Here is a 507,051-nt window from a genome sequence, read left to right on the forward strand (position 1 = left end):
ATTCTCTGGTGTTTTTAATAAATTCATTTCCACCTTTCTCCAGTCCAAGTGATTGCGAGCGGCTGTACAGACAGAGCATTAAGGTGTCAAACGGGCGCTAATTCATCACGGCGCAGCGACTGCCAAATTATTCATGCCAAAATGTCAACATTCCCCTCGCTGGTTTTCCTGCTGCCATTACCCACTTTCTAAGTTTCTCGGTAAAAAAGTGTTTTTTAAAACAGGTGGCAGGGGTAAATCAAAAAATGAGTGATGACAACAATAACAACAATACGTCAGTTTCAGCGTGTTTTCTTACTTTGTTATTGCTTACTTACCAACCGCAGAGTATCAGATAATTATATATATATTTTTTTTTAGGGCCGTGGTTCTCAATCAATACAAATACTGCCTCAAAAAAAACAAAAACTTATCTCTCCACGTAACAACATCATGACCAACATTAAAATACAGTAGCATAGTAGACCTATGTGTTCATTAAAAAAAATCATTCAATTATTCCTAACTTTAATATTGTACGATCATGCACGATTTTTACACCAAGATCATCATTAATACTACACAGGGAACTTGTGGTTTGCACGTTTACACAGGTGCTGCTGCTTTGGTAAGCAAAGCAGTTCAAAGGGTCTCGGCAGTTAACTCTTTAATGTAATTTAACGTGGAAAACGTAAAATTTTGAGGGAGGGACTGAAATTGAGGAAATGCAGTACTTAAAAATAAAAATACAATAAAATATCTACTCTAAAAGCTTTCATAGCCTCGCTTTTTCTCTCCAAGTGCTCATTGTTGAAACGGTAATCATTTTTTGCTGTAAAACGTTCTATTCTTTTGAATCCCCAACTGTCGACTTCAGCTTTACAGATGCCATGTCTGCTGCGCAGTTGGCGTGTGTTGCGGGAGACCCGTCTACTGCGACACATGAAGGTATCAGGCGTAGTGTGATGATGATTACCACCTGTTGTTGTTTTGTTATTGGTTTTTTTTCCCTATTTGAGGTGTGATGTCAATTTACAAAAGTGAAAGAGTCCCCAGGGGGCTTAATTGGAGCGTAGTGTCTATTTGAACAAGCATACTCCCTAAAACTATTGTGGTATTATCGGATTACACTTTGCTCCACTGTGGAACAATAAAGGAATATTGTATATTATCGAGTATAATAAAATTATATGAGGCAAACTGTGTTTCTGTGAACAAACAATGTAATAAAAAAAATATGACCCAACTACCTTTTCACCACTCATTTGTGCGAGTTGCAGCTCATCAGGAAATTCATTTACAACATGCGGTTTAAAGCAACTGAGAGAATGTTTATGTGATTCCGTAGGCGCAAATTACGAAAATCCTCTGCGCAGTTATGCTAGCACGCGCCACGCCTGATTTACGATGGTCACGAAATTACGCAATGAACTAGACTTCTTAGTGCCATTTACGTGACTTGTGACGGACGGCGAGGTGTGCGTGGGCAAAGACGGAAAAGCATGATGCTAATTGCTAAGCTATCGCGTCATGAAGTCGCAAAATACCGAAACAAGTGCTTGGGTCGTACAGTCGACTTGTCGCAAAGGTCTGGCTGGAACCGCGTTATAACGGAGAGTAACCAAGTTCGAACAACAAACTAACAATGCAATTAATACGCGTCTGGAGATATAAATGTTAGAATAATTCAGGGCCTCACAGGATGACCTCTGAACCGGAAATTAATTAATACGTCACTGGAGACGTCATCCAGGAACGGGATCAGGTTAAAAGTAAATATTTGTAATATACAATAAGATAACCGTTATTAGTTATCTTATTGTATTTTACAACGGGGAAATTTCCATCATTTCATTAGCAATATTGGATAGAGGAAACATAAATATTTAATATAAATAGCATGCAAGAGAAGACATCGATACAAGAACATTCACAAAATAGAAATTTAAACTATTGTCCATGCATAAACTATCCAATTCACTCTATTAGCAATGTTATTTGTTTGTTTGAGTGCTGAGTTTTAATTGGCTTTTGAGAGCTGATTAATCTGATTTAATAGACTTTTTTTTTTTTTAAATTAGCAATTAGGATTATAAAGTCATGATTATGTTGTGCATTTGAACAGTATGCAGAATTAATGTTATCCTAATACATAATATACTGTAATAACTGTCCCACTGTAATGTTCTCGACAAAATTTTTAAAATATGGAAATTCAGACAAATTTGGAACATTTGTTTTTAAAAGAATTTCTATAGGTTGGCAGCTCTGTTACTGCAATAAGATGATTAACACATATTATTTTTTATAAGGGGGGGGGGGGGAAATGTGGCATCGAATACAGGTGTGGCGTCTAAGTGCGCAACAGGGACTAATTTAAAATTGTTTCAAATTATCCCAATGAGATTAAAAAAAAATAAAAAATCTCCTTTACGAGTGTCCTGATCCAGCACAACAAGTAATCATCACATCACAAACAACATACAAATAAACATGAACAATCCAAATTATTGGCATTTAATTATCATATTGATTATGATAACATATGAGGCAATCAGAGTTTGCGTGATTAAATACTGTACTAAATAAAGGATGCCCAAATTACCTTTTTACCATTCATTTGTGCTTGGGTGCCAACAAAAAAAAAATCAACTGTTGACACTGAAAGGACTTTTGATGGATGCTAATGAATCATTAAGCATAATTTAAACCCAACCATATAGTCTGATACATTTCCATTATTTCACAGTAGCAGCTGACACGAAAGGAGCTTTGGGAAAAAAGAAAAAGTATTATCCATCTAAAAAAAAAATTCAAAAGTTTCTCGCTTAATGTGCACTGCGTCGCCGCCCTCCGCAAGCTGCACTCATGCATTTATGACAGCACAAGAGTGACACACAAAAGCCTTAAAAAGTATTTCCCTCAGGAGGTTTTGATAGGATGAATATGACGCGGGGCCACGTCAAAAAATTTAAAAAAATGTAAAAATAAATAAATAAATAAATAAGTAGCAAATTTAGACCCAACACCTTCCCTCCGACACTCCCCCCTCATTCATATTTATTAGCGGTGACTGGCAAAGTCATTGTTGGATAATTACAGTGTGGTGAACCTTCATTGTCTTTAGATTGGTGGAAGACTGAGACATGCTGCGCTTTCCTTTGCTGCACTCCGGCAAACCTCTTGCATCCAGCCCCATATTAGTGTTGGTGCTTGGGCGCTATACTGCAATATACTGTGCATGTGATGCATTCTATGCATAATAAAGGTGGAACATTCCAATATTTGCTCTCAAAAAGTTTTTTGTTTTTTTTGTCTTTACAATCAACGGAACGACAATTGTAAAGGCAATTCATTTCTTCTCGAGTCAAACTGTCGCCATCGTTAACTCTGCAAGCATTTAACATTCCTCGTCATAGCCGTGTAAAAATACACTGTAAAACAATTATAAAATAAAAGTACTCACCATTTGAAGACACCTGACAGGCGGGACAGGAAACCGTTAGTCATTTCCAGGCCAGCCATTAGCATTTAGACTTTCAGCTACATGCAATCTACAGTGTGTTAATATCTGTTTTACCAAATCATTTAATCAATCAACATGCAATAAATTTTTAAAAGCAGGCACGTGCACACATGTCCAATACATGGTGCTCAAGCACCTATCCTTTTGTCCTGGACGAAAAGAGTGCTTTTTATCGCAGCACTTTTTATTCTCTTTCATTCATCAATATTTTTTATTTTTTGGGAAAATGACGCTCTCTGTCATCAATTTTGCCAAAAGTGTTTTAAAATCTGACGGGCATTTATTTTAGTCCTTGGGAGAATTGTACATGTTTTGAACATTTTAACAGGGGTGTGTTGACTTTTTACATCCACCGTAGCCTCCCTTTCACCTCCTTTGTTAAGAGTTGTATTATTGACTGTGTTGTTTGTGTAAACATAAATAAATAAAGTTAAATACATGCTACTGTTTTTTTCTTAATTGTATGATCAATTTTTTTAATTGAATGATGTATTTTTTGGCTTGCGCCCCTGTCCCCAAACATGTCTGTGCACGTGCCTGTTTAAAGGCTACATGCATGCTCATCGAGCTGGAGCTCCGCGGGTGACCTTGAGTCGATCCCAGCTGACTTTGAGCGAGAGGATCCTCCCTGGAGTACCCGCAGAAAACCCACACGAGCTTGGGAAAACATGCAAACTCAACCCGGAACCTCAGAACTGTGAGGCAGATGTGCTAACCACTATTCCAACATGTAGGCACAATAATAAACACATTGTTTAAAAAAAAAAAAGGTTTTAGATTGTATCTTAATGTACTTAACTGTACTGTAGTATTGCATCAACATGAGTCAAGATGTAGAGCAGTGGTGGCTTTTAACAGCAGGGGGCACTAGAATAATGCACGGACTAAGTAATTGTTCAAGAAAAAGTCATTGGGGGAAATGTTTGTCTTAATCATCACAAACAGTTGGCTCATACCCCCAAATTTGAAATGTGAAGAATTGAAATTCTATTTGCCGTGCTTTGTACCCCGATTGAAAACACTTTTAACCGCATTATTTCCACTCAAAAAAAGGATTTGATTAAAACGCCGCTGACACTTGACGCTTGAATTTTTCTGCACTGATGCTGAAAAGGACTCATGAAACTAAATATGTTCACAATGACTATGACTATGACTAAATTTAGGATGTATTTCAATTTTTAAATACATCCTCAAGAATTCACGTCCAACTGGCTTCCAACTACCTCACAATAATAATAAGGGGGGGGGGAAAAAAACAGCCTTTGCGAGATTGACCATTGTCAATATTACATCTCAAGTGACAATTATTGTCATTAAAAGGATCAAATGTGGCACAATTTGGGTTTATCACATTCACCGTGCATCAATACAAATCCAAGTGAGCATTCCAACACCTACAAAAGCATTTGTGTCATTATGGCACTTCACAGTGTTACAAGTGATTAATTATTATTATTATTTAACCCAGCGGAGAGAATTGCATGTGTGCAATTTTTTTTTTTTTTCTCAGTTTGGTCCAAGCGCTGCTGAGTGAACACGCCAGCTTTTATTTTCACTCGAGCAGCACAGTTGGAAGTAGATGTTGTGTTGGCCGGGCCTTTTTTTAATGTACTTGTGAAATTAAAATGCAAAAACAAAAGCAAAAATGTGTTTAGTTACATGCCAGTGCATCTCAGGGCAAATAGAGTTTTTTTTTTTTTAAATATGATAATAATTAGTTCAAGAAATGATTTTCCCTTTTTTTTTTTTTTTTTTTGTGTGCAGGTTGCATTGTAAAGAAAGCAGATGATGGATGGAGATCTTTTGTGTTGCACAAATGCTCAGCATATGCATTCAAAAAGCTATTGTCGAGATTACCTCTGAATGGAGCCATTAATGTGTCAGTGTAGTTTAATAATAACATGCACGTCTTTTAACGAAACCCACGTTTCAAAAAAATATATACAAAAATGACAACAATTCTCTCTGCATTCTTAGCTTGAGCCACGGATGTTGCCATAGTAACACAAGTATGTCTTATCAAGTACAGCCCTTGTGATTTTTTATTCCCCCCCCCCCCCTCCCCCCCACTGTTCACTGTAGGTATGACAACACACAGGCCGTGGAGCTGTTGTATTCATTTCCATGTTTAATGGCGCTCGCAGGCTTTGCGCGTTGCCTTAACCTTTGAACCCGCCCCGTCAGACCGCTATTAGCTCATGTTCAATTAGCTTGGCAACACTGTAGAGGTTTTCTATGGTCTATAAATAGGCATAAAGATGAAAGTTTGTATGATGGTGGAGCCATATACCGTGGAGCATAGCCAGACGAGTTGATGCTGTGAATACTGGTGCATCTCCAATAATTTGAATATTGCACAAAAGTTTATTTACTATATTTTTGTAGTTCAACTGGTGTACTATGCAGATTGATTAACCACATGGGAACATACTGTTCCGAAGGCCAATCCCTATCTAATTTTTATATTTGAAATAACTTTTGGGTTTTTAATTAGCTTGAAGCCAATTCATCCATCCATCATTTCATTTTCTATCATACTTTAGGCGATTTTTTTTTTCAAGGTGTTAAATCGCCACCCCCAGTTGAAGTTTACTGTCAAACTAGACATAAAACTGTAAGAGAAATACATGCTTACTGACTCAAGTTGTGAAACTCTTCGTGTGTGTTTCTGTCTGTCTTATACTGCCCCAGGTGGCCAAGGCGTGCACACCAGAAGGAACAGCACATTGTCCATTGAATTGAAGCAAAAAAATGTGGGAACATTTTTTTAATTGTTTACGTGCTATTTAATTATTCCATTACTGTGTGTTTTTATGAAGTACAATAATATAGAGTGCTTTATTATTATTATTATTATTATTGTCTTACGGAGCCTGGAATGGCTTACTGGGGTTTCCATTCATTTCAAAAGGGAAAGATTACTTGCGATACGAGTGTTTTGAGTTACGGACGGGCATGGTTGCCAAACGAACTAAACTCGTATCTCAAGACACCATGCACTGTAATATGAGTTCCACTTGTCAAATTGAACTACTGAAGTAAGGTTTGACATGACATTCCATTGTTGCCTAGATACAACTGTATATTGTACATATACACATTTGAATATTTAAATAAAATGTTGTAAAAACAAATACAACAATAATAATAATAATAATATGAACCTTTTCTGTTCAGCTCTTTCTTTCCCCAATACCCAGCAGCACATTCTCACAACTCCCCTCTAAATGTCAGGTGTACAGATGCCACTGCTGCTATGCAGGCAGTGGGTGGCGTAAAGGCTTCTACCGCGACACATGGTGCTGCTATTCATAGTAACAGTCTAGTCTCACCCTATGTTTTTTTTCTACGAGATTGGGGAAAACTAGGCGTCTAATTGAGGTGCGACTTCAGTAATTGATTTGAATGACGCACCCGGCGATGATACAGTATTTCTATACGCTAATTTTACCCATGCAACGTTTCGTTAGCAGGGGCTATGAGCAAAGTGCAGGTTTTTAATTTCAACTTGGTTATCACTTTGCGCCTGCTACTTGTTGATGCGCTCACTCGCCCGCTCGCGCTTGTTGGAATTAACGAAGCTGTTTGATGCGAGGCCACCGTGAACCCAAACGAGAGGCGTGGACCACGCAGGACACATGACAGCTCTTCCGCGCATTTGGACCTGGACGCCATGGGGGTCTGCTCAGGCCATTTAATGATGGGAGCAACAGATAAATACTGTATCCATGCATCCATCTATTCTCCATCCCCTCATTAGGGTTGCGGGTGAGCTAGAGGCCGGGTCAGTGGCTAACTTATCGCATATGTGAATACCATTAAAAATCCATGCATTTTCTATAGCGCTTGTCCTCAATTGACTAGTCGCTCACCAAACCACGTGGCTGAACGCCGCTGAAGTGGACGATCGCACACAAAAAATTATAGTTGGCGATGAAGCACTGCACATCTACCGGCGCGCTGCAACTGAAAAACTGCGACCGTGTATTGGGTTTTGAGGCTCCTCATAGAATACACTGTACTGTGTATCTTTTTTTACAGAACCACAAAAACATGGCGCGATTGTCAAGAAAGAAGTGGATTGACACAAAGATAAGAAACGGAACAATGAAGGAGCGTGTGGATATTTTCAGAGGTGTTTGGGAATGCTCGATTGCCGCATTTACTGAAAGCAACCGTGCATTTTGGTGAAAGAGATTCTCTGCACTTTGCTTTCTCGCCATAGGTACATAATGAAATTATATATCTGTATATAGTTGAGTATTATTGCAAAACACAATACTGCTATATAATATACTGTATTTGTATGACTTGGCGCCGCTGGCGGGCCGAGTCTCCCTTAAACTCAAAACCCAGAAACATTAATATTTTTTTGCGAATGCTGATGTGCATTTTAGCTGTTACATCTGCGTGGTTGTGACGCAATTAAAATTTCGAATCGGGGCTAAACCAATTGGCGACGGTCAGCTATTCGTGGATACCGCGCCACAATTCAGGCGTATTCAGCCGCGTCGTTTGGTACGGATTTTAGCTAGAACCATGGAAGTTTGCTTTCGCGGGCCACCGAAAATGATGTGGCGGGGCCATATCTGGCCCCCAGGTCCTGAGTTGGACACTTGTGATTTAGAGTCCTCACTGAACCTAAAATGCATGTTTTGCGAATGTAGGATGAAGCCATGAAGCGGATGTGCTAACCACTAGGTCGCCATACTGCCTTAAATACAGTTATGCCACCTTGAATCTTCCACTATAAAAATGGACCAGAGCTGCATAAATGAAAGACTGATTGGAGCAGGTCTTCCACCCTTTAAGTGATTGTTCATCTTCGTTTGCAATGATAATTTCAACTGTTACCACATGCGGCAAAGCGACGAGCCCCCATAAATGATCTTTTTTCTCGTCCAGGGGCAGGAAGCAGAACATCTTCCACTCATCATATCAATCTCTCTTCTCCTTTTTACAAGTCGCTAGCGTCAGTGGTGCCGAGAGAGACACAAACAGAGAGAGCGGACGGATGAGTAGGAGGAAGGAGGAGCGCCCGGTGATGGAGGGATCGGCAGCTCTTCATTTATCCGTGGGACGATAAGAGGAAGAGCCCCAGCTGAGATGGGGTTAATATTTCCCCAGCCTGAAATCATGTAAGGGTGGGTTTCCACTAGTGAGCCACCAGTGGCAAGGCTGTAGTAGTTAATGGTTACACAAAGCATCCTGCCACTCAGACGCCATTTCGGTTCTGCGACAAAGAAAGGCCGTGCCTCAGTGTCCGAGCCCTGTCGCCAATCCATCTCCCCGGTCCCCAGCGGTTAAAAGTTAAACGCTAACTCGCGTGCACCGTGCGTCTATCCCGAGTGGCGACAGGGAGCACAAATGCACAAATACGCAGACGGCGGGAGGCCAACGCTGATGCTGTAAACGTGTCTTGTTAACAGGAAGCAGACCTTACGCCGCCGCTACATTGACTGACAGGAAGCCCGAGCGCAATTTTTCTCCACTCTTAAATTGTTGTCCCCCCCCCCCCCCCCCCCCCCGCAAATAAGCAAGTGTGCTGCTGACTCGCCGAAGCTGAAATACACACAGTGCTTAACACATTTCTTAACACCACCTGTCCCTATTTGTCTCAGGGAGCATCCGGCATTGTGGCGTGCTTTAATGCGGATACTTTCGATTTCAGTCGGACCTCAGAAATCAATCAAGCATATTCAACAAAAAAACTTTTCCTGGCCAGGAATGCTTCTAAATAACTAGAACTTTGTACAAATTCATAAATAACAATAATAACTAGAGCTATGACCAGCAATGAATGGCCTCACATCCATGTTTGTTTTCATGACAAACCGAATTTCGTGTTGATTTGTGAAACACCGTTAATGTGGCCTACTATATAACCTGTACAACTCCATTTTGAAACAATATTTTTCAGAGGGGAAGTAAAAACATACAACTGAAATAATGTGACTGCACAAGTATGCACACCATCCTTCTTATAACTGGGATGTGGCTATGTTCACAATTAACCAATCGCATTTCAACTCCTGTTAATGCGAGTCCGCATACACCTGCCACCTTTTAAAGCCTAAGTCAATTTCATATGTTCTCGTAGACTTTCCCCGACATTTTTTCTTTCTTTCTAGCAGAAGCCTCAAGGTTTTGTGCCAACAAAGAGTGCAATTTGGAACTGTTCATAATTCCTTTCACCTCGTCTAAGATCGTAGTTCCAGCTGAAGAAAAACAGCCCCAAGGCACGATGCTGCCAACACTACACTTCCCTATATAGTGTTCTTTTGGTGAGCACTGTTGTGTTTGCGCCAAACATACTTTTTGGGAGTTATGGCCGAAAAGCTCAACCTGGGTTTCATCTGACCATCACACATTTTCCCACTTGTGTCTTTGAGATTTTGAAACCAAGAATGAAACATACGCAGGCTTTCAGAAAAAGGAAAATCTTAATCTTGGAATAATAATTCTAGTAATAATAATAAACAACAATTACAAGAAGGCCTTCAAATTGCCTGGTGCTAGAACCTGATAACACTTTAGGCTTTAACTTCACCGAAAGTGACAAAATCACCACACAAAGAAAAAACACATTTAAATGGTATTTCATACAGCGCTGCCAAGACAAGGGAATTTAGGCAGCCGAGAGAAAGTGTTTTGATTTTTAAATGGGTGCTGCTGATGTGACTCATGCATATGAAAGTCCCATTTAAAGAGGTGAGAATGAGGGGCGGGTGGGGGGCTGGAAACGCGTCTCTTCAGGCTTCCAACACTCTACAGGTTTGAGATCACAGGCAAGCCTCGTCTGATCGACGAGCTGAGCTTTTAGAGCTGGGAAACAGACTCGCTGCTAATACATCCTCGCCTGACCCCAGCGTGGCTCCCATACACTTGACGAGGAGGGGGCTGGGGGGGGGGGGGGGGTGCGTTACTCTCTGTGTGTCCCCACTGTGACAGCGACAGTTCATCGCCAGCTCGCAGTCAATGGAGGGGGGTATGCACTGCTGAGATGGGAGGAGGAGATGGTGGACCACCACAAGGGCTACAGAAAATGGATCAATATCTATGTTTGATTGATTTATCAATTATACGATTCAGAGTTTGATATCCAGTGGGTACGAAACGTTTTCAGACCCCCTTAAATTTTTCACTCATTGTTATATTGCAGCCATTTGTTAAAATCATTTAAGTTCATTTTTTCCCTAATTAATGTACACACAGCACCCCATATTGACAGAAAGAAAAATGAATTGTTGAAATTTTTGCTGATTTCTTAAAAAAGAAAAACTGAAAAATCACACAGCCATAAGTATGCAGACCCTTTGCTGTGACACTCATATATTGAACTCGGGTGCTGTCCATTTCTTCTGATCCTCCTTGAGATGGTTCTACACCTTCATTGGAGTGCAGCTGTGTTTGATTATACTGATTGGACTTGATTAGGAAAGCCACACCCCTGTCTATATAAGACCTTACAGCTCACAGCTCACAATCATGAGGTCAGAGGAACTGCCTGAAGAATTCAGAGACGGAATTGTGGCAAGGCACAGATCTGGCCAAGGTTACAAAAAAAATTCTGCTGCACTTAAGGTTCCTAAGAGCACAGTGGCCCTTCCTAGAGCTGGCCGTCCGGCCAAACTGAGCAATTGGGGGAGAAGAGCCTTGGTGAGAGAGGTAAAGAAGAACCCAAAGATCACTGTGGCTGAGCTCCAGAGATGCAGTCGGGAGATGGGAGAAAGTTCAGGAAAGTCAACCATCCAACCTGACAGAACTGGAGAGGATGTGCAAGGAGGAATGGCAGATGATCCCCAAATCCAGGTGTGAAAAACTTGTTGCATCATTCCCCAAAAGACTCCTGGCTGTATTAGCTCAAAAGGGGGCTTCTACTAAATATTGAGCAAAGGGTCTGAATACTTATGGTTACGTGATATTTCTGGTTTTCCTTTTCAATAAATCAATTTTCAAATTTTTTTTTCTGTCAATATGCGGTGCTGTGTGTACATTAATGAGGAAAAAATGGCTGCAATATAAAAAAAGAGTGAACATTTTAAGGGGGTCTGAATACTTTCCGTACCCACTGTACTTCTACTTGAGTGTTAAAGTGCAGGGACAGGGAGGTATTAGGGCCACACTAAAAATAAAATATATGGTATGACAATAAAGTTATAGTTTTATTTTATTAGAATAAAGTAGTAATATTTTGAAATTTACGTGGAAATTTACTTGTTAAAATGACTTGTTCATCTTTTTCTTTTTTATGTTGAGCTACATTTTTGGTCGAAAAAATACAACTTTATTCTCAAACTATTACCATTTAATTTTTTTTTAATCTTGAGAAAAGATGACTGTCAATTTATAATTTATGGGAAAAAAATAGTATTTTAAAATGTTATTATTTTGTGCACTATTTTGTTCTCATACTATCACATTTGTTTTTTTCCCTGAAAAATGTACAACTTTTTAACATGAGAAAATATCACAGTCATAAGATTAAGAATTATTTTGTTGTTGAAAAGTACAAAATTTTTATTACAATAAAAAAATCTGTAAAAATATCAAAGTCTAAGCTTTTTTGCTCACATACAATTAAATCCAGAATTAAAAAAACATTTAAAATAGTTCAAGACAATGTATAAAGACATACAATTGGAACCAATTTGAGTTTTTATTTTGGTTCTTTCATTTGATTAATGTATGATGTTGTCATGACTAAAAAGAGCTGACGAAATGTCAAGTTTTAACAGCGCATTTTCCTGACGCGCCGAGCGTCTAAAGAGGGCCATTCAACATAATGTCAGGGTTAAAACGAGTCACCCAATATACATTTTTTTGCACTTAATACGCATGTGCTTTAATTACAGTGGCGCATTTACAAAGCCTGCCTTTTAAAAAATGCTCCTTTCCCCACAGAAGAAGTGAAAAATGTTTCTCCATCCGCTACCAAACAGAGGGAAGAACAATAGCGCAACACAGAACATACGTACAGCACATTATAAGAGTAGTAATTTCCGAGGCTATCGTATTGTTCTCTGTGCGCGTCCATTAAACAGCTACAGACGCAACTGTTAGCATTCCGCCACTTTTTCGGATGAGAATTCATGCGAGGCGCTAATATTCAAGTGGCCTCATTTTGCATACATTTCATGGCTCGGCTGTACTTGATTTCGATGCTTAATTTAGATGCGCCATTTGCATGCCGCTCGGCATGCAAATGGCTGGCCTGGCGCACTCTATGAGTTGGACGTGTGCAAGCCCACTCACTTTGGTACTACGGCGGAACCTCCAAAGTCAAACGCCCCGGAGGTCCAACGCGTTGCAATGTCGAGCTTATGTATTGCTGTTTTCTTTAGACGTTTCGTGTGTGTGTGTGTGTGTGTGTGTGTGTGTGTGTGTTTAAAAGCTCTACTTATTCCAAAAGCTGGTCCCACCTCAGTTAAACATGCAAGACCTCAGCTTACCTCATGAGAGCACGGGTGTAGTTAATCACTTGGGGACCCAAGGCAAACCCAGTCATGGGGCCCTCCACAGCCCTGTCGCTACTGCAAAGATTTTGAATATTATTGTTTATTGTCAACTAAAAGTGTGAATTTGAGAAAATTCTCCTCATTCCTGAGCTACACAAAGTCCTGAAAAGTCTTCTTGACGATGATTAAAGCGGAAGAGCGGAGGAAAAAAAAAAAAAAACAAGTCTGACATGACATTGAGCGTGTGGACCGGGCTGTGCATTGATGCGGTTACGTTAGAGCGCCTCGTTGTTGGTCATGAGTGCGCACGCTTCACGAAGAGAATGGTGGAAGAGCCAAGGAAAAAAAACAAAGGTCCGACATTAAGCCAGCGTGTGGACTGGGCTTTGCGTTGGTGTGGCTGCATTAGAGCGCCTCATTGTCGGTCATGAGTGCGTGCAGGTGACAGACAGAAAACCTCAATCAGACACCCCCTGTCACTCCATTCCAAGCACTGAAACACACACATGCACAGTTCCCTCAGACTTGTCTGTGCCTCTCTACAGGTGAGCCATCATCATGGAGAGGGAGAGAGCGAAAGAGAGAGAGTGGCAGTGTTTGGCCACACAGAGCTTCCCTTTCCCGATGCCAGAGTGAGCCACCAGCGAGACACAGGCGGCGGCGGAAGCTGCTGCCGCTGCCGCAGCGAGTGACACGGCTGTCACAGACGCCCGCCTCATTACCGCCGCCATAAATGTCAAAGCACTAAAGTAATCACTCACTACTCGGCCGGACACACGGTCACGCCGCCGCGTGTTTTTACAGGGAGAGGGTTAACGACGGCGTACGGGAGAGAGGCGTCTCTTTTCGGTCGCCTTTGGTGTAAAGGTAGCGTCCGGGATGTGTGACAGCAGGCAACAGGTTTTTGGAGGCAACTGCCAACTTCCTTCAGAGTCATTACTGTCAATCCTGGATGCTTTTTAGCCACATGACATCCAGTGTGCACATCCCCTCATTATATTGGAAAGCTGTAAGGGGAAACTTCATTGAAATGGGTTATATTTTTACTCTAAACAACTGAATGAGGTGCATTTTTGGACACAGCAGCTATCATCTATTAAAATATATACTATATATGCTATAAATGTCAGCATCAGTGGCTCATCAGTCACACAGTGGTACCCAGACCTACAAGTTGAATCCGTTTCGTGTCCACATGTAAATGGAATGTAAAGAACTAAACAGTTTGAGCATCACGATTAATTAATTGTGGCTCCTTCTGGTGTGTGCAACTTGGCCACACTTCAGTCATGCTGAAACAATCAAAGAAGAGTTACACAACTAATATCAGTGAGTCAGTAATCTTAGTCGTTTTTTGCAGAGGATAAAGAATATATGCCTATAAAAAAAAATGTCACAGTCTGTCTACATACGTATATTCAATTTGATTATATTGAACTTCTACAGATGGATTCACCCGCATTTATCAACAATGCGGACATCTGTTTCATTACTCACAAACAAGGTGAGCTCTGTCATATTACATCTTTATCATCAGTGCTGTGAATACATTGTGGATTTCCATGCGGTGGTTGACCTGCTGGTTTTATTCCACAAAGCATTACAATTTACAACCCCAATTCCAATGAAGTTGGGATGTTGTGTTAAACATAAAGAAAACAGAATACAATGATTTGCAAATCATGTTCAACCTATATTTAATTAAATACAGGACAAAGACAAGATATTTTATGTTCAAACTGATGAACTTCATTGTTTTTAGCCAATAATCATTAACTTGGAATTTTATGGCTGCAACACGTTCCAAAAAAGCTGGGACAGGTGGCAAACTAGACTGAGAAAGTTGAGGAATGCTCATCAAACACCTGTTTGGAACATCCCACAGGTGAACAGGCTAATTGGGAACAGGTGGGTGCCATGATTGGGTAGAAAAGGAGCTTCCCTGAATTGCTCACTCATTCACAAGCAATGATGGGGCGAGGGTCACCTCTTTGTGAACAAGTGCGTGAGAAAATAGTCCAACAGTTTAAGGACAATGTTCCTCAACGTACAATTGCAAGGAATTTAGGGATTTCATCATCTACGGTCCATAATATCGTCAAAAGGTTCAGAGAATCTGGAGAAATCACTGCATGTAAGCGGCAAGGCCGAAAACCAACATTGAATGGCCGTGACCTTCGATCCCTCAGGCGGCACTGTATCAAAAACCGACATCAATGTGTAAAGGATATTACCACGTGGGCTCAGGAACACTTCAGAAAACCAATGTCAGTAAATACAGTTCGGCGCTACATCTGTAAGTGCAACTTGAAACTCTACTATGCAAAGCAAAAGCCGTTTATCAACAACACCCAGAAACGCCGCCGACTTCTCTGGGCCCGAGCTCATCAAAGATGGACTGACGTAAAGTGGAAAAGTGTTCTGTGGTCCGACGAGTCCACATTTGAAATTGTTTTTGGAAATTGTGGAAGTCGTGTCCTCCGGGCCAAAGAGGAAAAGAACCATCCAGACTGTTATGGACGCAAAGTTCAAAAGCCAGCATCTGTGATGTTATGGGGCTGTGTTAGTGCAAATGGCATGGGTAACTTACACATCTGTGAAGGCACCATTAATGCTGAAAGGTACATGCAGGTTTTGGAGAAACATACGCTGCCATCCAAGCAACGTCTTTTTCACGGACGTCCCTGCTTATTTCAGCAAGACAATGCCAAACCACATTCTGCACGTGTTACAACAGCGTGGCTTCGTAGTAAAAGAGTGCGGGTACTAGACTGGCCTGCCTGCAGTCCAGACCTGTCTCCCATTGAAGATGTGTGGCGCATTATGAAGCCTTAAATACGACAACGGAGACCCCGGACTGTTGAACACCTGAAGCTGTACATCAAGCAAGAATGGGAAAGAATTCCACCTACAAAGCTTCAACAATTAGGGTCCTCAGTTCCCAAACGTTTACTTGAATTTTGTTAAAAGAAAAGGTGAGGACATGACCCTGTCCCAGCTTTTTTAGAAGGTGTTGCAGCCATAAAATTCAAAGTTAATGATTATTTGCTAAAAACAATAAAGTTTATCAGTTTGAACATGAAATACCTTGTGTTTGTAGTGTATTCAATTAAATATAGGTTGAACATGATTTGCAAATCTGTTTCTATTTATGTTTAACAGAACGTCCAAACTTCATTGGAATTGAGGTTGTACAAACGCAGACTGAGACGGCCGTTTATATGTTTCTCAAGTTCCAAGTGGAGTTCTTGTAGGCTGAAATACCAACAGTTTTAGGCCAACACAGATAACAGCGCATAACATAGCTGCTCTTTTTCAAAATCCATCCGTCCCTTTTAAAAAACTTTTTTTTTTTTTTTTAAATATCACTTAATCACTTGTGTCACAGGTGAGCTGGACATTATCTGTAAGGTGAAGACAGATTTTGGCCATGTTTTACATCGATAAATTACTTTAAAAACTTTGCTGCTGTATGACGCAGCGTGGAGACTGTGTGTGGTCATGTGACAGCCGGGCTCTGTTTGATTGGTGAAATGGAGTCTTACATCACTAGCAGTTGTTATGGTCAAACAGAGTGACACGAGCCTCTCTGACAAACCAAAACAGTTCACGCGAGCAATAATAAATGCCTGTAGATACAAATAAAAGTAGAGAGCAGAATATAGCTCAATGTAATAGGCTTCATCACAAAAATACTCAAGTAAAAGTATATTGCATTAAAACTACTCTGACAAGTAATGTACAAAAGGTTGTTTTTGAGACTTTCGGCTTGTCCCAATGTACATCGGTACCTTGAGTTAAGAGTAAGTGTTTTTTAAATACAAAATGAAAACACTTGCAAGGAGCAGACACACACACACTGAACTAAGACGTGACGAACAGCTAACTCGAGCTGGAGTCAGAACTCCTGACATGACTTTCTAGGCCAGTGGTGTCAAATATACGGCCCTCGGGCCAAAACCGGCCCACGGGATGAATTTGAAAGCGAAAAAATACAAAAGACATTTTGGTGGTGGGGACTAAGGATCATTTTGAGGATTATTATTGCTTCTAACTGAAGTTTGTTTTGTCAAATGATTTAAAAAAAAAATTCATTAAATATAAAGATTTCCCAACTCTATTTGATTTGCTTTGCATTCAAACAAAGAACAGTATACACAGCGTGATGATGACATCGTGTTACCGCACAGCCCGATTACTACTAGTCACTTTTAACAGTAGCACGTGTTACATTGCTGGCTCTTGAGTGCATCACTTAAAAAAGAGATGTCCGTAAACAACTTCCCCGCCGACCATCCCCAGCTTGAGGCGGAACGTGGATCTTCCAAGGGCAGCTGTAAATTGTCCGCAGTAATTGGATGCCAAAGAAGTCATTCAGCGAGCAAGACGTACACAGCTTCCCTTTCACTCCGAATGCAGCATATACTGCGAGTCCTTTGACATGGTTGCTATAGCGAGGGACTCCTTGACCCCAGGGTTGACTTCGGAAGGAAAGCAAAGAAGAAAAAAGTACTTTCCCCCGTGTTGTGCTCGACCTCATCACGAACACAAATGAAGAATTCGGAAAGCAGAATAATGAGAGATGAGGAATTAAGCGCTTTGAAAATGTTTGCATAACAAGCTCCTTCGCCATGCGGGGCCTCCTCTCGGTTTTAATCACCTGCGCTCTCCAGACCACCTACACCCTTCTTCATGGTCCGAAGCGGGACCGGCGATCTGATGTATGATCCGAGGAAAATTAATTCGCCGAGCCTGATTGCCATTAGCGCCGTGCGATTATACACCTTGATTACTGTGCCCACCCCAAGCACCAGGACGGGGCCCCCGGTGCACATTTCAAAAAGGTGCGCATAACATTATGTGATTGCCCCGCAACAGATCCATCCAGAAGCGCCCCGAGACCGTATAGACTGTCTCAAGTAGGACTGTGATTATTAATAGGCACTTGAGGTGACCTGATATCCGGCGCTCCAAACACAGCAAGTGCCTCCGATCCGATGGCACAGGCAAATGAATTCAGTCTCATTCAAAGTCATTATTGGATTATTATTGTAGAGGGAGAATTGTTTGGAGTTCAAGCATGGCTAACCGGGATGTTGGACTCTTGAGGGACGACGAGGGGAGGGGGGGGGGGGGGGGGTCTCCACTTGTCCATCTCGAGGTGGACTTAAGATGCTGAATGGCCCCGAGGATGAGAAAGGCTTTGACTTGGAGATGGGCTACTTATCCACCTTTGGTATTTACACTGGACGAGAGTGCCTGTTCACTCTTGACTGATTGTTAATGTTAGAAAAAGAATACACCTACATCTTAATCAATAATTGTATCCTTTGGCGATACTAGGAATTCATGGTCATCTGTCCGCCGGAGAGATTTTTTATTTTTTTTGCATCCTGTAGAACACAGGTCAGAGTTTTCAATCAAATCTTCCTATAGCACCTTTTGTACATAAAAATACAACAAAGAAATTGCGTCACAAAAAAAAAAATAAAACAAATCACCTACACCCACACACACGTACAGTACATACTTGCAAACACACACAAACGGATACATACTAACTGTGAGTAGTTGCATGGCTTGGCAATGAGGAAGCAGGTGTCACGGTGTTATAATGTTTTAACCAACTGATAATATCAAAATACTCACAGGAATATATTCTTTATCCTCTGCGAAGAACTACTCATACAACTAGCAAATGGCAAAAAACTGTCTCACGCTTTACATCATTACTCACTGTTTTCATAAAGAACAATATTGACTATTTTTCTTGTTAAAAGCATGCTATGCTTTTCGAAGGCTGGAACAGTTGAAAGGCGTGTTTGGATGACTTTGGAGTGGAAGAACCCTGGCCTAAACCCCATCAAACGTCTTTGAGACTTGCTAAGGCCACATGCACAAAGACGGTTATTTAAAAGCCTTTTATTCTGATGCATTTCGCCTTTAAATGATCTCACAACTGAGCAAAGTTGCCTCGTTATTACATTTAGATAGATGAATGAGAGTGTGTTATGAATCATTTACACTGTACGTGATTCTATTTTATGCAATACGAATGGGTAAAGGAGACATTCTTCTTCTTTTTTTTGTTCTCTCACAAAAGCAGTTTCCAGGTGTCTTAATTAAAAGGACTATCACCTTCTTTGGTCAAAATGCACAAAATACTGACGACCAGTGATTCGAAAAGGGCTTTATTGCTATATTAAGCTATATTTTTTTCCAAGTGACGAGCAACAAATCTAGCAACATTTTGCAGTGTTAGGGGAGATTTTTGGAGACTCTGAGACTCGCTCCAGAGTAGGTGATGTTAAACCCTTTCGTCTTCATACTGCAAATGAATAGCCCGTAACGAATTTAACCATAGAGTATACGGATGGCAGTTATGATATAAATAAGAAGTGCAGAACGCCGATAAATAAACCGATAAGACCAGATAGCTGGTCATGAAGACGAGAGATACGGGTGTGCTTGGTGGCAAGATGGACACCTGTTCTATGTCGTCATTAATGATGTATATTGGTACGGTAAAAAAAAAAAAAAAAAACGTAAACGCGGTGAAACACGGAAAACAGCGGTTCCACATTTTGCCACCTCCAGAATTCGCTGTAGGTGTCATGGCCAATGTGTCCCAAAACATTTGTCCATACAGTGTAGCTAAATCACTGATTAAGTACAAAGCATTGTGCAGTGACACATATCCTTTGGAATCTGGGCCAATCTAATCCCTCACTGTCAATTCTGAGGGTTTTCTTAATCTGGAGCCAAAGTGCTCATTTGGCGCGGAAGATAAATGCGCTCATTGAATTATCCAGGAGCAATCCTGCATCAAGCGATTAATTGGATGAGACAATGAAGAAGTAAGAACACATCTACGCATGGTTACATTCGAAAGACATTAGCAGCACAAGACACATAAGCAACCTTGAATAACCCACCTTGCCCCCCCCCCCCCCACTTCTCCTCCTCCTCCTCTTCCTCCTCCGGGCCTAATGTTAACATGTTTGCATTTGTAACACCTGGCAGAGATTTAATGGACTTGATGTGCTACCATTCACAGCGGAGGTCCACGTCGTGCGAAATCTCAGCGGCAGACATATGCCCTTCCTGCACGATTACTTAATGGCCTCTGCAATTACGCATGTCTACGGGAGCTGGCAACATAAATGTCAGTGGCAAGAAAAGAACTGATTTGTCTTTTTTTTTTTTGTCCTAGCTGGGACACGCCGTACGATAAAGACGACATCGGCAAATACACTCCGCGGGGCTATATCGAGCACCATTTACAATATGCAAATGGGAACGTGAGCGCCCAAATGCAGAAATTTCATCCGTGGCCAGAGTTCAACAACTCTTCAGTCTTCAAGTGTTGGGATAATGGTCACAGTGACTGCACATCGCTGCAATTCAAAAGCCTCCACTATCCATCGCTGGACAGCTTTTGCCACTAAAACAACACGCATAAACGAGAGTGTGCGTGTATGTGCGTGCGTGCGTGTTACTGTAAGTGTTGATAGACAGCAGAGGACGGAACATACAGTGCTCCAATGGCAGCGGTGGGAAGTAACAAAGTACAAATACCTGGTTACCGTACTAAAAAGGGAGTTTGCAGTGTTGAAAAACATCACTTGTTTTGCCATATTTGTTATTTAACGCTACTTGCTTAAAGTCAGGGGTGGGGGGGGGGGGGGGGGGGGCTATACACGCCTTGACGAAAGGCACTAGCCACCAGCTAGCTCGCAAGCTAAAAAAGAAATAAAAAAAATCAAGCAAACTGTCATGGTGAAAAACAGTTGAACGCAATGTCTACAATTCAGGACTGCATACTTTGCAGTCTTTGCACGTTTTCAACAATTACCGTCAAATGCCTTTATTTTGTATTTCATTTAGAATCAAATCTCTGAATTCACTTTACTGTGTCTTTATAAGAGCTGAATCAGTACTTCTACTTTTAGCGGTCTTTTTTCCCCCCTCTTTTAACACAAGTATCTGTATTTCTACTTACGTAAGTACAAAGTGTGACTGGCATCCTGCCTTTTAACTCCGCTACGGCACAGGTATGTTGGACACTTACGAGTTGCTTTGGGTTTCGCCGGCCGAACTGCATCACGGGAACACGTCCGGCGTACCCGAGACGTGGCTGCTTGGCCTCAGAGCTTGGAGTGCGATATCACCACGTGTCGACTCCTAGAACGACACAGAGAGGTCATGAAAGATCAGCAAACATAAGCAGAAGTCCTACATTTATGGTGTGAGTGTGACTAGTTTGTTTGTGCCCGGTGATTGACCGGCAACTAGTCCAGGGTCTACCCTGTCTCTCGCCCCAAAGCTAGCTAGTGAGACAGACGTGCTAACCACTAAGTTACTGCCATGCCTTCAATTTATATATGAATATGTTTTTCATAAATTTAGTATGGTAACAGCTGCTGAAAGGAAAATGCTTCCCCACCCCAACTGTGAAGCCTGCAAACACTGAATCCACAAGCTATTTTAGCGCCTTAAATGGCAATGGAACACATGCTTTTGCATGCATTTGGGGAGGAAATTCTGCTATTAAATCATCCACACATTTTTCCATATAGCACTTGTTCTCATTAGGGTTGCGGGTGAGCGAGCCGATCCCAAGTGACTTAGGGCAAGTGGCGGGGTACAATCTGGACTGATTGCCGGCCAACCGCTGGGCATATATACAGTATACTGTCAATAAACAAGCACTCAACACTCACATTCACACCTAGACAGACAATTTAGTCCTCAGTGAAGCTAATGTGCATGTTTTTGGAATGTGGGAGGAAAGCTGGAGTACCCGGAGAAAACCCACACGAGGACGGGGTGAACATACAAAGGTCGGAGCCAGGATTCGAACCATGGACCTCCGAACTGTGAGGCAGACGTGCAAACCACTGGGGCACCAGTGCAGGCTGATTAAAACTGAATATATATATGAATTTTGTATGGAAATGTCAGCTGACAGGAAAAAGGTTTCACACAAATGTAAACTTAAATGCATCGCATGGATTTGGGGGAGAAAAAAAACCCATTTCATTTGATATTAAATTTCCATCACTATGTCATCTATGTTATCTTCCACACAGCGATGGGAGAGCATCAACGGCAATAACAAGGAAGCATGACATCAGTAATAATTCTTTTTTTTTTTTTTTTTTTTTTTTTTGGAAGCAAATAAAAGATAGCGGACTCTAATCGCTGCCTGCAGTTAAGTGGAAAGGAACATCCCTTTCTGATTGACTGGGAGTGCAAAGCAAAGAATAGCAAGAGGGGATCAAATTATCGCATTGCAAGATATATATATATATATATAGAGAGAGAGAGAGAGAGAGAGAGAGAGAGAGAGAAAGAAATACTCTAAATGGGGATTTTCTAAAGGAGAATTGTGGGAATTGGCGATCAAGTGTGGCGCCACAGGTGTGTGTATTTAAATTCAGGTAAGGGCACACATTCATTCGGCCGCTCGCGTCACTGCTGCAGAAAACCGAGGGGCACATTTTGCTTCTTTTAAATGATGCACCAAGGGAGGTGGGGTGGGGGGGGGGAGTAAATAGCAGCTGGCAGAAAAATGTTTATTTTGTTCATCATCTTCAATAAAAATAACAACATCAATATCAAGTTCATGTATTGTATAAACTGTGTATGTACAAATTTGAACAGTTAATATAACTTAAGGCGAGTAAAATTACTTTTTTTTTTTTTTTTTTTTTGCAAAACCCTGTCAGTGACAATCTCACCAACCTGTCAACCTTTTTCCCCCCCTCCAAGTTTCAGCGTCTTCGAAGCGAAAGATACATCACGTTAAAAGTCCTTCATCAGTGAACGGAACCTCGCAGCAATGTGTGCTACCTGATTACTCAAAAGCAATTTTCATATATATGATATGCTAGTCGGTCCTAGCTTGAGTCAACACACTTCTGTACATGTGAAATCATTTTTCAACAAGTGCACATCCACGCCCCCCCCATTTAAGAACTCATTCGGCGCAACAACGTTGGTCAGATGAAGTGCGGGAAAAAAACAAACAAACAAACAAAAAAGTTTCTGATATCAAACGGTGACATTTAAAATACTGAGTTACTGAACAATAGCCCTCGAAAACCAATACATTATTAAGGATTTTAGAATACCCCCAGAAAATGAGGCTCAAATGTCATAAATGTAAAATATACACTCAGCTATAAAAATACAAGGAAGTACAGTAATACAAATATATTTATTTGCCATTAATTATATATCTTTCACAATTTGAACAACACAAAGTCCAATGACAAAAAAAACCACTGACGGCTAAATGATAGGAAGTATAAACAAACACTAAGTTTGATCCAAATGGACAACTTTATGGCTGAAACCATAAATATATTAGCTTACATTCATTTTAATAACCTCCCCCCTCCCCTCCACTGTGGCGTGATTGGAGGAGTGGGGTGCTAGTCCAGATATTCAAAGGAAAAAAATAAAACATGCATTGAGCAACATAGTCCAATAACTGGAGGGGGAAAAAACTAAACAAAACAGGAAAAAAATAGAACATTCTTAGTTGAAAATGTGGCTAGAAATCTGCAAGTGCAACCCATCCGTGGGCGATGAGAGGCGAGATGGGAGTGAGGCGCTGTCCGGATGCAAGCGGTGCTGATCGGCAGTCATGCACACAGAGCCCGCGTCGCAACGGCGAGCCGTGCCTCGACTTACGAGTGACAGCGACACGTCAGTGTTCCCCCGACTTTGGCCACCTCATTGACTCGTGGGTCAAATCGGCGTTGCAGGACCCTCGCCCCTCCAATTTTTTTTTTGTCTTTGTTTTTTGTTTGTTTGTTTCTTTTTTGCCTTTTTGCGCTCTCCATTCAGGCAGGCAAAGCAAAGTGATTAGGACTCGTGTCCTCCAAGACGGAGAGATCCTCAAATGTCGTGCGCGCGCGCGCGTGTGTGTGTGAGTGCGTGTGAGCGCGTGCGTGCGTGCGTGCGTGCGTGCGAGAGGCCTCTTCTTCAAATGCCCTCGGGCAGGGCGAAGGGCCACGCGTTGGGAGTCACTTGGGGCTTGAGCTCCATTTTCTCCTTCTGCTTCTGGTGCACGCGTCCGTGCCGCTTGCGCTCGTCGCTGCGGGCGAAGCGCTTGCCGCACACGTCGCAGGAGAACGGCTTCTCGCCCGTGTGAGTCCGGGTGTGCGTGGTCAGGTGGTCGCTCCGGCTGAAGCTGCGCAGGCAGATGCGGCACTGGAAGGGCTTGTGGCCCGTGTGGATGCGGATGTGGCGGTTGAGTTCGTCCGAGCGCGAGAAGCGGCGGTCGCAGCTCTCCATGGGGCAGGTGAAGGGCTTCTCCTTGGGCGGGCCGTGCGAAGAGGAGGAGGAGGAGGAGGCGGCGGCGCTCTTGCGGGCCCTGGGGGGCTTGACGGCGGCGGCGGCAGCGGTCGAGGTGGAAGTGGCGGCGGCACGGGTGGTGTAACTTTGGGCGAAGGAGTCGGGCAGCAGGGACGAGTAGAGGATGGAGTCTATGGTGCTGGGCAAAGCTGGGGAGGCGTAGATGGAGTCACACTGGTTGGATGCTGGCGGGCCTTCGGGGTATGGCTTCAGGCTGGAGGAGAGGCCCATGGGCGGGGGGAGGTAGCCGTTGTACGCGTAGCTGTGCTGGCTCTGCGAGCACGTGTCGGGGAAGCACTGCTCCTGCTTGATGCCCCCTTCCACTTTGAACTCCACGTCCGCGTTGGGGCACATGGCCGGGAAGGTGTCCAGAAGTTCCTTCACGTCCATCTGCTGCTCGGGCGGGAAGTCGTTGGACATGGGGAAGGACGTCTCCGTGTGGAAGCTGCTTTCCAAGCAGTCGGATTTGCAGAAAGCCCCCCACTCGTAGCTCTCGAACTCATTCTTGACCACCACGGGGAACGAGGCCGCCTCGGACTTGGGCTCGGCCTTGGCGAAGCCGAGCTGGGAGGTGGAGGGCTCCGGGGCCGGGGGGTCGGCCTGGTCCCGGGTGAAGTCGGAGGAGGGCGGGTAGGGCGGGGGTGTGGGCGCCCGGCAGGCGAAGGGTTGCCTCTTGGCGTCCCCGTAAGGCGCGCTGTCCATAGGGGGCGTGTACGAAGCCCCCCGGTTGTTGGCGCTGTGCTGCTGCTGGGCTTCGGAGAGCTGCATGGTGGATATGCCCACGATCTCGGTGATCATGTTGAGGAGCGTCTCGGTGGTGCACGGCGCCCCCTGAGAGGCTTCCACGTAGAAGCTGCCGGAGTAGGCGAGCGACGAAGGGGTGTAGGCGTCTTTGGGACCCTCGCAAGGGTTAAACGCGTATTCCGAGTTGGAAGCTTCGGTTTTGAGGGTCGCGGGGGCTCCTTCTGTTGAATCAGAAACGGAGAAAACTTTGTCAAGCCTGATTTGTTTTTGTTTTTTTTCTTTGAACGGAAGAAAATTTGGCACGTTACATAAACATTCATGCGCATCCGCGTCGACGCTGCGCTGCAAGTGTCGCCCCCCACCCCCCCCCCCCCACACCGCTCCGCAAGCACACAATCGCTCGCTTTCGACATTCCCTTGCATGCAACGTTTTCCAACCACCGCCGTGCACCGGGACTCACCGTGGCCGAACTGCGCGGGCACCGAGCGCTCCGCGTCGCCGAACGAGTCCAGGTTGTCCTTCCTCGCGCCGGCGTCCGTGCCCAGAGAAGAGCCGCTGCAGGTGTCAAACTGAGGGTAAAAAGAATCTTTGGCGTTCAAATCCATGTTGTTCAACATAATGCTGCACTTCAAAGGTCCGCCTCGGGTACAAAATAAATAAATATATATAAATATATATAGGGGTGTCTTGTTTTCCTTCAACCCCCTCCTCTTTTTTGGGGGGATGGTGTTCGACAAATGATCCCCAAATGTGCTTGTTTTAAATAATAACAACAAGAAGAAAAAAAAATGCAATATATTCCTTCTCGTCTGTTGCTCCGCGGTCATTTGCTTGCCGTGGCTCTCACATCGCTCCCCTTATATACACTTTGGCGGCTCCACGGCCCTCCTCCCCATTCATCGGCTCCAGTGAGAGGATTCCCCGCTGCGTGTAAACTTCATGCCCATATATGGACAGAGGATGTGACGAGCCTCTCCTTAGCTCTGCCTCTCCTCTCCTCCTCGCCTGTACGAGCAAGGATGGAGACTGACGTTGCAACAAGTGGCCACCCGTGATGGGAGGCGTTCACCGTCCCTAAACATATGGCCGACATGTTTAAAAGCGGGTACGGGAATTCCTCCAGAATTATAGCTGAGAGATGAAATTCCATACACACGAACAAACAAACAAAAAAAGACTACAGTAAACGTAGGAGGGGGTGAACGACCACCTGTTGGGGGGAATCCAAACGTTTTGGAACGTACACTTCTGAAATCTAACCGAACTATTTCAATTTTGGAAAAAGACCATTTGGTCAACGATCCAAAATATTATTATTATTATTATTATATCTATTTATTAAATACATTATAAAAGTCTTTGTAATGACCTTTGCATAACAGCATGAATAGAATATGAGTATTTCATCTCAGAGGAAAGGCATATGAATTTTTTATTTTTTTTGGGGGGGGGGGGGGGGGTTAGTCTCTAGCTTTATAAAATAAGTTGACTTCTTTAAAAAAAAAAAAAAAAGCATGTCCAGCTATTGAAAAGCGGACATTTGCAGACACTGTTTCATTCGGTGTCCTGTCGTAAACTAGCATTTAACTAGATTTAGATTTAGTTATGGCAATGAAAGCGACCTGATACTGCCAGCGTTTTTCTTTTTTTTTTAACTGAAAGTAAACATCCACATTGCAAAAACTCAAAATAAAATAAAAAAAAAAAATAAATACAAATAAATAAGACTCATCAACTTGATTTTAGAATATTTTCTGTTGTTTCAAACTTACTTGAAATAAGTAGACAACAAGTTTGCCAGGGAAGTTTATGTATTTTTTTTTTTAATACTGCACTGGCAAATTTTTATTTTTTGTGATGCGTCTAATATTAATTAGTCTTGACTTGAAATACAATATTCTTGGTAAGATTTTGACGTTTTGCAGCCCGTACTCTTTACATATATATATATTATTATTATATATTATTATTTTTTTTTTTAAACATGTATGAACACACGACAACGATCTTGCCATAAGATACTTCACAGAGACATTTCTATTCAATTAGCTAGCGATACCTCCAAGTGCCTTTTTGCTAACAGCTGCATAGTACGCACCATTACAAACCGCTGCCGAGTCAGTGCCGACACATAACGTGCAGGAGGAGACGTTGCAGCATCGCCGTGTGGTCAACTGTCATTTCATAGCGCTGTAAATCAAGCATTACCTGGTCATTGCATGTCAACACACCGTGTTGGGAAGGTCAATGTTCCCTTGAAAGACAATCCACGGACATTGAAATTGGGTCATAACTTGCTCAGTTCTCAACCGATTTTTCATGAGGTTGACTTTTTTTGTCATTGCCAAATGTGTGCTATCACCACAGAACTATATTTTGCTAAGGCAAGTTTTGGGTCAGGCGTGAGCCTCGCCACTTCTAACTATAACTTTATTCTAGAAACAGTTGGTTAACCACATCATGTCATCAGCCTGCAGTTATCGCCGCACACACAGGAAGTCCGCCAACCTGTTTTCCGGTTTGGTCACGTGAGATGACCGAGATAATAACCGAGTCTTTCTCCCCATGACCTTACGGGCCTGCTGTTACGGTATTGTATGTCAGGTAAGCAGAGCTGCATTGGGTTTTGCTGGATGTACAGCTTAGTGTTAGCTAACAGCTATGGATGGATGGATGGCCAGACGGATCTATTTGGATGTTACAGGTGTACTCAATGAAGCAGGATCATCAGTGCCTATATTCTACAAAATTGACCAGAATTCAGATACAGAACAAGATATTCTGTAGCTCATTTAAAATACTTACTCTCTTCTGAGGGATACATTTTGATCGCTCCCTAACTGAGGCCAGACTGCACATTTTCAGCAGTTACAGTGATTGACTCTGCCTGGCAATTCCTTCCTTCCTCGAGTGTGATCGCAGCAAATTGCGGGTCGCTCACACCATAGCGGCGAAGCCTCGTCCAAAAACCAAGCCTCGGCCTTTGAAAGCATCCGAGGGAGTCGATAACACCCCTGATGTGTTCAGTGGTTGAACCCAACCGCTCATGTGGCATTTCAACCCCCCAAAGCGTTTTTTTATTTTTATTTTTTTTCTCTTATCCGTTCCGGCATCTGTTGCCGGGTGAACTCGGGGGTCACGCTTCCTACTACACAAAGTCGATTCTCTTTGATAGGCCGCGGCAGTGTGCAGCAGACCTCTCGCTCAGGTTGCCGCATCAGGACGGCGGAGAGCGGCCGTGCAGACACACAAACGCACAGACCAGTCGCTTACGTTTTACTTCACGCGCAAGAAAATGCTGCCTCCGAGTCGGTATTGACATGAATGGAATCTTCTCAAAGAAATCAATCCAATCACACGTTAAGAAAAGATGCATCTTTTTTCAAACATTTTTTTTTAAAGGGGACATGGAAAATGGACTTTTAGACAAACAGTTGTGTGTGTGTGTGTGTGAAGTGCCAGCCCAACCATCGAGTGTCAAATTAAACAACCACTTAAATCTTTAGCTTTCCGTCTACATTGGAAAATGTGTCTGATACTCCCTATTACAAAACAGTAGGGGTTAATTTCCCCATCACCAAGTTTCTCCACCCATGAAATAATCAGCTAGCAAATATAATCGTAATAGGATTTGAGCGGTTCTAATTTTTCATGTATTATTTGTAATACATTTAATTTGACTTATTTCAGCAACGGTTTAATAATTTGTTCTGATTGAACTGGATGAGCCGGTGCCTATCCCAGTTGACTTTAGTTGACAAGTGCAGAGAAAGTTTGGTTTTATCCTGGCTATGGTGCGTATGTGATAGAAACACGACCGGACGATTTTGTTGATATGGTTTGTGAAGGTGAAATCTGAATTTAAAAAAATAAATAAATAAATAAATACTCCCTAGTTTCTGGCTATGGAAGTGATATTGTCTGTAAAAGGAACCAAGGTTGAAGGTTGAATAGAATTATTTCAGATTTCCAGAACTTGAGGGGCAGCATATAGAACCGAACCTGGACTAGAACTACAGAATGAGCAGAGAACCCAGAAAAAAAACAACAACACACAAACACACCAGCACAGGGAGAAAATCCACACACAAGGGGTGAATAGAGATTTGAACCCGGAACCTCTTGACAGTGAGCCGGTCGTGATAACCACTAAGGTGCCCCGAGGTGGTGAAAAATATTGGAAGACGACGCGAAAAAACGTCTACTTCAATAGGTCTTGGGCTCAAAATATTAAATGAAGTATTAAATAATTAATCATTTCAAGGAGTATAATTCACGTGTAACTGCTAACGAGGCCTTTTTGAATCTGAACAAAAGCTAAATGGCCGTAAACTACATTTGTGGGGGGACACAAAGATGTAATCAGCAATGCAATGTCTTTGTGCTGAATAGGATTGACATACGGAAATAATGAAGCGTGTGAGTCACACGGAATCAAACACAATACACACAATAACAGACACTCACTCAAATTGTGTTATTTCCCTTAACGCTGAGAGGTGGACGAGGTATCAGAGTGTACGAGCGGCACAATGCTGTCGTCTTTTGAAGGTGGCCTATGATAATAGCCTATACGCTGTTTCACGGCAGCGCTGACATTCTCCGGAACAAAATGGCTTTCACCTCAGACGTGCACTCTAATTCCGGCGGCCTGCGAGATGCTTAGCTTGGAGCGAAAGGATCCAAGTCATCTCAAGTCGATTAAAAACAATCTGATCACTCAAGAGGGCTGGGACCATAACTGAAGTGTGGCTAACCTCTTTCTCCTGCATCGAAATGTCGCGGCGGAAGGGACTGAGTAATGGATTTACGTAATGTTAGCACTTACTGACATTACAGTATAGCGCTAGGGTTGACTTGTGCATTAATGACAAATGGAAGCTTTTTGTTTATTAATCCCCTCGCATCTATTAGACAAAATGTTCCCTTTCTTTACGGTTGTTTCTGTGTTTTAACAAGGACTTGGAAAAAGGTTCAAAATCTACTGGCTAGGGTAGAAAGATGCAACACTTATTTAATGAAAGCGTCTCTTGGCACTTTGACTCAAGGGGACATCTCAGAAAGCAAAGCTTAATGAGGTGTAAATTTCTTTTTTTTGTATGACGGAGGCTCCCCAAAAAAAGTAAACATCTGAGCTGACTTTTGAAGACAATAAATAAAAAACACCTGCAGTGGTGGAAAGTAAAGTACAAATACTGCACAGTGAACCCCCGCTATAGGGACTGAGCCGGAACATGAAGAGCAAAAATCAGTTTATAATTGATGCCCTTTAGAATTGCTTTGAAACATTATTTATTGGTTATCTCCCCAAAAAAGAAAATAACAAAAAGAACAGACATTTTTAAAAACATTTAGAACTAAATTGTGTGTGTGGGGGGGGGGGGGGGGGGGGGAAATCAGCGAATAGGTGAAACCCCAGGTGCTGAACTGCAAGTATGCAGGGTCGACTGTACCCAAGTAGTTCTTTATGTATACATACTTTACATGAGTATTTTTTTCCTGATGACTTGGATTCCATACATTTGAAAACAGGAATCCTTTGTAAAAAATAGGCCAGAGGTGGATAGTAAAGGGAGGCGACATTCAAATCTCACTAGCAGTTTTAAAACTGCAAAACTATATATAATTTTTGTTAAAGTGATATTGTTGGGCAATATAATATGTGTATTCTTTTATTGATTTTTTGTCTATTTGAAAAATATCAATCCAAAGTTCCTGAACAGTTACTCAGTGCTCAACTATTTTTTATTTTTTTTCCCCTCACTGAACTTCTACTCAAGTATTTATTTAGATGACTGCTTTTTACTTTTACTTGAGTCATATTATTTTAAAGAAACAGTACACTTGAGTAGGACTTTTGGCTACTCTACCCACCTCTGAAAAAGGCTTGCTACGTTTTTCAACCTCTGCAGATGTCAACACAAAAGATTGAAATTTGAGAGAGGCAAAGTCAACCGCAGTTGAAATTTTGGGGTCTTTGAGACAGAAAAAACGGGGACATACAGTGGGTACGGAAAGTATTCAGACCCCCTTGACATTTTCACTCTTTGTTATATTGCAGCCAATTGCTAAAATAATTTAAGTTAATTTTTTCCACATTAATGTACACACAGCACCCCACATTGACGGGAAAAAAAATCTAATTGTTGAAATTTGTGCAGATTTATTAAAAAAGAATAACTGAAATATCACACAGCCATAAGTATTCAGACCCTTTGCTCAGTATTTAGTAGAAGCACCCTTGTGAGCTAATAGAGCCAGTCTTTTTGGGAATGATGATTCTTCACACCTGGATTTTGGGATCATCTGCCATTCCTCCTTGCAGATCCTCTCCAGTTCTGTCAGGTTGGATGGTGAACGTTGGTAGGCAGCCATTTTCAGGTCTTTCCAGAGATGCTCAATTGGGTTTAAGTCAGGGCTCTGGCTGGGCCATTCAAAAACAGTCACGGAGCTGTTCTGAAGCCACTCCTTCGGTATTTTAGCTGTGTCATTGTCTTTTTTAAAGGTGAACCTTCTGCCCGGTCTGAGGTTCTGAGCACTCTGGAGGTTATCGTCCAGGATATCCCTGTACTTGGCCGCATTAATCTTTTCTTGGATTGCAACCAGTCTCCCTGTCCCTGCAGCTGAAAAACACACCCACAGCATGATGCTGCCACCACCGTGCTTCACTGTTGGGACTGTATTGGACAGGTGATGAGCAGTGCCTGGTTTTCACCACACATGGCACTTAGAATGAAGGCCAACAATTTCTATCTTGGTCTCGTCAAACCAGAGAATCTTATTTCTCACCATCTTGAAGTCATCAGGTGTTTTTTTTTTTTTTTTTTTTTTTAGCAAACTCCATGTGGGCTTTAATGTCTCTTTCATGCGGCTTCCGTCAGGCCACTCTGCCATAAAGCCCCGACTGTTGGAGGGCTGCAATGATGGTTGACTTTCTAGAACTTTCTCCCATCTCCCGACTACATATCTGGAGCTCACCCATAGTGATCTTTGGGTTCTTCTTTACCTCTCTCACCAAGGCTATTCTCCCCCAATTGCTCAGTTTGGCCGGACGGCCAGCTCTAGGAAGGGTTCTGATCGTCCCAAACGTCTTCCATTTCAGGATTATGGAGGCCACTGTGCTCTTCGGAACCTTAAGTGCAGCAGACATTTTTTTGTAACCATGGCCAGATCTGTGCCTTGCTACAATTCTGAGCTCTTCAGGCAGTTCCTTTGACCTCATGATTCTCATTTGCTCTGACATGCACTTTGAGCTGTAAGGTCTTATATAGACAGGGGTGTGGCTTTCCTAATCAAGTCCAACCAGTATAATCAAAGATAGCTGGACTCCAATGAAAGTGTAGAACAATTTTAAGGATGATCAGAAGAAATGGACAGCACCAGAGTTAAATATATGAGTGAAAGGGTCTGAATACTTATGACTGTGTGATGTTTCAGTTTTTCTTTTTTAATAAATCAGCAAATATTTCAACAATTCCGTTTTTTTTCTTCTCAATATGGGGTGCTATATGTACATTAATGAGGAAAAAAATGAACTTAAATTATTTTAACAAACGGTTGCAATATAACAAAGAGTGAAAAATTTAAGGGGGTCTGAAAACTTTCCGTACCCACTGTAGAGGAACGTTAACCAGGGAGCGTTAATGACGACAGATTTGGAGAAGCAAAGCAAAGCAAAAGCAAAACAAAGCAATTTATATAGCGCATGTCATACACAAGTTAACTCAATGTGCTTTACATGATTAAAAGTATTTAAAAAATAATTTAAAAAAATGGCTTATAAACATTTAAATAAAAAGGAAAACAATAAAAATACAATTAAAACAGCATACAGTGCCAGAAAAATCATTTAAAAGTGGAAATGCTCTAAAAAGCATGGGGTGAAAAGAAGCGTTTTAAACCTGAACTTAAAAACATGCACACTTGGGGCTGACGTCACTTCTGTTGGCAACTTATTCCATTTGTGTGCAGCATAATAGCTAAATGCTGCTACACCATGTTTGCTTTGGACTCTGTGCTCCACTATTTGACCTGAGTCTGTTGCTCTCAGAGCCCTACTGGGTTAATATTCCATTAGCATTTAATACATGTATTCAGGACATAAACCATTTAGTGGTTTATAGACCAGTAGCAGAAGTTTAAAATCTATTTTAAAGCTGACTGGAAGCCAGTGTAAATACTTTAGAATTGGAGTAATATGCTATGATCTCTTTGTTCTGGTCAGAACCCGACCTGAAGCATTCTGAATGAGCTGCAGCTGTTTAATGCTCTTTTCCGTGAGTCTAGTCAGAGGACCATTACAATAGTCAAGTCTACTTGAGATAAAAGCATGGATGAGCTTCTCCTGGTCTGCTTGACACATGCAAGCCTTCCCTCTGGATATGTTCTTCAGATGGTAAAGGCAGTTTTAGTAATTGATTTGATATGACTGTTGAAAGTCAGGTCGGAACACGAAGGTTTCGGACATGGTCTTTGGTTTTTAAAGAGAGTGACTCCAGGTATTTACTAACAGCAATCGTCTTTGCTTCATTGCCAAAAACAATTATGTCAGTTTTGTTGTGGTTTAATTGAAAAACATTTTGGCTCATCCATTTATTTATCTGTTTTAGACAGTGACACAACACCTCAATTGAACTGTAGTCATCTGGAGACACTGCTAGATATAACTGTGTGTCATCTGCATTGCTATGATAGTCAAAATTCAAGATCTGAAGAATTTGACCCAAGGGTAGCATATACAGGCTGAACAAGAGGGGTCCAAGAACTGACCCTTGAGGGACCCCATAGGTCATTGCCATTCGATGAGATTGAACACATCCAATGGTTACAAAATAACTCCTTTCCTCCAGGTAGGACATGAACCATTTAAGGACTGTTCCATTTAGTCCTATCCACGTTTCCAACTTGTTCAGCAGTATATTATGATCTACCGTATCAAAGCCGCACTGAGGTCCAACAAGACCAGAATTGACACCTTTCCCGAGTCAGTATTCAACCTTATATCATTTAGCACTTTGATAAGAGCAGATTCTGTACTGTGATGAGTTCGGAAACCTGATTGAAATTTGTCAAAAAGTCAATTTAAGTTCAAGAAATTGCTGAGTTGATTAAAAATAACTTTCTCAACAATCTTGGCTATGAAAGGGAGATTTGAGATGGGTCTATAGCTTCCTAAGATGTTCCCCGTCCATGGCCCTATTTAAGAGAATTGTTTGATGTTGATGTTGTCAGCTGCAAACAAAATTTGTGTCTTGTATCAGCCTAAAAAAACCCAATAAAAAACAAGCTTATTTGTTGGGTAAATTTTATTATTATTATTTTTTAATATCAGTCCTGGAACATTTCTGACACAAAGATCTGATGATGTGATGATTTCTGATTACATAACTGTTGTTTTGTTGATGATTGGCACAGTGTTCCATAATATTTTCATCACTGGAGGGGTTAGCTTTATGCTCCAGAAGAAGGTAAATTTTTGTTTGTCTTTTTTTTGTGCTCTGCTCTGTATATGTAGACCCGTGTTATTTTAAGGCTCACTCCTGGACAGGGTGTGGGAGTTGCGCTTGCAGGTGGGTGCCTGCTTTACACTTGAAGAGGCAGTGAGGAGTGACATCCCTCAGGGATCTCTGCCTGCGAGATGAAGTACATTAGATGGACAATACTGCCTTATAATATTATCTTTTTTTTCTTCTCTCCAATAGCAAAAGAATCGGTGGTAGTGTTGTGTTGAGACTCGAAGCAACATGAGAAAAACAGCACGGCGCTGAGCACTGTTCTGCCTTCCGGCTCACAAAAAGACAACACGTTAAAAGGACGAAACGCTCGAGCCGTCGTCCAGTATGTTGCTGGTGTTGCACGACGATGGGCAGTGACCAAACTATACTGACACGAGGGATAATAATGAATCATAACACTATTTCTATTTTGAGTTGCACACCAACTCGCAGCGATGACTTCTTCTATTTTGCGGTGTGCGTGAAACATTGAGGAATCTGATTCTTCCCTAATCAGAGGAGCTAAACTCGAGCAACCCTGTGAGCGAAACTCAGTAGCTACAGTGTCCATCCATGAATTTGCAAAAACTTTCTAAATTTAGAGGAGCCGATTTAGGTACAAGCTGCTACTTCCAAATGAAAGGCATGCCCGTGCAAAACCATTAGATCATTGCAATTCTACAATGACTATAGAGTGGAACCTTGACAGAACAGACTAATAGTGACGTGGGATTGTCCGATGTAGCCGATTGTCGGTTATATTGAAGCACTTTTTTTTTTAGGCCATATGCACCTATATCACTGTACAGTACAAAATTATTGTTTTGTAAGTTTTTTTTGTGGCATAAAAGGCCCACTACAGGTCAAAGTTATTGTAAATAAATATTTTAAAAAAGCTTGAAAATGTTTTAAAGTTTCACATTTTATCCAATGTAACCACGCCGGTGTGCTTGGTCAAGGTGACATTGTTGACGTAAAGTACTCGTTGGGCGAGTCGCTTTCATGAGCCGCGAGGAATTAGTGTGCTTCCTAGTTGCAAATCTGTTGCCAAAGGTGAACGGCTTGACAAAAACGAAAAACTGTTACTGTACCAAAAATAGGATGTTCCAGACTCCAAAGATTTGTGTTTTGTACTCCTCAGTTAAGGCCGCAGCCATTCCGCTCTCTCTATGTACAATAGACAATAGATACAACCATCGTCACATTGCCGCCATGTCAATGCCCCACATTCTACATGGCCACCATGTAGGCACGGGATCTAGTCCTATTGTATATCTGTATATCAAATAATTATTTTCAAAAATGCATTTCTAAACATCATTTGGGAAGGTTTCAGGAAATTCATTCATTTCAGGAACAACAACACTCTGCCTGAATCCACAGATCAATCAAATACCTCCATATCAGCCGACAAACACATGAACATTCAGCCTTAAGTGTTTTCAAGGAAAGCCTTTGCAGGTTTATGGATGCAAAACAGATATTTTTTTTTTGGGAGCAATCCTCCAAAAAGAAAAAACAACAACAACACATACACACATTAGAGTTGCACGAGAAATCCATCCGCCTCCTCTAAACCACATTGTGACATGTCTCACATAGAAATCTCACCCCTGAGGCGTTAGCTGAGGAAACATCTTCAATCTAAACCTGGATATAATGGGGCCTGTAAGACACCGCACAAAATGGATTGGGAGAGTTAAAAAAACACAGAAACCTCTGCCGGAAACACGGCTTCCTATAAATACATGCTATTCGCCTCAGCTGCCAGATTCTCTCTCTCTCTCTCACACACACACACACACACACACACACACATACATTTTCTGTCTCTTGTGTGTGTGTGAGATGGGCACAGCATAGTTACATACCCAGTCATTCAAATGTTGGGCATAAATAAGAAAAATAAAAGCAGCGGAAGCGTGGTGCTTCTTCTGAAAGAACTCTCTACTCCTGCACTTCCTCCGAGAGTGGGAGAGGGTTAGGGAAGCCCGGTACCAGGCCCCAATGCTGCTGCTGCTGCTGATACCACTGTTACAGTTGGTGCAGCAGGTTTCCCGCTGCTTCCAAAAATACTTTCCCGCTCGCCCACTACGGTCCCCAGCTGCCTGTACTCTGTGGTTTCTACAACGGGGATGGGTGAGGATGGCACACACTGAGCGCTCCGATCATGATTGCGGAATGCCCCTGGTGTTTCTTTAAACATGCCCCCAGACTCCTCCACGCATGGCTCGCACCTTGCCCTCTTCTTTGCTGGATCCATTTTCCCAGCAGCAGCAGCAGCAGCAGCACTCTTGGACCTGATCCAGAGCATGCACCTGCTGTTACCTAACTGCGAGGCTGCAAATCCATGACACACAACACTCCGCTTGTCTTAAATCTGATAATTGCAGATGTTTTCAGCATAAAATAGCTCACTTTGTGCTAGAGTAGATGTAAAAATGCAAGCTGTGGGCAACCTACAGCCTGTGGGCCACAAAATTTGATCCTACCGCCGTGCAATTGCAAAAACAAACAAAAGTCCTAACAGCAATGAACAGGCAGAAGCACCAACCTTTTTCATGAAGAATTCTTGAAATGATCAGCAAACTCTGACATCATGCTCCGCTCACATTTGATGGTTTAGGCAAAAAAGCTTAACCATTTATCTATCTGGGATACCTGCTTCCGTTTCAGTCTCCCCAGTCGAGACTTGAAAAAGTCTCAAAAGGTTCCCGGAAAAAAAAAAAAGGAAAATGTTTTAATTCAACGACATCATGGAGACTTGAGGTGCAATCAGGTCGCCAACTAGTCTCCAGGCCAGTGAGATAGGCTCTTTAGTGAAACAAGTGTCGAAGACTAATTCCCTTTGAGGATTTGGTTAAAGTATGTCCTTTAGTCGAAAAATTGCTGTTGTGAATCCGAATGGCTAACTAAAACGCTTGGCAATTTAGCGTAGTTCAACTGTCTTGAATACATGCTTCCTATTGGGGCTCATCTGGCCAAATTCCCTAGTAGGAGTTGGTCAAAGTATGAGCCCTGGAATTGGCCAAAATTGCCTAACTTTGTGCTTTATTTCAGGCAGCAGTATATGAACAGTCCTCTTCGTCATGCTCTTCACATTTTGACATCATGAGACCGAGATGATTGAGTGACAGAATCCAAGAAGATTTTCTCAGAGGGAAGTTCCCACTGAGTTTAGAGTGCCACAGTCTCATCAACAGGTTTCAACAAAGATACAGAGAGACTGGGAGAATCACAGAAAGGCATACAAATGGACGCTCTTGGAAACGTTCATGGACCAAACACCTGTTGTGAATCTTGCTGCTCAGCTCCTTGTTAAGAGAACGGCAAGTTGTGCAAAAAGTATGGAAACTTTGAACAGTTGGACATGTGCATTCAAACGTTTACAGAAGGTCACGTTAAGTTTATCTGTAAACTTTATGGTGCAGTTTAGGTTTAACCCGAATTTCACCCGAAAGCCAAATATTTCTAACTTTCTGTGAGTAGGGCTACTCTTTTCGTGACATTTTTGCCTGTTGATGTACCGGCAGATTTTTCTGATGTAAAATGTGTACCTTGGCTCTATAAAAGTTGGGAAACACTGCTCAAGACTGAAGAGTGTAAAAGCGGCCTCTGCATCTGTCTATAAATCTGTAAGCAGCCCTTGGTGGCAAAGGTTGGGACACCCCTGATCTAGGGTATCCCTCATTTCCCCCAGATACAACAAAAGTCCCCTTGGACTAAAGGATCAATAACCACAAGCAATCATTATCTTACAACGTGGGGCTAATTGCATATGCAGTTGACCGGCATAAGTTAATAGGTCTCCGTGTTGTGGTCTCTGACTCATCCGCACCCACACTGATTTCTATTTGTTGCTCTTTCTCCCATGCAGCGACGCGTATGCGAAAACATGACTGCCGATAATTAGAGAACGCCTTCATCTTCATCAAGCGCGCCACTGTCGACACAGTCATTAGCAGGGACGGCGCAATGCAAACAGGTCCAAACAAATAGCCTGACGCGGCAGACACGCGAGAAAACAGATGAAGAATGTTAAGAGCTCGCAGCTAACAAAAGTAACTATGGAAACGGGCAGCTCTACATGGCACTAGCATCCACAGCTCTCTCCAGAAATAAAAAACTGTTGGGCCAAGAGCGAATCAGGTAAAGACAAAAGATCCCGGGTGAACCTATTTATAGTGGGGCTTACATAACATACATAGACCTATGTTGGCTCAGGCAAGTTTGCCGCTCAACAGCAATGACTCTGTGGGGCAAAGATTTCATAGAAAGCAAAAAATGAAAAAAAAGAAAAAAAAAAGAAATAGAGACAGATCAGTGTGCACGACGATGGCTAATGCAACAAATGGAGGCAGGAAGGCTTGCTTATATTAATGCCAAGGAGAAGATACACTGTTATGCTGTCTGATTCAGAAAGCGCTCATGGCCGCAAGCTTCAACTCATAAGAAGCAATATAAATTACATAGAGCACAAAAAGCATCAAAGTTGCGTTTGTGGAGAACATTGGGAGGTTGCAGCTTCACATTGTAAAAACATATAGGCCTGGGAAAAAAAGCCTACGAGAGCCATCACCATCCAAAAACCAAAATCCCCCTGATAATTATAGCCTGCCACCAGATCTTCAATGTAAATTGATCATTAGCATAATTATCCACTTACGCTGCTTTAATTCTAAGTAGCTCTCTATTGTAAGTAAAATGATAGCCAGGCTGCACAGAATTCAAAAAGCCTCTTCTGGTGAATGCCTTATTAATTAGCTCACTCTAGCATACAGTCAGACTTTTGGACTGTACTGCATGTCTCAAAGTGCAGTCCAGTAAAACACAACCGAAAGGGTATTGTTCCAACTTCTAAAATCTAATAAAAATTGTTGAGATTGACATTTTTCTTTAACAGCCCTTTGCAAAAAAAAAAAAAAAAAAAAAAAAAATTCTGAAACAGCCTCTCTTCTGATGAATGCCTTATTAATTACAGCAGCTCCCTCTAGCATACATTTTGAGTAAATACATTCAAAACTACAATCAATTTCCTCCAATGGCTTTTTTCCATAGTCAATTAGACATATATAATTTAAAATCACATAAATTACTTTGAAAGAAATACAATTTTAATTAAAGGATTGACTGAAACAGTTTACAATAATTAAAATTAAATCATTTGGATTTGTTACTGGAGGCCATGCCGCTTGCTTTTAACATAAAAAAAGTGATAAACCTTTAAAAAAAAGTAGAATAGCACTGCTAATATATACAATTTTAAAATGAAATAGTATTATTTTAAAATAGTATTATTTGTTACTTCAGTCTTCCAAATTAATTGTTTTTAAATGTAATGAATAACCTTAAAAATAAATTATATTAACTCATAGTAAAACTAATAATTTAAGATAGAATAAAATAAAAAAAATAATAATTTAGTTGGTTACAATAGTAATTTTACATTTTAAATTGCATCCATCCATTGTCTGTATCGCTTTAACCGCACTAGGTTCGCGGGCGTGCTGGAGCCTATCCCAGCGATCTTCAGGCGAGAGGTGGGGTACACCCCGAACTGGTTGCCAGCCAATCGCAGGACACATATGAACAAACAACCATTCATGCACACATTCACACGGACTGGCAATTTAGAGTCTTCAATCAACCTTCCATGCATTTTTTGGGATGTGGGAGGAAACCGGAGTGCCTGGAGAAAACCCACGCAGGCACGGGGAGACCCACCGTGCCACCAAATTTTAAATTAAAAATGAAAATATTTTGCTAAATGTACAAACGTAATTCATATAATAAAAAATAATATTTGCTAATTAGTCCATTTCCAGCAATGAGAAATCTTTACAATCATGAACATACATTATTAATTACTGAGATCAACCTTGTATTCACTTACAATTCCAAGACTACATACACTCCACTTGTTCATTAGTATTGAGAGATCATCAATTATGATTATTGCATATAGACAATGATAATGTTGAGATTATGTGCAAATGACTACTTTCTGACTCATCTGTTTATTATGCAGTCACATTAGTTAGCTCTGATGCTGTTTGCCTATTATCCCATCATCGCAGTAGAAAAAGGGTCTTGGGTGAGGGGGATGGATGGCACACTGAGTGCTTTAGTCACACACATTGTCTACACCCTCAAAGAAATACATGAATTTTGTAGCCGCATAAAAGGGACGTGGAATCCATTTCCTCTGTGAGACACTGCAAAAGGCACAGGATATGGCTCATCTGCATTCAAATGCTTAACTTCCATGTTTTTGCCTTCATGGCTCAAAGGTCAAAAGATAGTGCGGATGATCCCACTGGCAATCATTGAACAGTGACGAAGTAATATGATGGTTTTGCAATCTGAACTGCTGGATGCGGTGAAATAAGAGCAGCAAATAACATTAGAAAGATGAAAGTTCATGAAAAAAGATCAAATAAAATGTCAAACCGATAACATTGTGTTAAATTAACACTCCATTAGTATTGTCATTCATGCTACCAAGGTATCAGCAATTGCTGCTACACCAGCACGCTGTAGCAGCCTGGCTAACAGAGGTGACTACAAGGCAGCCATTTTGGGGAGGTCGACGTTTCCTTCAAAGGCGATTGAAATTAAGTCGTAACTTGCTAATTTCTCAACACATTTTTCATGACGTATACTTTTTTTTGTCAACGCCAAAGCGTGTGCTATCAATACATAACATTGGGGGGCCCGCCACACTTTTACCTGTGAAAGGTTACTCCCTGTTCCATTGTCGTAATTGTACAGCGTTGTGCACAACCATATGCAGCACAATGTACCGGCATCCTTGGTCTTTGGGTTTTCTTGCCATCCACACACATGTAATGCGCTGATGACTTTTACCCTCCTCGCTAAGCGGCGCTGTAGGCACGCAGCTCAAAAGGGGCATGTCGTATCTACCTATTCATATTTATGGTTTACAGTGCTAATGCTAACTTTATATTGCTAGCGCTGCTATTTTGTTAAAGCTGAATATGCGCTCTCTGTGACAACCACAAAACACTTTCACAATCACATGCCATTACGAACGTCTATGTTGGAGAATCACGCTCATGCACAATTGTCAATTGTATGTAGGTGTGCATGAGAGTGTGGATGTTTGTGTACTTGTGCCCTGCTTTACCTCATTCACTGCCATTGACGGCTGTTGAATGCAAATATCCATGTTAACATAGAGGACTGGCAATGTTTAATGATACGACTCGTGCCAATCAGTGAAATTTTCAGTATCACACAAGATTCTTGCGAAGAATGCGGTCATTTTGCTTGGAGATGACAGAATGCAAATAATCAAGCTGCCAGAGGCCGTGTAACGGAAGTGCGCGGCATATAGTAAATTGAACTGAGCAGCCAGGACAGAGACCCATCCCAAAAAGTTCAATTTCAATTGATCACGCAAAAAAAGCCAAAGAAAAAAACTTTGGAGCTCAGTTTGTAAGGACACGGGTTCGAGTCCCAACTATAGAAAAACACACTCGACTGCTTGCTGGCTACTGTCGAGGTGCACTTGAGCAAAGCATCGTCCCCACCAACTCAGCTCAAGTGGTGAAGCACCTCATTCACTCCGAATCTTTCCTTGCCTGCATCCATGTGTTTGATCTTGTTCGGTGTGTGGTGTACAAAACAATTCCCCCTTGAGGGACAATGACTATGATACATTTTTTAAAAAAATGGTAGAATTAATAGCCCAACTGTACTGAGCAGCCAAGACGTGCGGCAATAATGTTCAAGTTTTTGATTCGATAGTTATGACACACGAAAGCCAAAGAAAATTAAACGCTTGCAGAGGTAATAGCACAGATGCCGAAGTCAACAAATCTGTCTGAAAATCTTGCAAAAATTGCCAAGGTCTTGCCATGGTGTCGGTTTAACCACGGTTCAACCATAGTAACACTCCATTCCTAATGAGTCATACTACCAACGTAGCAGATGTGGCTAAAGTTGGCTTGTTTACAGTGCTAATGCTAGCTAAGTACTGCTAGCGCTGCTAAGTTACTGAAGCTGGAAATGCATTCTCTGTGAATGTGACAATTGCGCTGGTGCATGCTAGTGAGGGGTGTGGCTTCGGTCAGATATTTGAGGGGGGCTACATTCAAATCGTGCTAGCAGTTGTAACGCTGCAAACTCGCACCATAATTCTTTGCATGCATCCATGCATATGCATTATTTCCCTGAAGAATGTTGGTGGGATTCCAAACAGAATTATTGTTGGGGGGGGGGGGGGGGGGGGGTGTAATTATTACATTCCCACAATAACTCCTCATCTGCTAAATGTGTTGAAACTGCAAATCTGCATTTTCCACAGTCTGCTTGCTGTTGTGCTAACTGACAGAAACACTATTTATAGGCAAACAACCTGACTGCACCGATCCATGCCTCCAACAACTTGACAACCGCATTCAGTCTTGAGGTTGGAGTCCGGCGCACGCAGAAGGCCAGCATCACCGCTCTGACTACATGGCTTTTATATGTGGTGTCAAAGTATTAATAAGAACGTTGCCACTAGATGCCTCAGAGTGTGAATTTATGTCATGAATGTTGCAAAGAGTGCACAGAAGTCAATCATGCAGGCTTTTGATGTCAGCTAATTAAGCGACAAGCCCTCACATCACCCACGCTAAAAAAAAATACTATAAAAAAATAACCAAACTGACGTCAGCAGGAGGCCTTCGAATGAACAAAATGACAAAAGAGCTGCTCAGGTGGCTTGGCTTCAGGTCACAGTGTGCTGAAGCTAATGTCAGCTATGATGGAGCAAGTGCTGGCATATTCTTGGTGAGGAGTTGAAGACAGGGTGAATAAAAACATACTTCTAATTTTGTTTTAACTATAAATTCCCTCGGGGATGTGTGAGATTGAAATTGCAATGGCATGTAGTTTACACGGTCACAGCAAAGTAGATTTTCTTATTGAAATGTAAGTTGAAAAATAAAATACTGCATCCAGTTTTTGCATATTTTCAAGCTTCCCAAAATGTGTTAAATTTGAGTCCCAAGTTTAGTCAGGTAACACACACGATTTACAAAAGTATAATATTAAATGAATAGCCAAATCATTTATTATTTTGAAATAAGGTTGAAAAAATCAATGCAAGTCTATTCTGATCCCCGCAGTCAAAACATGAAAACACAGGCTAACATACAAACTACTACTGGTTTTAAATCAACGAATGAATGCTAACTTTTTCCCTCCCACGTCATGACATGGGGCTCTTTAGTTTGCTGATGAGATGATATTAGTACTGTTCAGCCATCATTAATAACGTTAGGGCTGACCAGCCAGTGAAGGGGTGGCTTCCTTGACCCCTGCCAGTGGCGTCATTGTACTGTTCCCAGATGTACCCTGTTTCAGCATACTGTCTGTATACATTACTGATAATGTTAGTCCTGAGTTCCTCATACAGAGCAGCTGCCTGCTCCTGATACGGCCCCTGCATATTGCTGTACTGGTGGAGGGCTCTCACTGCCAGGTAGTTGATGTTGATCCACACCGGTCCTCTCCAGTAGGGAGCGTCGTGTTCCGTGTTTCGCTTCATGTACAACGGATTGGCTTTGGAGAGAGAGCGCAAGCCGTAAGGTGTCCACAGCTTATTGGGATCTTTCATGTCTCTGAGAATGTGTTCCATTTTGGGCGAGTCTGGCTGAAGAATGTGCAGTAGGAAGGGGAACAAGCTGACGTAACCCAATGCGTTGACATACTGGAGTTTGGGAGCCTTGCGGACAGAGCGAACAAGTCGCGTGACGGGGAACTGGTGACGGTGTTGTCCTGGAGGCATGTACACCTTCTCCTGCTCCAAGGATAGGTCCTGAGTGTGGTTGCCGTAGTCGCTGAAAGCACCAAGTTTCTCAGACCAGTGGAGCTCGTTCAGCAGCTTGTTGTCTGTCAGCACTTGGTGGGTCAATTCGTAGTCCTGGTGCGGTTCGCCTAAAAGCTTAGCAATCTGAGCCATGATGCCCGAGGACAGGGCCATCCAGCAGTGCAGGTCCACGTGACGCTCTTGTGCCGATGGGTGTGAGGCCCGCGGGTAGTCGTCCAGACCAGAGGTCAACGTCTTGGGATTGAGGAAGAGATTAGTGTCCTTGTCACGCCCACGCCAGCGGTACGAGTTAGGCCGTGGCCCCGACTGAGTGGTGTTATACCACTCAAACCACGTCTTGAGTCTGGGGTACAGTCGTCTGAGGAAAGGCAAGGTTGGCTGCGCCTCCATGCTAGCTGTCTTTAATGAGAACTGTTTGATTAGTTCCTGAAGAGCTAAAAAGAGAGTGGGCGGGTTGGCGTTCTCGTTCCGCTGAACTACAAACTCAGCAGGGACCTTACTGTGAGCCTCATCTCCGAGGATCTGCTCACGGGGGATCCAGCCCTCTATGTTCATCAAGTCTATCCAGTGGGAGATGGCTTCTCTCGTCACCTGGAGGTCCCACTTACTCAGCAGCAGCTGGTGAAAACCCTCATCCCAAAGAAAACCTCGGGGGAAGAAGGAGCGCGATGGGACGGCAGTAAATAACACACCCTCTGGGTATAGGAGAGGGTATTCATTGTAGACAGACTGAACCACCGACTGGCCGTAGAAGTAGCCCATTCCGCCCAACATGTTGCTGAGCGCCGCCTTGCCAAACTTTATGTACGCCCGACTGTAACCTTTGCTGTCAAGCCCAAATGTCTTCTCAAACTTGGCATCGAACTCGGCCTTCCTCTTCTCCAGCTCCTGGGTCATGATCGGACCCACCAGGTGGCCGGGGCGGTCGTGAAAGCTCGCTGACTCAAAGAGGACTTCCATTTGAAAGGGCATCTGAACAGTGACCTGGTGCACCACAAAGTCATCCTCTTCTCTAGCGCCGGGGTGGTTCTTCTGTTGGTTGGGCTGGCAGTGGGGTTTATAGTCATCCACGGCGATGTAATGCCTCCTCTCGCCGGATGGCGGGCTAAAGACAAACCTGTGGTTCAGACTGTGCTTCACAATGTCAGTCAGCTTCTCCAAACCAGAAGTGCGAGTTTGCAGGTAGTTGTAACTGAAAAGGCAGGAAACCTGATTAGATCCTTGTGTTTTCTCAGTATAGACCAGTATTTTCCAACCTTTATTGAGCCACTGCACATACTTAACATTAGAAAAATCTCAGGGCGCACCACCAAACCAAAATATGTCACACAAAGTAAATATAGACTTCAATCTTTTCTCAATTTTTTTCACAAATTTACTGATTCAGTGTTCTGGCCTGGTTAAGTTGAACACAAAACTATTATTCTGTTGTTTGAATAGCAATGTGGATACACCGGTTAATTGGACATTCTGCCATCTAGTGAAAGAGCATTTAATTGTTCTGCCGGACACTACGTTGCTGACATAGATGAACAAAGCTGCATTATATGTCGTAAATAAATAGAGAGATTATTTCCAGTGGCACACTTGATTTCTCGTGGCGCGGCAGTTAGGATTCACTGGTCTAGAGTGGAGTTGCTGGTCAAACAATGCTCAAGAGAATCCAGAAAGAGTTAGGGTGCTGCCCCACCAATTGATGGTGGTCACCTTACTTTCCTTGAGGACAGAGAATTAAGTACACATATCCATCCATCCATCCATTTTCTGAGCCGCTTCTCCTCACTAGGGTCGCGGGCGTGCTGGAGCCTATCCCAGCTGTCATCGGGCAGGAGGCGGGGTACACCCTGAACTGGTTGCCAGCCAATCGCAGGGCACATCGAAACAAACAACCATTCGCACTCACAGTCATGCCTACGGGCAATTTAGAGTCTCCAATTAATGCATGTTTTTGGGATGTGGGAGGAAACCGGAGTGCCCGGAGAAAACCCACGCAGGCACGGGGAGAACATGCAAACTCCACACAGGCGGGGACGGGGATTGAACCCCGCACCTCAGAACTGTGAGGCTGACGCTCTAACCAGTCGGCCACCGTGCCGCCCACATATTTATACTAAAATAAAAATATTTTGAATTACATATATCTATTTTATAGATCGATCAGATAAATAGTGCATAAGTAATGATGAGTACAGCTGTTTCATTCATCTCTGTTGTCTGTTCTCATGACGTACATTCCTCTAGGGCGCAAAAATCTTTACACGTTGACTCTTGTTAAAACTTTGACATGTGCAGTATCTCCTCTTCAGAATCAGAATCAGAATCAGAATCATCTTTATTTGCCAAGTATGTCCAAAACACACAAGGAATTTGTCTCCGGTAGTTGGAGCCGCTCTAGTACAACAGACAGTCAATTTACAGAACACTTTGGAGACATAAAGACATTGACAAAAAACAACAACAAACAACAATTGTGCAAAAAGATGCAGAGTCCTCAGTTCGAATGGCTAATATCGCAATAGTCCGGTGCAATGACCATTGTGCAAAGGGCACTGAGACTTCAAGGAGTGTATGCGGTTTAAAGTGACGAGTACTGCGATAATCTGGGACAATGGTTGTGCAAATGTTACAGATACTCCTCAATCAGTGTGCAAATGGAGCAGATGCTACTCTGGCATGAGTGGCCACTATATGCAAATAGTGCAGCACGGCGAGACAACTACAGTGAGTGCACGAGTAATACATAATACAGAAATGTGACAACGAACTCAAGTCAAAAAATTGCCAGCTTGTTGTAATGGAATTGTAAGTTAGCTGTTCAAGAAGTTGATTGCAAGAGGGAAGAAGCTGTTGGAATGTCTACTAGTTCTAGTTTGCATTGATCGGTAGCGCCTACTTGAGGGAAGGAGCTGGAAGAGCTGGTGACCAGGGTGGGGAGGGTCCGAGAGGATTTTGCACGCCCTTGTCTTAGTTCTGGCAGCGTGCAAGTCCTCAAGGGTGGGTAGGGGGGTACCGACAATCCTTTCAGCAGTTTTGATTGTCCGTTGCAGTCGGAGTTTGTCCTTTTTTGTAGCAGCACCAAACCAGACTGTGATGGAAGAACACAGGACTGATTCGATGACCGCTGTGTAGAACTGTCTCAGCAGCTCCGGTGGCAGGCCATGCTTTCTCAGAAGCCGCAGGAAGTACATCCTCTGCTGGGCCTTTTTGAGGACGGAGTTGATGTTGGTCACCCACTTCAGGTCCTGGGAGATTATAATTCCCAGGAACTTGAAGGTCTCGACGGTTGACACAAGGCAGCTGGACAGCGTGAGGGGCAGCTGTGGCGAAGGATGCCTCCTGAAGTCCACGATCATCTCTACAGTCTTGAGCGTGTTCAGCTCCAGGTTGTGTCGGCCGCACCACAGCTCCAGCTGCTCTTCAATGCAGTTGATATGGCCAAGGTCGGGTGCAACATTCCATTGACCCAAACTGGCGACAACAAATTCAAATGATGCATCTCTGTCTCTATAGATAGATGGATCTAAAATATATGCAGTAAACCCAGCGAAAACTCCACCAGCTGCCACTGTAACACATTTTAATCACTATAGTTCAATGGTCCTAGCAGTGTCCAAAGACTCTGTTTTTAAACACAGAAGGCCATTTCCATCCATCTTCTACTACTTACACCATTCGGGGTCCATTTCTTTGGCTTAATATACTATTGGTTTGATGCTCAAACAAAGGCTGAAATGCCTGCTGTGTACTGCCATCAAGTGGTTGCAGCGGTGAAACATTACTTCATGCAATATTTCAAAAAGTTCATCATAATGTACATGGACCTTGCACATACACCGAGTGCACAATTATTAGGCAAGTCTCATTTTTGAGGATTATTTTTATTAATCACCAACCACAGTGCTTTAGGTTAGTCCAGATTGTTAGTAAACCTCAAACAAGAATTTTTAAGAAAGTAAAAGTGAGCTTTAGACATTCTTAAGAGAATATCCACGTGAACAATTATTTGGCAAATATTTTTGTGCAGAATTATTACGCAACTAAATGAAAAACAGATTTTCCCATCTCACTTTATTGTCGTTTAAGTGAGAATTACAAACTCAAGACTTTCTAACAGAAATATGGATGATAGAAACTGATATATATATTTAAAAGTGACCAATAAAGCCACCCTTCTTTTCAAAGACAGTGATAAGCCTTCCATCCATAGATTCTGTCCGTTTGTTGATTTGTAGCCAAGTAAGTTTGTGTGAAGCAGACACCACAACCTCTCCGACATTGTTCCGAGAGGTGTACTGCTTTCCTTCACGGTATAGCTCCCGTTTAAGGACTGTCAACAAGTTCGCAATTGGGTTCAGGTCAGGTGAGGAAGGGGGCCCATGTCATCATTTTTTTGTCTTTCAAGCCTTTACTGGCCAGCCATGCAGAGGATACTTGGATGCATGTGATGGAGCATTGTCTTGCATAAAAATCCTTGTCTTTTTGAAAGAGGCAGACTTCTTTCTGTACCACCGCCTGAAGAAAGTGTCTTCTAAAACTGACAATGTTTGGGAGTTCATTTTGAGGCCATCTTCAACCCGAAGAGGTCAAACCGGCTTATCTTTAATAATACCTGACATTTTAATCACTATAGTTCAATGGTCCTAGCAGTGTCCAAAGACTCTGTTTTTAAACACAGAAGGCCATTTCCATCCATCTTCTACTACTTACACCATTCGGGGTCCGTTTCTTTGGCTTAATATACTGTTGGTTTGATGCTCAAACAAAGGCTGAAATGCCTGCTGTGTACTGCCATCAAGTGGTTGCAGCGGTGAAACATTACTTCATGCAATATTTCAAAAAGTTCATCATAATGTACATGGACCTTGCACATACACCGAGTGCACAATTATTAGGCAAGTCTCATTTTTGAGGATTATTTTTATTAATCACCAACCACAGTGCTTTAGGTTAGTCCAGATTGTTAGTAAACCTCAAACAAGAATTTTTAAGAAAGTAAAAGTGAGCTTTAGACATTCTTAAGAGAATATCCACGTGAACAATTATTTGGCAAATATTTTTGTGCAGAATTATTATGCAACTAAATGAAAAACAGATTTTCCCATCTCACTTTATTGTCGTTTAAGTGAGAATTACAAACTCAAGACTTTCTAACAGAAATATGGATGATAGAAACTGATATATATATTTAAAAGTGACCAATAAAGCCACCCTTCTTTTCAAAGACAGTGATAAGCCTTCCATCCATAGATTCTGTCCGTTTGTTGATTTGTAGCCGAGTAAGTTTGTGTGAAGCAGACACCACAACCTCTCCGACATTGTTCCGAGAGGTGTACTGCTTTCCTTCACGGTATAGCTCCCGTTTAAGGACTGTCAACAAGTTCGCAATTGGGTTCAGGTCAGGTGAGGAAGGGGGCCCATGTCATCATTTTTTTGTCTTTCAAGCCTTTACTGGCCAGCCACGCAGAGGATACTTGGATGCATGTGATGGAGCATTGTCTTGCATAAAAATCCTTGTCTTTTTGAAAGAGGCAGACTTCTTTCTGTACCACCGCCTGAAGAAAGTGTCTTCTAAAACTGACAATGTTTGGGAGTTCATTTTGAGGCCATCTTCAACCCGAAGAGGTCAAACCGGCTTATCTTTAATAATACCTGCCCATGCCAGTATTCCACCTCCACTTTGCTGGTGTCTGAGCCGAAGTGGAGCGCTGTGCCCATTAGTGATCCAGCCATGGGCCCATCCATTTGGCCTGTCAAGAGTCACTCTCATTTCATCAGTCCATAAAACCTTTGAGAAATCTGTTTTCAGATATTTCTATGCCCAGCCTAGAAGCTTCAGCTCATGTGTCTTGTTCAGTGGTGGTCTTTTTTCAGCTTTTCTTACCTTGGCCATGTCTATGAACACTGTACATCTTGTACTTTGAGGTATTTCAGGTAGGTTGCAGTTCTGAAATATGGCAGAACTTGGCAGGTAACGCGTCTCTTTTTCTCGCAACTCTTTTCTTGCGACCCTTTTGACTATTTGCAACAAAACGTTTGATGGTTCCGCGATCACGCCCCAATTTCTTAGATATCTCAAGAGTGCTGATCATTTTTGACTTTTCATAGTCAGTTAAATCTCTTTTTTTGTTTTTGGTTCATTTTGCCCAAAAGAGCTGCCTAATAATTACGCACACCTTTATTTAGGGTGTTGATCTCCATAATCACACTTGTTTCACAAATACACAGCACCTGCTATGCTTAAATCCATCAAGCATTCAGGTTTTTCCAGCTGGGAGCTAGGAAATATGCCTTAAAGTGATGTTATGGTCAAAATACTCACTTGCATAATAATAATTCTGCACATGGTGTAGACCGCTATAGGAATGTGTTTGTATTCTTCCCATTCCATTGCCATTGTAACACACAAGGGACCGGTCCCTAGTCAACCAATCAACAGGGTGCTGTGCATCTGACAGACAGAAACACTGCTGTTCATAGTACAAGTTCTCCTTTGCAACTACCACTGATCCTACCTTGTGAATTCACACACTTACCTGGCATATTTAGGACTTGTTAAATCCCCGCCAACTGGTTTTCGGAACGTGATCTTGAAATTGCCAAGCTCTTCGGTGGCGCCCGTGATGGAGGCGAGGCGTTTTTTCTCCTCCACGTGAGCCTCCAGTGAACCTTGGGAATCTGCTGCAGCGTAGAACATCAGGGAGATGACTGGCGCCTTGGGCGCAGAGCGCTGATGGGTAAAAAAGCAAAGAGACAACGATCAGTTTGTCCGTAGCGATTGCTATGGAAACACTGTAACACATATAAGGTTTCTATTCACGTGTTGCTTTGCAGTGACCCTCCAGGTCCAGTCTCCACCGTGATCTCCTCCCACCCTCTTGACAAACTCAGTCGTCAGTATGAAATTGTTATCTCGGATCTCCTGGACGCCGAAGGTGAGCCCGTCATGCATCAGCCAGCCGTAACCTTGCAAGCGATCTCCCTGCTCGCAGGTGTGCCTCAGGTTCACATCCATGTCGGAAAACTGACTCATCCACATCATACCTGATGGTGCAGACAGAGGAGCATAGATTAATATACATATTCATATTAAAGTTCCAAAAAATATAACTCAACTCGGGTTTGGCAGTATCAATGCGTGACAATTGCTACAAGGGCAAAATGGAGATGCAATATACCATCTGTACTCCGTACTACCAGTACTAAAAAAGTATTACGGTACATCACCGGCAAAAACGATACCATGTTTTTGTAGTACCTGTAATTTTTTTAATGCAGTAACAGCACACTCCAGCTCGGTGTCTAAAGTGGGCGGCGTCTTTTCCGGTGTGTGGATTTATTTTGCCTACATGACTGACTGCCAGAGCAAGGCAAAAGCATCTTATAAAGCAGCTGGAATGAAACTTAAATGAAAGTTAACAAACAACGCATAAAGCTCACTCATCTTCTGTAATCCTCCCACCTCCCTTCCCTGCCCTCTTGTATTATCTTATGTTATGTGACTGTCACGCATAAAGTTTTAAGTAGTTTGTTTTATTTTAGTTTTATGACTAATAATGACGGAATTTACGACTGTATTAGCAGAACTGTGGCCAAAATGAACCTAAAATGACTTCTTGGCTATTTTATAAACGAGTATGCCTACCTGTCACAATTGACCTCGGACTCCTTGTTTTCATCCCAAAGTAGACCTGAGGCCTGTAGGAACCCCAGAACCTGTCCGGGGAGACCTGGGCACTGCTGGAATTGGTATCCAGGACACGAGGTGACGGGTGCAACGTCACCACCCGCTTGGCCAGACTGGAACGCATGTAAAGGGCATAGAAGAACCAGATGAGGCTGACCACGCAGAGGCCGATGGAGATGTTGATGAAGATTTTGCCAATGTCCGCTTTCTTCTTCTTCTCCTTGCGGGGCAACGTAGGGGTTTTTTCATCTTTTCTTAGAAGAGGAGGGGCGGCATCTCCGGTCACCACCCTCTTTCGCTGCCTGCCCATCCTGCCCTTGTCAACCTGCGCAAGACACGAATATGTGGAGCTCGATCACATGGATCAAACAGCTTAATCCCTTATTTTGGGGTGGGGGTCTCTGCAAGAAATGCTTTTTATGTGCTCATAATGGGACAGTGACCAGTCTCAGACTAAGTCCAGCGTCTCAACTAAGTTGTGATACGCAGTTTTAATGAAACGCAAAAGCAAGCCCCTTTGTACGGTCAGTAGCTACTGTATACTTCACTTACAGAGCCCTCAATGGTCAGGCTGCTCCATTCATGGGAGATTTGGTGTCATTTTATTGTCCTGTCGAGTCACTGCGGTCTGCTGAATGCCTTTTCCATAATGTTCCTTCCACAAAATTAAAAACAAAAGCTGATACGGCCTTGCAGTCCATTGCCCCCAAATTGTGGAATGCACTTCCTTTTAAGCTTGGAGCTGCACCTCCATTAGACATTTTTAAAAAGCAGTAAAAAACACATTTGTTTAGACAGGAATACCAGTAATACTATCCATCCATCCATTTTCTGAGCCGCTTCTCCTCACTAGGGTCGCGGGCGTGCTGGAGCCTATCCCAGCTGTCATCGGGCAGGAGGCGGGGTACACCCAGAACTGGTTGCCAGCCAATCGCAGGGCACATAGAAACAAACAACCATTCGCACTCACAGTCATGCCTACGGGCAATTTAGAGTCTCCAATTAATGCATGTTTTTGGGATGTGGGAGGAAACCGGAGTGCCCGGAGAAAACCCACGCAGGCACGGGGAGAACATGCAAACTCCACACAGGCGGGGACGGGGATTGAACCCCGCACCTCAGAACCGTGAGGCTGACGCTCTAACCAGTCGGCCACCGTGCCGCCCCAGTAATACTAGATTTTCTTTATTTCATTTTATTTATTTTGTGATGTTTGATTTGTTTTTTTTCATGTAAACTGTAAAATGTTTCTATATTTTATATATTGTACAGGCGGCACGGTGGACAACTGGTTAGCACATCTGCCTAACAGTTCTGGGAAGCGGAGTTCAAATCCCAGCCCCGCCTGTGTGGAGTTTGCATGTTCTCCCCGTACCTGCGTGGGTTTTCTCCGGGTACTACAGTTTCCTCCCACATCCCAAAAACATGCATGCTAGGTTGATTGAAGACTCTAAATTGCCCATAGGTGTGAATGTGAGTGCTAATGGTTGTTTGTTTCTATGTGCCCTGCGATTGGCTGGCGACCAGTTCAGGGTGTACCCGCCTCTTGCTCGAAGATAGCTGGGATAGGCTCCAGCACGCCCGCGGCCCTACTGAGGATAAGCAGTACCGAAAATGGATATATTGTCGCTGTTGGCCGAAAAACACATCTCCAAAAGCAGGAAATCAAAAAACGCTATCTTGCTTGAACTGCTGTTGAATTATAATGAACAAGCAGTTAAAAATGAATGTATATACATTTATTTATAATGTATTACAACTATTAGGGACTTTTTGGCAATTCAAAAGCAATAGTCATTTGTATTCTTTTCGTGAAAAGTGAAGCGAAAAAAGAAAACACATGAACCACTTTTGGTCGCACACACACGTCGGTCTGCTAATGCAACGTTGCATCACGCCTCTTGCTAGACCTTCCTGGAAGCTAACATAATCTAGTACGCTCGGTAGTCACTAAATTTCGTTGTTAAATTAATCACAGACAATATGAAGGTATAGTGAGAGAATGTTCATTCAGGGAACGGTTACCTACCTGTCAAAATTTCTAGTTTCATGTATTCATTGTCCAACACTCGCTGAGTTCGTAACCAACAACCTACTTCCGCGTTTACGTCGCTTTTCGATGACGTGAGTTCAGGTGCTTGAATGTGACATCATCACATCGCTCGACACATCACGTGTATAAAAACTTTGCTGAATTAATACAAATATAAAATATGAAATAGGCTCAGTACACTCCTTAGTATTTATTATATCCCACAACGTTAATTGATGGAACCAATTAGTTCATGCTTTAACGATTGATTTAATTGACTTTGTATTTAATTTTGGCACACAAAAAAACATAAAAAAATACCCTTCATACAAGTGTTGAGTCATAAGTTACATTTTGATTTTCACAAGAAAATTAAAACATTTGACACCAGAGGAAAATAACCAAATTTTAGATTAAAATTATACTTTATAAAAAAATAATAATAATAAAAAATAAAAACTACAAATTCCATCCATCCATTTTCTGAGCCGCTTCTTCTCACTAGGGTCACGGGAAACTACAAATTGTTATAGTAAATTGATCATTGCATTATATTTTTAAGATTAGTATGATTGTCAGAGGAATTCATAAAAACTGAATGGACCAATGATTTATTTGTAAATTAAATCTGACACGTTATACAGTATTTATCAAGGGCGGACACCTTCTTTTTATCCACCTCCTTTGACCATTTCAGCTGACAGGGGACACTGGTGATGACTACTAGCAACAGATGTAAACACACCTCTTTACGTGTACGTGTAAAAAATAAAAATAAAATACGGAAACAAATATGTTGCCTTTTTTTAATGAACGAAATATGTTTTTATACATATTCAAACTTTGGTCAACATGTAAAACAGACAGAAAGCAGTGAAGTGTCAATGTTGAACAAAACCATCTCAGGAACAATTGAACAAATTTGTCCATTTTTGGAAATCGTAAAGCAAAGCAAGAGGCGAAATACCCCAATACCAGGTCCACTTCCCCTCTTTTGGCAGCTGTGAGTTATTTTTGGAAGAGAAAAAAAAAAAAGGTAAAAAAGCTGAGACGAGAGGGGTGGATCAACCCAAGAAACAATGAACATTCTTACAATAAACAACAATAGCGGCGAATAAGATGAGGGGAACTGGCTTCACTTCCACCAAAGCTGCTTTGTGTGATGACGATGTCATCAGGGGGAGGAGCTTCAAACCACCAGCACGTCCAGATGAAATGTGGACACACAACGAGACCAGCCTGCCTCCTCCTGACGATCCTCTTCGTAGGTCGTTTTTTAATTTTTAATCTTGCCGCCGTCGCCTTCGCTTACCATACGCTTGCGCCCTCTATTGGGAACAAAAATAAAATAAAATAATAACACAGACATGTCGGTGGAATGACACAGAGACATGACGGATAGTGGAACTTCAGAACCCATTCCGATTACATTCTGCAAAACAGTAAAGCTATGTCATCCGTGTCTGCCTAAAAAACTCCGCTAAGAACTTACAAAAACAGGTTGCTGTTTTTCAATGTAATCTCTGCCTGACAAAGAAAGTGAATGTAGAACCATTTCTTGTCGCAAAATGTGCCTTAATTTGTTATATTTTTGTCTTTTTGATGTTCATGCTCTGAAATATGAAGTTTCTCACTAGTTACACAGTAGTCCCCCCCCCCCCCCCCCCCCCCAAGTAATTATTTAAATGACAATTTTTTTGGCAAATTATTTTATAGTAGCAGACGTTTTACTCGACTGCAAAAAGACCTTGTTGTATTGCACTCTGTGTGTTGGCTCTGTACACAATCTCGTTCTTTTGCTAAATTACAAACTTCTGACCATACGCTCCTTAAAATGTTAGCGTTTATTCGGACTCGTTCCCCCCGCCGCTCGAGTCCCGAGGGTCCACTGCACAGTGTTAAAATAAAGATACTGAACCAACCTGGAGGGACAGGCGTCTCTTAGTTGCTTGGTGATGACAGACTCCTGGTAGCAGAGGTCCACAAACGTCTCCATGATCGTGTGGGCGTGCGGCACGTCGAGATTTATTTCGGGGAGCTCATCGTAGACCCGCTGGAAGCCCTGCAGATGGAAAAGTTGAAAACATACAAGTGTTACCAAATGGGTCAATAATAGTTATTATCGTCTTCCTACGGGACAACAGGCTGACCCTGTTCATCTGATCCACAGTTAGGTGGCCCGTTTTCCAGAGGGACTGCAGCAGCTTGATGATCATGGGGCTGGCCGCGTCCCCTTTGGACTCCAGCACCATCACAATAGCCTGAAAACATAACGCAAACGTTTGTGCTCAAGGCTCACATTTGATTTTTGAAACGGACAGATGGGCCAGGTCATTCTTAATTATTCGTAACAAACGCCATCATAATTAACTACCCAATTACAATCCTTATGTTGACAGTGTTACTAATTCAAGTTCCTTAGTTCAATTTAGTAGTGTTCTGCTTTTTTTAGCCCCCCAATATCGGTATCTGGCCCAAAAATCCCACACATAGCTTTCCACCATTAAATTACATAAAGCGGTGCCTTGGGATACGAGCGACCCACCTTACAAATATTTTGATACGAACGCTGCATTGTAGCACTAAACTCAGTTCAACTCACTTCACATTAAGTAACAGTTAAAAAACAAAAAAACAAAAAGAGGCTTCAAGCTGTTTAATGCCACACCCAGTTGAGGTTTACTGTCAAACGATACATGGAGCAAAGAGAATTACACATTGTGTATTTAAAACAACTGCACAAGCAAAAGATAGATTATACAGATCATATATAAAAATACTCATAGGCATATACAGTAGTCTTCGTTTGCGTCCACATGACTGTATTATGCTGTACTGCCACCCGGTGGCCAAGGTGGGCACAGCACATTGAACTGATTGCAGCATTGAATCATGATGCATCAACTTACATTCTATTTAATTTGTTTTTACAAAGTACATTATTATAGAGTACTATTAATTATTTGATTGCTTTATGTTTTTACAAAGTACAATAACATACAGTACCATTTTCCCAGTATTTTCTGGTTTCATTTAAATAAGGCCATAACCAACTTTGCAATAATATTGCCTGCATTCTGAAATATTTCCATATCCTCCTCATTTAAATTCAGTGTTTTACAAATTAATATTGAGGAACAGCCAGTTACAAAATGATCGCTCCAGAATCTGGGGAGGCATGGGCATTTATTTTTATAGACGCTCTGCCACACAATGTTCTTATTTATTTGGGATTGATCGGTTAGGAATTGTACTTGACAAATGAGAGTTTAGTCCCTGCCAAAAAAAAAACAAACAAAAACGAACAGTCGTTGGCATGTAACTGAATGAAAGGATATTTTGTTTCAATTTTTGTTTTGCACTTGGCAGGCCGAAAGGGGAGATTTCCTGGTACACCGACACAATTTCATGAGATCCAATATTGGTTGCTTGATTATTATTATTTTTATTTTTTAGAGCTAGACTATGCGGGTTGACATATAAATGTAATTTGTCAAAACCGAGTCATGGGTTTTGATACCTCGTAGACAAGCTCGTGGTGAAAGTGAGGGACCTCCAGTTCTCGCAGGCAGCGCTCGGCCTCCAACACATCTCCTGAGGTCAGGTACTCCTTCAGCAGAAGGTTCATCTGGAACAAGAATGCACACTTGGTCGCAGTTGAAGACTTTTAGGTTCGTGTGATGTTTCCACAAGAATTTGCAGCAATTTCTTTTGGCATTCTGCTGTGAATGCTTCCGGAGTAAAGGCACACATTTCTCCTGTTGAATGCTGTTTAAGGTACATGGAAGTGCACGCATATTTGTAAAATATTTACTGGGTTTATTTTAGTCATGAGAGCAACACCTGGTAAGAGTAATGGGTTGGTATGTCGATGACATTTTCATGCAAAAATGTGTTTTTGGGTCACTGCATCGTCACATTGTATATTGACTATATATACCGTAATTTCTCGTGTATAATGTGCATTCCCCCCCCCAAAAAAAAAATTGTCAATAGTGCACACTATACATAGGTATAAGGGCAAATGGAAAAAACGTTCACATTTTATAAATGTATTCCGCCATCAGGTGGTTATGAAAAAGCTGTACACTTTCATTCCAAAATTCCACCGCCACCCAGTGGTTATAAAAAATGTTTAGCCTACACTTTCATTCATATATGACTGTCATATGTACATATATGACTGCCTATATGTACAGTTGTGCTCATAAGTTTACAAACCTTGGCAGAATTTGTGAAATATTCTTTTGTTTTAAATACGACTGAACAACAACCATCATTAATTTCTTAATGGGTATGTTTTGTTGAATGATAATGCTTTTCTGAAATGCTTGACAGTTTAATTTGATATCCCATTAAAATAAAAGTAAATGTGTTTCGCCTAGTCCTTCATGTTTTCTTTCAAGAATTGTACCCATATTGCAAATTCTGCCGGGGTAATCAAACAAATGAGCACAACTGTGTGTTTTCTCATTTACTAAATAAAAGTAGGGCTGTGAATTTCAAAATAAGAGCAAGTAAATAAAAAGAGTATTATCTGTTCAAAAAAAGTGCTTAACTTCAGAATAATTCTTTGAAAAAAACTAACAAAATACAGATAATACTTCATGTTTTGATCATATGGCTAGAAGCAAAATCATGCATTGTAAAAATGCATTATACATGGGTAGAAGGGTTTTCCAGAATTTTTAGGTCAACTTTGGAGGTGCGTATTATACATGGGTGCACACTATACATGAGAAATTACAGTAATCATAGCTCTGTAAACCCCTCATCAGGGGCTTTAATGGCGTATGACTTTATGTGGTTTGTTGTAAATGTTTGACCTTGTTACGTGTCAGCTATGCCCTAGGTCAGAGGTCGCGAGCCACATGTGGCTCTTTTGAGGACTGCATGTAGCTCGCAGATCAATCTTAAAGGACAATTCTTAAGACAATAAATAATGAATAATTAAAAAATATAAAAGAGTCATGCATTTTTTTTAATCCATCCACTTTTTTACAGCAATGAGGGTGGTTGGAGCCAATGCCAGCTGTCCTTCCGGGTGCAGCCGAGTCAAACACTGAAACAATTTTAATTGAATAATGTGGTAGCCTACCCGGGTCATTGTGAGGTTACGTAAACTTCCCTCCTTTTAATGAAATAGTCAGGTAGCTTTTGACAAAGAAAATGGAGAAACGAAAGAGCTGAGGAGTACTGTACATTTCACCATGAATGGACAGAGGTATTCCCCTTTGTGGAGAGAGCAGGTTCGGCGGTGTGCCTAATATGCGATATTAAATCAAATAATACAAAATAATTACAGATCTAGAAATCCCTCATCAGGCCTTAAATATGAGATATGACTTGATGTTGTTTGCTTCACATCGTTTTTTTCACCTTGTCACTTGTAAACTTTGATTGAGGGGCACCCTATGCAAATTAAAGTTAGTCGCCACTAAAAATGAATAAACCTATAGCCCTACTATGTTGTTTAGAGGCAATATGATCAAAATAATCCGTGAAAGAATTATTCTAAAGGGAGAACTATGATCTTTATGGAGAGTGATAGAACAAGCAAAGTGAAAAATAAAACAAAACACTCCAGTCAATTCCAAGTCACGCAGATAGCGAAGTAAAGCGAGGTGTAAGGGTGCCAGAAGCCTGAGAGGTTTAAACAATGCTGCAGTGAGTGAGTGCAAACAGTCAAAGTGCTTTCCTTTGTACAAACCTCACACTCACTCTTGTGCAACCTACGCTCCAATTCATGCGACAACACCCAAATTAGCCGCACTGAAAACCCGGTCAAAAGACGGCCGTGGCTTTGCAGGTGTGTGTTTGTGTACCCCACCCCCCCCGGATTGAAAAGGCACACATCCTGGTGGGGAAGGTATTCTGCTGACACGGCAACAAAGCAGAAGCCCCCACGCATTGTGTTTGTCTTGCAAAAAGTCCACACAAGACCGTGTCAGTCCGTAAACACACTCGAGTGTCTCCTAGGAAGTAGACACGTCGCAACAGGGTTGGCAAACCAGGCAAAAAAGGGGGCCCCGAAAGACGGCTAACATTGGTCCATATCTATGCGCCCCCCCCCCCCCCCGCCCTCCACATTCACAATATGCCACCCACCACACACAGACACACACTTTTACGTAGCTTTGGCATGTACTGTATATGAAATGCATTTTGATGTATGCGGGACGAATTAGTTGGTGCTTGTAGTGCAGACAGTGCGAGTGGATCTTAAAATTGAAGCCACAAAACCGCTCGTGTACACGGAGTTACTGGGCTGATCATACCTCTTTGATGAGATGTTTGACAGGTCGGAGGCCGCCGCCCACCCCCCACACATTGTCCAGACGCACCATGGCCCCCTTGATGGACAGCAGCACAGCAGCGCGGTCTAAAGCCACTCTGACCACAACCGAAAATGGGGTCGGCGTGAAAAACAGCACAAAGATGACCTGGTGCATTTCATTTTTCCTATATAGAAACTCCCACTGCATAATATGCAAGAAAACAGATGTTGTTCATATCACATAATAATTTCAGAAGGAATATAATGTTCACCTGGCATGGTCACAGTCCACTTTGCCTTTGTAACAGTCCAGGAAAGACATGGGAAGAACGTGATCGGCTATGGCTCTGGCTATGAACTGGCCCAACATCTGGCATATGTAAGAAAAAAATTTAATTCAAATGACAATATAGCAGATGCACAGGAAGAAGAAAATAATAATCAGACATTCAGCAGATTTTTATAGGGGTATTGTACAGTTCATTAAACCTATGGAATATTTTAATGCAATTCGTCCTCACGTAAATATTTTTTTTATTAGGAAAAAAAAACATCGCCTGTTTGCGTTAGTTAGGAATATGATACTTTTGACCTTTGTAAGTCGGTGGAATTCAAAAATAATTATTTGAGACCAGATGCATTTTTGCACAGGATACATTTATTTGCATAATTACTACTTTTAAAGAATTTTTCTTGTAGCGCAGGTAAGGGAACTCATTAGAAGAAGACTAAACCCACATACACACATACCGACTCGGTCTGAATATGAGCAAAGATTAACCTGAGATTTATCCTGTGGAAAACAGTTAGACGGTGAGAAAACTTCTATTTCTTCTACTACTATTTCTTCTTTGTATTTTCCGGCACTCTTGATGCCCTGTGGCTCCACGCTGCCTCTCATAGGTCAGTCATAGCACTACACCATTACTTTATTTATAAACTAACACAAGGCTCAATTTACAGGGGCGTGTACCTGCGGAGCCTCAGGCGTGTCAAGTATGAGGTCAGGCAGGTCTTTGAGCATCCTGTCGAAGGCCCGCGCCATGTCGCTTTGTGTGAGCAGCTTGACGGACAGGTCGGACAGCAGGCGGGAGGTGAGCTCTCGGTGGCTGGCTTTGCCTTCCAGGGACAGGGAGACGGCCACCGAGGAGAACTCATACTTGTGCGGGCCCAAGTTGAGTTCCTTCAGCAGCATCTTTGGGAACATGAATCACTGTGTTGGCTATACATTTGGACACAAGATTAAGTACACCTGAAAGCGTTACATCTAGAGTTGGGGCAATACAAATATAATAGAATATGTTTATATGTTTATTATTGTGGTTGCCCGTATGCAAGTGTACCTAATGATGTGTCCACCCAGTGTACAGTGAACCCTGCATATCCGCGGTTCAGCATACAGAAATATGTGTATTAACAGACAATTTTTTTAACCCTTTTTAATCTCGGCTATTCGCTGTTTTTGTGCTCAAAAGTGCCAACGCGATTTGACTGTATTCACTAGCATTTATTATTGTGTGTAAACACCAGAAGGTGAGTTTAATGATGTCATGTTAGTTTGTGCTAGCGTGTTAGTTAGGCTAGGATATCTAAATCGTAATAGTAGTAGTATGTGCGTTTGTGTTGAATAATTTGCTGAATCCAGTCGTTTGTGTAACAGGGTCCATGACAGGAGCGTCACGAGGTTTTTTGTTTTTTTTTGGCTGGGGGTCAGTGGGGTTTTATGGCCAGGATGTGAGTCAACATAGCAAGCAAGCACAAATTTCACAAACAGCTAGACTGAGAAATTGCTTTTCAATGTTTTTGGACAAATTAAACATATAATATTGCTTAAAAGTTTTAGGCCACCATTAGATTTTTTGTGTTATGTCAGTCTGTTTTTGTTTTGTTTTTTTTTTAAACACATTGTTACGCACATTTCCTTTATCCCTACATTGATAATAATTTCACAAATTACATATAAAGGGCGCATTCTGTGCTGGTGCAAAAAAGGTTTATTGATCACGGAAATGATGCTATGACTAACCTGGACCTCTTTTGTGTCTCCATGTTCAAAGTATTCCTGGACGATTGGGTTGACCATTTTCCCCAGGTCCCTCTTGTCCACCTCCGGAACAACTTTTGCATAAACCGTGTCTCCCTTTAAACGACAAAAAGATGCATTATTAAAACAGCACAATTGAACGAGACGCAACTATGCAAAACAATACTTATTCACATTCACGCCAGCCTCATTTTTCAATGCAGACTGTAATTTAGGCACCTGTCTCACGAATACTTTCGAAGGAGTATGAGGGTCAAAACTAGAAAAGAAAAAAAATACCAAATTAAAATAAAAAAAAAATTAAGATGAAATCACAGGATTTTAAAGCGTAATTATTAAAGTATAAAAACTAGATGAAATAAAAAGAGAATAACTTGAGAAAATCTTGAAATGTGCAATATTATGAGAATATTGTTAAAATATATATATATATATAGATATAGTAGATATATATGGTGTGTGTGTAGTAGTGTTGTTGTTGAGGTCTGTTGATAAGATTTCTCAAAAGATAAAAATGTATAAATAAGATTGGTAGAACGGCCTGTCTTTCATACAATGTCCTGTACTATCTGAACTCTTCCAAATTCAACCCTGACGTTTATCTTTACGACTTGGCGTCTTTCCAAAGACATGGTGACCTTGGTGTGTGTCAGGTGATCCCCTTGGTCAGCACACAGCCCATTTGTCAGTACCGATGTGTCCTAGTTTCCCAATTACACAGTACCGGTTCCAGTGTTCCAAAAACTGAGGCTGAAATTACTGTTATCAACTTATTTTTTTCCCCTCCTTTCTTTTTTTAACTTCGCTGCAGAAGCGCCATTACCACTCAACTTTCTTTCACCACCACTTTGAGCCTTTGCTTGATAACGTGGTTAAAGATTGAAAGGTTCTGTTGACTGACATGCGACACAGCCATCTGGATAGCAAGCTCATGTGACACATGTTGGGTGGAAAAACAAAGGTGCTTGGACTAAGGATGCACCGATACCAGTTTTTTTGTTTGTTTTTTTTTTTCCTCCGGGCCCAGTATGAGTATTTACATCATTTATGCTAACCTGAGCAGATTCGTCGTAGTTGGGGTCCTGCAAATCAGGTTCCTCATCCTCGTAAACCATCCCAGCGGCACCCCAGACTCCTTTACCGCCTGCACCACCTGCGGAAAAAAAATAATAATAATAATACACACCCATACATTCTCAATGTTTCTATGACAATTTAGAATAAAGAAAAATAAAACAGTGCGTTTGCAACACTGCATGCAAAGGTGGGTAGTAACGTCAAGAGGCACAACACCCCCTGGCCTCACATTGAATCTATTTGAATTGAATTGGTTACATTAAAAAAAAAACACACATGACAATATTAATATATGTTATTTTCATATAACAATATTCAATCAAATGCAAAAAGCACACTACTTGAGGTTTAATTCATCACATACATAATACAATACGTAAATCGCTATACACGACTACAAGGTGTAATGTTGCCTAACTCCAATTACTCACAACTAGTTAGTTTTAGTTTTAGGGTGTGTCTTGCAATAAAGTCTGTTTCCACAAAGTAACCCTGGTGGGAGGTGTGTGCTATCTTTTTAATGAGTTTGAAACTGATTAGTTAGTTATGAACACAGCTACATCCCCAGTTATAAGAGGGTGTGCACACTTTCAGTTGTTTATGTTTACTTAGACTTCATTGTGTCATGTCACAAAAACAGGACATACAGTCTGGTCCGGGAAGTACCTTTTTTCGGCAGGCCTCTGCCTTTGCCCGTTCTGGATTTGCGGTCATTGGTGGGGACTTTGCCTTTCGGACTGTTGGGGTCCGCACCGGCGGTTTCCCCGGACTCCGAGAGGGAGTCGCTGGTGGAGTTGCGGGACGACGACTTGCGCAGGCGCCGCTTTGCCTTGGCCTTGAGCCTGGCCTCGTGCAGGGCCTTCTCTTGGGGCGTCCAGTTGCCGTTCACCTGCGCCTCGTTCAGCTCGTCATCGTCATCGGCGTAGGGACGCTCCGCCTCTTCCTGCTTGTCGTTGCGAGGAAACGTCCCTGTGAGTGGACAGGCCCCCACCAAATGTTAATGAGGTCGCGCTCTCACTAGAAAAACTATGCTCAGTAGCGCACAAAAGTATTCAGTCATTTATATGAAGTCTACCTGCATTTAAATATTTATTTTCATGCCCAGTTATACTGTAGTCATTAGCACATTCCTAACACTATTCATTTGTTATTACTCAATCTGTTATTTTCCACCAATTTTTTAACAAATGCATTAGCATTTCTATATTTGAGTGCATTAGTTTAACCAAACATGCTGTTATGTACACCTGAAATTTGTCCCTCCAACAATACTGTGGCTCTCCCCCTCCCGCAACACGCATTCATTTGTCACATTCTGAAGAGAGCTACAGTAAATGCAGGCATGTATTTGTTTCCCCATGTCCTCAGTAATAGTTATTATACAAAAAAATAAGTATATAACACTTGGGGGTGGTCTGTGTGTGTTAGTTGATGGGTTACAAGCTACCGTAACATCAATGCTAATCTTCTTAGCATTGATTAACGTGTTCCCTCTGCTGGTCACTTATTAATATTACGGTTTATAGGCTGTACATCAATGCACCAACATTCCACAAGACCCTGCGATGTGACTATTGCACACATGTAGATTGCTATAACGATGCTCAAACGATATATTGTGCAGCCCGAGCATCGATGCTGTTAACGTGTTAGGAATTTTCAATTATACGTTAGCATTAAGCCTTTCTTAAGGCAATGTAGTTTCGTTGTGTTAACTACACAATGTGTAATTTTCTGTTTTATGTTGAGTTTAACAGTAAACTTAAACTGGGAGTGCCATTAAACAGCTGTAAACCTTTTTCTTAATGAATTGCTCACTATTTGCCAAACTGACGCTTATTGTAAAGTGAAGAGAGTAGTTTGCGATCGCAAGTCAAAGCAAAAAATAAATCCAAAAAATTGTCCGAATGACGGTGGGCGACTGGTTAGAGCGTCTGCCTCTCAGTTCTGAGGATCAGGTTTCAATCCCCGACCCCGCCTGTGTGGAGTTTGCATGTTCTCCCCGTGCTTGCGCAGGTTTTCTCCGGGCACTCCGGTTTCCTCCCACATCCCAAAAACCTGCATGGTAGGTTAATTGACAACTCTACATTGCCCACAGGTGTGGCTGTGAGTGCGAATGGTTGTTTGTTTGTATGTGCCCTGCGATTGGCTGGCAACCAGTTCAGGGTGTACCCCGCCTCCTGCCCGATGATAGCTGGGATAGGCTCCAGCAAGCCCGCGACCCTAGTGAGGAGAAGCGGCTCAGAAAATGGATGGGCGGATGTCCGAATGACAGCTCGAAAAACTCATAAGTCAGATCACTTATATCTCAAGGCAACACTGTACGTGCCATTTTTTTAACCATTCAAATTTGGCAGGGTTCTTAACAACGCACTTCTCTTTGTTGTGTCCAATTTATTTATTTCCGCTTACCATGGTCTTCAAAACACTGCCTGTACAACACAGTTTTGTATTCTATGATGATTCAGTTTGTGTACTGCATAAACAGCGATTAGGTGGCCAACGTGCTCATTAAACATTTGTGAATTTCAAGGAATGAAGCGAGTATGTGTGTGTCGCAACACAGGCGGGACTGGTGCGTTCCTGCAGGCGAGGGAGGAGGAGGGGGCACAGAAAAGGGGGAACATATGGTAAAGAAACGCTGACGCCTGTTTTTCTCTTGGTTCGCTCCCGTCCTTGCACGGTCGCCTCGTAGCGGCTGACCTGACTACATATGGCATGGTCGTGGGTCACGTGACCCGCTCGGGCGAGACTGGGGGTGGGGTATAATGAATACTTATGCAGAGGCCTAAATGATAGTGTGAGCACTCACTGCGCTATATATTACTGGAGGGTGGGAAGAGGTCCAGACCACAGATAAAACTAAATCCAGACTCTCTCCTAGAAAGCCAATAAGGTAATTCACAGAATTTTAGTCCTTGAAACAAACAAAAAGGAAGCAACATTGCACATTTAACTCTTTACAGCCACACCCCACGCCTCAGGAGTGCATAAACAAGCGCATTCTTCCACTTGGCTTGTTCCTTCCCTCCCATACGTAGATCACGCGGTCTGTCACTGGCTGTAAATTAGTCGACCAACGACGCTGTGCCAAAACATGTGCCCAACCAATCAGGGTACAGTAGAGAGCTGCGGGGGGAGGAAGAAGAAGAAAAAGTTTTGCCTAAATGGGAGTTGCGCAACACGTGTTTTGCAGTCAGGCAACTTTCTGCAGCTGTTCGAAACTAAGTCACACTTGAACATAAATAGCCAAAAAGAGGAATAGGCAACCTACTGCACGTGGGCCATATAGGGCAAGAGCATTTGATTCGGCCACACATAAAAGTAAAAACAAACTAGAGAATGCAATTTTGGTTGGAATTACGTGTGGACGCATGAAATGAAATGCTGTGTAATTAAGTGAATTGTTGAAATGTTGAAAAGAACAACGCTAAAGTTAAATTGTTTTGAATTGGTTGAGAAATGTGCGTGGATATCCGCATTTATGTATTGATTTTGTAATCGACAATGTGGAAATTGAGCACTTTGACTTGTGTCAATTCAGCCTCAGAGTCGGAGAACGCGCTCAGACTATCAATACATTCGTCCAAAGAATACAAAAGGGGAAGAAGTCATTTCAAGAGGGCCATTGCATGCAATGCTTGTGCCCAAACAAAACCCCAGAAGAACTGTTTTTAAAACCCCCCAAAACATTTAAAACCACAAATGCTTGACATCATATCCTTGCATCAGAGGTTTTCATAAATTTAGTATCGCCCTTACAGCACTTAATAAAAACCCCAAAAATTAAACATAAAATAAAGTTTACCTATTGCTGCATATACAACAAGATCTTAATTTCTAAACAGATGCCCCCTGCCCCACTTTCTGCATGGCAGCCAGCGAGATGTTGACAACATGTTTGCCTTTTTTTTTTTTTTTTTTTTTTTTAAACAGCGTTTACAGTAGCAGCGCTGGCGGAAAGGAGCAGGAGCTAAACACAGCCCTCCTCTCAAATGACATACTACTAGTCGACTGGATGTTACAAACTTATGGTACACTTTGGTTCAGTGAGCAAATCATACAGATACCTTCAGCGCATGCGGACGCGTTTATCACGCAGAAGGAAAAGTAATTGCCACTGAATGAACTCAATCAAAACGTTGCATGTGGGGGAATGGATAGAACATTTTATAATCTGCATATGATGAACAATGAGTGTCATTTGTCATGGGTCCACGTGAAGTTTTTTTATTTTTTTTTTTTATTTAAATCCCCAAGGACTATTGGGTTATTCAAAGTTCACTTCAAATGGAAATGCTACGAGATAGCGTGAATGAAATGTATGTATGTTCATGTCAAAATACAATACTTCATGTTTATGATAACATTAAAATGTTTTGATCAAAAAGATACCAAAAAAAAAAAAAAAAAAAAAGAGAATGTTTGACATATTCCTAATTCTTCTGGTGGTCAAAGCAGCAGCTGTCAGCTTTACAGATGCCACGCCTGCTCTGTGGTAAAGACGCCATAACGGGGTGCAACGATCAATCGACAAATAATCGATTAGCAAATTAATCAAGAGCTATTTTGACAACCAAACAGTTTTCAATGCAACATGACACACTACAACAAATCCTCCTTTGTTATTTGGGCATCTTAATAAAGCCTCAACCACACATTCGCCCCCTGGTGGTTGGCTGACTACTGGTTGAGAAAACGCGTTTTTATATATGCAGCAAAGGCCGCATTTTAAACGTAAATATTGCCAACAATCAGGCACACTGAATCGATCAAATTTTTATTCATTATGTAGCCCTAACTATTGCAGACACACATTCCGCGTGTCGCAGAGTTCGATATCGGTCAATGTATTAATAAACACGTTTAATCCGTGTCTTATTAACGGCACAATCTGCTGGTTATGTTGCTAATAATACGTTCCTGACATTTACGTAACATTTAAACACACTGAAACGCGATTATATAAGCTCCTCCCATTGGAGCAATGGGCTGCGCTTCTGACGTCATGTGCACGGAACGGGTTTTCGTATGACGTAAAATGACGTCGAGTGTACACAAATTCAAATCAGTTCCCTCGATGGCAATGAAAGCGTTGCTTTGTATCTTGGAACACCGTCGCACGAGTGTGGGCAGACATGTTTGTCAAGGCGGAAGTGAACACTCCGGGCTCGTCCAATCAGCAGGCAAGGACGTTTGAAAAAAAAAAAAAAATAGCCAAACAATGTCTATGTCGGGAGTCAGTTAGTGCACAAGAAAATTGAGTTACAGCGGTAAACGTGCAATATTACGTCAGCATACAGTGGTAGTTGTGTGTGAAAAAGTGATTGTGGTAGTTTGGGGAGGGGGGGGGGGGCTGGTTCTACGGAGCACATGGTGCAGCATGCTAGTCGTGCAGCCCATCCCATGCACGGACAATGGGGGCGGCCAGAGCTTGCCAGCGGGCCCCGGAGCGAGTGGAGGTCGACCCCCAACCCCCCGGACACCCTAGCACTGACTCACCGTCTGCTTGTTGAGCCGAAGACCGAGCGTCCACTTCGGTCGCCATGACGAGACTTGGCTGGATAACAGTCCCCCGCCCCCTTTATCGTCCTTAGTTCCACCAGGGGACCAAAAAAAAACAACAACAACTCAAAAGCGCGGAGGAGGACGTAGATTTAGTGTTTAGCAGCGGCTGTGGAGAGAGCGACGCAAAAAAGCGAGCAGGGGAGCTCCTGAGGCCGAGCACATTTGAGCAGTAAGATAAACAAAGTCTTGTTTTTAACTTGGAGGTAGCGAGCGCGGTCACGTGGGTGCGCGTGGAGGGTGGGGGCTGGGTCCTTCCGACCAATCACAGAGCAGGAGGGAGGGACATCGTCATCGTACTGTTCCCCCCCCCCCCACAGACACACAAATATTGCACGATAACACACGATAGTAATTTTAGCAATATATTTAGACAGATTAAAAATCCAGTGGCAATTTCAAGTGGGCTCTCAGTCGCGCGAGATGACTGGGAAGCACATTTGTGACGTTTTGTTGTGGTTCGACTTCTCGCCAGCAGATGGCGGCCTAAACAGATTGTGCTCGTGTTGGGCCCGTGGCGTTTCATGCGGTCCAACAAGCGTTTTGACTTATCAACATTGGGCAGTTTCCCCCCTAAAATCGGTGAATTAAAATGTATTAATATATTTATCTTATGAAGTAATTAGTTAGTGATTTATTGAACATAAAATGATCGTAAAATATTTTATTTTACATGTAATATTTCTATTTATTTCATGAAATAATTTACACTGATTGCATTCGTTGTAAATGTAAAAACAATTACAATAATAATTTGTTTTATTCATCAAAATAATAGAATTTAGCTTTTGAAAAACATTTTTACAGATATGAGTACTTATTAGTTATTGTCAGTTGCTACTATTCAAAAGGTAATACTATATTATATATTTATATATTATATTTTTCACACTTTTAATTTCAAAATGTCTTTACCGTTAGGTTCCATTTTTTATTTTTTTAATTTTTTTATTTTTTTTACAAATGGCCCTTCTATGTCATTCCAGCTGTTTTTACTGGAGGGAGCCTCATTATGTTGTTGCAGCACACCAAAGGTGATCTGAAGGATCTTCTTGACCTTACGGCTGAGGGTTCGGGTCGGGTCGAAAACCTATTCCTTATTTATTTGGCAACCAGTCCAGTATCACTTTAGGACCTTTGCCATTCTTCATACAGTAGCTTGAGACTCTTATCACGCTACTCCAGAGAGTACTGAGGGTATATTAGGGGTATTTATTAAATTTTGATAATTATTAGTTCTTAGGCGTTATTATATTCTCACAAATAATACCTTTTTTTTTTTTTTTTATTATATCGCATGCATGTTCTGAGATTTCAACCCAGGACCTCTCAACTGAGGCAAACATGTTACTGCGCTGCCTGGAATTTATTACAGGGATAATACATATTTATGCGGTATTTAAGTGGACAACACATCAGATAATTGGCGCGTGGATTATATAAGGTAAATGCTTGGTCTTTTCAACCAGGAACAGTAATTGGACACACCTTTTGGGTTCAGCCAAATTAATCACGACTACTCTAAGTTGCTTGTTTTCTCAAGTGTTTCATTTCCAAGCAAAGTGATCTGGAAAAACAACTATTATTGCCTGTTAAGAAAGCAAATACACAAATTTGCTTGCTCAATTCACTTTATTTTGTCACCAAATCCACAGTTGTAGTTGATTTAAAGTAGTTTAGGTGTCTGTAGCCAACATGATAGACTTCCAGAAGCAGCAATGGAAAAAAATGAAAGAAAAAAAACATCAGGCGAGGAAGAATTTTAAATCCAACCTCCTTGAAAACAGCACCCATTAAATTTACAAATATATGAAAATGTTAAGAATCTCATTTCACATCAGAGTTATGCACCAGAGGTTTCTATGCTATACACCCCGAGCTTTCCAATCATTGCCAGACATAATAAACGTGCCTGGATGCTCTTATAGACAAATATCATGATAGCAAAATGAAAATCAACTTTGGCCTCATGATAAGCGACAGTGTTTTGTTTTTGTAACTGCACGACAACAGAAAGTGTCTCACACATGCTTACAACACAAGAGCAGCACAGATAGAAGATACCTTAAAAGGAACACCACAACTTGGGAGTAATATTCATCTGAACTAGTTCACATAGTCACATGTACTGCTATAGATCCTGCTTGCTTCTAGACACAATAATAAATGTTCTTCAAAAGATCAACAGTGTTAAGTGATCAGTCGTTTTTTGTTTTTTTCCTACCTATTTTATTCCCTATCAATTCCCTGCTTCACTCAAGTAAAAAATATAGGGGAAATGCTCTCTTGATAAGGAGACAATGAATAGTCCTTTGCAGTCAAAACTCAGTAACAGTCTTAAAGTGGGCCGCGGCCTATGATGAGGGCCGAGTTTGGCCGTGTTTAGTCTCGAAACACTTGCACAGAAGGCAAAATGAAAACGTGTTCTCTATGTACAGCGATGAACGCACAACAGCTCGGCTTCGGTGTGAAATCAACGCTCGGTGGCACTCATGTGTTACCGTTACGTCGGGTCAAAGGGCAAACTTTATTCCAAAAATACACGCGATTATATTCCGCATGGACACAGCCTGTCAGCCTTATTTGTTTTTTCACAGCATTTTGGGTACAAATTCTAAAAATGCAATAGCAATTATCGGTCTTCACCAAATATTATTACTCATATGCATTTGAACAACATTAAAGATTAGAATTCAAGTTTGTCAAGGGAACAATAGTAACTTGCCGTATATTCTCTCACCCTTTTCATATTGCATGTACACTGCCCTCCAAAAGTATTGTAATAGTGATACAAATTCCTTTATTTTTGATGTAGACAGTACATTCCAGAAAATTTGTACACTCAAGTTTACTTTCTTGTTTGGACATTACAAATGGTTGTGCAGCATATATGCATTTTCTTATTACCTCCGTTATTTGCTGTCACTACACGCAACTATTCGCCGTTTTGGTGCTCAAGGCCAAATCCATGTTCAATATAAAAATATTGCTTTGTCGCCATCTTGGTGCGAAGGAACTACGTTGAAGTGAGAGGAGGAGGTTAGTCAGGCCGGAGCCGTGTCCAAAAATATTGCTTTGGCGCAATCTTGTTGCCAAGGATCTATAATATGTTGACTGAGAAAAGGAGATTAATTTAGTCAGGTCATAGCCTTGCCTAATAGAAAAAAAATGCTTTGACACCATCTTGTGGCAATTCTAAACCTTTTTAAAACTCACTCACTGCCATTGACGGGATTTGAATTAAAATATCTATCTTAACATAGAGGCCTGGCAGTGAATGAGTTTTAAGTGGGAGTCAATTACTTGCAGATTTTCACTAGTCGTGGCAGGGCTTTGTCGTACGCTCTACTTTGCTAACGAAAAATGGCTAGGCTATTTAATTTCAAAGCTGATTTAATTTCAGATCAATTGTCCCAATACCTTTGGAGGAGAGTGTTATTGGGCAAACATTGTGAAAAGAGTTAGGGTAATTTTTCACAGCGGCCCTATTTTTCAGCAGTTACGCCAACCATATTTTTCAGCAGTTTTGCAAGACTAAAAAGTCAGCAAGTAAAATTATTCTATCTATAAAGAATGTTAATCATCTTTTTGAGGGAAAATAAGACAGGATAGCAGAGTTTTGAAGGAAACAACACAAACAAAAAACTTTTTTTTAACCCTCCTCCCTCCCCCCAAAAATCTTAGGAAACAGCTGATAGGACTTTTTGAAGGAAATTTAGGAACCTTATCGTTTGAGATTTTTCAGAGTAGCTTTCAAACTGACGTGAATATTGCTAACACATGAGGGCCACTAACTGAGCCTAAGCCAAGCCACTTTCTTGTTTGCACTTGGGAGAAACCTTGAAGCCAAAGGCCTTTCAAATGCTGACAGTAAATATACTGCATATGTACAATCGAGGGCCTCGGCCCAGCACAGCCCAGGGCTCAGTACGAAAGAGGTAAAAGTCTTTTTTTTTTTTTTTTTTTTTTCTTCACAACAGTAGGTTTTCCATCAACCAGCATCCACCAGTCGGGAAAAACAAAGTGTGAACACTATTGCTAAATACTACTTTTGCGAGTCTTGCGTAACTTTTTAGAAACAGACCGCTTAAAAGCACAGCTGCACAGCTGAAACCCATTTCATGTACGACACACAACGTACAAAAACAAAAGACGCACATACACGCGCGCTCATGTAGCAGCAGGAAAATATATTATGCCTAAAGAGTTTCTAGGCACCACAGGCTGTTTTAAATCACACGTCAGCTAGTGCTAATAAATAACATTATTTAAAGAAGGAACGTACAATACATCTTGATCAAGTTAGGTCTAGAATGTTGTATGATTTTGGCTTTACACGCCACCATAATGGATTTCAAGTGTCGACTTTCAGCTTCAATTTGAGAGGTTTCAAAACAATATGACATTTACTATTTTGGAATTACATTATAGCCACTTTATTCAGAGTGCCTCCATTTCCCGGGGCTCCAATGCACTTGGACAATTGTCAAAGCTGTTTTCACTGCAGCAAACAGAATGAAGTGCAAGGTGACACAAGTGAAGTAGGCTATCACGAGGTTGAGAGTGGAAAACAAATCTATAATATAGAGATGTATTTTTATGTATGTATTTGTGTTGTTAAAATATTACGTTACAACCAAGTACTGTATCGTGGCTTACCACTTTTCTAGGTTGTTTAAAAACGACATACACTGCAGGGGTGTCAAACTGATTTATGTGGCGAGGCACATCGTACTTATGGTTTCCTTGGGAGGGCCGTTACTATTGAATTAGGGAGAGGTGACTACCGATACCAGGTATCGGGCCAAAACCGGCCTTATTTCAAGGGATATGGTGCTCATGAAGGCTGCCGACACTTTTAAGCAAAATAATTTGGCGTTGAGTAAGTCCTCCTTGCCAGTAGTTGGCAGCACACTGCGGCGGTCTGACACCGGTAAATCATCGCGTGTGTCAGAAATTAAGGTCTTTGTTCACAATTATCAACCATTGTGTTAATTTAATTTTCATATATCAAAAGTACTATTGGTATCGTTATCATGAGTACTCAAGAGTGAATACTTGCACTGGTATCGGTCTGAAAAGTAGTATACAACATACATATAAATGTATGAACGCCTAATATTACATTTACACAACAAAATGATGGCTAACTAGTTCAGAAATCAGAAGCAGGTAAAATAATGTTGTTCAACTATTATTCAATTTTACCTTAAAAGTGGAATTGGTAACAAAGAAATTATTACAATATCTGACCGTTATCAGAAGTTAAGACAATCTCCAGTTTTGATATTTTAGCAAGAGACATGAAGTCAATGCACATGATTTGCTTTCATGGACCACGTAAAAAAAATTAAAAAATTCTTTTTGGGATCCTTCAAGGTTTAGGGGAACGGGTAATCAAAGCATGTGTCAAAACTGTGTCAAACACGGTGGCATAAAATGGCATGGATTCCCAAAATGGCAAATGCCACATAACCTGAAAATCTACACTGTTCATATTTTGATCATTTTATTTCAAATCCATTATGGTGTATAAAAGCAAAACCATGCAAACTGTTTAATAGTCCACATGACCTAAGTGTATCTCTGTCAGAGCACTAATTCCCTCTGAGACACAAAAGGTGTCATAATGGCCTTAAAAAAAAATCAAGGAATCACAAATTCCTTACACTTTCAGACATAAAAGGAGAAAAATCTGCCACAATAAAATCAAAGTGGTCTCTTGTCCATCAACCGTGTCCACCATGGAAACTAGTGGCACAAGAATGCGCATTAGTTATATGCTCAAATATAGTTTGTGTATGTGTGTGCGCTATTTCCATAAAATGGAGCCACCAGCGGGACAGAGTAACCTCCCTCAATCCCGCAGGGTACTTCAGTCAAGGGCTCCTTAGTCACCCACCCAATGAGGCGGGCACTCTACATGGTGACTGTACTGTACAACTAATAACTTTTAAGTACCAAAAAAAAGTCTAGCTCAATTCAGTCTGAATAAACCGTCACATTTAAACTGTCTCCAAATATTTTTGAACGCTCAAAAACACGTCTCACCGGCCTTGCAGCATACATTTCCCCGTTTTTTTTTTTTTCTTCTTCCCCCTATAAAAATGTCCAGAAGCACTCCAGCTCGTTGCGGTGCTTTTACATTCATTATTAGTGTGTGAGGGCGTCGGGTTAACACATCGCCTTTAAACAGTAACAACCTTGAAACACACGAGAGCCGGAGTATTTAACAGTATGCTATGGTAGCCATGATCTATCCATGTAACAGTCAGAAGTGTTGCACCATACTGACCATATTAAAGCTTTACATACCTGGGACATAACATGAAGGTGGTGATGAGAGGACACAATAATGTATGAGTCACTTGTCAAGAGCTGCTCTTTTGAAAAAAATACAAAATATAAAACTTCAGCGAACTTACATTTACATTAGGGATGGGCGTAATACAGTGGTGCCTTGAGATACGAGTTTAATTCGTTCCGTGACCACACTTGGAACTCAAAGCACTAGAATCACAAATCATCTTCCCGAATGAAATTTATGGAAAGGCCCACAAATATTTGAGTGTTTATTTAATATGAAAAATAGCACACTATTATATTGTACTTTATAAAAACATACAGTAATAATTAAATATAATTATTTTTAATTTTGTCACACTGCATCAATTGAATGACCATTGGGCTGCTGCCCACCTTGGCCACCAGGGGGCAGTATAAGAGACAGCTCTTATACTGTATATGGACGTGTCCGCTCCTCGCAGAGAATACGACTGTGAGTACTGTTATTGAATGTCTAAATGTGTTGCTGCACCATTTGTGTTCAAATACCAGTTGTTTAAGTAAAAAACAAAAATATATATTTCCCATTATGTGTTTGCATTAGCTAGCAGACTAACGGCTAAGTTTGTTTTAAACGTGTAATTCTCCTAGTTTGTTTATTTTGACAGTAAATTTCAACTGGAAGTGGCTTTAAACAGGATGAAACGTCGTTTGACGAGTTGTTCACTATTTGCCAAAGTGCTACTTATTTTGAGGAGAGTTCACTCCCACCATATAGCGCTCCTATCTCAAGTTAGCATTGCAAGTCAACAACAACAACAAAAATCGGCTGAATGATGGCTCGTATCTCAAACAACTCGAAAATCCGGCCACTCATCTCAAGGCACCACTGTCATAGATCATGAAGAACGATTGGGTGAAGCAATGGCGTCAAAGCGGAGTGCGCCAGCAGATGCGCTGTTGATTCACTCTCAACATGACATCGGCTGTACCAAGTTGAGCTACATCCGTGCCACAATACTGGCATGAAAACGGGTTCAGAACATTCACTGAGCTTCCCTTAACTCATTAAAAATATGAAGAAAAAAACCCCCATTATTCTTTCCCGTATGCAATCGAGGAAATGTAGTCAAATACCCATCCCTGATTTATACGCCTTATCTATACCCTTTTTAATGATTAATTCAGGATTTTTATCAAACTTATGGGTATGGCGAAAGTTGTGGCCAATACACAATGCATAAGCCAATATGCGACTGCCACCAAATTTGATTGTATAGCATAGGTTTGCATTAAATATATGATGCGAACAAATTAATGTATGTTAATGCGGTGGGTAAAAATGGCGAGACCCTAAAGACCAGCTTATTGTTTTTTTTCCCCATCAATGTGAAGGAAGAGGTAAAACAAACTAGAATAGCAGGCCTTTGAGTACAGACCTCCATCAAGGCCAAAGTGTTTTTTCTGCTTCTATAAAGCACATTGCTTGGGGTTGTTTATCCAACTGTTTGTTTGCTAGCAGGCTACTTACTGGAGGATGATGTAATATGTTGATAATGGGTAAGTGGTGTTATTTGTGTTAGTAGTAGTTCCATTGTTGCCAAAGTGGCTCAAACTATAAAAATAAATTCCTGTATGCACACACAATTTCGGCCCATTTGTCACCTCTCGGCAAAGTTTTTGTGACATCACGTGGATAGTGCTAAACTTGTACCAGAAGTAAAAGGGCGGAGGGGACTTAACTGTGGAATAGGGGGTTTACTGAAAAGGGGAAAAACGCAAAAATAAATTACCGTAAGAGCACTCTTCCTGATTCCCAGCAAAATGTAGTGGGTTCTTCATTGGTAGGTGTGCCACTACTATGTTTTGTGGGAATCGGTCGAGTGTTTTTAGCATAGTCCTTGTTTCAAATGAACAAACCGATTGATGACAATTAAAACAATACCTCACATTTTGTGACATCATGTGGCAAGTGCTTAAGTCACCACGTAACTTTGCAGCACAGGGTAAAAGTACAAAGAAATTCCTGTAAGTGTATACTTTTATCCAGATCTGCAAACATATTTACATAGGTTTTCGTTGGCCCATGAGCTATCCCTCCATAAAGTTTTTATGAAGTCACATAGCTAGCGCTAAACTATGGCTAATACAGGTTCAATGTGCGTTAAAAGCATGACAAAGTGACTGGTTGGAGGGGTTTTACCACTTTAACTCTGGAGCAGGGCAGACTCAAAAAGGTCAAGAAGGGAAAATGAATTTATGTAAATGCACTTTTCCAGATTCCCCGCAAAATGTAACGGGCTCTTCATTGGTAGATGTGACACTACAATGTTTTTTATTGGTTCGGTGTTTTATTATGTAATCCTGCTAACTATCAACCCAACAAACTGACATCTTTTGTGCTTTTATACCTGGCAGAGGTAACAATTATCAAGGCTCACTCAAGTAAGACCTTCTCTCGGAGGTGAAAACAAGAGGAGATAACTCATCCTGTCCTCCCAGTCACCTCCAAGACTAACTTCAGTGACTTTTCACCTACTTGTCTTGCTCTATATGGCTGACGCTAACCATAAACACCTGACTTTTTTTCTTGTTTTGCTCGTTAGACTACAGAGGACTCCACGACGATAACGGCGTCGCCGTGGTGCTGGACACAGTCGTCCAGCAGGGGTGAGAGGACGCCCTCCTTGGCTCGGACGGAGCAGTTCCCTCTGTCTTGCGGCTCCCACTCCTTGAGGCACGCTTCCTCCTCTCGGTCTTCTCGCTTGACTTTGCAGCGACACACCTCGATGCCGGAATCTCCCGTCAGGCGTCGGTGGCGGAAGTGATCCTCCTCGTCATCCTCCTCGTCCTCGTCTTCGGGGTGCATCACGGTGGACATACTTGTGGCAGGGACAGCCCCTTGATGAGGCGCGTCTCCCTCTCTTTCTTTGGGCGTGGCGTACAGGGGGTCCGAGTAGACGAGATGATGGACTTGATCGGAGGGAAGGGAAGATAGCAGACTGATGGGTGAAAGCGGGAGGCGAGGGTGTTGCGAGGGACGATAGCTATTAAAGGGCCACAGGGGCAGTGACAGCGGGGCAGCCTGGCGTGAGATCCCCTCATTGCCATTATAGGAATGACTGGGAATGACATCTGGAGTGAGCGCCGGTATAACATCCGGTGGAACCTGGGACGAAGGTGGCGAGGACGAGTTAGTTGATAAGCGGCCGCCCGCCGCCCTGGGTAAGAGGGCGCCGTCGCCCCCCGCTTCGCTGGGCGTGGACAGGCGGCTGCTGTCGTACGTCTCGTCCGTCACCTGGACAGAGAAGGAGGTGCTGCAGGGCGAAGTGAGGGAGCAGGACTCGCAGGAGCAGCTGGTGTAGTTGTCGGAGCTCTGGGATGAGGTGAGGCCGCTGGGGCCCGGGCCCAGGTAGGGGGAGCAGGGGTGACTGTGGAGGTGGTGATGGGGGTAGGAGGAGCTCGGCCCTAGCATGACGCCTCCCTGCAGGGCGAAGACGGAGCTGTAAGGTGGAGGAGGTGTGGTGGGCCGCGCTGCTACTTCATCATAAGAGGGTAACTTGAAGGTGGCCAGAAAACCTAAAACAATAACACAGTCATACCTAGGTGCTTTGCAATTTTATGTCCTGAAAGACAACAATGTATTTTTAATGGGCTACGCAATTAGGCCATTCCAGCCACAAAATGAATTTATAGTTCCCATATTTTTATCGGTGTGTGGTTAATACAAAATACTGTAGAATTTACGCAGAAATAAGTGAAAACACACTTTATTGTGAAGAAATAACAGTGTGTTCACAAGCAAATCACTGTGCAGCAATAACTTAGCCTTTTCACATACACTACTGTTTACATTCACCATAGTTACAGCTAGCCGGAAAATTTGTGTATCGTGCTTTTCTGAACACCCAAAGACACTTAACTTAAAAATATATAAGCTTTGCAGCAAAACTGTACAGTCCTTCCATGTTTTTTTTTATTTTTTACACATTAACAATGACTAGACCACAGGTGTAAAACTCGAGGCCTGCGTGCCAAATCCGGCCCACCACATCATTTTATGTGGCCCCCGAAAGCAAATCAGGTGTAACTTCCATGATCCTTGCGAAAATCTGCACCAAAATTTCAAGCATTTTTTGGTTACCAAACCCCTCTTTTACAGTAACTTGAACAATAGCTGAACAAACTATTATCCTTGAATTTTGATTTCAAAACTAGTTATCCATGAATTTGCTCTGTCTATGTAATAATATGAGGACGCGATGAAACATTTATATGGTTTTCAAAGTCATAATGGCCCTCTGAGAGAAACCGTAACTACAATGTGGCCCGCAATAAAAATGAGTTTGACACCCCTGGGCTAGACTGTAATTCTGATTACGTGCATCATTTATCTGATTAATAATCTTCTTTAACAAAACAAGGATATTTCCATGTGACCGCAAACCTTTGAACAGTAGTGTACAATTGAAATTGTGTTTTCCCCTCATCTATGAATGACCTGGCCCGTCTGTGGGTTTTATCAGTCGCCCCTGAGCACAAAGATTTTGCCCACCCCTAAGCTATACAATAATGTTGCCGAAGCTGAAGTACGAAGGTAGTATACTTACAAATAGCTTTATCTTTAAACAGTGGAACTACTACTGGAAAACAATGAAATGTGTGTCCTTAAATAAACATACTGAGATCCAGCATGGAGGATGGGAAGTTGCAGGCTCCGTTATAGGCAAGAAGATTGATTTCCCTCTGTCTCTGTTGCTGCTGGATCCTCAGCTTGGCACGGCGATGGCGGTAAGCACAGAAACAGCTGAAGAGGATCAGCACGGTCCACAGCAGCCAGAACCCTGCCACCAAGAAATAAAGTAGCCCAATCTTTAAGCCAAAAACATAACAAGCAGCGCGATTTGAAAACTTGATTCATCCTTTTTCTAATACTAATAACGGTCAATCAGAGACTAACACAAAGAAACAAGGCATGTTCAGTAACTTCGGTGCTTGGCACGGCGATGGCGGTAAGCACAGAAACAGCTGAAGAGGATCAGCACGGTCCACAGCAGCCAGAACCCTGCCACCAAGAAATAAAGTAGCCCAATCTTTAAGCCAAAAACATAACAAGCAGCGCGATTTGAAAACTTGATTCATCCTTTTTCTAATACTAATAACGGTCAATCAGAGACTAACACAAAGAAACAAGGCATGTTCAGTAACTTCGGTGATTGCTGTACTTACTGTTTTTCATTTGTTTTGGATTTATGGCCTGGAATGTTTTTCTTACAAATATTTACTGTAATTATGACATTAGTAGTGTTTTAGCATAGGTTAGTAATAAGACTACGGCACGTTCCAACAAATTATCCACTGCCCTAAGAACGGAACTGCAAACTGAAGACTTCCTGTAATATGCATGCCAGGCCACCAGTTGGCGGTGTCACTTTGTAAAGCAGTAGTAATTGGTAGAGAAGTATTGGTGAACATGCCCTGTTTTCACAGACGACCGTTTTAAGTGATTACAAGGAAACATTAATGGTTTTTAACATCTGACGTTGGGACGTTTGCTTTCAAATGTTCGCATTCTACATCAATGCAGATGGACAAAGGCGGTCAGAGGACTCACACCAGAGTTCATAATAGTAGGTACAGCAGCCCGTCTCTCCGCAGCAGTGTCCTGTCTCACAGAGGTAACCTGGATTGTTGTTTACACCAGGACAGTACTTGGGACTGACTACAGGCTGGCTACCAGAACCCTCATGTTGCTTCACCACCTGGTGGACAAAACAACACACTCTGTTATTTCGAGAATGCCAATGTTATTCCAGAACATTGCTGTACCATGTATGCTTTTTTTTCCATTTCATAGATGCTTTTATGATGATGATGATGAATATGAAATACCACAACTTTTGATACAGCAGGCAAGTAATGGTTAGAGCAGGTTTTGTACAGTAGGACCTCGATTTAACGGACTAATATGGGGGAGGGGTTGTCCGTTAAGTCAGATTGTCCGTTAAATTGAAGCACTTTTTTTGTGACCAAAAAACACCAGACCAATACACAAATATTGTTTTGTACTTTTTGTGGGCTAAAAAAAGACTCCGTACAGGACAAAACATTTGTAAATAAATATAAAACAGTTTTAAAAGGTTTGATGCGTTTTATAATTTATTCAAACTTATCCCCCTGGTGCATGAAAGAGGTGATTTTGAGTTTCCAACTGGACATTATTTTCTGTCTGTTAAATCTGAAGTCCGTTAAATCGGGGTCTGTTAAATTGAGGCTCCACTGTACTTCAATAAGGGTCACAATTCCATCATGTAAACTTTAACTAACTGTCACTTTAACTATTGCATAACCAGTTGGTCCCAGGCTGGTCAGAATGCAAAAAAAACATTGGAAGTTTCGTACAAACAAGTAATTAAAGTGATGGATAAAAAAACCAAGGCACTATCACCACTGTGCAATTTAAAAAAAATACAGTCTTTTAAACTGGGACAGTCTTCACATATTTGCAGATTTAAATTTGATTTATAAAGTACTGCATGATTTGGCCCCAGCTCCTCTGGCTGAGTTCATCAGCCAAAGAAACAGCTCTGAGCGTGTCACTAGAGGCTCTGTCAGAGGTGACTGTCTCATTCCTCTGCGCAGGAGCACTTTCAGTAAGTCAGCCTGGTCAGTGAGGAGCGCTGGTGAGTGGAACTCAGTACCTGAGGAGGTTAAACTGCTTACAACATACAAGCCCTTCACAAAAAACTGAAAATGTGGCTAGTTAACACCTATAGCTGCCAACACTAAAAGACAAGTATGTTATGTTGTTTTTTTGTTATGATCAAAAAAATTATGGTTTTATTCTCTCTTAACAGTATAGTTGATTATGTATCCTGTATTATATTGTCTTGTAGATGTATTTTATTGCTTTTTTACATCATGGCCAGGGGACTACAGATGAAAACTAGCCTTCTGGCTAATTCTGGCTTTTTTAACCATGTGTACTTCATGTGTTCTATGAAATTGCATTGTCCCCTTTCAAAAATAAACTGATAAACTTACGAATGAACAGTTAAATTGTCGACAAAAAGCTTAGTGGTGAATTTGGAAGTCAGACTGACAAATACTAATTGACAAACACTGATAAATTGAATTATTTAAGTTCATATGGACAACACATCCATCAATTTTCTACAGCTCGTCCTAATTATGGTCACAGGTGAGCTGGAGCCTATCCCAGCTCACACTGGGCGAGAGACGGGCTACACCCTGGACTGGTTGTAAGTCAATTGTAGGGAACATTCACACTCACACCTATGAAGAATTTAGAGTCTTCAATTAAGCCAAAGTATGTTTTTGGAATGCAGGAGGAAGCCACAGTACTGCGCTGATAAAACATGCAAACTCCACAAGGCTGGAGCCAAGATTCGAACCTGGAACCTCAGGACTGTGTAGCAGACATGCGGCCATGGACAACATATTTGCAAACTATTCCTCATCAAGCTAAACTATTTCAATAAATGTGTACCCTTTTTTAAAGAAAGAAAAACCAACAATGGTCAGTGATAGAACTACATTCACACGTCTGCACCTGTCCTATATTTTTGGCTGACTCCTTATGAGGACTCCTTCGGCTGCCTCAAGTTTGTTTGCAGAACACACAATGACAGCGCCTCCTCCATGTTTCACAGTTGCTTGCTACAGTATTATTTTGTTTGCATCCTTCATTTTCTTAACTGTAAATATAAATTTGATGTGGCGTGTGACCAATAGACTCCAATTTTGTGTCATTTGTCGAAAATACTTTCTCCCAATAGCTTTTAAGCTCGTCGGTACGCATTTTGGAAAGTTCCAGTTTGGTCGGTTTTAAATTATTTCAGTGACTGATGCTTTTTTTTTATATATATATTTAACGGAAGGGTACCGACAATTTTGTCCTTCTGGGTAAGCAGTTTTTGTCTATGAAAAGGGCATAAGCCCGATAGAGTCTCCTTTATTTCATTAACTACTCAACTTTATTTATAGAGCACTTCAAACAAAATGAACTTTTATGACCATACATTTTTATATCACCAGGAAGCATTTGACGGTATTTTATACAGCTGTTACAAAAGATGGATGAATGACATCATGTTCTACTTCGTTATGCTGCAAACTAGTTCAGAGTTAATCAAAACAGCTTCTGTCGCCAAGTGCCCTCCATTTGACCTTAACTGATTCAAGACTCTCAATTGTCCATTGGTATGAGAGCGTGCTCGAATGCTTTGTCTATATGTGCCCTGCGATTGGCTGACAACCAGTTCAGGGTATATCCTGCCTTCCACCCAAAGTCAGCTGGAATAGGTTCCAGCTCAACCGTGACGCTAGAGAGAATAAGCAGGACTGAAAATGGATGGATAGATGGTTCAAGACAGGATTAATCAATTCCACACAAACCCAATTCTTAATGAGCAATTAATCAATTATGATGCCTCTTCCCAATGACAGATAGAGAGACGGACACATAGAAAGGCACCTTGTGAACCGTGAGTTGGTCCAATTCCTTCTGGGTAACAGCCACCTAGGAATAAAAATAAATAAATAAATGTTTAAAATAAATAAATTAATACATTAAAAAATAAAAAAGACTTGTTGAATTCAGTCAAATGTAATATATAGCACATGGAGGGAATTAAACAGATTTTTTTAAATCTAGACTTAAAAGTGTGCGGTATTTCACAGTGACTGCATCAGTGCAGGAAAGCCCTGAGTGAGCCGCAGTGATACAGTATCGATGTACACATGGCAACCGCGGTGCCGACAAATAATTGCGTCGCCATGGTTATACTCGGAGGGGGGTGTGGGGGGGCTGATTTTCATAGTGCTCTGAAATGAATACTAAAGGTCGAGCTGCTCACCGTGGAAGCCTCGGTGGTCCCATCCACATATTTCAGGGTCATAGTCATCTTGTGGGGGGAAAAAAAAAAAAAAACAGACAACTGCAACAATTAGAAGCAACACCTCATTGTGAACGTCCATTAATTCGACATAACACATTTGCAGTTCCAATAGATAAACACCATATTTTCACAATGATGGTGGCCGACTGGTTGCAGCGTCTGCCTCACAGTTCTGAGGACCGGGGTTCAATCCGCGGCCCCGCCTGTGTGCAGTTTGCATGCTCTCCCCGTGCCTGTGTGGGTTTTCTCCGGGCACTCCGATTTCCTCCCACAACCCAAAAACCTGCATGGTAGGTTAATTGAAAACTGTAAATTGCCCATAGGTGTGACTGTGAGTGCGAATGGTTGTTTGTTTGTATGTGCCCTGCGATTGGGTTGTAACCAGTTCAGGGTGTATCCCGCCTCCCGCCCGATGATAGCTGGGATAGGCTCCAGCACGCCCGCGACCCTAGTGAGGAGAAGCGGCTCAGAAAATGGATGGATGGATGGATATCTGTTTGAATGATAAAGACACGCAAATCTTCTTTTCCTTTCTGTTTGTAACCATTAGGGGTCGCCACTGCATGCCCACCTTTCCCATGTAAGCCTGACTTCTACATCCTCTCTAAAATCAACAGATGAGGGCAGTTGGTCTTCCCTCACTACATCTATCAACTTTCTCTTAGGTCTTCCTTTAGCTCTCTTTCTTGGCAGCTCCATCCACATCATACTTCAACCAATACAGCTAGCTACTCACCATCTCTCCTCTGGAAGTGTCCAAAACATCGTAGTGTGCTCTCTCTAATTTTGTCTCCAAAATATCTAACCTTGGCCTCCCCTCTGATGAGCTCCTTTCTAATCCTATCCAACCTGGTCACTCCTAGAGAGAAAACTCAACCTCTTTGTTTCTGCCACCAGCCGTCTCTTCAGTACCACTGTCTCTCAGCCATACATCATCGCTGGCCTCACCACTGTCTTATTACTTACTTAATTACTCCGCCATTGATCCCAGCAGAGACTCTTCTATCATATAACACACCTAACACTTTGGTCCACCTGTTCCAACCTGCGTGGATCCTTTTTTTGCTCCCTGCTTTCACTGCAGATCACAATGTCATTTGTGAACATCACGGTCTTACCTCATCTGTCAGCCTATCTATATTGCAAAGAGGAAGGGGCTCGGAGAAGATCCTTGATGCAGTCCCACCTGCACCTTAGACTCCTCTTTCACACCAAAAGTACCTCACCACAGTTGTACTGCTCTCACACATCATGCACTATCAGCACGGGGTCCAAAGGTTTGCAGTGTATGATTTTTATTGATCCCAATGTTGTCCTGTCAGTGTGTGCAGAAATTAAGAAATTAGTATATCAGTCAAGCCCGTGTAAATGTCATGCAGGCCCAGAGTGAGGAAGTGACAAATTGTGAGTGAGAGGCCACAACGCAGAAACACTGTGGTTGGGTTCAGGACCCTTTTGTAAACTGCCAGATGCGTATGTTGTCTGGATGGGGGGAACAATATATGCCCTCTGCAGCAGTGTACATCTAATGCAATGCACACATTGACCTCAACCCCCCACAAAGCGATGATAAGCCAAAATCCTCCAATCCCCGAATGTCACAGCAAACTGACACCATCTAATTACATCCCCAAAAATTAACTGACATTCTGACTTCACAATTACAATAGCCATAGACAACCACGATGTGTCCCACACGCCATCCTCCAATAAGTTTATGATTCTGTATTTGTACAGTGCTCAACAAATGCATTAGGCCACCACCAGTAGCCCTAAATTAACAGTATTGGTAGTTAAGTATTGGCAGTTAAAATATTTACATTTGTTATGGTTAATACTGCATACCAGTACGTAGTTGCTTTTGAACCCAAGTGATGATTTTGATGGTACAATATAAATAAAATAAATAGAAAAAATAAAAGTCAAATAATTTTTACATTTTTTTTTTTTAACTTCCTGAACAGAAAGAAACCCTGCAGTGGTTGAATGTTATGCTGGATTGATTTAAAATGTGGCTATAAAAAGTTGAATTCACCTCTTGTTAAGAATGGTAAAATGTGGGGATCTCACTTATGTCAACTCTTTATGACAGGTGGTCCGAACAATATTGGTTTTGCACTTAATATGTGCCATAAAAGTTGTCTTTGAGCGCAAAACTATCACATGATGATGTAGTATTAAGCGCAAACGGGACAACCAGAGCAAACAATTCACCTGTCTACCAAAAGTATTTGGACAATGATGGAATTTTCTGGATTTTGTTACCACAATCCATCCATCCATCCATTTTCTGAGCCGCTTCTCTTCACCAGGGTCGCGGGCGTGCTGGAGCCTATCCCAGCTATCATCGGACAGGAGGCGGGGTACACCCTGAACTGGTTGCCAGCCAATCGCAGGGCACATACAAACAAACAACCATTTGCACTCACATTCACACCTACGGGCAATTTAGAGTTGTCAATTAACCTACCATGCATGTTTTTGGGATGTGGGAGGAAACCGGAGTGCCCGGAGAAAACCCACACAGGCACGGGGAGAACATGCAAACTCCACACAGGCAGGGGCCGGGGGATTGAACCCTGCTCCTCAGAACTGTGAGGCAGACGCTCCAACCAGTCGGCTACCGTGCCGCGTTACCACAATCCATTTGACATAAAACAATCAATATGTGATTGAGACCTTTAGCCAAGAGGTGTCACAAAAAATATGGCATTTACCATTGGACAATTATTGTCATAAATGCTCAGTGGCAATGAGACATTCGTTCACTTGTTGCTTGTTTGCTCTTGCTACCGTCACTTGTGTCTGCAGTAAGTAAAAAGCATACTGTACTCAATTGGGTTCCTAATTGAAGAATATTGCATTCATTTGCCTTCACCCAATCATTGATTGCACAGGATTTAGAACCGAGCATTATGTTACATTTATGTCACTTTTGTCCAAATACGCTTGGGCTCCTGAAAATAAAAGTACTCTGTGTTAAATTATTGTAATTCCTAATTGAGAAATGTCATATTTTTATCAAAACCTTACACTGTAACACTTCACTCACATGTTGACTGTTTTAATTCAAATTCATTGTCGGTGGTACATACAGGCAAAAATGTCACTGTCCAAATACTTGTGCAACTTCATTGGTGGTGACAAGCTTTGATCAGCACACAAACATGGAAGGTCATCCACAATGTTGAGCTGTCAGCATCCTGAATCAGCAATTTAGTCACTTCTACAACTGTATTAGTCATGCATGCAAACAAAGCTGTAGATTCATTAATTATAGGTACAGTATACAGACATAAGGCAGCATCTTAGAAGAACAGAGCATACATATTGTTTTTATTTTTTTTACATATCTTTAATGTTTGCTGGGCATCTGCTACTAGAGCATCTGTAATGCAATGCAAATTGGAGCGACAATTTAATGTAATAAGCTTGAGAATTGGGAAATCAATTAAAAAGGTAAAGATAAGGACATGAGTGCAGGCTAGTCGAGGCTGCAGTATTTGTCAACATGAAAGCATGTTGCTCTGCAGGATTCCATGCGTGCGCTTTGACAGCAGTGTGCGTGTGCGTGTGTGTGTGTGTGTGTGTGTGTGCGCGTACCAACTCAACCTTGAGCCCGAGACAGAACGTCAATGTCTTCTCGGGATCCATGTTAAGAAGAAGCGGACGTCGGATCGGAGTGGCAATGTGCAAAAAAGAAATCAATACATCAATAAATAATAGTAATAAATTTAAAAAAATTAAAAAAATCGAAAGCCGAGGCGTGAGCTCTTTCCTCGGGTTTAGAGCTCCAATCACAGCGGCCGCCCCCCTCTTCACGGACACGGCGGCTTCCCCATCCGCCATTCACACGGACCGACTGACAGACAGACGGAAGGAAGGAAGGAAGAATGCCCCTCCCGGACCTCTCAGTGTCTCTCCACACACCGAGCGTACTGAAATACAGCCCACCACCCCCACCCCCTCCTGCGTAGAAACACAGGGATTTGTCACCTCGGTTTATTTAATAGGCGTGCAAGACGAGAATGTCGTCGACTGACGTTTCACGTGGCGATGCAAATGTCTTTTCCTTCCCTTTGTTTTGGTAGAGAGGGCTGCGGCTGACGTCATGCCTCTCGCAACACACCCAACCCTCCCAACGATCGACTTGATTGGCCGGAGCTCCCAGCAACAGTCGAACACACTTGATTCATGATCCTTTAAATTCATTGTAATTATGAGCAGCGGTGGGATGGAACTGTACTCATGTAGATTTTTTTTCAGGCATCTGTACACATGTGGTAACTTCACCTTGTGAAAAACCTCTCCTCGAGGAGATCAGACCAGCTTTATCTGGGTCTTTGTATAGCTAGCACGGTTGTCTCAAATTCTGTACACCAAATTTATACCATACACTCAGTACCAACATGCAGTTTAAGAATTGAAGTGCATCCCTCATAAATGAGAATAAAATGCATGTTAGTAGTATTTTTTTGTTTAGTAATAGTGGGGGAGCCATTATTATTTGATTACCCTATCAATAAACAGAGAATCGATTCTAAAAAGATATAATAGTGACAGCCCTATCTATCCATTTTCCGAACCGCTTATCCTCACTAGGGTTTCGGGAGCGCTTGCGCCTATCTCAGCTGACTTCAGGTGAGGGGCAGGGTACAATTTCCAAAAAGGTTGGTCACCCCTTCCCTAGCTTTTACTATTTCTTCTTCTACTACTACTAAATTTTCCGTCTGTCTCGATGCCCTGCCGCACCATGCTGCCTCCCACAGGTCAGCCTTGGTACTAAGACAGACAACTGGTCGGGGGAAGCCACTCACCTCGCAGATGACAATATGATTGTGTGTCAGTTGTATGCGAAGTGGGGGGCGGTGGCCCTGAGCATCCAAATCCAGAGCTCTGTATTTACGGATCTGTCCAAACGGGTTTGGGTAGGCACTGAAACCGTCCACCCCAACCATTGATTAATCCATTATACTATAAGATTCAAAGTAGACACACGGTATTTTTTCCTTCGTCATTTGGGGATATTTCACAATTTATAAATCGGTTAAGATGTTAAAAATCGGTATGTGCGTACACAGCTCAAGCAGATGGAGCCGTTCCTTACTGAATCCACAAGATGGCGGCCTTTCCATAGCAACATCTCGTCGTGGTCTGCCCTGGCAGGTGAAATTAATGCAAGTCAGAGCAAGTAAATCATGACTCTTGATACTACAATGGCCACACAGAATCCGCGTTAAGATTTAACAACGTCGTAGAACGGCTTAAAAAAAGCAAATAAAAAAAAACTAAAAAAACGGAAGACAACAAATTGTTAATAGTTTCACTCGCAAATATGCAAAATACACCCGTTTTGTCTGCATTTAAACCAAGCGTGACTATTCCCAATACGGCTATAAATAAACTTTTACCACGTACACATGGTAGACGAATGAGGAATGTCAATAAATGAAAAGTTAAAAAAAGAAATACCTACAGGCCGGCCTCTGAATTCCTGTGCATTCGGCCACTTTTCTGGCACTTCCGGGTTATGTTAATCACGTGACTTAACACCACACAGGTGAGGGGGGAAAAAACGTGATTTTGTTAAAAATACGGATTCTAACCCCAAGTAATTGACAAAAAAAACTTTAAAAATTTCCATCTATTGACATGATTTCTTTTAAAAAGGCATTTAAGTTACCAGCAGTTTCTCCATTTGCCCTTTAAACAACCTGTAAAAAACAAATAGAATTGTATTATATAAAAATGTAACAAAACAATAAAAGAGTATGTCATAAAAATAAACAGATTTTATAAAGTGTAATTACTGAACGAACTCGAACATACTTGCATGCCTTTAAGGGGTGTGGCCTACTGAGTGACATCAGGAGCTGGAGTTCATGTGAGTACCTGGGCGTGAGTTGTGGCCGACAGCAGGTTCTTCCGAGTGTTCTCATTTTGAATTTGCATGTTTGACTGTTTGGCCCGTTCATTAAACGGCTGATTGTTCATCGGCAAATGTGCCTCTCCTTGTCCATAGGACAGGGCAATACAGATACTTAATTGCTCTCTCTATATATTTTTTTTTTCATTTCACTCGAGCGGTGCTGTATCTGAATTCAAATTTTGGCTCGCAACAGAACAAAAAAAAATTGACCAAGTTTCAGTTAGCCAATCGAAAAAACCTGTGAGTTGGGGCACTTGTAAGTCAAGGTACCAATGTATTTTGGTTATGATTGAGCCCATTGAACTCTACTTGGCAACAAGTGACCAGCACAAATTTGTTCAGAAGTTGTGATGTGCCTAAAATTACAAACACCTCAGCAGTATGATGCGTTACAGTTGTACACCACTGAAAATAACAAACACAGTACAGTAATAGCCATATTGTAAAGTGTGAATCAAAACTGTATTATTATCTTTCTACCAGCAGATCTGTATTGGAGATCATAAACTTGTGGGTGTGTCTAATATTATAGCTGTAGTCATGTTCACAAGAGGGCAGCAGCATACAGGCCTTGGATGAAGCCTCTCGTCCTGAAAGTTACAGTTGATCAAATTAAATTATGCCTTCTACGTAATTAGGTTGGAGGCATGCACAATTTGTTAGGTTTGTCCATTTAAAATGAATCTGGACTTCCTATTTCATGGTATACTTGCAAGAAAGCATGTGTGCGCTTACTGTAAGAAACTCTGGCCTATCCCCATTTCCTTTCATGTTTTTCAAGTCGAATGTGTGCACCTTTTTGCATGTGTACGTGTCAAAGGGGAAACCATGAAGGCGTGAAGCACTTCCATCTTTTGTATTTCATTCCTATGTTCCTACTTGAAAACTCAGGTAAGGAAGCCGTGTTGGTTTTCATGAAACCAGTCTGGTAAATTCCCGGTTTAATCATTGACCTTCACGAGACACGGGAAAATATATACGTTTTTAAATCCAAATATAATGCTGTTTATCACTCATAATTGTCCAGCCTGAACTTTTCATTCAATGGCATCTGACACTCATTGAAATATCTCTAATCACTTACTTCACTGTAGTATCTTTAAAAAAAAAAAAAGAACTAGCTCATTCACTGCCACCCTTCCCAGTTAACATGATATTTGACTTCTAAAGCCGTCAATGGCAGTGAATGTACTAATAATAATGTAACCATATACCTCTATTTTTCTGTCCATCTTTACTAATACCTTTGTTGATTGGATGGAAGCAATCACATGGTTCAGGCTGGCTTATAGAAATATGTGTAGTGCTCATTTCAACTTCAGTTTACGTTACCAAATATGGTTCCTTGCCCTATAAAGGAGAATTACATAATAAATGTCAGCCCATTCAACAGGAATTGGTCCAAGTGGTAACATTGATATGGGTCTCCAAAATTTCCATTTAAGGCGTATCCCCCGTGATGCCGTGATCAGATTTTCTGTAAATTTCCCAAGAATTAAAGACATCGTGTGAGCTTGTTTGCTCACTCTCCGAAATGACACAATATGTCAAAATTTCCTCTGACTCATCGAAGCAACACACTGAAACGTATGAGCCTTCACACACACCACACGAAATAAAAATAGTACACTTAGTGAAATCACTATATGATATTTTGAGTTGATTTATAAGAACAAAATATGCTTAGTCAAATAAAGAAACGTGCTAGTTGCGGGGGGTGGGAATGTTTTAAAAAATTTTTAAAAACTGAGAGAATGGGCCACACCATTCGAAAAAGTCTGTACACCCCCTATTTAAATGTCAGTTTACTGTGATATAAAAAATGAGCTCAAGATAAATCATTTAAAAAATTCCTGTTGTGGAAGCTCGCTGCGGCTCATGGCTTGTGCTGTAAGATGTGAGTGGAAAAGTGACAGAAAAATCCTACTAGAACACCAGAACTTTATTTGGGGTTACTCACAGGCAGTTCGAATGCTGGCAGGTGTGTGCCGACTCCCACTTAACAAATGTACGGAAATAAACACCTGAATGAAAACAACAAATTAGACTATTATTACAAGACTCTCATGCTTGTCTGCTTTGAATCTGATCATGAGAACTGTGGTAAAAAAATTAGCAGCAAGTCAAAACGCAACTTGTGTTTTAATGTTCCGTGACGAGGCCGGTGGAAGTTTATGATAGCAGATTCCAAAAGTGATTTACTATTGTGTGTACAAGATAGGAGGCCTTTTGAACCTGTAATGGGACCTTCAATTGAGCAACACTGCTGTAAACGTGGTGCAGTTGGACGCAGTTTGCAAAATATAGCTTCCTCCATCCATGCTGACAAACTATCCCTAACAAAATGCATATATATATATATATATATATATATAGCTGATGAAGTGCTGTTAAGGATGTGTGCGGGATATGACAAAACACTGGTAGTTCGCTGAAAGATTAGACGGCAAAGAGCTCAAACTTTGACAGCGCTGTCAAAACAGAAGTCCTCGTACTGCAAAAAGCAATGTCCACATGTATTTTGAAACCTGCCTGTCAAAATTACAGTCACACGTCTCAACAAGTGACGTCATCTGGAAAGTGCAACTGAACTTCCCTTCCCAGCCGAGCAGGTGAATCATCGTCCGATGCCGAGAAGGCGTCACATATTACGACGCTGCCCCAGGTCACACCATGTGTCAGGTGCAACTCAAGCATTAAAAAAATAAATAAAATAAAACTTTTAAATGAAAAAAATAGTCCCAGAAAAGCAGACTAGAACACTACACTCTTTATTTTTAAAGCAGTGTTTCCCAACCTTTATTTAGCCAAGGCACATATTTTACATCTCACATTTTCCCACGTGTTTGGGAGATTTTGTAATGGTCCATTGAAACCAAGATTGACCGTTACGGCCATAATTCCAAACGGTATGTTTAGCACAAACATAACACTGTTCATCACAAAAAGAACACCGTACCTACAGTGAAGCATTTCATCAGCTGGAACTGGGGCCTTAAGACAAAGTGGATGGAATTGTGAGCAGTTCAAAATAGCAGTCAGTGTTAGCACAAAATATTCAGGCTTCTGATAGAAAGCAAAACAAAATGTCTGGAAAAGCCTACTAGAACAACTGAACTTTATTTGTGGTTAATCAGATGCACCTGAAATGCCGCCAGGTGTGTGCTGACTCCCGTTTAGTATTTGAATGTTAATTCTGAACATAGTCACATCACACTTATAAGAGGGTGTGCACACTTGTGGAACCACATTATGTCTAAATTTAAATATGTGTACGTGATCAAAAACATTTATAGTAAATATATAATTTTGGGACCACCCATCCATTTTCTGAGCCGCTTATCCTCACTGGTTGCCAGCCAATCACAGGGCACACATAAACAAACAACCATTCGCACTCACATTCACACCTACGGGTAATTTAGAGACTTCGATTAACCTACCATGCATGTTTTTGGGGTGTGGGAGGAAACCGGAGCGCCCGGAGAAAACCCACGCAGGCATGGGGAGAACATGTAAACTCCACACAGGCGGGGCCGGGGATTGAAACCCGGTCCTCAGAACTGTGAGGCAGACACTCTAAGCAGTTTAACCGTGCCCAAGTCGGCCACCGTGCCATTTTGGGACCAATCAAATGAAAATGAATAGTGTCCTCAAGGGAAGGTGGTGGTTGGAAATCACTGGGTTAAAGATTGGAAGTCAACCAGGGGTCACGTTACGGATTGTTGGATTCACATGAGACCTTATAATGACTGTCTTACTCGAATTTAAGGGTATAAACAAGTCATATGATAAAGCAGTAAACCGATACTTCACTCTTCGCACTTGGAATTACACATCTACTATAAAAGTTTTAAATGGTGCAACGGGCATTGTGGTGTCCTGGAGTCATCCTGCCTTATCACCTGAGAGTCAGCACTAGTGATAGTTTGTAGGGGGTGTTCGTAGCTGCTGAAGCCTGGGTGCACACGCATGAAGGCGCCATGAATGCTGAAAGTCACAACATGCAGCATGATGCATCCAGACCATGTCTTTTTCATAGACGATTCCAGCAAGATTAAAGCTACTATGTGTTGTTGTTCTTGTAAAAAAACAAACAAACAAAACACAGCAAACCATTGGGAGAAGGTCGATCCTAGTAAGGAAGTGCTATTCTTTTTTTTTTTTTTACAATTAGTTCCCTGCTGCAGAGGAAATTAAGGCACAAGCACAAAAAAAGCTGACCAGCATCATGTCTGCGATCCATTTCCTCATTGCCGTCTTGTTTGAGTTTAGCGACACACTTTTAAAAAGAGAATGCAGCGATTCAAAATCTCATCGTTGTGGCAGCCTCACTCTTTGCTTATGTTAAGCCACTGAGGGGTGTAACATGCAAAACACGCAACATTGCAACCATCTGTTCATGTTTCCTAGCAAAATGAAAACTGTCTTCGTGTGAAAAGGGAACAACAGCACAAAAGGAAACATTCTCCTTACTTGCACTTGCATTTGAGTCACATCTGCTTTAGGGCAGCGGTTCTCAAACATTTTACATTAAGTACCACCTAAAAAAATACTTCGTTCTCCAAGTACCACCATCATGAACAATATTAGAGTACAGTAGTTATTATAGGCCAAAATGCTCATCAAAAACAAGGCATGGGTTTTATTCCTAAAAAGCACATGTAACACTATGGTAATCAACTTTAAAATTATCGAAACAAATAACTAAAGAAATAAAAATAAACAACAATTCAATCAAAATGTATTGGATATAAAAGTTAATTAAAATGTTTTACCTAAATAAGTTAAATACAACTGAACTCTACTTAGGCAGTGATTCTTTTGTGTTCTACTTGAGGAAGCCCGCATACCATACTTTGAGAATCTTTGCTTTACAGCATTTAACATGCGAGCCTGCTGAAACAATTCAAATGTCTCATCTCACTTTCTAATGCTGCTTTTCTGCTGCACATTAGAATTGCAGTTCGGCACACAGTCAGAAGTAACTGACAAAAACATAAAATTGAACGCATTAATGAGACATACAATCAATCACAAAGGAGGAGAACAAGGTTCTCCTTTTGATTAGATTTTTAAACCAAGAGGAGACAGAGGGCATCGGGTAAACAGACAGCTGCAGCCAAGTGGAGACTGTGGAGTATACAATTGCAGCATTCAGAGCTGAAGCATAGCGACAGACTAAGCTAATATTAGCTTGTAGAGTTTGAACCGAATAGTTGACAAGTTAACAAGTGAACTTTACTACTCCGCATAAATGCTAATCGCTAATCACATGTTTTTGGCATCTCAGTCTCCAATCGGCCAGTTTACGGAGGACCTCCGACTCGCATGTCTACTTCCGTTGGGCTCGATCGGACGACGCCTGGCGGATGTTAAAATGCCACTGAACAGGGAACAAGCCAACTTTGAAATTGTTGTGTGCTCAGAGATCGAGCCAGGAAGCAACGTGGGTCAATTGCCCAATCTTTTGCATCAAACAAAAGTTGCTGCACATGTCAAATTTTTAACGACAGTCAATGGGTAAAAAAATTGCGCACCCCCCAGACCGGAAGTCTGTCATGATTTTAGACAACAGAGATGAATGAAACAACTTCACTCATAATTAACTATATACTTTGTATCCTGTTCATCTAAAAATAGACATGAATATATTCAGAAATATTTTTATATTACAATCAATATTTTTATTAAAATTTTGGTCTTCAAGAAAAGTAATGCGGTGATGACAGCCAGTGGTGGGACGACGCCCTCTATTAACTGCTACTGTTCAGCGTAATGGTGAGTTGTCTTTTTTTGCCACTTCATCCAGCTCTTCCGGGGGGATCCCGAGGCGTTCCCAGGCCAGCCGAAGGATGTAGTCTCTCCAGCGTGTCCTGGGTCGTCCCCGGAGTATACCCACACCTGCTCGGCGCCTCTCACCGTGGGCAACTCCAGAGTGGAAGAGAGTCCAACCCCTCTCGAGAGGACTGGTACCAGAGCCCAAGCTATGCGTGGAGGCGAGAACTTCTCGATCTCACACACCAGCTTGGGCTCCTTCTCTGCCAGAGAGGTGACATTCCACGTCCCTAGAGCCAGCTTCGTAGCCGGGGATCGGATCGGCAAGGTCCCCGCCTTCGGCCACCGCCCAGCTCGCACTGCACCCGACCCCTATGGCCCCTCCCACAGGTGGTGAGCCCATGGGAAGGGGGACCCACGTTACCCTTTCGGGCTGTGCCCGGCCGGGCTCCATGGGTGCAGGCCCCGCCACCAGGCGCTCGCCTTCGAGCCCCAGCTTCAGGCCTGGCTCTAGAGGGGAGCCCCGGTGACCCACGTCTGGGCAAGCGTAAACAGAGTCCATAGTTTCTCGTCATCATAAGGGGTCTTTGAGCCGTGCTTTGTCTGGTCCCTCACCTAGGACCTGTTTGCCATGGGTGACCCTGCCAGGGGCATAAAGCCCCAAACAACTTAGCTCCTAGGATCATTGGGACACACCAACAATCAGGATGAATTTGAGCATTTCCCCTTTTTCAGATCAAAGTCCGTAATGGCCAAAGATTATCCTAAGCAATTTTCTGAGAGGTTAAAAATTTATTAAGATGATAATCCATATGATCCCACTTTAGTAAAACATGTCTTTAGTAATCTGTTGCCAAGTTTAACTCCTCTCTCTGCTCCACTGCAGTTTCCTATATGTTTTCCACTTCTTTCTTTTATACCCTGCAGTCCTGAGACACAGTGACCCACTTTAAGTTCCGCCTAAATTGCAAAGCAGCACGAGTGAATGTTCACGTAAACAGCTAACGCCTCTTGTTTTTGCAGGATTTTTACAAAGTCTCTCCCCCACTAGTCTTTCTCCCTCCACGACCCAGGCATTTTTTTGGGAATGGGAGAAAGATAAGGATCTTTGCCACGAGTCATTACCAGGGGGGGACCCCGAGCGCTCGGCAGTAACCGTCCCCTGCATGCAAGGAATGCTGCCGACATGCACTTCCAGCCTTAATCAAAAAAGGGAGGTACATTAAAATGCAGACAGCACACAACTTTATGAAATTTTGATGGATGGCGGGACGGGTGTTGACAAAGAGAAGCAATTTTGGGAGAGAAAAAAAAATGGGGCTTTCCGAGTGTAACAAGAACAGAAAATTGATGGTCAGGACGTTTTTTATGAGATCTGTTTTTTTCCTCTCTCTTTTTTTTTAGACAGCTGCACTTAGGGGCTGTGGAAACATTTACAGGCACACGTGCTCTATTATTAAGCATGCAACCTGGATTGGACATCTACCTGCATAGCATACAAAGAAAACAAAAAGGGGCATATTGTAACATACTTACACCATATTTTACTTTGGCATCCTTTTTGTCATCAATCCTCACTCTTGTTTTTCTCCCTGGTCCTCTCTACCTTCCCCCACGGCTGTGCAAAGCAGGGCCATGGGTTCAAAGACGTGCACACACCAGAATGTAGGTCAACCATCAGTGCTGAATTACCGATTAGAAACAGCTGTGTGTTTGTGGGCCGGGCTTTCTCCGTGTCTGCTGAGGCCAGCGAGCATCTGCGGGCAAAACGGAACGACTTCACCGCACTCGTGCGCTGAATCGATCGAGTACGGGGGGCGAGTGTTACCACTTGAGTTTTGTGTGCAACTGGATGCAAACAAACAAATCTTATGAGTCATGCTCAGCACTACCGCGCAAATGAAAATGTGTTGTGTAATGTGTATCATCCAATGGTGGACGTTGAGGGTCAGCAAGTCCTAAACACTATCAAAAGGACTGACCTACATGCTTGTGGAAGGATATCCAAAACATTTCACCCAGGTCATACAGTTTAAAGGAAATGGTACCAAATACTAATGCAATGTATGTAAATCCTCCTCAAATTTTTCTGGCATTTAGTAAATAGAAATAATTTTGGTAATCCTTATTGACCTAAAACAGGAAATGTTTAGTCAGATTTCATGTCAGACAGTGAGGATTAAAAAAGTGTACTGTATTTTCGCGAACATAAGGCGCACCGTATTAAAAGGCGCAGTCTCAGTTACGGGGTCTATTTCTGTATTTAACACACATAAGGCGCACCGTACTATTGGGCGCAGGCATGGTAAAACATACGCTAGCTTAAAACATACAGTAGCATGCATGCATGCTAAAACATACGCTAGCATGCATGCTAGCGTATGTTTTTAAAAAGACAGCGGGAGCAAAACTGAGTTCGGTTGTACTTTGTTGAAGTATTTAACAATGTAAACAGAGAGTTCAGTTGTACTTTATTGACGTATTTATCAATGTACTTACGTTATTTTTTGATGAATCCTCATCCACAAATCCATCAAAGTCCTCATCTTCTGTATCCGAAATGAACAGCTGGCCAATTTTGCCATCAAACATGCCGTGTTCCCTCTCGTCATTGTCGGAGTCAGTCTCGTTGCCGGACAACAGTCAAAGCAGATACCTTAGCCCAGGCATCCACTTGCGAACCATGGATTATTTGATCTTCAATTCTCTTGCGGATGCTCAATTCCCATGTTCCTCCGCGTAACTGATAACTTGCAGTTTAAACTGTGCTTCGCACGGTGGACGACTGGTTAGCACACCTGCCTCACAGTTCTGAGGAACTGGGTTCAAATCCCGGCCCCGCCTGTGTGGAGTTTGCATGTTTTCCCCGTGCCAGCGCGGGTTTTCACCGGACACTCCGGTTTCCTCCCACATCCCAAAAACATGCGTGGTAGGTTGATTGAAAACTCTAAATTGCCTGTCGGTGTGAATGTGAGTTTGAATGGTTGTTTGTTTATATGTGCCCTGCGATTGGCTGGCGACCAGTTCAGGGTGTACCCCGCCTCTGGCCCAAAGATAGCTGGGATAGGCTCCAGCACACCCGCGACCCTAGTGAGGATTAGGATTAGGATGTTTCGTCCTGATTGGTTCGTAAATTCGACTAGCAAAATGCGAATGCATTTAATAATCAGCATCTCTTGTGGGTATGGTGCATTTTATTTGATTGTTTTAGTCATGTTATTAGATAAATATTGATTCTGAAATGCTCCAGAAGACATACATGACACATTTGTGTGCTGTATACTGTAGTGTGATGGTTTCTATATTTGCAACATGATAGTAGTGGTGGATTAAGTCCGGTAAATCCTTCCTGAAGGCCCAGGTACTAAATGCACAAACCACCACTAGTATCTTCCTTGGAGGTTTTTGTGTTGTCTTGAGCAAAACACCGTTATCCCGAACTGCTTCCTGGCCGCTAAGTGGCCCCACGCTCCACTGTGTGCCACAAGTGTGTGTTTGCTGTGTTCCCTACTGTGATGGGTCGAACATGCATGTGTTCATGACAATAAACATGATTTTTCTTTTACTTTCACAATTAGAATAATAATTTAAAAATGTACCCCTAAAAACAGCCATGCATACAAAAGTGTAGTTCTGCCTATTGTTTTTCGCTGTGAAAACCTTTCTCAAGTGCAGAATGTGCCCTCTCCTGCTGCTGTGGACAATTGCTGTTGTGCACCGGCGAGTGTTTGAGGTCAGGTTCTGAAGGTGACTCTGATTCTAACATGTCTGGATTACCCCTCGCTGGCAGCACTGCTTTTTACATGCACGCACACACACACACACACACACACACACACACCACCTGGGCGTAATTGCCTGATGTGGGGACCGGGGGACGGCACGTGTCTGGTCTGGGGCCAGTTTTGTGAGTGTGTCTTTGCAGACAGGAGCATCTTGATTTAAGTTGTCCCAGTAACCCTTTATAGATAGTTTTCTCTCATGTGATGGGTATTTCTTTGTCTGCCATGTTGGAGGTCAATATCAGGAGGATAAGCTAGGTTTGAAACGGAAAGACTAGTAGACCTACTCGTGTTCATTTTTGTTCATTCGTTTTTTTCTGCATATATTTTCTCCTTAGATGTGCTAAAATGAAGGCTAAAAAGTTGACAGAGTAGAGAGAAACTCTGGATGCAATGGCAAAGACGCGACATGATAATAAAGTGGTTGTCGTAAACAACTACAAACCCGAAACAATTCAAAACATCTCTCAGCGCCTAATTGTGTGTGTTTCACTTAAAGACCCGTGATAGTTGACAGCTTGACTTACTTTATCTAAAACTACATTGACTTTGACTAACAATAGCTTCATAATGGTAGCAAAATAAAATTTCTTGGATTGTCACGTTTGCGTTTTTTTTCACACTTCCCATTATATAAATGCAATGCAATGTATCCAAATAGATGTGGAATTTTCAATATTTCAATTCTCCAGTGGATTAAAAGCACAATTGTGTATCAGTAGATGTTTGTTAAACAATGTAGTTTGTTAGACGACACACTAAATGTGTTTGAACTGAAGGAAGATGTACCAATTTTGACCATGTTGAGATCTACAGTTATAAAAGCACACAATTTCAATGTGATCTTTGGTTGTTGCAGACAAACTATGAGCAGTGGCTTCGGACAAATGTCTACACAGTATAATAAATTATCCTTACATAAATATATAGTACACTGCCAAAGCTACAATTTGAATTTTAAGTTGTTGTTACAGTTATGCTATAATGACCATATATACAGTATAACTAAAATGTCAGTGAGGAAAGCGTCGCCCTCCGCTTGTGAAAAAGCATTATTCTGAGCAGAATATTTGTTGTTTGTTCTTCATCCAACAGTCCACAATCATGGAGAATGACGGACAGATGGATTTTTTGCAGTTCCACTGATAAAACCCTACATTCAGATTGTCGCGAAAATGAAATGGGTTCTTATTCGGCTACTGCTAAATGGCTAATCCTGCTAACTGCATCTGACCTACTGACCTGACCTATACTTTTCCTATGATTGCTGTGATAACTTTTGCATAACACTGTAATGTTTTTTAAGTAAAAAAAGTTCTTGTAATTTCTTGCCAAAAAAATGCCTGCGGCTGAAGTTTCAAGTTTTCACTGACTATACAGGGTTAAGAACAGCACATGCACGCACACACACATAGTATAGTATAGTATAGTATAGTATAGTACTGACAGACAGACCCCTTTTCTGAAGCCAGGAGACAAAAAGCTCAGGAGTGGAAGTGAAGTTGTGGAATGGTACAGCAGGAAGGGAGCGGCGTGACGACTCTTCGCACACCCTCAGACCCTTTAACAGCCCTCCCTCCACTGCCAGCTCAGCACCGGATATGAGCCAAACCCTGAACCCTGCAGCTGCGGGCCTGAAATGCCAGATGGGCAAAATAATGTGCACAGACACCCAAACACACGTGTCCGCTTCCCCCCCCCCCCCCCTTCTTTCAATGTTCACAATGCGAATGACAAGTATGTGTGCCAGGCTGAAAAGTGCGGCGACAAATGCTCGGAGGCCATCAGTGAGGAAAAACATGTCGTTTTGTATGTAGTGTTTCGTGAGACGCCAGTAATTATGGCACTGTGACGCCTCTCACGCCATGTCTGCTGCCACGCCCTTTGGAGCGAAACAGTTAAAAAGAAAGACAGACTTTTTCCACAACGCACCACACACAATTAACCGTGCTTATGCATTTTTGAGCTTACACAATTGCAATTTACTTGGAGAAGATGAGTGATGTATGTATTTTCAAGCACATTTCATGTGGGTCTCAACTTGTGTGCGTTTGCAGCTTGCCATTTATTTTCTTGCATCTGAGTGAAGGCAAAGGCCACAAGGTGGTTTGCTAGAATTTTGTTTTCCTGTTCATAAATCAACTAAATAGCAGATATTGTCAATCAGGGATTCCCAAAGTGTGGTTTGTGAGCCCTGGGGGTGCACCCTCGCATTATATTTTTAACAGATTATAAATTTAATGGTCTGGTATCGTTTATTTGCGTGTGATTTATTTTTTTTCTTCCACAAATTAAAATCGTTAGGGATCAGCATTTCCTTTAGAACAATTTTTGGAATTCAAAAACTAACTTCTTGTGTGGAGTTTGCATGTTCTCCACTAGTTTGCGTGGGTTTTCTGCGCGTATTTCGGCTTCCTACCGCATTTAAAAAACATGCATGTCACTCATTCAAGACACTAAATTGTGCACAGGTATGAATGTGAAAGTTTTGTTGTTGTTGTTGTCTTCAGGTATATGTGCCCTTGTGACCATCCAGGGTGCACCTAGTCACTTGCCCAAAGTCACCTGGGATAGGCTTCAGCTCATCCACGACCCTAATGAAGTCAGCACATGTGAAGAAAATGGATGGTTCCTAAACTATAATCAACTATACTCCCAGTCGCCTTGTCTTCATCTTTATTACAGTATGTGTGCAATACAGTGTTGCCTTAGATACGAGTGACCCGACTTACAAGTTTTTTTTTAACACGTAAGCCGTCTTTCCGCCGACTTTTTGCTTTGACTTGCTAGCGCAGATTTGAGATGCAAGCACTGTATGGTGCAAATAGTGAACAATTTGAAACTAAAGAGGTTTAAACTGTTCAATGCCACTCCCAGTTGACGTTTACTGTCAAACTAAACATAAAACAGGGACTGACATGGAACAAATTAAACTCGTATTTCAAGTCACTACTGTACAATATAGTGAACTTTTTGAATGGTGTTTCAGTTTAATTTGCTGCTTTGCATGACCAAACATGGCTAGAAATTGCCCAGTTCTTTCAGTTAATTTGTAGCCATTTATCTCTTCTTGTCGTATTTTCGGTGATGAAAAGCACTTTTAGGGCTAGGGTTGTTCAGCATAGGACTTGTCCTCACTTAAAAGCATACAATTATTTGAAAAATAACTGTGTTGTGGGGCTGTTATTGGACAACAAACGATATCAAATCAGAGCAGGAAAGTAGCAATTGTTTTTATTCATTTATTTAAAGTGTAGATTCACATCCACGGGTGGGTGATCTGTCACCATGTTTCTCTGCTTCCCACCCACACGTCAGCATAGGCCTGGTTTGCATATTTATAGGGAGAATGTTTGTTGTTCGAGACCCGCTGTTTGAGTGTATGAATTAGCTCAAGTTCGCCAGTTTCCATGGTCACGGATATGCTTGTTTTATTTGCGCTTTTTCAACCTCATGTCCGTGCACAACCCTGCCCCCTGAGGCTTCCTTTCGCCTTCTGTGGCTGTTTGTCTTTTATTTGGTGTTGGTAGTGTGCAGCATGGTGGGGTTTCACCCCCCTCGTGCACCAAAATTCAACATAAAATGCCTCTGAAAGGAGCAGACGTCTTCAAGCCTGCTTGCAAAAGGCCTTACAGGATGCAGAACATACGCCAGTGCAACATGGGGGTTAGTCATGTGCACAGGTGGAGCAGGATGGAGCGACTGTGGGTTCATTGCGCCACCCTGACCTAAAGAGCAAAAGAGGTGAGGAATGCAGGAGCCTGGAAGGGAGTTAGGGGCTGCAAGAAAACAGTGCAGGTGGTACGACACAGATCCTGATACATAAAACAAAGACACAAAAGAGTTCACGTGCTGTGTGTACATACAGACGTCAGCTTTTTTGGGTGAGAAGCACCAAGAGGTAGACTACACAAATAACACATCGGCTGTTCATCCCCACAAATTTAGGATTATATGCAAATTGTGTCCGGAAAATAAAATAATGCTCCAAAAGGGTTAGAAGTGTCCGCACAATGTGGACATAATCCAATTGGTAAAGAAATAACCATGATTTTAAAACCAAGTGTGGAGCACATTCCATTGTTCCAGTTTATATATTGACACTATTTATAAGTGCATTATGTTTTGGGTGTGTTCACACTTGGCAGGTGTGGTTCAGTTAAAACCGGTGCAATTTCTTTATACATCAGAAGCATCAGAAGATCCAGCGATAAGCAGCCTTTGCTTTTTACACAGAAGCAGTGAAGGCGGCATGCTGATGAAAGTTTGCATACTTTTAAGCAGTGACAAGGCATCCCACAATTAAGAAATACAGCGGCGTTGCTTTCACCACAACAGGATGGCAAAAATGAGTATTGACTATGTCCAAAGGTGGACTATTGGTGGAAATCCCCCATTCCCTGTCAGTGTCATTCATACAGAAAGGTGACCTGTAAAAATGTTGGCTTTAGAAGTGTATAGGGCCTCTGGAAGAAACAGACCAAGACCGTTTGAAGATGAATTACAGTTTGATATGGATTCAGTACACTTGAAACGGGAACGCTACATTGACTAATGACATGGACTAGTGTTAAGTAACAGTAGAACGCAAAGAGAAGTCCCAAAAATGTAACAGTTAAGTGTGGGCGTCTACCATCTGTTAGTAGAGACTCTTTTCAAATTCATATTCATTTCAGAAGTTTATAAAGATATAACTGTTTACATACAATGTGTCAATTCAGATTGTGAATGGATAGAGCTCGGTGTAAAAATCGCTTCCAAGCTTACAAGTACCAAAACTATGCAATTGGATGTTTATTGAGCCTATAAGCCTCGGTTTACGATGGAGTTCCGTTCCTATGGCAGGAACGTAATTTATATGTAAGTTGTAAAACGCCGTAGTCTTGTACTAACCTATCCTAATGCAGCAGTAAAGTAAGTAAAGCAAACTGTACAGCGGCTAATTTTGCCGGTTAGTTTGGATCCCAGATGAAGCACTGAACAAACATTAGCACAGGTCTGAATTTAGTGGCAAACATTGATTTTCAAGATTACTTATCCTCTTTTGTGTGAACTGAAGACTTCCATTTCAATTACAGTAAATAATTGTATGAAAACACTGGGGTATAAATATCCATCCATTTTCAATCCCGCTTATCCTGTTCAGGGTTGCGGGGTGGTGGAGCCTATCTCAACTGACTTTAGGTGAACGGTGGACAAGAGCCTGAACTCGTCGGCAGTCAGTTGCAGGGCACATATGGAAACGGACAACCACTCTATCTCACATTCACAGTCATACCGTCACTGAGTGTGAACTGAGTCCATGCTGCCTCCACAAGAGTCAAACAAATGGAGCACGACACCATCAGTGCCAGCCATAAATATAAAAAAAAATATATAAAGCACAGTAACTTCAGTGGTAACTGAGCGTGCCTTCTTGTGCCGTGATGACGTATTCTTAGGACACAGCGCTTGTTCATTGAGCGCCGTTCGTAATTCTTGAAACCTCATATGTCGGGACCATCGTAAACCAAGGAGCCCCTGTATGGGTGTAGATTGTCTAAATGTAGACAAACCTTTCCTCACTCAGCCCATGGGAACATTTCCAGACAGTTATGTCTGTGGTATTTCTTTAGCTCATGACCATATATGAGACACAGGAGGCTCACGAAAATGCTAGGAGAGACCAACAAATCAATGACTAATTGCGGTTTGCGTAGACTGAACAAATTCTGTGGAAGATTCCATAACACTAACAATGAAATAAAAGTTGTGACTTATTGATGACGTCAAGCGGGAAAATAAACCAGCTTCACCAGTTAATCCAATATTCCCTATAAGACCAGAGAAAAACGGTTCATGCTAGCACGTTAACACGTAACCTTGTTTTTTATTGGGTTGGGCATGTACGGACATTCACCTGAGGAGTTATTGCAAATACATGGAAGGTTATCTGTAAACAATTGCACAATTTTCCAATCCTGAGGTAGCTGGATTGGAGATCACCCTGGAGGCATAAAGCAAACTGTACAGAGGCTAATTTTGTCATTTAGTTCTGATCCCAGATCATGCACATGAAGCATTTTCAAGAGTACTTCTCCTCTTTAGGGTGAGCTGAACCCTATCCCAGCTGACTCTGTGCAAGAGGCAGGGTACACCCTTAACTGGTTGCCAGCCAGTCACAGCAGACCAACTGGTGTAAAGGTAAAGATGGAACAACAGAAGGAGGAAAACAGAGATGAATGGTGAGGGAGGGCACAGTCCTTTGGCAGCCAGGCCCTGGGCAAGAAGGCCTGACCCACTATGATCAGAGTGCATGCAGATGACAGTTATAAATAGAAACGTTGCAGAGGGAGGGACAAAGGCTTTTTCCTTTCAAATGATGCGAAAGATTGCTTGGATGTCTGCACTCTTTCCAGAAAAGACCTAATTACCATTGCAATGGAACCTTTTTGATCACATAAAAAAATCACAAGATGCGAAATTCGTAGACAAAAACATTCATCGTAAGCAGCCATGATTGGAATTGAAAAATAACATCCACTGCTATCATCCAGATTCATTTCAATATTTTATAATCCTAATAACGGACATCAGTAGATCTCAAGATGCTAATCCTGTTCAGAGTTGGAGTCTATCCAAACTGACATTGGGAAAAGGCAGATTACACCATGACCTGGTTGCCAGTCAATGACAGGGTAAATAGAGACAAACAGCCATTGAAAATTGCATTAACACCATCACATTACCTAGTGGGCCCGCACCCAAGCTGCCGACACGGAAGTGAGGCCAGTGAACCACTACACCATCAAACAATTTAGGGATTTTAATTATTTCATTTTAATGGGAAGTTTGTACAAGGTTGTTCTGATCAAATTCAAGGTCCCTTGAAAAGGACATTGAGGTCCTTGTCCCTGCTCGATTGGCACTTGCTGACCACAAAAACGCTTATGGGGCAATGGCTACTGCAGGCACTGACATAATTGTCAAAGTGTGTCACCATCTTATTTCAGCATATGCAGCACAGCTCCAAGAGAAGAAATACAGTTTTTAACAAAAGAGGAATGTTTGGAAAAAAAAAAAAAAGTTAACTCAAACAAGATGGTGACTGCTTGCTTACATAAACAATCCATGCGAGGTCAGCGTGGCTTTACTTGCCGACATTGGCTCAATTACGCTTATGTGAAGTGAGTGCAAGACCTGGGAGGACGCACGCCTCGCGTGGCGCGGTGAACCTGTGTCCTGCCGCAATCTTAAGACCAGCAAGGCATGTACAGAGTTCAGTGACACACTTTGCCAGCGTCACTGCATATATGCGCCTTTGATAAGCGGCGTGTTGCGCGTTGCATAACTTGCCTATAATTACGGCTGGAATAGCATTTGCGATCCAGGCCAAACAAATCATGAGGTTTGACAACTTAAAGTGCTATGAGTTTGACATATGTGCACGTACGCGTAAGACTGTCTCTGCTGGTGTGAGGCTCCGTTCAAGCAGAGTACACACATAATGATAACCAAGCCGAATTTGAGCATTTTCCGTCCCTTATGATCAAAGTCAACAAAGGCTCAGATTTTGTATGTCCCTCAAAGACTAAAAGATTATCCTGAGCAATTGTTCTGTGGTGTGGGGTGGGTGATTTTTCCTCTCGATCTACTTGGAAAACGCTCTGGACAGACAATCAATAAAATGTGGAATCGGTTCAATATTTACGATCACAAATGCTTATGTGACTCAAAAGTGTATAATCAGCAAAGGTCCCTTTATACCTCAGGCACAGGGACAAGCGAGGCTAATATTAGCATTTGCATTTATTTTTGAGTTTTCTAATGTCCCGTATTATTGTTACAATGAACCACCAATGATGAATGTGCTCGACCAATGGGTTAAATGTCAGCTGGGCATGCTTGGAACACCAGCTGACCAGGTACAGGGTGTAGAACCTGGTAGTGTATGCAATGGAAATGCTTCAATAGTGACGAGAGCCATGGCAAGGCAAGTATTCTTTGGAACAGGCATGTGAAGCGGGGTACACGCATACTGATAACAGAAGCAAATATCGCAATGCAGCTCTGCTTACCTTGTGACTTTGACATGATAGCAGGCGTGTCGCACTCGAGGCAGATGATAGTCAGTCTGCATTACAGTCAGTGGCAATTCCTGGTGTGTGCAATATGTGCGGCTGCAAAGTGCACCATTCCTAGGAGGCCGGCTACGCGCACACCCTAAAAAAAGTGCGACGTGAGTTGTTTTTTTTTTGGCATCGTGACATGTAAATCATTGTTGTTTGTATGGGGAATTTGCGCCCCTTGTGGAGACATTATTAGGGGTCTTTAAGGATTTTGCTGATTAACGAAGTGAGAGGTTATCGTTGTCAAAGAAGTATGAGATCTTCATTGTTTGAAGATCCCTGTATTTGGGGGAGGAGCTAAGGTTAAATCACTGTTAGTAGAAAGTGACTGAGAGTGACATGGCCACATGTGAATGTTCTTGTGTTGTCAAGTGCTTGATTAAAAACGCAAGCTAACCAGCAATGGAGGTCTCGTTATTTCTTGACAATCGACGATCGCAAGGTGCGATGTTCTCTACTTTTTTGGTGCAAATGAATTGACGTTGCATGAAAGTAGGGCTGCAAAGTCTAATAATCAAATGATATGGCAATTATTTTTTGATTAAATGGACTAAAACATTTTTTTTAATTTCCATCCTTTTATTCAAAAACAGGGTATTATTTCAAACTGACAATGCGGAAGATGCGCAAACATAAATTGATTATGATTCAGATACCGGTTTGGCCCATAGCATGTCAGAAAAAAAGGCAAAAATATTGATAGTTGTTTTCCAAAATAAAAGCAGATGTTTGCGTGAAAGTAGAAGTAAGTTAGTATTCTTAGAAACATTTTGTCGTTAGTGTGTAGGTCTACTAAACATTTTAAATACTCAATATGCATTTAAATGGGCCCCCTGTTTTACTGTTTATCGATAATATTCCATTTAATTCATTGATAGCTGAATTAATAACGTATTGTATTTGTATGCGATATTAGGAGCGCTCATCAAATATTTTGGAACCTCTTCTGCCAATGAGGATGATGCACAGCCATCCTCAGCTCATTATCTTACTATTGCAATAAAGTTCGCTGAGTTTATATTATTCAATTTGTGCAATGCAAGATTTATTTTATTTTTTTCCAATTTTGTTTATTTCCTTAATTCTAAATATTCTTTGCTGTTGCTGTATTCTGACTTGTTTATCATTCAATATATTTCAAAAAATATATAAGATCCACTCCGGTGTCTTTTTTTTAAATCTGTGGTTTGGGGGGTGGGGTGAGGGGTTGTGGAGGGGGTACTAAAGGGGGGTCTTGCACAGGGCCCCATTCATGCTAGGACTGCCACTGATTATAGTATTTTAGCTAAGAATATTTAACATTTGCACCCCTGTCATGCAAACATTTATGAAGGCTAAAATTAACGACAACATTCATTTACCATTGTCAAAGAAGCCTTGCCGCCTGAGCAGTCTGCACAGAAAGGTGCAGCCTAAAAATATTTGCTCCTAATGTGCTTTTTTGTTATTACTTTACACTGAGCGCCTCTGGGATTTTCTCAGAATGTACAGCAACAATGTGAAGCACCACAAACATCTGCCGGTCAGAGCGACCCACATTTAAACATGCTCTAGGGCTGAGCTGGTTCATGCTCTCCCAATAATTTGTGGAGATTGTGTCACTCGTGCACACTCCCACTATTAATCTGCATGCTTATCACACAGCAGAGGCTTTTGCACACGACACAATGACGACAATCCAAATTAGACCAAAATATTGACTTTTGTGACAGTGGCTCACGGCCTCATTAGTATTTTCAGACTTAAATCAGCCAAGCATCGGAAAATAAAATGCAATGTCATCTGGAGTCATTTTCCAAATATAGAAAAAAAAATGCTTGTGGATAATTTTCAAGCAATCATCACAAAATGCTCCCCAACTTCACAGCGCACATTCAATTAAAACAGCATCGTGCCTGGAACAGGAGGGAGAGATACAATGTCGGGCCTACCTTTGGATTAGAAACTTATGTGAACTATTCTGCACCTTCCCATTAACATTGTACTTCCGAGGCATTATGCTAAATAACAATGCATGTTGTTAATATAGCCCATAGCACTCCTAAACCCAATGGCCTCTCACAAAACATTCATAATAACGTCTGCCAGGAATGAAGAAACTATTCACTTTAACTCTCTGTCTCGCTACAAACGCTTAAAATGTGGAGCTATAAAATATATATTTTTTTACTTTTCGGCCTTTGTGGTTTACTTCCTGTCTGAAGTCAAACGTATACGCCTGAGAAGTTTGGTAACCAAAACAACAGTGGCCAGTTGAGCTGTGAGAAGCGCCCACAAACGCTTCTAACCAATCATAGGTCGCTTTTTTTAAACGTCACACCAACCATGTGCAAGAAGGCGGACTGTTGCTAGGGCATGTCCCCGATTACTTTAACCGGGGTCGGGCCAATCAAATTCCACGCTAACGCCTCTCTCTCGCTCACTGGCTGAAATCCACGCTGAAAGCCCGCCTTTGCGTTTTTCCTATTGGACATGGGTGACATCATTCACTGCACTGAGTTTTAGGTGCTGTAGGTTGTTGCTACTGTAGTTTGGACTCGCTAAGACTCAGAACTGCTTATACCGTCGTACATACACCGGACTGAAACATTTTGTTTTGTTTTGTTTTAAACATTTACATTCCAACACTTTATGTAAACTTGTGTATATACTGTCTCCTTTTTTTTTTTTAAAAGACAAAAACAAGATGGAACTTAATTCGCTTCTAATTCTGCTGGAGGCTGCAGAGTACTTGGAGAGAAGAGACAGAGGTATTTAAAGCTAAATATACGTGAAGACAGCAATTATTAAAGTTTTAAGTACAAGTGCTGACTTGTGTGGCTGTATATGCTTGGCACAAAAACGAAGTTTGAGCTGACATTTTGATGGTGCAGATATGATGTCACTGTGTACAGACAATAGGACGTGGAGCAAGCGATGGGTGCCGGTATTTTCAGCTTTTTTAAAATGTATTTATTTTTTAAAAAACATGGATGTCAAATATAATATGTTTTTTTTTTTTTTTTTTGCTATATTCCCAGGTAAAACTGTGTGTCACGTGTTGGTTGAATGCTGTATTTTGGAGAAGCAATGGCTAAACAACAGTGACATCAGCTTGTAACATCATGACAGATGTAAAAATTGCAGGCGGTTGCGTTTTCTTTTTCTTTTTTTTTAAAATGAAACATGACTCGTCTTTTGTTATGTTTTGGGTTTTTTTCAAAAATGCACGTTTGTATTTGTTTGTGTCCACAGAGGCAGAGCACGGCTACGCCTCGGTTTTACCCTACAGCAGCGACTTCTCCAGGAAGAAGACGAAAAGCTCGCCAATAAGCAGAAAAAGTCCGAACAATAGGTACGTCTACGTGCTCCTCTTCTGTGTTTTCCTTTTTCTTCTTCGCATGTTGGTGTGAGAGCTTGCAGGCCGGGGTAGGGAGGGATGGAGGGAGGGAGGAGTCGCTGTTTTCCTGCACACTGCCATCTCTCTGCTGCCTGGGGCTGGGCTGGGCTCTCTGTTTTGGTTTCTAATAAACACTGCCACGCGTACACTGTCAACTAGGCTCTGCAACCCCCCCCCCCCCCCCCACCCCTTCTCTTTTCACACACGCAACTCACATCCACGCACACGCCTAAAGCCCCCCCATGCAGAGGACCTACCTTCTGCAACTATCCCTTCATGTGTTTTTTTTCTTCTTCTCTATAGTATGTGCATGCTAAATGCAAGTATAGTACACAGGGGTCCCAGTACTTCGTGGGGGAGCCACACTCTTACTTCCCCTCCCTTGATGCATGGCATGCTGTTTGTGCACTTGTTGCCTGTGAAAAAGAAATCAAGATTGATGCTGACTGCCACCAATATTCACACGTCCATTTGTGCTCTCAAGTTCACATACTCTGGCAGCATTTGTGAAATATTGGCAATTTCGGAGGTTTACCTGATCAGTCAGGTTTTCTTTAAAGAATGGTGAACACCTTACAAATTCTGCCAGGGTACGTAATTTTATTTGCGCAACTGTACACATCTAATAATAATATATGATTTTTTTGTTTGTTTTTGAAAACAAGCAACTGTAAAGCTGCATTTTTCTACATTACATTTTTTCCCCCATACAGATGTAATTGCAATGGGATTCTTTAATTGTAGCATATTTTTTTTATTTTATAAAATAATTGATATGTCACACCGTTGCACATTTTATTATATATTTATTGTTAGTAATAATAATAATAATAATAACAATGGGGGCGCTTTTCTCTGACTACACTGGTTTCTTCCCAAATTCCCAAAACATCACCCCTAACCCGCATTCTTCTTTTCAAATATTGTATGAGTTTGCATGTTGTCCCCATGCTTGCGTGGCTTTCCTCCAGGGACTCCGGCTTCTTTACACATTCCCAAAAGCGTGCATGTTGTTAGGTTGATTGAAGACCCTAAATTGTCCATGGGTGTAAATGTGAGTGGTTGTTTGTCTACTTGTATATGCCGCCTCTCGCCCAAAGTCAGCTGGGATCGGCTCCGGCTCACCCGTAACCCTAATGAGGACAAGCGCTGCAGAAATGACACGGATACATAATAGTAGTAGTATTACTTATAAGTTGATCAAATATGACAATATCAGTATTTTTGTTATTCTTATTATTGGTGTTTTTGCTTTCCGTAGTAACTGTTTCAACACATGCGCACACATGACTCTACTGTTACTCTATGAGGCGTGTAGTTGCGTACACTCGAAGCCACTAGCTTTGGCCGACAATCTATGCTCATCCACATTCCTCTGGTACTGTCTGACAGCACAACACAATTATGTGTGTGAATGGGTTAGGGGCATGTGTGGCAAAGTGACAGGTGGGTGTGGTGGCTGAAACAGACACCTGCGTACTCCTTTATTCCTTTTTATTCCAGACTCTTGTGAGAAACATCAGCCCACTTGGCCTCTTGCACCAGACTTGTTTTTACCCTCTCTTGTTTCCCCCGGAGTTGTAAGCATACCACAACAGCGCGGAGGAATTACCAAAAATTGCCACACTCAAAAGAGCTTTTTGTGAAACAGAGGCAGAGGTGACTGCACCTGATTTTTCAAAATAAAACTTCTGCCAGACTCAGATGATCAATAAAGTATATTTTTGTTCAGTCTGTCCTTGCGGACCGCAACCAAATAGCTTGTTGCCAATTGGTGGGGACCCCTGTCGTATGGTGCATGCAAACTCCTTGTTTAACGAACTTGTTTAAATTTTCTTCACCAATTTTACACTGCCTGTAAAAGCCCCCCCCCCCCTGTTTTGTTGACATCCATTGTCACTGTCCAGCACATATTTTATACCTCAAACTACACATCATTCAATTTCAGGATGCCTTGCTGTTGTGTGAAAACAAACATAGTTGCAGCAATATCCGACCTTTGCTGGGTTCTATATAACACAAATAAATTCCAGATCTTCTATCAAGGCTCTGATGCTGCAATTTTGTGGGATCCTTGCATCAAAGAGGATATTGTTCCCCATCACAATGATAGCTGGGAACGGAATCAAAAACAGAAATGGCTGACGTGAGAAAAAGCGAACTGCCGAATATAATAAGTTCATGACATCAGGTCACATGCTCATTTGCAAGCCATTCTTTTACAGAACCTTTAAACGTCTGCGTGAGCGATGGGACTTGATAAAGCGTTTAAGCAGACAGCACTTTTTTTTCTACTTGGTCACTCGAATCCCGTGGTGCGGTGTCGCCATACAGATGCCTCGCGCTCGACGACACAGCTGTGGGAACCGCTGCTTCGCCAACACAAGAGCCCTCAGACCGGCCGCGAAATGTGAAAGGGCTTGTTGTGTGCCCGTCACCCGCTCCCAGCTCACTCCCACTACACACTTTTTGTTGTCCCGGTTTTTGTTTTTATTGCCATGGTATCCATGACGGCCACATCAACAAGAGGCCCCGCAGTGCCCTCGCTGTTCCCGGGTCGGCATATCATAATGGGGGGATGGGGGTGCTGGCTCTCCTCGGAATAGTCCTCAGGCTGTGGAATTCTGCAGCGTCTAGGCCTCCAGACGTCTGAGGGCCGTGTTGTTATCTACACGGCTGTACGGTCAGCATGTATGCCATTTGTGTGTGCGGGCAAGGCAGGGGCCGTGATATGTACCTTCTAGTTTGTTTATTTGTTTGTTTTTGTACACATGGCAATGATGTCAGAATGAACTATGATTTTCTTCATGTCTGTCAAGTGTGTAGTCTGTCCAAACGGGCACATCATATTTTGAGACTCATCCTCATCTTTTGTCTGTTTTCTTTCAGATCGTCGCACAACGAGCTGGAGAAACACAGGTAAAGGCGGCATTTCTGGTTCTTCTGTGTGTGTTTGTCTGTCTCTTTAACCAGCAGTAGAGTGAATGACTGCAGGCAGACGCCAGATGCCACAAACATCTTCAAAGTAGCTAGAGATTGAATCAGTTACACTGAGTTGGGTGTCATGCTGATTAGATATGTCTTGGTTTCGCTTCCTTGTGTGGAAATAAAGGTGAATCCCATAATGTGTGTACATATAATGGAAGTGTTGCTCCATTGGAGTGAAAAATTATGGGATGAAACTTGCTGCTCTCATTGACTCTTTTAAAAAAAAAAAAGCAAAAAAAACGCCTGGCCGAGAGTGTTTAGGAACCGGCCGATGCGACTATCAGCATGTGAGCAGAGGCAGCAAAGGGTGTGTGAGGTCGAGCGATTGTGCGTGCATGCGTGTGCGTCTCTGTGTGTGACACACAATCATCCACGCTGAAGGATTAGTTAGTCACATGTCTGCGATTGGACGCGCCGAGCGGAGGTGAACATGCACGGGCATATTCCATTTCAAGAGAAGACGGAGAAGAAGTGTATTTACGCCGCAGGTGTTGAGACACAACACTTACCTCATGTCCGACCACGGGTGTGGGTATGGACAAAAGCAGTGTGACGTCCACACGCGTGTCAACACGTACCAGTAATACCACGTTAGTCAGTTTCCTTCCATTATTATAGTTTTGATGACACATAGACATTGGTATTATAAAAACGATATTTTTTGCCTGCTCCAGAGTCTAAACAAAGTCCAAAGTCCACACCAATTACATAAAAAAAGCATTCAACAGTAGAGTGTTAAGTGCGTGCAACAGTACTATAACCCCTGACTGAAATGACCAATCACAGGCACTCAGTATTGTGCTGACCTCCACCAACGTGAAAATAAATGAAGAAAAAGTGGATTTTTTCCCCCCCCCCCCCTGGTGTTTGTCAGCAGGTTATGTGATTGTAGTCTTTGTGTCATCTTGGAAACTAACTAAGAAACAATCCAACAAATTGCGATCTCTCTCAGACAAGTCGACACATGCAAAGTCAAAATAAAATAGCATCGTCTGACCTGTGTTTTCAAAAAAATTACATTTTGCAGTTTGAGTGGGGTAGAAGTATCTTTTTTTTTTTATCATGTCTGCATCTGTTTTTTTATTCATTTCAAGAGCCTGACAAAAGCAAGTCCTGTCCAAATACTTCCTAACATTCTTGGTCCAACTGTCTGTACGTGTAGTCTCAAACTACAGTTGTCAGCATGAAAGCATTTAAGGCAATCAAGCCCAAATATTTGACTGGACAGCTGCAAATGCTTGTTTTGCTTTGGAATCAAATGTGCATTATTGATTTGATTTGATGTGATTTATTATTTTTTTTCTTCCCTATTGTAAATCTTTTGCTGTTCTAGAGTTGGCTTGAAGCAAGAAAGATTGAAAGAAAGAAGAATGATTGTTTGACGAGTTTCCAAGATCATAAAACAAATCAATGTGATGCCTCAGTTGATGTTGTCAGTCTGCTGTTGATTCATAAACGCAACGTAAGCCATCAGCTTTCCCGCTGAACCAGTTTCATAAGTATTTGGCCGGCTCGGAGATTAATCTGCTGCCGGGCCGGTATCATTTCAGGAAAAACCTCAACCGCCTGACCCTTACGCCCATTAGAAGTACTCCAGGGTGGCGCTGCTATTTGAGTCCTGACTCACCGTCTTTGTTCGCTTACATTGAGCTATCCTTTGTGCTCGACGTGCACGTGGTTGTTGAGGTGACAAATGAAAGTCAGGTTAGTGTTAATGGTTAAATGCAAGGATTCAAATCAAGTCGGCGTTTCAGTTGTCATCCTCCAAACCAATCAGCCTTTTTAAGCACATGCAGCAACCATTATTGCAGTTGAAATGCTAACTTCCATAGCATGTGACAGAAGGGGAATTTGCTTTTGACATGGAATTATGTTTTGCAACATTTAGATTGAAACAAATGAAATGATTTTCTGTCGTTGCTGCCGTGAGAAAACTTGGATTTGGGTTTGAATCGTTAGAACATCTCTGTGTGGAGTCTGCATGATCTTCCCACGTTTGTGTGGGTTTCCTTTCCTCCAATTGTTCCAAAAACATGCAGGTTAGTTTCATTGAAGACTCTTCTTGAGTGTGAATACTTGTTTGTCCTTACGGTCCCTGCAATTGGCTAGTGACCAGTCCAAGAGTGTATTGCACCCGGCTCCCAAAGTCAGCTTGGATTGGCTCTAGTTAAGCATGAGGCCAAGTGGTATAAATGTACTTGAGGACTCTCTCCACCATTTGTATTATTGTCATTGTATCAGCGTTACCACATTACGCTCAATGACTCTCTGCACTTGTGTTTTTATGTCCTAAATGTACATATATTTTGTCAAAGTGGCTGTTTGTTGTTGCTCAAAGTACCGGAGTCAAATTCCTTGTGGATGGATCCAGGAAGCGACTGTCTAAGGAGGTGTGCTCATCCAAATTAGGATTGTCGGGTGGTTTTGGGCGTGTTGCCATTACACTGTGTTTTTGTAATTGCTTTCACCTTTATGCAATTCTGGAAAATAGCTGTCATTTCAGTCTAACTTGTCGTTAATCTTAATTGTGAGATACATTTGTAGAAGGACAATCCTTCAACAGAAAGTGCTTGTTGAAGATTTTAAGATAGCGGCAGTGTTTTTTTTGTGTGTGTTTTTTTTAAGGTGCTTCTGCAAATATTTTCTTGACATTATTAATAGCCGACTGGCTGGCTCTCGCCAAGCTGTCTGCAGTTTAAGAGAGCCTGCTCGTATTTATGTCCTGTTATCAGAGTGAGGCTGGGCGGGTGCCAGCAGCGTCTGACCGGGCCGTGTGACCTGATGCGACCCGCTTATCTGCTGCAGCCCGAGTGCAGCTGTAACGCTCTTGCTTTAAAGATCTCATCGGTGACTTTGCTGCTTCTTCTTTTTTTTTTTTTGCTCTGCAACCGGCATGCATTAGCATGAGCTTAAATATTGCTGTGAAACCATAGAGCCATGTGGCTCGTCTCTACTGGCTTGGCTTCCTTCCTATTTCTGACTTTAGGCCGACGACTAGTCCTCGCCGCACGCTTCCCTTTTTTTTCCTGTGACACCGAGACACGGTGAAGCCGCAAAGGTTGTTTTCCAGCATGTCACCTGTTTACTGGAAATGTGAGTCCACTCGCGTCAAGCTGAAGGTCTGCTTTGTTTGTGCTGCTTCCCTCAATTGACTCACGGATTTACGCCTTTATTTTTATCGTCGCCCGTGTTTGCTCTTGCTTTCATTTCTGACAGCGCACATGACAAGCGGGATGTCCAAAGTTTGTCCAACAACTTTCGTTATCCTCCGAGTATACAGTGAAACCTTTTTAACGGCTGACGATAACACTGGTTGACCCGAAGTTGTTCTAATGTAATATATTACTCATATTTAATCTACTATAAAAGGTGTCTATAAAATGTTAATCTCAGATTTAGTGATATGTTAAACACTCTTTAAACAATCTCTGAATTAAATGACAAAAGACGAGGGCGTGATAATCTAATTATTTCAAATTAACTGTAAAAATAGGTTGATCACCAATGTAATGTAAAACTTTAAAACAATAAGCATTGTAAATTTGATAAAAAATGACGATACACATAACAGCTGACATTGGTACACCCCATTGGGATTATCTAGATTTTCTTCTCTCAAAACACATGCACATAGTTATTCTGTGATAAAAAAAAATTTCACATGGCATCGGCCAAGATGTTGGCTGGACTCAGTTTAGTGCCGCTTCAGACATATATTTACCCCCAAATCTCAATTACTCATCCCATGAATGAGCTCTAATATATGCGCTGAGTTCAGGGGTGTGCCATGTATGCGGTGGTCTCTCAATATTTCAGCCACTTTTGCGAGATCTGCTGACATATCACTTGGCATCACTTCCTGACCCTTTTAACAGTCTTTGTGTGACTTTTAAGACATATTTCCCCCGTATATTTCACTCAGTTTCCGAATAGTACGTCTCGATGGTGCGACTGTAAATCCCACCGCGGCAACTGTACAACAACTGTCGGACTTTGAATTTAAATTTACTTCAGGAGCACTTGGCTGCACTCAAAGCTTCCCTCTAATTAAATTAACTCGCCGGGCATCTTCCACTCCCAGCTGTGATAAATGACTTATTTGGGGGGACGGGTCATCTCCCCTTGAGTAAAGCCGGCCTCATGGAATGCATGTGTGTGTCTGAGTAACGCCGTTCTTGTTACTTCACCTCCTTCATTTCTGCTCTCTTTTTCTATCTCTCCAGGCCACATCTGCTTTTTCTGTTACCTTCTCCTCATTCCACCTCTACGTTTCACCCCATAAAAGTCTCTGAGTCAGCAGAAACCTGAGGCAGTAAGGAGCGGGAGAGCAGCGTTCCCCCCGCCCCCCTCGCCACTCACCCTTCCCTTCTCTCACAGAAGGCCTTTATCGCTCTTATCCGGCCTTTATGCCAACACTGTGCCAGTCCCTCCTCTTGTGAAGTATAAATCTTCTCTTGTGACCCGCTGTTTATGTGGAAGGTGGAAGGCCTGACAGTTGAAATGCAGATTGCATACTGCGTGCCATCGGGACTGGAGTCGAGGTCATTTCAGGACTTGTGACATGAAGAAGCAGTAGAGAAGCACAGCGATATTCCAGGCATTTTTGGGGGTAGTGTAGGGGGGGGGGGGGGGGGGGACATTTATGTGGCTCATTATCGCATGTGGCCTTTGTGGTTAACTTACTCAAATGTCATTCCTCATGAGGGTGTAGTGATCCGCAGACAGAGTAATGTGCTATTTGCAAAATCCAATCTTATGATGCTTTGCCACGCACTGACAAAACAGCTTCATAAATAAAGTAGGGCCTACTTTTGGTTAGTTGAACTCTAATTTGTCCCAACGGCAAATGATTTATGTGCATTGTAAAACATAACCCCAAATAGACAAGAAACATATGCAATGTGCTGTCTTGATCGATAGCCAAACGATTAATCAAGAATACGATTCACAGATTAATCAACAATCAAAGTCATCTTGAATGACACCTCGAATAAAAACGGTTAAACAGTGGGAGCATCCTGCTTCAAATGTCATGCAGCTGCACACACAACAAAGAAATGCAGCTGCACACACTTGTTTGGAAGTGTAAAAAAAAAAAAAAAAAATGGACCTTTGGGATGTATTGCGTACGTGCTGGGTGCATTCCCAGGGGCCAAGATGACGTCTTTTAATTGATTTTCATATCCAAGTGTACTGCCACAGAGGACTAAAATACATTAAATGAAATAGTAACACATGAAAACAGGTGCAATACATTTTCCCTCCAGTTTTCTACCTTAAAGAAGGTGGGGTGCTTACTGGCAGACATTCTGAGGTCAAATACAAACTATTGCGGGAGACTGGCCCACCTCCGATTTGTTTATATTTTGCCACATATGAAATAATGACAGTACACATCCATCCCTCCGTTTTCCATAGCGCTTGTGCTCATTAGGGTCGCAGTTGGGGTATGCCCTAGAGTGGTTGCGGCCAATCACACGGCACGTATACACAAACAACCGTTCACCTCACATTCACACATGTGGACAACTTTAAAGTCTTCAAGGAACGTAACATGGCTGTGTCTTGAATGTGGGAGGAAGTACCCAAAGAGAATGTGCAAACACCACACGGGAAGACTGGAGCAGAGATTCGAACCCAGTAGCTCAGAGCTGTGAGCCAGACATGCTAACCACAAGCTCACCTGTCAAGACCATCCAAGTACTGTCGACAGTGTTATGCATTGCATGCATTTGTAGGCTGCAAACACCACTGAGGTGTAACTTTATTTATGAATCATCAAGGTGCTGTTTTGAGTCATGTTGTAATCGGTCGTATGAATAGTTAACCAATATTAATAGTCAAATATATATGGAAAAAACCAAGTCTATCTTTGATACAAGTGACAATGGATATAGCAGATAGCGGCTATTGCTAGCCTGTTAGCAATGCTGGAGCACTCAATTGGAACTGGCTGGAATGTTATCGCTTTTATAAGCTTTTTTGTCAGATCGCTCACACGTGCAAAGTTAATCCTTTGATATGCGCTGCACTTGACCGTGCTGCAGGGAATTTCATCGTAAAAATTTTTTTTAAAGACTGTTTTCAGCTGGTTTTACAGGCCTGGAGGACAGCATAGCATGTGGACAAAGTGTACAGCGAGGGATGCCAGAAAGGCATATGTGCGCAAACAATAATACAAAATCGACAGCTGGATGTCAACACTAGAGGTCCCCTATGGAATTTCCTTTGCCCTGAGGTCAGCGGACGCTGAGAGGCGCCACGTATGGCTGGGGTCACGCCCAGCTGCGACCGCAGAGAGGGCGGGCTCGTACGCTATCTCTGGCCTGTGGCGTGTTTACCTTGCTCGTATGTCCTCCTGCGCACTCGGAGAGCTATGCGCATTTCGCCAATGCGCTCCTGCTGCCTCTTAGGTGTCACCGCTGCATGGTAGGGCACATGATGTGTCTGTGTCGATAACAAGACGGCCGCCATGCAGCTGATGCTCGTTAAAAAAAGGGGGGAGTAAAAGTGTGGTTTGCGCTTTAATAAGGTGCAAGCTTTGCATAGGGGTGCGTTCAAGTCCCAAGAAAATAAAGAAAGAACATATGAGGTTAACAGCGGGGAGGAAAGCTAGCTGGTTGCTTTGGATGCAGGCGGAGGCTGAGACATTCTTGAGCGTTGCCTAAGGGAGGGATGTGGCCGCTATGTGTGCAGCAGCCAGCCTGAAATTCAGGTCAGCAGAGTATGCACACATATGCTAGAATGCAATGTTAAGTAAGAGGGGCCTTTTGCAGAAAAGAGAATTTTCATGCACGGGAGGTCACCAAACTCAATTGGTGACAATTGCTAACACTACTCAGTGACCGCATAACATTTGCGGTTGTTTCGGAAAGCGTGCAATCACAAGAAAAAAAACCATTTAGCCTCTGAGGTTTTAACATACCGTAATTTCTCATGTATAATGCACATTTTTTGACCCCCAAAAATGGTCAAAAGTCAATAGTGCGCATTATACATAGGTATAGCAGAAAATGAAAAAAAAAAAAAAACTTTCACTTTTTATACGTATGCCGCCATCGAGAGGTTATGAAAAAGCTGTACACTTTCATTCAACTATTCCACCGCCCCCTAGAGGTTATGAAAACATTGTACACTCTCATTCTAATATGCCGCCACCTAGAGGTTATAAATCAGGTGTAGCCTACACTTTCAGTCCAATATGGCAGGGGTATGCATGACTGCATATATGTACAATTGTGCTCATAAATTTACATACTCAGGCAGAATTTGTGAAATATTGTTTTTTTTTGTTTGTTTGTTTTTAAATACGACTGATGACTGAACAACAATCATCATTAATTGCTTGATGGTTATGTTTTGTTTAATGATAATACTTTTCTGAAATGCTTGACAGTTTAATTTGAATCCCATTAAAATAAAATGTAATGTCTTTCGCCTGGCCCTTCATGTTTTCTTTAAAGAATTGTACCCATCTTACAAATTCTGCCTGGGTAATCAAACATATGAGCACAACTGTGTGTTGTCTCATTTACTAAATAAAAGTAGGGCTGTGAATTTCAAAATGAGAGCAGGTAAATAAAAAGAAAGTATTATGTGTTCAAATAATGTGCTTAATTGGATTTAAATTTCCTGTGTTATTTCTTCATCTTCTTCTCTTCACAAGTTCTTAATACTTATTGTTAAGGCTTATTTGTTATTTTCACACACACGCACACACACAAAAGACAAATACAAACGAAACACAGATTAATGAGGCACGCCAAGTGGTTTTGCTAGATTTTCTGAAATCTCGCCTGACGTTGTGCATGATGGTGGTCCACAGACACTAAAAGCCACAGGAAAAGACAAACATGGCCAGAATTAATCGTCTGATGCTCACAGTTCTCATGAAGAATGACATTCTATTTTTTTTTTAAATAAAAAAAATAATAAAAAAAATAAAAAAGCTGTAGAAAAGGCCAAACACAGACTTAATCCTTTGATACTCACAGAAACTGAACAGTTCTGTCTGTTTTTGGAAGCATATTTTTCCTAAAACATTTTTAATTTGACATTCATGGGTGTTAAACTAGCAACGTGACAAGTCGTGATCATTGTGGAATTTTCAAAAAATTATGGAATGAGCTCTTCAAATGCCTCTAAAATCCTCCGTAACAAATTAATTAATGAAAAAACAATTGATGATTCATGTCCTCCTCTACTGGCCACACTGCTCGCGAATGATGTTCCATTTGCGCTATTTAAGTCGAGATTTTAGGGCAAATGACGGCATTTGAAACGTCACGGTCATTTTGACTCGTCGACTTGGAGAACCTCTCGGAATTTTTGCCTGTACAAGCTCATTGGTGGAAAATCATAATAACTGAAACTTGTCAAACAAATCGAAAAAGGGGTTCCCCGATTAGCAGATGAAACCAAAAGGTCCAGGAGATAGTTTGAGAAATAATCAATTTATACTGTGTTTCCGACTCTTCGACAAAAAAAACCTCAATGTCTCTGAAACCTATCATCCGATTTTCAAAATTCATGGTGTGTTGTACTCAGGTTAAAGTGACCATTCCAACCAGATTGATTGATTTTGACAGATTGTCATTTTGGGAGAAATCGTGTCATGTTGCTAGTTCAACTTCAGTGGTTGTACTGTACAGTATGTGTTTACTGTATGTGCCTTTGCTTTACATTACAAGTTTGTTACAATTCCCCCCCCCCCCCCCCCCCCGGTTGATTGGAGCCTACCCCACGGTTTCTAATCCTGTTTTACAGTAAACAATGCTGAGCTCTTCTGCCATGCCACAGGATTCTTGTGTGCTAATCATTGACAGGGCTGCATTAGAAAAGCCCATGTCAGGGGAATGTGTTTATGAAGCTCTCAGAACTTGTCCATGCGAGTCCGTCCCAACATGTGCAACATGTACTCCTGCGAGCTCACAGCGGAAGGCAATTACTGTCCAAGTCTGTTATTTGACATTGTGCTGAAATGATTCTGAGACACATAGGGAACCTCCTGTCTTTTCTTTGTTTTTTTGTTGTTTTGTTTTTAAATGCTTGCACGCGCTCCTCTTTAGTTTCTTTTTGACATCTGTTTTCCTGTTAAGACCAGTGTAAGCAGCCTGTGTTGGGGAAGGGATTTTGTAAAGATCCTTGCTCACACATGGATTGTACGTAAAAGAAAAGGGAAAAAAAAAAGTCAAATGACTTGCGCTCACATGGCATACCCAAGCATGCAGCAATAGAAACGCTCTGCACTTTCTTGTTCTTAAATCACCAAGTTTCGAGTGCTGAGGGAAGTAACGCTGCTCGCGTGTCAACGCACAGTCATGTGAGCGCCAGCGTCATGTTGCTGCCGTCAGGAGATTGTGTGGAGGACGCGTGAATACATCTGTCGCGTCTCGCAGTTGTCGCTGGTCTCAGAGGTGGGGCGGACGTGGATGACAGAAAACAAACACGTCTTCTCCCCGTGTGACTGACATTTCATATCAGGGCGAGAGAGGCCTCTCACGCTGCACCTCTACAGTTGTGTGCATGTGGGATACGTGGCCACTTTCACGTCCACGCTTGTTTTTCAAAGACAGCACATGCGATGTGAGTTAAATCTAAACACGTTGAGGGCAATGTTGCGGGGTGACAGGGAGACTGATGAGGAGCTGCTGAAAGACCCGCTGTATGTGTGTTTGTACGGCTGTTTGGCCCCTGGGTAGGTTGCTCCACCACCCCAAGCCCTCCTCCACCCATATGTGCAACGTGCACAGCAGGAACCTGCCAGCCAGATGTGGAACCACCACAGTGGCAACCCCAAATTGCACCAAATGCACTGCGGTGATCCACACTCACGCGAGGGGCTTCACTTTCACTGCCAAACAGGCCACCAGATGCCGAGTATGGCGGGGGAGCATTTTCTGTTCGGAAGCCAAAAACAACATTTTTGTACCACTATAGGATAAATAACATGATAGGGAAAAAGCCTGAAGGACAATGTACTATGTATTATATCTTCTGATCCCACGGTTCAGTTTTAGTAAAGCATCAGCACATTTTGCTGCATCAGTCTGTCAGTCTATGAAGTTGAATATCAAATTATGACGTAGGTGAGTTAAGAATCTGGACTGGTGTAAGAATATGTCATTACATGGCACAAGAAGGCATACTGAGTCACCGCCCGACTTACTGTTTATCATTTGATGGTTTTATTTTTATGACAGAGAAATGTTTGTCATTTAAATATTTACTGAAAATTAGGACTTCACAACTGAGTTAGCAGATGTTTGTGATAGATTACGGCCCGTTCACACTCGCGTACAAATTCTGTTAAGTTGTTGCTGTAGGAACCAAACTCTGTTGTAAACCAATGACCCCCTGTATCATTATTTATCATTATTATAATTTTTACATAATTACTATATTTTCTATTCCCCACTCCAAACCAATAGGGGGCAGCATATTATGAGAAGTGTTTCCACTCCCCTTGATATGTAGAAACTCTGAAAAGTTTCAACCAAGTGGTACGATTTGGCTCAGTGCATCCATTGTTTTTTGGCATACAGTGTTTTGACACCAACGTCAGTGGTGCGTTATCAAAGGGGTGGAGCTAGACACAATGCATTTTGCTGATTGGCCGATGCCGAACTATCACACGTTGTCTAATACGATGCATTTTCTTAAACACATTCTGAAGCACAGTAAACAAGAAAGATCAATAAATGTTTGGGGACATGTTCGTCTCTGTTGACTTCATTGGTTAGTTACACTGTGTCACACTCCTATGACGTTGCACTGTTTTTGTAGTTTGCTCTACCTTTATTTGATAATGCTTTTAAACCATAACATGGTGAGCTGAACCAAGCTGGCATCTCGTGGTATGACGGCATAAAGTTCAGGTGCTTTTACAACTGCCAAGACGACGCTCATCCTAAAATGTTGTTTTGCGGGATCGATCCCCAGAGGCCTGGAATTTTCTTTTCTCCGCAGCCGCAAGCGGTGTGAGGAAACACTGGAATGGGGGTCCTGATGACTGTTGACCTTCATTTAGCAGGACTGGCTGTGTGCCAGTCAAGCCACTCATTCCTGCGCATATGGGCTGAGGAATTTGCTTGGCCGCAGCAGCCTCATTAAGCAGCGCAGCGAGCGGGTGAGTGAGGGTTGAGGGTCTGTTGTTTGCACTGGCTGGCCTTCTTACAACTGCACCCTCTTGTGCAGAGTTGTTGTCTCCAGGACAGTGTCAAACTGGTCGTGTTCACATCTGGTACAGCTCACACAAACGCAGCAGTTGCCGTCGACTTAAAATAGTCGTCGTTATTCGACGACCAAGGACCAAACTTGCGAGCGAATCGGTGAGAACCGACTGATCCGTACGAGGTAACCTTGGAGCGCAAGTCAGCACTTTAAATAGCTCGCTCCAGTTTCAGCAAAAAAACATTCGTTTTGAAAGTTCCTTTTCCGCTCACTGCTTTGGCTTTGTTTTGGCACTCAGCGTCTCAATGAGGGAGGGGCTGGGGGAGGGGATGGGGAAGGCCAGCGATCAGACACAAGTCATCCCGTGGTACTATGCACGTGAGAACAGTCAGGTGGTTGCCTCCCTGCAGATGTGACTCCATGTCAAATTGAATTGCAGAGTTAAGCCAAAAGTGTCTTGATTTTTCTTTTGCAAGTTGGAGCAATGATTGGTTTGAGCGCTGTTGTCAAAGATAATTTGAATATTTCAAAAATGTTTGTATCATGAGCATTAAGTGGTGCTATTCTAACAGTTGGTGGATGTTTCAAAGACAAGTTTTTGTAATTGGTTTTTGAATGAGGTTTGAAAATGCTTGAATGCCAGACCAGTAGTTGGCAATTAAGCAGAGACTGTAACGCTATTATTTTCAAAAACTTTCAGGCTCAGCGCCATTTTCAAGTGGTTCCATCAAGTTAACAAATGACCAAAACGAACAGTTCTTATGTTTTCTTTATCCTCTTGTAAATGTTCCTTTTGACTGTGACAGTATTGATGACCTCAAAGTCAAAGAACAGCCACTTCTCAAGCCAGACAAATTGGAAATGATTCAGAACCATCTAGACCAGACGGTGCAATCTGTCTGCTCCCCTTCACGTACACAACATGGCGGTGCCACACTTTGCACGGCTGTTTGTGGACATCCGATAAACATGGCCAGGGCTTGACTTGGGAATAACAAAGTGAGAGAGGCGGGGTGGAAGGGAGCTAGAGTCACGTCCCACCTCGAATGAACTGTGCACTTTGGAGGAAAACTAGTGAGTGTGTCTCCTCAGTGGGTGAGCACGTGCCAGCTTTGACCAGGTCTTATCTGAGAGATACGCATCAGACGCATTGCTAGCTTTGCTTTAACGCAGTCACAATAACACAGCAAACAAAACATGTAGTGCTTGACGGGGGTCCTGCCCAGACTTGTTGAAAGTCAGGATGCAGAGTGTCAACATCAAAACAAGAGTGCAATGTGAGGCTCAAAGCTATTTTTATTTTTATGTAAGGTAAGAAATCTTTGATGAGCTTCTACTTGGAACCTTATGGTACAATCTAAGGTACACCATGAGCCCAGTTGTTGGACTCCAATGTAACTGGATGTACTATGTTTGTTTTCCAGGGAGAAAAAGCAGCTATGTAAAGTCAAAGTCAAATGTGAAGGTTAGAAAAGCGCAAAACTCTAAACCTTTACCCAAAATAGTTCAACCCTAGTTCAAGTTCATTTTCCATTAAGAATGAACATTCAGTCTGTTGTTGTTGGTAGATTTTGCAGTCCCTTTTGTTTTTTTAGTGGGAGCAATCATAATACCATGACGACTTGGCCAGATCTGCTGATGAGGATCGCGTGATATTATTTAAAGCTGCAGAACAGGAATGGGCCTGAGATTGTTTCGAAGAGGATGTCCCCCTTGGGGCATACTTCAATGTTTTACCCCTTCTGTAATCACGTAGGATAGATAAACGGCCACATACTGTAACAGCAACCCCACGGACTTCCATTGTGGAGAGATGCGCCACAAGGACCCCTCAACCGTACTAAAGAAGCAGCCATTTGTGCAATTATCCGAGTCTATGTTCTTCCAGCGTCCAAGCCAAGTCCTTTCAAACTGACCCACTGCAGCCCATAGTGGGGCTGATTATGACTAATTACTAACTCTTTGCAGAGGATAAACAAATTCTAGAGCAAATGTGCTTGTCTGTTTTGTCTTGTCAAGCTGTCTTTTCAGTGCTCCCATGAGACATTTCAAAGTAAACATAGTCTATTGTTGTACCTTTTTCTTCTTTTTTTCCCTCATTGTCTCGAAGAAGCTTTTATATTGTGTGACTCTCGTAAACATTTAGACTGAGAGAAAAGAATAAGAAGTAACAAAGTGTCGGGAGGCTCGCGTAGCAAATAGTGCCGACAATGACATTATTTTAGGAGTTTAAATTTGCGCTATGCATACCAATCAATTTGAATTCTATTGAACTGATTGCTGATTAATCGGGTCTTGAATCGACGGGAGCAAAATTGAATGTACTACTTGACTGCAACCAGCAGAGGCACTATTGATTCAATATGAACTAATTTGCCGTCTAAAAAAGCTCAACACACGACACAAACTCAACTTTCGCTCCGCCATCGCAGCGTTATTCTGCTCAGTGTGACACTGGCATGAAAACAGACGTTCAGGACAACAAAAGAGCGAGATCCTCCCAGCGTATAAAAAAAGTCTTCATCCCGTAGTGGATCAAGGAAATTTAGCAGCCCATCTGTGGTTAAAAGTGATGGCGAGAGTGCATCTGTCCACATTTCCAGTTGTTACATGCCAGCGAAATTATGCGGTTAGCATTGCATGCAGGTTAGGTGTTTCTGTGAGTATGTCGTCAAAAAATGTCCCAGTCAGGCAGAGTGTACGAGGCAACGCCTTGTTTTTGTTTTTCATTACAAGAGAAGTGGGAAGTGGGGTGCAAAAATCTTGCCCACTGGCTCAAGTTACCCTTTAGATGATGTGTATGGAGCGCTGCCTGGTGCAGCTGAGCACACTGCACTGAAAGAGCCCCTTTTTCAAGCAGAGAGAAAGTCATTGACTCGCTCGGACCCCGCTCCCTTCCAGAAAAACACCAATAACCCCCGCTCCTCCTTGCTCCAGACCCCCGGCTCTTTCCTGCCTGCTTCCCCTGGCTGAGGTCCAAGTGCTTCATGTGGCTGTGACTGGGGCAGGTTGGAGGTGGAGCCCCCGCCCATGTCCTCTGAAGACACTTGTTTTCCGATGGGACGAGGGTGTGTTGGTGTTGGCAGAGTGGAGTAAAGGGGAGGAGGGGGTGGTCTGCGGATGAAGGGGGATTGCGACTCCCCCTTGGGAGAAGGGGAAATAAAAGAACTAGAGAACTTTCACACGCCCTTTCTAGGGTATGCCAAAGGCACCTGTAGAGAAGTAAAGACCGTTTAAAGGACTTTCAACAAGTTTTCATTTCATAATTTTATTGCAACAGTCAAACCACATTTAACTGGATTGGATTTGAGATGTGATTATTAGGTCCCTGAGACTCGCTGGTGGTCTCTGGCTGACCCTGAAAACGAAACAGACTGGGCTTCTGAGAAGGTCTTACTTGCGTGCAACACACTGGCAACGCCCTTCCTGAAGACCAAACAGGGAAAAGACTGTGCTTGTGTCAAGAGTGAGTGCTCGTCCATATGCAGCCCCTCTTCCAGAGCTTCATCTCCCTGATTAGGTTTATTGTAGTTTTAGCAATGGCCATTGGAGACCTTCCATTGTTGGAATTTGTTTAGCGTTCAGATGGAGTTAGCCAAAGGAACAAGGGAGGGGGGTGGGGGGAGGCTTGCTCAGAACAAAGAGATGGTTCATGGACAAGCTTGACTAATGGAGGATTTGAAAGGTCCTTATGAACAAATTTGAATGGACTAAGGACAGACAGGGAGGTAATCCCTAAATTTTTCACTCTTTCTTATATTGCAGCCATTTGTTAAAATCATTTAAGTTCGTTTTTTTCCTCATTAATGTACACACAGAGCCCCGTATTGACAGAAAAAAAACGTAATTGTTGAAATGTTTGCTGATTTATTAAAAAAGAAAAACTGAAATATCACACAGTCATAAGTATTCAGACCCTTTGCTGTAACACTCAAATATTTAAACTCTGGTGCTGTCCATTTCTTCTGATCATCCTTAAAATGGTTCTACACCTTCATTGGAGTCCAGCTGTGTTTGATTATACTGATGGGACTTGATTACGAAAGCCACACCCCTGTCTATATAAGACCTTACAGCTCAAAGTGCATATCAGAGCAAATGAGAATCATGTGGTCAAAGGAACTGCCTGTAGAACTCAGAGACGGAATTGTGTCAAGGCACAAATCTGGCCAAGGTTACAAAAAAAATTCTGCTGCACTTAAAATTCCTAAGAGCACAGTGGCCTCCATAATCCTTAGATTTTTAATCCCTAAACGTTTGGGACGATCAGAACCCTTCCTAGAGCTGGCCGTCCGGCCAAACTGAGCAATTGGGGGAGAAGAGCCTTGGTGAGAGAGGTAAAGAAGAACCTAAAGATCACTGTGGCTGAGCTCCAGATATGCAGTCGGGAGATCACTCCAGCCCTCCACTAGTCGGGGCTTTATGGCAGAGTGGCCTGACGGAAGCCTCTCCTCAGTGCAAGACACATGAAAGCCCACATGACCAAGATAGAAATTGTTGGCCTTCATTCTAAGTGGCATGTGTGGCGAAAACCAGGCACTGCTCATCACCTGTCCAATACAGTCCCAACAGTGAAGCATGGGGGTGGCAGCATCATGCTGTGGATGTGTTTTTCACCTGCAGGGACAGGGAGACTGGTTGCAATTGAAAAAAAGATGAATGCGGCCAAGTACAGGGATATCCTGGACGAAAGCCTTCTCCAGAGTGCTCAGAACCTCAGACTGGGCCGAAGGTTCACCTTCAAAAAAGACAATGACCCTAAGCACACAGCTAAAATAATGAAGGAGTGGCTTCAGAACAACTCTGTGACTGGTTTTGAATGGCCCAGCCAGAGCCCTGACTTAAACCCAATTGAGCATCTCTGGAAAGACCTGATAATGGCTGCCCACCAACGTTCACCATCAGACCTGACAAAACTGGAGAGGATCTGCGAGGAGGAATGGCAGAGGATCCCCAAATCCAGGTGTGAAAAACTTGTTGCATCATTCCCAAAAAGACTCCTGGCTGTATTAGCGTAAAAGGGTGCTTCTACTAAATACTGAGCAAAGGGTCTGAATACTTATGGCTGCGTGATATTTCAGTTTTTCTCTTTTAATAAATCTGCAAAAATGTCAACAATCCCCCCCCCCTGTCAATATGGGGATACTTTGTGTACATTAATGAGGAAAAATATGAACTTAAATGATTTTAGCAAATGGCTGCATTATAAAAAAGAGTGAAAATTTTAAGGGGGTCTGAATACTTTCTGTACCCACTGTATATTATTTTCTCCTTGTTGCTGCATGCAGATTCTCCAGTAGACTTCTACTGGGCGGCCAGCTTGAACCTATTTCTGTTCAACAAGGCAGGCCCTGAACCCTTAGGGTGTTTTTCCTCTTGCACCCTTGTAGTTCATTTTCATCGCGTTTGTTTCCCCCTTGGTGATGTTCCTTTGGTCAAGTATGAAGCCAGTAATTGAACCCAGGTACAGTTTAAAATCTAATTAACTGTGCCTTTCAGACAATCTCTGATACAGTACGGTTATGGTGAGAAAGCGGCCCAAACTCAAAATCATCATGCCCAGTCGTCGATCTGACAAATGAATGTGAAGAACCTAGTGGTGAAGTAACAGAGGTAGTGCATAAACACATGATATTTTTGACTTGGCTTACACAAAACCTTCATCCTTTACTTCATTGAAACTGCTGCTGACCAATAAGAGAAGGGCGCGCTGCCCCGTAGTTTGTTGGGACACATTTTGTTTTACGTAGGAATAAAAATGAATCAGGGGGTCAATGGATTAGGTTAAGAAACTCATCAACTGATTCTAACCAGTGAAAGTATTGGTGTAAATGCACCCTTGAACAGGTTGAGAAGCGCGAATGTAGGTCCATGCATTTTAAGGACAAGCATGCAAATCCGCAGGGAATCATTCCTGATCGTGTAGTAACGAGTCTCACTTCCTCTGTGGGTGTTTTTGATTTTCCCGAGACAAGGACAGCAAGTCTTAGAACAGAATAATTTGTAAAGGCCCTTCAGGGTCACAACTTTACAAATCTCTCTTTACTATTCTTCGATAGTTACTCACTCACCCTCCACTTGTGTGATTGCAGACGCGCCAAACTACGGCTGTACTTGGAGCAGCTGAAGAAGCTGGTGCCTTTGGGTCCAGACAGTACCAGACACACCACACTGAGCTTGCTGAAAAGGGCCAAGATGCACATCAAGGTACTGAAGGACCCTTAACAAACGAGACACTACAATGTCATTATTATTTTGTCAGTCAGATGTTGGGTTCGACCCCATACTTCCCTCTTATATTTTAGTTACACTTTTGTGGATGTGCAGTGTTTTTCTTGCAGAAAATGCCTTATGGTCAGATGATATGAAGGTTGAATTTTTGGACAGACTTCCAAAGGATATGTACAAAAGAAGAACACCATGCCCACGGTGAAGCCTATTGCTTTGAGCTTGTTTTTTGTTCAGCTGGAACTTTAGGCAAGGTAGTAGGACTTCAATCAGAGGAGTTCCAAATACCAGTCTTTTTTTGGGGGGGTCGGGGGGGGGGGGCTAAAACCTTCAGATGTCTGCTTAAAAGCAAAGATGAAGAGAAAGCGTTTGTTCTGTTTACCCGCAGCAGAAGCAGCAGTGGCGTGTGGTCGGGGGAAAATCCAGTTTTAACCCTTCATTTCCTGTTTATTATGCATGCCGTCTATGTGTAAACATTATACCCAGACTATTGCCGTTGTGTCGTCTGACCTCGAAAGAGCCTTCTTAGTGAGAAAATGCTCTTTAATCCACCACCCAAAAAAAACAATAACACATTCAAATACAAACACGATCCAATCCCACGCTGAGGCAAAGCACAGTAAATTTATTTTTTTATGCTTGGTCATTTGGCCACTTCCTTCTTCAATGTTGAAATGCGCTTGTTAAATAGATTCTTTTGTAACTTGGCCTGGTTGACGTAAAAACAAAACTGATTTGATTGCGTTTCAGTTTTGGGTAGCTTTTAAATGGTGATTACAAAAATAGCCTGAATATCGTCTGTCACGATCTTCAACTGACAGGTCATCGGCTTATGGGATGAGTGGGACAAATCGACTGGTATCAATCTTTTTGTACGGAACGAGTAACTGTTGTGTAGTCGCTACCTTACTTTGAACATTACATGTTTGAATTGATTCTCTAGCTCCAGGAAATGTTGCGCACATTTCTCATGCAAACTTAAGTTTAGCTTGGACCCAAGTCACCCAACATCTATTGATTTAGTGGCCTTTGTCGGTGTATGTTTGCAGAAGCTGGAAGAGCAGGACAGGAAGGCTTTAAACATGAAGGAGCAGCTGCAGAGAGAGCACCGCTACCTCAAACGTCGCCTCGAGCAGCTCTCTGTGTCTGGATCTGTGGAGCGCATCCGCACTGACAGCATGGGCTCCACCATCTCCTCCGACTCTGAGCAAGGTACGGCGACTTGGGGTATATACCTGCATACCTAATATATAAACAGTTGAACAGGCTTTTGAGAGCAGTGTTGGTTGGAAATCCAGGCCAAGGGTGGTCTGAGCCTGACCTCCATATGTCAGTCATGACCTACAGGTGCCTGAAACACATGTTGACAACATATCTGTTGGTTCCAGCACCTCAGTTGCATTCCTCTTGCCTAGTCTCTGACCTGTGGACCTCACAACCTAAGTGGAAAGTGACTCGGTAATTAGCCTCGACCTTGTCCTCAGGTGATGTTAAAGGTTTACCACTTGGCAGTACGCCCCCCCCCCACCCCCCATAAAACAAAAAATCTGTCTTTCTGGTTTAAGATTTTCGCTGCGGGGGAATCTTTACTGGCACGAGCAGGCGTGCTGTACTGTAGAAGTGATAGATCTTGACTAAGAGATCTCTGTATGTTGAGGAGGAGTTTAGTTTAGCCTGGGTTATTAGTGGAAGAGTCTTTGCTACGTGGATTTAAAAAAAAAATCAAAAATCAAATAATCTATAAGCCATTTATTTTGAAGTGTAAAGATGTAAAACTAGTGAATTGAGATCATAATCGGCTTCATATTAACGATTTAAACCACAGGTGTCAAACTGGTGGTCCGGGGGCCAGATCCGGCCCGCCACATCATTTTATATGGCCCGCGAAAGTAAATCAAAATTGCTAATTGTGTTCCAGTGTAATAATGTTGAGATATTGCAATTCTTACCAATTGTTTCCAATCCTGCTTTGAAAAAAATGTAGTTGTTAAAAACATGTTTTTATAGGTTTCTGATTTTACTAGTTATTCATCAATTTGTTGTGAATATCGCATTATATGACGTTGTAATTCCTTCATATGGGTTCACAGTCATAACGGCCCTCCGAGGGAAGTCATAACTATGACGTGGCCTGTGACAAAAAGGAGTTTGACACCCCTGGTTTAAACTTTTAATATAGACAATTATGGACCTTTTTCGGTAATCTCCAATAGGGGATTATTCTATATACAGCATGATGAAAACAGTGCTTGGACATACAGGACCTTAAGTCAGTACATCTTGGTTTGTTGATTAAACCAAGTAGTCCTAAAAATCCTTTCACTGTCCATCCATCCATCCATCCATTTTCTGAGCCGCTTCTCCTCACTAGGGTCGCGGGCGTGCTGGAGCCTATCCCAGCTGTCATCGGGCATGAGGCGGGGTACACCCTGAACTGGTTGCCAGCCAATCGCAGGGCACATAGGAACAAACAACTATTCGCACTCACAGTCATGCCTACGGGCAATTTAGAGTCTCCAATTCATGCATGTTTTTTGGGATGTGGGAGGAAACCGGAGTGCCCGGAGAAAACCCACGCAGGCACGGGGAGAACATGCAAACTCCACACAGGCGGGGACGGGGATTGAACCCCGCACCTCAGAACTGTGAGGCTGACGCTCTAACCAGTCGGCCACCGTGCCGCCCCTTTCACTGTAGGGATGGAATTAAAGAGTTTGTCCTCTTTGGGTTTTTTTGTGTCTGTGTATGCAGAGGTGGACATCGAGGGTATGGACTTTACCCCTGTCGAGGTAGACAGCGTGGGGAGCATCAGCGACCCCGAGGGAGAGGAGGTGGAGGACGAAGAGGAGGAGGAGGAGGAGGAGGAGGAGGACCACTACAGCCTCCAGAGCAGCTCCAGCGACACCAGCTACACGGCCCCACATTCCCACAGACTGCAGCCACACCACTGTTAGACTTACCGTGGCCAGTCGATCCAGTTTCTTCAACCCACCTGACCCCCAACCCCCGCCCCCGACCGACCTCCAGACCGCCACCACGACTGCGTGCACCCACGACCCACGTCCGAGCAGTCCACAAAGGCGCTAACCAGATGAATGCCACTCAAGCCTTTGGAAGCCCTGACCCCACCTCAACCTGTTCTCTCTTGTACCAACCAACCAGCCAGTCACTCAACCAACCAACCAACCAACTAGTGATCCTACCAACCAACCCACCAATAAAAAAGCAACAACCAACCAACCCACCAATAAAAAAACAAGGACCCACCAACCAACCAGCCCCTTAGCCAGTGTAGCTGCAGGCTCACAGACAGCAGTGGGGGACTTTTGTGGTGAGATGGATAGCTTTAACTTGTTAATCAGGATTTGGGAATCTGTGCGTATGTGTGCGCGTATGTGTTTGTATGTGTGCGTCAGACGATAACACAACAAAAAGCTCTGTGTGTCATCGCCACGTGGCAATAACACAAAGACAAAGGCCTTAAAGTATGCACATCACCTCCGTCAGTTTCCGCAGTCCGTACACAACTTCAGGACCTCATTAGCCTGCCGCACCACACAGGACAAGCAAAATAGGCAGCGAAGCTCAATCCAGCGCCAGATTCAGGAAACATTTGAGTTTAGCACCAGAGAGGTGAAGAAGAACCAGTTAGCCTGGTTCTCCAATGTAACGACAGCACCTTAACAAGCCTCTAAAGTGTCATTTCATTTGTACAATTCACTCGTATTTATTGTCATAACAGAAGCTACAATTGTGTTCAGAATAATAGCACTGTGTTTAAAAGAAAAAGTAAGTAAAGCTTAAATCCTTGTACTGTATAAGGGGTCATTGGACCCCCTTTATATCATAACAGTTTGTCCGATTCTGGATTGTATGCTGTTTTCGGAGGTACTGGGGGCCGGCGCCGATGTAACCTGATTATGGATAATTATGGAAAACATTTGTATGAAAAGCACTTCTAGGCTACACATATACAACATTCAAATGAAAAACAGTAAGTACGGCGCTAACTGAGTTTTCTTCCCCCTCCGGGTTAAACTAGTTCATTTTATATGTGTTAATTTATATACAGTATATTTCCATACACTAAAATGCACTGGGAACACTGCACATTCTATTTAAAACATTAAACATCAAATGAAAACGATCTAATTTGTTATTCCTTTCGAGAAAGTGAAGGAAACTCCTTTTGGGGGGGGGGGGAAAAATTAACTTTCGGAATTTTTCTTTACAAAACACAACTGCTTCACATCTGTGTTGCATGGAGTGGACCCACTTTAACATTCTGCTACTATCCTGAACACAGCTGTCGTACACAGATCGTTACCCTCATAGCATAATTGGCTAAGTCGTTTTTGAACATTTTAGCAAAACATGGAAACAGTTTTTTAGTAAGCACATTGGTATTTTTTTTATTGATATTGTGACAGTAACTTGAAAATGACTTGGGGAAATGATGTTATCAGGCCTAATGAAATCCTCTAGCGTTTTGAAAAAGCCACATTCGGCCTGCTTCTCGCCATTTTCAGTCTTCGCGCTACAAGAAGCTAGTCTGAGGCTCGGCTCATCCTCTCCGAGTCAACCGGTGGCACTGAATTTCAGGCATTCGGGGGACAAAAACAAGCCGGAAGAGTCACAGAGCTGCCGCAGAGCACACTAGCAATTGGATTATGTATCGTTCCAATTTGTCAATTTTGTTTTTTTTGGGGGGGGGGGGGTTGGGTTGCCTCACCACTACTCCACACTACTGACCACTACACTATAACACCCTATGGTGTGGATGGACTACTATGGCCTTTTCGCAACTCTATTGTCTCAGTAGCGAAGCGATGTAGCAGAGCATGCAGGAGGAGGGTGCTTCCTCCGAGTGTTTCAAATGGTTCTGGTTGGACCACATTTTTTATTTTTTTATTTTAAAATGCCAAATATGGTTACCAAATGGCAGAATCGGCATTCATCTGCAGCAGCTCTGTCACCTTTGAGATTATTATTATTTTATTTTTTTCAACGCTGTTCAACAGTCATTCCTATTTTGTAAGAACAACATTAGAAATAATCTCTGCCCAAACCTTCTTTAAGGTTACAAACGACGGTCACTGTTGACGGAGGAGGCACTTCTGTCGGCCACTTCAGGCGACATCTTTGCGAAAATAGGTGCATCATGTTAGGCCTTGTAAAAAAAACTAACAAAAAAATGTATATATGAAAGGCTCAAAATATGTCAAACCCACACACAAAAAAAAATCGCTATATTTGCCAGTGTAGTCTATTTCTCGCCTTATAGTTTGTATTGTATTTTCCTACATGTGCTCTTTTAAAAAAAAGACAAAAAAGTAAGTATATAGATAATATAGATGTATATTTCTTTGTGTATACATACAGTATATACATTTTTTTTGTATATATAATATGCAAAACTGACTATGTATGGATGTATACACAAATACAATACAAAAGCCTTTATAGAGAAAATAATGCTGTCCAAGTGGTATTAATTGGTTAACTGGCCCCAAAATTGCAATAACATTATGACATGACATTATTTTAATTCTATTTCTCCGAATTGTCCTTCTTTATCAGTCATAATAATCAGACCGTTCTGGTAAAATCACGTTCTGTACAATTGTAATTGTCTTTTTATGATTATTACTTTTTACAAATTTAAGATAAAATATTTTCTCTTAAAATTAAGAATTACCTCTTGTCATATTACAAGAAAATTCACAAGAAATTATGACATCTTTTAAATATTGAAATTTCACATAAAATTGCGACTTTTTTCTTGTCATTTTCTAACATTTCCCCCTCATAATTGTCCTAATGTTCTCATAAAATTAAAATGGTTTATAGAAAAAATGCGACTTAATTCACATAAAATATGACTTTTTCCTCTTTATTAATGTAAATATATTTTTAAATGCCTTTCTTGCAAAATTACAACTCCCATGTTGTATCATCACTATTCTTTTCTCGTAAAATTCCCTTTTTTTTCTCGAAACGGACTTTAAAACATATTTTTACCATAATTGTTTTTTTTTCTTTTTTTCTCATTTCTTCTCATCATTTTTTCCCTCCAAAAATGCTGTCTTTTTCTTTTATTATTACAACTCTTTAGTTGTTGTAATACTCCTATTTTCTTCTAAAAAAAAATATTCTTTTGTCAGAAAAAAAAAAAAATAATTTTTCTTCTCATATCAGATTTTTGTAGCACAGTAAATAAAATACCACTCGAGACAGAGCGTTGTATTCTCTGTAAACGCTGACTAGTGGATGCAGTGTCGTTAGATTGTGCAGGTGTACCTAATGTAGTGGCCGCTGAGTGTCTGTATAGATTTCTATAGAAATGGAAAGATGGCTCCATGTAAAGCGAGAGACTTGTGGAAGGGAGTACGGGGGGCAGACTTTACTGCTGCGTTCTGTGCCCCGGTGAGCCGCCCAGCCCTGACCCCGCCCCCAAAGCCCGGTTCCCCGCTCAGGTTGCCCCGCCCACCTGCCCTCTCACCCACCCACTCGAAACATTAACCAAAAACACTTCCAACCAGCAGGGGGCGTGCCAGGAGAGGTCCGCGCACCTCCCCTCCTCCAACCCTTTGGCGCCCCGCCTCCCTTCGGCCCGACTACACTGGTAACGCCCCACGGCAGCTTCTAGTCACCCCCCGCGCCCCCCCAAAAAGGTCACTACCGGGGGCTGGAACCTTTTAGGCTTGAAGCTTGTTTATTATTTTTGTTCTTTTGCTGTTGTTGTTTTCAATGACTTGTGTTGGTCGAGCGGGCGCGGCCGGGGGAGGAGCGATTTTCAAGAAAAATTGACCCGATGGCAGCTTTGCGGTATAGATCGTCTCCCAAACGTCCCGGCCGGGCCTCGGCCTCGCCAACAGTGTTTTTTTTTCCTTTCTTTGTTTGTTTCTTTGTTTGTTTGTTTCCATGGTGACACAGCAATAAGACCATCGTGTGCTTTTTTTCTGAGGGAGGCCAGGGTTTTTTTTTTTTCTTCTCTCTTTTCATTTGAATTTGGAAGACAAGCAGGTGTTTTTGTTTTTTTGACTCTGTGGTGCGCTTAATGGTGACCAACTCTTGACGACCTCCTATCTGCACTCTCTTCAAACACTGCAGGAGGGCCAAGAAAAAAATGGAGATTTAAACGAAACAAAAAAAAAAGCTGTTTTTTTTGTTGTTGTTTTTTTTAATTATTTTGTCGTCATTGACAGTTTACATTCATGTCGAGCATTTGAACGTGACCGTAGCGTTCATTTCAGTCTGTTGGTTAGAAAAGTTTGGTAGCGTATTGCTGCCACACACGCACACACAAAGGCTCAGTATCACGTAATTACGTGAAAAGTTTATTCTTATAACCCGTACCCCCCCAAAAAACAGAAACAAAAGATATATTTTTAAAAATAATGGACACAAACGAAGGCTGCCGAAAATAAAAAGTAGTCCCAAATCTGATGTGTCACTGCAGTGTCAACGGGAGTTTCCAGTTGTGTCTTTGATATGGACCAACGTCACCCGTCTCTGGGGACTCCCTTCATATTTTCACGTTAAAGCAAGAGAAATGATAAATAAATTAGCCTAATATTGCCTCCTAATTTTTGAACATTTCCAGAAAAATAAGAACAAAATTCAACACACAAGAGGAGGGTATTTGTGTGTGTGTGCGTGGCAGCAATACGCTTTGATTTAAAAAAATGTTTTTTAAAAATAAAGCATACTAATGGCATGAAAGATGATCTCTTGCACAGAACCTCCCTGTAGGAATGAGGACGGAGCAAGCGGAAGAGATAATAAAATATGTTGGAGGAATAGGTTGTGATGATATCACAATTATAATATTACGAGCGGAAAAAAATCTGAATTTTGGGACTTTTGATAATTAAAAAAAAAAAGTGTCTATTGCAAAATAAAATTGTGAATTTTGAAGAAAAACCCGTAAAGGAATGACAATGTCACGTTTTCAAAAAATGTTATTTTTTTCCCACCCTAAAAAATAGGATTTCATAATGATTTAAAAAAAAAAAAAAAAACTATTAAAACTTTATTTGTAATTGTTTTCTTGTAAAATCACAGTAAAATTATGAATTTCCTCCTGTATTATGACAACCTTTTTCCTCCTAAATTTCTGACAATTCTTCTAAAATGATCCTTTCTTTCTTGCAATATCCAGCTTTTTTAATCATTCTAATATTTTTTTGTGTGAAATGCCCATTTTTCTTGTAATATTTTTTCTCATACATCTAAAACTTTATTTTCATTTTATTTTTTTTTCTTGTAAATGACGTCATAAAATTAATACAGTACTTTGTGCCCTGTTAAAGAAATCTAACATTGCTTTTTTTTTTCTTGTAAAATAAAAACACCTAATTATTATTTTTGTAAAAGTATGACCTTGTACTTGTAAAATGTCACATTTCTCACCATAGTACAACTTATTTTGGATATTAAATTTTTATTCCCCCCTTGGCAAAACTTCACTTTTATGCCTGGAAAAAAAGAGTTATAGTACCACAAATTTACTATTTTAATCTGGAAGATTATTATAATTTTTTTGGGTAGTCTTTTCAGTGTGGCCCTAACAGCTCTTGGTAAATTTGAGTGGCTGACATTGTAGTTTTTATGCAGACATGGAAGAACCTTTTTAATCACGTGCCTTGTGAAAAATGTATTTTCTTAAATAATAATGTAAAAAAAAAAAAAAAAAAGAGTAGAGATTATGTATGTAATAATCAGCGACTGCTTATCCACTGTATCTGCTCTTTGTGCAAATTGAAGGTTTTGATGGCTGGTGTGGCGCAAGCCGTTGCACAGTGATTGAACTCAGAACACTGTGACCATGATGATGATAATGATGATGATGATGATGATGATGATGACGATGTGCATCATGGGTGCTTGTCAAGTCAATATTCCTGCCAAATACAAAAGTCACTTTTGAGCACCTTTACCATACCGGATAACTCTTCAAATGTTTGTAATTCAGCGTAGCTTTAAGTAGGTCAACCCTTCTAATAGATTGAAATTAAATATGAATATAGAGAGTATATTAAAGGACACTCAAGAGGAGATGGGAGTGTATAGACGGCTTGTAGGGGGAGCGTTCTGTGCCAGAGACCTGTGAATATGTTCTTGTTAGCAGATGTGTATTATGCGTTCACGAGATGTTATAAAAGTTGTTTTTTTGTGTGCGTGAGTGTATGCGCAAGTGGGTGCGAGTGAGTGTGTGTGTATGTGCGTGTGTGTGTGTGTGTGTGCGGTGCACGCGTACCTGGTGCTGGCTACATTTCAGCAAACACTTGAAGGTATTGTGTACTCTCATTGTAATGATTAAAATGTTTTATACTTATAACGTTGTCTCAGCTTCCTTATTGGCTCGGTGGAAATGAGAGCCGCAGGACAGGTATGCAACAGATATGTAGTCACATCATTAATAATAATTAAAAAAAAAGTGCAAAATAATGTAATGTATGCCAATTTTTCTGAAATGTACAAAATACCCCCACTGGAAGCCGTCGCCTTATCGTGGTGTTCCTCGGGGAGTCCTGTAGGGGGTGCTTCGAGAGTATGGGGTACCGAACCAGCTGATACTGTCATGAACATGGTTATGGCGACGGCGAGGAACGCAAGGCAAGAACATGGTGGACCCAATTGCAGGGAAGCAGGGAGGCAAGGCAGGAGTGCGGGAATCTCAAAATAATAATATTTAATCACAATGATAAAACAACAGGCGACTATGACAAAAACAACTGGCGACTATGACAAAAACAACTGGCGACTATGACAAAAACAACTGGCGACTATGACATGGCAAGACATGTGATAACGACAATGAACCGACGAGAACTGAAAGAAACCAGGGAACTAAATACAAACAAATTGACGAGACAACGAGGAACACCTGGACAAGACGAGTGGCTAGAGAGAGCTGATTGGTCAACACAAAGTAGACGAGAACAGGTGGACACAACAACCTAATGAGCACACGACAAACATGGAACACAGGAAAACATGGAACAAAACTAAACAACCCAAACCAAAACACAGACCATGACAGTACCCCCCCTCTAAAGGAACGGATCCCAGACGTTCCCCAAACAACAACCAAAAAGTCACCAACCCAGGGTGGGCGGAAGGGGGCCTGGAGGAGGGTACAGAGTCCACCCCTCAGGTCAGTCTGGTGGCCATCCAGGCCACCCGAGGTGAGGTGCTTGGCTGAGCGGGTCAGGAGGTCGTCCAGGACGCCAAGCACCAGGGTCTTTACAGGGCCATTCAGGCGGACGGCCACGGTGCCGAACCCAATGGTAATGCAGGGGCCAGGCAATAGGGTTGGGTGGCGGCCGCTGGACGAGCGCCGCCGGAGCGTGGTCGGGTGGCGGCCGCTGGACGAGCGCCGCCAGAGCGTGGTCGGGTGGCGGCCGCTGGACGAGCGCCGCCGGAGCAAGGACGGGTGGCGGCCGCTGGACGAGCGCCGCCGGAGCAAGGACGGGTGGCGGCCGCTGGACGAGCGCCGCCGGAGCAAGGACGGGTGGCGGCCGCTGGACGAGCGCCGCCGGAGCAAGGACGGGTGGCGGCCGCTGGACGAGCGCCGCCGGAGCAAGGACGGGTGGCGGCCGCTGGACGAGCGCCGCCGGAGCAAGGATGGGTGGCGGCCGCTGGACGAGCGCCGTTGGAGTAGGGTCAGGTGGCGGCCGCTGGACGAGCGCCGCCGGAGCAAGGACGGGTGGCGGCCGCTGGACGAGCGCCGCCGGAGCAGGCTCAGGTGGCGGCCGCTGGACGAGCGCCGCCGGAGCAAGGACGGGTGGCGGCCGCTGGACGAGCGCCGCCGGAGCAAGGACGGGTGGCGGCCGCTGGACGAGCGCCGCCATAGCAGGGTCAGGTGGCGGCCGCTGGACGAGCGGCGCCGGAACATGGTCGGATGGCGGCCGCTGGACGAGCCCCGCCGGAGCAAGGACGGGTGGCGGCTGCTGGACGAGCGCCGCCGGAGCAAGGACGGGTGGCGGCCGCTGGACGAGCGCCGTTGGAGCAGGGTCAGGTGGCGGCCGCTGGACGAGCGCCGCCGGAGTAGGGTCAGGTGGCGGCCGCTGGACGAGCGCCGCCGGAGCAAGGACGGGTGGCGGCCGCTGGACGAGCGCCGTTGGAGCAAGGACGGGTGGCGGCCGCTGGACGAGCGCCGCCGGAGCAAGGACGGGTGGCGGCCGCTGGACGAGCGCCGCCGGTGCGGGAGCCTGGCGCAGCTGCCGAGGAGCCGGAACGGGACCCTGGCGCAGCTGCCGATTAGCCGGAACGGGAGCTGCAGTCGCTTCCTCAGCCTGCCGCCATTGAGGTATGGGAGTAGAGGGTACGGGAGTGGAAGAGTGCACAAGGTCTCGGGAAGGTGAACTAGGAAAAATGGCTGGTACTGAACATGGCTTGGGGGCAGGTTTGACTAGACGTGACTTAATTGGAGCCGTGGAACAACGTGTGGGAACAGGTGAAAAATCAAGTGATTTGTGAACAGGGGGGAAAAAACGAGGGGGCAAAATTTGACCTTTACTTGGGCGCCTCCGTTGGCCACCACGCGGCGGTCCCGGGTAGATGGCCAAACGGGTGCCCAAGAAAAGGTCAGAGGGAAAGGATTTGGACTCACTGGGGTTGGAAACGTGGAAACGTGACAAAAACTGACGAGGACGGGATAAACTAGGGAAGGAACCAGAAAAATCTAAATCTGTGTCAGAGTCAGAATCCGACAGGAGGTTAACTAAATCAGGGCCATCTTCACAATCAGAAAAATCTGAATCTAAAGAAACATGTGGATGTACAATAGTAGGGCATGGTGAATAGCTAGGACAAGTGGGGGGACCCGAGGAAAAGGACAGAAAAGACTGAATGATAGGGCTTACTGGAGGAGGGTAGGTATGGATGGCAGGCTGAGGACGGTGGGAGCCAGTTTGGTGGCGTCCAGGGTGACGCCATGTTCTTCCCGCTGGGTCCTGTTCTGGTCGGTTCATTCTGTCATGAACATGGTTATGGCGACGGCGAGGAACGCAAGGCAAGAACATGGTGGACCCAATTGCAGGGAAGCAGGGAGGCAAGGCAGGAGTGCGGGAATCTCAAAATAATAATATTTAATCACAATGATAAAACAACAGGCGACTATGACAAAAACAACTGGCGACTATGACAAAAACAACAGGCGACTATGACAAAAACAACTGGCGACTATGACAAAAACAACTGGCGACTATGACATGGCAAGACATGTGATAACGACAATGAACCGACGAGAACTGAAAGAAACCAGGGAACTAAATACAAACAAATTGACGAGACAACGAGGAACACCTGGACAAGACGAGTGGCTAGAGAGAGCCGATTGGTCAACACAAAGTAGACGAGAACAGGTGGACACAACAACCTAATGAGCACACGACAAACATGGAACACAGGAAAACATGGAACAAAACTAAACAACCCAAACCAAAACACAGACCATGACAGATACGGGCTGTTGGGTCCCTGTACGACCGGAGTCAGAGTTTGGTCTGATATCCGGCAGTAATTCGGACTTGTTCCCAGTGAGGGTTGGACTCCGCCAAGGGTGCCCTTTGTCACCGATTCTATTCAGAACTTTTCCGGACAGAATTTCAAGGCGCAGCCGAGGTGTAGAGCGGGTCCGATTTGGTGGCCTCAGTATTGCATCTCTGCTTTTTGCAGACGATGTGGTTCTGTTGGATACATCAAACCGTGATTTTCAAGTCTCACTGGAGCAGTTTGCAGCAGAGTGTGAGCAGCCGAAATTTGTTTCCTTCGCAGGGTGTCCGGGCTTTCCCATAGCCATAGGGTGAGAAGCTCGGTCATCCGGGAGGATCTCAGAGTAGAGCCGCTGCTCCTCCACATCGAGAGGAGCCAGATGAGGTGGCTGGGGCATCTGATTCGGATGCCTCCCGGACGCCTTCCTGGTGAGGTGTTCCGGGCACGTCCCACCGGGAGGAGACCCCGGGGACGACCCAGGACACGCTGGAGAGACTACGTCCTTCGGCTGGCCTGGGTGCGCCTCGGGATCCCCCCGGAAGAGCTGGATGAAGTGGCTGGGGAGAGGGTAGTCTGGGCGACCCTGCTAAAGCTAATGCCCCCGGGACCCGACCTCGGATAAGCGCGAGAAAATTGATGGATGGATGGATGTGCAAAATAATAAAACAATTACTGTATATGCAGTCATACGCCTTTGTTTTTCTTACATTTTCCGCAAAAATGATTTTTCAAGTTTTATGATTAACAATTCGACCTAAAATTATGACCTTTTTCTTGCAGTCTTCTTTTTTTCACATTCCTACTTTTTCATAAAAATTGCAGTTATATTCCTCGTAAGACTGATGGTCTAACAGCTACAGCTCATATTTTTATTCATACCCTCCCCCCCCCCCCACAACTGTACTGTCTCCCTCACAATACCTTTTTCGTGCCACACCCTTATTCTCCAAAAAAATCGCATCCATCCATACGGTACCGCAACTTTTTATTTTTATTTTCAGAGAGTGACACCTTATTCCTCATAGTATTACACATATTTTAGTTTTAAGTCCTTTGGCGGAACAGCATTTCTACTGAATGTGAACAAAATGAAAACGCAGCTGTTTGTCCATATGTATTTACATTTTATTCAATTTCTTGGTTCACAAGGAAAAATAGTTTATTTTTTCTGTCAAAGAAACACTTCAGAACAAAGTTGAAGACCTTTAGAGCTTATTTACCTCTCAAAAAATCGAACACATTCTAAACCTTTTACATCGATTTCGACCATTTTATTGAATTTCAGACCCCTTGAGAAGCCCAATTTAGATATCCCACTTTTATCATAGCTTGATAAACACCGTTGCGATCATTGATATGTTCCGTAGTTTCAGGTACTTACTCCAGATACCTCAATCAAGTCGCATGACACAATTGTGACTGTATATCATTTTTCACTGTTCCTTCTATAAATAGCACTCTAGCTGTGCACATCCACTCTCAGCAAGGGCGTTTCTTCCTTTACATGCACACACTAAGTCCTGGTTTTATTCCAGTTGACATTAAACATGAAGGGGTGTCTTTGAATTCAGGCATATGTAAACAATTAGTAAACGACATCGCGTGCAGGGTTAGTTGCAGTCGTTGCAAGCTTTCGAGATGTGTTTTTAAGACATTAAAGAGGGCAAAACTAGATCACAAAGTGGAAACAAATAATATGACAACCGATAAAACAAATAGTAGCTTATGATATGTTTTGAAATGAAGGTTGCAGCAGTGGCATGTGCTTCTGGTCAAAGTGTGCCAGGCCCCCTGAGACTCTTCAAAGTGGATGCCCGCCCTTGCACGATGACGAAGCGAAGTCCCGTGGTCCGTCAGACGTACTGCTGAGTGTTCGGCGTGGTAGAGGCCAGGCTCTTGGTGGCTGCTTTGGCCTTGTCGGAGGCCTCCTTCACCGAACCCCGGAGCAGCCGCTGGGCCGTCTGTCCTGCGCCCACACAAACGGACAAAACCAAAACACTGGATGTGACCTTAACACCAGTTTATTGAGACACGCTGCAATCTATTTGCGTCTGACCTGACTTGAACCCCGCCCCCCACCTCCTCCTCCTCCTCTACTACACATTGTAGAACATGCCAGTACAATGAGCTCATGAGTCACATTCAAAGGTTTCAACAAGGTTGTTTTTGCTGTTCATTTTTAGACCAACATACATGCTGGCACAGGGAGGCGAACGCCTTTCAACTCGTCACTCAAGTTACACAAATTCAATCAAAATGAGCATCGAGACTTGTCCGAGTCAGCGTGTAGAGTGGAGCTAGACAACATCTAGGCTAGCTGCTAGACCTCACCTAGAGTAGTTCCAGGCATCATCCAAGGTAGTACTATTGATAATATACTTTATAAAAACATACAGTAACGACATAAATAGAACTCAAGATTGAATGCTTGTTGTCACTTTGTATCAATTGAATGGCCATTGTGCTCCTGCCCATCTTGGCCACATGGGGGCAGTAAAGGACAGACAGATAGAGATACTGTCCGTGGACGTCTGTACAGTATACACATCTCAGCGCCTCTCAGAGGATAATGAAAATATGACTCAGTATAAGTGTAGTCAATGTCTAAATGTGTTGCTGCACTGTTTGTGTGTAAATCTCAGTTGCTTAAAGGGTTATATATGCATTTCCCATTATGGGCTAGAATTAGCATGAAGCTAGCGGTCTAATGGCTAAGCTATGTTTGTTTTTATTACACAACATGTAATTAGCCTTGTTTTAAGTTTAGGGTGACAGTAAACTTCAACTGGAATTGGCATGAAACAGCTTGATGTCTCTTCTCCTAAAATTAATTGTTCACTATTTGTCAAAGTGCTGCTTATTGTAAGGTCAGTTGAGTTCACTGCCACTGCGCTTTCAAATCTAAGAAAAAAAATGAGAACAAAAAAAGGCCAAATGATGGCTCCGATCTCGAAAAACTAAAGCTAAAACTACACTCATATGTAAAGGCACCATAGTATTTAGTGCTGAATTGTATTTACTGACATTGGTTTTCTGTAGTGTTCCTGAGCCCTTGTGGTGATATCCTTTACACATCGATGTCGGTTTTTGATGCAGTGCCGCCTGAGGGATCGAAGGTCACGGGCAATCAATGTTGGTTTTTTCTCTGAACCTTTTGATGATATTATGGACCGTAGATAATGAAATCCCTAAATTCCTTGCAAGTGTACGTTGAGGAACATTGTCCTTAAACTGTTCGACTATTTTCCCACGCACTTGTTCACAAAGAGGTGAACCTCACCCCATCTTTGCTTGTTAATGACTGAGCAATTCAGGGAAGCTCCTTTTCTACCCAATCATGGCACCCACCTGTTCCCACTTCGCCTGTTCACCTGTGGGATGTTCCAAACAGGTGTTTGATGAGCATTCCTCAACTTTCTCAGTCTTTTTTGCCACTTGTCCCAGCTTTTTTGGAACGCGTTGCAGCCATAACATTCTAATTAAATGACTATTTGCTAAAAACAATCAAGTTGATCAGTTTGAACATTAAATATCTTGTCTTTGTAGTGTATTCAATTAAATATAGGTTGAATATGATTTCCAAATCATTGTATTTTGTTTTTATTTATGTTTAACACAACGTCCCAACTTCATTGCAATTGGGGTTGTATATCAATTCCATAAAACGTTGAAAATGTCAGTTCTTGAAAATGTGCATTTTTGCCTTCGTTTCTCACACGCTACAGTTGAGACACACTGTAAATTGACAACTTGATTAAGTTGTTCTGCCGTCACGTTTTGGGAACGTGTTGCAGCCAGAAAATTCGAAGTTCATGATTATTTGCTAAAAACAATAAAGTTGATCAGTTTGAACATTAAATATCTTGTCTTTGTAGTTTATTCAATTACATATAGGTTGAACATGATTTGCAAATCATTGTATTCTGTTTTTATTTGTTTAACACAATGTCCCAACTTCATTGGAATTGTATATTTCCATGCATATGAGGAACTGTTATTATATTTCACAGGGATACTTAATTGACTCTACATACTTTTTGTAGCACAGCATTATGTCTGCAACCCTGCAAACTTTCACACGCAACATCCTTCATACACTCAGATCAACCGCTGACTATTGAGAAATATTATCAAAACATTGAAGTTTGCTCCATCCTGGAAATGCTGTGTGAAACTACCTACTGTACTCACTACTACTAACTCTACACCTGGTGTAACTTCTCCACTTGTACACACGCACACCTCTGCTACATGTGAGCCCACTGGATGCCCGCAGGCCACAACGTGAGGTACACCTGCACCCTTCGATCATATCCAACACAAGAGCTTGTATTGTGGCGTCAACGTTCATGTAAAGGACAATTCGCCATGACGCCATGTTTTTGAGAGTGGCAAAAGCGCTAGTCTACTCAGCTAAGCATTCGCTTAACTAAACTTGCAGTGATGATGAAACCATATCTGGTGCCACAAGTTTTTGTCATCATTTCAACAATGTTTTTGACTCTCTTTGGCTGGATCTCTTCAGCTCAGCCAAAGTCACTCGTGTTCAGGCACCCAGAAGTATGAGAAAGCGGTTTAATTCCTAAAAAAATACATGTAATATTATAGTAAGCCACTGTAAATTTTTGGTATCATGCAGCGCTTGAACATTAATACTGCGCTTAATATCAAGACATCAAATCTAAAAGACGTCAATGGCAGTGAATGATTCAAAATGTATTCCACATTAAAGTTAAATAAAATTGTATTCAAACAAATACTTAAAAACAAACAGTTCTTAAAAAAAATAATGTACTGAACTTAATAGTTCAATACAACTGAAGCAGGGATTCATTTGTGCACCCATAGAGGGAGCCTGTGTACCACTAGTGCTCAGAATTGTTTTTTTTTCAAAGCTGGTGCAGGTCTACCAAATGCTGTGACCCGTGCTGCCGCTCACGTACTCACCAGGCCGCTCGGCCTGAGGCCGAAGTCTGAAGGTGGCGTCGATTGGGGCGGCGGTGGGACAGAATCACACGACAGTGGGACAGCGGTAACGCATCGGCAACACACACACAACACACTTTTCCAAAGCACACATATTGTTTTGTGTGCTGCTGCTTCTCATATTGAGTCACATCAGTCAATACATACTTTCTCCTTTCTTCTAATAACAATTTAGAGCATGACAAAAAAAACTGATATGCATTAAATGGAACTGCAGCCTAAATGATAACAGTATAACCTTCCTCAATCAAATCAATAACTTCTCAGAAGGTCCGTTCAGGATTGCAGCATCAAAACAATTTCATATAACTGCTGAGCTTTTGTGTGTGTGTTGTGGTCTCATCAAACAAGTGACTTTGACTGAACACAGCAGGAGCATTTCTTCCAGTTGTGTGTGTGGTTTATGAAGTGGATTTAGGGGCGTGTACCAACCTTGTAGGTTCGACAGCGCGTGTTCCAACCCTTTCATGGCTTTCACTTGGTTGCTTTTGAAGCGGGCCAATCCAAACTCCTGAGTGCAAAGGGAGGGGGGGAAAAAAAAACAGGAAAGGACTTTACATGAAGGACAGATGTGAAGAACACATCTTCCTGTTTTGAAGTTCTGAAAAATCTTCATGCACTGCGGAAAAACAACTGGCTTGGATTTTCTTGCACAATCCGCCTGAATGTGTGTAAACAATCAGAATAATGTGAGGAGCTTCACGCGCATCTTTATGAAAATGCCCTGAGAAAGGGAGAAAAAGACAGAGGCACCTGGATGGGTCTGGAGAAGCCGTAAATACCGGAGGAGATCCACGCCTCTCGTTTCAGCTGCGTGACGCCGGGCTGCTCGGCTGAGTCTCGGAAAACACATCGCTCCTCCACTGACTGCGCAGTGCACGCAGAAAAAGACAAGATCAACAAAGCACTTTTAAAAAGGCAACATCTTCTAATCTCTTGTTAGCAGCTTCAAAATCCTCTTTAACTTGTCACGAGGGGAACCCCATTTGCACTGTTGCCAAGGCGACCCCAGATCACCTTCTTTGTGTATAATCCAGCAGGCAAACCTGTCATATTGTATTCTTGTTCAAACCTTTTTTTTATAAAAAAACAAACAAACAAACAAACAAAACAAAAAACAGCTACAGTGGACCCCGACAATATATATGGTTATATCGCACAGCTCTATCCACAAGTGCACTTCGCATTTTCTTTGGTGAAAAACTACTATTTGTTTTCTTTTTGTTTTAACTACTAACATGCATTTTTCTTTCAAATTTATGAGGGATGGACTTTGATCCTTAGACTGCATATGTTGTCCCTGAGTGTATGGTTTAAATTTGGTGTACAGAATTTGAGACAGTATTATGCTAAATGGTTAGTAATCGCGGTTAGCATTAGTGCACTTTCCCATTCTTGCTCGATGTACAGCTTAAGCTGTTCAACAATCCGGGGTCTCTGTTGTCGTATTTTACGCTTCATAATGCGCCACACATTTTCAATGGGAGACAGGTCTGGACTGCAGGCAGGCCAGTCTAGTACCCACACTCTTTTACTACGAAGCCACGCTATTGTAACACGTGCAGAATGTGGTTTGGCATTGTCTTGGTGAAATAAGCAGGGGCGTCCATGAAAAAGACGTCGCTTGGATGCCAGCATATGTTTCTCCAAAACCTGTATGTACCTTTCAGCATTAATGCTGCCTTCACAGATGTGTAAGTTACCCATGCCATTGGCACTAACACAGTCCCATACCATCACAGATGCTGGCTTTTGAACTTTGCGTCCATAACAGTCTGGATGGTTCTTTTCCTCTTCGGTCCAGAGGGCACGACGTCCACGATTTCCCAAAACAATTTGAAATGTGGACTCGTCGGACCACAGAACACTTTTCCACTTTGCATCAGTCCATCTTAGATGAGCTCGGGCCCAGAGAAGCCGCCTGCGTTTCTGGGTGTTGTTGATCAATGGCTTTTGCTTTGCATAGTAGAGTTTCAAGTTGAAGTTGAAGTTTCAAGTTGCACTTAGTGATGTAGCGCAAAACTGTATTTACTGACATGTGGTAATATCGTTTACACATTGATGTCGGTTTTTGATGCAGTGCCGCCTGAGGGATCGAAGGTCACGGGCATTCATTCAATGCTCACGCACTTGTTCACAAAGAGGTGAACCTCGCCCCATCTTTGCTTGTGAATGAGTGAGCAATTCGTGGAAGCTCCTTTTATACCCAATCATGGCATCCACCTCTTCCCAATTAGCCTGTTCACCTGTGAGATGTTCCAAACAGGTGTTTGATGAGCATTCCTCAACTTTCTCAGTCTTTTTTGCCACCTGTCCCAGCTTTTTTGGAACGCGTTGCAGCCATAAAATTCTAATTGAATGACTATTTGCTAAAAACCATCAAGTTGATCAGTTTGAACATTAAATATCTTGTCTTTGTAGTGTAGTCAATTAAATATAGGTCGAATATGATTTCCAAATCATTGTATTTTGTTTTTATTTATGTTTAACACAACGTCCCAACTTCATTGCAATTGGGGTTGTATATCAATTCCATAAAACGTTGAAAATGTCAGTTCTTGAAAATGTGCATTTTTGCCTTCGTTTCTCACACGCTGCAGTTGAGACACACTGTAAATTGACAACTTGATTAAGTTGTTCTGCCGTCAAAATTTCTGCAAAAATATCACTGCAGCACTTTTGCGTTCGAAGCAAGAAAAGACATTCTCACCATGAGAGTGGTGTGGTTGAGGTTCCAGGTGTAGGTGGTCAGACTGCGGCCGACCGGGTCCACGATGGAGTCCTCGACAATGTAGACGGAGCGCGACATGCCGGCTGGGAAGAAGCGCTCGGCCCAGCGGGGCAGCCGGTTGGTCTTCATAAGCAGGCGTCTGGACAGGAGCCTGTGGTCCGCGGTCACCTCGCGGTACACGACGTCCTCCGTGAGAACGTGAGTGCTGGAAAAAAACACAATGACGCTTTGGCGCTTTAACGCTCACAAGTGATTTCAACACGACGCCGTCATGTGTTACCTGAACGGGTTAGGATAGCGCTGCCAAAACGCTGACACCACATGGTCCCAGGTGCTGTTGATGTCACTTTTGCTAGTAAAGTACTTGACCATTGTTCTGCTTTTGGTGGTCCGACTGATGAGCCAATGTGCAGTCACTTATTGTGACTACACAAAAATACCAACAGGATACTGACTCCATCCAAAGTCTGGTACGGTCCTGTAGAGGTGAAACGACGTAAATGGGACGTAATGTGGACAAGGTATCAGTATCGTGCCGATTCCGTCCTTATTTCAAGGTATCGGGTACACGTTAGGGCTTCTGATATCAGCTACAGATACTTAAAGCAACAGCAATGGAACATAGGTTGATCTCAACAAACACAGCCGTGGCGAAAAATAGTGACTGTGATGCTAATATTGTACGCTTTAGTGACACCTAAACAGCAGTTTCCTTTTGTACGCAGCAAAAACAACATTTAGGAATGGCTTTGATAGCAAAATCAGTACAGCAGTTTACATAATTGAAATTCACAGACAAGCAGTGTCAGAACCCTCCCGCAAACCACCCCATTGAAAAATATATTTTCCAAATATATACGTTAGTGGCACTAAACGGTTGGATTCCAGTTGACGAATATAAACGTCCACAGCAGTGTTGTATACACTGCTGAGTCTCTCGAGGGCCTGCCCACCCATAAAATTAAACAACCAAGTAGCTCGCTGACTATTTCTGAGAACTTTGCCAATTTGGCTAATTTACACATCACCCACCCAAGTGAGTTTCTCTAGCAATGATCTGACAGCTAGGCTGGGTGAAGAGCTGCCATTTATTATTATTATTTTAGTTATTTTATTTTTGGGGAGGGGGGTTCTAAACAGGCAGCACGGTGGGCGACTTGTTAGCACATCTGCCTAACAGTTCTGAGGACCGGGGTTTGAATACTGGCCCCGCCTGTGTGGAGTTTGCATGTTCTCCCCGTGCCTGGGTGGGTTTTTTTCACTCCGGTTTCCTCCCACATCCCAAAAACATGTGTGGTAGGTTGATTGAAGACTCTAAATTGCCCTTAGGTGTGAATGTGTGCGCGAATGGTTGTTTGTTTCTATGTGCCCTGCGATTGGCTGGCGACCAGTTCAGGGTGTACCCCGCCGCTCGCCCAAAGATAGCTGGGATAGGCTCCAGCACGCCTGCGACCCTTGTGAGGATAAAGCGGTGCAGAAAATGGATGGATGGATTTTGAAACAGGATTTTGTTTTGTTGTAAGCGCAGATTGGCATTCTTGTAATAAGTGGTAATACATGGATTTTCTCAGCGAAGTTGTTTATCTGGTGGAGATGTTGTCCGCTGCATGCACCACATTCACAGATCAACACACTAATTGACAAGTGTAGTGCTGACTCCATGAGTGAAAATGAAAATGCTTTGATTGTCTTTTGGGTTGCTATCTTTTTTTCCAAAGTTGTATTGGCCATTGGGCCAGCAGACCTACACATGGTAACTGACAACATGATGTACATTGTTTTTATATAAATATTGAACAACTGTACAGAATATATTTAAGACCGTTTGCAGGTTTCCAACCTTTATGTTAAGATCTAGTGGTGTGCCACCGCCATCCAGAAGAAGATAGAAAATAGATGGATGAATAGATCATAAGCCATGCATGACACTCTCGATAATGGATGGTAACATCATTTTATTTCAACCAGGCCATACCAATTTGTCCGATTAAATGTTCAAAAAAACTAACTAAACCTACCATAGCATTATATTAAGCTATTATTAATAAAAACATAGAAAATATGTTAAACATGGAGAATAAAGCTCATCATTTTATCTAAATAATGCATGATTGCTTTAAACGTGTAGAACATATTGATAGTTTTGTGGACACCTTTACATAAAGCTGATACATCAATAGCATTTGGTTTAATATTGAGTAAATAAGAGGGGGACGTTGTCAATTTGACAACACGTTAAAGTTGGTTTATTGGAAACGACATTTGTAAACAAGTTAGTGAAGTGAGAGGACGACAGTGTACAATATTGACGTGCCGCGTTGTTGGGCGAAATGTTGTTTCACTGACGTGCTAATGTTGCTAAAGCTAAGCCACATTCACAGAAGCACTCAAATTTGAAACGTTGTCGTTTAGTTGCCACACACATCTTGATTCTTGTCATTTTAAAAAAATGTCCCAATGGAACGAGGATGAATAAGTCAACGACAGCAGAAGCTGGCTGGCAAAATATGAGCAGGCAGAGGAGACGCCGCCGACATTTCATGAAGAAACGTGCGCATTTACCTATTATTTCCGCAAATATCCACGAACTGGGTGTCTTCTTGTTCAAGCGTCTTGTAGTTGGGATACTCACAAAAATGAGCCATTTTAAAGAATAGGCATCTATGTTACACCATTTGGAACATTAACGCCATCTTGTCACGGCGCCCAAGTGTGGAACTGCAAACATGGCTCCTGTCACGCGATACACCGAAACTACTTTTTTTTTTTTTTTTAAATAAACGTCAGACGTATATATGCACGGTCTTTTATTTGGGTGTAATCATTTTTATTTTGTCAAAAAAAAGTGTACACAGTACCTGGGGTGCCATTTATTGAGAGCGGCAAACCATATTTGGTACATGTACACATTCTGCACTAACTGTGTTCCGTATATGTGGGCCGCCCACATATACGGAACACAATTTCTACCATATTTTTCAATCAAAAATTGTAATTAGCCAAAATAAATTAACGATTTAACCAGGTGGGTAATTACTTTTCCCACACAGGACCAGGTAACTTAAGTTTTTCTCCCCTTACTAAATGAAATCATTCAAAATAGCATTTTAAGTTCACTTGGGTTATGTGTCTGATATTTACATTTGTTTGATGATCTTAAACATTCAAGTGGGGAAACAATGCAAAAATATACAAATTTGAGAGGGGGGGCCAATACATTTGCGCAGCACTGTATATCTGAAAAAACTAAGACCAAAACTGAAATAGTATTCAAATAAAATGTTACTTTCACACAAACACACACTCATTCTCATATATATTAAATTAATTTTCAGCCCTTATAATGTACAACAATTGTGAAATACAAATACACAAATGTGGCACGTGTCACATATAAAAAGAGGCACGGAACTCTCTTTCGAAGTCTTTGTCCCGTTGTTCTTTCCTCCAAATTTCCGCTTTCGTTTTTCCCTTCCGTCCCTGCCCTTCTTTCTCTACACGCGACACTTTCACCGCGTCGCGATCCCCCGCTTTGAAGTGAGTAACTCTGGCTCTCGCCATCGCCCCGTAGCCGAGGCCTTTCTGGTCCCTTTTCAGGACCGTGGCCACGGGTCGCTCGGGCCCCCGGCCCTCCGGACCCAGGCCCACGCCGGGCCGCCAGCCGCACCTGAGCATCATCTTGTAACTGTTGGCGGAGGGAGGGAGACAGTAGTCGGGGGCTGGCGGGGGGCGTTCGACATTGAACTGATGGAGCGTGGAGGACAGGTGTGATGACAGGTCGCTTGTGTAATCCACGCCACACACTCCGCACGGCTGAGGCTGAGCCGACCTGGGCACATACCAAAAAAAAAACCAGTAAAAAAAACATATTTCATATGTATATATATATTTCATATATTTCCTCAAACAGTTGTAATATCCTTCACTGTAATTGACACTGCACCTAAATTAATTGCCAGGTGTGTGGTCTACTTGAATAAATAGTCTATATTATAGTAGTAACTATGACTAACATTTGTACATACTGTATTTATTATTAAAAATACATTTGTAAAAAAAAAAAAAAGCTCCACCACGTAAGGAGAAAACTTCTCCATTTCTCTTGCTGTGTGACAGAGAGGTCAGATGTTTCATCTGTTAATATAATTGATAAATGTGTTCGTGATGCTACTGTTGTAATTAAAACATGACAAAGTGTACCAAGATGTACGTTTGTATCTGTGGTTTGATTTAGAGAGACAGAGTACTCTTTCAGATGATGACTTAGTTTGTTTGCTGTTTTTTTTTTTTTTTTTTGCTTTGTGCACCTAAATAATTTTCAGTGGTCCTATGTGTTAATTTTTTATTGCTGGATGAAATTGAAGTAAAAGGTTTACAAAGAAGTAATTTAAAAGTAATGGAACTCTATTGCTGAGGAAAGTGTGCGAACTCCGGTATAAATATTTCAGGTGCTTGGGACAACTCTCAAGCATCAGTCAGGAAGGTTGGCTAACCGGGTATTAGTTGGTCTTGGTGGACTTCTCCCATAGCTCTCCAGCTCCTCCAATACACCTCTGTGGCCCGCTGAGGAGCAAGCAGGTGATAGATCATGTGACCAGTACACACAAAATTGAAAAAAAATAAAATAAAAATTAAAAATTAAAATATTAAATGAGTCAGATGTTTACGTACCCTCCGAGGCGAGATCTTTGGCATCCCGACCCTGCGTGTCGACAACGCCCACCCATGCGGCGCCTTGGTCCAGCAGCAACCTCACGGCAGCTCTTTGTCCCGACCAGCTTGCGCACATCACGCCTGTCCAGAAAAAAGTGTCCTGAAAGACAAATGACAAACATGTCTAGATTTCCCCCAAAAAACACTGATTGGGATGAAACAGGCAATAAAACAAGTGATAACATTTCAATTGTAATCCCCATAACACAAAAACTGATTCAAAGTTGTTCAGTGCAACTGAACTATGCTAACATGCACTAGAAAACTAATGAAGGTGAATCCATGGAGAAAACCACAGAAAGAGTGAAATGGAGGAATAATTGTGAATTAACCCTGAAGTTCAGATACACAACTTCAGCACCACGGGCTGGGTCTTGGTGACTCAAGTAGAAACGCTTAAACATTTAAAAGCCTTAATATTGGCAACTTTAATTCAGGAGTTGCAGACTAGTGTCAGCTCAAATGAAATCAACTGGAAATCACATAACAATATCCCTGATTTCAGCCCTCAGGTAGCTCAAGTCTTGCTGTCTTAAGTAGAAACGACCAACACCTACCTGGATATACTTGAGCAAACATCGCAACAACAGAGTTGCAGTAAAACAAATAAAAATAAATAAACTTGTCAATGTAATGTTATGTCACATCGTTTCATCTCTAGTGAGAAAGCAAGAGTGTAACATATACCTGGAAATTGATATCCACCCCCTTCGAAAGCAAATCTTTCAGCCCGGCGAGGTCTCCATCTTGAGCATAACGCAGCAGCTTGTGGCCCTGGAGCTCCAGCGACATCTCAGAGTTGACGTATCCGCCTGGCGTCTCTCTTGTTCGGTTGCCTTCCCCTCTTCTTTCCACCACGGCGGCACGTGTTTCAGTTCTCCTCCTTTTGCTACTCTGCCCATTTCGCCCACATCGTCTTTTCCGAGTCACTTTCTCATCTTTAAGGAGGTTTTCGTAAAACTGTCTGGCCTCGTGTCCGCCGGATGCGCTGCACGTTTGAGACGCTTCGATGCTAAAAATGTCCTGTTTTCTGGCCGGGGTAAAACCTACTGCAGCCATTGCGGACGAATAACTCCAATAGTTGTTTTTAAGATAGCACCAATGACTAATTAGAAGTTATTATTGTGATACATGCATTAGGAATGACACGAAAGTTACGTTTGACACCAAGAAAAGATTTTTCTAGTGAAGTAGTCTTTTTTTGTTAACTAGCATTAAATAAACACAAAATATTACTTGTCACTAGTTTACTAACACACAAGCACGATTAAAACAGTAAGAAAAGTAACACAATGTGTCGCGAAGATCAACGATGTTACGGAACTACTTCAATACTACCAAGGCGGCTATAACGTCAGTTAATTAGTTTTAAAAGCAGTCAACTTATTGCTTCAATTACAAGTCAGAGACGTCAAAACGCAACATTTAAACCGCGTATTAGTATAAAAATGAGCTGAATTGGAGAAAACAACACAAAGCTACTTGCTACAAAGCGTTAGCATGTTTTTCTTCGTCGAATTAATGTCGCGTCGTTTAGCTGCTTAAGATCGAGTGCTGCCACCTACCGAGCGAGAGCGAAAGGTGCTCAAAATGCAATGGAAGATGTCTTACAAAACCAGTACAAATGTTTATCGAAATTTAGCTGTATTTGCTTGTGTGTGTGGCCATGTGATAAAGAAAAGATTACTTGAAAAAATATATATAAATAGACACCGTGACAATTTCTTCGTAATCATGATGATCGTGTTACAGCAAATGTGCGTGCTGCCCCCTAGAGGATTCGAGGCGACATGCAGTGAACATGTCCATGCAAATACTCTGCAAGGGTCCTCCTCGGTGTATAACACACGTTTCGAGGTTACCAGGTACGTATAAATTGGACATATACTTACATTTAAGGCAAAACTATATACAGTACAACATACAAACTATAAATGTAAAATAAATAAATATATTTTTTGAAAAAAAAATCCCCTTTTTATTATTAATGGTGGCTGAAAATGAACTACTTGGCCATAAACTTTGACAAGTTTATTTTCACAAGTCTAAATGCAACGAGGCAGTTTGTCGCACCGACTGCAGATAACAGCAGCACACAACGTGGCCCGTTTGTTTCACCTCGTACACCCAAAAACCCAGCATGATTCGGTGAAGTCACCTGTATGGCACTTTTAGTTGGTATTAGAGATGCAATGATACCTTTCAGACTGAGTACTTCTATTTGAGTAATCTGATACTTAACAATGATGCCACTGCGTCTTGCGACTGTGATGTGTTTTTATTCTCATCAAATATTGTTCAAAAGCACACTTTTCTTGAACATTTTCAGTAGAGACTTGTCATCACTGACATTTTAACATCCAACTGCATGTAGTCTGGTGGATTTAAAAGTTTGGTCTAAAAGTGTTGTCGTCCGTGTCCTTAAAAAAGCTGACATTTCTCCTACCCAGAACGTACAAGTCAGGCTGCTGAGGCGGTATCAGTGTAGTTGTATGGGACCATTTTTACAAGTGCAGATGTATATATACTATTGGTTCCCAAGTTGGTATCTAGGTCCGATGTTTACAGTAAAGCCCGGTAAGAGTGAAGATGCAATGAGACCACGAAATACTGTATAAATAATAAAATATAGCACAAGCATTTTGGCAAAGCAGTAGAAGCAGGGTGCAGAACATAGTGCAGTTCATTTGGAACATTCAGTAGTTATGACGCCACGTTTTGCATGGAGACGGCAAAGCTGAGAAACAACAAATACATTATGAAATGTTGGACCAATAGGCAGAACAATTGTTTGGGGAGGGGAAAAAAAAAAAAAAAAAAAGAGGAAAAAATCTTTGCTAGATTTTTCACAGCGGAACATATCTTCACACAACAAAATCCTTTTTTTTTTTTTTTTTAAACCTTTTGTGGCCAAATGGTTCTTCCCAGTCAACCATAAAGCACACCGTTTCATCCATGTTACTATTGACATGACATCGTTTGCAACACAAACAGTTTTCACATAGCTGGCCCAGTCATTGTTTGCTTCTTGTCAATATTTGTTGAAAACGCTAATTGCACTGGTGCAAAACAGAAAGGGTGACGTGATTCACCCAAGTCTGTTGAAGGCTCAACAGCAGGATTTGAAATTTGACCACCAAGCTCTTTTCTCAATTGTAGTTAGTCATCTTCTTTAAATTAAAACAGTCGCACGCCAAGAAGAAAGGACAACAAATGGTGGATGTGTTCTGTTGCTATTTAAAGTGTCATTTTCTTCAATTTGACCACCTAGTGCTATAGTTCGGTACGCGTTTTATTGCGTCTCCCTGGTTTACGACAGTGGCAAGATGTTATGAACAATGCGCAATAAACTACTTTGTTGGGCAGCGTTAAGAATAAGGATGCATTCCTACCAGGAAAAAAACTTGGGTCCTCTCGTTTGGTCCGGACCAAAAGCGGACTTGATTTTTTTATTTGTCTAGTGCGGTTCGCATCCAACGTTGCACATTTTGCAAGCGAACAATAATTTGTAAACAAAGCCATGCGTGTGATGAGGGCAATGCGCGCTGCATTTGTGTCCTACAAATTTGCTCGCCTATGAAAGCTGCAAAATGATTTCAAGTGTTAGTTGTTAGGTCCTATGCCAGTATAGGAAGAGCAGCTCGTTAGAGAGTCTAAATAGCCAAAATACATGACCTTTAACTGATCTGAACCCTACGCTAGTGAGTTGAATTGTATTGCTTGGTGGAAATGTGGACTGGCGGGTTACATGCCGCTGTCGCAGCTATAGTACGACGCTATTTACAGAAGATGACAGAGCTCTCACCATTCCAGTTCGGAAGCTTTACTGTGGAACTTATTGACGTGCCTGTTTCTGTCTCCACTCTGTCTGAAGGTCTGCGCGCAGTGGGGACACGAGTACGGCCGCTCTCCCGTGTGTATGCGAGCGTGCACCATCAGCTTGTGCTTGCTGACGAAGTTTTTATTGCAGCTGACGCAGGTGTACGGCTTGTCCCCCGTGTGGTACCGCTGGTGCATCCTCAGCTCGGTCATGCGCCCGTAAGTCCTGCCGCAGTCAACGCACTCGAAGCTGGGCGGCGCGTCCATGTGCCGCCTGCTGTGCAGATGCAGCCCGCCGGCCGAGCGGAAGGCCTTGTTGCACTGCGAGCACGCGAAGGGCTTCTCGCCGGTGTGGGAGTAAATGTGCTGCTTGAGGTTGGCGGCCGTCGGGAAGCCGTTGCCGCAGTGCGTGCACAGGTGGGGCCGCTCGCCCGTGTGCAGGCTCAGGTGTTTCTCCAGCTTGCTGGCGTTGAGGAACGAGCGGCCGCAGATGTCGCAGCTGAGCGGCGACTCGCCCTTGTGGCCGTCCAAGTGCTCCGTCAGCTCGGCCAGCGTGGCGAAGGCGTGGTTGCAGCGCGTGCAGTTGTACGGGCGCTCTTTCCGGAACTTCCTGTGCTTGAGGCAGTGGCGCTCCAGCTCCTCATTGTGCTCGAAGGTATCCATGCAGTAGGTGCACTGGTAGGGTCTCTCCTCCCTGTGCGACTGGAGGTGATACTTAAAAGCGGTGAGCTTGAGGAAGACTTGCTCGCAGTGCGGACATTTGTTCTCGCGTCGGTCGTGCACCTCCTCGTGCCGCTTGTAGTGCGAGAGGTTGCTGAAGTGCTTGCGGCACGTGGCGCAGTAGAAGTGCTCTTCTTTGTGCTTCTGCTCGTGCTTCTTCAGCGCGTTCTCCACCTTGAAATTCTTCCCGCAGACGCTGCACAGGTAGGAAGCATTATGCGCCGCCACGTGCGCCTCCAGCTCCTCTCGGCTGCCGAAGTTCTGGTCGCATCGCGGACACGTTCCGCTGTTTTCCTTAGCGTGCTTCCTCAGGTGCTTCTTCAGGTCGTCCGCCAAGACGAAGCTCTTGTGACACTCGGCGCAGGTGTAGCAATCTGAGTGCGAGGCCTTGCAATTCACCAGGATGTGCCGCTTCAAGTGGTAGCGGCGGCCAAACACTTTCCCACAGTCTTCGCAGATGAGGGAGTGAGGGCCACGGGGGATCTCCTTATGCGACTTAAGGTGGCTCTCCAGGTGGGCCCTCTCCTTGAAGCTCTCGTTGCAGGCAGGGCACGTCAGCTTGCCCGCGTGAGTCTTCTGGTGCTCCTTCAGCTTTAACCAGCTAGCGAACGCCTTGCCACACCGGTGGCAGATGTACGGCCGCAAGCCGTGCTTTTGCCGCTGGTGCCGGCTCAAGTGGTACGACTGGCTGAAGGTGCGCGAGCAGTCGGTGCACCGGAAGGGCTTCTCTTTGGTGTGCGTACGCATGTGTCGGTTGAGCTTGTCGGCACGGCGGAAGATCATGTTGCACACGGCGCACACGTGGGTCTTCTTGCAGGGGACGCTTGCGCCCCATCTGCCGTCAAGAGAAAGCGTCGTCATTTCCGTCTCAACACGGACATCCGATTCATTATTTTCATCAGCGTTGCTGATGGTGGACGACGTCTGTAGTGTTGCTGATTCGGTAACACTACAGACGTCGTCCATCAATGGTTCCATCATATTGGTTTCCATCTCCCCCATATTGGTTTGGACCTCCCCCCCCCGTATCGGTTCGACTCCTTCCTGCCTGTCCTCCTTGTGAGACGCCACGTGACGTAAAAATGTGTCGTTGTCCAGCAACTTGTCAGGACAGTGGGGGCACAACAGAAATTGCGGCACGTGCGTCTTCTTGTGGCTCTTGAGCTCCGCGACGCTCCAGAAGCTGTCGCAGCAGGTCGGGCACACGTGCTGGGCGGCGTTGTGCTGGACTCGCATGTGCCGCGTCAGGTGGTACGACTGGCTGAAGACGGTGGCGCAAACGGGGCAGCAGAAGGGTTTCTCCTGGGTGTGCGTCCTCATGTGTCTCGCCAGCTTGTGCGCGCTGGCGAAGTGTCTGTCCACGCAGACGGAACAAGAAAAACGTTTCACGATTTTCCTGTTGCCAGCCGTACTTGGCCTGTCCAAGACTGCCTCCTGTTTTAAGTCAAGTGATGAGGAGCCACCACTGTTTTTATCCTCGTCGTCACCGTTGTTGTAGTCGTCGTCGGTGTCGATGTTGGCGTAGTCGACGTCTTCATCAACACCCAACTCATACACCCGTTTTTTGTAGCTACAGTTGACTTTGCAAGTAGACCTTTGGGTTTCAATCGCGACTGTCTGCTCTCGCCGAGGCCTTCCTCTTTTGCGTCGCTGCACCACAGGCTTGACGTCATCGTTTAAAACCGACTCCACCTCTTTAGCGATGCGCAAGGCGGTGGCAAGCGTGAGCGTTTCCTTTTGTGAGCACAGCCGCTTTCTCAGCTGTGGCCATTTTGTTTTCTCGATCAGCTGATTGAGGATCAGTTCGTCGCCAGCGCGGTCGCTGGGCGCCAGCAACGCTTCCAACGCCGTGACGAACTGATCCGTGCTCTCGCCGGCCATCTGCGCCCTTTGGTGGAATCGGAGCAAGCGCTCACGAGAGCTGCGGCCGGCGGTGAAGTAGGCGGTCAGCGCCGAGACGGCCGCCGCGTACGTCTGTTCCCGCGAGACGAGCGCCGTGAAGACGCGCTGACCCTCTTGGCCCAGACAGTTTTCCAGAAGCATACACTTACTTTTGTCAGTCAGCTTCTCGTCGTCGAGTGCGCCGAGATAGCGTTCGAACGCGTTGAGCCACTTGGGCCAAACAGTGGGCGGTTCGTCGGCCGACGGGAGGAAAGAGGGTGGCGGGGCCAGAATGATGAGTTGCGGCTCTGGAAGGAAGACTTGTCTCACAAGCTCATCCACAAGAGTCACTTCACCCATCTTGACAGCTGAGACCACTTCCTTAACTTTTCAACGGATACGACTTCCACTCACGTCTCCTGATGCTTCCGCACAGTCAGATTGATGCCGGAAGACTAAAAGACACACAAAGTTGATTCATGTTAACACCACAAGCCCTCCTAATTACAGTTTGAATGAATACGGCAATAAAATAGGGGGGTGTTTTTTTCCCCAATTTATTTTAAAACCCCCCAAAATTCTTGAATAAGCAGGGATAAACCATCAATAAGCGTTTTGGGGGTTGGTTACTCCCGGAAAAAAAACGAAGCAAAAATTTGAAAATAAATTGTGGGGTATCGTAACCCTAGATTATAGTGCACCTATTATTATTTTATGGCATCATATCGGATCACGATCGGTATTGTAAGTGGACATTTGTATTGGGACAACCCTAGATTATGGTGCACATATTGTTTTATGCTTTACATTTATGCGGGGGATTCATTTCGACAGCGAAAGATGATTTGAGAGAAGGGTGTTTTAAATTACGAGCGCGCTCACGCAACAAATTGAACTCTTAAGTCAAGGCGACACTGTCTATTTGTAAAGGGAGCTTCCCCCCCCCCCCTAGAAACAGCTCTTGTATTGGATCTCATTAGACATTTCAGGTGTACCTAATAAAGTGTCCAGTTAAAATATACTACCAACCCACAAACAAAGCAGAGCGTTCCATCGTTACGATCATTTTGCTGACACTTAATTAACTCGTAACCTGCTAGAATAATTATTTAGTCCAAACTAGAATATATTCGGTAGCAAAAAAAACAAAACAAAAAAATCCTACATCAGGAGGCGATGTAAACTCACCACACCGAAGTGGAAACACAGTCAGCGGCTTCACTCAGTACATCCGTGACGAATTGCTGCAGTTTTTCATCACTGCATCTGCGTTTTTGTTTTGTTTTTCATTCATATGAGAATAAGTGCGTGTTTTAGTTCAACAACTACAACACTGCCTTGACGACGTTATCTGGAAAATCCGCCATTTTGACCCTCTTGACTTCCGGTGACCTAAGGGACGGGGAACGACGCACAGCGCCACCGTGCGGCCAAGCATGCTTCCTGCCACCGTGCCATTGATTTAAAAAAATTTGACGAGATTTTGTGTTAAATAGACGTTCATATATTCTTTTGCGTGAAGGTTCAGTACGCAATCATTAAAATGCGTGGTTTTATTATTTTAAAAATAATTCAATAAAATAATATAACAGTACAGAAATAAAATAACTAGATGGAGAATAATTATGTGCTTTTTGTAGTTAAGGATTAGTGAGTAATTACAATGTATGTTCTTTAATAATAATGAGAAAAATATATTTTTTAAATAATTCAACAATATAAAAATAACTAGATTGGGATTTTATACTGTATGTCATTTCTTTTTAGTTAAATTTTAGTGGGTAATTACAATGCATGATTTGAGTAATAACACAAAAGTGAATTGTTAATTAAAATTTAAGTCAATTAACATTTTTGAATAATAACCAGTAACACAAAAATAAAAATAACTCGATTTACATCTTTTAGTTTTTTTGTGTATTTACAATGTATGATTTTTGTCATATTTTTGTGATTTTAGTCAAAACCAATTTTGAACAGTAAATGTTATGAATGAAATGAACAGATTTTAACAATAATTTAATAATAAAACAAAACATGTCTGTGTCTCTATTGAATAAAGACCAAATAATAAAAAAAATAAAACATTTAGTGTGAGGTACTAAATTACTTACCATCTCATGTGCAAATGTGTGCTGGTATGTCTTTTGAATACTACATATACTGGATACTGTATGTACTGTATATACACTGGCATTGGGACGATATCTATTATATCTATCTACATAATATTTCCAAATTTGGTGTCAACTTCATGTTATTTTGACTAATTACTGACCAATCTAAAGTCATCGGCTTGCTCTCTTAAATGACGCAATGTTAACTCCTCAACAAAAATGCATTATTATTTTTTTTGGGTTTCCTGAAAGGTAATGCTTTTGGAAAAGTGAGGATTCCACCCGACGACAGCGAGTTACATATTTTCTTTTAGAAAATTTGGGCTGAATGGTAATGTTGAGTGTGACACATTCACTGGAAAAAACAACAAAAAACAAAAAGGGGCCACAGACACACAGTTTAACAATGACCATTTATTCACACACCATATGGGTGTTAAAACGTGTGACAGAGTGCTGGAGGCTGCTGGCTGGCTGGCTGAAAACTTTAAATTATGCATGAGGAATACAAAGTGTGCGCTTGTTTCTGTGTCAGCCCGGCCTGTACGGGTCAAAGCTCGGCCACTTTGAAGTCGTTTTTCCATGTACAAAATCCATTTTTAAAAATATAAACACACAATGGCGCTCGTTGCGATTAACGAAGAGGCTTTCTGAGCGCATGCGTTGAACATACACACTCAAACTTGTGGGGGGAAAAAAACAACTAAAACCTAAAAGGGAACGCAGTGTTTAGTACAAGCGTCACATGTCGGGAGAATAAAATCAAATTGAAAAAATACAGTTTTCATTTCATATAGCACAATCACACTCAATTTGAAGTGCCGGAGTACAGTCCACACGCACACACACACACACACACACACACACACACACCTTGGAACAGTGATTATCACTTCCTTTTTCCCCCCCCAAATGTGTTTTAAAGCTGTGTTCTCCGCATTTGTGCACAGGAAGTCCACTCTTCTTGCTCCTGTGCCATTTTCTCCCCCCCCAACAAAGACGTCCCATCAGATGGTACACTTGTGTATTTTTGGACTGCACGCGTGTGTATGCAAATACAGACGACAGACAAGAATCTCTTTTTTTTTTTTTTTTTTTTGTGCTGATTTTTCCATTTCCACCGGCTCAGTTCTCTCATCCAAGAGTCTCTGTAGTGTCCGAGTAGAAGTGGGAATATGTATGGGGATGCTAATGCCTGTGTGTGTCTGTGTGTGTGTTTTGTAGGAGCACAGTGACACTCAAGAATGAAAAAGCTGGAGAGCTTTGTGAACCGCGAGAAGGCTGTTTGTTGCTTCATTTCTTTTTGGGGGGGGGAGGCACTAAGTTCAAGTCTCCCCATCACCTCAAAGCCTTCCGCTCTCCAGTCCGAAGTGAGATCCCCATCCAAGGAGTGTCAAGGTGTGCACACGGTGGCTCACACAAACGAGGAGAATCCCGTCACGGGCGTGCGCGAGCCGGGCGGGTTGGTGTTGGGGTTGGTGTGGGTGAGCGCCGGCTGCCCCGCGGGCGTGTAGACGCCGCCGGCGCTGTGCTGGGTGACCACGGTCTGGTAGTACGGCTCCGGATCCGGGGCGGCGGCGCACTCCTCGTAGCTGAACGGCGAGCCCAGCGGCTTGAGGCCTTTGGGCTGCCGCTTCCACGAGTTGTAGTAGGTCGGGTCGCTCATGTAGTGGTTGACGAAGGAGTGCTTGGGCTGCTCGTCCTCGTAGTCGCTGTCCGTCAGCTGGGCGCACACACGCGCAAGACAGGTGATGACGACGTCACCATTTTCCCACCAATGAAAAATCATTAGAAATGAAATCAGAGGCAGGAAAGAAACACAATTTAACACAACCGAAATTAGCATAACGCGCGTGACGTTTCACAGTCACGGTCGGCCGCGTCGCTCGGTGTGCGGCGCTCGACCTTACGCAACAACAGTTCAACAGCTTGGGGATCACTTTGAAATGTCCTTGTTTCTGAAATAAAAGTAGATTTTTATTAACCACATTAAACGTTTCCAGACTGTACTGTATTACTGATTATTTTAATGTTATCATCAGTGAGAAAAAAAAAAACATTTCTAAGTGACCCCAAAATGTTAAATGGAGGGGCATGTTATTGAGAGTCACTAAGCACACAGGAACATACTTTTCAGAAGGCCAATTCATATCTAATTTATATAATAAAAATCATTTGGACTCTTTCATATGCAATATCTGAGACCATGGTCCTCAGTCGGGAAAGGGTGGCATGCCATCTCCAGGTCGGGGATGAGATCCTGCCCCAAGTGGAGGAATTCAAGTATCTTGGGGTCTTGTTCACGAGTGAGGGAAGAATGGAACGGGAGATCGACAGGCGGATCGGTGCAGCGTCTGCAGTGATGCGGACTTTGTATCGGTCCGTTGTGGTAAAGAAAGAGCTAAGCCGAAAGGCGAAGCTCTCAATTTACCGGTCGATCTTCGTTCCTACCCTCACCTATGGTCATGAGCTGTGGGTCGTGACCGAAAGAACAAGATCCCGGATACAAGCGGCCGAAATGAGTTTCCTCCGCAGGGTGTCCGGGCTCTCCCTTAGAGATAGGGTGAGAAGCTCGGTCATCCGGGAGGATCTCAGAGTAGAGCCGCTACTCCTCCGCATTGAGAGGAGCCAGATGAGGTGGCTGGGGCATCTGATTCGGATGCCTCCCGGACGCCTCCCTGGTGAGGTGTTCCGGGCATGTCCCACCGGGAGGAGACCCCGGGGACGACCCAGGACGCGCTGGAGAGACTACATCCTTCGGCTGGCCTGGGAACGCCTCGGGATCCCCCCGGAAGAGCTGGATGAAGTGGCTGGGGAGAGGGTAGTCTGGGCGTCCCTGCTGAAGCTACTGCCCCCGCGACCCGACCCGGATAAGCGGTAGAGAATGGATGGATGGATGGATATGCAATATTCTTTTGTTAGCTGGTAGCTATCAATATTTCACAGTGCATGTAGTGAATCTTAATAATATACAGTATGAGTTTTACTTTTTGAATTGAACTCCTGAAAGAAATGGAAGTTTTTGAGATGAAGCCTACCCCGGCGGACTTGGGGCGAGAGGCGGGGCACAAGCCCCGGTTTCTTCGCCAGGCAATCGCAGGGCACAAATACAACCGCAGCAAAACCCACGCAAGGAAGATCACAGCCGCAATTCAAATACGGAACCTCAGAACTTTGAGGCAGACGTGCTAAACACGAGTTCGCCATGCTACCAACAGTGAAATACATTATACATTGTATAAAAACAAACAAACTAGAAGGCAGGGACAAATAAATAGTAACATTTGCAAGCATGGAAAAAAAAAAGATGAACTGAAAGCTTGTGTAAAAATATTATATATTATTACCTGTATTTCTTTTACAAAACCCCTTTAAGTCAGCAGTACAGCGGGCTCGTGTTTAGCGTGTCCGCCTCACAGTCGATAAAATCTGGGTTTGAACATTCCAAAAACCTGCATGTTAAATGACCTGAAGACTCGAAATTGTCCGTAGATGTGAAGGAGAATGCGAATTGGTGTTTGTTTATATGTGCCCTGCAACTGACTGGAGATCAGTCCGACGTCCCGTACCCTGCTTCTCATTCGAGACCTTGCCTTCAGTACGCCCGTTGCGGCTTCCCGCACTGAGATAATTAGACAGGACAGGCGAGATTCACGCTCAGCCAACATCTTCCAAACAACCATTGAAACAAATTCTGCGACAACGCAGACGCGCTTAACGCGGGATTGAAGATGAGCTACCGTACCTCGGACTCGGAGACCTCGGTGGGTTTCTCGGTCAGCGTGGTGCTCTCCGTCAGAACTGCTCCGTTGTAGTTGTTGCAGATGTCCTCGTCCGAGTAGTGAAGACCGCCCGGACTTGGTCTGGGAGGCGACCTGGAACCAGAACACAGCAAAGTGAGACGTTTCAAAGGAAAGTGTGTGTGTGTGCGTGTGGTTGCGATGGACCCGGCACCTGGTCCCGTTCTTTTTCAGGAAGGTGTTCTTGGTGTTGCTGAGCGCTCGGCTGTTGAGTTCCAGTGTGGTGAAACCGCCGTTGTCCAGCGTGACAGACTCCTCCGCCGACGACATGTGTTTGCCTGAAGGACGACGAGACGGAGGCAGACGGAACGCTTTGAAACAAAACTGCGGACGACGCTTCAAACTTGAAATTTAATGAGCTATATATATATATATATATATATATATATGTTGACTTTATTCTCATGTTTCAACTTTTTTACTTGTAATAATCTAACTTCATTCTGGTTATATTTCAATTTTATTCTTGTAATTCATGTTGTACTCACATTTCATGGAAGAACATTTGAGGTGTTATTATTATTATTAGTAGTAGAAGTAGTAATAGGAGGAGTATGCTGTAATTAAAAAAAAAAACACTTACTATGATCCCTCAATGGTAAATTAAACTTTAAAATTTATGAGTTCTTAACTACAATAAAATTTTTATAAAAATGTATATTTCAAAAATGTAATATTTCACATTTATTTTATAATGGATATCATTTCTTTTTTTTTTACAGACAACTAAAGAGTAAGTCAACAAAAAAAAATACAATATTTAAGACAAAAAAAAACAATATTTCATTAAAAAAAGCTATGTACCATATATACAGCTAAATTAACATATTTTTACAGGCATTTTCTTCATTATCAAACACATTTCATATATTCTCACCAAAATAGACATCCTTGGAACAACACATACTGTATCTATCAATAAAATAAAATAAATAAATAAATATAAAAAAATAAACACATATACATAGAACTACATAATAGTAGATGAAAAAAGTATCTTATTGCTAATTGAATATCAAACAATAACCACGCTGAACACCTCCATATTTGGCCCAGGTAGTAGACATTGCCCCCCTTCCAACTTTCTAAATTAGCACATCTCCAGCTGCTAGAGCAAACAAAACAAAAAAACAACACAATTTTGTGTACTAAATTAAAGAGAGAGTGCCAATTTTTGGTGTTGATGGGATCGCTCAATGGAGAAGGGATTCCACAAACAGCCATCTAACTACCGAACGTCACATTTGCAAATTGTCCCCAAACAGTGAGCTAGTAGCTATGATAGCAAGTGTTTAGCTCCAGGTACTTTATTACACTATATGCAGTAAGAATAATGCACTGTATACCTCCAAGGATTTACCCTTGAGTAGACTTGCCAGTTTTATTTTATTTTATTATTATTATTATTATAGAGAGAGGGGAAAGTCAACCACGGCTGAGATTTTGATCGATTGAGATCTCGGGAAAAACGTCAATTCACGACAGCAACGGACTTGGAGAAGTTACGTACTGTAAGTGCAGATGGAGTATGCGAGTACAGGTGATCTTACCCGTGCCGCAGGCCTTGTACTTGCCGCCGTGTCCGTGCAGCAGCAGGGTGAAGACCAGGATGAGAACGAGGATGAGGCCCACCAGCGCCATGACCAGCAGGAACCACCACTCCTCGTAGAACGGACGCTCGGACAAAGCTGAAGACGCAAAATGGAAACGCTTGTTTTCACTGCGGTGCCGTTTCCGAGCAGACTACTGACATGATTTATTCGAGAAACCATGAAATAAGAATGTTATAAATGTCATTTTGCAATTTCACTCTCATACTATATCTATAAACACGATGGATAATCATTTCTTTTATAGCGCACCTTTTGAGTGGTGTTACTGCTGTCGGTGTCACTCGTGTGTCTTCTCTTTTCAGTTCATTGAGCCAATGAGAGGGAGTTGGGACATTAAAATGGCCATAAATGTTAATTATCAGTAAGATTCCTAAATGACTTGATTTGTGGATGCTGCCGACTGCAAAGTAGGTTGCAGGTATGTTGCATTTTATTGTAAGAAGCATTACATGCCTTCTCAAATTGTGCGAACCATTTTGGAGAATCATGTTTCCTTTTTGTCTTTTATTTGACAAAAATCAGATCAGACAGGCGGCATGATGGACGACTGGTTAGCACGTCTCTCTCACCGTTCAGAGGACCCGGGTTCAAATCCGGCCGAACCTGTGTGGAGTTTGTATGTTCCCCCCGTGCCTGTGTGGGTTTTCTCCGGGTACTCTGCTTTCCTCCCATATCTCAAAAGTATGTACGCTAAGTTAATTGATGACTCTAAATTACCCAAAGGTGTGAATGGTTGTTTGTTTGTCTGTATTTGATTTAATCTAATTAATCTAATCTAATCCCTCAAGGGGACCTCGACAAAAGGAAATTCTATATTGTATTTTTTCTAAAACTGGCACAGAGGCGAGAGGTGTTGAACGAGTTGGGATGACTTTTAGGTAAATTTGTTACATTTCTCCATTATTTTGGGAATTTTCTCAAGAAATATTTTATAGGATTTTAAAAAGAAGACATTTTTGTAATGTTAAACATTTTGAACTTGGAATAACTGAATCGGTTAGGAATTGGTGCATTTGGGGAATTTCGCCATTAATTGGGTAAATTCTCAAGGGAAATGTGGATTTATTCAAAAGGTAGGACTTTTTTGGAATTATTTAGACAGGATTTTGAAAAAAACATTTCCCCATTGCTTTGGGACACTCACGGAAAATATGGACTTCAACAAGTAGGACTTCTTGGAATGTTGAACATTTTCACTTGGTTAAGAAATGGTGAAGTAAAATTTTCTCAAGGAAAATTTGGAACGTTTGAAATGTTGCACATTTTGAAATTAGAAATAGTTAATTGCAAGTTCATTTTTTAAAGTTCTCCTTTCATTCTGGCATTTCTTTCACATACAATTATATTCTTCAAAAAGGAATGTTTAGAATGTTGACTATTTTAAGTTGGAATGTTTTGAATCGGTTCAGAAATTGGAGGTAATATTTAGGTGATTACGTTTTCTGTAGGAATATGTGGAATTCTTCAAAAAGAAGGAATGTTTGGATGATAACATTTTTGGATTTGATTGAGAAATGTTGAATTTGACGTACAGTTGTGAAATTGATCAACTCATTTGAATGGTTTTGTTTCTTCTTCTTCAATGTTGAGATTGAAATGATTGGAATTGGTAGAGAAGGTAGGAGTGCAACGCTAGAGTGCAGGGAACAAAATTTGAAAAAGAAGCAAATTCATCTCAATCAATCGGCTGGCCGGTGCGAATGTTCATTCGCCAGCGCGTCATCGTATTTGCGTGTTTACCGGCGAGCGCCGCGGAGGGCGTGCTGGGCTGTCCGAAGCCAAAGCGGTTGACGGCGATGACTCGGAACTCGTAGCTGATCCCGGGCCGCAGGCGCTCCAGCGGCACCGACACGGACCGGCTGCCGGCAGACAGCAGTCGGACGAACGAGTCCCACACGCCCTCGTCTACGCCCACGCACACAGACAGAGATGGAAAGTCAACAAAGCATTGGAAATTTGCAGAAATTAATAGAGCAATTTTTTCGGGTGATATTATAAACGTATTATAATTCAATCAAATGTTTTTAACATAATATTTTAACCGTTTTTGGGGATCGGTAATTCTTTCTTGTAGTATTAGGACTTCATTCTACAAAAGTAACTTCTTTATTGTATTATTATGACTTCATTCTCAAAGAATTTAATTTTGACTTTATACTTGTAGTTTGTTGTCATAAACCAAATTTATTCTCGTGATATTTTGAAATTTTTCTTGTCATAATATAACTTTATTATGGAAAGAGAACTTTAGTCTTATGATTATCTGTTGCAATATGACAACTTGTCAGTTTTCTTTAACTTCATTCATAATATTCTGACGATGTTCTCATAAAATTATTATATTTTTTCTTCTTATAGTTCCATTATTTCTATGACCTTATACAACTCAATTCTGGTCCTACTATAATATTTATCTTGTAATTCTTGCAATATTATGACTATATTCTCATAATATAAATATTTACATTTTACTCATTAAAAACACTTTCATACGCATAATATTACAACTTTATTCATGAGGTCTTTATTCTATTCTATAGCATATTGAGTCTAGTCTCGTATTTTTTTCTCATAATATTACGACTTTATTCCCATAAAATTATGACTTAATTCCTGTAAAATGTCAACATTAATCTTGTAATTCTTTCTCATAATATATTTTTTTTATATTAAGCTCTGACCTCCCCCCCCCCACCATTCCAACTTTACATGCATAATATTTAAACTTTATTCGCACAAAATGTTTACTTTATTCTTCCAAATCATTATATATTATGAATTTATTCCAAGAAATTTATAACTTAATTCTAAATAAATATGTTGATTTAATTCTTGCAATTCTTTCTCATACTATTACAACTTGAGTCCCAAACAAATCACACATTTTTAAAGTCATAACATTTTGACTTATTTTTCCCAAATATCTCAACGTTATCTTCTTACTATGACCAGAAATCTTAACGCTTTAGATGTTTTTGTCCAGTTTTGGTATGAACCCAAATGTGAACAATGAATCAAATTCTGCCGTGTGCAGGTTGTGCCTCTCTACGTATGTGTGAACACGTACAATTTGTACTTGTTTGGCCTGCGCTCTTCTGAGTCGCACTGGAGTCGTAAATATAACGATGTTGATTCAGTTTACAATTCCAGTCGGGATCACCATAATAGTCTATAATTTACCAGCGCCATTAAATAATTTCCGGCGGAGCTGTTTAGCGCGGCGGGCGTCGACGACTCGGGAGACACAGCGGCGTTGGAAAGTCGAAAAGGTCTTCACCTGAGGGACGAGACTCGATCACGTAGCCGCTCACGGGCGCCGCCCCGCTGTCGCCCTCTGCCCAATGGATGGTGAGGGCGGAGGACGCCTTGGTGATGGAGATCTCCGTGGGCGACCCGGGTGCTCCTTGGATGGTCAAACGGGGACACAAACACGCACACATTGGATTACGTGGCTTTGCTGGAAGCATGAACCAAACAGAAGGTTGAGCGGGCCGATTAATCCATTTTATCGATTACAGCGCTTCCCCCGCGATATGGCGGTTCGTCCTTTTTTGAATACTACTTACAAGCATTCACTTTCAGGACATTTCTGACATTCGAACACTTCCGTGTTGGTTAAAACACTTTTTTTTCTTAATACTTCTGCAACTAAGAATTTAGAATAAATAAATAAATAAATAAAGGAGCAAACAAACAAATAAATAAATAAATGCACGGAGTGAGATATGGAAACATTTTGCTTACACGGCCTGAGCAGCACTGGATTTTTAAATGTAATGATGTTGATTCCGTTTATAATTGCAGTCGGAATCACTAAAATAGTCGACAATTTACCAGTCAGGGTAAGCCGAAAGATACTACAAACTAAACAAAGTCTGTAAAGTCAGACAGACCGCAGGGGGGGAACAGTGTTGCCAATAAGCTCATCGTCAGAGGTCAAGCGACAGGTTAATCAATTGGACACATTGAAACAAATTACCTTCGAGTGAGTCTAACGGATGTGAATAATTTTGTGACAAGCAAACCTGTGCCCCACTGGCCGCATTTGACGAGGCAATTAATCAGTAGGCATTGATCAATTTGTCAATCAATTTGCAGAGTCCAGAAGTAAGCGACCAATTAGGCGGCTGCATTGCTGACACATGCTTCTAAATGACGATGCAAACATATTGTTTACGCCGGCAATGTTGGCGACTGGTTAGCACTTCTGCCTCACAGTTCTGGGGACCAGGGTTCAGATCCCGGCCCCGCCTGTGCGGAGTTTGCATGTTCTCCCCGTACCTGGGTGGGTTTTCTCCGGGCACTCCGGTTTCCTCCCACATCCCAAAAACATGCGTGGCAGGTAGATTGTGGACTCTAAATTGCCCATAGGTGTGAATGTGAGTCCGAATGGTTGTTTGTTTCTGTGTGCCCTGCGATTGGCTGGCGACCAGTTCAGGGTGTACCCTGGCTCCCGCCCGAAGATAGCTGGGATAGGCTCCAGCGGCCCCCCGACTTTAGTGAGGATAAGCGGTAAAGAAAATGGATGGATGGATGGACATATTGTTTACCATGGAAGAAGTCAAGTGCGTATATAGATTACTACCACTAGAGGTACTCGTATCACACTTTGAGAATCACTGGAATAGAATATAGGCAATTCTATTACATTAATAATGATATGAATTTCTTTTACTACAATAATTTTAGTAGTACAATAATACAACAATACCCTAACAAGGCCTTTCCTGGAAGTAGGGTACGGCAAAGCATATTTGGTAGTCTAGCAACCTCCTTCTGCATTATATGTGTAATATGTCATTTGTATTATGCGGTTTGGGCAGTGTTGTCTTATTAAAGGCCATCGATTTATGAAAGGTAACACAAAGGTACACTCCAGTGATAGAAATATGGTCATAAATAAAACCGATTACTTTCAAATGACAGTATATTTTCATTGAATTACACTTTAAAAGAAATAATACTTATTACAATCCCTCGTGGGAAACATATCTAGTGTTTTTTCCCTTTAAATGAGATTATTTGATGGCAGACACTAAATCACACCAAACTTGATAGACTGATGCTCACCTTGCACAGGCTCTGCAGTGAGATTTGCACGAATCGGGGGCCCGTAGCTGACTGTGAGGGCTCGGACAGCGAACGCGTACGTGGCTCCTTTCACCAGGTCTCGCACCTTCAGCCATCGCTGCCAGCTGCCCTTCACGTCCACCGTCACCACTTTGCTGACGCCTGCTAACGCACGGGTCACGTTTGTCTTTGTTTTTGCGTGTTCTTATTAAACGTTGGTGCGTTTACGACACGTATGCGCGTACCTTGCACCGGAGCGGTGGGCTGGTAGATGACTTGGTAGCCCTCCAGCAGGCCATTGGGAGTTGAAGGAGCGCCCCAGGAGACGTTGGCACTCCATCCCGTCACCTCGGAGAAGGAGAGGTGGCTGGGCTGGCTGGGGGCTGCCAGATTACACAAACGTTATGGAAGGTCTCCTCCGCAAAAAAGACACTACTCTTTTTAAAACAGGCTCACATTTATGATTGTAATTTTGAAAAAAAACCCAGCATTTTCTTTAAATATTTCAACTTTTTACTTTTTAAATTTTTGTCCACAGAAAATTAAGATTCACCCCCAATAAAAATTTGTTTATTCTTGTAATAGTATCATTTTATTACCATACAATTAACCTTTTTCATTGTAATATTTCAATGCTATTATTTTAATTGTGAGTCTTTTGTGAGTAACACTACCTGTACATAAATAAACTTCACCTTACTGGTAATGTTACAACATTTTCCACAGAATATTTTGACTTTATCTGTGTATCTTTCACTTTTTACTCCTGATAATACCTTCTTCTTGTAATATTATATTGTAAGATTTTAACTTTAATTCTCGAACAATAGTTATTTTTGACAAAATCCAAACTTTATTCCTGTAATAAAGTTATTCTATTCTCATTCCTGCGTTTATCATTATGAGTACTGGAATATTCTCATATTATCATTTATTCCTGCAATATTATGATTTCAGCCAATTGTCGTAATACTGTCATCATTTTCAAATCGACTTCTCCCCCCAAAAATCTCCAAAAAGTAAAAATGTCTTTCTTTATATGTATTTCAGATGTATTCTGTAGACTTTTTTTCTGATCAATTTTCCCATAATATGACTTTCCTCTCATAAAATTACAACTATATATATATGGTGACTTTGTTCTTGTAATATTTCAGTTTTAATGTTGTAAATCTCTGATAATATTTAAACATTTTCCCCATAGAATTGCAATTATTTATTTATTTTTTCGTGTAAAATTACTATAAAACAGAATATTTTTTTCTTTTCTTGTAGGTGAACACATCAGCGGGCCCTTACCCGACTGTAGGGTGTGCGCACCACGAGGGTCGCTGGGCGGTCCGTCTCCGGCCGTGTTGAAGGCGGTGAGAGTGACCAGGTAAGGCGTGTAGCTGCTCAGGTTGCTCAGGTGCATGCTGGTGTCCGGGACAAAAATCACCTTCACCTTCTCCGTCTGGTTCTGTTTGTCCTTCTGCCAGTAGTGCATCTGCGACACGAGAGGAGCCGTAAACAACCCCGACGGACTCCTCTGCGGCACATTTGTTGTCCCCTCTCATCGCTGCCCCTCTTGACAACGGCATGCACTGTTTAGTGTTTACTTTCACGTTCTCTGCTCCTCGACGCCCCCTCATTAATTCTGATAACATAAAACAGTGACAATGATGCTTAACTAAAAAGAGGAGGACGGTGCCGCTGACAGGACACGACACTCAAGTACAAACTGATGCGAATACTCGCTTTGGTGCGGTTCATCGTGCGGGCCCTTGTTGTTGTTTTGTTTTTTTTAACGATTGTTTTTCATGAGTTTTTACATTAAAGTACACAGGAAAGGCTGAATTTTACATTTTGACATTGTGCCGCAACATGCCGGATAGCACTGAGGTTTACTGGAAGAGATGCAGCATAATTTAGACCAAGAATAAGAGGCAAGGAAGATCTCCAACTAAGGCCTGGTACACACAAAGATAATAGTCTCTATCCAGGCCGCTCAAAAAACAAATGCTAGTAAACTCCACACAGGAAGGCTGAAGCTGAGATTTGAACCGTAAACCTCGGCGCTATGAGGCAGACATGCTAATCACTGAGTCAACAACGTGCTGCCCAACCTTAACAACTTTTACCAGTAAAAGACACAAAGGCTATTTTATTTTGTATTTTTAGCTCAAATGAACCAATCTCTCTTCTGATGGAAGCCCATATGCTGATATCCACTTACAGGCACAGTTGCCAATGGCATGGTTACCAAAAGTCACCTATCCACTTTTAGCCTTTTAGTGACCGGTACAAAAAGTCACAGATTCAAATACAAAATGAGAACAATAGCAAAGCGCTACAGCTGCCAAAACTCACATCCAGAAGCTCACACTCAGACAAACCGGCCATGTTCCTGACGTCACTGACTAGGCCACGCCCTTTACCTGACTCTAGTAGTTTTCATTAGTAAAACAAGCTGTACATTTTTTTTTAAAAGCCCTCGATAGCTCCATCTTGTACCTCCGATATAGTAACGCTCCATTACGAATAGGCCATGCTACCAACGTAGCAGCCGTGGCAGACGCGCACGTCTGGTGAACGTGAGTGAAAGGCGTGGCTTTGTACGGCGACTCGAATCGGGGCAGGGATTAGTGAAGTGAGGCTACATTCCTATCTTGCTAGCAATGCAACACCACAGCTGCTGATTTTGTGACTCAGTTTGTCAAAACGTACAGTAGTTACACATTATAAAACCGTTTGATTGCTTTACGTTGTTGTTTATTATATACAATACAGTGCTAATTGTCTTTATTAAAAAACATAACAATGACAATTGTGGTGTTTTCTTAGGGGCTGGAACAAATCGATGACTGAAAGACCTTAGTTGATATAAATAGAAACACCTACACACACCCGTCGAGCTCATCTCGAATAAAAGAGGCCAAGATGTGACGATTAAAAGGCAATACACTGTAAGTGAGCAATGCACTTCACTAAGCGGCTTTCGGAATACGTCAGATGCATTCAAAGAGACCTCCTCCCACCTGTAACACTCCAAGTGCAACTTCATTTCTTTGATCTACTTTAGCAAAGCACAACACACACTGATGGATCTCCGCCACGTGGAAAGGAAGCAAATGAAGGTGCTAAGCGCAGGCAAATAAAGGCTCGACATGGAAAGTGCTGGGATAGTCGTCGCTCTATCGGATTCACACTAATTGCAACAACGGTGCCGGCTGAGCCTCGTGCATTATAAATGAATTAAAAAGGAGGACAAAAAAAAAAAATCTTGTATTCACTGGAGATTTTAGAGTGAGATACTATAGTCAAAGCAGATGCGACAGAACAATGTTAGAAGGTATTTGAGTTGAATTCAATTCAAGTGTAACAGCATCATTAGTGTCTGGTACCCAAAACTGAAAAGAAAAGCCCCATTTGCAAATGGGCCAAATGTGTTTCTCCTCCATTTACAAGCTTGGAGTTAGGAGAAGCACTTGAAGGCAGCACAAGTCCACCAGTGTCTTAGCAGAGTGACCCAGGAAGCGCAGTAGATGGATGGCTTGTGATAGAAAAGTTACAAGTTCCAGCCTTTTCTAACACAGAGGCAATTTCCAACCTTGAATCAGAGTTGTAACCATCAGTGTTTGAATGCAAAAAGTCTAAAGCACACACACTACATACATGGAATTGTGTGTTCACGGTAAATGACGTTTAACTCAAATATTTTTTTTTTCTATTTCAAAAGAATTTTTCCCCGTGTGTAATAATGGAAAGTAAAAGTATCCATTACAGGCTTGCTGTCTTGGGAGCTATGATGATCACATGATTACCACGCATGACGGTTGTTCTCTGCGTGGACACTGGATTGGCGAGCGGTGTAAAAGATGTCATGGATGTCTGCAGTTCTTACACTGCAGATTGTTATTAACCTTAGGCATGTTTTTTTTTTTGGTATTGTTAAGCTCTTTGTCGGATAAGAACCACTGCTGGTAAGTTTAAAAAAGGAACATCCGACGTTTCACATTATTTGTATGTAACGTAACGATAATAAACTAGGGTTAAGGATTTGAAAAGCTAATCAGGAGTTACCACCGTAATATAAATCATTGATTTGTACACTGGCTTCTTTGTTGATAAGCACACAATAGCGTGTCATTTTGCGGATTGATTTTTGCTGCGTGCTATTATTACCTGTTATCTTTTCTATCAATGGGTGGAACAAGCCCACCAGGGCATTGCAGTTACCTTGGCAAAAAGAAAAAGTCTCCTCTTAAAAAGAAATGTTCCTCGTGCGCCACCTTCGGTCTGAGAGACTATTAGCACCAGTCAGAAGCTATCAATTCATTAAACATTCATTCTTTGCCCCTATTTCTCTCCTCTTAATCTGCTTAACCTCGTCGCCGTGTCCGTCCGTCTCTGACACTTTGATGCATCCCTCCTAATCAGGATTCTACAGGGACCGCGCTCTCGTCTCGTTCCTTCGCTCGGCAAATATTACATTCCTGTCCGTCTTTCTTCTCCATTCCACCTCTGCTCTGCTGCAGAAATCAATGTGTCCAAAGCGGGACAGATAACCTTGTGTTTGAAGTACTGAGAGCAGCAAGGAGGGGGAGGGGGGTGTGGGGGGGCTTGCTTGTCGGGCCGAGTGGTGATAGTGAAAGCATTAAAGTTCATTCCTCTAACCTAATTCTCTGCCCCTCTTCAGGACACTTGAAGGTGCAGCACAGCGACAGCTTCGACAAGCAATGACGTACTCCAGTGTTAAAACAACTACTCTGTGTGTGTGTGTGTGTGTGTGTGTGTGCGTGCGCCACTTTGTGGGCACGCTCGTTTGCTTTTGAGCCCCTCGCTCACCTTGTATCCTTGGATGAGTCCATTCTGGGTCTCCAGGGGGGGCGTGTCCCAGCTCACCTCCAGGCTGGAGGGAGACACGGCGGACACTCGGATGGACTGGGGGGCCACTGATGGAGCTGTGAAGGAAACAGCACGGGAAATGTTACACCAGCACTTCACAACATTTTATAGGGAGGAATTCATCCAAGTCGTGCCTCATAATCCTAACGGCAATTAAATACATACAGTAACTACCATAAAGTTGCCAATTTTTGAGAAAAAGTCAGAATTTTACGAAAACAAATTCATTTTGTATTTATTAGTTTTATTTATTTTTGAAAAATAAAAAGGAATGTTATGAGCATAAAGTTGGAATCTTTACAAGAACAGAGATGTATTTTGTCAGGATGAAAAGTCGTAATCGCATGAAAATAAAGTCGTACTCTTCCGATATTATATTAGTTATATGTTAATTATATGTTATTCAAGTCAAAGTTTAAAGAGGGAATAAAGTCATATTTAAACAAGTGAATTTCAAAAGTACAACTTTGGAAAAAAAATATGCCTGTTGCTCGTGAATTGTTTTTAAAAATCTGAATTGATTGTTTGTTTTATTGGCACTGATATGTATTGAACTGACGTGCAGTGTGCAGGGTTCTGCGAAAACTACGAGTTTTCACGAGCGGCCGACCCTCCCCAACTAGTTTTGCTGTGATTCCAAATTTTAATCGTAAGTGAGCTGCGCTGCAACTTTGCAGATGTAACGGCCAATCAAAAATCCATCCATCCATTTTCTGAGCCGCTTCTCCTCACTAGGGTCGCGGGCGTGCTGGAGCCTATCCCAGCTGTCATCGGGCAGGAGGCGGGGTACACCCTGAACTGGTTGCCAGCGAATCGCAGGGCACATAGAAACAAACAACCATTCGCACTCACAGTCATGCCTACGGGCAATTTAGAGTCTCCAATTAATGCATGTTTTTGGGATGTGGGAGGAAACCGGAGTGCCCGGAGAAAACCCACGCAGGCACAGGGAGAACATGCAAACTCCACACAGGCGGGGCCGGGGATTGAACCTGGGTCCTCAGAACTGTGAGGCTGACGCTCTAACCAGTCGGCCACCGTGCCGCCCCAATCAAAAATGCCACATGAATTTTCACAACAAAAATGACCTTTTCGGGTACAAAAAGAGATCTAGCTGGCCACTGCTAAGGTGTACCAATACAGTATGTATGTCCATATAAATTGTGTTTTACAATAATACTTAAGTGTATTTATAGTTTCATATTTACCTGTGGCTAAAAAGCGAAGCATGGAGAGTCTCTGTCATGCAGTCAATGAATGGCCAATAGCCTCTCCACACACTCTCCTTTATGTCTTGCATGTTTTCTCTCTTTGTATTATTATAATATAGCTTGAGCAGCCAGGGCAATCCGCTTCTTCCTTGACAATCGCACCATGTCGTTTGTGGTTTAATTTAAAAACAAAAATGCAGTGCAGCATATAAGGAGACTTAAAATCGCTCCGTGATTGATTGGCAAGCCGGTGAACGCCCTGTTTTATATTGTAGCAACAACACGTCATATTTTTGCAGTTAATTCACACAACTATTCAAGTTTTTTGTTCTGGCTCCATGGTGAGCCCTCCCAATTAGAGAGGGCCCGGGGGCTGGAGCCTTTCGAAATCACTGTGACCACACATGCACAAGCAGTTTGCGGCCATGCACCCGGGGCACACGCAGAAAAAAAAAGGCCATATCACCGCATTTCATCATCAACACCCTCCAGCCATTTCTGCCACCCCGCTGCACGCTGCTTATCCTCCACTCATTTCTCACCTTGGGATACGTGTGGCCTTCTCAAGCTGACAAAAATGCACAACCCCTCCTGAATATGAATTTGAGGTTGTGCGCGCCAACAAAAATCTTTTGATCGTTTTGTTTGTGTGGTGGAAGGTAAACATCCAAGACGTGCGCACTTCCACAACAGACAAGGCCAGCCGACTGCTCTGTTTGTCATTCAAACAGTGGCTCAGAGCCTCACGCTATGTAACATTTAAGTCTCGGCGGCAGCTGGCTCCTTTGCCAAGCAACCCATCTCTCAACCATTTCGTCAGAAAGAACATTCTGGACTTTTATTTATTTATTGCTAGCTGCCAATAACAAACGTAGCAAATCAGTTCTTTACTCTTCTATTCATAACATTGCGCCTGCTGGCACATAACACAACAATAAAAAAAAAACAGCAGCTGTTCCAACAAGTTGGGACTGCACATAGTGTACTGTATATGGCTAATATTAGAAATTATAATGTGACGAATATTCATTATGGGGAGGGAATCAAGGAATAAGCAGCAACGTGATTGTCCAATGATAACCATAATACAGTAAAATTTGAATTAAAGTTCATAAAATATGGCCAAGGAACTGGCCAAAGGGGGAAAAATACGGTGAAAAAAGTGACTTAAAAGAGTAAAATAAAAATAAATACATAATACATAAAAATTAAAATAATTTTAAAATAACGCAAGTGATAACAACACTAATCCATAAAATAAAACGTATGTATAGTTAAAAAACGTTATTTAAAATAATAGCTAAAATATAATAAATATTAATATATACAAATAAATAATATAGATTTTTTAAAGCCAAGAAAAAACACATGGTGCAATAAAAAAAGAAATATATATAATATATATGTAATAAAGAAAAATCAAGGATGTATGTTAAAAAATGGAAGTGAAAATAATATTAATATAATACAAAAACAAGAATATGTGATCAAAATGTTATTTAAAATAGTAAAAAATTAAATAAAATAAATAACACAAAGTAAAAAATACGAAAATATGGTAAAAAGAAAAAAGAGTCCCGCAGGTAATTTTTCCTAGTTTTTTTTCCTTGCCATTTCTTTGTCTTTTGTTATAGAGCAAAAAAACAGAAAAAAAGGATTTAAAAAAACAAAGCCGTTATTAAAACATTACATTTAGAGCTTTAAGTTTACTGTTAACATTTACATTTTTTTTTTAAAGTAAACAACAATGAACTACGCTAACATCATACTTGAATAATGACCTGTAAACATTTCTTGATGGCAAAGGTTTGACAGTTTAAAGATTGGAACACATGAATTCCACTTCCATTATTAATTAATTCATACTTAATGCAAACAAATGGAAGGGCAAACACCCTCATGGGACACATCTAACAGCATCGTCTCCACTATTCATCTATAATATATATATTATAAAGCTAATAGAGAAATAGTGAACAATGAGTGTATTATGTATTTTCATGTTGTACTATATTGTTACAAAGGGGGTGGAGGGGGGGACACAAGAAAAAGCACTGAAATGGTAAATAGACCTAAAGCGATAAGACCCAAAAGCTCTAGTTTCAATGAAGGATCAAGATTACTAGAAGTTTAATGCTGATGACGAATTCTAAATGGAGTCTATACAGAGAGGTCTGGAGGTCTGCATTGTACGGAAATGATGCAACACAAGCACTCGTCGGAGAACTTAGACCAAATGTTGCAGCAAAAGTAAAACCCAACAAAGCGCGTAGCAGATAGAGGCTAACGAAACACTTCAATCAACGCAAGCCGCTGGCTCACAAAGTGCCATAAACAGGATTTGTCGGAACAAAAGCCGACGGTTTTTCACTTGCCTGCCTCTCCAACGGACACGTCGACGGGTTCAGAGGGAGGACTCTCGCCGACGATGTTGTAGCTCGTCATGACTATTTGGTAGCGCTTGAACTTCTTCAGTTCTGGAAAAGGAAACACCAAATTGGCAAGAATTTATTGAGCGCAATTTGGCTGACAGGTCCACTTATAGTGGAACTTCTAATGTTGAATTCTTAGAATAATAATAAAAAAAAAAACAAAAAAAAAAACATCGGCTTTTTTTGGAATCTGTTGCAGGTATCAAATTAAAAATGAGTGAATATTTGAAAAGCAAAACAAAAAAAAAAACAAAGTTTACCAGAAAGTGTATTCAATTGATTCATACAACGTCCCAACTTCATTGGGGTTTGGTTTTGTACACTGAGTTCAGTTGACGTTGGCCCCAAATTTGAACGAGTTGAAGGAACTTGTACGCCACTGATCGAGTCAACTAACAACCAGGCGATATGACTTACGTGTCAACTCGAACTCTGTCAGCGAGGAGCTGCTGACGGTCTTGAAGGTGCTCTTGGCTTTGGAGGAGAAAGATGAACGAATGAGAACACTGATAAATGGCTTTTGCAATCCATTTAACATTTATCGACCACAAAAAGACTTTTGATAGCCTTTAAGTTTGAAGGAGCGAAGGAACGATTGTCTAATTCAAGTTACAGCCACACACCACTCGTTCAATTCTTTAATCTGTCCCACTGAGCTGTTACATTACCAAAGCGTCACACATACAGCATATTGTATTTTATCACATTTATTAAACCATAAAAAGATAGATTAATAGTTAGAATGGCTATAATTAGTAATAAAAGAAGCGGGTTGCTAAAGAGAGTGGACGTAGGCAAGAATAAAAGCCAGAGTGTGGAGATTTTAAAAGGGGCTCACCGGCTCCCATTCACTTCAATGTACCATCTTCTACAAGCACATTATGAATATAATTAAAGTATTGTTGATATTTTATATACGGCAGCCGTTCAACTTTCTCGCCGGCTTTAAACCCGGAAATGAATTTTCGAAAGGCTGCAATCTGCGAGGTCGCGACGGCGTGTACCGCTGATTCAAATTGGTAATGGCGACAAAAACATGAGGCCGCCCGATTCGTCGCTCGTGAAAACAGTTGCCAAACACAGCGACAGTTCAGTCGCATCGGTCGGTGTGCGGCAGCCTTAAGAGTTGGGAAATAATACTGTAAGAGTGTGGGGAGGGTCATAAAGCGTTAATATACATAGATATAATCAAATAAATATATGGTCGCGACGTCACAGATTATTATCTACCACAAACTTCTGTGAAAAACGAGGGACTAATTGTACTTTTCAAAATGAAACAAATTGGTTATTAAATAACTTATAAATAACAAAAAGGAAACAAATGCTTAAATTATGATTGTATCCAAATGATGAATTTTACATGTTTTGAATAGGTATAAACAGTAAACCACCGCATACTCGCTGTTTGGCTTTCGCAAATGTGCCTATTCTCCGATTTTTATTTTTTATTTTTTTGGTGGGGAACTTATACGCCATTATCTACTGAAAAAAAAAAAAACATCACCAATTGACTCTTTGTCTCATCTAGAAATGACCTGGCCCGTCTGTCCATTTTGAAAATACAATGTGGCCCTTAGACACAAAAGTTCGCCCACCCCTGCTCTGTGTTCTCTTTCCCAATGACGCATCCATGGGCTACAGTAAATGTTTATTTCATGCATGTAAAACATACTCGAGGCAGAAGAATATCCTCACACTGCAGTAAGTATGGTTATGAATCATTAACCATACAGTCTGGATGCAAATGTTGCAATATGTTTCATGTTTAATAGTGACCAAACAACACAATAAGAGCGCTGCACAATCAAATGACAGGGTACAACCTTCTTGTGAACTTATGTTTCAGTTTATTTTTAAAGAAGACCTTGAGTGTGTGTGAGTGTGCGTGTGCATGTGCGTGTGTGGACTTACTTGTGATGCGGGCGTCCGTGGCGCTTTTGCTTCCCTGGAGCATTTCAGCAGCGAAAGACGAGTTGGACGGCAGCTCTCGGTAATACAGCCGGTATCCCGTCAGCACCCCGTTGATGCGGTCGTCGCTCGGTCGCTGGGGGAAGGCGCGGAAGAAATCGGTCCTTAATTGCCTAACGAGTAAATTCTGAGGCTTCCTTTTTCAGGAGTGCTGACTGACGGGAAACAGTCAAGCTGACAAAGACAACTTTTAAAGGGCGCAGAGCTTGAGTGGCTAATAAAAGGTGATGAAATCGCTGGCGACTTTGCTTTCACACCATTTGCCATTAAGCCCGAAGGAGAAGAAGAAGACACTTAAAGGCTGTCTGCGTTTCAACACCTCGGACTGTCCGTCTGTCCCTCTGCCCGTGCACGTACCGCCCCTTCAATTGTCACATTATTCTGACATTTCCCACTTTGATGAATAATGTATAAAACACAAACACACATTCTATAGGGCTTTTATCACCCCGGTGAATTATTAACATGTATTTGGACTGTACTTGAAATATGTGTATGTCTGACGCCTGTCAGGGGAGCAGATAATGGTCGGCTACGGTAATGGACGGTTATCAGAAAAGGCTGCTACCTGTGATCAGATAATCTCTTAGTGAAGCAGCAAGGCTATATTTGCACTCCCTGCTCCAAATAACTGTAAACAATTGTGTTTGGGGCCACTGTGAATAGGTGAAAAGCTGCCATGTAAAGAAATCCCTCCTAAATGCTTGAAACACATTCAGACTTATTAAAACACAAACCTTTTAAAAGACATTTTTCTAAGTATTCCTCAGTCCCTGTTCTCACTCTTATCTTATAACATCACTTTGAGGAAACGGAAAGAAGAAGCCTCTCTGGCTTGCACCGTTCTCCAAACAAGAGGCAGAGCGTGCTTGTTTCAAGCTGTTTATTTGTCACTCCCAGTTATTGATTTCAAAGTTTTACAAATTCCAAATGTCTGTGAGGACATGGAAATCGGAATGTGATCGGATGAACGAGGCAGGGGGCGTGGGGCCTGTACGACCGAGGAGAGAGTGAGCAAGCTCGTGTTAGGGGGCGCGCAGAGCGAGACAAAAAATGTAAAAGTCGTCATCAATTAGTCGACTCGACTGTCATGCCCTTACGTCCCACTACCAAGAATCTGAAGAAGTTCACTGTAAAACTCACGCAAGAAAACAAAAGAGAGTGAAACATTGCATATTTAAACAGAGCGATGCCATGTAATTTCGTGGATTGAAAGTCCGCTAGCTTAGTGCTAACATATAATGTGAAACGCTAACAGACGTAAGCAGAGATGTGCTGTAATTATAAACCTTCAAACATCTGTTATTTAAACACCAAATAGAGCATACAACAACACTCACAGGCATATATTCTCTCTGCTCTGTGGGAACAACATTACTGGCGCTCAGTTGGAGACCTTCTCTGCCTCTTCTTCTTGCTCTTAATTACGCTGCATTTCTTCCATTCGACATTATTGGCGCCACATGTTGCGCCACAACGTGGTACCGCACTGAATAATTGTATGTTTGCGGCAGCGAGGCGGCTCTTGTTTAGTGCTGCCGTGTCAGCCACAAGACCTTTTATACTGCATTCCACTTGCTTGCTCTGCGCAAGGGCTCTTCTTGTCACAAATAACTACAAATATTGATGTTCACGTTTTTTTTAATTTTATTACCGTAATAAAGAACATATTGCCACGACATTACCTTCCACTGGACCAGGACAGAGGTGGTAGTTGATGGTTTGACTGTGATGATCTCAGGAGGCTCGTCGGGAGCTGGAACACAGACGGTAAGGGCGTTTTTATTATAAATAGACGGACTTCGTTTCTTAGCATTACAGTTCTGCACTGTTATTGTGTTATTTTTAAGTACATATTTTCTCATACAGTGGGAGCTTTTTTTTTTTTTTTTTTTAAATCAGCTGTCGAGAGTACCGCACATCCGTGAGGTCTAAGACATTCATTGAGAACAAATACAATTTGATAATAATATTATATTCTAATGCATTTTGGCATTAATCAATAATACAGCTTCTAAAGGTAAATAATTCATAGTACAATTTAATGCACAATTACAAATAATACAAAATAAGAAAAACAGTTATTTATACCCTAGTTGAATTTTGCATTAAAAAGTGTCTTTTTAGAATTGAATAGAAAGCCTTTATTGTCATTATCATTGTGATGCAGATATAATGAAACTTGGATGCAACTCCGGGGTTGTGTTTTAAGTAAAAACGAAATAATGTAAAAGTTACACAAGAAATGTTTGCTGTGGAAAGTAAACAATACAAAATCTCCAGCACAAATGTCAATAAGGCATTTTATTTGTTGAATGGCTATGTTTTAGCTGGAAACGATACCAAAGTCAAAAGACGAAAGGTGAATTTAAAAAAAAACTTTTTTGTTGTTGTACTTTTTAACAATTATTCATATACCTTATTGGCCAAAGCAAGGAGGCAGTAGGAAAAGACTATTTTGCATTGTTCTCCTGGGAACTTTTTGCCTAATGTAAACACTCTAATCAACTATCGATTTTAGAACACCGGATACTGGCACTGAATTTTTTTCTAAAAATGTACAAAAACGATAAAAAAGGCATTTTTTTTTTAAATTGTAGCAATTAAAGCATTCCCAGTCAACTCATGGAAATTCACTTTCGGTAATAATGTTCGACTTGATTGCACATTGCATTCGATATCGCGTTAGGGCCTCCATCACTCACTGACAGGTAGACCTCCGTCTATTGCCGCGCACTTCCTACAGCATATTTAAATTTCAGCTTGTTATCAGTCACAGTAAAGGGAATTAAAGTCATCTGTGATTACTCTCCTGAAAGGAGAAAAGCAGCCAGCGTTTATCCATTCTCAATGATACAGCCGGCGATGAATCGGGGGGCACGATTTGTGGATATACTGCCCCCCCTTAAATCCCTTTCAAGGTTAGGTAAAGAAGTCAAGCAAATCTGGTCATCTGCCCAGCGGGTGTCCGTTGTCCAGCCTCTCACCATCTTGCAAGGTTGTGACCGCATCCGTCTCCTTACTGAGGACACTGTTTCCGATGTCGTTGGTGGCCACCATCCGCAGCCTGTATGAGGTGAAAGGCTTCAACCTGCGCAAACACACGGGTCGCATTTCTTAATAATTCCCATTCCCGTATACTTTCTGTTCACACTGTAGTACCAATGAAGAAAAATAAGTAAATCGTTTTTCTTGCGAGGCTGTGGAGAATTACACTGGTCTTAAATAGCGGGGAAGGGTCTGGAATAATAAGCACACATATTGTTTAACTGCTGTATGACCACAATATCTTATCTTCATTTCCTCCTCAGAGCAAGGTGACTGCATTAATAGGCAAAGAGTGATAATAATAATATTACTCACGTTGACAAATTTAGAGTCATTAGAGTCAGCACAAACAAGCATGGACTCATAACACAAAATGTTGCAATCTACTGGAGTGCTTTAATAAATGCTACTGCTCTCCTGTGCACTCGCTGCTTAAAATGTGAAGTAGGTTTAAAACATCTTGCCTCATTTAAAAAAACAAAACACAACAAAAACTTTAAATAATCGAATGGGGGGAGTTATTCCTCCACTTTTCATACCTAGAAGCTCCTATTTCACACATTCTTTACAAAGGCCCTGAGAGATGATGTGTGATACTGAGCGGTACCGGTCCAATAAGGAACAAGAAGAGGCCCTGTGGGGTTGCGGGTCCTCTCGGATCGGAACTACAAAAGGCGTCAAGCCCAGAGAGGGTTGGTCTGGCAACAACGCACTGGGACAAAGTTGAGGACGATGCTTGAAAGTGCCTTGAAGTGTGAGTTCTAGGCCCGAGGACTTTGGTGATTTTGTGCGCTGTGTTTTCTTCAGTTGCACATCCAGGATGTCCCCACGGCAAGTCACGAAACTGCAAAGGTACAGAATTCAGCAACGGGATGCTGAAGATTTCACCAAGGAGGAACGAAGGACACATTTACCAAGTTCTGTCGAGCGAGTAAAGCTTAGTTCGGATTACCACTGTATGTGTTTTGGTAAATTCAACTCTGATCTGACTTGTGTTTTTCCACTGCCAGAATTTTAAAGTCGCTGCCTGTTCTTAAGCCGGTCTTGGACTCCAGACCACTCGCTCCTTCTTTGTGGTGTCATGTCACTGTCTTTCGTAGTCCACTGTCAGCGCTCCAAGAACTGGTCCATCACACACCAGTTATTTTTGCCTTATGTCCAGTTTAACACAATTGAGTGGAATTGTGCGTACCTGTCAACGGTCCAGGCGGTCAAGTTGTGCGGGATGTCTGCCGCATTTGGGATCCAGTCGCCGTCGGGCAGCTCTCTGATTTGCACGGTCAAGTACCTGACGGGGGAGGAGCCTGAGCTGCCCGTCACCCAGTGAAGGCGAAGGCGGCGCGCTTCCACGCCATCCTGGGGAACGGACAACTTCCTGGGCGGCTGGGGACGCTCTGCACGTACGAAGAACGGAAGTGCAAAGGGAAACATGAGAGAGAGATTCAGATTATACAGCTTTTTCTCATGTGTCCCTGTGTTCCTTGAAGTAGGGGATGACACACACACCTTATTTCCTTGTAAAGAAGTATGTTGAGTCATGAATTTAACTGGAGGCTACATTAAATCAATACTTCACATAACGCTGCATTGCATTCATCTGCTTTTAAATTGTCGACAATTTTTAAATTCCGCAATGATTCATTCTCCCGTGAAGTACAAGGCGCGCATATACATTTTCATCACTTGTGCAGCTCTGCGACGTTCACGTGCGCGCTGATGAGATGAAACTGGACATAACAGCTGCTGCCTCAAAGACGAGGCACTGCAATAGCATTAGTCTGTGTCTCCACTATTCAATTAGAAAGATGGCAACTGAACGTTAGCGTCAGAAGTAGCTAGCAGATGACAGAGTGTGTGTGTAGATGCAAAAAAAAAAAAAAAAACACAGCTTAAGGGAGCGTGGCTGTCTAATTTCAGGGCTATGGGGATATTGACTGGTCTGGTAATAAAAGCATTATTGATTCACTCTGAAGTATAATTAATCAGCACACGCGTGCATCGAGGCAAGCGCGGTCGCACACGCAGGCTTGCTACTCTCCATTCATCCTTATCGCAAGTAATGAAGACAAATCGGATTGCTTTCCTTCTTCCCTATTATCCCCGTTTTTCATCAGTCCCCTTTAAAAAGATTTGACAACAGTAGAACCTCTGAAGACGAATGGTCCCGAGAGAGTAGAATTCAAAATTCGAACAAAATATGCCTCAAAAGAAACTTTGGCCTGATCTGGTGTTTTTTGCTTTCTCTTTGGCTTTTTGTGGCTCTAATTTGGTAAGACGTGAGAACTCAACATATCGTGCAAGACCCATTCATCTCAGCGCATCTCTCAGGAGTAACTGTGAGTGTGTTTTGCTTTTTCTTTGGCTTTTTAATGACGTGTGCCTGAATAAGGACCTCAACATGAGGTGTAAAGAGAACAAGAACAAAGAAGAAGACAAAGAATATACGCAGGAAGTAAACAGACTCACATTCAAAAAAGTATGGGCCTGATTTACGACAGGGTCGTGTCATGTCTCAACGTTTTGAGTCTTGTGGTCATGTCTGCATTTATTTTGTAGCAATTGTTTCTTCTCATTTCAGATGCTCTACTTCCCACCCCTGATCGTCTCCAATCCCATTTTCCTCGAGTAATAATAGTCTCCTGTACTTTGTCAGATCATCTTGTCTTCTGTCACGTCCTGGACCAGCCATTGTCGTAAGAATTATTGTTACCGGAGTCCATGCTTTTGTTTTTTTGTGCTTTCTGAGTTTTTAGTTTCCAGCTTTGCTGACAACTTTCGTGGCTATCTTTGTTTCTAGGTTTGTGAAATCGTGCTTTTTGGGGCCTTTTTGACTCCGTGTCAATTTGCAAGCGCAAAAACAGGTGCAAACTTGATCCCGCATGCACATAGATGTGGAAGCTGATTCACGAACTGGGCAGACCCGCAATTGCGTCTACCAAACGCTTTCAATTGCTGGCATTTTAGTCTGCACGTTGTGGCAGGAGAACATGCATATAGATTAATTTAGCACACGCACTCTAATTTATTAAACCTGAGACAAATTGCGTTGGCTGGTTTTGTGGCTTTAAATGGCGTGTGTGAAAGGCAGGTGCAAACCAGCATACTAAGTGGTGGCAGCGTAGCGCAGGCAAAAGAAGAGGTGGCATGGATAATTTTAATGCATGTGTGAAACTATAAAATCCCAACAAAAAATATATATCAATAAATAGATTTATTTCCTGTAACTGAGTAATGTTTGTTTGACTTCTACTTACACTTCCAATTCCATCGCTGCAAAGTTCAATTTGTGTTTGCGGTGTTCTCCCAGATGTTCTCCATGGTGTAAACCATTAGTAGTAACTACCTAAAGTGCAAAACCCTCTTTTAAATATGGCGGTCTCCACTACTTGCACACCTGGTGACAACAGCGAAAGCAATCTGTTCGAGCGAGCGCGCATACAATTTAGCGCCCGCTATTTTGGATCTTAGTAAATTAGGCCCAGAGTCACCATGCATTATCACTTGTTATCAAAGCTAAGGTAGAGTGTTGTTCTTACATTTCACGGTGGTTAACTTCTTACACCATTGACAATGTCAATTTTTTTTAATTAAAAATAAAAAATCCCCCAACAAAATCATCGTCACATTACACTTTTGTCATAAAAGTTGACTGTTTCATTATTTTGTGTCAAAATGAACAGATTGACTTCTTTTTACACATGCATGACAGTTAAGCGTGTGAAACGTTGCCTGTAGAGTTAACAACGGTTTTATTAAATATGTGCTCTCGTTCCATTAGTTCCTTTGGCGAAAACCGTGTAAATACTAACAAATCGAATAGGTTTGTGTTTCACTTTGGTGGTCTGTTCATCGTTAGTTAAACGCCAATGATAAGATCATGTTCTGCTAATAACCTTGTATTGCTGAGAACAAGCTCTTTTATTAGCATTAACTGTACTGTTTACCAAGCCAGATAAATGACATGACAGCATTGATAACGAGAGCAATAAGGCAGAATGTCAGAAGTGATCCGAACGCCAGTGGCACACAACGCAGGTATTTGCTATTAATTAATTAATGAAATTCTGTTTTTTTTTTAACCTGTCCGCTACAAACAGTAACATCTCTGGTAGAAAGGGAGTCGTATTTTATGGCACTTGACACGCATACACACGCATGCGATTGAAGAGCCAATTTCGTTTTTTTGATGGATTAATTTGGCCTATTCGCCATCATCTGAAATAATTCTCAAAGAGGTTATTCTGAATGAGCTGTTAGGCCAGTGAAGTGGAACAGCCAAGCAATGAAAGGTGGTCCCGAGAAAAGCAGATAGTGATGCTGTGTGCGCGTGTGCATATGTGTGTGTATACGATATCTGATTCAATTAGAGTGTACGAGAGAGGCTGATAGGGCTGAGTATGTGGCATTATCTCTTAACTGTTGCATGTTAGGATTTAACATAATAACGATGGTGTTTGCTGAGTTAAAAGAGAGCTATATGCCGGATGTCATGTGACCAAACCCAGAAAGCAGGTTAGCGGACTTCCTGTGTATGCCGCGATAACTAGCATACTGTAACTATGGTTTAATGACATGATGGTTTGAATCCAAACTAGCTAAAATTTTGTTTTCTTTATGGCTGGTCTTTGGACAAAAGGTTCAGGCATGTATATCATTTATTTATACAAACGTGATAGATGTAAACCCGAACGAATTGTCATCTTTGGTAGCTCCTGAAGACATCCTGTGTAAACAAGACAGGCGTTTATTATTTCTATAGTTGCTTTTTCACGGTCTCCTGCCATCGAGCTCCGCCAGTCACCTGAATTGGAAGGAACAGCTTCCACTTGTTTTGACAAATGCGGAGATTTGTGGCACTGTTCTGCCCCCCAAGTTTTTTTTATTCAAGACTGAAATTAGTTTCCAACGCAGAGCGTTGACTTCTTTGACAACTTAGACATGAAAGACACACACAAAAACACACACACGCATGCACGCAAACTTCTACAGTGGGTACGGAAAGTTTTCAGACCCCCTATATTTTTCACTTTGTTATATTGCAGCCATTTGTTAAAATCATTTAAGTTCATTTTCCCCCTCATTAATGTACACACAACACCCCATATTGACAGAAAAAACCTAATTGTTGACATTTTTGCTGATTTCTTAAAAAAGAAAAACTGAAAAATCACACAGCCATAAGTATTCAGCCCCTTTGCTGTCACACTCATATATTGAACTCGGGTGCTGTCCATTTCTTCTGATCATCCTTGAGAGGGTTCTACACCTTCATTGGAGTCCAGCTGTGTTTGATAATACTGATTGGACTTGATTAGGAAAGCCACACCCCTGTCTATATAAGACCTTACAGCTCAAAGTGCATGTCAGAGCAAATGAGAATCATGAGGTCAAAGGAACTGCCTGAAGAGCTCAGAGACAGCATTGTGGCTAGGCACAGATCTGGCCAAGGTTACAAAAAAGATTTCTGCTGCACTTAAGGTTCCTAAGAGCACCGTTTTATTTTCCCATGGATCATTTTAATTGCACATGGAGTCCATTGAAGAGAGCGCATTGAGATGTTGTGCAATGAACACACATCAACTTTTAAACGGGTAATGGTATTTTGCAGATGAATGCATGAGTTCACTTTGACACTTCTCTTTTTATACACCTTTTTCACATATATATGCTCTTTTAGCAAGAAATAACACTTTTGAGAGCTGAGATGGTGACGCTATTTCCATCAGGCAGCCTTTTTAAAGCCGTAATACACCTCTATTCTCTTCCCCAGGAAAAATAGTGTTATTTTATGTCACAAAAAGACCTTATCAAGGTCTAGCAAGCGTATGAATATGCTGCGTCCATTCAACAGTATAATTCAAGCAGATTCATAAGGTGGGAATCTTTTCATGGGCACTACAGTGGACAAGTGGTTAGCATGTCTACTTTAGAACTCATAGGTTCAGGGTTTCGAATCTCAGCTTTGGCCTCACTGTGAACTCCGGGCCTGTTTAATTGAACATGAAGCTGATATAGTGGCAGCAAGCCGTGACTTATTCTACCTTCTGGCATCCAATGGAAGAAGAATTAAATTGTTCTGCCTGTCACTATATGTCACTGGCATAGATAGATGGGCAAATCGATAATAATAGTTTTGAGTCCCAAATTAAAAAAAATAAATAAAGTTGGATAATTTCCAGTGGAATGGTTGATGGCTTCTCACGGCACCCTGGTTGGAAATAGCTGCTGTAATACATATTTGATGCATTAATTTAGCAGTTTTATTTTCTGAAATTTGGCTGGCGAAAATTATTTAATCAATTCTTTCATATTTTTTATTAATTGATCTCATTAAATTGGTCAATTGATTTACTACACATAAAAGTAAAATAAATAATATTACATTCATGTTAAAATGTGATTTTATTTTATTCAATAATTACTTAATTGAAATCAAACAAATGTTAAATAATACAATTTAAAATTATAATAAATTACTTTATGAATAAAATTAACTATTTGACATTCCTATTTTTTAAATCACAGTACTGATTGTGATTCTACATGTGTTGCTGCACCGTGTTCAATCTGTTGCTTATAAAGGGTTGAAGCGCTGCACATACCGGTAAATGATATTTAGCCTTAGCATTAAGCTAGCGGACTGAATGGCTAAACTAGGTGTAATTGTCTTTGTTTTGTTTAGTTTGAAAATAAACTTCACCTCGGATTGGCAATAAACAGCTTGAAGCCTCTTTTTTGAAGAATTGTTCACTAATTCTGTCTTCCAAACTGCTGCAAACTATTTCATAAAGTGGGTTGAGTCACTGCCACCATACATCGCTCAGATCACTTGTATCTCACGGCACCGCTGTATATGCGGAATGGCTGGTCAAAAGGTTTACCTCTTCGCTCTGTGGTGACCACCAGGGCGACGTGTTCCTGGCCCCAGCCCACGGCGGTGCGCGCCACCAGCCGGAACACGTAGGTCTGCTCCGGGGTGAGTCCGGTGACGGTGAACTGGCGTCCGTTGGAGCCCACCTCCACCATGGTCCACTGCTGACTGTCCCTGTGCTCCAGGCGGTAGGCGATCTGGTACCCTAGCGAGCAACAACGCGAGGGATATGATGAATGTTAAGTGTCTGTCGTCAATGTTCTGTGAGGTCTTTGGAAATATGCGTTACAAATGGCGAAAGTGGAGAAAATAATGATTTCAATGAGGAACAAGGCCAGACCACTTCCACTCTAACATTCACATATACACGTACAACCTCTCATCCTTACATTTACCTGCGAATCACTGTGTACATTCTCTCTTTCTGTCAAGTGCAGCAGGCCATGTAATAACAATAACACCACTCAACACATATATATTGCACATACACACACACACACGCATGCCCACAGTCCGTTTTTCCACAAAAGCATGTCATATGAACAATGAATGAAATGGCTGCACCTTGTATAGGGGGTCCTCGGTTTACATTGGCTCTGACATAAGTGGTTTCCAGAGGTGGCTGGAGTAGCCAAAAATGTGCACTCAAGTTAAAGTACTCCTCCAAATTACTTGAGTACTCAGTGGAATAACATTTGTTTTTGTTTTGTTGTTAAATCAGAGCATGGTTGTCAAATGGAGAACATTTAAAAATAGGAAATAACATACATTAAGAAAGAAACAAATCTTAGGATCACCTGGCAAAAACATAAACGTAAACATAAACTGCAACTTGTTTTCTCAAGTTCAAAGTGGAATTCTTCGAGGATGACATTTGGATATTTTTGGGCAGAAAGAGACGACAGTGCATAACATAGCTATTCGTTTTCCTGGTCTGTAAAGGTTAACACAGAGTGAATGTGAGGCGCGGGGTGTTGTGGGGGTTTTCTTCGGGTACTCCGGCTTCCTCCCAAAACATGCATGCGAGCGTCATTGAAGATTCTAAATTGTCCAAAAATCTGAGTGTGAATGCTTTAAATCCGATACATTTTTGGGCTGAGAAAAATAATCGTTCACTTGTGGGGAACATAACGCACAGTTTGGTCTTGGATTGAATTGGAATCGGTCAAACATGGTGCTGCGATCAGCCGTGATTCCATTCAAAAAATAAAAAAAATACAAAAATAGAGGGGCGAATGCTTGGCTGTGAGCATTCACACAATTAAAGTTACATATCCTTTCACTCAAAATCCTACTAAATTCTGGTGAGAACAGGCTCAGTGCGATTGGTTAAACTGTTACGACGATAATCTGTTGACAGGCGCCTAATCTGCTCGTGCTTCGTGATAATCTTATCAGATCGTCCGATTGTTTGCTCAACGTAAGCGTCGAGCGAGGCAGATTACCGGATAAAGGCAAGATGGCAAATCCAGTAGCATCAAAACAATCGCTTTCGCAAATCAGAGTTATGTACGTAATATCTCCAGGACATCCCTGGCGATGAGATCTCCGCAGATAAATCTCCATTACAAAAGGGGACTGTGTAATTTTCGTAAAAAGCCCAACTTGCCCCCCACCATGGGAAAAATGCAGCGCATAAATATTTAATGCAGCCCACTGGCTTTTGGCAAAATGTGCGTCTATGGCGACGCTAGCGGCTCAGCGTGCTTGGCTGCGCTTGTATAGTTCATGAAATACTCATAACCGCTGCAATTTAACAAGATCCCATGCTTGTGAGGGTATTTTTAACATCTTTCTACGTTTTGCATCAAAGAACATACAGATGTCTTGCTGACATTCATCAGCACTTATCTTATGGACTGTATTTATCTTGTCCCCAAAAAACTTCGACCCAGAGTGTAAAACAAACCAATAGTCTCAAGAGTTCTATTTCTAGCCATTGTAACGGGTTAATCTTTTAAAAACGGCATTATAATTTAATGGTAACGGGACAAGGTGGTTCCTGTCATGACTGGGATGCTTTTATGGCTGTTAATAATTGGGATTTATTGACAAGTGTTATGTTGAACAAAATGTGTTTAGAAGCAAAAAAGCTAAAAAAAAAATGAATGGATGGATTTTAGCGGCACGGTGGACGACTGGTTAGCACATCTGCCTCACAGTTCTGAGGACCGGGGTTCAAATCTCGGCCCCGCCTGTGTGGAGTTTGCATGTTCTCCCAGTGCCTGCGTGGGTTTTCTCCGGGCACTCCGGTTTCCTCCCACATCCCAAAAACATGCACGGTAGGTTAATTGAAGACTCTAAATTGCCCTTAGGTGTGAATGTGTGCGCGAATGGTTGTTTGTTTATATGTGCCCTGCGATTGGCTGGCGACCGATTCAGGGTGTACCCTGCCTCTCGCCCGGAGATAGCTGGGATAGGCTCCAGCACGCCCGCGACCCTTGTAAGGATAAAGCGGTACAGAAAATGGATGGATTTTAATGTGTTTAGTACTGTACAGCACCAGGATGCAGACATTGTTCAAGGGCACACAGTAGCTATTATTCACAAAAGGCACCTTGCACCAAATTAGATTGTACACTTTATGTGGACTTCGCCCCGATGTCTCTGTCCATAAACACATGCACACACACGCACGCACAGTACGCACACCACGGGTCCGCGCAAGGACACAGCAGGATCGCGGGCTTTGTGAGCAATTCTGTCGGCGAGCGGCATCACTCTAAACGTCTCCCTGTTCACATTAAGCTGGCGCATCGTTCGCAACGTCCCGCTCAACTCACTGCCCCGCTGCGAGGACAAACGTTTCTCCGCCCTTGACGCTGGCGCATACTAAGTGTACAACATACAAACACACACACACACAAACACACACACACACACACACACACACACAAACGCAAATCGCATTTGCTACCTAAATGAGATAGCTGTCATGTGGTGAGCTTGCACCTGTGAAACCTTACCATTAATCTGCTCCTTCAGATTCATTCTGCAGGCTGAGTGTAACTGAACATATATTAGTATTGAGATTTTTCAGTTTGGATCGTAGAGTATATAGGCGTACGGAATTCCCACGTGGATCGTTTTAGGTCAGGGACGCGGGCCGGTTGCACAAATAAAGCGCAACTCTGCTTCTGGCTGCAGGCGCTACTTTTTTTGACAATATGTTTAAAACTGCATAACGTGCACACATGAATATCAATGCAACACAAAACGAAATGAATAAATAAAATAAATAAAAATGAGCGCAGTGCAACTTTCACTGGCATTTAAACAGCCTCTCATGGGCTCTTTTAATGAAAAAACAACAAATGCCATTATCAGTGTAATGTTTCTAGAACTTATCCTCCGTTATTCGCTGAAAAACTAAACTAAAAGTACTGCTTTGGTGCCATCTTGGTGACAAGGAATTACAGTATGTTGAAATGATTTGAGGCGCTTCAGTTAGACAAAAGTAGTAGTTTGCTGCCACTTTATGGCATCTTGGTTCCAAGGAGTTACGTTGAAGTGAGTCGAGGAACATCATTTAGACAAAAGTAGCGCTTTGCTGCCATCTTGTACCACATACAGCTAATTGTAAACCTCTTTTTGGGGGGGTGTCAATCACCCAAGGATTTTTGCTATTTGCGGCAGGGAACCCTGTATACATGGTGTACTTTATTTGAGAATCCTTCAGTTACTGGGGAATTTACAGCAAAACAAAACAAAACACAACATGGAAGACGACACCCGAGAGGAGGGAATGATGACTGTCTTGGGACCATTTTTTAACGTAAAAAGCCAAAACCAAAAAGAAAAGAAAAGACCGTGGAAAAAATCTTGGAGACAACGTAAAAGAGGACGTTATAGTCTACTGAGCGAGCTATATTTGAGTTCTAAAATTAAACTAATGGATGGTGTTGCTATGCTAGCAAAATGGGTAGGGCGTGTTTGTTTTCATTTACGCCCGCTTTTTTGTTACTCGGTCAGGTCGCTTCTTGATTGGCTACATTACATTTCATGAAACGGGATAGTCGGCTTTCCCCACAGACATGAAGATTTTTGGATTGTAACTACTGAACACGTTTAATCATTTAAGAATGTCAGTACCAACCTCTTTCGGACCCCATGATAGAACTTACAGTATCTTAGCTTTAGATTTAGAAGTGTTGAAAGTGGCTAATGTAAGATGGCGGGAAATCAAATACTTTCTGTCACACTACAGACCACCTCCGACTTGTGTTACACCCTATTACAGTACGTGCTGTCGGGTTAAGTTGTGTGCACCCCGTTTTACTACGGTCTACAAAGTTTCTCCTCCTTCCTGTGACTGCTGTGGAAAATATTTCGACAATTTAAACATCTCACCGGTCATCCACGGCAATGTTTGCCCATCCCACATGGTCACGTGTGTGTGTGTGTGTGTGTGTATGTGTGCTTAATACCTAATATGATTCCGTCAGGGTTTGTGGGAGGCTCCCACACCACCCTGGCTGATGACAGGCGGACCTCTGGAAACACCACCCTGACAGGGGGTCCTGGGACTAAAGGGGTGAGCAAAATAGAAATAGGAGTTGGCAGCTGAGCGGCCAGCTAATAACATACAAAGAGCTGCAGAGCATCTAAACATCAAGCACTTACATTTAATGTCTGACTATATGTGAGGCTGCTTTTGCCCTCAACACACACACACGAACAGTATAGAGTGAGTGTCTTATAAATTTTTAAGACGTGCCTCTAAAAGATGCAAAAAATAGAAAAATGTAATTTTCTTTCACCCTCACGGCATCTACCTTTGAACCTGATAGAAGTACAATGTTCCACACCATCAAATACATGTCACTGTGACTCATACACCCACGAGCGCCCTATGACACACACACACACACACACACACACACACGAGCGCACAACGCAGGTTCATTATACTTTGACAAATTGACTTGTTGAGGTTGCACCCTGAAATGAGAAAAACTTTTCAATTGTGACAGTGCTCGGTCATGTGTATGTGTGTGTGTGTGGTTGTGTTTTATTATTTAAAAAGGGGAGTAGCGGTTGGCGTAGTGGTTACTAGCACAGATCTGCGCATCTTCCGACGTGAGCGCACACAAACAAGCACGCTCTGACGCTTCCTTCGACACTTACACGTACGGTGAAAATGGCGCCTCTACCCTTCTAGGTAGACTTTCGATGCGATGTTGGCACGTGCCTGAGGGATTCTTCTGAACGTTTGGAACCGAGTGTTTCTATTCGACTTCATCATTGTCATCAAACTGTTGTCATGAAGTTGAAAGCATATGTCCAAAATGGCGGATAAAGATACAAGGCGGGGTTCCAGACTAACCCACGATTGATAAATTAATTGAGTAAGGCCCACCGCACATCAAGCGACGCGGCCGAACGCGACCGAACTACTAGTTTTGCTGCAGTTCGAAATTGAATCGTAAGTGAATGGTAGCAGTCACTCTCTTCTTTATTTCTCGCCCGTTCCTCTCTTTGTATTATTATAATATAGCTAGAGCGGCCCATGCAATTCCTTGACAATCGCACCATGTTGTTTCTGGTTCAGTAAAACGATAATATGTGGTACCGCAAAATGTTTCCTGATAAGAACACCGAGGATTGAAATTTTCACGTTGCTGGAAGGGGCCCTACCGTCTTCTTTGGTTCTCAGTAGCACGGCGCTGCTGGGGGGTCCGTCGCCCATCCTTGTGTACGCCAACACCTGCAGCGCATACACCGTGTACTTCCTCAGCGCGCCGAGAAGCAGCGACGCATTCCTCTCTCCTTCAGCCAGAAGAACACTGGGAGGACGTTCGGAGTCCTTCTCAGTGTACAACACCTGAACACAGGAAAAGAAATGGTGGAAAAGGGGAAAAAAAAACATGTACAGTGAATCCCCGTTCTTTATGGAGGATATGTTCTAGAGAAATCTGCACTATAGAGAGACCATATAACAATTACTGTTATAATACTTTTACCCCTCCCATAGATTAAAGACACACTTTTTAAACACACCATTATTGTATTTGAACTATCAAAAATATTTGCAATCATAAACTGTATAGAAAATACTGTACATAAAGTAGTGTTAGATATGTGCCTTCAAGAGGCGGGGCCTGTTGGTGTTTTTTGGAATGTAGGAAGATGCCGGAGTACCCTGAGAAAACCCACGCAAGCACGGGGAGAACATGGACTCCAAACATAAAGACCTGAGTCAAGATTCCAACCCAGAACCTCAAGAGTGAGGCAGACGTGCTTTCCACTATTTGTATAAAAGTCTTCTCAAACTCGCTCCCTCACCTGACAAGAACGTGGAAAGGAAAATGTCAGTCGTGACTTGAAGGGAGCGCGGAGCGAAAAGTCAGGAGGTGCTGGTGGCAGCTGGCAGAAGAAACTATTGGGTGTCTAATGGCGAACGGAAGCGAGCGCTGTTGGCAGCTGCTTGTCGTCTCTCAGCACAGTGGGCACGCTCGTACACTGCCACACACACCAGGGAACACAATAAGTGTGCCATGCGCTCGGGGGCTAACGGATTACATAAGAAGATTTCTATTTTTTATTTATTTTTTAAATCTCCAAACAATGGATGGCGCGGTTATTTTGTTTCCTGCATATTAACACGGGCATGTCAGCACAAGTGGAAACAAATCCCCCTTTATTCATCCCCTTTGCAGATTAAGACACAGACACAATTTCAACATCACATTAGCCAAAATAGTTTTGTTCTTCTCCGTGCTGCGAAAACACTGACACAAAGCTACGTGTCATCTCTTTGTGCTCGGATCAAAACAACAACGATGACATGCATTATAATAAATCCTCAGGGGATGTGAGGGGGAGGCTGTGAAAAGTGGCGGTTACAGTGCGGCGCATGATGGCGAAAAAAGACAAAAAAGAAAAAAGATGAGTACATCTTGTGTTCGTCCAGCTCTACTATTTATCTAAGTCCTGGTCTCGATGAAGAGGTTTGTGACATTGCGCAGGTTTGATAGATTGTATTTTTCTTAATGTGGATGACACTCTAATGATGGATTATCTTCATCTTCAGTGCTGTCATGCCGATACATCTTACTGTGTCTTATGGCCTTGTAACTGCTTCCTCTTCTGTTTCCCAACTAGCATTTTGGAATATGTTTGTCATGTATAAAGCGGCTCGCTCACAGACACATTTTGAGAAAAAGCCAGATAACGAAAGATTTATGTCTGTGTAGATTCTCAGTCATGGGACGTCATCTACGTCAGAGCAGAAAAAGAGGAGGAGGTTTGAGGCATCACCTGGCTTATGCCTATAATGTCCCCATGTCCCTCATTCTATGGCACAGGTTTCAAACTCAAGGCCCGGGGTCCGGATCCGGCCCGCCATGTCATTTCATGCGGCCCACTGAAGCACATCATATGCATCTACTTTGTTTCCTGCTCAAATCTGTCGCAAAATTGGAATATTGTTAGCATTTTGGTGTTACCAAAACCCTTTTTAAAATAAAATGAACACTAGTTAAACAGGCGGCACGGTGGCCGACTGGTTAGAGCGTCAGCCTCACAGTTCTGAGGACCCGGGTTCAATCCCCGACCCCGCCTGTGTGGAGCGGCTCAGAAAATGAAAAAAACTATCCATCCATCCATTTTCTGAGCCGCTTCTCCTCACTAGGGTCACGGGCGTGCTGGAGCCTATCCCAGCTGTCATCGGGCAGGAGGCGGGGTACACCCTGAACTGGTTGCCAGCCAATCGCAGGGCACATAGGAACAAACAACCATTCACACTCACAGTCATGCCTACGGGCAATTTTGAGTCTCCAATTCATGCATGTTTTTGGGATGTGGGAGGAAACCGGAGTGCCCGGAGAAAACCCACGCAGGCACGGGGAGAACATGCATCTCCACACAGGCGGGGCCGGGGATTGAACCCAGGTCCTCAGAACTGTGAGGCTGACGCTCTAACCAGTCGGCCACCGTGCCGCCTAAAAAAAAACTAGTTAAACAAATTATTTTCACTGACTCCAGATTCAAAAGTAGCTATTAATCAATTTGTTGTGTGTATGTAATGTGATGAGGCGATAAAACATTTATATGATTTCACAGTCAAAACGGCCCTCTCAGGAAAACCATAACTACAATGTGCCTCGTTACAAAAATGAGTCTGATACCCCTCGACTGGAAGAGTGGCCCTAACAAGCATAAGGCGAGTGAACAACACCCTGCATCAAAGGTAAAACGTCTCCAACAAACAAAACCAGTCCAATTGCCTCGATTAAACCTTTGCGAACTAAAGATTTATTTCAATCCTAATTCCACACCCTCTCTTTTAATGATTTACTTAAAAAAAAAAAAAAAAACAACAACAACAATAAAGATTCAGTCCGGGGGTGTACCACCCCTCCAGCCCATGGTCACCAGGGATAGGCTCCAGATCAGGTGAATGATGGCTTGCATCTCCAAAAAACTTGTAAAGGTACCACTGCACTTGGCAAGTTTTTGAATCATTCTAATTTGGCAGGGTTGTTAACAACACTCTTCGCTGTGTGTCAAATTCAGAAGACATTGATTTGTACTTTACATGGACTTCAAAAACAAATGGCTAACAGATGCTTGAACTTTTTAATAGCCAGTCAGTGGCTCTTAAAAGTCCAGATGTTTCACTTCAACATACTTCCTTGTCACCAATGATTACTTTCCTGCAAGCCAGGGCTTTTGACACCATCTTGTGGCATTGTAGGGCATGGCAGAAAGAACCCAAAAAACACAAAAGGGTGAATTTTCATTGACGAGCTGTGGGTTGGTCCCACAGAAAAACAAAAATGCAAATAGGTGAATTTGTGAAGAGCAAACAGTGAATAGGTGGGGGTTCACTTTTTATCTAACTTTAGAGAGGAAGTAGCACACAAACGAATAAACCTGACAAACACAGTACTGTATTATGAGATGGCATTACAACATGAAAGGTTGCATATGCTGTAGGTAGTTAAAGTTGCAGGAACTTTGAGCTTGAAGTTATGTTTAAATAACACGACTGCAGTTTCTGGACATTACATCATGTCTGGCCTTTTTTTTTTTGCAAACGTGTGAGAGTTCGGGTGTCTGTGCGACGACGGGGGTGTGTGGAGAGTGTTAATGGTGTGTTGTGTCATGTGCACCTTGTATCCGAGGATGGCCCCATTCCGCCTCGCCTGAGGGACGGGAGACCACGTGAGCAGAATTTTGGAGGAACTCACGGCATCAGCAGTCACATTGACAGGAGATCCTGATGGGACTGTGGGACACAGACAAACACATTTGGGTGAGTGCAACTTCATGCTACCAATCAATCTGGTTCTTTATCTGAATCACCGCCACCATCCTCCTGTCAGTTCTCCCCTCAGTGAGCGAGAAGTAAAGAGTACAGGGCAGAAGGAGGCGATGTGAGGATAAGACTCTAGTGCATTAGTCTGATTCACTTAGATCCCAAATTGCGGGCGCTAGATTGCGTGTTTCCAGGGTATCGAATCGATCGCAACTGGACTGTTCTGTTTGTCTTAGAAGAAGTTTGCCTCTTTTTTGCAGTTCATGCAATAAGGCTTAGTTAGGACACATTAGCCCGAGTTGGTGTGGAGAAACTCAACTAATTATGCTTCTAGTTGGAGGCACGCTCCAAATGACGTATGGTATCATTCTTTTGGAAGGCAAAAAAGAACAGTATTTAGGATTGCAGCGAGGCCACTGCATGTCAACAAGAGTTGTTAGCTGGAAACTCCCTCATTAATATTCCATTCAGTTGTAAAGTGGTAGTAGAACTGCCTAAGGGCCAAGGAGGCCGTGTTTTTGTGTTATTTGTTGCAGGCGGATTATTGAGTTTCTTTGGAATGGGACGTAAGGACGGCATTGTATGTGAGCGTTAGATGGTGTCATAAGCCACCCCCTCTGTTAAGGGACGGTCTTTCCAATGGATGAGATGGAATTGGAAGTGTTAGTGGAAAAGAATAACGAACAAATTACATAGTTACAGAAAGGTTATATATCGCTCCGATAATTCAGTGAAAGCGAGCAACACGGGAAAACCTTTTGTAAATCAGGCCCAATGACTTCTTACCAGATTCAGCCGTGCGTGCGGAGACAGGGTCGCTCCACGGGCCAGGTCCAATGGAGTTGTAGGCCTGTATTCGGGTCCGGTAGTGGGTCCACGGGTCCAGGCCCTCTACGGTGACCTCGCCTGCGACCCCTTCTACCTCCACGGTCCGATCCTCTGCCAGGCCGTCCATCCTGTGCACGCGAAGCCGGTAGCCCACCGTCTCCGGGCTGCCGTTGTACTCGGACGTGGGAAGAGGCTGGAGGTCATTGAGGGGAGAGAGGTTTATGATTATAACTCAATATGTTGGCTGTTTTAGCTTCAGCATTTTTCACATGTAAAGATCCTACCCTCTGAAAGTACATTTCATTACATTTCTTTGAGTGACATTTTTTTTCTTTCAATCTTTTTTGTTACACTTAAGGAATTTGTGAATCTGTAGGAAACATTCCCCCTTTTTGACTACTAAGGGCCTGCATAAGCATGAAAAAGTGAGTATATCGAGGACAATTGGATTAGATTTGAGATATTGATGATGATGACTGAATTGACTTCTTGAATGTATTTATTTTACATTTTACTAGTTTCAGGATTAAATTTTTTTTTTCATTTAATAAAATTCTTCTTCAATGCAAGTATTTGTTATTGATGTTATTATTTGTTATGCATTTGTTTCCTAATTTAACAATTTAATTACTTAATTGTATTATCATACACTAATTTATTTCTTCATTCAGTTCATCTTTTAATGAAGTCTTCAATGTGAATTTGTTCACCACTTTTGTCTACCAGGAAGTTTGAAAAATATTAGTAACAATTGACTTCTTTATTCTATTTTTTAATAAATACAACAGTTTGGTTTACGTGTTATTAATTTAAGTCTAGAATTATTATGTCACTACCATTATATTTTTCTTGAAATCATAATTTACATTTATTGACTTTGTTCACTTTTTAGTTGATACATACATTGTCATATATAAGTACATAAATCTTTACTCAGTTATTTTGTTGTATGATGTCATCATGTGAAGATGTTCATCAAAATTGTATTAAAAGAACGTATGCCATAAATACCTAATAATAATAAAAAATGCTGATGAATCCAAACTGTTGACAGGAAGTTGCACACAAATAAATTAGAAAGTAATGTGGAGGTAACAAGAAACAAACAATGTTAAAATGTTGGTTGGTTAATCTAAATACATCCATAAGATCCATTCGCAGCCTCTTCAAACACAAAAACTAGAAGGAGAAGAAAAAAGACTGTTTGGGCACAAGTTGAAAAAACAAACAAACTACCATCCAGAATGAAGCTAAATGCAAAGTTGACAGTCCTACAGTGTCCTGTCAAAAAAGGACACAGTAAGAGAAGCATTTTGCTCTTGTGGTCATTTGAATGACACAGATGGCATGGGAATCTTAAGTAGATTTTCAAAAACCTCTTAAAATCTTCTCCCCTTTGACATCCCATCTCCTGATCACCCTCCTTCTCCTGTGTCCCGTTCACCCTTCATCATCGTCTTTGTGCTCGCTTCCTCGCTCATTTCCTGTCAGCGTCACCTCATGCGCCCCTCAACCCTTTATGCTTTGTCACCTCAATTTCTCCACCGTGTCATTATTTATTACCATCCATTCGCTACATAAAAGAGCCACGGCCACGGATGACTACAGCGGCCATCGAACGGTGCTTATTATTACACAGTTTACATCAAAGTTGACTTTTATTTCTTTCCTTATGGAATAACAGCACTTGTAATGCGTCTCTGCTGTGTGCAGACGGCCTTGGATAAGCTGATAATTCTGTGTCGTAGCATGCAGGTAAGAAAAAAAGATTGCCGTGCTACACAGGTAGCTGCATGTTGTCTATGTTTGATTTGACAGGGCTCTTCTCTCATTCCGATTCCTTAAAAGGACAATTGGTGTAATTGACACGTTTGCGCTGTTAACGAGAGATGGGAGAAAGAAAAAAAGGACTACAAAGATAAAATGACAATGTTGTGATATGACTGACAGGATTAGGGGTTTGCACCAATAAGCAGCAGAGAAGTTGGTTAGAGGGAGCGGTGGGAACTAGTAATAAAAGCACAAATACTTGGTCTGAAGTGGTCAGAAAAAAAAAAAAAAAAAAAGTACAGATACCTGTTAAATCTCCTTAAATACAGTAAAGTACAAATCATACCTGTACCTGAGTAGATTTTTCAGGTATTTGCTATCTAAAATACACTTAAAATACACAGACTTTTCAGGTATTTGTGTTTTACATGAGTAGTAGTATTTTTTTTTGATGACTTCTTACTTTTACGTCCTACATACCTGTACTTTCTACTCTTTATTTTGTCATTATAGGTTCGATTTTCAACCTCCACGGATTACGACAGGACGTACAAAAAGACATAAATAGAGAGCGGTAAAGTCAACCCCGGTTGAGAGCTTGATCGATTGAGATCTTGGGGACTTATCAGGTAGAAAAACTAGGGACAGCAGCGGAATGGATGAGCATGAACCAGGGAGCATTAACAATGATGACAAAACAGACTCGGAGAAGCGAGATGTTTCTCATGAGATGCTTCTGCCATTTGAAAATTCAAAGTCTAATCTGGAAAACCACATCTAAGTATGTTTTTTTTTTTTAACATTTACATTAAACGCTGAAAAATTATTCACTGTTGTTGTGCTCAGGCATTGCTTTGGCACCATCTGATAGCATTTTGAAGCTGAAGTGAGTTGAAGAACTTCACCTTAACAAAAGTAGTAATTTGCCACCACCTTGTGGCATTTTTAGGCAATTACACAACTGAAAACCTATTTCAAGGGGCGGAGGGTTCAATTACTCAAAGGGCTGGGTGCCTATTTCCCAGTTTTACTTTCCTACTTAAGTACATTTTAAGTATCTGTGCTTCAAATTAGATACACAGTGTGCGTACTTTTTACCACCTCTGATTACAGGTTGGAAGGGACTGAGGCTGGTGAGCACACATGCGCACGTACAATACAGTCTGAACTCCACACCGTAAGTAAGTAGTTTGTATGCGAGTACCTTCCACCTGAAGCGCAGGCCGGTCTGCGTAGGAGACAGCACGGTGAGGTTGGACGGGTGGGTGTCAGGGGCCGCCTGTAAGGTTTGGATCAGCCTGGAGGGGCCGCTCAGGGGACTGGACCCCACGATGTTTACCTGCTGCATCCGAAATCTGTGGAGAACACAAAACAAAAGGAAAGGTAGTTCAACAGGTGGGAAATAATGTCAGGCGGCCGTTCTTGCTGTAAGAATTTGCGCAGTTGAGAATTTTTTTGTTTAAATCCAGCGGAATTATGTGATTTGTTGTTTGTTGGGATATGTTCTTAAACACACAACTAAATAAATAAATACAACACAAAATATATATAAAATGAAAAACATTCTGGAACAACTTTTAGTGTAAAATGAGTCGCAGAAAAAAGGTATGGAGTATATGATCTAACTTTAAATGTAAGGTAAATGCCACCAGAGTAATGGAAATAATAATTCCATGAATCAATGGATATAGTGCTTAAATTAGAAAACCAAACAAAACTACTCAAAGAGTGAACTAAAAAACATTTCTGCTTACTATTGGTGACTGTTCCACCAAAATAAATGATAAAAAAAATGACATACATATTTTATTTTGATAACCAAGAAAAAAAAAACTATTGAGAAATAATACAAAAGTACAAATATAGATTTATTTTGATAAAAGACATGAAATAATAAATAATTCATAAATATAACATTTTTATTTTGGTAAAACAAGGTATTCGTGCATACTGAAAAATCAAAAACAGTAAATAAAAATACAAATATTTAATAGCATCCATTTTAAAATAATAGCTGTGAAACTATACCTTGTATTATTTAGATTATTTCTCTCTTTTACACGCATGGCATATACTGTACACAATCCAATTCACATACATCACACCTACACAGGCAGATCACGTGACATGCGAAAACAGCAAGAGAGAGAGACGTGGGGGGGGGGAAAAGAAGAGAGAAGCTACGCAGCTGTGTCACCAGCGCCATATTTACTCTGCGGACAAAACCAACAAACGTGATGAGCATATATCCATAGCATTCACAGAGGAGCATTTGCTGCCTAAACAAATGCTGCCACCCTTCTGATTGAAACGGCGTGGGCAAAAACGAGAGAGCGCCCGTGCTGGGTATTTGGGAGACGGGCTGAAAATGTGATAAGAATCAACATACAAGTGCGCCACTTCTAATGTCCCAGCGGTGCGCTGTGCCACAACATAATCCCGCTGTGTGCACCTGTGCGTACACAAATTGCATCATCCCATTACAGATGAACGTCAGATAAAAAAAATATATATATGTAAAAAAAACAAACAACACAAATATAGCAGCACCTTGGCTCACGACCTTAATTTGTCTCCGTTCCGAGGTGATGTTTCCCACTGAAATGAACGGAAATGCAATTCATCCGTTCCGGCCCGTAGAACACAACTTGTGGCTCTGAGTCGATTGCCTCGTTTGTGCTACCGCCAGCGAGCGCTTTCTCGTTTATCCAAACCCACACCAATTTTACCACCCCTGCGATGATTTAAAGTTCTTTGCTTTGTTACCTTAGTGTGCAACAAAAAAAAAAACCCACCTCCTGTCATTAAAGTTATGATTGCGTGTTAGATTGCTTTTATGTATTAATATAAACAGTGGTTAGCTTGTTTTTAAAGTTAAACGCCAGTTATCGATGTTGAAATGGTAATTAAGCAATGGCTAGAAAGTTAATAACAGTTTGACGAATTATGATCTTAAACTTAAACTAAATTCAAAAAATATATAAAATAAATACAATTCACTACAAATGATCAAAAAAAAACAAAAAAACATGACGTACACATTCCAACTTTAAATACAAGGTAAAACCATTCTGCCCATGCTTTAGAACCATTTCTGCTTAGTGTTGGTGGCATTTCCATGATATCATTACACCTCTTATTAATGTTCAGATTGAGTGTTTAATTGCTTTTATGTCTAAATATGAAGTCATCCACATAATTTGACACTTGCATGACAGTTCTGAACGTTAAAATGTTACCTAAAGCTTTCCCTGTAATAGTTAATAAATGTTGTCGACATACATGTCGACAGTTTGACAGATTATTTCCATTTCCGTGACTTCGTATGGGCGAAAAAAATAAAATAAAAATGAAACCAGAAGAAATTGGAGTTAGCAAAGTGTCAGCCTCACTCTTTCTCTGCCTCCTTGCCCCTCTGTCTACTCTATAACGACGCCGGTTCTCACTTTCCTCATCCCCTCCCTTCTCTCGGTTGCTCATCCCTCTGTCCTCGGCCCTCCTTCCTTCCTCCTCGCTGTTTGCGGGAGGGTAATGAGGATCTGCATGCAGCAGCTGTGAAGGTGCTGACAAACAAAAATAGTCTCATATGGAACTGTCGCTGTGATTTATCTGACTTTACCCAAGGCTTGCAATATAGCAAAAATTGCCAGTCAGTAACATTTGGGAGCGAGTCGACGTGTGTGTGTGTGTGTATATACCTGAATATAAATGAGATGGCACGACTGTGAGTGTGTGTGTGTGTTTGCTGCTAACCTATACTGAGTGAAGGGAGTGAGGTTGGGGATCTCCAGACTGTTAGCGCCCGCCTGGTTGTCCAGCTGGTAAACAACCCTCCACACATCCTCCGTGCCGTCCTCCTTTACTACCTGTGAGCACCAAAGCGGCACCGCTGTGTGATGGGCTCGTCAAGGACGATCAGGTTTTTGTGCGATTGCGGTAGTGACGCGCGCGCCCACCTGGCCTTCGACAATCCATCGCGAGATGGCGGTCTTCCCGTCAGCGCCGGGCCGGAAGCGCAGGGTCACGGTCCGAGGACTGATGTTGGAGATGACCAAGTTGGAGGGCGCACCCGGAAGTTCTATAACACATAGAAAGTTCATTAAAGTGACAAAAAAAGAAGAAATTTAGTATACAGTAAACCCCCACTGTATCGCGGTTCATCATTGACGCCCCACAATACAAATGTTTAAGCAATCTCTTTTTTTACAATGCAGGTGTAAGTGCAGCGTCATTAACCCTTTTTTCTAGTGCTGTACATCCAACTAGTGTACTAAATCATTTCTGCACACTATAATAAAAAGTACACTTCTTTAGTCAAGAAAGTACATGAAAACATTGGACCAAAAATGTGCACAATTTTGCTAAGAAATTAAGAATGCACATATATATTTTGTATGTTTTAGCAATCCTAACATTTTCCTGTGATTACTGCACATGGCATTCTGTAACGAAATGTATCCGCTTGGCTGGCGACTTCTGATTACAAAATGTGAGTATGCCTCCATGGAAAACCAATTTGCTGAATGGTAAATTAAAATAAGAAGCGAGGCCTAGGTAAAATGCAACTATGTTTCTAATCTTGGCAGAGTCTCAATCCTTCTGATGTGTGATGTATATGAATCATTTCTTGTTTCGCAGCCACAGTAAGCCATGATGTTTTTTGAATGTTTATCGCTGAATACGTACAAAGATTTTAAAGGTGTTGACAGTCTCCCCCAAGATAGCGTTTTTTTTCTTGTGCTTTCTAGATGTTAATGGGATGAAAAAAGTAACTGGTGGTCAGAAAGCGGTAAAGGCTCAAAAATGTGATTGAATCACGGTTTCAGTGGACTTTTCACACAGCCGTACCATGAAAGGACAAGTAATCCATGTTATAGTTCTTTACAAGAGAGCTGAACTGCTACTTGTACTTCCCGAAAGTCTTCTGTGAGCACGCACAGGTCAGGTTGCTAATGCTTAGTATGCACAAATAAGGCTAGAGTCTGATTAAACTTATGATTGGAATACTGCAAGTCAATTTGTTGCACCTTCTGGCTGTCATCTGCATATAAATGACCACTCGCAGGTTTAGGAGACTTTGAATCTAAAGGAGGCTTTAAAGAACTAAACCTAAGATGTAAAAAAAAAAAAAAAAAGCATTGGTTATATTTTTAAAAGTACATATCTTCTTTGTCCGCTGTTGTTTATTATATATTCTAAAAATATACAGTATGTTTAAAACGTCTGGCTCCGTTTACTCGCTTATGGGGGCTTCCAATTCAAGGAAATGAATCTGTCCGTATTTACCTTTTTGGCTGCCACAGTTCAGTGCATCGAAGGATTACAGCGATACATTTGAACAAATCAGGCTTACTCAGATGGATCTAATAGAACTTTGCATTCGTTATTGTCTAAAAAACATCCGGACTCTCAATCTTGAGGCGACAATTATGCCGTAAGGCTCCGCATGAGTGAATGTTTCTCAGACGGTGGAGCGTTCAAGAGCGATAACGAATTTGTTCTCAAGCTGCGTTCAAGACTTTAAAATAGTTTACAATGCGTAAAAATAACAGACGACGTGAGGACAGACCAACTGCAAAATCCATCACTCTTTGCCATCGATCAGCCGACGCAATACAACTTTTTCTCTTCTAGTCTGCAGCTGATAGCTATCTCGCTCAACATGATGCGCCCCTTACGTTGATTCATTATTTTGCTCAATTATTATTCCATGAAAGCAATAATAATCAGAGTACCATGTTTTGACAGGCGCTGGCAGATACACTGTATTCTTGGAAACGTGACAGATTCAAACCAGGAAGAAGAAAAACTTAACGCTCTAAGTCTGGCTGTGACTAAGCATTTTTCTTTATTAAGTATATGATGTGAAGATAAATGCCTGGCGGTGAGAGAGGCGCGGTGCAATGTAAGTTCATTAGGGCCAGACAAGTGTGGGCAGCGAGCCTCGTTAATCATGTTTGACCCTCGTTAATTGCTCCATCTCTGCGGCAATAACGGAGGAAGGGGAACTGTCAGCACGCTCAACGCATTTTGGCCGCCAGCAGAAAGGCGGAGACCGCTGCCGACACGCTTCGGAAAACAAGAATCAAGAATATAATAACAAATGCATTCTCAGAGTTTTCATACAGTTACAATTTATATACAACAAGTGTGCAAAACTAACTACTACAACCAGTCCAATAATCAGCTAACAACAACTATAAACCAGTACAACTAACTAACGACTCCTACCAAGAATATTTGTCTTATTTCTACTCAAAACTAATCGGATTACACTTAAAATAAGACTCATCGCGTCAAAGTCAGCTGTTTCTAGACAATTTTCACTTGTTTCAATCTAATTTTGACTTGAAATCAAACAAATTCCTGACTGATAACGTCACAATGGCTCATGTTTTTTTTCTGGCTTTCAGGATTTTTTTCCAGAGGGAGCTCAGGTCTGTCATCTGAACTCCTCGTAATCTTGGATCAGGTTTCAGCAATGCTGCTGAGGCAGTTCTTGTCCTTCAATGACAAACCTATATTCATATAATTTGTAGTATTTTTACAATAATATCTTATTTTGATTTACTTTCCTTAATTTAATTTTCAGTGCGAGTCAGCAGCAGTGAGGTGGCCCCACAGCGTCCTCGATTGACTGGCCGCCACAGGCACTAACCTTCACTGCTATTTCGAACTGTTCACTTCATCTCAGTAGTTTATTTTTACTTCTCCTCTTAAAAATATGAATTTTACAGCTTATAGGTCACATTAATGGTGGAAGAGGTTTTAAAATTTTTCATCTTGGTGTAATTTTTTAAATCACAAAAACCTGCAGTTGAATTATTATTATTTTTTAATATATCCATTAGATACTTACCTACCTCATACATCCAATGTATACTTATACTGTGACTCACAAGTACTCACAAAGCTAACTAACAAAATATGAGAAGTGTGAGGCAGTACAGTTCAAGGTTGCACTTTAATCACAATAATAACAATAAACATGTTAAATTACTGTATCTCTTGAAAAACAGTGTAACTATTACAGCTCCTGTATGGGATGTCATTAAATGCAGTTGCACTTACACTGGCAATGTACAAGCTCGTTTCTGTTAACAAAACGTCAGCCAGCAAGGCTAAAACAAAAAAACAAAAAAACAAAAAATTCTCATTCCGTTTTGCAGAGGATCAGCTCACTCAATCTCAACAAGGGCGAGCACTTCAAACTATGTTGGGCGAATACTTGATATCTGTGGACGCTCTAAGTGGTCTCACGTGATCGTCTCTAATCCGTACAATTCTGCAGCAGGGTCATGTTTTTGCCACCGTGGCAGAATACAGCTTGGAATAGCCTCATCTATATATATTCAATAATTTGTCGCTCAGATAAATATTAAAAATAGCGAACAGAATACAGAGTGGGATTCTTAGTGCATCGTGAGCGGATTGGCACGTGTGCGACAAAAGGACAACCGTAAGTTGGCATTGTTATGATGGTGACACCAGCCGACGGGCTGTGATGAATGATCAAATGCAGTGAACTTCATGAATACATGAATAGAGAAACAAGATAAGAATTGAGGAATCCCAAGTCTCTCTGTTCATTCTTTTGTTCCGTTTGAGCATCTTTAATCCTTTGGCCGATGTCTTTCTTTGACTAGTTTTGCTTTCATGAATTAATGAATATCCTGTGAATCTAAGAACTGTCTGCATTCATCTCTTCCTGCTTTTATTCATGAATTACTCATCAGAAAGTTGGAGTGCGCGCGCACACACACACACACACACAAATCCTGCTGTATGAGAGGGGTTTCATTTCCACACTTGCCTTCCTCCTTGTTAAGTCTCACTGCGTTGAGGACAAATTTTGTCCTTCCTCATTATTTTTATTTTTTTGGGGGGGTCTTTTGATGACCGCTTGTCTGTCCGGTCGCAGACATTCACATTCAGTCTGCTTGTAGAATGGCTGCTGATGATCTGAACAAGTGCAATCACACCAACTCAGTAGGCAGACTGAAGTAAATTTAGCACAAAGTTCTCTCTGAGATGTGCAAAATCACAAATTCTCTGTGTTGGTCTGACTGAGGCTGATGGTTCATGCACAGTCAGGCGTTACCAAGAGATGACCCATGTATGAGGGCATGAGACAAAAATCTAATTCTCAAAAAATAAAGACTATAGTGGATCTTTAAAACGATGGATTTTGTTAGTTTAGGTTAGGTAGATACTACTTAACAATTGACCCTGAAGGAAACATGAAAAAAGACAACCTGGATCTAAAATGGTTCAATAGTGTATTTGTGGATTTTGATGGAAGAATGTCAGATACCTTTTATTAAGACACCTGGGAACTATTTTAAATGGTGGGGGAGAAAAATGCACTACATGTCTCCTTTCAACATTGCCCGTTGAGTAATTAAAAGTTGTATCGTGAAAAATGGGATTACTGTAATGGCTAAATTGTATTTGATTTGTTATGGGAAAATTGATTTAAAATCCAAACAAATCAAATCAAATCACATTTTTTTTCACCTTTAAAGCTTCACTGGATGAATTAGTTGGCTATTGGTGCCTTTTCAGTCCCATGAAAAGACTTAATATTTCACTTAATATACAGTAAATAAAATGCCTCCTATAAAAACGTTTTATCATATATTGTGGTCTTCCTTCTAACATGAACACAAAACAATGCCAGTAAAATGTTTTTTTCCAGTAGTCATTAAATTTGTCCCTTTAAATGGTGTAGCCAAGGAAAATCTTCAGTTTGAAAGAGACGTATATTTGCAATTTCAATGTAAACAAATAGAAACACAACTACATTATTAGTTATTGGTTTAATTAAAGTCTCTCTAAATTGAAATGCATATCAATGGAAACCGATGTTTTAATCATTTTTGTATATAATTAATTGTGTGTCCAAGAGATCACATTCTACCCAGTTAGTATTGCCCTCCAAAAAAAAAGTGAGGCGAGTGTAAACTTTGTCTGCCTCCCCCCTCTACAATCTTAATGTATATGTCAATCTTAAATGTCCACCATGTTAGGCTAAATTTTGATGAAAGTAATCTTGTTCGATATATACAGTATACTAAGGTAAAGGTTATTTTTGTGGACAGATGGTTACCTAAAATGTGATTTATGGAGAAATGGAAAAATAAAAACAAATTGTAATTATTAATTACTAACACTAAAAACTAATACTGCTTTTTTTTTTTTTTGGTGCTCGAGGTTTAGCAGTACAAGTTAAACACCATAAAAATGTATTATTTTCCCCCAAATTTCTCACACTGTAAAGTCACAATTACTCCGGAATGACCCACATAAGGATTTCAAGACGCACTTACGCCGCTATGAAGTCTGTTTTTGTCATACCTGGAGGGACGCCCGTGGAGATGTTGGACGACGTGACCACGCCCCGTCCGGCGGCGGTGATCGCGGCCACCTTCAGCCTGTACGTGGTGGTGGAGGCGAGGCCCGTGAGCTGGTACTGCAGCGTGGAGTTGGACAGGGCTCGCTCCTCACGCCTGGACTGCACGCCGAACACCTCCCACCACAGCATGTAGCCTGACGGACGCATGTCGGGATTAAGGGGGCGCTTGTACACTGGACACACCAGTGCACATATTGGCGTACTACTGAGGCAATAAATAGATAAATAAACACATAAATAAAATAACGCTGGAATGCAGGAAGGGGTAACAACAGTCTAAATTTCTCTCTGTCGCATCACAAGTCTGGCAACTTCAAACGTGTGTGTGAAAACCATATTCCTGTGTTTGTGTGACCCTCCTGAGTCCCTGTTCCCACCAGGCACTGGATAAAAAGCAGGTAGAGGATAAAAGAATAATGTGTGAGGTGACCTCGATTGACTAAGCCCTCTCACAGTCTGTTGTGTGGCTAAGACAAGTATGGAAGTGCCGCAGCAACCTGGTGTCGTTTCATTGTGGTCTTAGTGCTTTAGGTGTCTGGAGAATGAAGGGAACGGTGACTGGACATGTGGAATTTTCGCACCATTTCGACCACTGCGGCCTACACAGAGAGATTACAAAACATAGTCCGTGCTGGGGGATTTTGGTATTTTGGTTTGTTGCACCATTCCAGCCAAAGCGAAGTGTTGGCCCACGAAAAGAGGTTTATAAAACAAGGTCAGCACTGACAGATAAAACCAAGGCGTGCGCCTGCTGCCCCATTCAATGCACATTTGGTCGGCAAAAATAAAGTTACAAAATATGGTCATGACTGAGGGATAAAGACATACAAAAGCCAAAACATCTCTCAGTGGTTTTCAAAGAGATGAAATCGTCTATGTGTGTGTTATAGAAATATCTACAGTCGGCCCTCGCTATATCGCCGTTCACCTTTTGCGCCTTCACTGTTTTTAAACATTTTTTTTTATCGCAATTACATCCAACATTATTTGCTCTATCGCAGGATTCGATAGAGCAAATAATATCGTTTGCCGATAATTTTTCCAAACGAACTGTTACTGCAGACTCACTCAGCAATACGGACGAGCCAGGAAGAAAGAGTGCGTAACACTCACAGGATGTCCAAAGTTTGGGATCATTTCACACTTGATAAAAGAACCAGAAGTGCAATGTGCCTGTTGCAAAGCACAAGTGGCTTAAGCTACACAACTGCAAATCTACAGTAAAATTTTAAAAAACAAAAATCACCTAATTTAACACTAGAATGCCCAAAGCCCAGACATTTGACTTTTCTACCTATCATGCCTCAAGAGGAGCAGAGTGGCTGGATTAGTTTGAACTAATGTCCCAACTCAGGTGTGAACAGCCCAGCAATTTGGCTTTTCTAATTTGCCTGCTGGCTCGTTCAGTTTTTTCACCATTCTTCACCATCTTGTCACCCTTGTTTTGTAAATGTGGCAATTACTCTATACTCTCTACACAGTCACTGAAAGAGAACTGATGTTGCTTTGCCTTTACCTGAATAAGTTGATAGAAATGACTGGCTGTATGCTTACACGACACGGCATAGATTTTTCTTCAATACATCCCATGACAGACACACACCCAGACCTTTGTATAAACATATAGTTTATAGTTACTGACGTATCCCTGCCAATAGCCAACACGTTCATTAGTACAATTATAGAAAATGGAGCTCGCTCTTTCTCTGAGTACCAAAATCTCGGGGCACGCTGAGCGCGTCGGATTGAATTTCCGAACGTACCCTGTGTTGATATTTAGCGGGTTTGTTGTGTCCGTGCGACCAAGTGTAATGCAACTATATGTTTATAAGGAGATCTGGGCATGTATCTGGAATGAGATGTATCAAACAAAAAGTATGCAGTGTTGTGTAAGCGTGCAGCCAGTCATTTCTATCAAAATCAGTGTGTTGTAATGTAACGAGAGAGGCCTCTTGAATGTTTCACCATTATTTTGTGAAAAATAATCATCAACTTGCCTATGCTATTTTCAACATCACACAAGGTGGTGTTGACCGAAACTTGTTTTGATAAACCTCTCTTTGGACGACCACATTCCGATGTCCCTGTTAGACAATCAGTCAAGCACTTAACGCGTGTCATGTCCATGTACCGCTAATCTGGCAAAAATGGCTGCATTCACAGAAGAAAGTTGGCTGATTGTAGGCTGTTGAGTTGTTCATTTTAAACGACAGAGCCGTGGGGCTGTCCTCTAGGCATCGCAGCAGGAGTACGAAAACCCTGGGTTCAATGCTATTTTGAATGGAAAAATTCAAGTGAATGGGAACAAACTGAGCCTTTCATTTTATCCCCCACTCTTTTCTTTATTCTCAGTCACATCCTCTCTCTGTAGCAACCCGCTTCTTCCTTAGCTATCATGCTATCTTGTTATGGTTTAATAAATGTGATGAAGTAAAATATACTGTATGTGCAGCCCCAAAAGCCTATTTCTCAATGTGTGGGTGTGAGTCGCCAACTGTCATTTCTTTGGATGGTCTGGTCCAATCGGGTTCAGCAGCATTGCTCGGTGAACGTAACTCCCGTGATACATTATTTGTAGTAAATAAAGAATAATTTTCAGACCAATACAGTCAAATTGGATCATTTCCCATGGCGCACTAATGTGTTGGCATTAAGTTACAAACTTACCAGTAATAATGCCGTTCTTTTCTTCAGGCTCTGCCCAGCTGACTTGCACAGGACGTGTCCAAGATTTTGGTGAAACTCAAATGACGGACAGGTCCAGGTGCTGTAGAATACAAACACGTCACATGTTATTGGACACATTTGTACCTTGATTTATGAGTGCCCCAAGTTACTTTTTCAATTTACATGCTGTCGTTTGTTCGATTTTTTTGTGTGTGCGAAGTATGATATGCCGCTGCTGGAGTTAAGCGAAAGTAATAATAATAGGCGGCATGGTGACCGACTGGTTAGCACATCTGCCTCACAGTTCTGAGGACCGGGGTTCAAATCCCGGCCCCGCCTGTGTGGAGTTTGCATGTTCTCCCCATACCTGCGTGGGTTTTCTCCGGGTACTCCGGTTTCCTCCCACGTCCCAAAAACATGCGTGGTAGGTTGATTGAAGACTCTAAATTGCCCGGAGGTGTGAATGTGAGTGAAAATGGTTGTTTGTTGAGCTGTATGCTGTATATGTGCCCTGCGATTGGTTGGCGACCAGTTCAGGGTGTACCCCGCCTCTCGCCCAAAGATAGCTGGGATAGGCTCCAGCACTCCCCTAGTGAGGATAAGCGGTACAGAAAATGGATGGATGGATAATAATCACAATAATAAAATCATTTTATACAGCTTCTGAAAAAAAAAAAACCTCAAAGTTTGTGCAGGGTATCAGTTTGGGATTAACTGTATTGTTCAGCCTTGGTGGCGGTCCTCTTTGTCAAAGCGTTTTTAATTAAGACCTTACAAATATGGCACCATGTGAAGTCAGACAGACAGTCAGACTTCAGTTCGGGAGTGATAAGCACAAAAAAACAGAGTTGTGGAGTGTCTGCACATGCTATTATCACGCTGACAAGCAATCATGCTAGCATTGACCACTGCTCAATACACACACACACACAGACACACACACACGCCCACACACAAACGCATCCAGCCATGCCTGCCATTTCTCATCTCATCTATGGCTCTCTAAGCCCCTCTCCCAGCAGAGCGATTAAGCTATTCAGCTGAGACATTCAATAACACACACACACACACACACACACACACGCACACACACACAAATCCATCATCAAGCAAGAATTACACCCACCGTTAACCCTGCAACACGCCCAGCACCCGATCAATGCCCGTCAACCATTATGTGCATATTTGTGTGCGTGTGTTTATGCACGTGTGTGCGTGTGTGCATGTGGGCGGGTGTGTAAGTGCACATAGCCCTTTCCCACTCAATAATTGCTGCTTGCTCATAATGGCTTGTCCGACCGCCATCGGCTATTGTGTTTACTTGACAGTGCGGCCGTGTGCGTTGGTACTTGCGACGGGGCGTGGTGGCCATTGTGTTGATCTGCCGAACAGGTGGCTATAAATAAAGGCATGCCTGGAAACACATGTACACAGTGGCACTTTGACCTTTGAGTTTAATCTCTTCCGTGATCCTGCTTGTAAATGAAATCAATTGTATCTCAAATCATCTTTCCCCTTTGAAAACAATGGAAATGCCATCAAACTGATCCAGCGCTCAAATAAGCACCCAAAAATGTTTTTTAACATTTTTTTTTATAAGAAAACTAGCACTCATCTATATTATTGGGGTTTATAAAGACGTACAGTAATAACATACTTTATTAAAATGTAAAGAATTAAACAGTTTGTGCATTCTGATTATTCAATGGGCATTGTGCTGTTCATTGTGGTGTGTGCACCTTGGCCTCCAGAGGGCAGTATAATACAAAGACATACTACACGTATAGTTGATGCTGAAACAGAAAATATAATTTGTTTAAAGGTTTATTATGACTGCAACTTTGATGCTAGTTTCATTAGGCCGTCGAGGGCGTCCTACCTTGCGTGTTAGCATTAAGCTAACGGACATCTGTAAGATAAAGTTAATGTGGTTTGATTGAATGCGCAACGTGAAATTCTCTTTGTGTAATGTTTACTTTAAAAGTAAACATCAACTGGGAGTGGCCATAAAGAGCTTGAAGCAAGGACTTGGCCTCTTTTTTGAAGAGATGTTCACTAGCGGCCAAACTGCTGCTTGATGTGAAGTTCGATGCCGCCATCGAGAGCTCTTATCTGAATTTTTTGCTCGCATGTCAAAGGAACAAAAAAAAAAAAAAAAAAAAAAAACGTCTGAGGGATGGCTCTTATCCCGAAAAAGTCAGGTCACTCGTAAGTGGAGGTGTCACTGTACAGAATTGTTATCCAATTGACAAGAATACAGGCGGTAAATGGAAGCGTAAAGAGGGGGTCTTGTGTACAATAACTGAGAAGTGAATAAAAAGTGACCAGACCTCTGCCAACACTTTATGTCACTTCCAAAATCACACTGATTTAGCAGGTAAAGTTTGATTCAGGTCCGTAATTTCCCCTGGCTCTATAAGACCAAAACCTAATACAATCGAATTACTAATGATCTAATGGGATTTGGTGGACATAAACACCTGAATATGTTAAATGGAATAAAGCAGGTGAATTCAAATTGCTTCAGAATGTGAAATCTGGACAACAGTTTTCTGGGGTTTGTTTGTACAGCTTCTGACCCTGCGTTCACAGACACAAAATGTGTTTTTCCACATTTGATTATTTACATTTTAGAATGAGATTTGTGTGACCTTCTCAAAGTGTGGATATAAACGAGAACATGGTGGAAATGTTTACCCATTATAAAGAATTTGAACGGTTTTGCAACTCTTAAGGTGATGAGTTTGATCTTATTTGGATATATTAACAAAATCATTCAGATCTAGAACACGCTCACCAAGTCCTTTAAATATGAGATGTGACTCCAGACCAATACAGTGTGTTTGTGTGCATACTCACTGTCCTCATGCGTTTGGAGCATGGCGGGTGGGCTGCGTGGTCCGTCTCCAGGTGTTGTAAAGCACAGGATAGAGCCGAAGTACCAGGTGAATTTGCTCAATCCGCTGACCAGGCCCGTGTGGTGTGAGCTGGGGTAGTCCGGGGTGATGGTTACCACGGTGACGTCCTCCGGAGCCTGTTCCGGCCAGACCAGCAGCTATGATGGGGAAAGTAAAAACGTTAATATTTAAAGTTAATTTAGCATCTGAATTTCTCCAGCGAATCGCATCTCTCTACCTGCCGGGCCACTGACAGCGAATTAGCGGGCGGTTCGACCCCTACACATGTGAAAATAGCATTGTAATGGAAATCTAAATGATGCATTAACGCTATATTGCTGCGGGGTGCACATTTACATTTGTCTTTGCACTGCCAGTGGTAGCGCAAATCAAAGCGGTGAGTAACCTCATCTGAGGTGCGACGCATTGTGTTCACAGCGTGTTGCCATATTTTAATGACACTTTTCAGGTGTGAACGATCAACGATTACGCGAACAAACTGTGTTGAGAAGTCAAAACTAGCACGTACCGTCAATAATGAGCGGGGGTTCCTTACACACTTCCTCCAGGATACACTGCGCGCCATTAGATTCCATCATATTGCAGCATGGCTTTCTTTAACAAATCTCTTGGAAAGCCAAATGATTAATTATAAGCTACCGCGTCCACAGCCGGCAGCGTGTCGATAACTTTAATCCGAACACATCAATTTATGCAATCGTTAGAGTTCTGAGTACACTGCTAGATAGCGTCACCTGCTAAGAGGCTGTTGGTATTCTAAAACCAATCACTTATTTAATGGCGGACAGTTTGCCACTCAAGAATTATACGGATACAGTGGTACCTGGGCTATGAGTTTAATTTGTATTCAGACCGAGCTTTTGACTCTGTTTACTTTAAATTAAATAAATGTTCACTATTGAAATGAATTAAAATACCATTCATTGTTTCAAGTCACTCAAAAAACATGTTTAAAAAAAGGACAAAAAGCACTTTACTGTAAAATAAATATAAAAAAGAACAAAACTAGGGGTGGTAATCGATTTTAAAAATAATCTAATTAATTAGTGGTTTTTTAATTCATTAATCACGATTTTAATTGTATCACAAACATTTGTCCTACAACGCAACATCTTTTTTTTATTTATTTAAATGGATTTTAGTGGAGGACTGCATCAAATAGCACAAATGGGAATATTGTGAACTCTGTAAAAATGCATTCATATGCATTTCATTATAAAACCAGTAGAAAATATCCCCGGCCAAAATTAAACAGATCTAAAGTTAAATTGCCATTTTAAGAAAGTTTCTTTTTTTCAGAACAGTACAGCGACTGCCTTTAAATGGTTTCTGCGTGGCAGTTGAAAAGTTGGATCACATGTCGCTGCCTTTATTTTCTACCACTAAAAGTGGGCTACAGCCCAGAGCAAAACCGCTTTGCGAGTGAATTTGCCTCCCATCAGTCCTACTAATGCCGTTTCATCCAATTCCTCCATTTCGGTAGCCGAGCTCTGATGTGTGCGTCGGTGGAATCGCTCAGTGACAAAGTTTATGCGTTGTTTGGAACACAAAATGTGGATAAAATGTGTAAATTTATTAAACGAATTAATTTGTTTGTAATGAATTAGTTGTAATTAACATGTTAAATGTCTACCCCTAAATAAAACACAATGAAAGAATGTAAAGACAATTTTGTTTCATGAAGTTTAGTTCATCTGAATATCACACACACAGTAGTATTTGTGTGTTGCTGCGTGCCTTTAACGGGCGTGGCTAGTTAGTTCGGTGTGAGGGTCTTCTACATGCTCCTAGCTCGTGTTTTCGTTTTGTATTTGTGTGTTTGATTGTTTGTCCCATTCAATAAATGGCTGAAAGTGGATTGGCGACTGTGGCGCTCCTTTTTATTTTTCCACATCACTCAAGTGGAGGTGTAGCGAAACGTTGCCTTAACCTGCTATCTAAAAGGCCTCACAGCTTAATCGATGTCTCTTGACTTTTTTAATTTTGCCTTCAATATAATGAATATGTTGTTTCAATGTAAATTTATCATCTATCACACCTCCTAGGTATTTTGTTTTAGAGTCTTGCGGAATACAAAAATTACAACATGGATGTAACTCAACTTCCCCTTTTTTTTTCTGAAAAACAGAAATCAAGTTGAGAGCGTTCGGCACTTTTTAAAAAGAGACCATTGATCAACAATCGATTGGACACAATCGTAATTCTTGACATGTCAGGTATAACACACTTGGAATTGAAAAAGCATTACAGGTTGTTTATCAAATGTCTCACAGTTTTAATTGTAACTCCACGGCAAGACCCGCAATCAACAACTTAAATGTACCGCTGACCTCCATTTAGGGACAACACCGGTGACACCCGGACACGTTCTAGTGGCCAGTTTTCCCCGCTCCTCAGGGTGCCGCATTGCAGCCAGGCCTGCCGTACCAAGATAAGGGCTTCTATTGTCGTTTATTATTGCCGTAGTACAGTTTGGGCGCAGTAAACGAGTGATGATTTGGGACCCTGAGTATCTGACGGAAAAAAACAACAACGGTGGGGCCCACTTTTTTTTTTCGTTTTTTTTTTTTTTAAGAGGGTGCCAAAAGGGATCGCTGTTGCTATTGTGACATGTTGATTCTGGACTGGAGACGAGAGGAGAGTTTAATTCATTGGAGAGTGCTCATCAAACGCAAGTACTGTGCTGCACATAAATCACAGCGTTGCCATTTTTACCAGGCCAAGTTCCCCTTTAAAAGCCTAAAAGCTACACGCCTCCCATTTTTGACTGTATTTGGGACAAAAAACAAAACTGCACATCACAGTTGAGTTGACTCCACCACAGATGGCCCTGCTCTTACAAAGCCTAAAATGTTCCGAACGGAGAGAAATTGCCAATACAATTAAGATTACTTTTTTTTTTTTTTTAATATATAATGCTAAAATCTTGTCATACATGCTGTTTCCCTTTTGTGCCTGTTCTGTTCTTTCAGTATGTCTAGGATAATGTATAATAATAATATAATAAGAGTCTTCTATGAACCTAGCGTGCATGTCTTTGGAATGTGGGCGTAAGTAAAAAAAAAAAAAAAAAAAACCCGCAAGCACGGGGAAAGCGGTGAGTAATCTCATCTGAGGTGCGACGCATTGTGTTCACAGCGTGTTCCACACTTGGTTCGAACCCCACAACCTCAGAATTGTGAGGCGGCTGTGCAAACTTTTGTATTCATTAAACAATTATACATTCATCCAAACCACATTTTAATCAGCGTTGCAAGCTGATACAAACGACCAGTTGCATTAAATGGAGATTGGCTTGACGACGACAAATATTGCCTTGCTGTCCGAATAATAGATATATTGCACTATGGAACGGTGATGATTTACAGCCCCGGCAGACGGATGAGAAAAAGAGCACAACAAATTGAGAAGTTATACGAAGACAAGTGAAGGTAAAACTCTGTGGTTTTCCGACTTATTGAATGTAATCGCTCATCTGTGAAGGAAGAGGTGCGTGAGCACACACTAACTGACACACGCATATTCAAACAGGTGCATCTCCATAAATTAGAATATCATGGAAAACTTTGAGAAGTTCCAGTCAAAAAGAAACTCACAAGTTATATTGTATATAGATTCATTACACGCAGTGAAATAATGAATCCTTTTAATATTATTGTTATTATTAGTTTTTCATAATTTTGAAGATTATATCGTACAGATAAGCAAACACCCAAATTGACCATCTCAAGAAATTCAAGACATCTGTGTGCGGAAGAGAACAATGTGTAATGGCAGCGATCCATTCCATGCATTGTCACTGCTTTAGGCCGTTGTGGCAACAGATAATGTGAGCGGGGACTCTTATTAAATACAGTATGAGCTGGTGATGACCGATGGTGGTATATCAACATCTATAACTACAAATGATTAACGTGACTGATAGGAAGAAAGTTTTTCTCTGTAGCTTATTTGAATGAATGTGCAAAAAAAGTCCAAGGCAGCTTATTAAAATATTGAGTAACCTTTACATAAAAGTATAAATATATTACAAAATTATGAGCAGCATAATTATATCCATGCCAAAAGGGGGGTAGTGGGTGATACTTGTGACCTCAGTATTATTAAAACATTGCTGCTATGGGCTCGCCTTTTAATTAAATGTCTAATTTTTCCATCCGGAGATTTAGACGATGAGATCATCTTCAAGGTTTTATAAAAGTAAACTTTGTCAAGTAGATTTTTAAACTATTTCTCTTGTACTTTGACCTTGTCGCCACTGCGATCGCACTGCGTGTGTTTACCTTATATCCCTGGTTGATGCCGTTGATGAACTGCTGAGGCGGCGGGTTCCACGTGAAGCGGATGGTGGTGGAGTTGATAGCCACCACTTCCACTTCCTGCGGAGGAGCTGTGGGAACTACACAAACACACCATATTTAGCTGTGATGGTTCACCAAGAGGACAAGATTAGATGCAACATGCACACATCAGAAATGGAAAACACACAGTACAAATGTGAGCTGTTGACTGAGAATATGAAATCATTTGTCGATGACAAATGCGTTCCGATGCAGACACTACATGTGATAACTTTTTCCATTTAACGTAGCCATTACTGCCTGACTTGCAAATAGTGAAGGCTCGCCTCGTTGTAAAATGGAACGACTTCTCATTAAGAACCCTATTTTAATTTTGCATTCATGTATATTGCATAGCATTGTCCTGCAAATGATAAAGTGAATTAAGAGTCATGTAAAATACAGCATGGCTGATGTGAACCAATGGCGACTCGTTAGAGGAGACATCATCATACATCAAGTCCACTCAGTGACGTCTGGGAAGTGGACATGACTTAGTGGATCTTTTCTTTCCAATCATTATGGTTCAATAACCTTTGTGACATGATTAGGGCATCTTAATCCTGCACCAGGTGCTGCATAAGCCCTCTTGGAATCGCTATATTTATTGCTATTCTTCTGGCGAGAGAATCGAAAACTAAAATTTTGCAACCATGTGCACTCACATTAGTGAAAAACTATGTGACGTATTTTAGAGTCCTCTGGAAAGTTAAAAAAATAAATTAATTAATCAGCTCCTGACCTTTTTTATTGATCAACACGAAATTGGGTGGGTGTCAGAAATAGAAGACAAAGTTTCAAGAACCAACGACCAACGCTGAATAGGGGTCAGAAAATGACGATCGTTGGGATTCGCCGTGAAAACGCGGATGTGAAGGTCCATTCATCACTTTTGGCAGCTTTTAATTACACATTTAATAGTTTTATATGGCTGATATTTACAAATATGTCTATAAAGCGTTATAAAGTTTATAATTGAGTTTTCTGCTAAAAGATTATTAAAAAAGATAAGATGATACCATCAGGATAAACCTCCAAAACTCTACTGTGGTAGCAACCCTGAGCCTTTTATTTTATGTGCAGAAACATAGAAATGCCTGTCTCAAAAAAACCCCCCCAATAATGGTTAGTTTTTGTGATTCTAAGAATATGCCTATTATGCTTGTGGTTTGCAGTGCACAAGTCGCGATCGAGGCCCTCATCACAGACAAACAGAAAACAACTTGTTTGTTGTATTATGAAGAAATACAAACAGAAGCTATCAAGACGCAATGCTAAAAGCAAAGGACAATGGTGAGCATTTTCAAAGTGCATGGAAACTTTTAAGACCAAAACAGAAGTGCTTTGAGCCGACAGTGATTAAGTAGAGGTGCCGTGGGGCGTACCATTTAAATGCCATCTCATTTTGAAAGCGTTATTATCAGTTTAATTTGAAAGCACGAAAGCGAGGAGGGATATTAATATGGCTGACATGGGCCGAAGACAAAGATTTGGTCTTACATGGAGTGGTCAGACGTAAGACGGTCCAGCGGAAGGAGGAGTACTGTGACGAGTGTGTGGAAAACGTTACTGTGATTACACAATAATAGGTTTACGCTGATGCGCGGGCGAAGCTGGAGTGTGATAATGCGCGGCTGCATGATGGGAATGCCCTTTTCTATCATATAAGGGAGCTCGCAGAAGAGAGCGGAATAAAAGGTTGGTGAAAAATGGGAAAAGTGGAGAGGCGGCTAAGGAAGAGACGAGGAGCGAGAGAGCGAGAGAGACGAAGATTATAATTGATGCTAAAGATGCTCTCTTCCCCCCTGCCATGGTGAGTGCACTCGTGGGGGCCGGCTTCTTAACCCTGGCAGCTCACAGCTCCAGATAAAAGACTTCAACTCTGTCCCCTGGGGAAATCTCACTATGCACCTATGCCAGAGTGCTGGAGAGCAGCAGCAGGAGAGAAATGCTATTAGAACACAACTCAACTTCACACTAAACAGAACGGGACTCATCTACTACATCCGCGCCCTCAAAATCACATTAATGAGCCGCACTTTTGAGTCTATAAACCGGGCCACAGCGCTTCGTAATGACGGACAGGTTTACGGCCCAGTTTTAATTACAAAACACTTGAAATGAAAAACAACAACAACAACAACCCAAAAAAACTTCACATCTTAAGTGCTTCTATCTTTTACAACCTCGACCAGGATTTATCCAAAGAGCACCAGGATTAGAAATTAAAACCACCAAACCGGGTTTGCGCCTTAACTCCCATCAAGACAAATCCCTTGATGTGTGCTCTTTCAGTCACGGTAAATATGTATTCTCCATCCATCCATTTCATTCATTAGGGTCGCCGCTGAGCTGGAGCCTAATCCCATCTGGCTTTGCGCGAGAGTTCCCTGTACACCCTGAATCAATCGCAAGGCACGTGACCAACAAGCGGTCACACCTAAGGACAATTTAGAATCTTCAATGAACCCAACATGTTTTTGGAATGCGGGAGGGAATCGGAGTACCCGGGAAAAACACCCACGCAAGCACAGGGAAAACACGCAAATTCCACAAAGGGAGTTCAGACCCGAGACTTGAATGCAAAAGATCTCGGCTGCTAACCACGAGGTCACCATGCTGCTCAACATTAATAATTTGCCTGGAGACGTTGCATTTTCTTATGTAAAATGTATTATTAATGCTAACCACCAGGTTCTGTAATAGCTTTATGCCACACGCCATCAGATTTTTAAGCATCCTCTGAGTCATCCCCCACACACCGCTTTCACTGACTCTCACTGACTGATTCTGGACTCATTTGCAATTTGGCCTGGATGTGACTGCAATAATTTTGTTTTAGTTATTTTTTTTTTTTTTTTGAAGTGGTAGAGAGAGTGAGTGTACAATCTAAAAACAAAAAACAAAAAACGGAGGGTCCCAGGTTTGTATTCCCATCTGAGCTCATGTCGTTGTTGTGACCTTGGGCAAGACACATTGCGGTGGTGGGCGGAGGGGCTGTAGGCGCAGAATGGCAGCCACGCTTCTGTCAGACTGCCCTAGGACAGCTGTGGCTACACAAAAATCTTACCACCACTACATTGTGACTTTGGAATGAATACTGTGTGCAATTGTAAAGCGCATTGAGTTGTTGTTTTTAAATATATTTTTATTTAGTTAATTAAATAAAAAAATAATTTAGCTTACTTTTTTTTTTCTAATGTGAAATGTAAAAAAAAAAAAAAAAAATGAAGATCCCGATAAGACGCACTTATCCTATTAAACATGTTTCTTCAGTGTGTTCTGACCTCCTTGCAGGGTATATTCGGTAACGGGACTGCTGTAGACGCCCAGGCCGGCGCCAGTGTAGGCGGCCACTTGGATCTGGTACTGTGTCCAGATGATCAGCTCCTTCAGCAAACAGTAGTTGGTCTCCGGGCTGCTGATGTTCTTCTCCTGGTAGTCGCCTGGAAGCCCCGCTAGACGGTACCTTCACATACACACACAGATACACATATTGGTGAGCAGCGTTATCATATTATTACTTCATGTATCTGCTCTGACGGAGGAATTATATTGAAACATTTGTCCACAGACTATACATTTCTTTGAGCATACGGTTAATCCGCTTAAAATAGATAAGGCAATGAGTAATATGTTCTGTATTTAAATGAACTTGTACATAAAGTTAAGCACTACACTAAATGTGTGTAATATAAACCTGTGCCTTTCTACAAATTGGGATGCATATTTTTTCTTCTCATTGGAACAGACAGTGAATAGCATGCTATCACTTTGCTATCACCCAGCTGCTGGAGCAGAAAGAAGCACTAATCCATATGTCAGCATCTTCATCCAGCGTCAAAAGTGCAACAAGATCGTTTGAGCGGCTGACTCAGCGCTCCGGCTGAAGTGCTATGTGTCATCCTGCGCTGCGCACTCGCGCACTGGAACGCAGATGCGTCCAGTGGGGGCGCCGCTGGAGGCTGACGGGATGTTTTTCTGCAGGCGGGCAGATAAACAGCGTGACGCTCGGATGGAGGGTGGAGCAGGGGGTGAAGCGAGCAGAGGAGAAAAGAGAATGAAGAAGAGGAGGTGGGGAGTGAGGAGATGACAAGCTGGCACAATAAGAAGAAAGGATAATTGAGGTGAGGGCACAAGGAGGAGGTCGGGAGCCCCCCGTGAAGCCGAAACGAGCCGGCGGAGTTTGTGATTTCAGTGGAGTGGGAGCAGATTACACAGTGAATAAGGATTAAAAACATGAGCTGCAATTATATGCAAATGTTTTGATTGCAAAGTGTGACACATTAGAAGGCGGACAGAAGACCAAGAAAAACTGTCTGTGTTGTTTTGAGAGGACTTTATACAGCGACGCATGCATTCATTGTGAGTGGGAAAGGTGTTTTGTTTATACTGTATGTGCCCTGCAATCCGGGTTGTACCCCGTCTCTCGCTCAGCAGCGACCTTCATGACGACAAGCGCTATAGAAAAGAGATGAATGGGTAGTTTTAGGTTTTTTACATACACACACACACGACTGTATATACACTGTATTTATGGGGCCTGATTTACTCAGGTCCCAATAGCAGGCAATGACTCACTCTACCAGATTGCGAGCGATATGGGCAACAGGTGTATAAGTGGTTTAGCACTTTAGGTACAGTAACGGAGATCACCGCAAGCACAAAATGAAGTTTGAAGTAATGGAATTGGAAGTTTTAGTGGAAAAGGTTAATGGTTACAGAAAAGAAATCTATGGCTCTGATAATGTTGAGGAAGCCAGGAACTGCATTAAAGCCAAGTTTTATTTAATTTAACTGTAAATTGGATGTACTGTATCTGTCCAACCTGCATAACGTTTTGTTTACAACTTGTGATAGCACACCTGAAAAACTGCTCTGGGAGAGGCCAGCACCAATGGCCGCAGTGCACAAACATGACCCAGACAAAAAAGAAATGCAGTTAAAAGGAGCTTTGTCATCAGCAATATGGCATGACTCCTTCTTGTGACTGTCGCCAAGTCAGCCTCCAGGTCGGTAATATAAATGAGAAACTGTTCTCAACTGCTTTACCTGGTTAAACAAAGAAATAAAACATTTAAGTATTGGCATATATTCCTCCTAGAAGGTGCAGAATGAACAGCATGGCAATATTTCCCGTTCGGTGGATGTAATCTTGGGTGCCCCAGGTTAGTCGAAAAGCTTCCAACATCTGTTTGCTCCTGTATTTGCACATGCAAATATTTAGTAATTCAGACCCTTGAAGAATCAGGACATTATCCATCCATCTATCCATCCATTTTCTACCGCTTATCCGAGGTCGGGTCGCGGGGGCAGTAGCTTTAGCAGGGATGCCCAGACTTTCCTCTCCCCAGCCACTTCATCCAGCTCTTCCGGGGGGATCCCGAGGCGTTCCCAGGCCAGCCGAAGGATGTAGTCTCTCCAGCGGTCGTCCCCGTGGTCTCCTCCCGGTGGGACGTGCCCGGAACACCTCGCCAGGCAGGCGTCCGAATCAGATGCCCCAGCCACCTCATCTGGCTCCTCTCGATGTGAAGGAGCAGCGGCTCTACTCTGAGATCCTCTCGGATGACCGAGCTTCTCACCCTATCTCTAAGGGAGAGCCCGGACACCCTGCGGAGGAAACTCATTTCGGCCGCTTGTATCCTGGATCTTGTTCTTTCGGTCACGACCTACAGCTCGTGACCATAGGTGAGGGTAGGAACGTAGATCGACCGGTAAATCGAGAGCTTCGCCTTTCGGCTTAGCTCCTTCTTCACCAAGGAAATTATTTGATTTAATTAAAAAAAATAAAAATAAAATAAAAAATTGTTTAATACTATGCAATAACAAGTAACGGTAATCCATCCATCCATCCATCCATCCATTTTCTGAGCCGCTTCTCCTCACTAGGGTCGCGGGCGTGCTGGAGCCCATCCCAGCTATCATCGGGCAGGAGGCGGGGTACACCCTGAACTGGTTGCCAGCCAATCGCAGAGTAACGGTAATATCACAAAATATTGATATATATGGGAACGGAGTGTGTAGGACAGCCATAGCCAATAAGAACCACATAGAGTAACATATATTTGATAATAATGCATGGCATAAACAGCATATTTGGTTTGATGCATTGTGACAGTTGAGCAGTGTAGGAGGTTCATTCTACACTTTGTGAATATATGTTATTGTACTGTTAAGTGTGCAGTAAACAACACACTCATGTGGCCCTGCTTGAGAAAATAAGCCAGCGATAATATTTATTTAAAAAAAAAAAAAAGAAAAAGCACATTTGCCCCTCATAACACAAATATTTTTTTCAACGAATGCGGGTGTGTTGCAAGCATGGGACCATGAATAATACATTTGACTCAGTGCAAGAATTTTACAGCTACTAACGCGCTAGCCTCCATGTGATATAATGCCTTCCATAAACTGAAATTAGTATTTAAAAATGTATACTGTAAGGCAGGAGTGTCCAAACGTTTTGCAAAGAGGGCCAGATTTGGTCAGATGAAAGTGTATGGGGTGCCGACCATTTGGCCTGACATTCCCTGAACCATTACCATTGTAAATTAACATGTAAATATGTAACTATATCACTTTGCTGTCTGTAGCTAGGTCGATATTGCAATTGAGAATCTGTTGACAATTGCATTACCAGGATAGTTAAAGGTTAAAATAATAATAAATTAAATACATATGAACTATGCCCTGCGATTGGCTGGCAACCAGTTCAGGGTGTACCCCGCCTCCTGCCCGATGACAGCCGGGATAGGCTCCAGCACGCCCGCGACCCTAGTGAGGAGAAGCGGCTCAGAAAATGGATGGATGGACATATGAACTATTTTATGAAAGTTGACAGAATTTTTTTTAGAAACATTGATTTTGTTTGAACAAATCATATCCCAGTTTATTTTGACAAAGACTAGTATGACTATACTATATACTATACTATAGTCAAATCCTCCAGGAAGCCGTCACCTTATTGTGGTGGAGGGGTTTGTGTGTCCCAATGATCCTAGGAGCTAAGTTTTTCTGGGGCTTCACGCCCCTGGTAGTGTCACCTATGGCAAACAGGTCCTCAGTGAGGGACCAGACAAAGAACGGCTCCAAAAAACCCTATGAAGAAAGAAACAAATGGATCGAGGTTTCCCTTGCCCGGACGCGGGGCCCCCCTCTGGAGCCAGGCCTGGAGGTGGGGCTCTGCACCCATGGGGTGGGATAGGCTCCAGCACGCCCGCGACCCTAGTGAGGAGAAGCGGCTCAGAAAATGGATGGATGGATGGATGAAAAAATACTCCAATTTCCACTTGTCCTGGAAAGCGCGGCCCTCGTTGTCAACTTTCCTCTTTTTGGTTGCAGTTGCCATTTTAGAAATGGGCTAAAAATATACCACAGGGGACAAAAGTTCACACAGGGGTCATGGGACGAGAGTGCGGCCGCAGGTTTACTGCCACCCTCTGGTGAAATATAATTATTATTTTTTTTATGTGTGTCTTGTTTACTGTGGGAAACTGTGCTGTTGGGCCACATATTGATTTTATGACAGGATGCTTCGGGCCGGAGGAAATTTGGACACAGGCCGGATTTGGCCCGGGGGCCGGAGTTTGGGCATGCCAGCTGTAAGGCCACTATATAATGTATTACTGGAATGCATTTGGCCGTGCAGTTAATGTGGGCTTCAAATACATGGTGCTAGTTAACTTTTACATGGGCCGGATATTGTTTTCTCACAACACAGACAAGGAATCCATTTCTCATTTCTCCAGTAGTCCTTAAGACCAGTGCGCTCTATTTGCGCACGTAGGAAAACATGTCCTACAGAAGACAATAGCTTTTCAAAGTGTTTACCCAATTGTACTATCAATCGATTATTATTATTATTATTTTTTTTATGGAGTTTGTACTCATTAGTGTTGAGAGTTAAATTAAATGAAGTATGTTGATTCCGATTCTGATCCGTGGTAGCTACATGCAAACTAGATTCGAAACCGGAACCTAAGAACTGTGAGGCTGAGGTGCTAACCACACAACCGTGTATTGGACTGCTAGTTTAGAAAAGTTAAAGAAAATGTGAGAGCTGCGCAGTTAATAAAAATGTTAACAAATGTTTTCCGCAATGGTCTGTGTACCTGAGCACGTATCCTCTGAGGACTCCGTTTAGCTGCGGTTCTGGAGGAGGCTGCCACTGGACCATGATGGACTGGTTCGTCCGCCCGCTGGCCACGATGTTCTTGGGGGGGGCACTCGGTGCCTCTTCTCTAAGCATCAACCTGACGTGTCACGAAAACAAACACAGAGGATGGGGAACAGAGATATTAATAAGGAATGGCCACTTCTATATTAATGTATTAAAGTCCTCAAAGTGAAAGTAAAGTGAAATAATAGATTTGAATCTAAATACAGGTGTCTCTAGAAGTTTTATTAGCTCCATGACCATGCTCGAAAATCTAAACAATCTGAATTGAAATGCCATTCGTCTGCATCAAATAAATGCTGCTCTTTCTGGTGTGCCCCGAAACAACACAAGAACTTGAGCTGCCCAGCGACGTTGCTGGGCGACCTGTTGGGCAGTCACATGATGTCCCCACCAATGAGTGTAAGTTGGCTCGCGTGTTTACTTAATGATTATAGTCCACAGTAACTTTTCAAATTCTAAAGGTGAGCCTCCTAACGTGATTTTGCATCGTGTAAGCGACCATCATTTTCATATATGTATATGTATACATCGCTATCTACAGTAGCATTATTTGATTCACAGTTAACAGTTGAGCGGGGCGTGGTTTCAGTGCATTCAGTGGACACAACCCACGTGTGAGAGCAGAGACAACTGCATGATTTTCGATTCATTGATTTTGAAGACTGATTTTAAATACTTGGTGTTTTTTTTTAAAAAGTCATTCACATTTGAAAGAGTGGATAACAACTATTCTAAGTAAGAGTGTGTTTCTCAAGTCTCAAGGACCTTGTGTCTACGAATGACGGTCTTTGCTAGTGGAGAAATGAAATGGTCTCACAGCCTCATGTAGCGTTTTGCAATTCTGCGCTAATTTCTCCCATTCTTCATTCGACTGTCACAGTCTTGCTGTGTCATGCAATTCATTTATTTTCCTTCACTTGCAGTATTGTTCATTCATTTCAAACAATCACCGCTACGGCTACTGCCGATGATGATGGAAGTGCTTTCGCCATCGTCTCCTGGGACTGTTGGCGCTGACACGGGCTCTTTACAACTGCCAACTGCAGATTGTGCGTTTCGATGGCTTGGCGGGAGACAACAAAAGAGCGTTTAGTGCATAGCTGTCGCAAATTAAGACGAATGCTGTGACTTTCTGGCGGTTTCCCACTTCTTTTTCGTTCATTCTTCGCTACTTGATTTTACCTTTTACAACTGCATCAAGATGCAGAGGAACCTAAGAGGTCCAACGCAATCCCTTTTTGGATCTGAATTGCTCAAGAAACAATACCACAAATCAGAGCTCAGTTTGATTTGGGTGCAGCGCTTAGTCCACGTCCAGAAAGCCCACCACCCAATCACCATTTCTGTCTAGCTCCTTTTTTGCTTTTCAATATCCTTTGCCCTCATTTCCCCGGCGTTTCCTCCACGCAAAAAAAACAGCATTTTTCCCACTTCCTTTGAGCCGCGGTCGACTCAAGCGTTTCATTTAAAAGTCGATACGCAATGTGGAATCGGCGCGAAGAAAGCGTGTGGGCATTAAATAGTGGAGGATGACACAGATAGAAACTTCTGCTAATTCCTGCAGCTTGGGGAATTACACACGCACACGCGTACACACACACACACACACACACACACAAAGATGAAATGTTCATCTTCTGCAGAAATCCATCCTCTTTTTGTTAATAGAGGATAGGGACAGATAAAGTGTGTCAAACAGCGTTCAGGCAAACTTATGAGCTTGAGTTCTTGTTTTGTAGCGGCATATGCTGTTATGTATATTTGTGTGGGAAAGTGTTGGCACCTCGAAGTCGGCTCGGGCTTTATGACTCGTGTTTGTGTGAAGTTAACGTCCCCGTGTTGAACCCACTTGATGTGAAATATTTACTCTTAGATGGTTTGAGCGGGAATTAAGGCAATTCAAGAGGAGGTTTTTCGCTGTAGGGTGCAACAGCTTGCGCGCGTGAGTATACTTGTGCGACGTGCTAATGTGCCTCATCGATTTCAGTCCAAGACCGGCTGCACCGGCGCCCACATCTCCATCACACGTAGCCTGTCAGACTATGCGTGTGTGTATGTGGCCTGTGCAGTGGATTCCCACCACATCAACTCTCCAAGTAGGTTTTAACCCAAGTGGCCATATCCACCCAACACACACAAGCACACAGCTAATGGCTCAGTAGCTCGGAGCATCGTCGCTCAAGAGGGAGATGTGGCAAGTCGTAATCCGTGCCAGGGAAAAGGGCCTTCGGATGTTGCGGCGTGTCCTAAGCCGAGCGACAAATGCGATGCTCGTGTGTGTGGACACATACGGTACTCATTATGTAAGATGAGCAGCTTAGAGTAAAGCCAAAGGCTGGGCAAGCTTATGCTCTTTTTTTTTTTTTTTTCCCTCCGCCTTTACGGGTCTGGGAGCCATAATCACTTGCAAAGCCAGGTTGGGTCAGGGTTGGATGCCGAGCGAGGTTAACAGGAAGGAAGAGGAGTGTGGAAAGACAAGTGAAAGATGAAATAATTGAGGGCAGAGGATATGATGGACAAAGGGCGAAAGGCTGACAAAATGGCTGGAGAAAAATGGAAGGTGATCAGGCTGTTTGAGGAAATTGGATGGTGGAGGAGAAGGCGAGAGGTCAGGAGGGATCACACTGCTCCATCGGCTAGTCTGCTGAATAGCAATTTAACTACAGTAGAACCTCCAAAGTTCCTCAGGTTGTACTAATCATATATACATATTTTTTTAAAGCCAAAATATGCCTGTTTGGCTTTTTCTTTGTGCTTTTTGTAATCCAAAATTCGTACAAGATGGAGCGCTGTCACAGAAGTAGTCCACCAGGACGTTAGCAGGTCGCACAAGATCTCACCATACCTCGCAAAACCCTAATGAGGACAAGCACTATAGAAAATGCCTGGGTGGATGGTACCCTTCTATGATAGCATCGCAAAAAAAGCCAAAGAAAAAGCAAAACACACTTGTGGACTTAATATGCTTGAATGCTCACTGAGTTAAAGGCTCACTAGTTATGAAGAATTCAAAATTGCATGAATTAAGGAATATTGTTGCAGTGTATTTTGTATCGTCTTAAACACTAATGATATTGTTTTTTGTGTGCGTTGTCATATTAATGACCAGATATGCAAATGGAGAGCACGGACTTGCGAGCACGATGATTATAATAATCCCTGATGTTATCTCAAAGGTTAATAGAATGTTTCCAAACAAATCAACTGAACTGAAAACTGTGACTGAAACAATTAACACTTCATATTAACTGTCAGTCGCCTCGCAGATGACGGCACGCACTCCACCACGGCATATTAACAACACTGAACGACAATCAATTCAACTTTATTTAGATGGGAAATGACTGGAAGAGAACGTAACAAGCAATAAACGACCTTTGTAAGTTGCTATGTGTGTATATATGCCTCACTAATTGCCCAAAGAAGTGGGCAGTTGGTTTTGCTCCGTGTTATTAATCAGATTCATTTGAATGGGTTCATCTTAGAGCGCCTCGCCATGTTTGCGAGTCTTTAAATGAGCGGAAAGGGGTGGACTGACTTGCAACCTGCAAGTCAATTTGGTTTACGGAGGCTGATTAACAATGCTGAGGTGGCAACCTGCGCACGGCGAGTATAAGCTGACGCTTTCCCAGAATAACAGTCTTACTAACAACACTACCTGAAACATTTGGGGATATTTCTACTTGCTCAAATGTTGTTTCCTTTATGGCTGGTGTCTTCAGACAAAAGTTATATACATGTATATCATTTATTGATACAAACATGATATGATATACTGTATGTAAACACGAACGAAGCCAAAACATCGGCGATGGTCATCTTTGGTAGCTTGTGGCGACATCTTGAGTTAAACAAAAGACAGTATAGACATTTCATATTTCGACAGTTGCTTTTCGTGCTTTCCCGTTTTGTTGAACACGGAAGTTAGTTGCGCATAAGCCCTTTTGGCATTGTACGTGTTGATGTGAAATCATAGATGGTAATTTACGTTAGCGTTTAGCCATCTTACTGAAAGCCTAATATGTGGTTGTCTTAAATAAACAAGGTATAATTATCTTGTGTTATGTTTAGTTTGACAGTAAACTTCAACTGGGAGTGGCAAGAAACAGCTTGAATTGTTCACTATTTGCCAAACTGCTACTAACTGTAAAGTTACATTTCTTGAATGAAAATTCCAAACTTTTCAAAATGTAATTCCGACTAGCCACAACGAAATTGTTGATATCTACAATTTTAATTCCAGATAGACAAACCTAGCTTTTAAATGTTGAACCCGCTTGGCAAAAAGTCAGGTTATCAAGACACCTGTGAGGTGTTTTACATTGTGAACAAAATACATGCCGTTTTTTGAATAAGCCTTTCTGTCATCAATATCACAAGCCACTTTTCCCACTTTGGCCACACCGACGCAATTGGTCACGCCTCAAGCTTGGAGCTGCAGGGAGCACGGAGCCCCTCGTTCCTCCCGAGCGCACCGAGCTCCTTTTTGGGCACTCGCGCGCCTGCGCTGTCTCCTGCCAGCTGACGTGGAGGAGATTAAAAGCATCGCGCGTGCGGTCACATACGAGGCGAACGCTGATGAAGAGCCCTGTCCATCTGCTCTGATACGCTGACCACTGATGACTTGTCCGCCTGCCAGCCTCTCATTTGGGGAGGATCAATACACTCTGTTCTCTCGTGCGTCTAACAACCTACTTTGTGCTGAGGAGCAGGTGGCCCGCTGGCTGCCGGAAACGACGCACACGTAGACGGGAAGGAACTACTGAAGATTGGCAATAAACAAACAAAGGACACGTCTGCACAAGTTACCGCAAAGTAGAACGAAATTAAAAGTGATGTTGCCCGACCAATATGCTTGCAAACGGAGACTACAGTAGTACCGGAGGTGCGACAATTAATCAAATCGAATTTCAAGATCTCAACAGAAAATATTCTTCGATTTCTGTAGTTCTCTGTGAAAGCAGACTCATTATCTTGGTGTTTAATCAAAATAATACATTTGCAAACATCTGATGTTACTTTGGAAAACAACATTCAAAATTGTTGCCTATTTTCTGATAGAAAATAAACACCAAACTGAATCTTAATGTTGTGCATTTTCTGCACTGTCAATCGGAAATAATCTCCTCTTTTTTAACAAAGGGACGGGAATAGATTTTTTTTTTTTAATAATCCGATACATCGATTATTCCCCAAAAAATAATCGACACATGAATTCATTATTAAAATAATTGGAGCCCTAAAAGGTACCTTGACTTACTAGTGTGATGAGTTACATCACCAAATCATGTTACCCATCGAAATGATTTCAAATGCTCAAATGTTCCAGCATACAAACACACTACTGTTTTTGTTACATTTTTAATAAAGAAAAAGACTGTAAATTATAATATAAACCACAATAAAAGGGAACGTAGAGAATAAAGTGGTTTTGCAAAGTGAAATTAAACTAATCGTCACCCACACTCACAGCAGGAGTGCGAGTAGCTTCTCGCACCACGCCCTCTAGTGGTACACGAAATAATCGCTGAACAGAAACTGAAACTACGTATCATGTTGCAGTGGCTTCAATTTTTTTTCTTCTCCCAATCCAGTACAGGACATTTTTTAAAGTACATTTGTATTTAACTTTGAACTTTAGTAAATGAGCAGAATTGTTTCTTTTGAAACATTTATTTAGTTTTTTAAATTGTATTTTATTTAACATTTGTGTGCAATACATTTGACTTGAATCATTGTTTAAGTACAGTTATTTATTTTCCTATTTTTAAGCACAGTGGTAATGTTCAAACTGTGCATAATGTTATAGTGGCTTACAATAATAATAAACATCCTTTTTAGTGTGCGGTTTTAGTGTATTTCATTGTTAGTCATTGTGGTGGTACTTGGAGAAGCATTTTTTTTTTGCGTGGTACTTGGTGTAAAAAGTTTGAGAACCTTTGTGTGTTGACTTGTGCCTTTGAGTGGGCGTGGCCTAGTGAGTGATGTCAGGAGCGCTGACTCGGCCTCCGATTGGCCATATGATTTACCGCAGGGTTAGCTCAGTGTTAACATCTTCTCCATGCTCCTTGCAAGTGTTTTCTTTTTGTATTTTTGTTTAGTTGTGTTCCATTCATTCATTAACACTTCATCAAAGCCAACATTTAATCAGAGCTGCGGGTGTGGAAGTAACAAGTGTGTAAAGTGCACTATATTTCTTGATACTCTTGGTATTTGGATGAACAAATGTCAAAGACATGTTATTAAAACACCCGAAAACTGTTTTAAAATGTGAAAAATAAAATGCACAATATGTTTGCTTTAACTCGGATCAGTTTCGGTCATTCAATGAATGCACTCACAACATGCGTTATATATAATACTCTATAATTACAACTGGCAGCAGCTCCCTTGCAGAGATAAGATTTGGAGGAGCGACATCTGGCATCTGTCAATGGCCACATCTGTGGTATTGTATTGTGCGCGTGCTTGTGTGTGTGTGTACTCAGAAGCACTATTGCAAACCACACCTCCGCCAAACACCTGCACAACAATGGATGCGCTTTAAGGCCAAACCCACTCTCCCACTTTAGCAAAAACCTCGCTCACGTTGTTTTCCCGCCCGCTATTAAATTCCCTGCTACTGGCAGGGAAATAACACAGATTCACAACAAGGACTTTAGAATAGAAAAGCCAGCTACTCAAGCAAATGGATTTTGAACAACAAACCTTCAAATTAGAAAGCATTCCAGTTGCAATCCCCCGTAGCAATCTCTTTTGGCAACACACATGCACGCACACGAACGAGACTAGAGTATGTCCACTCTATGGGCATGGCTATCATAATCCTGCCTTTTGACTGTCGTTCAGTTTGCAGCAAAATCTCTGTGTCGCAGGAAGCACAGCATGTTCCGGGGTAGTAAATTGGTTTGATGGTTTCAACAAAACACCCCATAAAACGGTAGGGTTTGTTGAATATCGCCCATGCCGCTAAATGATAAATAAGTTGCTCTTACCGCTGCGTCTCTGCGCTGTACTGACCCCGTCCCACATGATTGACAGCGCAAAGTCGGAACTGATAGGTCCGGGCAGGCGTGAGTCCGCCCACCGACATGTTGGTCACGGTGGGGTCTACCTCGGACAGGTAGACCTTCCACGGAGAGTCTGGAAACACGAGGGAGACAAGATGCGGAACTAAATGAAAGAGTCATGGAATCAATCCTAGGAAGCAATTAGGGATGAAACAGTTCAATGTTTACCCATATACCATGATAACATTTCAAAAAGGTTAGCTTTGCTGTTTGAAGTTCAAAATCAAATTTGAAACCCCCTCGCAGAGACAGTCAGAGTGGGAGACTCTCTTCCAGATGTAGAGTTTAAACTTCATTTGGCCCTATGGAAGGGAATGGAAACGGGATTAATCTGTTAAACATCTCAGTTTTGTCTTAATTATTTAAAGTATATTTCGTGTAGTCTTTTGAACATTCACCTTGGGTTTTGCCATTTACAATTTTGAATGTCAAAAACATATACATGGGTTTGCTGAGTTTATATTTTGCGTATTCAAAATGAGTTGCGTCGCAATGCTTTCGGGACACGTATCTGTGGTTTTTGTTTTGACGACGTGTTACTTCTAGTGAAATTGTGATCAATTTGCTCACGATGGGAAATTGTCCCTTCGTTTCATCTCTTGAAGCAACACAAAAAAAATCATGAGCGTTGACCAGATGTTGATGTATATACCTGTATATTGTCGCCAGCTTATCATTTTATACTTACACTTTAAGATGCGAGCGACAGATGCGCTACTCACATCTCACTGGCCACACGTGTATTTATGTGAATGACAGGCGTAATGCGGGAGTGTATGAAAACAAAGCCATTGTGTGATGTCTAAACACGAGCATTACTAGCGAGCAATCCAAAGCATCTACTGTGTCACAAATGCGCGTGGGTTTACTCACACACAGACAACATAACAAAACAACTTTTGTCCATCCCTGAACGTCTGCAGGCTTTCTTTGTTTTTCTCGCCTTCACTTTTCTTCTCCAATGAAGATATTTTGATATTTTGCTGTGAACGGGGATTGAACCCGGCGGCACGGTGGCCGACTGGTTAGAGCGTCAGCCTCACAGTTCTGAGGACCCGGGTTTAATCCCCGGCCCTGCCTGTGTGGAGTTTGCATGTTCTCCCCGTGCCTGCGTGGGTTTTCTCCAGGTACTCCGGTTTCCTCCCACATCCCAAAAACATGCATGAATTGGAGACTCTAAATTGCCCGTAGGCATGACTGTGAGCGCGAATGGTTGTTTGTTTCTGTGTGCCCTGCGATTGGCTGGCAACCAGTTCAGGGTGTATCCCGCCTCCTGCCTGATGACAGCTGGGTGTGTCCCGCCTCCTGCCTGATGACAGCTGGGATAGGCTCCAGCACGCCCGCGACCCTAGTGAGGAGAAGCGGCTCAGAAAATGGATGGATGGGGATTGAACCCCGGTCCTCAGAACTGTGAGGCAGACGCTCTAACCAGTCGGACACCGTGCCGCCCGGTGTAAGTAATATTGAAATCAAAAGTAACAACAATGGACGATAATTATTTTGCTGACTATATGGCTTTATAATATTTATCTAACTTTATAAATGTGTACATTTTAAATAGAAAAATCAATAAAATAAATACATTACATCAAATAAATACTGTAAAAATTAATAGATCTACAGTATCATTTTTATTAGTAGAGATACAATTAAAAAATATCAGTTTAGGTAGAAGTTTATGCACGTTATGTACTATTTTTTTTCATATATTTTAGATCTAATAAATGAACAATTTTATAGCTTATTTCCTCATATAGTGACCAAGGGTGATTTACTTAACTGTAGAGAGAACCAGGTGTCTATTAGGGGTAAAGCGTTTATTAAAATTATATATTTCCAAAATGTTATAACAGTTTTATAATTTTATTATTAATCTATATATTTTTTTTAAATAATTTTTTCTTTTTTTTTTTTTCTATAAATAATGATGCTTAGAATAATATATAAGTGAGTTTAACATAAAATAAAAGTACGATTGGAGAGGTTAGTATTAGGTTTAGGCCGGAGGGAACTAATCTGAATGCACTTACTCCCTGGAACATTGACATGGACAATCACGCAACGTCGTAGAGTGATTCGCATGTCAGACTCGACTGCAATTCGAAGCAATGTGTGATGAGACTCCACACTTTAGCTCATCTGAAAGACTTTTTACCAGAGTTGCGAGGTGCTGCTTCTTTGGTTAGCGACGGAGTTCAAATAGGCTCAGCATTCAACAGTGTGTGAACAGTAGGCTCTATGAACAGGGATCATTTCCGCCTACTACCTGTTTTGTATTTTTTCTGAGGGGAAAGGGAGTTGTCGAGTCGGGGAGAGGCGCTTATTAGAGGAAATACAGTCTTTAAGAAATATAATTTCAAGCGCTTTTTTCCCAAAATGTAAGTACTTTTCAATGATTTCAAGCGCCCATGGTTAAGCGCTGAGTTTAAGTGTTGAACTTTTATCGAAGTTGGGTGCAAAGTGGTTGTCTATGCACATAACAGAAGGAGAGAGGAAGTCAGTGTAGCCATCTTGTCATTCTTTTGCTCAATCCCTCTTTCCCCTCTGTGTGCCATCTGAAAGGGACGCAGCCTGCTGCTTCAAACATCTGCGCTGGCAGAGGGGCGAGAGAGAGCGAGAGAGTGAGAGAGACAGAGAGAGAGAGAGAGAGAGGACGAGGCAGGCGGGAAGAGGGGGCATGAGAATTTATTTATAGAGGACCTGGACGTACATTTACGCGGCAACACTATTCCCCATATGTCTGCCTTGTAAATGAGCGCACGTCAGTGCCCGCTAGACAGCGAGCGAACAGCTGTTTGCCGCTATGGGGGCTATAAATTAGGCCCCCCGCCCCCACATCCCCACACACATACGTATACGTACTGTTTTCCGAGAGCTCCAACAGATAGTAGAGAAGCGGAGCGTTGCCGTCGAACGGACGCAGCCAGGAGAGCAGCACCGAGCGCGAGTCGGAGTCGTTGAGACGCGCCGCCAGGGAGCGAGGAGAATGTGGCAGCTCGCTGTGCACCAGACAGAGAAACCAAAATACTGGTTGTAAACTCTTACTTTTACACAGAGAATGGCCGACATTGACTTAGTGTAGATCACAAAAGTGAGTACACCCCTCACATTTTTGTAAATACAGTGACAACACTGAATAAATGACACTTTGCTACAAAGTGAAGCAGTCGGTGTCCAGCTTCTACGACAGTATAAATTTACTGTCCCCTCTAAATTACTCAACACAACGCCATTAACGTATAAAACACAAGCAACAAAAGTGACTAGACAGCTAGGTGAAAATGTTCTAATTAGGCCCAATAAAGCATTTTCCTTATGCCTTGTCATGTAACTCATTATAGGAGTACAACATGAGATGGCGATTGACCAATGATTCACATGACACCAAAGAGGGAAAAAGGCTAATTTGTCCCAATTGGAACATTTTCATTTAGGGGTGTGCTCCCTTTTGTTGCCAGCCATTTAGACATTAATGTTTGTTATTTTGAGAGGACAGTAGATGTAAACTGTTATACAAGCGGTACACTTGCTACTTCACCTTGTAGCAAAGTATGATTTCTTTAGTGTTGTCCTGTAAAAAGCTATATCTACAAAAATGTGAAGGGTCTACTCAATTTTGTGAGATACTGGATACACTGCATTGAATACAGGTCACCACACAACAGATAGGAGCCTTGAATTGGATACAAACAAATTTAACAAACTTCTGGGCTCAAATCAGTGGCCTCCAATAATAATAAAAAATAAATACAATTAAATTAAATATATAAAAAAAAAAAAATAAGGCGACACGACTGGTTAGCACATCTGCCTCACAGTTCTGAGGACCAGGGTTCAAATCCCGCCCCTGCCTGTGTGGAGTTTGAATGTTCTCCCCGTGCCGGTGTGGGTTTTCTCCGGGCACTCCGGTTTCCTCCCACATTCCAAAAACATGCATGGTAGGTTGATTGAAGACTCTAAATTGCCCCTAGGTGGTTGTTTGTTTCTATGTGCCCTGCGATTGGCTGGCGACCGATTCAGGGCGTACCCCGCCCCTCACCCGGAGATAGCTGGGAGAGGCTCCAGCACGCCCACGACCCTTGTGAGGATAAAGCGGTACAGCGTATGGATGGATGGATAGAAAAAAAAAAAAAAAAAAACTGCAGCTACAGTTAAGACCTACAGTAGATTTCTCTGAAAGATTATCGTGAGCGATTATCCTCTGGGATTGGAAGTTTAAGAGTGACTTTTCCCGTCTGATCTGCTTGGATTGCTCATAAATGTTAAATAGCAAATCCTCGTGTGTGGTCAACAGGTTGGCCCAGCCTGGGACATGAAATGGGACAACAGTCAATTAACGAACACGAAAACTGTACTATTGGATTATCGTCTGCCTCACAGTCCGAGGTTCGGGTTTCAAATCTCGGCTCCGGCATTCCTGTGTGGAGTTTGACATTTCTTCCCACGAGTGTTTTTTTTTTTTCACCAGGTACTCCAGCTTCCTCCCACATTCCAAAAACATTCATTTGTAGGTTTGCTGAAGATTTGCGTGAGTCACCCGTGACCCTAATGCGGAAAAGCACTATCAAAAATGGATAGATAAATGCTTGCGGTTTCCCGCTATGCCCTGGCGTTACCCTCTCAACATCAACGCCAGCCTTAAGATATGAACCTGTCTCTTTTTGTTGTCGCTTACGAGTCGTTCCATATTTTAATATTGAATTAAGTGTGAGGATGATGATGGCAGACGGATGAAGGTGATGTTAAAAGGTGGCGACGCTCCGAGAGGATACGAGGAAGAGAAAGAAGGACGAGGGGAAATGAGATTGATGTTTTCTTCTCACAGCTGACATGACGGCATTAATTAATGGATGAGCATAGAAAATGTTGGCGCGCTTACCTCCGCAGAGGCCACGCACACACATGCGCGCGCACGCACACACACACACACACACACCGGGAGTGACAAACACATGGATGGGCCTTGTGAGAGTTGCACCAATAACCTGCTGGTAATTAGTCTGTCTCCTCAGCCGCCAGCGTCTGTTAGCCTCCGTGACCCGATGATAGCGAGCTAACGAGAATGTCACTCTTACACACGCGCCAAATCCCTAATTGACCGTCCGTGTTTTTTTTTATAGGCATAAACACGGAGCCACTCCGCTTGACACGTAACCTCTCCGCTCACTATCGGTCCGAAGCACGCGGACCCGAGTTCCCGCCCGCTCGCTCGCTCTCCTGCCCTGCAATTGTATTAATATAGCATAAGTATCGTTTATAAATACATCATACAAGTGCTTATTAATATATAATAGCCCCTACCTGCGAGCGTTTTCTCACAGAGCCTTTAATGAGGTGTGGTGGGTGAAATATGCATACGTGATTTAATATTAGTGACGAGTTGGGGGCGAGTGGGGACACATACTTTGCGACACATTTGCACATGAAGCAAATACTAACACAGATGACAAATTAAACAAGATAACCCCTTTTTATTTCTATTTGACCCAGAGCTATGTTACAAAGTGTTTATTCTGGGGACAGTTTGAATATTCAATTAAGCTAACATCCCTGTTTTAGAACGTAGCGGGTCGGAGATTTGAACTCAGAACCGTATGGCAAATGCGCTAACCAGTAGCTCACCGTGCTTCCTGTGGACGTAATAATTGAGTATAATTAGCAGGGCGGAAAAAAAGAGGCTTATTTGATCATAACACATTCTCTACTTTAGCACATGGTCACTGTCCAAAGGAAAGCAGGGACTAAAAATTGTTGTTACTGCATTGTAATAGATGGGGTGCCCCAATTAGTTTGGGTGCGTCATCTACTGAAGACAAATAAACACTACTAACAAAATAAATAAATAATAAACAGACTAATACAATACTAAACTACCAATAAACACACATAGTCTGCAGTCTTATATTATAACCCCAATTCCAATGAAGTTGGGACGTTGTGTTAAACATAAATAAAAACAGAATACAATGATTTGCAAATCATGTTCGACCTATATTTAATTGAATATGCAACAAAGACAAGATATTTAATGTTCAAACTGATAAACTTTGTTTGTTTATTGTCATTACCTTAGAATTTTATGGCTGCAACACGTTCCAAAAAGTTGGGACAGGGTCATGTTTACCACTGTGTTACATCACCTTTTCTTTGAACAACATTCAATAAATGTTTGGGAACTGAGGACACTAATTGTTGAAGCTTTGTAGGTGGAATTATTTCCCATTCTTGCTTGATGTACAGCTTCAGCTGTTCAACAGTCCGGGGTCTCCATTGTCGTATTTTATGCTTCATAATGCACCACACATTTTCAATGGGAGACGGGTCTGGACTGCAGGCAGGCCAGTCTAGTACCCGCACTCTTTTACTACGAAGCCACGCTGTTGTAACACGTGCAGAATGTGGTTTGGCATTGTCTTGCTGAAATAAGCAGGGGCGTCCATGAAAAAGACGTCGCTTGGATGGCAGCATATGTTTTTCCAAAACCTGTTTGTACCTTTCAGCATTAATGGTGCCTTCACAGATGTGTAAATTACCAATGCCATTGGCACTAACACAGCGCCATACCATCACAGATGCTGGCTTTTGAACTTTGAGTCCATAACAGTCCAGATGGTTCTTTTCCTCTTTGGCCCAGAGGACACAACGTCCACAATTTCCAAAAACAATTTCAAATGTGGACTTGTCGGACCACAGAACACTTTTCCACTTCGCATCAGTCCATCTTAGATGAGCTCGGGCCCAGAGAAGCCAGCGGCGTTTCTGGGTGTTGTTGATCAATGGCTTTTTCTTTGCATAGTAGAGTTTCAAGTTGGATTTACGGATGTAGCGCCAAACTGTATTTACTGACATTGGTTTTCTGAAGTGTTCCTGAGCCCATGTGGTGATATCCTATACACATTGATGTCGTTTTTGATGCAGTGCCGCCTGAGGGATCGAAGGTCACGGGCATTCAATGGTGGTTTTCGGCCTTGCCTCTTACATGCAGTGATTTCTCCAGATTATCTGAACCCTTTGATGATATTATGGACCGTATATGATGAAATCCCTAAATTCCTTCCAATTGTAGGTTGAGGAACATTGTCCTTAAACTGTTTGACTATTTTCTCATGCACTTGCTCAGAAAAAGGTGAACCTCGCCCCATCTTTGCTTATGAATGACTGAGCAATTCAGTGAAGCTCCTTTTATACCCAATCATGGCACCCACCTGTTCCCAATTAGCCTGTTCACCTGTGGGATGTTCCAAACAGTTGTTTGATGAGCATTCCTCAACTTTCTCAGTCTTTTTGTTGCAGCCATAAAATTCTAAGTTAATGATTATTTGCTAAAATCAATAAAGTTGATCAGTTTGAACATTAAATATCTTGTCTTTGTAGTGTATTCAATTAAATATAGGTCGAACATGATTTGCAAATCATTGTATTCTGTTTTTATTTATGTTTAACACAACGTCCCAACTTCATTGGAAATGGGGTTGTATGTGGAGACGGCAAACTCCATAGGAATTCGCCCACATGATCCCCAATCGGGCCCGAGAGAGATGAGCTTTTTTCCCCTAGGCCATCAAATCTGGGAAGAGGATCCATCCATCCATCTTCCTCCGCTTATCCGGGGTCGGGTTGCGGGGGCAGCAGCTCCCTAGCCACTTCAGTGGGGAAACCAGAGCCGTTTCCAGACATAGTCTCTCCAGCGTGTCTTGGGTCGTCCCCGGGGTCTCCTCCAGGTGGGACGTTCCTGGAACATCTCACTAGGGAGGCGTCCAGGAGGCATCCTAACAAGATGATCCAACCACCATATCTGTTTTGGGCGCTTGTATCCACAATCTTGTCCTTTCGGTCATGACCCACAACTCGTGACCATAGGTTGGGGTTGGAACGTAGATCGACCGGTAACTCGAGAGCTTCCCGTTCCGGCTCAACTCCTTCACCACGAGCTGGTCCACTGTTCCATGGCCAGTACGAAAACCACACTGCTCTTGAACTGATTTCCCGACGCACCGTCTTCTCCAGAATCCCTGAATAGACCTTAAAAGGGAGGCTGAGAAGTGTTCCATAAAAAGGGGGACCATCAATGGGTGGAGCATGGCAGCAACATTTTATGAGCAATTTGAGGATTCAACATGAAAAAGAGGGTGCCAGCGCCAGTTCATCACTGCTTGCTGTTTTAATTTCATTTATTTTTGAGTGGTAATGTAAAAATAACTTTATGCCCCGTTCCACTAAACGGCATGTGCTCATCTTGGCACGGCTCTACTATTGCCGCATTCTCATTGGCCAAAGCAATAAAACAGTCTGTTTCCGTCTCAATGTAGTTTCTAATTCAAGGCTTCCTTTTTTGTAATTAAGGATTTGACAACTAGATTGGTTTGCTTAAAAACCTCTTTTTACCGCCTAATTTTGTAAATTGTTATGTCCAAGCAGAATTCGGTTGAGGCAGTCATCACTGTCTGGATGAGTGTCTCCGACTTACATGACTTCCAGACGTGCGGAGCGGGAATCGTTGCCGGCCTGCGAGGTCACAGTGCAGGTGTAATCCCCGATGTCACCTGACCACGTTTGGCCAATGGTGAGGGAGCCCTGGCCTACAGAGACACGCCCCCCGCTGATGGTTAGGACGGTTGCGCCGCCTCGATCCCACTTGAAGCTGAAACAGGGATGAGGCGGTACACATGCTCACATTGATTTGAAAGACTCCTGCATATAGAATGGACTGCAGTCATTAAACTAAATAAACTTCCACTATCAAATGAGCGAGCCGGTACCTGACATCGACTCTGGGGTCATGTGTAGCGTTGCAGGCCAAAAAAGCCGTGGTGCCTTTGATTACACGCAGGTCAGACGGGGGCACAGAGACGACGGTGCGACCTGGAAAACAACATCATGATTAGACCTGGGAGTAAAACAATAATCTAATACAGTGGTTCTCGAACTGTTTACACTAAGTACTACCATTATGACCAACATTAAAACAAAGTAGCAGTTTCGGCCTCAATGTTCCTCAAAAACGGGACGGAAGCTTTAGTCTGAAAAAGTACATTTAATATTATTTGAAGGCCCTGTAACATTATGCACAGTTTGAACATTAACATGGCACTTAAATATAGGAAAATTTAAAAACAGTATTTAAATAATTACCAAATTAAAATGCACTGCGCATACTTTAAGTCCATTACAAATTATACTAAAATAAATGTTTGAAATGAAATGTTTGACAAAAAAAAAAAGGATTAATTGCAAATGTATCACACTTAAAAGTTGAATACAACTAAATGTCCTGTGTGGAAATCACGCATGTTCGGTTCATTTAGGACTCTTAATTGTTTATAGGTGTGAATGTGAGTGACATTTCCTTATCTTTTCACCGCTGACTGTTTCCTGCTCCTTCGTTGCATTTGCGGCGTGTCGGTTTCGTCGAACACCCGTGACGTTTGCCGGTGCGTCCAGACCGCGCTTGAATTTGATAATGCTAATTTATATCCAAATACAAAATAGGCCTGGGTCGGATATATTAAAAACTAAACAAAAAACGAAAAACAAAATTCTGAATTTTACTGTTTACAATAAATGTCAACGTGAGTGTGAATAGTTGATGGTCTAGCCAGTATGTGCGCTGCAATTGGCTGGCAAACCCAGTGTTTCCAGCCCAGGGTGAACCTCTCCAATCGACCAAAGTCATGTGTTATTTTAAGGATAACCAAAGCTTTCACTTGGGGGGGGATCACATTTGATACTTTATACCAGTGATTCCATTAGTGGTACACGAAAGAATCACTGCTTAAGTATCATTCAGTTGTATTTAACGTTGAAGTTCAATATAGTTGCATTTAAGCTTTATGAACTGTGTTTTAAAAAATGTATTTTGGTACACATTTCATTTAACTTTCATGTCCAATACATTTTAATTGAAAGATTAATTTCACTGTTTATGTCCAAACTGTGCATAACGTTACAGTGGTTTACAACAATATTAAATATACTTTTTAGGAAAAAAAAAAAAAACATCGACCTTGTTGGTCATACTTGGAGGGCTAAGCATATTTTTTAGGTGGTTCTTGGTTTGAAAGTTTGAGAAGCTCTGCTTTTTAGGATTACATAGAAGATAGGATGAGCACACACAAACACAAAAGTGGCAAATGAGCAAGGCTTGAATTACATTTGTTAAACATGATGCTATGTTCTTCCAAATGTGTACGCAAGACTGCTCCTGACTGGTGAAAAATCAATTAGTTACCATTTGAGCCAGGAACCAGTGGAGCAAAACGGTACAAGGACATGCTTTATCTACTAGAAACAGACACCCCCCGTGCCTGTCGTTGTCTCAAAAGTGCTGAGCACATCGAATTAATTTCCACTCATGAAAAGTGAATAAAAATGCACACTGGTGAGGGCATCTGTGAGGACGTCACTGGCTCATTCACTGCGGACGCGCGTGATTTAGATGAATCACCCGGCAAAGAGGCACTGACGGCGAGCATCCCACAGGCCGCGGCCCTAATCGAATCCAGCGGTATTTAATGTGAAGCTGGCGGAATAAATGTAAAAATGAGCCGATCGATACCTTTAGCGGCCACTCAGTCGTCCTCCTGCCCGGCCAATCACATGATTTATTTGTCATCGCATCTGCCTGTGACATCGATCGGCAATCGCGCGGCTGTTTGCGATGCTGAACTAATGCCGCCCGACAGCGATGGCTTAATTAGTGTTCCGCGTCTGTTGGGCAAATAATATTGAAGGATTTCACGTAGCTGCTCCTCCGCCAAGGACGTCACCCCTCAAAGTTTTTCATATAAAAACAATTTTACTTGCATTTATTTCTACCTAACTTTCTCAAAGCAGGTGGAAGGAACTATTCCCACCCGCCTTCAGTTTATCAATAAAGCATGAATCATGAAAACATTCACTGTATGCTACTGTGAAGGCGATCCAAACGACGGGTTGGCGTTTCATCGTTTTCTTTTTACCTCTGCCAAGGAGTTTACACTTTCATCACGTAGCTAGGAATTACACAAAACGTCGTAAAACAACTTCAATAAAACTTTGTGGAGGGCAGCACGGTAGTGGTTAGCACGTTTGAGGTTCGGGGTTCAAATCCCGGCTGCGGCTTTCCTGTGGTTGTTTGGATCGTGCTGGTGTGGGTTTTATTAGGGTACTCCACCTTTTTTAAATTATGTCATTTGGGATAAGGTATGCAAACACATTTTGGTAAACATTTTTTCATAAGCGGACTTGTGAGCAAATAATAGAAAACAAATCATGTAAATATTTATAAATATTGAAAAAAAATACTGATAGTTAAATTTTACTTTTTTCTTGAATAAGTAGGATATTTACTTTTTTAAACATCAGGAAAAATGAAAAACGTTTACTAAGGTAAACATTTGAATTTGGCCTTAATCAGTTAAGATTACACAGCAAAACTACAGTACTAGTCTTAAGTCTGGACACACTTGCTCCTGTCATTTGACTGGTACTAAAACGTTCAGTTGACTAAATTCCCATTAACTCCCATGAAAACTGGGAAAATTTTTGCAATGCTAGTGCCAGTAAGTTTACTGTCTTACGTACTCCAGACAGTGAGCGTGGCCGTGGCGTTGATGGTCCTCTCCGAGTTGGAAGCGATGCAGGTGTATTCTCCCGAATCCTGGAAGCTGACGGGCTGAACCTGCAGGCTGCCCGACTGCAAGAGTGCGAACCTGGCAACCTGCACGGAACCGCTTGCTAACACCTGCGATCCTATAACACAGAGGGGGAGACACTTAACTAGCCTCCGCTCCCGAGAGGTGACGTTAAGGCCCACCGCACAGCGAGTGACGCGGCCGAACGTGACTGAACTACTGCGCGCTCTGCTGGGTTCTGCGCTTAGTTTTCACGAGTAGTTCAGTCAGGTTCGGCCAAGTCCCTCGGTGTGTGGCGGGCCCAAAGAGCACTTGGTCTACTTATATCTCAGCCCCAAAGTGCGTCTGTATCTTTATGTCCATGTTACCTTTCTTCCAGGTGATGGCAGGCTTCGGGGCACCACTTGTCTGGCATATAAACAAGGCTGTGTTCCCTTCAGTTACGGTTTTGTCAGATGGGCGCACGGTGAAGGTGGGAGGCACATCTGAAACGCAGCGAGAGCGATGTTGGGCAGCAAATAAGACGAGAGGAAAGTTGCGGTGCCGTTGCACAGTGATGATGTTACAGAGTGGAGCGATCAGGGAATTTATGGTGAATGATTCTCAAACATTTACTACAGTCCACAGAGACTGACGATAACAAACGCAGTAGGAACGTACAGTGCATTCGGAAAGTCTTCAATCACAGCCCCTCACTATTTCTCCATTTTGTTATGCTACAGCCTTATTCCAAAATGGATCCCAACCCCCCCAAAGCTTGTACACAAAAAACCCATAATATCAACATGAAAATTGATTTGGGGAAATGTTTGCAAATTAGTATTCACAGGCTTTGTCAATAATTTGTTGATGCACTTTTGGCAGCAATTGCAGCCTCAAGCCTTTTTTAATACGATGCCATAAGGCTGACACACCTACAGTATCTCCGGGATGTTTCGCCCATTCCTTTTTGCAGCACCTCTCAGGCTCCATCGGGTTGGATTGGAGCATCAGTGCACAGCACACAGAGATTTTCAATAGGATTCAAGTCTGGGCTCTGGTTGGGTCACTCAGTTATATTCACAGTTGCCCTGAAGCCACTGCTTCAATATCTTAGCTATGCGCTTAGAGTCGCTGTCCTGCTGAAAGACGAACTGTCGCGTCATGCCAGACTGAGGTCAAAAATCGCTCTGGCGCAGGAATTTGATGGCTCAGTTTAGAACAGCTCTAAACATTTCCTGGTGGTTCAGAACTGTGTTCACTGGGACATTCAAAGCAACAGAACTTAATCTGTACCCTTCTGCGGATCGTTGCCTTGAGGCAGTTTTGTCTAATACGGCTACAGACAGTTCCTTTGACTTCATGCTTGGTTTGTGCTTGGACGTGCACTGTCAATTGTGGGACCTTGTATAGACAGCTGTGTGCCATTCCAAATCACATCTAATCAACTGAATTGACCACAGATGAAACTAAGTTGTAGAAACATTTTGAGCTTCAAGGCAAATGCTGCGATTTCTTTTTTGTCTGTCTAAAAGAATGAGAGCTCGCAGCACTTGTTATGATTGTGTCGGGCAGTCTGGAAATTTCGAGGAATCAGAGTGAGCGCTCGTTAACCGTGGAGCGATGCAGCGGTGGGTGAATGGAGACGGAGCGGTGAGATGACAGCATGGTTACGGTCATCACACACCGGAGGACCCACCGGAGACGATTAGTTGCGCGTGCGCTTGCGTCTCTCCGCCGGCGTTTCCGGCAAAGCACTGGAATATCCCGCCGTCTCCCGGCTGCACTCGCCGCACTGTCAGACCCGCTGCGCTGGTGACCTTGTAGCGAGGGTTGGCCAGCTTGGACAGAGGGACGGCGTCCTTGTACCACTCCATCCTGGGCGGGGGCACACCTGCACCCGCAACACAAAAGGGAGAACAATAGCTGAGACCTGATGTGGGCGAACTTTAGTGTTCACATTGGAGTTTTACAACAGACGGATGGGCCAAGTCTTTTGTAGAGGAGGTAAAATTAATACAGTGCATGAATAACATGTTAATCTAAAAATATGTAAAATTGTTCTTTTTCCACCATTAATGTGTGATAACCTGTACAACACTACTGGAAAAAAAATCATTTTGAGGGGGTAAGTGAAAAGAAACAACTGAAATCATGTGGTTGCTGATTAGGCTTAAATATATTTCAGATTATTCTAGTAGTTTTTTTTTCCCCTGACATTTTATTTTCCTTTGTGTATCAGAAGCCTGAAGGTTTTATGCTAACATTGACAGTGATTTGGAACTGTTGATTATTTCCTCCGCCTTGACTGAGCTGCCAGTTCCAGCTGAAGAAAGTCCTTTAGCATTATGCTGATGTGCAGTGTTGCATTTGTGCTAAATATACATTTTGTAATTGTGACCAAAAGGTTCAACCTTGGTTTGATTGGACCAAAACAAAATGTGGGAAAATGTGAAAAGATTTGAAAACATTTATCTTGGTTACATTTTTTTACATCACAAAAACCTGCAATTTTAACAGCGGTGTGTACATGTTTTATACTGATTGATAGATTGATTCATTGGTTGCTCTTTATCTTGAACAATCAAAACATAGTTCAAACAAACAACAAAGGTCTCTATACAGAAGGATATCACCTCGTCCAAGGGTGTCAAACTCATTTTTGCCGCGGGCCACATTGTAGTTACCGTTTCCCTCAGAGGGCTGTTATGACTGTGAAACCATAAAAACCTTTAATCGCCTCATCATATTTACATACAAAATGGAATCAGAAATCAAGCGTAATGGGTTTTTCAACTATTATTAATGTTTGGTAACACAAACATGCTTACGATATCTCAACATGATCAATTATGATATATGAGGATTTGAAATTTTGGTACAGATTTTAACAAGAATCACGGAAGTGATTTTGCCTTTGCGGGCCACATAAAATCACGTGGCGGGATGGATTTGGCCCCCGCGCCCTGAGTTTGGCACCAGTGACCCAGTCCATATAAAAGTACAAACGAATGAGTTCGAGAAGGTGCAGAAGAAGGCAAAAGCGTATCATGTCCTGCCCCTTCATTACAATTCATACCATAATCTACAAACAATTTGCGTGTTTGTGGGTGTGTGCCTATGAAGCAATTTGTCAATATTTTCACATTACATCAATATGATATCCAATTCCCTCGCAAGCAAATCATAAATTACCATTGATAGCAAAAATAAATCACATCTGCAAAAAAGGTTTTATTAAATTCTTTACAATAAACCAATTAACCAATTATTTCATGCTATAAATCAATACAAAATGAATAAATACATTAAAATTCATACATTTTGGGAGAAAAACAGGTAAATTAATGCAACAAATGTTAGACGACTTTTAATCATGTTCAGTAAATGGTTGGTGGGGCCGAATGAAGAACAGAGCGGGCCGTATGTTGCCTGCAGGCCATAGTTTGCCCACCCCTGGCTTAGGCTTTATATACAGTGCTTCATGCGTTTATTTGACCATGGAAAGTATTTGTCTCAGAGACCATCCAGCGTCATGAAGCACTTTAATGCAAAAGCTTTACAATGAGATCATAATATTTAGAACAAGAATTAGAAACCCAATTCAACTTTTTAGACCCAAATGTGACATCTTAAGCCAAGAAATAAATAATGAAGCGCTTTACTGTTCTTTTCACGAAACATGAAATTCATAGATAACAGAAATTATACTCTACCATTAAAATACTCATTTGGGTTAAAGAGCCTCTTCATAGTTATATGTATTATCCATTACATAAACATACAAAAATAATCTTGGGAATTACCGATGCTATTAATTTGGGCAGCTGTGGCGTAAACTTTACATTTTGTGCTGGTCTAATTCATTTGTTAAGCACTGTATATGGACAAATGGATTCATAAATAACGATAAAAAGTCTAGTTTGGGTCACTTCTGTTTTATCACGTTGTTACCGGAAGTCCCAAAATATCCGAGGTGAACAGTCCCACTTTTAAACTGCGCCATTGTTAGGTCACAGTTAGGGTTGTCCCGATCCAGCTTTTTCACTTCCGATCCGATACCGATGTTGCAGCCTTGAATTTTGGCCGATACCGATATCGGTCCGATCGGTTATCAGCAATAATCATACATACTTATTTTGCGGTATGGAATTTTAGAAAAGGCTTGATGAAGTGATATTACTCCAACAGAGAACAATATAGTTAGCAACAGTAGGTATGAGAAAATATGACCCATGTATTATTAACCAACGGTTTACATGAAGTAACTTTAAAATAAGGTACTACAATAATAAAAAAATAATCTATTTGGAAATCCACAAAAAAATTCAATAAATCCAATAACAAAAAATATATTTATAAATATGTATATAAAAAAATAGAAAAATAATCTCAATAAATAATAAACAAATTGTACTTTTAAAGTGCAATATAATAAAAATTAAATTCAGTTATTAATATTATATATGATTATGCAGCATTTCTGCTCCAATATTAATTATTTTCAGAGCTATAAATGCCACAACTTCAATGCTAAGTTTTGTTAGCTCGTCAATGGTGTTTTTCATTCATTGTCTGTTAGCTATTTTCGGGAACAAGAACAAAGAAAGAAAATAAGTCTGTGATGTATTTGAACATTCAATAGGTGTAATTCTTTTGTTATGTGAGTTTAGTTGCACAGTGAACTTCAACTGGAGTGTCCCATCTTTTTTGGAACGTGTTGCAGCCATAAAATTCTAAGTTAATGATTAGTCCCTAAAAGCAATAATGTTTATCAGTTTGAACATTAAATATCTTGTCTTTGTAGTGTATTCAATTAAATATAGGTTGAACATGATTTGCAAATCATTGTATTCTGTTTTCATTTATGTTTAACACAATGTCCCAACTTCATTGAATTGGGGTTGTATTTTTCAGAATTCTTAAACCATGGCTACCTCTTTGTAATGTTCTTTTACTCAATAGTCATTTTGACATATTAACAATAAAAATACAGTGCAAAAATACAGTGGTATCTGATCTTCTCTTGGGAAATGTTGGTGAGCAAAACTGTACAATTTTGACCATTCTTCAGAGCTTCTTCAATACAATTATTATTATTATTTTAGAATTTGTAAATACAGTATAATTAGACATTAAACAGCCATTAGACATTAAACACCCATTAAATAACTGGCTACATTACATTGATACATTGCTGCGCTTTGTCAACTGGAAGATGAGGTCACGAAGTGTTTAGGCTTTTGAAGCATTTTATTCATATAAAAACCTTTATTTTCTTCAAAAATATACTTTATAGATGTTTTTTAGTATATGATGAGCATTCTGAACATGTTCCAATGGTCTGTGTTCTTTGCAACATGAGGCTGGCCAAAGAAATTCCACGACAATACATAACTATGAGACATAAGACTGAGAGACATTAGCATTTTGTCCAGGATTTAATCAGATTTTGGATTCTTGATGGTCTAAAAACCACATTACCACCAGAACAGTTAAGTTCAGTACCACTGTGACTAGGGGTGTCCCGATCCGAACTTTTAGATCAGAAATCGGTCTGATGTCAGCAAAAAAAAAAAACGAGGATCAGATCGGATCGGACTGGATCTAAAATCTCTGATGTTACCCCTCTTATACAAGCAGTCCATTCCATGCTGCTCTCCAGCATTTCTATCCAGAGGTGCCCGGAACGGCGTGCAGAGGCCACATGATCACAACAACAGCTTGCGAAGGGGCTAACATAGTAGCAAGGAGTAAGAGTGAATGTTGCTTCCTTAAAGTCGTTTATTGACACTCCAGTTGAAGTTACAATTGTTAAATCTATATTTTTACTGTAAAACTGGCAATTCAAATACAAATACTAGCATACCTACTTTGGAAGATTATGTACAAATGTATTGAATTTTTGCATTATCTGTCATAGAGTATATGATCATGACTGCCTGATTGAAATACCGTACTGCAAAAGAGGATTTTCTCCACGTAGAGGCCGTGTTGGTGATATCATTTTTGACCCGTGTTGAGTTCTCAAGTACTTTTCTCAACTTGGAAAATGTGACCGTGCTCCACAGAGTTGACCTTTGTTGAGCATGTAGGAGGTAACTTTATGCAAAAATGCAAATGGCTCAATGTTGCAGTTTTTTTTTTTTTTTAATCGTTTTGGTACATATTTTGATGGTGGTTGCAAGATTAAAAGACTGCAAAGAAATAGAATTGTCTCCATGTAGTGTAGCGTAAATTCATAGAACTGTTTCTGAATACATAATATATGTTTGAAGATAACTGCTGAAAACACAAAGGCTAAGAATTATGTAGTACTGAATTGTGGAGATAAAGTGTTAAAACTGTTTTTCACCATTTCTGTGTTGCGGCTAAAACGGCTGCCCAATGACATAACTGACTTAAATTGAGAATCTGGCTCTGTTGGCTCAAACGTATGGATTGTGTAGGCATAAGAAAGTTGCTAGAGGAAGTAGCTTCCATTTTTCAGGTAGTAGTAGCGGTATTTGATTGACAGTTGAGTGGGGCGTGGTTTCTGCGCATTCATTGGACACACCCACAGCATTTGAGAGCGGAGACAACGCCGTGATTTTTCCACGATGCTTGGCGATTATTTTAATCGTGAAAATTTGGCAGGGTTGTTCACAACACTCTTCTGCTGTGTGTCAAATTTACAGCACGAATTTACCGTGATTTCTCGTGTATAATACGCACTCGAGTATAATGCGTACTCCCAAAATTGATTCCAACAATAAGGAAAACTCTTCTTCCTATATTTAATTCACATTCATGACTTTTTATCCATTTATATATTTACAGTAAATGCAATAAATGTTAGTGGTGACCCTCTCCTAATCTGTTTTTCTAATCAATTCTGGTCAGTAATACTTTTAATACAGTGGTTTACTTGTTCTTTAATAATGTATTTAATATTGCCGTGCACCCGAGTGTTAGTTTTAACACTGTATATTTAAAACTAATTAATGACTTTTCTAAAACACACAAGTACTCAGATACCTCATTTTACTGTGAAAGAATTTTAAAACTTTTACTATACCTATGTATGAAACGCACTTTTTCTCATTTGAAGATTATTTTTTTTTGTGGGGGGGGGGGGGGGGGGGGGGGGGAAATTGCACATTATAAATGAGAAAAATATGGTATTTTGGTTTTACAGGGGACTTTAAAGTTCCATCAACCGTCAGGATTATCAGCAAATGTCAACTTTTTCAAATTAGTACTATTTTATTGATGCTAAAAGAAACATGCACATGCTCCACCTATAACTTTGACCTGAGTTCTGAACACACAAACACTCCACACCCAGCGTATCCTCTTGGGACACAATTATTAAAAAAACATTTGACCTCCCCAAGCTGTGCAAACCCTCCAAAGCTCCTACAATCTGTTTCCCTGCTCTCTCCAGCTATTAATATGTATGAGGACATAATGACTGCTAATAATATATTGATTGGAGCCACTGTCTGGGTGGCGGGGGCAGCTGAAAAACACGCTGAATGAATTATAGCAGCAAATATCTACAGTATGAGCGCCAACCTACCTGACACGCATGTCAAATGTGAGGGGCACGAGGCTAATGTAATTACGCTGGGCTCTCCACACTAATTTGTTTGCGTGTGTGTGAGTATGTTCCACGGTAAGAATTCCTGATTTTTGGCCTCAATCCGTCGGTGTCAAACTTTCCGCAAAGAGGTGAAAAATATTTTTCGGCTCTCAGCCTCTTTAATTAGAGCGGCGCAGTATCGACGAGGAACGTCAAACTCGCTCGCCGCCGCGTGTGACAGACGCAAGAATGTTGATTTATTTATTTTTTCTTTTAAACCCCGCTCGCTCCGACGCATTTAATCATCTTGATGTAATCCACTTTCTAGCAGCTGTCATGGACAATGGGTTTTGGTGTCACTGTGTTAATCTGCTCCCACTGCTAAATGCACTTATGGTGTTCACAAACAACACAGACATACAATGAGGGACTTGTTGAAATACAACGATGCCTTGAGATGTGTATTTGAAGGGGAAGGAAAACTAGCACTCTAAAATTTTGTACTTTATAAAAACATTGGGGAATGACATTATTAAACAGAATGTAAAGTATTATGCACAGTAATTTGCGCATCATGATTTAATGCTGCAATCCAATTCAGTGTGCTGCTCCTTCTGGTGTGCCCGTGCCGCCAGCAGGAAGTACTGTACAGTCATGCAGCACAAATGGAGAAGAAAATACTGTACTACTACTCAGTAAGTTGCTGTTATAGTAGTCATTTATTTGTAGAGAATAAAGAATATATGCCTGTAAGTATTGTTATATTATCGGTCTACGTGTGTTGTTCCACCATTTGTGCTTATACTGTATATCCGCTGCTTTTAAGGTTGTATAATCGCATCTATTGATGCTTAAGTTAGCATGTCAATGGGATTTTCCATTCCTGTTAGCATTACTAGTGGGCCATTCTTAAGGCAATGTAGTTTGCTTGTTTTAAATACAAAATGTAGAATTCTCTTTGTTTTGCACAGACTTTCATTAACACTCAAATTTGTGCAATTTGCAAGCATTTTCCTATTTCTCCACTCAGAGAACATCTAGAATAATCTCAGGGAGATATAATTAAACTGAAAATGACCTTTGTCAAGCAAATGAGTCCTTGCTTAACAATCAATAAAACACATTAAAGTATTTTACTCGGGCAGCAACCCCCCAAAAAACCTACCCTGGACCCATTTAGGGGAATGCTTGAAAAATATTTCGCTACGACACGCATGCAACGTACCTGTGGCCAAGCAGGGGATATCCACATTTTTGTCGAGCTGAGCAAAGATCTTCCGCTCAGGCTGAGCGGACAGAGAAGGCGGCTCTGGAGAGAAAATGTGAAACATGGTAATTTAACACACTGTCAATTGCACAATGCACTCTGATATCCGCGTCCAAACAACAAAGTGCACCAACCCGAAACTTCTCATCATGGAGAAGCATGCTTTTTTTCCCTTCAGGAAATGAGACATTTGAAATACATATAATAGACCATCAAAAAAGGCTTCGAAAGTTCAATTATTTAACAGCGGGAAAAAAGAAGTAATTCCTCTAAGTGGAGAAGCAGTCCTTATAAACTAAAAATAGCTCCCATTTTTAGTCAAACAATGGATTGGATCAGATGATAGGCCTTTAAATGTTAAATACACACTAATTATGAAATGTAAGACATGCAATATGTAGGCTGTACAAAGGACTATGAGCGCAGTGCTGAAAAGATAAAGAAAAGAATCAAGTCACAATCTCATGAGAATGTAGCTGTTATAAGAGTTGTTGGTGATGTGAAAATAAGCGTGACACTTTACGAGAAAGTGACAATAGTCTGAGAGAAATTGTATTATTAAAGGAATAAAGTTGCAATATTACAAGAAAAAAAATCTAGTTCTTGAATTATAATAAAGCCGGGAATAACATTTAAATATAGTAGGGGGGGAAATATTATGATAATAAAGGTGAATATTTTTGAAGTTAAGTTTTGAGTGAATCATGCCAGCAGACAGTTTTATAGATTCAAGATTGTATTATTATAATATAATGTCTTATTTTCTTTCATTCTCTTCTTCAATTTCTTTCTTAAAAAAAAACTACTGCCTTCATAATTTTGTCTGATATTATTTTAACCTCGGATAAGCGGTAGAAAATTAATGGATGGATGGACTATTCTAACTTTATTGTTGTATAGGCATTTATTTCTTATAATATTACAACTTGATGTTTCTAAAATTCAGATTTTATTCTAGTAAATTTGGGACTTTTTGTCGTGAAATAAATGTGACTTTATTCTCGTAATAGCACCACCATTTCTTTCTCGTATTTGAAAAAATATATATATTTTATCATAATGTTACACCTTCCATCCATTCACCCATTTTCTTAACCGCTTATCCTCACGAGGGTCGTGGGTGTTACACCTTCATTCTTGTAAAATTACAACTTTGAGAAAAATACAACTTTATTCCCATATGAGTCCAATATTGCTTTTCTTTTAATATTTTTATCCCAACTTTATGACTATTATAACGTTGGTCTTGCAAGATTAAAACTTTTTTTTGTTGTAATAGTCTTCATTTTTAAGAACATACTTTATTCCCTTAACATGATGACTTTTCTGTCATTATATACAACTGATTTCCCCCCCCCCCCCCCCCCTCCACATAGTAATCATCGTTTCATTGTGGCCCTATAATACTCCTTTGCTTTGTCACTGCGAAGATCCACAGTAGAAAGACGATGTGTGGAACACTTGCATTTGAATATCTTTGTCAGAAAAATACATCAAAAACTTGAATTGTGCGGAATCTGAGCAACACACACAAGTTTATTATGGCGTACGGGGAGCTTGCAGCTTCTACATTTATTCTATTTGACTATGTCGGCTTTTAAGTCATGCTTTGTGCTTTGCCTTTATAGCACAGGAGGCCCGTCTCGTGTATTTATTGAGCACAGCTGGAGTTTCGTGTGATTTTTGACTGGAGAAGCGAGTCGCGAAGGAAAACAAGAGCTGGATGGTTTAAAAAAAAACAAACAACGAGTCTGGTGGTGAGACACTGATAAAGCACGCGCATTAATCCACTTCAGTCAGGTGAATTTCAAGGACCAAGACACACACACACACACACACGTAAGCACACAAAGAAAAACACATTTGTGACTTGTTTTGCTAGTTTGGATTTCAAGACGCTTCTGCCGGAGTCCCACTTGTGTGGCGGCAAAGCAACGGCAGAACAACATCAGATGTATTGTTGTTGTTGGCGGCAACACAACACGCCAGCTCCCTGGGTCATACATATTCTGATTAAGGGGCAGAATAGAAATACGACTGAATAATGAAGACCTCTGAGGCGCACACACATATTATCACAATGCACACACATACAGTTCTGTATAGGAATTAATTTCACCACATTCAACTATATTTAGTTCATATTATAAACATAGCATTATTATTCATCAGTGATGCATCGCTGCCCTCTTGGCCTTAAAGGGTAGTTTGCAATAAAACAATTTTATAAACATGCTTTTTTTCAATATTTGCTTAAACAGTCAATATAACTTGACGTTAGTAGTGTATGGTGAGTTTTTCGATTTTCGTGAATGGTGTAAAAACTCTGCGCCAGAGTCGTGCTCGACCGGTCTTGGTAACTTCATACGTGAACACAGGCCGGCGGATCTGAGAGTGGGAGTGTTGTTTGTATTTTTCGGGCAGTCTGGATTCTCTGTGGATTCTCTATGCTGCCTCTCACAGGTCAATCTGGGTACTACAACAGACATCTGGTTTGGGATTAGCAATTTGCAATTGTTGGTCGAGCTCGTTATGTGTGTGGTGCTCTTTGTTGATCATCTGGAGGACATCACACACATAAATGCTGTAATAACACACACAGTGATTCCCCCCCCCCCCATGTCATGTGTGGGGTCTCTCAAATAAAATAAAAATCTGTTAAAATGTTAAAAATCGGAACGTGTGTACCCCGCACCATCGGGTGTTATTAACCCACGCTGTGCGTCAGTGATGGGGCACATTGAGCATGAAAAGGGCTAAAACACTCCAGCGGTTCCTTTGTGACTAGTGAGAATTCTATCGGCCTCGCTAGTTTGCGCTCTTCGCGTTCAGGCGCTCCCACGCTCCGACAATCACAGTAGATCAAAAAAGACGCTGACATGCGGGTGGGAGGGAGCGCTTCATCAATCATGCCTTCGTTCCCAGGTCCTGTTGTTTTCTATTTACACACAAATATCCAGGACAGCCACAGCTTGTGACGAGAGCTCCTGTGCCACTGCCTCCAGATCCCCGCCCCCCCCCAGCATTGATTTGTGACTCGGGGGAACGAAACTAATTTAGCTGGCTGGCAAACAGGCGTGTGCATCCGTGGTGCCATTTTGCCGTCGCATTTAAAGTGCAGAATTCAAACGCATAAACACACGTGGCAAATTATGTCTGTACGCATATGTTGTTGACGACACTTTATTGATGGACAAGAGATTTAGCTGTCCCCTTGTGGACATTTGCAATTTCCATGGACATGTTACTATTTGATTTATTACAATCTTTTTATCCTCAGGGGAAATTCAGTCTTCAATGTGTTGTAGCTTTTTTTTTTTTTTACAGTTGATCAAGTCCGACAGTTTGTTAGTCGCACAAAAACAATCAACATTTGACGTCACTGGAGCTCTCACAAAATCTTTGCTCTGTGAGGAAGATTATTTATTTACTCCACAAGCATCTTTAAATTTTTTATTGTTAAACTGGGAAATTGGATGGTATGCTGTTACAACGATGACATACAACAGACAAAGTACATGCAAACGGCAAAATTATTGGGCTTGTTGACAGGGTAGACATTTTTGGCTAATGAGCACACGATGGACCTTTACTTAGCAACATGATTCCGTTAGCAAGCTGACTGTGTAGATTGCTGTTTTCCAAATGTATTTTGAAATTCTGAAAAGGTTTCGTATCGATTAATATGTCACCATGACAGAGTGGACGTGTCAAGCTTGACAACATTCAACTTCACACATAATATGACGAAAACGGACCTTTTACACTGAGCAAGTGTGCTGTGAAAAGGCCTTAAGTCAAGATACTATTCTACAAATTCTGGTTGTTTTAGTAAGAATTTTGATAAAATATATTTCCCCCAACTATATTTAGGTTCCTTATTAAGAGCCGATTTTCAAAGTCCGCACATCCCTGGTTTATTCCCATAAATTCCCATTAATTCCTATGAAAAATTCCCGGAATTTTGCAACCCCGCAAAATTAGGTTTGCTGAGCGTACTACGCATTTGTGTTAAGTCTTCCCTGCTTACCAATCACAGTGAGGTACGCCCTGGCCTCTGCGGCTTTGGCGGTGCTGTTGCCTAGCAGCGCTTCACAAACATACGCGCCGCCGTCCGAGGAGGCCGGGGCGGGGATCGCCAGCCGACGCCCGCTGGCCAAGTGACGTCCGTCGCGTTTCCACGCCACCAGCAGGATGTCCACATCTCTGACGAGGAGGACATGAGAATGAGTAGAACATATTAAATGCATCACTTTGTGTGTCAATGAGGCGGCAAATGAATGGTGACAGCGTGTACGGCGGAGGAGTCACATCTCATCTGCATGAAGCGTCTGGCGATCAGAGAAGAACTTTCATTCAAATTGGACTTTTTGGGTCTTGTTTTTGTAAGATTGGATTCATTATATTCATGAAAGTGCACCTCGTGTCTGCTTTGCTTTCTTTTTAAAATACTTTACGATGCAATGTTAATTAAAAAAAATGAATATGTTATTAGCAGTAGATGCAAATATTCATTCAATTTGCATTGGAAGTCACTTAAACCCATTACTTAAGCCCCCCATTTAGACAGCATTACTAGCAGTTGGTGAGGGCTGAAATGTTCATGGCTCTGCTGTAAATTGACTTAATGATGATGATAAACACCACTAATTTAATTTCATAAAAAGAAATGCTCATTGTGTTCATTGTTAATTAACCAGAAAGAGTCAAAGACCTGTGAGATGAATGGTAACGCTTATCCATCTTACATTTTGTGATTCAAAAAGAAGATTTCAAAGGCTTCAAAGAGGCTGCTGCGAGTCGGCAGCCTGTTACAACTTTGCCACCTTTTTTTTATTTTAGTGTTTGTTTGCGTCTTTTTGCACTATTTTCAGTGTTTTAACCGTGACATTTTTTTTGGGCGGAGTATATCATCAATTAATCATCTTTAGCATGCCGGCTCACTCATACTGGCCGTTGGAGACTTCAATCGTGTTCCTCTCTCTCATCTACTAACAACTTCACACAACATGTTGCACTGTGTAATAAGAAGGGATATAACTCTGGACCACCTCTATGCCAAATGCCAATGTTCTTCTTATAGATTTTAATTAGAAAATAATACATATATTAAGTTTTAATTCATTAATGTACTTTGATTACCACTATTGTTACTATTTTATTTGTTGTGGTTTATGTTTTATGTTATGGATAAGCTTTTAGACCATAAATAACGCTGTTTTAATTATTGTTACATACATTTTATAGATACATGTTCGATAAAACTGGTCAACAAAACATGTCCACTATTCAATTTACAGTAAGCAAAGTTTATAATATTTAATAAATTATAAAATTAATTTATAAACAACTTGGCATAAAAAGCTGACCTGAACACGAGAAACGCATGTCATTCAAAATTGTCCTAAATCAGTTGGGAAAAAAACTGTAACCCAGTGTAATAGTATTAAACTCGTATTACAGCCCATATTATATTGTAGTATAAAAAATGAATCTATTCTATAAATATACATGGCATTTGCAAAGCACTCCAGGGTGGCCTATTGAATAACATGATAATAATGGTAGAGCAACTTCTAAAATGATTTTCAACAGCTACGTTCCGTTGGCTGACATGCGTAACATTATCTATGAGTGAGTGTGTTGATTTGTTCGGTGCATCTTGATAAAAGTGCTGCCAAGACACACGCACGAGCCAGATCGACAGCGGCTCAATAAGCCAATCCGGCAAAAACCCTCTACAAATACTCATGTGCGCTTTGGGAGCGTGTGCAGCTTATCACCTGTTGATTTGAACACAGTTAGCTGGCAGCAAAGCGCCGATAAAAAAAGATCTTTTTAAAGCTAGGTCAATATCACACATCCTTACCTGGCTGTTATCTGTCATTGGACATGATGGTGTGTTATACATAAAAAAGCAAAATGGCTTCAGGGTGAAAAATAAAAAAATAAATAAAAATAGCAACTTCATGGGTACAACTGCATGGTCTAATTTTTATTCCTTGTTCATTTCTCATTCACTCCAAGTAGGTTAACCACCTCTCAACATGTTGCCGTGCTTAACAAATGTATTAGATCACCACAGTGCCAGTCTGAATCTCGCGTCGATTGTGGGTATTCACTGCATTTACTTAATGAGTGATATGCTTAAATAATTTACAAGCCGCTCAAAAAAGGTTTATAAAAAGCGCCACTTCACTTTGAAATTCCTCATTCCTGTTGAAAAATGGCAAAATGTTGAGAACTCACTGAAATCTGAAGGGTAGCTCATCTGTAAGCACTTTTATTGGATCATATTAGATTGTGCAACTGTGCCAAATGTTGTGTTGAGTGACTTGAAGTCATACATCTATCTAGGGATGTCACGATCGAATTTTTCTAGAATTGATTATCCTATAGATATTTCCTCAAATACAAATAATTGCAGCCCCCCCCCCCCCCCAATGATTATTATTTTTTATTTAATTACATTTTTTTTATTTTACTAAAAAAATGTATTCTCATTTCTTCTATCCTTAAATTGCATATGTTGGTATAAACTCCGTACAGAATTTGAGACAACAAAATCAGCCTTTGCAGTTAGCACTCGCGCAATAAAATTAAATTAAAAACCACAAACTACCATTCAGCTCACTCGTGCATAATGTTATATGCACATTACACATCTAATTGTGCCACTTACAGTTTATCAGTGGCCCAAAAACTGCGTCCGACTGCAGTAAAGGTCAGTGGGAAACTTTGGATTTGGTGGCGTAAATATGATACGGAACTTTTCTAAACCCCCCGTTTTTTTTTGGGTTCTGGCGGAGCTTCGACGAAGAAATTCTGCGTCGACCTATTTTTGAAGTGGATTTATGCGAGTTATTCCATTTTTTTTCCCAGCCCTGCATCTATGAGAAGATAAAATAAACATACCTGGCATTAGGAATGCACTCCAGGGTGGCCGTGGTCCCTGCAATCACTGTTGTGTTTTTAGGTCCGATCACAATGGCCGGAGCAGCAACTTCTGACTCTGAATCTGCGATAGAAAGACAATAGCGGTTCACACAAGCATCATAGTCTCTGACATGCACTACACACACACACACACACACACACACACACACACAACTATATTCTTCTTGTGCAAAGTTATTGAAGTCGTTTTATTGTCTGTTTGTATATTTACTCAGGATATTTGCTTTTTCTTTGACTTTTAATCTACATGAAAATGGACACAGACACGTTTTGTTGTTTTTATATTCTAAACTGATTCACATTTTTTTCCACTTGTGTGTCAAATAATAGTCATAAAATGAGATGTACAGTACGATAAACTCTTTTGTCAGTACATCTTAATTTTAACACTGGTTAACTTCTTTTTACATTTGTATGACAGTTCAAAGTGCACTGTAGAGTTAATAAAGTTAATTTATGATTTATTTATTTTGCTAGTCTGAAAATGTTAGGTTTGGCATTTGCAAATGAATCTATTCGCTAAATTTTTTTCCTAACCCAAATGATGATTTCTAATGCTAAAACATACGAATTATGATCATCCATCAATTTTCAATTGCAATGTTTCACAAAAACTAGAAACAAAATTGTACACCATTTTTTTCCTTGTCATTTGCTGAAAAACATTTTATACATATTTACACATTACACACATTTTTCTTTTTTTTGTCCATAGGCCAAAGTTATGTCTAATATATAAGTATTACTTTGGCATCATCTTGTAACATCTTGAGTTCGAGGACTTATGTTGAAGTGACGGTAGGAGTTTCATTTAATCAGGCCATGGCTTTGTCTAATAATTCTATTCAATAATAGTTCTTTGCCGCCGTTTCGTGGCATCTATATGCAATTACAAACATTTTCGAGTGGGCGCCAAACACTCGCGGTTTTCGCGGGGGGTTCATTGTATTTCTATGTCCATCGTAAAATGAATTGTACAATAAATCCAGCATCAACAAATATTCTAGATTCCCCCCTCCCTCAAACTATTTCCCACCTTTCAGGGCAGTCATGATGAATTGCAGAGAGGAGAACACTACACATGTGTTACAGTGACAACATGAAAAATAGTACACTGGTGCACGTGAAGAGTGATTTATGTCCTCACCGGTAAAATAAGTATTGTCGTGCGTAAGAGATTATGATGATGATGATGTGTGTGTGTGAGCGTCTGAAAAGGAGCGAGGGAGAAAATTATATATGACCCAAGTGACCTCTCATAATAATAATAATAATAATAAAAAAAGACTTAAGAGTCTTATCACAGTTTGAAAAGTGCTCAGCTGAATTAGTATGAAAAGAAGTGGGGCCTACACACATACATGAACATCATCGGATTGGCCACGGAGCTACGTAGTTATGAATATGCAAATTTGCAATCAGTCAGAAGTAGGAGGTAAAAATTAAAGAGCCCAACTGTGACAGGAGAAGGCTGGAGATGCGAGCGTCAGAACGTGAGGGATTGTGCGGGGTTAGGGAGCCAACAAAGATGGAGGTGCGCTGCTTTCATCTCTCCTTTGAAGCGAAGGACCAAAAATGTGGTAATTGACTCCCTGCTCTTTATTCCTCCTCCTCCTTTCTGAGACCCTCACGAGAGCCAAAGAATCAAGTCCCGCTGTCGCGGGGAATAAGACACGCGGGTGCAATAAAGCAGGCAAATGACGACACACACATATGCACGCACAATCTCACACTCACACACACTTATACTGTACAGGCCAGCACCTTGTCACTGACACCCACTGGCCCTATTACTGAAGAGTACAGGTTGAGTCACTAATAGGGAAGATAAGAAACTAAACACACAAAACCAGCCTCAGATTCACGCCCCTGTTTCCCAATAAGAGGAAACACTGTTTGATGTATCGAAACGAGATTGGCGAAGAGGTTTGATGTTGCGAGAGAAGCCCCACAACTTACATAACTTTCTTAATTTTGATCCTATTTTCAAAACGTTGGGTTCATTCGAAAGCTTACAAAACACAAACACTGACAACATGACAATGATACTGAATATATTTAATAAATCAATTCCAAAGCCTGACTGAAACACGGAGGGAAATGTAGCATTGAGACCCGCTGCTGTTCCCCATGTGTCTAAATGAACAGCACACTTGGCTTCTATAACATTAGCAACATGCTTACAATAAAGTTGGTTTTCCTTGTTGGATAGTTAAGGCCATTCTATATTGATGACAGGGTAGTATTTTGTTCAAATTATATGATGAACTTGTAACACATGACAATTGCTAAAAGACTAATACTTTTTATTTTCTTTCAAACTAAAACTAGACTAAAATCTGAGTTTTTGTCGACTAAAATGAGTAAAATGTGACTAAAACCAATGAGGATTTTTCATCCAAAAGACTAAAAGTAAGACTAAATCTGTGTTGGCGGAAAAAACAACAATGGAACAATTGGCCACCTGAATTTCTGCCCTCAGCATATAGCTTAAGTAGTGCGCACACAGTGAGGTTTCACCTCGTGAGACGAAAAAGTATCAACTATTGTGGTGACCCACAAGAGGGAGACATTTACCACGGACGTGCATCTTCAAGGGAGGGGGCAGGAGATGAACGAATCAAAGGGAGTTGTTGGTTTCAAAGGGCGTGGTTGGTTGTTTGATGTGAAAAAACGTGGCGAGTAAAGTGCCATGACTGGTTCTCGTCTCCTCGTCTTGTTATTTAGCGCATCTCCCCAACATGTTGGATATTCGTCTTTTTACACGCACACAGCGAGCTATCTGCTGATCAAACTGTATTGAAAACCTTTTTTTTGCTCAGCAGATACAACTCCACTTTGTGGCAGACTTAATATGCATGGTTTTGGAACTTGGAACTTTCTTGTGACTTTTAAGGCATATTTTTTCCTGAACACGGTCCGATTCTTAACTTGGTGAAATGTTTAGGGACGGCTGAATATCTTCATCTCACACACACACACACACAGATGCAAACAGAACCTTGTCATCGTGCAAAGGCCAACGTGTCGTACAACGTGCTGTAATTTGGAAAAAAAACCAAACAAACACCCGGTCCTGTGGCAGGTGAGCAAAATGGAGGGTGGTCATTAAGAAGAGGTCAGGCAAGCAGACATCGGTGGCTGTGTTAAACGTTGACAGCGGCCCCCAGCAATGCGCTAAAGGTGACAGGCTGCTAGCTCAGACCGAGGGAGGCGGACAGAACCCCAAGCAAGGGAGGGTGAAAGTAGGTGAATAAAAGGACTCGACTAAGGCAGACAGAGCGTGTCAAAGGGAGTATTGCAGATGGCCGTCGTCTTGCCGAAGTAAAAAATGGTGGAAGCGGGGGAGAAAGCAAAATGCCATATGGATGTGTGATCTTCCCTCCTGTCTCCTCTGTTAGAGAGTCTCTCCCTCTGGGGAAATATTATTTCATCTCAACGGGAGCGCACAATCCCTCATTCGTTGAACACGCCTTCTACGTTACGTTTAAACATTTTCCAGGTCATCTTACGCAGTGATTATGGCAGGCAAAAGTTATTTTGTTTTGAATTCTTTGTGCGTGTGCAAGCTGTGCCAATTCGAACGGCTCCCTGCAAAGACGCGACAAGGAGAGTCCAGAAGTTTCATTAAAATATATTGGATTGCTCTTTGAGTGAAAGAGAAACACCATGTGGTCGGCTGGCGTCCTACGAAAGCATAAACAACCTTATTAGGGGGGAAAAAAAAGAAAAAAAAAAACCTCAACCTTTGATAAAAACACCAGACTCGACTTCCCAGTCGACGGCTAGCTAGCTCATGCTAGCGTTGAATGCTCATGACTTCACAGTCTCATCAACTAGACGGCCGCGTTTATAGGAATACAAGCCTCAGTCTCAAAAGATGTCTGATAGTTGTTGTGTTTATCCAACGGATGGTGCTACTATTTCACATTCAAAGCATGCAGCCACAGTTAACACCTTGTACTGTTTTCTGCACGTGTGACTTGGTACGTGTGCGTCGATACTGATGTTGGATAATGTCACAAATGTTTACAGAGCAAAAATGAGTGAGTGAATGATGGTCAGGAGGGCGTGCAGCTAAATTTGAATTTTCATTGCCTTGCAACTGAAATGTATTAAAGTTGGATATTGCCATGTATGTAAAAAAAAAAAAAAAAAAAAAGTGTGTGTGCGTGCGGTCGTGCGTGTGTATTGTATCAACATCTATATTACTTGAATTTCGCATTTTAAATTGAACTATTGAAAAAATAATAATAATTCTGCGCACTTTTTTGAACGTCCTGCTCTGATTTACTGTAAACAATTGTATGCTTGCAAACATCAGGCGACTGAATACCTAGCATAAGTGTGACAGTAGCTGTCGAGTTAGTCAGAAGACCTTTTATGTAGTCGTGCATTCCTTGCATTTGCTCTGAGAAAGTCTCCTCTTTTGTGGACGTAATCACCAGTAAAACGCAATTCTTATGAGGCTAGTGGGAAAGAACACTGCGCCTTCGTGTGTGTGACTGATTCCGTGCAATTTGGCAGCAAAGAGGCAGTGACGCATCGCAACGTTAACAGTGCTGTCGTCAATGCAATCACTCCTGATTGACAGCTCGGCGTGTCTGAGGTTTGCAGGCGTCTGAGAGTGTACATGTGTGTGTGTGTGTGTTTGCGTGCGTGTGTTTGTGTTCACCCTGCAGTCAATCCCTCTGCTCTCGAGGTCCTTGCAGAGATTTGTTTGAAAGGTTTAAAACTCACATACACACACACGCACACACACTGTCTGACTCCCTGACTACATGGAGTGTTGAGTGAGTGACAGATTTAATAGGAGAACAAGATGTAATCCAAGAGAATCCATTCAAAGCGGGATTACACTCTAATCTGGACGGAATCGCCTTTCATCTCTCGCTTTCCCTCTTTCTCTTTATCCATCTCTATCGCTTCTCTCCCTTGAAGCTGCATCAGTCCTTTTACTAGCAGTTTTTTTTTTTTTTTATCATTCCTATCCTTGATTTAATTTGGGATTTTTGTTCTTCTGACCAAATATCAAACACACACACACACACACACACACACACACACACACACACACACAATACGGTGGTTCCTTGATTTACGAGTTGAATTAGTTCCGTGACCATACTCAAAACCCTCGTATTTCAAATCCTCTTCCCCCATTGAAATGAATGGAAGTGTCATTCATCTGTTCCAGCCTCCTCCTCCCAAAAACTAAACAAAACAATCTCACTTCAATATAACAAGGGGGATTTTAGCCTGGGCTTGAGTAAGGGGTGACAACTCGTATGACTTGTACCTTTTCCTCTCTTTGCAAAGATTTTTCTTTTTTCCTTGGAATAAAAACCCACAAAGACAAGATTGCTTCCTTACTTATTCTGTCAGAAAAAGATTTGCCAAAACAGTATTGAACAGTTTGTGCATCATGGCGACACCTTCTGGTGTCCGTGACTTGGCCACCGGGGACTGTTCTACTTTGTTTTCTTAATTGCTGAATGGAGTGTGCAATTTACCCATAATACTTTGCTGTCTAAAGAAGCCTTGATGACTTGGATCTCGAACATCAGAATGCACAAAAGTGATACTTGATACCTGGCAGATTTAGCCATCTGATTGGTTCATGAATGAGACTCAGTTGTGTATTTAAAACAATCACACACAACGTTGCCTTCCGCTAGCTTAACACACAATGCAAAACACCATAGACTGGCTAAGGAATATCTAGACGGACAACATCACAATACTCACAGACATATTGGAGGTATGACACATTTTCATTCCCGATGAGGTGCCGAAAAGTGTCCAAGGGGATCAGACTGGCACCTTAAAAGTGTTTTTGCGGTCAAGCTCAGGTAACACAGTCTGGTCACGCTGTCAGAAGACATTGTTCAAACGGAGCTAAGTGAGTCAGTCAGCTTGAAAGTGCGACAAGACTAACATCCTGTCACTTAACCAACATTTCTATCTGAAGAGCAGCCGGGTGAACCCCCAGGCCACCTTCTTTTAAAGCACCTCCAATAAGGTTACATTTCCCCAGTGAGCTTTCCTTGGCCTCAATGCAATAAATACTACAGCCTGACCGATTAATCAGCGGGCCAATTATAGCAACATCGGTCAATATGTAACCGATGTATTAACTTCTTTGCTGCGCAGCGAATCTCAGACTCTGCCCGAGTACTTGGCCCCTCCCCCTCACACACTAACACACACACCAGCCAAGTGCAGCACACTTCTCCCACCTCGCACTGACTAGGCTGCAGCAGAGAAGACACTGACGAGAGACGCGGAATTTTTCCACAATTATCTTATATGATTATTATACAGTATCTCAAAGCTGTGTAAACTGTTTTTGTGAGATAAACAAACATTTAAGCAACTGTTACTTCCCATGACTGCCATAATCTAATAAAAGACTATTATATAGCTTAAAGTTTACAAATCCTTATGTTTGTCAACATAATGTTACTAAGTAAAGTTCCCGATTTTAATTTAGTAGTGCTCTGTTTTTTTGCCTTAATCATATTTTGGGTATTAGTATATAAGAATGTGATCATCTACATTATATATCCCTACAGTATATATCAGTGTATAGCAATGTTCTTATTTTCTATCGGCCGCTATATTGGATATCTTATTTTTTATTAGCCTCTGATATCAGTATCGGTATCAGCCCCAAAAGTCCTGTATGGGTCGGGCTCTATTAAATACCCTACTTAGCATCCACCTGTGTGTTTGTGGGTATTTCAATCGCTCCCTTACGGCTGCCCAGCTAACCTTGCATTTCCTCTGTGGAGAGCAATGAGGTCAAACACTTGACACCAATTAACAGTGCTGTACATAATTTACATCCTAATCATAATGTGAGCTGAACCTAAAGGAATAACATGAAACTACAAGTCCTGTCCGAGTCAGTCACCTTGTAAGATTCCACAGTACAATAACGCTGGAGGCCATTACATTTGCTTAGTGTTCAAACCACAGATAAATTGTGTGTGTTTTTCTATAGTTAGTTATTCATGATGCCACTGAGGCTGCAGTAATGGAACCACCCGCCGGCGCTGCCAGTGTGACCACGAGCATTTAGCGGAGAAAAGCCCTCAATTCTGGAACAGTGGCTCACACAAACTTTCTTATCCAGAACAACAAAGAGGGACGACACATGGATATAAAATGTAAATGTAAACAGGGGCTTTACCTGTTGACCCTCGGCTCTTCTTGCCAACTGCGAAAGGGGAAAAGAGAAAATAAATTGGAGTACTTCGTCAAAAATGCATGCAGTGCCTTTTGAATCATTGCAGAATTTGGAAACTCGGTCCATATTCCCCCCGGTTTGGTTTCCATATGAATAAAACATCCAAGTAAATCAAATGAAACACACACAAAAACGTGACATCGCTCTCTTCACTTATTGGTCGCATGAATGTAAACAGTGTAAACTGGGGAGTGAAACATTAAATCGGTCACAGGCGGTGTAGTGGTACACTAGCCCGACTTTAGCACAACCACCTCAGCTACGAGCCTCAACAACATAGGAAACGCCTCGTGTGTTCACTTCATTAATGATATGGACAATGTCGCAGGCTACCAGAAAACAGCTTAAATCGGACATGCTTCAATCAGGTCACATGCTAACTCCTAACTTGCTAAATTGAGGACCTGTTAGGTAGCTTAAGCGTTTACACACTTACACACCTTTACATCACTATTATACCATTGACGGACAAACCTGATTGGTTCATTTCATTTCCCATCGCATTGTCACCACAATTGAGCTGCACTAGAATTATCCATCCATCCATCCATCCATTTTCTGTACCGCTTATCCTGGTTAGGATAACCCTCACTAGGGTCGCGGGCGTGCTGGAGCCTACCCCAGGTCTCTTCGGGCGAGAGGCGGGGTACACCCTGAACTGGAAGGAGGATACATGTATGATTTAAAAATACCTGCGTGAATGTCTTCTTTAGACTGCACCAGAGTTGAATTAGTAGTAAAAAAGAAAAACAAGCTACATTTCGATTAAAAACTTACAAGTTTGTAAGCACCATTAGAGAAGGCATTAAACAGAGGCTATGGTAGCCCAGAGCTAGAAAATCTCTCCATAAGTAAAGATATTATTGAAAAGGATGTCATTTCATGAGAAGCTAGCCTCTTGTCTCTGGGATTTTTGTGACCATGTGCACGTAGCTACTAGATCCTATGGCTTGAGAAAATGACGGCATTGACATTTTGTTGGCGGGAAATCCGCTTTGGCTCTGCATCTATCAATACACGAGCTTATTCATGCTTCCATTTTCATACACTCAGGCACTCAGCGCTTGCATATTCCAATTGCGTGTTCGGTGGATATTGTGCAACAGGCCTGTAAATTAGATTCTGAGGAATCACATCGCCATCGACCCAGTGTTCGCGCGGTGGAGACACACACAAAAACACACACGCACGTACACACGGCGCCAACCAGCTGATGAGCAAAGCAAAAGCATGCAAGCTCAAAACAAAAGAAAGATGAAGATAAATAAATAAATACTAACAAGAATAACAAAATAAGACCGATTATTTTAAAGTAATGGGGACAAGGCAACAAACTTTCCATCAGATCTTTTTTAAGTGAACGCTGTATAGTACTGCAGAGCTCTCAGTATGAAGCAGTACAGTTGTACGCCACTGCAAAGCACAACCCTAACTTACAGTATTTTTCTAATATTTTGGTGGACTCTAGATACTAAAAAACAGCTCTAAGTATGATGCAGCAAATGACAACGTCAATCAAAAGTGAACATCATTATCTTTGACTAGGGAGAATTTTTGATAGAGCTCATGTATTGGATCTCATTAGACGGTTTGGTGTCTTTATAAATTGGCCCACATATTATGTTAATGAGTTCCCTTCAGTGCGAAAACATTTGATCAGAGTGCTCATAGATGTTGGATAAAAAAACATGTCCAGATGTAAACAATAATGTTAAACTTGGCGTGTATTGTTCTCGAGTGGCGTCAAAAGGGGGGTCACTGCCACCGTGAACTCTCCAATGAACGGGAACGTACACTAAAACACACAGACTTTAGTTTGGAGGCATTCAATTCTGTCTGTTTGTGTATTCAAACGATATCTCTCAGTTGCGGGGGACAGAGAAACAATGAGGACATCGGGGCGACAACTCCCCCCTCAAAAAAACAATTTTCCTGAAATACCCGCATCTAATTTAATTTGCTGCAATGTTTTGTTGCCTTTACCAGAGCAACATTTGTTGTGATGTATCGTACTAAGTGAGTTATTTATGTATTTTTTGTAATGCAGTTTGATCCCATGTGAAAATATTTGGGGCTTTGGGTATGATTTGTATTCATGAAATCAGCGTAGTGTATTAAGCTGCCCAAAGGACCTAGAAACAAGCAGGTCACAAGGCATGTCCTCATGGTGTGCGTGTGTGTGTGTGTGTGTATTGTTTCGGTGGTCCCGTGTGGTACCTGCCCTCTTTTAATGTCAATGTGTGTGTGTGTGTGTGTGCGCATGCGTGTGTGTCAAGGTTGTTATGTTTGTCATGTCTTATTGTGTTGACCTGAACCCATGCAGTGAGTCACCTATTAGCTGAGGTGACTTTACAACCCGGCGGCACGGTGGCCGACTGGTTAGAGCGTCAGCCTCGCAGTTCTGAGGTGCGGGGTTCAATCCCCGTCCCCGCCTGTGTGGAGTTTGCATGTTCTCCCCGTGCCTGCGTGGGTTTTCTCCGGGTACTCCGGTTTCCTCCCACATCCCAAAAACATGCATGAATTGGAGACTCTAAATTGCCCGTAGGCATGACTGTGAGTGCGAATGGTTGTTTGTTCCTATGTGCCCTGCGATTGGCTGGCAACCAGTTCAGGGTGTACCCCGCCTCCTGCCCGATGACAGCTGGGATAGGCTCCAGCACGCCCGCGACCCTAGTGAGGAGAAGCGGCTCAGAAAATGGATGGATGGATGGACTTTACAACCCCTCTGGACACACACACGCACACACACACTGATACACACACATACACCCACACACACACATGCACACAAGCGGACGGTCTTTGACCTTGGTGCCAATCCTCGTTTAGTCACAAATTTTTATAGTGAGACATTTGGGAGTTTTCTTGTTCCCTGGTGTCTCCAACTTCCAAAAAACCCTCGCACTCCAATTTACCCAGTCAATCTCACTGTACCCCCAACCCCCCTTCTCGTCCTCCTCTTCTCTAGTCACATTTGAAATTCATATCAAGCACCATACAGACGTACAGTAACACTTTGGTTTTCAGCGCAGACACATTCATAGAGGTCCACACACACACACACATATATATATACCGTCAGGGACGCAACAGCACACTGGTGAAATAATAAGCAGGCAGCAGTTTTTGACCTCGGACCCCGTAGTGATTCCTGCAGGACTCATATTCTTACAGAGGTCTCGCTTTGAAACACCGGCGAGTTAGTTATAGACAACGTATATATAAAAGCACAGAGTGGGTTTACATATTGAAAATGTACTCTTTCCAGATCCTCTTTCCCATTTCTGCATCTGCCCCCGTATACACGCGACTCGAGGAAGGTTACAGCTCCCTATGCGTCGGCCCCTCCAACACTACCAGCGCTTGACCTTTCCAATTTGCCATGTCAATCATGCCCCTGAGCACTGCAAACACACAAATGCACAAAAATCCAGTCTACTGTACATACAGTGTGGCTGTCAATCACCCTTGTGCGGAATCCAAAACGTCAAAGACTTTGGCCTTTAGTCTTCCCTTTATCAGTGCTTATTTGCCTCAACCACTACGCTTCTTTGTCATCATTGCTCATTTTTCCAGATTCCATCGCACACTCGGGATTCAAATGCCAGGCACTTGTTTTGTGTAATTAGCGCTTTTGACATCAAGAGATTTCAAAAAGTAAACACGAGTGTCAAGATTACAAAAAAAGGGAAGAACAAACGTTCGCTTTCCAAAGCTGCTGATTGCCTGCGATGGAAAGCCGAAGCAAACGATTCAAGTGCTCAAACTGTACAAATATATCTGTTACTCTTCCATGGAAGGCCTCTGCGTGTTGTAAAAATGTATTTCTGACTGTTGCCACCTAAATTCATGTTCGCCACAAAGCAATGTGATTATTTACACCTGATCTTATTTAAAAAAAAACAAAAAAAACTACATTTTAGTGCAGTGATTCCCAACCAAGGTGCCATGAGAGACCTCCTGCGATGCCGAAATTATGCAATTTCACTTAATTTGTTGAACTTTGCGTTCAGTTAAACAGGCCTACATTTCACACTGAGTAAGTCCCTTTGTGAGTAAATTGAGATGAGATCATCATTATTTCAATACTCATACTTTTTGTGACATTTTTTGGGTTGTGTGCCGTGAGATTCAACTGTAAAATGTGTGTCTTGGCTCAATAAAGGTTGAGAAACACGAGTGGTACGTGTGCAATAAATCACTTCTTATGTACAGTTTAGTTGTATTTAACTTTCAAGTTAAACATATATTGCATATAATCTTTAGAAACACTTTGTTTTAAAACATTCATGTTGATACAATTTTCTTGTAACTTATGTGTGATACATTTTTAATTGAATCATTAAGTACAGTTTTTTTCCCTCTATTCATAAAAACAGTGGCAATGTTCAAACCATCCATAACGTTGTGGCGTACAATTATATTAAATGTACTTTTTCAGGAATAAAAGCTCTTGGGCTTACTACTCTACTGTATTTAAATACTGATCATGATGGTGGTACTTGGAGAGCTAAGTATTTTTTTTGGGTGCTACATGGTGTAAAAAGTTGGAGAACCAGCGGTCATCCAGGTCATGGTAATCAGTTACACATTTTAGGTGCAAATTTGGAACTGAAGAAACTTTTGTATTAAACTGAACATAACGTGGCGGCACGGTGGACGACTGTTTAAAGCGTCTGTCTCACAGTTCTGAGGACCAGGGTTCAAATCCCGGCCCCGCCTGTGTGGAGTTTGCATGTTCTCCTTGTGCCTGCGTGGGTTTTATCCGGGCACTCCGGTTTCCTCCCACATCCCAAAAACATGCATGGTAGGTTAATTGAAGGCTCTAAAATTGCCCCTAGGTGTGAATGTGAGTGCGAATGGTTGTTTGTTTATATGCGCCCTGCGATTGGCTGGCAACCAGTTCAGGTTGTACCCCGCCTCCTGCCCGAAGATATCTGGGATAGGCTCCAGCACTCCCGCGACCCTCGTGTGGATAAGCGGCTCAGAAAATGGATGGATGGATGAACATAACGTCTTCAGAACCCAGTTACCTCAACTCAACTTTTGCACAGCACATTTAATGTATAATGTAAAATGTACTTGTCTTTAGAAGCAGCATAGGGAACTGACAATCAGGTGCTCCTCATTCCTCCCAGTGCACTGCACAACCAACGGATCGATGAAATTGCCAGACCTTAGTAAAAAATCTCGAAATTGCATATCCCACAGAAATGTTTCTGACAATGCCCTGAAATCATTGCTTTTATGTCCTTGATTCTGCCAAGAAAAGTCCAATAAAGTCTGACAAAGTTTTAGGATGGAAGTAAGTCTTGAACAAGTGGCGCATCTCGATCTTTAAATGCATTCTAATCCGATGAGCTGCTGCTATTTCTGCTTTTAAGGCATCACACGATGTGTACAATGCCACGATTCAAATGTAATGACTCAGGCATCAAAAATAAATCAGCGATGGTACGATCCGGCTTTGGTTTCTGAAATCTAGGTTGCGTCACATGTTGCCAGCTTTAATGACTACAAACCTGGCATTTATATGTATGCTGCCATATTTGAATGACTTCACAAACTGAGCAGTGGTGCGTTGGCCAATGAAGGCTTCATTTGTTAGCAGCCTTTGAATTTGAGCAGCCTTCACACTGCGATATTCCAGCCTTCAAATGTAGCCTTGGGGGGGACACAGTATGTGTGTGTATTGATTGAATGGAGATTTGATCCTTCCCAATTCTTAACAAGAGGGCAGGAAAAACACAAATGACGAGTGTTTACGTTAAGAATAACGCTGGGATAAAAGTCAGGTGATTTATAGTTTGAGATGGGTGACGTACATTACATTAGTGAAGGCTGTATAGCATATGAGGTTTTTTTCAGTCACCATAGTGCTGGATATGATAATAATACACATTGTTGCCTTGAGATGTGAGTTTAATTTGTTCTGTGTCCATGCTTTAAACTCAAAATACTTTTATCTCAAATCATCTTTCCCCATTGAAATGAATGGAAATGTTATTAATCCATTACAGACTGCCACCCCTCCCCCACACAGTTTTTTAATAAGGAAAAATAGCACTCTCTAATATTGTACTTTATAAAAACACAGGGTGATAAAATAATAAAATAGAATGTAAAGCATTAAACAGTTTGTGCCTCATGAGCTAATGTTTCCTCCATCAGCGTGCTGCGCCTTCTGATGTGCCTGCTTTGGCCACCGGACGGCACAATTTTATAGTACAGTCATGCAGACAAACGAAGAAAAAGAGTCGTCTTCTTCTTCTACTTCTGTTCTACCACTCAATAAGTTGCTGTAATATTAGTCATTTTTTTGTGAAGGATAAAGAATGTATACCTGTGAGTAATATTATATTATGTCTATGTGTGTTGTTCCACCATATGCGTTCAAATATCCATTTCTTAAAAGGTTCTAAAACCGCGACTGTCGATGCTAACTGTTAGCCTGTCAATGGTGTTTTCCATTCATTTGATCATTTGTTAGCATCAAGCTACAATTTGTAATTCTCTTTACTTTATGCTTAGTTTGTCCATAAACTTCAACTGGGAGTGCCATTAAACAGCTTGAAGCTCTTATTTGACGAAATCCTCACCATTTGTTAAAGTGGTGCTTATTGTGAAGTGAGTTGAATTGAGTTTACTGCCACCATAAAGCGCTCGTATCTCAAGTTTGCGCTCGGAAGTCAAAACAAAAACGCGGCCAAATGACGGCTCGTATCTCAAGGTACCACTGAATACGGAAAGCGGTGGTTTTCCCATATAATGTATTCATCTTTCCCCTTCATTTAGCAACTTCTGGTGAGCCAAATGTGAAGCGCAGTGTTGCTCTGGAGGCTCTAGCTGGCGGCAAAACACCAGATGGAAGACAAGCGGCAACAGAGAAGATGCGTCCTCATTTAATCAGGTGCTTTTCTCCTTATTTTCCCCTCCAGAAACTGGCAAGGTAACCCTGCGCATACATCACGCTCCTTCATTGTCTCGCCTCCTTTGTCTTTATGTCCTCGCCACTCTTTATCGCCTCATTCTTGTCCGGCAGACGCGATGAGGTGAGCACAGAAGATACTCGGCACAAGTAAATGTGTTAGCATGTGGGAGGATATTGAATTTCAAGTGTCCCCAGAAACAAGAAGCGATATTCCATCTTAGTGTTCATGACTCTTAGCGTACGTCCTCCACTTTTTTTTGGCACTGTCCATTCAGACAAAGCTGGCAGGCATGCGACGGATCAATCAAAGCTGACATGGCCTTGGCAATGCTTTGGGTCGTTGGGTGTCGCGTGGCATGCTGAGACTCACTTTTTCTTGTTGTTGTAATAAAATGCGAATATCAATGGGTAGAAAATTATTGACTCGAGAAAGAAAGCCCGCTGGTCCAAAACGACTTCAGGAAGCAGCATGCCACAACATTTGAATTATTTCCACAAACAATGATGGCGAAGAAGAATGTGGCCTCATTACCTCCACAGCAAAGCAAGATTGAAAACAAAGAAAATAAAGCGGAAATCTGCGATGAATGGGCCTTGAACAGGTTTTCATTCTGAAACATGATCAACAAAATTTGACCACATTACATTGCAAAAACATTTAACAATTTATATCTGTCAAGGATAGTTGCTTCCAATTTAGGCATTATAATAATAATTATATAATTATAATATTTGGGGGGGGGGGGGGGGGGGGGGGAGCACGTTTGGGACCTCTAACCCAGAACAGTCATTTGTCAAAAGAATACTCATTTGTCATGCATAATATGCATTTTTCTTTTCAAAAAACATTAGCGTATGATACATAGTTGTAAGGGAAATGAAAAAATGATGTCTCATCGTGTCGACATATTTTTGAGACTGCATGCTTCCCTATCTCATCTACAGGTACAGAAGAAATTATAAACGGTTTAGAAAGCTAAGTCATCGGCTTGTATTCAGCCATGTTCCCTCTTCACGACCTTAAATGTCACACCTCCGTCACATGTCAAATGCTATGTTTTTTTTGGTTTCATTTTAGTTTTATCATACAGCAGTTAACTTTTTTGTGACACGTTAAAATGTTAGTTAAAAATTGCCTGTAAAGTTACTTGAGGGATTAAAAATTACGACTATGAATTAAAGTAAATGAAAATGACATAACAGTTTGACCTTGAAAGGGATTATTTGTATTTCCATTATTGTTTATGGGGGGGAAAAACAAGTAAAATATTGATTTTACTGTAAATGTAAATCTGTAATCACTGTATCATCACTATACTGAATATATGTTCATGTTTCAATTTTCTGGGAAAGTAGTTATTAAGTCAAATAAATAGTAAGATACAAAAGTAATTTTGGTTCAAATTTGTAGCTCAATGAGCACCAAGGTTTTTAATTCCTGAATAAAACTTGATATTTTGCATTGCCTTGGTAGTTTTAATATTTGTATATACACTAGTTTCCTCTATTATAATAAGAAATCAGACAATTTGTGCTTTTTGAATAAAAGCCTGATTGCTTAAACTGTTTATTTTCCCTGCTCGTCTCTCCCTCGAAGGTTATTAGTTCAACGAGCTGGGTACATAATCAGCCTCTATTGAGCACATCGTCTTTTTTAATGCACTGTGTGTCTGAGTGTTGCTTTTGTGTGTATGTTCAGAGAGAGTCACATGACTTAGAGCTGTCATTTAATTACTATAGAGCAACACTGGGAGTATTTCATTTTAGAAAAAGAAACTTTAGCAAAGCATAATTAGAGGCATTTATGTTATCAGTGTGTGAATGATCTTGTAAACACAATCAATAGATACACCAGGTTAGTGGCCCAACTTTCTAAAATTTTGTTTTCTTTATGGCTGCCGTCTTTGGACTAAAGTTAAATGCAGTACATGTACTTTATATCATTTATTCATACTAATATGACATGATATACATTAACCCAATGCAGCCCTATGGGGGGCACAAGTCAGTGCAAACTGTAGGCCGGTCCCAAGCCCGGATAAATGCAGAGGGTTGCATCAGGAAGGGCATCCGGCTTAAAACTTTGCCAAACAAATATGAAAGCCTCTGACAGAGTACCCAGAGAGGAACTGTGGTACTGCATGCGGAAGTCTGGAGTGGCAGAGAAGTATGTTAGAATAATACAGGACATGTACGAGGGCAGCAGAACAGCGGTGAGGTGTGCTGGAGGTGTGACAGACGAATTTAAGGTGAAGGTGGGACTGCATCAGGGATCAGCCCTGAGCCCCTTCCTTTTTGCAGTGGTGATGGATAGGCTGACAGATGAGGTTAGACTGGAATCCCCATGGACCATGATGTTTGCAGATGACATTTTGATCTGCAGTGAAAACAGGGAGCAGCTGGAGGAACAGTTAGAAAGATGGAGGCATGCACTGGAAAGAAGAGGAATGAAGATTAGCCAAAGTAAGACAGAATATATGTGCATGAATGAGAGGGGTGGTGGGGGAAGAGTGAGGCTACAGGGACAAGAGATAGCAAGGCTGGAGGACTTTAAATACTTGGGGTCAACCGTCCAGAGCAATGTGAATGTGGTCAGGAAGTGAAGAAACGGGTCCAAGCAGGTTGGAACGGGTGGAGGAAGGTGTCAGGTGTGTTATGTGACAGAAGAGTCTCTGCTCGGATGAAGGGCAAAGTTTATAAAACAGTGGCGAGGCCAGCCATGATGGACGGATTAGAGACAGTGGCACTGAAGAGACAACAGGAAGCAGAGCTGGAGGTGGCGGAAATGAAGATGTTGAGGTTCGCTCTCGGAGTGACCAGGTTGGATACAATTAGAAATGAGCTCATCAGAGGGACAGCCAAGGTTCGATGTTTGGGAGACAAAGTTAGAGAGAGCAGACTTCGATGGTTTGGACACGTCCAGAGGAGAAATAGTGAGTATATTGGTAGAAGGATGATGAGGATGGAGCTGCCAAACAAGAGAGCGAGAGGAAGACCTAAGAGAAGGTTGATGGATGTCGTGAGGGACGACATGAGGGCAGTTGGTGTTCGAGAGGAGGATGCAGGAGATAGGCTTACATGGAAAATGATGACGCGCTGTGGCGACCCCTAACGGGACAAGCCGAAAGGAAAAGAAGAAGAAGAATACATTAACCCGAATGATGCCTAAACATTGGATATTGTCATCTTTGGTGCCTCTGTGGTGACATGTTGCGTTAAACAAAATACATTATATTGCACTGCTACTTTCTTTAATCCGGCCCACCAAGCATTTTCATTGTCAAGAGTCCTGTAGTATTTGTTCCATTTATTAACACTGTAGCTGTTATTCCCCTTAATTTGGTTTATTTAGTACCGTAATTTCTTGTGTATAATGCGCACCCATGTATATTCTGCACCCCAAAAGTTGACCTCAAAATTCTGGAAAACCCTTCTACCTATGTATAATAAATTTTTACAATGCATGATTTTGCTTCTATCCATATGAACAAAACAAAGGATTTTTTATTTAAGATTTATTCTGAAGTTAACCACTTTATTTGAACATGTGATACTATTTATTTATTTATTTACTTGCTCTTATTTTGAAATTCACAGCCTTAATTTTACTTAGTAAATGAGAAAACACACAGTTGTGCTCATATGTTTGATTAGCCAGGCAGAATTTGTAAGATGGGTACAATTCTTTAAAGAAAACATGAAGAGCCAGGCGAAACATGTTTAATTTTATTTTAATGGGATTCAGATTAAACTTTCAAGCATATCAGAAAAGCATTATCATTAAACAAAACATAAACATAAAGAAATGAATGATGGTTGTTGTTCAGTCATATTTAAAATATATATATATTCACAAATTCTGCCAGGGTATATAAACATATGAGCACAACTGTATATACAGTATATGCAGTCATACGTACCCGTCATATTGGAATGAAAGTGTAGACTACACCTTTATCATAACCTCTAGGTGGCGGCATATTAAAATGAAAGTGTAAACCTTTCTCATAACCTCAAGGTGGCGGTGATATTGGAATGAAAGTGTACAGCTTTTTCATAACCTCTAGATGGTGGCATACATTTATAAAATGTGAAAGGTTTTTTCATTTTCCCCATATACCTATGTATAATGCGCACTATTGACGTTTGACAATTTTTTTTGGGGGGGGGAATGCGCATTTTACACGAGAAAGTACGGTATTTATTTTAGCTATGTTTAATTATTCATCTAATAGTTGGTTGGCCTAACATGTTTTTGAAATGTGGGAAGAAGCCAGCCTTACCCTGGAGAAAGCGCCCGCAAGCACAGGTACAACATGTAAACTCTGCACAGGAAGGCCTGAGCCGAGATTCAAACCCGTGACCTCTCGATTGTGAGGCAAACGTGCCTCCCGTCCACACTGCAGCCGTACTGCCGAGTTGCTAACAAAGCGTTTCGATTTGTTGTGCCTGATGAGAACTCACTTTCCGAGCACTTTGCACACTTGCTGACTCACAAGTTAAGCGCACGTGTTTGTGTGTCTTTTTGTCTGTGTTTATATGTCATGCGATCACTCATCCCGCCCCGTCCCCCCACCCCGGCAAGAACAGTTGGGGTCCGCGTCTGATTAATGGCCTAATTGATTAAGTGGCTCGGAGATGGATTGTTTGGGTCTGGCCATAACAGATTCATTAGAGCAGCAATAGATCAGTGTGATCAGGCTCCAGCTGTTCCGCCTGGCTTGGGCAGGCTGGTAATGGCCGTCATCTGTCTGTGAATCACAGTATGGCCACATATAACCAACACACACACACTGCTGCTGTATGAGGTATAGTGCATGTTTTTTACATGAGCACACGCACAAAGAGTGAGAGAAAGGTAAGCAACAGCGACTATATTTGGATTAAAGGCCCTGCTGATCTATTCCTGTTTTCAACATCCCCTTTCAATATTCCTTTTCACACTCCGCCTCTCTTTCTACTTCCCATTTTTTGTCCTCAAAGCAGTCCCACTTTTTGCACCGGCTCGCTTTCTTGAACTCCCCCCCTTCCATGCCCCCCATTCCTTTTCCTCTTTCTTTAAATCTATTTTTCTTCGAATAACTTTTGTGTTGTTGTTTGCCTGCAGTGAAACAACGCTTACAACAAGGCAGTATAATTTATGCCATCCCTAAAAACACTTTCATTGCCTATATTAATAGTTTAAACTGTACATTTTATAATTTTATAATGTACCCATAATCCTAAATAACTTTAATGTAATTTTAAAGTCATCTTACAACACTGCACTCAAAAGTTAATGGTTTACAGCGAATTGAAAAAATAAATGCACCGGTCATGTGTGTGTACATACATACATATGTAACTCCTTCACCAGATCTTAGTCGCTCCATTGAGATGTATCACTTTGATCACACTACTAGCAACATGACAATATTTCTCAAAAATGACATTGTCAAAATGTCTGTCTGGTTGGAATGGGCACTTAAGCTTGAGTACAACGCACCAAGACTTTTGAAAACTGGATGATGGGTTCAGGAGAAATTGAGCTTTTTGTGTCGGGGAATAAAAAAGTTACAGTGTTCCCTCACCAATTCGCGCTTCACGTTTTGCGCCTTCAGTCCTTCCATGGTTTTCCAAAATATTCATGAAAAAAAAATTAAAATAATACAGCCATATCGGCAGCCCTATTGCGGAAAGACGCGTTGTTTCATGTTGATGCGCGTGAGAGAAGGTTTCCCTGCATGCCAAACAAAGAGAGGAGTTGACTCAGAGGCTTTGTACATGCCTGTACTGTACGGGTACTCATACAAGGCGTGTGATTGGTTCCCGACGCGACATCGACCAATGAGAGCATGAGTGGATTTATCCCATGAGCTGATTGGCTGCGCATCATCGCAGCCTCACCCAGCATCTTCCCTTGTTGTGTCTCGCCAGTCTCGTCCACTCTGTTTGTTTGCGCAATAACTTTTTTGTTTAAGCGATATTTTTTTTTATTAGTTAAGCAAGCCCTTACAATGCCGCCGCAGCGCTGTGCCCCTGCGAAAGTGCGGTACATCAAGAAAGAGGAAGCAAACAGCCGCAAAACTGCTTCAATAAGGAAGTGAAATGTGTGGTAACGCCACGTAATAAGAGACGGGGGGGTTATGTCCTTGTACAGGGAATTTTGAATTTTGTTTTTCTCCAAGGTAAAACCCCAGCTACACCATGAGAAGCGCCTCCAGGAGAAGAGTCTCCGAGTCAAGTGAGAGCCTCTCCTCCGCCACCAGCGCAAGCCTCTTCGCCTCTCTCAGAAGGCAATGTTGATGAATGTTAATTACTGTATGAGGTTTTATAATTCAAGATTTAAGTAAATACGTGTACTGTTGTAATCTTTGTTTCAAATATGTAAAGTATAAATACTGTTTACATATTTTACATGTTCTGGTACCCACATACACCATCCATCCATCCATTTTCCGAGCCGCTTCTCCTCACTAGGGCGTGCTGGAGCCTATCCCAGCTATCATCGGGCAAGAGGCGTGGTACACCCTGAACTGGTTGCCAGCCAATCGCAGGGCACATATAAACAAACAACCATTCGCACTCACAGTCACACCTACGGGCAATTTAGAGTCTCCAATTAATGCATGTTTTTGGGATGTGGGAGGAAACCGGAGTGCCCGGAAAAACCCACGCAGGCACGGGGAGAACATGCAAACTCCGCAGAGGGGGTGCCGGGGATTGAACCCCGGTCCTCAGAACTGTGAGGCAGACCCACATACACATCCACGAAAATTCCTAGGGGTGGGGGGGCAAATCCTACTTTGCGGTTTTTCCCCTTTCACGGGGGGTTCTGGTCCCCATTAACTGCGAAAAACGAACACTGTATTTTCGGGCAATGTTTTTTGTGATATCGCCCATCGAAAATCTTCCAATTAGAATAAAACAGTATAACTTGACCCTTTGGGTTCATCTGCTACCCGGGGAACCCTTTCTAAGATTGGCTAACAGGTTTCAGTTAAAAATATCCACTAATAAGCTCGAACGGGCTGATTGGCAGTTACTTGTCACGTTGCGAATACTACTACTATTTTCCCTATTATCCAGGGCTCAGAGGACAAAACAACGGCAAGAGCTGTTAACAGGTGAGCTTTTCAGTCAATAACTGATGTTCGCTTCCACGTGGGGGGGCAACTTGAATTGGTGTATTGGTGAACAGTACAGAGGTTACGCATGCAGTTCAACACCTTGAAGCTAACGAGGCCATGTGATCCAAAAATGTGCTTGTTTACAAGCTTTGCATAGATGGGCATTTGGTTTCTTTGCTTTTATCCAGAATAACCACTGGTATAATCACACAATATATACAGTATAGAGCATATGCTGAGCTAAGCAATCAATGCCCTCATATCCTTCTTTTTTCCTGTCTCGTCTAAACTCTGTATGGACTATTTCCTCTTCCTCAGCACCTCATTATCACATGTTCCACCCTTCCTTTAGATTTCTTTTCTTCCTGTACAGCGTCACACTTGCTTTGACTCGCAGCCTCATCATTCACTGGCGCGTCTGGCTGGCTTTTTCTGTTGCGACAAATGAACATCTGCCGACCGGCCCGGAACTGTCATCTAACCTGTTACACAGTGCACACAAGAGCGAGCAGCGGCGCACAGAGACGGGGCGGTGAATTTGCATGCATAATAATATTTCATTTATATTCTGGATACTCTGAAAGTGTTGATGAAAACCCTGGCTACACAAGCAGAACACAGTGGTACAAGAAAGGGTATGAACATTGTAATCCTGTCTGGCTGCTCATTTTGGACGAGTTTGACGATGACCTCCACCCACCAAGTGCAGAAACGTGAAAAGGCGATGTATTAGAATCTATTTTTCCTCTTTTTTTACCATTTGAATCACAATGCAAGTGTTCACCCCCCCCCACCCCCGAATCAAAAAATGGTATGCTTTCGTCATCCAAAAGGTAGTCCCTTAGCATCCAAACGAACTCAAATATGGCACTCTGGGTTTTCTATTTTGTTTACACTTTTCTTTGAGTAATTTACCATTTCAATATCAACTGTTAAATTTCCCACTTCTGTCCTGTCTTTCCGTCATTCCTTTAAACCCAGGCATCATCCCACCTCTCTTATGGCTCTGATATTACAGTTAATCCATGTTCATCGTGGGGATAAATTCAAGGCCCACTGGGAAAAAGTGAACATTTACAATTATATAGTAATACTGTGTTTTATAAAAAAAATAGTTTTATCCCTCCCTCATGCTTGAAACAAATTTCAACCGCTTATAACAGTCTTTTAAAAAACATTTTAAACATATTTGTAGACAAAAATAGTTTTTGCAAGAATAAAAGGAATAGAAAATGGCGTTTTGCATTGTTTGCGAGTATTTTTCAGAAGGGACTATGTTGTTGCAATTTTGCACTGATGGTTTTTTTGCAGTTAGTTTAGTCTTCAAACTAATGTAAGAGCCGATGACAAAAAAAAAAAAAGCTTCACATTGAGCTAAAACTTTACTTTTAGTTCATAGGTTTGATATTGATACTGGTTATAAAGAACCCCAAGTCAAATGTTCATTTTAGTCTATGCTGTGGGCTGCTAAGAAAATGGATGTTCATAATTTGGACAACCTTTATTTAAAACATGCAAACTTTTTTGAACCAGCCCGCTAAAAGAATCGGAATCGAGAATCATTTGGAACTAGAATCGAAATAAGGAATTGGGACTGGAATCGGTCCAATTCAAACGATGGCCAACCCTATTTGCGAGACAGTAAACTTCAACTGGGAGTGGCATTAAACAGCCTGAAGCCTCTTCTTTTGATGAATTGTTCACAATTTGCCAAACAGCTGCTTATTGTGAAGTCAGCTGAACACATAAAAAAAAAATCTGTCATGTAGCAAGGCTGCAGTAGGTGAACCACAATTTTGCAGGGGAACGCTGTACCTCTCTCCCAAGGCAAAATAAGGCCGGGATGACTTTGCCCCCCAGTTCCGCATCGGTGCCATTGATACATGCTCTACCACTAGTTCACTTTGAAGTAACAAAGTAATGACTGTATAACATCTGTCTGTGTGTATGTGCTCTCTCCAGCTGCTATCCACAACATTCATTTGCATAAGCGCATATATAACATCACAGTTTCAGGTTGCACGGGTGGAGGAGAGGATAGCGGCGTGGCTGGCGGCATCATTAAAACAACCAGCAACTTATCGTTGCACTTCACACCTCATTCAGTATCCCTGAGTGGCTTTCATGTGTGCTCGCGCATTCTATCTCCTTCGAGCAGCGCCGGATAATATCTGTACGCAGAAGCCCGCGTGTGCGCCCGTAAATTAGTCAGCGTCGTTGGCACATCAGGGTTTTTTTTTCGGCTGGCATCCCTCACAATAGCAGCGCATTATTCCGCCCGGCAACTGCCCTCGGCTATTCCTAATGCCGCTGCACAGCTCTTTCGGCTGATTCAACGTAGAACATTGACACATCTGCTTCATTTGCATATTGCCACAAGACACGTTGACGCATACAAACAACGTCAAGATGCTTCGTTTCCTGTTGGAGAGTGGAGCACGCCGCCCTTGATGCGACTGCGGCCAACAGAAAGTTGAGTTTGCAGCTGGTTTTGCTCTCATGGCCCGTGAGCTTCGCAGCTTGAACAAAACACTTGTTACAGGCAGCATCTGGCTTTTCTTGTTCGTTGAGTTGCTTGGTCTCCCACTCTCTTAATTACATCCATTTTCCTTCAAATGATTCGTGAATGTTGGCCCGGGTGAGTGGGTGTGCACCTACAAGACTGTCAAAACAATACACATGGATATCAGTTCTAAGATAGAAAACACATTCAATGAACTAGATGGAAGTACACACAAAGCAGTCACGCTGTGAGCATATTGCTTGTCAGACCAACATAGTGCATGACTCACTCTCCTGTCCATCACTCCCATCTCTTTATCTCTGCGCCTGGGTTTTAATTATAGAAGCACGGCGAGAAACAAAAGACGGCAAAATGAGAGTGTGGGGGTGGGACGGGGGGGCATGAACGGGGGCCGGTCTGATCCCTCTGCAGCTGCAATAGTCAATAGAATAATTTCAGACGCAAACTGTTGTGGCAGGAATTAATAGATGTACCGAGTCATTCGCTGAGCAGAGCTGTGCGGGAAGAAGTATAAAACAAGCGTGGCTCTGCCGGAGTAAAGTAGGGCATCGTTAATAAAAGGTTTGAAAGTAAAAGCTGGCCTTTTTCAGATAGAGATACTGCTAAATTGCCTCTTCAGCGCTGTGACGAAAACTCAGGCTTTTGTACACCTTTGCCTGTTACACAAAATCCCGCCAAGTAGAAGATTGCCACAAGGGTCAATATCATGATGAATCAGAATCACTCAATCATCGTGAAAGTGTAATAGACAAATGAAATGGAGGTCTTTTAATAAGTGGCCAAACATTCGCACACATATTGTACCAGTACGATGATAAGTCTTTAAAAAGAAACATTCATTCCTTTTCAATACAGCTTTAAGAAAACCTTTTAATGTTTTCAGTGACATTTTGACCAGTATTGTGTCTTTCTTCAACGGAGGGTGAACCGGTGGCTAGTTGGAAAGTAAATATTTACTCTTATGTTTTTCGTAATTTTAATCATATTATGCGTGTATTTGGATGTTGACAAGCTTAACATGTCACTTTGTCATAGTGAAATCTAGCCATCTATCCAGTTAATTAGAAAATCTCTGATTTTTGGGAGTGAAATATATTTAAGACATCTGGTGTGACGTATACAAAAACTTGACGGACAGCAACAGCAGGACCATAATGTTAAGTGGGGTAAACACATACTGATTTTTAACATCTTAACAAATTATTGAAATGTGAGAGACCTCAAACATGCTATTGGCAAGTGGGATCCTTGCAGAACACCACACACAAAACTATACCTCTACCAACAATTGGGAGTACCAAGACTGACCAGTAATAGGCAGCATGGTGCCACAGGGCATCCAGACTGCCAGAAGTAGAAGAAGAAATAGAGGAAGCTAGACTACTAATGGTTGTCATATATGGTAACTGTCATATCCTGTTTTGTTTTGCCCTCTGCTTGTTGTCTTTTACTTGTGTTGCCGTTTTTTGGTTGTGATTGGCGGGCGGAGTCCACTGTATCGCCAGACAACTGAAGATGATGGCTGGCCATCATCTTCAGTTGGGTATTTAGACGCAGGAAGGCAGGGGGAAGTTGCCGAGTTACTGTTCGTTGTTAGTCGTCATCGTCAGTTGCCTACTTTGTTACTATCGTGTGCCTTCTGGTGTTTTCTGTCATTCTGCCAGTAGTACCTCTCGTCTTCCGCATTTCCGTAAGTTCTACTGTGTTTTCTGTTTTTGTTTTCTTACTCAGCCTTGTATAGGTTTTTGAGTTTTATTTTTTCTTCTCGTACTGTAACTTCCTCCGGTGGCATACCGTCTACCTCTTTTAGTTTCTTCTTCTGGTTAATTTAGTTTTTCATGTCGACCTTTCGTCATGGTGCTTTTTGTTCTCTGCATTATCACGCTTGCGTGCATCTTTATACCTGTTATACCGGCTCAGTTTGTTGCGTTTGCTTTGGGGTACAACTCATTGCATGTTTGTGCAGCTGTGACAGTAACCGCATCGTAGGGGCAAACTCTTCTCCCTATCATTTTTATTGTGGTGAATGACTTGGGAGAAGTGTTATAAAAATGCTCAACACGACCGGGATCCAGGATTTGTGATCGTAAAAATGAAACAGGTTTAGCATTTATGATTATCGGCCCTGACTATTTTTCTAGGAGGACACACCAGAAACCACAGGATAACTAGTCAGGATAATCTATCAGAGAAAAATGGGAAAATGCTGAAATTTCAACCGATTGTCGGTGTGTGACTCCACTTTGGAGGTAGGTTAGGTTCTCCTGTATAGTGATACTGCAGACTGAGAAACATGACACAAACTTCAGATCTCTTCCTAATTTGGCTTTGCTTGATGTTGATCACACACACAAGGATTTCTGATTTTCAATATTCAACACTTATGACTGTCGGTGCCAACAGCTTCCTGAGCGGATTGCGGAGGAAGAAAAAAAGATATACTTTCAACACAACCCACACCACAGGATGGCTAATCACTCAGGATAAACTTTTAGAGACGTCCAATAATACGGATTTTGCTTGTTTGATCGGAAGAGAGGAAAAATACCGATTTTCGGTACTCAGCTTCCGGTGTTAAAAACTTCAAACCCGTGTGCTGAAAATAAAAAACTGACTATGACTGACCTTATTTTCAGTCAATTAATAACTTCTGATGCAATACAAAATCTGGAGAGTCCAAAATGGATCTACTATCTTTATCATGTTGTTGAATAATAAACACGTGGAGCCGCTTGTTACACGGTTACAATAGGTTGTGGGAGTAATTAATTAAAAGTAATTTGAGCGGAATTTAATGTCACTGTTCAGTGCTTACTTGTGCGGTTATCGGGGGTGGGGTAGCGTCCAATGTGGGGCTTGTTTTGTCTTCGGGTGGGTCACCACACAAAAAATTGGAGAAAACCACCCGGCCGTCCAATCAGCAATGGGGATTATGTCGCAACATAAAGAAACTGATCACTATCTTACCTTATTGACTGGGAAGCAGATGTACAAGTTTTGTGGCGGATGTTTTTGTTCTTTTGTGTAAAGTAATTTCTGTTTTAGATCAATGCACTTTTATTTAATTTTTCCTACAGTCACCCATTCATTGTGTGCCTTTTTCCACTGATGGCATTCTTCAGGCTAAAATGTCCTTAAGTTTTGACACGTTTTGGTATTGATATCAGAGACTCCATAGTAGCAAACTCATTATTTGCAAAATAAAGGTCCATTAGAATATGGCGGGAAATGTTTTTCCGTTGTTCGATTCAAAAAGTGTATCTCCGCTGAATGAAATAGTTAATGAACATTATTATTATTTTATCATTTGGATGGTTATAGCATAGACCTAACAAAAACCTAAAATGCACCATATGAAGAAAATATCACGTAATAAACAATCAAAATGATTTTTAATATCAAAATTAGGGAGAAATAGGCCTTCTCAAAAGTACTTTCCGATGTGTTTAATTCATCTATATAATGAATGAGTTTCAGTTTTTGAATTGAACTACGACAATAATAAACTGTTCAATGTTTTTCAAATTCATTGAGATACACATACTGTATATGAAATCCATTTTCCCTATTAATTAATTATAATGCCTCACAAAAAACACAAATATTTTTGGTTACGTGTAAGAAAATAGCACTGTTGTATATTTAAAGAGTGTAAAGAAATTAACTGTTTTCATAAAGTATAATTACTGTACGTTGAGACCAGCCGAAAGACACATCAGCAGCTGTAGTGTTGTAATTGGTTTTTTAAGTTAGCCGCTAGTGTTGAAACTGTAACGCATGTGTGGCGTACACGCCATGGAAAGATGACACCCAGCACCCCAGTCTCCGGCGAGACTCGTTCTTCTCGCCGAGATGGACAACCACGGGTTGGCGAGACTCAACTTCACATACAGACGCTAAGTGCATCACCAGCCATGATCATCAGAAGCAAGACACAGACATTTGCTTTGGCATGCCGACGCTAAGTGAATTACCGGCGCCTGGAGCATCAAAGCAGAGACAAAAGATACCGAGTTCGCACTAGAACGCTAAATTAATTAACTTCCACCACCTCCGTGCTACCCTTTTGGGGGCCTGAGCTCACCCCGGGGGGGACGGAAGCGGGCACAACAAGCCTGTTCCGAACGTCCTGCCTGGGAACATTTTGGGCTCCTTTTTTACTTTTTCTTCTTCCTTGCTGCCAAATCCACCTGTTCCGAACACTCGGAAGCTTGACCCGCCTGCCTCAAACGTGTTCAAGACACGTAAGTCCAACATTGCGGTCTACTAAAAGTACAGATTCGTGCATACTTGGGTTTAACTTAACGAGAACAGGAATCCCCAGCTGTATGCCTTCACTACACGGTCATTCTACCAATCTCACATCACAAGTCAGTTTCCTTTGCCAATGTTCGTCTGTACTTTGTTTTTGTTGTTTTTCTTTGTTGTTCCCTGTAGATTCCCCATGTTAGATCATTACATTTTCCCTAAAATTCACTACCCGCATTGTTGTGTGTGTTTGGGTTCGAGGAAAAAAAACCCTGGCCGTCTAGAACTCTTCACAAAGTTCTAAAAATTTCACAAAGTTCTAAAAATTTCACCAAGTGTAGCAACCTTCAGATTACAAGAGGTTTCTCGTCGTTTTTCCTAAATTTTATCCACATAAAAAGCGACGGTGCCCCTCTTAATAGATAAAATATTTTAATTTATAACGCTGTAATTTAAAATTACGCCAAACCGGAAGTAACTCAGGTGTCGCTTCCATTTTATTCTTTTCTCCTAAATTAACTACATTTTTATTTAACTTGTATATGCTACACATGTATGACATACAGTATATGCACACAACGCAACATTAAACTCCACATGCCACAGCTATCACACACTGTTCAGGGACAGTAAAATATCTCCAATTAGAAGTGCGTACAGAGCAACTAGGGTGGGACCTGGAGCAAACACACACAAATGCGCACACAAACACACACGTGTGCAAAAAGAGCAGCGGCGGCTCTCATTTAAGATTCAGTGATGTGGAACGGAAACATCTGGTGGAGGGGGGGCATTAGGGACAGAAACAAATGGCAGATTGGCCCACAAACATAACAAATATTGTCAGCAAGCACACACACCAATACGCACACATACACTTGCATACAAAGTTAAACAATTCATATCAATACGGTGGACCCTTTTCACGGGGGATAGGGAATGCGAAGAGCGAAAATCTGTGTATAATTGACACCCATTATAACTGCATTGGGAAAAGAAAAAGCCATACCATCACAGATGATGGATTTTGAACTTTGTGCTGATAACCATCCGGATGGTCCCTTTCCTTTTCGGCCCGGAGGACACGACGTCCATAATTTACCAAAACAATCTGAAATGTGGATTCGTCAGAACACAGCACACTTTTCCACTTTGCGTCAGTCCATCTCAGGTGAGCTCAGGCCCAGAGAAGCCGGCGGTGGCGATTTTGGGTGTCGTTGATATATGGCTTTCGCTTTGCATGGTAGAGTTTTAACTTGCATTTGTAGATGTAGCGACCAACTGTGTTAACTGACAATGGTTTTCTGAATTGTTCCTGAGCCCATGTGGCAATATCCTTTACATAATGATGGCGCTTTTTAATGCGGTGCCACCTGAGGAGTCAAAGGTCACGGGCATTCAATGTTGGAGTGAAGCTGAAAATCCGAATCTTTTGATGATATTATGAACCGTAGATGACGAAATCCATTAATTCTTTGCAATTGTACGTTTAGAAATGTTGCTCTTGAACTGTTGGGACTATTTGCTCACGCAGTTGTTGACAAAGTGGTGAACCTCGCCCCATCCTTGCTTGTGAACAACTGAGCCTTTCGGGCAAGCTCCTTTCATACCCAATCATGACACTCACCTGTTTTCAATGAGCCTGTTCACCTATGGATTTTTTTTATTGTTTGTTTGTTTTTGTTTTTTTTAGCATTCCTCAACTTACCCAGTCTTTTGTTACCCCTGTCCCAGGGTTTTTTGGAATATGTTGCAGGCATCAAATTCAAAATGAGATAATATTTGCCCAAAAAAACATTAATGGTAATCAGTTTGAAAATGTAATATCTTTTTGTACTGTATTCATTTGAATACACGTTGAAAAGGATTTGCACATCCTATTCTGTTTTGCATAACGTCCGAACTTCATTGGAATGTGTGAGTGTGCGCACATGTGTGTGTGTGTGTGTGAGTCTGGGTTATATTCAGGTCAGACACCAGCCTAGCTCATGACAGAGCACGACTGGGGAAAGACAGAGAATAGAACGCTATAAAAGGGCAGACGCTATTGGGGTGCGGGAGGGGGTGGGCTCAGGGGTTGTCGGGTTTCTGACAGAGGGTGTAATCAAACCCAGAGGGACTTTCCTCCAATCACTGCTCCAACGTAATCAAACTCACACATTCTCCCTAACACATACTGTGATGATTGCTATGTGAGAATGTAAGGTTATTTTACCATTCATTTTTGGGGGGAAACCTGCAGTCAATCAGCTCTATTTCAGTCTGCTCTGGGATGGCTTTGCCCTCCAGTAGCTGTTCAGAGTAATCCAAATCCTTACAGCGCAGTGGAATGACTTGGAAGAGAAATGATTTGACATCCAGACGCTCGTATGCAACAGTATACAGCACAGTGCAAAAGTCTGAGGTTAGCTTTATTGTTTTAATGACCTTTTTCCACAGCAATGTGACATAATAAAACAGTTAAAAGTAGGACCGATTTAAGGCTTGGCAATGAATTTAAAGTTTGCGAAACGTAGGCTACAACTTTATACTGTTGTGCTTCGTGCTCTTGAGTGTTTTTTTTTTTTTTTTACTTCACTGAAGTTTTTACCTTAAATTGGGTGTACAGGTATTAGTTTTTAGGTAATGGGACTAGTTCAGTTGGTTTGGATCATGAGCTTTCCTTCTGCATACAAGGGGTTCTCTGTTTATGACTGTACGGACATCTGAAGTTTAGGTGTTACCGGTGGCGCACAATGAAATAGTTTGCGCATCGGTGTAAGAACATGTTCATTTATCATACAAATATTTGCTGTAATTATGACTTTACTATTGCGTTAGCATTAGTTAGTGAGGGTCTTCCGCCTGTTTTCACTTACATACAAATAGAACAGAGCTCTGTCCTAAACCGAGGACTTTTCTCTTCTCATTAAAGTTGACCTTGGTTTCATATGTGCAAATAATCTGATTCCACAAGATTTTATTTATTTGTTTTGCTTTTTTTGTTTCCTGTCCTTGAATGACACAAATGGTTTGCACCATCTTGGAACATTTTATTTTTACATACATGAAGATGATGACTTTTTGAAGGCAAATAAATTGAATATTCTTCAGTGGGCAAGGACTTGGCCTGATCTCAGCCCGGTAGCCGGGACAACACACCGAAAACAAAGTGGGACAGAAATATGGCAGCCATTTACGGTACCGGTTTTCATCCAAGTATTAGTGGCTGGCAGCAGCTCCTGCGTTCGTGTGCTCATCCTGTTTCTGTTTTACTGTTCTTCAATAAATGGCTGAAAAGTGCGTCTGTAGGCGCTGTAACTGTGGCTTTTCTTTTGTTACAGTACATAAGCAGACAGTGGACCCCCGCATACTCACGGTTCGGCACCTACGGATTCACCTATTTGCGGGTTTTCATTTTTTTTCCAAGATTTTCCCAACTTTTGTTTTTCTTTTTATTCTATATATTTCCCTTATTGGCTGTATACTCCCGATTATTCCAGAACATTTTGAGTAAAAAGAAAAGAAAAAATAATGCAATTATAATGGGAGTCAATTATCCGCTGATTTCCACTATTTGTGGTGGTGTGGTGGTGGTCCACTGTACTGGAAAAACGATGCCCAATAAAGAGCGATATAGTAGCGGAACACTGAATTTCAAATCCATTGCGGTTGTGTCTAAAGGCGTTGTCCATCCATCCATCCATCCATCCATTTTCTGAGCCGCTTCTCCTCACTAGGGTCGCAGGCGTGCTGGAGCCTATCCCAGCTATCATCGGGCAGGAGGCGGGGTACACCCTGAACTGGTTGCCAGCCAATCGCAGGGCACATACAAACAAACAACCATTCGCACTCACATTCACACCTACGGGCAATTTAGAGTCTTCAATCAACCTACCACTCATGTTTTTGGGATGTGGGAGGAAACCGGAGTGCCCGGAGAAAACCCACGCAGGCACGGGGAGAACATGCAAACTCCACACAGGCGGGGCCGGGGATTGAACCCCGGTCCTCAGAACTGTGAGGCAGACGCTCTAACCAGTAGCCGAAATACACAATGTATCAAATAAAAAAACAACAACAGACAATTAATTGGATCCCATAGACCAAAGTGTATGTATGAAGAAAAAATGCATATGTTTGCAATACAGGCAGGGTATATTTTAGATATCATAAAAACCTATTTTCAGTATATCCACTGTACGCATGTGTTACATGAATGAATGGGAATATTTCAAGCACTTTTCTTGCTGTTCAGCAATCGTTAACAAGCGTGACATTAGCTCCTTGGCTATAGAAAAGATGGAGGCTGCTGATCAATTATTGAGGCTAGAGCTGAGATAGCATTTGAAGTGCTCTAATAATTGTATCAGCGTGTATTGCTGGGCTCTGCCAAAAACTCCTCTTTTATTCTGGGCCCTTATCGCCGCCATTTGATCCACGTTGCGGCTACTTCCCTCACCTCGTCAGCTTTGTTCAAGAACCACATTCTGACCTCTTTTTTTCTCTGGCTATCCATGCTTACTGGTTTTTCCCTTCTCCTCGTTTCTTTACTCTCCTAAATGCTCATCTGGTCTTTGATGGCGTCCAAGACATGCCGAGCGCCTCCGGGCTCGCGTCTTTGCTGTGTTTGTGTGTCTTTCATGTGGCTGTGTGCGGCGGGTCTCTCTTTGGGGATATTTTGCTCTAATGGTCTGCAATAGAAATCTGCAAAGACCTCCACTGTGCTGAAGTGAGGGGAAAGAAGCACGCCGACATGAAGGCTATGCCGCCGCGCCTTTGATTGACAGGCTGAGGTGTGTTGGTGTGCTTGTGCATCAAAGAGCGATGATAGGATGTATGTGTGGACTTTAATTAATTGGACTAGGGAGGCTCATCTCTTATCACTTCCAGGAAAATAAAAGCCCTCAGGCAATTGGAAGTGGTTTTCTGTCATGTAATAGACATACACTATCCATCCATTTTCTATAGTGCTTGTCCTCATTAGGGTCACAGGTGAACTGCAGCCTATCCCCAGCTGACTTTAGGTCGTGACTAACAACTCCAATTTGCAAGGAAGCTAAAGGTACTTGTACCAGAAGGTACAACAAAATTTGCATTTAATCTATCCCTGAGTGGGTTGCAGCCATGTAGCCCCCGGGTACCAAATTTAAAATTCCAACGGCATATAGGGAATGGGGAAAACATTTCTCTCGGTTATGACCCTCTGTGCAGAGATGAAATATAAACACAGTTCTGTTTCCTGACACAAAACGAGCCTGGAGACACCAGTACCTTGAAGGAAACCCACTGGAAATTAACCTTCCAGAAACCTGAATCCATCCAAGTTTGTACCGCTTCTGACTTTCCGCTCATTGCCTATAGGTGTGGATGCAAGTGTGAAAGGTCGTCTGTCTCTACATCCAAGGCGTAGCCCGCCTTGTCGCCCAAAGACAAGACAAGACAGACTCCAGCTCGTTGCGACCATGAACATGTTAAGCGGTAAAGAAAATGGATGGATGTTGATTTTCCTTACAGCATTACTTAAGCGACTACACTTTTATTGATACATTTTGTATCAAATTTCACAGTGTATGAATTAATTTTCTTTATTTTGATTTTTTTAAATCATGCAATAAATAAATAGAATAAAAATAGTTCTAGCATGTCCTACTGTACATGTAGCGCATCGGTGAATGAGGATGTTAAGTTTATGGCCATATACTGTCTTCGGCATTAAAGCGCTGTAGGAGCTGTTTATTTTAGAGCCGCCATCAATTGTGCCTGTTCCTTCTTGAGCGCGGGTGACAGCTAATGCTTTTTTTCTTTTTTCTTTTTTTTTCTCTTCATCTTCAGCCAGGAAAAGCAGGCGGGCATATGGAGATAATGGATCTGTCACGTGGGCAGGTCATGTGGCCGGTCGTACGCCGCCGTCTAACAGGCCCTACAGATTTGTCAAATGATTTGGACTGTCCATCACGAGGAAGCGTGATTTGCGACAAGCTGACTATCTCTCTCTCTCTCTCTCTCTCTCTCTCTCTCTCTCTCGCACCTGTAACGTTTTACTCGTGCGCACAAAGAAAAAAATATTACAAAGTCCTCAGCGGCAGCTCTGATTTGATATTCTCACTCTCCACCAATGACTCACTTCATTACTTCCTTTTTGTGTTTGCCTCTGATAATTTTACTTTCCCTCTGTTCTTCTTTGCAGAGCGCAAAGTAGGAATTAAAGTAAGAAAAGGGAGAGTAGGAAATAGGTTTCTAATTTATTGGAGCACATTTATAGGATTGTATTATTGTTATTATCTTTATTTTATTTTTTTTAAAGAGGCCTTGACAGACAGCTCTGGAAATGCGCCTTCGCCTGTGCCGGCTGTTAAACAGAGGAGAGAAGGTGGAAAAGACAGTGGAAACTTTCATTTGTCACGAATGAAATGTGTCAAGAAATCACATCATGTCACGAATCAGAATGTGTTTTTCAGCCTATCAATTCAGAATACTTGGCAAATAAATTCCTCTTTCTTCATTTTTGTTCCAATATGCACCAAAATGTAATGCATTATTGCTCTGCCCTATGTCAGCCTCATAGTCAAGAGCGGGAGTGTGCGGTAGATTGAATAAATTTGCACTATGCTATAAATGTGGACTTTAACGACCAATCATGATAACGCTTGTTAATGATATTGTATTTGCCTCGGTTTGAAAATGGCTTCACGCACATCTGACCATGGCGTTGCCAACCATTTTCTAAGCAGCCCCAAGATGGTTTTAAAAAAGCAGTTCATCCACATCAAACAGTCACCCATCCACCCTGCTTTCCCCATTGCTCGTGAAGTACTTCGGGAAATGCTAAGCTAACTTGCGTCGCACGAGCTGTGGCTGGGTAGCTATCACCTCCATGGGGGCAAATAATCTACACCACTGACAAGAATTGCTCATCGCTAAAGGAGAACGAGGAGTAGCTGCATGTGACACACCAAGCAAGAAGCGATAACAGAAGACGACGAAGAAGTCATGCTAAGCACTAAACTAATGTGAAATGTTAAGTGGAGCAGCGAAACACCAGAATAAATGCTTAGGTGGTCCGGTACACTTTAATCAGAAGTCTAGCTCGAACCGCGTTACAGCGGAGAGCAACAAACTATGAACAGCAAAGAGAGAAAATAATAGAACAGCTACAGAGTAGGCACACACGACACGTCCAAAAGCCGGAGATGAATCAGTACGTTATAGCATTTCAGCCAGGAAGAGGAGCCTTTGAGGTTAAAAGTATATTAATATATAGATGTATATTAAATACTGCATCAGCAATCAGTTGTTTGCGTTCATTCGCACTACTGTGCACCATAGAGTGCCAAATTTAGTTTTGAGATCTGCACAATAAATGGTCATAAAGATACATTACTAAATCAGTTCGTTGTTTTTTTTTTTTTTTTTAAATCAATTTCCCTTTGCTCAGGAACTATATAACCCATTCAGAAATATTTCCATTTTGATTTTTACACTTCTGTTTAGTTTTAGGCAATATCACCCAGCCCTAGTTTTTCTATTCAAATATCAGTTCAGGCGTTAAACAAAAAAAAGTTATTTGTTTTTAATTGAACACGAAAAAACTGAAAATCCCTGATATTTCAAATCTAGGCTCAGCTAGAGAATATGAAACACTACATTTCATTTGAATATTTAATTGGTCACGTTTACAAAGCTACATTACCATTTGAGCTGCCACAATCAGTCCGGAACACTACCACGATCCATCAGCTGATCCATGAGCCACATCATCCATCCATCCATTTTCTGAGCCGCTTCTCCTCACTAGGGTCGCGGGCGTGCTGGAGCCTATCCCAGCTGTCATCGGGCAGGAGGCGGGGTACACCCTGAACTGGTTGCCAGCCAATCGCAGGGCACATAGGAACAAACAACCATTCGCACTCACAGTCATGCCTACGGGCAATTTAGAGTCTCCAATTCATGCATGTTTTTGGGATGTGGGAGGAAACCGGAGTGCCCGGAGAAAACCCACGCAGGCACGGGGAGAACATGCAAACTCCACACAGGCGGGGCCGGGGATTGAACCCGGGTCCTCAGAACTGTGAGGCTGACGCTCTAACCAGTCGGCCACCGTGCCGCCTGAGCCACATCATATTATGGAAAAACGTGTTTGAAGCGTTATTGTAATCGGCTTCATGCATTACGTCTGGCTTGCATTTCACTGCAGTCAGAACTAGTTTGTGCTCGATCTGTTTAGCTCATACGAAAACTGTAATTACTTTCTGGTACCACACCCCCCAAACAAGACACATACGCACGTAGTTCCTCGCATATCTTTGTAAAATTATTAAAAGAAGAAAGAAAATAACTGATGGATGTTACGCTGCACATTTATTATTCATCTGCAAAGTTTCATGGAAATCGGTCATGTGGTTTTTGCGTATTCTGGCTTAAAGTAACTAACCGACTAAATTAAAAAAAGCAACTAACTACCAGGGATGAAAACTATTCCTCATGCATTTGCACGTTTGCTCTTTCCTGAGGTTATAATTAGTTATGATGGTATGGTGATGGCATAGTAAAGGCGATACCCGGTTTAGGACGGTACAGTCATACAGCGGTTCTACGGTGTAAGAATACCCTGTCACGCAGCACAAGAAGGCATAATCAGTTTAGACCGTACTTAATGTTTTTCACTTTATTATTTTATATTTATGCCCTAGAGGTGTTTTTCTTACAAATATTTATTTGAATTATGACTTTACTAGTGCGCTAACCGTAGGTTGGTGAGAGACTATGGCGCGTTCCAACCTACGTAACAAATTGGGAAATGGTACTTTGCCGTAAACCAAGGACCCATTGTATAAGGTATAGATTACTAGTAATTTATCAAGTGACTTTATATCCTGCTCAGTCATGTAACAAATCGGGTGGTTGAAATGGAATTTTTTAATGTAAGTCAAACCAGTTCAACACTGCCGGAAACCTGTTGTACTGAATGATATTAGCTCAGACGTCCCACCATCCAATTTCATTTCTCATTACATTTCGGTAAAAAAAAAAAATAAAAATTAGCCCGTATTCCAAATTCCTTCCTTAACTCTTCCTCTCTCAATGCCAATAACAACGGCAGCTAGCATGCTTGTTTTATAGCAAAGGATATTTCCTAGAGGGAAGTTTAATGTGGGAAAACACAAGCTGATAAAAAGAGACAAACACACACACAAAAGAGCAAACTGACATTTTACGACCCAAGTCGTATCAGTAAAGTCTAACCATGCTCCCCTTACCATTTCTTAGAAAGCACCCTGGGGAACACTCTATGCTGACAGCTGTAACAAGTTGCGTGTGCGTGTGTGTGTCAGTGCATATATGTGACAAAGGATGCCAAAGGATACAACCCCGTAAAGAAAATCAAATTAAAAGCCTATATACAGCCACAAGGGACAGAGCACTACCTGCCTCTCTCACTGTCGCTCGTTCTCTCCAGTGAACGTCTCAGCTGAAGGAGTTGGTCGATGGTGTAGTCTATCATCTCACTCCCACAGAGATAAAGAGGGATGTTAGGGGAAACCGGGGTGATAGAATAATTCCGGGAACGTCATTAAAAGATGGGGCTCCGCCGAGGCCAATTTCGTCCCGTAATTACGGTGGAGCCTCGCCCCAAAAGTGGTACCATTTGGAGTTAAACAACATTTTCAAGAGAGGCTCAAAACCTGTCAACACGTGCTGTGCAGGGGTCTCCAAACTACGTCACGGCAGCCATTTGTGGCCCACCGTCTTTTTTTTGCGGGCCGCCAGACACAAAATTAACAATTGATCAAATCCGTTTCGTTTGCCTGCTTGTACTACTTAGGCTCTACATTGGGTGGCAAGGTCAGAGAAGCGAAAAAAAAGCAATTCGTTCTCATGTCTCAGTTCCTTGTTTTCCACCAATCGCACATCATTCGGTAAGATGTGCCTGAAATTTGCAATTGTTTGCTCCACTTTCTCATCCATCTCAAGGTTAGCTTAATACAGATTTCTCTCATTTTGGTTCTGAATGTGGAGATGGGATTCTGCTGCTGCTCAGCGCAGGGGCGAATCTATCACCCAAAAATCTTTTTGGATGGTCATCTAGCTGTTTTTTGTTGTTTTTTTTAATTAGATGGTGTTCAATTGGATGGTGCTCAACTCTTATAATGTGTGACGTCAGGAGCATTTCAGTATTTAAGTCAAGTTTTTTTCCCTATATTGTATGTATGTTAATGTTCAAACATTATAATGGCTTACAATAACATTAAATATAGGCTTTAGGTATAAAACCTCTGTCTCGTTTTTAATGAACAGTTCAGCTTTTCACGCAAATGTAATTTAATGTTGGTCATGGCGGTGGTACTTTGAGAAATACAGGTATTTTTTTGGTGGTAAGTTTGAGGGGTTTAGAGTCTATAATGAACCTAATTTGGAATGAGGGAAGACAACAGAAAACCAAATGGATTGAGTTGTGCTATCCAACTGATACCCAAACACACCAATGAACAATGCATTGAATGTTTCAAAATGAAAGAAGAAAACCTTTCTTCTTTGATTCCCCCCCTGCCCTTACCCGAGATGCTCAAGTAGATGGCAGGGCTCGTCACGTTATCACCCGTCATTTCGTTCACGGCCTCAACGTGGTAACGTCCCGCATCCGCGGTGGTCGTTGCCAGGACGACCAGCTGATTATCCAAGGCGATGGCGCTGCAAGAGACACGCATAGAGGTGGTTACAAAACAAACAAAATTCAGGAAGGTACATTGTTCAATCTAAGACCCTGGAGAGGAGAGAGTATTTGGCACATTCGAAAATCACAAGGAGCAAAGCAACAATTGAATGCGAGCGCCAGACAGGGAGACGGATTAGCCAGCCTATTTCTGACAGCCATTGTTTTTGTGTGTAGTCGTGCGTTTGTCCTGCTTATCCGTCGTCATTTCCCCTGCAAACTAGCTCCAATCACTAGCACAGGCAAAGGATCATCTCCACGGACTTTATTTTTCAGAAGTGCTTCTTACAAGCTGTTTGTGTAGCATGTTGAGGGACTGAGAAGTTGGATATGTTTTATACCGTGTTTAAACCCGTTGTTCTGGGAAGGGGGTGCTGCTACTCCGGAAGCGCAGGTTGATGGTTTATTGATGCTACTTGTGTTTTTCAGGCTGACAGCGACTAGAAACCCCAATATGTTTTGGGAAAAACATGAGTTGTAGCGGTAAGACATGATCAATATGAGAAAAGGCAGAAGAAAGCATATTAAAGCCTGATGGCTGTCTTATTTATTCTGTATCTACTATACTCTGTGTTCTGATGCGTACGACCCTGAGAGATGCACTCAGGATTTTAGGCCATATTAAAAAGGCATAAAGTGGGATAAGATATGCAATGTGTATAAAAGTGAATATTGTGGGTATAGACAATTTCTTGAAGAAAAGTCTGTAGGCAAGGGTTAGAGACACTGTGCGTGCAACAAAAAAATGACTGTTCGGCAGATTTTTTCACAATTGAAAAGAAAAAAAAAGCACAAAAAAAGGCATATTCAACCTTTGCCAGCTAGAATTAATAGCGTAGCGTGTGCAACAGAAGCTCATTAACAAACAATTAAAATGTAATTAATCTATCAGTTGGCCATGGCATCTATAAATGGTCGATTTGGTAATTTCTCCAGCAAGGGATTGAAGAATTTCAAAAGAGGGTGTGAGGGTCTGTGATAATCTTCATTACCATGCGAAGGGCACTACATATACAGTATGTCAGAAAGCCTCTGGTGATCTCCACAGATCTCCTGACAGCACTCCGCCGAGGTGTAGCGTAGCTGTTAGGGCCGCTGTTATTACAGCTCCCATACCAAGAGGTAGCGGTAGAAGTGGCCTCACAATATGTCAAAAACACTCTCGACTGCGCCTCTTTAGAAGGATGATGGAATGTGTTAAGAGGGAGCGATTCCTCTGAAAGTGCAATCTCGGCTGGAACTAGTCTTAGGAGGCGACTCGATTAAAATATATACTTTTCACTTGTCCATGTTTTCACTTATGCCTTTCACCCTTCTTCTGCTTATTAGTTGTTTCATCATGTATTAAGTATTTATATTTCCAATGATCTCTGTTGAATCAGTGATGGAGCCTGATGTACCAGTGCTACAAAACTAGTCAAACACGATTTATTAGTGCTTACACTATAACTTTTTAAGATTATTTATTTTTAATTTTTTTTTACTGTATACAGCAGGGGTGTCAAATGCATTTTTATAATGGGCCACATTGTAGTTATGGTTTACCCGGGAAGACCGTTATGACTGCGAACCCATATAAATTAAATGTGTGGTCGCCTTATGACAACATCCATCCATCCAACCATTTTCTTTACCCTTCTCCTCGCTACGGTCGCGGGCTGCTGGAGCCTATGCCAGCTATCTCCGGGCGGGAGGCAGGGTACACCCTGAACCAGTCGCCAGCCAATCGCACAGCACATAGAAACAAACAACCATTCGTACTCACACTCACACCTACGGGCAATTTAGAGTCTTCAATCAACCTACCACGCATGTTTTGGGGATGTGGGAGGAAATCGGAGCGCCTGGAGAAAACTTACCCAGGCAAGGGGAGAACATGAAAACTCCACACAGGCGGGGGCGGGATTTGAAACCCGGTCCCCACAACTGTGTGTTTTCTCATTTACTAAATAAAAGTAGGGCTGTGAATTGCAATATGAGAGCAAGTAAATAAAAAGAAAGTTTTACATGTTCAAATAAAGTGCTTAACTTCAGAATAGTTATTTGAAAAAACTAACGAAATACAGATAATACTTCATGTTTTGATCATTTGGGAAGAAGCAAATTCATGCATTGTAAAAATGAATTATACATAGGTATAAGGGTTTTCCAGAATTTTGAGGTCAACTTTGGGGATGCGCATTATACACGAGAAATTATGGTAAATCAACTTTGTCGTTGTCTCGGGAGTTGATCTTTGCAAGTTAGTGTTGGAAAGTGAACAAGGTTTAATCCTCCAAAAAGTGAAGCAGAAGAGCAGCGATGAGCAGAGAGGATCTCATCAGTCATATAACAAGAGCTTTTTGACATACACCCCGACCAACACACTCTCGCTTACAGAATATCTCAGGTCTAATTTTATTCCGAGTGATTTCCCAGGAGGGTGCAGACAAGAGCCGAAGACTCAACGCGTTGCCTGGTCATCTGCTTGTGCACGGCGCGCTGTTTTAACCTCTCACATGTTCTCTCTAGGCAAGTCAAAGCATGCGCAGAATCTGTAACATCACCGTAAGGGTCTTAAATGCAATTTGAAGCTTCTAAGCCCATTAATTGCGCCGGCCAGCCCATTTCATTTCAACTGTTTTATTCAGCAGATGCTGATTAATAGACAAGGACGGCGCTCTCTTCGTCTTGTCTGTCATGAACAAGGCTGGCGGTTTGAGAGAATTTGGGCAGATGAAGTTAATAACATTCAAAAACAGAATAGCTCAGCATGGGGCTCTAAGAATGCAGCAAGGCCAATTAAGATAGAGCATTAACATCTTCACATTTGTAGAGTTAAAAAGAACGTGTTCATTTTCAGTGGTTTTTCTTCCCCCCTCATTTGCATTTTTCCGTTTAAATGTGCCATTTGCACGTGAAATTACTGACGATGACACGGGCTGATGTTTGCGGTGATTCGCCTCGCTCGTTTGTTTCAAACTGGGAGGTCTCAGGCTTGATTTCCCATTAAATGAACACATGGAGCGCTCTTATCGGAAGAAACCCGGCAGAAAATAAATGAAATGTGCCAATGTGTGTCTGCAGTAGCTCCAGCAGTAGAGATTAGAGTGCCTCAATTTATTGGATTTCTTTTCCCAAAAAAATAATAACAGAATTCCTTTAGCTGGAAGGCAGTTATACACTTTCTCACAACATATATATATATATATATATATATATATATATATATATATATATTTCCTCCCACATCCCAAAAACATGCATTAATTGGAGACTCTAAATTGCCCGTAGGCATGACTGTGAGTGCGAATGGTTGTTTGTTTCTATGTGCCCTGCGATTGGCTGGCAACCAGTTCAGGGTGTACCCCGCCTCCTGCCCGATGACAGCTGGGATAGGCTCCAGCACGCCCGTGACCCTAGTGAGGAGAAGCGGCTCAGAAAATGGATGGATGGATATATATATATATAGATCTTGTTCACACAGACCAAATTAAATGTGTAAGTAAAGGTACCACTGTATGTATATAATACAATAACAGTATTGACTTAGAGTGCGGTTGGCATTGATGAAACATACAGTGACGTTTACCTACAGTGGAGTATTCAGTCGATATGAACCGTTAAAAAGCAATCACAGTCCAACACAGGGTTTATTCACAGCCACTGTGGAACACACCAAAGCAAACGTTCGCTCCTAACGGCAGCGAGGAGCGCTGAATGCTGCTCGCTGTGTCAGTCCAGAGCGGGAAGTTGTGTGTTTGCCTCCCACCGATGTGTGGAAGCGTGTCTGCCCGCTAAAATTTTGGAAGAGAATCTGCCAAAATAAAGCTTCCCTCAGCCCTGATTGCCACAAGCCTACCTGTGGTCCACATAGCATGCTTTAAAGAGGCGGCACACTGCCTATCGGGGATGGCGGGCACGGCTGCGGTCTGCTCCCCCAACCTTAGACATTTCACACGTGCACATCTAAATAAATAGAGAAAACTCTATGTTGATGGATTAAGGAAATTAGTTTCTTTGCAAAAGACCAATGTGGCTTTGGCTTGAAGACCATCCATCCATCCGTTTTCAACACCACTTATCCTAGTTAGGGAGCCTATCCCAGCTGACTTCGGGCAAAAGGCGGACTACACCCTGAACTGGTTACCAGTCAGTCACAGGTCACATATAGACGCTGACAACCGATCGCACTCACATTCACACCGCCACTGAGTGGGAACTGAACCCACGCTGCCCGCACCCAAGTCAGGCGAGTGTACCACTACACCATCTGTGACTGGCTTGGAGACGTTATAGATCATTACCAGAGAAATTAGAAAGGATGACTGGGAGTTACATTGGCAGCAACAATGCAGGAAATTCTGTTTCCTTTTTGTTGACTGCAATAAATCACAGTAAGTCGCTCGCATTATTTGTTTGGCAAAGGTTTTACACCGAATACACTTTCTGATGCAACCCACCTGTTTTTATCTGTGCTTGGGACCAGCAGTGTTTTGGAATCAAAGCCGCACCATCTGCATTAAAGGCAGCAGCATGTACCATTATGCTATCAGAGCATGTAATATTAGGAGATGGAAGCAATCTACTGTATATTTTCAAGAAAAGGGTGGTAAAGTTTTTTTTTTGTTTTTTTTTGAGAAAATGTTTAATTTTATTGGTTATTTTTTTCTCGCATAGTCGTTTTTTCAAGACATAAATTGCAAGATGACAAACTTGTACCAAAAAAAACAAAACAAAAAAAACACTAATATGATGAGAATGGGCGGCACGTCTGAGCATCTGCCTCACAGTTCTGAGGGCCGGGGATCAATCCCCGGCCCCGCCTGTATGGAGTTTGCATGTTTGCATGTTTCTCCGGGCACTGCGGTTTCCTCCCACATCCCAAAAACATGCATGGTAGATTAATTGACAACTCTAAATTGCCCGTAGGTGTGAATGTGAGTGCGAATGATTTTTGTTTGTTTATGTGTGCCCTGCGATTGGCTGGCAACCAGTTCAGGGTGTACACCGCCTCCTGCCCGATGATAGCTGGGATAGGCTCCACCACGCCCGCAACCCTAGTGAGGAGAAGCGGCTCAGAAAATGGATGGATGGATGGTTAATGAGAATGAAGGAAAAAAGCGAACAAAAGTGTCTTTTGCTTTTTTTGTGTGCTGCAACTACCACAGAGGTGCAATTAAAAATGTACATTTCATAGTCAATCTCATCAATCTGATGCATAAAGGTTTACCTTCAGGTGTAGTCCGCCAAAGATAAAGGCAACATGTAGCATGTAATGAACATATATATTTTTTCTACAACAGTATTAAACTGTCTAGCTAAGCAGTGACAATAGGAACACAGCCAGTAGGTTGTGACATTCTGCTGCCAGTCGCTCTGCACTGACTGCTTTAGTGATTTTCCACGCACAGCTTAAATGGCGCTATTGTTAAAACAGCCTGAGATTGAAGATTTGTCTTCTAGTTTTTGTTTCTACAACATATTTACAGAGTACTCTTTAATCCTCTCGCTGTGCCTCGAACAATTATCATGGAAGAACTTTTGTTTTAAGTTCCAACCCGCAAAAAAAAAAAGAACGTGGGCGAGGAAGCCTCAAACTGTTGCATCAGTGATTCTTGTTCAAACAAAAGAGATATTTATTCAATAATCTCAATATGCTTTTGTTATGAATTATTCATTCAGATGATGGTAATTTCAATTTTACATACACCCAAAATACAAGGTGTCCCCAAAAAAATCATTTCATAGTCCTAATAACATAGCCAATTCTCAAATAATCTTAAATTAATGTTAGTTTAAGTTGTATTTCACTGGCACTGAAGAGGCAAAGCGAATGCAATAAAAATACACTGTATAAACTGGAAAGCAGATTTGGACATGGCACAAAAACAATGAAAGAGGAAGGGAAAAGGGGAAAAAGATTTGTGAAATCTGTTATAAAACTCTCACCGTTTGAATATGTTGTTGGAGTATCAATAAATAAATGATTTTGATTTTCAACATTAAATGGATGTAAAAGTGTTTACATGTGGTATATGAGTATCTGAGATGTATTATGCATATATTGTAGCAGAGCTGTGGCATATAACGATATGTATCGTAGTACCATATACAGTAAAAACGTCTACAATAAAACCCTGTAGTATTTATATCGTTATTTTAGATTTCACAACCCGCTACTGAGGCAATCCTGTAGTTTCTTTTCCTCTGGCCACTGAAATTTATTTGGCCACTGGATATAATATTTGGGTTATATTTTATTTTATTTTTATTACGAGGTATGCCAAAAAAATTCCAGGTCATTTGCATAGGACATGCAGTTACTCGGATGTTCATATTTCAAATGAAGTCAAATTTTTCGGACATTCTCTATATTAACATAAATGTTGCTTTACAATACAAGAAACAAAAAAATCAAGTGAGCCTGTCTCATACTAGAACAACAATAAAAGACTCCAACTGTCAGTATGACATGACCGCTGCTGCTTGTTCAAAATGAATCCATCAACCACTTAAGAAAGCAATATTTCCGCAGGTCTTATAGCGCATACTAAACCAAAGGGCGAAAAAAACAACAATTGCACATCTCAATAATGAGCCTGCTGGAGCTCACCCAAATGAGAAGAAATAATAGAAGCGGGCTGCCAACACATTAAAAATGTGCATCAACTATTTAGAAGCCGCGGAGGCTGTCGACTTGGATCCGGGCCTTTTACAATGATAACAGGGAAGCATGCATGCTCGTTGAACTCGCTAATTGGGGAATACGGAGCTACACAATGAGGTTATGAAGTGCGTGACTTATTGTTATTCAGTGCCTTCCCATTTCCACTGGCTGTTCATTAGCTGCTATAACAGGACGGCAAAATTTTATTGTATATTTTGCGACAAAAAGACACAATGTTACAATAATTTGTTTTTTTTTTGTAGAAAAATCTTGTATGAGAAAGAAATTGGTGTGTTACAGGAAAAATTGCTTTTTTTTTTTTTTTTTAAATAAAGTCATGAAATTGATTTATTTTTTAATTATTATTGGAACATTACAGGGATAATGCTATGGGAAGTTGTAATAGCCCTCGAATTCGGACTTTTGTTCTTAATACTACTTTGTATTTGAACCAAATACTCTACATCTAAAACAATCAGGCATTTCAATCAATTTGGGCCCCAAGCCATGTTAATATATCCAAGTCCTCCGTTTACATCTTAGTTCTGCTTCATAAATCTTGATTTTTTTTTTTTATTCCCCCCAGCCTTAGAAATATAGGCAATATATGTGACTGCAAATGAGAGCAATAAATGGGAGGGAGAAGAGGTGAAAACAAGAAATATGGTAAAGGTTACAGCAGTAATGAACCCTGATGTGTTTGTGGGATATTTTAACAGCCCCCTTCACTGAGTCAGAAAACATTTTACTGCCTTCTCCCCCCTACACACTCTCCAGCTTTGTGACTTGTAATTAATGCACTGTCTAAATCACTGGCTTTCTTCCTCAATCACCTTTAAAGTTCATTCAAACTTCCACAAGGCCACAGAGTGGGTGACCTCGGCACCGTGGCTCAGCGAGATAACGCCGACAATAAAAAGCACACAGGTACGACTTCCTGATGCGCGCACACGCATTGTGCTTTTCAATGGCAAACGCCCTGACTTCTTTTTTTTTTTTTTTTTTTTTAAAGAAATAAGAAAATAAGTAATAATGGAAGCAATCCATAAAAACACCACAAACAACAGATTCAATACCTGAAATGTTTACTTTACTATTCCCAGTTGCAGTTTGAGTTTTAAGTGGACTTCACACCGTGGACCTGGTAGTTACGAGTTGTGAGTCAACTGTTTATGTTCTCCTCATCTTGTAAAGATTGGTGGCAAGCATGCAAACAAAACACTACACGCTTCCACAAAGCATTGCATCCATACTTTACGATGACAACTACAAATTAATGCTATGCGGCGAATCCTTAAAAAAACGATTTTCAAAATTTAGGAGCACGCTTTGCCCACATTAGATTCCGTAGGCAAAAAAAAAAAAAAAGCTTGGTAATTAAACATCGCTCAGCTGTCTAGTATACCTTCTTCGTTGCGGCGCTTATTTGGGCGAAGTCCCCTCGTAGGAGTTCGAGCGCTGGCATTTGGACCATATACTGTACAGAATAAACAATTGAAAAAAATGATGCCCCATCATAAACCCCTCTCGCCTGAAACAAAAACAGAGTACCGTATTTTCGCGACCATAGGGCGCACCGTATTAAAAGGTGCAGTCTCAGTTATGGGGTCTATTTCTGTATTTAACACATACATAAGGCGCACCGTATTATTGGGCGCAGACATGGTAAAACATACGCTAGCGTAAAACATACAGTAGCATGCATGCACGCTAAAATATACACTAGCATGCATGCTAGCTTATGTTTTTAAAAAGGCAGCGGGAGCAAAACTGAGTTCAGTTGTACTTTAGTGAAGTATTTAACAATGTACTCACGTTATTTTTTTAATCAACCCTCATCCACAAATCCATCAAAGTCCTCATCTTCTGTATCCGAAATGAACAGCTGGGCAAGTTTTCGATCAAACATGCCGGCTTCCCTCTCGTCATTGTCGGAGTCAGTCTCGTTCCCGGGGTGCTGTTCAGCAATGATGCCGGCATTTTCCTGCTTCCTCCACTTGTGAACCATGGATTCGTTGATCTTGAATTCTCTCGCGGCTGCTCGATTCCCATGTTCCTCCGTGTAACTGATAGCTTGCAGTTTAAACTGTGCTTCGTAAGAGTGTCTCTTCGTAGGTGCCATTTTCGGGGGTCCTTAGCCAAACCGATGTTGTTTTGCGAAGTCCCCTCGTAGGAGTTCGAGCGCTGGCATTTGCCCAAAATCGCGGTATTAAGGACCCAGGTTGGGTCCTTGAGACTTTTTCGTATATCCTGAGATGCTAGACGTGTCAAATCTTTACCATGATTTGTAACCCTATTTGGAAAGCCTACATAGACTTGAAACCCCAATTTCAAACCATAACCCAGGTTTCAAAACCTAACTTGACCTAACTAGCCCAGGCTTGAACCCCTAAACCAGGCTTGAAATTCTACTTTGAATCACTAACCTTGGCTCAAACCCTGATTTCAAACCTCAACTGTGACTTGTAACCCTAACTTTTCGAGATGTTGTGCTTCTTTAGACCGCAAATTAGCCACTTTGCCCCAATTGCATCCAAAAGATTCCATTCCTTAGGTTTGAGTGACACTGTCAGAGAAGTATTACTTTGACAAAATACAATAATAGGAATCAGATCAGAATAATACAACATGTATGAAATTTAACCTGGAAGTGAAAAAACCACTGTACAGGTACAGACCTGCGCACGGAAACGACAGTAATTACGATTCTTTGTGAAAAGAGAGGCCATGAGTAATAAAGATTCCATGCCCATTTGGGCATGCATTAAAATATTTCCCCTTCCATTTCTGCTTTTAACACCTTTCCTTTAGTGACTGCACCATTAGGGACCATTAGCGTGTTCTACCCGCAAAAGGCATGCTCATCCATATAGGGAAGGTGTCCTACGTACATAGGCCTCATTCTTAACCAGTCAACCACATGAATCATAATGCGTCTGGAAAGAACAGCACCTTGACCAAAGCAAATAATTATTATTCATTAATAGCTGCACACCACTGCGAACTACAAGCACAATAATAAACATTATATTTACGTAAATGGATATGAAAGTGTCAAATTTCGATACCTTGCTCTTGCATTGTATCCCATTAGCTTGTAGATGTTGTGGCCAGTGACAGTACAGTAAAGGGGCCCTGGACAGCACAGAGTGAAAAGGCGAAGGAGGGCAAGCGGTGAAAAGGTGAACGGAAGGCAGGAGGTGAGGAGACCAGGAGACCAGTAAACACACAAAAAGGAGACGTTTCTCTCCACCCGCTGTATGTTCAGCAAACGTAGCTCGCCTCCTTTCTGCCTCTCCTACGCATCAGAGGACGTTCACAAAGGCGCACAGAAAAAGATTTGTGTTTCAAAGCTGTACGTTAACCTTGGGAGGAAAAATAAAAAAATATCGGACACAGGCATTAAATCAGATTTGGGGACTTGAACCTGGCGTGTAAGTACAGTCGACGTGTCTTTCTCACTAAGCTGCTTAAATGAACCTAAATACTGTATGTGGGCTGAAGCATCTTCACTACTCTAGTCGACTGTTTTTATCAAATTCTAGCTCATACGTGACCGTAAGAACAAACGTAGAAGACATTAAGGCCAACTCTCTGTGTTTCCAGCTTTTACAACTTCACTAAGTGATTGTCAGTGCACACGACTGAAGAAAATAGCTCTGCGTGCACAAGGATGGCTATTGAATCCTCATAACAAATGAGCCCTGAGGGCTAAATTACCAAATTAGATTAAGAAAATGAAGAAAATAGGTCTTTTAATCCTACCAAGCCCTATTGCAATTTTCGTTAAGAGTCAGACATTCATCTCCAAGGCCTTGTCGTTATTCCCTCACCTGCCCGAGAGTCTGCTTCATCTCAGGAGTCATGAAGCGCTTTGGCTTGTTCGTAGAAACTATTCAATATCTTCCTCGATAGATAAAGTTATCAGACTACTTTTCCACCAGATCGCAACGAATATGAGGCTAAAGCATGTGGGCGATCTCAAGCAAACATGTCAGCCTGTCAGGCAGTCCAAATCAGCAAATGGAGCTGACGGTGCACTCAGATAGAGGGAAAGGAGAGTAAATCAATGAGAGTCCGGTAGAATTCACACAGTGACACGTTGACAGCATCTGTTTCACCTGAGGGGCACTTGAACGGCCTCTCTCAAAGCACGGACGGCCTTGCATTAAGTAAACACTGTAGATGTAGATCCATATAGCAGGTTGTTTGGAAGGAGAGCGAAGGCCCATTAACATGTCACTCACTGAGCTACTTGAGTGCATATCTTCGAGCAGGTTTAAAAATTAGGTCATATCGCTGCCAGGGAATTTCATTTACTCAACTGCCCAGAGTACAAAGCATCTTTAGCGGCAAGGTGTAGGCCGGGGGAGGCCTTTATTTGACAACACGCATCCATCCATTTTGGATAGAGCTTGTCTTCATTAGGATTGCAGGTAAATTCAAGCCTCTCCTCGCTGAACTTATTAGCCTAGCCCAGGGGTGTCAAACTCATTTTTGTCACGGGCCACATCGTAGTTATGACTTCCCTCGGAGGGCCGCTACGACTGTGGACCCATATAAATGAAAGATTACGACATATATTCTAATAAAGTATACACAACACATTGATGAATAACCAGTTTCGAAATCAGAAGCCTATTAAAACATGTTTTTCAACTATTACATTTATTTTCAAAGGGGGACTGGTAACAAAAAAATGCTTGCAAATATCTCAATGGTATTACACCAGAACACAATGAGCAATTTTGATTCGCTATCGCAGGCCACATAAAATGATGTGGCAGGACGGATCTGGGCCCCGGGCCACCAGTTTGACAACTGTGGCCTAGCCTATCTGGCTTTATTACGAACACCAAACCTCATAGTGTCGTTAGTCCCATCATCTTCTCGAACAACAAGAGTTTTTAAGTGATACACTCGCCACCGCGCTAATCGTAAATCAATGCAAAGGAAACAAGCACTCTGCCCACAGGCGAAAACATTTTCATCTACATTACACTGTAACCTCACACCCACACATGCACACACTTGAGCATACGCTCACTCTTTATATATATAAAAAAAAAGCCTGCAGCTACATTTTCAAGTCGATACATCGTTCGCATTGACCCTATCTTTCGGTACAAACCACACAGTCGGATGTTTGTTTTAACTTTTTGGAAGTTTTGTTTTGACAGAGTAAGCTATGTAAATAGTGATTTATAGATGGATTTATATTTATAGTGATAGATTTTGGACCATATACTGTACAGAATACACAATTGAAAAAAATGATGCCCCAACATGATGCCCCTCTCGCCTGAAACAAAAACACAGTACTGTATTTTCGCGACCATAGGGCGCACCGTATTAAAAGGCGCAGTCTCAGTTACGGGGTCTATTTCTGTATTTAACACATACATAAGGCTATGTAAATAGTGTGACAAAAAAAAGACAGTGGATTCAGCAAAGAAGAGGAACATGACACTACATATAGATCAGCAATGGAGAAAATATAATATTTTCACAAAAAGCATGCTTCAATTTACAATTTTTTGTTGACCAACCAATGAACTGCACCGCAGACATTTAAAAAAGGATTTTGTACTTTAGCGTGCATGCAATTTCCACCATGGAAAATTTGGGAGAGCAACCACATGCGAACAATTACGTTTGAAGTGATGGAATTGTAAGTGTTGCTGGAATACAAGCAAACACAAGACAAAAGAAATCTATCACTACGATCGTATTGGATAAGCTAGCAACCCCCTAAATGCCAACTCAAATTATGTGTGAATTGGAAGTAACTGCCCCTCCTGCATAACATTGGATTTAAAACTTGGCACAGCGCACTCTAAAAACTGCTCTGAAAGAGGTCAGCACCAATTGTCAAAGGTGATATGGCATGACTCCTTCTTGTGACTGGCCTAAGAGCATAGATGATATGTCACGATAATCTTTGTTTCTGCCATTTAAAAAATGAGCAGAAAAGATCAGTTTTCCCTGTTGCCTGTCATTTTGTCTGCGCCAGCCTCGTCATGGTTACGCACAGCAGTGCGACTTGCGATGCATTGCAGATGCTAAATTGATCTATTTGCATGCACTCCTCCTAGAACACACAAAATGAACTGTACGGCAATTTTGTGTGTTCCTGGATGCGCACGATTGTAGGTCAACTTCCACTGTTTGAGTAAGCAATCGAGTTTTCACCCATTTTTGCACGTGCAAACGTGTACGTGTGTATTAGCAAATCAGGCCCTAAATTGCCCATAGGAGTGAATGTGAGTGTGAATGGTTGTTTGTCTATATGTGCCCTATGATTGACTGACGGCCAGTGCAGGGTGTAGCCCGCCTCTCGCCAACAGTCAGCTGGGATAGGCTCCAGATCACCCGTAACCTTAATGACAACGAGCGATATAGAAAATGGATTTATGTAGTCACTATGGCATCACATTCCCCAGAATTATAACAGTATGGCTGGTTGACATCATCCATGAAACAGGAAGCAGCCTACTAACCAACAAACAGATGGCCGAACAAACAAGCGGCTTGTGTTAACAGTTCCACCATGGTGATCCAAGACTTTCTGTGACTTTCTGGTCACAGGAATACAACCTTATTCCATGGTTTTGTTATGTGTTTGTGTACTTCTAAGTTAAGTGGGATGACAACAACAGCAGAAGTACATGCTAAACAGGTAATAAAAGTGTAGTGTGCCACCTGCTCTGCAGAAAAAAAACTCTCAGCTTGGAACTCCACCCACTCGGGCAAAGTTAAGCTAGAAGCCCAAGTGCAAAACAGCGAGCTAAATCAGTGCGAGCATCAGCGGGTGCTGTGTGTTCTGTGTAAGAGGGGTTGTTGTCTTTCTGCTCTCCTGTAACTCACTGCTAAGGAAACTGGAGGAGAAGACTGCATCCGAAAATTGGATACAAAAAGCCTTCCAACTAGAGAAACAAGACAAGAGTCCACACAAACAGTGCCAAAAGAGTAAATCAACAGAATAAATGTATGACCTTTTACTTATTGATCCAGGTCTCTGCTCATGAGATTTTGGACCATATACTGTACAGAATAAACAATTGAAAAAAATGATGCCCCATCATAAACCCCTCTCGCCTGAAACAAAAACAGAGTACCGTATTTTCGCGACCATAGGGCGCACCGTATTAAAAGGCGCAGTCTCAGTTATGGGGTCTATTTCTGTATTTAACACATACATAAGGCGCACCGTATTATTGGGCGCAGACATGGTAAAACATACGCTAGCGTAAAACATACAGTAGCATGCATGCACGCTAAAATATACACTAGCATGCATGCTAGCTTATGTTTTTAAAAAGGCAGCGGGAGCAAAACTGAGTTCAGTTGTACTTTAGTGAAGTATTTAACAATGTACTCACGTTATTTTTTTAATCAACCCTCATCCACAAATCCATCAAAGTCCTCATCTTCTGTATCCGAAATGAACAGCTGGGCAAGTTTTCGATCAAACATGCCGGCTTCCCTCTCGTCATTGTCGGAGTCAGTCTCGTTCCCGGGGTGCTGTTCAGCAATGATGCCGGCATTTTCCTGCTTCCTCCACTTGTGAACCATGGATTCGTTGATCTTGAATTCTCTCGCGGCTGCTCGATTCCCATGTTCCTCCGTGTAACTGATAGCTTGCAGTTTAAACTGTGCTTCGTAAGAGTGTCTCTTCGTAGGTGCCATTTTCGGGGGTCCTTAGCCAAACCGATGTTGTTTTGCACAATGCACATACCGGCACTATATACCAACTGGGGGCATGCCTTTAGCGTCCTCCTTCACGCGCAACCTTCCCCCTTTAACGTCCACATACTGTCCTCAGGCACGTCCGCCTTTCCTCTATAAAAGCAGCGTGTCGGCAGGAAATGCTCCCAGCCAGTCAAGCGGAGCGCTCATCAAAGTCACACAACAACATTTACAGATTTTGGAACTCGGTGCACACATAAGGCGCGCCGCATAATAAGGCGCCCCGTCCATTTTGGAGAAAATTTAAGCCTATTAAGTGCGCCTTATGGTCGTGAAAATACGGTAACCATCTATTTTGTTTTCCACGAATTATAAGACTAATTTTAGCATGACTATCTTCAGTTGTATCCATACATGGGAAGAAATATCCATTTCTATTTTAGAATTGTCTCATAACTTTATGGCTATTTTGAAATTTGAAATTTTTTGAAACGTAATGAGATTATCTGTGTTCTGCTATATGTACTTTGAAAAGGGTTTAGCTAAACAACCGATGAGCAAATGTTTGACAATATCACGTTTTTGACTCGATTGGCCGCCAGAACCGTTCTTCATAAATCTCGTATTGCAGTCAAGGGCCCCGACGGTTCGACTTTACGACACCCGTGCCTCGTCCGCCATTTTGTCCCTAGCACCATAGTGTTTCTGTTTAGAATCAGAATCAGAATCATCTTTATTTGCCAAGTATGTCCAAAACACACAAGGAATTTGTCTCCGGTAGTTGGAGCCGCTCTAGTACAACAGACAGTCAATTTACAGAACACTTTGGAGACATAAAGACATTGACAAAAAACAATTGTGCAAAAAGATGCAGAGTCCTCTAGCACTTAGAGCAGTTCGAATGACTAATATTGCAATAGTCCGGTGCAATGACCATTGTGCAAAGGGCGCTGAGACTTCAAGGAGTGTATGCGGTTTAAAGTGACGAGTAGCGCGATAATCTGGGACAATGTTGGTTGTGCAAATGTTACAGATACTCCTCAATCAGTGTGCAAATGGAGCAGATGCTACTCTGGCATGAATGGCCAGTATATGCAAATAGTGCAGCATGGCGAGACAACTACAGTGAGTGCACGAGTAATACATAATTGGCCCCACAGAAATGTGACAACGAACTCAAGTCAAAAAATTGCCAGCTTGTTGTAATGGAATTATAGGTTAGGTGTTTAAGAAGTTGATCGCAAGAGGGAAGAAGATGTTGGAATGTCTACCAGTTCTAGTTTGCATTGATCGGTAGCGCCTACCTGAGGGAAGGAGCTGGAAGAGCTGGTGACCGGGGTGCGGAGGGTCCGAGAGGATTTTGCACGCCCTTGTCTTAGTTCTGGCAGCGTGCAAGTCCTCAATGGTGGGGAGGGGGGTACCGACAATCCTTTCAGCAGTTTTGATTGTCCGTTGCAGTCGGAGTTTGTCCTTTTTTGTAGCAGCACCAAACCAGACTGTGATGGAAGAACACAGGACTGATTCGATGACCGCTGTGTAGAACTGTCTCAGCAGCTCCGGTGGCAGGCCGTGCTTTCTCAGAAGCCGCAGGAAGTACATCCTCTGCTGGACGGAGTTGATGTTGGTCGCCCACTTCAGGTCCTGAGAGATTGTAATTCCCAGGAACTTGAAGGTCTCGACGGTTGACACAAGGCAGCTGGACAACGTGAGGGGCAGCTGTGGCGAAGGATGCCTCCTGAAGTCCACGATCATCTCTACAGTCTTGAGCGTGTTCAGCTCCAGGTTGTGTCGGCCGCACCTCAGCTCCAGCCGCTCCGCTTCCTGTCGATATGCAGACTCGTCACCGTCCTTGATGAGGCCGATGACAGTGGTGTCATCTGCAAACTTCAGGAGTTTGACAGTCGGGTTCGCTGAGGTGCAGTCGTTCGTGTAGAGAGAGAAGAGCAGCGGAGAGAGGACACAACCTTGGGGCGCCCCAGTGCTGATGCTCCGTGTGGATGTGGTGGCCTCCCCCAGCCTGACCTGCTGTGTCCTGCCCGTCAGAAAGCTGTAAATCCACTGGCAGATGGCAGGTGAGACGCTGAGCTGGAGAAGCTTGGATGAAAGGAGTTCAGGGATGATGGTGTTGAACGCTGAGCTGAAGTCCACGAACAGGATCCTCGCGTAGGTCCCTGCACTGTCGAGGTGTTCTAGGATGAAGTGCAGTCCCATGTTGACTGCATCATCCGCAGACCTGTTCGCTTGGTAGGCAAACTGCAGGGGGTCCAGCAGGGGACCTGTGACACTCTTGAGGTGGTCCAGCACGAGACGTTCAAAGGACTTCATGACCACAGATGTCAAAGCGACAGGCCTGTAGTCATTCAGACCCGAGATTGCAGGTTTCTTGGGGACTGGAATGATGGTGGAGCGTTTGAAACAGGATGGAACTTCGCACAGTTCCAGAGATCTATTGAAGATCTGAGTGAAGATTGGAGCGAGCTGGTCCGCGCAGACTTTGAGGCAGGATGGGGACACATGGTCCGGGCCTGCCGCTTTGTTAATCTTTTGTTGGTTGAAGATGCGTCTCACATTCTGTTCATGAATGGTTAACGCAGAAGTCAGAGGTGTGATTGTGGTCGCGGGTGCGGCCGGGTGGGTGTGTGGTGTGAAACTGTCCTTTTCAAATCTGCAGTAGAAGGTATTCAAGTCGTTGGCTAGTGTGCTATTGTTCTCAGCTTGGGGGGATCGTCGCTTGTAATTAGTCAGCGATTGGAATGCATGCCAGACTGATTTAGAGTCGTTTGCGCTAAACTGTTTTTCCAACTTTGCTGCATAGTTCCTCTATGCAATGTTAATTTCTTTAGTCAGCTGGTTTCTAGCTCGATTATACAGGGCCCTGTCCCCGCTCTGATATGCGTCCTCCTTAGCTTGGCGAAGCTGCTTAAGTTTAGCAGTGAACCACGGCTTGTTGTTGTTGAATGTGCGAAATTATTTTGTTGGTACACAAACCTCTTCACAGAAACTGATATAGGATGTGACAGTGTCCGTATATTCATCCAGGCTGCCAGCTGAATTTTCAAAGACACTCCAGTCTGTGCAGTCTAAACAGCTTTGAAGTTCCATCTTGGCTTCATTGGTCCACTTTTTCACTGTTTTCACTGTAGGCTTCGCGCATTTAAGTTCTTGCCTGTACGTCGGTATTAAGTGAATTAAGCAGTGATCAGACGAGCCCAGGGCTGCACGAGGTATAGCACGGTATGCGTTTTTTACCGTAGTGTAGCAGTGGTCTAAAATATTATTTTCCCTGGTAGGACAGTCGATGTGCTGCTTGTATTTAGGGAGTTCGTGGTTGAGTTTATCCATCCATCCATCCATCCATTTTCAACACCGCTTATCCTGGTTAGGGTCGCGGGACGCTGGAGCCTATCCCAGCTGACTTCAGGCTAAAGGCGGACTACACCCTGAACTGGTCGCCAGTCAGTCGCAGGGCACATATAGACACGTACAACCATTCGCACTCACATTCACACCGTCACTGAGTGGGAACTGAACCCACGCTTCCTGCACCAAAGTCAGGCGAGTGTACCACTACACCATCAGTGACTTTGGTTGAGTTTAGCTTTTTTAAAGTCCCCGAGAATAATGAGGGGTGAGTCCGGGTGTTTTTTTTCAATTTCGTTGACTTGTTCGGCGAGCGTTAGCAGTGCGGCGTTCGTGTTAGCTTGAGGTGGTATGTAGACTCCAGCCAGTATGAATGATGCGAACTTACGTGGCGAGTAGAATGGTTTACAGTTTAAAAATAGCGACTCCAAATGCGGGCTGCAGTGTGTGCTGAGCACCGTGACGTCCGTACACCATTTTTCGTTGATATAGAGGCATATCCCGCCGCCCTTTGTTTTCCCCGATGATTCCATGTCGCGGTCCGCTCGATGAATGTGGAAGCCGGGAAGCATGACGGCGCCATCGGGTACAGCGTCGCAAAGCCAGGTTTCCGTGAAGCACATGGCTGCGGAACGTCCGAAGTCTTTACTGGTCTTTAACAGAAGATGAAGCTCGTCCATTTTGTTGGGTAGGGAGCGTACATTCGCGAGGTGGATCGACGGGAACGCCAATCTGTGTCCTCTCTTGTGGCGTTTCACCTGAATGCTGGCCCGTTTCCCTCTGTGGCGCCGCTTCCGTCTCCATGCGCCGAAAACCGCGGACGCCGCTCCGGTGAGTAACTCGGGGAAAAAACTGAGCGGATTTGCGAAAGTTGGTGACAGAAAGTCCGGAGTAGCCTCCTTGATGGTTAGCAGGTCTCCCCTTGTGTAAGTGAGTCGTGTAAGGTCTCCAAAGACGGACGAAAAACACAAAAACAAAAACAATACTAGAGAGCGCGTTACCGAGGCGACCACACTGGTAGGCGCCATCTTGGATCGTAGCTAGTGCTTAGTGCTTGTCTGTGTTTGTGCGCCGGGAGTAAATTGAAGACTTACTGTAGATCATAATATACTGCTGAACAGCTTGGAAATGTGGTTAGAACTAAATGGAATAGGAAAGGAGTTATTTCATAAACATTGGAAGTGTTCAAGCTCATTGAATGGCAATGACCAATGGGGTCCCTCAAGGGTCAGTTCTTGGACCCCTCCTGTTCAGCCTGTATATGCTACTCTTGGGTCAAATTCTTCAGAACCTTAATGTTGACTATCTTAGCTATGCAGATGACAGACAGTTATATCTAGCAATGTCTCCAGATGACTACAGTTCAATTTAGGTGTTGTGTCACTTTCTAAAACAGATCAGCTTGTAGCAAACACGAGTGATCATGATCATCATCATGATCCCATCTTCAGTCTTGTTCCTCTCATCTACTAACAGCTTCAAAGAATGTGCAAAAAGAGGGGATAAAACTCTTCACCTCCTATATGCGAAATGTCAATGTAAAGGGAGCGATTTTATATATTTTTTAGAAAAGAAGATATTTAGTTCCCTCCATTCTAATATAAGCAAAGATGTGTTGTTTGGTTGAGGATGTTCCACAATGCCATAACAGAAGAGCCATCGACAGAGGAGCTTTAGAGAACAGATGTGTTTGTGTCGCCTTCATTCACTGAATGATTTGTTTAGTTTTATTAACGTCGTCCTTCCTGCGCTAAACAGCCTTCGTACTAAAAGCACATTTTCCATCAGCCACCCACCACCACGTCTAACTCACACGCGATCGATCGCTCGCGTTCTCTGTTGCGTCGATAGGTTAAGAACTCTCTCCGATGATACATGTGTCCGTGTGTGTGCGTGGGTGCACGTGAAGAGTCAAGAGAGTCTGTGAGAGATGCCAGCGTGGCAGGCAATTAAAAGTCTGATTAGTGGATAATTAAAGGAGGTTTCTGTCTTTCGAATGTTTAATGACTTTATAGACAGGTGAGACTTGCACACGCGGTTACATGCTTGCACACGCACACACATGCTGGGAGGTGTTGTTTCAGGCCTTAATTGGGCTATAATGATTTTTGAAATGATGGAGGATGCAAGCAGAGATAAATGAGCAAAGACAAGAAAATGGAGAGCGGTGGAGGAAGAGAGAAAGAAGACAAACACGCTAAGAATGAATCACCGTCCGTGCCACAAAGTGGACACGCGCACAAGCACGGATTTTTCTTTCAGACTTTGAGTGATTGGCTCAGAACGGAGCAGCTGCTCTCTGGCAGGCAGAAGTAGAGGAGCAACAAAATCATTAAAGCAGGATTCCACTTAAAGACAGGTAGACACAAAAAAAGGTTTTAAGAGAGAATTGCTCGTTTAACTGACTTCCCATTTGAATTTTCATTAGAATGCTTTGTCTGTGTGTTAGCCAACCTTTCAAACTTTTGAGAACGTTTAAGTCATCTCTTCTGCAGCAAAAGGAATCATGTCTTGAAAGAGGGTGATAAATGCATTAGCATTATTCATAAACGAGCCTGCTAATGTGTTGTGTGTCTGAGCGCAGACGAGGGGATACTATTTTCATAGCCGCGTGTTTACACCTCGCATTAGCATATGTTTTTCCACTTCTGCATGTTTAATATTGAGGCCATGGGTCCTATTAAGAGCAAAGGGTGATCTACTGGCGCTTGTTATGATGTATGTGTCTGTGTACTAACGCAGGAATGCAATTAAACAAGGTTACTGTCATTCAAAGATGCTAGAAAAACTCTGAATTAGCTATTGCTATACAGTGGAGCATACAGTAGCCTTTATTGGACATAAACCAGAAATTTCTGGGGAAAATACACCTTGGCTTGTTGTTTTATCTTTTTGTGTGTTTTTTTTTTGGGGGGGGGGGGGGGGGTGCCACCACAGAAGAGTGACCAGGAATTTACTTTACTTTCTATTTTACATACCTATAGCGTAGCGGTTTGTCTAGGCTGCTTAGTATAATATGCTGTACCTAATGAGAATAACAGAATGTAGAATGGAAATTCAACTAACTGTTTTAACAATGTGAAGAAACTCAACTAACAATTTATTGTGCTATGTGTTATTGTAACTGATTAACTTCTTTTTACATTTGCATGACAGTTCAGTGTTACAGTGATACTTAAAACACTGCCTGTACAGTTATGAAGGTTTTGTATTATTTCCTTGGGTAAAATTGCTTTAAAATTTGACCAATGTCCCAGAACAGACAGTGTTCCAAGTTGATGGTTTCTGAATTTGGAAACATTTGCCACATCTCTGTCTCACGGCGTTAAAGGGATTCTTTGTTCCCATTCTTCCGCCCTCCTCCCATCTGAAAGTCCCTCGAACGCACAATACAGTGTAAGCTCCAGTCATCGGGGAGCGTCATTAGGTACAGCTTCGGGGTCAATCGTCTCACCATTTCCTGCTTTTAAGAAAAGTTGTTTTACCTCTGCTGTTTAACAATAAATATCAGCAAATTTGGAACACAGTCGCACAGGAAGCAAAAGTCTCGGCTGCATCACGACACTGGATTTTAAATAAATAAATCTGCCTGAAATGACGCCGCCATCTGCAACGCATCCAACCAATACAGCCTGGAGAAAACTCACGCAAGCACGGGGAGAACACACAAAAGCTACACAGGATGGCCCGAAGCAAAAGATTCTAACCCAGAACCTCTTGACTTTGAGGTAGACATGCTAATGGCATGTTAACTAACCACTTGCTCCCCGTGCTGCTCTTCAGAAAATGTCATTTAACTTAACTAATGTTTCTTAACCTAATTGAAAAATGTTTTCCTTCACTATGCGTCAGCACGTGCAGACCAGGACTTGTCTTCATGCCAACGATACACAGAAAGCCTGAAGAAAAGGTCCCAAAGTCAAAATGGGTTATATCTAAAATGTTGGTGCCTTAAGTATTTATTGCTTTTGTGTTCATTTTTATATTTGTTATTCCACTGGACCAATTCACGTGGCTTGTGTTTGGGCAGTGGCATCAGGGTCGCTGGAAGCAGAGCGTGCAACGCCAGTCAGTAGCGCATGTGTACTGGATTATCAATTTCGTTTGGCTGTGTGCGTCAATGACAAAGTGAGTAGCAACACACAAGTGCCTTGTGATCAGTATACATTACTTATTGCACCGTTATTAGAGTGTTTGATGTGATGTTTAGTAGTCAAAGTTAAGCATATCCATCGCTACGAAAGATACTTCTGCCACCAGATGTGGTACACGTTGTCTTTCAGAATAAAAGCATTATACAGGAAGTGATATGTTAACTGTGTAAATGTTGCTATTCAGGACAAGCGCTATAAAAGATAAATGGATGGCTCTTTTCCACGTGGTTGCTTACCTCCCCGTTTTCATATGGCCCAAGACTGGTCAGCAATGAGCAACAACAAATTGCTTTCGGAATCAAAACCACAATTTTTCAATTCCTCCACACTACACACAGACAATGAATAATATTACTTGAAAATGCAATTAAAGCAACCCCTTGTTTCAGAATCAGAATCAGAATCATCTTTATTTGCCAAGTATGTCCAAAAAACACACAAGGAATTTGTCTCCGGTAGTTGGAGCCACTCTAGTACGACAACAGACAGTCAATTTACAGAACACTTCCTTCCTGACTTTGCCAAGTCGCTCCCCCAACGCAATCCAGCACCCCTCCTCCATAGCACGTCCCGACCCCGCCATGCAGTCACAGCGGTAAAATAAAAAATTTAACAAGTCATCTGATTTTCTTTTACTGCAAAATGCATGAAAAATAAGGTCCAGGCGGAACAAATTCGGAATGTGGAACAAATCGCTGACAAAATGTATTTTGTAAGTGATTTAGCGATTTAGACCACACAAACTTGTGGGCATACGTTGAAGGATGGGACGAAATGTCTTGGTGAATGATTTAAGACTCCTGAATTTACATTTTACATGAACACAAATGCAGTAACCCCAGAAGAAATAAACACCTCTCTGTAATAGATGCCTCATTTTTCAGTCGACAGACTCAACCAGACACGGTAATTATCTGAGTCCTGAGTTGGACCCTATTGTTCACGCATAGACGTTACAGATTTAAACTGCTGAGCCTATTTCAACGCTGATGCTGACCGAAAACAGTAGGAAAACGTCATCTAAATGCTTCAGCACAACAAATTTGATTGAGCAGCTGAAGATTGTACACGAGTCGCATGCCGCGTTCAAGCAATGCAGCGTGGGGGGGGGGGGGGGGGGGGGGCGGGTGTCAAACTTACTCAAACTCTGGACAACACCCGTCCATATAGCTGGGACAGTGAGAAAGTTAGAGTAAGCATGTCATTAACAGTATTTATTAAAGTAATTTAATGGCAATGAAGTAATTTAATTACAGTAAGTTAGCACCCATCATTTCTGTCAGTTGTAATGTTGATTTGCCCTAAACTTCTGTCAGTGGCCAATCATTGAATGCCCCCTGGAGGTCATTGGTGTTTTAACTTTTGTCTAAAATGCTAGAGAATAATTTGAGCTGGGCGGGCTCCAGCACACCCGCAACCCTTGTGGAGGAAAAGCTGTACAGAAATTTGATGGATACAGTATACAGTACACAAGTATATACAATAAATGAACAAGTCATGTAAATAGACACATTGCTCCATCTTGTGATCGGATCGGTGATCGGTTATCGTTTTTTTTTTTTTTAAACTTGCTGATCGGTGATCGGCCCCAAAAATCCTGATCGTGTAAAGCCTAATATGAACAATAAAATACTGGTGACATTGTTTGTACAAATAAAACCTATGAGTGTTACTGCTAGAAGTTAAAAGTTATAAACTGCTGTGATGAGATACAGTTATCATTAGTTTGCACAAATATAATGAGGAGAGTAACAGCGTTTTCTATTATTACAAGCTTGTTGTTGGCTATCTACAGACATACAGCATTTGCTCTATTATCAGTATTTTGTGTTTTATTTGTCAGCAAATAGACACATTACACACCACATGGAAGATGGTTCCTGCCATAGGGCTCCGCCAGTGACCTGAACTAGACGGAAGTGCTTGGTCTGTTTTTGCAGAATGCGGAAGTTGGTTGCACGTAACCCTTATTTGGGGAATTAGAGTGGATAGAACAATATTAGAATAGGATGCTTTGTGGGAATGACATGCCTTGCTTAAGAGCACTTCAAGTATGAATACAGGGGGAAATTCACATCCCTAAAATTGAGCTTGGAAAATTTGCTCCTTTTCTCACAGGATGTATTTGCAAAGTATGGCAATGACAGCTTAGAAAGCAGGTGAAAAATAATAAATACATAAAACTGAGGCTTGTGCATATTTGGAAGGCAGAACTATATCATAATCACAGGACCCTTGACTATTGTTATCTATTGTTTCAGCGCCCACACCCCCAAAGCGCGTATCCATCTGAAGTGTCACAAAGGTGACGTTGTTTTCCACTCTGGCATGTCAGTGGGAGCCCCCGCAATAGGCGCAATTAAGGTGACTATATTTAGGTCATACTGCATTGCAAAACGAAGAGAACTACAGGGGACAGGAAGATTTATCAACAGTTATTTTAGACGCGAGATTGAACAGGTAATAACGGGAGCAAGGGCAGAAAAATAAACATCTATTTAAAAGATGAGAGGGACAATAAAAGTGGAAATGGACAAGTTTACAATAGAGAGCGTTTGTTCAGGTGTTTGGCACCGCGCTTGCGGAGCAAAGGGAGTCATTCAATTATAGAGAAAATAGATGGAGAAAGAAGAGGGAGGAGAGCAAAGTGAGTGGTGAGGGGAAATTATAAAATCATCAAGATGAGGCAGACATCCAAAAATCATTTAGCTTCTATAGGGATGGGCATTTGAACCAATTATTTGACAATTGTGTGGAACGTTGTACTTCATCCATGCACACCTCCGTGATGGCAGCCTTATTTTTATCAGTATGACACTGCAGTGGAAACAGGAGTTCAGAGCAGTCGGCAAGAGCTTCTTCCAACCTTACAGACTTAGGGAAACTGCATAAAGCGAAAATAAATGTCTTGTAAATTTGACACACCACAGAGAAGAGTGTTGTTAACAACCCTGCCAAATATGAATTATTAAAACATTTCAAGTATGCCAAATGAGCCTTAAAAACACCTCTTCGCTTGGGAATTGAAATAACGACATCAAGCTTTTCTGTAAGTTGTGGCATACAGGAAGAGGCATCTCGCTAGTTAATTGCACACTGTAGTGAGGCGTAGCAATAATAACAAAGTAACACGCAATTGTGTCAGATAACCGCTGATGCGAACAAAGGCACTCAAGTTTTTCTAGAGTGGGGAGGGGTGACTCATGCCGGATGCCCAAGTGCCTCACTGGGCGCTGTTTTAGCCATGCCCCAAAAAATCTGAAGAACTGAAATGGTGGAAAAAAACTTATATAGCCCCACAATTCATTACAACATAGTTCTAAGTGTTTGGACGTTTTCAGCAATGATCTTCAAACATGTATAATGTATCAAAGCCCTTTACAAGAAGAAACTGGACTGGTAGTTTTTTTACCATGTACCAGTGATATGTTTTTAAAGGTGCGGTACTTTGCCAAACTAGTATTTGGGATTTAATATTGTCTGTATAGTGCCTCAATAAATACGTGAAAAATGAATTAAAATCGTCCACGCATTCCTGAGTTCCAAACGTTTTTCTGCCGAGAGGCCTGAAATCCGGGGGGGAGGGGGGGGGGGGACCTCTTCGTAGGTGGTTGTCATGCTTGATGGGCCCGACCTGTAGCCTCTTAATCACTCACTTAGCACACACTCAGGCCACTCAGTATTTTTATCTATTCTAATCTGGGCACAAATACATATCCAGGGGTTCCTGGGGGACTGGTATGGGGTCGGGAGGGTGTGGGTGTTGGACCGGGTTTCAGCACGTCTGTGCTTTTTCCCGGTCCGGGCGCCCTACCCCTCCGCCCTGCCTGCCCCCCTGGATTTTAATGCATCACACAAACTCATCCCCATGTTCTAATGCACCACATACACATCTCTGTGGGACGGTGGGCCTTGGGTGGGGGGGATTTGGCTGTCAGGCAGCAGGCAACCAATCAGAGGAAAGGGGGCGGTTTTAGCCAAATATGGATAAAGCGGATACGAAACTGGGTCAGACAGCTGTCAGAGGGCCCTTTTCTGGACACTCGTATGGCAAAACCAAGTTGGTTTTTCAAATGAAATTGACACTTTTATACTAAGTAAATGTTAGAGAGTCACTCTATGGCGGTCTAAATAGCCAAAATATGGGACCTTTAAGTTTCAAGGATTTTGACAGATCTTATTAGAGCCATTCATTCTAAAAGACAGCAGAATGTCTACCGAAAGCAAAGCCAGCTGGGTGCTCTCTCTCTCTCTATCTATTTATCTTTAGTTCTCATAATGTTGACTGTCTAAAATCCCACATTACCACATGAGTGGAAAGTACCCTGCAAATGAAGACATACTGCATTGGCATTTTGGCCAAACAAGTCAGACAAGCCATTTTAGCCTTGCAGGAAAGCAGTTATTCTGGGAGAGAACTAATGTAGGAGACATTACAATAATTGAAACACGGCTGGCATAAAATCTAGCACACCAGTGATTTGTGATTAATTTAAAATTAGCTTTCGAAATGTGCTTGAAATGTTTGGAGAGGCTCTGATTTGGTTTTGAACTCAATTTATTCGATATGCATGACGCAGGAGTCGGTTAAAAACAAACAGGAGGGATGATACATAATGGAAGTCATATGGGAATGCTGATATAAAGGTCTGACAGTGATAAATCAGAATATGTCTCCACAATAACTTTTGTCGCTCTCTTTTCAGCAAGAGGTTGATACAGTCAGATAAATCCAGCGGGTACATGACAGATGGATTAGGGCAGACGGGTTTGCCCAACGTGGAAAAGTGATTATATGATACCTGCTCCAACACTGATTAACAAAAAGTTGAATATGCTTAATATTGCATAAATTCAGATGCAAAAGAGATTGTCACTCAGTGGAGCGCAGCCTTCCATCAAGGCCAAACAATCCCAATTGGAATGAGTGTCAAACTACACGACTTTATAGATTGAATTTTCCTGCGTATGCCAACATTTTGTCATGACAATTAAATCATTATTTATTGACACATTTTGAAAGTGCATCTTTATCAGGGCACTAAAAGTCAATTCTCCTTGAACCATGCAGGAACAGGGGAACAAAAAGTTGCTTGGAAATAATTCATCCATTTTCTTTTCCGCTTGTTCTAATTGCTGGAGTTTATCCAAGATGACTTTTGGACAGGCTGCCAGTCAATCGCAGGGCACATATAACCACTCACATTTACACTTATGGTCAATTTAGATTTTTCAGTGAACTTAAAATGCACATTTTTGGAAAGTGGGAGGAAGCCGGAAAACACCCAGAGAAAACCCATGAACATGCAAACTCCACACAAGAAGGTCATAGCTGAGATTTGAGCTCACACCTCTTGGACACCATTCTGATTTATTTCGAATCGTTTTCGTTCAAATCGATTGCATTTACGTGCTTCCGCATTCACATTTTCACATATTCGCATTTTTTTCTGTGGAACCTATGACCACTTATTCGCATTTTTAGTCATCTTTCTGAAACACACTCACATGCAACAAGATGCTGCCAAAGACCTGGTTTAAGAGGAACGTCATGAGTTCCAGATGATATTAAGAGTTTTGGTATCATAGTTTGTGGTATATTTACAATTAAAATTTTTAATATAGGAAAGTATGAACATTTTTACAATTTGCATCAATTACCTGTGGTTTTCAAGTCATCAAAAAAAGTTAATACCACACCCAGTAGAAGTTTACTGTCTCACTAAAAATAAAACAAAGAGAACTACACCTTGGGTATTTAAAACAGCCAAACAACTGCCTAAAGAAAGACCCTGCTAGCTTGATGCTAACACTAATTAACATCTATGTTGCAGTGGTTTAACCATTTAAGCAACGGAGTGAATACAAATGATTCAGCAACGACGTTATAACAGTACTCACAGTCATATTCTATGCGTAGAGCGACTAACATTAGTGCCGTAATGATGAGCTCGGAGAGGAATGGAGGCGTTATTATAAATCCCACTAGGCAGGACGCCCTCTGCAATATTATTGGCTGCAGCAAAGTGGCAAGCACTGCCTTTGGTTTGGGCAATCGTGCCATGCCCAAGCCCACGTCTTCCGGCCATGCTTGCAACACACATGGTTCTGGCTAGTCAGACATTCCAGATTTGAGGTGTCAAGGGTCCTCGAGCACGACATGAATTGCCTCGTGCGAGTGCGCCCTTATGCTTTTGGAGAAGGAAACAATCTTGCTCCTGTAGATTTCCACCAAAATCGGGGGACATACTGCAATTCACGATTTATGAAAACACCAGACTGGAACACGAAATAGGCAAGCAAACATTCGGCACATGGATCTTTTTGCAGCTGTATGCCTTAAAATGCTCGGCCTGTTTCTCTAATCTCTAAAGTAACCAAATCATATCATTGGGAAGAGAGTCACATACACTAGCTAAACCTCTGCGACTCCAGAGATTAAGTTCCAGACACAATGGATTGACAAAAGCTTAAACTCCAAAACTCCACATTCATTTCCTGTTTTCAAGTGTTCTGCTACCTCCAGTCAGTGTGATCACCACCACCCCTAACCAAACCCAACCCCCCACCCCGCCGCCACTCCTTTCCTCGCTCCTGTGGCTCTCTCTCTCTCTATTTATCATAATGTTGCCTGGCTAAAATCCCACGTTAACACACGAGTGGAAAGTACCCTGCAAATGAAGACATACTGCATTGGCATTTTGGCCAAACAAGTCAGACAAGCCATTTTAGCCTTGCAGGAAAGCAGCTATTCTGGGGGAGAACTCATGTAGGACACATTACGATAATTGAAACACAGCTGGCATAAAACCTACCACGCCAGTGGTTTGTGATTAATTTAAAATTAGCTTTTGAAATGTGCTTGAAATGTTTGGATAGGCTCTGATTTGGTTTTGAACTCAATTTATTCGATATGCATGACGCAGGAGTCGGTTAAAAACAAACAGGAAGGATGATACATAATGGAATGCTGATATAAAGGTCTGACAGTGATAAATCAGAATATGTCTCCACAATAACTTCTGTCGCTCTCTTTTCAGCAAGAGGTTGATACAGTCAGATAAATCCAGCTGGGACATGACAGATGGATTCAGGCAGACGGGTTTGCAAAATGTGGAAAAGTGATTAAATGATACCTGCTAAAACACTGATTAACAAAAAGTTGAATATGCTTAATATTGCATAAATTCAGATGCAAAAGAGATTGGCACTGAGTGGAGCGCAGCCTTCCATCAAGGCCAAACAATCCCAATTGGAATGAGTGCCAAACTACACGACTTTATAGATTGAATTTTCCTGCGTATGCCAACATTTTGTCATGACAATCAAATCATTATTTATTGACACATTTTGAAAGTGCATCTTTATCAGGGCACTAAAAATCAATTCTCCTTAAACCATGCAGGAACAGGGGAACAAAAAGTTGCCTGGAAATAATTCATCCATTTTCTTTTCCGTTTGTTGTAATTGCTGGAGTTTATCCAAGCTGACTTTTGGACAGGCTGCCAGTCAATCGCAGGGCACATATAACCACTCACATTTACACTTATGGACAATAAAAAACTTTCAGTGAACTTAAAATGCACATTTTTGGAATGTGGGAGGAAGCCGGAATACCCAGAGAAAACCCATGCAAGCACGGGGAGAACATGCAAACTCCACACAAGAAGGTCACAGCCGAGATTTGAGCTCACACCTCTTGGACACCATTCTGATTTATTTCGAATCGCTCTGGTAATCGACTGAATTTACGTGCTTCCGAATTCACATTTTCACATATTCCCATTTTTTTCTGTGGAACCTATGACCACTTATAGTAGTTTTTGTCATCTTTCTGAAACACCCTCACATGCAACAAGATGCTGCCAAACCCCTGGTTTAAGAGGAACCTCATGATGACAGTAGGCAAGCAAACATTCGGCACATGGATCTTTTTGCAGCTGTATGCCTTAAAATGCTCGGCCTGTTTCTCTAATCTCTAAAGTAACCAAATCATATCATTGGGAAAAGAGTCACATACACTAGCTAAACCTCTGCGACTCCAGAGATTAAGTTCCAGACACAATGGATTGACAAGAGCTTAAACTCCAAAACTCCACACTCATTTCCTGTTTTCAAGTGTTCTGCTACCTCCTCAGTGTGATCACTGAGACCCCCCCCCCCACACCCGACCCCGCCGCCACTCCTTTCCTCGCTCCTGTGACTGCCGTGTGAAAATGGCACTGTCAAAGTTCGAGGAGCGTCCAAATTGCCTGTTGTATTTGGAATATGTGGGTGTATTAGACCGATACTTCTTTCCAATCACCCACAATTGATGCATTTTTTTCCCCCTGCCAGCATAACACACACGCACACACACAGACGCACACACACTTGTTCCCTGAGTTGAGACACCAAGAAAATTCCTTCTGTTCAGGGTTCAGACCTCTTCGGTGTGCATAATGTTAAGCGGGATAATGAATTGTCTCCCCCAAGTTAAAGCGTTGTGTGACAAATTAAAATAAATAGATCTCAAAACACACACGCGCGCACACATTTTTACAGCATATGGCCTCCCTGCTGAAAAACGCTGCAGAAAAATTCCCCGTCCGTTCCCGCCATGCCCCTGCATAGATCACGGACTTTATTTGATCAATCCTTAGGAGGGTTCTAATTCTCCACATCCCGGCTCTGCTTTTCGACACTTCTTCATCGCATTCACTTCACGTCCATCTGCCACAGGCCTCAGAGCTAATTAAAGGAGGCGGCTGGCTCCTTGTCACCCGGGTCTGTGGGGGTCACCGGTAAAATATACATCAGCGCGGGTCGGCGGCGATCAAAACAACTTCGGGACAGCTCTCGCCGACTGTTTTGATTGCCGCCGGACAGCTGTGACGAAAACGGAGCTAATACTGGTTGTATTATTCAGCACATTACAAAATGTAGTTTTTGCTGACAAGCAAAATAAAGACAGTTTTGAAAGAGAAAAAAGTTGTTCACTTTAGGCAAAAAAACACAATGCAAAGGTATGGAATTGCGAACACGTTGTTTTGATGCCAAAGGAGCCTGAGACCATGCCAGCGATCTTTTTTTTCTCTCTCGCAGTACAAGAACAATGAAAGCTTAAAAAGAACCATTATGTGTGGAAAGATATTTTTGTTGTTGTTATGCCAAGTTATCAAAACAGGTTTTTATGCTTAAGTACGTACATCTCAGAGTCTACTTTCTTACTTTTACGTAAGTGAGTTGAAATCAGTACTTATACCATTGTATTACTACACAAGTACTGTATATTTACTTCTACTTGTGTACAGAATGTGAGTACTCTGGTGGGTATGTGCGTGTGCGAGTATGCAGAGGGTGGTGGAGTGCAGACGCCTGGAGATAAATCGCAAGCTGTGTGCGAGGGCCGAAAAGACAGAGAGATTGAGCCGCATAACGGATTAATAACTTCATAAACGACATCATCAGCTTGGTCACCGCCAAGATAGCCAACCGCCAGGCGCCATCTGGCCTCGTCTCGCCGGACCGCGGGATCGGCCAGCGTAACCTTGCACACGCAAACACACAAACAGAACCGCACACATCGTCAGCAAGCTCACAATCTACGCATGAACGCACGCTGAAAGGTTTCCAGCCAGGCATATATGTAAGTGAGATAGGTCTTTGGAGACACATTGTGTTTGTGTGGGTGTTCATTGACGAACAGACGTTTATAGCTTCTCCGACAGTATATCCTCCGATGCCGTAATGACCGTAAAAGAGACGGAGAAGGCGAGCGCACCGAGGGAACGTGGCGGTATAAAGAATAATTTTGAGGCAGAAAAGCCGAGACGCGAGGAAATGAGGGAGGGTGGGGAGAGGGAGACGTGTCTTGTCGAGACAAGAGGGGAGCTGTGAAGAAAGGTGCAAATTAGTTTTATGAAGGTTCAAAGGAAGTGCCACGCACGAGTCTTCAAACGGCACGCGTGTGTGCGTGCATGTGTGGGCGGCAAGCCAATCAGGGAAATTTCATTTCAAGATGAAGAAATAAAAGTTTCTGTCCAGATTATTCTCATGCTTGAAAAGGCAGCAGGATAGAGTGTCTTGGAGGGAAAATAAGATTCTGACATTTGTGTCAAACTAATCAGAGCGCAGAAACATTGCCAGCATCATGGAGCCTCAGTTGATTACACAAGCGCATCATAGCAAGAATACAACAATTGGCTGATGGATAAAAAGACCATCCATCTACTCTTGGTTGAAGGATTGCTAAACAAACACATAAATTGTCCAGAACAACAAAACATGTGGCGGAACAGTGAGCCAGTGGTAGGCCAGTCTGCCTCACAGTTCTGAGTCCGAATCTCAGCTCTGGACTTCCGGTTTGGAGTTTGCATATTGTTCATTGACTCTAAATTGCCACGCCTCTTGCCAAAAGTCAGCTGGGATAGACTAGCTTACCCATTAGCCTATAGAGGACAACTCTTATAGAAAATGGATGGAGCGATGGACTTCAGGAAAACTCATGAGATGGCTCAGTAATGTACATATCCTCCACATGCCTGTCATGCATTCTCCTCCATCTGCGGATGTTCCCAATGAGACGACGGATGGTTTCTAGATATCTCATCCCAGACCTGAACCCGGACCCTGACAGTCAAAGGACCGTCAGTGAGTGCCACCTTCAAGAAGTCTGTGTCGGACACCCCTCTGCCTTTTCTGTTGTACTGGCCTATCCCCTGGAATCTCATCCACACTCTTGAATCTACGCTAACCTTCTGGCCCACTGGTGCTTCTAGACCGATTTTAGTGCGGTGGCCAAATTAGGGCCAAGGTTTTTTTTTTAGAGGGGCCTTAACGGGTGGGTGCTGACTGAAAATTTTGCCAGAAAAGTCCAGTCAGAGAACAACTTGTTTGGTACGGCAAAATCAATTCATAGGCGGGCGCCACGGGGGCGACAAGCGCAGTGTCTCTCTCGGGGTGGGAAGGAGCGGAAGTCAAAATCCACTCCTGTGTTCGCTTCTAGTTTAGACTACCTGAGGAGCTATTGTGTGCGGCAGATATCACCATTTGCCGCCACTAACGGTGAGGACAATGATGGGAAGAAAAGAAAAACTAGCGAGGAATCAATCGGGGATGTCTTTCTAATTGCCTCTCCTTGCTATCTTTTGTCCGTCATTTGCTCAACAGCAGGTGAAATTGATTCGCAATCGTTAAGGTTTCCTAACTGCACAGGTTGATATCCCAAAAGTGTGGTTGACTTGGAGTAGCACTGTGATGATTATGCATTTAGTCTGTTTTTTTGGGGCATTTTATTTTACCAGGTTTTGTTCAGTAACATAGGACATTGTCAAGGACATGCGGGAGGACCGTGATGCATCTCTCCCTCTCTAATAAACACAAAGCGCTTCACCGGCGACGTCAAGCATTAACTGCAGCTCTGTATTTCCAGTCCCACTGGCAAACTCTTTGATGTTTGATGACAAACACATTTCATACTGCATTAAATGTTATTCCAGCGAGAGAACCGTTTCAGGAACACATAACTGAAGGAAAGGTTGCATTTAATTTACACTAGGCTTTACACGATCAGGATTTTTGGGGCCGATCACCGACCAGCGAGTTTAAAAAAACGATAACCGATCAACGATCCGGTCACAAGATGGAGGAATGTGTCTATTTAAATGACCTGTTCATTTACTGCATATACTTGTGTACTTAATTGCTAAAAAAATATATATTTACAATAAATAATGTATCTTTGTTCCTCTATTTATGCCAGTGAGGCATAGTGACAGACAGAACAAATGATAAATGGTATTCTATTAGATGGCAGGAAGTAAATACAGTAATTAATGTATCCACTTTTTGTGAAATTTTTGTTTGTTGGTGTGCTGTGAGATTTTTCAATTGTAAAATATGTTCCTTGGCTCCATAAAGGTTGGAAATCACTGCTCTAGTCAGATCGTGTATTCTAATCAGTCAGATCAAACCAACATTACATGACAGAAATAATGGGTGCTAACTTACTGTAATTAAATTACTTTATTTTTAAATAAATTACTTCACCCACACCGAAACTTTAGAGCATGATTCGACAGAAGGGCGGCATGTTTACGTCCAACCGTTCGTGGGACTACTAGCTTGCTCGGCTACATAACATTTTATTGCCTGCTTGTGAGCCGTATCGCATTAAAAGTACGTGAACATACCTCAAGCAAGCCTTAAATGAACGTCTTCTCCTGTCCTGAGCACCGGTGACCACCAACACACATTTTTCCCCATTTTGTCCTTATAATAGTCGGCTCGCTCCCCTCTTGTTGTCGTCGCCACGGTAACGAGTGTATCCGGTCACATTTGAGTTGACAAGATAAAGCCCAATGATCGTGAAAAACGGGATGCGTTGGTATTGGAATACAAGATTTTATTGCAGTAGTCTGACATAGTGCAATCGTGAAAGAGCAAATTTGTCTTGTAGTCTGATCCGGGCATTACGTGTTGCCTGTCTCAGACGTGTTGTCTGTTTCACACCACCGACATGTTTTTATTTTTAGAAATAACTTCATTGGCCGTCAGATATTTACAGTATTACGTCAAAAGACAGGCGACAAGGCTAAGAATAAACTAGCTTTTGGATTTGAATATACTGTGCACGTGGCGACGCGGAGTAAATGTCTTTTGCGGAGCCGATCAATGACGTCATTGATCGTATCGGTGAATTATGACATTTCACTGGAAATTCTCTGATGCCATACAATGGTCAACCATGACCCTCTTTGCAATGGATGGGAGGTCCTTGATGGGGTTCAGGTCTGGGCTCTCAAGATCTTCCACAACTCATACAAGCATGACCTTGCGGTGTGCACTTACAAGGTGAGCCTTTTGTTTACATATCAGATTTTCATATTGATAAAATCCACGGTGTTTTTTTTTTTCTATGAATACGGACGTTTGACAATTCTACTCAGCACGTAGCGCAGCACGTTATCTGATTCACAAGCAGAGTACCTGCTACTTTGCTCATCATTTTTTAAATGTTTTTAAAGCGTTTCAAACCTAATACTGCTAGCATTTATTCCCCCTGTGCAATCACAGCATGTATAGCAGTTAAATCTCAGTGATCATTATCTTTAATTTACATTGCTCTGATGACTTACTGTAATAATGATCAGTTCTCACCAGAATGCTGTATAAAATTTATTGTGCCTTATAAAAAGGAGCGTGTGTGGAATTTGTCGTAAACTGAAAAAAGTGTTGCAGGGACTTTTAGTGAAATTGGAGTCATCTATATGGGGATTTTGCAGTAATCAATACACATTCAAATTGAATGTCTTAATAAATGTTATTGTTGAGACCAAAGGAAACAAGTGTTGTGCATGCTTTGCCTTTGCTTTAAGTTGTTTCTATGCAAACTCAAACTCGCAGTTATCAAATGATGGGAAAAACAAACAGAATACTTAATATTATAATTTAAATAATAATTGTTCTTTTAAAACACTATATAAAAATGGTCTTTCGCTGTAAGCTATTGGTTGAAATGATACATGATAAAAATGAGTTTATTTGTTAATGACCCCGTAGAGCTTTGGGAAGTGCCATTAAAGGAGTGAGAACAAAGCAGACTGACCATTTCCGTGCACGGAGAGGGCAAAGACAATCTCATTCCATAGCACGCCCGGGAGCTATTAGTGCTCTTAATGGTTAGTTATGCCGGCACCCGACACATCTTCACATCTTTCACCGAGGAGGACGTTCCAAGTGCACATTTTTATCAAAATCGATTTCAGACACAACCTGACTCTGTCGGGCTTCATTGCAGGGGGAAAGAGTGATGCCTGATGAAAAAGGTTATGGTATTCATGACACTTTTGGTGAATTTGTCTGTTGCTATCAAATTTAAAATGGTGCAGATGCCACTGGTACGATTCAAGCAGACGACAGTGAACCCCCATTCAAAGCAGTCGGTAATGTTCAAGACTCACCTGCTTATATGTGAAAAACTTCAATACAGAGAGACCATACTTTTGCCCTTCCCATACGCTTAAAACATAAATATATTTAAACTCATTAAAACAAATGTATAATCACATTATATAATCACACCCAAAAAAATGCAAGCATAAAATGTACAGGAAAAAAAACCAATAAGAGCAGCAAGAACAAATGTGGCGATGTTTTTCTTCGTCATGTGTGGCCTCTGTTCCATTTAAAAAATTGGTTTAGATATTATGTATGTATGTATGTATTATTATGTATGTAGCCTGCTTAACTGAGAGGTACTTGCATTCGGTCATTGGGAATAATCTTGTGTCCGTCTTTGTACCAAGTGACCAAGGGTTGAGGAAATGACGCCAGGGGCGGCAGGCTGAGGACGGCAGCCTGCCCTTGGCTCGTCGTCGTTCTCTGCTCTTCGCCTGAGAACCTTCCCATAACTAGAGGAAGAGAGAGTTTCTGTTACCATACCACTGATGTTCGTTCTTGCTCTGTCAGTTAGAGTTTCTAGTACTCACAGGCCACTTGCACCTCTGTTCTTCCGTGTATGATGGCGCCCATCCTGTTCCTCACTGCACATTGATACAGGCCGGCATCTGTCCTCTGCAGCGACGGTACAAACAACCTACAGACGGCAAAAGAGACAATACAAACAATGATGCTTAAGGTTAATATCTTGTGGGAAGGCCTTTTAATGAACTTTAGCTGATTGCCTGATTTAGCTGATTGCTGATTTAGCTGATTGCTGATTAAACATAAGTGGAAAATGGAGACCACACACCTCACTATAAAGCAGCTGCAACATGTGGTTTCTCCAAACAAGACAACTAATGATGTAATTTTTTTTTAAAACAACATATACTGTACACTACTCTTCAAAAGCTTGAGGTCACTTAGAAATCTTATTATTTTTTAAAGAAAAGCACTGCCTTTTACAATGAAGATAACATTAAATATTTTCTTTCAAAATAATGACATTTCTAAATAAGCACCAAATTTTTGAACGGTAATGTATATCCTATAAACAAGGATGTGTTTTCATGGAAAATATGAAATTGTTGGGGTGACCCCAAACTTCTGACATTTTGTATATATTGAAATGAATACATAAATTACTGATATATTTTTTTATTATTAAAGTAAAAAAGTACACTGCAATGTGTCAGACTATTTAATTTACACATTAAGAATCTGATTGGTTGAATGATACTGAAAGTAAAAATTCACCTAATTCTTCCTTAACCACCAGTACAAATGTTTAACTCTTAACTTAAGACTTATTTCTATACTTTTGCATTTGGTTAAACCATACCTAGTATGCAACTAGTCTCTTGCCCTGCTTCCACCCCTGTCATCTGGATTTTACTCAGTTTTACTGCCACTTCTCTTCCCCCCCCCGGAAGACAGGGAGGTGGGGGGCTAGATGGCGATAATTGAAGTGAGGCTGTTGCTGTGAAGGATTCTGAATCGACCGACCAGAACGACACCGTGCCTGATAAAGGGTGAACGCACGTTTGCACTGAACAGTATAGTCATTAAAGTTGGTTTAGGTACGGTTGTTTGGCTCTATTGTCAAAATGTTATCTACTCTTTGGCACCCTTACGCGGGGCTAGAACCTGTATATTTATTTTATTGCATGCATGTTTATTCTTATTATTATTTTCCTTGAGGGGTTATTAATGGGTTGTAAATGAACAGGGATTCTCTAATGGCAATCTTGGCATACGATCTAGGTTGTTGCCACGCTGGACAAACTCACCAATGCAAATAAGCACACCAACACACACACACACACACGCACATGCACACACAAAACTGGACATCGCTTAGGGGCTCATTATGAATAATAGGCCAGCCAAGTACTTAACTCCCAGGCTGTCAGTGTATGATGCCAAGTTGTGCACACAACACCCATACACGCGTATTGTCGAATGCTGTATATGCATTGTTTGTATGCTGGCATCATCCTTAAAAGGCTCGTATAATTCAGTTTAGTCAGGAATAGCACATAACATAATAACACAGTGGCTCTCCCTCTCTCACTGTCATACTGGGGTCCATTACATTTCTATCAGAAGAGGGCAGCGGGGCTGTCACCGTAGTTTTTAAGCACCCAGCAACTTTAGCCGGTATACGTATATCTCACTAAACTCAAATTTCAGTGTTGACAGTTGCCAATCAATACAATAATCTGACACAGTTGCAGCCTTGCTTGCAGAGCCCAATTCTCTGGATGATTTAGGACAAGTTCAATCAAATTTCACTGGCGGAGACGGCTTGGAATCGACCTGGCTGCCTCTGTTGCTCCAAACTAAACAGTGTGTGGGCTCAAAGTATATCCACCATGTCCAATTTTACAACTGAACTGGAGGCTTTGAATACAAAAAAAAAAGGATGCATTGAAGCCTTTATTGTCAGTTAGTTGTATCTTTTCTAATCACTAAAGCAGCTAAACCACAATTTTCTTTTTTAATTTGGAGTCTTCAATTCAGAGAAGAAAGAGGGGACGAAAACAGCTACTTACCGTAGCTAAGAAAATGTCAATCTAAGATGTGCCATTAATGAAACATGATCGAACTTAAACACCTTTCCAATTTCTTTACAATATACCAGTACTGTGATTTTTGCATCATTATTTATTTGGGCACAGTATAGCTATATCAGCATTAGGCATAGATACTGCTTCTGTCTAAAGGCCTAAATTACTTAAGTTTTGTGGGCGTAAAAACGGGCGCAAACTTGTTGGCGCACGCATACAGACATGAAAGCTGATCTACTAACCGGGCATAACCAGGATTGCGTAGAATTATTTACACACAAATGGCAAAAATATAACCTCCTTGGTGGAGGTAACTTAGCTGTAATGCCACAAAATGTGCAAATGGTATCTTTTCAGTTTCTCAAAAACAATTTGACAATTCTTGGGTGACAGTCCAGTTGAATACCAGGGATGCCCACCACCAGTAAAGAGAGAACCACTAAATTTTGGAGAGCTACCTCTCTGGTTTTGTAAAGAAATTCTGAAGGTGTCGTTGAAAAACTGGCTGTTTTTAGCAGTCTTTGAAGGACCCGAGGTAAAACGTAGTCATAAAATCCTGTGGCTTTCCGTCCTCTCTGGTGTTTGTCCTCATATCAGACTTGTTATAAATTTTGACAGCAGCGCAAAGACGACACAACACAGCGCCCTGCCGATCTGGCGTAGGGCCGACCTCATCAAACTACAGCTGGCAGAATTTTGAGAGCGGTCCAACGTGTTACACCCCTCCTCTCTTCCTCACCCAAGTGGATCAGGTCTCCCAAGTTTGCCACTATTTTAAAAGATGATGCTAAACTCTTATTTCACAGCAGCAGTTTTGCCAAACAACACACAGGACATGGAGAAACAGATAAGAGATAACAGAATTGTGGAAGTATTTTTGAATTTGTCATCTAAATTTTGGAACCATTTCTTAAATAGAATGCAGTGTTTTCCACATTTATAACTATACTTAATTGTACTTATACTTGTAACACTTTACACAATTGAAAGGATTCGTTCTTGCCTTTTCCTGTGTGGACTGCCTTACAGTTTGGGGTTTTAGCGATGTCCTTAATATTAAATAAAACATTGTATGTTGATCAAGTTTTTTTTCTTATTTGATGAAAATGGACTGAAATGTTTTGGACCCCGTTAGCCTCGTACAGGGGGGCCAACGAGCGCAAGCCATCCAGTTGGCGCCAGCTGACCTGTACTGCGACGTCCAGCCGGTGATGTTGCTGCCGTTGAGAGACCAGCGGTACTGCAGTGGCCAGCTGCCTCCAGCCAAGCAGGTCAGCACCAGTCTGTTTCCCTCCAGCACCACTTGTTGCCCCAGGCCAACCCCTCGCAGGTAGGGTGCCACCTCTGACAGACACAGAAAGAAGGATACGTTTTTGATAAAATAATAATTTTTTTTGCAATGGCAAGCATTCGGCATAAACTTTTTCACATAAGGCCAGATATGTTTGGATTCTTTCCCCTTAAATGAATGATATCATCAATTATAAACTGCATTTTGTATTTATGTGGCTTGTCTTTGTGCTAAATATGCAAAGAACAGAAATCAGCAATTACGAAGGTGGCAAATAGTTTTTCACAACACTGAAAAGCATAGACAGGGTGTCTCTAAAGTCATTATACATTTCATTTCAGGTATTATTGGGACAGACGTGAGGCCATCAGCATTTGGCACCTTAGGCTTTGAAGTTTTTGTAAGCATATCAACTTCAAGGCTTCAAGTGGAAAATTATGATTCTCAACAACCTGAAGTCTGTACACGTAAAGGTGTATCACTCGCCAAAGCATCTGCTGAATTGAGCTTTTGTTGATGCTGAGTTTCAGTGCAGCCCTCTGGATAGACTTTCCCAGGCTTTACTCGAACCCCTGCTGCAAGAGTTCAGTGCTTTCATCAGTGGTGGTAGTGGCAGGCCTTCCACTGCCTGGTTTGTCAAGAACAGATCCTGTTTTAAGAAACGTGTCCTGGATAGCATAAATTGTACTACGCTTTGGAGCCGTAGAGCATCTCAAACTGGTGTTCAACTGCAGCCGGGGACAGAAAAACCTCTAGGAGGGCGGCAACTTTGCAAAGCTGCTACAATGTCAAATGGCAAGCCATGGGCAAGGTAATGATATGCTCACAAAAACTGCAAAACCTAAGCTGTCAAATGATGATTGCCTTGAGCCTCTCCGAATCATACCTAAAACGGAATAGAAAGAAATAAGTGTATTGTGACTTTTGGGACACCCTGTAAATCCTGAATAGAATATGCATATTGTTTAAGTTCACCTGCAGCATGTAGCAAATGTCAAGGCCGATATGAAAGCATGATTCAGAAAAAGACGTCTAATGGAATAGAAAAACCTGAGCTACAGTATGCTGAATCCAAATCCAATGCGTTTGATAATTGTGTTCTTAAATACAAGATTGAAACTTCCTCAAACCTCATCGACGATGTTGAAAAGTACAAAGTGATACAGAACATAAAGGCCACCATGTTCATTTGCAAAGAAATAAAACGTGCAGGTCGTAGAAAAACCATGGATAACCATGTACCATGAAATTATATCTCATCATAAAAGGTGCACGCTAGAGTCTTTATTTTTTGGACGAGCAGGGGAGGTGGGGGTCCAATTATTAGCCCAAGAAATAATGGAAGTCATTCACCCAGTCTTCCAAGGTATATTTGGCAAACGGTTCAGACACCATCAAAATAATACTACTACATCTGCACTCATGGTACTAGTGGTCACACGTGCTCTCCTGGCAAAGGTTGTTGTTTTTTTACCATTCAACTCACTTCGCCATTTATTTTGTTTCAACTCAAAGCGAATCGAAGGGAGCCGATAGTCATAACTTTGTTTTAATTTAATAAACAAAGCGCCGACAGGTATGCAGTTCGGAGTTAGTTGAGATTTAATTAATTAATAACAAAGATAGCTGGGATAGGCTCCAGCACGCCCGCAACCCTAGTGAGGATAATTGGTACAGAAAATGGATGGATGGATGGATGGATGGACTATGACGGTTTCAATGTCAAATCTGTAGACATTTTATTTTTTGTCTATTGTCGTGTTCACCTATTTAAACTATTCTTCAGTGGTTAAAGTTCAAGGAGTGTTTTTGCTTTTCTCCGAATAGTCCATGCCCCAATGAGTCGCAGGGTGCATTATCCAGGGTGCATTAACCAGGGTGCATTATCTGGTTAAGACGTCCACCCTCAATTAGACCCCTCTATTTTCGCATCAGGAAAAAAAAAAAAAAAAAAACAGGTACTGTCGTAAGTGTAGTTCTAATCACATTCCATAGACGCAAATGCACAGTTCATTTCAACGCTGATCCTAACAAAAACAGCCCCACCGAAGCACCTAAACAGCCTCTCAGATCATTTTACAAGTTTCACTTATAAAATGTAATATACTGTTAAATTACTAGAAATATTAACAATACTAATCCAAATCCTAATTGACAAATAAGGCATCCAATACACACTTTACCCATCTGCTATTAAGTGAATAAATGCCCGTGCTCACAATTTGCCGAAATATGGTAAATATCATGAATGTTTTGTTGTATTATCAATCAATTTTCCAATATAATGATTGATATTATAGGCATTAGTACATCTGCCTCAGTCACGAGGTTCAGGGTTCAAAATTTCAATACTCAATTCCAGCCTTCCTGTGTGAACATTCCATGTTCTCCCCATGCTTGGCCTTACTTACTCCAGCTTCCTCCCACATTCCAAAACATGATGTGATGTCTAATTATATAATTTTGCAAATAATTTTTCCTTTTATACAAACATTTGAATTAATGAATGTGTTAAGAATCTCTGCCACCTCTTGTATTCGGAGGGTCACCATTCGCCATCAGCGTCTTTAAAATGTGCGCAATGCGGTAAAATGGCGCAGTAAATACAATTTCTCCTGCAGTTGCCAAGAAAATAGTCTTATGTCACGATTGGCCAAAACAACATCATATTGTGGCTATAATCTGTTTGGTGACTGTAATTTAGCTGTCCTATCGGTGGACGCTCAGGTTTGTACTCCGCTGGTAAACAAACTCCAAGTGTAAAACCATTCCTGGACCCCTAACTTTTTTTGTGGACTTTGCCATTTCAATACCAAAGCATTTAGAAAATGTTGGATGCTCAAAGAACTAAGCCAATTATACGACTCACAAGCACAAGAACATTTTTGATACTGTAAAACTCAAAAGTTTTATTTAAATATGTCATGCTGACCCTCGCTAGGCATTGCCTGTCCGATTTTGATCCACATCAATGCCTGTTTGGTTAATTGAAGATTCTAAATTGCCCACAAGTGTGAATGTGTGTGGAAATCGTTGTTTGTCTTTGTGTGCCCTGCGAAAGGTTGGCAACCAGTTCTGGTTGTAAAAAGCCTTCCGCCCAAAATCAGCTGGGACAGCCTCCAGCTCACCCGTGACCCCAGTGAGGAAAAGCGTAATAGAAAACAGATGGATGGATGATTGATATCACTTCATTGTTGGCAAGATAATCGCAATGATCGTAAGTTATTCTGCAATTACCGCCACTAGTTAATGGTGAGATTGATTCAACTTCTCCACCATTTAACAATGTAAGTCATCTGCTGCAGCAAGAACTCAAAACAAGGTCAAAACTGTTTTACTTTCAAGTGTCTTTTCTCATTCCAAGCGGCCCTCTCATTCTTTCTCAATTGCATTCGCTTCCATACTCCTCATTCCCTGTGGAGATCCCAGGGCCACATTTTTCCTCCCGTTTCTCCATCTTTAGTCGTCCCCTCTACTTTGGATTGATAGCTGCCTTCGCCGTGCACACAGGGAAAATGTTCCATGTACCCTTGATTTATATGTGAGCCTGTGTGTGTGTGTGTGTGTGTGTGTTGAGAAGGACAAGGAAACTGAGAGTAAGTGTTAACATGGCCATAAGAATTTATTTGGAAAATTCCTCACAAGATGGCGAAGAGCACTGCCTCTGCCATTCTGTTGAGCAGCGCCATGACTCATCTTCGTGTGTGTGTGTGTGTGTGTGTGTGTGTGTGTGAAGCAGGGATGCAACCTTAACGGTTTATCATAGCGTACGACTTGACTGAGAAAGGCAGGCACAGTTGCACGCTGTATAAATAGAACCATGTTTTTAAGTGCTCCAGCTATTTCACTTATCTGCACTTTCTCCATAGCTCGCGTCACTCCTCGTTGCCCCTTTAAATCCTACCTTGTACTTTAAAGCCAAGTCCATTAAGAACGACAGATGGAGATGGTGAACGCTAGCAAGCTTCTGAGAGGAGCAACGTCAGCTAACAGGAGCAATGTCAGCTAACGGGATGTTTGGCTGTCTTTGTCGCCCACTGTCAACAAACCTCTTACCGCCGTTATGCCTTAAGCACCTGTCCAACTATTGAAAGTCACGGTCGCTCACGTTGCCCATCGCTCCACCTGCACCAAAGTGTGGCGGAACTCAAGATCATCCCTGCTTTATTCCCTCTTTGGGGAAGAATGTTGACCAACAGAACGGTTGGCCTCCAAATGTGAGAGGAGAGTCAAGAGGCAGACATGAACACGTCTGCGCGCAAACAAAACGTTACAATTTGTATTCCTCAGCTTTCAGGAATTCTTTCTGAGATTTTTGAAAGAGAAACAAGGAAATAAGGAACACAATGGCTTATTCGAGGATAACACAGCAGTCCCAAGTTTCTGTTGTCGTCTGTTTTCAGTTTGTACGGCTTACCCACTTAATACTATTAAGATTTCTATGGAAATTTAATTGTACCGTAATCCCTCATTTATAGCAGCATTACGTTACAGACGACCCTCACAATAGACAAACTGCGAAGTAGCGACCAAATATTTAGTTTTATCATTTATATACATTTTAAAGCTTTAGCAAAGCAAAGCAAATTGATTTATATAGCGTATTCCATACACAAGTCAATGCGCTTTACATGATTAAAAGCATTTAAAAACAGTTTATAAACATATAAAACAAAGAGAAAACTAAAACTACAATTAAAACAGCATACAGTGCAAGACAGATCAGTTAAAAGTGGAGATGCTTTAAAGAGCATGAGAAAAAAGAAGAGTTTTTAACCTGGACTTAAAAACATTCACACTTGGGGCTGACTTCACTTCTGTTGTCAACTTATTCCATTTGTGTGCAGCATAAAAACTAAATGCTGCTTCACCATATAATACCACAATGTATGCATGTGAGGTGCAGGTATTATTTTTGTCCACCATCCTCACGTTCTACACTAGCCTGTTGAGTGACATGGAAGTCAGCGAATGAGAGTGTAGAGTTGGCTGGCTGTTAATTGGCTAAACCGTTAGCAACTATGCGTGTTGAATGACGCAGTCAGTTGAGGCCATCAGCAGGTGGTCTAAGAATGTGCTTGTGTTTTCTGTATTTTGTTACCATTTGTTCAATAAAGCAATTGAAAGTGCACCAGCAGTTGGGTCTATCCTCCCCCTATCCAAACCACCTACCTGTGAATGCATTTCAATTTATTCTAATGGCGGTAAGCTTTATTAAATTCACTAATGACATTTACTTTACCAAAGATGTGCAGTTGTGTAACTTAAGACAGTTAACTGTATACCTTACAAAAGGCTCATTGCACTAAAGTCCTGCTAACACCGTAGCAGACGTGGGTAACATCGGCTTGACTGAAAAACACCCCCTTTAATGTCGCAATTCATGTCTTAATGCACAATCAGATATGCATGCTGCTACTTCACCTAGCTCCTCTTCCTAGCGCAATGAAAGCATGTTTAAGTCTGTCACAGTTTATCAGTATGCATCGATAATTGGTCACGTAATCAAATCATAGTTGTCTGAATTATCTAATGAAATCCCACCGAAATCCCAATCTACGTAATAGGCGAAGCTAATGGATCACACCTCGGGTTTCAGACATGAAATGTGTGTTAGAAATTCCACCAATTTTGCAGGTCCGACCAAAGGAAAGCACTTTTATCCATGGTGTAAACCATGTGGTGTTAATGAATTTGAGTGGGAGAGGTCACCATTGAGGGCAGTCACCCTAGAAAAATCACTTAATCTTCATAGCACTAGACCCCTGTCGTGAGACTGGGCTGACAGAATTGACTGTCGTCTATGATGAATACTGATTCGCTGTCTCGCCGCACACACACATACACACACTTTTGCCGCATGGGGATGAAGTGGAGAAAATACCTAAATCAGTCCATTTTATTACATGTAATTTTACTTTTAATAAGCAGTAGCAATTTGTGTGGCAAAGCATTTTTCCCCCCACTGCGGAAGATGACTTTTTGATTATTGGGTGCAAATGAGTTCTAGTCTGTTTTGATGTAATAAATCTGCCTGCACTTGTTTTAACAGGCGTTTACAACACGCAATTAGGATGACACAGTGGTTGGGGAGAGGAGAAAATTACGAGTTAAGATTTTGTGCATGTTAATACCACGCCGAAAGAAATGGGGGCAAAGACAATTAATGAGACAATGCAAGGTGAAGGGGGTGATGATGATGAACTAGGTCATAATTAAATGAACACAGTGTGTCTATAGCTAAGATTTTAAACTGTGCTGTTCACGCGGCATTTATTTACCTTGTACTATGAAGATATTATTCAGAACTTTAAATGCTAACAAAACATAATTGATTCCAACAATGTACAGAATGCAAAGTTGACTGATGTGAATAAGTGCGTAGTTTCTCAATAGTGGTGTGTGTGTCATCCAAGCGTCACTGTTTTTTTGATGTACTAAATGTAATTATCTCAGTTCTTAGACATATCGTTCAAACATGGACATTAAAAAGTAAACAGTTGAGCCCAGCTGTACTGTATTGCGAACCAAAACAGCAGTAGCGAAGAATGTAAACAATATCTCGGATGAATTTGAAAAGCAAGTTTTAAACTCCACTTTCACTTGGTGTATTGTAACATGTTTTTTGGTAATAGTGAAGTGAGGCTACATTCAAGTCTTGCTAGCAGTTTTAACAATGCAAACTCACCCTTTATGTCCATCAAACACAATACGGGCAGTAAGTACGCACATGGCAAATACAGTATTTCCCTGTCATGTGTGGGGACTCTCATATTTCAAAAATCGGTTAAGATGTTAAAAATCGGTATGGTTTTACGCCGCTCAAGTTGAACATTATTTCCTCTGTGAAAATGTTTTGGGGAAATCAAACAAGGTCAAGCACATCATTTCTATGTTATACTCAGGTCCACTTAATTAAAATCAAATTGATGAATATATATATATATATATATATATATATATATATATATATATATATATATATATAAATAAATATTTGGGGTGGGACTTATTGCCCTGTGAAATGTAAATTCACTTACGATGCAAATCTTTCACCCACACCAATTAAGAGTGTTATATGAGACACTTCATCAGGAAAGACCTCCTGTCTTAGCTCATGATTACGTTAAAGTGGCCCCATGACAGAAACACCCGCTGCGCCCTGCTGACTCGTAAAAGACTCGGCTGAACTCGTAGGAGAAGCGATGCCACAGGCTCAAGGATGAGAAGCGCTATTCCTGGATGGGAAAACAGCAGATAAGCATGCACACGCGGGAACAAAATGTTTCCTTGGCTTGTGGCTATATCCTCTTATCTTCTCCAACAATTCCCAAACAGGAGGCTGCAGGTAGTGCCAGCACTTTATTGCTATTATTATCATTAATTTGGTAACAATAGCAGCGGTGGTTAAAAGACTACAGCGGAGATTACAGATCTATCCCTCCACACCCCCCAAGAGCTATCCTCGCCAGCTCCTATCAGACTCTCCATAAGCTTTGACTGATAGCTATCAGATCAGAGCCGACAGGTGACGGACTGATCCCGACTCTCTGATCGACAGATGTCAGATCAGAGCGCAAGTTACCAACGACGCCACACCAAAATGCAAGCAGGCGCATGCATGCACACACAAGCACACTGTTTGTGTGTGGAATATTACTGGGTTTAAAGCGTATTTAAACGCGAGATAGCCAAAAATAATAAACGAGCGCAATTAGACAACACTATATCATCTGTGCTTGAGGCATTTACCAATGCAAGCATGTTATTATTTATATTAAGCAACGGTGCTTTATTCGACTAAATTATTAATTGTGAGTCACTCGAAAATGTTAGTTTATTGCTTTGTATGGCATTTAATAATGTCACTAATACTGCAAGAGTGCATGTGTGGGTGTCTGTGTGTGAGAGAGAGAAAGAGAGAGAGAGAGCGAGAGAGAGAGACAGACACAGACAGAGACAGACAGAAAGAGAGAGACGCAATCAGATGGAAGAGACTGTGATCAGTGACATTTCTAAGAGGTGGGCCACCCTGCAGGGTGCATCTGCTAGAGGACACACAAATGCTACATGATACTGTCGGCTGTGATCGCCCGACGAGCACACATCAGACATGAGGGGACAGTCAGGGGGCCAGGGTTCTGAAGTTTCTTTTAATGCAGAAGACGCAGACACAAACTGTGTAATTGGACAGTAAAAGTGAAGAAAAAACTGAAGAATTGGTGAACTACAGGTGCATTATTTAAGAAAATGTTTTTTTAATTACTATTATTATCTTAGAATATCTAATCCTTTTTAAGTGATAAACTAGCCAGTGATTCTCAACTGGTGAGTCGGGACCCAAAAGTGGGTCACGGAGCCATTCAGGTTAGGTCACGGTCAAGTATTGCAATGTATTCGTATTCACTTTTTTTTTTTTTTCTCCTCAGTACAATACTGAGGTTGCAAGTGCCCACATGGAACATATTAGGTAGGCGACAGGAAATGTTACTCACTTGTGCTCCAGTCACGAGTTGACTCCGTAAACAAATACAGTGCAGCTTAGCCTGTGGCTAGCGGCCTCATGGCTAGCAATATGCTTTTGGCAGTATGTCAAACTCATTTGAAACGGCATTTGAAAATATACTTTACATGTGTTTTCAGAGGCTGTTTCGAAACAAAAAGATCTTTATTGTTCTTAACTTCTATAAAAGTGGGTCGCAACTTTGTAACAATAGGAAAATGCGGGTCCTAGGGTGACAACATTTGAGAACCACTGAACCAAACAGTCAACTTTCAACTCATTAAATACCCATGGACAGCATAGAATCCCAGCTCATGATCAAAAGTTAATCAATTCTTCATTGGATCATCAATCCATCCAATTTATGTACTGCTTATCTTCACTAGGGCCACAGGGGAGCTGGAGTCTATCCCAGCTGACATTGGGTCAGCCAATCACAGACAAAATCCCGCTATATCGTGAGAAATGTGTGATACAAAATTAGATATGTACAATTTTAAAAAATGAGAATACAGGGAGACTGCAAAAAGTGAACCACGATATAGTGGGGGACGATTGCATATGAATATTCACAAGCATCTGTTCCTTATCCTCTGCGAAAAACAACTACCATTACTGCGGCTGACTGAAAAGCTGTGACCACCCCTGTACATCCATACTGTATGTCTGTATAATACTGCCCTCAGGTGGCCAAGGCGTGCACACCAGCACAATGTCTATTGAATTGAAAAAATGTGGTAAAAAATGTTTAATTTCTTTACATTCTATTCAAAGATGTCATGAATATAGGGTTTTATAAAGTACATTATAGAGTACTATTTTTATGATTAAAAACACTTTTACAAAAAAATGTGTTTTTTTGGGGGGGTGCTGGAACGGATGGCATTTAAATGGCATTTACAATCATTTCAATGGGGAAAGATGATTTGAGAGGTGAGTGTTTTGAGTTACAAGCATGATCACGGAATGAATTAAACTTGTAAGTCAAGGCACCACTATATTTTCTTATCAATATTCAGAATTCAATGTTTAAATTATATTCATTTGTATATTACTGTGGTTTCTTGTAGGGCTGAAGTTTTGACAAAATTGATTTGATTAATAATGGGGAAACTTGACCATGAATAAAAAATTGTTTTTATTATTATTCTGTCATTTCTTCTAATGATAATTAGACCACAACAGCAAACATCTCTTTGACAGTCTCAATCAACTGAGCATTTTTTTGTTTCTTTGCAAAGGCAGTTTAATTTTTACATAGCTCGGCTATTGGATCTAATTAGATTGTGCATATGTACCTAATGTTGTGGCTGGTGCGTGAGGGATGCTGAGGAATGGGAAAACAGAAATAAGTGAAAGTCTCAAACACTTTGTCATTTTGTCTGGCGTCTGTTCTTTTGGAAGGGAGTGAAATAAACAAATCCCACTGCGACTGAAGACTCCGCTGAGGAAAGTTGTGTACACAAGTGACAGTGAAAATAGCTGCACACTTGGGAGTGTCTCGCTCTCTCTTTCTCTCTCTCTCTCTCTCACACACACACACACACAGACACACACACACAATAATTCTGTTTTAACCCACTTTGCTTTATCTTCCTCCCCGCCGTTGTTGGGAACAAATTTGTGTGCATGTGTGTGTGTGTTTTTGGTGGAATGGGTCAATAGCAGTTCGCTCCGGGTGGGTAGGGGGTGTCCTTGTCGCACACAATCAACACGCAACCTTTACACTATCGCCCTGGGCTTCACACACACTCGACCCAAATCCAGACAGATACCGAGAGATACGACTTCACTCAGACATGCGATAGGCCTACTACGAAAAAGTGTCTCCGAGCTGTACGCCATTCAACGCCCACAATTACACCCAGTAGAAGCCTGCACGTGTAGAATACTGTTGAGAAAGTGATATCCAACCATGACGTCCGTCGGGCAGTGTATGCCTGAGCTACTGTATTTAACGACCTTGCTTCTCTCTCTATTGTTTTTTTCCACTCCGGTCTTTGGCAAGTGATTGTAATTGTGCGATTGTTCAATTATCCTTATCTTGCCTCACCTCTTTGGAGGATCATTTAAACCCAGCTCGCTTCATCCTCCCTATTTTGTTCTATTTTCTCACCTTCTTTTTTTTTGCACTAAATTACACCATCCATCCCTCTCTCTCTCTTGCTCATCTCTCTTTCGCTCTCGCTCACTTGTTCTCTTGTGTGCATGCGTCCAGGCACCAATCATATCGCCACTCTGACAGCTGCCACTGGCCTGACCTTGGACATTGTTGCCTGCCTGCTTCTGAAGTGATTGACGAATTGTATCCTCTCATTCATTATTGAAGGTGGAGATCACGAGAGCGGCGCCAAGGGGTATCGCCGTTACAGCTCAGCAGAGGAGACGGCGGTAAAGTGGTTGAGTGGAGGGGAGGTCATCCCAACAAACAAGAAGAAGTACGACGGGAGAGAAAGGAATGGATGCTCTTAGAGTGACAATGGTTGGATAGGATAGGGGTGACGTCCTAAATAGCTTCATATTTGTGACTTAGAGCATGTTTACACACGATGGTTAGAGATGAAAATTGATTGAAATGTCACATGAGAGTGTTTTGGAGGATTAAAAAAATAATAATTTAAAATGGGTTGTCTTCTCTGATGACTACATATCAACTACTACATTCAGGATTCATGAATTATATGAGTAATCAGATAAAAATCGATCTTGTATTATTAAACAACAATACCAATGCAAAATATGCATGAGAGGTGCAATCCTAATGTTCGACATTGTACTATCTGTGACCTTGAATGTGTGTGGCTTTAAAAGGCGGGGCATGGCCTGGTGAGTGATGTCTGCGTCAGCAAATGAGAGTGTGCTTGTTGTTAGCTCAGGTTAGCCAGTCTGCGCTTTGAGTCCCTGGGTGTCAGTTATGGCCGTCACAGTTAATGTATGTGTATTTTGTTACCGTCTGTTCAATAAAGCAATTGAAAGTGCACCGATGATGGCGTCTATTCTTGACCACCTACGGGGGTATTACATTACGTTCTAACAAGCTGTGCTAGTCTATACTAAAATAGCTAACGATGTTTGCCTTGTGCTGGGGATCGTAGACAGGCCATTGTGTAAGCCATTTCTGCTTTGCAGTAGACATACTTTATCTTCTTTTTAAGTGTGAAATGATCTTGGTGTCAAGGAAACAATTTGAAGTGCGTTGAGGAGCTTCAGTTAAACAAAAGTATTCCTTTGCCGCCAATTTGGTGCATCTATAGGCAATTACAAACCCTTTTGAGGGGGCATCAATTACTAGCCGATTTTTGGTATTCCCAGCAGGGCTGGGTCCCTATCTCTGTGCCTTTACTGTACCAACATATGATGTTTTTGATGGTTCCTCTTTATAAGTAAATGATTGCCGACCTTGTGAGAACTTGTTGAGACTCCACACAATCGAAAGAATTCTTAGTGGTCAATTAATAATGGACTATTATACCCTTCGCTAGTCAAAATGTTTGGAAAAGTGGAAGTACTGTATGGAGTATTCACTCTGCGCATGTTTGAGTCCGTCACAGTCAAAACACTTGACTGTTGTACTGTGGTAACACTTCTCCAGCATCTCTAGATTTTTAAATTGATGGTTTTGTTCGGTGCCCTGGGATTGGCTGATGGCCGGCCAAGGTTGTACCTTGCTCCTCACCCAAAGTCAGCTTGGATAGGCTCCTACTAAGGACAAGCGCAAAAGCCACGAATAACAAGGATAGATGGTTTGATTTTGGATGAGCAGACAATAAATTAGTGCAGAAGCACATAGTGTTTCTTCATTACGAACTACCAGCTTGGTATGCACTTTATGTAGATCGTGTGGATTTATTTGACAATTGTCATTGGTACGTGAAAAGAAACTCCCATTTTATACTACATCATTGGTGTACCCCCCGACTGCTGAAGTCGAACCAAAATGTTCACAAACTGTAGTGGGATTAAAGCTTTCACAATATACTGTTCAGTATTATTAAAGGTAGTATCTGAAGTGTGCAACTGACTTTTCTCAGGATGATAACTTGTTAAACCCACCATTTTGCAGACCACTGGGATCATATGCGATTGGTTGAGAGAGACAGACAACACGTAATGTGTGGATCAGACTACAAGGCAAATTTCACGATTGCTCTATGTCAGACTACGGCAATAAAATCTTGTATTCCAATACCACCGCATCCCGTTTTTTACAATCATTAGGCTTTATCTTGTCAACTCATAAATGGGACCGGATAAACTCGTTACCATGGCGACAACAACAAGCGTGGATCGCGCCAACTGTATTATAAGAACAAAACGGGAAAAAACGTGTGCTGGTGGTCACCGGTGCTCGGCAGAGGACGTTTGTTTAAGGCTTGCTTGAAGTCTGTTCACGTACTTTTAATACGATGCGGCTCGCAAGCAGGCAACAAAACGTTATGTAGCCTAGCAAGCTACTGCTAGCACTAACGGTTGTGCCGGCGTTCTGTCAAATCATTCTCTAATGTTTCGGAATCGGTGAAGTAATTTAATGACAATAAAGTAATTTAATTACAGTAAGTTAGCACCCATTATTTCTGTCATGTTGTAATGTTGGTTTGACCTGACTGATTAGAATACATGACCTGACTAGAGCAGTGATTTCCCAGCTTTATGGAGCCAAGGAACATATTTTACAATTGAAAAATCTCACGGCACACCAACAAACAAAAATGTCACAAAAAGTGGAGACATTAATTACTGTATGTACTTCCTGCCATCTAATAGAAGACCATTCATTTGTTCTGTCACTATGCCTCACTGGCATAAATAGATGAACAAAGATACATTATTTATTGTAAATATAGTTTTTTGAGCAAATAAGTACACAAGTATATACAGTAAATGAACAGGTCATTTAAATAGACACATTGCTCCAGCATGTGATCGGATCAGTGATCGTTTAACGTTTTTTTAAACTCGCTGATCGGTGAACGGCCCCAAAAATCCTGATCGTGTAAAGCCTACTTATTACTCCATCTCACAAACAAACTGTCTTTCTGTGTGAGATTTCTATTTTTCTCTGAGAGTTATTGTTACATCCGTCCAAGCTCAATCCTCCCAAAATTTCAGGCATCTTGTTTTATTGGTCCTGACAGATCGCACCATCATTCACTTCTAGACAGTATCCAATGATACATGCTAACAGTGATGAGTAATTTCAGCTCAGGTGCCAAAAAAATCCAATAGTGAGTCTCCAGTGTCCATCTTTGTCATCCATGTTGAATGTTTGTCCATAGTCGCCATTATTTTATGTCTATTTACAGACTTTTATCATACCGCAACTCAACAGTCTCCATTGCTCTTGCCTTGTGTTCATCTCGCTTCCATCTAGCATAGGATAGCATTGATTTTGTTTTTCTTGAACTGGCCTACTCGCTCCATTCTCTTTTAAAGTGTGTACGTTATGTCCTCTAGCACTGCTATTTACCTGTTATCTACGTGGGCAGGAGAACTATAACAGTTTTTAAGCTTCACTTCTACAACCTGCTTCTCCCACTAAGTCACTCGCTCATTTTGTGCATGTGTCCTTTTCAGCCATTTTGTTGTTGTCCGCTAGCGTAGTGGAGCACCCAGTTTTTGTGTGATTGTTGTTTTTCTTTGCATTGTTTATTAAGGACTTAGCAGGTTACATTGTACAGACATATCCTTGTAATGAATGTAATGACAAATGTTAGGTCATTGAGGTTAAAAAAAAAAAGTCTTGAAATGTACAATACAGTGGTGCCTTGAGATATGAGTTTATTTTGTTCTGTGACCACACGAGTAAGTCGAATCACTAATTATTAATCATTCTACCCCATTAAAATGAATAGATCTCAGTTAATATTTGTTAAATTAAAATATGTAAAATTGTTTGAGGCACCGTGTGCGACTGGTTAGAGCGTCTGCCTCACAGTTCTGAGGACCAGGGTTCAATCCCCGGCTCCGCCTGTGTGGAGTTTGCATGTTCTCCCCGTGCCTGCGTGGGTTTTCTCCGGGCACTCCGGTTTCCTCCCACATCCCAAAAACATGCATGGTAGGTTAATTGAAAACTCTAAATTGCCCGTAGGTGTGAATATGAGTGCGAATGGTTGTTTGTTTCTATGTGCCCTGCGATTGGCTGGCAACCAGTTCAGGGTGTACCCCGCCTCCTGCCCGATGAGAGCTGGGATAGGCTCCAGTACGCCCGCGACCCTAGTGAGGAGAAGTGGCTCAGAAAATGGATGGATGGATAAATCTGTTCTAGCCTCACCCTCCCACCAAAAAAACTAAAATAAAATGTGTAATGTTTTTTTAATGAGAAAAATAGAACTCAATAATATTGTACTTTATAAAAACATAATACAGTAATGACATAATTAAATAGAATTAAACCGTTTTTGTCACACTTTGCGTCAACTGAATGGCCATTGTGCTGCCCCTTTAACATTTGCGGGAAGCATAAGACAGACAGTGGATGTCTGTACAGTATAGATGTCTCAGCTCCTCACAGAGGATAGAGAATATATGGCTGTGTGTACTGTTATATTGATTGTCTAAATATGTTGCTCCATCGTTTGTGATCAAATAGTTTCTTAAAGGGTTAAATATGTGTTTCCCATTATGTGTTAGCATTAGAATTCAGCTAACGGACTAAAGGCTAGGCTATGTGTTTGTTTTAAATACAGAACTTATAATTCTCCTAGTTTTGTTTGTCTGTGTGATAATAAAACTTTAACTTGGAGTGGCATTAAACAGCTTGAACCTTCTTTTTATTTTGAAGACTTCTTCACTATTCGTCAAAGTGCTGCTTATTCTGAAGCGAGTTAAGTTCACTGTCACCCTAAGTCCAAGCAAGCAATTGGCAGAATGACGGCATGAATCTCAAAAAACTTGTATGTCGAGTCACTTGCATCAAAGGCACCACTGTAAACCACATCCCAGTAGTGTACTTCAGTCAGTGTCCTATGAAACACACTCCACCTCTGTGCATTCAGGTAAGAATGCATTTACTTCCTCCTTTCCACAGTGTGCAAACATCTGCCACTGGCTGGTGTCTTGCTGCACTCCGTCACCTGCCCCAAATTACCGCCGTGACTGCCTCCTCTGGGATACAGGCACACTCCGTCTCAGCTAACGGACAGTTTTCTGTATTGAAGTCATTAAATAAAGCGGAACAAAGATGTCCTTCCAAAAGAAAGAACAACATTGTCTTTGCGATGTTCTTATCCACATTTGTACACAAAAGATAGACTTACTATAGATAGAAGGTCAACTACTACTCCAGCACAGATGTTTCCAGTCACGGCTAACAACTGCTAATTATGAGGAACACGCACAAAGACACTCGTATACTCTTATTATTTGCCAAATAGCCCATTGTTTAGGCTTTTTCGATTTCTCCAAGAGCTGTTGCCTTAGGTATTTCTATTTTTAGTTGGATTTTTTTTTGCATGCACATGAGACTTGTGAGGGGTATTTTTTTAAGAGATAGCAGCTCGGAATATCTTTAATCAGCTTGGTGTCACCGCTTACGCTTTGAGACAAACTGGAGTTGTGCTTGTTTACAGATGCACTAGCACTCTTGCAGACACCGCAAAGTCATTAGCAGCAGTCGGCTGTCCCAGTTTAACAAGCAGGATGGTGGGTGAGATGGGTGACATTACTTTCCATCATTTGCGTTCCATCGCTCATGTGAGGGAAATTATTTTACCAGTAGGAATGCCAGGTTTACATCTGTCTCGTCTCTATTGATATTTGGTTTTAAAAATATATATACACAAGTTACAGCACAGAGCCTTGCAGAACTTACTTGGGTTAATTGTTGGCCTGAGTTCAAGAGTACAGCAATATTTGGAACCCGGAAGAAAACAGTCATCAGCACATAATGCAAAGAGACAGGACCACTCATTCCATCTGTGACCACCCTGAGCTCATGTCAAGAAAGATACATAAGACATTGAATGGATTCTTGTGTTTTAATATTTATACCCAAGTCTTCTTTGCTGTGTTTTTTTTTTTTTTTTTTTTTTTTTAAGAATATGGCCGTTACCCTGCAGGAGACAGAAGATAGCAGATCTTTCTCTCTCACTTTCTCTTGCTGTCTCCAACATACGTTATAGCTGAGGAACAAGACGGGTTGAAAGAGAGAGAACCAGGAAAACTTCAAAGACGGCGTAGAATTCAGAGTTCAGAGTTTCATCTCCTCACTTCTCGCAATTTGTAAGTCACTGTGGTGAGATGTGTGTGTGTGTGTGTGTGTGTGTGTGTGTGTGTGTGCAGTGCATCATCACACGTGTCTGGCTATGAAACCTTTGAATACAAAGATAACGTATTGAGAGCACAGACTGACCAGACCAGTGACTGATCAGTCACTTTGATTGATTATATGGTATGTATGGTATAGAACTGACTTAGGCTGTTTGGATCGTGCAACGCTACATAATTTTATGTATTAATATTTTCATAAAACTCTTCTAGAAGGATGATGTATGGACCCAGATAAGATCAGATCATATGAGGCATTTTCACATTTTTATGTTTGAGTCGCTGTCACAGCAATGGTACAGTTCACCCTAGAATCTTGCCCATGTGTAGCATCTCCACTATGAATGTTGTTTTGTCGCTGCCCTTAGTCTCCGCTGATTCAAAGATTTTCTCCTAACCATGGCCAGCAGCCATATGCTGATCAGTAAATACAGGAGACCCTCATTCTCATCCAGTGATGTTGTTTACGAGCATGTTTGCATTACAACTGATGCGTTCAGAAGCCCATTGCACTTGCTGTTTGCCTCAACTACGACTATAAGATTTTGTTGTGGAAAAGATTTCCAGCTTTGATAAAACATTCTGCAACATCTACTGTATAAATCCGGGAGTAGTCCAACGACTACCGCCAACTGCTCCACTGGCAGGATGACGTAAACCACTGCCAGTTGCTCAATGGTCCGTCAAATCCGTCAGTGTGTCATTGAAAGACATCCAAACTCATTTAATGACACCATGACAAAGTGACCAAAACAACAACAACAACAAAAAACACTAACATTATCTTATCCTGTTTCTGTGCCTTAGCTCTTGTCTCATTACAATGCTGCAATAGCGCAATTTCAGAGAGGTTTCCCAACTTTCCCAACAACTGTAGTACTTTGTTGTGGAAAACCGGTCTCCCAAAACCAAAGCGAGAAGAGCCAGTACTGTGTAGTTGGCCCAGAGTTGCAAAAACATTATGGTTTCTTACCACTGTACCTGCAGAACCACATCTTGGCAGACATAAACAATACAATGTAGTGTTTCCGTGGTAACAACAAAAAATAATGCAAATAAAAAAGGCTTTGGTCAAGACCTGCTTTCAGTTAGCCTGATTATGATAAATAGGTAATCTCCCACTCTCACCCTCCAGGATGCATCACACGCCTGCATTAGACGTGACACTCTCGTTATATTCACATTCAGTCAGGTATGCAGACCCGAGCCAGGGTAGGCTCATGAATAGCTAACAGGAGAAACGCAACAATGCTCAGATTCACGGAAAATGGCCCTCCACCAACAGTTCCTGTATTGGCTGCCGGTGAAGATGGATGGAGCATAAAGGGTGAGAAAGTAATGCAACAGAAGTGTGGGAGGGGGAGTAATCAAGTGTGTATGTGAGCGAGAGAATGGATGAGTGAGAGAGAGAGCGAACACGGTGCAATGTGTGAAGAGAAGAGAAATGGAAGATATCATATGAAGTTATTGGAAAAAGAAGGAACAAATAATTTCACATGCAGCCCATCTGCCAGTCTGTCTGAAAGGCTTATCAGTTTGCATGATAAACAAACTTGATAAATGAACAGGAGTGGCTTTTCTTCTGCAGATGCAGAGCACGACGCACATGCTTTCGCGGTTGGTGTGTCACGATGCGATGATAGTGAGTTTGGTAGATCTCCTGGAATAAAAGGGGAAATGTGGAGGAGCAGGGTATGGGGTGATATAGTGGCCACAGTAAACAAAGAACCATTATATTCTAGTCCTTTTCACCTTCATTTGTCCTTTTTTAAAACCCTCCTATCAGCTTTTAGGTTGCTTTCACACAAGCAGTCTTTTGTATGGAATTGAAGTTTCAATTGCGGGTTGGTGGTGCGGTTTGTTTGGTCAGGTGTGAACGCAGGCCAAATTGGTCGGTATGCTTCCAAACAAACTGTGGAACACTTTGTTGTGGAGAGAATGCAATTCGATGTCAATGAAATCCAACTGGCAATGAACCAATCATATTGTCTGATTGCAGTATGTCTTATTTTCATCACGTGAAGGTGGATAGTTGGCGCGAGACTTTACAACGGTGCCTTTAATTTGTTCGGTGACCACGCTTGTACCTCTCAAATCATATTTCCCTATTGAAACGAATGGAAATGCCTTTAATCCATTCCAGTCTCCCAAAAAACAAAAACAAAAATTATGGTTTTTTTCATGAGAAAAAAATAGCCCTCCATAATATTGTACCTCATAAAATCATACAGGAATGACATAATGAAATAGAATTAAAATGAATTAAAGACCTTCTGTCACACGTTGCATCAGTTGAATGGCAATTTTGCTGGTCGTTCTGGTGTGCCCACCTTGGCCACCTGGGGGCAGTATAAGACAGACAGACGGACATAGCTTTTCTCAGCTCATCACAGGTCCTCGCAGAGGATAAAGAATATATGATTGTGAGTACTGTTATTTTGTTGCTGCACGTTTTGTGTCCAAATAATACTTGCTTAAAGGGTTATATACGTATATATAAGCGGTACAGAAAATGTATGTATGGATATCCTTGGTGTTTCCCATTATGTGTGAGCATTAGCATTAAGCTATTGGACAAAATGCTAAACTATGTGGTTGTTTCAAATACATTTAATTCTCCTAGTTTTATGTTTAGCTTGACAGTAAATGTCAACTGGTAGTGGCATTTAACAGCTTGAGCCTTCTTTTTTGAAGAATTGTTCACTATTTGCCAAAGGGCTGCTTTCTCCAGATATGCCCGCTTACTTCCATTTTCTTCTTTCTGAGAACCTGATGAGCAATCAATAATTATTTAAAGTTTGAAGATCATCACAGTAGGGACTTGACAATACATGTGACTAATAAGACCTCAGCCACAGTGTTTAATACAGAAATATCCCATTAACTCATTCACTGCCAGCCGTTACCTGAGCAGAGAACCCCTCTACGGTCAGGCATTTTCGAGCAATTTCACTCATTTAACAAGCACCACAGAATATTGTGTATTATGACTATGTCAATACCAAAACAACCAAACAAAAGAGCAGACTCTCTTCTTTCCTTAGAAATTTTTTTTTTGTCTCTCACTTACACCGTTCTTTAGTAATCAGCAGTCAAAATACAGGTTACTTTCAGGCAAATCTGTTTCTGGAGAAAAAAAACTGAGAAAACAGCCTTTTTGTGAAAGCAGACACATCAAGCAGAACAATTAATGACTTTGACACCAATATTTTTTTTTTATGGAAATCTCAAACATCTGAACATAAAAACAACACTGAAAAAGTACTTTTGACAGAAAAATAATTTATTTACAAGTATAACTGTACAGAATTTACATTAGACAGAAATGCATGAAAAAACGGGGCTCTCACACTTTTTTCCTTCAAATTCTCCTCCTCTACCGTTTGCTCAATAGTCCAGGTTTTTATTACCTCGTGCATAAAATCTAGCAAAGTTTAATCCACTTCTGGATTTTATTCTTTGGTGTGATCTTGTGTGGTTGTCATTGTCCTTAAAACCAGTCCCTATTTCTCCTGGAAACACAACCTGTGCAGTTTAGAAACATAACTATTACTAAAAAATACATTGTTGAAAATTGCTGTCGTGGGACGTGGAGAAAAAAAAGCTTTCAATTATCTTTTTCGTCTGCACTGCATACTGGAATGGGGGTCAAATGTCTGCTGGATGCATAACCTGTAAGTTTTAATACATACCATTACTAGAGAATACGTTTTATTGATGACGTGTTTTACAAGGGTAAAAAAAATAAAATAATTACTTTTCTTCATCGCAATCGTAAATGACGTTCGACTGGTCGGTGCTGAATTCCTGCAAGATGGAAAATTAAAATCAGTACTAGCAACAGATGTTACATTGTAATGTGAACTCGTGGGACTAAATTATGTTTTTATGTAACAAGGATCGAAGGAGCGTGTTTGCCCGCTAAATGTAGTTAACCCGAGCTGCAAACAAGTTACCTTCGTCTTCGTCGGAGGAAGCTCGGGATGAAGTTTGGCAGGCTATCTAGACGGAGTTCACTCAGCACGATTCCGGATCCCATTTACTCAAATCCTGGTCGAGAGACAATGGCTGGGAGGATCTGGCCATATGTATGGGCCGGCATTTTACGCGGTAGATTTGCAACAAAGCTCGCTCGGAGCATCATTCTGACTCGGCGTGTCATCCTTTATTCCCCCGCATGATCTAAGGCGTCATTCCTGTCGGTCGCAGGAATATTTTTCTTGACTTGGGGCGATAAATTTCTAGTACCGAAAGCTTTTTTGTTAGATTTTTTTCATTTTGTCTTTTCTGCCATGTTTGCCTCCTCTCATTGTCTCTTGTACCCCGCCGGCCCGGCCCCTCCTTCTTCTTCCTCTTCTTCCTCTGAGGGAGGGACGTTCAGCTGAAGGCATTGTTGCCCTCTACAGGGTGCCAATCCTCATTGCAGTTATCCAGAGGCTCGACGATCACACATAAACTGCACAAGACCCTCCCACACCCATCCCCGTTAAAAAACACTATTGACGTCTTTAGACGTCATTGGCAGGGAATAGATGGATTCTGAATGACGTCTTTGGACGGCATTGGCAGGGAATGAGTTAAGTTGGAAGAAATATTAAAAAGTGAGTTTCATTGGGAATGTCGCACCAAGGGCAAGTCTTACTGATGTAGCCAACTCACTACGCAGGAACAACAATAAAATCTGTTGTCAATATTTCCAATTTTCCTTCTTTTTTCAGAATAAAAAAAAAAATACAAGAACCTTTTGCACCCTCTGCAGAAGAAAACACAACATGTTTTGTCACATTGTCGCTGGCAGGTATTTGACAATTACTGTCCCATTTTCTTATTTCTCTATATGGGGGTATGGTTTTCAAACAACAAAACTGAGAACTTTTTTTCTTGTCTTTTGTAGGGAAAAGCTGTGCTATCTGTACTAACTCGGAAAGTAGTAACATTTAGGGACAGGCATTTAAATAATTTTAACCTAAGGGGGAAATTAACAATTGTCTTTCTTTTTTTTTTTTTTTTTTATTTGGGCTGGAAAAATCTTTATATGAATGTTCTAAACACCTGTTTCAACACGACCAGAGCTGTGCTACAGGGGCTGTAGCTACACTTTCCGTTCTTGATGTAAAGTTGCACTTCTCTCACAATTACAAGGTACTAGTAGTCACCAAGCACTTAATCCTTGATTCAATTTCTTAAAGAAGTAATTAATCAGCAATGTCAACGATTAGTTAATCGATTAACCACTTATATAAGTAAAGAAAAGTAAGGGGTGGTACTTCTTTTAGTCATTGTGAAGTTTTTCCAAATATGTATAGAGGTACTTTGATGGGAAGCTAGCTGTGAATAACAGCACAGCAGGATATGAAACAAAGCAGTACCATTGTTACAGTCATAGATATCGGGGGGCCAGATAGGAACAAACATTAGATGTTTATTCAGAGGAGAGAGAAAGACAGAGAGGAAAGCCAACAGGTACACTAAGCCGCATAAACTCGGCTCCAACTGCGCTCCTAACCGGTGGCGTGTTTGTACACAGACTCCAAATATTACACGGACAGAGTCGAGGTTCTAATTAATCAAGCTCATCGTCGGGGGGGCTGGCAGCTCGTCGTGCCCACTCTGCAGTCTCTCTTCCAGGCTGCAGCAGTTTGCCCACAGTGGAGGGTAACTATTGGCTCAGGTGGCTTTCTTTGCTTCCCGTGGCTGCTACCACAAGTCTTCGAGCCAAAAGTAAACATGAAATATCCGCCCACCAACCTCATAAACGTGACCTCGGATACCAGGGAATCAAACGCTTCCGGAACTTTAGCAAAACATAAAGCACTTTTTTTCGATGTTCAATATTCTCTGTCAGAGGTAGAAGTGTAGCAAATTATCACAACCAGGACTTTTGATTAAAAAAAAAAAACAACACAGTATTATTATTTAACAACTTAGTAAAGACAAATAGTGGAATGATTTATGCATTGCACCGAGTTGTCATTGTGATGAGGCAGCACACAGACAGAAAGGAAGCACTACTACTACTAGACTTGATTTTATTCCACAATAAAAATAACCAGGGATGTACATTTGACTGAATTTCCATGGTCTGCTTTGAAAAATTAATGATAAATGAATATATTAATTGTTATTTGTTAAATATTAGTATTATGGGATAGGAGAATCTTTCTGTGAATGTTTCTCCTGTTTCCACACCAACAATGCATATTGGGCAGTTGAATGCTGCTTGGAGGAGTCTATGTGGGATGTAGACCAACTTCGCTGTCTTCATTTTGCATTTCTTTAGACAGCAAACTAGTCAAGAACAAATCAACAACACCAAGTAGTGTGCCGCACTTTGCCTTAAATGCTTCAGGACACAACTATTCGATAGTCAATTTCACTTAATGATCCCAATCATAATGGGCAGTATAACAAATTCATTATCATGGCCCTAATAAGAACAATAAAATTTATGGGAATTTTACTTTTTGCATACAGTGGTGCCTTGGTATATGATTTTAATTCATTTCGTAACAATGTTTGTATCTTAACACCTGTATATCAAATCATCTTTGCCCATTGAAATGAGTGGAAATGTCATGAATCCGTTCTAGCACCCTTTCATCCATCCATTTTCTTTACCGCTTACCCTCACTAGGGTCGCGGGCTGCTGGAGCCTATCCCAGCTATCTTCGGGCGGGAGGCAGGTACACCCAGAACCGGTCGCCAGCCAATCGCAGGGCACATAGAAAAAAAAGAACCATTTGCACTCACATTCACACCTACGGGCAATTTAGAGTCCTCAATCAACATACCACGCATGTTTTTGGGATGTGGGAGGAAAACGAAGTGCCCGGAGAAAACCCAACCAGGTACGGGGAGAACATGCAAACTCCACACAGGGGGAGCCGGGATTTGAACCCCAGTCCCCAGAACTGTGAGGCAGATGTGCTAACCAGTCGACCACCATGCCGGCGTTCATGTACAGTAGTTCGTTAGGAACTTGTCTGTCAATAGAGTGCATGTCGATGTTTTTGGTGCATTTCCAAGAACAACCGCTGCGCTCACATCTGCCGATATAAACCGCACCATGGGGGTAAACCAATTTGATCAACTCATCTCAACAGTGATGTCATTAAACAAAAATAAATAAATAAAAAGAGAGCGAGAAGGTTGTGACAGAGCCAAAGGGGTGTAACTGCACAAGTAATGTTGATAGAATCATGGTTAAAAGCAATATTGTGTGCCTTTAGAGGCTGTTTACGGAACATTTTTAACTGATCCATCCATCCATCTTCTCCTCACTAGGGTAGCGGGCGTGCTGGAGCCTATCCCAGCTATCATTGGGCAGGAGGCGGGGTGCACCCTGAACTGGTTGCCAGCCAATCGCAGAGCACATACATACAAACAACCAATCGCACTCACATTCACACCTACGGGCAATTTAGAGTTGTCAATTAACCTACCACGCATGTTTTTGGGATGTGGGAGGAAACCGGAGTGCCCGGAGAAAACCCACGCAGGCACGGGGAGAACATGCAAACTCCACACAGGCGGGGCAGGGGATTGAACCCCGGTCCTCAGAATTAGTGAGGCAGACGCTCTTTGGGGGAGGGGGGCGTGCTTTGTAAAAACAGAGGACGTGAGTGTTAGTGGGTATCAACATCAAATACTCAATAGCAGAATTTAACCCGGTACAAGCATGAGTGCTCATTTACTGCACTGCATTTTTGTCCAGCGGAGACGAAATACCTACCATAGTCCCATGAGTATCACTTTATCAATGATGAAGTATATTTAAAAGACGGTTTTGCCTGGGAAGACAAACAGTTGGCATGCATATCTGGAGTGTTTCTTTATGAGCCAACTACAGGCTTGGCATGCATATTTCAATTAATGGGAATTCACTGTCAATTGTGGATAATTTAATGTATAGGTATCACACTCAAGCATGAACATAAACATTTGGTTTTGTCATACAAAAAAAAAAGCTTGACATTTCGACAGATTTGTTTGTAAGTAATGTTTTCAAGTTTTGTATTGAACAATCAATTAGTTTATTGAAGAACAAAAACATGAATGTTGACTTAAATATTACTCATTTACCCTGACCCAACCTCTCCCTCTAAACCACAATCAATCAACATGTAAATGAAAAAGTATTTTCCTCCAAGCATCTCGACCCTTGCGTGTGCATTTTTGCTAACCCCCTTCAGGCAATGGACTCTTCCTGGGCTTCATCAGCATCCTTCATGCCCTCTTTGTCAACATCGAACTCTTGTCTTTTCCTCATCAGTGTCACTGTCCGGCCTTGTTGATGCTGTGTTTCTGTCTGGCTCAAAAAAGCCTTCAAGCTCCCTTTTCATCATTATTTGTTTTCATCTTTTATAACCTTTGATGTCTTTTTATCAGGTTTGCAAGAGAATTTGGGTTGAAAACGCTTAGAATCTCCTTTTTCAAGTTGTTCTAGTTGGTCTTCTTCGCTCAGCAGTTGAGATGGACGGATTTACTACAAATATGCAACATATAAATAAGCTTTGCTCTGATGGGATCGCTCATCTTCTCAATTCAAATATAGAAAATAGCTTCACTCTGATTGGCTGTTGGCATTAGCGAACTCACCTTTGGATCATTTGATGTGGGGTCTTACCATCATCGTCAATCAGAATCCACCAAGCATTGGATTCTTTGCCCACTACTCACAACTCCACAGAGGAGGGGACGTGGATGAAATAAAAGACAGGAGGATATTTTGAGAGTGAGGTCCCATTCAATCACTTTTGAATTCTTTTAATTCAATTACATTTAATTATGTGAATACAGTTTTGTTTTGTTTTTTTAATATATAAAAGTACAATATTAAAGATTATATTTTTCTCATTAAAATACACATTACAAGAATTTTGTTTTTAGGCAGCACCCTACCCACAAAATGCACTTTTCCTTTTCTCAAAAAGATTGAATAAGGATTAATCACCCATTTATTAATGTCAGACAAGTTGTTAAAAATTTTGAACATATCTGTATTTCATCTTTTGATATAGACAATTATTATGTGGATATTCCAAAATTGGCCCAAAGCATATTTTGTGTGCATGGAAAGTGAAGCCTACAGTACGTACGGGTAAAGAGGTAGCATCTACTGCTGAATCTGGCCTAAGTCAAACATTAATTACTGCTTAACTGAATTACAACATCACCCCTGAGTTTCTGCAGGACAGTTAACTGTGCAGGTTCTTTCTTTACGACCACACTTCAATCACTAAGCACTACTCAGCATCTTCAGCCGACTTTTGACTTTCACTCTTCAAGCTGCCCTTCAATCTGCCCACCGCCCGTCCCAACAGACGCGGGCACTTATCAGCGTCCTTCTTTTTTTCGCAGGCCGGGACGCACAACAGATGCGCACACACGCTGTGACACTTCCCGTCTTCACTTGACAGCCTTTTATATCATGTCAAGCCGCCCGGACCCACCTCGCCTGCGCACTCTCCTCCCGCCTGACCCTACGACCACGCCAATGATGAGATATGGGACAATCTGCTCTGTGACAGCTACCGGCTCCACACACACATACACACGCTCGAGCACATACAAACCTTTTATCGGAATGGTAAACTCACTGAACACAAAATAATTGAGGGCGAGGCGCAATTTAACGTATGCCTGCATCAAGTGCAGCGGTGTGGCAATACCACAATGAAGCTTGGGTGCACACGTGCATGAATGTGGCAGCCTTTTAAGTGAAGGCTTCGTAACACACGCTCGTCATAACAGTGAAGCCGTAGCGCGGGGGCTTGGCGGCGTGAAGCAATTTCCCTCTCGTTAGAGCAAGCGCATGATCGCCTCAACAAAACGTCAAGCACACAAACACAGCGTCCGTGCCGTTTATCTGTCGCATCATACTCTCCTCTGGGGGTTAAGTTACTTATAATGGAGCTATGCACTCTCTAATCACACTTTCTACCAAGTGGGCTTGGACTGTCATTGTGGGATGTCCAGAATCTGAATGGCAGTCAGCGAATGCAACATCAGCTTGACTGTTGTTTTTGTCTCTTCCTTGTGGGTGGCTAAGGTCTGTTAATTTCATCAATAAACCGCAATGACTTGCATTCCTGCTTTGCATTCTTGAGTAAAAGTCAACATTTACATAAAAATTCTTTCACAGATCTAAGTGCACATAAGGAGTGGAATGCAATTACAAGTGAGGCATTGACTTACATACTGTACGTAAGTGAGCATGATCAATATTTCTAATCCCTTAAAAGTGATGTGATTTTTTTTTTTAAAGCACAATTCTGAATAGCTTTTCAAGTCAAATACCCTCTGAATTCAACCATAATCCATTTTCTGCAGTACTGTATACTGCTATCTCATTAGCGTCACGGGTGAGCTGAAGCCTATCCCAGGTGACTCTGAGCGAGATGTGGGGTACCCTGGCAGTGAGTCAATCACAGGGGAGCTGGAGAGAAAGTCACCATTCACGCCTATGGAAAATTTAGAGCAGTGGTCCCCAACCACCGGCGGGCCATTTGGTACCGGGCCGCACGGCTCCCCCCAAAAAAATGTTTATTTTTTTTTCAGGTTTATAGCTACCGATTGGGAAAGCCCATGAGATGTGTTAGCATTAAGCTATCCAATTAAAAGCTAAGCTATGTGCTTGTTTTAAATACATGCGAGTTTTATCTTTAGTTTAACCGTAAACCTCAACTGGGAGTTGCAATAAACAGCTTGAAGCCTTTTTTTTTGAAGAATTGTTCACTATTTGCCAAAGTGCTGCTTATTGTGAAGTGAGTTGAGTTCAATGCCACCATACAGCGCTCTTAGCTCAAGTTTGTGCTCGCAAATCAAAGCAAAAACAAACATCATCCTAATGACAGCTCGTATCTCGAAAAACAGAAGTCGGGTCACTTGTACCTCAAGGCACAATTGTATGTCTTTGTCATTCGTATTGACGGCCGACTGTTTTGTTGCGTTTCTGACTTAATGTTAAAGGAGTTTAGTGTTTTGTACACTTCTATGGTAGCTAAGAATGATAAAATGTTACTTACATTTCTTTCAAAAAATGCTTAGAAATCCAAACAGTGTCACAGAACTGTCTGACTATATTTCAACAGAGTACCCTGTACCTCTACACGTCCAACAACTTTAGGCGATTCAGACCCATCCAACTTGAGCACAACAGTCTCATTTACGCACACACTCATTGCATTTATCCATCCCCGAGGAACTATGATGGAATGAATGTCTGCTTCCAGCAAAGACTGTTTGGCTTCCCTCATTGCTCACCTCTTTCACTTAACGTCTTTCCTACAACAGTCTCCTGATCAAACATCATTGGGCTGCACTGCTTGTTGCTTGGCCCTCTGATTGACTGGCGACGAGTCCAAGGTGTAGTTGGCCTTTCGCCCAAAGTCAGCTGGGATAGGCGCCAGCTTCCCAATACCGTCAACAGGATAAGCAGTTCAGAAAATGGATGTTATAGATGGATGCTTGTTTCTTATTTCACGTCCATCCTCAACATTCAATAGATCCATCCTGCTTATCCGGATTTAACGCGAAGGGCGACGACAACGTGGACTGACCACCAATCAACAACAGGTCAATTGTAAAGAGAGCATCGAGTGAGAATTGATCCCATTGTAGAGGCACAAAAGTCAGCTATAAGAACCATTACACTACCAATGGCCATACTCAACTTAACCTTCACTATCCCTATGAAATGTTTTCCTCCTTTGGTCCATTGACACATGAACAAACATTGCAAAGCACTGTATCTCTATTGATATTGGTCAATTCAATGTTTAGTGATGAGAATTTTTTTTTAAAACAGATGCAAAATAATGATAAATTCATCATGAAACTTAGGATAGGAGCTGCAGGGAGAGCATGAGAAAGGAGCAGAATAGAAGAAGTCTTTCCCACAAAAGGACAGCCGCTCTACAGGCAACCAAATTTGAGTAACCACATCACGTAACTCAAGACACACGGATAGTGGCGGCCAGGAGGTAAACAGTTTTAATTAGGGGCTACACGTTTACACATGGCTGTGAGACTGTACCATTTCACACTATAGCTAATGTGTCCAATTATGCAGATAACGACGGCACTAGCCCTAATCAAACTGCCTTTTACTTGTAGAAAAAAATAACTCACCCACTTGGATTGTTTTATCCCTTAATGCAGTGTCAAAACAAATGACTGCGGTGAAGTCGATATAAAGTGACTTGACAGATGCAGAAATTTGCTGACACAATACCAGGAGATGAAACAACAAATTTTGGTCTAAATGAATGGGACCATGACTGTTTTCATCACGTTACAGGTAACGCGCTTGATTGTTATTCAACGTTTGTGCAGGCGTGAGACAAGATGAGCCAAGTCGAGCAAGATGGAAATTTACTAGAAAAGACAACAAGGTTGTGTGAGAGTGAGAAGCACTGTATTAGTGAAAACAAGTCAGGTTGCACTGCATGTTTGGGGCATCAGTATTGCCGTACAGGGATTCACCACTGTTTTTACAATGATGTGATGTTGTCTTTTTGTTTTATTTAAAAGAGTGGAGGACCTGTTTTATTGCCTGTTCCATATTTGGAAGTAGAATTCCATTAAATGTAGCAATATACACAAAAGGCCTGACCTCCTGCAGGTATAAGGAAGGCAAAGCTCGAAGGCCAATGACAAGTCACACCTGAAAGGCCAATTCTGGAGTTGGATGGATTCTGCTAACACTCTGACCTTTTCCTGTGACTTTCCTCTTGCCATGCCGCTTCCATTCTCTGGTCCATATTATCATCACACACATCCTCAGTGTGTTGACTTGCACTTCTGTGTCTTAGGTTAGCTATATCTAGACACTGGTGCCTTGAGGTATGAGTTTAGTTTATTTCGTGACCACATTTGTGACTCAAGATGAACTTATCTAAAATCATCTTTTCCCATTCCATCTTTTCCACCAGCCCTGAAAGAAATACGTTGCAATGTGCATTCTAATGAGGAAAAATAGCAATCCATAATATTATGCTTTATAAAAACATACAGTAATGACATATCTCAAAAGAAGTAAAAAATAATTAAACAGTTTTGGTTATGCTGCTCCTTTTGGTGTCCCCCACCTTGGCCACCTGACAGCAGTACAATACATGCAGATGGATAAAGTGTTTATTTATCTATTTGTGTTCAATCAGTTGGTTAAAGGGTTAAAGCACCACAACATAGATGCTAATTAGCATCAGCATTAAGCTAGCTCTTCAGGCGGTTTGGCTGTTTTAAATGCAAATGTAATTCTGTTTGTTTTATGTTTAGCTTGAAGCCTCTTCTTTTCTTTGGATTGTCTTCACTATTTGCCAAACTGCTTCTTATTTCAAAATGTGTTGAGTTCACTGCCAACATAAAGGGGTCAAATCCGAAGTTTGCGCTCGCAAGTCAAAGCAAAAAAATTGGTCGAAGGATGGTTTGTTGTCTCGAAAGCAGAGGTATAAAAGTACGATTTCTATTATTATTGTGGGAAAAGAGACTGTCAGGTGTTCAACATGACACCAGGTTGCCACCATTGCAAAATAACCTTACACACCTGATACTACCTCCGAAGGTGGAAATTTCCTAGGTGGCCTTCATCCCTCCAATTTTGTGCCAGTGCCCTTTATACAGAATATGGAAAAAGGCTATGCACTGCTATTGACTGGTAATCAGTCCTAGGTGTAGTCCACCTAACAAATCCTAAATCATCTGAGATGTCCCACCCCAAGCGTGACACTGAACAGGATATTTATAAGCAGTATAGTAAATGGAATGTTGATAAATGTTTGTTTGCTAAGCGCTCAAAACTGCCAGTTTGTGTGGCATGTCAGATGATATGTGAGTGAGTGAGGATTTCAATTTGCGGTGATATTTGACAGCTCTTTAATTCACTGGACCAAGCGGTGCGGTAGAGGGAATTACTTCTGTTACATCGCCGCCAAGCTGATTACCTATCGACTGGTCCAAACAGCCTGGCAAAAACACACTATCCCAATGAGTATACACATTTGCGTGTGCATGCATGTGTGTTAATGTTTGTATGGAGGGAATGGTCTACAAAAGCTATCAGTTCAATTCTTATCTTTGTGCGTTTTAGAAATAAACACTCACTGATACAGTAGCTGATTGCCTCCATGCCATTTACCATGGGGTTTTTATTAGAACTGATAGAACGGGCAGCACCCGACCAATGGCGATCAATAGTGTGAGGAGAATGACATCACTGGGTGAGATGGCCCCAGGTTAAATGCTCATCAGTCCAATCAGATGCTCTTTTGACATAATGGCTTCATTGCTGAGAGCCAAGACAGCTGAAAGATGGTCCGGGCGCTCAATGAAGGAATCAATTATGTTCTCTACAAGCAATCCACAAAAGAAAACTTCTGAACAAATAATACTACACGTGCCTTGACATCTTATCAACTCTTTACACAGAATGAGGTTCCATTCAGCCGGGTTCCACACATGATTTACAGATTGCACGCTTACGTACAAAAGAAAAGCCTGCAAAAGCATGTCAGCTTTCAGCTTTCATATGAGCACAAAACAGATTATACATTGAATTCGACCAACACTCATCATATTGGCAGCTAAATTATTTCAGCAACAATGCATGTGATTAAATTACATCTATTTACTTTATGTAATTTACTTAACAAACATAAAGACTTTAGTTAATTTAATGTAAAAAGGTAAGGTAAGGAAACTTCTTGTCAGAATATTGTGCCCTACTACCAGTTGGTCGGTTGGTTGGTTGGTCGGTGAGGTGTCTGTGTATTTGATGGGCTGGTTCGTATGGTGGGTAGATTGCTCGGTCGGGTTGAGTTTGTTGGGTGGGGTTTTGACAGCTCTTTAATTCACAGGACCAAGCGGTGCGGTAGGAGGGAATTACTTCTATTACATCGGTTAAGTGGATGCCTGGGTCGTAGCATCACGGGGCTGCATAGCTCAGTATCGGTTGGGTTGGTTTGTAGGAAGCCTTGACTCATTGGTTGGTTGGCTGGTTTGTTGGTTGGTTGGTTGTCTGGATATCTCTTGTGCGTTTTGTAGGGTGACTGGATTAACTGGTTGGGTTGGGTTTTGGATGGTTGGTTGTTCAGATTTGGGGGGCGGGGGGAAGCCATTTTCCACAAAACTTTGTAGTCACATGGCCAGGAAGCGAAAGTCATCCTACCTGACCAAGGAAGTAGCCCGCTATCAAACAGGTGAAGAAACAATTATTGCAGTGCCCCAATTTATTTTTCCCTTTTGTTAACCGTTTGCCCTTGGCGGAGGGTATTGTAGGAGGGATTTTGTCTCATAAGTAGAAAAAGAAACAAGAAAATTCCAGTAGAAATTAGGAATTCTTAAACGTTTTTTGTAAATCTTAACGAAGAAATTATGAGGTGCTTTAATATTTTGCCGTTTTTTCTATAAAACTGTGAATATTCATGGCTATAAATAATGATTATTTTTCAGCATTAAAGTTTAATTTGAGTCAAAGCCCTACTACATTCAAGTGTATTAACCTTACAGAAACAAAACTATTTGGGTAATTAACAATTTTGTTAATTTAGACCAGGAGTCGTATAAACCTTGCATTGGGTGATGGTCTAATAATTAGTTAAGCACTGTAGGTTTCCCAAAATAAAGAGCTATTACTTGAGGATGTGATCTATCAATAACAATACCAATATTCGGCAGGAGATAAATATGCTGATTTGACTGATAAATTAAATCATTACATGAAAAATGTTATGCCATACATAATTTTAGAAGAAGGAGAAGAAAAGTGGAGCTGCTAGATCATGTTAATATGATTTCCAGAAACACTGCATCTATCCCTCTCAAAGGTCTAGTTCATCATTCTACAGAGGGTGATTAATTTATGGAGATCCCTTGGACACTTCATTCTGCGTGATAATGCATTCGGCATGACAATCACTTGCATCTCCTCATCCGTGAAGCGCTTATTGGAAACAACAGACCCCCAATATTAGATGCCAACTAGTACTACTCAATTGCTTGTCTCAGAATTCTGCCCTTGGAACCTGGCAAATCTGCCTTTGGTTGTTGAGCCACAAATGCAATTCGCAGGATTATTACTTTACATAGTTTGGTAAAGATCCAACCTGAATACCCCATTTAAGACCAACCTGTGCTACATTAAGTACTTTCCTCCGAGTAATAATTTAAACTCCAACCCCACGTCGGTTCCCCCATCTTAATATAGATCACTTTTTATTGTACCCCCCATCCTTCTATTGCTTTTACTGCAGTAACTCTGTAAATTCCCCAGCCGTGAGACTAATAAAATATTATTTTATAGCTTGATGACTGTTAAATCACAGTTACTTGGAGACAAGGCTAACAGACTGCTTCATTTTAATCACTTTTTAAATCAATTAGACACAAATTCAGTGTTTTTGTATTGATGCAGTGCAAACTTCATAAATGGCTGGCTGCCGATTGGGCAAAAAATAGCTGGTCATTGGTCAAAAATTACAGTAAAACTAAATATCCAGAGTGGTTCCTCTCAATTAACACTGAACCTGACAACTGACACCATAACACTAATCAAAGTATTAGAGACTGGGTAGTGTCGTGCCAAAGAGGCAGAGATAACCCAAGTACTCGACAAAATACCTGTAGGATAATCGATTAAAAAAATATATATATTCGATAGTGACAGCCCTAATAATGTCTGTGATGTGACAAGGGCGGCACGGTGGACGACAGGTTAGAGCGTCAGCCTCACAGTTCTGAGGACCGGAGTTCAATCCCCGGCCCTGCCTGTGTGGAGTTTGCATGTTCTTCCTGTGCCTGCGTGGGTTTTCTCCGGGCACTCCGGTTTCCTCCCACATCCCCAAAACATGCATGAATTGGAGACTTAATCCTAACAAACAATGCAAAACACCATAGACAGGCTAATGAATAGTATTGGTGTTGCTGTGTGCCATTTTCAACACTTCAGATTGGTCAATAATTTCACACTTAATAGGCGGGCAGGAACTCTAAATACCCAACTATTTCTATCCAACTGAAAAGTCAGTTTTAGCTAATATGTACCATTTAAAAACAAAACAAACAAACAAACACAAATGGCAACAGAGAGGAACAAAGCGAGGAGGTTGAGACCTGCGCTCCAGAAACATGCATTAGCTAGCGGTGAATTAACAGGAAGTAAAAGGCCTTCTATTTCTCTGATTGTTACCAATTACTAGCATCGCGCTAACGACTGTAATTTACTGCAGCATTAGCCTTTAATAGTAAATGGACAGATAAACTACACACAAAGTAAGCAAAACAAGAGGGCCAGGCAAACACCTCTCGGGCCGTGCAGAGCGTGGGCGATGTGGCGAATGGCAAATGGAGGGAGCACAACAGAGGCGAAGAGAAAGAGCCCATGCTAGAGGTGGAGGCCAGACAAATATGGCGCATTTACAGAGGTTAAAAAAAAAAAAAAAAAAACGCTAATTCAAAAGTCATTTCTCACGCATGTGGCCAGCTGTATCCAAACAGATACAAACGCACGCGCCCCCTCGATTCAATCAAGGCAGGTGCCATTTCACTGGCGACGCGCAATGAATCACGGGATTGATGATGCGCCCTCGCGAGAGAACAAGTAATTTCTACCGGCCCGGAGATGAAGGGAAGAAGGAATGGATGTTGAGGGGCTGAGGCGAAGACAAAAGAGGCAAAAGAGAGAACGAGTTAAGAGAATAGAGTGGACTGGGAACGGGCCGTACTGCCGCTGCCCTCCTCGACTTGCTAACAAGAGCGCAGAACCCTGGAAAAGCCCCAAGGAGCGACTTATCACAATGAAGAGTTCTATATGTCCTTTGACCTGAGTACATATGCAGGAGGGTATTATTATCCTTCTTAGAAAGGAACAATCAACACTATACCATTGACTCTTCTTCTATCTTTAGAGGCAGTAGCTGTTCTATTCAGGATATTAAAGCAAGTTTTATTCACTACCAGAGACCAGACTCTTTGTGGAGTGTCAGAAAGAAGAAATAGTGAAAGAGACCAAGGACCCAGGAGGAGTGGGGAAAGATGATAGTTTCAAGGAGGAAGGGTGTGAAGAGGGAGACAAATGTGGTTCACGCTAAGATAAAGACCAAACATCCATTTGCCCTCTTCTGGGTCACTACAAGGGCTGCAGACTAGCCCAGCTTGCTTTGGGCGAGGCAAACTGGGTACAAGCCACACCATTTTGTGTGGCCCGTGAAAGCAAAACTTGTGCGTCCAATTGATATTTCTTGATAAAATAACAAAACACCAAATTGTCTTTGAGATATTGCAAGCATTTTTCCTCAGGTGCAGTGTTTTTTTGAAAATGAAATTAAAGGCACGAAATGGGGCCGAGATGACAGACTTTTTTTTACAGATCATATTTATCATACTGTCAGGTCATAATGACAGTTTTAACAAAAGTGACAAAAGTTTGTTTTTTAATTACAAACTCCCCCTTTTTTCCCTCACCATAAAAATGTACTTTGTTTTGTAATTTCACACACTTGATGGGTGTGAAGACAGTCCAGAGGCGTACATGTGGTGTATGGCCCCTTTAACACTCGATGAGCATCCACAAAACTGATGAGTGTCTGTTGACACAAATGAGGAATTTCAAAGTCATATTATCCATTGAACATCTGGGTCGAGCATGGGGAGTAACAGAGTCCCTGAACCAGAGTGTTTGATTCATCCTTCAGGATTACGCAAAAACTACTTCGCTGAGTTCCACAAAACTGTTGCGCATCAGCAGGCCTAGGCAGAACCCATTAAATATCGGAGAGGATAATTGTAGGTGCGGATCGTGCAGAATTTTTTTTTCAGTTTTGTTATTGGTTTTGAATGTTCAGGGTTTTTTTTTTTTGTGTGTGTGAAAACAATTATTTTAAAAAAAATGCACAGCGATTGGCTGGCGAACAGGCCAAGGTTTACACTACGTCTCGCCCCAAAGTCACCTGGGAAAGGCTCCAGCATACCTGTGACCCGAACGAAGACAAGCACTATTGAAAAAAGATGGATAGATGGATGAAAAAACAGGCTTCTGCAGGAAGCGTGCACACAATTACCTCTTTGGTGCTGATCCAAATTCCGATTTTGTAGCCTTGAGCCTGCATTCTACTGCGAGTCATTCTAGTGCATCAGTCAGTCATCGTTTGAGCACAGTGAGGGAAGGTGCCATCACCTTTCCATACATACGCCCACACATAGCAACATAATGTCTCTTGCCTGCTCTCTCCGTCCAGTATGGCATCCTTTTAACCCAACACACACGCACACACACACACACACACTTTCCTGCCAAAGTGCTACAGACAAAAAAAAACATAACACTCATACAGCGAGGGCGATGTCATAGCAGGCTGTCTGGTCAAAATAAAGACGAAGTCAGCATAAATATCGCTCTCGGTGACTGCTGCGATGATTTTGTTCCTTTTCAGCCCACTCACCAGAAATCAGCCAAAGTCATACTAATTTCCATTAACATAATTACTGCAGATTAACATTTGGGTCTTTGGGGCTTTATGATGGCAATAAAGCAAAAATGCTTAAGAACCCACATCACAATCCATCACGGAAATATATTTAATTAGTGCGCTACCATCAAGTTAAAGTGATTTCAGGAATATTCACAAACTCTCAGGGGCTCCAGCGGATGAACTCCTGCCAATAAAGTGCCAGCGAATTCGGTTGGCACTCAAAGGCAAGAATGCTCCAGTACACATTCCTTTTGCTGTGTTAAGACTGAGCCATGAAATTTGAGCAAATGGCATGCCGCTGAACAATTTGGGAGGCGAAAATGGGCCTGAAAAAAGTTGATTTCAGCACGAGGCGTAGCCCTCTGTAAATCTCCCGTGACGCTATAGTTTACTGAATGCACATCTTGGGCTAACTCCCATAAATCAATGGGACACTATGGCAGACTGGGCTATAATTCAAGATGCATCCGTGGCACAGCTTCTTTTACGCAACAATATACTCCACAAAATGATTTCAATGTAGAACATACTTTAGCCCTCATGTCCAGCTACTGCATCCCCCCCCCCCAATCGATAATCAACTCTGAACGCTGTTTGTGATTAAATGACCCCCAACTATGAATGTGTTACCCTATCAAGCTAACACCAATATACTACAGATAGCAGCCTCATATATTAAAATCATTAAGACCTTGAGTGCCCTCTGGACGCAGACACATTCCATTGTGTACCTGCTAACTGCAATGAATGCATTCATCAAAATGGTTTCACTCAGGAGCTGAGGCTTTGCCAACTGTTTTTTTACATGACTAAAAAAGATAAGACATATAACCGCTTAAAGCCACACGTTCACTGTCAGAGCCCTCAAATGTGTGCTGCTTTAGTAAGAAAAATGTAACTCACCTAAGGGTGCAGACACATCCAGGTACCCAGCGCCAGCAGAAAGAGAGAGAAAGAGAGAGAGAGACAGAGAGAGAAAATGGAAAAAACTAAATTAGCTTGACATCGCAACAGAAGATTTCGCTAGTTTCCTCTATGAAAAGAGAAGCCGTAAAGAAAAGACAGCTCAAAATATGACACAAGAAAGTAAATTATGAGCGTAAGTGTACAAACAAGGCTGCAAATAAAATGTCCCCCTCCCCACTTCTTCTTTCCTGCCAACCACAAAATGTACATAAATCAAAAACAGCAGTAAAAATGTACCTAGCAAAGTATTTTTTATAGCGCTCAACAGTGTGAGGAGATGTTATGTCCCTGCAGGAGAGAAGAGGAAACCTTTGACCAATTACAAATAGAAAAAATATATACAGGTCCAAACAGTTTGTTGCCACTTTAAACAGAGGGTTACTGTCAAACTAACCAAAGAGATTTTACACATTGTGCTTTTAAAACAACTACATAGCCTCCGCTAGCTTAATGCTAACAATTACGAGTTACACGGCACATATCGACAAACAAGTATTCACAGTCACATTCACACCTAAGAAAAAATTGTAATGTAATTGTTATGGAATCTAGTATCCCTATTAAAGGATAAAACCATTCTGAAGTGCACGCAGCACGTTAGACGCAGGAGAGAACATTTTACAGGTCACTGTATCAACAGCACTGACACGGGAATAAAGTCCATCCTTCCATTTTCTATAGCGCTTGTCCCTATTAGGGTCACGAGTAGCTGGAGCCTAACAAAGCTGACTTTGGCAAAGAGGCGAACTACACCCCGGACTGGTTGAAAATCTGTTGAAAAAGATTCTTCCATCAACGTAATAACCGTGTCTTTGGGATGAGCGAGGAAACTGAAGTGCGCAGAGAAAAGCCACTTAAGCAAAAGGAATGCTCCAATGGAGATTTGAACCACGGTCAGAATGAAGTTGACCAGTCAAAACAGGGTTGTCTTGAGATATGAGTCTAATATGTTCCGTGACCATGCTTGTATGTCACATCATCTTTCCCTATTGAAATAACTGGAAACATTAATTCGTTTCAGCCCCTCCCCTCAAAATAAGTTTGTTTATTAAGGAAAAATAGTACTCTGTAATATTGTAGCCTACTTTATAAAATAATTGACTTAACTTAAATAACTTAAATAAATAAAATAATAATTAAATAAGGCAGCACAGCAAACGACTGGTTAGCCCATCTGTCTCAGAGTTCTGAGGTCTCGGGTTCAAATCTGACCTCCCTGTGTAGAGTTTGCATGTTCTCCGTGCCTGCGTGGCCTTTGTCCGGTACATGCATGGTCGGTTAACTGAAGACTCTAAATTGTCCATAGGTGTGAATGTGAGTGCGAATGGTTGTTTGTCTATTTGTGCCCTGTGATTGGCTGGCAACCAGTTCAGGGTGTACCCCGCCTCTCGCCCGAAGTCAGCTGAGATAGGCTACAGCACACCCGCAACCCTGGTAAAAATATGAGGTTGAGAAAATGGATGTATGGATAAACAATTAAATAAACGGATATAGATGCTAGTTTTGTTAGCCTGACTATGGTGTTTCCCATTATGTGTTAGCTTTAAGCTATAGCGGACATTTGTAAGGCCAAGTTATGTGGTTGTTGAAAATGACACGTAATTCTTTTTGTTTATTTTGACGTTGAACTGGGAGTGGCAATAAACAGCCTGAAGCAAGCACTCAGACTCATTTTGTAAAATTGTTCAAGAGCTACCAAATTGCTGCTTGTTGTGGAGTTCAATGCCACCATCTAGCGCTTGTATTTTAAATCTAAATTACAATATCATATCTCGAATAACTTGTAAGTTTGGTTACCCATAAGTCAAAGTACCCCTGTGCTAATGCCAGAGAAGGGTAACTGAAAGAGAAGAATTCCATTTATCACAGTAGCCAATCGAAAAAAAGCTCTGCAACCCCAAACACACATACACTCCTCCGTTCCCTCTCATGTTCTTGAAAAAAAGGATGAAAAGCAGAATCACGATACTGTGAACGCTTTGAGACGCGGAGTGACTTTGCCATTTGCGACTACTGAGTGAGTGTAGAACCTGCATTAGGCAATCTTCCAACTTGTGTCTCACACTCTAACTGAACTGGAAAATAAGTCTCTGTAAGTGTGTATGTGTGAGAGACATACACGCACCGGGTACCACACAAAAAGGCAAAGACCTTTCCATTAACTCTGCCGCCAACGTAGTAAATGCAGCATTTTCGCTAAAGTGAGCACGCTTTCTGGCATAATTACTTCGTACAAATTTCTACAGAAAAAAAATTATATATGCCTGCTACGGCTCTACCTCCCACGATGCATCTGGATGAATGAGCCAATCACAGGGTACAAGTCCTCCCACAGTTTCAAAGAAATGAGCATTATTATCCTGCCCCCACATTGTCTGTGTCTGCAAGTCTGCGTGCGCCCGTCCATGCATGCTTGGGATCGATGAGACAACACGAGCCTAGCAGCACTTCCTCTGTGGCGGAGGGGTGGGGGGCAGTGTGGGGGGGCACAGTGGCCCGAGCGAGTCTTTATTCTAGCTGTCCTGTCAAGCAGGAAAACAAGGGAGAACTAAAGGTCAAATGCATCCCCATGGTGTGTGAGTCTTTGATGAAGTTGACTATGTTCCATAACTTTGGCTTTACTGCACTTCAGATCTTATACATTAACAATCTAATAAAAGGCGGAATAAAGCGCCGAGCAAAAGTTTTTTGGGGGAAATAAAAACTATAATTGCATAAAAACTTCAGCTTTGTCTCGTGACTGGTACCAGTCATGACAGAGAGGGAAAAAGCAATTATAACTATAGAGAACCACAAATGGTGGAACTTTTTTGCGATATAATGGTGGTGGTGTAGCCACGAAAGTAGTACGTCAGTCCCTCTCTCATTCTTGGACAAATTCGAGGTAACATTCATATTTTACTATAACACTGTCTTGAAATGAACATCTGCAACCAGCTATGAGCGTTAGTGTGTCTACAACTAGAGAAATAAATACAACGGACTTGCTACCAAGGCAGATAAAATGGCTAACTAGCATGGCTAACATCAGCTCGTTTTCATTCCGCAGTACTTAAACATTTGAAAATAATACATTTTAGAGCTGTAACTGTAATACTGTGACACTGTGAAATGGCAATATTTTTGCTCAAGGTCATCATACCATCAGATTCTGGTACCTTATGCCTTCCATAAATATTAAACAAATGAAAAACAGGAACGCTGGTAAGTTAGAATGGCTTCTTGAGTACATACCTCATAAGTTAACCACTGTTAGTATTAAAATTTTAAAATAAACGTTCATCCTTAGGGTGAAAGTAATCCCGGCAGATGTGCATCATGCTTCGTGTTAAATTTAATCAATTTTACTTGTAAAACAAAAAGAAGTTAAAGGTAAAACTTGACACAGAGATTTGTTTCTATTTCAAAACTATTTTTCCCATAGTATCAATTCGAGGGTCAAATTGCCATCGTTGCAGAAGTGTGCAGGCAAAAGTAATGCAATACAAGTGAAAAAATAAGTTTTTAAGAGTTTGTCCAGCCTGCTCCTTCTCCACCAAGTGCGAGATCAGTGTTTGGAAGCCTCACGCCCCTCAGGAAGACGCACACGCCCGCTTGGGCTCGGACCTCTGCTCCTTAGCGGAACTAAGTGGGCCAGTGACGGTCCTTGCCGCCGGGGCGGCGGCATATCTGGCCTCGAGTCCGCGGCGAGGTCCGCCGCTACGAGGTCCCCCACGGCCAAGCTCAATCAGTGATTCAAAGTTTTGCTGTTCAATGTATTTTAGTCCTCATATTTGAAGCATTGCGTAACGCCACATAATGGCGTGTGAATGAAAAAGCAAATACCTACAGAGGTCTGTCAACCAATCAACGTTCGTCAACACAGCCAGCCCCCTCAAAGAGTTCTAGGTAGCTCTCAGAAGACCCTTCCCGCCAGGAGGAACAAAATAATCCAGGTAAAACCTTCTGTACCCTGGTAGTTTTTTCGATGGGCACACGGGGGGGAACGCAAGCTACCAGGGTAGCTAGGGAAGTTCCTGCAAACGTTCCTGCAGTGGGAAAGCCCCGATTGTTTTACTGTATGTTTAGTTTGATAGTGAATTTTAGCCTTAAACTGCTTTAAGCTTCTTTTTTTCTGAATTGTTCAACATTTGCCAAAGTGCTACTTATTGTGAAGTCGAGTTGAACTGAGTTCACTGCCACCATACAGTCGGGTCACTTGTATCTCAAGTCACCACTGTACTTCAGGTATACTGGACTTCCAGTATGTTTCTTTGTTAACTTTTGGAGGTAACACAATATACTGTAGCTTTAGTTTTAATTACGTTTGAATTTTTAACAGCCCCCTGACACACTCATTATTATCACTTGGAAGGCACTGATTCCACTTAATGCCGCTAATTCTGCTGTCGGCTTTAAGGAAGAAGAAAAAAGTAAATCCTGCATTCAATTTCCATGTGTTTTGTATGGGGTATATGCTGGTGTATAAAGGTGCTAATCTAGTTTTAAAAAAACGCCCGTTGAGCAGTCATTGTGTCATGACAGTGTAAAGACGCCATTGATATACCGTATATGGACTTGAAGGTGATATTTTGCAGTGCGGGTGGGATAGCATCGTGTTTATCTATGTATGTATCTGTCTATAAATGTATGCGTGTGGGTGTGTATGGGTACCCATGTGTGAGCGAGAAAGAGAGAGAGTGAGAAGCAGCAAAATGTTATCTACCATGCGATAAGTGAGTACAATGGTGTTAAAATAGCTAATTTTCGTGCCTGTGGAGCCTTTAAAAGGCGTAATAATGAGACTTAACAAGTTATGACAGCTGATTTTTTATGCTCCACCATAGAAACACACATACACATGCACACACAGAGACCTAAGCGGGCCAAGGTGAAGGGGTCAGCGAATGTGACAGTTTGGACCAAAAACGCTGCAGGGGAAAGCCCACGGTAAAATGCATCGGGTGAGACGGCCATATTGGTGGATAGAAGCAGATGGAGTGGGACGGAGGACAAAAACGGGGGGGTTGCAACAGGAAAGCGAGAGACCTGTAGGAGGATGTTGTGCGGAGGAAGTCTCCCACGAGGAGGGTGAAAGGGAAAATGAGGAGCAGAGAGTCAGGTGAAGGGGTGAGAGAAGAGTGAAGGGTTGAGGAGGGGGGACAGATTTTGGAGCTTGGTAAAAGACGATGAGGTTGACGCCTCATGGGAGGCTAATTAGGATGGCGGAGACGGCAGTGCTTGGCTTGGGAAAGGTAGAGGTGATGTGGATGGTGCAGGGGTCCATCTGTCCATCTTTGGCCCCGACTCCTCACCTCTTATTAAGCATAGGGAGGTGGGAGGGGGACACACCTGCCAAATTTATGTGCATGATTTATGCGGGTGTCACTACTGGTTTCAGGGGAGCAGTCACAATCCCAAAGACTGACTTCTCTACATCTCAAGATGTGTGGAACCTATATACACAGTAGGTTGAGATACAAGTGACCCGACTTAGTTAGAACACAAACTTGAGATACGAGCGCTGTATAGTGGCAGCAAACTTAAATCATTTCACCAAAAGCTGCACTTTTGGCAGACACAATTAGTGTATTAGGGGACATCTTACATAGCACTTGTGGAATTGTGCTAACTCACTAACATACTAGTCAACTAACAAAAAGTGATTCAAACAATCTCACAGCCATGTAACATTATTTGTTTGAATGTCTTACTTTTAGGAAGCTTACGTCTGCATTTGGAGGCTGCCGGGCTATGTCCAAACTAAAGGTGGCACTACTGTATAACCCCTAACTGAATGGTCATTTAGAAAATCCAGAAAGGGCAAAAAAAGTAGTCTTAATCTGTAATGTACAAAGAACAGCAGAATAACTTTGGTTATTAATCTGACAAAATATCAGGATCAAATGGTAATTCAAATTCTATGTTCTTCAACATGTTCAGAAGACCGGAAAATTAGGACAGCGACAAGGTCCAGAAGAGCCGAATCAAAAGGCTAGTCCAACCCCTTGTTAAATCAGAATCATACACTTCACTGGGAATAACACTGGGCTGGAAATATCCAATGAAATTGCACTTGATTCAGGAGTTTGTATGACCGTGATTTATACTTTCAGTTTGAAAAAGGTTATTTTGTGCTCTCAGACAACTATAAGCCCCTCTCATACAGATGCAACCAACATTTAAGCTGCTCTAAAGGCCACGAGTGTAAACACGCATGTGCATCAGAGAACCCTTCACCCAGAAAAACATGTTCTTAGCTCTATTTCCTCTGAGAGGCCCTGAGGAGGATAATTTGTTTGGGAAATGTATGGCTTTCCAAATAACACTTGAGAGGTCTTCTTCCAATATCTAAGTGAAAGCATTGGAGGGAAGCATTTCTGAGAGGCAAATCGAGCACTTTAGATAGCAGTAAATATTGAGGTTCAATCTATCTTAGCAGTAACCCTCTTCAACGCAGTGTACCACTATATATTTACACATAAGTAGTGAAATAAGAATATGTCTCGCTTGCAAATGTTTGACAAGACATTACATTCATTAAATGCCAAATTGTCTATTATTGAAGGTAGTTCTTCCATACTGAAGTCCTACTGGATCAACCTGAAAGGTGTCCGTCTAATACCAGCTGACGATAAGGTAATTGTGGCATGATAGTTATGAATACAATCCTCTCACTTTAAATCTTTGTACACTTACATCTCAATAATAGCAGCTGATTAGAAAGCTTTTAGAGTGCCATGAAAATTGTACCTGAACGACAGTACATTATAGTCAAACGCCCCTCAGGTTGTACGATTCAGAATTTGACCAAAATCTTTGGGGAGATTATACCTCTAAAGTCACACAAAACTTCAGAGTTAACATCGGTGTATTTTGCGAGACATGCTCATCACAAGTGGTAAAGTAAGAGCGGTTGTTTTTCCGGTGGTTAACTTCTTGTTACATTTGTATGAGGATCATAAATGTTTTAAAATTGGCCTTTGTGAATCATTGGCAGTTGGTCATAATTGTTGGAGCTCACGTCAACCTACACAGGTCACGGGTGGCGGCAACCTAAGCAGAAAAACACAGACTTCCCTCTCCCCAGCCACTTCGTCCAGCTGTACCAAGGGGATCCCCAGGCGTTCACGGGCCAGGCGAGAGACTGTCTCTTCAGCGTGTCCTGGGTGTTCTGTGGAGCCTCCTCCCACGGGGATGTACCCGGAAAACCCCAAGAGGGAGACATCCTAAACCACGGGTGTCAAATTCATTTTTGTCTCAGTTCATTGTGTGCCGTTTGAAACCTCGTGTCAGGTCCATCATAAACCGAAGTTCATCTTTACTGATTAAAAAAATAACAAAAAAATGGTTCGAAATCAGGCACGGTGGACGACTGGTTAGCACATCTGCCTCACAGTTCTGAGGACCGGGGTTCAAATCCCGGCCCCGCCTGTGTGGAGCTTGCATGTTCTCCCCGTGCCTGCATGGATTTTCTCCGGGCACTCCGGTTTCCTCCCACATCCCCAAAACATGCATGGTAGGTTAATTGAAGACTCTAAATTGCCTGTTGGTGTGAATGTGAGTGTGAGTGCTTGTTTGTTTATTTGTACCCTGCGATTGGCTGGCGACCAGTTCAGGGTGTACCCCGCCTCTCGCCCAAAGATAGCTGGGATAGGCTCCTGCACGCCCACGACCCTAGTGAGGATAAGCGGAACGGAAGATGAATGAATGAATGGTTCGAAATCCAAACAAATCAGAGGTTGACCAGGGTCCCAGAAGGGATTGAAGCTGTCATTAAAAAGCTGTTTAACTGCTGGCTAAACTAACTAGCTTATGTCAGACATAAACACTCAAAACTTTCATGCTTTGCACCTTTCATCACATTTCTGTACATCTTTCTTCCTCAGTCTGGCGCTCTCTCTAATGAGGCAGAAAACGGAGAACTCTGTGTACCCATCCTCGGAGAAACAACTTTTTTTGCACTCTAGCATAGCATGGAAAAACTCTCTGCGCCATCTTGTCTGGAAGCACTTTCTTTCATTCTTTGGCTGATGTCAGCCTTCTCTGTCTTTGATCGATCAAACGAGAGAAAAGTTGGACTGTGTCGGGCACCCGGCGCATCAAACGTGCTAAACTACAATTTTGCAGGAGTACGAGTGCATGCATGAGGTCGTGAAACACAGGGTTGGCTCTTCCCTGGGGGAATGTTGCCAGCCTGCCTGAGGCTATATGTTGATGTCACACTCAGTGCGCCAGCATAGTGACAGGATCTAAAGTGAGACATCCACACACACAGTGGCTGAGTCCAGTTCAGTCTCAGCACGAAGGGGAGGATGGATGACCCAAAAAAGCATTTTACAATCATTTCAGCCTCCCTAGCAACGATGGAGGAGGTTTGCTGGATGGAATGATGGAGGGATGTAAAACAAAAGGGCAGAGGTGGTGCTTAAAGTGCTTTGCCATCCCTGAAGCAAATGTAAATAGCCACCACAGCACTAATGCACGAGCACTAGGTACAACTCAGAGAACAAGACAAATGTGTGTGCCTAAGTGAATAGGATATATCCAAGTGCAACCCTACATCCGTACGGGTGAACGCCTGCAGTGCCGTAATGTAGTGCTTATCTCTAGATTATGCTGACTTGCAGCTATTAGGAACTTTTACATTTAAGCCGACAGGGAGCTATTTCTAAAACTGCATAGGCCATCTATCAGCCCATTGTCTGTCCCTCTGCATACGCCAGTAGGAGTATATAAAGCTGTAAAACGAGCGGCCGGGAGGGGGGAGTGGTAGATCGCGGGATATAATGGGCGACAGATAGTGGGGATGTCAGCATTGATAAGCAAGCGTGGCAGGCAGAAAGAAAGTGATAGGGATGGATGATACAAGGAAACGAGCCGAACGCGTAGGAAGTCACGCGACTGCATTGACGGCGACCCTCGATCAAAAGTGACATACTGAGACTTGACGGGACGCGATATGACAGAGGGGCGTGCGAGCGATGTTTACCCGCCATTGAAACAGACAGGGCGTGGATCAGCATTATAGTGATAACCACCACGATCGCCACATCAACACCAGTCAGGCCGGCAGACTCATGGCGCGCAACCCTTGTTCTCCCATGCATCAGTTGGTGGGTGAGATTCGGTCATGGTTTCCCAAAGAGGAATTATCATAAGCAGTTCAGAAAATGGATGGATGGATGGACTTTGAATCCAAGATCCATTGCCCTTTGCAAAGTCATCACAAAGCCTCTACTGAATGTATGTTTACCCTGTTCAGGGAATAACCAAGTGTCCTCACTGGTTCACTTTTCAGCTACAGTGAATGTCAACAGCACACAACTACCATGAATAGGTTCGTAATTTAACTAAATTACTTTACAGTTAATCCCAGGTATTGGAACTGAGTCCTCTTGCAAATAGTGAAAAACTGTGAGTAATTTACATCTCGTTCAAGAAATGTTTTAAATTGCCAATCTAATAGTAAATATTAGGGGTGGGACGGTACAGGTAACCCACGGTACAGTCCGTACCTCAGTTTTTGGGTCATTGTCCGGTACATTTTTGTGCATAAAGAGAACAACTTTTCTTGTTATCTATTTTGCTTGTCAGCATTGTCTAATACTGGTTCCAAATTGTAAGTGAAGGAATCGTTAATGCACTGTTTTTCGTGTGCAAGACAGGTAAGGTGAAGAGCCGTTGTAAGTATTTATAGAATGTTTTGGCTTTAAAAATGATGTTGATGGCAAAAGGCAGATCCTGCAGTCCCTTTGTGCCTTGAAGCTACAACCTTACCTTTTAGAGTCGCTCGACTGTCGCATGGCCAGCAAGCGTTATATCACGATATGAACACAGGAGACCCTTGGTCATATTGTGGTCCCTTAAAAAGTACGGGACATGTTTCAAGCGACGCCAGCATACAGTGAAATGTCTGTTTAATGTTTTCACTACCTTGTCATTGTATTCAACGGTAAATCTGAAATATATAATCCACACCAGAGAGTTGAATGAAGCCAGTGCTTCAAATTTTTGTGATTGTACAGCTATGAGTGGTTGAACGCGCAAGAGACACACTCGCGCAGCATCAGTTTAAAGTGAATTGCATACCAAAAACCCATGATCCATAAGGGCATATTGTCCTGTGCAGAGCACAACAAACAGTACTCAGTTTTACCAAGTAAAAACCCATCCCTTGTAAATATACCAAAAACTGTGATCTCAAAACATTTAAATATAACAGAAAAATAGAGATGGGCCGATACCACTTTTTTCAGACAGAGTACAAGTGCAAGTACTTACATGTGCGTACTCGCCAATACAGAGTACCAATACATGAGAATGCCGTTACATCTTAAAATTGGAATTAAAATTAATTAATTAATTAAATATTGTCCAAAAACAGAAACCTTTCTTGAACATGGCATACGTTGTACTCAAATATTTCACACTTGTCATTACTGAGATTTTAACTGACATTTTAGTTTTTCTAAAAACCTAAAAGCCACACATTTCACTTAAATGAAGCTTGTAACACAAGACATTACAGTTATGTAGTGTCTCAGTCTGAACACTAGGGTACACTATGTAAAAGGAATACATACAGTAGATAAAGATATGAAGAAGAAATAAAGAGACAGAACAACGTAGAGTCTGTTATCGCCGGCCGAAGCAGAGCGCGGTGCTGAGCAGGCCACGGGGCTCGAGAATCTTGGTGCTTGCCGCAACGGCCTCTGTTGCCACCAGATCGGAGTTCATCATCCATTTTGTGGATGATACTTTGCAGTCGGCAAAGTGTTGCCATCTGTGTTTACCTTAAAGCATCTCCACACAACTGACATTGCTCCTACTCTACCTGCCTGGAAGTTATGTCAGGCTGGTGAAGTGGTATGTAGAATCTGAGCATGTACACCTGTACAATATCAGCAACGATACGAATACTCGTGTCGGTGTCAGTAAATTCCTATTTATCTATCTTTTAATACAAACATATATCCTGATGTTGCTGTGTTTATATTCACGGAACAAATATTCAAATATTAAATGTTACACACCACAAATCCAATAAATATCACATTTTCATCCACATTTAGAGGAGGCCTGATTCCAATCAGAAGAGTCCAAGCGAGTTTTTTTTTTTTCTATGTACGCTGCAATGACATATTGCAAACTTGTAACCCAAAAAAAGAAAAAAAAGAAAAAATCGGAATTGTCACTTTAAACATTAAATTTAAATCCATCCTTATTGGAACCTGTGTATTTAATTGTTGTTAAATTCCATTCTATTATTCTTTTTGACCCTCAAAGAAAAGACTGAGGTCCCCAGAACGTGACAAATAACGCACGTCCAAACAAACTCAATCAGTCAAACCGCAACATGTCAAAATGACACATGTGCCGGCATACTTAATGCATTTGCGCCTGGGTTTTATTGAATATGTGTCTATGATTTCCTGTGTGCCTAATATTATGTGCGCATGGAACGTGCACCTGTCGAGGAAGTCACGAGACGGCAAGACAGAAGGGGAGCCGTACACACTATTGAAAGGTCTCATATGCATATGCATTGCATACTAATATAAAATGGTCAAAGGGGTGCAGGGTGTGATGGATGAGAGGGGCAACACAATCAATTTTGCAAGCAATTAGGAGATGAGGCCTGTAGCTCAATTTTGCAGTTCACCGGCAATCACGCGCAAGTTATAAATCACATTTAAGGGTCTATATATACTTAACTTCAAGTTGTCAGAGCCTGATTGGTGATGTAATGACAGGCTTGCAAGGTAAAAGCTACAAGACGGCAGGTCTGAATTGGAAAAGTGCCTATAAGAAATGTCTATTCTCAGGTAAAAGCACTCTGGCGAAGGAAGAATCGGCTAGAGTGGGTTTAGGACGCAAGTGACTTTACCTCTTTTTGGGTGCTCCATGCCTATTTTATGAGTCACTTGCGTTCTGTGTCATTACTAAGAGATGGAAAGGCTAGCAAGATGTGCTAAAATGACCACTCAGTTCGCTCACTTGCTCTCTTCCCATTTCAGAAGGACAGTTGCTAAATCATTGAGATTAAAAGAGACGCTCCAGTAGTTAAAATGTGCTAAAATGGCTGTATATTTTCTGGGAATTTTCATAAAAACATATTTGGATTCTGGGTTGACAGGTGTGAACAGCCTCTCTCAAACTTCTATTTAGACTTGGCAGGAGTGTAAATACTCTCTGGAGAACATGAAGGGAAATTCACGAAAAGCTGTAAATGCTGGGGGCAAAAAATAGATCTAGAAAGGAACAGATTGAGTCAGTCCATATCCATGAAATTAGTTGGTGAAAAAAAGCAAATTTTTATTTTCTTAGGAAGGACTCTAATGCTACTGTGGTGCAGCGAAAACACAACACCAGAAAGCTTCTCTGAGGGAAATGTTACAGATTCAAAGCTCCAATGATGGTTCTCCATCAACAATGTGAACAATGAGAGTTGCAGCAGAAAATATTTGCTAAATACAGTACTCCCTCATTTTGTACATACCCACTAACAGTATTCGTTTAGTGATTGCGCTCCAGACCACCCCCGCAATAGACAAAATCCATAAAGTAGCAACCAAATATTTATCATATTTTAAAGTTTCATGTACCGTATATAATACCAGAATCTATGTATGTGAGGTACAGGTGTTTCATCATCGACCCTAGTGAGGATAAGCGGTATAGAAAATGGATGGATGGTTCTACACTGTATTATCTGTCACTTTGAATGTATGTGTGCCTTTAAAAGGCAGGCTTGGCCTGTTGAGTGACATAGAAGTCAGCAAATGAGAATGTAGAGTTGGCTTAAAAAAACAAAACAAAAAACATATATGTGTAAACTGTTTTTATGACCTGACGTCAGAACATTATTGAAATTATCCCTCTCAGGCCCCTTCTTGAGCCTCTAATTTAATTTGTATTATTATTTTAAAACCAACTCAGTGCGAAGAGAACTAGCCAATCAGCGGGTGTAGAGACAGGAGGCGTGACAGACGCGCTCCTCGTGCTCACAAGCCTCGTGGGGGGGACACAGCAGCCGCGCGCTAAATCAGACTACTGTAGTTTCTTGGCCGGATTATTTAGCAATAAAAGTTCAAAAGAAGGAATTTTACCGCTCCCTACAAATCAAGGCTAAACTAGCAATAACAGTGGGTGGTGTCCTATACGCAGAGGCTGCATGGGCTTGGAAAACCACTGCCTACGTCACGTCACCGTTCTCACCGAGCCATTGGGTAACTTGACCACATCTCTGATATTTTTAATGGATTGTACATTGCCAAAAAATCTACACCAAAGCGGGAATATTTTGTGTAAAGTTGGCGCTCATGGTGCAATCTGAGTGAGCCAGCCGCAGCCGAGTGGTCCCTTCCTCTTTCCTATGCGCTTGTGTGTCATGTATTTTGTTACCGTTTTTTTTTTTGATAAAGCAATTGAAAGTGCACTAGGGGCTCCTCCCTCTATCCAAACCACCTGTAGAGGGTTTACAATTTGTTCTCTAATTAGTGATGGTAGGGTATATTAAATTAGCTAACAATGTTTACCATAAATGTACAGTTGTATGATTTATTTTTATTTTTCATAACAATGTAATGACTGTAGTGGCTAAAAATTCATTTTGACATACTCTACTACTCTGCCTACTCTCCATATGTATTTCATCAGGTGGTATTAAACAAACAATGTATTTGTTGGTACAAGACTGTGGTTGGTATGTGATAAACAAATGATTTGTTGCTCAGCTTTACACAGTTCTTCAAAGGGCTTGCCGAGGTGAGCTTTATGTTTCAGCTGTCAAGATATGAACATATTTTTTAAATATGATGTTTCCCCGAGGCAACAGGCAGCATTTCCCTTGCATCTAAGTGCAGCGCATATGTGTGTGTATGTGTGTGTGTGTGTGGGTACAATTTACTGCCTGGGATCCACAAGATGCTTGTAATTGGGCCACATCTTTTTGTTGTGCGCTTTGTAGCATCTTTATCAAACGTGTCTGCCGATATCATAGCCCGGATCTGCGAGCAGTTCCTCAACTCCAGTATCAGCTGGTGAACACCCGTCTGCTCTTGACAATATCTTCTCCCCAGTTTCTTACTATCATTTCTCCTCACAAGTCAGAGGAAAAGCACACACTGATTAAGAGCTACTTTTTGTACCGCAATGGAACTTTTTCCACAAGAACATTTTCAAAAGAGTAGCAGTCTCAGTGCATAAAGTGTGTTTTTTTTTTTTGGTGTTTGTTTTTTTTTTGGGGGGGGGGGTTCTTTGTGTGATAGATTAAAAAATAGCAAGTGGAAAATGTGAACTTGGAGCATAAAGCGGGAGAGCTTTGCTGACTACAAGCTTGGCCAAACTGCAGACGGGAGTGCGACAAAATGGATCGGGTCCAAAAAGTGGGCACGGTATGAAACACAAGGGTGCATGCAAGCTCATCAAGTTAATGCAGTCGCATTCAATTAGCTAGCTGTCTTTTGAACATGGTGCTCTCAATATGATAGCAAAGTAGTTAAGAATCACTTATAAAGATACCAGCTACAGTATTGGTGTCCTTTTAAAAAAATGACAGGATAGAGCAGGTGTGGGGAACATACGCCCCGTGAGCCATGTATGGTCCATAATAGCGTTTGATCTGGTCCGCCGTGCAAATCTACTCAAAAATTACAACTTTAGAGGAACTGTTATAGAAAGCCCCAGAACATTTAACCCACAAATTCACAACATATACTGTACATCATATTTTTAAATGATAAGAAGAATGATAAGAAGCCAAAGAAAAAGACAATCACACACACAGAGTTAATCCTGTAATACTTACTGAGTTATCCAAAATGTTGGCTGAGTTCTGAGGAGGGGAAAAAAGTAGTAGCAGTAATAAATGTAACTTCTAGCGACATTTAAGCATCCTCTCCTGGGTTCCTCAGATAAAACTAAAGCAATAACAAATGTCACTGGTGTTTTTATAGTTTATAATTCACACTGCTCAAACTGTTACTTCTGCATTCTTCATTTCACAAAACAAAGTTAAGAAAATAATCCCAAACACTCATATGTACACACTCTTTCAGATCGTGTGAGTTCATCGCCTCACAATCCTTCATAACTTCTTGTGTATGTTTGCGCATAAAAGTCAGACAGAAAAAGGAGTAAACACATGCAGATTGAAGGTTTTTGCATATAATTTAGTAATTTAGTGACAGTACTAGCACATGCGCACGCAAACACACGGGCGTGCCTACTACACTGTGACAAATGGCAAAAATACATCTTTTAAGGTTACAGCATTATAAAAACAGGATTGGATGCAGCGAGATAACCACATTAGCATATATTTAAAAGACAGACGGCGCGAGTGCCCGTTGTGAGAGAACACACACAAAAGAATAAGACTACCCATGAACCCTCTGTCACTCGCTTGTCATTTCTCTTCTCAGCACCACATTCCAGAGCTGTTATTCCAAAAGTGTGTATGTGAGTGTGAGTGTGGTGGAGGGTGGGTTCCTCCCACATCTAGGAACACAGATAAAGCTGTGGAGCTTTCAGGGGGTGAGGGGGAAGAGTGGAGGTGGATTTGTGGCTTGAACCAAAGTGATGCGAAATGACAAAAGCACTATCAGCCAGACAGACTGTATGACCTCCTCCACCTCGGTGTCAACGCCACAGAGCCTCATTTGACCAGTCATTTAACTGTGTGTGTGTGTGTGTGTGTGTGCATGTGTGTATGTGTGTGTGTGTGTGTGTGCGTGACAATGATCTGTCTACCCTATGATGAATGCATCCTGTGCACGTGACCTACAGATTAAATCACCTCTACAAGGAAACTGATTACCCCGTTCCCAGCAAAGATGGTCTCACACACGCACACACACAGGCAAACACGCGCACAAAATACACACAGATATGCGTCATCTGTGGTATCAAGAACGGTCACTGATCTATGAACTCAAAGCATCAATTACACAGACAAGGTGATGATTTACCTCTTCTCTCTACCCTTCTGCGGTCTCTCGTTTATCTTAGCATTAGCGACCCCTTCCCTCACAAATTGCCTGTCAACGGCAAGACATGGGGAGATGAGGGGGAGTTAAGAAACAAAACAAAAAAATGAGACTCTGGCATGGCTCTTTCCTAAAACTTCAAACTGCCACAGCAACGTCTAAATTAAAAACGTAAGCCGCATTACGAGTGACTAATGCGCAAAGCAGAGGTAAACATCGAATCAGGCGGCCTGTTTGGCAATGAAACGAACGAGCTTGACTAATAAATGCACAGCCAAATGAGGAAAGGACTAAATTGCGATTGTTCTTCAACAGCGTCAGCAGCAGAATACTAAAGAAGTTGATTTTGCCGAGACGGAAAAGGCAGCGGAGTGAGCAGAATAATGGCCGCTAAAGAGAGAGAGTGATGGTATGGACAATATCCCTCGAGTCTGCCTTTTTTTTCCCCTACTGAAACTCGGCAGAGGACAATGAGAACATGAGAGGCGGAAGAGGATTAGTGTGGAACGATACCATAAAAGTACCAGAAATAGCCATTTAAATGACACCACTGATGAGTCCCAAACACAGCATCGTGAACAACCACAACATTAACGCCACACATATATTGGATAATAATGAATTGAATACATTAAGTGATTGTTTGGAATTGATTGTTGAATAATTGAGTCTTAAAGCGTAAGGGAGTGCTCAACTTGGCTACAATCAGAAGCAATCAATTGATTGTTACATTTCAAGGAAATGTAGTCAAATGCCCATCCTTATATGGACAGGGGGATAAAATGATACAATGCCACAATGAAGCACTTTATTTACGAGAGATGGGAATTCCGGAATTCCGGAACTAAACCAAGAACCCCCTGTCGTACGCCTGTAATTTGGACTGTGTGACTCACATGGACAGTCAATTTCAGCCAGTGTGTGGTTAATTGTGGATATTTTTAACTAAAACCTGTCAGCCAATTGGAGAAGGGGTTCCCCGAGTAGAAGATTAAATGAAAGGGTCCAGGAGATACATTGAGAAATAATAAAGTTATACTGCATTACTCGAATTTGAAGGCATTTTTTTTTAAACAGATTTTTCTATTGGTGTTCCACCCAAATAAAAACAAAAAAAAGATATTTTCTCCGGAACCCATCGAAATCTTTTCCCGTTGCTAACACCAGTGCTGAGTTTGTTTCAACCTGAACATCTGCCAACACCAGTTGTGGCTTTATGGTGGCAATGTCACCAACACAACATCACCACGAAGCAGCTTACGAGTACAGTTCGCTGGCCGCTTGCCTAAAGATGGCCACTGAACTTTCACGCCAAGGACCTGTGGTCACTGCACCTCGCCAATGATGTAATAAGAGCTATCCCTCAGCACCAGCAAAGAGTCGGACAAAAAAAATAAATAATAAAAATCTTTTTTAAACTGATACTATTTTTGGCTGTAGCTCCGAAAAAGGACTGGCAGCAGCTCAATGTGAAGGAGGTATTAGAGAAACTAGCTCCTTAGAAGGACTTAAAGTCGTGGCTGACAATACTACAATGGCCTCGTTTAGTCTGTGGAGGTTTTGCGGATACCGTGGCTTCCAAAAATTTGAGTCGTAGAAAGGTAGACCACTCTTTTAGCACTGTCCCCTGTGATATGAGTGAGAGAGAGAGAAAAGCGCTTCATGCAAAGGCTTTCAGACTCTGCCATTCTCTCTCTCTATTTCCCTCAATCTCGCACATCCTGGCACATAGCTCGCTGAAGGCAAACATACACACAAACTCCTACACTTACTTACAAAGCAAACCTGAACTCGAGCCATTTTTCCTCCATCTCTTTCGTAGTACTCAACTCCACATGACTTACAGCCCCAGATAGGATTTTTATAGCTTTACCTGAAACTTGAACTGGTTTGTGTATCAAAGAGGTTCTGTGGATGCATGTTCAATCAGGTGCCCCCAGTTTCTGTGTGTTCCTGTGTGTGTTTTGTTTCCGCACACTCCTTGGAGACCGCTATCTGATCCATTGAGATGAATGGCCTGTCTGTATCGCCTCCATACAGCTGACACTATCAAATAGCCACTGTCTTTCTCTCTCTTTATACTCTGCTCACCCCCCTTCCGACTCACTTCGCCTTAACCGGTTTCCTTGTAGTCTCGCCGCAACCCTCATTTGTTGTTTACGATCAGAGCCAAGGATGACTGGCATTTTATCTCGCAGACGAGAGGAGCAGCAAAGATATAGAGAGTAAGTAATGAAACCAGAGAGAAGGAGTTTCAAAGGAAGCCGCTGTGTGTGCCAGCATCTGTTGCTGCAGGGCAGAGACAGAGAGGTGTGTGTGTGTATGTGTGTGTGTGTGTTTGTGTGTGTGTTTGTGTGTGAAGGAAAGCGTAATGGGTCAGGATCAGCTCCGACAGACCATTTGATGCCTTAAGTCCCCACGTTGTATCCCCGACAAATCCACTGATGTATAGTTGATTATTTTCCTTTTCCTCTAAACCTCCTCCCGTCTTCTCCAAGTCTTTGACCTTAAAAGCTTTCTCCAAAACTGTACATTTAACAGTCTGGCCTGTTGCGTCAAACAAGTGACAAAGCAAGACCTCGAACATGATCTCATCCTCCGATTTGTTCACATTTCTAAGCAATTTATCTCATGGCTAAGAAAAGAAAATAATAATTGTTGTTAGGCGATAGGGATAATGGTTGGGTTTATTAACTGTAAAAAAAATGTAAGTAACATTTTAACATTCATGATGGTCATATAAAAAAAAAGTATAAAACCTTTGGTGAAAAGTAAAATCAATAAACAGTCTTATCTTTAATGACTAATGGCAAATAAATGTGTACATTGAGTGACATTGTCAGTTAGTATAAAAATCATGGTAACCACTATTAATGACTACAATAGTGCCTTGAAATACAAAAGACTGAATAAGCAGCAGTTTATCAAAAAAAGAGGCACAATTAACAACTAAAACAACTGCCTACAGAAAGTCCCTGCTATGTTAATACTAATGCTATTCAGCATCTACGCTGCATTGTTTTAATAAATTGATTGAACACACTCCTGAGCAACAACAGGTAGAAAGACAATATAACAGTACTTATAGTAATACACAGTACCCTTTATCCTCTGCGCAGAACAGCTAATATTAGCGCCGTACTGATGAGCTCTGAAAGGACTTAGACTTTATTATGTATCCCACTTGAGATCTAGGCAGGACACGCCCTGCTGCAATATGATTGGCTGCTGCAAATGACTGTCTAGAATTCAAGTGGGATTCATATGGCCTGAATGCCTCTATGTTTTTCATATTCTGCTTCTCGGTGAGGCTGGTTCGTCTTTGGGATTGTGCGGAAATGCTGCAAAAAAGCCAAAGAAACAGCCAAACAAGCAGCGGTTAATTTTTCAATCTATGGAGCACGTAATTCTGATGCAGCGTCGTGACATCGCTGACGTCATACATCACCGTAAGGGTAGCTTTTTGAGTGTTGCAATAGCGACAAAAAACTCCCGCCCACAATCCAACTTTTGGTGCTCTCGACATTTGCTGACATCTCACGTGTGTGTGTGTGTGTGTGTGTGTGTCTGTGTGTCTGTGCGTGTGTGCGTGCGTGTGTGTCTGTGTGTGTGTGTGCATGCGCGTTAGGGCAGGTTTTGTGTGAATTTAGAGGCATGGCTATTCTATAAATGTTGGTTAACTTTTCGAATTACGGACTTTCTACATATTTAAAGGGCATTCCCTAAGATGCAAGACATTAGGTTCATATTAACATGATACTGTAGTCCTGTTGCATCTGAGTGTTCGGAATCATTTATGTCAAGTATGCATGTGTGACTGATATGGCATGTTGTGTCCAATCTTCAGTGCGACTTAGTGCTGAGTGGGAGGCTATGCCTCATTGAGAAACATTAGCAGCTCAACTGGGCAGCAAGAACTCCATAAATCACAATGTTCTAGCCCATAATTCTACTAGTGTTACAGATTGTTATCATTTATATTCCCTAAGGAATATAACCGATCAGATATGCGGTGGAACCCGGGGGCAGTCACAGCATCGTTTGTAATACAGTCAAATACTTGACGTTGACGGTTTCCTAACTTTAGCGTCTCAATTCTTGCTGCTCCAGGCTGTTTTGTAAAGCCCATTGCCGCTGAATGACTTGCGCTACAACACATTCAACTGAGCGTTATTTTAGGGCTGGAACAGGGCAACATGAGGTACACCTGCACAATTAAATGAAATCCAATAAAAGAGGAAATCCTGCCTTTACAAACCTAATGCATAGTTTTGATTGACACTGTTAGAGATTCATGTGCAAGAACAATACTTGTTTTAGAATGGAGTTTCGTTTGTACAGCGGCGGCGGTATAACCAGAATTTGTATGCAAGTCGGAATTTGTATACAAGTCGGAACAAGCTGTAGTCTATCACTAACCTAAACTAACGCAGTAGTAAAATCCTAATTACAACGTATACAAATACAAAAAAAACAAAATACTAAAGTGACAAGAAACAGCTCGAAGTAAGTAATAGGAATCCTTTTTTGAATACTTGTTCACAATTTGCCAAACTGCTGCTTCATGTTGTGAAGTTCGCTGCCACCATCTAGCACTCACATCTAAAATTTTTGCAAGTAGGGCTAAACAGTTAATTGATTGCGATTGCGATTTTGGCTGCCACGATTAAATTACGGCAATGGCAAATTATGGATGGTCGGCAATTTTTTACATTTAAAATGCGTGCACTGCAGCAGTGTCCGCAACCTCGTCAGCCAGCCACCAGGGGGCGAAAACATGGTGAAGGCGTCATTAACCTCCTTTATAAAATAAAAGCCTAAAATGGCATTGACGTCCAATGTAGTAATATATGAAGCTTTTATTTTTAAGATGGACCTTTAAGCATGTTGGCGGAGAAGCGTCATGTCACACAGTAAGACACTATTAATAATCGTAGCGGCTGCCTTGACTTCAACGTTTCAGCTGGCCTGACCGCAGTGAAAAAAACGCCAGGAGTAAATAGAAAGGGAAATCACAAATGTCGAGTTCGTTGCAGTTTGTGACCGTGCACGACGAACCAATGGTCAAGCAAAACGACAGAGACGTACCGTCCTTGACAATTCATTAGATTGACGACAGAGATTTTCAAATGAAAAGTCGGTGCTTGCAGCCTAATGTATTGCCTTCTATACATTGACTGTATTTGCTTCCATTAAGTTGCAACTCGTGGTTGCACATATATTCAGTTCGCCCTTGATAAAGCAAAAATTTTGGGGTAATTTTTTTCCATTTATTCTTATTTAAAGATTCATTTTTAACTGAAAACTGTTACATATTGTTTGTTAAAAAGTAGTGCAATAAAATTTAAGATTTTTTAACATGAGGAATAATCATGATGAAGAATCGTGATTACAATATTGATCAAAATAATCGTGATTATTATTTTGGCCATAATCGTGCAGCCCTCTATGCAAGTCTGCATCTATTACTGCCCACTCCATGTTTAAGGACAATTAAATAGCTTACACAGTTTCTTATTAGCTCATGAGCCAAATTAGAGACATCAAAAATGTCAACACTATCAGATTCCCTTAAGGACTCTAAAGTAGGATGTCAAGTGCCAACATTAAACAAGCGATTTCCTACCTGAAAAATGTCAAGTGCAAACTGAAATATGTTGAGAAATAATGACAGGTGAGCTCAAAGACAGAGAAAAGCATTCATTTGATAGATGATCTGTCTGATTTCAGCTCTCACCGCATCATCCAGTGGATCAGCCCTACGGGTTGATACACGCAACGCAAGGAGTAGGGGCTCAATATAATAAAGAGACGCTCGAAGTATTTTCAGGAATTTTATCACCGGTGCACTCGGTTAAGTGTTTGTTTTAAAAGCTGGTGAGATAACCAGGCTTAGCACCCCCTATTCCTTCAGCCAACCAAATCTCCTCCTACTTGCCTTTCACTTTCCTCTTCCAACTTGTTTAAAATCAAATCCTACCTTAGCCTCTTAGATAAAAGCCATGGCCCATTTTCTTCCATTTCACCATGCATCAGGGGTGTATTAGATACAATATAATTCAGAAGGACGGCACAAACCGCAGTACAAGTATAAAGAGCAGAAATACGGTGAGGAGTGTGGAGAGGTATTCTGTTTCTACATCAGAATCGGAATCTATCCATCCATCCATTTTCTGAGCCGCTTCTCCTCACTAGGGTCACGGGCGTGCTGGAGCCTATCCCAGCTATCATCGGGCAGGACGCGGTGTACACCCTGAACTGGTTGCCAGCCAATCGCAGGGCACATACAAACAAACAACCATTCGCACTCACATTCACACCTACGGGCAATTTAGAGTCTCCAATTCATGCATGTTTTTGGGATGTGGGAGGAAACCGGAGTGCCCGGAGAAAACCCACGCAGGCACAGGGAGAACATGCAAACTCCACACAGGCGGGACCGGTGATTGAACCGTGGTCCTCAGAACTGTGAGGCTGACACTCTAACCAGTCGTCCACCGTGCCGCCAGAATCGGAAAACATTTTTATTTTATTTTATTTATTTATTTAAGTATGTCCAATAAACACACAAGGAATTTTTCTCCGGTAGTTGGAGCCGCTTTAGTACGACAACAGACAGTCAATTGACAGAGAACACATTTGAGACATAAAGACATTGACAAAAACAGTCACTGAGCAATAAAGGGTTGCTAGTTATCTGGTAATCCCGGTACAATTTTTTAATTTTTTAATTTATTTATTTTTTTGGACAATTTTGCAAAAAGATGTTGAGTCCTCTAGCACTTAGAGCAGTTTGAATGACTAATATAGCAATAGTCCGGTGCAATGACCATAGTGCAAAGGGCGCCGAGACGTCAAGGAATGTATTCAGTTTAAAGTGACTAGTAGTGCGATAATCTGGGAGAATGTTGATTGTGCAAATGTTGCAGGTACTCCTCAGTCAGTGTGCAAATGGGGCAGATGCTACTCTGGCATGCGTGGCCAGTATTGGTCAACAACAGATATGCAAATAGTGCTGCGTGGCGAGACTACTACAGTGAGTGCACGAGTAATGTATAATTGGCCCGACAGAAATGTTAAAACAAACTCAAGACAAAAAAATTGGCAGCATGTTGCAATGGAATTGTAGGTTAGCTGTTTAAGAAGTTGATTGCAAGAGGGAAGAAGCTGTTGGAATGTCTGCGAGTTCTAGTTTGCATTGATCGGTAGTGCCTACCTGAGGGAAGGAGCTGGAAGAGCTGGTGACTGGGATTTGGAGGGGTCCAAGAGGATTTTGCACGCGCTTGTCTTAGTTCTGGCAGCGTGCAAGTCCTCAAGGGTGAGTAGGGGGTACTGACAATCTTTTCAGCAATTTTGATTGTCCGTTGCAGTCGGAGTTTGTCCTTTTTTGTAGCAGCACCAAACCAGACTGTGATGGAAGAACACAGGACTGATTCGATAACCGCTGTGTAGAACTGCCTCAGCAGCTCCTGTGGCAGGCCGTACTTCCTCAGAAGCCACAGGAAGTACATCCTTTGCTGGGCCTTTTTGAGGACGGAGTTGATGTTGCTCGCCCACTTCAGGTCCTGAGAGACTGTAATTCCCAGGAACTTGAAGGTCTCGACGGTTGACACAAGGCAGCTGGACAGCGTGACGGGCAGCTGTGGCGAAGGACGCCTCCTGAAGTCCACGATCATTTCTACAGTCTTGAGCGTGTTCAGCTCCAGCCGCTTCACTTCCTGTCGATATGCAGACTCGTCACCGTCCTTGATGAGGCCGATGACAGTGATGTCCTCTGCAAACTTCAGGAGTTTGACAGCCGGGTGCGTTGAGGTGCAGTCGTTCGTGTAGAGAGAGAAGAGCAGCGGAGAGAGGACACAACCTTGGGGCGCCACAGTGCTGATGCTGCGCGTGGATGAGTCGATCTCCCCCAACCTCACCTGCTGTGTCCTGCCCGTCAGGAAGCTGTAAATCCACTGGCAGATGGCAGGAGAGACTCTGAACTGGAGAAGCTTGGAGCAAAGGAGCTCAGGGATGACGGTGTTGAACGCTGAGGTGAAGTCCACGAACAGGATCCTCGGTTAGGTCCCTGCACTGTCGAGGTGTTCTAGGATGAAGAGCAGTCCCATGTTGACTGCATCATACGCAGACCTGTTCACTCGGTAGGCAAACTGCAGGGGTTCCAGCTGGGGACCTGTGACGCTCTTGAGGTGGTCCAGCACGAGACGTTCAAAGGACTTCATGACCACAGATGTCAAGGCGAAAGATCTGGAGTCATTTAGACCCGAGATTGTAGGTAATGCTGTTGACAAGAACTTCACTTCAATAAAAAGTACTTGACTACTACTATCTGACACCATGTTACTACTACTATCTGACACTATGTTCTGTCTGTGCATTCGGGCTAGGATGGTACTCCGGTAAAACAGAGTGCACTCTGCACAGGATAATACACCCTTGGTTTTGGTCACAGTTTTTTCAGCTCTACACAGTATTGTGGGAATGCAAAACGGCTGCCTCATCCCGGCACTTCAGCTCCCAGATCCCTCTGGTGTATTGCAACAACAATATGAGGCTTTCTCCAGTGGCATTAACAGTAAAGACAGCTTGAGTAACAAATAACATGGGTAAAAGAACCAAATAAAGGAACTCTGAAGACACTAAGATGCATTTGTCTTAATTTTCATGGAGAAAGCATATTAAGCAATAAGAGAAAATCCTATAAATATACAAATTTCATTAGCATCTTCAGAAAAATTGAAAATTATTGAAGGTTCATGGAAAACACATAATGTTAAAGAGATTTTGGCATTAACAGTTTGAAAAATATTACTTTTTATTTTTACTTTTAAAAAAATGTAAACAATTATGAACTTTTGAGGCGGCACTGTTAGACTGGTTAGAGCGTCTGCCTCACAGTTCTGAGGACCGGGGTTCAACCCCCGGCCCCGCCTGTATGGAGTTTCTATTTTCTCCCCGTGCCTGCGTGGGTTTTCTCCAGGCACTCCAGTTTCCTCCCACATCCCAAAAACATGCATGCGAGGTTAATCAAGACTCTAAATTGCCCGTAGGTGTGAATGTGAGTGCGAATGGTTGTTTGTTTCTATGTACCCTGTTATTGGCTGGCAACCGGTTCAGGGTGTACCCCGCCTCCTGCCCGATGATAGCTGGGATAGGCTCCAGCACTCCCACGACCCATGTGAGGATAAAGCGGGTCAGAAAATGGATGGATGGATGGATGAACGTTTGATGGATAACAACTGCCAATAAGTCAAATACTTATATCGGTAAAATTAATTGATTTTCAAAGGGAAATTCAGTGGGCGATGTCTTTACAGATATTGATAAAATTATATGAAAATGACCCATATACTGTGATACGGTTGTAAAAGTACATTTCTTTTGCTTTCATTATTTCAAGGATCAGAGCTTTAAGTGCTATTTTTACCTTTACATTTTATAAGATACACTTTCTGTGCGGAGTATGCACAAAAGAGTCACCTGCATTTCAGTGACAGTGAATAACTATAGGTTTTTAGCATTTGTTAATGATAACTTTCTTTGCCAAATAAATGAAAAGCACGTAGGAAGTAGTCAGGCCTTCTCTCTTGCAGCCAGAATCTCACCTACGTTTTACTTCAGACTGTCACACTGATGTGTCAAATATAACACTGCCTCGTTCTTTCAGTTTCACTATACAAAAAAGTTGATTTTCCTATTAATCAACATACCGAATCAAACCGAAAACCATGACCACAAAACCGCGACATAACCGAGCTGTGGATTTTGTAAACCGTTCCATACCTTGTGTATATGGGTGGATATAATGCACACACACACACACACACAGAAAACTACAAAATATTTCACTCTGACTATCCGACAGTGCTATACTTCAATTTTTGGGTATTATCCAGCCATGGAATTTTGGCTTGTTAGTGTGTGCGTGTGTGTGTGTGTGTGTGTTTTCAGAGCCCGGGTGATCAGGTCTAAGCTGTGTTTAGGAGATAAAGGAAGTCATTAGTGTTTTCTGCCTCTTAAGACCCTTTAATACTTTGGATGGGACCCTGATCAGAGGTTAGGATGCATAAGTGTGTCTACTCTATTGGTGTGTGTGTGTGTGTGAGTGTGTCTGTCTGTCTGTCTTCCTGTGAGGTTAGTCATGCATGTGCCGCTGTAATCTAATTCCTTCACCAGGGATAACAGATAACGAACATTGCAAACAGATTTGAGCGAGTTTAACATCACTGAAGCAGCAACCAGGCTCAGAAACAAAGTCAAATAAATGCTTCATCTCACTGATTACAAGTAAACATGTTCATCCCAATAATATTTCCACAGCTTTACCGTTTTTTTTTTCCATCTGTAGCACTCTACGAGTCCACTCAGTCACATTGCTCCAACGGATGACATTTACCTTCGCAACGAGCTACTTTGTGTTATTATGTCTACTGTCATGTGTCCTTGTCAATGCATTGTCATTGACACGCCTCATTTTCTGGTTTCCCGTGCATGGGGCCTTAGCCACAAGAATGATGGAGACAGTCAAGGGATTGGGATATGGTGGGATGAAAGAGGGTTTATAGGCTCATAATGTACCAGAGGGATTTTTGATCAGCATTTAGTGGGCTTAACGGAGCTCTCGATCAATATAAGTGAGGATAGACGGATGGATCTGCATCTATTACTGCCCATCACAACGTCTGACCGCCGCACACTCGACCTCACGGACCCACAAATCCACACTTAATCGTAAACACACTGGCATTTTATGGGCATGCTGTGGCACAATGCACAACTCCCCACCACATTCATTGGGCGTCATAAAAGTTGCGATTTTAAAAGCTGTGAGACATACTGTATCTGAACACATTGTCAGTTCACAGCAGAGGGTTACTGAATGGAGCACAAGAAAGGTTATCCAGTACAAAGCGTATGTATCCCCTGACCATCTCCAGCAGTGATTCTCAACCACTCTACCGCAGCATATTAGTGTGCGGGCAAGCTGAGGAGGTTTCTGTTACTTTCACAACTTGCACACGGAAGTGGAGCAGGAAAAGTTCTCGACACTGGTTGGCTGTTGTCATGCAGATTTCCGCCATGTTTGATCGGGGAAATACGCACACAGCTGATCACATTTTTATTGCGATCATTTAATCGGGCACATACTACAATTGTGTAGTATGGTACTCATTTGTGGTGATATGTTAAACTATTTTTCATTAATACCTGCACCTCACATGCATATATTGCATGTTGGTATGTTCTTGCCCAGAACTTTAAGCCAAGATACTACACAGAAGCGCACGCATGTTTGGTTTAGCAAATCAGTACAGCGTTCCTTCGTCAACAAAAAAATTAATAAATTAATATAAATTATTTTGAGCTAGTAGTGTGCCGGATATCAAAGAGAAAATGCACTAAATAGACAAAAGACATGGATTAAAAATGCAGGTAAAAAGGCATGCAAACATGGAAAAACAAACAATTTAGACAAACATCCAACTGCAAATATCCTCATCACTGCCTTTTCCCTTACTTACTGCTATGCTTCCCTTAATATACACCTGACTTCCCAAGCAGATTATTTTCCCTCTGGGTATAGGAATATAAAAAAGTGTTTTGGAATGCAATTCAGCATCTGACAATTTTGTCCACCTGTCCACTGTGATTTAAGGACTGAGAATATGCCAACAGGGTTCTCATTTTAACTGCATGTGAAAATCAATATTACACAATGAATATTTATGTAAAAAAGCTATTTGTTAAGTTAAATAATTAAGGAAAATACTGACAAAGAGAGACACACACAATCTCTCCCTCTCTCGATCTCTTTCTGATTCTGTTTTGGGAACAAAGCGAGCCACTCCAGAAGGAATTTGCAAATTTGAGGATGAGGGCTTTATAGCCGCAAGGCTATAACTACTACAATGCTCAAACCCCTTGGACAAGAGAGAGGCTAAGAGTGGACACACACTGTGCAGCCACACAGCCTTAAAAACGATGATGATCAGGGGTAATAACAGATGTTGCTATACAAACGTTCCCATAACAAATAATAGAAATAGAAATTCAGTGGTACCTTGACTTACGATCTTAATTCGTTCCGTGATCAAAGTCGTAACTCAATGTACCTGGATGACAAATCTAATTTTCCCATTTAAATGAATTGAAATGCCATTAATCCTTTCAGCCACACCAAAAAAATTAAAAATAAATAAATAATTTATGCAGTATTTTTAATAAACAAGGTTAGGGTAGAAGAATAGCACTGTCATGTATTAAAACAAAATAAAACGTAACAAAAGATAATGTAATGAAGAAATGTTTTCATGACGGCTAACTACTTTACATTGGGAAGCCAAAAGTCACAAACAACAACTCTGTGCGTTAGGCCAGCCGCACACTGAGCACCGCGTCTGAAACCGACTGAACAGTGGCGAAGTGTGCGGGGTTAGCCAAACTTCTTTTCGTGTGTGGCCGACCGTGGGCCACTAGTTTTGGATCGGCGGTGAACGACGTCGCAATGTCGGAGATGTAACAACCAATCAAAAATGCATATGGCCTTTCGGGAAAATATAAAAAAATAAATGTTTCCAGGTACTGAGCGCTAGCGAGACCCAGCCAGCCACCGCGGCGCCACACTAAACTATATATAAAGTATACTGTACCACCATCAGTGGAGCATGGTGGTGTTAGTGTCATGGGCGTGTTCCGGTTGTTGTTTTCCCCCTGTCTCGTACACACCTGCTCTTGAGAGCATCTTCACCACCTGTGCCTCGTTCACCCTAACTTCCCCTTGCATTTAACCTCGTGTCTCATTCTTTCAAGTCGCCAGTTCGTTGTACCTTGTCGTCGCGTTCCAGCATTCCTTGTTTCCACGTCACAGACTCACAGTAAGACTAGACCCTGTTCCGATTATCGACCTCGCCTTTTTGCCTCACGTTTTTGGATACTGTTGCCTTTTTTGGATTGCCTGCCTGTGTACCGACCTCTGCCCGTATATTAAACCTCTCTTTTTGAAACTGTTTTGGAGTCGTGCATTGTTGGGTCCTATCCTCTGTTCCGTTCATGACAGTTAGTTCTATGGCGTCAGCATGAATGGCTGCCAGTAAAACTGGCTTCCCTGTATTTATTTTATTACTGATGTTGATTTATAGTTGCTTTTGTGATATGGTATTGAGCAGTCAGAACAGAGAAAAGTGTGCACCACTACTGTCGGTATGCTATCAATACATCACAAATCACGGTCTACGCCACCTTTTGTGGGGATATGTCCCAGCTTACCGGCAACTCTAATAAAAAATAAAAAATAAAAAAAACCTCTAATGAGGACCTATAGAAAATGATTGGATAGACAATGATTTCAGTGGGTGTATCATATTTTCATCACATTTTAAAAATACAGAGTTACATGATGAACATTATTCGTTACATTATTTAATTATTTGTGTCACTATAATCGAGGTCTAAAATTATAAAAAGGTGGCATCATGCAAAAAACACCCACAAAAGCCAAAGGAAAAAAAAAAGACTTTAGGGGTGTATTTTTCCCACAAAGATTTCGGTTAAATTCCAAAGGATAAAACTTCAAAGAAATTTAAGTCAAGGTTCCACCTTGGTAGGTGCTTTTTCGTCCGACTTTGATGAGGTTAGTGTTAATAGTTACTTTATGTTCACATTTCTTCCTGTCTCCTTGTTGAGTGAAACAAGTGCACTTGTAATTTGATTTGAAGGCAATGAAACTCATACTTACCACTCACCATGGCTTCTAGCTTCAGCAAATTAATGTGCCACTACATAAAAATTGCACACGTTTGGTAGGCTAATTCCCACCCTGCGCGCTCATCACACAAACAAAAAGACAAAAAGAAAGTGTTCCCAATCACATATCTCCCTGCTGATTTCATGCAGGAGAAAAAGCAATTTATTAAGCTGCCTCTTAGGAGCCGGGCATGAACTAAACTGCTACAATGGCCTACTTAGGCACACTTGCTGGAAAGGAGACACTTCTTTACTGCTTAGTTCTACTCCCATTCATACAAAAAAACAGTCTCCAATAACTCTTAAAGAGCTCCCTGCAGAGTCTCATCAATGATCAGGTGAATAAAGCCACTAATGGAAACTGCAGTCTATTATAATTTGATGAGATCTGAACTGACGCTAACAACCATTCCATGTCCCACCCACGAAGCAGTTGCTCTGAAGGGGGCTCTGTTGCTAAAGCAACCAGGAGAGTCAGCCAACTCCTTTTGACTGGGCCCCAAACTTTGCTTTGACCTCGGTCTTTCATTCTTTGAAGATTACTGAGAATCCCCCAGCCACCCTCAGAAAAGGAAGAGAGAACAAATGAAAGTAAGGTGGGTTTCAACGTGAGAGTCAGAGTGACGAAGAAACTCCACATCTCAATAAATAGGCGCAAGGTGGTCTTTTGTAATGGTTGGAAATACAGCAAAGCAGTGTAGGGAGTACCACGTTACAGAACAAAATATAATGTATAGCTACAAGCACCAATGAATGAGCCCTCATGCCCCCTTTTTCAAGGCGACTAAATGATCATCAAATTTTGATTCCATGCTCTGCCCGCATTAGATGGCATAGGCAAAAATGTCTGTCTATGATACCAAGATTGGGGCTCATCTGCTGAATTCCCAATAAGTTTGCCAAGTCACCCAAAACTGCTGCTTCGAACCAAAATGTCAGAATTCCTACTCAATGATGATGGGTACTTGAAACTTTGCTGCCTGTCCTATTACGACACATAGGTTCAGCAAATTTTGTGTCAGTTGGAGAAAGTGGTGTCATGGGCACATTTTTGGCTGCCATCTTTGTGGAATTATCTTAAAAATTGTATTCTTTTTTTTTTAAACTCATGGAATGAGCACTTCAAACGCCTCTAAAATCCTCCATAACAAATAAATGAACGAAAAAACTATTGACTACTACTACTGCCCACACTTCTTCTCACGAATAATGTTCCATTTGCGCTATTTAAATCTTGTTTTTATGCATTCAAATGCATTCACGGTAATTTTGATGCATGGACTTGGAGAACCCTTCGGAACTTCAGCTCGTCCAAGCTTATTGGTGGATATTTTTAATTGAAACTTGTCACCTAATCGGAGAAGGGGCAGGGTCCAACATTAAGCTTTTTGGAGCAGTGGCCCTACCAGGCCACCGTGACTCAAGTCGTGGTGGCCCATGGTGGCCCTATCAGAACCGGTAGTGGTCCAGTATATTCATTATATAATACGTTAAGTTTCAGCGATTATTTCATGCTGCGCAAAACAAAATTGTGCCGTGCGGTAAAATGGCTTGATCGATTTAAGTGGATAAAACTCTAAATACTTGGGGTAAAAAGGAAAAATGTGTCAATTTCATCCTATGTATTTATGAAATTTGTAGGGATGGACCAAAATGAAAATTGTTGGCCGAAACCAAAAATGGGGAAACCATTGAATTCTCTAAATTGTCCATACACATATGTCAACTGTTGCCCAAGCTCAGCAGGGATAGGCTCCAACGCACCCTCATAAATGGATGGATGGATTAATCACAACACACATACATTATTGTTTCAGACTCATGAACTGAGTGGAATTACAAAGTGACAAGTGCATCTTACCCAAAATATATCCATGCACTCATGGATAAACACACTTTTCCCCAACAGCATTATTGAAGGCGCACACAGGCACGTGCACAACCGTGCCTAATTTTATTTCACTAATACAGTCTCAGTATTTACAACCTGCTTGTGAAAACAGGCTCCTGCTTAATTAGATTAAACAAATGCGTGTGTGTATGTGTGTGTACTCATTTACATGTGCCAAACAACAGGTGAGGCGTGGAGACGGGCCGAGACAGCAAGCAAAAGACGCATAGAGAGGGAGAGACTAGACCTTCATTCTATATTCATGGAGGCGGTGTAGATCGTTAGCTCAATAAATTAGAGCCTTGCGGCTGTGGATATCACACTGCCATATGTTAGAGAGAGACGATGAGGAGGAAGAAGATGAGGAGGCAAAAGACTGGTGGAGAGGAAGAGAAGAAAAATGTGTTTGGTGCATTAAGTGTGAATAAATGCATACAAATGCAAAAAAAAGAAGCAGACGAGAAAAATTGGGATGGAGGCGGGAGGGGTGACGACGAGAGAGGACAGAAGCTAATCCGGTAAAGTTGAACTCGGAGCAGACTTAAGCACGTATGATCTTCGTGCCTGAGGCCTTCAGGGCTCCAGCATACACTGTGTGAAAGAGATTAATAGATCAGTTTTTAAAAAATGAACATATTAATTAGTATTATAGAAAGTCTTAGTGCTGGGGATGACCTTATTACTGACTTGTCGAGGAGACAATCCTAGACAGCACATAAGGTTATTTAGTGATACCCATGTGTATTTAGTTAAAGTAAAACCTCTAATCTGTTCAGGGACACTGGTATTTTCCCATTTCTTTACATTCTCTTTCATTATGTTTTATTATTTTTTTACAATACAGTTCTATTGTTCTTTATTTTTATTTATTTTTTTAAACAAATAAATTGGTGCTTTTAAGGGGCATGGAAGAGATTAATGGAATCTGAATTAATTTTAATGGGGAATATTGATTTGCTAAATGCGTATGGGATAGGCTCACCTTTGACCCTGAACAATTTGCGGTGTCGCAAATTGATGGATAATAGCATAAATATTGAGCCACCAAAAGGTTTAATGTTGGGTTTTTAGCTCTTGTAACCTCTGTTTTTCTCACCTTGACTTTCCTTGTTTGCCGTTCATCTTATTTATTAAACATGAGGCCTCTCCAATATATTACGAATACACAGACATGCACGGAGCACCATAGCATCCAGAGGGGATTACGACAGCTTACAGTAGACAATGATTAGACACACCTTGAGTCATGAGAGAAGGCGCGACGAGTGGATGAAACTTTGAGAGAAAGGCGATGCGGCGGAGGCGGGGCTGAGTGGAAGGACCGTGCGGGTGTGTGAAAGCATGCTGGGAAGAAGACGGAACAGAAGTATGGGTGGAGATAACAGGCATCTTGCGGAGGAGGAGCAGGGTTGGAAGTATCAGGGTGTAAATGTCTCTGAAACATCTGACGTGGATGTCTCGGATGGGGCAGAGTGAAAACGTCTACACGCGCTGCCAGAGAGGTTTTAACACTCCTGTTTGTGGCAGAGGTGCAAAGAGACACACCTGCTCACAAACACACGCACACAATACCACATATACATGCATACACACACACTCACGAACCTCAAAATAGACCGTCTTGACAACAATCAAAAAGCAACCAACAATAGAAAAGTGCAGAATACAGCCTGGCGTCATTGCTGCATATCTATGTCTATTAATAAGTCTTGCAGCCTGCAGACGCAAAGCAAAAATTCCCGCCCACTTTTAACTCTCTTGACTCGCGATCACCGTCAATGTGGAGAAGAAAAAAAAAAAGTACAGTGGAAACTCCAAAGCTGAGCGCAGTCTGTTCTGTGCCGCCGGTTGATTTCCGAGGTGCTCTCATTTCAAAACAATTTCTAAGTTAATTAATTTTTTCCAGGCTCAAACTGCCACCACCAAAACACCTTCTTAATTTCAGAGGCAATATTTCAGGTCAGATACAAATAAGAAGTTATAAAATACAGTTGAGAAAAACTCAAATGCAAAAATCCCCTCGTTTCACACGGGGTTTTGTTTCAGATGAAAATCTGTGAAGTAGCGACCATATTTTTTTATATTTATGTATATTTCAAGCTTTACCTTTTCTATACTCTTATAAACATATCCTATTGGGGCTGCAGCTATCGAATATTTTTAGAATCGATGATTCTACTGATCATTCCATTGATTATTAAAAAGTCATGCATCATCGAGTTTTCAGTCCGCAATTAAACATAGAAACTATAAATTTCGGAAGAAGACGCGACTTCCAGCGGCCGTGCGGTACGAACTAATTTGAATGAAACGATTCGGTAATTCGGCAGTTATCATCAAACATGTATTACATATTTTAAATAAATCTGTGGTTGAATGGTCCAAACTGTATCACTTTTGGGTTGTTTGATTGTGGAGGCTCCACTATACTTTTTACTTTTCAGCTCACTTGCTTGCTTGTTTCGGATGTCCTATTTCCCATATGAGAAAGGAAGCAAAATTCTACCCAAGAAAAATCTGAACCTTTATCTACAGTATACTTTACATAACGAGCAACATTTTAATGCTGATTCATTTCATGCGTGGTATCCATCAAATTTGGGGTGGAAATCGCCAGAAATAATTGCGTCCCTATTAAATTATTAGAGGCTCTGCAATGTTTCTTCATGTATTATTCCTTTTCTACCCAAACACACACACATACACATGCATACATACACACAGACACACACACACACACACACACACACACACACACACACAGAGAAGTTTCATGAGTTTCCAAACTTGTTGTCAGCTTCTTTTCCAAATTTACCTGTAATATTTAAATATATTCCAAATTTGCACAAACACAATTGCTGTAAAATATTATTATTGTGTAGTCCCATAGACCTAAAGGGTATTAGTACATTTTATTTGTACATTAGGACTGCAGCGGAGCATATTATCATGCATAATTGCGATTTTACAGAAGAAACACGCTCTAACAATATGTTAAACAATGAATTCTCTAGAATTTGAATTATTTTGTGAGTTTTGTGAGTTATTAATATTAACCGGTCCTAATTGTCCTTCTTTAGTATTCAATCATAGTCTGGGCTAGAGTTGTTTTGGATTAAAAAAAATTCTTGACGCACCAACCAACATTTTATATTAATACAAAATACACTCACTGGGACAGACATTGTAAAAATGTAAGCATGCATACAGGTACACCTGAAGTGCAATGCAAACATACAGATAAAAACTGTATAAAAACTACCATGACACAATTTGTTTGTGCATAGTAACTTGTTCTTTTAACTTTCAATCAAAAAGAAAAGTCATTGTTATAAGACACATTTTCAAACAATTATATAACAACTTACACTAATCTAACAGTCTGCCACCCCCCTCCAACGCTCTCTCTTTTCCTTTCTCTGTCTTTGGGGTGATCAGCGATTTATGGCTTTAAAAGGAAGTATAAAACCAAAAGCAACGGGTGAAACGAGCTGTGTGATTAAACCAACGCTCCTTCACTGCCTCCCCTCCTGCCCCACCCTCCTCTCTTTATTATCTGAGAGCTGTAATTAAAAAAGTGGTCTTTGGTTCTTGCACAGTGCTAACAAGCTAGCTAAAACACACACACACCCTCAGGCAGGCACACACAGATTTGTATTTTGCTGTAGTGTTGAAGGGCGCTTTCACACTAGCACCTTTTGCACCATTTTAATTGAGCTTGTAGTTTTTTTCCCCCCTTGGTGCAAACAGAAATAGAAGTAAACCATAGTGAAATCTACCTGCAGTTCCCTTGGTCGAAAAATAATTGTTGCGATTCATTTGTCATGGGAAAGCAAGCTAACACAACTAAAAAATGAGCAAACCATCATGCAAGACGACGCACCAGCCCACGCTACAAAAAAAATAATGACGTTTTAGCTGCTGTGGTGAAATAGGGACCAACCATCATCCCCTGACCTCAACCTTACTGAGAACCTGAGAAGAAGGGTGGACGGCAGTATACCCCCAAACAGCAACTCTGAAGCTATCGATGGATTTACAAGTTCAATGGATGAAAGATTTGTTAAGGTGATATTGACGAGGGGATCCTATGTTAACATAACGTGATCGGCAAAGGTTTCTGCATCGACACCAACTATCAATTCAGCACAGTTAACTGATTTCCTTATGAGCAATTGAGCAAAGCACTATATCTTCTTCAGGTTCGGCTGTCATTTTGTTGTAAATGTTTAGATGTTTGACCCGAGTGAAAGGTCTGTTGTCATATTGAATTTTCCTATTTAGCCTTTAAGAAATTGCATTTGATGGCGAGCTAAACTTATCAGTGCTAAATGCCACGAAGATCTGCCCAAAGACGAGCAGCTCACACAATAACTCAAGATCCAGATGAAGACAGTGAGGCTGATATCGCTTCCTGCGTGGAAGATGTGAATGTGCCATTGAAATCCCATTACTATATGTATTGAAGGTATTTACGGCGAAGTACAGTTCTGCTTGAGTAACATAAGCAGTTCAATTTTGTCAGATGTGTGAAATTGCTTTCTTTCAAAGAGCAAAAAAATAAAGTGGTATTCAGTAACTGCCAGTCTAACTTGTTTGACTGATAACTCATAGCGTAGGGAGATGATGTTCCACTACAGTCATGTTGGTAGAATCATGCGTTTTACAAAATGGGTGCCAACTAAGCTCTTTATGGAGGGTATTAGTGGGTCCCACCATCCCCACATTTATCAAAAGAAGAATAACTGAATGGGTTCCGAGCAAAACGTTTTGTGGAAATCATTTTTGCATAATCCTGCTAGCTGTTTATCTAGAGTGCCAAGTAAACTAATAACTAACAAACAAACTAGCCTCAAAAAGGTGATCATTTTAGATCAATTTCTACCTTGAGTCAAACAAGTCACTCCTCTCTGTATATGTTGGGAAATACAACCATGCAATAAAAAAATTATTGTTGTGAAAGAACAAGGAATTGCTTATAGCAATACGTTAAAAAAATATATATTAATGGTGTCATCGGCGACTCGAGTCTCATCGCATTAGCGTGACCGTGTGTCTTAGCTGGTAGAGCGGGTCATCCAGTGACCAAAGGGTCGGCGGTTCGAATACGTGCAAGACACTGAAGCAGCAATTGCTCCCAGTGGTCCCGGCACAGCCTTGGATGGCAGCAGACAGCTACTGGTGTATGAATGCGTTCGTATATTGGTGAACGTGATGATCTATAAAGCACTTTGTGGATAAAATGCACTTAATTTACCAATTAATTGATTGCGGAAAAAAAAAAGATTGTGCGAGCCTCTTTTGTTGTTGTTTTTTCTTGTTTTAAATACTGTAGTGAGAACCCCAAATGCCTGCAGCCCCTGCTTTGTGTAGATAAAAGAAGACACTGGATGGCACACCACATGCCACTTTGCGTTTTGCTGGAGTGCTACAATCAAAATATGTAAATCTGTATGTAAATCTGTAAATTGACTAACGTGAGTATCTACAGAAATGCAGCACAAATGTCCCAGCAGTCACAAACAACTGTTAAACTGTACATCTTGAGTCAACTGGCGACGTCTCAAAGGGACAGACCTACAAAAGCTTTATGTTCTTCAATCTGGGAAGCAGTGCATTTTTTCCCTCTACTTTATGTTGCTCTACTGTGTAATTTGTAAGTTAGCATGTTGTGGGTACACTTACCCACTGGGAGATGTTGTAATGTTTGGCGTCCTGCTGGGATGCGCGGCCAAAGGAGATCAGACGGCAGCTCTGACGTGTATTCTGAGAACTGTTTTGATGTAGAAATGGTTATATCATTTATAAACACCATACATTTCACACCAATGTACCACCTATTATAATGCCACTCTTAAAATGATGTGTGTGTTTGTGTTTGGAGTTGTTTAAACATATTAATAATTGATTGGAGGACAGCAAGAGCATTAGAGACTCTGTGAGATTAGCTGGGCTTTAGGCTTTTTTCATGCTTAGAGAAATCGGAGCTCTGTGCTCCAAAGCCGACTACTCTTGTAAGTCCAGTCACAAACATTTTAGTATCACTTGCATAAAGATTTTACATTTAGCACAGTTTATGACCTAAAAACAGCGTGAGCATAATGTACATATCTACAAGATGAGGGTGCTAAGGTTGACAGTACAGTTTTGTGTGAATTGCAAACCTGCGAAAACGAACAAAAATAAATAAATAAATCGCATGAAATGAATAAAATGGGGGTGACATCATTTGGGAATAATAAACTGTTAGGCGATTAATTCACCAATAAGAAATCTGTCAAGTGTGTGTAGTTGACGGATGATTAATTCCGTCAAATGCCCATTCTTGGCTCACAGGCATCCCCAGAGAACACCGGGGGCAACAACTTATTTGATGATAGTACAGAAAGCATTATAAGATCTGTTGAAAGTGCTGCACACAGACATTTATGGACATAATTGATGTGCGCGAGACTAATTCAATGTCCATTTAAGTCCATAAAACACACACTTCCTTATAAAATAAAATCGGGGGAAAAACAGCCTGATCGTCTATATGTGTATAACAGACCTTATTTTATACTAGACTGTCGTTGCTGTCACTCATCTGATTATGTGATTGCGGTTGGTGTTTGTGTGTGAAAGCAAACACGATTGCAGCAGCATCACACTTGCGCTGTGTTCTGTGTAAAAGGCAAATGCAGATAAGAACCCATTCTTCTATTATGGCTCTTATGGTGCAATCATGCAGGGACTCTTGAGTGTAAGTGGCTAGTGAAACACGTGATTTTTTTTCACCCGGTATTTCCAGCCCCCAGCATGCCTCTGATTGGCCGAATGAGGTTGACTAATGAATAACTACATGACGACCGGAGACTTATTCTGGTCTGATTAATGTGCTTTCCTCCATGCCAATTATACACTGATTATACAAATTAACAACTCTGGGTCCCCATAATCACTGACTCATCAATAATGTCCCCCAACCCCCTACCTCCATACACACACACACACACACACACACACGCACACACACTGCTGTAAGGAACCACACCCCATTTGTCCTTCTATCCTTGCCCCAGCAAATGCTGGCAGGCCTGGCAGTTGTTATAACCTAATGCTTTTAACTGCATGCGGTCCCAGATTGGGTTACCAACCACATTCACCAAACACCCCTCGACTCTGACTCATTTGTTCTCAGACACACACACTCACTCACACACACACACACACACACACACGCATGGTAAAAAGAGTACGAAGTCATTGGGACTCAGACAGACAGCTGGTGCCAAAGGGCTGCCCCCCTCTGGAATGGATCCCCTTGTATGGAGCCAGAGGGAAAGAGGGACATCAAAATGTGAGCGAGAAGGGAAGGAAATAGGGACAGGAGTATGTGCGTGTGTGTGCGTGCGTGTGTGTGTGTGTGTGTGTGTGTGAAGGGGGGGTGACAGCCATAGCAAGAGGCGAGTCGACGGAATAAAAAAGGAAAGTTTGTGTGCAGTTACGCGACACCGCGATGGGGGGAGGTGAGGGTGACGGCATGGAAAAAGAGAGTGAGTTCAGACCAAAAAGTAAAATGAAAGGGGATATGAAAAGCTCCTTAAAATTTGGAAACTACCACAAGTGCGGGTGCATGTGTGCGTGCGTGCGTGCGTGTGTAAAATGGTAAAGGACCAGCTGCGCCATTATACAAGCCTAATACATCCATGATACAAACTAATTAGATTTAGAAAAGCATTGGGCAGAGCGACCATAATGTGTGGAATAAGAAAGCGAAGGAAAGAAAAGAAGAGTGGTGAAGATGACTGAAACGCTCACTTGTCAAAAAAAATACATTTGGAAAAGATGTACTTTAAAAGCCAAATCAAATTATCCACCAGCAGAATGGGCTAAAATGCTCCCGTACACAAGGTAAACATGCACGCACACCTTGATGAGTGTGACATCCTAATAAGCCACTGAAGAAGACAAAAGTGAGTGTGCAAGCACTAATAGAGTCAAATTGGCAAAGAAGTATACGGAGCAGAAAATACAGAGCCCCAAATGCAACACGCACAAACACAAAAGCCATTAAAGGCTTGGTTGCCTGGCATGAGGACGTCTGAATGGCAGAGCGGCAGATTGTTGGAGCAAAGCCCACACACACACACGCTGCCTTTGAGAAGAAATCATATTATTTCACTGAACAATTAGAGGCTACAGTCACAATAGCAATCATATAGCACGCCACAGCAAATGGGACTTTGTTTGGAAGTGTGCGACACAGATTTTGCGACGAATGTTACAAATTGGTCTTCAGTAACTGCAGACAGGTGGCTGTTGTGAGTGCTGAAATTACACCAATAAAAGGTGGAGCTCGAACGCAGCGGCAGCAGATAGTCTTGTCAGAATAAATGCGTGTAATTGCTCAAACGATCCAAAACTATTTACACATCCAGAATGGAAGTTTGACCAAAACTTAGTCAGGTCAACTTCCAAGTGGTTCAGATTTGGGGAAAAAAAGAAAGACCCTTCCATCATAAAATCTTTATTAACCACACAGGCAATGTTGAGAAATGTAAGAGAAGTGAACCAAAATAAAATAAACTCCGCCTGTGTGGAGTTTGCATGTTCTACCCCTGACTGCGTGGGTTTGCTCTAGGTACTCCGGTTTCCTTCCACATCCCAAAAACATGCATAGTAGGTTGATTGAAGACTCTAAATTGCCCGTAGGTATGAATGTGAGTGCGAATGGTTATTTGTTTATATGTACCCTGTGATTGGCCGGCGATCAGTTAAGGGTGTACCCCGCCTTTCGCCCGACCATAGCTGGGATAGGCTCCAGCACGCCCGTGACCCTAGTGAGGATAAGCGGTACAGAAAATGGAAGGATGGATGCATGTATAAAAAAAAAATCAGGGATGAGACAATTAATCAAATAGCTTCAATACTGTAATTCGATTACAAAAAAAGCATTGCTGCAAAATCTTTGCCATGAAGCTTCGCGAGGATCCTTTTAAGGGTGGCGCTGTCGTTAATGTGATATCGATGCACCGAGCCGCGGTATCCTCACTGACTGCTCGCACCAACAACAAGAGAGGGAGAGGTCGTGTCACATGGCATGCACCTGATGACTCAAAAAAACGCTCATACTGGTGGAGGAAAGATTTAGTGGTTTTGAAACTGTGACTTTGACCGCGGGATACCTTGAAACCGATAAACGGCCAATGTCTAACTCCATGTCGACATAGGTTGGCGCAATGGCAGCGAGCCAGGAAGAAACAGTTTGTAAAAGACAGAAAATGTCCAAATGCCATGTGGTTAGCACATCTGTCTCTCAGTTCTGAGGTCTGGGGTTCGAATCTTAGCTCCAGCTTTGCTGTGCATGGTATTGCACGTTCTCCCTGTGCTTGCGTGGGTTTTCCTTGCATACTCTGGCTTCTTCCCACATTCCAAAAACATGCATGTTAGGTTCACTGAAGACAAAGTTTCCATAAGTGAGACTGTGAATGGTTGTTCGTTTATATGCGGCCTACCCGCGATCCTAAATGAGGATAAACGCTATAGAAAATAGGAGTATGTACAATATTTCACTACTCTTTTTACCTCTGGCTACCGCTGAATCCACTGTAAATTCAGTTTCCAGCTCTGCGGTTATCATCAAACTTTTCTGCTTTGCCGTCACTCCTATGATATTGTGGTAGCTTGGTGGAGTTAATATTTTCAATTTCCACATTCCACCTTAGGGGCATAGGTTTCACTGTTTCACATACAAGATTTTGGGGCAAAATGTAACACTCACACGCACACACACAGACACGTACACACGCACACACACACACACACACACACACACACACACTTCAGGACTAAAAAGCTGTACTTATCCAATAAGCTAATATAATGGCAGCTTGAAAATGCAGTGACAAGGACATTTTGCTGAGTCAAACAAGCACAATCCCAACAGCAGCGAAAGTCAGTCGGTTGGAATATAACACAAGATGACTGAGCATATGAGGGTCTGTGTCTGTGTGCGCGTGTGTGTGTGCGTGAACACGGAAGCAGCCTGCTGCATGGTGCTACAGAGAGGAGTTTGCATGAACAAGCAAATGGGATAATTAATTTCTCCTTTGTCTCCACACGAATGCTTTCATTGTTTGTTTTTCCCCTCCCACACAAACGGAACAGTAAATCTGGAGAGAGTGGACACATTTACTTTACTTCAAGATAGTAAAATGGTAGAAGAGTATGCATTTGTCTGGCTGCCTCTTCTCAGTTATAGAGTGAGATACAGTAGGCACTAGAGAGGCAGAAAAGGAAAATAATGTCCATTGATTAGATAAAAATATGGAAACAGCAGCTGGAGAGGAATTAGAGGAATGGAGGAGATGAAGTGAGTCCATTAACCATCAAACTATTTTCTCTTTCTTTGAGGAATTCTCTTCATCTGTCAGGGCTAGGAATCTCAGGCTGCCTCCATTTCTTTCTCTCCTGTCCCTTCGCATCTGTCCGTCTTCTCTACTGACCCAAACTTCTGACACCCTATCCACTCTTTAATCCTATTTTCTTACCGCCCCCTTTGATTACTTCTCCTCTTTGCAGTATTTTTTTCCTCCTTTTATCCATCGTCGTGCATTTCCTCATTCTTCCATCAACATCCTCTAATCCAGTGGTCCCCAACCCCCGGTCCGTGGACCGGTACCGGTCCGTGAGGCCTTTGTTACCGGGCTGCATAGAAGGAATGACCAATTTATATAATTTCTGTTGTATTGCATTTTCAAGTGTCAAACTGCACAGAACACTGCAGCAGTTCCGTTTCCGGTCGCAGCCGACTCGCTCACGGCGGCGGCCAAGCTCAAAGAACAAATTATTTCATGAACTGATTCAGTTCATTACATTCACTGAAAAGATTCGTTCATTTGAACGAAACGTTCGCGAACGAAACAACACCAGACCGCACGTCGGTGTCTAAAAATGTCTAAAAATAAGTCACGTCTAAAAATAAGTCCGCAACCTAGCAAAAATGAGTAAAGAACAAACGTCTTCAGAGAGCTTCTTTTCAAAAGGAAAAAGGCCACCTGAGGAGCCAGAAGAAGAGCCTACGACCCCAAAGAAAAAGAAAGGTTCTTTTATCCGTTATGCGTAATGGTGAGTTGCATTTTTCATTCATTTAATATTCGTTTTTAAGTCGGTCATGTTAATTTATTTTTGCTGGCTGGCAACCAGTTCAGGGTGTACCCCGCCTCCTGCCCGAAGATAGCTGGGATAGGCTCCAGCACTCCCGAGACCCTAGTGAGGAGAAGCGGCTCAGAAAATGGATGGATGTGTGTGTGTGTGTGTGTATATATATATATATATATATATATATATATATATATATATATATATATATATATATATATATACACATATATACATACATACACACATATCCGTGACAGACCATATGGGGACGGAAGTTCTAAGATGGCCTGCGGTTCAGCCCGCGGTCTAACAGGGATGCCAGTGCGTTCCCTCCAGGCCTGTGACGTTCTGGAGGAGTCCCTCAAGTTTCTCACCTTCTGTCAAGGCTTTCTCCAGATAAAATGTGTATGGTGAGCTGCTTTAAGGCATGTTTGTGGCCCCGGCAGAGTCAAATAAAGCTCCCCTGCCGGGGCTGGTTACAGAGTCGGGGTAGGTGCGGATTAGTTTTCTGTCAGAAACTAATTCACTAATCCATCTCTTGAACAAAAACGTTAAAAAAAAGACAGTAATTCAACATACACACTGCACAGTGTGCTCAAGTTCTCCCCTCTCTCTCGCTCTTGCTCCCTCCCTCTCCGTCCCCCACTTCATTTTATTTATGTTATTTATTCTAACTTAACATGGTACGGGTTTAACATTTCAAAACAATATATTTTAGAGCTGCAATTGCAATACAGTACCCTGAAACCGTAATATTTTTGCTTCAGGTTATCATACGGTCAAAATCTGATACTGGCCCATATCTAATCCACCATAATCACGGCCTGTCATGTTTACCCTTCCTAGACCCCCACAATGTCTAAAAGCCATCCCATTTCATCCAGGGTGGCCGGAAAAAGTGCTGCCGTGGCCACCAGGTACAGAGTGTAAATGTAGCCTTAGTGTTTAGCAATCGTAACCATACCGTGGTGAATTGAACAAAATTGTACCACTTGGTGGAACGTAGCGTCATGAAATAATAATTACAGTACATATCTGTATGAAAAATACGGAAGCGTATTGCATTCACTTGGATAAAAAAAAAAAAAAATCCTGTTTTTCTGAGTAATTATTTTGAGGGCTTTGTTTTTCTGACTATTTTTTTCTGTTTTTCGGACTAATTTTTTTCCACCTGTTTTTTGCAAACTGCAAGTGACTCTTTGCGGAATCCGTAGTAAACAACATGACCGGCTTATTCAGTTTGATCAAGTTTTATTTTGATATGGGTTTAAGACACTGGGAAATACTCCTGTCTTTGAGTCATATAGATGGTATTGTTATTAGTTTGTCGACATTACGCAGGCAGCTTAATTGAACCGGTAAGGTAAACGTGTATAGGCAGGTTGAAGGTTTGCAAGCAGTAATCCGCCATTAGTGAGTCCGCAAAGACTAAAAAATTAGTCAGAAAAACAGGTGGAAATAAATTAGTCAGAAAAACAGAAAAAAATAGTCAGAAAAACAGATGGAAAAAAATTTGTCCGAAAAACAGAAAAAAACAGCTGGGGGAAAAATTAGTCAGAAAAACTGAAAAAAATAGTCAGAAAAACAGATGGAAAAAAATTTGTCCGAAAAACAGAAATAAATTGTCAGAAAAACAGAAAAAAATAGTCAGAAAAACAAAGCCCTCCAAAAAATTACTCAGAAAAACAGGAGTTTTTTTTTTTTTTTATCCAAGTGAATGCAATACGCTTCCGTAGAAAAACACCTCTAAGCCATAAATATAAAATAAATGAAAAACGGTCAGTATGGCGGTAACTCAGTGTGCCTTCTTGTGCCGCATGACGACATATTCTCACAGCGCTGCTCAAACTCATTTGCAACCTTGAAATGTCAACAAGGACCCCCTGTAAAGGTGCAAATGCATATATTTGGAGAGTGACGATCTTTAGTTCTAGAAACACAGAGGAATATTGTATTATGGAAAGAAAAAGAGACTAGAAGCAGTTGCTTTGTGCTGTGGGGGAGGCTGTAGCAGACGCCACCACTTTGGCTCAGTCTATATAATTTGACAACGTCAAAGTGCACCTTCCATATGCAAATATCTTACAACCATGCATAAAAGCTCCTATATTCCAGAAGCATTTTAGGAGACAAGTAGTGTGAGCGCCAGAATCTTGACTCAGCAGAGAACTGTCCATCAGCCAGGAAGCTTCAGTGTCAATGCAACAGAAAGGGCTCCGCATGCCAGACGGTGGGAATATTCTTTTTACTTTTTTTTTTTTTTTCTCCTATTCGTTCTCTCCAGGTGCCAACAACCTGATTGGTTTTCACCAGAGCATTCCAGTCTTGTGCTCATTGATTCTCTCAGGCTTGAGGCACATCAAGCATTCTAGGCTCACAGGAACAGAAGCATGTCACAAAAGTTCACTCTTCCTGATATTATCTTGTCTGAGCCTAGGTGGATTGAATTTGTGGAAGATTAGAACTTTAGCCTGAAGGCATTGTGTTATCACTGATTGGATAAATTTGAACAGTTTTATGTTTTTAGTTTCCCTTGTTTGGTTGGCTCTGTTGATGTGTACAGCAGCAAGTCACTACTGTTCCAAAATTTGAGGTCAATTAAGATAACATTTAATTCATCCAATATTTAATCTACACAAAATTATAGACTGTCTTTTAAAAATAAGCACATTTCTAAGTGACCCACAAACTTTTGATGGGTAGTGTACATTTGCAACAGTGTGATTTCATGGACAACATGAAATTGTCTTGTTGACCCCAACCTTTTAAATGGTAGTGCATTTAAAGATTTCTCTTAGTCTTAGTCTTCACTTTAAGTAAAGTAAATCATTATTATCGGGCTTCATTTCAATCATGACTGCTGTGATGAGCTGTGAATTTATTTTAACTTTTCAGTACTACTCAGATTTTTGGTTGTCCTATTTGTCAGTTCCCAGTAAGCATATGTCTGTGTGATATCCATACATTAAAAGCATTAAGGCTCAAAACAAACAGGCTCTTTTGCTTTACTTTGGCCATGGACCCCGTGCACGCGGACACACATGCACACATGCACGTCTGTTGCGCATGCCAAGTCTGGAGCCACCTGCCATGGCGAAGCCCTCCTCCAGTCTAGATCAAAGGAATAGGTTTAAAAAAAAAAAAAAACTGGCCAGACACACAGATACAGCAATTCCTGCTTATTCCTGGGTGACATCAAAAAGGATCTCTTTTTTTCTTGCTTCGAGCTTATACAAGTGATACAGACCCACACATCCACATAAAAAGACATATAAAGGCACACACACACACACACACACACACACACACGTGTATGAATGTGAACCCAGCCTCCCTCTCAAACACCCGTGGTGGATCAAACGCTTCACACTGGGAACACGCACCTGCAGATGGGTGCAGCTTGTGTACCAAACACGCAAATCATGGGGCTCTTAATACACAAAGTAGACAATTCCGCAAATGTAGCACTCGTTTTGATGTCATGACGACCTCACTATTTTGAGGGCCTGGCAGTTCACTATGCCAAAGCAGCGTTCAAAGAGCGCCGCCGTAACAGAATTCTTCAGGGAAAAAAAACATGTAGAGGCTGAGCAACGTGAATTGGCTATGAACAGTCAAGTGAAGGATTGAGATGGAAGTGTGTACCTGTGATGTTTTCAATGCTCTCCAAATGAAGAGTATTCGCCTCGGAACACTCCGTTCCCCTGAATTTGCAACAGTCTGAATATAAATTTTGGAATATATTATTATGTCTCCCAATTTCCAGTGTGAATGCACTTCCTAGTAATTTTGATATTATATTACAATGTGAATCTCAGTCTTCTCCCCTAAAAACTCTAAACACAAGTGAAAAGAAGTATTATTCTGTCACGATTTTAATGACTGGCAAATTCTTTGCTCATTTTCTTGTCAAAGATTGAAGACTCACAGTAAGGAAGCCGATCGTCAGTCATTTGTTTTGATAAACCAAGTTCCAACAACCTCGGGCAATGAACGCAATGTATTGAGTGTGTGATGACTGATTGACAAAAGTAGCTCAAAATTGTTTTGCTAAAGACTGCTGCTGAAGTTATTCAATATTTTTAGAATCAAGTATTCTGCCGATTATCCCATCAATTAATCTGAATAAAATGTATTTTGCATTACTAAACACAATATCATGTGAATGTGAGGTGCAGGTATTATTTTTCTCTACTTGGGGTCACCATCCTCACGTTCTACTGTAGTATCGGTGATAGTGATTACAGTATATGGCTTTAAAAGGCGGGGCCTGGCCTGGTGAGTGATGTGGGCGTCAGCGAATGAGAGTATACTGTCGAGATGGCTGGCTGTTAATTAGCTAACCCTTTAGCCAGTCTGCATGTTGAGTAACTCGGCATGAGTTGTGGCCATCGGCAACTCATGAATAAATATGCTTACTGTATTAAATGTAATAATTCCTTAGCACTATTGTAGATACAGAACAAGGCTCAAGGCGAACTCCTTGAATCTAACCATCACATTCAACAACAAAAAATGGGCAAAGGTTGATTGGAGCAGCAGGATGTTGGTCATTCTCTCTCTTTTACAGACTATGTCTTCATTCCTCGCCGCCATCGCGATAACTTATTTCGACTGCAGTAATATTAGCCCGTGTCAAAAATGATCACTGTGAAGCTTCGAGACAGAGATTTTGCTTTTTTGTCATAAAATTATTTGAGTTATTCAATTAATCGTCCAATAATTGGGTATTGGGAGGGAGTTTACAATTCCCAGCCCAAGAATGGGGGACGCAGAGAAAACTTTTCATGGTAAAATCCACTGTATGACTTTTTTTATTATTATTATTTATGTACAGCACTTTGTGCTGCATTTCACATACCGTATTTTCCGGACTATAAATCGCTCCAGAGTAAAAGTCGCACCAGCCAAAAAAATGCATAATAAAGAAGGAAAAAAACATGTATAAGTCGCATTGGAGTATAAGTCACATTTTGGGGGGGAAATTTATTTGATAAAATCCCACACCAAGAACAGACATTTATTCTTGAAAGGCAATTTAAAATAACAATAGAATAGAGAAAAACAAACTGAATAGGTGTACGGTATGCTAACGTAACACATTAACAGTTATTCAGATAACTATAGCATAAAGAACATGCTAACAAGTTTACCAAACCATCAGTGTCACTCCAAATCAGTCAAATCTAATGAAATCTTCAACCTCGGTCTCACTTCGAAACAACTCCGCCAACTCGGAAGGTAGACGATGCGCCGCTTCCTCTCCTACATCGCTTTCGTCAGACTCATTGTTAGTTGCAGGTACAGATAGACAGGCCTAGAGCGCCCTCTTGCGGTTGTCAGTGTGAAAATAACGTGAAATTATATAATAATGTGTTAATAATTTCACATATAAATCGCACCTCCGGCCAAACTATGAAAGAAAACTGCGACTTATAGTCCGAAAAATACGGTACATAAAGTGCGATATATATCCCGGCCCCACCTGTGTGGCGTTTGCATGTTCTCCCGTCCAGAAAATGGATGGAAGGTGCGATATACATAGCTTTGATTGACAGATTTCCAGTTATAATCCCAATATTGATTTAAACATTGCAAGAAGGAAAGAAAAAAAAGGCAAAGTTTGTTTATTGTCATATCACTTCAGACAACCGTGTGTGCGTAAACTAAGTTCCATTTGGACTCATTCAAAAAAAATAATAAGCTTTTGTGCAGTGAATTGTAATAATTCCTTAGCACTATTGTAGATACAGAGCAAGGCTCAAGGCGAACTCCTTGAATCAAACCATCACATTCAACAACAAAAAATGGGCAAAAGTTGATTGGAGCAGCAGGATGCTGGTCTCCAAAAGGAAGTGAATTGATGTGGGCAATCTTTTTGCACAGTAAGGCAATGCCCACAAGAACATGTATGTTTAAAAACTTGGTACGGCCTTTGCTTCACACAGCCCGAAAAATAATGTTTTGGACAAACTACTGCCAAGGTGAAGATTACCCACAGTTCAATTTAAATCACTTTTACTTTTCAAGTTGCTTGTCTTTTCTCTATGACGTCACAGTGTGGTGCCCCTTATCTCCTACATGGGTGAATTTAGATTTTTTTTTTTTTTAAATGTATGATTCCCCTTTTCCCTGAGTCACCTTTCTAAAGCTAAAATGGTAGTTAGGAGTTATAGAGCCACCTGCTGCTTTAGCATGCACTTCAAACTCTGTGAAGAGCTTGAAGTCTGACAAAACCTTTGTATCTTGGCAGTTATGCTGACATCTGAGGTAACTGACTTCAGAAGAAGTCGGAAAAATCTTTTAAATATTTACTTTACAAACGTTAAAGTCAGCTATCAATGTCAATATAAAACTACATCATTTCCAATTGTGTGCTCCATATTTCTTTAAGAGAACAAACAGAACTTTCTAACCTTCTGTTTGTGTTTCATTATCGGAGTCAGACTGCTGAGCGAGGAAGCCAATTCAGTGCACTGTAACTTCGCCAGTACAACTAAGCCGGCTCAAAGAAGTCGCCATCAATTACAAGGGGTTTGTGTACCAGTGTGAACACAGAAGACTGCCTGCACCCTTATTTGTCCACCTGACTTTTAATCCCTTATAAACACACAGGTGACAATATTCTATTTTCTCTTTCTAAAAGACTGGCTGTCACACTTTGTAAACCGGTAAGCATAAATTTGATGGTTCACATAGTCCATGAAGCTATACAATAGTCTACAGTTTTGTGGACACAAAAAAAAACACACAAAAAGGCGCAAAAAAAAAATGTGCAAAGTGTCATGTGACTGCGGAGGCCAGGTGATTTGTTCCTCCTGACAGACAAGAAATAGGGGAGTCGACCAGGGACTCACTCGCTCTTAAACCTGTTTAACCCAGACATCGATCACAGAATTATACACACCGCTGCCTCCTGCGTGACCCTGAGGTCTCCAATATTCAAACTACTTGAAAGGAAGTAAAATACAGTATGGTGTGTGCGTGAGCTGGGAAAGGATTTATGTACTACCTCACTAGCCACGATTACTACAGATCCTTCAGTTGGATCCTCAAGTAATTGAGAACACAGTCCTGTGTGCATAGCTTCCAATTGTAATATATAAGAATCATAAGGTAGATAAATTTCCAAAACAATTCAATTTGAACAGCAAGAGTGTTAAAGAGCTAGAAAAGTAATGGGGTGTGGGTGGTGCAGTCTAATTTGTTAGATGAGGTTTCTAATTTACCCTCTGCTCATTACAACACTGAACACACTCACGCAAATGTTCACCTTTGGTTTCACAGTTTGACACTGATGTGTGGGGGTGTGTGTGTCTGTGCTTGTGTGCGTGACACTGCATGCCAGTCTAGCTGATTGAGGACTCACCCAGTTCCAAGCTCACCATGAAACCTTCCTGTCAATGACATCGCATCACTTAAGCATAGCCCAGTAAGGTCCAATAATGTTGGCGCTCTGGCTCAGGCCATCCAATGATGTGTGTGTGTGTGTGTGTGTGTGTGTGTCGGGGGGTGGGGGGTGGGGCGGGCTAATCATATTCATAGACCCATTGAAACTGGGTGACCATCACAATGGGATTTGTTTGGTTGGCCCAGTTAAGGATAAAGAAAATGTACGTCATCGGAGGACCCAAATTTTGTATTAGCTCAAAAATGAAATGATTGGAAGTATTTTTTTTGGCACTTTATCACATCCTCTGTGAAACGCAATGACCGCTGCCATGTTTGCAAGTATTGGGTCACATTCACCAAATATTCATAAGACTGTATATGCTTTTATATATTTTTGGCACTCATCAATATCTGGTATTTGTTCTTAGCTAATCTAGCCAAATTTGAAAGCTGATATAGTTGTTTGACATTATATCATTATTACGTAATGCCATATTCTAGTCACATCATACCCCAGTTAATTCCCAGAGTAAAGAAATGAGATACCTCATCGATTTTGTTTTTCTCTCATAAAAAAAACAATAGCTCGTGCGACACAGGTGTCTATAATTACCTTTATTATGACCGATACCACCATACGTCATGGTAGATTTCTTTACCATATCTCACTGCCGGCAGAGCAGAGTACGGTATCTGTACAACTGAAGTTTACAGTGGAGTTTCAAGAGAAAGTGAGCATACCGGAGCTGAAGCTGATAAATAATTCAACGCCTTTTAGAACTAAGTTATGCTCTCCTTTTCATTCTTGCTATGACTTCAAATTATTTTGGTTGTTCAACAAGAGTTACAGCATACGAGGTGTGTCAGAAAGGTTCCAGGACTGATGTCATAAAAAGATATATTTCAAACCCAAACTACAAGTTTTCCCCTTCATTGCGGACCAGCCAATCAATCACCAGGTCTACAAAGAGATCTTGCAGCTCTTGTTTCATTTAATCGCTGAGAAGCGGCAATAGGTGTGGTAGGTATGGCTTCTTCACCATGACAACGCACCTGCTCACAATGCCCTGAGCATTCGACAATTCCTGGACCCATTTTGAAAATGTGGACAACATCAACATGGCCATGAAGCCTAAGCTGTGGAGGAAAAATCCTTCCAGGAGTGCGCAAAGGTATTGCAGAGGAGGCTGGGAAAGTGCATTAGATGCCAGCGGATGACTTCAAGGGAAAAATGTGCAGTTTGTAACTTGGATTTGAAATATAGTTTTTGTTACACCCGTCCTAGAACTTTTCTAACACATCATATGGCTAAATGATATTCATTCATGAATGGGAAGCACAGAGGCACACGCCACAGTTACCTTGGCCAAGGTTAGGAATATTAAACAGCGACCAGCCGTATTTTTTCATTATACTTTGTCTACTTATAAACCATTATCATTATTACAAAGTAACCAGTACAGCTGTTAGAAACCAAATGATCCGTGTCACTGTTGTTATGTTAACCTCAACTGACTTTAGGCATCTGACTAATTTTACATGGAACTCTGTCAGGGCTCATAAAAGAATGCTACCAAATTAAAACAAGGGTGTTGTCAGTTTACAGTGGGCAGGCGCTGTTGGAAAAAAAAACCACAGCATTTTTTGAGGAGTCATCCTGCTGCCTGCTATATAGAAAATGATGCACATTGGCAATTAAACTTGGTGTCAGTCGACTTCCCATCTGAATGTGTCAAGTATCCATGTCGGAAAAGTAAATCAGTCCAACAGCTGTGGGGCTGAACCCGCTCAATGACAAAGGGGCAGTCGGGAAGCGGCAGGATAAGTTATGAATAAAAGGAGTTAGAGCATAGGGGTGAACAGATGAGAAGCAGGGGGAAGGCGACGAGGGGAGGGGGGAGAGAAAAGAGAGACAGTAAAATGCTGCCGTCACTGAAACTCTAAAATGAAAGATCGATGAGCTTATTTAAATGTGCTCCCTGAGACGAGGGTTGGCTCGTATAAAGCCTTGCCTTTATGAGGGTGTGGGCATCGATTGACTGAGGAGGGAGTGGGGGGGTGAATAGATGGAGGGAGAGAAGAAGGGAGATGGAGAGATCAGTAGGATCAACCTTTGCCTGTGAATTTCATCCATCACCACCTAAAATAAAATGTCCTAATAAATGCTGGGGATAGAAGGCTCGGAACACCTCAAAAATCTAAAGCTTTCGATTGGCCTGGTTGCGCTGTCTATCAACTCGACTCAATAGCACCACAGCACCACCACGCCACCAGGGCTCTTATCTTCTATCTGCTTAGATTGATTCCAATTCACTACCACAAACACGATACGGTGGTGCCTTGAGATACCAGTTTAATTCGTTCCGTGACCACGCGCACAAGTGAAAACACATCTCAACTCATCTTGCCCCATTGAAATGAATGGAAATGCTATCAGTACTTTCCAGCCTCCCAAAAAAAAAAGTTTGCAACGTGTTTCTAACATGTAAAATAGCAAAATATAATAGAGTACTTTATAAAAATACATTAATGACATAATTAAATACATTGTAAAGACATTTTTAAAATTTCCCACATTTATTCAATTCGATGGACATTGTACTGCTCTTTCCGGTGTGTGCACCATGGCCTCTTGGTGGCAGTGTACTACAGACGTACTGATATACAAGGAGACGGAGAAGAGGTCTCAACTCATCAGCAGTAATATTACTAGTCATTCTTGACAAAGGATATTTGCGTGTGAGTATTGCTATCGGATCTGTCTACGTGTTTTGTTCAAATATCTGTTGCTTAAAGGCTTATAACACCGCGATACTCTTACTATTGTTAGCCCAGCATTTCCCATTGTGTTAGCATTAGGCTAAGCGGCCTTTAAGGCAAAGTGATGTGGCTGGTTTGTTTTATGTTTAGTTTGACAGTAACCTTCAACTGTGAGTGGCATTAAACAGCTTAAAGACTAGGGCTGCGACGAGTACTCAGATATTTCTGGTATCTTTAGTAAGAAAAATGCTCGAGGAATTTTCTCTGCCTCTGGCAACTGTTTATATTATTGTGAAGCTCAAGGGATGCACGGCCGTGAATGTGGCACAACGCGCACATCACTTTGCACGGTCAGTAGGTGGGGGAAGCGGGGCTAATTGATTGACAGAGCAGGAAGATGGCAATGACAAATAAAGAAAAAAAATACAAGAAAAAAAAAAGACAGAAAATGCTCAAAGTGTGGGAGAATGTCATACCGAAAAGCAAGTCAAGCACCGTAATCATTGTAGCACAAACCTCTCTCTGATAAAGATACCCATTATGAAGCTGCGTTGGATCCGAAACAAGGTAAAATTAACCATCCATCCATTTTCTGAGCCGCTTCTCCTCACTAGGGTCGCGGGCGTGCTGGAGCCTATCCCAGCTGTCATCGGGCAGGAGGCGGGGTACACCCTGAACTGGTTGCCAGCCAATCGCAGGGCACATAAAAGCAAACAACCCTTCGCACTCACAGTCATGCCTATGGGCAATTTAGAGTCTCCAATTAATGCATGTTTTTGGGATGTGGGAGGAAACCGGAGTGCCCGGAGAAAACCCACGCAGGCACGGGGAGAACATGCAAACTCCACAAAGGCGGGGCCAGGGATTGAACCCGGGTCCTCAGAACTGTGAGGCTGACTCTCTAACCAGTCGTCCACCGTGCCGCCGGTAAAATTAACGTTGCACAAATCAGTGCGATTAATGTTGATGTTCCTTACTAACACTTCGACCCGCGGAGGAATACGTCTCTGTTTATTATGACTGCCGTCGAATTTGTGGCTAGTTGATTCCAACGCTGACAACTTCTCAAGTACAGTATAACGCAACCATAACAACCATAATGTTACTTCTTACAGGGTGCTTGTAAGCTTTGCTCAATGTGGGCATTGTGAGACATATATTCAGTGTACTACCATATGACCTGTAAGTGGCTACATTTTTAGTCACGTAGGTGAAAAACGTGTAAAGGGTGTCCAGAGGAGAGAAGGCACGATGATCCGATGTCTCTGAAAAAATCGTCCTGAGCGATTATCCAGTGAGTTTCCTCTTCCTTGTATTTCACGCAAGTCTGTGGACCCTGTGGCAACATGCTACCTCTCACAGGTATGTCTTGGTACTACAACACATTTCTGGTCTAAGGGAGGAGAATTGCAATTGTCGGTGGAGAGAGGGTTAAGTGTTGTGTGTGCTGTGTTGGTCATCTTGAGTGCACCCAACCCTGTAAGAGCTTTCAGAATACATGCTACATGCTGATTTTTTTCCTAAAATCCTAAGATATTGAAGATCATTATGCTTGTACCCCGCTTAAGCTTGCCTTGTGATACATTTATAGTCAGTTCAGTACACATTTTTTACTCCATTCACATTGTGATGGGACTCAAATTATCCAACCGCAGCCGTACTACCTTTTATTACCCGTCATTGTGGTGTGGGCTGATTACAGTGGTACACATGACTGGTTGACTAGTTGACAGAATTGTCCACCTTCTTCTGTTCTATGTGGTATAAATAGAAAAGACTGATGTGGACATAAGGCAGATTCAGTCAGGGTTTATCTGTAACCCCCTTGGCAGAAACTGCACTTGCTTTAGACAATGGCAACACTTCAATTAAGGTCTGTGGATTAACTTGGGTGCTGCTGAGACCGTGACATTGCATGGAGGAGGGAGTTGAGAGCGGGAGCTGACTCTGCAGCCGCGCCGCACCTCTGCCTCACACCTCCTCCCTCAACACTCACAATGGAGGGGTGAAGATAGGCAGTGTGCCGACTGGAAAAAAAGAAGGTACACACAGAGGTGTTGTCATAAAACCGTCATCGATTAAACTGCAGGCGCGCCGCAGAGCTGTATTCCCCCTTTTCCCAATAGCAGCATCCCCCCACCCAACACATGACAACACTCCTCCCCCCCCAACTGCCTTGCGTTGTTTCTTTCACAGTGACACTGACACTTTCCAACACACAGATTCTCTGAACATCACAAATAGCTCAAGTCTCCCCACCACCCCGACACCTCACACACATACCTCCAACTCCCTCCTCCTCATAACCCCACGTCTCAGCCTTCGCCCACCACGCACCATCTGTGACCCAGAGAACATTTGTGAGCTGACACCAGCCTGACCTTTTCGTTTGCTTCTTTGTTTTGCCTGGTCTGATCCCCCCCCAGCCCCCCCCAGCCCCCCCCCCCCCCTTACACACACACACAACCCTTTTCTCAGAATGGCAAAACACAAATGAATGCATATAAGCATGGAAACGCACAATTACAGCAATGAGCAATGAATCAATATCTTATCATAACTCATTTCTCATTGCTGTGTTTAGCAATTCGTGCAACAGGGTCAGAGATGGATCTTAAATCACTCAGTAAGCCAGGTGTTTGTATGTGTGAACTGTATTTGTGTTGCTTTAGTGTCAAATCAGGGGTGCCTTAGTTAAGCAGGTCATTGACCAAAGAGTGGGGGGGATTATCAATGCTTGGAAAGGGTAACACTCTCTCCGAAGCAGACACACATACACAATACCTTAATCCTGCAGACACCCATCTGCATAACATAACTCTCACAAACAAGCCTTGATTTAATGTTATAAAATGAAACGTGGAAAAAAATGAAAATAGCAACCGGATCTTTATCCCGTTTTGTTAACAAAGCAGCTGTCCACTTACTACTATATACCCCACTTACAAGATGGCAGATTTTGTTTGCAGTATTAAAAAAACGCTTCAAATAAGCATCACATACATTGTACAGCATGTTTTTTTGTTCTGTTTTACCTTGGCCGTGCAACATGTGGCAGCTGCAGCCGAGAAGGAGCAGCAGCAGCAGGAGAGACGACCGCCTGCTTCTCAGCATCGTCCTCACGCTGCCTGGGCAGAATCCTTGCAGGACCTCCGGGGAGCCTCCGAACCGACAAAATCCCAACATACGGGAGCCTCGGGCAACAATGTCCACTCCGGGTAAAGTAAAAAGCAAATTCCCAGATCCGGGGGTTCTGGTACCACTCTGGGCTTGGTGACTTCAGACGGCGTTGGTGTTCAAAAGTCAGCTGGGAGTCCAGGATCGGAACACTACCAAGGGCAGCGCGACTTCACGGCTGGAGCACCCGGCGATGTGGACGTGCTGTGGCAGAGTCCGCGTGTTCCATCGCCCGGCCGGTGCACCTAGCTACATGGGGATTGATCGCCGTGCTGAATTAATACATTTTCGTCTGTGCTTTTTTTTTTTTTTTTAATAAATAAATAAAAAGTCTTATCGGCTTACCGTCAACTATCGACCTCCAATCCCACTTTGTCCAACGCTTGGTTAATTGTCGCCGGGGAATTTGTCCCGCGGATCACTTCGCTGTGAAGAGCAGCGATAATAAAAGATTCTGCCCGAATTCAACCTCTCCAGGGATAAAATTCTGTAATTGATTGGGTTTTTAATCAAATACTCCAAGTGTAGAGATCCTCGGATAGCACTGACCGGGTAGTTAGTACTCCAGTACTAGTTACCGAGCGGCTGTTGGTAGCGAAACGGTTCGCTCTCCCCGAAGATGGGGTCGCCTTCCTCGGATCAGCGCGGCGGGCACCACGGGTGGCACAACAGGTTCAGCATAAAACCAAAAGAGACCGCTTAAATACCTCGCTTTGAGCTCTATAGTTTACAGTTTGTATGTTTAGGCCTTTTATGACACGCAATAACGAAGAAGAGTTTGTTGAAAAAGTTGTTTTTAAAGCGGGGGAAGGACCTAGCGTCGGGTATCCGTGCTCTTCCACTGCGTTCAAGCGTCAAGCTGGTGCCTTTCGCCGCCGTCGCCGTACGTGTACTCGGGGGCTCGTCACCAGTCCTCCACTATAGTCACAAGATACATTTCTTCCAGGGTTCCGTCAACTTGTCGGGGCTCGTGGTCCTCAAAATTGGGGCTGCCGGCCAGCACTCTGTTGAAGCTCAGGGCGCAGACTGAGTGAGGCGACCAGCTAGCTCCCTCGCGAGTGAACACCTGCCAAGCTCCTCGACGCACACTTGAGGAGGGGGGTGGGTGGTGGGGGAGCTCCTTATTTTTGCTTCCTTTTAAGCCTTTAATCCATGATTTGAGAACACAAAATGGGGATATTTGTCTCGCTCGGTGTACTTTCCCCATACATGTCCACGTTTCACGTACAGTCCGTCTCACAGACTGTGCCCTTATCTTTTCACTCGATCCATCCCAAACTCAAAAACTTCCATTCAGTAGCGTCCCTCGTCACTGATTGGCCCGGGCCGTGGACTTCCTTGTTCCTATTGGACAGTCTGAATGGGGGGCGGAAATATATATATATATTATAGATATTATATATATATATATATCCATCCATCCATTTTCTGAGCCGCTTCTCCTCACTCGGGTCGCGCTGGAGCCTATCCCAGCTGTCATCGGGCAGGAGGCGGGGTACACCCTGAACTGGTTGCCAGCCAATCGCAGGGCACATACAAACAACCATTCGCACTCACAGTTACACCTACGGGCAATTTAGAGTCACCAATTAATGCATGTTTTTGGGATGTGGGAGGAAACCGGAGTGCCCGGAGAAAACCCACGCAGGCACGGGGAGAACATGCAAACTCCACACAGGCGGGGCTGGGGATTGAACCCGGGTCCACAGAACTGTGAGGATATATATATATATATACATACACACACACACACACACACTAACACACACACGCTGCCAGTCAAACAGTGCAAATTTTGTGCACTCTATATATTGCTATTTAATGAGATGTGGAGTTGAGGGTGTGGGTTCAAATCTGGGCTCCGGCCTTTCCGTGTGGAGTTTGTATGTTCTTGCCGTGCTTGCGTGGGTTTTGTCCAGGTACTCTAGTTCCTCCCACATTCCAAAAAACATGCATGGGGGTAGGTTACTTAAAGACTCTAAATTGTCCTTAAGTGTGAATGTGTGTGTGAAGGGCTGTATGTTTATTTGTGCCCTGCGATTGGTTGGCGAGCAGTTCAGGGTGTACCTCGCCCACTCCCTGCCCAAAATCATCTGGGATAGGCTCCAGCTCACCCGTAACCCTCGTCAGAATAAGCGGCACAGAAAATGGACAGATGCAATTTACCGAGCATACATTTTCAGGGATGAGGGAGAAAGTCAGAGTACCTGACGCAAACAAGGGCAGAACATACAAACACTACAAAACAAAACAGTTCTCCTATGAGATCTCATTACATTTGTCAGGTGGGCCTAATATTGATGCCAGTGGGTGTACAGTCTGTCAGGACTTCCTGATGACACTCTTTCAAAGTACCTGATTAAATTTGCTTTTTTTTTTTAAGAGTGTTGTGTAATTAGCTTTGTGATTACGCATTATGCTCATCATTGCAAGTGAGGCCGGTCTCGGTGTGGAGAGGATGGTCCAATGAGAAGAATAGCCTGGGGATTGCCTCATTCTGCTCACCCTAGTTTAAAAAAATATTCATGTAATTCACACAAAACAGATTCTGTGAAACACTGCTGGTGGCCCAGCAGCAGCAGCACACCAAATAAGAGCCTGGAGCTGTTTCTTACTATTAGTGAAAAGATACTTTCCAACACTGCAAGGGTTATTAAATAGCACATTAATATTAAAGTTTACAACACAGTGACCTTATCTTTTATTTCTCCAATAAATCCAGATAGACTTCCCATCCCCTGATAGGCCAAATAGTCTACCCACTTGTCGAGCTGTGCCCAACATACTCTCCTTAAGCACCTGCACCTCATCTATTACTTTTTACACCCAGACTCATTTCACAGTAAACTCTTAAAACGGATGTTTTCTGCATTAAAGTAGCTCTCATGGTACTTTGCTGACTGGCTTTTCATTCTTCAGCTCCAGTCCTCAGCATTTTCTTTATTGTCGTATTCAAAGTGTGTAAAACAAAATACAATGAAAAGGAACATATAATGTCAATTTTAATTTGTAATTGCTTGTATAAAAAAATAATTGGTTCTCTGGACTGCCTGCCCGCCCTTTAATTAAACAACCAAATAAATCAGTTGTTATCTGCCTATTTTTGAAAATGTGTCTGTGAGCGAGCCATTCTACAGTTTGTCCCATTGGTATGTACTGTATAATAGTTACTACCCACTTACCAAAATTCTCTGCCCTTGACATAGAGATTTACTTTGTCATTTAATTTTACACTTGGTGGGTGAGCAGTCCCTCCATAAATTGGTAGGAGAAAGTCCCTCTTTTACAATGTAAATTTTCCCAAATATTTCCTCAAGCATTACTCATCAGAAACAATGGAAATACATAATTTAATTTGTTCCAAAACTAAACCATCACCATCCTTTTGGATGGACAAGCAGTGTTTTAAATAAATGTTAAATGCGGAATTATTAACTGTGCACAAATGTAAAAAGAAGTTAATCATCCATTTTCTGTACCGCTTTATCCTCACAAGAGTCGCGGGTGTGCTGGAGCCTATCCCAGCTATCATCGGGCAGGAGGTGGGGCACACCCTGAACTGGTTGCCAATCGCAGGGCACATAGAAACAAACAACCATTCGCACTCTCATTCACACCAACGGGAACTTAGAGTTGTCAATAAACCTACCATGCATGTTTTTGGGATGTAGGAGGAAACCGGAATGCCAGGAGAAAACCCATGCAGGCTCAGGGACAACATGCAAACTCTAGACAGGCGAGGCCAGGGATTGAACCCCGGTCCTCAGAACTGCGGGGATGTGGGATTGCCACTGGTTGCAGAATCTCATCTCGGTATCTCTCTGCATTGAGATTGCCTCCGATGATGACAAGCCTTGATTTTCATTTGGTTTATATCTTTTTTTTTTTTTAAATCTCTCTGGCCAGAAGAGGTCTGTAGCATCTCTCAGACTTCAGAAGCTCAAACTGACAGGACAGAGGATGGGAGCTGTCTACCAGGATTCTTCGAGCTTTCTGCCTTGTTCTGTCAGTGTGAATGTGGGCTAGAGGTTTCAAGGGTTATCCAACAATTTTACCATCCATTTTAACAATTCTGTTTAGCTTGATCTCACACTAAGTGACAGAGGCAGAGATGAAATGTTAAAACACTTTCAATATGTGAAGAATACATAAGCTCTCAAATCTGCAGACTGACACAAAGCCATCTTAATATTCTAAGAAGACTGAGACCCTGTGAGCAAAGATAAAATCTGTATTTCCAGATCAAGTCAGGTGACTGTGGAGTACTAGGGCTTTCAAAAAAAATTGGCTAATTCGGTTAAGTTGACCAAAAAAATTAGTCGACACAAAAATCTCTGTCTAGAGGCAATACAAAATATTATTAAAAGTATATTTGCGCACCATTATGTTGCAGATGGATGCACTGTTGGGCCAGTGAAAAACATTGCCAAACGCATTGCCAAACTTGGTATTCCTCGCAGCTAAGTTATCAATGTCCTTTCACCATCATTGCTGTCATACTGTCTTGCGTGTTTTTGTTTGCACATTAAGGACAAAAGTCCCCATTTAGCAAAGGTTATTTTTGTTGTCCCAAATTCTGTACAGAGCTTATACCATACACTCAGTACCAACATATACAGTTTAAGGATAGATGTCCAGTCCTCATAAATGAGAATAAAATGTATCCATCCATTTTCCGTACTGCTTATCCTCACGCGGGTCACGGGGGTGCTAGAGACTACCCCAGCTAACTCTGGGGAGATGCGGGGTACACCCTGAACTGGTTGCCAGCCAATAACAGGGCACATATAAACAAACAACCATTCACACTCACATTCACACCTACAGGAAATTTTGAGTCTTCAATTCACCTAGCATGCATGTTTTTGGAGTGTCGAAGGAAACTGGAGTACCGGGAGAAAAGCCATGCAGGCACGGGGGAGAACATGCAAACGGCACACAGGTGAGGCCAGATTTGAACCCGGGTCCTCAGAACTGTGAGGCAGATCCGCCAACCATTTGTTCACAGTGCATGTTAGTTGTGTTAAAAAAAGAAAAATATATAACTAATATATATTTATATATATATATAATTTTGTTTTAATTACTCGAGGACTCGACGAAATATCTATAGCATAATCAATTCTTAAAAGATTCGATAGTGACAGCCCTAGACTTTATCAATATATTTGCACAGTTTCAATGAGCTGGCCAACAAGTGAAACTTACTCTATTTTCAGTTCTTGTTTTCTTTATTTGTATTATTATATATATATATATATATATATAATTCATTTATTTATTTATTTATTTTTTGATGCGCACAGAGCACTGTTCAAGTTTAATAGTCCCAAAGCTTCCGGGAAGAAGCTGTTCCTCAGTCTAGTGGTCCTGCATCGGATGCTCAATTGCCACGATGAACCACAAATTTGAAATCCATCCATCCATCCATCCATTTTCTGAGCCGTTTCTCCTCACTAGGGTCGCGGGCGTGCTGGAGCCTACCCCAGCTATCCTCATCTAACGTGGACATTTTGGGAACGAGTCAAGATTTGAACGCAGAACCTCAGAACTGCGAGGCAGATATCTTAACCTCTCCTCTGCTGCCATTAATCAAAATGCACACTAAAAGGTTCCCTTTCTATGAGGTGTTAGAGGTTAAAAAAAAAAAAGAACAAAGAAAGGTCACCGCCCAGGTTTAGTCTGACGACCGTTCAAACCTCTATTACCTTTTATTCTGGTCGAGGTGATGCTTCAATGATTAGGCCGGATGAAAAGCTGAGCAATTTATTCGAAAATACAGACTCAAACAATAAGGTTGGTGAAGGTTCAGCACTGGGCTCTTCGGAACAGCATCCATGCGAAAGAGAGCTCAGAGGTTTTCGTCATAGTCTTGTAGTCCAAAGTCTGCTTCCCGTCATGACGTTGTGAAGTCTCGGAACCAATCCTCGCTTCGCCTTGGTGTCTGGGTACGTTCGAAAATTCAGTCCGACGTTCTCACGGCGCCCCGAGACTGGGGTACTCAGAGACGGAGCGCACTCCATTTTTTATCACTTTACTAATGAACGTGTTGTCAGTACATTCGCCATATTGGATGTGTCAGTTCTCCTTCTATCGTACAGCACACTCCAACAATGCCCCAATTTTCCGATGCTTCTGGGGTGCACAGAGCGCACCTGGAGTGAATTTCCCAATGTACCCATATTTTGTGCGTTTGTTGTGTAGGTGCGACTAAGTGTAATGCAACTATATGTTTATAAGAATATCTGGGGGTTTATCTGTGTATGCAGTGTTGTGTATAAACATTTCTATCAGGGGTCATTGTCATTTCAACTTCATTTTCAGAAACTTTCTATCCATTCATAACACACACACACACACACACACACACACACACACAAGCACCCAGGGCTCATAGCATGGTGAGTGCTGGCAGGGTCTAATTCTATAGCCAATTTAGCTTGCAATTACCTGTCTACCCATTACAATTACCTCTGCATTTTCTACTCTCAATCTCTCAGTAGCTCACCAAAAAATCCCCCTGAAAATTACAAACACATATTTCCGTGCACAATATTGCCTTTCGTGATTTCCCCTTTAATGGTCGGGTAGTCTCAGGACAATACGATAAGATGTCTAGCTGCCTCTATTTGACACAACTCCCTTTTACACACACACACACACACACACACACACACACACACGCACACACACACGCACACACACACACGCACACACACACACACGCACACACACACACACACAAACAGCCATCCTTTACTCTTCAACATATGACCTCCAAAGCAGGCACCATGATAGGCCAGAGCGATGGCACCAATCTGTTCTTCTTGCTAAGATAAACATCTGAACCGTCCCTCATCTCTTTAACACGTTAGACCTGGCTAATGACTTCCGTCCCAGTAATCAACACGACTTTATGCACACGCAAACACGCACACACACACACACACACACACACACTAAGACACACACTCACACACTCTCAGAGGTGCACCCCCCATACAAGACCAGGCGCAGTTAATGAGTGGCTTCCTGCGGTTTGAGCTGTCATTGTGGCGGAGGGAGATAATGTCAATATTAACTGACCTGTCATAGTAGCTGGGAGGATAAACACCATGGGGAAGTGTTTACAGACAGAGGGATGCGAGGATTTTAATGCACAACTGTGAGGTCTTGACTGACGCCATCAGTTATTGTTGCTTGGAGAACTCCTGTACCCATTAGCAAAATGGTGTGCTTTAAAAAAAATAAAAAATAAAAAAAATAAAAGTTCATGTTATAATTGTAGTCTGGGCACAGTTCTCAACCAATCTTCCAAATTTGAGGGATTATTCCTTAATGTCATGGATTTGGAATGCTAATTATTTTAGGTCAATGGTAATATCCTGCATTAATCTTAATGGTCAAATTGCACTTCAATTTACAGGGTGCCCCAAAAAATTTGACATCATTTAAAATACCAATGTCTGACTCTGACCCCAGACAAGCAAACTATTCCAAAAACAGCAATATAAAGACTTTAACTTTTCAAGCGAAGGTTGTCAATTATCCCAAGCCGTCACCGGTGACAATGGTCTCACTGAATGGATTGTAAGTCTCCTCTTTTGTGCTAATGCATGCAACTGTGTCGTTTATTGTTTCAATTCTTTGTAGCCTGTGGTAAAGCGGTGCTCTTACATTTCAAGGAGAGCAACTTGACCCCCCCCCCCACCAAAAAAAACCTGCAGCTCCACCGGACAGCCGAGTTGTCCCCTCAGGTGCTGTGTGACGGTGAACTGGGGGGAGCAGGAAGGCTTTCATGTAGATGGGTAGAAAATGATGTGGGAATTGTAAGGGGGGTTAGGTCACACCTGTATTGGACTGAAAGAGACAGGGAGGGATGTAGGGATAAGTGTAATACCAGTGGGGGAAAGGGAGAAAGGTGAGAAGAAGGAATCTCTTTTTAGTGAGTTAAACTGAGAGAAGAGAGTGTGAAAATCACACTTCAAGCTTGTGGCTCTTTTATATGGAAGGAGAGTGAAGCAAAGCAGGTGAGAAAGCGTAGAAAAGTGAGCCTGAAGTGACGTGGGACGGTGAGGGGTATTGGGGGGGGAGTGGGGAATAAGAAAATATGACTTGTAATTTCAGGGTCGTTGTGTGAACTGGGCACAGAGAAATGTGAAATAAAAAGTATACACTGCACACTAGGGGGATGACTCAATGAATGTCTGTTTGTTTAGCCAGCCTTTTTGTATTTGTGCGTTTGATCTCTTAACACCTATCAGGAGGGCGGCATGCTTTTAGCAACAAAGTCGAAAGCTAATCTGGGTCTTCGCCTCGGCTCACGCAGAGCAGCTCTTTAGGTGTCCGCCGTGACGAGAGGGACCTTCGCGGCAAGTCCCGGGGACCTGCGGTGCGGACATCAGGGATTTCTCTGAAGTTTTTCCCTGTGCACCTGTAATCACACGCAATTATCCAGCTCCACACTGTGGGACAGAAGCGACCTGAGGTGAAAACACACTATACTCACAAACCAGACAAAACTACAGTGGAAACTTTAAAGCAGACATATGAAAGAGCGAAACAGAGGAATGAGGTTATTACAATAAAAGTGGTTGATGACGACATACTATGTACAATATAACACCATTAAAGTTGAACCTGTATTAAGTGTCTATAAAGACAAGGTAGTCTATTTCATTTTGGGAATGTTGTATTCTACAAATATCCTGGAGAGATGTGGGACGGATCATGTCAAATATTGTCGGAATTGATATACCAAACCAAATAAAACCTCGTACTGGGGATCGACCCAAAAGATTGTGAAGTCTGTTCAAGTAAATCAACCTTGACTGACTTTGGATGGATGGACCATCAATAAATGTGTGGCTAAAGGAAATGACAAGCAATGTCACACTGGAAAACTGACATATTAGATTAAAGGCCAAGGACTTGTACTCATAACGCCTACTTTGTCATAATTCAAATGTTGCGTTGTTCGATATGTGCAGTGACATGTTTTGTTTTTGGATTGTTTTTATTTTTGTTTGTCTCTGTTTTGTTTCTCGGTCTATTGCCAATGTCCTTTACAAAATATGTAAAAATAGGATTAGTTCCAAGCAGTGACTCAGGTGCAATAATACTGGTTGTTTTTCACAGAGGATAAAGAATATCCTTATGCCTGTGAGTATTGTCATAATATCTGTCTACATGTGTTCCTCCACCGTTTGTGTTCAAATAACCGTTGCTTGAAGGGTTATAACAACACAACTATGAATGCTAATCGCTAGCCCGTCTATGGCGTTTTATATTATGTGTTCCATTAGCTTGTGGTGGCATTCCTCAGGTTGTTTGGTTCTTTTAAATAAATATTCAAAATTGCACAACTCTAAAGCTTCCATTGTAAAACTCAAGGGGCTGGAAACCAAAATAGACATTCCTGATAAAACAAACAAGCCCTTAATTACAATTAGTGTTCATGTAGTCGTAGCTGTAAGAGAATGTGGAGCAGCAATCATTTGTACAAATGAGCGTCCCCTAGGCATTCATGGCCCCTTTGGTCTATTGGGTGTGGAGGGCCTTCTCTGATCTCCCAGGAAAAGTGATGGCGTACCCTGAGGGAAGCACGCCATTAGCTTTCATTTTCTACTCTTTCATCCATCTGGCTGGGTGCCCTTTATCTGCTATCCTCAAAACTCAATTCCCCATATCCGTCAAATACTGTATACATGTTCTCCTCCCTCTGGGGTTTACAAACAGACTTTTCATTGACCCCCCCCCCGACCCCCTGTCGCCCACCCTACCCAGTATATGTTGGTGCCTCTATTACTTACTTCTTCTTTCCTTCTTGTTTGTTCCATCAGCCATTCACTTAAATGAGCCAGCAAAACAATGCATTTCAGATCAATATATTTAATTAAACCAATGGAAATCTACTAATATGTACGTATACAAAGAAAGCAATTAAGATTCTCCCAGACTAATCTAAGAAACCCCCTCTTGAATATGAAGTATCTCCCTCCGAGAAGGCAAATAAACACATTTAACCATTTTTCTGGGAGAGGGGTTGAAAACGAGACTTTAAAAAATGAGATAGCTTGATTTACACAGACATTCTTCAACATACTGAGCTATTCATGTACTGAGTGTTGAGTGTTAATTATTGTATTTTCATGGCCGTCTGTCATTTTATTGCTTTATTCTCTCACTCAAATCAATAAGTCACCAGGTAAACCTGAACCCAAGAGCGCTCCCGCATTAGGTTTTACACATAATCAATATTTGACTGCTAAAGTGAGGGTTATTGGCAAGGAGGCAGCTAGACAATGACATCATCATCATTATTATTACTATTATTATTATTATTATTTTTAAAATCCCATAATGGGTCCACAATGTCATATACTGCCCGGCAGTTCCATTATAGGGGCCTGGAGGGCGTTTTGCGTCCTCTCTCTCTCTCTCCCTCCGCCCCTCTCTGTTTTCAGCACCTGTCTCCAATCAGCCTCATCAACACCGGTATTTAAGCCTGCCTGTTCCCAGAAATCCTCGCCAAAGTATTGCAGCCTCTTGTAGTGCTAACACGGCCCATCTGACTCAAGTAAGCCGCTCTATATGTCGTTCCCTTTTTAACTCTTGTGTCTCCTTGTTCTCAGTGTTCCCCTGTGTTTCTGAGCCACGTCATTCCTGCCACCAAGCCAGCTGCCTCTCCTCTCTTCTCCCCTGCCTGCCACCTGTCCACGCCACCCCCTGCCAACACATCCAGGACCACCTCCATTACCTTGTCTCAATAAACTGTTCATCACATTCTATCTGCCTCTGCCTGCTCTTGGGTCCAGCTCCTCTCCATTCTTGGCACACAACTCACTTTTGTGTCCCACCAGTTGAGAATCGCTGGTTTAGAGTATATTTTGGACCCTTTTTGTTTTGTTTTTTGACAAATTTATATTTTGTTTTATTCATTTGTATGTTTGTATGTTTAAAAAAATATATAAATCTTGACGCACATTGAGTAGATGCATGCTGTATGATAGCTGCTATATGAATTAAGTTGACTTGCCTTTCTAAAATAGTTGTGAAAATGTACTTCTTTGTTTAGGCTTTTTTCAGGGAAAGAGGGGGATAAAAAAATAATAAATACAAAACTCTTCAGGACATGGTTCAGGTTTTTACACACATACTTGCACACAAGCACTCACACACACTGTATTTTAACGGGACATGCACTCACCTGGCTGAGCTAGTAACTGGTGCATGTACATCCCCGACATGCTTTCTACATGCACATCTGTCACAGTTGCATTTCAGAACATGCTGTCAACCCCCCACATCTCCACTTTCCTCCTCTGTGGGTCAACGACACACACACACACACACACGCACATGGATGCACACATACACATACTTTCAATACAGATGTCAGAACTAGTTAATAGTTCAGAGGACTGGTTGTCAGATATTAACACATTCACTGCCATTGACGGCTTTAGAAGTCAAATATCCATGTTAACTGGGAAGGCTGGCAGTGAATGAGTTAAACAAGGTGGTCCATATCATTCGACAGCAATGTCTGCTTTTAACCACGCTGCAAAAAAAATACAAAACAGTGTGCATGGTTAGAGGCGTTGGTAGAGGTGCTTTCTTTCTCCTTTTTACATTACTTCAACACCCAATTTCTGCATAACCTTCAGATTTTCTTTTCTTGACCAAAAGGGCCCTTTGCTTTTCAGTGCACAAGCTGTAAATTTTAAGATGTACTTGGAAGTAAGAGCCTCGAGGCCTTTGAGGACTGCAACAAAAGCAGACAAGAGTGACACATGGGTGCTTTTCCAGGGAAGCGCGTGTACTGTGTGTAAGTGTAAGAAAATGTCACCATATCTTCATATCTCTCTCTCTCTTTCTCTCTCTCTCTCTCTCTCTCACACACACACACACACACACACACACACACACACACACACACACACACACACACACACACACGCACACGCACACACAGTCTTCCCCACACACCCCTTTTTTAACCCCCTTCATGAGCCTCTTCTGTCCTTTCGGGTCACAGAGATACACTGCCCCCTACAGGCTGGCTGTTCCTGCATCCATCACTAGCGGAAAAGAGTAAAATTCTTTGTGACACAAAATGAAATGACAGTGGAACTTCTAAGGGCAAAACAATAGACCTAATCGACCTCTGATTTGTTTGGATTTTGAATTTCATTTTTTTTTCATGGAGATACAAATTGTCCCTATTTTAGAAGTTAATTTGGAAGTATTTACTGTAACATTTTATTTTAACTGTCAAAAGTGTAAAAATAAGTTAGCCGCTTTGTAATAGCAATTAGAGTCACTGATGATGTAGTTGTTTAATCGTCTCTGTGCAGGCAGTGTGGGTTCAGTGCCCACCCAGTCATGTTTGTGAACAGTTGTCTGTCTTGAGATGTGCCCTGTGATTTACTGGCGACCGTTCCAGGGTGTAATCAGCTTGGGTAGCCTCATGCTCACCAGTGACCCAGGACGGTAAAATGGATGGATGACGGACTATAGGGACGTCAATAGGGAGATTACTGTGGGTCAATCGGCTTGCATGATGGCACTTTTTTTTAACATTCTCAACTGTCATACGAGTGTAAAAAATAAATTAACTGCTATTTGTAATAAAGAGGCAGAGAGAGTGATTACTGGACGTGCCTCTGAGGTGAATCTTTTCACATTAAAACTAAACATAGCTGACTTTCCAGTATACAGTCTTGTCTTGAGATACAACTGCCCCGACTTACGAGTTTTTCGAGATATGAGCTGTCGTTTGGCCGATTTTTTGCTTTGACTTGCAAACTTGAAATACGACCGCTAGTGGCCAAGACTAAATTCACTTCACAACAGGATTTTAGCAGATATAATTAGAAAATATTCTTTTTAAAAAAAGAGGCTTTGAACTGTTTATTGCCACTCTCAGCTGAAGGTTACTGTCAACGGTTACTCAAACATAAACGGTCCAGCAACACTTGTAGACAGACAATATAACAGTACTCACAGTCATATATTCTTGATCCTCTGCGAAGAATGACTACGAATGACTACTGCTAAGGAGTTGTAACGTCTCCTGATAGCTCCATGTATATCAGTATGTTTGTATTACACTGCCCCCAGGTGGCCAAGGCACAAACACCATAATGAGGACGAGATTCTGAGAAACTGTGACAAAAATTGTTGAATTGAATTATTTTGAATTCCATTTTAATTATGTAATTACTGTATGTTTTTATAAAATATAATATAGTGCCATTTCTATCCTTAAATAAACACATTGTAAGAGACAGTGTACACCCTGGATTGGTCCCAATACCCCAATTGAAGGGTATTGACAAAATTGTTCTCACTGTCACTGAGTGGGAACTTGATCATTGAGAACTGCCTCTCAAAATATCCACATGCTCACCTTTATTCTTACTCGTTTCTTCTCTTTGTGGCAATCCGCTTCTTCCTTGACAATCGCGCCATCTTTTTTGGTTCAATAAAAAGTAATATAGTACTGTATATTGCATGTGGAACCTCAAAACCTGACACAGTTTGATTGTTTTATATTTGCAGCGCACCGGTAGTTGTCCATGCTCAGTCGCTTGGTGTGCAGCAAAGAAAAGCTAGGTGATTGTGTGTGGGTGCATGCGTGCGTTCCAGGTCACCTGGACCACTCACAGCCCGTGTTCAGCAGATGACCTGACCTCTAAAAGATCACCAGGCGTGGGATGGCTGACTGGTGATTGAAATGCATTTCTCACGCAACCGTAGGCAAACCCAGTGGAACACTTGCCCTCTCAAGCACGAGGTTATTTGATTAGATGATTTTTTTTTTTTTACTAGCATTTACTTTTCATGTGCAGCTGTGGCGTGGCATGTGCATACGCTTTAGAAGTGTATGTGTTTAGGGATGAGAGAGGAAGTGAGCGAGGTCTCAGCTGCAGAGGTTGCGAATCAATTCAATAGAAAACATGTTTCCCCGCCGCACACATAAATGTTCTACACGGCCCCCTTCGCTGTCTCCTAACACATTGGGCGACATTCTTCAAAACGCTGCGTATTTGAATGCCATGGTGGAGCTCCCCCTTTGATGTAGTGCTCTCTTAAAACCTCCTGACGTTATTTACCGTCATTACAAATGCTGCTCTACCACCATTATTATATAGTCGTTGAAATGCAATTTAGCCAAGCACGGCCAACCTCGGTTTACATTGGAGGCGAGAACAGAACCAGTCGCGCTTCATCATGATCAGATGTTCAGGCACTCACTAATCACAGGGTCCATGCCGGGACTGCTAAAAGGGGGATAATGATTTTGAAAGCTGTCAATCGCAAGAAGACAGCATCTTTTTAAGGAGATTTGTTGAAAATTCAAAACGTCTCACTTTATTACGCTAATGATATAAAAATTTGCATTGCCTTAACTTTCTAGACAACGTCGCAAGTAGGCACTTAGTAGATTTAATACTCGCTCAAAACTCCTACAGTTTCAGTGATTGCTTGCTGGATTATTATTGGCTCTAATACGGACCCTAATTAAGAAAGGCATTAGCCGTGGCATGACTGTTTCGCATTCAATTTCCACAATAATATCTGGCCTTCACAATGAGGTTTATGGATATTGCGAAACGATAGCATCAAATTAGCTCTGTTCATCAGCAGATAAACTCAGCTGCGATATCTGCAGTGGTTTGGGGAGTAATTATGTTCTCTAAATTTGAGGGATTGGAAGGGAAGAAGCAAATATTATTAACAATTAAGCGGGGTCAACACACACCGACACTCGGGTATATTTTCCCCTCCCTTCCAATAACCAGACGCCCACTCATCGGATGTCTCTAAAACGGTTGTTATTAAACTTTTTACACCAAGTACCACCTAGAAAATACTTACTACTCTCTACTACTACTACTACTACTCTACTCTCCGAGTACCACCATAATGACCAACAATACAATACAGTAGCTAGTAGGCCTAAGCGTTCATCAAAAACAAGGAAAAGGTTTTCTTCCTAAAAATTATATTTAATACTATTGTATGCTTTTGTAACGTTATGCAGAGTTTGCACATTAACACTGTGCTGAAAAAAAAACTGTACTTAAATTATGATTCAATCATTCAGTGAATTTTTTTTCACATACCACTAGATGGAGCCCACAAACTACTAGTGGTACTAGTACGACACTTTGACAATCACTACCCGAAAAGATTATCCTGATCAATTATCCTGTGGTGTGGGGTCTGTTAAGAAGGAGTTTTTTTCCTCACTGATCTGCTCGGACCACATTGTCGGGGATGACAATCGTCGGGGATGACAATCGTAAATCTATTCATCCATTTTCTATAACGTTATCCTCTCTGGGGTTGTGAGTGAACTGGAGTTTATCCCCGCTGACTTTGGACGAGAGGCGGGGTACACACCACCCATTCACAGGGCAACAATCGTAAATTTTAGGTCAATATTTACCATCGCAAAAGCCAAAAATAGCCAATCAGGAAGCGACCTGGAACTCGCGCTATTGTCTCCCGAGTCATTCACCACATTCAAATTGACAAGAAGAGTTTGGGAAAGCAATGTAGTTACCAGATTAGCCAACAGTTGGTCTAACTTCTCATTTCATCTTGAACTACTCTTTCTTCTTCTTTGTAGCTTTCGGCAGCCTGAATCTCCCACAGAGATTTCTCCCTTTCCCTCCCAATCCCTAATTTTACAGAATCCCGCGAAAACCATGGTTTCCACCTCCATCATGATTTCCACTTTCGGTGACTTTGTTGTCACAGCTCGGATTGTTTGAGCAGGATTGTTTAGGATTGTTTGGCCTTGGCAGAGGTCTGTGCTGTGCAGATTTGTTTTCAACACAAGCAATCACTTTGTGGTAGCTAATCTTTGTCCAAATTGTACAGCTGAAGAGAAGAGGCTTCTGAGAGACATTGCAACAGATGAATTGTTCATTACCCTTCGTTCCCCTTTCCGATGAAAACTTTGAAAGGAACATTTTCCTCTATTGTACTGAACCCTACTCATTCATTCCGGTATTTCCTGTCTGTCACAATGCATTACAACCATTTTGATCCTTTTCAGCCTCCTATGTCCCGACGAGACTGAACAATGCTCGTCAGAATCATGCCTCTCACAAACAATATTCCAAAAGATTCTGACTTCGACTGTGCCTTTTCTGCATTATTGCATTACTCACCGGTTTGACTTTGAAGCTCATCAATCATCAAGAAACATACCATTTTCCAAGTATTCTCATCCACTCTTGGATGTCACTTGTCTGCTTTTCATCAGCATGGGATGTCAGAAACTGCTCCATGCGCCTTAAAATGACCAGAGAAAGAGATGGGGGAGAAGTTTAAATTTAAGAAAAGCAAAGGACATGGGGCTTCACCTTGCTTTTACTTAACATAGTGCAGCAAGAGTGAACAATGGCAGTAGTGGCACAAAACCCACATGTACAGGTCAATCTCAAGAAATTTGAATATTGTAGAAAAGTTCATTTAGTTGATTATTTAAACTCGACTTGATTGGTTGCTTTGACCAGGATGTTATTCCGCATCTGGCGTGTTTATTTTTTAAAATGAGCGTTACCGGTGATTCAAACTTGTCATGTATTGGGAGACGAGTGTTCGCAGGCTGCTAACTCAGCGGCCAGCAACCTCTTTTAAGAATTGGTGGAATTGGTTTCCTTTATGTACATCCGCACCGCCTAGCTTGCTGCCGTTACACATACATATACGGTGATAGTGGATAGATACGCTCAGGACTAAATCTTGACATTCAAACACTGAAAATATGCGCTCGCTGGCAACACATTTAAAAGAGGTTGGGCTGAACAGACGGCGTCGTCCAATCAAGTCGTCCCTTTCGTCCAATAAGTAATGAGTCTCATCCCCGACCAGTACCTACCATAATGTCGTTGTGTTTTTTCATTTGCTGTTGTGTATTTTAATTGGCCGTTGTGAAGTTATTTGCTGTTGTGTTTTTTAATTTTCCCTTGTGTTTAGTGAGAAGAAGGGGTACAGAAAATCGATGGATGGATGGATTGATTTAATAATTAATGAATTTCCTAGCAATGTAGTTTGAAAAGAAACAAGTATTACCTTGCGCGAAACAAAGAGAACGCGTGATTTTGGCGGTGCTCCGCTAAATCCACATGCCAAATCCAGCACAGCAAAATGGAAAGAAAATGGTGGCCGTTTTTCTGGATTTAGTAACATACCTACTCTTTGCACACAGTTTGTGTTAAAGACACTGTGAGACCAAATACGACTCTTATTTGCTAAAAACAATAAAGTTTATCAGTTTGAACATTAAATATCTTTTTACACATAAATATAGGTTGAACATGATTTGCAAATCATTGTATTCGGTTTTTATTTATGTTTAACACAAAATCCCAAATTCACTGGAATTGGGTTTGTATTTGATCCCCTTCAGACCTCAAACAAAATCCAATCTTTGGAAGCAGAATGGAATCGATGCACTATACATGTTTGTAAGCCTATTCTATTCGATTGCTAATGCTATTGTATAATTGTGTTTCACTTTTTTGTTGTATTTAACCAATGGGATTATCTTCTTGTCTTTGAGCGAGCGTTGTTTGCGCTAACTATTTGGGGTATGTGTGAAATGAACTCAGCCTCTCGGGCGAAGTAGCCTGCTGACAGAGATTAGTTTACATCATCCTTTTTTCAATCTCTGTGTTTCTGCACTCTGCCGTAACACGCACACACTGGTAAATGCAAGCCACGAGCGGCGAGACAGATGGAATCGGATTAGGTATACATTTTTTTCCATTCATGGTTCAGTGTCACCTTGTGCTCATCTTAGAGCGTCTAAGGATGAAATGTGCGCTAAGAGCAAATCACAATAGTGAGAGAGGGATGGTTGTCATGGATACAGAGATTAACTCTCCATACCACCTGTAATGATGCTATTGTGTCAATGTCCATACAGTACATGGCAGTCACTTGTTGTGCGTATGTTTGCATATTTACAAGTCTGCCATTTGTGAAAAATACATGTGTATATTACACAAAATATTATATAGTATAAGCACAAGTATAACCTGACAGTAGAAGATGAGTAATATACTCTGACCAAATGCCACCGCATCCCTACATGCGTAAGACTCACTGTGCATTTTTGCCAAATATGGCAGACCGGCCTGCGTCAAGCTACTATAAGTTTAATTTGTTCCGTGACCACGCTCGTAATTCAAATCACTCGTATCTCAAATAATTCTTGCCCATTGAAATGAATGGAAATGCCTTTCTAGCCTATCAATTAAAACAAACAAACAAAAAAAATTTGGGAATGTGTGGTTTTCAAGAGAAAAGTAACACTATAATATTGTACTTCATAAAAACATACAACAATGACGTAATTAAAGAGAATTACAAATAATTAATCAGTTTTTGTCCAACTTTCTCATTTAATTCAATGCACATTGTGCCACTATCCGCCTTGGCCACCGGGGGGCAGTATATGAAGGACTGATAATACAGTAGGCTACTGTACATGGACAGTTGTACAGTATAGACGTCTGAGCTCCTCACAGATCATCACAAAGGATAAGGAATATATTAGTGAGTACTGTTATATTCAATGTATAGATGTGTTGCTGCACCCTTTGTGTTCAAATGTCAGTTGTATGAAGGATTGTGGACGTGTTTCCTTTTGCGTTAAGGCACCACTGTACTGTCTTCTTTTTGACAAAATGTTTCAACAAGATCTGCAACTAAAGAGTTGATATCGTCTATTCACACCCAGTACAAAACTATTAACGCCACTCACAAGGAGGAAAAAGAACAAAACAAAGAGCCACTGACAAGTAGAACAAAGAGTCGTTTACAAAGTACAAAAAAAGAACAGACTAATGAACAAAGCGTTATGAATAAGGAAGATGTGCAAAAACGTACAAACAAACAGCGACTAATGAGGAAGAAATACAAGTAGGGAGGATTATGAGAAAGGCAAAAGGAAAAGAAATTAAGAGAAACACAGGAGAAACCATCTGACAGAAAAAAACAAAACATAAGTCAGAACATAACATACTGTATGGATGGCTAAAATAATAGTTACTACCCATTACTTTTCTTAAAATAGGCCTACTTGAGGGAAACATTTATTTGTCTTAAGTAGACTGCCCACTCGAGGTCTATTAGCGGCACCGACACAACTCTATTATCTGTGTGCAAATATAGACAAGGTAAACAACACAATGGAGACCCCTTAGATTATGTGTTGTTTTTCACCTTCTCATATGAATGGCGCATGGAGAGAAAGGGTTAGATAAGACTGTTTTTGTCCTTCTGGAAAACATGTTTTGCACACAGTGACTTTGACTTTGCTAATCCATTCTTCCCAAAAAGGACGTTTTTGCCAGATTTAATGAAAGTCGTTCCACCCGCTCCTAAGATATTGTGTACACATGAGCGGGTCTGGCCAGACAGACGAGCTAAAAAACATAATGCCCGTGGATGGATTAGACAACATTGAACGACATTAAAAGTCTCTTTAAAGGTTACGGGGGGGGGGGGGGGGGCGATCATTCTACCAATTCATGCTCTGCATTCAGGTGCAGAGCAGCCCTGCATGAAACCTTCTCAAGCGTTTCAGTTGGGATAGCTGCCTATACATAAATGAAAATGGGAATGACTTGAGCATTGCAGACCTTCACCAAGATGTCAATCTCACTTGTTTAAAAACCCATGTCTCCGGCTCTGTAAGTGCTCCTGCATCTACTGAATTTGGTTAGTTTGGACTGATACAGCTAAAAAAAAATATCAAATATAAATTATTACATCCCAAAGACAGGCACACTTGTATGTGCTGAAGGGTCACGTTTGATCTTTAGATAAATGATAAATGTGCTCATCATCTTAACATGTTCCATGATGCACGCATTCATGCACTGATGGAAGTCTCCACTTTCAGCGGTCCTTTTCCAGTCCTCTCTTCAACAAAATGGCTCGTCATTAAAAGAAGTCCTAACCCCCTCAACGAGCAGATAAAGGATAATTACGTAGCTATAGTCTGTTCAAACAGGTCCCTTTCACTATATGAGCGCAGGGACGACTGATAAAGCTGCGTAATTAAATTAAGTGCTTCATTCCATCACCTCTCCGATATGTACCCCCTCCCACAAAAATTGAGAACAGGCTTGATTAGGCTGATGTATCAAATCAACTGTATTGTCACTTCCTGGGGAATTGGACACTTAAGATTCCGAGTTCAACATTTCTCGGAAGTGTAAATATAATCATTTTCACAAGGTTTAACTGGTACCAATTGGCTTGAGTTTATATCCTCACTTCACATCCACATTTACCAATTGCAGCTTCCTGTGGTGTCAATTCCATGGAAGAAAATTGAGTCTGTGAACTAGGGTCTCCTAGTTAAGAGAATCAAACCCCGAATTAGAATCATTGGCCGAGTATGTTAAAACACACTAGGAATTTATGTGTGGTAGTTAGAGCCGCACTCGTTCTACGTTTTTACGGGCATTAAAATTGCTCTCCGGCCTAATCCTATGGTGAGGAGTGAGGTCAGCCCCCTCTGACGCAAAAAAACGTAAAGGATGTAAAACTACGTCTTTGGGATTAGGTGATCAAGTTTTAAAAGAGGCAAAACTACGTTTTTGGTATTAAATGGGTTAATGGGAACTGCATATCCATCCATCCATTTTCCTCCACTTATCTGAGGTCGGGTTGCGGGGGCAGCAGCTTAAGCAGGGAAGCCCAGAATTCCCTCTCCCCAGCCACTTAGTTCAGCTCTTCCGGGGGATCCCAGGCCAGCCGAGAGACGTAGTGTGTCCTGGGTCGTCCCCGAGGCCTCCTCCCGTTGGGACATGCCCGGAACACCTCACCAGGGAGGTTTCCAGGGGGCATCCTAACCAGATGCCCGAGCTGCCTCATCTGGTTCCTCTCAATGCGGAGGAGCAGCACCTCGAATCTGAGCTCCTCTCAGATGACCAAACTTCTCACCCGATCTCGAAGGGAGAGCCCGGACACCCTGCAGAGGAAACTCATTTCGGTCGCTTGTATCCAAGATCTTGTTCTTTCGGTCATGACCCACAGCTCGTGACCATAGGTGAGGCTAGGAATGTAGATCTACTGGTAAATCAAAAGCTTCGTCTTTCGGCTCAGCTCCCTCTTCACCACGACAAACCGATACAGAGTCTGCATCACTGCAGACGCTGCACCGATCTCCCTGTCGATCTCCCGTTCCATTCTTCCCTCACTCGTGTGCAAGACCCCAAGATGCTTTAACTCCTCCATTTGGGGCAGGATGTCCTCCCTGACCCAGAGAGGGCACTCCACCGTTTTCCGACTGAGGACCATGGTCTCAGATTTGGAGGTGCTGATATTCATCCCAGCCGCTTCACACTTCGGCTGCAAACCCTTCCAGCGAGAGTTGGAGATTACGGCTTGATGAAGCCATCAGAATCACAACATCTGCAAAAAGCAGCAACGTGATACTGACGTCATCAAAACGAACCCCCTCAGCACCCTGGCTGCGCCTAGAAATTCTGTCCGTTAAGGTAATGAACAGAATTGGTGACAAAGGGTAGCCTTGGCGGAGTCCAACTCTCACTGGAAACAAATCCGACTTACTGTAACAATGGAGACCAAACTCTGGAATTCTTTCCAATTCTTGCTTGATGTACAGCTTCAGCAGTTCAACAGTCCGGGGTCTCCGTTGTCGTATTTTACGCTTCATAATGCGCCACACATTTTCAATGGGAGACAGGTCTGGACTGCAGGCAGGTCAGTCTCGTACCCGCACTCTTTTACTACCAAGCCACGCTGTTGTAACATGTGCAGAATGTGGTTTGGCATTGTCTTCCTGAAATAAACAGGAGCGTCCATGAAAAAGACATTGCTTGGATGGCAGCATATGTTTCTCCAAAACCTGTATGTACCGTTCAGCATTAATGGTGCCTTCACAGATGTGCAAGTTACCCATGCCATTGGTACTAAACACCGCCCCCATACCATGCTGGCTTTTGAACTTTGCGTCCATAACAGTCCGGATGCTTCTTTTCCTCTTTGGCCCGGAGGACACGACGTCCACAAGTTCCAAAAACAATTTCAAATGTGGACTCGTCGGACCACAGAACACTTTTCCACTTTGCGTTAGTCCATCTTAGATGAGCTCTGGCCCAGAGAAGCCGGCAGCGTTTCTGGGTGTTGATGATAAATGGCTTTTGCTTGGCATAGTAGAGTTTCAAGTTGCACTTACAGATGTAGCGCCGAACTGTATTTACTGACATTGGTTTTCTGAAGTGTTCCTGAGCCCATGTGGTGATATCCTTTACACATTGATGTCGGTTTTTGATGCAGTGCCGCCTGAAGGATCGAAGGTCACGGGCATTCAATGTCGGTTTTCGGCCTTGCCGCTTACATGCAGTGATTTCTCCAGATTCTCTGAAACTTTTGATGATATTATGGACCGTAGATGATGAAATCCCTAAATTCCTTGCAATTCTACGTTGAGGAACATTGCCCTTAAACTGTTCGACTATTTTATCACGTACTTGTTCACAAAGAGATGAACCTCGCCCCATCTTTGCTTGTGAATGACTGAGCAATTCAGGGAAGCTCCTTTTATACCCAATCATCGCACCCACCTGTTCCCACTTAGCCTGTTCAACTGTAGGATGTTCCAAACAGGTGTTTGATGAGCATTCCTCAACTTTCTCAGTCTTTTTTGCCATCTGTCCCAGCTTTTTTGGAATGTATTGCAGCCATAAAATTCTAAGTTAATGATTATTTGCTAAAAACAATAAAGGTTATCAATTTGAACATTAAATATATTGTCTTTGTAGTGTATTCAATTAAATATAGGTTGAACATGATTTGCAAATCATTGTATTCTGTTTTTATTTGTGTACGTCCCAACTTCATTGGAATTGGGGTTGTATTAGAAAGGGCACTACAGATGTATAAAATTGCATGATAAGCAAAAATGGTTTCTGTCAGTCCCGGGATCTCTTGAGGCAAGGGATACCATTTCTGACACCAAATTTCCTTGATTTTTATCTGAAATAATCCAATTCACTGGGCATGTACATTATAAGGAGTCTTGTAATATTTGCGATTGACTGGTGGCCTCAGCTTGCATAGGGGAAAGGATGGATAGGTAAATGGCTAATCCAAACAGGCGTACCTTATAGCGCTGCCTCCTCCTAATTTCCAGTCTTCCTTTCTCTCTCAGGAACAGGTGGGCCGACTCCTTTTTATCAATTCTGACATTTTTCACCTCTTCTACTTGGCCTCTGTCCTTTGTATCTCTTCCTCGCTCGCCATTCCTTTCATTATTCATGCTGCACTTCACCTGTCCCACTCTGTGTGCGTGTGTGTGTGTCTATATGCGTGTGCGCGCGTGAGCGCCTTTATGTCTTTGTCATTCCCGTTCACCGAAGCCAAGCTCCCGTTCCTCCTCCTGCCATCATTTCCCGCCGTTAACATGTTGCCTCTTTAACTGCTGCCCTTGGTTTCTTATCTTTCCCTCCACACACACACCGTGCAGCCCTTTGTGCATGGGTGCAAACCTTTACAGGAGGTTTTCCAGAATTTTCCATTCCCTTCCATTGTTAATCTCCTGTCTTTTCCTTGTTTATACAGCCGAACCTCCATCTCTTCCCCTACTGGCATTCTTCCTCTCATCCACCCACTCACAGCCCTCCATTAAACTATACGTGTGTGTGTCTGTGTGTTTTCTTTCAAAAGTGTTCCTGGCTCCAGGGCAACATGTTCACTTCTGCGGAGGTTAAAGTGATGACAGCCGCTAATAAAGTATTTAAAAAAACAAAAATCCTCATGGGCAAAATGTTGGCTTGGGTCAACATGTTCCCTTAAAGAGGCAAGTCACACTCTATGTTGCACATCATAATAATTATTATCATCATCATCATCATCATCATCATTTTGTTTAGCGGCACGGTGGACGACTGGTTAGAGCGTCAGCCTCACAGTTCTGAGGAGCGGTGTTCAATCCCCGGTCCCGCCTATGTGGAGTTTGCATGTTCTCCCCGTGCCTGCATGGGTTTTCTCCGGGCACTCCGGTTTCCTCCCACATCCCAAAAACATACATTAATTGGGGACTCTAAATTGCCTGTAGGTGTGAATGTGAGTGCAAATGTTGTTTGTTTGTATGTGCCCTGCGATTGGCTGGCAACCAGTTCAGGGTGTACCCCGCCTCCTGCCCGATGACAGCTGGGATAGGCTCCAGCACGCCCGCGACCCTAGTGAGGAGAAGTGGCTCAGAAAATGGATGGATGGATCATTTTGTTTATGTTTGGCATGCTTTCTTTGGAACAACAGTTATGTGGAAGGTTTTGCATAAACTGTGCAGTTACAAGGGCGACCCCCACTGACACCAGTGGTAATTACACACAAGTGGCGTCTGCAGTAGTGGATGGGAACCTTAGAATACAGTAATTCATGGTGGATAGGGCGAAAAATATGCACCCGTGCCACACCTAGAAATGCTCATAATTGCCTATATAATAGTTTAAACTGAATGGAAATGACAAACACTAATCCCAGAACATTTTATTATCATTTAAGAATCAATTTACTCAATCACTCATATATATATATATATATATATATATATATATATATATATATATATATATATAAAGGCTTACAGATTATTTGATTTTGAAAAAAATGCACTTAGAGCACATGTGGCGAAGACTCTCCATAACAACACAGGTTAAATTAAGCTCCTTCCCAACATACACAGCTTGTCTCTCAGTCGAGTTGTATCACTTAAGCATACTTCCATGGACCAGCGGCTACATTTGTACCTTGACGTACGAGTGCCCCAACCTACGAGTTTTTTCAAGTGAAAAATGGTCACCAGGTCGAATTTTTTAAAAAATGTTTTGTTTTTGTTTGTTTTTGTTTTCTGGCGAGCCAAACTTTGAGTTACAGATTAACTCCCGCTCGAGTGAAGCGTAAATAAAAGAAAGCCACGGTCTATTTCAGCCATTTATTCAACGGGGCACACTTTCAAACCCACAAATAAAAAATGAGAACACTAACTCGCCCCTTAAGAAGCACACTCTAGTTGCATTTATCCACAACCATTACTATAGATCACAAGTAGATTTGGTGACCTAATGATGCCAACGTGATGGTTATGGTGACAATACCAACTCGAGTGTGTTACATTGTTGCACTTTTTGATTATTCCTTTAGGAGTTGAGTTACATTCTATCTTGAGAAATTCATTATTATGAAACAGCTTAACAGTTTCTAAAAGCAGTTTGGGGTCAAAGACCGAAACCATCCATCCATCTATTTTCTACTTCAGGGTTGAGCTGGAGCCAATTTCAGATGACTTCGGGGGAAAGGCGGATTACACCCAGGACTGGTCACCAGACAATGGTAGGGACCGAATAGAGGCCAACAACCACTCCCACTCACATTCACACCTTCAATGAGTGGGAAAGGACCCAAGTCAGATGAATGTACCACTACATCAGTGACCAAGTTAAACTACATACATCCATTTTCAACACCGCTTATCCTGGTTAGGGTCGCGGGGCGCTGGAGCCTATCCCAGCTGACTTCGGGCGAAAGGCGGACTACACCCTGAACTGGTCGCCAGTCAGTCGCAGGGCACATATAGACACGGACAATCATTCGCACTCACATTCACACCGTCACTGAGTGGGAACTGAACCCGACGCTGCCTGCACCAGAGTCAGGCGAGTGTACCACTACACCATCAGTGACTTCCTAAACTAGATACAGTACTTTATATTTAGATGTAGGGGTAGTGCACAATAGAAGTATAGAATGTGTTGGTTGACTTTTGCCCCGATCACAAGCTCACAGGGTCATCCTTTTGCCTGAACTTCAATATATTCTCACTATGAGGTGGCCTTTACCGGGGATTGAAAGAGACAACCTATTTTTATTATTTTAAAAATAAAAATGAAGAGCAACTTGCAAGTGACTTCCCAAGGTTCTGGCTTTGGGCCTCGTGTCCCACTGTGCCTGTCCCAAATGAATGTAATTTAATTAGCCACTGTTTTCATAGCGTGCTTCCCTAGCTTTTGATTAAAAGGACGCTTTGCATTGCACTGGAATGCAAACAATTTAGGAACTAAAACCCCTGGCTTCAGCAGCAACTTGAAAAATGTGTGATTTTGCGACAGTTGCAAATCTGACGAGATGGCAAAAAAATCAGCATTTCCAAAATCCATCCACCCATTTTCTATAGAGCACTTCTCTTCCTTAAGGTCGCAGCGGGGTGAGTTGAAGCCTGTTGCAGCTGACAAGGGGTACACCCTGAATTGGTCGCCAGCCAATTCCAAGGCACATGTAGACAAACAATCACACATAAGGACAATTTTAGGTCTTTAATGAACCTAATATGCAGGTTTTTGGAATGAGGGAGGAAGCCGGAGTATGTGGAGAAAACCAGGTGAGCATGGAGAAAACATGCAAACTCCACCGGGGTTTCTGCGTGTCATTAAAAAGCAATAAAAGTCATTAAATAAATTTTGCGAAAATGAAGGCCTTAGGTGGCATTAAAAAGCATTAAATATGATGTCCAGAGGCATTGAAAAATTAAATACAATTGATGGGAAAACATTGTTATTCACAATTTATTTTGATTACATAAACATTTAATAAGTTTTATTGGAAGTACAGTGTGATGATTGACAGGCAAAACCCTTCAATTGGTTATTTGGTCTATGGCCGGTGCAAGAAGTCATAACACCGGATGTTTGGAATGTTACGTCCTGTGAATGAGCTCATGCTGTGTCGAAAGCGCGTGAAGGAATACATGTCAGGGAAATGGGGACATGCAAATTTCAACAGAAGTGACTGGCTGAGGAACCTTTCAAAACCCTGTTGAAGCTGGTCGACGGTAAACTCGGAGAGGCGTTCTGCAGTGTGTGCAAAAAGACCTTCAAACTTTGCACAATGGGCATCAAGACGGTGAAATTGCACGCTAGCAGCTAATCATAAGTCGACGATTAAAGGCAGGCAGCGTTTTACCGTTAACGAATCAACTCCCCGAAAAAGTGCATTTTTTTTTTTGAGCCATTTCTGACTCCGGCCAGGGCTCCTGGTGCGGAAGGTTTCCCCTCATTCTTGGACCTAAAAGAGCCAGTAGCATAGATCGCACATTTTCCACGCAAAGCTGTGCCGTCAAATCAGCATGAAAAAGAGTGACAGCATGCCGAGCCTTATATCATAATGACTGCTTTGATTGGCAATCACACAAATGAGCCTCGTCTCCCTGCCTTGCATTCATACAGTGAGTCGGCTATTCAAAACTCTGGCAATCAACATAAAACATGACTGGAAAAGTACAAACAGTGAAATCCTGTTTAGACAGGTTGTTTTGATGACACAAACAAGCTGCAAAGCAAATAGCACAGAGACGTCCTGAGAGCTGTTTTCTGTTTCAGTCTGAAACTTGCTGTCATGGATGATTGCCATTTTAGACTCTGTGAATGACTGATAAAGAACTCCGTAAATGCAATAGTGCTGTAATGTGTCTGCGCCCGAACTCGATGGGCATTGAAATGATTTTATTTTCACTATGTCATTCCGACACGAGATGAATACAGTCTCCTCGATTCACATTACATCCGTGTCTCTTTAAATCCTCGGTAAAGGCTACCTCCTAGTGAGAATATATTGAAACTCAGGCAAAAGGACGAGCCTGTGATCACAGCCATCCGCATATGAAACCTGACACAAATCCTGTACAAGTTACAACCACAATAATGAACATATTGCTCAATTAATATTTCTATAGCATTGTCAAGCAAAGAACAAGACAACAATGCCAAAACAGCAAATGCTAATATGTTACCGAGCTGGGAATAATCACTGACACATGTAATGAGTGACCTGTAGACTGGCCAATGCCTGCATGAACAGTGACTGAAAATAAACTAGAAAATAAAAGGATTCGCCAGGCTCTCCGTGGTACTGTGAACCTGTGGGTCTGGTGTCTTGACCAGCATTCAAAAAAACAATGCTGTTAAATCGATATGATAAATAACGCCGGCCTTACTGCTCTATGGATGGAGGAATAAATCACGTCGTCAAAGAGTTATAGGGAATTAACCTGGGTTGCGTTTTATCAGTGCACTTGCGTTTGTCTATGGAAGCAACAGCTACAATAGAAAATACATGCCTGGCTTGATTTATTTGTCGTAACACAAACAAGGACAAAGGTTCGGTACATATGTGGGAGAAGAGGTCAACTTATACTTTATATCTACAGTTATGATGTTTGTCTCCAGGCCTTTGCCAGGGAATAAAAAGGTACACGCATACCGATAATTGGGCCAAATTTGAGGATTTTACCCCTATTCCGATCAAATCAGCAAAGGCCTGATTGTCAGATGTCTCTTAAAGATTACGCTGCGCGATGATTCTGTGTTTTGGGTACGTGAAGTGATTTTTTTCCCTCCCCAATCTTCTCTGAAAACAGTCAGGGTCGACAATTGTATGCAATACAGACTGCAGTTAAGAAATGCATTTGCCAAGTCAATTTTAGCACCACGGGCGGCACGATGGCCGACTGGTTAGCACATCTGCCTCACATTTATGAAGACCTGGGTTCAAATCCTCACCTGTGTGGCGTTTGCATGTTCTCCCCGTGCCTGCGTGGGTTTTCTCCGGGTACTCCATTTTCCTCCCACATCCCCAAAACTTACATGGTAGGTTCATTGAAAACTCTAAATTGCCCGTTGGTGAGAATGTGAGTGCGAATGGTTGTCTGTTTATATGTGCCCTGTGATTGGCTGGTGACGAGTCCAGGGTATAGCCCTCCTCTGGCCCGATGATAGCTGGGATAAAACAATAAGTCCAATGTCAATTTTTTATACTCACTATAGGGTGCTGGTTTAGTCCAGAAACAATCAACCTGTTAATTTGTGTCAAAAAGCGTTGTCTTCCCATAGAATGTTATCGTATGTTTATTATCCGATTCCAAACCATTCCTCTTTTGCCGCGGCTCCACATTTAAATAACTTTTGATGGGATTTGATGGTTTGTTTTGTGGCTGTCTTTCACAAATGTGGAAATTAAATTGCGTTCAAATGTACAAAACAGTGAAACGTATTTTGCCTGGCTGGGAGCGCAGCACCCCTTAAATGTCTGATCCTAGAACCGCCCCTGCCACACACTATAATAGCAGTAAGAATAGGCATGCCGATTTTTACCTCATTATGTGTGCGATTTCTCACATTTAAAAAAATCGGTCTAAAAGAATATATATATATTTTTTTTTTACCAATTTACGTTATCAAAAGTCCCCTCATGGATCTCGTGTGCATTATAAGTCTTCTTGCCTGTATGGACCACTTGCTTCTCCAAGTCCAAAGACATATTTTCTCCTTTTCTTTCATCTCATGTGCCATTACCGCACCAACCAATTTAAAACACATAACAGTATGGTTCCATATAGCACCTGCTATCCACACGGGTTAAGTGGACTAGGGGCTTCTGTTTGGACTGAACACCCTGAGATGCTGTTCATGGCAACAATTATTATCCACTACTTTGGAGTGATATACTGTGCCGACGTGGGGGAGGCCATAAAATCTTTAATACGGTTTCTGACCAGTTTCAATCACAGAGGTATCGCCACGTGCGCACACAAACACATCTACACGCACACACATGAGCGCGGATTCCAGCAAAAAAGAAGATTACTTTTCCTCTACTGTGGAAATCAATACAAGCGCTCCATCGCTCAATTTAATGCCCAACACCTTCTCCAACAAGCTTGAACGTACGCAAACACGTACACACATGCACCTAGCTGTTAAGGGAAGTGAGCTGTAAATATTCAGTCGATTCTTACTGGCAACAACAGACACTGAGAGAATGAACATGCGTTTGTCAAAAACTGAATCCTTTCTTTGAAATAAATATATCATAAAAATAAATAACAGTGTTTTGCAATGTCGTTTGCAGCTGCACACTGTAAAAGTGTCAAATCAATTCTGGAGAAAATGTATTGGGGTGTAGAGAAACTCTTTGCAGCAACAAGCTGGGACAAGTTTCACAGACACATAGATGACCACCATGCATCCCACCAGATGGCTTATGAATTTCGTGTGCATGTAAAGGGCTTCGGAAAAAACGGCAGTATTTTCCAAACATACTGGATAACAACTATAAAAACACACTCGCGCACACACACACACACACACACACACACACACACACAGTGATAAGGACCGTGCCCGGCCGGACGCTCATTATAATTGCCATGGCAAAAAAAAGATTTTTGAACAAGCGGGGGATCAATTTTAAAAAAACAAACAAGCTGGGGATCAGGTTAGAAAAATGCGAATAAACTGCAGCTCGGAAACGAATACAACGGATAAGCGGGGGTTTCCACAAATACCGGGGGATAGGTTCAAACAAAAAAATCTGGAAATATGGGAATTTGCAAACTCACAATCTCGAATATGCAGGGCTCCACTGCACTTTTATTGGCTTTATTTCAAACAGAAAAAAAACACGCCTTCCTTCAAAGTGTAATTGTAGCCGCCAGCCAGAGTTTTAGAACGTGTGCTTCATCATTTTCGCAGATTTTAATTGAGATTCACAAGTCCCAGGAAAAATTCCTGTTTCCATAATTTGAAGCCACCCTTAGCCGTTGGTGAATCACGGCTCTTTGATCTTTCCGCGTTTATCCTCAGTTTACGCATGATGGGCACGTCAAAAGTCTTGACTGGTGAATGCGCGCAGGTGAAAAGTGCACAAACGCAGATGCAGCAAAAAGATCTTTTACGCACGATCGGGAGACTATAACCCCCGGTGTGTGGTGTACTTGAGATGATCAATACAGCACACCATACCATACACGTAACCATATCTCAACTGACAATCACGAGTCTCCAGCCACCAGATATCTGTCGTAGTACCAAGACTAACCTGTGAGTGGCAGCATGGTGCCGCAGGGCATCCAGACTCCCAGAAAATACAAAGGAGGAGTAGTCGTGATTGAAGAACAATGAGAAGAAACTCGGTGATGACCACCACACACAGAAGGATTTGCGATCGTAAATATTGATCACGTTTAACATTTACGATTTTACCGACTTTTGTCCGAGCAGATTGGGGAGGATAAATCACTCTTAACACAACCCCACACCACAGAATAATTGCTCAGAATAATCTTTGAGATTGGATTTATATGACTTGGATCGGAAAAGGGGAAAAATACTAAAATTTGGCGCAATTATCAGTATTTGCGTACCCCATCCTAGTCAGGTGTTTTTCTTCTCGTAGTGTTACCAAACAGACAAAACTCCAGAGTGAGTCCAATTAGTGATGTTGGAAAATAGAAGGCCAAACGGTGTGCGAAGAAGTGTCGCAGCGAAAAAAGAGAAGTCACTGAGGACAAAGAGGAGGAAGAAGAAGAGCAATGTCCTGTGATGAGATAAGGCAGAGCATTATTGACCTTGTTGTAAAGCGCGGTATCTCCCCAAGTGAAGAGTGTGCAAGCAACTCTCTCTTTCTATCAATAGTGCCATTTTCGCCGCACAACAACAGGTGAGATGAATGATAATTGATCTGCGTTTAACGACAAATTACAGCACAATCCAGCCATGCTGGGAAATAGTCCATAATTAGTGTTCAGATGGGAGGATTGCCTCGTCACCGCGGGCCGCTGTTACATAAACAACTCGGCACAAAGCAAAATAGCGAACTCAACTTTTCATTTCTACCCCTTTGTTGCTGTGTGAGATCATAAATAAAGTGCACATACATTGTGTGCCTCAGGCAGAGACTTATTAAATCATATTTAACGACCACCAGCTATGTAACCAGATGGTCACATTTACAGATGTAGTCATATAGAATGGCAAACATGATTGCGTTTTAATATTCAATATATTCCAGATTCATTTCCCCTCAATACATTATATGTAAACTGGACTTACTAGATGACTTGTGGGTGGATAGACACTTTGCAAAAATGCAGTTTCAAAGTGTCTTGATGAACTGCTGTTCATAGGGCTGTGTCTAGATTCGGATCAGAAAATTGAGGTTATGAGTCCCTTTTTAATTTCAGGTGCCAACCACGGCTGTGCTCCTCTTGAGCAAGGCACTGAAAACCGCTTCCCTGTGATCTCTGGTACCTTACATTTTTAGCTGCTTAAAGTCACACTAATTGTTTGCATCTCATCTTGTGTGTAAAATGTCATGTCGAAGTCAGTGCAGGTCATTTTCTGCACTGGGTACGCGTGTGCGTGTTTGTGTGCGTGTGTGTCAAAAGCACTGAGCCACAGTAATGGGTTTGCCCAGCCGTCCGTTGCGGTTGTTTTGTCACTAAAGAAAAAATAAAAAAATCCAGCAAAGTGGTGAGAATGAGCAATTATGCTCACACATTCACTCCCACATGCACAGACACATTTAGCGCATGCACACGATGCAGTCGTTCAACACTGCGGTTAAACGTGTTTCTCCAGCGAAGCATCTGCTAAAATAACACTGAGGGTCTATGCATTCTATCCAAATGTCCGGAAGGTGGGAGGTGTACGTATTGCGCAGTCATTTCACGCGTAACTGCTATTGAACAATACCACATTAATATGCAACTTTTCTCTCAAGTCACTGTGTCTACCTTCGCTCGGCACTGCAACCTGTCTGAGCCACTTTGTAGTCACACTGTGCCCCAACAGTGGATCACTGAAGTGGAAGCTGACAAAGAGGTACAAAGCCAAATAGTCCATAATAACATGTTTAGGGTGGTCACAGGCTGTGTAAAACGTGCTCACAGCGTCCATTAGCGCAGCCCCGTTTGTAGTAGGAAAGGTAGCGGGTGAGGTCAGACCTCCCCCAAGGGCAAGTGGGCCATTTCTAGTTCACTTTAAGAAATATTACAAGGACAGCTTCAGTCCAGCGGCTAATTATTCTCTTTGTTTTCTTTTCTTTTTTCTTTTTTTTAACCTGTCCTGTTCAGCTGCTAGGGCATGCAGTTTGGAGGATCTGTATCCCTTTTATGCCTGAACAGTTTATCCATGCAACAGTGCAACATGCAAACATGTTTTTTTTAATAATGCCACTGTGTTTCTTTGTATTATGATGGATATTTATTAGGGATGTAACGATATCTATAGCTCACGGTTTGGTTTTATCACTGTATTAATCTCTATGATAATTATTGGGATATCGTGGGAAAGCTCACAGTATTTCAAAAAGGAAGATTGCAGGACAGTTCCCGGTACAGGTGGGGCGATGAGGTGAAAGCAGGAGACCCGAAAGAGCAGTCTTTCTTTCTGGTCAAGTCCTTCTCGATAGGCTTTAGTAGTTTCTGTGCTTTTTTCCAAAGGTTTTTGTGAAAAAGACATTTTCAAATCATGTATTATTGAGCACTTCTATACCCGTCCATACAATATTTACAGTCATATATGGTAGCTCCAAAATGCTATTATTGCTGCAGCAGTAATGATGTTATGCTCACAATAACAGAACTGCCCATTGAGAAATTGTCTGTTCCCTATGTATTTTATTTATAACATTAGAAATTGGATACTGCATACTAACATTGATTTTGAGTCCAAAAATTCAAGTCAAGTCAAACAGAGCAACACTCTTAAAGTCTACGCAGTTTAAAAACAGCCAGGGACAAATAAATGAAATAATCATCGGACTCCAAATTAGTTACATTTCCTCAGCTGAGTGATTTTGTAAAACGATTTATATTTCTGAGCAGCCTTTGTCATGTTTTCATTTGAAATGTGGACATTACATTTGAAGAGAGGGAAGGATGTAAGATGATTTATTTTTACATTGATGTCTTTATTTGTATGGAGTGGACCAATTTTATTTAAACAATTTTGGGACTAATGCATTGTTTGGCGGAGCGATATGTCGTGGTGCGATATGAGGAAGTGAAGCGCTGTAGCAGCCTGGCTAAGCGGCGTGGCTTGGTATAGCTGTCCATTATTACTATTTAGCTGTCATTATTTTATACCAAGACCAGACCACGACGATATGAGGCACTTTTAATTTCACGGTATCGTGAATACTGTGTCATCCCTAATGTTTATTTACAATTTCAGTAGGACAGAAGGTTTGAGGGAGCGACAGGAAAAAACCAAAACAAAACGGGAGAGGACTCTGGGAAAAATAAACAAGAAAAGACAGAACACAACCTGTAAGAAAAATAAACAGAACAAAGTAAAATATGAATACTTCACTGTCACATTGGACTCGTTTTTCCTGGACTGTAGTGCTACACCCTGTGAGGGAAGAACAGAACAATGTAGGATAGGAGAGGACAGGACAGGGATGGGTGGGGAAGAGAACAGGACAAGGGTACAGGGCTGTGGAACTGGAGTGTCATGGAAGTGGCTATGTACAGTCTAAACATCGGTAGAAGCGGCGTGCAAGTGATGGGACATCCCAAGAAGTTTGCGAGGGCAAGCGTGTCCTGGAATTGCTGTGCCAGCACGATGGGGACGGAGGACGGGCAAAATATGCAGGATTTTCTCTTGTTCTGAATCTGTTGCCAATCTGCTTATTTCATAAAAATGATGATTTCGAGTCAACATTATGATATCCTGCTGCTGATGTTTCTGATGTCAATGTAAATTCCGAGGCAGGAAAGCTCTCATTACTTTTTATTCAAGTTGATTAAGCACCATAATCACCTCCATGTCTGCCGATGAGATTTGTTAGCAGCATATGAGAGCATGTGTGTGTGCGCATGTCCGTGTGCATGCCCGCGTGTGTGTTGCCTTTGACTTGCGTCTGATGTAGATGAGTAGGTGTTACATTAAAGACATTCCCCGCTTCACTCACTCCGTCACAGAGCTCTGATCCAACGCGTCACTCCGTATTACATCTGCGCGTGTGTGTGTTCAACAACATCCAAATGGCTGCCAAGCTGTTTTTCATCACACACACAAACAGGAAGCGACAGACAAGTTTCTGTCTGCTCGTGTTCGCATTAAGCCGACCCAAAAAAAACAAAAAACATAAATGTTCAAGATGTTCCCTCAATATGACATGGGCGCAGCAAAGTGCAACTTTTTGTGTTTTTAGCGCCTTCATGAATAAACACGAGGGCCTCCTTCTCCGAGCGAGGATTTTTAAAAAATTGTTCCTAACATATGATGCGGAACTAAAAAGAGATGCACTTGATTAATTCATTAGTCCAACAACAACAAGAAAAGCTTTGACTAACAACTCTTTCATCCCGCAGGATACTTTTTTTTATATTCGAACCCGAATATAATTGCAGGTCAGCATTTGGAAATTCCCTTATTCGTGGAAATTTGGGGGGAAATATCGTCCGTTATTAGCAGAAAACTCAATTTGCTGTTTTGTGCTTTGTCGCCTATAGTGGCATCTTGTTGCCAAGTAACTATATTGACGTGAGCTCAGTAGCTTCATTTAGACAAGAGTAGTGCTTTTCTGCCATCTTGTGGCATTTTGGTGCCAAGGAACAATGTTGAAGTGAGTTGAGGAGCCTCACCTGAACAAATAGTGCTTTTTTGCCATCTTGTGGTTTCTGTGGTGGGATTTTCACCAGCAACCTCACCTCTAAAGTCTCAGTATTGTGTATCACATTTGCTGTTTCTAAACAAAGGAGCAACTGCAATGTCCCAAATGTTGAACAGGTTTGACACTTTCAATTTTACGATTTAACATTTTCAATTGTAGCCTACAATTTTCAGTTTTCCGCAATATTCAAATTTATTGTGATGCAACTGCACGTTACACGTAAAGCAATGGGATTATCAACACGTTCACACCAATGCTCTTTCCAAACATCACAAATTAAATAAAATCCTCGTCATTTACACACGAACGCGATCGTGTATTTTTCGTATGTGCTTTTGATCAAGTGTCAGAAGAGGGATCCAAGCTGATATGCAGGATGCGAGGAAGCTTCGCATAAAACGTGGAACATACTAGAATGCCTCAGTAACCTTCCCCGGAGGCCCAACCGGAATTTGGACCTTAAACCTCCTACATATTTGACTTTTTCTCTTACTATCCGGACTTTTTTTTCTAAATTTGTAATCCTCGAATTTTGAATTTATTTTTGTAATATTTTTACTTTATTCTTGTACTCATAATTTTATTATTTTAATGGTGTGAGTTTTTCCCGGAAAATGTGCTATTTTTTTTTTATAGTAAATTATGTTAAAAAACTAAATATTGACTTTATTCTTTTTTTCCAGGTAATATCAAGATTCATTTTTGTAATGTTTTGATTAGTTCAACCATTCTCTTAGTATTATGAGCTTTTCATTGTAATATGTCTTTTTTACCCATCGTAGGGCTTTTTTCTTTAGTTAATTGTGACTCTTCTCATAAGTCATCTTTTATACTTACTATTACATTATTATTAAGTTCTTTCTTGGTAAATTATTATTAAAAAAATTTCTCGTCAAAATTACTTAAAGTACCTCCTTTAAAAATGACGTACTATATTTTGGTAAGATTTAAAAACTAATCATGGTTTTGTAATTTCCGCCTTCATTCTGATCAAATTCAGAATGTATAATGTGACTTTTTCATAATATTTTGACTTTATTTTGACTGTTTTAGCATTACAATTTTGTCTTTTTCCTCTGCTTTTAAACCTAATTGTGGTTAAATGATAGTGGTAATGTGGTAATATTTTGCCTGTATTCTCATAAAATTCAGAATCTCCACTCGTAAAATAACATTATTTTCATAACAGTTTGTTTTGTCTTTGTTCCTGTTTTTTTTTTCTTGTAAAATTGTGACTTTTCTCCTAATATAATTTTATTCTCTCCATATTATGTTATTATTAATTCATTTGTTGGTGAATTATTTTTAAGTTAAATGTTTCAGTAATTTCTGGTATAAATTACTTATTCAATTTTATTGTTATTATTTCAACATAATTTTGTTAACAGTCTTCATTCTTCATCTCCAATTAAAAAAAGTTATACTAAAAATGAAACTGTTTCACACACTTAATTTTGTTATATTTATTTTTATAAATAAAGTGTTTTCAATAATAATAATAATAATAATAATAATAAAGTGTTTCAGTGTTGTTCTACTTTAATTTTATTTTTGTAATAATGATTTTATTCTGTTAGTGTTGCATCTTTTTTCTTGTAAACGTGACTTTTTTTGAATAAATCTTCAGCAACTTTAAATTATTCTTTTAGTATGGAGAGATTTTTGTTTTCACATTACAACTTGTTTCTTGTAAAATCCTCACTTTTTTAAATTACACATTTTTTTTCTTGTTAAATTGCTACTTTATTCTGATCATTTCAAAATTACCTATGCTAATTGTAAAAAACAATTCTTTTGACATTTCCACTTTATTTTCCACCATAATATTTTCTACTTTGAGTTTTTGCTTGTGCTATAAAAACATTTTTTTTTCGGTACAATTCGGAATTATTCTTTTAAGGTTTAACTTTATTCTCGTAGTTCCAATTTTATCGAGTTAGTGTTCCGTGAACTTTACAACTTTTTCTCGTAAAGTTCTCTCTTTTTCAATGTTCTTATGGTAACTGTTTTCTCTAAGTCATATTTCCTTTTCACTTTATTCTACACAGCGGTCATCGAATCAGTCCTGTGTTCTTCCATCACAGTCTGGTTTGGTGCTGCTACAAAAAAGGACAAACTCCGACTGCAACGGAGAATCAAAACTGCTGAAAGGATTGTCGGTACCCCCCTACCCGCCCTTGAGGACCTGCACGCTGCCAAAACCAAGACAAGAGCGTGCAAAATCCTGCATTGTCGCAGTTTATCATATCGCACTACTCGTCACTTTAAACCGCATACACTCCTTGAAGTCTCGGCGCCCTTTGCACAATGGTCATTGCACCGGACTATTGCAATATTAGTCATTCGAACTGCTCTAAGTGCTAGAGGACTCTGTATCTTTTTGCACAATTGTCAAAAAAAAAACAAAAAATATCATAATTTGTACCGGCATTTTCCAGATAACTAGCAACCCTTTATTGCTCAGTGACTGTTTTTGTCAATGTCTTTATGTCTCAAAATTGTTCTCTGTGAATTCCTAATAAGGAGACCTTGTGTGTTTATTAAAAAGTGTTGTACTGTATGTTCTCTTGTCTTTATTTTGCAACAAAGCAATCTCTCGTGCAGTTAAAAGATGAGAGCTTCTGTCCAATTAGTAGATCTCCTCCTGTTTCACTTTGTGTCATTCCAATGAATGTTTTCCTCATCTGTCTGCTTTGCATATAAATTGCTCAACATGCATTTGGAACGGCTGTCAAAAAGTGCTATCCCGACTTTAGCAGCAGACGGCGATGATGCAATAAACATGTTGTGCGTGTATACAGAATGGTCGCCGGGGGGATATACTGTGTAAGTATTACTGTAAAGTTAAAACAGAAAATCTCAGTAAGGAGGTGGCTTGTTGTAATATAGGAGGAAACCGCTATGCTACCGTGTTGCCGAGATTAGTATTTCAATACTAATTTTAAAATTAATAATGATTTAAAAAAGTAAAAAAATCCAAAATAAAATTACAGAATAATTACTACTGTATGTAAATATAAATAAATGTAATTTTACTCACAAAATGTCAGACTACTACAAAATTGAAAAGAAAAAAAACGGAATCTTTGTAACAAATGTTTATTCCCTGCTGAAAACAAACCTTTATTGTTGCAATTGTTTCATTTTTTCATTACTTGTAAAAATATCCCTTCAGTCTTGATATTACACATCCATCCATCCATCCATTTTCTGAGCCGCTTCTCCTCACTAGGGTCGCAGGCGTGCTGGAGACTATCCCAGCTGTCATCAGGCAGGAGGCGGGGTACACCCTGAACTGGTTCCCAGCCAATTGCAGGACACATAGGAACAAACAACTATTCACACTCACAGTCATGCCTACGGGTAATTTAGAGTCTCCAATTCATGCATGTTTTTGGGATGTGGGAGGAAACCCACGCAGGCACGGGGAGAACATGCAAACTCCACACAGGCGGGGCCGGGGATTGAACCCCGGTCCTCAGAACTGTGAGGCTGACGCTCTAACCAGTCGTCCACCGTGCCGCTTGATATTACACATTTTGTAAAATAACTTCATCATTGTGCTAGTGCTATTTCTGTCAAAGACTAAATTGTCCGTGTGTGTGTGTGTGTGTTTGTGTGTGAATGAGTGGATTTGTTTTTGACGGGTTCAAAAAGGACAGGATAGGTCACTACACTCAGACCAAAACCCTCTTTTATTCTGCTACACCTAAATACATGTCAAAAATGGACGTTCTTCATAGAAAATGAATAGACCTAAAACGTTTCCCTGTGGAACTCCACTGAAAAAAGAAAAATGGTTAATTGGGATGGATGGTGCAAAATCATGTTGACGATACAGTATGCTATACAATGTATGTACAAAAGTATTGGGGCACCTTCCTTCTATATCCTTAGTAGAAAATGACTAAACCTACAAAAGAAAAAAAAAATTACTTTCAGGAACAACAACAACAATCCAAACACAGTATTCAGATTTCTATTCTGGAAAGTAACATTTGAGTAGTATTCAGAATACTACTCAAACGAATAGGTACATCTTCCGATTTCGGGCTGGCACAGGACCAACAGCTGCTAGTGACGAATATGAACTCATCATCCTGTGAAATGAGGTGTTCTCTGACAGAAAAGTTATTCAAAGTGTTTATCGGAGCAGTGCACAACTCCAATGACGACACTAAAGTTCTATGAATAAAATTCATACGTTCCATAATCTAGAAGGTTTTCATCCACCTTTTCTTTTGTTTGTTTTGTTTTCATATTTTGCAAACTCTTCCAAGCTGGAAAATTGGTTGCATAATGGAAAGAGGTTGCAGCAGTAAATCATCAAACATATGCAGCAGAAAAACATCCACTGAAGCCCCTGACACTCTTGTATTCTTCTAATGTGCACTGCATGATCAACAGTATAGACGACCTCCTCTGGACTAAACTTACAAGAAGGAAGATAAACATAAAGTTGAAGTTTTGCAAATGCATGGCAACTTTGTTTTAATAGTAAGACTTGTGATATTAAAAATACAACTCTATTATCTTATTACAATGTTATTTTCTTAATAGTATGTCTTTATACTCTTAATATTATGATTTGATTGTCATAAAACTGCAACTGTTTGTCACTAAAATGTTGTTTTACTCATATTATGACCTCATTCTCTTATTTGTATAAATATACTTATTATTTTGACTACATTCTTGGGAAAATGGTAACATTGACTATTTTCATAATAGCAATATAATTCTCTTAATATAACATTTTCCCACATAAAATCACTACTTTATTCTCATAATAGTGTAACGTAATTAATGTAATTACGATGTTATTCTCTTAATACTTCGACTTTATTCCCGTAATTACAACTGAATATTATGACGGATATTACTCTCTTATTATTCAAATATTTTTCTCACAAAACTAGGATTTATTCCCCAAATGTTCTGACTTTTCTTTCCTACAAAGGTTATACCTTTTTGTCCTTAAAATTGCATTATCTCAATATTACAATATTTATTGTCTTAATATTGACTATTTTCTTCCGAAACGTTGATGTTATTTTCTTAACATTACAACTTTATTCTCCTAATAATACATTATTTCTACTAAAATTATGACGCATTTTTTCTGCTAAAACTCAGATTTATTTGCCTTATATTCTGAATTTATTCTCAAAATATTGTGATTTGATATTGTGATTGTGATACTTAATTTCTCAATATTGCGAATTATTTCGACTAAAATTGTGACATTATTCTCTTCATATTTCTACCTTTTAATACAAAAATTACAATGTTATCTTACTCTTTTTATTTTACAATGTCATTTTATATTATAGTTTATTTTCTACATGTTAAATTTTTTTTCTGCTGAAGTGATAAAGTTCTTTTCTTAATGCGACTGTATTTTAACTTTTTCTGTGTTTAGTGTCACATTATTTTTTTAATGTCCCAACTTTACTCACCTAATATTTGGATTTTAGTCTCGAAATTCTGTGGTATTATTTTTGTGTCTCGGTCTCATGTTCACAAGATACTTGAGGTTGCTTCTGTTAAAATGTTTCGTAAATTTAATTGGAAGGTCATGCAAATGCACAGGGCTTGCTGTGAATCTTTAAATCACATTTATTTTTTAACACGCTGTTACTTCATACCTCATACGTGTATTACAGTATTACAGTATTTGACAATGATTTTCTCGCCGTAACAGAAAGCCAGGGTTTCAGTCTCGAGCGAATTTGTCTTTCTTGAGTGGAATGGTTGGCGCATTTGGAAAACGACAACAGCGAGGGGCGAAAGCAATCACATGGAAGCTTTAATTAAGTGCACGAGCGGAGCTGTTCACTCCACGACAACAAAAAATCTTAAGTGCTTCTTCGTCTCACACAGCTTTAATAATGAATTGGCTGCTCACAGAACACTGAAATTAGCTCTCTGCTATTTACTGCTGATGTAGTAGTGGCTGCTATGAAAGACACGCACACACACACACACACACAGATACAAACTTTCACACTCTCTCTTCCAAGCACACACTCATGCAAAGATTCACACACACGTGCACTGTCGCAACGGATATTTTTTGTTTGTTTTTCAGCTTTCACCAGCTCATCTTGTTGCATTTTATTCTGACTCATTCCCAATTCTCTTACAAGTGGTCTTTGAAGACTTGCAGTACTGTCGCTCCGCTCTCGTCCTGCTTTTGTTCTCATTTATCCTCCAGATATTCATTTGACATCTGTGTGTGCGTGTGTGTGTGTGTGTGTGTGGTCCTCTGGGTGCTGGTTTAGTGATAGAGCCCAAAGCTGCCTGACAATTGCATTCAAGATGTTACCTCTCTAATTACTAAAAATATAAACAGATGAGTGCACTTCACATGGACACAGTGACACACACACAAATGCACACACACACACACACATCTACAAAAACACACACACAGTTTTTTGTTTGCACGTGTGAGTTGTGTGTCCTGTCCCTCCCTCTTCTGAACCTCGACAAAAAATACATATTTTTGAAAAAGGTAACGAGTTGATTGAGAGATTTTCAAAGAACTATCGACAAAAGGACATCAAATCCATCCGTCCGGCTTCTATAGAGTTTGTCGTCATTCGGGTCACGGAAGAGCTTGAGCCTATACCAGCTGACTTTAAGAGAGACCCCCATCAAATTTCTGGCCACCCCATTGAACAATTCCTGACTCCGCACCTGAGGACAAGCTGAGAGTCACAACAACAACACAAGTGCTGTGTTTGCGTTTAAATTCACTGCCAGCCCTCCCCGTTCAAATGGTTATTAGACTTCTATAGCCGTTAATGGCAGTGAATAGGTTTTAAGGGGTGTAGCCTACTGTTGCTTATGAGAGTTCTCATTGTGTATTTGTGTGTTTGACCGTTTGTCCTGTTCAATAAACCGCTGAAAGGGCATCGGTGTTTGTAACGCTCCTCTTGTTTTCACCTGACTTGAGCGACGAAGTTGTGGACACTTGTAATTCAAGCTATCACTGTACTACAACTATTTCTCACATTTGCACTTTAGTTTGCTCACGAGACTTAATTTCTCAATTAATATATATGTCTGTAGATTCTGTGTGGATTGTTTATTTCTAATATGACTTTGCTTGTGCACTAACCAAAAATGAACGTGTAGAATTGTAGTCAAATGAAGCAATTGCCCGCAACTGATATTGTATGCACCCGCACCTACTGGCATGTGCACAAATGAACACTCCCGAATTACGGTGATCACTACCAGTCGACTCCCACGTACGAGCAGAGACAGCCGAGGTTGCGCAAATGTGTGACAGAAGCTGATACGCTCTTCAGAACAATTTTTTAACAGCATGGAAGCAAAGAAGTAAAAATAACCACCACAAGGGTTGAGTGATATTTATTTATTATTATTTTTTTAGAATCCTTCTCAGCTTCAAACTAGCAGCAGGGGTGCTTGTCTTTATAGAATATCAAAACATGCCTTTCATTTATTGGAGTGCACTAGAAAACAATCTCCAGCAAATGCACTTTTATTTCTTCAGAATTTAATATATTGCGGTTCTCACATGGAGGACTATCAATCACAGATGTGGGGCACTCGAGGCATACGACTTGACTCGAGTCAGACTTAAGTCGCCAATTTTAGGACTGGGACTCGCTTGGCTAAAACTTACCGAAGATTCGACTTGACATTGACTTTGTAGTCAGGAGAACTGACTTCGACTTGAAACAAGATTTGACAAATCTTGCCTGTAAGTGGCATGTACTACATGTTACAGAATCATTACGATGTCACTCTCTTAAATGATGTACTCCAGATAGGATATCATCTTCAGGTCATAAAGCTTAGTAGCAAATTTATTTCAGATGATCACATGAGAATAAAGGTAATACCTACTTTGTTTCTTACGTACGTTTTCAGCCCGCTCGTAAAAACTGATGTGTTCAGGCATGCTGAGGCCCTCGAAAAGGCAACTTACTAGTCAGAACAAGAATAGTAACCATTCTAAGAGGGATCTAATTGTATTTTATTAAAAATATTATTTGGATTAAGGAGCTACATACTGGTGCATTAACCATAATGGAAATGGGAATTACCATTGCGTTTTTTTTCTAGCTGTGGCTTAAACCTTACATTGGGTGGTGCTCTAATAACCATTTTAAACACAGTATATCATCATATCATCTCGATATCAACTTGATCTGCCCTCCTTTTCCAGGGAGTTGCAGGCCTACCTGCTCTAGGTGAAAATCCATGATACAGAAGTGACCGTATGAAAAAGCATTTTTTTTAATAGTTTCACCCCTCCCACACACATTGCAAATATATTTGAACACAAACCAAAAAAATCAAGCAGAAAACTGTATAGCGCATGCTACAAGCATAGGTATTGTAGTGTCTGTATGTTGGATACTGCCTATAACAGCGTGTGATGTCGGCAAAATCCGCGCGTGAGTGTCTGGGCATGAGCTGTGGCCGAGAGCAGCTCTTGCATGACCGTGCTCATTGTGTTTCAGTTGTGTTGTGACTCTGGCTATACTTTCCCACATGCGAGGGTGTTACAGAAAGTTAGTATTTGTGTTATAATGCACTGTATACAGGTTGTATAAAATGCCGTTTATGTCATTTTCGAATTGTGCGCATCCGTATATGCATGTGGGTCAGGGAGGGTTTGTGTTTGTTCTTGCTGGTGGCTAATTAGATGTGTGCATTGTGTGTGTTCGCTCATACAGGAAAGCCTCGGCCTCAGGGTAGCAGACGGGTGAAAGCGGTCGTGTGTGTTTGTGTGCCTGTGTGTGTGTGTGTGTGTGGTGGAGTGACAGCTTGTTCACGTGAGTGAGATGAAAGTATTCTCTGCAGCAAAATGACGGTTTGCTCAACTCGTGGCTGAGAGAATCGGCAGAGATTGTGTGTATATATATATATATATATATATATATATATATATATATATCGAAAAAAATAATTGTCGTCTATAATGTGAGGTAAATCGAGTCATTTTGGTGACAAAGATGGAGTACTCTGCGAAATCCTCGCTGGCAGTCCCGTGATCCCGCTGGTAGCTATGAATATTTTAAGTGATCGGAATGGCCGAAGTTAGAGAGGCTAACTGCTATTCTCATCCACCGCTATCTTATTTTCGTACTCTCCGACCCACATAGACGTATGAAGATTGTATCATCTTGCTGGCTGGAGATTTTGCTTCTCTACAGAGCGTTAGAGTCAGGCAAGGACAGCAGACTGCAAAGTAAAAAAGTCATCTGCAAATTGGCTTACGTCTTTTTTTTTTTTAAAACTACATCATCACTGTGCCCAAAGCGCTTTACAGATGCTCACCCATTCACGCGCACATTTATACACCAACGGGCGGTTGCTTCCACGCAAGGCGCTGCCAGGCCCAATGGGAGCAATTTGGGGTTCAGCGTCTTGCCCAAGGACACTTCGACAGCGGACAGTCGGAGCCGGGATTCGAACCTTCGGTCACTGGACGACCCGCTCTACATACTGAGGCACAGCTTTAAAAGTCGATGTAAATTCGACTCGACTCGTATAGAATCTATTTCACCAAGCTTTTTTTTTTTTTCCTTTAATTTTTTGTAGCATGTCCAAATCGCCTTTCCAGATGATTTATTTGTATTGAATTTCCCGAGAAATGTACGCTGCACATTCATTTTATGTGTTCAAGCAGAATGGAACATACAAGATGCCTTTTCTTCAAGAGTGAATGTCACATAAAAAGAAAAAGTAAAACAATCTAACAATAAAGTTCAACTTAAATTGAACAGGTCACCCGATTTTTTTTACACATCTGGTTAAAATTTAAGATCTTAAGTGAGAATTGGCTATATTGTCTGACTATTAAAGGACACAGGAACATTAGCATTATTTGGTGACTTCTGGAACCTGTGTTGAACCTCTCCGTTTTCACAAATTGCAAATGTTAACATCTCTCGGTACTGCTACCCGAGATGATCCCCGATAACTCATCCCATAATTCAATTCAGAGTTCAAATAATGACAAACAAAAGCGGTTTTGTGCTTTATTTTTCCTGAATTTTTATTACACTCAAGAGATCACAACAAAAGAGTGCTAGTCAGTGCGGCAAATTGTTCCTAATCATTTAGTTTATTTCTTTTGCACAATTTCAGAACAGTGCAAGGAGGGAATGAAGCCAAGAGGGCTTGTACAGGATTCCACTCGCTTCAGAAAATCGATCCTATATATTGGATTTCACTTGGCTCTAGAACCTTTTAACAATTACTGTAGCATCTCCCTTCACGTCTTTGAGACCGTCTGAGATGAAGTCAACCAGGAGTTTCCTGACGCCAGTGCGCATAGGTTGAAAGGCGATTTTGGCACACGCCTTCTGGCCCGGCGCGATGTCGCCGCTGAAACGCAGAAAAAGTGTTTTATGTGTCGAATGACTAACGAATGGTAATGAAGGTGTGCTGCACTGAAGCTTATCGAGTCTGTACTTACTTCACCTTGACCTGAGTGGGAGCCAAGAGGCCGGCCCCCTCCACAGTGAAAACGCCCCCCTTCAGAGGCACTTGGAGAGGGTTGGTGAAGGAGATGGAGCATGTTGTCTGCTTTCTTCGAGAAACCTTTCCAGAAAGCTGCAGAGCAACAATGGAGCAAAGTCAACCGACCGTTTCGTAATGTTTCTAAACAATGGGCAAGCGGATACTTCAGAGTGGCAGAAAAGTGACTCACTACTACTGACTTGAACTGAAGAGCGATGATAAAAACTTTAGGGTTTTTTCGATTTTCTTAAAAAGTTTTCAAGTGGATGTTGTAAATAGATCACAAGACTACTTGGTGGCATATGAGCCACTTGTTAACGGACAGACTGGGAAGCAAACCTCAGTCATCAGGTTTGTGGATTGGGGCATTTTCTTACAGGTACGGTATGTATAAAATGGTTGAGTCATCTCTGGATAATTAATTTACCAAAACATAATGGCTAGCCTGCTATTAGACAACACGAGGCAGTTTTAAGAGCAACAGAAAAGTGGATTAATTAGCCAGTGCCTCAATCATCATGTTAACTATCTCAAATTTTGACTACATCTATTTTTGAATGAACACACTTTTCAAAGTTTTTTTTTATTTTACATTTTAAAAATGTAAAAGACAGCCAGCATTCTGTCACATCTTTTTCACTGACACTTCGCACATTCAGATTACGGCGGTAGAGAAGAAGGCTAAACTCGTCATCAGTAACGTTAAGTTTGACTAGCCGCAATTAACATTGTAGATATTTGAAAATGTCTTTCTGGCTGGTCTTAATTACATTTTGAATAGTTGTAATTTTCATTCAAGAGATCTGGAACGTAATTGTGGCTAGTCGAAACGACAACGACACACAGATATCTGCAATTCAACTTTCACTAGGCAAAACTGAATCTGAATGTCAATGAATGTCAATTTGCCAGTGACTTTTTTTTTTTATTGAATATTACAAGGTACTGACTACTTTTATTAAAACATGAAAAGATTCAAAACCATTTTTAAAGTTGAATGTTTGCTTGTATCACACTAATACAAACAATGTTTTGCCTTGTCACGGATAACAAAGCTCAGATGGAGAATTAGTTTTTTTGTTTTTCTTTTTTCCCCCCTTTCAATCCTTTCAAAACATTGAACTGCTCATACCGGCAGTTTTTTGGATTGGTTTTCGCATGTTTTACGAACACAACCTAGAGGACCACTATGGCTGCAGCTGCATGCTGTGAGCATTCACCTACCTCAACAAGGATTTTAGGCATGGTGGGTGTGATTTTGCCCACGGCCATGATGGGTTTGCTCGCTCCCTGGGCCTGCAGCAACGCTGTCAGCTTGATGTTCTGCTGTCCAGTGATGTACTTGACATAGTCGTTGTAGGGCACTCGCACCACCTCCTTGTGAACTGGATGCACACACATTTAGCAGGTCAAAAAAAGCAGAAAAGGGTGTTGAACATTTATTTATTGTCTATTTTGCATCTACCAACCTTTGTTGGCCTGCACAGAAATCTGCTTGGTTTCCTTCTGAAACACCCCAAGGTGTGAACAGTTGTATGTCTCTGCTGTGGCCGCCATGGTCAGGCAAATGTCAGCTTTTTGTTGTCCTTGGTTGCTCAACTGCAAACAAAAAAATGTATTTGATGAAATATACTTTGTAACCATTTCTAAGACTGTACGTGACAATCTACAGAGCGGACCAAAAAAGGTTCTCACCCGTCGACTGCCCATTACTCATATGCTGTATTGTTTTTGTTTCAGATGCAAATAACATTAAGTAAAGGCATATGTACAATTAACTGAGAAAAAGAACATGTTATTGTCGTAAAGTGCTCCTGTGGGTACAAAAAATTAATTTCAAGTTATAGACATTTTCTTAGGGAACCACCATCTCGATGCACCATTGTTTGCATCAGAGAATTTACTGAATCCCGGTATTCATTTATCAGTTTCATACCTCCACAACAATTTCAACATCTGATCCGAATACAACTTTTTCAGGTTTGACGTTCACCACCACTTGCACTGGCTCCTGCCTCTCGGGGGACGGCTCTCTGGCTGTACGTTGCGCCTTCTCATACACCTCTCTCTCTTTCTTGGAGCCTGATGAAGAACACATTAATCAGCCCTCGACAAAAACAAAATGTGGAAAAACGATCACTATAAGTTTGCAGATTTTTGTGTGATATACTTCTTCTTCTTCTTTTCGTTTCGGCTTGTCCCGTTAGGGTTCGCCACAGCGCGTCATCCTTTCCCATGAGAGCCTATCTCCTGCATCCTCCTCTCAAACACCAACTGCCATCATGTCTTCCCTCACGACATCCATCAACCTTCTCTTTGGTCTTCCTCGAGCTCTCTTGCCTGGCAGCTCCATCGTCATCATCCTTCTACCAATATACTCACTCTCTCTCCTCTGGACGTGTCCAAACCATTGAAGTCTGCTCTCTCTAACTTTCTCTCCAAAACATCGAACCTTGGCTCTCCCTCTGATGAGCTCATTTCCAATTGTATCCAACATGGTCGCTCCGAGAGCGAACCTCAACATCTTCATTTCCGCCACCTTCAGCTCTGTTTCCTGTTTTTTCTTCAGTGCCACTGTCTCTAATCCATACATCATGGCTGGCCTCACCACTGTTTTATAAACTTTGCCCTTCATCCCATCAGAGACTCTTCTGTCACATAACACACCTGACACCTTCCTCCACCCGTTCCAACCTGCTTGGACCCGTTTCTTCACTTCCTGACCACACTCACCATTGCTCTGGACGGTTGACCCCAAGTATTTAAAGTCCTCTACCCTTGCCATCTCTTCTCCCTGTAGCCTCATTCTTCCCCCACCACCCCTCTCATTCATGCACATATATTCTGTTTTACTTCGGCTAATCTTCATTCCTCTTCTTTCCAGTGCATGCCTCCATCTTTCTAACTGTTCCTCCAGCTGCTCCCTGCTTTCACTGCAGATCACAATCTCATCTGCAAACATCATGGTCCACGGGGATTCCAGTCTAACCTCATCTGTCAGCCTATCCATCACCACTGCAAAAAGGAAGGGGCTCAGGGCTGATCCCTGATGCAGTCCCACGTCCACCTTAAATTCTTCTGTCACACCGACAGCACACCTCACCGCTGTTCTGCTGCCCTCGTACATGTCCTGTATTATTCTAACATACTTCTCTGCCACTCCAGACTTCCGCATGCAGTACCACAGTTCCTCTCTGGGTACTCTGTCATAGGCTTTCTCTAGATCTACAAAGACACAATGTAGCTCCTTCTGACCTTCTCTGTACTTTTCCATCAACATCCTCAAGGCAAATAATGCATCTGTGGTACTCTTTCTAGGCATGAAACCATACTGTTGCTCGCAAATACTCACTTCTGTCCTGAGTCTAGCCTCCACTACTCTTTCCCATAACTTCATTGTGTGGCTCATCAACTTTATTCCTCTATAGTTGCCACAGCTCTGCACATCACCTTTGTTCTTAAAAATGGGCACCAGTACACTTTTCCTCCATTCCTCAGGCATCTTCTCACGCACTAGAATTCTATTGAACAAGCTGGTCAAAAACTCCACAGCCACCTTTCCTAGATGCTTCCATACCTCCACAGGAATGTCATCAGGACCAACTGCCTTTCCATTTTTCATTCTCTTTAATGCCTTTCTAACTTCCCCCTTACTAATCATTGCCACTTCCTGGTCCACCACCTCTTCTACTCTCCCTTCTCTATCATTTTCCTCATTCATCAACTCCTCGAAGTATTCTTTCCATCTACCTAGCACACTGCTGGCACCAGTCAACATATTTCCATCTCTATCCTTAATCACCCTAACCTGCTGCACATCCTTCCCATCTCTATCCCTCTGTCTAGCCAGCCTGTATAGATCCTTTTCTCCTTCTTTAGTGTCCAACCTGCCATACATGTCATCATATGCCTCTTGTTTTGCCTTTGCCACCTCTACCTTTGCCCTGTGTCGCATCTCAATGTATTCCTTTCGCCTCTCCTCGGTCCTCTCAGTGTCCCAATTCTTCTTAGCTAACCGTTTTCCTTGTATGATTTCCTGTACTGTGAGGTTCCACCACCAAGTCTCCTTCTCTCCTTTCCTGCCAGAAGATACACCAAGTACTCTCCTCCCTGCTTCTCTGATCACCTTGGCTGCAGTGGTCCAGTCTTCTGGAAGCTCTTCCCGTCCACCGAGAGCCTGTATCACCTCTTCCCGAAAAGCTGCACAACACTCGTCCTGTCTCAGCTTCCACCACATGGTTCTCTTCTCTGCCTTTGTCTTCCTAATTTTCCTCCCCACCACCAGAGTCATCTTACACACCACCATCCTATGCTGTCTAGCCACACTCTCCCCTAGCACTACCTTACAGTTGGTAACCTCCTTCAGATTACATCGTCTGCACAAGATGTAATCCACCTGTGTGCTTCTACCTCGGCTCTTGTAGGTCACCCTATGTTCGTGCCTCTTCTGGAAAAAAGTGTTCACTACAGCCATTTGCATCCTTGTTGCAAAGTCTACCACCATCTGTCCCTCCAAGTTCCTTTCCTGGATACCGTACTTACCTATCACTTCTTTATCACCCTTATTACCTTCACCAACATGTCCATTACAATCTGCACCAATTACGACTCTCTCTCTGTCTGGGATGCTCAGAACTACATCATCTAGCTCCTTCCAGAATTTCTCTTTCACCTCTAGGTCACATCCTACCTGTGGGGCATAGCCACTAATCACATTACACATAACACCCTCAATTTCAAATTTCAGCCTCATCACTCGATCTGATACTCTTTTCACCTCCAAGACATTCTTAGCCAACTCTTCTTTTAAAATAACCCCGACTCCATTTCTCTTCCCATCTACACCATGGTAAAATAATTTAAACCCTGCCCCTAAACTTCTAGCCTTACTGCCTTTCCACCTGGTCTCCTGGACACACAATATATCAACCTTTCTCCTAATCATCATGTCAACCAACTCCCGAGATTTTTCTGTCATAGTCCCAACATTCAAAGTCCCCACATTCAGTTCTAGGCTCTGTGTTTTCCTCTTCTCTTTCTGCCGAAGAACCCGCTTTCCACCTCTTCTTCTTCTTCTTCTTTGACTTCGACTTCGACCCACAGTAGCTGAATTTCCAACAGCGCCCTGCAGGTTGACGCCGCCGGTGGCGGACGTTGTTAACCCGGGCCACGACCGATCCGGTATGGAATTCTTTGGATGAACGCTCATATTTGTTTGGCAAGGTTTTAAGCCGGATGCCCTTCCTGACGCAACCCTCTGCATTTATACGGGCTTGGGACCGGCCTACAGTTTGCACTGACTTGTGCCCCCCATAGGGCTGCATTTTTTGTGTGATATACAAGTAGATTAAAAAAAAATAATAATAATAATAATAATAATGTGCAACGTTGCAGGGCCGCTTCATAGCTAAGTAACACTATTGCCAAACAAGGAAGCGGACACTAAGATTTGGATCGGGTGGCTCTTGATCTTAAAAGCTACTTGTGATGAATTCTGTAAACTTCTTCTTTTCCTTTCGGCTTGTCCCGTTAGGGGTCGCCACAGCGCGTCATCCTTTTCGGATGAACGCTCATATTTGTTTGGCAAGGTTTTAAGCCGGATGCCCTTCCTGACGCAACCCTCTGCATTTATCCGGGCTTGGGACCGGCCTACAGTTTGCATTGACTTGTGCCCCCATAGGGCTGCATTGTGATGAATTCTGTAAACAAAAACAAAAAACAAAAATACTCATTGTAGATGCTGTTTACTAACCTTCAGGATACTTGTACTCAAGAGTGACATCTTCTCTGCGATTACCAAAAACACTTTTGGTGCTGATGTTCCTGCCAATGCTGTCCTGATTTACTCTGATCTGTAACACCATGGGTCATCATTTTCAATAAATTACATCCGAGGTTTTCTTGAGGGAAAATGATGAACATGGGGTCACCTTCTGACGTTGGCCATTTTTTTTGACCATCCAGTGGATGATATCGGCGTTCACCTCAGCAAATATAAATGGAGCATCATACTTGACGTTGAGATTACCCTCCTTGATGGCCCTAACAGGACACGGACCACAGCGGAAGTCACCTGAGAAGCAAAAATCATTTAATCACCACTTTTGATGCAAACTTAATCCTGTCTAGGAATGACTGCACTATGGTAAAGGTATTTGGATACCTGTCCATTACAGCATTTCACTAAAATGTCAGTTGTCCAATCTTATACGCACTCAATTGGTTTCAATTGAAATCGTAAAGAAACCATCTGGATGATTCAGTCGAAAATTGCCTTCCTCAACAGGTGAAGAGAGATAACAAATAATTGGAATGTACCATTGCTCAATTCTTGAGGAGTTGGGTCCAAAACCTGCCAGCCGTCATTTCCCTGTGGAAGATCATTTCTCTTCATCCAGGACTCAACCCAACAGTGGAAGTTCCTAAAACAGAGAGGTTGAGAAAGATGTGGATGACAAATGACATGATGAGTTTATTTGATATTGTGCCCGCTGTCCTACCAGCTGCTATCTGAACGTCCTTCTTTAATAATCTCCAGGTTTTCATCGACCAGGTAGTCCAGAGAAAGGTTTCCATCAGTGTCATGGGCAGACTCAAAGTTGGTAATGGGGCGTGTTGGTATCCCCAGGCAGCGCAGTACTGCAAAGAGCACACAAATGTAATATGTAATAGTTGGCACATTGACCTCTACCAATGACGAGTGAGTGACACTGGTGCTATGTGTGATCAATGACTGACAATTCAGAGTTTACCACATTGCCAAACCGTCACTTCAAAAATCTTGACAAAGGTGATATCGAGTGAATGGTTGGCAGAGGCGAGACGTCTTCTCAGTGGCTCACCTGTAACTGCAACTGCGGCAAAGACCCAACACTGGCCGTATTTGACCGGCCTGGCACAGCTGTTGCTCCACTTTTCGAGGATGCCAACGCTGCCCGCCCATCTGTAAGGTGCGACTCCATCAGTGTACGGCTCCTCCCAGCAGCCTTCCAGCAAGCCCCTGTCGCGATTGCAGTTCACCTGGACACACATGCTGAATGATTAGTCTTCCCATTGTACTTTTTCTTTCGTGGTCTCTGTAACTAGTCTGTTATTTTGTCAGAAACAAACATAAATGAATGTGAACTGTCTTTTTTGCGGAATTGTGGGGGTGAGGGTTATTGTCGTCGTCACCATGGCAGTGATGATCCTGCTGACGTAGATGGGGTCAGATCTTTGGGACAGGTCTTTCTTCGAGTCTCTCACGGCTTCATTGGAGTAGTCCAGTATTTCAAAACAAATGTCCATCACATTGTCCTCAAACTGTATGAGGGAGGAGCAAGGACAACGGTGGAGGATAAGTAGCACACACAAATACACATACACACAGAACACATACACAGGTCACGCACACGCATATGTCATATACATACACACACATGCTCATGCGTACCTGTCCAAAGTTCCAACGTCTGCCACTGATGGCGTTCCAGGTGCCCATGAAAATGATCCCATTCTCATTCATGACATACTCCTGAATGAAGTTCTCATTAGGTAGATACACCACATCATCTGCACACAATACATATATATCGCAGGCATCACCATCTCAAGCATTAGTGGCAAGTAGTTCCAGTTGATTGGGGTCTTGATGGACTCACTTTTGCACCACGGGTTATAGAGCAGGTGGAACTTGGTCGTCCCCTCGGTGTCCAGGACGCGGCCATCAGTCGCGGACAACAACGTCACAGTCAGACGGTAAGGGCCGATGATGGCATCTGCTGGGCTGTGCAGAGTCAGCAGCAGTTCATCACAGGCGGAACGCTGTGTAAACCACCAATCGTTGCCGGAGCAACTCTCCCTCTTAACACTGATCGCCACCTCCTCTCGCTTGCCTGAAGAAACGACAAAAGAAAATATCATCCATCCATCCATTTTCTGAGCCGCTTATCCTCACAAGGGTCGCGGGAGTGCTTGAGCCTATCCCAGCTATCTTTGGGCAGGAGACGGGTCACACCCTGAACTGGTTGCTGGCCAATTGCAGGGCACACATAAACAAAAAGCCATTCACACTCATGGGGAATTTAGAGTCTTCGATCAACCTATCACGCATGTTTTTGGGAGGAAACCGGAGTGCCCGGAGAAAACCCACGCAGGCACAGGGAGAACATGCAAACTCCACACAGGCGGGGCCGGGGATTGAACCCCGGTCCTCAGAACTGTGAGGCAAACGCTCTAACCAGTCATTCACCGTGCCACCAAGAAAATAACAGCAAAGTAAAAAAAAAAGCGTTTGTAGCATACTACAATCTACGAATAAAATCATTGTGGATTAGTAAAGTTCACAAGTCGTACAACTCCTAGTCGAGGTCACATTTAACACCCTCTTATTCCTCCAGGAATCCTTATCAGAACTTATCAGCCTTTATCCCCACCAATGGTTGACCTGTTCACCAAGCAACAGTCACTAGGATCAAGCTTGACTCACCAACATGGAGATCCACAGCCACCATGCATCCACGCACACTCCTAGAGCACTCCACTGAGATGCTGAAGGACTGACCCCTACGCACAATCAAGCGGTCTCGATCGATCTCCCAGGTGCGGTGAGCCGAGTTGTTTTCACGGCATCTCGGGTCCACCTTCACAATGTCAACTAACAACAGAGGCAGTTAGGTTAACATTCATTTTGTGAGCTACATCGGCCCCGTAAATGGACAGAAAGACTCACCCTTGTAGTTTGACATCGCAGGATGTTCTATCAAAAAGTGTGTGTCTTCAAAAAGTCTCACTCACTTGTCTCACTGTGCATCCCTGTCCTATATATATACAGTAGAAGGCTGACCCTCCCACCCGCTGGAAGTCACCCTAAAGCACACTCCTCTGCACTCCAAGATTGTCTCAGAAGTTACTCTGGTTTCATCACATATCAGGCCGGTTTGCGCTAATTTAGCACAGCTCTTGCAAACACTATCTCAACTAAACAGACTTCCGAGAGTGCAAACTTCCCCCGTTATCACCCTCATCCCATCGACAGACACCAAACGCAATGTTTTAACAAGCTCAGTATGATGACGTGACAGACGATTAACACAAGCAGCCTGTTCGTAACGCAATAGACTGCCGTTATTGTGCAGATTTGTCACTGCTGTGCCGTAATGATAAGAATTAAAATGAGCCATTAAAGTCACTTTTAAATGTTAAAATATTTGGCTTCAACATTCTGAAAGAATACGTTTTCACGCAATTCATGAAGGCACGCTTAGCTAGCACTTTATTTACTGTTTTTTTATTTATATTTATGGCCTATAAATGTTTTTTCTACAAATATTTACTGTAATTGTGACTTTAGCACTAGAGTTCGCGTAGATCACTGCTAGGCATTTCCACTTGCATACAAATTTGGGTTAGGAGCAGTGAAATATTTAATCTGCAACCCAGGTCGGAGTTGCCTTTTAACTGGAAAATAAGTTTATTTTGACAGACATCAGGATTGTTATCACTTGGGGTCTAAACGCAACATCCAGCAGCATTTAAACAGCCGCTCACATAAAAGATGCCGTTGGTGTTTTTCTAGCAGAATAATTTTGAATAACTTCATGGAACATTCACTTATCTGGTTTGTCATAAAAAGCAATATTGTCAAAATTGGTTTTATTATATTTTTAAATTGTAAATTTTTCATTTGATGAACATGCTATTATGTTTTCCAAGTGCTGTACACATATATGTATAATCCAACAAACAAATGTTTGAAATGATGTATTTATTTACATTTCATCGCATTTTGTTCTCAGTCTGTTATTTGTGTAAAGCGCAAATATGTGGTTATTTCCAAAATAACAACGTATAGTTTTAATTCCCTTTTTTTCTGAGGAAACATTCAAGGATTCTGTTGATGCATAAATTCACAATTCAGAAAAGTCATCAAAGTGTATTTAAATGTAATTAGTTTATCCATTCATGCCTTTTCCATGCCACTTATCTTCACTCGGGTCAAAGGGCGTGCTGCCGCTTACCTCAGCTAACTGTGGGCGAGAGGCGGGGTAAGCAATTGCAATACTTACACCACTATTACATTTAGCGTGTAATTGGAAGCAACTACATTTACAAAGTGATCTTCCCATCACTGATTGTGAGCAACGTTACTTCATTTTTTTTCAATCATTGCAGTAAATTTCTTCTGTATTCCAGCTCACCATAAGCAGTCAAGCCCAATTTCTACAAAAACAAAAAACAAAAAAAGCAATGTCTTATTCAGTGCAGTGGTGCCCAAGGCAAGATTATCATTTGGTATTGCCCATCAATCAATAGAAAAAAAGAACGACACATCAAGTCATAAAAACTGTTGTTTATCTAAAGCAAAAGTTATGAAATAACAGTAGAATTCACTTACCTGAGAGGGGGAAAAGGTATCTGTGGTAAATAAGGCTCATGGACAAGATTCAAGAGTCTTCCAGTGGCCAATCAACCAGGAATTAAGTAGGAATTTCAGATGGATTCTTTTGCTGCATTCCAGAAAAGTGTGAAGTCGGAGTTTTCCCTCTTCCGACCAGAAAAGTGCACCGGAACACCACTCAAACCGGGAAGTCCAAGTCGCGAGGTCGGAAAAAAAAAATTTACCCTGACTTCACCGAGTTGCTTTAATCTGCTGTCACTTGACATTTACGCCAATATATTTCCGCAAATCAGTTTCGTTAGAGTACGTGGTATGATATCGCAATAATTAGCGTTTTTTTGATTAACTGTACGTCCCAGAAAGCAAAACTTCAAACATTTAGCGTTATGGTAACACGGATGAATAATTCATGCGAGTACATAGCAGCTGTGGGTAACATTGAGACAAGATACTTGTACTTTTATAGGCGTATTGCTTTCAGGTACTTTATACAAGACTGGCTATAAATTGTTGTGACCCAAGCATTTAGGCAACTGTCAATGAGTCATGAACATGGCCGCCACAGTCTCGTTTCTTTATTGTCACACATATTGTTGAAATGAATGTGCCCTGAATTTGAAGAGCGAGCGCACGGAGAAGCTTGACAAAAAAAAAAAAAAAAGAAAGAAAAAGATGGATGCTCTCTGCAACGACTGAATACAAGAGTTGAAAATAATTAAGACTTCAGTGGCTTGAATGTCGTGACGGACGAGTGTGCGAGGGACTAACGACCATTCCAAATGAGAAAGTTCCTGGGAAAACAAGATAATCCTCCTCCTCTCTCCTCCCCCTCGCTAATGCCGACACTTCTTCATCACCCATCCTCCTCTTGCACTATAAATACTGCATTATTTTAGTTAGGGCTTGTACTTTCCCTTCCCCCTTCTTCATTTATCCTGGGCATCTCACTTTTTATACATTGTAAATCCGCACTGTAGTAAAATCCTAATAATTATGAAGAAATTCTAAAGGATTATTTGAAAGCAGTTTTATAAGGTAATATTTCATAGACATGAACTTTTTGGTTTTTATGAAACATGGGGGAAGGTAGATGTACAAGTGTGTGTGTGTCTGTGTGTAGGTGTGTGTGTGTGTGTGTGTGTAGGTGATTTTTATTCCATTGCCTTTCCCTTTTTCCAAATTAATTGTTTGGCTAAATCTAGGAGCGCTGGGTTATGTTATTTACCTATGGTAATTGGTTTTCTCCAAATGGTAGTTTTCCTCACACACGCACGCACACACACACACGCGCGCGCGCACGCATAAAGAGTGAGTAATGGCTCGTAAAACAACAAAGATGCCATTTCAGATAGGGGCAAAACAAACACACACAGATGGATGTGAATGGAGTGACACTCAAAGAGCTTATTCCAGGGTGTAAATCTCCAACACAACATAGGAACTAAACAAACACACGCACAATGACTGTCACACAAATCCCACAGGATTTACTCCTAGTTGTAATCTGATTTATTGGGTATTGGCTATTTCCTGGAAGAAGGCGTTGGGAGCGGAACCTCGATGCAACAAGTGGTTGTACAAGTCGCAATTTGAACAAAACCTTTAGGGTGGAAATGTGCTTCTAAAGGTGTCAAATGTTTGGCCTGCAGGCCAGCACTGGTCTGTCATGGGGTCCAATGTGGCCCCTAGGGATAGAGAACACATTCAACAACACTGCTTTTTTAAATAAAAGTGTTGATGCTAATTTTGTCCATTGGAGGGCACACAGAAAACCACTTACCACTTAAATGACATTCTGCGATTGGGTGCTTTTCACGATTTGACACCTGGTATTGTTGCACTTGTGAAGACTAAAAGTTGCCAAGTTTCAGGAGCAAAGAAGCCTTTTTCATATTAAAATGCTGTGCCACCTTTGCACTACAGCTCTGTGAAAATAAACAAGCCCTGTAGAAATATTTTGAATAGCCTATTGCAAAATGTCAGTCAACAGCTTCAGTTCAAATGAGGTCGGTTTGACGGAACCTTTTTGCGTGTTTTTTTTTTTTTCATGTACTGCCACAAGTTGTATGTATTCTTATGTATACATTTAAAAGGTAGGTGGATAACTGCAAGCTCTTTCTGAATATTTAAAATGTTAGAGTTGATGGTGCAATGAGTCAGTTGAGATTTCCAGATAGATGCGAACATTTATTGAAGTTTAACATGATTTGTTTAATAAACGGTATAGATCCACTTTGATCTGTAAGTTGCACATGTGTAAGTGAAAAAAAAAAGATTCATAACACTGCTGAAATTGCCATCATTTTTATTAATTTCAGAACGCTCATATGATTTGCAAAAAGATAATAATCAATGAAAGTGAATATTTTCCAAATGTACTTGTAATTATTAGCTCCGCTAAAAGAATTGGAACATTTTGGAATAGTTTATTTATAGTTTATTAAGCCACGGATATACTGGTCCGGCCCACTTTAGATCCAATTATGGCGAATGTGGAGTGAACTAAAATGAGTTTGACACCGCAAGTGTAAAGCATCACAAAACTTTAGAGGTCATGCATGCACAGAAAGGGTTCATTTAAGTTGTTAAAATGTTACTTGAAACATTAATTCCTATGGGAAATTATGACCTCAATCACCAAGAAAAGAGTTGGGAACCTACCGTTCTGTAACGGACTGCAATCTTGCAGGAACCACATTGTAATGTCGTTTGTCCCTCTCGCACATTTTGTCTTCCTGGCACATTGCTGCGACCATCTACACTGTAATCCTTCACACCTCAGCCCAGGCGAGCTTGTGCCACGGCACGAAACACATGCCGGCGTGGTGCGCGACGATGTCGGACGGTGACAATTGCTTTTGACACAACAGGGCAGGAGAGTGTTAGGTGTTAAAACTTCGCACCCCTGCCCCCGGCCTTGCGGAATTCCTCCTCCACTCAGGCACTATCCTGCTTTTGTCATGGCTGTGATATTTAGACGCGTGACGACATCATCTGGTCCGATGTTTAAAATACTTGCCAGACGAACACCATTGCTTTAAACACAACAGGACAGAAAAAACTGAGTGTCAGGTGTTAAACTTGAAACCCCTGTTTTGGCGTTACCGAATTCCCCTTCCACATAGGCACTATCCCGCTTCTGTTACGGCTCTGATCATAAAATACTGTGCAATTCTGAGCATCTCGTCATCATGTGCAAAGTTCTTTGTGGAAGGGGCTTCTGTTTTCATGCTCACTTTTGGTTGCAATGTTCCAAGACTCCCGTATGACAGATGGCCAGAACTTTTTTTCCTGCACTCTGTTTCCAAATCTCAGCAGCTATTACTCAAAGCAATCATGGGCCAAAAGTGAGCGCAGACACCTTGGCTGTTTTTCCGTGAGAGTTATAGCCAGAAAACACTTTGAATCACGGTGAGGCTCTGAGGTCACGACTGCCCTTCTGGCCACCGCACTGCTGCCATTGATATCCTATTTTGAAACGGTCTGCCTCAGCATCCACCTGAGAGCCCAAAGTCTATTGTACCCCGAGGCTAACTTATTATTGTCGCTGCCAATTTTTCACTGTTAAGCTTTCGAGTGGCTGGCAGTGAGGTCAGAGCCCTCACATCAATACTGTACATAGTCTACACATCTTGTATGGCGCGCTGTTGACCTCAGACACCACAAGTCCCCTCTTTGGAGAGATGTAATAGAAAGGGTTTGAAAAAGTGCAGAAACATTACGGAAAGAAAACAGGAAGGAAAGAATGGAAACCCACGTTCCATTACGCCTGGATTTACACGACGTGGTTCAAGTGACACGGTATCGATTTTTGTTTTGGTTTTTTTCCATCTCAAGTGGCACAACATCATGGCAGCATGAATAGGAAACAAATTGCATGGAATCAGATATCTTCAGATCAGAATCAAACCTCTTCTATATGATACATATTGGATAACACGGGGGGACACGACAAAAGGTCCGTGTGGTATACTCGTAGGGTGCCTAAGTTGAGACAGAGGACAAACGTCGGCGGCGAACACGGGGCAAAAAGCGGGGGAATATTCCGACGCCCGCCCCCTAAAAAGGCTGATGATTACAATTCACGACAGGTGCGTCACCGATGTCGACGCCCACCATCGCTCACCCAGACACTGCAACACAAAGAAAAACAATTGGAAACACAGGGCCATGACAAGCAGTTTGGACATAATGAAGGTGCAAAGGGATTGTACCCAAACTGACATCGCCATCTACTGGCCTGGCATGCATATTACAGCATTTTTTTAAATTGCTGTCGGGTTTTTTTCATGTCAGTATGCACTCTTTTGACAACATTGTTGCCTTTACTACACCCAAATTCCTGTTTTCATTATGGCATTTAAACGCACCCTGAAGTAATCTATACGAGGAAATTACTTTCTTTTAATGTCAGACATGCATTTTCTTAACTTGAAATTTATTTTGAAATGTTATAAAGAAAAAGAAAAAAAAAAGATTTATGGTCTATTGTCAAACTTATAACAATAAACAAATGTAATTTCACAGTGGATTAAAATACTGTAAGAATAATCAATATTTCCAGAAAACCCACGCAAGCACGGAGAGAATTCACACAGAAGGGCATGAGATTCAAACCCAGAACCTCTCGACTGAGAGGCAGACTTACCAACCACTAATACATCATGCTGCCCATATAATACAAATAAAACTTTTTTTTTTATGTTCATGGCCACTTATTGCTAGGCAGAGTTCATAGGGCTCAATCTTAAATGGCCCATTGTACAAAAAAAAAACCACTATATAATATGATTTTGAGAAGTGTATTTTTCACATTCAATTTGCAATTTAATCCCTGCGCTGTCACAAAATAAATCTATATATTATACAGTATAAAGATACAGGTGCCTCTCAATAAATTAGAATTTTGTCGAGAATATTAATTTTACTTTAACTTGTACATGTCCTATATTATTCTAACATACTTCTCTGCCACTCCAGACATCCGCATGCAGTACCACAGTTTCTCTCTGGGTACTCTGTCATAGGCTTTCTCTAGATCTACAAAGACACAATGTAGCTCCTGACCTTCTCTGTACTTTTCCATCAACATCCTCAAGGCAAATAATGCATCTGTGGTACTCTTTCTAGGCATGAAACCATACTGTTGCTCGCAAATACTCACTTCTGTCCTGAGTCTAGCCTCCACTACTCTTTCCCACAACTTCACTGTGTGGCTCATCAACTTTATTCCTCTATAGTTCCCACAGCTCCGCACATCACCATTGTTCTTAAAAATGGGCACCAACACACTTTTCTTCCATTCCTCAGGCATCTTCTCACGCGTTAGAATTCTATTGAACAAGCTGGTCAAAAACTCCACAGCCACCTCTCCTAGATGCTTCCATACCTCCACAGGCATCATGTCATCAGGACCAACTGCCTTTCCATTTTTCATCCTCTTTAATGCCTTTCCAACTTCCCCCTTACTGATCATTGCCACTTCCTGGTCCACCACACTTGCCTCTTCTACTCTCCCTTCTCTCTCATTTTCCTCATTCATCAACTCCTCGAAGTATTCTTTCCATCTAGCTCCTAATCATCATGTCAACCAACTCCCGCGATTTTCCTGTCAATGTCCCAACATTCAAAGTCCCCACATTCAGTTCTAGGCTCTGTGCTTTCCTCTCCTCTTTCTGCCGAAGAACCCGCTTTCCACCTCCTTTGACTTCGACCCACAGTAGCTGAATTTCCAAAGGCGCCCTCCAGGTTGACGGCCAGACGTTATGGTATGGAATTCTTTAGATGAATATATATATATATATCACTCTGTGTGACGTGAATATATACAATAAGGGAGTTCCGCTTTTTAATTGAACTACTGAAATGTTTTAAGTTTTAAATTATATTCTAATATATTTAGATGCACCTGTAGCTGCACTGAAAAATAAAAAATAAAGTACCTGTACTTAATTTTCATTTGCACATGATTAAAATATGTTAAACAGATGTAATAATTCCTCTCTTTTCCCTAAAAAAAAATCAGATTTTAATTATGTGCAACCGATGCATATGTTGGAATTAAGTCAATTCAAGGTTGTTGTTTTTTTCAGTGTCTAGCCTAGCCTAGCCTAGTTCAGCTTATTAATGCCAATCCCTCCTGACTGAGCTTAGCTGACTATGTCAGATGAGTTCAAAAAGAGCCTATTTCCATTTTAAAATAGTAAAGGCCATCATAGAAAACAAATAAAGGTGAGATGCAAATGGAACATGTCTGCTGCCAGTCATCCCGCTGGCTCTGATGCGTCTGATGTCTCAGTGGAGGTAGCAGACAGGCAGATGCGCGCGGCGCCGCGAGGAGTGCGGGCCTGTCACTCAAGCCACTTTGGCATTTTTAGTCAGCTGCGGGGCGGGGGGTGTGGTGCCAAAATACCCCCAGTCAGACAGCATCCAGGCAATAACAATATTTCATCACAATCACAGCAAAGAAAAGGTGCAGGAGGAGGTCGAGCGGGATAAACATAGTTCAGGTGAAGCCGTAAGACGTGTTGTGATGACTTTTTGGCAGGAAAGAAAGCCAATGCATGTATTTAAGGTGCCCCCCTGTTATCTGTGACGTCTTTTCCTCCTACTCTTCTTCTTCTTCTTGTCTGACACAAGGCCTCTCCACACTCGACATGGCCTTCCACGTTCATTAGCATATAAATGACTCATGCAAACACATGCACAGCAAGGAAACACTGCCATCACATTCACACAGTCGCCTTGCAGGAGTCAGACTTATGTTAGGGTTTGTGTGTGTGTGCGTGTGTTGTCGCAAGCCTGATGAGAATGCTTTTAGGCTAATTACACTAACACTAGAGGAAGAGCTATTTGGTTGAATTTCTTCCACATGCAGAGTCACACCACAGCGCCTCTAAATGGGAATGCTGCCATTGTGTGTAAAGAACGTGGTGTTCTCTGGTTCGCCACTCGTCCTGGTTAATTAGTAATCTGGCTCTGTGCACTCCAAGAATATGACAGAAGAGCGCGCCTGTTGTTGTTGCTGTTTAAAAACCCATCCACTTTTTCAAATCTTAGCCAACAGCGTCCTCTGTGGCCATTAAATGAAACAACACCCATGTCTTGAATTACAAACTAATCCTGATAGTTTTTTGCTGTTTTTGCTTATAATAATTATAGTTCACTGGTGTCTTGCACAACATATGTCAAAATACTCCAAGGATCAAGAATAATATTACACTTTCCACACCCTCTTTTGTCTTTGCTGAATTTAGTCTGTTTTGCGGGCGACCCTGTCTCATTGTGAAGTGAGCGACTGTATTCACAGTCCCATTTTGTGCTGAGCCAGTGGCGTTACTATGACGACTGGAGGTGCAACTTGGGGATTGAACAGGTAAGCGAGCATCTTTGACTTGCAGGATCAGAGCCCAGAGTCGCGGGGGGAGCATGCATCCCGAAAGACAATAAAAGCTCATTCGCTCGCGGAGGCAGCAGTTCATATACTACACTGTTATGTATGTAGCGCATTTTCACATCAACAAACATAGATACACCCACACCACCACCGCCTCGAGAACTTCACCAAGCAACCTTTTCATTTAACACTTGATGGTCCAGAGATGGCGGCACGGTGGGCGACTGGTTAGAGCGTCTGCCTCACAGTTCTGAGGACTGGGGTTCAATCCCCGACCCCACCTGTGTGGAGTTTGCATGTTCTCCCCGTGCCTGCGCGGGTTTTCTCCGGGCACTCCGGTTTCCTCCCACATCCCAAAACCATGCATGCTAGGTTAGTTGAATGCTCTAAATTGCCTGGATGGATGGATGGTCCAGAGACCCAACTATTTGTAACTAAACCATTAAAAAGCAAAGTTTCCATCAAATGTCCCCTTTTAACTTCATGGCCTGGTCCCGGCATTGCATAATTCCCTTAAATCTGTTATGCCTCCAATATTACCACCGATGGAGTAAAATTGCAGCATCGACATGCGAAAGCTCATGTAGAAGTTAGCAATGGTGTCCCACAGGGATCCATGCTTGGACCAGTACTATTCAGTCTTTAAATGTGTCCCTTAGGAAATATTATTAAGTAGCACTCTGTTAAATTCCACCTATGCAGACGACGCGCAGCTTTATTTATCAATGAAACTGAATGAAGCCGGTCAGCATTCCAAGCTCCAGGTGTGTTCCAAAGTAAACATGTAATTTCTTATTACTAAACTCAGATTAAATTTAATTTACAGTCCTTGGCTCCTTGCAGAGTCTTTCATGATATAACTGCTCTAGATGGCTTTGCAATAACCTCGAGCAGCACCGTAAGGATTCTCAGCATTACATTTAATTAGGCTATATCCTTTAATTCACATAGACCATGTTTCAAGAACTTCAAAAAGAACATTTAAAAAAAAAAATTTGAATTTCCTGCCGCTTGCTGATGCTGAAAAACTAACCCTAACCATGAGGCTGGATAATTGCATCTCTTTGCTAATAAGTTGCCTAAGTAAGACTAAGACCCTCCAGCTGATCTAAAACAATGCTGCACCAGTTCTGACCAGAACTGGGTCCTGTCCTGTGGAACCCTGTACATAACGCAGTCCAGAGGGCAGACGACCTCTCTCGTTCAGTAATCCGCCTAAGAAAACCTTAAGTGTGAGGCTTCAGTGTGAGGTAGACTGAGTGTACGTGTGCATGCATGAGAAAATTATTGAGCCACTCTTTCCAACAATCTCTGATAGGCTGTTCCCGTCACGGCAGGGCATGTTTTAAAATAGTCATTGAAATTAAATTAGAGGCATAACATGGGGCAGAGAGAGATGATTGGAACCGTCATGTAACCGTCCAAAACTTTGCACACAATCCCACGTAGACCTTGATTGAGGACAAACGGCACATAAACAAGAAGCATTTGGCCCACGCTCATAAAACCTACAGTAGCCTTGTGTTTGCAAGACACTTTTACATTTAACTGGCGGCTGTGTTGAGGTCCTCAATGTAGCAAAGGTGTCTTTCCCCATTTATTTCATTCTAACTCACTGATTCATAGGGACAGATTCATTAAAGTCAGACCTTGACACTATGATGAGGGTGTTTTATTGTGTTTTTATTCTGTATTCCCCCCCT

At 41.8% G+C, this 507,051-nt stretch overlaps 11 protein-coding genes across 22 annotated transcripts in view; 1 reads left to right on the forward strand and 10 right to left on the reverse strand.

Moving 5' to 3' along the window:
• fbxo41 (F-box protein 41) overlaps nt 1–21,139 on the reverse strand; it is a 59,999-nt gene extending 38,860 nt beyond the window's left edge. Inside the window, exon 1 of one of the 3 annotated variants that reach the window (XM_061771772.1) lies at nt 21,038–21,139. The gene's annotated coding sequence lies outside the window, so the exon portion shown is untranslated. The other 2 variants (XM_061771770.1, XM_061771771.1) reach the window with 2 other exon arrangements.
• Nucleotides 21,140–22,530: 1,391 nt separating this feature from the next.
• LOC133477232 (early growth response protein 4) lies at nt 22,531–26,355 on the reverse strand. Its single transcript, XM_061771775.1, has 2 exons — nt 25,539–26,355; nt 22,531–25,298 (listed from the first exon to the last, which is right to left on the reverse strand). Exons 1-2 carry the CDS (start codon nt 25,903–25,905, stop codon nt 23,962–23,964), a joined length of 1,704 nt encoding a protein of 567 aa, XP_061627759.1. The 5' UTR covers nt 25,906–26,355; the 3' UTR covers nt 22,531–23,961.
• A 17,271-nt stretch (nt 26,356–43,626) lies between these two features.
• mogs (mannosyl-oligosaccharide glucosidase) lies at nt 43,627–54,251 on the reverse strand. Of its 2 annotated transcripts, XM_061771774.1 has the most exons (6): nt 54,127–54,232; nt 52,650–52,752; nt 52,056–52,422; nt 51,231–51,454; nt 50,947–51,140; nt 43,627–45,605 (listed from the first exon to the last, which is right to left on the reverse strand). In XM_061771774.1, the coding sequence occupies exons 3-6, from the start codon at nt 52,405–52,407 to the stop codon at nt 43,832–43,834; spliced, it is 2,544 nt and encodes an 847-aa protein (XP_061627758.1). In that variant the 5' UTR covers nt 52,408–52,422; nt 52,650–52,752; nt 54,127–54,232; the 3' UTR covers nt 43,627–43,831. The 2 variants fall into 2 exon arrangements, with proteins under 2 accessions (XP_061627758.1, XP_061627757.1); XM_061771773.1 differs by lacking the exon at nt 52,650–52,752 and having other exon boundaries at nt 54,127–54,251.
• A 670-nt stretch (nt 54,252–54,921) lies between these two features.
• Nucleotides 54,922–69,290, reverse strand: pdcd4a (programmed cell death 4a). Its single transcript, XM_061771776.1, has 11 exons — nt 69,030–69,290; nt 64,194–64,496; nt 63,506–63,603; nt 62,433–62,546; nt 61,380–61,601; nt 60,679–60,776; nt 60,408–60,522; nt 57,650–57,757; nt 56,280–56,390; nt 56,052–56,191; nt 54,922–55,457 (listed from the first exon to the last, which is right to left on the reverse strand). Exons 1-11 carry the CDS (start codon nt 69,073–69,075, stop codon nt 55,406–55,408), a joined length of 1,407 nt encoding a protein of 468 aa, XP_061627760.1. The 5' UTR covers nt 69,076–69,290; the 3' UTR covers nt 54,922–55,405.
• Nucleotides 69,291–70,705: 1,415 nt separating this feature from the next.
• On the reverse strand, nt 70,706–89,911 carry LOC133477235 (uncharacterized). Of its 8 annotated transcripts, none has more exons than XM_061771783.1 (9): nt 89,775–89,911; nt 89,406–89,457; nt 87,902–87,937; nt 84,257–84,304; nt 83,875–83,919; nt 80,992–81,139; nt 80,365–80,442; nt 80,060–80,221; nt 70,706–78,956 (listed from the first exon to the last, which is right to left on the reverse strand). In XM_061771783.1, the coding sequence occupies exons 1-9, from the start codon at nt 89,798–89,800 to the stop codon at nt 77,980–77,982; spliced, it is 1,572 nt and encodes a 523-aa protein (XP_061627767.1). In that variant the 5' UTR covers nt 89,801–89,911; the 3' UTR covers nt 70,706–77,979. The 8 variants fall into 8 exon arrangements, with proteins under 8 accessions (XP_061627767.1, XP_061627763.1, XP_061627769.1 ...); XM_061771779.1 differs by having other exon boundaries at nt 89,376–89,457; XM_061771785.1 differs by lacking the exon at nt 87,902–87,937.
• Nucleotides 89,912–110,397: 20,486 nt separating this feature from the next.
• On the forward strand, nt 110,398–141,005 carry mxd4 (MAX dimerization protein 4). 2 transcript variants are annotated; one of them, XM_061771787.1, is made up of 6 exons: nt 110,398–110,645; nt 111,130–111,229; nt 114,164–114,193; nt 131,527–131,641; nt 132,712–132,874; nt 134,414–141,005. In XM_061771787.1, exons 1-6 carry the CDS (start codon nt 110,582–110,584, stop codon nt 134,614–134,616), a joined length of 675 nt encoding a protein of 224 aa, XP_061627771.1. In that variant the 5' UTR covers nt 110,398–110,581; the 3' UTR covers nt 134,617–141,005. The 2 variants fall into 2 exon arrangements, with proteins under 2 accessions (XP_061627771.1, XP_061627770.1); XM_061771786.1 differs by lacking the exons at nt 110,398–110,645; nt 111,130–111,229; nt 114,164–114,193 and adding an exon at nt 129,201–130,397.
• Nucleotides 141,006–145,269: 4,264 nt separating this feature from the next.
• On the reverse strand, nt 145,270–154,908 carry LOC133477239 (PRELI domain-containing protein 1, mitochondrial-like). The gene is made up of 6 exons (XM_061771791.1): nt 154,446–154,908; nt 152,164–152,361; nt 151,863–152,088; nt 149,906–150,019; nt 149,585–149,663; nt 145,270–146,132 (listed from the first exon to the last, which is right to left on the reverse strand). Exons 2-6 carry the CDS (start codon nt 152,253–152,255, stop codon nt 146,020–146,022), a joined length of 624 nt encoding a protein of 207 aa, XP_061627775.1. The 5' UTR covers nt 152,256–152,361; nt 154,446–154,908; the 3' UTR covers nt 145,270–146,019.
• A 153-nt stretch (nt 154,909–155,061) lies between these two features.
• Nucleotides 155,062–158,134, reverse strand: gpank1 (G patch domain and ankyrin repeats 1). Its single transcript, XM_061771789.1, has 4 exons — nt 157,284–158,134; nt 156,555–156,696; nt 156,377–156,446; nt 155,062–155,712 (listed from the first exon to the last, which is right to left on the reverse strand). The coding sequence occupies exons 1-4, from the start codon at nt 157,653–157,655 to the stop codon at nt 155,271–155,273; spliced, it is 1,026 nt and encodes a 341-aa protein (XP_061627773.1). The 5' UTR covers nt 157,656–158,134; the 3' UTR covers nt 155,062–155,270.
• Nucleotides 158,135–158,612: 478 nt separating this feature from the next.
• LOC133477237 (zinc finger protein 431-like) lies at nt 158,613–164,407 on the reverse strand. Its single transcript, XM_061771788.1, has 2 exons — nt 164,205–164,407; nt 158,613–163,471 (listed from the first exon to the last, which is right to left on the reverse strand). The coding sequence occupies exon 2, from the start codon at nt 163,374–163,376 to the stop codon at nt 160,398–160,400; it is 2,979 nt and encodes a 992-aa protein (XP_061627772.1). The 5' UTR covers nt 163,377–163,471; nt 164,205–164,407; the 3' UTR covers nt 158,613–160,397.
• Nucleotides 164,408–165,532: 1,125 nt separating this feature from the next.
• Nucleotides 165,533–442,771, reverse strand: sdk1b (sidekick cell adhesion molecule 1b). The gene is given in 48 exon segments (XM_061771792.1): nt 165,533–166,856; nt 168,879–169,008; nt 169,088–169,211; nt 170,484–170,621; nt 172,287–172,451; nt 173,824–173,949; nt 175,617–175,778; nt 175,862–175,999; nt 176,916–177,102; nt 180,444–180,559; nt 184,090–184,191; nt 184,564–184,620; nt 186,061–186,193; nt 187,803–187,873; nt 189,105–189,208; nt 190,358–190,559; nt 196,047–196,241; nt 200,464–200,562; nt 201,674–201,860; nt 205,153–205,268; nt 206,085–206,319; nt 209,101–209,251; nt 211,650–211,762; nt 211,853–211,974; nt 217,254–217,445; nt 219,979–220,027; nt 220,029–220,078; nt 222,838–223,033; nt 227,180–227,295; nt 230,524–230,705; nt 235,348–235,488; nt 242,411–242,558; nt 245,348–245,484; nt 250,953–251,126; nt 251,245–251,347; nt 254,048–254,215; nt 254,466–254,582; nt 255,776–255,970; nt 262,866–262,949; nt 266,938–267,113; nt 269,823–269,925; nt 277,060–277,086; nt 308,466–308,599; nt 344,719–344,866; nt 344,945–345,051; nt 348,154–348,310; nt 441,398–441,788; nt 441,885–442,771. Coding segments are annotated over 47 exon segments (6,537 nt in total). The 5' UTR covers nt 441,549–441,788; nt 441,885–442,771; the 3' UTR covers nt 165,533–166,547.
• Nucleotides 442,772–487,081: 44,310 nt separating this feature from the next.
• Nucleotides 487,082–496,417, reverse strand: LOC133477241 (protein-glutamine gamma-glutamyltransferase 2-like). Its single transcript, XM_061771793.1, has 15 exons — nt 496,285–496,417; nt 496,042–496,209; nt 495,215–495,448; nt 495,007–495,125; nt 494,748–494,876; nt 494,417–494,594; nt 494,075–494,213; nt 493,893–493,996; nt 493,505–493,647; nt 493,327–493,426; nt 489,511–489,656; nt 489,044–489,173; nt 488,799–488,959; nt 487,531–487,667; nt 487,082–487,439 (listed from the first exon to the last, which is right to left on the reverse strand). The coding sequence occupies exons 1-15, from the start codon at nt 496,298–496,300 to the stop codon at nt 487,292–487,294; spliced, it is 2,052 nt and encodes a 683-aa protein (XP_061627777.1). The 5' UTR covers nt 496,301–496,417; the 3' UTR covers nt 487,082–487,291.
• Between the last annotated feature and the right edge of the window lie 10,634 nt (nt 496,418–507,051).

The sequence above is a fragment of the Phyllopteryx taeniolatus genome, chromosome 4, assembly GCF_024500385.1.
Source record: "Phyllopteryx taeniolatus isolate TA_2022b chromosome 4, UOR_Ptae_1.2, whole genome shotgun sequence".
In the NCBI taxonomy this organism is placed as follows: domain Eukaryota; kingdom Metazoa; phylum Chordata; class Actinopteri; order Syngnathiformes; family Syngnathidae; genus Phyllopteryx; species Phyllopteryx taeniolatus.

What these genes read in the sequence shown, in the direction of transcription:
- LOC133477235 (XM_061771777.1), bottom strand. Translation starts at nt 88,147, where the DNA reads ATGGCGGATGGGGAAGCCGCCGTGTCCGTGAAGAGGGGGGCGGCCGCT. An exon ending in TCGGGCTCAAGGTTGAGTTG is followed by an intron (nt 84,305 to 87,901) that starts GTACGCGCACAC and finishes TCCCCCCACAAG; the next exon opens with ATGACTATGACCCTGAAATA. An exon ending in TCGCCGTGCCAAGCACCGAA is followed by an intron (nt 80,222 to 80,364) that starts GTTACTGAACAT and finishes TCTTGGTGGCAG; the next exon opens with GGTTCTGGCTGCTGTGGACC.
- LOC133477239 (XM_061771791.1), bottom strand. Translation starts at nt 152,255, where the DNA reads ATGGTCAAGTACTTTACTAGCAAAAGTGACATCAACAGCACCTGGGAC. An exon ending in CGCTATCCTAACCCGTTCAG is followed by an intron (nt 152,089 to 152,163) that starts GTAACACATGAC and finishes GTTTTTTTCCAG; the next exon opens with CACTCACGTTCTCACGGAGG. An exon ending in TCAACCACACCACTCTCATG is followed by an intron (nt 150,020 to 151,862) that starts GTGAGAATGTCT and finishes TGCACTGCGCAG; the next exon opens with TCAGTGGAGGAGCGATGTGT.
- mogs (XM_061771773.1), bottom strand. Translation starts at nt 52,407, where the DNA reads ATGGGCAGGCAGCGAAAGAGGGTGGTGACCGGAGATGCCGCCCCTCCT. An exon ending in TCCGAGGTCAATTGTGACAG is followed by an intron (nt 51,455 to 52,055) that starts GTAGGCATACTC and finishes CTGCACCATCAG; the next exon opens with GTATGATGTGGATGAGTCAG. An exon ending in GGGTCACTGCAAAGCAACAC is followed by an intron (nt 51,141 to 51,230) that starts GTGAATAGAAAC and finishes TTTACCCATCAG; the next exon opens with CGCTCTGCGCCCAAGGCGCC.
- mxd4 (XM_061771786.1), top strand. Translation starts at nt 129,901, where the DNA reads ATGAAAGCCCACATGACCAAGATAGAAATTGTTGGCCTTCATTCTAAG. An exon ending in CAGAGGATCCCCAAATCCAG is followed by an intron (nt 130,398 to 131,526) that starts GTGTGAAAAACT and finishes GTGTGATTGCAG; the next exon opens with ACGCGCCAAACTACGGCTGT. An exon ending in GGGCCAAGATGCACATCAAG is followed by an intron (nt 131,642 to 132,711) that starts GTACTGAAGGAC and finishes GTATGTTTGCAG; the next exon opens with AAGCTGGAAGAGCAGGACAG.
- LOC133477237 (XM_061771788.1), bottom strand. Translation starts at nt 163,376, where the DNA reads ATGGGTGAAGTGACTCTTGTGGATGAGCTTGTGAGACAAGTCTTCCTT.
- LOC133477232 (XM_061771775.1), bottom strand. Translation starts at nt 25,905, where the DNA reads ATGACCGCGGAGCAACAGACGAGAAGGAATATATTGCATTTTTTTTTC. An exon ending in GCCCGCGCAGTTCGGCCACG is followed by an intron (nt 25,299 to 25,538) that starts GTGAGTCCCGGT and finishes CTGATTCAACAG; the next exon opens with AAGGAGCCCCCGCGACCCTC.
- pdcd4a (XM_061771776.1), bottom strand. Translation starts at nt 69,075, where the DNA reads ATGGCGACCGAAGTGGACGCTCGGTCTTCGGCTCAACAAGCAGACG. An exon ending in CTGTGGATCAGATGAACAGG is followed by an intron (nt 56,192 to 56,279) that starts GTCAGCCTGTTG and finishes TTCCATCTGCAG; the next exon opens with GGCTTCCAGCGGGTCTACGA. An exon ending in AGAGACGCCTGTCCCTCCAG is followed by an intron (nt 55,458 to 56,051) that starts GTTGGTTCAGTA and finishes TGTTCCCAATAG; the next exon opens with AGGGCGCAAGCGTATGGTAA.
- LOC133477241 (XM_061771793.1), bottom strand. An exon ending in GGCTGTGGATCTCCATGTTG is followed by an intron (nt 495,449 to 496,041) that starts GTGAGTCAAGCT and finishes TCGTTTCTTCAG; the next exon opens with GCAAGCGAGAGGAGGTGGCG. An exon ending in CTATAACCCGTGGTGCAAAA is followed by an intron (nt 495,126 to 495,214) that starts GTGAGTCCATCA and finishes TATTGTGTGCAG; the next exon opens with ATGATGTGGTGTATCTACCT.
- gpank1 (XM_061771789.1), bottom strand. Translation starts at nt 157,655, where the DNA reads ATGGCTGCAGTAGGTTTTACCCCGGCCAGAAAACAGGACATTTTTAGC. An exon ending in GGGTGGATATCAATTTCCAG is followed by an intron (nt 156,697 to 157,283) that starts GTATATGTTACA and finishes TTTGTCTTTCAG; the next exon opens with GACACTTTTTTCTGGACAGG. An exon ending in CAAAGATCTCGCCTCGGAGG is followed by an intron (nt 156,447 to 156,554) that starts GTACGTAAACAT and finishes CTTGCTCCTCAG; the next exon opens with CGGGCCACAGAGGTGTATTG.